Genomic DNA, 576,716 nt, shown 5'->3' on the forward strand with positions numbered 1-576,716 from the left:
AGATGATTTTTTTCGAAAATTGGTCCTTCACTGTTGCCATTTCCTGCCACCATTCTGACCATTGACGGCTCTTGCAATGGTCAAAAGGCTTTAGTTCTTCAGTCAGTTGCTCCTTGTAACGTGTAAATGCAAGTCTTTATGCATAATGTTCATCAACGACGAGCCTGAGGGATGCAATTGTTGGGCACGACGACGAGTTGAGGTAGACGGCTCTTCAACCACACTATCGCGAACAGCAGCAATATTTTTTGCAGTGCGAGCTGTACGAGCATGTACTGATATTTTCACATCTCCTACAGACCCGATTTGTTCAAACTTTTGCACAATTTTTCCGATTGTACGCACATTTGGACGATTAAATTGACCGAAAAAATCACGAAGTGCGCGATATGCATTTTGAATTGAACGCCCGTTTTCATAATAAGCCTGAATAACTTTAACGCCTTGCTGGATTATGTGTTTTTACATGGTTCAAATTGAGTTAGTCTGAAATTGAAAAACATTAAATGAAATGCTCAAAAAAGGTGGACGTTTAAGTGTGGTTTATATTCAACATCGGTCCTTAAAATTTAACCACCCTTTATAATTATTCTGCTATCAAAAACATTTGATGTGTATATCAAATATCACACAGGGTATAACTGCTTAAACTCCAATGATTTTTCAACGATCTGACCTAGATAATGTAATACAAAAAATTACCTTTATAGGTGATTTGTCTGCCTAATAATTTGTTTAACTATCTATCTATCATATTTCCTTTGAATAATTTTTCCTTACATGTCATTAAAGTCAAGTTTATCCAACGCTTTGATCAAAAAGCAGCTTAGCCTAATTGGTTTGTATGCTTTTGAGAGATTTTGAGAGATATATACTATAGAATTTTTCCGACGCAAAAATAAAAACTTCTCCGTATAGTTACTTAAAATAAGGAAAACTGTCTTCAATCGCCTCATTTACTCAAAGGATCTACAACTTTAGGATCTCATACTTATCTACACCTCAACTGTAGTAATGTATTTTACACATGCATAAATGGTTTATGATACATATTATATTTTGTGTGTATTGAATTGACTTATGTGAAAATTGTGTCACTTCCAATACATTTTTCAATTGCAATATAAACATATGGTTTGTTGCAAAAGGGTTCTAATTTTTACAAAAATACTTCATCATAATTTTATGTGGATCTTGGAATTTCTACCCCTTTCAAAGCTACATGTATAAATACTGCTATCTTAATATATAATGAAACAACCCTTGCACGTTAATTGCAAAATAATACCCAATAATAACTGGTTATAACTTCCATTAAACTTTGATTGTTTGCTAATAGTCACTAAATAAGGAATTCTGCTTTGATTAAAAATTCAGAAATATTCCAAACATATGTACGTATGTATGTGCATTATAAAGCATATTCGTGAATGCAAATAAATCAGCTGCTGATTCCCACATTCACCAAAAATTTATCATGCAACAAAAGGCAGGAAAAGAAAGTCCAAAGTAACCATAACCAAAAAAGCCCGCAAAAAAAGGATTTTGTTTTTTTCAATAAGTAAACAAAGAGAAAAAGTGAAACAAGCAACTGAAAAGTTGATGAATGCGAAAAAAGTTAAAAGTTCGACAAAAAATTTCCTAACCAAAAAGAGTATTTACGAGTATATACAAGTGCAACTGTACTTTTGAAGCATACAGTGTTTTGACCAAATAACCAACGTGAGTCTATAACATATTTTATGCTTGAAAAACATTCAAGCCAATGTTTGAGCGAGGCGCAAAAACAGCGGTATAAAGCAATATTATGGTGACGGATCGGTAAATTCAGTGCTATAATGCCGCACATGACGTATGTCTTTGATATGACAAAATTAATATGACTGATGAATAAAAATATAATAATGACTATAAAAAAAACGCCAAATTTCTCAAATTCTTGACGGGATTGCAAGATTCCTCCTGAAAAGCTGTATTGGGTTTTTAATAAACTGCGTGATTTTGAAAAATAAACATAGACTTTTTTTGAATATTTGATGAAAGATGTAATCTCAAGCACCAAAAATATAATTCATCTAGTTCAGATTAGAGTTTCATCATATCAACAGTATTCTTAACGACTGAATAGATCTTTAGGTCGTCGGTATATAATAGAAAGTTGGCAAATGAAAAGCAAGAGTCTCACTCGCAAACAGAATAAGCAGCAATGGGCCCAGAATACTACCTTGTGGTATGACAGAGATGGCGAAAAAGGTTCAGAATGAACATCATGGCACCGCCTTTTACTCAAATAGAATTTAAGCCATTGCAGAAGAGTTGAATGATAACCAAGTCAAGCGAGCTTGTCGATCAGCACCACATATACGTGGCGCTTTGTCGAAGGCTTTAGAAAAGTTGGTGTAAATGCAATCAACTTGGCACCGAAAAGAGAATGCAATACTCACTGAAGACAGCCACATTTGTAAATGTAGAACGACCCGATGCAAATCCGTGTTGAATCGGGCAAATTGAACTCTTAACTGGGAAGTATATTTTATCTTTAATGACGCATTCAAAAAGCTTAGCTACATTAGAGAGCTTCGAGATAGCTCTATAATTACACATATCTCTCTTATTGTCGCTTTTGAATATAGGAGTTATAGAAGTTATTATATGGATATTTATTTTACTTATTTTTGTGATGGCAAAACAATGAAATGCTGCTTTCATAGGAGTTAAGGCCAGTAACAATATATTACCTTCTTAGCATAACGTTTTGAAGTGCTACCAGTGGTGAAATCTGAAAAGTAAACAAAATATCATCATTATTGTTGGCTGCAGAACCCTGGTCGGGTCTTCGTCTGCTGTAGCTTATACCTCCAATTGTGTCGCTCTCGTGCCTGTGTCTCTCATGCCCGAAATCCCAATAAATCCCGTCTTCTTCTAAGCCGTCTATCCATCTAAGTGGCAGGCGGCTCCTTCTTCTCTGTCTGTGGCATTTACCGAAGAGTATTTGTTCAGGTGGATAGTCCGTGTTAGCCCGCAATATGTGGCCTGCCCTTCTCGATCTTTTGATCATGCTTGTGCCTCTCAAAAATCAGCAGTTTCTGTTTATCTGCATCTTTGAGTGAAACAATAAACAAAAAAAATCATTCCACCCCAATGCGTATGCATATTTAAATCTACAACCTGCACTTGTTTCTCCTTTTTTCAAGTTCTTTACTAGTATTAAAAATCTTTGACTTAAAATTATGTGATAAATTATTCTCGAATTTTTATGATGGAGTGATTGCCTAATAATTAAGCTAGAATTCAAGGGCGGAATTATTCGTGATTCAAACCGCATTTTGGGATTTTTGAGTACTTAATTATATATTAGGTTGTGATTTTCATGGGATCTCATATAGTATGTACCTACAAAGTGGCGCAAAATTAATCATCCAATTTGGTTTTTGAATAATTAAAAAAAAGAAACGATTTTGAGTGATGTAAATTTCTATTTTGACCTTTACGCGCTCCAGTGCTTGTCCATTTGTATACTGCAGCTGTCTAGTTCACAAGTGTCAAATATGACTGGCGTACGTCGACGTTTACAAAAATTATAAATCTTCGGATACGGGGATTAATTTTGCGCCACAAACATACTTGAGGGATGTAATATGTATCGGAAAATGTAATGAACGCCTAAATATCTTTTAACTAAAGTTTACCTTTCACGAAAATAAGTGAGATGGATAAGAAAACCAACAAAAAATTAATAAAAAAATATTTCACTGAAGATTGAATTTGTGTTAGTATGAGTACCTATACAGAAAAATGCTTACGAGGCAACAAATATGTATTAATATTTAAAAATCACAAAGAAGCGCAGATGGTCGATAATTCAAATAATGTCATGAATTTCTCATAAGGTAACAAATCAAAAAGAATTTTTTTATTTCTTCTTGCATTAAATGCGTGTAAAAATTTGACAAACAGTCGAGAAAAATGCTTGTGTATAAATTTGAAAGAAAATAACAGAAGTTGAGAAAAAAGAAAAAGAGGAGGGAGAAATAAAAGTCGAATAGAAAGTACACGAGCACCAAGAAGAAGCAGCCAAGTATGAAAATTGAGGGAAAACTTTTTTTGCCATTGCAATCAAGTGAGCTTTCAAAAGTAACGAAAAATAAGTAAAAAGTGAAGAAAATTCAAGGAAAAAGTTTTCTCTACTAGTATTAAGAAAAAACAATTTTATGAAAAAGTTAGTGTATGTGTGCACACAAGTATGTAAAATAGAACTATGAGTCAGTGAAAGTGGAAAAAGGAAATAAGTCAAAAATCTTAGCTGAAAAGTCACACTTGACTTATTCTAATGTTTGCGCCATTTTCATATTATTTCGTTTTTCCTCTCAATCAAATAGATGCTAGTAGAAAATACGTACGCTCAACTCAACATAGGCTGACTGAACAAAGTATGGGTTCATCGTCTTACTTTTTTTTACATTTTTATGATGGCCGCTGCACAAATACTTATATGCATACATACATATCTATATATTACATGGCTAGCAGATGTGAAAGCCAGTCAGTTTCGTATATCAACAGTTGATTTTTTTATTTAACCTTTAGATCAGCAGCTAACAACGTTTAATATTATATTTTATAATAGCTCGAACAGCTGCTGAGTAGTTAGAAGGCGTAAATGAATACGAGTTAGCACAAAGTGTAAAATTTTTCTGAATATGTGATGAAGCCAAAGAAGTCCGCTAGCAAAAGTGTAGTGCAACTTCTGACCAAAAAATTAAATAACACTTTAATACTGCTGGTTAGGCATATAGCCAAAGCATAATTTTATGCGAAATCCTTTGAAGTAAAGGGTTTTCCAATAGCAGGAAAACATGGACAGCGTTTATTTTCAACAAGACGGCCCTACGTGCCACACAAGCAACAAAACTATTGATCTTTTATGGGAAAAGTTTCCGGATCGTGTTATCTCTCGAAGAGATGATCCCAATTGGTCACCGAGATCTTGTGATTTAACACCTTGTGACTTTTTTCTTTAGGACCACGTGAAAGAGAAGGTCTACGCCAAGAGCCCAGGCTCGATTCAAGACCTCAAAGATGGAGTTCGTGAGGATATCGAGGAGATTGGGCAACCACTTTGCAATTCGGTTATGGAAAATTTCATGAAAAGGATATTGTCCTGCAAGCGTAGCGTAGTCATGGTGGTTATTTGCCTGATATTATTTTCCATTATTAACGGCATACCTTCCTCTTTATAATGAAATAAACATCAGATCATTTATATTAAAAAATAGCATTTTTCTTTGAATATCAAAATAACACCTCTTATTGGAAAACCCTTTACTATGCAGATGTATGTATACCTATGTATATGTGGGAGTTAAAGCTGCTAAAACATATAATTTGTGAATGGTTTTAATAACTTTTGATACTAGGATCCAAATTGTAGGAGTGGAGGTAGGAGCAGTTTTAGATTTTTCGCACTTTTCTTAAGATTGAACAATCATATTTGCTTTAATAAATCATTATTATTACCAATAATTCTCTGATCTTGATTACTGACCATTTGTTGAGTTATTTCAGAATTCGCTTTCATTTACCCAGTATTTATACCATTTGTTCTTGGAAAAATAAAAATACCGACCTGATGGGCCACGTCTAAAGCATGTCACTTAAATTATAAAGATATTATTTCTCCAACAAGCTCGATGGCGCCAGCAGTTAAAATTATTATAAAATATGTGATTCCCCTTCATATGTAAATGTCAAATTCAGCAATCCATTACTCGATCATGAGAAAGTACAAAGAGCTATATTACAACGAGGTACCTGTTAAGGCATTCAAGTACGAAATTCCGAAGAGCGCAAACCAACTCCTATGCCGAATTTGATTATATAAATGCAATCTGCTCCAATTTCCTTCTAATCAGTTTTGTTTATGTTGGATATGCGGCTATATTCAACGTATGGTACAAGAGCCCACCATCAATAGCTTTATACCTATCGATCAGTTATACATAGCATGCGGAATTATGGAAATAGCCGGTATACATAAAAGGGTTCGACAGTAGTCCCTCTATCAATTTTAAAGCCTTTTCGCGGATTTTCCGAACGGATTCATTTTTTTTTTTCAATTCTTGTGCAGCTTCAAATTACTTTTTCGTTCAAAAATGTTTTTGTAAACTACTTCGTGATTTCAAGTCATACACAGGCAATTGTCTACGAATTCCCAGAGCGATATTTTCATCCCTTTTTTGACCATTTTCGCATTACTTCGCGAATTGTTATTTAGATTAGATTAGATAAGATTTGTGGGGAGTTGGGCAAGTCCAAGCACTCAGTCAGTAGACCATTGTACTACACCCGGATAGAAATCAGTAGAAGGAATAGAGATAGGAAAGATAAAAGGTGGATGGTAAAAACGGATAAATTAGTTTGAAGAAGAGGAAGAGTTTGAACTTTGTCCATACTCAGTGTATCGCAATCCAATATCCTAAGTATGATTCTGGAAAATGCAGGACAGCTACAGAGAAAATGCTCTGCAGTGTCGTCATTCTCAAGGCAGGATAGGCATATCGGGCTATCGACGACCCCCATGGCAGCCATATGCTGACCACTGGCGTTGTGCCCTGTGATTACACCCACCCGTACTCTTAGGTCCTTTATGCTGAGTTTTAGGACGAAGGTCGCTGTTTTCCTGTTTGGTTCTTTCACAAAGCACTTGGCTACTCTGCACGAGTTCAACACTGACCAACGACCTCTGTGAGTAGACCTCATGAAGTCTTCAATTCATAGTTGAATCAATGCGGAATTGACACCTAGAAAGGGTTCAGGGCCTAGTGGCATACTTGCAGAGCCTTCATTTGCCAATTTATCAGCTAACTCGTTCCCTATAATACCACCATGTCCAGACACCCAAGTAAGACTAACTTTGTTGTGTTTTGCAACACTGTTCAGTTTTGTCTTACATTTACCGACTAACTTCGAAGAACAGCGTGGGTTAGCAAGGGCTTTCAGTGCAGCTTGACTGTCACTATAAATTCCAATACTGTTGCCCTGCCACTTTTTCTCAATTAGCCAGTACGCCAATTTCAAGATGGCATAGACTTCCGTAAGGAATACGGTGGCCATCTGTCCTGTGACATAGGAGTACTTAGTGTCTTCGTCTAAGTACCATCCAGATCCGCTTCCATCGCTTGTTTTGGATCCGTTGGTGTAGAAAGTGTGCTGACTTAATTTCCCTAGACTCCGTTTAACTTGAGCCTGTATGCCGCCTTCATTGCTTCCTTTCGAATTTGAAGATCTAGAGATTGCAAGTTCAGAATGGCATTAAGGGCATCACCAGATGTTGTGCTCATGGCACCTGTGATACCTAAGCACACACTTCTCTGTGGCCTGTTTAGGGGTTTTACTCTGGAATCAACCATGGCAGCTTTCTACCATACTACAGAGGCGTATGTAATAATGGGTCTAATCAGGGTGATGTACAGCCAATGTACTATCGCCGGTCTTAGACCCCATGTCTTGCCAAAGGTTCTCTTACACTGCCAGAAGTGTATCGAATTTTTTAAAAGGGGTAGAGAGATATCGCTTCAGCAGTATGCAAAGAAATTACCTTTAGAAAGTCATCGACATTATACGCTTTCTTAACCGATCTACCTTATGCTACTTGGGTTTCTTATGTTGCGAATAGAAATATAAATGATTCATGTCAAGTGACATTCATTTTTGTATACCCTTTTATAGCCGCTCGGGAGCATAGCGCCTCGACAAGACTCTTCCATAGTACACGTTTCTGGGCTGTTGCTTTTGCGCCGTTCCATGTGATGTCGGCATCTGCTAGCTCGCCCAACATCGACCCTCGCCATGTGATCTTTGATCGACCGCGACTTCTGCTTCCGTGCGAAATTCCGTCTAGTGCCATTCTAGTGATGCTATCTGATGGTTTTCTAAGCGAGTAACCTATCCATCGCCACTCCCTGCCTTTGATTTGTCCATCCTGGCTCCTTATTAGTAGATCTCTACAACGCGTCGTTACTGATGGTGTTCGACCAGAATATTCTATAGATTATGCGAAGACCTTCGTTGACGAAAAAATGTAGCCTTTGTGTGGTGGTGCTGGAGACCAGCCATGTTTCACTTCCGTACAGCAATGTCATTCGTAGTGTATGATAAATTGATTAAAGGTAGTTGTACTGATTAAAAAGTTATTTACTAGCAGTCCAATTTGGTTTTTGAAAAACTTTTTTTGGTAAATATAAAAAATTATTTTCAGATATGAAAATCGTTATTTTGACCTTTGCGAGCTCAATTCCTTGTCTATTTATATACCCTATCACAGCTGTCTAACTCGCAAGTGTCAAATATGATTGACGTACGACGCCATTTGCAAAAATTATGAATCTTCTGAAAGAGTGATTAATTTTGTGCCACTTTATATTTATAGTATCTCGAAAGATTTATGCTTCTCTGATTAATCTACTTCCGGTAATAGTGATAATGCTTTAGTGTGATTACATTTAAAACTATTTTCCGTTTTGCATATTTTAAGATATGCAGCTTATTAACTCATAACTACTTGCAAGGGTTGCTATTTATATTTCATTCCTTGGACACTTCTAGTACTGCCAAATTTTGCAATAAATGCACTCAGTAGGTTTTAACGTTTGGGCCATTTAGTATTGTTTACAGTAGCATTAAAAATTAATCTCGTCAAATAAATTGAATTAAGCCGTGAAGCTTTTCATGCGATTACTTCACACTAATTTCGAAATTGATAAGCAAGGCAAGAATACGTTGATTAACTAAAATCATTCTACGGCAAGCAAGCACAATTCTTTAGTACTGTTAAGAACCCGTACAATTAATTTTCTCGTGATCGCTGTACGCTCACTGACGAATTTCGGGAAGTTCATGCAAAATCAGTTGTTCAGTTGTTGTATCAGAAAATATCGATGCTGTGCGCGAAATTAATGGGTAAGGAATTTCATGTAACTTACCGTGAGGTTGAAGTACTTGGGCATTAGCATGCCAAGCATCAATAAGATTTTGCTGATCGCCTTGTGATAAGGAGAGTTTGTTCGTCGAAACAGTGTTCAATCCGAAACAATTTAAAAAACGCCTTGAAAACGCACCTGCGCAAAGTGCTTCGAAAATTGGTTGAAACAAATGCAAATGATCATCATAGAAAATATTTTGAAGAACATTAAAACCGTTTTCCATCACCAGCATAAGCATTTTGGCATTGTTAGGCTAGAAATAGCAATTTGGCATTGTTAGGGTGACAAGAAATAACTGTATACAAACTTCTCTGTGCAATTAGATTAATGTAAAATTTTTTTAGCGAATGCTCTTATTTTGTGATAGTTGTGTGGGTTCTGAAGTACAAAAAAAAGTATTCGTTTCTGTTCCAGCTCTTTTTAAATACTTTCTGTAACGATGTCAAGTAGTCGCTCAGCTATTATAGCCCTGCATCAGCTAGGATCACGCAACTGCGAGATAGCACGGAAGCTTGGTTTCATTGGTGTCTCGTGCAATCAAACGATTTAAGGAGCTTGCTAATGAAGGTGACCGTCCTGGAAGAGGAAGAAAACAAACTAGTAACACTTCCAACAACCGATAAATCATCAAAAAAAAAGAGTTCAACGAAATTCTATGGTCTCGATGAGGAAAATTGCTCGTGAGACAGGCATCAATCATGAATCAGTTCGCCTTATAGCAAAAAAAGAACTTGGACTTAAGCCTTATAAACTAAAGAAATGCCAGCTGCTCACGGATGAAAACATCACAGTAAGACTCGAAAGATGTCGCTCGCCCAACGTCGGACCGCAGGTACGGGCTGGGAAAAAATCGTCTTTACGGATGAGAAGCTCTTTACCGTTGGACAAGCTCACAATTATCAAAACGACAGAAATTGGTCTACAGAAGCCCCTGGACCTTCGTCCATTGTTAAACATCGTCAAAATCCGCGTTCTGTCATGGTATGGGGTGGAATTTGCGCCAGTGGCAAGATTCCTCTGATTTTCATAGACCAAGGAGTGAAAATCAATAAAGAAGTTTACCTAGTCCCAGCAGCACTTTAGTAACGACGAGTGGAAGTTTCAACAGGATTTGGCCCCAGCCCACAGAGCAAAAACAACCCAAGAGTGGTGCAAAGTCAATTTCCCTTCTTTCATTACTTCCCAAGAATGTCCACGCAACTCGCCGGATCTGAATCCGCTAGATTACAGCGTATGGTCGATTTTGGAAGCAAGGGCCTGTGCAAAACGCCACAAAATTTTGGAGTCCCTGAAGCAAGCGTTGAGTCGAGAGTGGGATCGCATAACGGTAGACGAACTATGGCCTATAGCCCAACATTTTTTTTTAAACGTTTGAGCTTGTGTATTCGTGCTAAAGGTGGCCACTTCGAAACTGGCTGAATATAATGTTACTCAAACATTGTCTACTAAAATTTCACAATTTGTTTTGAGCTTCTATCAATGATAAATTTTTTTCATTAAACAATGTTGTATACTCTTATTTTTTGTCACCCTGTATAAACCCTTATTTCATATATATCAACGCAGAATTATATATAATACATCTGTAGATCCCAGAATTAAAAGAATTAACGATTGGAAACATTAGTAAAGAAAGGTTTCGTTTCTTGATTGAAAGTATATTTAGAAATTAAATAAACACGTTACTAAAAAAATAATAATTAAAATACTTCTTTTTTTTGTTACTTCAATAATTTTCAATATATTTTAGTTAGTATAAACAATCATAGTATATGAGCACCACAAAAATTAATATATGAAATAAGAAGTTGATTGGATATTTTTTAATATTCAAGATTAAATTTAAAATAAAAACAAGGTACCTCCATGATTTCATTCTCAAGGTATGGCAAAACTTAGAGAAGAAATCAAGAAATCTATTTCATTCTGATTATACTTAAGTTTATCAGTACTTCCGTTTAGTTTTTGCCATTTAATAAAATCACAATTATTAAATAAATGCTTAAGCACAAAATTCCAGCTCAATAAATACCTTAATTTGCCGTTAAAACGTATTAATACTAACTTTTCAGTTTGGCTATATAATTTGGATCTCCTACAGTAATTTGGAGCTCCTCTGTATGTGAATCTCATCGCCGAAATAAAGCGAACAAAATGTTCAGAACTTTTTACTTCATCGTACATTTAACAAAAGCACACGAAAAACCACAAAAGCTTAAACTTTTATAATTTCCCTTCCCACGCTCAATCTCATTGCAATTGTCACATGTGTATAACTGTAAAAAAGGTTGTCGTATGTCTGCTATTGTTAAGTAAATACAGCTGTTTACATTTCATAACTCACTTCTCACATACTCGCAGGTATTTACGTACATCTGTACAAACTTGCATACAAATTTAATACACCATATCGGCTTCACACGCAAATCAGCTTCAAATTGCAGAATTGCATGTCTAAAACCTTGAAAAGCGGTCGCAAGCAAAGAAAAACAAGTAAAAAATCTTTTAGGTCGGCCTAAATTGAAATTTTATACACCCGGCGCACATTTTCCGTGAAATTTTGTCATTTGTGTGTATGATACTTACGAGTATATAAGAATATATTTGATTGGCACATACGTAAGGTGATAGACCCATAAAGCTGAGTGGAGGATCTGCTCCTATATCTAGTGCACTTATTAGTATTAGAGAATTTGTTGATACAACTATTGAACTATTGCTCGTATTGCCCGTGCTTTTCGCGATTTTAATGAGATCTAAATTCTAACTTGCTAGATTTCCCAGATTCTAAGAAAGAATTCTTTATAAGTTCATGTGATTTAATCTACAATCATTTCAAGTCAACTTCAAGGGCAGCTAGTTTTTTTTATTTGAGCTAATTTGAGCGAATAATTAGTATCACCATCGTATGCTGTAATCTGCAATCATTTCAAGTAAACTTCAAGTGCTAACATTTTTGCTATTTGAGCCAATCTAGCAAAGTGAATATCACCATGAAATTAAGGTCATATGATTGGATCATCTGATGAGATCCTATAATTTTATCTGCAATCATTTCAAACGAGCTTCAAAGGCACATATTTTTCTTATTCGAGCTCATCTGAGCGAACAAGATGGGATCATGTGAATGTGATGAGATCATGTGGTGAGATCCTGTGATGAGATTAGGTGACTGAGATACTCTGAGCGAAAAAATAGTTTCACCATAGAATTCAAGATGCGAACATTTGGTGAGATCATGTGATTTAATCTACAATTATTTCAAACCAATTTCAAAGGCACATATTTTTCTTCGTTGAGCCAATCTAGCAAAATGAGTATTACCACCGAGTTTGCGATGAGATCAAATGATGGAATCATGTGATGGGATCATGTGATGAGATCATTTAGTGGGATCATGTGATGGGATCATTTAGTGGGATCATGTGATGATCAAGCCAACTTCGAAGGCAGCTATTTTTCTTATTTGAGATAATCTGAGCCAAAAATTAGTTTCGGCATCGAGTTCAAGATGGGATCATGTGGGGAGATCATGTGGTGATGTCAAATGATCAGAGCATGTGATAAGATCAGGTGATGGAATAAAGTGATGGGATCATATGATTTAATCTACAATCATTTCAAGCCAAATTCAAGAATAAATATTTTTCTTATTTGAGTCAGTCTACATATGTTCTCCGAATGCCGCAAGTTCTTTACTGCATATAAAGATGAACGGATGAGTGAATGGAAATCAAAACTTCTTTTTTATAAGTGGTAGCTTCCAGCGTCTTTTTGATTAGTAATTAGTGATATATCTCATATTTAAAGGTTTTTCATTGTCAATGAACTTAAAAACATGGCAATACATGAGTTTCACTAGCTTTTATCTTTATTTATGACTATATGAGAGCACTAAAGTTAAGGCGCGCTGACCTCAGATATATGAAGCACTCTTTTGCAAACCAATATAATTTTGGACATACCTATTAATTTTACCGTTTTCCCCCCTTTTTTGGCGTATAAAGAGCAAACATTTTGAAAATTTCGTGATTTTTTAGATTTTTGGCTTGGGTATATATTTTAAAAACTACATAACTTTGATTATTGTCGAGCTAAAAATGATTTTTTGAGAATTAAATTAGCTGGATTAAGAAAAATAAATTATTAATAAACCATTTTTATTATAACCGAAAATTATACAGGAATCGATATTTAATGGCTGAGTATTTTCTCTTTCGTTTGATATCCATATTAATTACTTAGTATAAGTTTTTTTTTAACGATTTTTTGAAAATTTAGTTATTTGATGCTATAAAATCCTTTAAAAAACTAAATTGGCCATGATAAAGCGAGTACTCAAAGGTTCTACATAAAATCTACACATTCATATGCACTTTTTCCCAGATAACAAAATAGTTTATTTTTGTTTTACGGTAGGTCCTTTAAGTTATAATATCCCAGCTATTAGAAGTTTTAATATCCTAATGAACTACTGCGCGCGGGTATAAAAAATGAAGAATATTAAAAAGCATAACCTCTGCTATGTACCTACACACATTTGCACTCGTATGTGTAGTACATCTAAATGAAACAGAAAATAAAAAACAAAACATCAACCAGTTTGATTTGAATTCAGTCTGGTCTGGTGTGGTCTGGTCTGAGCCCTGCGGGAAAATGTGATAAAATGCCACATGCAGCAGCAATGGCAACAGTAGTAGCGCTATCATTTATACCAAACCGGCAATTTGGTGTCACACAAACAAGCGTCATATGTGGCATGTAGTACTTACAAACGTTTGCATTTGTGGCATGCGAAGCGTAAGCACTGCGGGTGTATAACCGACGCCTACATGCGCTGACTAACAATCAGGCAATGAGCTGGAAGGGCGAGGTGAACAAGCAGACGTTCGCCACAGGTGATTGTGCTTGAATGAATGAATACTACTCAGTTGAGTTTTCCTTTTGCCCCCCTACCCGAGATGCATGGAAATGGGGGGTACATTTACCTCGAAGTTTTTTGTTTATTATGAAAACACATCTACTGCTATTGCGTAAATTTTTAATGAACACAAATGGCAAAGTATGATAAATTTAGAAGAAGGTGAAATGGTGAACACACAGCTTTGCTGCTATCATCGAACGCTTAGTATTTCCTTAGTGAGCACGAATGAAGTACATACATATACGGGCAATGCAAACACAAGGTGGCACAAAATTAATCATCTTATTGAAGGACGTAAAATTTTTGCAAATGGCGTCATACGTCAATCATACTTGACACTTGGGAGCTTTTGTACCACCTTGTATGTAAAAGGGTATATATGTATGTGCTTACTAGGCAAACTCTCCCTACTACCATAGCAATTTCCGGTCTGCTGTTAAATTCATAAGTGGAATAGGAAACCTTAAATATAAAAACTGTGGTTGCTAAAAAATCGTATTATAGCTCATAGAATCTAAAAATATTATGCGAAAACGATTTTATAGCGCCATATTTGCGTTGAAATGGAAAATATAAAATAGTAAGTGAATAAAGTGATCAACGAACTTAGAAATAGCCAACCAAAACTACGCAAATAAAAAGCACAAACACATTAAAAAAGTTCTTGGCATAAAACTCTTCTGGACTTTGATTATTTCAAATTACATATATTACCAAGGTTTAGTCAAAATATGGCTGCATATAAAGTTTGTATGGTAAAAAACAAATAACCAACCTTTCCATAAAAATGATCTTCCATTCGAAGGCAAAACAGTATCTTCAGACCCCAAAGGTACATATTTCCAACTGTTTATTTTATTTCTAAAAGTCCTGTGTAAGCGTGATGTGTGCAGGGAGAATAAAATAAGATTGAGAGTAATTGATTGCAAATTTAACAAAAAGTAAGGGAAAAACCACGCAAGTATTGTGCATTTTTGAAAGTACCGTGGGACTAATGTTATAAGTTAAATTATTGTTTGGGTATGAAGAGGACCCAACTGTGGGTCTCTTCATTTATAGGGCAATATCACGATGCAACTACAAACTAGACAGACAATTAACGACATTCACCAGGAGACACTTACCACCTTTTTAGACTCCCGATCCCCGAATGCAGTAATCGGAGTCCAACCACCCCCCAAAGCAGATGAAGAGTTTCAGCAACCCCGAAAGAGACCCGTGTAACCTTGGCACTATTACGTTCTGGATACTGTAGCAGGTTAAACTCCTACCTATCCAGAATTGACCGCGACATACTAAACATACGTCCGGCATTAGAAGGCAACCCGCACGATATTAACCACCTTTCCACATGCCCCATCTAACACCCTCTCTTTCTAGAGCAAATCTGTCGAAACAGCAAGTTTTGCCGGCATACCATTAGATGAGCTAGACAAAGACGACCGGCGATCTACAATACACTGACAGGATTAAGTATACTGTTACAGCAACAACAACAACCACAAACTAGATGGAAATGTATAGTGTAAATACTTAAAGAGTATGAAAAGTGGCAGAGATGGTGTTCATAATACATAAAACCGAAATAGACAAGCCACGTTTCCAGACTAATTCTTCTTGCCTGACGCTGTAATCAACTAACCTTTTTTTATCAGAAATCAACAAAACTCGCTAGCCAGTCGCTTTAAAGACCCTCCGCGCTCTAGAGTTGGCTTAGCCCGCGAATCACCCATAGAGCTCACAGCTCCATCGCCTGCGATATTCGCCATTGCAAATGCGTAAAGGCGCATACATTTCCAAAATTTCTACAGATTTTGTCTCGATCACTCCAAGATGCAACTTATGAATTATTATCATCGCAATATCTTTTACGCCATGCAGAGATATAGAAGGTGGTGCAAAAGTAATCATCCTATTGGACGATTTATAGTTTTTGAAAATGACATTTTTTACACTTACACCTGCAGTGTACAAACATACAAACAATGGGGCGCGTAAATGTCAAAATAAAGATTTCCATCACTCAAAATAATTTTTATTTTCATTTAGTAAAAAAGTTATTCGAAAACGAAATTCGACGATTAATTTTGCGCCACCTTATATGTATTTCATTCAACACGTCGTAGCATATGCGGATAATATTGCAACGGTAGTACGAGGGAAATTTCCCAATACACTTAGAGAAGTCATGCTACTAAACAAGGTTGAAAACTGGTCAAAAGCAAATGGGCTAAGCGCCAACCCCATAAAAACTCATCCTATTTACCAGGAAACATAAAATTCCAAATATAGCTCCCCCGACTCTAGGTGGAACGGCACTGTCATTTAGCTATGAGGCTCGCTACTTAGGTCTAATATTAGACAGAAAACCAAGTTGGAAGTCAAATGTCAAAGTTAGAGTAAAAAGAGCGACAATAGCACTCTACTCTTGTAAACAGCTGAGAGGACTAAGTTGGTATCTTTCCCCATCTATCGTATATTGGCTTTACACAGCAATTGTCAGACCAATCCTAACATACGGCATACTAGTATGGTGGCCGGCTTTAGATAAGTTATATATTAAAAGAACCATGGTACATGTACAAAGAATGGCCAGTCTTCTGCGGGACCCTTAGGACTACACCCACAGAGGCACTAAATATTATGCTTAACCTTTAACCAATAGAGCAATTCGGTAAGCAAACAGCTGCCAAAGCTCTCAAACTAAGAGAAATCGGGATATCAACTTAAATAAATCCTTTGTCACAGTTTTTCCTTCCAAAGAGGAATGGGTTAACGGGCTTATTGTTAAGAAAAATGATATAAACATCTACACAGATGGCTCAGAACTGGACAACAAAGTAGGTGGAGGGGTTTACTCCGATAAACTCGGAGTATGCCAATCATTCCGCCTACCTGTTCATTGCAGTGTATTTTAGGCAAAAGTCGCTGTCATAAAAGAGGGACAGGCAAAAGTCGCTGTCATAAAAGAGGGAAGAGGGAGGAGTAATAAAAACGAGAGTATTATCCACAAATGAAGTCTTCATTTACTTGGACAGTCAAGCGACAATAAAACCCCTTGAATCTAAAACACACTCATCAAAAACAGTTTTAGAATATTTTAAACTTCTAAATAACGTATCTAGGTGCTATAAAGTGCACCTTATCTGGGTGCCAGGCCACAGGAATATAGCAGTTAACTGCAAGGCGGATGAATTTGCTCGAACCGGTACAACGCGCGATCTCCAACCGGATAAGGCGCTGATACCCATGCCTATAGCCACTTGTAAACTACTTATAGATAGGGAAACCATCAAAAAGGTAAATACAAGCTGGCAAAACCTCACAACATGAGAACTTAGCAGACAGACATGACCGAACTGGAACAGCGGTCGATCGAAGATCTTGCTAAGATTTAACAGAGAAGCTATAAGAAAAATGATAGGTTTATTAACTGGTCATTGTTTAATAGGCAGCCACGCTAGAAGGTTAGGACTCCCATACTTCGATTTCTGTAGAAGCTGTCTTAATACAGAAGAAGAAGAAACAGTCAGACATCTTTTATGTGAGAAGCCTGCGCACTCTTGATACAGCATTTTTAACCGATGTAGCGGACATATCCCATATAAAACTAACGACGCTCTGCTCGTTTATTAAAGTTACCGCATGGTTTGAAAAGGAACACGTAGGGTAAGAATAAGCTCCAGTGATATCACAATGGATCTGCGAAAGGTCCAACCTACCTACCTACCTATATGTATTTCAAAGCGTGTTTTTTCGCTAGAAAATGACTTACATAGATCCATAAACATGCACTTTCTTCAAATTATATTTATAATTGGAGGGCCCTACAGTTTGAAGCCGCGTCCGAACGGCAGATATTTTTATGAAGAGCTTTTTCAAGGCAGAAATACACTCGGAGATTTGCCATTGACTGAAGGGTGACCGCTATAAGAACAATTATTTTTTTTTTAATTTGGGTGATTCACCGAGATTCGAACCTACATTCTCTCTGAGTTCCGAATGATAACATTCACTTTGGCCAAAATTCTATAGACAATTGAAGCTTTCTAAAACGAACCCAAGATTTCCTATAATACGATTAGCAGCACACTAGACTCAATGACTACCTCTGTTTATATTTGCTCCTTTGAAACTTTAGATTCGTTTAAAAAAAATATTTATGAGAAAATGAAATATTTAGTATGAAGCAATACTATGCAAAATCCATAATTTGAAGTGCATATGAAATTTTTCTTGTATAACTTTTACAGTCGCACTGCGTAATGAATGGTTTAGCTCTTAAGAAAATTTAACAAAAAAGTGTTTTAAGTTCCAGTTGTTTTAAGTTTCAATTCTTCAAAAATTTCACGAATTGTTGGCTGCGTAGTCTATACTCAGAAGAAGTCTTTAGAATAGTATTGAAAATGAAGGTCATTCTGAAATCAGAAAATAGGTAGTGGTGTGATTATTGTGTTCGTATTTTGTGTGAGTATTTTACATGTATATATGCCTTTATTTAAAATATCGTTTCTCTCTGTAAGTGCACCTTTCATATCACAGATGATAGGTGAACTAAAAAAACAAAAGATTCAAAAATCAAGTCAAATTCAATAAATAAAAAAATAAAATCATAAAATCATAAAAAAATTGGAACTGCTTTATTCCATTGCCTGTTTTGAGCAAAAAGCTGTCTTAATTTTTCATAAATATGCCTGCCAATCAAATGCACGATTATTATGCACTCTCCTACACATACACATGACTTTTTCGTTTAAAACAACACCCACACAAATTTTCATATCTTTGCATAGATTGCAACTATTTTCGACTTTTATTACCAAGTAATTTGTGCAACATGCCAACTTGCAACAATATGAATGCTTCGTTTTATTTGACTAGCAAACAAGTTAAATTGAGGGCGGTTGAGGATATTTCAAATGTCATTTACATACTGGTATGAGAATTAAGCTATGAAAATGTGCAAATATACGAGCATGCATTTTTGGGTATACTACATACATATAGTTTATGTATATGTATGCATGTGTTCTTTTATGCAGTATATTTATGTACGAATATTTAATTTTCAGTTTTAGCACACAAAAAGTAATCGAGCATGACAATAAATTGACTCAAATGTGCCAGAATTGGACATAATTTGGTTTGGTAGTATATTTATGCAAACATGTACATATGTATGTACATATATGCATGTAGAGTAAGTCAGACTTATAATATCAACAAATCCAATGTGTTTCGTATTATTGTTACCAGAGGCTTGAAAAACAATATGGTGCGCTAGCAGAATCAGCCTGAAATTTAAGTTTTTACTAGACAGGAATTTAAAAGAATTACAGTTATGCTTCTTTGCATACCAACTCGAATTTAGTAAGTTGCTGGTTCGATATAGAAATAATAAAATGTGAACAATGTTACGGGACGGTTTGACAAAAAACGTCTTCACCTAAATTTTAGGAAATATTTTCCGATATCGTTTTTTAGTCTAGCTATCATTTATTTGCTAGCTTATATTTAATTAAGGACTCGCATTTTACCATTATAAAGCGTGATCAGATTGGAGGTATATTTCCGATACAAAAACTTTTACAAATCGTATAATTGCATTACGAAAATCGATGCTCTGTGAAAGACAATATGACAAGGTGCCCGGTGGGGTACTTAAAATGGTCCTTTCTGCAGGGGCATCACTTGTTGTGTACGCTAATGATATGGCGTTGGCTGGTGGTAGTACATAAACGTATCGAGCCACTGACGCCCATATGCAAAAACGTATACGTTTTGCGTATACAAAACTGGCACTTGCAGATACGGAAGTAGTCTTGTTAAGTAAAAGGAGAGCACACGAGGAGATCTGGAGGGGTCATCTTTGACTCAAGATTAACTTTTAAGGATCATTGTGAGGCAGTCAGCAAAAAAGTGTAGCTTGTACACAGTGCACTTTCAAGTGTGAAAGAAATAAGAACCACACATAGGCTAAGAGCGCTTAGAGTTGCGAGCGCTTAACGCATGGTTTCAGACGGTACCATAGCAGTCATATCGAGGAAATCCCTGTAGATCTCATGGCGAAGAAGCTGTATAATCTAGTACGAGAAATACTGCACTGTGTTATTAAAGAAGAATAGAGACCGCGAACTATCAGAGAGTGGCAGCAACGCTAATACCTTTCAAAAAATGAGCATTGGACGCACAAACTGATATCAGACATAGCAACATTGTATCGAAGGATGCACGACGAAGTTGACTTCTACGTGACGCAACTGCTGAGCGGTCACGGATGTGCTTTCGATGGGCTTTCGATGCTTTCCTCTTAACAAAAAAAAAAAAAGAGATAGAGATAGAGGTAGAAATAGAGGTAAAGATAGAGATAGAGATGGAGATAGAGGTAGAGATAGAGATAGAGATAGAGATAGATATAGAGATAGAGATAGAAATAGAGATAGAGATAGAGATAGAAATAGAGATAGAGATAGAGATAGAGATAGAGATAGAGATAGAGATAGAGATAGAGATAGAGATAGAGATAGAGATAGAGATAGAGATAGAGATAGAGATAGAGATAGAGATAGAGATAGAGATAGAGATAGAGATAGAGATAAAGATAAATATAAAAATAGAGATAGAGTTCATACAAAATGCAATGTAGTATATGATTTTTTAAGGGAATTGGGCATATTTAAGGTAATCGTATTTAAAATCTACAGAAATTAAAATTATTCTCTATGTTTTTACAAAGTGGAATCAATAATCGTTTAACTTACAAATAAAAAAATGAAAATATTCGACACAACCTTGCATTAAAGTCATTATCATCACCCGAAAGCGAAAACGTTTATCGCATACTATTCATAAATAATCGTATTTTGTTTTCCAAGAATTATTCATGTTGCTTTTCGTTTATCCTTGCACTGCTTATATTGTACACAAACAACCAAACTCACATTTTGTAATAAATAAGTCGGGATTAGCACTAATGAAATCTAACAGCACAAGAAAATACGACTCGTACATAACTTAAACCGACAAAGTTGCACCAAAAGTAACAAAATGAATAAAAGCAGCGATACGCTAACCATCTAGTAAATACACAAGAATACTAAAGGTATGTATATGTATATGTGAAAGTGTGTGTTTAAATCCCAGCTAAACAAAAACTCATTACTAAAAGCTGACACACACGAGCTGATTATATTTGCGTCAATGTATGTATGTGGGTAATCTTATTGGTGCAGCTTTCGACAAGTTCTGTGTGTTGTTTATATACATACATACTTACATTCATGGCTATATATAGTGGATTCATATTCCCTTTATTTATCAACGAAATACCAACATTCATGAACATAAAAATCTCATACAGGTGCTTAAGCGCACTTAATCCTACTTATTTGTGCCACAAACACAATTGCATATGCACGCATGCACACAAGCTCATATAGATTTAAAAATACAAGTACCCTCTAGTGAAATGTGCTGGTTGCGAACTACCTCACAACTAGTGCGAGTCGCAGATGCAACTACTCAGGCAACTGCTTTTTTCCATACAAGCAACTGGTATTATTTACATGGCGATGCCCAACGAGATGTCAGTTGTCAGATTTCGATCAGAAATGTACTAGTCCAAAACCAATAATTTGAGATTAAAAATGGCGATTTAAAGGTACACAATAAAATAAAAGCAATCTTTGATTTGCTAATAGCATTAGTCTTACCTTTAAAAAGGAAAAGTAGATACATAAATATTATAAAATTGGTATCGTTTCACAGTAAAAGTAAAAAAAAAAATTCATTACATTTAAGTAAAAAAAAAAATTCATTACAAATTTCAAACGTAAGAAATTGCAAGAATGTTACAATAAATACAATTTTTTTATCGCTCCCAATAATATAAAATATGTTTTTTTTGGCACATCTGTTGAATATATCACACTGACTACTTAATAAATGGTGTTTTTTTTAGAGGTTAGGTTTTCAAGATGAAATAAAACGTATATAATTTAATGTTATGGCCAAGAATTTAGCTTTATTATAAAGATAAGGATTTACCATTATGTTTTAAAAATGATTTCGGGCAAGTGGCCGCCGCGGCTGGCTCGAATAAATTCCAGCCGAGAGGCCCAATTTTCGACCACTTTTTGCAGCAATTGGGGCCGTATGTCAGCAATAACGCGCCGAATATTCTCTTCCAAGACGTCAATCGTCTCGGCCTTATCTGCGTAGACAAGCGACTTCACATAACCCCACAAGAAATAGTCCAGCGGTGTTATATCGCACGATCTTGGAGGCCACGCCACAGGTCCACGGCGCGAGATAATGCGCTCACCAAAAGTTTCCTTCAATAAATCGATTGTTGCGTTGGCTGTATGGCATGCAGCGCCGTCTTGTTGGAACCAATGGTCGTCCACATCAACATCGTCCAATTCAGGCACGAAAAAGTCATTAATCATGGCTCTATAGCGCTCTCCATTGACTGTAACATTATGGCCGGCTTCATTTTTTATGGACCAATAATTCCCTCTGCCTATAGAGCACACCAAACAGTGACTTTTTGAGGATGGAACGGCGTCTCAGCAATGGCTTCTGGATTATGTTCACTCCAAATGCGACAATTTTGCTTATTGACATACCCATTCAACCAAAAGTGAGCTTCATCGCTGAACAAAATTTTCTTGTGAAAATCGGGATCGGTGGCCATCTCGTTTGGGTAATAAATTTGCACGATTTGCAAACGTTGTTCAGGTGTAAGTCTATTCATTATGAAATGGCAAACCAAACTGAGCATAAATCAAGTGACAGCTGTCAAAAAGACCATCTACGAAAAAAGTAGTGCCAACTTGAAAACCTAACCTCTAAAAAAAAACACCCTTTATATGTGTAACTGACTATGTACTCGTTTTTACCCAAATAAAAGTTAATTGAAAGTTTGAAATCAAGTATGAAATAAAACAGGCCTGAATAAATCGTTTTATAATCGGTAAAAGTCTCGTTTTTTTCGGACTAGATCGATTTAAGGGGTAACACCACTCTACACGCGTAAAATAAACACGATTTTTAAAGAATTTTTTTGTATAGAAAGAAAGGGAAAACAATCACTCTGATTTGGGAAGTTATTACTTATATACTAAAATACAAAACTACAAAGTTTGATAGAAAAATTTTACAAAATCGCGGCATTGGAGACATTTTTGTAATGTGGTTTCTCTTGAAGGAGCTCCGCGGCACGCAGCACAGAGGGTGCAAATTTTAATCTGGAACAAGGACATTTTTTTTTTCTTAATCTAGATAAGAATAGCTAGAGAAAAACGTAGGGGATTTAAAAAATATTTATTTTTGTGGAACTAGCAAGCATTTGAAAGAAAAAACTCTATTTTGGACTAAAAAAACGGCAATTAAATAATTATAACAATCGTTTAAATTAATCTATCGAAAATCCCCTACGCTTTTCTCTTAAGAAGGTTATTATGCAGACGTAGTAAAAAACCTGATTAAAAATGTTTAAAATTGTTTGAGTTATGCTGCGTGCCAATTTCAGAAAACGTGTTTTGAGAAAAACGCGTTTAAAGTTTGGAAATTTGGAGAAATCGTTAGGTAGCAGTCACTAACGCTTGGTTAAAAGCTTAAAATATTTATGAAATAAACTTCGGTAACGTATAAAACTTTTTGTTCTGTATTTTCAAAGGTTCAAAGAATTTTTTAAGCTTATAAAAAAAAAATCAATTTTTTGAAATTTCTACAGTGGTGTTACCCCTTAAGTCAGGAAATTACAGTTGTAAGCTACATGGAACAAACATATTTGTAGGTTGAAACTGAATCATACTCCAAAATGTATTATAACATGCTTATGCAGTAGTAGTGTCTGAAAAATTCTTAGGGGTGCTTTTAACGCACTCAATTTGTTTTGCTTTATGCTACCATTTTTGCAATATCATCAATGCTGATGTGTGTACTCAGTAGTTGAACTTGCTTTCTGACTATTTGTCTACTGAAATGTTAATAAGTCTTTTGCTGTCTGTGGGTGTAATATACAATTTGGAGTAAAAAAAAAAAAAAAATCATTCTATAGCCAGTAAGATTAAATCTGCGCAAGTAGACTTTTATATATTATTACTTTTTTATATTCTCTACAATTATCTATATAAAACTCACGTTAAGATTACTTTTCTGAAATCTCCCTTCAGCTGTGTAGCCACTTTAAACACTCTCGTTATTAACAAAAAAATGTTTCACCTTCTGCTTTGTCCTGCACTGTCTTTATCCCAACAACCAGTTCTGCCACCGTGGGCGCCACATACGTTTGACTTGATTGGAAATCTTGAGTATATGAAGGTGACACGAGTGCGTCGGTAAAAAAATTAAGAAATTCAATGAAAGGCGGACAACCGGAAGGTTAAATGTAGGTGTGAAAGTCCCAAGCTCAACAACACTTCAAAACAAACTCCCATTCTCATTATATAGTACAAGCTCACGCGTATACAATTAGATGTGTGAGTAGAATTTTTATCCCTCTACAAATTGCTGAATTACCTGAAGCGCAATCACAACCAATCCACCCATTTCAAGCTAAATACAACAACATACTTTAGTGTTTGCCTCGGGTGCGGTTAGACAGATGCAGCTTGCGTAAACGATGGTGCTGTGTAGGTCGACGCCAACATGCGTGACGTTGCCGCTATTTGGGCGGTTCGTTTTGGTGAATCTGTAGCGAAATTAAAATACTTAAGCTGGGGTTATTTAAGATATACTACTACTGCTACTGTATGGATAAAGTTGTAGGATATTTTTTGAAGGCAATGGTATTGCTTAGTTCTGTGGAAGTCAACACCTGTCCAAATGGTATGTAAATATATACACGTGTACTTACACGTCTAACTATATGGGCGAATTCAGGACAAGAAGGCAAACTGGTGATATTTTTTTGAAAAGGTTTTTGATTAGGGTTTTAAAAAAGGTTAAATCAGCGTGTCATTGCTTCTGTTAAAGTGTGGGTAAGGAAGTGATGAGAAAACTAAATTTAAAGAGTATGCAGTATAGTACACAGACACTATTTTGCACTAAATCAAGCAAAAGTTTTCGAATAATCCTTTTATGTTCTGTAGAAAAATGCAATGAAGGATGAAATTATTTTTAAACTTCAACTTTCATTTAACGAGCCACTATTTTATTCCAAATATTAAGTAGATACCAATTAAACAGGAAAGATGCAAATTCCGTGGCACTGGGCAACCGGTGTTTCTAAAGTAATGAAGCTGATATGAATTCCGAAAAAATATTTTGAAATTAAAAATAGGAAACATTTTAAACCAAATCTTATTCACGAAAATTTTACATACGGAAAATTAAAATAAAAAATGTAAACTCGTAAGACACTTTTATACCAGGTATATACCTATGAAATTTTTTTTTTCAATTTCAAACGTTTTTTAACAAAAAATGGTTACAAAATTTAATCTTCAAAATAATAGCCATCGCTTGCGACACATTTTTCCCATCTCTCAGGCAATTTGTGGATGCCGCGCCAAAAAAATTAGCCGTCTTTGGCTGCAAACCAATCATCGAGCCATATTTTGGCTTCTTCGTGAGAATTGAAGCTCTGGTCGGAAAGCGTGTGGCCCATTGATGCAAACAAATGATAATCGGAAGGCGCCAAGACTGTGGAGTAAGCCGCATGCACCAGCGGTTCCCAATCGTACATCTCCACCAATTCCCGGGTCGCTCTTGCTCGATGTGGTGGTGCATTGTCATCAAGTCAGTTCATGCGGCACCCATTTTCCGATCTTTAAAATCATGCCCATGCCTTTCAAATATTTGGAAACGGTTTTTTGGGTCACTCCCAACTGCTCAGCCATCATTTCTTGCGTTTGACCATCATCTTCACCCAAAAATGCTTGCAATTCGGCGTCCTTAAACTTTTTCGGTGGCCGGCCACGGTCCTCGTTCTCCACGCTAAAATCACCACTTCGGAATTTTTTAAACCACCTGAAGCACTGTACTCTACTTAGAGCATGTCCACCATAAGCTTCTATAAGCATTTGATAAGCTTGAGAAGCGTTTTTCTTCAATTGATAACAGAAAATCAACGATGTCCGCAAGTCGAAGATTGAAGACACGAAATTCGACATTTTTAAGAGCGACAAAAATGCATTTTTGTATGAAACATAACAAACAATGAACTGGATATTGTTGACGGATGACAGATGAAAAAAACAAGACATTTGGGAAGGTTTAAAAATACTACTAGCGACATCTATGGACTAATAGCTGAAAGTTTGGAACATTGCCCTTTCGAGAACAAATTCAACTTTTACTTGCAAAGTGGCGTGTTCATCGGAAGACTTAATTTATGAATAAATTTTTATCTGATTAAAAAAAAAAGGACGAAGATGTTTAGCTCATCCTTTGTGATGCAAGGAGAAAAAGGTAGTGGAAAAGGATAGGGCGAAATGATTTGCTGATTACGAACGGTGGCTAATCTGCGGCTGTGTTAGCCGCTTTATGCTGCTGATGAAGCTCATCAGATTTTTGATATAAACACCTGCTGTATGAGCAGGCGCAGAAAAGAAATGAGAACCAAGGTGCTTGAATCTTAGTCCCGCGAGAGCTGGGCAGCTACGGAGCAGGTGCTGAGGTGATTCCACCACATTCTCCATACCGCTGACGCAAAAAGGACTCGAAGTAATTCCGAGTCTCACGGCATGTATACCCCGCGGATAGTGCCCCGTGAAAACGCTTACGAAATTTGGGAACTGAGATTTTCTCATCCTCAGAGTATCCCTCGAACGCCTCCAAGCCACACGTGGCCAGAAGGATTTCGCGACCTCACATGTTTGTGTAGTTCCCCAGCGCTCGCTGAGTTGACGCGAGGCCCATCGTTCCAGGAGTTGAGTGCAGATTGTTAAGGCAATTAGTGGTGGAAATCTTTATTTTGATCTATTTTACTAAATTCCACCAAAGGTAGAAAATATTTTTTGCTTCCAACTTCAATTCCATGCAATAATTATTTTACGCTCAATTTCACGATAGTCCTATTATCTTTGCAATGAATAGTTTCTGTAAAAATTGTGATATTTTAACATATTATACTCGGAAAAGTATACGACTTTTTAAAGTAAACGAAATCAAATGCTTTGCATATTACCAAAATATTGGCATGGAATATGATTTTTATAGAATGAACTAAATAAGTTAATAAAAAAATTAAGTAAAAATAAATAAATAACTAATTTTATTTGAATTTATTTCGTAGCTGCTGTCATTTTTTTGAATTTGAGTCTGATGGTGAGCTCCTCGCAGAATACTTCTCCACCAACCTTTCCTTCCAATTGCTATCCATCTGTGAACAGACACACCAGGCCCTATCTGCAAGTGTAGCCCTCTAGTGAATTCCACCAGACTATTACAAAAACATAACATAAGACATATAACAAAATTGGCTTTATAATGTTATTATAGATCCAAAATACAATTCTAAGCGAAAGGCCCCATCTCTTGCCAGTAGCGCCCTTGCATCCATACAAGTCGATTGTTGCCTTCCTTATTTTGTAGACAGTGTAGGGTTTTCACGTAAGCTTACTTTCAAGGATTAGGTATTTCACCTTATCACAAAGCTCCAACGGAGCGCCCCTCATTGACGGGAGTTGAGCTCTGGCAGAAAAAATGATCCATGATGAATGTACTAGACTGTAGGCAAAAAGTAAGGTGAATTTGGTTGTAAAATGAAAAATCTTTATTTATTCTTGTAAATCAATTTCATCCCCTTCAAAATAATCCCCTCTCGATGAAATACACTATGCCAACGATTTTTCCAATCCCCGAAACATGCCAAATATTTCATTTAGCCATCAGCACCTTCTTCGCTATTCGCTTGATTGGTCGGTTGTTTCAGGGTCGTAAGCATAAATCCAAGTCTCATCTCCCATAATGATGCATTTGAGCTTGTCCTGATAGTCTGTAAGCATTGTTTCACACACATCAACGCGACGACTTTTTTCCAAGAAATTGAGAGTTTTCGGTACCAAACGAGATTTGACTTTTCGTAGGCCCAAATGGTATCAGTATGGTCTTTAACAGTCAACCGACGATTTTTGAGCTCTAACTCCTTCACTTTATTGACGTGTTGGTCATCTGTTGACGTCGATGGTCGACCGGAACGCTCCTAGTCATCAACACGTTCTCGACCCTCTTTGAAGTCTTTGTACCACTTATAAACATTTTTCTGCGACATGGTCGAATCACCAAATGCCTTCTGCAACATGCTAAACGTTTCCGCAGCCGAAATTTCATTCCGCAAACAAAATGTGATGGCACTTCTCTGCTCAATCAAATCAGACATTGTAAAAATCGAAAAATGCACTCTTGGTCGTTTGGTAAACACAAGCGTAAATATATTACTGATAATGACATTCACATGAAAGTTGGCCCAGATGTTATTAACAGTGCTGCCAACTCATGAAAAAAATAACTAGAGCGAAATTTTAATCCTTACTTTTTGCCCACAGTAGTATGTACTAATCTCATTTACACCTAGTAAATTTGCATAGCATTTTGAATACTCTGGTACCCAATTTTTTATAGTCTAATTTATGGTTTAAATTATTTTCGTATAAGTGAAAAAAAAAACTAAATGGTTTCCTGAACGAACATTTAGTAAAACTTCACGAGAAAGTCCTCTTCACAACATTTCCACCCATTAATTCCCTCCGAAAGAGCCGCGTTGACATTTTCTTTTGTAAGATCGACAAAAATTTAGTTTTGTCAATTAATTATCGAGTTTCTTAAATTTTATATATATAGGTAGAAAAAAAAGAATAAAAAATAGAAAATAAATTAGGAAATAGTTTCTTAAAAATTTTCAACATTTATTTGAATTTCATTTCATTTTCATTTGCATTGCTAACGCTCCGTCGAAGCTGGCGACTGTCGAAGTGCTGCGCAGCCTTTCAGATATCATTTTTTGCTTTTGCTTTGACTGCAACTGATAAATTCTCAGAAGCATAAGTTTAAGCAGCAGTTCGTATTCGACATGTGGGAATTGTTCAAAATTCTAAATAAACTGAGATAATGAAATTATGAAACTTTAACTTAATTTTAAGATCTACTGAATCTACTTAATCCAACACTTTATGGTTGCGAGTACGGCTGTTCTACGTACCAAAAGCAGTAAAAGCTGTAGTCTTTCTTTATTTAGTATTGTGTGAAAACTGCTTATATGTATTTAAGTTGGATGTGTGAGTTAAGTGTGAATATATGCATTTATAACACTCGCAGAATTACTTTATAGCTACTTAAGTGTGATGCATGCCAACATGGATTGCCATAACATTTTCGTTGAGACAAAATGCAACAGCAGCATTCTTGGGAAACATTCGTGTGTTCTTCCGTAAATTTATACCAGCACTTATTCGTGTGCAAACATACATACACTGCAGTGAAAAACCAAACTAGTCAGCAAATATTTTAGTTCATGAATTAGTATTTAATGGAAGAAGTCATACTAGTTCGAGAGTAGCTAGAATTATACCAGTTGCAAAATGACCAAATAGAGGTGTATACAAAGCAAATTTTCTGTTTTAACTATACTTGAGAATGCTTTAAAGATTTGGGTTGGTGGAAAGAAGCATTACTTGTTGATGAACTCACTCCTTTCTGTCCGTTATGGAGTAGTTCATTAACTTGTGTGACAATTATGCTTGGGCTTACTAAAATAATGCTGATGTATAATATACGCTGGCAACTGACATTTCGTAGGACATCGCCATATTGTTAGCACTGAAATTATATAGAAGATAAACTACTTCAGCGGCAAAGCAAACTAGTAATAAGCTAGTTTTAGAATTGTACGTTTGACAGCAGGGTACATGCATATGCCATGTATGCATTTGTGAGGATATACGAGTACATATATATTATTTGTATGCATATTTACCGAATAGAGCACAAATGTGTAGAAATTGGCGGTGAAATTGCACAAATTCTCCTTTATTTTCCTCTAACGCACAATCGCATAGAATTTTATAGGACTTTGAATGCCAGTAGGAATTTTTTTGTGTTCTACTTGTATGTTAACAGATTATGTTTGAAAAAGTTTTGAAGCACAAATAAAGTTTGTAGAAGTTGTAGAATATAAAAATTCCCTCAAATGGGAACTCTCAAGTATTTGATTTCATTTAAAAATGCCAAACTAAAATGCACTCTAACATATGGTAATATTAGGTTAGCCAGATTGCTTGTTTCAGACAAGACACTCAGTGGCTAGTAAAATATATGATCGGCTGGAAATTTTGCAGCTGGAATATCGAATAATTTAAGCAAACTATAGATTGAATATGGGTGTTTATATTGCAAAATATTGCAATTACTTCCAAATTTTTAGCAGCACAAAGGATTGGGGTAAGTTTAAGTAAAATTTGATCAACACAATTTGCATGAAAGAACAATTTTAATGAAACTTTGGTCTATTTAGTAGAGCGATTCCATGTCAAGTGGCCGGAGTACTTTGAACATAGTTCCTGAACTTTTCACTGGTTCACTGACCGTATTTGAATATATGTCGAAAAGTTATGGGCATCCTATAGTGAAACATGCAGGGACTACTAATCATTGTCTCAACTATTAAAGAAAATATAAAAAAAATCTGATTCGGGATGTTTTCCAAAAATAACAAAAAAATTGTTGTTCCCCAAAAATTTACATACTTTTTTCCAAAAAAATTAAAAATAAATTTTGTACCCTAAAAGATTTTCCAAAACAATTTTATTTTTTCATGGTGCATAGGTACTTTCACATTTTATACTTTACAAAATATAAGTTACTAGAGGTGGAAATAAAACTCAATAAAATACGGGAAATACTAAAAGTTATTGAGGAACTTGGACTCAGAGTAATAAAGGGTGATTTTTTTTGGAGCTATAGGAAAGTTTTTCAAAAAAAACACAAGTAAAATTCAGAAAAATTCATGCAATTTTTATTTAAATCGATAGTACAGTCCATATGGTTGGTTGGGTTAGTTTAAGGGTGACCCCGCATCGGAGTGCCACATAGACAGCAAGTTGGGTCCGTTGTATTGCCCTAGAGCTCATTATAAAGGGTGTTTTTTATAGAGGTTAGGTTTTCAAGATGAAATAAAACGTATATAATTTAATGTTATGGCCAAGAATTTAGCTTTATTATAAAGATAAGGGTTTGCCATTATGTTTTAAAAATGATTTCGGGCATGTGGCCGCCGCGGCTGGCTCGAATAAATTCCAGCCGAGAGGCCCAATTTTCGACCACTTTTTGCAGCAATTGGGGCCGTACGCCAGCAATAACGCGCCGAATATTCTCTTCCAAGACGTCAATCGTCTCGGGTTTATCTGCATAGACAAGCGACTTCACATAGCCCCACAAGAAATAGTCCAGCGGTGTTATATCGCACGATCTTGGAGGCCACGCCACAGGTCCACGGCGCGAGATAATGCGCTCACCAAAAGTTTCCTTCAATAAATCGATTGTTGCGTTGGCTGTATGGCATGTAGCGCCGTCTTGTTGGAACCAAAGGTCGTCCACATCAACATCGTCCAATTCAGGCACGAAAAAGTCATTAATCATGGCTCTATAGCGCTCTCCATTGACTGTAACATTATGGCCGGCTTCATTTTTAAAGAAATATGGACCAATGATTCCCTCTGCCCATAGAGCACACCAAACAGTGACTTTTTGAGGATGTAACGGCGTCTCAGCAATGGCTTGTGGATTATGTTCACTCCAAATGCGACAATTTTGCTTATTGACATACCCATTCAACCAAAAGTGAGCTTCATCGCTGAATAAAATTTTCTTGTGAAAATCGGGATCGGTGGCCATCTCGTTTTGGGCCCATTCACCGAACGTGCGACGCGCTTGATCAGGTGTAAGTCTATTCATTATGAAATGGCAAACCAAACTGAGCATAAATCAAGTGACAGCTGTCAAAAAGACCATCTACGAAAAAAGTAGTGCCAACTTGAAAACCTAACCTCTAAAAAAACACCCTTTATTATATGATTTCCCTACCTAACCGAAATTTTTATTATAGATTTTGGTCAAAGATATTAATTCGTTTCGAGAATTTAATGCGAGATTCGATTTTCAGGTCCGAGAGTACTGAAAGATTGTCAATTGTTGAAAAGCCTAGAAGAGCGAGTCGACTTCTGGCTAGGCCGGCACAACTGCGCAGCAAATGCCCGCTCGGTACTTCCTCATCTTCGTCCTCGCAGTATCTGCACAGCTCGTTTTGAGGAACCCCGAGTCGACGTGCGTGAGTGCCCAAAAGGCAGTGGCCGGTGATAAGAGATATTATATGCCTTAGTTCGTGTTTCGAAAGACTTATAAGGATTTTTGTCTGTTTCAGATTGTAAGATGGCCAGATTTGTGTGGTCGTAACGCAAGTAGTTTCCACTCGCCACCTCCGATCAGCAATGCTGTAAACTTCTCAATCAATGATAATTTTACATGTTGAAAACGGAATGTGGATTGTGAGTAAGTTACTAACATTTGATTGCGCAGCTCCAGCTCTTGCGAGCTCATCAGCTTTGCACTTACCTTCGAATCCACTGTGACCCGGTATCCAGATAACTTGGACAGAATTCTGAACACTTATTTCGTTAAGAGATAAGAGACAGGATCGAATCACATCTGAGTGGGTATAAGAGGAGCTGAGTGCTCGAACGGCCGCTTGACTGTCAGTGAAAAAGCGGATATCCTCTAGTGATATTCTCTTTTCTAAGAGAGTTTTCGCAGCATACCAGATACCGCATACTTCCGCTTGGAATACACTACAGTAGTCGGGTAATCTAAATGATAGATTGATGCGAGGGGAATTGGAAAAGATTCCAAATCCCACTTTACCGTCTTGTTTTGAACCATCTGTATATATTATATAATCAGAGGGCCTTCGATTTCGGTAAGATTTGTCTTCCATTCTTCCCTAGTTGGGAGTGAACAGGAGAATAGCAAGGTTGGTGATGGAAGATTTACATGAGAGTCCTTGTCGGAAGAGATAACAGTGTTCCTGTTCAGTGTGGCCGAATGGCCAAGATACTTACTCCATTTCGATATAGCATTCATGCAGTCCATATAATTTAATGTTTGAAGATTATTTCATGCAAATGTTGACCGCGACTGCGCTTCAAACGGTCCATCCGCTTAGTCCAATTTTGGCATACTTTTTCCAACGTTTCGGCCGGTATATCACATATAAATGCCTTAATGTTGTCTTCCAATGCGTTAATTGAATCAGGCTTGTCTGAATAGACATGAGCTTTAACATAGCCCCACAAAAAATACTCCAAAGGCGTTATATCGCACGATCTGGGTGGCCAATTGACAGGTCCCGAACGTGAAATAAAATGTTCACCGAACTCACCTCTCCCCCAAGTCCATTGTTACGCGTGCTGTGTGGCATGTGGCACCGTCTTGCTGAAACCACATATCATGCAACTCAAGCTCTTGTATTTTGGGCAAAAAAAAGTTGAATATCATTTCACGGTAGCGCTCACCATTCACAGTTACGTTACGATTCGCAGCGTCTTTGAAGAAGTACGGTACAATGATACCTCCAGTTCATAAACCGCACCAAACTGTCACCTTTTCTGGATACATTGGTAGCTCTTGCAATTCTTCTGGCTGATCTTCACTACAAAATCAACAATTCTGCTTATTTACGTACCCATTGATCCAAAAATGAGCTTCGTCGCTGAACACAATTTTTCGATAAAAAAATGGATCTTCGGCCAACTTTCCAAGAGCCCATTCACCAACAATTCTGCATTGCAGTAGGTCGTTCGGCTTCAATTCTTGCACCAGCTGTATTTTGAAAGGCTTCACACTTAAATCCTTTCGCAAAATTTTCCACATTGTTGAGTAACAGAGGCCCAATTGCTGCGAACGGCGATGAATCGGTAATCGATGGTCATCATTAACACTGGCCGATGAAGCTGCGATATTTTCTTCAGTTCGCACTCTACGTAAGTGTGTTGGTGGTTTGATGTCCAATAATGTAAATTTGGTTCTAAATTTACTCACAATAGCTCGACTAGCCGCTTCAGTGGGTCGATTAAACTGACCATAAAATGGAAGAAGCGCGCGATAAACTTTCTTAACAGAACACGCATTTTTATAACAAACTTCAATGATTTGCAAGTGTTGTTCGTTTGTAAGACGATTCATGGTTAAATTATAGACCAAACTGAAGATGTTTGACAGTGAAACAAAACACGACACGTGCGTCAGCTGTTTAAACGAACTGTTTCAAAAGATAATAGCTAAAAAATCACCCGTTATAAGCCAATTTTCGGCAAAATTGACAATATTATCCAAAATACTTGGAACACTTGACGTGGAATCGCTCATTAACCTTCTGTGATTAAAATGTATTCCTGTTTCATTTCTTCCAAAAATCGTGTTCAGGACTTTAATAATTGCACATAAGTGCTGAAATATTGCGTCAAGGTGTTTAATTAAATCCTATTTATGTAGATACTTCACCTAGCCACGAGATTGAGTCTTCAGTTCTTTCAGCTTTCATCTTTCCTCAACAGATGTAAGTGGCCGAATGGTCTAAGCTATTGTATTTATCTTCAGTAATTCTTCTCCAGTGCGCTCGATATTTACTACGAAAAGCAAAGTATTTTTATTTAACAAATAATTTCGAGCACTATATTTTGAAGTAGCCTTAAAAACATGACATATATATACATATATATAATTAGCGCGAGCACCCTTTTTAGGGGGTTTGGCCCAGCACCTCCTATTTGTGGTGTGCGTCTTGATGTTGTTCCACAAATGGAGGGACCTACAGTTTTAAGCCGAAATACTCTCGGAGGTTCGCCTTTGCCTGCCGAGGAGCGACCGCTATTAGAAAAATGTTTTTCTTAATTTTGATGTTTCACCGAGATTCGAACCGACGTTCTCTCTGTGAATTGCGAATGGTAGTCACGCACGAACCCATTCGGCTACGGCGGCCGCCATAATACTATTGAAAAAAAAGTTCAAAACGCTTCAAAATATATGGTGTAAGGTATGTTGAGCACGTTGGTGGTGTTAATTTTTCCAAATTTGTTCTCCTTTGAAGTTTTCTCTAACTAAGCATCATATGTTCGCATCGCATCATTTGCCTTTACGCGCTCCATTTTTTTAAATTCAAATTTCATAGTTCGTCCCCTTAGTATAACAATAGCCTATGTGCTCATAGGCTATTATTTTTTTATTGAATTTTTGGATTCTCCATCGTCGATTTTATATGTGGCCAAAATTTTCTCAAATTCTAGTTCCACAAAGTGGGTCAAAACGTCAGTCAAAAAATAACAAATATTTACAGACATAACGAGATTTGAGTGAGAGCTACTTTCGACAAAAAGTTTGAAATTCATTTTCTCAAAACATCAAAAAATTTATAGGCTATTTTAATACTAAGGGGACGAGTTCATACTGATTTGACATGCACATGATATCATATGGTGAGATCATATAATGGGATCATATGATGAGATCTTATGATAAGTTTGAAAGCGATCTAGCTTTAAGTTCAAGATAGTTTCTGAGGCGAAAATCTTCGCTTATTCAAGCCCATTTAGAAAAAGACAAATGTCGCCACCGTGTTCCGCATAATTTAGGGACTTCTTCACCTAATGTCGCAAATAAATTTTCCTTCTTCAATGTAATCCCTCCTACACATTTACAAGCTGGAAGGTGCGAATAGTGGACAAAAAAGTTAAATTTTCTATTAAACATTTCATTCGCACATTTTTGTTTGTTGCTCTAGTGATTACTTAAAAAATTTGTTTTCCTTCATCATTTCCTATTAGGCGCACGATTTGGTTTCTGTCACTTGCTGCTCTGTCACCCGCATTCCAAATAGGGTTAATGCGGTAAAATCGTACTGGAAATTTTCTTTACCACAGCAGTTGGCTGGCAGTCTACCAGAAGCAAATCGAGAAATGTTTCGGCTATGCAAAGAAAGTGTGCGTGGGTGTGTGTATCTATAAAGTGGTGCAGGTGAATGTGTGTGCGAATGTGTTTACCCGCAGGAGCATTGCTTGCGCTGGAACTGCTCCACTTGCTGGTGTCGCCACAACACGTGCGCATCAAACAAATGAATGAAATGCAAAAAGGATTCATGCACTCATACATGCATACACATAAGTGTTTAAGCTTGCTCCAGTGACTTAACCCACGGCTACGGTCTCTACCTTTTACTTGGCCTGTTTGTTGTTTTATACGCATGTTTTCCTGTACACCTGCTTTCCCATTTCACTGAACATCTGTCTGTCTGTTTGTCTGTCCAACTGCCACTGGTATGCTGCTGTCTGTCGTTCCTCGGTGCCTGCAACTCAGTGATTGGTATTTTTAAGCAGATAGTGTCAGCTGTGAGCTTGTACAACAAACAAGCAATACAATGTGCAACATGCCACATGGCAGATAAGCAAGGATGGAGAGCAACGAAGAACATGCAAATATACAAATATACGCACGAATGTATGTAAGTAAATACAATGCGTTTGTTTAAGGACGGTAGCAGTAAGGCATTAAGCAGGAAGTAGTGCACTCCATACAGAATAGAGTAACGAATAAATAAAAATTGATTTCGAAACTTCGGTAAAAAGCTGAAAAAGGTTTTGTGATTTTAAAATTCTTAGGTGTTACAATTCAATCGAATTTTTAATTGAAATTTGTCAGTAAAATGCTTAACTTTTGTTTAGCCCTTTGCGATTGGCAAATCGCACTGACGGAAGTACCAGCTAGTCGGAGAAAACTTAGCTTTTCGTAGTTATTTTTCCCTTACTGATTTAAAGCAAATATATTGATATTTGAAAAACCTGAATTCGTTGAGACTAATTGTATTTAATAGCGTTATATGGCGTTATAATTGATTAAAATTCAATTCCTCTTAACTGGCGGCAACGAGTCTTACGATGACTTTCGAATGTCCACCAACCATCCAAATTTATTTGGTCATCTTGAAAGTTTGCACAGAATGGCATAAAAAGTATTACAACACTTTCCTTTACTGTAATTATGATATATATGGGGCATTCTTTCTCAACGGGAGACCCCTATCCATCCAAAAATGTTTTTGACCTAGAGAGTTCTAATAGGGCTTAAAATTTAGCTTATTTTATCTACTTTTCAATGCAGAGTGGCCAAAAACGAAATTCAATATGGCTCATTTAATATGGCTAAAAATGTAATCTAAATTCATTAAATTCATTCTAATAACCTATGCCAAAAAAATTCATTTCAACGGAAAGAGTTGTACAAGGTCTCAAAATTTAGCTAATAAAGTTTACTTTAAAATACAAAATGAAAAATTTAAAAATTCAAAGGCAGATAAAATATGGCGGACGGATTTTTGAAAAAACTCATGAATTCGCATGAAACTCTTTACTCAGGGGTTTTTTTAGTCGTTGATTACGAATCTTTTGTTAGTTTCAAAAAATTTAAGAAGGCGGATCCAATATAGATAGCTAAGGTTCAGACAGTTAAGGCAAGACTAGTTTTGATCCAACCAGCAAGGGTAAGAGAAAATCATATTCCAGACCCTTAGGGCAAGAATAGTTTTAGCCCAATTCACTTAACCTTGTAGTTTAGTACAATGCCATTTGGAGCGTTTGAGTATCTTTTTATTAATAATTGTTTATTCTCACAGACTAAGAAACAGTGATTTTTTATTATTTGTGGGACTGCTGGAGCTTCGCTGAATCTTCTTTTGAGAAATCTGTCTACGCTCTCATGCGTTTTTCGACTGTAATAAAATACTTTAATACTTGTAAAATGTTTCTCTCCCCATTTTACAAGTTTGTCATGGGATAAGATGGCTTCGGACGGCTTAGACAGAAGACTGTTTCATGCAGCCTCTCTTTTAAACGTCGCGCCAATACCATCTGAGGGTCCTTTCCCATGCGCAGTCACATGTACATGCCATTCAGCTTTTACTCCAAAGTCTTCTTCATGATATACCAAGTTTGTCATTTGATATTTATTTTTGAAGTGTTGCTTGGCCCCATCGCTGAAACAAATTAATTTTTCCACATTATGGTTTTCCTTTAAATAAGGAATTAATATTATTTGCATTGAATAAACAGCCGCAGTATCATGTCGAGTACTTTCAGATAAAAATACAAGACTCTTATGTTTAATTTCGGTACCTACTTTGTAATAAAACATGACAGGAAATACTGTACATTGCGTGTTGTTAAAATGAAGAGCTTGAGAGGCATCTTGAACAACGTATTTATAGTTCTCAGAAACCAAAAATGAGTGAGGTTTTAGAAGTAGAAGCTTATTGCATAATTCTTCTATATATTCTGCTGTGGGGACAATGCGTGTCTGCAGTGTGGATCTGTTTGTACTAGTCCATGCACTATATTGTACATGGTAAATATTTTTTTCATCTAATAATTGCTTTAAGGATTGCGAGAAGTTTGCAATACTTGGACATTCATCACATGTACCAAGGAAGCAATTCTCAGTGGGATCTTTGCAGCTGATTTGCTTTAAACAATCCTTATAACTTTTTATTGGAGTTTCCAAGCTTTCTGTTAACTTTCCAATTTCAATCGCATCCAACAGCAACTTACAATTCTGATGAATGATACACACGCAGACAGAATGAGTTCCACTGCCTCCAGCAAGAATACATTGTTTTGGGCGGAGAAGGGCAAATTTACTGAAACTTACCGGAAAGCTTTTTTCAAAAATCCGTCCGCCGATCCAATAGCCATTTTGAATTTTTAAAAACCAACATCAGATTTGTAATCAGTGACTCCAAAAACCCCTGAGTAAAGAGTTTCATGCGAATTCATGAGTTTTTTCAAAAATCCGTCCGCCATATTTTATCTGCCTTTGAATTTTTAAATTTTTCATTTTGTATTTTAAAGTAAACTTCATTAGCTAAATTTTGAGACCTCGTACAACTCTTTCCGTTGAAATGAATTTTTTTGGCATAGGTTATTAGAATGAATTTAATGAATTTAGATTACATTTTTAGCCATATTAAATGGGCCATCTTGAATTTCGTTTTTGGCCACTCTGCATTGAAAAGTAGATAAAAAGAGCTAAATTTTAAGCCCTATTAGAACTCTCTAGGTCAAAAACATTTCCCGTTGAGAAAGAATGCCCCATATATATATACTTAGCGGTTACACTCTTTTTGGGAGTTTGGTCGAGCTTCTCCCCCTATTTGTGGTTTCTTCCCCTAATGGTGTTCCACAAAATGGAGGGACCTTCAGTTTCAAGCCGACTCCGAACGGCAGACGCTTTTTATGAGAAGCTTTTTTCATGGCAGAAATACACTCGGAGGTTTGCCATTACCTGCCGAGAGGCGACCGCTATTAGAAAAAACTTTTTCTTTTTTTGGTCATTCATCGTAATTATAATAAATACTGGAAAAAATTACCTAACTTTATATTTATTTGAGCTACTAAATTTTAATTTTTAATTTTATTTTGAAAATTATATCTGATAGGCCGACGCAATCAATGTTAAAGTAAATTTCTCCTACGGATGCAAGTTCGTAAATATTGCTTGCGTTAGTATGTTGATTTCTTGGATAATTTTGTTCTTGAGGGTCTGAACGGTTTGCTGCTTATTTGCGTAGACAACCCTAATTAAGTAATCCTAATATTATATATGCACACATAAGTAGTCTAGGCCATTCAGATCAGAAACGTCAATCAAAATCTTCTAATTGCGAAATTAAGTGGTGTGAAAAAGTGTTCTTTCAAATCTGGAGATCAAATCAATAAACAAATTTTATATGAGATACATACTCGTATACATATCAGTCATATGTTACGATCAAATTATGAGATCATATAGTAATATCATAAGATGATGATCATGTGATGCGATCATATGATACGACATATCGACCGTTTCAACACCAAATCATTTTGTTATTTAAACCCAACTAGAAAAATCAACACCACTATCATGTTTAGCATACTTTAGATAAATTTAGGTGGAATATATAATATGTGTGTTGTAAATGCTACAAAAATATTTGCCTTCTTCAAGCACAATGCAGTTAATTCATTTGACACCGCACAAAACTACGACTGCAAAACAATTTTATGCGAAGAAGAAATAAGCAAAAAATGTCTTTCAAGATAGTATATACATAGGTAGGTAGGTAGATAAGATTGCAAGGGTACTCTTCAAGTAGCACTGACGTGCCGTTTTGATACCATAATGTGGACCACTACCTCTGAAAAGATTAAGGGAAGAGAAAACCCGTTTACAGCCATCCAGTGCTGTTGATGTAGTGGAGGAGAGAAAATGGATCTAGGCTGGAGAATTTCTTCAAGTTATCCCCAAAGGCAAAGGGCACGCTAAGAAATCTCAAGCGTCTAGCCGCCAGAGCCGGACATTTGCAGAGAAAATGTTCCACAGTCTCTTTCTCTGCAGGATCCCCACAGCTTCTGCAATAGGGGTTGTACGGAATTAGAATAAAATTATTAATAGCAGTTGTTGGTGTCAATTTTTTCAAAAAAAAACCCAACTCTGACAGTTTGAAAGAAAAATACTCGCATGGTATGTATTCCTACTTTAATAATAGTAGCTCCTGAAAGGAAATGTATGATGAAGAATAAGTGTAACTTGCTTAATATTATATAAAAAAGTGGAAGCTTGCTAGATAAAATAAATATTACCATAACTTAATGTTATCAGCTTACCGCTGGAGACATAAAAGTGGTAACTAATTTTTGCAGTAATGAATTAATATTAGTACTACTAAAATATTAGTGATGTGAATTCCGACGACCCGAAATTTTGGTATATTTTAAGTCCTGAAAATTCCAGGATTATTTGTACCCAATTTTCGGGATTTGTTATTTCTTACGAATCATATGAAATGGTGGAAAAAAAATCAGAGCAAGAAAAGCAATATTCACTTTTATTTTTAAATATGGAAACGATTGTACGCTTTTGTTTTTATTATTGTTTTCTTTTTAACAAGTTCCCTGTCCAGTGAATCATTTGTAACTCACGAGAGCGTATTGAAATGAGTTCAAGGGTCACATGTGACTCATTTCTCTATACAACTTAAAGAAGCTTTCTTTATATGACTTCTGCTCAAATATGAACGAGACTTTATCAATAAAACGGTCCGCGGATGACATATGGCAAAAATAAATTTTTTGTTGGATGGTAGGACTGTTATAAGCTTACATGGCAAATTTCAGCTAGTTTGTTTTCTGTGCTACTGTAAACAAGTCAAGCTCGAGTGTGTTTTTCGAATTTAACGATGGAAATTCAAGTTGAACAAAGACTTTGTTTGAAATTTTGTTATTCCAACAAAATTACGGCTTCAGACGCCTTAAAAATGTTGCAGACAACCTATGGGGACTCTGCTCTATCGCGTGCACATGTTTTCCAGTGGTACAAATCGTTCAAAGAGGGCCGTACATCGGTTGAAAACTTGCCTCATGAACGTCGTCCAGCAACATCAGTAAACGACGAAAACATCGGAAAAGTAAAGGAATCGGTTAACGCTGAATATTATTTAGACGTTTTAAAGCGTTTGCGTAAGAACATTAGTCTTAAAAGGGAGGAATTGTGGGACAACAAGTCATGGTTCTTGCATCACCATAATGCACCAGCTCACACATCACGTCTTGTTCCCGATTATTTGAACAAAAATAATGTTAATATCGTTCCGCAAGCACCGTATTCGCCTGATATGGCTCCATGTGACTGTTTCCTGTTTCCCAAGCTCAAGTTGCCGCTCCGTGGAAAACATTTTGAGACAATTGAAGTCACAAAAGAGAATTCGAAGAAGGAACTGAAATCCATACTGAAATCGGCCTTCCAGAAATGCTATGATGATTGGAAAAAACGTTGGCATATGTGTATCGCCTCCAATGGTGATTACTTTGAAAGAGATAAAATAAAAATTGAACAATAATTAACCGTTTGTGTTTTATTAAATCAGTCTCGTTCATATTTGAGCAGAAGTATTTGTGAATTGTATGGGGACGGGGAAGCTGTTAATATAAAATCAATGCACGTGTTTTCTAAGCCATATTCTACAGGGTGAACGATATGAAGTGTTACCTATTCAAAACACCATCACTTTTTTGTGCGAAATTAGTTGTTAGTGATTTCAAAGACAAAATTGTTCAAAAATGATTACAATTTTAACATATATTCACTTTAGCTCGATATGACCACCTTTTGCCTTGACTACAGCCTTGAAACGGTCAAAAAATTAGTTGCATGCTGCACGAATGTAATCTTGAGATATTTTGGCCCATTCTCGTATAACCGCTTTTTTCAGCGCATCCATACTCGCATATTTTTTAGTCCCCACCCTTCTCTCTAAAATGGACCAAATGGAATAGTCCATTGGATTTGCGTCTGGCGAACTCGAAAGCCATTGTGTGGACGAAATGAAGTGTGGAACATGATTTTTTAACCATTATTGGTTCACACTAGCTTTATGAGACGGTGCCGAGTCCTGTTGGAACGTCCATGGTCTACGACCGAAATGTTTGCGTGTCCACGGCTCTAAAGCAGCTTCTAAAACATTTTCCCGATAATAAGTCGCATTCAATTTGACACCAGGCTCGATAAAAACGATTGGAGAGCGTCCATCAGCGGTCACTGAGGCTCAAACCATTACTTGCGATGGGAAATTGCTTCGCGTGGCCATACGTAGGCTCTAATTCTCATATGAGCGTTCGGTCAAGTAAACACGATCGTTTTGAGTGTTTATGAACTGCTCAATTGGGAAATTTTTTTCATCAGAGAACACAATGCTAGGAAATTCGACACGTTCTTTCGCACCGAACTTTATTTTGCTGGGGTGAAAGATCGTGTGCTTTTTGGAACTTGTAAACCTTGACCGTGAACTCATTTTTCAATATACGTCGAATGCTGTCTTGCGATATTTTCAGTTCATTGGCCATTTTTCTTCCACTTCGGCGTGGATTTCGTTCAAGTCGAGCCTTCATTTTTCGAACCATTTCTTGCCTTGTTGTGGTTTTTTATGGTCCTCCTCCATAGCGTTTTGCAATGCTACCATTATCATTGTAACGTTTTATAGTGCGCTACACAAACATTTTATTCACTTTGAGGTGATTGAGCTCACCAACAATGGCTGGTTGTGATTTTCCAGTCAAATATAACGCAATCACACTATTACGTTTGAATTCCATCACAGAAAAAAAAAAAAAAATTCAACAAAACTGAGATGAAAATGCTTTTGATGGCTTATAAACAATGTGGAACAACTGGCATTAGAACAATTTTGACATTGATGTCATGAGCTGTTTTACAGATACAAGCACTTCATATCGTTCACCCTGTACACTCATCTTTATTCGACGCTTTGTTTCAAACCTTACTGATTCCTATACGCTAAAGTTACTATTTACCTCAGTTGTGCGATCTAAGTTGGAATCTCCTGTCTTTATATGGACGCCCCATGTCCTTTGCCATAATAATAGCTTTGAACGAATTCAAAAGAATTTTCTCCATTTCGCTCTTACATCGCCTAATTTTGTTGATTCGATTGCTTGGCGTGCTGAAAGGTATGCCTTAATAAATTTGATATCGGTACAAAATAGAAGGAATATCCTTTCACTCTGCTGTATGCTTTGATAGAGCGCATTCAGTTCTAAATTCCTCAGAAAAACATGCGGCATAATGATTTATTTTTTTCGGAACGGAATATTAGTTTTATTTATTATTTAGTAGTAGGCTTCTAAAATAATATTGATTCAGTTTTTTCGATTTGAAGTGTTGCAAAATAATTAATATTTAAATACCGGGACTAGTTCCGAACAGCGGGATTTTAATAACGTGATACCGAAAATATTGGGCGCGTAAAAATAAAAAATGGCAATTCTGATACATATACGTATACCACACATCCATTGAACCTGTTTATAGCTGAATTTCCACCCTTCACTTCGCTTATCATCGCACACACTGAATGTAACTAAAACCTCAATAAAGCACTTCTAATGCTTGGCTGCGTAAATTTTATTTATTTATGCTGCATATTTTTTTCATTTATGCTGCGCGGCTAATTACAATTCGCGTCATGAATGTGGGAATATATGAAATATTAAAATACAAAAACAAGAAAAAAAAAAAACAATTTATCTATGTTCAGCTAAGGATTCTATAAAAACTCACATATATTGTATTTTTAGCCGCAAAAAAATGTCATTCAGCTTATTAGGCGCATGATATTCAAACAATTTAAATTTTTAGATCCTCCTAGAACTTCAAATTCTTATGAATCAATAAAAACTTTTTGCTGCGCGTCAATTTCATTTTAAATTTTATCTACTTGAAATTTAATAAAATTACAAATACATGAAATAAAAATTCTAAGAAATAAATACTCTTAATGACACACAAGAAATAGCCCACATTCATGGTTTTTGCCAAAAGAGTGGAGAGGCTAACGCAAAATTGATTTTAAATTGATAAACGCTTTGTGAAAGCTGATTTTTTATACTTACATCTTTTTTTGTCAAAATTCCAATACCGAAAGCTGAAATTGCACCGAAGCAGCAAAATCGCATAAAGCGCATAAAGTACATACATAAATAAAAAGAAAGAAGAAAATAAAAATTCGCTTAAATTGTCGCCATTGACCGCCTCAAGCATGATGAAGCGCGGCAGAAAAAGCACAGCTGCGCCTGGAAAATAATAATCACCATAATAAAGCCTTATTCAGAAAAATCACTGAAATCAAATAAAAAAATTTATGAAATCAAGATATTTTCATTTTACTTGACTTTTTTCGGTTTTTGTTTTTATTTCTGCAATTTATATTCTTCTTGGCTGCTGGCGGATAATTCAAAAATTGCTCGTGTGGAAAATTCAATGAGTGGCGACCGCAAGGCCGAAAAAAACGAGACGCTAGTTTAGTGGAAAAAGAATGTGAGACTGTGAAAAGAGAAGTAAAATCTCAAATTTTTGTGGTTTAATGAGCGATGTGGTGGATTGTTAATATATATATATTATATTATATATATGTATATATATGAGATGTGCCTACTTGGCAGGAAATGTAGGATGAAACCATTACGGTCTGTACAGGATACAAAAACAATAACATTTGAACCTGGATTGACTATTTTCTCTTCTTTTTTTTGAATATTTTTTATTTTCTTTTTTTTTAAGCATAACGCATTATCAACAAAAACTTTATCAGTCCAAATTTCAAATTTGATACAAAAATGAGGAAAATTGCACAAACATTTAATCCCAATTCTACAAATTTTAATTCCGATTTCCAAAAAAAATTTGGGTAGTTGGGCAGTTTTATAGCTTTTTAAGTTTTAGTATAATAAAGTGCGTGTTCGAAACTTTTCAAGAAATACTGAAAGTTTGATAGAACTTTGGTGAGTTTTAAAAAATTTCACAGAAAATTTGAGACTCAGAGTGTAATAAATTTTTGTATATGTTGCATCCCCTTTTTAACAGATGCCTAACCGAAGGTGTAACTTTTTTGTCCTGTAGGGGCATCCTTTTTAAAAGGTTGTATACATAAATCGATAGAAAGTTAAACTGAAGAAGCTAACTGAAAGCTCAAGGCGTTAGTTATAGTAGAAATATGTTAAATTCACGTCCAAACTCGAAAAAGGTCTAGCCAGACCTGGGTGCCAAAAGAAAAGATAAAATTAGTTTAACAAAAGATTAAATTAAAATTATTAAACAAAAAAAAACAAAAGTCCCATTATGGGATTTTGAGAAATGTAAAAACTTTTGAAGTTTCAATAACTTTATGGTCTACCTTGACTAATGAACCAAGCGCATTTGCCACTTGATATTAGCTTTGCAGTTTTTAAAATTATCTGTACAATTCTAATTAAATAAATAGCTTTATGTTGAACATTTAATATTACTTATGAAAACTCTCTTATTTGGTCATTATTTTGCTTTGCTTTTGCATCATATTATACTAATATATGATACTTATATAAAAACACAAAACATCATCTCGTGCTATTTATTATTAAAATACGAGCATGTGACATCAAAGCACAGAGAATTAAGTCACTTCACATCTCACCACAGCAGCTGTCTCATATCACTCCAAAGGACAGCAAATTTTTTTTTATTTTATTTTATTTATTTGAAAGAGTAACAACTAATTAATAATTATTACACTTATAATATTACAGCGCTGGCTACCAGGGCCTTCGGCGTATTGCTAAAAGGAAAAAATAGTCTAATAGGATTTAAAAATATTTAAAGTTATTGGCAAATGCATGAATGATGGTACTCATGTTCATTCGTACTAACATGTGTGTGTAACATACATATATACGCTCATCGTATGTACGATTAAGCGCATAGATGTACGCCCGTATATTCACTAACGAACATTTGTACCATGTCCAACAAGGATTGTTTACAAACATATATTAAAAGTAATATGATATATACAAGAAAAAATAATGGTTAAGTAGGTATCTTACACAGATAAATCAATTTATAAATGATGTTAATACTATCGATATCGCGAAGCTTTAGGTTGGATGATGGTTTGGTATTGTTAAAAATGGAGGTTCTTATTTGTTTGAGTCCAGCACATTCGTCCAGAAGGTGAAGAACGGTGTTGTCGGTAGAGGCGCAAAAGGAGCAGGTTTGTTTTGTGGAGCCTTTTAAAAGGTGTGCATGTGTGGTGAGTGTGTGTCCAATTTTAAGGCGAACAAATAGTTTGAGTTTGCCGCCTGATACATTAGATCGATATATCGGAGTTTCCCCATTAGGGTTGTAATTTTTGTAGCTGTGATGATAGCTACACCAATCGCTAGCGAAACATTTCTGAATATATTTTTTTACGAGCTTCTTAATGTCTTTATCGATGAAGTGTTCACATAGATGTAACGGTTGTCTGGAAGCTTCTTTGACAAGTTCGTCAGCTTTCTCGTTCCCGCGAATACCGCCGTGACCTGGTATGCACATCATTTTAATGGTATCCTTATGCTTTAGAAGTATTTTGCGAATTTTTTCAATTAGTGGGGTGTTGTTGATGTGGTTAGCAAGGGCTTCGAATGTGGATTTGCTATCACTACATATCAGATATTTATTTCCACTACTGGAGGCAAACCGTACCGCTTCAAATATTGCAGCTGCTTCAGCTGTAAATATCGAGCAATATGTTGGCATTGCAGCGGCCGAAATCAAACCACCAAGCTCGTTTGTCACTGCAAACGTAGTGCTGGTGTCAGACTTCGATCCGTCTGTAAAAATAAACTCCCAGTTATATGACATGAAATGTTTTTCATATGACATTTCAACAAAGCGACTGGCATGACGTGATATCACATCATAATATATCAAGGCACATCTCACAATAGCAACTGACTTGACATGATATCACATCACAACATCAATTACTTCCCACCATATCAAATGGAGTAGCAAGTTGTATGGCGATGAAGCTTGCATTAGATAACACAACGGATGACAAGCAATTTGCGCGACATGATATCACATTGATTACTGGGTTCGAAACCACGGGCATGAAACATCAATGAATAGAAAAGGTATTTTCTAATACCGGTCGCCCCTCGGTATGAAAAAGCACCTCCTAAAAAAAAAGCATCTGTCGTTCGAAGAGGCATAGAGTTGTAGGTCGTTGCATTTGTGGAAAACGAATTCTATCGAACTCTACCAAACTCCCAAAAAGGGTGTAAGCGTCAATTATTCACAATTTCTGGTTTTCAATATAAGAATTCGCTCTTAAAGTAGAAGCTTAACATACATATGTATATCTTTTAAAAAAAAATACTCGATTTCTTTAGCTGTCTTTAGAAATTTGTTTCTTTTTTATTCATGAAAAAAATTTCTTTGTTTTTTTGTAATCAACCATACATATGTACACTTTTCTTTTAATCGTTTTTTCTCCTATTCATGATGAACAAATTAATAAAAAAAAGCCAAACCAGGCCTGTATATTTCCGTTGTTTAAATACTGCGTTATTTGATAGATGACAGAGAGTTTCAAAGTAATTAATTATTAGTGGCGAATACGAGGTAGCGCAAATACAATCTCCATATCGGAAGACTTATAATTTTTACAAATGGCATCATACGTTAGTCATATTTGACACTTATGAACTAGCCAGCTATGATATACCAACAAACGGACAAGAAATGTCGCTTGAAAGTCAAAATAATGATTGTCATTACTCAAAACTCATTCAAAGTTGGATTATTAATTTTTCGCCACTTTCATATATATTATGTATATAATTATAGCCCTCGATCGCAATGCCAAACCTCCGAGTGTATTTCTCTCATGGAAACAGTTCCTCATAAAAACTGGGCATTGAAACAAGACGTGATCAGTCGCTTCTTCCCTCTCCTTGCAGATTGGGCAGTTTGGTTACCTACCTATCATGGCCGAATCTATGAACGCATTTTCGAAACACTCCGTGCCTTGAAAGGAATTGGGTTAGATGGAAGTTCTTGCCAGTGGGCGATCGAACGACATCTTTCTTCTTCTGCAATATTTTTAAGACTTGCTTTACCGTTGGACTCGGATAGCCTTCAATACACTCTCTGCATTTCTTTTGTCAAAAATGTCTACGGGGACTAGACCGGCTTAAACGAAGGAAGCATAGTCCGAAATTGTACGGAAGCCGCAGATAGTCCGCAAAGCGCTTAGCCGATAGACGGCTATCGGTTTTTTTGTGTAGCTATTTATGTTCAGTGCGTCAGTCCAGATTGGGGCGGCATATAAGAGAACCGAGCTGACTAACCTGCTATATAGGATTCTTTTGCTGTGGCTAGGCCCGCCTTTGTTTGGCATATTCCAGATGCGTTTTGAAGTTTAAACGGCTGTCAATCATCACTCCCAGGTATTTAATAGCGGGGTTTGAACTAACAGTTACAATCCCAACATTTACATTTATAGTTTCTACTATCTTTCTACTGCTTATTAGAGCTACCGTGAAATAGCTTTCAATTATTCGGATAATATATATAACTAGGCGATCCTATTTTTGCGAAGGTTTCCAGTATACGTTGCCAGCTAGCTGTATTAAAAGCGTTTCTAACGTCCAGGGTTACCACAGCGCAGTACTTTTTTTTTTCTCGCCGCGCAATTTCTTGCCTTCAATGGCTTCTGTTGCTAAACCTACCACGCATTTGATGGCATCCACTGTTGAGCTGGATTTCCTGAAGCCAAACTGGTATGTGGATTGAATACCTTTATCTTCAGCGAAAGATGACAATCTGTCGCAAATAATACTCTCGAGAATTATTCCCATTGTATCTAGAAGACATATTGGTCGGTAAGACTCGGGTTCGCCAGGCTTTTTGTTGCCCTTGGGTAAAAGCACAAGGTTTGTATCTTCCACCTCTTTGGGATATATGTTTCGACGTTTGGAAATTTTTGTACCATCTGGATCTGGAGTTTTCTTAGACTTTATTTTATTACACGCTGGAGGTTCTTGCTCGGTGACAAGCGGGATGTCACCTGCTTCGTATTGTGTGCAGAAGATCTTTGAAGAAAAAGAGTTGTAACAATTTTGCGCTGCCTTATTGGGCAAGTAATTTGGGATGTGTGTACGCTTTTCGCTTTGGATAATACCACCGGGTACGCGGTGCCTTAGGGGTTGATATCAGTTTCCTCACAAAGTTTCTTGAAACTTTCTTGCTTGCTATTTCTAATTGCTTTTTTTAGCGCCTGCCTGGCTGATCTAAGATTTTGAACATTTTCTGTGGTGTGCGTCTTGATGTTGGCGGGACCTACAGTTGTAAGCTTACTCCGAGCGGCAAATGGATTTTATAAGGAGCTTTTTCATAGCAGAAATACACTCGGAAGTTTGCCATTATCTTTCGAGTGCCACACCGCTATTAGAAAAAAACGTTTTCTATTATTTGATGTTCATGCACGAAGTTTCGAGCCTACGCACTCCCTAATGATAGTCATTTAAATCGGGGGATGCTTATGAGGAGACGTCACACCCTGCGGGGCCATCCACAATGAAACGCTTGCACCACTCACATACGCTGTGACCAAACAGTTCAAGTAGATGCATAGTGCCCTACGGGCGATATTTGCTAGTATGCGTGGTTGTACCGCAGAGAGTGGATCCACCAGCAAACTTATTAAACGAGTAATATTCTTCTCCAACAGTGCCTAGATATTTGTTTTTTTTTTCTATATATTTACTGCAGGTATCTGTTCGATTACACCTCATAAAACAGAGGTTACTAAAGAAAGTTAACTCTTAAAAAACAAATGTTGGCATTCCTTTTATGTAATATGCTTTTATGCCCTTCTATTAATCTCTACAAGCCTATAAAAAACAAGGAAAAAAACAATAATCAGTAGCACAATATACGAAACCAAAGATATATGATGATGAAAAATTCATTGAGTGCCAAATCGATATAGGAAAAAAAATCTTCTTCAAATGAAATGAAATGAAAACAAACAAAAACCAGTTAGAAAAAACCAGAACAAAGAAAACTCAGTTATGACAAAGAAAAACAAATCAAACAGAAATAAGAAATGAGACAAAAAGAACAACGAGTACATAAGCTAGATATTAGAAAAGTTAGGCTGAGCAACATAAACTCGAACAGACACACATATGTTCATACGTAAAGCCATTTGTGTGTAAATTTGCATCACAAGTTGCAGGAAAAAAATGCATACTCTCATATATATGTACATTTGCGTTCACATTTGCTTAATCCACCTTTGTGTGATGCCAAGTTCTGGCATTGCTATTTGTTCACCTTTTTGTATTTTTTTTGCTTTCCTATTTTTTTCAGCAAAAAATAGTAAAAGATAATAGAAAATAGAATGGAAAGAAATGTGAAGCAGCAAAATCTTTATAAAAGTTGCCAGCGACAGAAAAACATTACAAACAATTGTGGAAAATGAAAGATACTAATGGTCATGTCATTTTTCTAATGCCCAACCACTTGTGTAGTAGCTGGTGGAAATATGTAAAAAAAAAAAAAAAATTAACAAGAAAGTGAACGAAAGTGAGAGTGACTTGGAACAATATTCACTCAGATGGTGACGTTGACGGTAACATTCACGGCTGTGATGAATAACTGAAATGTCACATTTATTTTTCCGTACTGTTAGTTCCTCTACAATAGTCTGCTGTGCATCCCTACAGACAAAGGTGCTAGTTCTGCACTTCTGCTCGTCTTCTACCATTTTCCAACACTTTTTTATATGTATGAGTGCGTTTCCATGTAAAGCGATCGAAATATCCAGGGCATTGTCGTACATTTTCCTGAAAGTTTGTTTATTTGTAGGCTTGAGCATATTAAGAAATAAACGGAAAAAAATTAATCAAAAAATTATAATTTTGAGGTTAATTCAATACGGAAGATTTTTGTATAAAATGCATATAATATAAAATGCATTAAAAAAATTCCTATTTCGGATAAAAGCTTTATTTTTTTTGGCCAACATATCTGAAATTTTTTTGTGTTGTGGTGGAAAAAATATTTTTATTTTATGGTTTAACATTTTTAGGAGATATTTTCTTTTCATGTAAGAAAAATATCTGAAACTGGAATGTTGTTCTGAAAAAACTTTATTTGCAGGCATTAATATAGGGTTTTTCAATAAGGGCGGGTAGATGTTGAAATGGAATAAAATGGCGTTTGCTGTGTGACACGTAGCGCCGTCCTGCTAGAACCACATGCCGTCTAGGTCCATATGGTTCAATATGGGCCATAAGAAATTGGAAGGGCCACCACGTCTACCGAAAAATGTGCGCAATGCACGCAATGTTTGCGTTAATGAACACTCATTTTGATAATACAGTGCACTCGCGATAACTCGAACTAATTAAAACAGGCGCTGTTCGATTTATCGAATTTGTTCGACTTATCAATTGAGTGTGCTATGTTAAAAAAACAGTCATCGATATCGATTTTTCGATCGATTGTTGAAAATGGAAGCCAGTAGAAAATTTCTGTAGTATAGTTTCGTTATACGAATTACATTTTGGTCCATTGGCTGGATCAATGGTGTCACATTCGGCGGCATAAACATAGTTAAAATTAAACCATCCTCGGACTTTAATTCGATTTCGTTGGGATGTGATGGGGCATTATCAATTAGAAGAAGAGCCTTCTCAGGTAGTCCCCATTTTTCAAATTGTTTCTTACCTAAATATTAAAGTCATTTAACTTGGTTAAAAAAATTGTTTTAATGAATCTGGATTTTACCTGCGGCACGAACGAATTATGAAACCAGTCTTTGAAAATCGCCGAAGTCATCCAGGCTGATTTGGAATTTTTGTACTCCACCGGACAGTTAAAATTTTTGAAAACACGAGGATTTCTTGCTTTGTCAATAACGAGAAGTTTAAGCTTATGGTTGCCGGTAGCGTTAGTGCAAGCCATAAATTGCCTTATCTTTCTTTTTTATAAGACTTATGGTGGACTTGGCTACCCCATATTCCTTCGCTAGAGAAGTAACACTACGTCCACGTTTAATTTTGTTAAGGACTTCAGCCCTCTCTTTTAATGTTAAACACTTCAACCTTTTACGATCCATTACTCACGTGCACTGATATACTACAAATGACAAATTTAAAGCAATTTGGTCAATGCAAGATGTTGTTCCCAGAAAACTAACGGGATATTAACGCCGAAATATTCATATGGACAATACACTAGTATACATATAATTTATATACATATACTATATTATTACATATGTATCTATGTACAAAATGTACATGTTTGAAAAGAATGTGTGTACAAATAAATTTGTTTTTTTGTTCGAGTTATAGCGCTTTTTTATTGTTCGAGTTACAAAGAAGTCAATAGGGGAAAAAATGTGTTCGAGTTAGCACGTCGTTCGACTTAGCGGCTATTCGAGTTACCGCGAGTGCACTGTAATGTTTTATCATTTGAACGTGCTGTTCAATCGTGTAACTTGCCAGGATGATTTGGCATAAACAACTGAATAATAAACAAAAGATTTGACAGATGTCACCAAAACAATATGGCTGCCACAAGGCGCCAAAATCGACCCGCGCCAATTGAAAAACCCTTTATAATAAAAGTATATTAAACCATGTTTTAGATATGCTCAATTTTTTAAATTATTATCATATACCTTCTGCTCAAATATGAACGAGACGTTATCAATAAAACGGTCCGCGGATGACATATGGCAAAAATAAATTTTTTGTTTTTTGGTAGGACTGTTATAAGGTTAAAGGGCAAATTTCAGCGTGATATGTCACATAGTTTGTTTTCTGTGCTACTGTAAACAAGTCAAGCTCGAGTGTGTTCTTCGAATTCTCTTTTATGACTTCAATTGTCTCAAAATGTTTTCCATGGAGCGGAAACTTGAGCTTGTTGTCCCACAATTCCTTCCTTTTAAGACGAATGTTCTCGCGCAAACGCTTTACACCGTCTAAATAATATTCAGCGTTAACCGATTTTGCGATTTGTGCGATTTTCAAGCACAATTTCCTTTACTTTCCCGATGTTTTCGTCGTTTACTGATGTTGCTGGACGACGTTCATGAGGCAAGTTTTCAACCGATGTACGGCCCTCTTTGAACGATTTGTAGCACTGGAAAACACGTGCACGCGATAGAGCAGAGTCCCCATAGGTTGTCTGCAACATTTTTAAGGCGTCTGAAGCCGAAATTTTGTTGGAATAACAAAATTTCAAACAAATTCTTTGAATTTCCATCGTTAAATTCGAGGAACACACTCGAGCTTGACTTGTTCACAGTAGCACAGAAAACAGACTATGTGACATATCACGCTGAAATTTGCCATGTAAGCTTATAACAGTCCTACCATAAAACAAAAAATTTATTTTTACCATATGTCATCCGCGGACCGTTTCATTGATAACGTCTCGTTCATATTTGAGCAGAAGGTAGTATTAAAATTTGGTATAGAGTCTTTTAAAGTTTCTTCGATCCTTACATTTTAATTTTTGTATTTAAATTTTTAGGATAAAAAGTAATGTTATAAAAACTTTATTTTATTGTTTAAAGTTTGTTGGGAAACAATATGTTGTCATTTTTGAAAAATTCCCGCCAAAATTTTTTTTCTTATTTTTGTCTTTAATAGCTGAGACTATGCTAAGTTTTCGAAATGAAGTAAAAAAAAAATCCAAAAATTTTAGCCTATATGTTTTAATATATTCTTTTTTTTTTGCAATTTAAGAAACAAATCTGACAGTGTTAAAAAATCGTATATATCTCGCTTTAAAAACTTACCAAAATGTTCAGTCTTGAATAAATCCGAAAATTATTATCCCTTCGTACTCGAGAGATGATACTCGCTCACCACTTTCTTTGGTGCAGGAATTCGATATGTGTGCAAACTATTTATGTTCATACAACTAAAGGGTTTTGCAATAACAGGTGTTACAGGTGAACGGATTGCGTTATCGAGAGGTGATTATCGATTTTTATGGTATTGATCTGGACAATGTTTATTTTCAACAAGACGGTGCTACGTGCCACACAAGCAACGAAATCATTGATATTTTATGGGAAAAGTTTCTGGACCGTGGTAGCTCTCGAAGAGGTGATCACAATTGGCCACCGAGAACTTGTGATTTAACACCTTGTGACTTTTTTCTTTGGAGACACGTGAAAGAGAAGGTTTACGCCAACAGCCCAGGATCGATTCAAGACCTCAAAAATGGCATTCGCGAGGCTATCGAGGACATAGGGCAGCCACTTTGCAATTCGTTTATGGAAAATTTCATCGAAAGGATATTGTCCTGTAAGCGTGATCGTGGTGGTCATTTGCCTGATGTTATTTCCACTATTAACGGCATATATTCCTCTTTATAATGAAATAAACATTCGGTCATTTATATTGAAAAATAGCATTTTTCTTGGAATATCAAAATAACCTCTTATTAAAAAAACCCCTTACTAAACAACGAAAAATCGCAAAGACTAATATTTAAAAAACTATTTTCCAAAGATACATAAAATATTATATTTAAATATATAAATTTCATGTGACTTTATGTGGGAAATCATTTTCAGTTATAGGTAAGAAAATCTCTAAAAGCATTACGAAACCTTTGAAGTTGCTGGTTGGCATCGCTCTATGGTGATGTCAAATTTCTTTTGCTCTCCAATCAGCTATATATCGGTTAATAAATAAACGAATAAGCCCACGCATCAATTTGAAGGCAGTAGTGAACCAGTTCATTATGGATAAAAAGAAGCATATGCTTGACTCCATCATATAGCTTACATTCAGTTCTTTTCTTGGCCATCCGAAACTGTTGATGTACGCATACTTATTCCGTTTTTTTTTTTGCTCGCACCTTTAATTGGTAATTTTTCAACTGCTACAAATCTAGTTACTCTGGAGCTAGTATGATTTCTAACATTAGATACGAGTACCAGCTCATGAACCAGAATATTTTTTCATAAGTTTAGCTTTTAACAGCTGGGTAGCAAAGACATTAGCAGTGTATGCCTTTGTATTAAAAACGGCCTTTACTTTCCATCATTCAGCAAATCATGGCAATTTATAACGGCAAACTTCACTGCATAGGTGAAATAGGAATTACGAAATTGTGCATGAAAAAGTTTAGTACCTTGAAGTCTTTGTGCTACTTTTTTCATTGATTGCGTAGATTTGGCAATAATATGCCACAGAAATTTTTGTAGATTGATAGGTCAGAATGAATTTCGGTAGGTTTTGACAATGTAGATTAATAAAAATACATACAAGGTTCGTATTTATTATGATACAATTTTTTTTTTTTCGATAGGGAATTATTTTCGCTATATATACTTATACTAATATTTGATGAGTAACTTAAAGCTTTAAATATTATTTAACTCAAAGCATTTATTGATGAAAAATCGGACTTTTTTTATTCAAAGTGTAATCCACACCTTTCATGTATCGCTCGGGTAACTTTCTCGAAATTATTTTAATTTTTTTAATAACAATATTTTTTTAGTATTTGGCGAGTAAGAAGATATTGGATCAGTACATAAGTCGTCAGTAAGAACAATTGTTTATTGATGTCTCAAATTATAATAAAAAAATGTAAATAAAAAATTATCTTCGTTTGAAAGGCAATCCATAAGATGGACGAATTTTCAATTTCTTGAACAAAAAATGGAAGCTATGCTTTTGCAGAGCAAACTGTATTTGGGTACAGCAATCAGTAATCAGAAGATGAAAAGCGTGGCATATTGAGCCGGTAGGTTAAGCCTCCCATTTTAGTGTATTCAAATATGGTTTGCTTACATTTGCAACCAATGGCCGAGCGTTGTCGTGCTGGAAGATCACTCGACTCTGTTTCGTCTCAAAAATTTTACGTTTTCCCTCGGTTGCTTTTCTCAAGTTTTTTTCTGAAAGGGTTAAAGTTTCATTTCATTCCAGCAGCTCATAAAAGACTACCTCCCGCTCGTTGCTACGAAATACAGGACATAAATAATCTATGAAACATGAATTTTTGGTATTTTGCGCTGGTATAGACGTCCATGAAATTATATCTATGTATTCACTTTATTTCCACCGTTATAATTCAATGTAAAGCCCCAATTTGGGTGTAAGGAAAAAGAGATCAATAACAGTCTAAAATTATGTTTTTCTGTAAGCTTAACTATGTTGAAGGTGAAGACGTTGCTAACTGCAAGAAAACTGATCTTGCTGTGGAATGGTTTTCTTTTCATAAACTTGCGCCTAAGTGAAGAAATTGCAGGTGAATAAAGGCAAAGTTTGAGGAGCTAAGCCAAAAATGGTTATGTAGCGCTTTCCCATATCCTAGTATAGGTGGTGGAAAGAAATAGTGACATCGTCTGCGATATTGGTCATGGCCAGCGTGCAAAGGTGTTAGTTCTGGGTCCAAAATCGGGGAAGTCTTTTATTAAAAATGATTAGATCTGCTAAAGTCCTCTCAGAAAACCTGTCAAGGGTGGTACATTCTGTTGTTCTCTATGCTGCTCCTATCTGGGCGGGAGTTAAACCATCTAATGTACGACAAGTAGCACAGGTGTCACGACAGAATGCACTAAGAGTCGCTTGCGCATTCAGGACCGTATCTAACGATGCAATTTGCGTTATTGCTGGAAAACTCACTAAGGATATACACGCAGGAGAAATATCTACGACAGGCGGGGAGCAAGCCCATCGAAGGAGAAAAAAGTTACAAAACGTGTGCAATCCATAAAATAATAGCAACTTAGATGAGATCTATCAGTCAACGAGCTTTGGACCCATAGACTTATACCTGAAATTGCACCATGGGTGACAAGGAAACAAGGCGACATTGGTTTTTATCTAACGTAGTTTATCAGGGGATAAGGATGCGTTCGGTCGTATCTCTAACATTCTAAGTTGGCAGGCAATCCCTAATGCTCCAACACGATCGAAGATGTAGAGGGTGTTATCTTCCAATGTGACCGTTTTCGAGACGAGCATCAAACACTGGAGGTGCTACTTGGATTCCCGTTGAAGCCATGTGCGCTTCAATCAATAACTGGAATGGCGTTAAGACATATTCAACAAAAATAATGCAGTACCTCCGGTATGCAGAGTGGGCGACTGAAGTGTAGGAACTCTTGAGAAAGAAAGCCACAACTGTTTCACTCACGACGATACCAGGCGTGTACACGAAGGTACTAACAAATATGAAATCGCATTCTTCCGATGTACCTTTGGCTTCAAAAAGCGGAACAATTGAGACTATCAATGACATAAAACCTCCATATTTCCAAGGAGAAGACCCTGGACGCAGAAACCAATTGTGGTCATTAGAGATGAACGCGGTACAGATAGAGACAAAAGAAGACGAGCCTATAGGAGGAATCTGTCTACAAATGTAGTGGATGGACCAGCCGTGGATGATAGAACTGGTACACTTCATGAACGCCGTTCTGCGCCCTGTCAAAGTAATGCGGAAAGTTGTTCCGGGAAGGTAGTCTCCCCCAGAAGAGTAGGAGAAATTATCACTCAACGGAGGAGACGACTGTAACTGTAAGTGCGACCCACCCAAAAGAAAAGAAGCTAATACATCTTCAAGCTCACGTTTTTTGTTTTTCTACCAAACAAAATATTATTGTGAATATTACCGAAATATTTAAAGTTAACAAAACTTTATAAACTAAAATGCATATAAGCCATTTTTTCTAAATTTTGAGACAAGCTTAACCAACATAAACAAAAGCAAAGCAATGTGAATTTTTATATGAAATATTTTTTTAGTTAATTTAATCTCCATCAACCTGAATACACCTATTCCTGGAAAGCATCAACTTCAAAAGGCTAGTAAACAAATAATGAATTCACAGATCGAATTAAAATTTTGTGTGTGCTTAAGTTAAAGGAGAGGCATTAAAATTGTATATAGATTTTGAATCCTCTACTGATTAATAGGTATCGTTTTCAATACCTTTCATTCCACTTGTTGTAAGAAAAGGAACAAGAATACTTATTTTAATTAAGCTGTGCCTACTAGATCCAATCAGTATTTATTTATTAGGAATTATAAGGTGTAGTAAAAATTGATCAAAATTTTCCACAAGCTGTCACGCCAGAAGTTCCGAAAGATTGGCTGAGCGGTTATATCGCATCCGTTATATAGTCATGTCATGACACTGAGCGATTATCATATTTTCAAGGGTAAGCAAAATTTTCCCGATGATAAAAAACTGGCCTCAATAGCGGCTTGTGAAAATGAGCTGGTCAAATTGCTTATCAATATAGATTGAAAAATTGTGAACTCCACTTCAAAGTAGACGAAACGGCACATATCTGAGCTTCATCAAAGAACTTAATTTATAAATAATAATAACTACTTAATTTTCGAAGTAAAGCGACAAAATGGTCAGACATTTTCACCTGACCGTACATAGTCTACTGATCGCAAAAATAATTACATGGTAGGAGAGCTTCTCAAAGAATATCGATGAGATTTTTTCGACTTAAGTTATTAGAAATTCAGCGTCTAATCCCGATATATTGCAATAACGAGATCCCGAAAATCTTGGGAGCGTAAAAATTGAAGCAATTGATATCTCTAATACATGTACACATTTACAGCTTGGGTTAAACCAGAGCTCCTTCACAATCGCGTCTCATATGACTTGGTTCTTTGCGTCACTTCTCCTAGCATTCATAAGGCGTAAATTTGCATCCACATCATCTGCCCTTCTTGCCGATCTTTTACGCCCATAATAAGAGGGTGAAGATCTTCTTCGTACTCCTACTGTCGTACATCCTGAGATGGTTCTCAGTCGCCGCAATGCCCAATGTTTTGGCCTAATATCAGCTGTTCGTTCGCATCATTGCATCTTATTCTGTACGATCCATTAGCTTATCTTCTTTATACATAAAAATGAATGTTTGTCTGTATGTCATCGATGAACTCAAAAACTACTGGACCGATTATCATAAAAAATTGGTATATATACCATATGTATTTTTCCACGGAGAAGGTTTGTAGAATATGCTCATTGATGCCACTCGCCACCAGGTGGCGCTGCAGAGTAGCAACTTCTGCCCCGTTCAACCGACTGTCATAAAAATTAATATGGCCATGTATTTTTACACAGTGGAAACGAATATGACGAATTTGATTGAAGACATACTTATGTTTGACAATCGCTAACAAGGCGCTGGTGAGCACTGTGAATGCCTGCTTCAAACCGACCTGCAAACAAACTTTTCGATTGTGAGTTGCAACGAGAAAGACACTATGATTCCGACGAACTGGAGACATTCGTTAGAACAAATCTTCCTCAGTTGATTCCAGAACAACGCATTGCGTTTGACTGAATTATGCGTGCAATCACAAATCAAAGCGGTGTATTGTTTTTCATAGATGCACCCGATGGTACAGGCAAGACTTTTCTTCTTTCACTAATTTTGGCAACCATACGATCACAAAATAATATTGCATTGGCTATTGCATCACCTGGAATTGTGGCAACTCTTTTGGATGCTGGCCGAACAGCGCATTCAGCATTGAAACTGCCGTTGAATTTACAAAACACTGATGCACCAAAATGCAAAATCTGCAAAAACTCTGGAATCCCCAAAAGTACTCCAAATGTGTAAAATTATCATATGGGACGAATGTACAATATCTCACAGGAAAGCATTGAAAGCGCTTGCCCGTACACTGCGAAATTTGTGAGGAAACAGACGGTTTTTCTGTGGCGCACTCATTTTATTGTCTGGTGATTTTCGACAAACACTGCCCATTATACCACGTTCAACACCCGCTGATGAACTTAAAGCATGTCTTAAATCATCAGTTCTATGGCGTCATTTACAGAAATTGACTTCGAAAACTAACATGCGTGTACAACTACAACGGGATACATCGGCTGGAAATTTTGCAAAACAATTACTGGATATTGGAAATGGGTGAAAGGAAATTGATGGATCTACACAATGTATCACTTGCCAGCAAACTTCTGTAAGATCACAGAAAGCATCTACGAATTGGTGTAAAAAGTTTTTTCAAACATTGCACAAAACTACAAAAACCATCAGTAGCACAGTACGCGTGCTATATTAGCAGCAAAAACATCGAAGTTAATACCATCAACTTCACGATTCAGCATGGAATACCCAGTGAAACGACAACATATAAGTCCATCGATACTGTGGAGAATAAAGACGAGGTTGTCAACTATCCAACTGAATTCTTGAATTCGCTTGATTTGCTAATTCCACGTATCCCAATGAACCCGACAGATATGCCATTCGAATTCAAACGTTTACAGTTCCCGGTGTGACTCGCTTTCGCAATGACTATTAACAAAGCACGAGGACAATCGTTAAATTGGTGAGAACCATGCTTCTCACATGGAGACGGCGGTCTTATTACCGTCAAAAGAAGCTATCGCATATTTTCAATTATGCTCAGAAATGATGACTTTTTGCTTGATTAATTTTTTTATTTGCATCAAGGGCTTTAAATGATATAGCTGAATCATCTCTAAACTGTTCGAATGCTTTGTAAAGGACAAAATTTATTTTGCTGTTAAGTCTTTAATTAAACCAAACTAGCACGGTTTTGTAACTGACCGCTCTACAGTTAAAAATTTTGCTATTTTAAGCGATTTCTGTATGTCGCCGTTTTTCGAAGGACTCAAAATTGATTGCGTTTTCACTGACCTCTCTAAGGTATTTGACAAAGTGTTGCACGAGATTCTAGTAAACAAGTTAGCTTGCTTAGGTTTTCACTCCATTCTACAATCGATTAAGTCATATTTGACGGACAGGCGGTGCATGCTAAATATAGTTTTATCAACCCACTTTATTGTTACGTCAGGTGTCACCCAAGGGAACATCTTACGGCCACTTTTTTTTGTTATTTTTATCACGGACACAAGCAAATGGCATACATCTTCGAATTTCTTGCTCTTCGCGGATAATTTACAAATTTTCTCATCTGTTAAGAACTCAGTGAATGTTCAGAAGCTGCAACTCGACTTGAGCGATTTTCACCGTTGGTGTATGAGGCTGCGTCTGTGTGAATATTAAAAAATGTTTTTAATCAACATTTAACGGCAGATGGTTGCTTATGAGGAGCTTTTTCATGGCAGAAGCTCTGCTATTGTCCGACCGCCATTAGAAAACACTTTTTTATCAATTCGTGTTCGTTGCCCGGGTTTCAAACTTGTACACTTCCGAATGGTAGTCACGGTCCAACCCTTTCGGCTTCAAGTTAATACAAAAAATATATTTATTTTTCTCGTATTAACTCCATAAAATTTGCTGTTAGAGGTAGAAATGAAACCTTAAACGTTAGCGTTATCCTTATTGAGTATCAGGTAGTACAAAAAAATCATAAAAATACTAGTGCCCAGCTAATCCGTATTCTCTTATCATTTTAAGTATTTTCGAAGTTAGAGCGTGCGTGGGTACAAATAATTACGTGAGCGAGGGAAATAAAAAATAAAAAATTGTACGGGTATGCAAGCCAATTTTCTCACAAATTGAAAACATAATTTTTACGCGAAAATGCGTCAAAACACCTGCAACAGCCGCAAAACTTTAAATTATCGCGCTCAATTGAATGCACACACACACACATACCTTTCTATATGTGCAACATATATGTGTGCATAGCATTGATGTGTACGCGTGTGTAAGTATAATACTATACCAGCAACCTATATAAGTGGGCACAAAGCCCACACACATACATATGTATTCGTGCAGCCAATATGAAAACATAATCGATTTTAAGCAACAAAACAGAAAAACTTCCACAGAGCGGCAATTTAAAGCGCGCAGTGCCAGCAGCAGCAGCTGCAGCAAAGCTTAGACTCGCAATCGAATTCCTGCACAGAATAAAGTTATACATACACACACTCAAACATATTTTGTATGTGCGTATGTATGTTACCTACAAACACATTTACTAAGCGACTTGTAAGGTGCTACGGTATAAAAGTAATTTTTCTTCGTGGCTTTATCGTACATTGTCCTCATTTTTCAATGTTTCTTTATTTTCGTTTTTGATTGCCTTGGTTGTTGTTGAAATTTTGTTGCTGCCATTGTTGATACTATTGCTGGTGTTTGTGTTGTTGTTAGTGCTGTGTGTGTGCACCTTTGTTGTTGCCGCTGCTGGTATGTGTACGTGTATGTGTATGTTTGCATGGTCGTCTTGCTGTCGGCTGCGGTTACTGTCACCTTTTTTTGTAATTTTTGTTGCTATTTTTATTGCCGTAAAGACGTGTCTGTGTGCATGTGTATGTAAGAAGCTTCGTCGTGGTGCTACAATCCTCCAAGCAATTTACTTTTAAATTGATGAAATAAATTTTCTGACACACTTATTCTTCTGCATAAAATTTCATTTCGTTTTCGCGTTTATTTCTTAACAACCAACTGCAATTCTACAAAAATATTCACTTTTCATGCTTATACAAATACATAGAAATTTATAAATAGATACATATGTACACTTTGCGACAAAATGAAAGCACTTCAACATTTTGACCAATTTTGAAAAAATATTGGCTGTACAACTAATTAATTTCGTATTTTATTTAAGTATAAAAGTGAAAAACTATTTTATTCAAAATATAATATTGCCCATAGGAAGTGGCAACTTTTTCCCATCTTTCAGGCAATTTATGGATTCCATCCCAAAAAACTTCTCATCTTTTGCGCCGTGAAAGTCATCAAGCCATTTTTTAATACCTTCAACATTCCAGAAAGTTGATTCTGCATCGACCGAAACAAGTGGTAATCAGAAGGAGCTATGTCTGGGCTATAAGGCGGGTGAGGTAGAATTTCCCATCCGGCATTTTCCAAATAATTTTTGACCGGTACTGCAACATGTGGCCGAGCATTGTCATTATGGAAAATCAATTTCTCGTGCATGGTCGCCCATTCTGGCCGTTTTTCGCCTATTGCTTGCTTCAAACGTATCAATTGTTGCCTGTATAGTTCTCCCGTGATCGTTTGGCCCAATTTTAACAGCTCATAGTACAGCACACCCTTCTAATCCCACCAAAAACAGAACATTACCACCATGAACAGAACATCAAACCATGAATATTCGGCTTCGGAGTCGATTTAGCTGGTTGGCCTGGCTTCACATATCATCTTTTACGCTTTGGGTTGTTGTAATGAATCCACTTGTCATCGCCAGTGACAATATGATGCAAAAACGATTTCCTTTTTTGGCGATTAAACAGCATTTCAGGCATGCAAAATCGTCTCTCAACGTCTCACGGCATCAATTCGTGTTAATCCGGCTGCTTTTGAACTTTTAGAAATGGCTTGTTGAGTGACTTTCAATGTTTTTTCAAGTTCTTCTTGAGTTTGACATGGATCTTGATCGAGTAATGCCTCCAATTCTTTGTCTTCAAAGTTTTTTTATGGACCTGATCGCTCTTTGTCTTCTGTGTCAAAATCACCACTTTTAAGGGGTTATACGCAGTTATGAAGCAAATAAAAGACGGGTTGTCAAGGATTTATCCTGAAGAAACTTCAGAATATTTTTATTTGAAAATTTTTGGCGGTTATAAAAGCATCCGTCAAGAACGTAACACAATTTTTTATTTATGAAAATGTTGATTATAGAGCGCGCTGCAGGCGATTTCTGGAACCTCCTTTAAAAAAAGACGATTTACGGTGTACATCGTAACTCAGGATTGGATTATCTGAAATCAAAAAACCAAACAAATTTTGTTAACCCTTCGTTAGGCACGTGGATTTTTGTAACGTAGTTAGGCACGTGGTCTACAATCGTAGACCATTTTAATATTATGACTAAAAGTGTTATTCATTTGTGTTTCTTAATAATACTTCATAAGTATATTCTGTGATTTAATGTGAGGAATATAAACTAATATTTTCACTAAAATATTTGTGCATCTTCTGTAAATTCAATAAAAACATGAATGTATGTGTTTTTTAACATTTATTGCAATTCACAAAAGTTTTTTCTTATAACTAATGGACGATTTGCAAAAGAGTTTTTATTATTCGTAAAACTTAAAATAAAAATATGTAAAATTCACTTGTTTAAATAAAAAAATAAAAGTTCAGTACAAAACTTATATGTTGTGGTTTCTGAAAACTGCTTATATTTCCTTACTGAGACATTCCGTGCAGCTTTCCCTCATATGATTTTTGCAAGCAAATCTACCGCATTTAATACACGACTTTCGGGATGATTTGTTCATATTGCGAGGGCAAATATGACAACGTCCGACATAGGTACTTGGTGATTGAGTGGGTTGTGGTGCAATGCTTGGGATGCCAAGAAGGTTGTGGGCTCACTGCCTCATTTCCCTGGGTAGTCGAGGATTCTTTGATCTAACTTCAATCTAAGTTTGCTTAAACGCGCAACGCCCTCTAAATGCTAATAGTTGTTCATCCACAGTAAGAAACTCACTACCAATAAAATTACTTTGAAAGTTGACCAGGAATACTTCAAAAAGTTCTCTTATAGGCGCCAATTTATCAATTGCTCTTCTCTGCTGTCTTGTATTGATGTCATCAAATCGCAGGCATCTTATCAGAAATCGAAACCGTTTCTCGCTCATCGCTAGGCAGCACGATTCAACCCCGTTTCCTTGGGAATTGTCCCAAATTTTATGAAGATTTTTTCTCGAGCTTCTAAGAGCGCCAATCAAAAACAAAATGCCAATGAAAGCGCGAATTTCGGTGTCATCGGTTTCTCTTGCATCTTTATTCAATCTATCTCCTTGAAAGTTAACCCGTACTTTTTGAATATAAAAATTTGTGGAAACGGTTATTATTCTTATAACCGAATCATCCACAAATAAATTTAGGCACTCAATTTCTGTTTCAACATTGCGTACATTACCTTTTGTACCCGGCAAAAGTTTGATTATATTGTGCGAACGAATGCGAACTTGCAAATTGGGTCTGGTTTTCTTCCACTTAGTGACATTGTCTTTTCCTAAATAGAAATTTTGGGGATGAGATGCACCAGAATCGTCTGAAAGAATTTCATCATCGCTCGATCCTTCTAGTTCCGATTCGGTCTCGTGGTCACTCTCTTCAGCAGCATTCACATTGATATCCGTATCTTCGTCAACCTCCGTCTCGTTTTCTTCATCCATAGCACTTTCTTCAGTACTTGATAGTTCGGAGAGCCATCTTTCCCATACTTCAGGATTTTTGCTGATTTCCAATCGTGTTTTTTCGGAATCAGACATAATATTATCTGAAACTAATTAAATTAGCACTCTTTTGTAAAAAAAATATAAGCAAAACTTACCTGAACTTAATTCAAATATTTAATATATCAAGTAATATTGCCGCAAGAAAAAGTAACGTCGTTAGTCACGTGGTCTACATATGTAGACCAGCACTGTTCAGACCTTGATAAAATTTACAACTGCACGTCAAACCCGCACTGAGTGCACTAATTGGATAAAGAGATTAATTATAAACAGCTATTAAAAAGATTAGGTAATTTAAGAGACAAATTTAAGGAGTTGCACGACTTTGAAAAGAAGTGGTCTACGATTGTAGACCACGTGCCTAATGAAGGGTTAATATATTAGATTATCCAGTAATTAATCGTTCGGCTAATCAAAATAGTGAATTTTCACAAAATGGCAGCTTTTAAAAGAAATGATTTCGATTTTTACGTTAAAATTTGGCCGTAAATTGATTTTAAAATGGAAAATAAGTATCAGATTAACAAAAGGAACGATTAATTACTAGAAAATGTATCTTTAAAGATTGAGTTAAAACGGTTGACCGATCAAACAAGCCGTTTTCGAGATATCGTGTACACCGACTTGAAAAATGCCGTTTTGAAAAAAAACACGTTTAAAGTTTCAATACCTACCTTAAAACGTGCCGAGGCATCTCTACATATTTAGGTATAACTCCGAAAGTATTGCTTAGATCTACTTCAAATTTCGTGCGAATACTTTTGAATATATGTACATTACAAAAATGCAATAAAAAAAATCGATTTTTTTGAAAGTCATAACTGCGTATAACCCCTTAAATCGTGCAAACCACTGCTGACATACTCTAACCCCTGTAGCATGTTCAGAATAAGCTTCTGAGAGTAAGCTTCTGAGAGTAAACGATGTGCTTCTGCTGCACTTTTCTTTAAAGTGAAGAACAAAAGCAAACCTCCCCGCAAATGCTGTTTTGTTGGAACGTAATTTGACATTTTGACTATAATACAATAAAAAAAATGTGTGTTTACTAATATTCACTGTGACATATCAAATTTACTTGATTTTTTTGGCGTGCTTTAACATAGAATAGCTGTCACTGTCAAAATATTGACTACATAAATAGATATGAGGTTAGTAACAAATACGAAATTAATTAGTTGTAAACCCGATATTTTTTTTGTTTTTGATGTTGATTTTTTTATCAAAACCTTTTATAGTCTGTCAGGGAAATGTTTGACATCTACTAATCTAACGAAATTCAGACACATTGCTTAAAAAAAATATATTTTTTTACGTTTTTCTTTCAATCGTTGGGTCTATTTGGTAAGCAGAACTGGTGCTCTGGGATGAACCAAACGTAATGTTACGGTGCCTAAATATTTTAGAAAATAGAAAAAAAAATAGTAAAAAAATAAAATAAAAATAACAAAAAAGTAAAAATCAAAAACCGTATACCCTTCAAACATAGCTGTCAAGAAAATCTCCTTAGATTTGCACGTAATAGCCTTAATTTGTACATTTAAAAAAATAAAATGTGAATCAGTACTTTTTATGACTATCGCGAGCATCTGTAACCCTTTGTAATCTGTTTCTCTTATAATGATCAATTTTTGAACATCATAGTTCTGGGATGGCTTGCGTCATTCCTCGAAAATAACATTTTTGAAATCGGCTCGAGCTTCTGATTATTATTTTGCAACCTGTTCTTTAAATATGCCCAACAATTTTCTATTGGATTAATATCCGTGATTTGGGCTGGTATACCGAGTACCTTAATGCAGTAAAAAGCAGCCACATTCTGAACAAATGCGTTTTATGTTTTGGATGATTGCCCTGGTAGAATTTAAACTGAGGTTTCTTGTCAACAATGAAGCCAAATTTGGTTGCATTATTTATTAAATTTTATTATAGAATATTCAAGTATTACCGTACATCCACCTGATCGTCTATAAATACCAAATCACCAATCTCTTGCTGGATATGCGTCCAATGACTGAAAGTTTGCCATATTTCACTGTCGGTGTAATATTCCGACTTTCCAGTACTTTTAATAACTGCTTCCTTACTCTATTGGGTCCATCGTTGTAGCAGAGTATGATTTCAGTCTCATCGCGTAATATCACATCATCCCAGTAGCTACCCCGTTCAGCTAAGTATGTTTTAGCCGAAGATATTATGTTTGCAAAATTGGTGGACTGTTTCATGAAAAACTTCGACCTGACACACATCTCTTAGCTTACTAGCGAGATTTCCTTTCACAACCTGGGGATTTGTGGCGACTTTTCTCAACGAAATACGTTTGGCTCGGTGAAATATTCTCGCTGGTCTCTTAGTTATTGGTTCCAGCTTAATTTCATTTCGTGCACGATTTACTAAGTTATAAATAGTTCGTCGAGTAAGAGAAAACATTTTTGATAACTGTTTTTCCTATTGTGTAATTATATATTGTATTAATATAACAGTACGGAAAGGAGTTACTTGTATGCCGCGATGTCTGAATTTGGTATCCCCGCAAAACTAATACGGCTATGTAAGATGACGTTGCTCAACACCAGCAGCGCCGTCAGAATTGGGAAGGACCTCTCCGAGCCGTTTGATACCAAACGAGGTTTCAGACAGGGTGACTCGCTGTCGTGTGACTTCTTTAACCTGATGTTGGAGAGCATCGTACGAGCCGCAGAACTTAATCGCTCAGGCACAATTTTTTATAAGAGCGTACAATTGCTGGCGTATGCCGACGATATTGACATCATCGGCCTTAACAACCGCGCTGTTAGTTCTGCCTTCTCCAAACTGGTTAAAGAGGCAAAGCGAATGGGTTTGGTGGTGAACGAGGACAAAACGAAGTACCTCCTGTCTTCAAACAAACAGTCGGCGCACTCGCGTATCGGCACCCACGTCACTGTTGACAGTTATAATTTTGAGGTTGTAAAAGACTTCGTGTATTTAGGAACCAGCATTAACACCGATAACAATGTCAGCCTTGAAATCCAACGTAGAATCTCTCTTGCCAACAAGTGCTACTTTGGACTAAGTAGGCAATTGAGCAGTAAAGTCCTCTCTCGACGAACAAAACTAACACTCTACAAGACTCTCATCATGCCCGTCCTAACGTATGGCGCAGAAGCTTGGACGATGACAACATCCGATGAAGCGACGCTTGGAGTGTTCGAGAGAAAGATTCTGCGTAAGATTTTTGGACCTTTGCACGTTGGCAATGGCGAATATCGTAGACGATGGAACGATGAGCTGTATGAGCTTTACGACGACATAGACATAGCGCAGCGAATAAAGATCCAGCGGCTTCGTTGGCTGGGTCATGTCGTCCGAATGGATACAAACGCTCCGGCTTTGAAAGTATTCGATGCGGTACCAGCTGGTGGTAGTAGAGGAAGAGGAAGGCCTCCTCTGCGTTGGAAAGATCAGGTGGAGAAGGACTTGGCTTCACTTGGTGTGTCCAATTGGCGCCGGTTAGCACGAGAGAGAAACGACTGGCGCGCTTTGTTAATCTCGGCCAAAATCGCGTAAGCGGTTATCGCGCCAATTAAGAAGAAGATTAATATAAGTGTAATTATAATAGATCGATTAGGTAGATAGGAAGCTCTCGTGGAAACAAACGATTAATGATAGAGTAAAAAACGCAGTCACAGCACTCAATATATGCAAAAGAATTGTGGGGGCAAAATGGGGCCTAACCCCAAAAATAGTACACTGGCTATATACAGCGGTGGTACGGCCTATCATGACATACGGTGTCTTAGTCTGGTGACCAGAAAGTATTCAAAGGGGCGCTAGTCTCTGCATAAGCGGGGCACTAAAGACTACGCCCACGGCAGCGATGAATGTCATGCTGCACTTATTAGGTTAAGAGAATCTTCTAACTTAGCCATTAACAGAAGGGGTCACGCTAGAATACTAGACGAATACCCTTTCCTACATCAAACGACAGATTTTTGTAGCTCAGTTGAGTTCCATTTAAACACATCCTTTACCACAACTTTCCCAACGAGAGAAGATTGGGACAATGGAGTAATGGGCAATAGAAGCGGAATGAACATCTATACTGGTGGTTCCAAACTAAATGATCAAGTAGGCGGAGGCCTCACCACAAGAGATATAAACATATATCAAGATAGCCAATCGGCCCTGAAAGCTTTAAAATCGCCTAATATTAACTTGAAGACAGTAAAAGAATATAGCGACGTTTTGACGGAACTACCACAGTACTTTTTAATAAACCTGCACTGGGTACCGGGTCATAGAGACATATAAGGCAACTGCAAAGCAGATGAACTAGCGAGATTGGGTACCACGTTACCGATCAAACCAGGCAAAGCAAACATACCTATACCTTTAGCAACTTGTAAAATGCTCATAGATAAACACACTATCAGTGCTGCCAACAACCTGAGGTCTCAGTCCCTGACCTGTGCAACTAGTAGAATGACGTGCCCAGAATGGAATACGGGCCGCACAAACCGACTGTTGAAACTAAACAGAAAAAATATGAGAAATCTTCTCGGGGTCCTAAGCGGGCACTATCTGATTGGTAGACATGCCAGTAGACTGATAGCACCCTATAACGACTATTGCAGGAGCTGTAATGACTTGGAAGAAGAAGATACCATAGAACACTTTCCATGTTGGTGCATGGCTCTAGATAGAAAAAGGTTCAACATTTAAGCAAAAAGTTCCCTGAATAACATGGCAAAAGTAGCCAATATAAAAATAACAAGTCTTGTTAGATTTATTAAAGCCACAGGTTGGTTCAATGAGGGCAATGTAAAGTGAGGAGAGGGGACAGCCCTGGTGGTATCAGAATGGGCCTACAGCAGGCCTAGGTGTGTCAACCGACATCCAGTATGCCTACCTACCTGCCTATAATAGATCGACTGAATCATCACAAACGACGACTGTTTTGCGTGCTTTATAATTTAAGTACGTTTTCATATTTTGTTATTGGGCTACTGCGGACTGCTACCAAAGTAGATCTATTGTGTAAAGCCTGCTGAGTTATTCTATATTTTAAAACTTTCTACAAACGTTATCACATTCTGGGGTTTATTTCAGAATTTACAGGGGCCTGTGAAGTTTTAAGTCTACTCTGTTAAGTAAAATTAGCTTATCAGAAATTCATCTGTCCGGCGTTAGGAATTGATTCGCTTGTCGCTGACCGATAGAGTTTCGCCAGAGTTCAACGAACTTCTTCGTGTGTAAGAACTAAGTAAGATAACGGTATATATCAAATCATCTCAGCAAACAAAGCCGAAACTAGATATGATAGATTTTCTTTACTGCTGAGAGAGGTTATTTTTTGGTATTTTTGCTTTTGATTAGGTTACGAAGTACTTTTAGCTATGTAAGGAAAATGTTAATTCAATGCTTGCTATTGATTTTAGCTACAGAAGTGCAAGAGGCTTGAATATTTTAGTAAGTCAGAATGTTTTCTTCACAAACTGTAAATAATTCCAATATTCCCATGAAAAAAAAAAATGCCATAAACCTCTCATCGTAATTCCACGGTGTTTAAGTAGGACTTTTAGAAAAATTTCTAGTATGCAGTTTTATAGTCCATTAAATTTTAGTGCAAATTTGTAGTACGGTTTCGGTTGACGGTTTCGTTCCGGTTTGTTATAAAAAGTGGCGCTAATTTTGTACTTTATTGCGCTAAAATTTTATGGGCATAGTTTTATATGCTTTCGAGTTTTTTTATTTACGAATAAAAAGTTTTAAATTTTGATGAAAATTTCACGAATTTTTTTAAGCCTTTCACATGGTTTAAAACCTTGATATATATGAAAATATAAAAAAAAAAAAAAAAACAATACAAAAGTAGTCAAAACTGGTCTATCGGTTCTATTATTCTGTCCATAAGTGTAAATACACACATACATATGAAACCATGATATTCAAACAAAGGTCCTATTTAAACTGTAATTCGCAACAAAAACGTGGAGAGCTCGTCCTAGAAAAAAAGCAAAAGAAAGAAAGAGAAGAAAAAACAAGAAAGTTCTATTTGCAGTCAAGAAATTCATTTTAAAGGCAGAAAAGTAAATAGCATATAACTTAGAGCCTAAACGTAATAAATCGTATCGAGGGCGCCGCAAATGTAAACTGTTCGTAATGCGAAGGCTGTAGTATAGTCATTATAAAAACTGGTATGCACTGAATACGTTTATTTCCTAGCATACCTTGCGGCGTACTATAATCGAAACATTCTATCAATGTTGACAACTCTATTTGCCCACATTTGACGCCTCGTTACATTTCCGGTGTTTTGCAGCAGTGATATATGAATTGTGCTATTTTAAATGCACTCGCATATACATTAGGGTGAGGGTTGGCCGACCACTTCGGTACTACTTAATGAATAAAAATAATACTTTTTTTTTCGAATTTCTTGTTGCTTAACTGAAATACATCTTTCGTATCGTGAACACAATGCCATTATCCTTTTCAGACGCTAATGCATGACGGTAAATGTTGGTTGAATTCATTTGTGTGCCATGTTGAAAAGTGTGACCTCTATTAGGCAATTGTGCTATGCTTTCTTTTGATTTACAATATACGTTATTTCGATTAATGAAGTACCTTTACTTTACAATTTTTTGTTATTCTCATAGTCATTTTGTTATTTGTGAAAGTAAGGTATGCAAGTAAGTTGAAATATTTTTTATAAATTTGAGTTTAGATTAAAAAGGGGTTGTTATGGAGATGAAGCGTTATTACTTTAATTCTAAAGAGATTTTTTTTTTTAATTTTTTTCATAGAAAAAAGTGAAGTTTTGCGTTCATTTTAATAAAATTTCCTACTTTTGTTAGTCCTCGAAACTTATGATTTTTCGTTCTATTGATTTCGTACAGTAATACTGCATATGCAGTTTTTCATTCGCTCATCAATTTATTTTTTCAAAAAATAGTCGTAAATACTTGTGATATTAATATGAATACCAAATGAAAGAGGATATATGTAGCTACAATTTTAAACAAAGATTTTGTTTACTTTCTTCGGAACACACTATACTTGTTGGCAAAAGGTTAAAATGTACCATTGAAAACTATTTTCTTAAATAACCTCAAATTTCTCTTAAAAAAAATAATAAAAATTCTAAATAATTATTGTGAAAAAAATATGTATGTATATAAAAGGTATGTATGTATGTAGTAATGGGGAACTCAACTTCGTTCATGTTGTTTTATAAAAACGAAAACATTTATGGAATCGCATATTCCTATGCAATAAAGTATACGCAATGGATACCTCTGCTTACGTTCCGCCTTTGAAACTTGAAAGTTCTTTAAAAAAAAATATATTTTTGAGAAGCTGAAAATCTGATATACAGCATTATTATGCAAAACCCATAGTTTCACGTGTATATGAAGGCTATTTTTGATACAAAAAACTGATTTTTGACACACGGTCTTATTTACGCAAATTGAACCATTTATTTCAAATAGATATAAATAACTTGGTAATGCTTCCTCTTATGATGAATTAGCAAACTAAATTAACCTCAAAACAGCAGTGAGCTAGCAAATTGGCTATCACAGAAAACAGTGTTGCTAATTTTATAATATTCTATTGAAAAAAAAAAGCTGCATAAGTATATTAAAATGGCCAACAAAGTTGCATAACCAAAAATGTAACTCGAGTAACAAACACAATAAATCAACGTACATTAGCTGTAAAATGTTTTACTTGCAAATAAGTAGCTATCTAATTATGTGTTTTTGTAGCGATGGCGGTCATCGGAGCCAAGTGGCTTTTGCTGATGACCACCCGGTTGGTGGTGCGGTTCAATAACCTCTGTGTGGAGATAAATCAAACATTGCTAGAAAAAGTTTTTGCTAATAGTGGTCGCCCCTTGCTATCCAGAGGCAAACTTCTAGGTGCTTTTCTGCCATGAAAAAGCTTCGCCGAAAAAGCATCTGCCGCTCGTAGGTGGCACAAAATATATTCATTTGTAGGACAACACGAAAATTCATATCACAAATTGAAGAAGAAGATTGCATGCGCGTCAATTATAATTATAAATGTGTATGTATGTATATACATTAAGATGGTCCTCAAAAAAAAAAAATTATAAAGTTTTACTGGATTTTGCCTAAAAAATGGGTGACCTGTATTTTTATATTTTTATTTAAAATTTACTCGTGCCGTTAATGCTTTAAAAATTACCATTGAATTAACATAGCAAGCAATGCATCTTTTTGTAAATTTGGTATTCAACTTTTATGGGTCGATATTTTTTAATTTCCTATTTTTGTTTCCTGACTTTACTAAAAATGCATTTGCACTATTTCTTATAGTGACAGCTAAATTAAAAAAAAGAACAAAAAATTATTTAAAAAAACTCAAAATATTTACTTATTTTTTTTTTTTAATCTGCTTTTACTTTTATTTATTTATTTATTTTTTTTTTTTTTTGGATCACTTTGCTTATCACTTATTTTGTTAGTAGTGATAAAAACTTCACTTTAAATAAAAAAGTTTGTTTGAAATCTATTTGCGTATTATTTATTATGTGGTAGGAGAGCTTCACTAATAATATCCGAAAAGGTGGTTTTAAAATTAATAAAAAATATGTTTAAAGTATTTATTAATCAATAATATATTTTCCTTCATTACTAACAATGTCTTCCCAACGCTTAGGAAAATTTTTAATCAATCAAAAAATTGTTCCTCCTTGGAGCCAAAATACGCTTCGATATCCCTTTTTATAGCTTATTTTTAGGAGTAGTTCTTGTTACTCATATGGGATTGAAGTCCACGGAAATGGTGGTAATCACAAGGTGCAATATTCGGAGAGTATGGTGGCTGCGGCATTAGCTCCCATCCGAGCTCGTTCAGCTTGCCTAATGTTTGCCTTGCGGTATGAGGTCTTGCGTTGTCGTGGTGAAGCAAAACTTTGCGCCTATTCACTAAAGACGGTCGATTTTTTTAAGTGCCTCATTCAGGTTTGATAGCTGATGGGAATAATAATCAGCAGTTATCGTCTGGTTTGGTTCCAGAAGTTCATAACAAGCAATACCGGCCATATCCCACCAAATAGACAGCAAACTCTTCTTGAGGTGAAGGCCATATCTAGGGGTTGGTTCTGGTGTTTCATCTTTATCTTACCATTGGCGTTTGCGAACATGACTATTGTAAAGTATAAATTTTTCATCACCAGTAACGATACGGTTCAAAAAACTTTCATTTTTAGGCCGTTGCAGCCGCTGAGAACACACATTCACTCTCTGCTGAAGGTTGGCGACGGAAAGTCTATGCGGAACCCATTTTCCCAGCTTTGAAACCTTTCCCAGGTACCTGTGAACTGTTCCATGCGATGAACTTAATTTCTGGGCTATCATATCGACTGTCAAATTTGGCTCCGCTTCCACGAGTTCGAGCAAGACGTCTGAGTTAAAGACTTCAGGACGACCAGCGCGCGGGGCATCCTCCACGTCGCAGTTACCGTGAACAGTGTTTATTTCTGCAGCAAAAGTTGTTGCATTTTTACCACTTTTATAAAAAAAAAATACAAAATATGCCTCTTATACGCGTTCGAAGATTCCATTTATATTAATTTTTTAACAACACGTGCTTCTACCCGCGATTAAAATCACTTGTTGAATGGGCAATGTATCAAAGAACCACAAAATGGAGGAACCACAGTAAATCGGCAAATTGGTATTCCTAGGGTATACATAGGAGCATAGAATTTTTTTCTAGCAAATATTGAGTAAAAAGTTTTAAGCGTTTACCGCCAGTCAGATGTCTTCAGTGAGCTTTGTGATATGCACCTTGCATTGCCGATTTGGAGGTGACACTATGGTTCGAAAGGAGATCTGCTTGGCAGTTTTGTACAATATTTTATGAAATTAATTATGAATTGAAGTTTGTGGAATGTGTTTCAGAATGGAGGTAACCAAGGGCAAATTGTATTTATTCTTCAGCACTACTAGGTACTTTTACGTTGCGATAAAATAAACGTCCAAGATAAAGCAAGCTTTGATGGGCCAGTCGTCGATAAAATCAAAGAAATCGTGGTGTTTCACCAGCATGCGAGCCCTTATTCCATAGCGCAGCGGCTGTAGATTCATCAGAAACAATTTCTTTAAATAAGACTAACCTAACTATGTTTACTTCATAGTCGAAATTAATCGAAAGAATAATCAGAACTTTTCACTTCTCATCATCATATATGGCGGTTCACCACAAGCAGGTCTTTTTGAATTTCTAAAAAAAATGTGCTTATTCCCAATAAACTGCAACCGCTGGTTATCGTAAGCTTCGAAATGATTCAAAAGTAAATATGATAGGTGCATAAGTATGTGTATGGAAATAAAAAGAATTATGAGACCCAAGAGCTTGGCAAATTGGTGAGAGTAGGATGTACTTATGTGTGTGTGTGAAATTAATATAAGCAAATAGTGCAATAATTTGCCTACATGAAATAGATAAATATTCTGTGACGTAGCCGGAAGCTAACTTAAATTTGCTATTAAAAAATTGCTTCCAACAGTTGCTGGCCCTAGCGCTGAGCAGGTAAGTTGCTGTCATACACTATACCTCCATATAGGCACAGATAGTCTGCATGCCACCGCAACACAAAGCCACTTTGATTTATGAACCACTAATCTGCACAGTTTATGGTCTCTGCTTTTTTTTTTTGGTTTGGTTGCCTGAGTTATTTAACGCACACATCCCTGTTGCTGGTCGCAAAGTATCCGATTTCAGTTGAATGCTGAAAATCCTCATATAAACCAATGCATTTAGTGAAATTTGTTGCGACGTTAGTCGCAAATACATACACCTACACATATGAATACATATAGGTGTACAAGTACATATGCATATATGTTTTTGTGTGTGTGGCCAAAAAAGGATAACAGCAATCAGTTAGTTGGGCATTAAACCCAAACGCTTAGCTGGCTCAAATATGCTCTAAATACATAATGGCAGCCAGCAGCATGTGGTTGCTTAGTCGCAGCCTACCAGTTTGCTCGCTTGCCGGAATGACCCAGTTGAAAAACACAAAAAATATTGCATGAAAATAAATTTAAGCGAAAAAAAATACAAAATTATTCTAGCTCAATTTGCTACATTTCGCTGGCTGATAGGCGAATAGTCGCGCAGCCGGTCGCCGATTCAACTTTATTACATTCGATAAATAGCGGCATAGCCGTAGCTAAATAATATTTAGTGCCATTTCGAACGCAATTTTGAGCACATTGTCATGTCATGACTTCCGTTTCCGCCCCAAACACGCCAGCTTGTATTTATAATTTGAAAATATCAGCCTAGTTTTGCCAATACTCGTAAGCAAACATACACGCGTATGCATGTCTATGTATGTGCTTTTGTGCTAATAGAGTTTGTGCGTTACTGTGCCGCAATAATTTCACAAATGCAATAAATTTCGTTTAATGTGCAATTTATGGGACACCATTTAATTAGTTTAGCTTCCACCAGTGTAGCTGATGGGAAGATTGCAAGATTCAATGTGTTTGGCTATTTGTCCGCCTAATAGTAGACAACCGAAACTGTATTACTCACCAACACCTGGGAATAATACACTCACACTAACCACATACATACTGATAAATATATATATTAATATTAACACATATGTATTTGTTGTTTTAGCTGAGAATTCTTGGCCGTGCTCTGCAGCTAGTAGTCAGAAGCGCATGGATTTGAACTTTACTATGGATTTTTCTCACTTTACTGAGAATTCTTTGTCATGGCTCGGCTAGCAATTGAAAGGTCCTGCGTTCGAATAATAATGTGCAAAATTATGAGACTTCCACTTGTTAGAAATCTTTTTTTCTTTCTGTAGACTATTTGACAACAATCCCCTTGCACTGCGTACACAGAAGCCTAATGCTAAAGGTAATGTTGGTTTCACGAGTCTTAATAATAACTTTTCCTTGTTGGTTTAGAAAACAACGTTCGAATTTGAAATAAAAAAAGGTTTTGATTTTCAATTAAGAAAAACTACTTGAATTTTAAAGAAATTTATTTACAAAAAAAAAAAAAAAATTAACAAAACTTTGTATTTAAAAAAAATTAAGTACAATTAAATAAAAATATGAATTGGAATTAAATTTTTTTTTTTTTCAATTCAAGTAAAAAAATGATTAAAATTAAATAAAAATTGATCAAAAATTTTAAAAAGTATAATTTTATTAAATTTTTTTAAATGAAAAAAATGTTCTAATTTTTTTGAGGATTTCCCCACCTAACCGAGATTTTTATTATTAGATTAGATAGATCCAAAATATTAATTCGTTTCGAGAATTTAATGAGAGATTCGATTTTCAGGTCCGAGAGTACTGAAAGATTGTGAATTGTTGGAGAGAGCCTAGAAGAGCGAGTCGACTTCTGGCTAGGTCAGGACAACTGCACAGCAAATGCCCGCTCGATACTTACTCATCTTCGTCCTCGCAGTATCTGCACAGCTCGTTTTGAGGAACCCCAAGCCGACGTGCGTGAGAGCCCAAAAGGCAGTGGCCGGTGATGAGAGATATTATATGCCTTAATTCGTGTTTCGATAGGCTTATAGGGGTTTTTGTCTGTTTCAGATCGTAAGATGGCCAGATTTGTCTGGTCGTAACGCAAGTAGTTTCCACCCGCCACCTCCGATCAGTAATGCTGTGAAATTCTCGATCAATGATCATTTTACCTGTTGAGAGCGGATAACTTGGACAGAATTCTGAACACTTAGCTCGTTAAGAGATAAGAGACTGGATCGAACCACATCTGAGTGGGTATAAAAGGAGCTGAGTGATAGAACGGCCACTTGAATGATGTCAGGGAAATTGGAAAAGATTCCAAATCCCACTTTACCGTCTTGTTTTGAACCATTTGTATATATAATCAGAGGGCCATCGATTTCGGTAAGATTTGTCTTCTATTCTTCCCTGGTTGGGAGTGAACAGGAATATAGCAAGGGTGGTGATGAAAGACTTACATTATAGTCTATGTCGGAAGAGATAACAGTGTTCCTGTTCAGTATGGCCGAATGGCCAAGATACTTTTTCCATTTCGATATGGCGTTCATGCGTGTCGCTGCTTTCGCTGCAATCGCTTTGCCAGCCAGATCGATAGAGAACAAGTGAAGCAACGTATTTAGAGCCTTAGTAGGTGTTATACTTAGGCATCCTGTCCACCATACAACCACACCGTAGAAGAGTATCGGTTTGATGATCGAGGTATATATCCAATAAATGATCCGAGGTGAAAGACCCCAGGTTTTGCCTATAGCTTTTTTGCAAGTATAAGAGCTATGAAAGCTTTACAATTTAAGTATTTATTTAATTTTATAAATTTTTTTTTTTGGGTACAAATAAAATTTTTTTTATTCTAATAAAAATTTGAAAAGTTAATAAAATTTTTTTTTTTAATGTAATTTAAAAAAATTTAAATAATGTTTATTTAATCTTAATATTTTTATTTACAATTCACCTTTTTAGTTAATTTTATTAAACTTTTTTAAATAAAAAAAATGTTTAATTTTATTTTTTTATTGTTTTTTATTTAAATAAGAATTTGAAATTTAAACAAAATATTTTTTTTTAAATTTATATAAAAATATTTTTTATATTTTTTTTAAATAAAAAATTTAGTTTATTTAATTTAAAAAAAAAAAATGTATTTTGAAAATTAAAAAAAATGATATCAATAAAAAAAATTAATTTTGTTTTTGCTTTTCGTAAGTTTGCCATAAAAATGCTGTAATTCTGCGAAGAAAACCATCCCAACGCATCACACACGTATTTTCTATAAACAAAACTGGAGTCGCGCGCCACAAATCAGTAATATAAGCTCGGCCTAAATCTATCGTAGTTATAAGCGCCACATTATCATTATTATACACGCACGTATATATATATATATATACATATATGAAGGTGTATGTGGACACACGTATTACGTGCTACGAACGATGATATTTATTGTCTATCAAATGAATCTTTTATGAAGCGAACAGTTATCGCACTTGCGCGTGCGTTACCACCTACCGCCCACTATCGGTAAGCGGTAAACTAAACACACAAATGTCTCGTATCTAAAAGCCTACGAGAGTATACGCATACCCGCGTTCATATGTTATGCCTCTTGGGTACTTTTTCCAAATTATTGTTGACAAGAATTATTGACACAATGCGTAATTGTGGAAATAGTGAAGCTGTTAGTGACGTCAACTTGCATGATGTAGTTCGAAATTTTTTTTGATTTACAGTTATGAGTAAAAGTATACTGGAATAAGGGAATGATATAGAAATAATAGAACAAATGATTAAGCGAATAGGTGTCTAGTGAAATGTCATAGCAATATTAGGCTGTACTTGTATAGTACATTAAATAACTATAGTACAGGGACTTATTAACAAGTTTTGATAATTAATAAAAATTAATAATTTTTTATGAAAATATTGTGCAAACAACAACATACAACATTAAGTCCATTGTACTGCACTCTGGTGTTGTCTTTTTTATTTTATTTAAATCTACCCGACCTCCAAAGAAATCTGGTGGTCGCCTGATTTGAGCGAAGTCCAAGCAGACGCACAGAAAGTGGTCCGCCGTTTCATCCTCTTCTTCACATGCTGGGCAGAGATGCCTACTTTTTCCATGTGCTTCCCCCATAAAAAGTGGCCCGTCAGCTGTCTAATGAACTATGTTTTAGTAAAGACGTAGCCGAATGGATTGGTGCGTGATTACCACTCGGAATTTACAGTGAGAGCGTTGGTTCGAATCTCGGTGAAACACCAAAATTAAGAAAAACATTTTTCTAATAGCGGTCACCCCTCGGCAGGCAATGGCAAACCTCCGAGTGTATTTCTACCATGAAAAAGCTCCTCATAAATATATCAGCCGTTCGGAGTCGGCTTGGAACTGTAGGTCCCTCCATTTGTGGAACAACATCCAGACGCACACCACAAATAGGAGGAGGAGCTCGGCCAAACACCCAAAAAGGGTGTACGCGCTAATTATATATATAATATATATATATATATATATATATATAAAATTCGAATTTTCCCCTTGATATCAGAAACGGATACGAAACCGGACTAATATATTCTCCCAGTAACAATTTCATGCTACGAGAATGTTGTAATTACTAGGACATATCTAAATAGTCAGCAGAAAAGCAAGGATTCGTACAATATCAGTAATCGCATTCAATTTTGCGTTATTCCTACCCTGAATGGGGAAGTGTTCCAAAAAATTTCGAAACATTTTTGTGTTACGGGAGAAAGTAATTTATACAGAAGGGAAACTACTTTACGGAAATATATGAAATTTGGGGAAAATATGAAATTTTTAAAATATAGAATAATTAATTTATTGTTAAAAATTTGGCAAACCACATCACAGATTTCAAAAAAAAAATAATATACAAGAAAAGAGTATTTTTTTATGTCTTAATATTCCTCAAAAAGTGGTGAAATTTTTAAAGAGGTCATTTTGTCATTTCAGAAAAAAATTTTTTGAATTTTTCCCTCCGAATGCTGGGAACTTTTTTCACGCAATTTATTTCTAGTAGTTTCTTGATTAAAAAATTATTTATTGCAAAAAACTTAAGCATCGCAAACAAAAAAACTGTTAGTTTTTATAGGAATATTCAAATTTTTATTAAATGTATTATGGATTTGCCTGAAATATAACTTTAAATGATCATATTACACATTAATGGAAATAGCATTCAAACTGCAAACATTTGTAAATCGATGCCTTCTTACAATAATATACACTGGATGCGCCGAAAACTTGATATCAAACATTGATTTACACAGACGATGCAATCAGATCGCAATCAATATTGAAATCCGTGAGAGGAAATAGCCCTAGATCGGGCGTACTCTTAGAAAACCAACACCAGATATACCAGCGATGGCCTCAAGGAAAAATCCTCAAGGTAACAGGCGCAGGTCCGTCCCAAAGAATCCTTGCAAAGCAACCTTCACAAGAAATTGTTCAGGAACAATCTCACTTGCACGCAAGCTAAGCAAATAGCCAACGATAGAAAATTGAGGAAATAATTGACTTTTTTACTATGCGCCTCATAATCGGCTGTTAATCAACCAATAATAAATAACTCTGGTTTAATATTCGTAAATCGTGTTAGTGAGATATTACTAGTTTAGCATTTCTGAGGAGCAATGTAAGGGATTTTAAATACTCCTATACCAGAAAATGTTTATATAACTACTTAGTTCGTTCTTAACTCGAATAAGCATCTTTGATTATGAGTCCAATTTATATTTCCCACTTAAATAAAATTGAGAGGATACAACGAAGTTTTCGATTCGCTCTGCAACAGCTTTATTTCTCTGTTCCACTACTACCCTCTAGGGCTCGGGGCAAGATAATAATTCTGGGGTCCCTAGCCAATAGACATAGCCTTCAGTTTTGGATTATCGTTTTTGATGTTATTTGAGGTTCTGTTGATTGTGCCAAAGTTCTTGAATATCTGGCTTCACTGTTGCTCACAAAACTTTACGACTTTACTATCCATTTAACGTTAAAACAGTCAAAGCAAAAACAATCAACCTAAAGGACTTTCCAATAACAGGTGTCAACGATGATAAGATGATAGATGAGTAACGATTTTTCATGGCCGAAATTGGATGGTATTGATCTGAACAACGTCTATTCTCAAGAAGAAGGCGGCACTGCGTGCCACACAAGTAACGAAACCATTGATCTTTTATGGGAAACATTTCCGGACCATGTTATCTCTCGAAGAGGTGATTACAACTTGTGATTTAACACTTTGTGACTTTTTTCTTTGGGTCCACGTGAAAGAGAAGGGCTACGCCAACAGCCCAGGGTCGACCCAAGACCTCAAAGATGGAATTCGTGAGCCTAGCGAGGACATGAGGCAGCCACCTTGCAATTCGGTTATGGAAATTTCATGTAGGAGATATTGTCGTGTAAGCGTGGTCGTGGTGGTCATTTGTCTGATGTTATTTTCCACTATTAACGGCATATCTTCCTCTTTATAATGAAATAAACAGCCGATTTTTATATTAAAAAATAGCATTTTTCTTTGAATATCAAAATGGAAAACCCTTTTCTATAATTTTGCCCTTGTTACGACGGTTCTTACAGAGTTAAATAGTATCAACAAACTGCTGGACTTAGATTATACTGTTCGATAGAATTGTAAGTGAAATAATTGGCTCCCTATGGGAAAGTAAAAAAAAAATAGTCGTACTGAATATTTTTTTATTGATAATTTACTGGGCATGGGTCTAACTCAGATTAATGGGTTAACTAATATAATAGTATGAGCCGTTTACTAGATTTCATTTTTATAAGCGACAACATTAGTTCTGTTCTATCGCAGCCTTTTTCTTCTATATCGCCGATCAACGTTCACCATATCCCTTTAAAGCCCGATAGTGCTCATCCTTCCTTTAACTTTGCCAATTGTGATTTCCAAACTCTCGATAATGCCTTACATGAAATTGATTGAGAAGTATCTCTAGGCAATATTGAAGTTGCTGAGTGCTTTGAGATATTTAAAACTTTAGTCCTTGATATATGCTCTCAACATGTTCCAATTTTTAAGCGTGTAAATTATAAGATTCCTTCCTAACGAAACCCGCTACTATGATTTTTTTATCCTCCACTGGAATAAGTTTCGTACTTTAAATAAGTCTTTGTATAAGGAATTCATTCACAAATTTGAGCTTAATATAAAAAGTAATCCGAAGAATTTTTGGCGATATATTAAATCGATAAAAAAGGCCTCTTCTATTCCTAATTCTGCTTTTTATAGGGACGTAACTGCCTGCTCTGTCAGTGATGCAGCGAATTTATTTGCTGATTTCTTTTCATCTAACTTCGTGTCTGATGAAGATATTTAGGAAGAACATTTGGCAGCCATTCGCCATAATTTCTTGGGTAAAGTGTTTTCTTCAGTTGACTTTGGTTCGCTTGTTCTATCAGATGATGATGTCATTGAGGGATTGTTAAAGATTAAAAACTCGGCCCATTCGGATGTAGACGGGCTTTCTGTAACTTTGTTTAAAAATTGTCGCTCTTTGGTTCAACCTCTTAAACTAATTTTTAACAAATCCTTGGCCGAAGGAATATTTATCGGTGATTGGAAGCTGACTTTGGTCACTCCTATTTTCAAAAGCGGCAATAAAAGCGATATTGTAAATTACATACCAATTTCCAACTTATCTGCTGTATCTAAACTCTTTGAATGCGTTGTTAAAGACAAGTTATATTTTAGTGTTAAACGTCTAATTAGTCCACGTCAGCATGGTTTTGTAGCTGCAAGATCTACCTTATCTAACTTATCCGTTTTTTCTGATGATTGCCACGCAGGCTTCCAGAATGGTTTCCAAACTGACGCGATATACACGGATTTCTCTAAAGCCTTTGATAAAATCTCCCATACGATTTTAGTAACTAAATTGGCTTGTCTCGGTTTTCATTCTACTTTCCTTGACTGGATTCGGTCCTATTAAATAAAGAGATGCTGCACTGTAGTTATCGATGGTGTTTCTTCGAAACAACACACTGCCACCTCTGGTGTACCTCAGGGTAGTATTTTAGGACCTTTGTTATTTGTTTTGTTTATTAATGATATTTATTCGTGATTTTCCTTCGGTAATTTTCTTCTCTATGCTGATGATCTAAAAGTGTACGCTGAAATAAGAAATTCTAGTGATTCAGCCGCCCTTCAGTCCGAGTTGAATAATTTATTTTCCTGGTGCCTTATAAATCGTCTATTTCTTAATATTGAAAAATGTCATAAAATCACATTTTCTAAGCTTCAAAACCCCCTCAACACCTCTTATCATATCAATTATACATATCTTGCTTCGTCTGATGTGATAAAAGATTTAGGGGTTTTCTTTGATTCAAAGCTTAATTTTATCTCGCACCTAAATTATGCCGTTTCCAATTCTCTTGCTATGCTCGCATTTGTTAGACGTCACTCATCGCACTTCACCAATGCATATACTCTTAAGATTTTATACTCTGCGTTTGTGGGGTCCAAATTAGATTATGCCTCTTTTATTTGGAGACCTTATCATATAGTTCATATAAATCGAGTGGAGAGGGTTAAACAAATTTTTGTGCGTTTCGCGCGACATTCACTCAATTTCTTAGACCCCAAATCGTCATACGTCTCACGCTGTCGTTTGATTAGTCTCTGTCCAATAAGTGACAGAGGTACGTTTCAGGCAGTTTCTTTTATCTTCGATCTCGTTAATGGACTAATTGACTGCCCGTTTCTTCTAGAAAGAATACATTTTAATGTTCCTTGCCGGAACTTTCGCCGTGTCAAAATTTTTCATGTTGGCGTTAGGAGGACATTATATAGTGCCAAAGCGCCTCTTGTTAGAACGCTGTCTGACATTAACTATCTCGCCTCCCTTTTGGATCTAGACTTTTCCAGGGCGAAACATGTATTTAATACCCAATTAAAAAATTTCTTCCTTTGTAAGAATTCTAAATAATTACCAAGTATATTTTGTTAATTTAGTTTCCTAAGCTTTAATTTTGTTAATTATATTACTTCTATATAAATACTCTTAGTTCATTGTGGTCTGTTAAAAATTTTGTATTTCTTGACTTACTAAAATGAATAATCCTCCTCTGTAAGTTATAATGAAATTTTATCTTTTTCTTTTACTCATTACAATTGAAGCTAGTTAATTATAAGTTTAATTTTACTTTGATTAATGATTTAGCATTAATCTGTTTTCATAGTCTGTAAGAAATACTGTATTTTTTAGACTATTAATTGAATTAAATAAAAATAAATATTTTTTATAAAATTTTTTCGAAACTTTCCTATACACAAAGAAATTTTGCTTCAAATATTTTTTTTTTTTAAATTTGAAATATATCATTTGTTATGTAATTGTGCTCAACTGAAAGCTTAAACGTTTTTCGTTAAAATGAATTCAAACATTTTATGAAAAAAAGAAAAATTAATTATACTTTAATAGAAAAAACCAAGTTGTGTTTGTAAGCTTAAGTTAATTTGATCCAATCAAAAACTCTTCCGAAAGAAAAGAACTACTCAAACCCATTTCTGCTCAAAATTAAGCACACACAAAAATAAAGAGGAGAGCTGAGAAATGTGCACAGTGCGTGCTTCTGATTGATGCCTATAAAAAACTGTACACCATTGCTCAGAGTCTACTTATTTCTGGTTAGTAATCCTGACTGGAAAAGTTCACTGCGACATTTGCGGTGTTGAAAAATTGTGGACATTAAATTTGGTCGCTGAGATTTTTATTGTTCTTTGCTATTTCATCCTTCACCATAGCTACTGCCCTGACCAAATTTGTTTGCTCTTGTTTTCTGTTTGATTTTGTTTCCTTTTTTTTGTAATTGGTTTCTTAGAAGTTTCATTCCACGCCATATTAGTTTGGTATTTAGTACGCGAGCGATTAACCTTTATTGCCGTATATCTATACATCTACATAATACAATCTACAAGAGTATTTTGGTATCCACAACAGGGGCTGTGTAAATGAGTATGTGCTGGTATGCGAGTGAGCGTGTGAACTTTTAAATCGAAGCAACTGTATCAGTTAAGCTGTAGCGCGTCTGAAGAATTTCACTACACATACCTCAAGTTCTTTGCACAAAAGTGGGTCTATATCAGAATACACTCATATATATACGTATATACATACATATTTAGCTATTCAGGCATGTGCTGGTATCAACGCTGTTCCTCCGCTATATGTTATTACCTAATTGCTTTCAGTCAACTTTTTGCTTTCCTCTTTGCTATATTTTTGTACCCACGCTTAACTTTTGTCCACAGTTGACTTTGCCTGGTGCCTATTTGTTTTTGTTGTTGGAATTGTCTGTACTTATGATTATTACAGTGTTTATTACGACACAATCGGCAGTGAACTGTGTTGATCTGAAATATGCATCGACACATCCACACACACACTCACATGCATAGCATGCTCCACTACATGGCGTGATAGCTCTTTATTTCTTTTGTTTTTTCTGCATATTCGCCGCTTTTGAATGATTTTGTTGTTAAGGTTGTATGGTCTCTTGATTTTCCTATTCAAGTTAAATGCTGGAAAATTTTTATTTGATACCAGACAATGGGACCGTTTCAGAGGGTTGAAGATTAAGCAAATTGCTTCGATGTTTATATTCTATTGGAAATGTAAGACAATAGATATTTGAAATATTTTTCGTGAATTGCTTTTAATTATAGACTTGTAATTGTCGTTTACTTTTGCGTCCTATAATAAAGCTTTGTCTTTGATTAATATTAATGAGCTGGTAAATAATCGCATTGCCATCAAATGCGAATATTGGCCAATTAATAATAGGGTTTTAAAGGAAAATTTGTAAAGCGTGGCTTTTGTGCTTTCATTTAAGTATTTACTTATAGGTTTTCACGCACATTTAAAATGGCTCACAAGGTAAAAAGCAGAACAGCGAACTATTAATTGTTCATATTTTATCATAATGACAAAGACTGGAGAAATAAATTGTACACCCCACTTCCTATTTCGTGCGTTGGTTCGACATAATCGGTTTTTTGCTTGAGCAAAGATCAAAAAATGTCTACAATTACCTTCGTCCCTTTCAAAATTACTCGTATTAAGCGCATACAAGTCGCTTTGCACCTGGTATTGTCATTGTGTGTGGGGTGTCCTCCCTTTTGCTGTCCAAATATGTGCGCCTGGTCAAAGGATTTTTTAACACACGACATGCTTAGGGCATTGTAATCGTTATAATTTCAATTCTCTTCACAATTTATAATTAATAATTTCCATTTTCGACGGTGACCCTTGGCGGCGAGTCATAATCCTAATAGAGTTCAAAAACAATGCATATCATAGTTCTCTTATAAAACTCTCAAGGCATGGCCATCTTTGTTAGACGTCGTCCACGTTTCTACACTATATTTTTGTTCATCAAGAGACAGCTCAGATTTTCAATTGGCTACCGCGCTCAAGGCAATACCTGCTTATAAGAGTTATTTTTAGTTTTATTTGACATTATTTGTGGTGCTTATGTGCATCCTAGATAAACAAGTCCTTTACAACTCCAAAAATGTAAGCTATAGCCACACTGTAACCTTACTTTCGGTACAAAAAAGTCTTTAAATCTTGCCAGGAGATATTTCACAAGGAAAACATCTAAACGAGTTAACAGGACATACGGGTAAAAGAGTGCAAGCCATTCTCTTCATAAGTGTTTACATAATCTGTGCTGAGACTAAAAAGCTTCACAAGTTAGGCTCTCACTGGATGAGGAAGTCCACAACGTTCAAGCTATAACTATCAACATTGCGTGCCTTCCAATATGAAGGTACTCTTTGGGTGTTTTGCCATTGTTCACTGGCAAATACATCTATTCTGTGTCGTTCTCTAATTTTCAGAAAGTCATAATATTTGCACATTGAAAACCCATGGAAAGAAATATGCGCATTGTAAACCAATAACAAATATATCATTTACAAAAAACTGTGCAAGGACAAACGGCGTATGAGTAATAAAATTCATGGGTTAGGTAGCACCAGTACGAGTACGAAGATATTTTAATTTTTGCATTTGAAACGTTGGAGAAAAAAATTCCATTTCAAAAGTGACGCATGGGTGTTAGTAGTAAATAATTAGTTGACGGTACCGTTGTTAAGGCATCGATGGAATACAGGGTTTGATTGAAAAGTAATGAGCCTTATTTTTTTGAAGCAGTTTTATTAAACCTTTTGACTTATGCAACTAATATTCTTCAAAATAAGACCCTTGAGCGCCAATACACCGCTGGTAGCAGTCCTTTCACTGCATTAAACCTTTTTTAAACTCATCCGCCGCAATCGCGTTCAATTCGGCTATCAAGTTTTTGGATCGCCTCGATGGAGCAAAAACGCCTCCCCTTCAGCTATCTTTTCAGGCGCGGGAACAAGAAGAAGTCCAGAGGGGACAGGTCTGGGCTGTAGGGAGGGTGGGGAAGCACCGGAACCCCCATCTTGGCCAATGCAGATGTGCAGAGGAAGGCGGTTCACATCGTCGTCTGTTTGCGTCGTCGAAGGCCTTCCAGATCGCTGTTCGTTTTCGACGTCCTCCCGGCCTTCCTTGAACGACTTGTGCCACCGTTTTACCTGGACACTGGACAGAGATTGATCCCCGTAAGTCCCCTTGAGTAGCTCAATGGTTTCGGTACTCGTTTTGTTTAGCTTTACGCAAAATTTGATCCAGTAACGTTGCTCCAACGATAGCTGCATTTTCGCCCCTGCAAAATCCTAACACACTTTTAAAACAGCTTTCACGCGCGGAGCGATGTTGACTGCACCGCTGTTGCCAGCGAACTGGGACCGGTTTCTAGTGGAAGGGGAAGGTCCAACAATAATTTTCCCCCACCAGCCGATTCGGTTGATCGCTTGGCAGACGCTCCCACCCAGGGGCTCCTAATACAACAGAAGTACTTATAGGCTATGATAGGTAACACATGGCGTATGAGTAGTATTTGTATGGACTAGTGTAGTAGGCCTGTCAAACCAACATGTTTTGTCCATGGCAGTAAATGTACTTGAGCGGCGCGTCATATAAAAAGTTGAGATGTAAAACAATGACAGCTTTGGTGAAAAAATGATTGCTCTTGCAAGCAGCGCTAATGCTTATCCTATAACTGATTTAGCATGCTCGTCAAATAGAGATCTGTTTGGTCATAGAATTGTTAGAGCCATCCACATGCTATACCCTGCTTAGTCTTGCATCCTTCTCGCGTTTCGTATAAGAGCACGCGATTGCTTAGATAGCTACGAATAATCTTTTAAATAGTTATTAGGGATCTTGAATCTGCTACAAGAGCTGCCAAAGTAAGCGGCATGTTAAGTAAACTCATGGCAAACCTTGGAGGTCCAACGGAGAACAAGCGAAAGCATTTAATTGACACGACGAACCTCATTCTCTTATACGGATTCGGGATATGAGCACATTCGCTAAGGGTGCAATGCCAGCGAGAATGCAATCTGTGCAACGCCCCTGCGCTCTCAGAGTAGCCTCTTCACACAGAACAGTATCTGAATCAGCGGTTTTAGTTACAGACCTTCCTGATATGATCGGAATATCAGAAGGATCTGTGAAAACCATTTTGAAAGACCATTTGGGCCTACGAAAAGTCAAATCTCGTTTGGTAACGAAAACTCTCACTTTCTTGGAAAAAAGTCGACGCGTTGATGTGTGTGAAACAATGCTTTCAGACTATCAGGACAAGCTCAAATGCATCATTACGGGAGAGGAGACTTGGATTTATGCCTACGACCCTGAAACAACCGACCAATCAAGCGAATATCGTGCTAAAGGCGAGGCCAGACCGAAAAGAGCACGTCAAAGTCGTTCAAAAATAAAGGTCATGATGACAGTTTTTTTCGATTTTCGTGGTGTGGTGCACTATGAATTCCTTCCACCTGGCCAAACTGTTAATACGGAATATTATTTGAGCATTATGCGTCGTTTACGTGAAGGAATTCGTCTAAAAAGACCAGAATTATGGGCCAACAACTCTTGGTTTTTGCATCACCGCCTCACACTGCACTCGTTCTTCGTGACCATTTCACCAAAAATTCCACGCATATCGTTCCGCAAGCACCGTATTTGCCTGATTTGGCTCCGTGTGACTTCTGGCTATTCCCAAAACTCAAGAGACCACTCCGGTGAACGCGTTTCGAGTCGATTGAGGAGATAAAAGCTGAATCGAAGAAGGTGCTGATGGCTATACCGGAAATGGACCATTTGGCATGTTTCGGGGATTGAAAAAATCGTTGGCATAAGTGTATTTCATCGATAGGGGATTATTTTGAAGGGGATGAAATTGATTTACAAGAATAAATACAGATTTTTCATTTTACAACCAAATTCACCTTTCTTTTTGCCCACAGTAGTATCTTGAATAAAATAGAATTTTATTGACACCCAATGTATGATAATGATAAGAACAAGTAAGAAATAAACTGTAACAACCTACCTATCTGATAATTAATACACATCAATTAATTTTTATTTTTGACCGCTTGTCTCTTTATTTACGTGTTCGCTTCGCCACTGTCTGACAACGAATACCACTCTCAATACACTCTTTATCGACTCTGACCGCTCTGCACATACAAGTGCATACATACAAGGTGACAGATGTTATTACTTATAAAATGTCTAAACGTCGTTTTCATTTACGGATCTCCACATCCCTCCCTCCTTATAAAGTTTCAAGCGCAACTTGGATTCCTCAGCAGGGGCGTCGATTCCGGGTCGGTGGGTGGCGAGGTGGTTTGGGGTTCCTGAAGATGTGTTCTTTAATGGCGCCGATGTCGGTGCAGCTGAATGTAAAGACGTTCCCGGGGCAGTGGATGGAACGGTGTCTTCAACAGTAGTAGTTACATCGTCGGGGTTGTGTGACGTACAATATGGCAGCTTTTTTACCTGGCTTATATTTCGGCGAACTCATTTCCCATTCCCCATCACTGTAACTTCATTTCCATCCCGATCTAAGACCTCATACTCCGTGGGGTCAAACGTTGGTGTTAGCTTATGTGAGAAAACGACATTTCGAAGTAGTACTTTATCCCCCGGAGCTATATCGGACGGCTTTGCTTTCCTTGCCATATCCCCTTTCTCTTTCCCTTTTTGCTTGTTCATTATGTCGAGGTCTCTAGCTGCCGAGTCCAGCATATCATCCGTTATGTCGTGTATTCCAGGTATTTTGTCTCTAATAACGCGATTGTACATGAGTTCTGTTGGAGCTGTCCCTGTGGTGCTGTGTGGAGTGACATTGTACATTAGTATGAACTTGTGAATTGCCTCTTTATAGTTTGTTTTGTTGGCATGAGCAATTTTCAGTCGCTTTACTAAAGATTTGTTCATGTTTTCGACCTTCCCATTTGCCTGAGGCCAATAAGGGGGCGTGGTGATTAGGGTTATGCCATTATCTTTGCAGTACTCTCGAAACTCATTACTCACAAATTGCCTGTCATTATCTGCCCTAATAGATTTAGGTATACCCAGGCGGCAAAAGATTTCGTTGAACACCTTAATTATTGCTTCGGATGTAATGCTTCTCAAAAACTTGATTTCTTGATATCGAGAATAGTAATCGATTAGTACAAGAACGTATTCATTGTTAGGTAAAGGTCCTAATAAATCGGTGGACACGCATTGCCAGGGACCATTAGGAAAAGTATGCCTTTGCATGGGTGCTGGGTTATTAGGCCTGGATACTATCAAACAATCGCGACAGCTTTTTACATAAGCTTCTACGTCTCTATCGATAAGAGGCCACCAAACTTTTGCTCTAACCCTTCGCTTCATGGCGGACTCTCCCGGGTGTCCTTCGTGTGCTAGGTCTAAAATTTTCTTTCGTAACAGTGTTGGTATTACAATGCGAGTTCCGCGCAAGATGATGTCGCCTACTGTTGACAGCTCATGACGAAATGGATAGTATTTATTCTGACCATCGCGTGGCCAAGAATCACTCTTAACAAATTCAATAGCGTCAGTAATTTCTTTCTCTCGAGAACTTTTTCCGGAAATTTCAGTGATGGTTACGGCCGAAGGTATTGAACAAGAAACTATATGAAAAATGGATTGCTCCCCGTTTGCATCGAAACATTTGGTGTTCTCGATTTTACATAATCTCGAAATTGAATCAGCAATATTTTCTTTTCCCGGACGATAAATTACTTTAAATTTATATGATTGAAGCCTAAGCAGCCACCGTTCAATCCTAGCCGGTGGTTTAGACATTGGTTTAAATATAGCTTCAAGCGGCTTATGGTCCGTTACCAATTCAAACTCCAAACCAATTAAGTAAAAGTAAAACCTTTCTACAGCCCAAACCAGTGCCAAACTTTCCTTCTCAGTTTGGGAATACCTTTTTTCAACGTCCGAAAGGCTTTTACTGGCGAACGAAATTATGTGTACTTCGTTGTTAGAGTCGAATTGAATAAGAACGGCGCCAAGGGCTACTGGACTAGCGTCTGCAATTACTCTAGTCCGGTTTTGTTGGTTAAAGTACGCTAAACTTGGTATGGTCGATAAGAGCTGTTTCAGTTTTTCGAACCCTTTTTGTTGTGGGGCACCCCACTCAAACTTAGAATTTAACTTTAGTAAGCTCCTCAAAGGGTCTGTTATATCAGCCACGTCTGGGATGAATTTCGATATGTAGGTAACTAACCCCAGAAAACTCCTGGTTTCTTCTTTTGTTTGTGGTGCCCTAAAATCCAGAATAGTTTCTATTTTGTCTGGATCGGGAAGTATGCCAGCATCCGATAGTAGGTGCCCCAAAAACTTGAGCTTTGTAACACCCCATACGCATTTCTCATGATTAAGTAATATATTATTTTTTCTGCATACCTCAAGTACCGTTTTTACACATGAATCGTGCTCTTCTTTAGTGCTTCCATATATAATCACGTCATCAATGTAATTTAAACAATTTCTGCATGTTGATAATAACTCCTCCAAAACGCGTTGAAAAATTTCCGGAGCAGAGCTAATGCCAAAAGTCTCTTGTACCGAAATAATCCCTTGTGGGTTATGAAAGTGGTAATCTCACGACTTGATTCCTCAAGCTCCAATTGATGATAAGCCCATTTGAGGTCTAGGCGAGAAAAGAACTTGGCTTCCTTTAACTTTGTCATGATGCTATCGAAAGTTGGGAGTGGGTAGTTTTCGCGCAAGACCGCCTGATTAGCCCTACGCATATCCACACATAGGCGTATTTCTCCACCCTCTTTGAAAACAGCAACAATTGGTGAAACCCAACCGCATGGCCCCGTAACCGGCTCAATAATGTCTTTGGCTAGTGCTTCGTTTAACTTGTCTTCGACCTTTCTCTCAAGTGCAATTGGGATACGACGTACTGGTTGCTTAACCGGTTTTATGGCCGGATCCAACGACAATTTGATTTTTACATTTGAAATTTTAGGAAACGCCTTCATCATCTCAACGTTGTTCACCCCCAGACCCAATTGTAATACTTTAAGCTGGATGCCAGTATCGCGACCAAGCAAAGATTGCTTGCCATCTTTAATAACGTAGAAAGTGGCGATCTTTTCTGATTGTTTTCTGACCCCCACTGGTGCCTCAAAAACATACAGAACTTTCAAAAGCTGATTGGCCGCGTATGCTTTAAATTGATTTACAGTTTCAGTGCGAATGTTCCACCTAATTGCTTTGCTACTTTCTAATTCGTCCCAGGCTTGTTGACTTAACAAATTAAACCGCGAGCTCGAGTCTATAATCATAGTGACTTCGTGCCCCCCGATGTTGCATTTTATAAATTCATTCATTAACGTAGAAGTTTCTACCTGAAGACAATCATATTCACCTGAGTTGTCTGAAAAATCGTCTTCGAGTTTCCCAATACACCTTACCTTTGATGGTTGAAACTTCCTTTGTTTTGAGGTACCCGACCCCGCTTCTTCATGTTTCCGCTTTAAGCCTTTAGTTTTGCATTTCCGAGCATAGTGCCCCGCTAACCCACATTTGTTACATTTCGATTTCTTTGCCGGGCAGTTTGTGTCAAAACTCACATGACCAAGTTGACCGCATCTGGAACACTCACCACCTCCTCGTCTACCCTTTTGCATAGTTGAATATACTTTATTAACCACTTCACTATCCTGCTTAGAAATCATGCTTTGCGATTGCTTTTGGATTTGTTCATTAATCTGGCACGTCTCAATAATTTCATTTAAGCTTTGCTCCTTTTCAAGGAGACGTTTCCTTAAATCTACGCTAGCCCAAGAATCAATAATTTTGTCCTTCAAAGCAATGTCTTCGATTTCACTTTTGGTTTCACCAAAACAACATTTAGAGGATTGGTGTCTTAAACGCAATACAAATTTGTTAAATGGTTCTCCTTCCAATGGCGCAATGCTTCTAAACAGATGCCGCTCGAACGTTGAATTTCGCTTTGGTGTAAAGTAATTGTTCAACTTTTCGACCAAAACCTTGAACACATCAACTTTATTTTCAGCGTCAGCTTCTACCAGAGTGCCAGGAGTATTGAAAATAACTTCCTGCAGGTGAGGTCCACCTAAATGAAGGAGTTTGCTTTTTTGTTTAACCGCGTCTTTTATATCTTCTGATTGAAGGTACAAAGTGAAGGACCTTAGCCATTTTTCCCACTCACTTCGTAATAATGACTTGTCGATGCTATCGCAAAGGAATGGTCTCATTTCAGTTGTCATATCGCTTGATTTTCCGATCAAATTTGGTTCACAGTTTAACTAACTGTGCCCTTGTTATTAATGCGACCAATTGAATGGATTGCCCCCTGCTCCTTCTAGGACCAATTTAATGGACGCATTGAATTATCTACAACAAAATGTAAAGTTTTAAAATAAATCTTTGCATAATATTATTTCCAATTTAATGGAATGACATTTACCAATTGAATGGTCGATTTTCTAATAATCTTTCGCTTGCTTCACTTTTCGATTTTTCCTTTTCTATTGCGTCACTCTCGTTGCTTTGCGTTTTCACACCAAACCAAAATGGCTGATGCAATAGTATTCGCTTTGTCGGAAAATAAAATTTTTACCACGTGGATTCTTCTTTTTTTTTCTCATTAACTATCTAAAAGAAAGAAGAGTTAGTGGTTTTAATGTTTTACATATACCTTTATTGTAGAAGATCCCATCCTCGTCGCCAATGTAACAACCTACCTATCTGATAATTAATACACATCAATTAATTTTTATTTTTGACCGCTTGTCTCTTTATTTACGTGTTCGCTTCGCCACTGTCTGACAACGAATACCACTCTCAATACACTCTTTATCGACTCTGACCGCTCTGCACATACAAGTGCATACATACAAGGTGACAGATGTTATTACTTATAAAATGTCTAAACGTCGTTTTCATTTACGGATCTCCACATAAACTAATTTTTCAACAAACCCCAATCCACTATTTTAGTTATATTTATTTTAATTTCGTATATAATTTAACATTCTTCTAAAAGTTACTACTTATATGTTCTAAGCTATTGTATTTAAAAAATTTCATAAAAATTAAAAAAATGACGAGGTTGTTCGCATACTTACAGTATTCCTAAATTTGAAAAAAAAACCCATAACAAACGTATTTCATTAATATTTAATACTCACTTTTTCTCTTTCATTACAGGTATGTACATATATCGCCAAATAAAAACTACGGATTCATGAAACATATAAGAATTCTTATGTATGTATGTCTGACAAAAACACATGTGAATAGTTGTATTTTAAAAAGGTTCATACAAGATAAGAAAGCAAGGACTGAACATTAAAAACCCTCACTCAAAACAAAACATAATTTTATGAGGAAATGTAGGTACTACAAATAAATAGACAAATAAGTTAGTTCGTTGCATATAAATATTCATGCATCTACATATGTATATACTTGTGTATTAGGAGAGTAGAGAGCTCTAAGCATTTCCTGCCTTTAATAATTTCAGTGCGTTGTTTACGCGTGTATCGTTCCATTTTTATTAATGGCGTAGTTTCTACTTGCCAAATATCAAAAAATCACAGCTTCAAAAGTGACATCTACTGAAATTCGGGGGCTATTCAAAATAACGCCTGTTATTGGAAAACCCTTTACTTACATACTGATAAGTTGTTGAGCGATAATTGCTTGCAACTAATGCGAGAGTCTTGCTGCAACTAACTTAAGCCGATTGTAATGTATTACACGCTTAATAACGTGATGGATATTCAAGTTTTCGTGTATATGTATGTGTAAAAATCTATACAAACATAGACCGGTATGCGTGAGTGCAATTACCTAGAATGTATGTACATACCTATATACGAATTATAGCGGTTTCGAGTTTCAAGTGGCAGACAAAGTAGATGACGACAAGTGGCAATGTAGACTTCCATTCGTTGAAAGTGGCAATGTAGACTTGCATTCGTTGAAAGTGGCAATGTAGACTTTCATTCACTCAAAAAGCGTATGTATGCAAGTAGGTTTGCCTATACTATATAAAGTAGTGTCAGTAGTTATTGCCGGCAGCTGCATGTAGAAAAATAATTGCTGCAATCAATGAATAATTAATGCTGCTCATGAGTGTCTGGCTCCTAGCTCACATATGCCTATACAAATATAAATGTTAAAGGCGACAAGAGTGCCTAGCTATGTATTGACAACAGTGTTGCATGTGTGAGAGAATTGTAAAAGTGCATATATGTGTGTGTGTGTGTGTGTGTATTTAATGTTACATAACTAACAACCGGTATTACATTGAAGTTGCGTGTGCAAGGCTAAAAATATTACCAATATGCATCTGCATGTGTGTGTGTAGGTATGTTTGTATTAAACATACTGTATTTGTTATGCTAAAAGCTTTTCGTGTTTACTATTTGTTGCCTTCTTTTACATTTTGTGTTCTATTTAGCTTCGCTTTTTATCTTCATTTGCTGCAATTTGCATTTACATTTGCATGTTGCTGCAATATCCCTTTAGTGATAAATGAAAAAGTCAATAGACTCAAGCCGCTATGTTGCAATTAAACTCATAAACACGCGCACACACGTAGTTAGTTTGTGTGATAGTATTGGACTAATATGTGCAATGGCGTATGTTTACACTTCTCTTTCGCAAACGCATATGCAACTATACAAACGCTTTGGAAGGTATTTTATTTGAGTAAGTGTCGTTAGTTCAGTTTTGTTTTTGCTTTAGTTTCAATTGGCCAGGTTCAATAGTTCAGCGCAGCAAATTGACAGACATGTAACGTTATTAATGACTATATTAATAATTTATTGTTTTATTGAAGTAGAATGTATGAATTTATGGCAAGAAGAATTGCTTTTACGAGTTCACTGCAGCACTACTAATCGCACTTAATATTTTTTTATAATTTTTTTTCTGTACCTTATTAAGTTGCCAGCCATATCAAGCTGTGCGTCGGCACATTACCCGAAACTTATTTATGTCACTAAAGCACGTAAGAGTTTTGTGTTGTCCCTTCAAAGAGGAGAGGGCTGTTAAAAAATAAAAATTAATTAAAATAATAATTAAAATTTTCATTTACGTAGAATAAAAATTCTCTTGGAAAGTATCACTAAAAAAGAGAAATACATAAGGCGTTTTTCAATAGGTGCGCTTCAACATTTTTCCGATAGGGAGGGCGAACGACGCAATATTTTTTATTTTTCGCTTGCCATTTGTAAACTTCATTAGTATACATTTCATCATGGAACGCTACACACTTGAGCAACGATTGCAAATCGTGCAAATTTTTTATGAAAATAATCGTTCTGTTGCTGCTACTTTAATCCAGATTTTTTCCAAAAAATCATCTTCAGTGATGAAGCTCACTTTTGGCTCAATGGCTTTGTCAACAAGCAAAATATGCGTTACTGGGCAGAAAGCAATCCACACGTGATTCATGAGGCACCGTTGCATCCCGAAAAAATCACTGTTTGGTGCGGTTTACATGCCGGCGGCGTAATTGGCCCATATTTTTTCGTTGACGAGAACGATCGCCACGTTACTGTGAATGGAAATCGATACCGCGACATGATAAATGATTATTTTTGGCCGCAATTGAATGGTATGGACTTAGACGACATGTGGTTTCAACAGGATGGACCAACAAGCCACACAGCATACGCTACAATTGATTTGTTGAAGACTAAGTTCAACCGAACGGTCGAATGGCCGCCGCGCTCGTGTGATTTGACGCCTCTAGACTATTTTCTTTGGGGTTATGTGAAGTCATTGGTCTACAGTAACAAGCCGGCGACGATTTGTGAGCTCAGAGCCAATATTGAACGCGAAATTGCTGGAATTTCGGTCGATTTATGCAAAAGAGTGGTCGAAAATTGGGTTCAACGATTGGACTTCGTAAAACGTGCACGCGGTGGTCATGCAAAAGAAATCGAATTTCATACTTAAATGTATGTGTTCAAACTCGATAATAAAAAAAAATTAGTTAAAAAAGTCAAAGTTGAAGCGCTCTTACTGAAAAACGCGTAATTATATTTTGGATCATTCTAAAAACCTAATTTTTCCTAAAAGGGGTTAGTAATTTACATGGAAAGATCCCAAAATAAATAAAAATTAGTTCACCCAAATAACTGAGAAAATTAATTTTTATTTTATATTAAATTTAAAATTTTTGTGTCTTAAAAAAAAATTTTTTTTTGGATCACCCTAAAACCCGAGTTTCATTCACACAGGTGTGATCTAGATGGTCTTTACATAAGAACAAGTTGAACAAAAGTGTCAGAAAAACACTTTGCGCTTAAAAGCTTATAAGGAAACACACTTTAAATTATCCTAAAACTAGCTAAGTGAATTTTTAATTTATATAGAATTAATTATGGAACTTATGTTAAGTGTACTCCTAAACAAAAATCATTTTGCATTTATCAGTTTTGTCAAACAATTTTTTTGGATCACCTCAAACTCCACAAGTTAATTTTTCATTTATTTTACACATTTCTACACTTGAAAAAAACATTCGACTACCCATGTATGTATATACCTACGAAATGAGACATTTTTTCAATTTCAAACGTTTACTAACAAAAAATGGTTACAAATTTAATCTTCAAATTAATAACCATCGCTAGCGACACATCTTATCCCACCTCTCAGGCAATTTGTGGATGCCGCGCCAAAAAAATTAGCCGTCTTTGGCTGCAAACCAATCATCGAGCCATATTTTGGCTTCTTCGTGAGAATTGAAGCTCTGGTCGGAAAGCGTGTGGCCCATTGATGCAAACAAATGATAATCGGAAGGCGCCAAGACTGTGGAGTAAGCCGCATGCACCAGCGGTTCCCAATCGTACATCTCCACCAATTCCCGGGTCGCTCTTGCTCGATGTGGTGGTGCATTGTCATCAAGTCAGTTCATGCGGCACCCATTTTCCGATCTTTAAAATCATGCCCATGCCTTTCAAATATTTGGAAACGGTTTTTTGGGTCACTCCCAACTGCTCAGCCATCATTTCTTGCGTTTGACCATCATCTTCACCCAAAAATGCTTGCAATTCGGCGTCCTTAAACTTTTTCGGTGGCCGGCCACGGTCCTCGTTCTCCACGCTAAAATCACCACTTCGGAATTTTTTAAACCACCTGAAGCACTGTACTCTACTTAGAGCATGTCCACCATAAGCTTCTATAAGCATTTGATAAGCTTGAGAAGCGTTTTTCTTCAATTGATAACAGAAAATCAACGATGTCCGCAAGTCGAAGATTGAAGACACGAAATTCGACATTTTTAAGAGCGACAAAAATGCATTTTTGTATGAAACGTAACAAACAATGAACTGAATATTGTTGACAGATGACAGACGAAAAAACAAGACATTTGGGAAGGTTCAAAAGTACTCCTAGCGACATCTGTGGACTAATAGCTGAAAGGTATATAGGATTTATAATTTATGGACCACAGAAAATGAAAAAAAAATTGTATCATCCGAAAAACGCTCAGCATTAACTTTTTATTTATATAAAATTAATAATTTGTGTCTTTCACACAAGCGCGGTCTTGAACTTCTTTATATTAGAAGAGGTTGAACCGAACAGAAAAACGCTCCGAGAGCAACACAAAAAAACAAACACAAAAATTGTACACACCCCAAAAACTCGCCAAATTAATTTTTAATTTATATTTAATTTATTTTAATTTAAATGGGAATCCTAAAATCAAAACAGATTTGCATATATTATTTTTGTCGAGAGTATCTAAAAACAAAATAAAAAACAAATTTTGTATCACCCTAAACGCCACCATACTGCGGCCACCATAGCCGAATGGGTTGATTCGTCACTACCATTCGGAAGTCAGAGAGAACGTAAGCTCGATTCTCAGTGAAAGACCAAATTAAGAAAAGCATTTTTCTAATAACGGTCGCCCCTCGGCAGGCATTGGCAAACTTCCGAGTGTATTTCTGCCATGAAAACGCTCCTCATAAAAATATCTGCCATTCGGAGTCGGCTCGAAATAATAAACTTGACTCCCTTAATCGTAACTTATGCTCGTTATTTAATATAACCTGCATGTTCCGCTTCGTTCTGTAAATGTTTTAAATAGTTCATGTCCTCGAAAGTTCGAGGTGCCATTAGAAAGCGCAACAAGTACTGGGTTGCCCATATTCGACGGACCCATCTGGCAACCCTGTATCTTTTGACAGAGACATCAGATCGCTTAATAACATACCGCGTCGGAAGCGTCAGTCCAGATTTTTTAGCCATGGAACAGTACACGCCACGCGAGCGCTCCCAAATTGCTGAAATTTACATTCAACAAAAGAAGTCAAAAGAAGAAGAACAAAATCATCAAGTCCGATGAGGCTCATTTCTTATTGAATGGGACGGTAAACAAGCAAAATTGCCGTATTTACGCCACTGAAAATCCTCACGAAATTCAAGAGGTACTTTTCAACGAAAGTGTCACTGTTTGGAGCGGCGCTAGTGCGAAAACGATTATTGGGACGTTTTTCTTCGAAAATGAAGATGGTCAAGCTGTTACCGTCAATCAGGAGCGTTATCGCGATATGATATCCACTTTTGTGATGCCAGTTATTCGTCGAAAGCATATGAGGCAGTTCTGGTTTCAACAAGACGGCGCTCCACCACACACAGCTCGCACCACAATCGATTTTTTGAGGAAATTGTTTCCTCCCCGTTTAATGTCGAAAAGTGGCGATTTTGACTGACCACCGCGTTCGCCCGATTTAACGCCACCTGACTTCTTCTTGTGGAGATATTTAAATTCAAAGGTTTATATCAATAAGCCAAAGACCATAGAAGAGCTCAAGAACAACATCCGTGAAGAAATAGCCGCTATTCCAGCCGAAATGTTAGCTAAAACTATGGAAAATGCTGCAAAACGGGCACAATACGCCGTACAGGCTCAAGGCGGCCATTTGAGAGATATCATATTCAAAAAGTGTTGTCAACAAATCTACTTGAATCAAATAAAATGGTTATAAAAATTGTGTTTTTCTTTGATTTAAAAAAAAAACGCATGGGTCCGTCGAATATGGGCAACCCAGTATTCTGCTAATTGGGGAGAAAACTTGACGGATACCTCTTGGCGCCGGTACAAGGAAATGCGAAATGAAACCAATAATACGACAAGCAAACAGTTACTCAAAACTTGATCCGTCACTTCCAACATGAGGACTGTGGCGCAACCTAAAAAAATTTAAAATACATGGTAAGGAAAGTCCCGAATATGAGATTGACTTTGATGAACTTAATGACTACTTTATTAGTCTTGGTAAGATAACAAATTGTGCTCTTATTTGAAAAGAGTTTTCAACTTGAGCTACTCTAAAAGAATAGTTTCAATTTATGACAGTTAGTGAGGTAGATGTCCTGAATGCTTTATCCAAAATAAAGTCTAATGTTGTAGGCGATGATGGCATCTCGCTAAAATTTGTCCATATAGTCATGCAATATATAATAGGACCCCTAACCCATATAATTAACCATTGCTTGACTAGTTCATATTTCCCAGCAGCATGGAAAAGGGCTATAGTTTTCCCAGTCGTAAAAAAGACAAATGCTTTTATGCTGGTGTAGACCTATCAGCGTACTGCCCACATTTTCCGAAGCTCCAAAGCATTTACCAGCTCTTCTTTTATGCTGTGTAAAAAATTCGAGCCGATATTCATTAGGAGCCACTCATTGGCTGAAAATCTGTCTTTATTTTCACTTACGGAGTTAGAGTGAATAGAACGTTTTGTGGCCGCTTTTCTCCACATTTTCGTTTTTGGATAACATCACTCTTGCAGCCACATTACGGTGCCACATTATGGCGCTATGTTTTCGGAAATCGGGTTCGACGAAAGGCCGAGCGAAATTTTTTATTTCTAAAAAACATCGATTTTATGTTTTAATCGGTGTTGAATTTTCTAATACATTTTAATTATTTTCCTACATATTCCCAAACCCTACACAGGAGTATGTGCATATATTATTAAATTACAAAATGGCTGCCATGTATCAAATGCACTACAAACCAAGACGCGGTGTGCGCCACTTACAATTACCCCGCATCTACTTTTCTTATAATAGCAAAATGTATAGTGGAAAAAAGAGAAATAAATTCAAATATGCAATTAGCTGCGGCAAAAGTGTTTAGCTGCACTTAAATGGCAGCCAACATTAATTACTTAACACCCACCTGTATTATGGCTAAGTTGCGCAACTGCATGGGCACGCTTGCACAAATATAGAAAACTCGTTTTATGCAAGTAAATACATATAATAGTATGTATGTATATGTGTGTATGTATATATGTAGAGTACAATATACGCTTACAAGTAGCTGCCAACTATGTGAAGTGTGGCACAGTTGCACCGAAATTCGCATAATGGCTGCATTAGCAGCAGTTTTCGAAACAAAAAAGCCAAAGAGCAGGGGAATGGCAGCGCAACTGAAACCGCAGCGAGCATACATTTACATTTGTTTTTATGAATTCTGAAAAGGAGCACTGGCAGATGCAGCGAAATGTGTGTTGACAAAAAGTAATGCAGTCCTGCATATGTATGTATCATGTATAGATATGTAAGTGTGGCGCGCACTTTCCTCTTAGAAGGGCGTGCAAAATAATTTTCACCAATGCACCGAAAAAAGTGTGTCAGCAAAAGCAGGATAAAGGGGAGCAAAAAATGGAGCGAGTGTAAAAAGCGGCACTCACTCACTTACACTCATTCACTCGCTGTACACTAATACACTTACCTATTGCCTATTGCCTACTGCCACGCCACTTGTATGTATGTAATGGTATGAACTTAGCTATTCGCTTGGCACATTTCACAGCTGCACCTCTGCTGTTATAAGAACTTATAACTGGTTTTTGTGTATGTGTCGGTGTTTATGCTTTTGTTTTTCTTGTTGGTTTTTAGTCAACTCTTGTAAAGGTGCAGTCGCCTATTTGCACTGAAATCTGCTCGCAAACCAACGTACCTAGAAAACCAGGAAAATATATTCATTTCTGAAAGCACAGCGGACTCAACGACAGCTGTGTTCCATAAATGTGAAAAAGGTTTTTTTTTTATTTCTGTTTCCATTTTCTCATTTTTCATCGCTTCATCCGCATTAAAGCAGCTGCGAGTGCATTGGCTTTTATGTTGTCAGCTGAAGGAATCCATAGACAGATATACAGGCGCAAAAATGTGGTAGACAGTCAGTACGTTTTGTTTTTATTTCTATATTTGAGTGAATAATCTAAAAGTGCATTATCCATTTTGAATGTGAATAGTTGAAAACTGAAATGACTCCATTTATAATTATTACAGGAATTTTGTTTAAATCTAGGTATTCAGGTACTTCATTGATAGAAAATTAAGTGCACAAAAGTAATGGTAGAACGATTAGAAATATTATATAACCGAACTTTTTAAAGCGGATACTGTTATCAAGTAAAATTTATTTCATTTGTGATTTATTCCATGTTAATAAAACCTCATAGACTAGATTTTTAACATTTTTGATTTAAAGTTTATTTGTATAAAAAACCTAAAGAAGCGAGAAACTTAAAATCTATGACTGCAACGATGCAGCTGACGTAGCCGAAGTGCTTGGTGCGCGACAACCTTTCCGTAGCATATAGCTTCAAATCTTCATGCAGAAAACACCAAAATGATAGACAATTTTTGGTTTTCTAATAGCGTTCGCCCATCCGTGGGCAATGGCAAAGCTCCGAGTGTATTTCTGCTTTGAAAAATATCCTCATAAAAAACCATTTGCCGCTCGGAGTTGGCTTAAAACCGTAAGTACCTTAATCAAGACGCACGCCACAAATAGGAGGAGCTCAACTAAACACCTAACAGAAGTGTATGCGCCAATTACCTATTTATTTATTTTTAAATTTAAATCAAGGCCACTGAATATCGAATACCGAAAACTTATACGTGAGTAAAAATCCTCTTCTGTGCTGTTGGAATAAACTCACAAATCCGTTTGTGTTCAAGCAGCTAGAATAAGGCCTCTGGAGGCAGGTTTAAAAGGATACAAAGCCTGAAAGAAGCCAAAATCGGAAAAAGCGCTTGCAATTGGCTCTTCGATACCAATGGAAGGTTATTCCAAACAGCGTTTGATGAATTGAAACTCGAAGTAAACTTAGCTAACATAATTTTAAAGTATCAACAACCATAGCTTATCCTGGTCAAATTTCCAGAAAATAACACAATTTTTTTAAACGATTTTCTTCCATTCTTATAGGTATTTTGAATACCTGCTTTGAGTCTCGCTAGGCGATTGGCTGTCAAAAAATACCATTCAGATTGCGTGGTACCAACTGTTAAGCATTGGGGAGGCAGCATTATTATCTGAGGCTGTATGGCTGCTGATAATGTTGGTAAAATGCTCATTTGCGAGAGTCGCGTGAACAGTCAAAAGTACACAAATGTATTTGAAACTGTACTTTTGCTTCGCTAACGCACATTTTTAGCAACGCTTGTTGAGGTGGAGTTTAATTCCAAAAAGACAATGTTAGCTGTCACAAAACCGCGACTACGATGAGTTGGTTTGGAGACAATAACATTGTTTCGTTAGATTGGGCAGCACAGTTTCCCTAAGATATGGAAGCAAATGTGGGCTATTTTGAAATGTAATATAAAGAAACACAGCATAGCATAGTAAACAACCCTGAAATATGCTTTAATTGACGAGTGGAGCGCCATAAGTACCGCCGACTGTGCAAAGCTTGTACGCAGCGCGCCCGAAAGGATTACTGCTGTTATTAAATCAAAGGGAGGACCTACTAGTATTAATGTTATTAGTGCTAATACCTTTCATTTGTACTAACTTATTAATAAATAGCACTAATTAAATGTTCAAAATGGAAAATTCAGTAATTAGTAGGGTGCCAAGGTGTAATATCTTAATATTAAATATTAGAAGATAATTATATATAATATTATACAATACTAGGAAAAGTTTCATATATACGTGAAACTAAAGATTTTTTATAGTAATCTAGCATAATTAGATTTTCATTTTCTCACCAGTTAACTTTTTTTAACGATTTTAAAGTTTCAGGGTAATAAAATTACCCGAGGGTATCCATTGCGTATACTTTATTTCCTAGTATGAAAGTTTTAAATTTTGTTTACATTGTTATAAGACAGTAAGAATAATAAAGTTGAGGTATTATTACCACGAATATTTTGTATACTTATATATGGCATTATTTGAAAATAATTATATATTATATAACACCATCATTATATTATTGTACATTGCACTAGAAAAAGTTTCAAACTATATATTTTTATAGTAATTTAGCATACTTAGTTTTACATTCTCTCACCAATTAACTTTTTTTAACGACTTTAAAGTTTCAAAGTAATAAAATTACCTGGAGGTATCCATTGCGTATACCCTATTTCATAGTACGAAAGTTTAAAAACAGCAAGAAGAACGAAGTTGCGTTATGAATTACCTTTAATATATATTAACATCAAAATAATTTAATAGGGAATTTCGAGGTTATTTAAGTACACATTTTTCAAGGTACAAAAATGCACTATAATTACGCTGGCGACAAGTAAACATAATTGCTCTGAACAGCTGGATATATTTCTTTCGGTATATCCATATTTGTTCGATAGAGTGAGTATAAGCATTTATAACCATTTTTTGAAAATTCAATCCTTTGAAATTTTACAGTCCTTTAAATAATTAATTTGATGAGACAATGAAAAACTAAGTACGCAGTATTACTATATTAAATCTATAGTTTGCACAATGAATGCTTCCTGGATAACATTCATTATCGCATGGTCCTGACAACAAAATCTGGCAGCTTAAGGGGGGAAACCGGTTTGGGAGGCCAACATTTTGGTGTTTTTCGAGAATTTTTTGAACAAAGAAAGAATAATCAGAAATTGTTTAAGTTTAGAGGATATTTTATTTATATTTTTAGGTGCACTTTTAAATTTTTTTGAAGCTATTTTCGCGGGAGACTGTGGCGTTAGAGCGTGCTGTCCATGGACGTACGCCATCCGAGTGTCTTGCTAGTGGGAATTTCGGAAGTTGCAATTTTTCTCTGAAATCAACAGCAATTTTTTTTATTAACAAGAATATGAATGAACATAATTGTGGTAAAAAAATATAGAAAATTGCATGCTTTTGAGGCGCTTGAACACAAAGTAGATTTTTTATACTATATTTTTTCATCTATTTGGCTTAAAAAACCATATTTCGAATAATAAGATAATCCCAGAATTAGGTTCATATAGACTAGAATTGAATACAGAAAAAATTACGAAAAATTTTAGAACGATTGGTCTATAACTTTTTAAGCTAGTATTCCCACCAATTGAAAAAACGTCGTTCTAACTAACGCGCGAAATAAGCCAATGCGAAAGTCGTGGCTTAAAAAAAATCAACTGGCGTCGAAACGCGTCTTTATTGATTAAATGGTAAATTTCAATTACAATTTTGATATGCTTACAGCTAGTATTTATAATATTTCCTATTGCTAATAGTTGATTCACTTACAATACAATATTTGGTGAATCAATGAAATACGAATATTGCTTATTCTAAGTTTCCTAAATTATTTGCATAAGTGTCGTTGCACTCATTTCTTTACAAGCTAATTGTGTCGCTTGCGAAATGCGTTAGTGCAATGGCACTTATTTGGTTGGGTATCGAGTTACGATGACCAGTCCACTTCAATTGTATTTTCTTTTGGAGTAGAATGGTTGAGTGACGTAACTCCCCTTTCCTTTGATTGAAAACACTCCTGGGTTTTTGCATTTACGTTAAGTTCAATGGCTTTGTGCTTGTTTGTGAAATGAATAAAAATTACAGATAAGGCTAATGTGCTTACTGCGATGAATGAAATTGTTAGCCAAATATTAATTTGATATGATTTTTTGTGGAAGGTTAGTTCTTCGATTTTTTGAGCGTTTTCAATTTGGTTGATAATTAATTCGTCAAATGTAGGTTCGAGTTGTGTGTTATTTATATTTGATTCAAGGTGACGTATTACATATTTTTGTGTAAATGATTTATTTATATTTTTATAAGTTTCGTTTTTTACATAAAGTTCACAATCATTGAATAAAATAAGTTGAGTTCCTCTGGAATTTAAAGTTCTTTCGTTACATGTACTTTTTATTTCAATTCCTTTTGAATTTTTTACAATTATTAAGCCTTTTTCGATTTCCATAATTTCTTCTTTATAATTTTTGATTTTCTTACAATTTTTCTTTATTACACATGATTTTGAGGCTTTTAGGCTTTTTTGATATAAATTTCTTGAAAAAGTGAATCTTGTTTTATTTATTTCCAAAAGATGTTCGCTTTTGAATTGTAATTCTTCCGAGTTCTTGTTTGCACATGGAGTTATGAATATATGTTTTGCTATAGTTGTATTTGTTGGGATTTTTAATGAAAATATAATATTATCTGCGGCGGTTGCTGCTCCTAATTCTATGTTTTCTAGTTTAAATATATCTATATTGTACGTATTTATTTCCTCAGGGGTAAGAATGTTGCTGGACATTAAGTTTAGTCTAGCTGATGCTAAGTTATTTTGGATGTGCTCTATACTATTGCTAAGCGATCTAATTCTCAAAAGAATGTCAAGATGTAGAAGTTCTTTATGTATGTCTTGATTTTGATGTTGTACTGAATTTAATTTTAAAGAGATTTGTCTTCTATCTGATTCTATAGCTTTCTGAATATTTTGGAATGTTTTGTTAAAGTTATCATTTATCTTTATATTCTTATTTAAAGTGTCTATGGCAATATGGTTATTCGTGTCAATAACTTTAAAATGTTCTTCTATATTTTGTCTATCGTCGTCGTCCATACTTCCATATAGCCATTTCATTGTTGTACCTAATATGTTAATTAGTCCTCTTTTCTGTCTGTGAGGTAGTAATGTGTAAAGTTTGCTTCGTAGTATTGCAAATTCCTGTGTTAGAATTTGTCCCTTTTCGGTCAGTTTCGAGTCTTTTGCTAAATTCTCAAGTGCGTCAATAATATTTTCTATTTCCTTTGGTTTGATTATGTGGAGGATGATGTCAAAATCTGTGATCACCTGTATGTTGTCGAGTTTTATTTCAGCAAACCCGTCTTCACTTTTGATGTCTTCAGTTATTATCGTTGCGGTCGATCCTATTATCAGTGTTATTAACATCATTGATGTCAAGAGTACCTGCAAATTTTCCTGGTCTTTTAATGTTACTTGCATGAGTGTTTTGAAGTGGTAGCTTTCGATATCTAGGTTCGTGTTTATGTCTAAGTGCTCTATAATTTTTTACGTGTCCTGTACTTCTTTCGTCGTTAAAAACCTCTCTTTTGTTATTAATCTTGTTAATAACTCTTTCTTTGGTTTCTTTTATTCGGTCATGGATTATCCCTTTGTCAATTTTACCAGATGCTATATCTGAAGGTCTTTCTTTCAGTGTGGAATGGATATTATTGTTGTAGGTTTGAATACATTTGTACATTTTCTCTCTTGTTGATAGAGTTGGTGATTGGAGTTCCATAATTCTAAATTTTTCTCCTATCGTGTTATGAAGTCGTTCAATATCTGAGTTCCCTGTATGACTATTCGGTTTAGTAAAATGGACTTCAACCCCTTCTTCTCTTAAAAAGTCTTTTACATTCACGCAATTGAATTCATTATCAGTTATAAAGAGTTTAGGTTTTCCTCTCATTGCAAAATACATCCGTAGGTTTTCAACAAGTGTAATGCTATTTCTGTCTTCTAAGAGGATAGCTACTGCGAATTTAGAAAATTTGTCGATAAAAGTCATAAAGTTATGCTTCTTAATTGTGTACGTATCAAGGTGTACTATTTCGTTAGTATCCTTTGGTGTTTCGGTCAGATGAAATTTCGGTTTGATAGGTTTTCTATCATATTTTGTTTGACAACATATATCACAGTTATTTATAAATTTTTGAATTAATTGTTTTAAATTTTTGTGATATATGAGTTTTTTCAGTCCTTCGTAATTTTCATTTATGCCTGAATGGCCACTTTCGGTGAAGTGATAATTTTTTATATACCTAAATGTCTCGTCTTCGTTCTGCATGTCTTTAGCATGGTAAGAGCATTTGAAAAATTTTATGTTTCCATTAAATAATTCTATTAGTTTTTGCTGTACAGTATTGTAATCACCGTCAGAAAGCTCAGAGAAAATTCCAACTTTTCCTGATTTGAGAAATCGTCTGAATATATCTGAAATAAAACCGCTATTTATATCGTCTAGGCAAATATATATCTTTCTTTTATTTCCAATAATTTCAATCTCTCTATATTTGTGCTCAACTAATATTATTTGTGTGTGGAAACGATTGACTACTGTATCTAGAATTGGGAAATGATCATTAAGGTCCTCTTCTTGAGAGTGTATGGTTGCAGAGGTACTCATATTGTCTAAGTTATCCTCGATTTGTGTGTCCTCATTCGTTAGGTAGATGTCACCTGTTTCGCTATTAATTCTACTTAGGAAATCGGCTAGGGTATTTTCTTTACCTTTAATGTAACCGATGTTGATGTCATATTCACCTAATTTCAGTATCCATCTTTGTAGTCTTGGATTTATGTCCTTTCCTCTGTATTTTGTTTGTAGCCACTTTAGTGGTTGATGGTCTGTTAGTAAGTCAAATTTCCTGCCGTAAACATAGGGCCTAAAATAATTGACTGCCCATACTATGGCGAGAAGTTCCTTTTCTGTGGTTGAGTATTTTTTTTCGTGCTCATTCAAAGTTCTACTTGCGTAGCATATGGGATGACCTGCTTGCGTTAATGCGGCACCTATAGCGTAATCGCTTGCGTCTGTAGCAATTTCAAATTTTTTTCCGAAATCCGGGTACTTAAGTATCGGTGGGGATATGAGTAATCTCTTTAATTTATAAAAGGCGTCCATGTACTGTGTATCGTGGACGTTGACTTTTGTATCCTTTTTTAGGTATTTAGTCATAGCTTGAGCTATTTTAGCGTAATTCTTTATGAATTTGCGATAGTATCCAGTTGCTCCCAGAAATGATTTAATCTGTTTTGCTGTTTGCGGCAGCTTGAGCTTTTGGATTGCCTCCACTTTGGTGGGGTTTGGTTTTGCACCTTCTGTAGTCAGGATGTGCCCTAAATATTCTGTGGTTGTAGCGAAAAAATTACTCTTATCAATTTGAACTCGTAGGTTATGTTTTCGTAGTCTATCGAAAATTTTCTTGATACTGTCCATGTGTTCTTGGGCTGTAGTGCTAAATATAAGAATGTCGTCTAAGTAAACAACGCAAATTTTATTGATATAGTCTCTCAAGACTGAATTCATAAGTCTTTGGAAGGTGGCAGGAGCATTTTTTAGTCCAAAGGGCATACGAACAAATTCGTAGTGTCCTAGTGGAGTAGAGAATGCGGTTTTCGCCCTGTCTTCCTCTTTTATAAGGATCTGGTGGAAACCTTTGGCCAGATCTAAAGTTGTGAAATATTGGGCTCTTCCCAATTTTTCTAATATGTTTTCTATGTTGGGTATAGGAAATTTATCGCTTACAGTGATCTCGTTAAGGGCTCTATAGTCTATAACGATGCGCCATTTCTTTTTACCTGATTTGTCCACTTTTTTGGGGACGATCCACAATGGTGAGTTATAAGGAGAACAGCTTTCTTTAATGATGCCGTGCTCTAGCATTTCCTTCATTTGCTTATTTATTTCCTCTTCATGAATTTGAGGGTATCGATATATTTTAGAATATACTGGTCTGTCAATAGTTGTGATGATTTCGTGTCTTATTTCATGTGTGTGAGATAGTTTTTGTCCTTCCTGAAAAAATAGGTCGCCATTTTCGTCTACTATTGTTTGTAATAGACTTTTTACCTCTTCGTTCATATCTTCACGTGAAAGCTTTTGTAAAATTGTACTGTCTATTTGTGTAGTTTCCAGTGTGTGTATGTCCTCGTAACTGTGTGGGCATGTATCGATGAATTTCGTCCTTGTATTGTGGATTTCCATGTATCCATCTTTTAGGTTAATTATTGCCTCCATTGGCTTTAGAATGTTTTGTCCAAGTATTCCGTCGAATTTTTTGTTCTTCAAGTTTGTCAACTTCCAACTCATTAAATTTTTTTCGTTGAATTCAGTTGGGAGTGGTGTGATAATCTCTGTATCCACTCTTACATTTCCGTCCAATGTCTTAAAATTGAGAGGCTTCGTGAGTCTTTGTCGTTTATAGTTTTGGAGTTTGTCTTCTCCGAGAAGAGAAGTGTTAGAGCCTGTATCAATAAGGCACGTCATTTCGTCTTTTCCTATTGTCAATTTAACTACCGGTAGGTTGTAGTATGGGCTGGAAACCGAAAATTTTCACTCTCTTCGTTAGTGGTTTCTATGTTATCCACTTCCATGGGTTCGGTCTTATTCGACTTGTACTGTCCTGAACCCCTACTTGTTGTGTTATTTGGAAATAGCCTACTTTGTTGCGAATTTCTATGAAATTGTCCAGAAGCAGGTTTATTCTGCTTAAACTGTCCTGATGTGTCGGAACTAGTAGTTGGTCCGTAACTCGTTGTGTTTTGTCCGGATCCTTGTCGAGGATAGTTTTGTGTCGATCTATTTGACCTATTGTTCCTATAGTCATATTTCTTAATCATGCCAGTTTCTTCGAGTGTATAGTAAGATTCCCTAAGTGTCTTTTTATTCCTACTATAAACTATACTAGCTAAATTTGGGTCTATCCCGTTAAGAAATGTCTTTAAAATTATTGATTCGTTAACCTCAGGTGCAAACTCTACTGGCTTGCTTTCGTCCTGTTCATATTTTGTGTTAAGTTTGTCTAAAATGTTTCTTAAATTAGAAAAATAATCACTTACATTATAATTTTTCGTTGTGATCGCCTGGTGGTAGAGACTGTGGTATGTTTCTTTCACGCCGAAATTCCTGATCAGCTCTTTTTTTATATCGTCCCAAGTAGGTGATTGTCCCAGTGTTCTGATTGTGTTTAATGCCTGTCCCTGGATCTTCGTCCTGATGTGACGCTGGAATATGAATTCTTGCAGCGGTAGGTTTTGATTAAATAGCGGAAGGATGATTTCAACTTCCCGTATAAACGCCGATAAGTCATAAGATCTGTCGCCTCTGAACTCTTTAATGCGGGACGCCTCCTTGATGAGTTCGGTTACCGCTATTGCTGGTTGTGGTTGGTCGTTCATTTTGTAAACTTTTGCTTTTGTTTAAATATGTAGGAGCAATTTAAATCACTTGTACGAGTATACAAACGTTTTTAGTGTCTTTTGATCACTGTTCACTATTAGTTTGTAAACTTTTGCTTTTGTTTAAATATGTAGGAGCAATTTAAATCACTTGTACGAGTATACAAACGTCTTTAGTGTCTTTTGATCACTGTTCACTATTATTTTTCGGTTTACCGATCTGCCAGTGTTCAAGTAGCCTTTTATCACTATTTCTTGACTTTAGTCAGAAATTTTTGTTTTTCGGTCCTTTGGGATACCGACGTTCTTTTAATCACTAATTCTTGACTTTAGTCAGGAATTTTATTTTTCGGTCCTTCGGGATACCGACGTTCTTGTAATCACTAATTCTTGACTTTAGTCAGGAATTTTACTTTTCGGTCCTTAAGGATGCCGATGGTTCTTTTAATCACTAATTCTTGACTTTAGTCAGGAATTTTATTTTTCGGTCCTTCGGGATACCGACGTTCTTGTAATCACTAATTCTTGACTTTAGTCAGGAATTTTACTTTTCGGTCCTTAAGGATGCCGATGGTTCTTTTAATCACTAATTCTTGACTTTAGTCAGGAATTTTATTTTTCGGTCCTTAAGGATGCCGATGTTCTTGTAATCACTAATTCTTGACTTTAGTCAGGAATTTTACTTTTCGGTCCTTAAGGATGCCGATGGTTCTTTTAATCACTAATTCTTGACTTTAGTCAGGAATTTTATTTTTCGGTCCTTAAGGATGCCGATGTTCTTGTAATCACTAATTCTTGACTTTAGTCAGGAATTTTACTTTTCGGTCCTTAAGGATGCCGATGGTTCTTTTAATCAATTCTTCAGAATTGATTTCCGGTGACTGCGCCAAATAAGCCAATGCGAAAGTCGTGGCTTAAAAAAAATCAACTGGCGTCGAAACGCGTCTTTATTGATTAAATGGTAAATTTCAATTACAATTTTGATATGCTTACAGCTAGTATTTATAATATTTCCTATTGCTAATAGTTGATTCACTTACAATACAATATTTGGTGAATCAATGAAATACGAATATTGCTTATTCTAAGTTTCCTAAATTATTTGCATAAGTGTCGTTGCACTCATTTCTTTACAAGCTAATTGTGTCGCTTGCGAAATGCGTTAGTGCAATGGCACTTATTTGGTTGGGTATCGAGTTACGATGACCAGTCCACTTCAATTGTATTTTCTTTTGGAGTAGAATGGTTGAGTGACGTAACTCGCGCTACGGTGCGGAACCGACAGGCAGTCACTTAAGTGTTCATAGATTCGGGAATAATGCGAATTTCGCTTTAAAATTTTTGCCACATATACTTGAGTAGTTATACTAACGATTTATGCAATAAAAAAAATCGACTTTTTTATCGATCTAAACCGGTTTCCCCTCTTAATAGTGCTGTCATGAACAGCCATGTTTAGATATTTATTGACTAACAATAACAATAATGGTCGGCAGGAGAGTCCACTAAGAAACTTAACCTTCACTATGTAAATTTATCCGCAACCAAGACTAACAGAATAATCTGGTGCCCCATTAGGTGGCGAACACCACTCATTTATAACTGTGATTCCAAATGAAGTAGATGTTGGTTGGCAGGCAGCAAAAGATGTAATTATTCACGATAAGCGGTAAAAAGTGGCACCCCCATGCGCTAATTGACTCCAAAGTAATCAATTTTAAGTCACTGCAACGAACGAAGCAAATAATTTTGTATACACACATACAAGTACTGTTAGTAGTACTTTTATATTTTCAATTTTCAAACTACTGAGTTTCGCCAATTTAATTTTCTTTTACTTTCGCTTCATGTAGTTTTCTTTCCTAATTTCCTCTTTTTATTCCATCTATCACCGCACTAATCCTCTAAATCTAACCGCACGATATTGCAATAAATCGATAAAATATCTGGACACATGTTAAATCTACCATGAAATAGAATAATTTCCCCCACTTTCTGCATCCGCTACACAGTGGCACACAAACTGATAATCACTTATGTACAGTATCTGTCTAAATTATTAATTACCAAATAGGGATTACTGCAAACTCTAAATTTTACTGGCTGTATACTGGCAAAACTATTTGTTTTTTTTTTCGTTCAAGCGTGGTTAAGTTGTAAAGGCCGGTGTTGATTTAGAATAAAATAGAATTTTTCTAGGAAATTATTATCACTTCTCTTATTTATTATAATACTAGTATGATTCAATTAAAAATAAAACAAAACATTGGCCAAATGGGCGCCGCGGCCTCGGCGGCACACCTCCATCCGATGGTACAAATATTCGATGACGCTGAGGCATAATTGAGGTTGTATGCCGTTAATGTGCCGAATTATCTCATCCTTTAGCTCTTGAATTGTTGCTGTCTTATCGACGTAGACCTTTTATTTCAAATAACCTCAAAGAGAGAAGTCCAACGGTGTCAAATCACATGATCTTGGTGGCCAATTAACATCGCCGCGACGTTAGATTATTCGGCCATGAAATTTTTGCGCAAAAGAGCCATTGTTTCGTTAGCTGTGTGACAAGTGGCACCGTCCTGTTGAAACCACATATCGTCCACATCCATATCTTCCAATTCAGGCCATAAAAAGTTCGTTATCATCTCACGCTGGCGAACACTATGAAAAAATACGGCCCAATGATGCCGCCGGCCTATAAACCACACCAAACAGTCACTCTTTGTGAGTGCATTGGTTTTTTGTCAATCTTTCTTGGATTATCATTCGCCCAAATGCGGCAATTCTGCTTACTGACGAATCCACTGAGGTGAAAATGTGCCTCATTGAAGATGATTTTCTTCGAACGCCCGTTTTGATTTGAACGCCCGTTTTCATAATAAGCCTGAATAAGTTTAACGCCTTGCTCGATTGTGTGTCTTTCCATGGTTCAAATTGAGTTGGTCTAAGATTAAAAAATGTCAAATGAGATGTAGAAAAAACTTGACGTTTAGGTGTAGTTTACATTCAACATCGGCCTTTTAAATTTAACCACCCTTTACAATTTTTTCAACCTTGGTTTTAATAACTTATTTTCTCTCTCTATTGAATTCCTTACAATATCCTACAACTCGGTACCCTTTTTGCACATACTCTTAGTATTTTCCTTTTAAATTGTTACCTTATTATTTTTTCGTTGATAAAATTTCGTTTAAGCGAAGCGCTGAAAAATATTGATTCGGATTTAAGTCTCGCGGATTAATGAGCAACGAAAGCACATAAAAATTAACATTCTGAGATGGTTTGAAGGTTGAAGTCTCAGGTTGAAAGTTGAAGTCTACTTGCATGAAGATATATATAGGCCTTTTAGGATCAGGAGTGCTTAATGTGGTACTAGAGCGTGTTTCATGCAGGTTCGTGTGCAGATGCAGGCCTTTCTCTGAAACTACACTTTCAAACAATCATTAATTGAACCATTCGTCCTTTATCTTTACATTTAATATACGACCTCCGAATTAAAAAAAAACAGAGGTGAGTTCTTTCAAACTTTTTCTCGTTTGGTTGGATAGACTTTTCGCTAAAAACATTGTTAGTGCGCAGGGGATATGAAGTTTTTTCAAAGTTTTATAAAATTTTTCAAAGACTTTTAAAATGGCTGTCACAACCGTTTGGTGTTGTATTTATGCACTTACGGGCAAACTATTCCTCGAAACATACCTCCATAATTTCCAGAAATAGCCACCCTCGTATAATAAAAAGTAATTTATTTGCTTGAAAGGACCCATATGTTTATTTTTGGTTTACAAATTTTATCATTTGTATTTGAAACTATCCACAAAACTATTTTTCATCCATCCTCGTATGAAAATATTTGTTGTTTTAATTTAAAAGTATTCATAAAAACTCTATTCTTTTCACCTACAGCAATCTTTATCATTTTTTTGGAGAGAACTCATAAAAATATTCGTGATTCACCCTCGTAAATGGTGAAATGATTGTTACAAACTATTTCAGACTTAGCTGAGTTGCTAAGTGACAATTAAAACCTTGCAGTTGTGGTACCAACGCCATTTGATGTAATATTTAGGGGCTTAGAAAACCACCCTCGCATAAGAAGTTTATCGTTTTTGTCCACTAAATAAACTTAATTCCTCCCTCATATAAAATATTTCACTGTTTTTATTAGAAAATACCAAAAAAAAAACAAAAAAAAATAGTTTTCAACCACCGTTTTGTAGAAGTTCGTTCCTTTTATCCGAAAAATAAATACAAAAATATTTTAGATTCACCCTCGTATAGAAAACTTAATTTTTTGTTTTAAGGAACCCTCGTTTATTTCTCAACTATCCTCATAAATGTTGAAATGGCTACCAAAACTATTTGCTGCTTAATTGGTATGCCTCTTAGGTAACTACAGGTAAATGTTGGATTTGAGACAGCAAATTGATTTCTAAGTTTTGTGGGGACCCATTAATCAACATTTGCTTAAAACTCTTTATTGTTTTTGTTTCAAGAGCATACACATACTACTGCATTTGAAAAAAAAAAGCCAATATAATTGCCGCGAGCATCAGTTTTGGGTGTTTAGCCGAGCTCCTTCTCCCATTTGTGGCGTGCGTCTTGATGTTTTTCCACAAATGGAGCGACCTACAGTTTCAAAGCGACTCCGAACGGCAGATATTTTTATGAGGAGCTTTTTCATGGCAGAAATGCACTCGAAGGTTTTCCATTGCCTTTCGAGGGGCAACCGCTATTAGAAAACAACTTTTTCTTCGTTTTGGTGTTTCACCGAGTTTCGAACTAACGTTCTCTTTGAATTCCGAATGGTAGTCACGCACCTAGCCATTCGGCTACGGCGGCCGAAAAAAAGTCATACTGGTCATAATGAATTGTACAGATACTGTAGACTCAGCCATAAATACGAAACAACAGATTTTAGATTGAAAACTGTTTTACAGACAAACATATTTTTGAGAGGAAAATAGATATCATTGCAGTACTAAATAGACAGGGCTGGGGTGGACTTAACGAAAATCCCTTAGACTTAAATTGTTTGAAAAGTAATAACTGACAAAGGATGGAACTCTATTCAAAGTATGTCTGTATGCGTGTATGTATGTAGGCACGTGCAAAATGGACAAATGGTTGACCAAGCAAATGAGTGAGTGGTATTAGTATATACCTACGCATGTATGTATGTGTGTATGTATATGCACGTTGTTTATCCACAAGCGTGATGGGGCAGGCAATTGAGGTATGGGAATAGGATTAGCTCCGTCGGCGGATGAGTTTGTAAACACTTGGACCACTGCCAGTCTGCGGTGGCATTTCACGCTCGTTATACATACTCCTATTGCTGGATGATTCACTGCCTGACCGCCTTGCTATTGATTTGTCTGTCAATGAATAAACGATTCCGAGACATTGGTTTAGTGGTGGGTCACTCACCATTGGCCAGACTGCTTGTTTGCAGCCTTTGTGCATAAATATCTACATGTACTCGTGCCTACACTCGAATACACATACATATGTATACATGTTAGCCCGCTAGGCTGGTCATTGCAGCTGCCTATGGGCAAATAAGTAATCAGTTTTTGTTTTTTATTTGTTGCAAATTTGTTTGTATTTCTTGCTGCTAGATTTCTACACTTTTCACATTTTGCCGCTTGTGGCTGGCAGAGTGCTTAGTCGGTATGGCTGTGTGACGTTTTGGGAATAAACGCTTCCTCGCCAGTGACTTCCTCTTGCTTGCGGCGAGATTATGTTTCTTTCGCTTCTTCACTTCTTCAGTTCTTTATTTGTACGCTTCATTTTCTGTTTACTCAGCTTACTGCTACTTCTGCGAGTTTCAATTTAGCCACACTATTTTTACTCAATCCACCTCAGGCACACTCCCCGCCTCTCCTTAACATCTAATTCTTAATATCGGTCCCTTGTCGGCTATGTTATAAAAAAATTCACTAGAAAAATATTGAATGCCATTGCTGATTTGAAGTTGAAAATGCGCTATCGATTTGCAGGTACTGCCTGTGATGACTTGGAAGTTATTTAGTTTTTATACACTTGGTGGCTTTGGGTTTTTATGATATTATTTAACCGACAAGGACTCAGTGAAAAGTGAGAAAAGGAATTGAAAAAGTAGCAAAAATAAATTTGTCAATATTTGCAAAGTTGACTGGTGGCTTGGGCTTTTCTTTGAAAGACTTCTAATCTATGCTTAAGCCAGCGTTGGTATATTCCTCTTTTTTTTATTTTATATTATTTTTATTGTATGACAAGAATTTCGCAAAACATACATACATCTGGTACGGGTATGTATTTATATGTATGAAACCTAAACTTTTCCTTGCCTTTAGAAGTAATTTGGAATGGTGAGAATATGGGTTTGAGTTATACTCTTCAAAATAACATTTAAGGTCAATGCGAATCGATTTACTGCTATAATGAGTTTTGCAGTTTCCATTTTGAATAGTTGGTATACGAGGTATGTGGGTGCACGAAATATTTTATTCCGATTTAAAACATTCCAGAGCAATTGATTTGCTCAGTGGCGTCTGTCTCCGCCGGTAGATGAGGAGGCACACTCCGCAAGGCGGTGTTCTCTCACTATTTTTCTAAGTGGTCATAGTCAATGACTTGCTGGAGGAGCAGGTGAGAAGAGACTGTAGGGTACGGAAGACGTCACACTAATTGTTAGAGGAAAGTTTCTTGATACCCTGTACGATTTGATGCAGGGATATTCGAACGTAGTTGTGAGATGGACAGCGGATTACGGCTTGTCGGTGAATCCTCCCAATATGGAGCTCATCCTACTTAAGAAGAAATATAAAATACCCAGAACTAAACTCCCTTCAATAGTGGGCGTTTCGTTGGTACTTTCCAACAAGATGAAGTGTCTTGGTCTAATTCTTGACAGTAAGCTTACGTGGAAGACTAACATTGAGGAATGGATAAGGGAAGAATGGGTGCAAGGGCTGATTGCATTGTGGAACTCACTGGAGAGGATGAAATCGTTCAAAAAGTTGGACAGTGGGGTATTTCGAACCACTGCTACTCTAGTGCTTAATGTAATGTTAAATGTGACACCTGTAGACATTGCGAACAAAACTGCTGTTGGACGTACCGCAATCACCTTGAGAGGTTCGGGCTGCAGGCTTGAACTCACTAACGGATACCCAAGTGTCCTTAGGAACTTTGGATTCATCATCTTGACAACAGATCAGTATATACCCTCGCTTAGTTCAAGCAGAACTTACTCCCCACACACTCCATCAAGAGGGGAGTGGCCTGGGTGCAATAGGTGGAGATAGCGCTTGATTAACTTGTTCACGGAAGGCGGAGAAGTATTCCCCATCAGATTCTAATTCAGGTTACCGGATCACATTGCAGTGTGTTCCAAGCAGAGGTAGTCGCAATCAAAGAAGCAGCTGATTGGCTACGCACTTGCATAATAACCGTTAAGAAAGTAAATATTTACTCCGATAGTCAAACGGCAATTAAAGCACGAAGGTACGATCGAAACTGGCCAGCGAATGCCTGGTTTCACTTCCGATCTTATCCGAATTCTTTAACATAAGGATAATCTGGGTACCGGGAGGACCTGGCCAGACAAGGGCCTTTTCCAGCGAAAGGAGAGGATTGGGATCCCCTAGACAACCTGCACTCTATTCCTCGAACAATGAGCTTCGCGTCAGCAGCGAGTCCACAAACTTGTAAGGTCGTGAAATCCTTTTGACCTCATGTGGATAGGCGGCTTTCAAGGGATCTTCTGAGGATGACAAAATCCGCTATCCGCTATGCCCTTCAATTATGTAACAGTTTTGTGCTGCCGCCGGCAAATGGCCTTCTATGAGGAGCCTTTTCATGGCAGAAATAGAGTCGGAGATTCGCCAGTTTGAATAGCTTCTAACCAAACTGGAAAGAGTGCAGAGAAGTTTGTGCAAGATGAATTCATTAAAGGTGGTTACACTATGCCAACAATAAAATTTTGTATATTCGAATGTGATGTCAAAGTATAATAGAAAACAAAGAAGTGATTTGTTTATTTCAAACCAAATATTTATTTATAAAAAGCCTTTTGAATTTAAATTCATTATAAAATTTCAATTTTCAAATTATATTACAATCTTAAATGTACATTGTACTTTTCGTATTTTAATTTTATGCTGATATCTGCATGTACACGGCGAAAAAAAACACTAATCAGCTGGTTTACTGCTATCACCTTTAATACGGGTGATTTTTTAGCTTTATCTTTTTAAACAGTTGGTTTAAACACCTGACGCACGTTTCGTGTTTTGTTTCAATGTCAAACATCTTCAGTTTGGCCTATAATTTAACCATGAATCGTCTTACAAATGAACAACGCTTACAAATCATTGAGTTTTGTTATAAAAATGCGTGTTCTGTTAAGAAAGTTTAAGATCCACTTTTTCATCGAAAAATTGTGTTCAGCGACGAAACTCATTTTTGGATCAATGGGTACGTAAATAAGCAGAATTGTCGATTTGGGAGTGAAGATCAGCCAGAAGAATTGCAAGAGCTACCAATGTATCCAGCAAAGGTCACAATTTGGTGCGGTTTATGGGCTGGAGGTATCATTTGACCGGAGTTCTTCTAAGATGCTGCGAATCGTAACGTAACTGTGAATGGTGAGCGCTACCGTGAAATGATATCCAACTTTTTTTGCCCAAAATGCAAGAGCTTGATTTGCATGACATGTGGTTTCAGCAAGACGGTGCCACATGCCACACAGCACGCGTAACAATGGATTTTTTGAGAGGGGAGTTCGGTGAACATTTTGTTTCACGTTCGTGACCTGTCAATTGGCCACCCAGATCGTGCGATATAACTCCTTTAGATTATTTTTTGTGGGGCTATGTTAAAGCTCATGTCTATTCAGACAAGCCTGCTCCAATTAACGCATTGGAAGACAACATTAAAGCATTTATATGTGAGACACCGGCCGACACGTTGGAAAAAGTATGGCAAAATTGGATTAAGCGGATGGACCGTTTGAAGCGCAGTCGCGGTCAACATGTACTATCGATTTAAATAAAAATGTCATGGATTTTTCTGAATTTTGCGTGCGTTTTTTTGAAAAAATTTTCCTATAGCTCTTAGAAAATCAATTTTTACATTCGCCCTGAGTTTGTGTATCTAAATCTTTTATATCGTAAAGGCGAAATCTCTTACTTTCTTGTGATTAAATATCTTAAATAAAATCTTAATAGTTTCTAAAAATGATTTGAAGAATTATTGGGTGTTTTTTTTCTAGAGTTTGAAAACTTTAAATCATACGAGGGGTGCCTTTTATATGTCGAGATTAGAGAACAAAAACAAATTTCAATAATTGAAAATCACTTTATTGTTTTTCAAAATATTCTGCATGAAGATCTATACACTTCTGCATGCGTTTGAACCAATTGTCGAAGCACTTTTGCCACTCTGAATGAGGTACCTCCAAAACATGCATTCTGAATGCCGCATCCGCTTCTTCAGGTGTCGAAAAACGTTGATCTCTCAGTTTGTGTTTTACGTACGGGGGGGGAAAAATAAGTCTTTCGGTGCCAAGTCAGGACTATACGGTGGATGACCCACATAATTCGATGTTTTGGGTGCTCAAAAATGCAGTTGTTTGAGCCGATGTGTGAGAGCTCGCATTGTCCTAGTGAAGAGTGATCCGTCTTTGGCGATAGGTTTTCCTAATTTCTTGGAAGACAACTGGCAAACAAATGATTGTGTACCACTCAGAATTTACTGGTCTGCGTTGTTCTAGTGGTACGATTGCGACATGTCCAGCTTTTCCGAAAAAACAGGCGACCATTTGCTTGGAAGTGCTTCGTGCGCGAACAACTTTTGTTGGATTTGGCTCATCTTGAAACACCCATACAGTCGACTGCTGTTTACTTTCGGGCTCATACGCGTAAATCCATGATTCATCACCTGTCACGATGTCATAGACTTGTTTCGAAGACCCGCGATCGTATTTTTTGAGCATTTCCTTCGACCAATCGACACGAGCTTTTTTTTGAGCGATTGACAAATTGTGTGGGATCCAACTCGAGCAAATTATTGTGACAGTCAAATGTTTATGCAATATTGAATGTATGCTGATCCCACTAATGCCTAAGATTCTCTCAATCTCACGATAGGTCACATGATGATCTTGCAATATCAGTTCGCGAACAGCATCAATGGTTTTCGGAACAACAACTGATTTTGGACGACCTTCACGAAATTCGTCTTGGAGTGAACTACGACCACGATTGAATTCACTATACCATCGATAATGAATTAAGTTCATCCATGCAATGTTGCTGAGTTAATCCACGTCGAAAGTTGTAAAAAATAATCGCACGAAAATGTTCACGATTTAATTCCATTTTTGGACCGAGATGAATCGGAGATACTGTAAACAACACAAATAGCGCTGGTATTTCAAAACGTTCTGAGTACGTAAAAGCCAAAAATGTCAAACTTTGCGATACAGCTGTCAGTTGCCAGATTGCAACAGCAGGGTTGCCAAATCCCGAAATATAAAGGCACCCCTCGTAATACAAAATAGGAATACTCTTTTAATGATTTTTTTTTATTATAATCTGGAATTTCACGGTGTTTATTTTTGAATATAATATCCGGCATGTGTTCACCGGCTTCGACTCATATTGCCCACTCGATCTATCTTTTTGAGGTATTTTTTACTCCATTTCTCGGCATCACTGATATGAAATATTTTTATTATATCGAAAATGTTGTAACAATAAATTTTATTTTTATTTCTCATACATTTAAATAATCATTCCAAACCATAATTACCGATATCCATAGATCGCACGCAGCTAGGAAGATAAGGGATTTTCAAATTTATTACCTGCCTATATTCATTCTCATAATAGAGAAAAAACGCTTTGAAAGTTATTTTAAATACTTGGAAATTTAAAATTTATCAGCACCACAAATGTCCTACTAAAAAACGTAAAGTAGTGTTATATTATTGATTCATTTTTGCAGGCTACAGTGAATCTGGAGTGGCCAGATATTGAGAGAAAAAAACCACTTTCACTTAATCTTTTTACACGAATTGTTATTTTTTTTTTCTTTCTGTTGGTTTGTAAAAATAACAATCCCATATAAACGCTTACCCCAAATTCGCTTATGAGTAAAAAAAAAACAGTTGGGCTTCATTCGTAACATTGCGTATTTAACACGCGGCGTCAGATAGCAAATACAATAACAGCAAAAAAACCAATATGGCAACAAGTTTAACATGCAACATGACAGCACACAATAGTCGGTCCTGCACTGGTTGAGCTGTCTGAATAATTGCATGATTGTGCTGAGGTTGTGTACTTTTCAATAGCAATAGGACAGGCAGCAGGGACGCAATATTAACGAACAAAAAACTCAAAAACTCGCCAACTCACGCCACATCACTCATTTACGCTTTCACTAGCACTCACACTCAGACACACGCACACGCACTATTTTTACTATTACCATTGTCAGTCCTCCACACTTCACGCCTCTTCACTATCACCCATTTAATATATGTATTTACACACATTGCTTTTTATTCTGTTGAAAATTTGTTGCTGTCTATACATTTCGCCTGTCTGTACTTTCATTTTGTTCACACCATTTAAAATATTCATGAAAACAATTTCATCTGACGAAGGTGTCAAATCTTTATGAATGGATTTGCATGCAAAATGTAAGCATATACAATGATGGGCAGAAGAAAAAACAAAAATCTATTAACTATCATAAATAACAGGCCCTGCAGGCGCAGTGCTGACTTCATACAAAGTAGGCATTGTTTTTGTGTTTATGTGTATGTTCAATAATTATGCAAGGAATGCCCCCAAACTCAATTTATTTTATGCGATATTGTATTGAAAATATATTCGCTCTTACCACTGGTTTTTCGATTAAAATACATGCATATGCATACATTTAGGCGTTTGAGAACATAAATTGAACTCCTTTCCACATACGCCTATGTGCGTAAGTACTCCAAAATACATTTGTTGTTTTTCATTGCTGCTCACATCAATGATGGGCGGTCGACTTAGTAGAGTGGATTTTTTGCGTCGCTACTTTTCGTTTGGTCTCCGGTTCAATATCCATTGTAACTGAAACATCAAATGAAAAGTTTTTCTAACAGAGGTTGCTCTTCGGCTAGCAATGATAAGTTTTGAATTTTTGGAAGGAAAAAGCTTCTCTTCTCTTCTTGCATGAACCGTTAGCTATTCAGAAGTGTTATTAAACAGTTTTTTTTATGAGGGGTAAGCATTGAAAGCCTTACCCCGTCAGTGTGGGACTTTAACCAGAACTAAACCGCCTACCGTCAAAGCACCGATCCCCCCATACTATATATATATATAATTGGCGCGTACACCCTTTTTGGGTATTTGGTCGAGTTCCTCCTCCTATTTGTGGTGTGCGTCTTGATGTTGTTCCACAAATGGAGGGACCTACAGTTTTAAGCCGACTCCGAACGGCAGATATTTTTATGAGGAGCTTTTTCATGGCAGAAATACACTCGGAGGTTTGCCATTGCCTGCCGAGGGGCGACCGCTGTTAGAAAAATGTTTTTATTCATTTTGGTTTCACTGAGATTTGAACCAACGTTCTATCTGTGAATTCCGAATGGCAATTACGCACCCACCCATTCGGCTACGGCGGCCGCCCCGGTCCCCCGGTACTACCGTCAAGTATTTCGTCGGCAGGCGGCTTGAGCGTTGCACTCAACGTCAGTTACTGTTCTAATGCAAAACCTCACAAGCTGCATCTGCCTATTACCACCACTGTTAAGTCATATCTGAAGAGAACCACCCCTGTCGGATCTATACGCCCCCCTCTCCTCATGTCCCTGTTCGTTACCATAGAAAAGTTAGTTTCTAATAGTGGTATCGTCAGTTTACATTCATTTTCATCTCTGGATAGGTTTGCTGCTTCACGATCTTCTTTAGCGTTCGCCTTGCTTGCTCGCTATGTCGGAGTTGCTGCATTATTTCAGCAGCCATGTGCTGGACTTTGCTCGAATTGTTCTGGCTCTTCAACATCAAGTTCTTGGGCGTGATGCTGCTGCCAAGCTGTCTTCCAGTTTAGCCCTTACTCTTCTGAAGCGCGGACACGTGAGAAGCACATGTTCTGCGTCCTCCTCAACTGCTAGTGTGGAGTTTCTTCGTGTCCAAAGCGGTGAAGGTACGCTTTAAAGCAGCCATGACCACTTAGGATTTGGCAGAGATAGTAGTCTACTTCTCCGTGCTTTCTCTGGAGCCAAGGTTCAACGTTGGGGATGATACGGTGGGCCCACCCAAATGATGCTCTCTTGTGTACCTTTAGCCGCGCAATGCCGTCGTACATAATGTTCCACAGGAGACGCCCTAGTACGGATCCTTGTGGCACGCCAGCTGTGACCCTGTAGTCAACGATTCCGGAGTAGCTGTTGTAACGTAACACTCTATCAGACAGATAGCTGGATATGATACGCTGTAGATATAGTAGGTAGGCACTTGCATCGCGCGGAGGGCGTGTAGTATGTCTATCCATCTGACACTGTTGAACGCATTTTTAATATCTAATGTTACTATGAGGCAATAGTCTTTTGCGCCACCTAACCATCGCTTACCTTGAATTGCCTTTTCCGCAATTACTTTTACATATGTTTCCAGCCGGTTTTTTATCGCAAGCTCAAACAACTTACCAATGGAGTCCAGCATGCACAGTGGACGGTATTCATTTGAAGAGCAAGCACCTGGTTTTTTTGGTACAAGTGCCAAATTTTTGCAGTTTTCGGATATTTGGAAAGACGCCTTCTTGCAGGTACACACTAAAAACTCTCGCAAACAGGCACGGGTTTTGCGACATAGCTTTTATCAACGCAATGTTTGGAATTCCATCTGGCCCTGCATTTACCGCCGGGATGTTGGTGGCTGGTTCGCTACTTAGCGTTCTAACGAAGTCAGGCTGCGAAGGGAAGAGTTCTCGTATAATCTGGTCCATGAGAGTTGGGCATGTTGGTTGTACCGTCTGCTTCATCTTGTTCCGCACTATTTTATGGGCTGATCCCCATGGGTTATTATTCACGTCGTCACATAGTTCTTTGAACATATTGCGCTTGCTATCGCGAATGACCAGTTTAAACGATTTACGCTTGATTTTGTAGTTGAGCCTGAGTGTCGCGGTGTTGGCTGCATTCCGTGAGCGCTGACATAGCCTTCTGGCCCGATTGCATTGAGCTCGCAACTCCGTAATCACGACGTTCCACCAGTATGCTGGCTTACGTGTTTGGGTATCGTTTGTAAGGTATCGTGCCTACTTGATGGCAATGATTATTGCCCTATGATCGCTACGTATGTAGCAGTCGCTGATGTATCATCTTGTAACTCTACTTAGCCCCTGCTTATGAATGAAAGGTCTATGAAGGAACCAATACCATTTTTGCTAAATGTGTTCTCTGTACCACTGTTGAGTAGATCGAAATCAAGGGCTGCTAGTGCATTTAAAAGCTCCCTGCTTTTCGGGTTCGTTCTTTTACATCCCCACTGTGCTGCCCACGCATTGAAGTCACCTGCTAAGAGTGCCGCGCTTCTTTGCTTAGCGTCATTAACAAAGGCAAAGCTACACATATCTGTACTGGGTGATATGCAGCAGCTGTATATGTCTATGTTATTTATTTTGGCACGCACATAGCCAGTTGTTGCAACTGGTTTCCCCAGATGGGTTGGGTTACTCCCGCAGCTCCATATGATACACTTGCCATTTGCGTTGCTGGCCCTTGACGCCTCATGCCTGTTTTTATACTGCTCGCTAAGTATAGCAACATCGATGCCCAGCTCGCATACCGTTTGGGTAAGCAGGCTTTGCGCTGCTTCGCAGTGGTTGAGGTTAAGTTGCAATACCTTCATGCTTTCTTCTGTTGGGCTGTTCTCTGGAATGCGGGGCCTTTTCGCCCTCCCGACACTTGGTTAGTGTCACTTTCGCCGTGTTGTAGGCATAGCGCGCACTTCGGCATATTTACGCAGTTTTTAGCCTTATGGTCTTGCCCTCCACATCTGAAGCACTGAGTAGTGCGATCATCTTCGCTCTTGCCAGATGGCCAAAATCTTGGCATTTGTGTCACCTTGTTATAGCTGCCTTTTCTCTGATACGGCAGTAAACCCAGCCAATATGTATTTTGGATATGCTTAGCAGCTTTTGTGCGGACGCCGATGGTAGGCTGATGGTGCATATCTGCGTGCCACTGTATGCTGTGTACATTGCTCGAATGACCGATAGCGCAACTTTTCCGTCAGGGAGGCTATTTTTTATCGCCTCTAACATTTCTTCTCTGGACGTCACTTCATCAATATCTTTTATTTGTATGACTGTTTCTTGCGTTAGGGAGCGAACCTGTGCACTTTCGTCGAGGACATCTTCTATTGCTGTCTTGAGCTTCTCAGTAGCTGGATCAGCTTGCCGCTTTATTTAATTTTTTTTAACATTTCCGCGTATGAAAATTCACCGACTTTGTTCAGGACCAATGCGTCAGATTTCGTTGGTATTTTTTGCGCGATTTTTGGTTTTGGTCTTACGTTTGACCGCTGATGACCAGCCTTCTCGTGATTGGGTGCCCTCCACGCCTAGGGGCGCATTCATGTCTGCTTGCGCCACGCTTTGTTTCTTTACAGCAACCACCTCTTTTGGTTGGTTGGAGTAGTGTTGTTGCTCTTTGGGCCTGGCCTCTATTGGTCCTCTCGGCGATTCTAAGCGGATGTACTTTGCTATTTGCTGCGGCGAATTGGGCGCATCCCGCCCGCTATTGGCAGCCGTGCGGGCTCGCTTCGCTTAATTTTTGCGATCGTTCTCCATTTTGTCAGTTACTGTGCTTTGATTGGCACAGTGGGTAGCTTAGATATGCTGTGCATGTCTAATGCTTTCTGATTCTGCCTCTCTATTGCACTCACCAAGTCTTTCATTGGAATGTTGATATGCCTCTGCACTTCCATCATACTAATGGGCTCTTTTATTTGTTCTCCCATCACACGTAGCGGCTCCCCGTCTGATTCTCGCTTTGTCGCTTGCTTCCTTTCCTCTTCCTTCTGCTGTTGCGTGTCGCTTTTTTCCATGCTGGAGTTTTATGCTCGCATTGGTGCTTTTCAGCACGCTCTTGCTCAGGAATGTGTATTTGTTTTCTCACAGGTGAGCGAGCTATTCTCGCTCGTCTCAGAAAAGGATTGATCGTATCGCTCTTTTCCTTCGATTCTCCGCATATGCCCGGAGACTCATTCGGCATGTTGTTGGGTGGTTTGCTTATACCTGTGGGAGTCAGATGTCATTCACCTCTCACCGTAGCTGTCTGAGCAGGATGTGCAGATGGTAATCAGCTATTCTCTCTCTTCACACCAACACTTTGCACCGTTTGCTAAATAATTTGCAGCTGTCTGAGCAGATGTGCTTATATTAAGCAACTGTTCTCTCTTTCTCTCTCAGCAACAACACTTTTCACAGTTTGCTTAATAGTTTCTCAGTTTTTTCTTCTTTGTTTTTTTATTTAATTTTTTTTTTTTTTTTGTCTTTTTCACTCTTTTGGAGTTTGATAAAAAAATGGCTGTATTTACCTCTGCTTGGTCAGGTACTCCTATCAGAGCCACTCACTGGTCACTCCCCTAGCTCCTGGGAGCACACTTGCACACTTTTTATCACTACCGTAGGACTTTTTCCCAAACTTATCGCCACTTTTGTCGGAGCACTTGCTGAACACGTCTTTCACTGTTGACGCCTTTCACACCTGTCCACAGCCATACAACTGTAGATCTCCTTTCACATTATTCACAAAGGCGATCTACAGTTTTGTGGCGCCTCCGTACACAAGATGGTTTCTTATGCTTTCTTTTTAATTTGTTTACTAAAAAAGCTATTCATAAAGACAATTAGATGATTAGTTTTCCCCCACCTTCCTTCAAGGGATTTTTTGATTAAGAATATTGAATCCGAAGTAGGGGAAAATAGGAAGCTCATTGGATTTAAGTTGCTGAAAGTTTGTTTTTTACAGGCACAACTTATTGGGCAATGGTAGAGGAATTGGGTATGGCCAGTTTAAAGTCCGGGTTGTACGTGCATGCAGTTGCGCTAGAGTTGATAATGTGTGTAGTATTTGATACCATTCGGAATTCACAGAGAGGGCGTTGGTTCGAATCTCGGTGAAAGCAAAATTAATAAAAACATTTTTCTAGTAGCGGTCGCCCCTCGGCAGGCAATGGCAAACCTCCGAGTGTATTTCTGCCTTGAAAAAGCTCCTCATAAAAATATCTGCCGTTCGGAGTCGGCTTGAAACTGTAGGTCCCTCCATTTGTGGAACAACATCATGACGCACACCGCAAATAGGAGGAGGAGCTCGGCCAAACACCTAACAGAAGTGTACGCGCCAATTATTTATTTATTTATTTTTATTTGATATCCAACACGAAAACGAACTAACTTTTTTTTATATCATGACAAAAATCTTGATTATTCCAAAGTAGTTTTTAGAAGCTGATATGCAGCTTATTTAAGCGATTTCAGTCTGCAAGTATAGAGCTAGTGTCACCTTAGTTTATCATATCATTTGACGAGCAGATCGCTACATCTCTAAAAGGACGTATGAAATAATGAATTTGAAGCACACAACACATAAGATCAATAAGCTCAAAAGATGAATTACACTTCAGCGCACCATTACGCTCCACGCATTCTTAGTAAGACTCAGGGAGAGAGAATCCCTGCTAAACACATTACTCAACAGTTCGTACCGAAGCTTATGCCACATGCACCATAAGTAACCTCTTTCCAGTAAGAGCGACTTTTTCTGAAAACCCCCGAGCTTCAAGGCTCAATATATTTATCAAAAGGTATTTAGCCGCACCAGACAAGTGTGCGTGAAATGATTGGTGAATGATTGAAGTACAGCGCTGATGCTCTCCAAGTTGCATAAAGCAACATTTGATACCATTTTAAGACCTCCAACGGGCAAATATCTACAGCCAAGCAGAGCTGCTGATGTAATGGAGAAGCTGATGGGACTTAGGTTGAAGCACCGCTCCAGGTTGTCTAAGAAAGGAGCCTCTAATAACTTTAATAGTCTAACTGCCAAACGCGACATTTACAGAAAAATTTCTCATAGCTACTGCAGATGGTATTAAATGCTAAACTTAGCTTTTCTGGGTGTGTGCCGATCATCCGGATCGGAAAAGACAGCTACGAGTTTTCAAATTTAATGGTTAGGAGTCCCCAGAACTTTCTGCGTCCTACGCCAAATAATACTCCCTCTTTTCTCGTTGCCTCCCCTTTACCTATGCTAAACAAAGTTAATTCTAGGTTATGTAGTACTGGCTCATCTGTAAAAATATCTCATTTAGACCCCTAGGGTACGTTGTGTTGCCAGTGCTGTGAATCTAGAGTCGAACGTATCATTTTATATAATGCATAATGTACGTCTTCGCGAGGTTTAATAAGCCGTTCAGCCTTTTGTCAGCAATATCCCTCAAGGATGAATAATGTCTTGATCCTAGCCCCATTTGGCGGGTCCTACAAAGAGCAGGGCAGTGGGAAAGTAGCTGTTGCAAGGTACCCCTAGCATTCACTTTAGCATATATATTAAAAAAAATACTTCCTGCACCATTTTATCTAACACTAAAGTCTTACCTCACCGAAAGATCATTTTACGTTAAGGTAAATGAAGAAATAACTGATATTAGATACATAAAAGCTGGAGTACCACAAGGTAGCGTACTCGGTCCTATACTTAATACGATTTTTACATCTGACATACCCGAAAACGAAAATGTCCTAATGGCTACATACGCTGATGACACCGCTTTACTAGCTTCAAGTCCGTCCCCAATTGATGCAACGAATCTAGTTCAGATAGAACTAAACGAGATACAGAAGTGGCTGGACCGATGGAAATTAAAAGTTAACACAAACAAATCTGTGCATGTTTTGTTTTCATTGAGACGGAAAGAATGCCCTTCACTCTATCTAAATGGTAATATAATTCCCAAACATGATACGGTCAAATACCTTGGCATACATTTGGACAAACGGCTAACCTGGAAATGCCATATTCAAGCAAAAAAAACCCAGTTAAAGATAAAAACAAACAAACTTTACTGGCTACTAGGACCAAAATCAACACTTAATCTAAATAACAAAATATTAATATATAAGGCTATACTAAAGCCAGTATGGACCTACGCAGTACAACTGTGGGGAACTGCTTGCAATTCTAACATAGAAATTCTGCAAAGATATCAGTCAAAAACTTTAAGGCTTATCACAAGTGCACCCTGGTTCGTCACAAATAAAGCCATACATACTGATCTAAAAAATCCCTTTATAAAAGATGAAATTAAAAAAATTACCACAAAATATTTACAGAGATTAAGTTATCACGATAACCCGCTGGCAATTGCATTACTTGATGAAACTAATGAAATTAATAGACTTAAAAGACATCATGTATTAGACATTCCATTCAGAACCTAATAGATAAATCTAATATCAAAATGTATTAAAATCGAACACATAAGTCTGAATATAAGTGTACATTAATCGTAGTATACATATATATCATTATTGACCTCAATGGAGCTCAATAATATAAGTCAAATTGTTAATAGTTAGATAATTTGCTTATTATTTTAAAAATAGATTGCAAATAAACGACAAAAACAAAAAAACTTTAGCATTCACACATGCACACGCATAGCTCTGGACTAATCTCATTTTGGCCGCGTGTCACGTCAGTACTCTAACCAATATATTATATTAAAGACTTTCCTAGACAGTGATAAAATTAAGTTTGTAGTTTTGGTATTCCAAGTACTTAGCATAATTTTCTTATGAGGTTAAATGTTCCCATATCAACTGCCTTTCCAGAGCTAGTTTCGGTTTCAAAAAGGAGAGTGATGGGTATGTGTCTGACGTGCTCAATCTTGGGAAGCGAATACCTGCCCTAGCAAGTTCATCAGCTCTCTCATTTCATTCTATTCTTTTGGGTCCTGGTGCCCAGTAAATAGTGGCCTGCCCGTTCCCGCAGAACTGATCTATTTTGGATCTGCACTGTTGAGTGCAAGGAGCCATAATTGCCTTAATAGTCGTTTGACTAGCAAGTCTGAATTAATTTTAATTAATTAAAGTAAATTCCAAGTGCTGATACAATTTTTTCAACTCTGACTGTCAGGTGCGCAATCAAATGGCTGCTGCTGTTCTTGTAGGAGTGTTGCATGATGCGCACTCAGTCACTCAATTATATTGTAAAGAAGGTCCAACTCTCCTTTTTGGTATCAGAATTAAATTTTTAAGGAGCCACTATTGAGCCACTACATTTAAACCTAAGTCCCAGTAGCCAGATAAGCCTTGCAGCATTTATGCTTCTGACACTGAAATTGTTGCTCAAATTAATTTAAATGTTAAATGCAAGTTGACTATGCTCGAACGTATTATCCATTTTCATTAACTTTGAAGAACATTCCTTTATAGAGCATTGTGAAATTTGTTTTTAATTTGTTAAAATTGGCCGTAGTAGTGCCTTAGGTATAAAAAGACACTCAGAAAACTATGCATGTGCATATGTGAAATTTTAAATTTTACAAGGTGGCGCAAACCCTGTCGAAAGATGGATAATTTAACATAATTATAACTTAAATTATGCAAACAGACAAGCAATGCAGCGCGTAAAGGTCAAAGTAAAGATTTCTATCACACAAAATCACTTTTTTATTTACATATTTTAGTTATATTAAAATAAAATTGGATGATTAACTTTGCGCCAGCTTGTACTTATGTCATCGTACATTTAATGTACGCTTAAAATCCACAAAAGTAATTCAATTTCATTTCATTTGCAGTTTTATAACTAACCACATACCACATATATACGTGTATGTCTGTGTTTTTGTGTGGTATACGGGGTCACAAAAGTTGGTTTCCTATTTGTATATCACGCACACATTCAAGCAAACAAGTTCAGGGGAAACAAAACGTACGTAAACGACAAGCATTCAACATCTGGCTAATTAATCTAATTACCACAGCTTTGCAATGTATACTAGAACAACAAAAACAGCAACGTCAACAGAAACAACAACAATAAACGACAGCGGAGCGACACAAAGGCAGTAGACTGCTTGTCATACGAAGACACTGTGAGAAGCACTATTGCATATGGGGATTCACACACATACACACATGTGTTCATATAAACACAAGTGCATGCATACATAGCGATATACATACATATGTATATACTTCTATGAAAACAGTCAACAAACCACAAAAACAACGCAGCGCCAGCAACAGAAAGGCGCTCGTAAAACTATATAACTATGTATATGTATATATGTATTTTTGGTTAAACTGAAATTTCCGTAGTGAAATGAAAATATCCTTCCACATACATATGCACACACACATACATACATATATGAGGATACGTGCATGCAGTAACTTTGTGGTACTCTCAACTTTTTCTGCAATTGTCATGTCGGTTTTTAATTGTCAACTCCTTGCGGTAGCTCACTTTTTTGTTTTCAATCTTCCCCTTGACTGCCTCTTTTGTTTTCTGCTATTTACTCTCATGTCACGTTCTTTGCGGAACATTAAAAATATAATTACAACGCATTTACTTCAACATTTATTTCAATTTTCTCACCTACAATAATGCAGTCAGGCATTTCTCTGCATATCTGTAATGTGTAGTGCTCCCATACATATTTATACCCACATCTCCAACTGCTACTCGCACATACATACATATATATGTGAGTGTGAAGTCTTGTTTATAGTGCAGTCAGTATTGTGATGGATCTCAGTGGGGATATGAACAAGCGGAAGTGGAGGACTGATAACAAACCACAACGGCTTGCTACAAATAAAATTTGATTTGGTAGCCAAGTGAAATTGTGAAAGCCAAGTACACAAACAGAAGGAAGTACTTAGCATCTCAAATTTGTATATCCGGTGGATATAGTTTTTTTTTGTTATTACTGTTGATTGTATGCAATGCATCATTTATCTTTTTATTGTTTCGAGTAAAATTTTGTTATTAATACTTTTAATTTCCCGGTTATAATTTAGTTTTAAATGAAATGTGAGTTTATAAGTTTTACGTGCATACATTCTGTCAAAAAATTACCGGGAATTGTTCAATAAAACGCAAAATAATTGTTTAATAATTAAAATTTATTTTGTCGCCTTCAAAATAGGCTCCTTTTGAAGCAATACACATACGAGGTTTGTTCAGAAAGTATCGCGAATTTTGAATTTTCGCAGGTTACGTATATTTAAATTCGTTTTTTTTGTGGCTTAGTGTTGGTACTCATGTCTCTCACTCATGCCGACGAGTTTGGCCATTTTGAGTGTTCAGTTAACTGCTGACAGCTGCCATAGATGACTAGATGTGAAACTTATTCATTTTGAGAGAGAGCGCGCCCATGAGGACGTTTCAAAACTTGGCAGCACTCACACATTATGGGATTTTGAACAGCTGATAGGCGAAATGGCAGACTGCCAGAAGAAACGCGCCGAAAATAACTGACGAAAACAGTTCGTTTTTGCTTAATGGAGAAATGACGTGTTGAAATGTTTATAATTATTTGTCTTAAAATTAATTCAATTGAAACGTAATAATTTAAATTGAAGGGAGTTTTAGAATTTTTCAAAGCCTTTTATATCCTTTTCAACTTCTACTTTAATTAGTCTTATGCACATATGCATATGAATACATTTTACTCATACATACATGTACTTTTATTGAAATCTGTATGTTGGTTTATGTCTGTAAATTGGTATATACGTAAATATTCTATGAGTGAAAAGCGTAGGTAAGGGAATTTAATTTGAGTTTGAGATATTTTACGAAGATTAAAAGTAATCTGCTTTAACTTAATCTGTTCGTTGTTTGAGAATTTTGGTTTTTGTTACCCCCTTTCTGTGTTATATTAAAAAATCGCAATAAGTCATGTTTTTAATTATAACTTATGTTTTTCGGGTTCATAACTTTATTATTATTAAATTACTTATGAATATCAGTTTTAAATAATTTCATTTACATATAAATTTTTAAATTTTTTGCTTATTTATGTACATATTTCATACGGATTGTGCTTATTTTTAGTATATGTTGGGGGTTACGAGTGATATAAGGCTATTGGGCAACCGCACACTAAATACTAACCTCAATGGTGGTAAGGAAACTAAAAATTCCAGACCTTTGGTTCAAAAATACCCAATTCATGTTTCTACCGGTGTGGCAATATTGGAAAATGTTATAAAAAATGCACATTTTTCAGCGCTCTCACGAGAAAAAGAGTTTCACATCTAGTCATCTATGCAGCTGCTTTGCAGGCACGTGTTTCGGCTCGTCTTCGATTTTTACCTATTCAAAGAGATGGATCAAAGAACCTGTATCAAATTTTGTGTGAAAAACGAAATTAAGTGCGCCAAAGCATTCCGAATGTTGACTGTGTCATACGGAGAAGCTACTTTGGACCAAAGCAACGTTTATCGGTGGTACAAAATGTTCTTAGAAGGCGGAGAAGATGTGAACGATGAAAAGGGTGCCAGACGACCGAGCTCTTCAACAACATATGAAAAAATGGATGGAGTGAAGAAAATGGTATTGGACAATCGTCGAATCACCTTTAGAGAAGTTGCTGAGGACCTGAACATATCGATTGGCTCGTGCCATTCGATTAGGGCATGAGACGGTGCCGCAAAATTCGTACCAAAACTGCTTAATTTCGACCAAAAGCAGCATCGCATGAACATTGCTAATGAGATGTTGGACTCTGTCCCTGACGACACAAATTTGCTCCAGAGGGTCATAACTGGTGACGAATCGTGGGTTTATGGTTATGACGTCGAAACCAAAGCTCAATCATCTCAGTGGAAACTGTCACACGAACCAAGACCCAAAAAAGCGCGCCAAGTTAGGTCGAATATAAAAGTTTTGCTTACCGGTTTCTCCGATTGCAGGGGCGTTGTGCATCATGAGTGCTTGTCACAGCGTCAAGCGTTCAATAAGGAATATCAACTGCAAGTTATGCGCAATTTGTGCGAAGCAATCCGCCAGAGACTCCCGGATTTGTGGAAGAACAAAAATTGGCTCTTGCATCACGATAACGCCCCTGCTCACACATCGTTGCTTGGGCGCGACTTTTTGGCCACAGCCACCGTTTTCGGATCTGGCCCCCTGTGACTTTTTCTTCTTCACGAAACTGAAGAGGCCCATGAAAGGACGACGCTACGCTACGATTGATGAGATAAAGACGGCATCGAAAGAGGAGCTGAACAAGATAAAAAAAAATTATTTTTAGAAGCGCTTCGAAGATTGGAAGAAACGTTGGTACAAGTCCATAATATCTCTTGGAGATTACTTTGAAGGGGACCAAATAGATATTGGTGAATAAATAAATAATTTTTGAAAAAACATAAAATTCACGATACTTTTTGGACACACTTCGTATGCCAACGATTAGTCCTGTAATCAAAGCACCTTTTATAGCTTTTAAGAGATATTTTTCAGCTCCTTGAGCGAATTCTCCTAAATGGCCTCTATCTCTATCTATACTCAAGACGGACTCCGCGGAGTGGCAATTTAAGTTTGGGGAAGAGGGAAAAGTCACTGGGGGCTAAATCCGGTGAATACAGTGGTTGTTCGATGATATTTATAGACGTTTTGGTCGCAAAAGTGTTCACAATATGAGGTTTATGAGACGGTACGTTATCATGTTGCAAGATCCTTGAGTTTTATTTCCACGCATCGGGCCGTTTCACACGCACATTCTCTCTCAAATGTCACATAACTTCCAAATAATATTCTTTACTTATCGTAGAATCATCTGGAATGAATTTCGAGATTCCGAGTGCACAACACCATGATAGTCAAAGAAAACGAGTAGCATGACTTTCACTTTTGACCGACTGTGACGTGGTTTTCTCTTCTCTGCCCTCTGCAAAAGCCTTATACCACTCGTAGACCCGTGGTTTGGATAAATCCCACTCGACATAGGCTTTCTACAACTGTTTCAACGATTCGGCAAGCTGATAAACAGATCACGCTCCAACTTTGCGACACTATAGAGGGCAATAGTACCAACATTCCAGCAACAAAAATTATGATATATGTGAAACGCGTGATTTCTAAATGAACAATTCCCCATATTTTTTTGACAGAATGTACATAGCAGTAGAATAATAGGAATAAAATATGACTGCACAAGCGGAAAAAAAAATATCAAGGCACCGACAATGGATACTGTTGTTGGGCATGTCATTAAGGTCAAGTGACTTGCATGCGACCAAAATTATCAAGTGTAACTACCTTCTTGGATATTTGTATCCTATTGTCAACACCTATCAACAGAGGAACAGTGTGAACTTTTCAACATTGGAGCGATTCCATGTCGAATGGCCCATGTATTTTGAAAAATTTCACCAATTATTTTCAAAATTTGTATATTTGTAGGCTTGAGTGTAATAAGAAGTAAACTTGAAAATTAAAAAAAACAAATATTTTGAACTACCTTAGTCGCCGCGACATATTTAATTTTCTGAATAAAGCATGAAAAAGTGTAATATTATAATTTTCAATTCATTCAAGCACCTTACTCTCAATTTTTTTTCCTCACCTGCCTTTTCAACTGATTACATTTTTTATTTTTTGCACGAGCTTCGTCTATGTACGATTTGCAAATTGTAAACAAATTTTTATCTGACAATTTGTTACCCCACTCGCTCAAAGGTTACTGCTTTTCCAGATGCCAAGCTCATTTTATCTACTATATCGATAGTGTCGAATGGCGTCATCTTTTACGAAAGGATTTCGTACGTATCCGATTTCAGACTAACGGGCAATTCGCTTCATTCTCCCAGTTTTTCTTCGACAATAGAATTTTTGTTGTTGTTAATTGACACCGATTTCGAACTGAGTGTCTTGAACCTACAGCCTTTTATGTAGGCTGCAATTTTTTCAAAAGATTTGTGTCTTCAGAATAATATTTTTCGATACAATCGTCTGTGGTAAGATCCGGTGGCTATTGCTATGATATCACCTTCGAATTCTGCTGCACTGCTTATCTCCTTATCTATGGCAAAGTGTTCATAAAACAGGGCATTTCATCCATATTACACAAGAGAACAGTGAATAACTTAGTGAAGAAATGCATTAATTTCAATTTCCTCCGACTCGGATTTTATTTGATATAATAGAATTTATTGAGTCAATGATGGTTACCATCGAGAAGATGGTCACCATTTCGACAGTAACGTACACTTGAGCTCTGTTTTGTACATTTTTTATAGTGTATTTGTAACGACATCACTATGCGCTGTATCGCTGGTTTTTTTATCTAGATATTTTTTCAAAATCAATTACAAAGGTGGAAATGGAAGTAAAAGATAAAGTTTAGTTTTAATTTGTTTAGAAAAAATTGTATATTGATCGATGCACCACTCCTTGTTTACGTTTTGATAGTTCGGCGGCCGAAATATAACTCCTCTATCACTCTTGCTCGTCTCTCTTGCTGTTCACCAACAGTGATGTCCGACCGCTTCCTACATATATAGGAACGTTACTGCGGCGGCCGCCGTGGCCGAATGGGTTGGTACGTGACTACCATTCGGAAATCACAGAGAGAACGTTGCTTCGAATTTCGGTGAAAACACCAAAATTAAGAAAAACATTTTCCTAATAGGGGTCGCCCCTCAGCAGGCAATGGCAAACCTTCGAGTGTATTTCTGCCATGAAAAAGCTCCTCATAAAAATATCTGCCGTTCGAAGTCGGCTCGAAACTGTAGGTTTTTATGTATATGAAAACATTAGTTAATGGTAATTCTATAAATAACCATGGAGAGGTGCAGGAACGAACTAATCAAAAATACCAAACAAATTCGAATAACTGAAGGGACTTTAGGAAGAGTTCGAATGTCCTTCGGACAAATATGGCATAACTGCATGGAAATAGAAGAAAGACATTTTGAACATCTTATGCAACTTTGCTTTTAGTTTTTGCTTTGTTTGTACGCAGGTGATTAGAAAAACAAAATATTTCACAAAAAAATTACTGGGCATATTTCCAAAACTTTAACTTTTCGGATCCACGTTTATCAAGAGTTTTTTACTTCTTTTGGTCCATACTCCATAAATACTTAACATTATATTTTAACACCCTGTATAGAAGATTCCAGTTTTGCATCCTTTTAATATTCTGGGGCTCGGGTTCTGGTTTTATAATCATCCCACTTTCAAATATTTCCTTATTTATTACTTCTCTTTTTTTCATGATCTCCATATCAGTGGAGCATTTCATGTCACATGCCATGATTTCATAATGTTAACTGTCATGTTGCACGTAACCAACATCTGCTACGTAGATAAGAATGCCACAGTGGCTGTTACAGGAAACATTTTTGTTTCGTTACTCTTTTACAACAACGCACAAATAAAAGTATGCGTAACTGAGCTTGTTCGTCTGTTTTTTCCATTAGTATAGTAGGTTTGCCCTCCAAAGTTTAGGCGCTAAATAAAATATAGGTAATACTAGTCTTGGGCAGAGTCAATATACGTACTTACCTATGAAATGATACTTTAAGCTATTAGGTCCATAGATGTCGCTACGAGTATTTTTAAACCTTCCCTACCAGTCTTGTTTTTCTCGTCTGTCATCTGTCAACAATATTCAGTTCATTGTTTGTTACGTTTCATACAACAATGCATTTTCGTCGCTCTTAAAAATGTCGAATTTCGTGCCTTCAAACTACGATTTGCGGACATCGTTGAATTTCTGTTATCGATTGAAGAAAAACGCTTATCAAGCTCATCAAATTCTTATGGAAGCTTATGGTGGGCATGCTCTAAGTAAAGCACAGTGCTTCAAGTGGTTTGAAAAATTCCCAAGTGGTGATTTTAGCGTGGAGAACGAGGACCGTGGCCGGGCACCGAAAAAAGTTTAAGGATGCCGAATTGCAAGCATTGTTGGATGAAGATGATGCCAAACGCAAGAAATGATGGCAGAGTAGTTGGGAGAGACACAAAAAACCATTTCCAAATGTTTGAAAGACATGGGCATGATTTTAAAGGTCGGAAGATGGGTGCCGCGTGAACTGACAATGTGACAATGCACCGCCACATCGAACAAGAGCGACCCGGGAATTGGTGGAGACGTACGATTGGGAACCGCTGTTGCATGCGGCTTACTCATCAGACTTGGCGCCTTCCGATTATCATTTGTTTGCATCAATGGGCCACGCACTCTCAAATTACTTTTTACTTCCTTTGTTCGCTCTAGATTAGAGTATGCAACATTTATCTAGAGGCCTTGCCACCAATTTGCTATTGAGAGACTTGAACGTGTACAGAAGGTGTTGCTTAAGTTTGCTCTCAGGTCGTTAAAATACTCACATCCCATCCCTTGATATAACTCCCGTTTGATGTTAATTAACTTAAAATCGCTAGAAAATAGAAGAACTATACTCTCGCTGTCTTTTGTTTTTGACGTGATAACGTCTTATAATTCGATTTAACAGGCTGCACGCACGAAAAAATGTGTCGTTACCTTGCTCATTAGTGTTACCTTGCTCATTGCCGTTACCTTGAATGAACTGCAAGCGAAAGCGCGGAACGAACAAAGCAAACGAACGACAACGTTCGACATCTTGCTCTCTCCTGCTTAAGTGAGCGTACCATATATATGTATGTATACGCGTATATTTACATATATAAATCCACGTATTTGTACTTGCATATGTCTTCTTATTGATTACTATTAATTTGATTTATTTGAAGAATTTAAAATAAAACCAAGTTTGTTAATAATACCTGTTGTTTTAGTGTTATTATTATTAGTTTTTTTATTATATTATATATGAAGGAAAAAATGTATGGTAATATTTACCATATACCTTATAAGATATGTTGTATACTAATATATGTATATAAACATGCATATACATATACAATTTCGCGCAATTTCCAAAAAAAAAACAAATCTATATGTAAAGATGCATACAAGTCATATGGACATATCAAATATACGAATCTGTTCCGTACGCAAGCAAATGTAAGCTAATGTGCTTGAACTGCAAGCGAGAGCGCGGAACGAACGACAAAGAGCACAATCGGCCCCCGCGTTCGGCAATGTTCGACATCTGGCTCTCTCCTACTTGAGTGAGCATATATATGTATGTATATGTGCATATGTAGGTATATAAATTCACATATTTGTATTTGCATATGCCTTCTTCCTTAGTGCATGGTAACGAACCAATTCTCTGTTGAGAATAGGACGATGAGAGGAAAAGTAGGAAATGAAAGGGGGTGTTTCGAGTGTAATGTGTCTTGGAAACGGCAAATCGATGATGGTGCCTCTTAGTGTTGTTGACTTATTAACGTCTGAAGCACAATCGACCATTCCATCAGTATTTTCTTATGACGTTGTCACGTTAAACTATCGTCAGTAAACCGACTTTACAGACAACCCCTTTTTTTTAGTTCAATTAAAGGTAATATTGATTGTTCATCCTTATTAAACAATATTCCTTTTCATATTCCTACTAGATCTCTCCGAATCGCTTACCCCTTTCACCTTAAATTACTTAACACGGATTATGCACGTAATGCCCCTCTTGCCCGCACTTTAAGAGAATTCAATGAGATCTCGAGCTCTATTCCGCTTGACTTTTCGATGTCAAAGAAGGAATTGTATGGGTTCCTAAACTCTTTTTTTAATTTATTAATATAATAATATTTGTATTAATTTAAGCTTACACTAGTTCAAAGTAGTCTGTAAAAACCTGATTATGTTTTAGACTCCTAAATAAATAAATAAATAAATTAATTAATTAATACAAATAATTTTTAAAGCCCTAGCAGTTTAACTCAAAATTCAGCTTAATAGCGCCAACAAAAAATCTTTTTCACTTATTCTTAAGTCTCATCCAATCACCGCGCAACGCTTCTTTCTCATCATCGCAAAACTTTTTATCAAATAAGATTAACTCCTTCGGAACGTTGCCGTTAGTGTGCAACAAATTAAGGACAGCAAAAATAATCACATTTAGAGCGCACTCAAATGTACACACACATACATAAACACACGCTCCGTGTGATTAATTACGAAATCAATTTAGAATCACGCCTTGATGCCAGGCAATAAGAGTTTCTTTTTATTAGTATTGTTGTATTAGTATAAGCTTGTGTGCACTTATCACTGATTTATGACGCTGTTGAATGGTGGAATCAACACGGCTGTGCCCATACGAACAAAACGGCAGAACGTTGCACGCTGAGTGAGCAAAGTACCACATTGGGAGGACAATGAAATATCATATGCAGCACGGCACGTTGGCATTGGCATTAGCGTTTGCCGTAAAACGAATGGCGGAAACGTGCAACAACAACAGCAGCAACAATAAAACAGGCAAGCAACGTTTTTTGGTATGTGTGCGTGCATATTTGATATGCTGTGTTGCAAGCACAATGGCATTAACTAGGCAAGCGGTGCACTTTCGCACCACTTTTGCTGATAAATAAATGTTGCACTGCTTTATTGCTACCAGAAACAATAACAGGTTTCACTAGGTGGTAGCCGTGTGAAGGTGGAGTGTGCCTAGCGCAAAATGCAATTTACCTGCTGATGGGCAAATCCCACTCCCACATACGGAAGAGATGCACAAGTTAGGCACAAGTATGTAGAATGGATGGCATTTGCGTCGAACGGGGCACAGTGTTAGGTTTGAAGCTTCAGGCTGCACTAAATTCTACAATTGAGAGCGTTATATTAAATGAAAATGAACCAATTAACACTCAGCCGTCCACATCATTCGAATCACGGGTCATACACGTACAAAGTTCTGAATAGACTCGGTCTATTCTTTGTCTCCTCAATTTCTACAAAAATGCTTAAACAAAACTCTTAGACCCTTTCTCCGCGTACTCGTCTGTTTGAATGTCTACATCAATGATACAGTCGCTGCCAACCTTACGCTCTTGATCGCAGCTTGACTATCTATAATGAAGGTCAGTTTCGAAAAAGCGATGTCTATCATGATCACTTACTTGCCGATATGCCAATTGCATTGATCTTAGCCTGGAAGGCAATAAAGTAATTTGAAAGTTTTTAGACTTCAGCCTATGGGCCAGAATACATCATTGGTGGCAACTCAAGCTATAAATTTTTCGCGAAATGATTCTGCGTTAGAGAAAAGTTAACGGCCGTAACGTCGACATTAACCAGGAATGCCAGGCGGCATTTAGAAAATTTATTGTGTTACCTGAAGAAGAACCATAATTATTTGCGACAGTGTAAACACAGCTACATTTTTTGTACAGTTTTCTAGTACTTGTTGTAAAAATAAAGTTTGTTCGATGCTTAGCGAAGCTTTTAAATAAATTTCGTCACTGTGCGGTGGTGACGTGGCAAATGTGAGCATAATTTTTTTGTTTGCTTAATGCATAGTCTTTGTGCCTTGTTGTTGTCGAAATATTTGCACCGTTGCAATTTGCTTTGCAGTTCAGTGCACACTTACAGTTGAAGCGGTGGCAGCACTATCATCACTGCCAGCAGTGGCACCGAGCGGTATTTATGTGGCACACAGCTTTTCAATATACACACCAACACACATACTCCCAATAGATCGCCCGGCAGTGAAAAGCTAAAGTACTCATCAAACATTTCAGTTAATGATTTGGAGTTTGATGGAAAAAGTCTTACTAGTACGAGAGCGACTAGAATTATACCAGTTGCAAAACAAGCAATTAGAGATGTATCCTCTTATTCTGCTTATTTAACATTTTGTAATAGTTTTGTATAAAATGATTTTGAATTTTTGAACGAAAAATTTTTTTTTTTAGTCTAGGATACGAATGTGTACCACGTCGAAAAATAAAGTGTTCAAGCCCTACCTTTAAGGAGCTGCGGTAATGGCTAATAAAATGTATTGAAAAAACATTTGTCTTCATTTAGTTTATAAATGCATTACACCAGAAAAATATTTTGAGGAAAATCAATTGTTTCCGGGCCGATAGAATAATATTTTTTTTGTTGTAATGCATTTATAAACTAAATGAAGACAAATGTAAGAACTGTAAAAACAAAGATGGCGATCTGGTGACTGACATCCAGGGCATTCTTAAATTATGGAGGGAATACTTCTCGAACCTATTAAATAGTGACAGCTGCGCATGTCACAGAGAATGTGAAAACCCCGATACCCCAATCGTTGATGACGGAATTGTCGTTCCGATACCTGACCATGACGAGGTGACAATAGCGATAACGGGGCTAAAGAACAACAAAGCCGCGGGCGCCGACGGACTGCCGGCTGAGCTATTCAAACATGGCGGCAAGGAGCTGGTAAGCTACATGCATCAGCTTCTACGCAAAATATGGTCGGATGAAAGCATACCTGCCGATTGGAATTTAAGTGTGCTCTGCCCAATCCATAAGAAGGGCGATCCTGCAATCTGTACCAATTACCGCGGGATTAGTCTTCTAAATATCGCCTATAAGGTTTTAGCGAGCGTATTGTGTGAAAGGCTGAAGCCCACCGTCAACCAACTGATTGGACCATATCAGTGTGGCTTCAGACCTGGAAAGTCTGCCATCGACCAACTATTCACAATATGCTAAATCTTGGAAAAGATCCATGAAAGGAGAATCGACACACACCATCTTTTCGTCGACTTCAAAGCTGCATTCGACAGTACGGAAAGGAGTTACCTGTATGCCGCTATGTCTGAATTTGGTATCCCCACAAAACTAATATGGCTATGCAAGATGACGTTGCTCAACACCAGCAGCGCCATCAGAATTGGGAAGGACCTCTCCGAGCCGTTTGATACCAAACGAGGTTTCAGACAGGGTGACTCGTTGTCGTGTGACTTCTTTAACCTGATGTTGGAGAGCATCGTACGAGCCGCAGAACTTAATCGCTCAGGCACAATATTTTATAAGAGCGTACAATTGTTGGCGTTTGCCGATGATATTGACATCATTGGCCTTAACAACCGCGCTGTTAGTTCTGCCTTCTCCAAACTGGATAAAGAGGCAAAGTGAATGGGTCTGGTGGTGGACGAGGACAAAACGAAGTACCTCCTGTCATCAAATAAACAGTCGGCGCACTCGCGTATCGGCACCTACGTCACTGTTGACAGTTATTATTTCGAAGTAATGTAAAGGACTTCGAATACTTAGGAACCAGCATTAACACCGATAACAATGTCAGCCTTGAAATCCAACGTAGAATCTCTCTTGCCAACAAGTGCTACTTTGGACTAAGTAGGCAATTGAGTAGTAAAGTCCTCTCTCGACGAACAAAACTAACACTCTACAAGGCTCTCATCATGCCCGTCCAAACGTATAGCGCAGAAGCGTGGACGATGGCAACATCCGATGAAGCGACGCTGGGAGTGTTTCAGAGAAAGATTCTGCGTAAGATTTTTGGACCTTTGCACGTTGGCAACAGCGAATATCGCAGACGATGGAACGGTGCGCTGTATAAGCTTTACGACGACATAGACATAGCGCAGCGAATAAAGATCCAGCGGCTAAGTTGGCTCGGTCATGTCGTCCGAATGATTACAAACGCTCCGGCTCTGAAAGTATTGCGGAACCAGCTGGTGGTAGTAGAGGAAGAGGAAGGCCTCCTCTGCGTTGGAAAGATCAGGTGGAGAAGGACTTGGCTTCACTTGGTGTGTCCAATTGGCGCCGGTTAGCACGAGAAAGAAACGACTGGCGCGCTTTGTTAAACTCGGCCAAAATCGCGAAAACGGTTATCGCGCCAATTAAGAAGAAGAAGTATTTGGGAAAAAAAAGTTTCAAGAGCGTACGGCTACCAACACACAGCTATTCTGAAAGAGCCATTCAGCCAAAAACTCAAATATTATTTTCTCGAGAAAGTCAAAAATATTTTTTCGATACTTATATCGTTTCTTAAAGACACCTTCATCTGTAATAAAAATATGTTTTTATAACTTTTGGTTATTTGCATTCAAACATATTAATTGAAGAAATGAAAAGAAAATTTAGTTTAGCTATTTAAAAAAAACAAATTTTAGTCCACTCTCTATGGTTCGTATTTACAAATTTGTATTTCTAAAATCAATAGATTTCGAGCTAGAAATTCCCTGAAAAATTTGGCCTACACTTGCAAAAGTACCAATTTTGAGAAATCGAGTGCCGCGCTTCAAATGCACTCTAAATACAACAAAATTCCAAAATGTCAGGTGTTTTTTAAGAGCTTGAAAAATTTAAGTGATAAACGAAACAGAAATATTGTTGGATGGAATTTTCTTTTATTATAATCGGCATCTTTGATTATGATATCCGGCATATGCCCACCGCACCTGCGATTTTCATCGACCATTCGATCAGCCCGATTTTTGACTACATTTTTCAATAAATTTGAATAATAAACTTCAATGAAATAAATCAGCAAAATTGTGACACGAACGATGGTCAGTTGGCTTCAATTCTTGCACAAATTGTATTTTATAGACACGTGAAATTTTCCACCTACTCGAAGGACAAGGGCCAACAAGTTGATAAAGGTGACGAATCGACATTTCGGCGTCATCTTCAAAACTTCGCCCTATGAAATTCGCGAACAGATATATTTTTATTTTTTTTTTCAAAGTAAGCTTTCACACTTTGGAAGCATTGCTCTAGCGTTAAACGGTTTATGATGACTTGCCCAACTTTACTGAACACACACGAACAGAAATGTCAACACACTTTTCCATTATCAGCTGTCAAACCCTAGTTATCGATATCGATAATTCGCATGCAGCTAAAAAACGCTCGACATATATCAAAAAATCTGAAATTCATAAATTAGCGGATGAGAGCATCGCCTTTCTGTAAAATAAATATGTTTCTGTTCTATAAATACGAATTCTTCAAACATTGAGGTTGCTCGAAATGAGAATTTACTAATTCTTTATCGATTTTTTTTTTAATTTGATTCATTTTTTATAAAAATGTAGTTCATTCTGCAACAAAAGCCATATACTTAAATCAAAGTTCCATACTTGAAATGAGGATTTAACTAATTCAAGGCTTCATACTTTGCAAAAGTTTTATAAAAATTCGCTTACTTTCATTAAAAATTTTAATCGGAATTAAAAAAAAAATTAGATACGCATTTTATAGATCACTAAATTTTAGTCCAACAAAGTGCAAGATTGAAGTGGCCTAAAATTCCCCATGATTTTTAGTATTTTTTCCCCTGGCGTAACTGCGCATTTTCCCCATAAACCGAAATCACAACAATTTTTGTTATGTGCAAGAGTTTTCCATTTGTTTGAGATTCTAATGATATTTGTTGTATGTAGAAAGAACTACGAGTATATTTTTGTAAAAACTTAATAGAAGTTTCAAAAAACAAAGAATAGTAGCTAAAGCTGGTCAAAATGTTATGGTACTCTAGTTTTTCGTAGGCTGTAAAAATATGGATGGGCTCAAACACTTGCTTATTTTTGTTGGTTATTAACTAATTCGTTAACTGGTATAGCTTGACAATTGACATTTTATACACTACTACCAAAAAATTGTATTTTCTTGCCTGAAAAAACTTTGGAACCCGAATTATTTCCGCATGCAAAAATAAACCAGTTGCAAAGTAATTCATAACTAGTAGATTTGCCTGCAGGTCAGCTACACATCCATATCGGCATAAAATTTACACGCGCCATACCAGCTGTCTGTGTTTTGAACCGCGAATTCACATTTTTACTCTCCTTCCCTACCATTATTCCGACCATTTACCTCAAGCGCTTTTTGAATATGCCAAATGTTGCACCACTACTCTCTTATACTTTATTTTTGATTCATCCTTTTTTTCCTGCCCGAAGCTCTCGTTGGGAAGGCGTCACACTTCACCAACAGCTAAGTGTGTTTCCTTGCTTGTCTGTCGTTGAAGCTGAGCAGGATTTATGCGGCTGTTGCAGTCAACTGCTGCTGTCATGACTCCAGTCACCTTCTAGTTACAGGTCTTCTCTTTTACTACTTTATTGCCTCTCCACGTTGGGTTTGTGTGTGGTGTTCTTACGCTTGACTAAGGTTGGAATTTGGAAACTGTTGATTGCGTTTGCGGTATTTGGCATGAGATTTTTGTGAGATTTGTTTGAAGTTTATAGTTTTCAGCTGCCTACGCGCGAATGCTTGTGCTTGTGCTGAGGGCATATCGGTTAGCAAATGGAAGCTTTTATGTTCGGTTTCTACTTTAAGTGTTAGGCGTCATGGCAGAAATAGTAAGATATTGGTTGTCCTTCAGATGTTTAAGTGAGTAGATTTCTGCTTTGTAAAACTTCTCAAGCATCTGCCGGTTTGAGGTGCTAAGAAAATTATACAATTCTGGCTATGCAGGATTGATTGGTCATTGCAATATTGATTTCTGCACTGAATTGAAGTCATAACCATACAGAAGTAAGATTAATTGAGTATCGCTACTCGGTTTGTGTGGCTTACTACATTAACAGTAATATTAATTTAAAAATTGCAAATAAAAAAACCATTATAAATAAATTTGAAAGAATTAAAAGTTTATTTATGTACACAATTTTCCGAAAAATATTTTTTGCCGTTTTGGGCCTCTCCAGTCTTGCACTTACCCGGTCAAAATAATCGCCGCGGTCACAATTGAGTTTATGATCGCAATTGGTACAAGGTAACACATATGAATTATCAATACTTTTTGTTTTTGAATAATTTACAAAACAAAAAAACGACCTTGAGCTATGGAAATATTTAGTTTGATCTTTGCGCAATTCATGGCTTTCCTGTTTGTTTACTGCAGCTGTCTAGTTCTAAATTCTCAAATGTGAATGACCTATGACACTATTTGCAAAATTTATAAATCTTCTAATTGGGTGAATAATTTTGCACCACTTTATATATTTCAGTGTTCACATAAAACCTCAAAAGTTCGAATCAACTCAATTGAGAGAAAAACTGTGAGAGCCTTTCCAGCGAAAACTAAGCCTTAACGCTTTCGACCTCTATTGTTTGCATTGCCTTAAATCTCGCAGTCTAGCTTAAGGCCACAGTAGGCATAGCTATAAACTTATTATATTTTATAGTGAACTATAAATACGATTTGTCAATGAAAAGCCAAAAATTAAAAATTTGTCTTCACTTGTAACTGAATTGTATTTATTCTAGAAGTGTTTACACAAAATTCCAATTCTCTCAGAGGTATCTGTTTAGGTGCTATACAAAGTTACTCGGAGCAAATTTGGACCATAGCGATATAAAATTTCCTCGAAAAGTATTTCATTGAATGAGTGTTTGATTACATTTTTGTTGAAAACTATTCATTTAAATCTTTTTCATTTTCTTACTATTATTTGATCAAAATTTTTGTGTAAAATCATCGTAATTCAGATGAAATTTGTCCACCAATACTGTTGCAGTTTTTGTTTGTTTTTTAATAACTTCACTAAATGTGTCAATAATGAGTTAGAAATTTGACGAATCTTTATGTAAACACGTATGAATACCGTTAGAATTACAGTTCATTAAAAAACAACAAAAATAACCATGTTGATAAGGCTATAAGCATACAAAATTGATCTCAGACTACGTTGGGGTTGAATGGGTTAATACAAAAGCGAAAACCAAATAATTTGTATGAGCAGTTTTTCCATGGCATAGATTCAGCACAGTGGTTTGCTATTATCGGCAGAGTATCGAGCCTTATTAGAAAAAAATTGTTCTGTCATTTAATGTGTCATGTCCACAGAGGTGTTTGCTTCAGAAACTTCGTACACCAAACATTACCTAATAGAGTGTGAGATAATCTGTACGGTACACCGTAAACTATTACTCTGGCGGCCAAAATCAATTTTTTTTGTATTTCACTTGACCCCACATACATTTTATAAAGCTCCACACCATGTTTTAAGTTGTTTAATAATTTATTTTTTTAAGCGACTTTAAAGTTTGAGGAGAGTTATCCACTGCGTATACTTTATTTCATAGAAGGAAGTCCAACTGTTTTTTTTTTACCTTTTCATAAGACAGCAAGAAAAACGAAATTGAAGAGTGGCGGAGTCCAAAATAAACAAGACTGGCGTCTTATCAATATTTTGTTTTAATTAGTTAGTGCGTTGGAAGTTACATCTCTAGGTGACTTCCAGTGAAAGCTAGGTGATATTCGGTTCAGTGGAAGCGAAGTTATCTAGCCTAAAGTGTCCGTATGTTTGTATCATCGGTTCAAAAATGAGTTTCGAGCACAGGGCTATTATCGAATTTTGTTTTCAAATCGGTAATTCGTTTACCGCAACATTTGAATTGATGAAAAAGTTTGTGATGAAGATTGTCTATCTCATGCCAGAGTTCATGAGTGGTTTGCACGTTTCAGAGATGATTGTAAGGACATATATGGAAATGAGCATACGGGCCGCCCAAAATCAGTAATCACCGAAAACTCCATCGAAATTGTTCGTAAATTTGTCATAATCGAAATTCATCGAATCGGAGTTGAATATCTTTAAAATATCGATTAATGAATCCGCACAAGTTAAGTGAGGGTCAAAAATTGCTCAGAATTCAACATTTGAAAGACCGCAATAAAGAGGCAGATAAGACAAGAACTTCCTTTACAACATTGTAAGCTGTGATGAAACTTGGTGTTTCCAACATTAACCTGAAACTAAGCGTCGAAGTGCCGAATGGAAGGTCCCAGATGAGGCACCACCCAAAAAAATCGCGTTTGGAGAAGTCGAAAATCAAGTCGATGCTCATTTGTTTTTACGATTCCAAAGGAATTTTCCACACAAGGAATTCGTGCCAACGGCCAAACCGCCAATGCAATTTTATATCCTGCTGTTTTAAAGCGTTTGATGTATCCCATTCTTCGAATTCACCCTGAATACCGCGAAGGAGGAAGCTGGCGCTTATTGCGTGAAAATGTACCATCTCATTGATCCACTCCTGTGACTGATTTTTTGACTATAAATCGCATTTTAACCATCAGTCACCCACCGTATTCGCCTGATATGGCTCCCTATTCGAAAAATTGCATTTGGCCAGAGACTTGTACCGACATTCTGAAGGACATTCTGGTCAACGACCTGAAACACTCTTTCGAAAACGACTTTTGGACTTCACCTTATAATACTATGTAAATGTGTCGTAAAATTAATCACTCTATCGGAAGGTTTATAGTATTTGCGAATGGCGTCGTACCTCAAACATATGTGGACTTGTGAACTAGACAGCTGCAGTGGGCAAACAGACAAGCAGTGGAGCGCTTAAAGATCAAAATAAAGATTTCCATCACTGAAAATCAGTTTTATATTTAGTAAAAAAGTTATTCAAAAACGCAATTGGAAGATTAATTTTCCGCCTGTTTATTACTGGTATAAGCCTTTAATATATATTTACTCCAAAATAATTCATGAGGAAGTTTTTGGAATTAATAGTTCTAAGCAAATAAATAAAATAAATTGTCTTAAATAAATAAATAAAATGTTATTGCATTAATTCTGGTAAAAATATAATTTATAGCATTTTATTGCATTATCATTAATTTGAAAATATTAATTTCAATGCAAAAAAAATTTTATTAGCAATATTTGTGCAGAATTATTCCACTAAAATTTCATTAAACATTAGACTTTCAAAGTTTATGTAATGAAATATTTATTAATTAAAATTCTAAAAATAATACATATATATATTATATACATATATACAAACATATATAATAAACCATGTATGTACATATATTGAGTATGCGGTATAAAAATTCTGTATTTTGCCTTGGCAAATTCAAATAGTTAAATATTGCAATATTTATGCATGAATATGATTTTAAAATAATATATTCATAAATAATATTCCAAAATAACTATTAATTTGCTACCGAAATAGTTTTTTTTTATTTTCATTCTTTTTTTTTTTTGTATCACTGGCAACGTTTGAACTACACGAGACAGCAATCGATTCCATTCCTTTCCGTTTGTGTTTGGTATGGCGTTCAGAATATGACGTTTTTAATTTGAGAACTAATAAAAAACCTGTACAAAAGTTGTGCTTTTAAGTTTGAGAACGCTAGCGGTGGTAAATTTTGATGTAGTTGAGTTTAAAAAAAATGGTTATTCAATAAATCGTTCTAAATTTGGATTTAAACATAATTTTAATTGGAGTACGTCAACTATTGATCACTGTTAATTCTTTAAAAATTACACATTCCACATTAAAGTCACAAAAAAGATTATTCTAAGCTTAAAAAGAATTCTTTCAAAATCACTAAACACAAAATTTTTCATATACGAGTTTTTACATTTCCTACTCACACTGCATCTTTCTAATAGTAAGCAAAAAATCAATTTAGTTTTTGTCGAAATTTCTCCATCGAAATTCTTATCATTCTCGTCATGCTAAACTAATTACATGATAATGAGTCGAAATTTTTCTTTTGAGTTTTTGAGTTGGGTTTCGTGTGAAAACTTTATATATGTATATGTGATACACATACATACATACATTTACTTTATATACTACTACAAATACATAGGACTCAGAAAAGTTACGCAAATATCAAAACAGTTAAGGTGTAAAAACTCTTAACATTTCATAAAAGTTAGTTAAAAGTTGCGTAAATGTCAAACAAATTAATACCAATCAGCTGCGAAATACACACGAAATAAAAAACAAAGCGACCGCTGTGCCGCCAATTCACTGTCACATCAATAATGCCCACATTTCTTTACATAAAATTTATTCATATGAATTATATTGCCTACCGTCAGGCGCGCTACTACACTTAGCTTAGCTCTCTTATATGCCATATACTCGTAGTAATTGTCTATAGATGAGCATACACGTGTGTGAATACACGCATATCCTTATATAAAATGAGTGTGTAAGTGAGTTTAAGGGGGGTGAAAGTTTTGCCTTGACTCGGCATTAAATGTGGTACTTAACTTCTCAACACCGACTCGCTGGAAAAAGAGAAGGGGCGAGGATTTGAGCAAAGGCGAGAGCAAAGGAAAATTACCAAAAACACAGAGTATTGCAGAGGTCTCGCAATGCCACTGCTCTCGGTGGCGTCTAGGCATTTACGTCTAGTCGTTATAATTATTTCTGCTTTTTTAGCTGTTACTTTTGCAGCCAACGACGCTGCTTGGCCATTTATTTGCCCATTTTGACAGTTAAAGCTAATTAATTATATTCGTCGTGTGTTTTATTCTACTATTTGGGTGTTTTTTTTTTTTGTTTCTCTCTCCTCATTCCTCTACTCTTTCTGCAATTTAGGGCACCTACTTATACACATACTTAAAGTAGTTAAAATTGTGTGCACCCTGCGTTTTCATAACCATACACTGCCTTTGCTACGCTGACGGTCTGCCACTCAAGTGGCAGCTCCAAAATTGCCTGCTTGACTGCCTATCTTGGCGGCTTAATTGAATGACAGGCAAGCAGGCATAAACGTGGCAAGGAAAAGGATATATGCATGCAAAACGAAGATTGACGCATTTTGTTGGGGTGAAGTGAGAATGAGACAATGGATGAGTTAAGAAGACAAGAGCGAGGGCATTAGAGTAAGAGCTGGTAATATATGTGTAATTGAAGAAATTTCACGAATTATGGAAAATTAGGGGGGACATTTTAATTTAATACAGTAATTTAATAATAAAATTGTATACGCGAAATACTGGAGAGTGACATATCCGATGTGAATCCGTAGGATGTTGTTTCAAAAATCTTTTAAAGACGAAAATGAATAAATTATCGTTTTCTTAAAAGAGCAGAAGCTATGAAAGTGACTGAAAACTTTAGGCACGCTCTATAACATTGCAAAAGAAACAAAATAGCGCAGGCAGTGAGTGAATTGGAGAATTTGTTTGGGCTAAATCTGTTGTGATTATATTCGCCTTAGCGCTAATGTTGCGAAAAAATGGAATGAAGATATCAAAAGAACGTAAATAAGAAAAGGTTCATTGACTTTCATTTTGACATTGACTCTTCAATTTTTTTTGGGTATCAATACACCGAACCGAATATTTTGCCATATGCACATAGTTGTATTAATAAAATAAAGATGCAGCGGCTTCGTTCGGTACAAGCGCTCCGGATCTAAAAGATTTCGATGCGGTACCAGCTGGTGGTAGTAAAGGAGGAGAAAGGTCTCCTCTGGGTAGGAAAGATTAAGTGGAGAAGGTCATGATGCCACTTTGTGTTTCCAACTGCGCTTTGTTCAACTCGGCCAAAATCACTTAAGCTTTTATCGTGCCATCAAAAAGAATAGTTGAAAAGTTTTAAAATATTTACAACCAAATGCAGTTAACTCAGCTGGATGATAAAATTTAAAAATATCAAAAAATATATCGTCCCATCAGATTTCTTCTCATCAGATTTTTTCTTATACTGCATGCCATTCTAATATTAAATCAATACACAATTCACTAGCCAAATATGCGTCGCGTAGGCTGTTGTTGTTAATATATTTTCAATTTAATTTTAACCAACTACGCAATTTCAAGTGTCAGCATTTTTCCGGTATTTTTGTAAAAGTTATTTTGGTTAGTCAAAAGCCTTTTACGGGTTTAAAGGTAGTCAGAGGCTTGAACAAATTACGATTTTCAATCATTTTTGTTTGCTAGTCAACTGTTTTATAAAAATAAAAACATAAAATTAATACATCATTTTTCGACTTGACTTGTCGCTTGCGGTGATCATCACAAGTCCTTGGAGATTAATCTAAAATCAATCGAAAAAGTGAAATTTGTTTTATTAATAGATAATCTTGTGCCTGACTGAAGATATATTTCAAAATTAATATATTAATATGGCACCAAGTATTTTTTCATATTTTCGAGAAAAAAAAACTTATTTAAAAATATCGAAATTTTTGAAAAAAAAATCCTTCGATCAGCCACGAGTTTTATATGTTTTTTAAAATCACTATAAATTTTAGTGAAATCTTCCAAGTGGTTTTTAAACTACAGTGATTACCAGTTCGAAAAACAAAGGTTTGAGAAAAACGCATTTAAAGTTAAAGGAAGTCGATTTATGTAGAGTTATACGAATTATTTAAATACTTACACTGTGTCATCTATTCCTGGGCTATATAATATTTCTTCAGCCGTCATAGCAGTTTCCAAGATATCGATTTGCTGTTGCCTCGTGGCAATCTACCTTCTCGAGTGTTATCGTTAGCGCGCTTATCTGCCACTTTCATACGTTCAGCCTCCATTTTTGAACGAACGCTTCGGAGTGCAAGAGGCCCCTTGGTTAATTGTTGAATAAATCGAAAAGTATTTGTCGGATTCATTTCAAATTTTCACACAATATTTTTAAGATATTATACTTTAATAAAATGCAAAAAAAAATAAATGTTTTGAAAATTCTGACTACTCGTAACCCCTTAAATGTACGCCATAAATGAATGGGGTCATACGTGACTACTATTCGTTGGTCCGGAATTGAAGCCTACTATGGAGGCCTATTATAGAAATAGTTTTGTCTAATAGTGATCGCCCCTCCGGAGGCTATGAGAAATGTCGGAGTCCACTTCAGCTATAAATAAATTCACATAATAGCTTTCTACCTTTCCGAGGTGGCATGCTAATCTATGTCCTTGCAGTTGTGGGACCACAAACCACAACAAAAAATCAAAAATAACTAAAATCTTTTTCATCAAATCAGAACTTGGTTGTAACTTAACAGGAATATAGAATTGGGTTTTAGAATTTTTTATAGACTTTTTCTTCTCACTTTATTCAACGCATAAAATCTTAAACGTAAATTTCACTTCATTGAGAGACTTCTGCAGCCAGCAAAAGATACGATAATAGTGTAATAGTACCAGGTAAGGATTACTTGGAGTGTGCATCACCACTTGCTTACTAAGAATTCGCAGTCATCACAAATGTGCGAGGTTTGTACGAGAATGTATTTGAATCTTACTTGAAAGAGGATAATTGGTGGACTCTTTGTCCCGGGAAGTAATCGTGCGGTACTATGCGACAATTTTATGTCAACTCAAACCATCCCGGGTTTTTTTAATGTTTTCTAAAAATATGCTGGACCAGTGATCAAACACTGGATGGATTTGCAAAACTTAGCTCGATTTTTTTCTGGCTTACTAAAATGCTTTCTATCGGCCTAAGTTGTTAAAAAAAGTGGACAAAATTTTTAAATGAATGCTTGAGCGGAATGAAAAATTTCGCTGCAAAAGATTTCGTAGAACATTCTTACCCATTAGCTCCCACCTAAAGAGGTCATTTAGGCTCTAACTTGAAGAAATGACTCAAAAAATAAATTTTGCAAAATTTTACTAGGGGTTTTTTCAGACAAAAACTTCATGTGAACTACGCTAAGAGCCTAGAGAAGCTGAACAAATGCTAAACAAATAGTTTTTCAAGTTGAGTTTTGTAACTATTCGTTCTTGGCATATATTTGATCTTTTAATTTTGTTAGAAACTTGTATGCTCTTTTCGGTTTTTTTTCACTTCCTTCTTGCTTCATATTTTCCGCTCTTTAAAACTCTTTATCCAACACACCCTGGGGATAATTTCCTTAAGTTCCTTAAAAAGCTATATATACTTTAGTCTTACTTAGTTCATTACCAAATAACTAATTTTATCTATGGCGAAGACTAGAAGATAACTCGCAGTAATTTTCGTTTTAGCGCAGCAAACGAATCAACACCAAATTATATTTAATATACTTTAACTTTATTCGCTATATTTATTTGTCTGCTATTCTCACATCAATGTTTCATCCTCAATGTCTCCACCCAATCTGCGCTCAACACAATAAGTTTGCAATCAAATTGGCAAATACCAAATGACACTCAATTCAGTTAGTTCAATTTCAATTCGCATCAATTCGAATTCAACTTGTCTATAACTTTATCACATGGTTGGCCGTAATGATGAGGTTTGCAGACACTTACAAAATTGCTAAGTACTCGTATTGTGGTGAAGTTGTTCTGCAAATAGAGTTAAACTGAAGGAAGTATGAAAGTTGGTCTAGCGGCAAATGAGTGAAAATGAAAGAGATTCTTGGGAATACAAAAATAATCCAAACATACAGGATATCTCTATGGGCAGTTATAAGTTATAATTTTGAGGTTTACTTCGTCTTACCAACAAATATAAATACCACCCCTACAATACCACCCGTAAGACTTTGCAAATCCTCTATTATTACAATAATTTTATATGGCGAAGAAATGTGGACGACGTTGAATAAAGATGAGAAAGCAATAAAGATATTCAAATGGACTATCTTAGACGTGAACTTAAGAATAACATAGATGCATAACATAAATGCATAAAAACATAAACGACTGCATTGGCCGCATGATAGGAATGCAAGTATACATACTATTGCATATTTTACTAGAAATATTTTTACCTTTAATTTTCTGCAAAATTTATTCATGTCATAACCTGGTGCGAAATGTTTCCAATTTAAAAAACAAAAAAAAAACAAAAGACTTACAGAATTTTTTTTTTTTTTTAAATATCCCGAAAATTCGGGGCCAATAATTTGAGCTACTTACTCTGATAAAACGATCTTTGATTCAAAATAGGTGAACATAGAATCCCGAAATTCCGGGACTAGTTTAAAAATATCCCAAAATTTCGTTATCAAAGCTTTCGCTAATATTGGCGCCCGTACTTACTGTATTGAAAATATTATTCAATTCAGTCCTCATTTATGACCAGCGAAAGCAATGCAAGGATCAAACTCAAAAGCACCCGACATCCCTTTGTATGAATAGTTGGCGGTAGTTCAAAGAAGTCAGGGTATGTGGCAAAATTATTAGGCCCAGCATGGATCTGTTTGTTGGGAATCTATACATTATTTTCTTATTTCAACGTATATAACGTTTCAGGCCTTATAGATTAGCAATCAGAGTTTCGCCTGAACACTTTTACGCCTGATCAGCCCTTTCTTTACAGGGATGCCGAGAATTGTATTGCCGAATACAACTCAAATACATACATACTAAATTTAAGATTTATTTACAAAAATATTGACTTGCTCTTGGGTTCGGGCTTTTGTTGCAGGCCGGGTAATTAGCTGGCCTAGGAACTCTCTTCTCTACTGGTAAAAGTATGATTTGACATCGCAGGTTTATTAAGCATTCTAGATGCACGTCAAATGAACGAGGCTCAGTTAAACCTAGGAATTTTCCAGAAGACTTTTTCCAAACCACAACTAGAACAACTTCTTCAGAAAACAACACTCAATTTAATCTGAGTTTATTGTATTACTTTTGTGTTCCTGCAAGCATCATTTTTTCATAAATCGGAATAGGAGATTCTGAGCTAGAAAGCTAATCTCTTCTAAAGCCTTATATCTGTTGGTTTTATTGACAGAACGCAAGTGTTGGTTACATTCGAAGCAAGTTTAAAATTAATGTGCTTTCTTATTAATACTTATGTTCGACAATTCGAACATGAACAGATGCATTGCTAGGGTTGCTTTTATAAAGTAGCATTTCAACAGCCCTCCTCAATGCAGATGTTCTTACAAAATTATTTGTACATTACTTAAGGCTTAACAATTCCAAAAATTCATTGTGTTTCTTTTTTGACAAATTCTTCGTTAATATAATATATCTGCTATCATTTCATTAGTTGATACATATTCTAATTTAATGTCGCCTCTCTCAACAATATTTCTCACGAAGTGATATCTAATGTCAATGTGTTTCGTCCTTGCATGGTGCACAGCGTTCTTTGCAAGGTGTTGAGCACTGAGGTTGTCTCCAAATAACACAGTTGGTGTGTTCGCATCGCCACAACCAATTTCGATGATGATTTCGCAGGTGTAACACCTCCTTTGCTGCAGACGACATAGATAAATATTCCGCCTCGGTACTACTTAAGGCGACGCAGTCCTGTTTTTCCGACTTCCAGGATATCGGACCACCAGCCAGAAGGAACACGTAACCGGTATAAGACCTGCGGTCAACTCTATCGCCACCCCAATCCGCGTCAACATACTCTTTCAATGGTTGCTTGCATGCACGATAATGTAACTTCATATCGGTCGTAGCTGCTAAATACCGTAACACATGGATAATACCTGCCATATGTTCACTATGCGGATCTTTATTACGCTGCGCCAATTTCGATACTGAGTGAAAGATGTCTGGTCTCGTAGATAACGCTAGCCACATCAGCGCCCCAATTATAGACTGATAAGACGTTCCGTCAACCCTCTTACAGTTTTCGCTGTCACACGCGACCTGGAAACCTGCGTCCAGTGGTGTCGATGCCGGTCTGCACGATTCGATACGATGCTGTCGCAACAAATCTTTGATATACTGTGATTGTCCAACCGATATATCACCCAGTTCTCCATCTCGCTCAATCTGCATGCCCAAAAACATCTGTACTGAACCTTTGTCAACGCACTCAAACTTTTCGCATATGTTACTTTTGACTTTCATTATAACTTCTTTTGACTGGCACGCTAGAAGGAGATCATCTACATATACAAGTATTAGGCAAAGATTACCTTCTACATCTTTCTTATAAAGACATCGCTCGCTCTCGCACTGAATGAAACCCAGATCACGCAACGTCGCATCCAGCTTGGAATTCCATTCTCTACCACTTTGCTTTAGACCGTAAATCGCTTTATTTAACCGCAAAACCTTTTGCTGATTATTACCGCTGCAATACCCTTTTGGCTGCTTCATATAAACGACATCGTTAAGCTCACTATTGAGATACGCTGTGCACACATCCATCTGATGTATATACATTTTCAGCTCTACCGCTAACGCTAATAATAATCGTACCGTTTCGAAACGACACACCGGAGAAAAAGTGTCTTCATAATTTACGCCAAACTTCTGCGAACAGCCTTTCGCCACCAAACGCGCCTTATAACGATCAATGTTGCCGTGTTTGTCTCTTTTGATGCTATACACCCATTTGCAGCCGATTACCGATTGCCCCTTAGGCACATCTACCAATGACCAAGTCTGATTTGAAGTGAGAGCCTGGTGCTCCCCGTCCATCGCCTTTTTCCAGATATCCGCTTGCTTACCAGCCATTGCTGCTTCATATGTTTCTGGTACTTCTATTTCATTCGTGTCCATAGCATTCAATACGTTAAATTTCTTCTTGGAACGACCTGGCATACCTGTCCGAACCAGCATCGGCCTTCCTGGTCCACGCTTCACCTGCTGCTCATCAGCACTTAGAAATTCGTCATTTTCGCTGCTGATTTCTCTAACACCATCATCGCTGTCATTCGCGTCACTCTCACAGCTGCTGTCTTTTTCATTAACTACTTCCCTTGTGTCACCAGATTTGTTGTTGTTGTTATTGGCTTCTATCTGAACTTGCCGCTTGCACTCAAAATCAAACATTATTCCGTTACTACCAGATCCTTCAACGCAACTTGCCTCATCGAACAACACATCCCGCTTTTCGACTACTTGCCGCAACTCTGCATCATATAGCCTATATGCCTTTGACACCAAAGAATATCCAACCATTACATACTGCTTGCCTTTTTGTTGGAATTTCTTATGATGCGTTTTGTCCAACGCCACCGCCACAGAACCAAATACTTTTAAGTGCTGCACTGATGGTTTCCTGCCATACCACGCCTCATAAGGCGTTTCATTACTGAGCGCTCTGGTCGGCGCACGATTGCGCAAATACGCTGCCGTCGCTACCGCTTCTGCCCACAACGAATCGGGCATACCCGAATGCACCAGCAAACTTCTGGACATTTCAACCAACGTGCGGTTGGCCCTTTCCGCTACCCCGTTTTGCTGTGGAGTGTAGGGAACTGACAATTGACGTATAATGCCTCGACTCTCGAAAAAATCATTTAACTGTTTATTTATATATTCACCGCCGTTGTCGCTTCTTACCGCCTTAATACGATTACCTGTTTGTCGCTCAACCATAGTACAAAATGCGACAAATTTGTTGAACACCTCAGCTTTTGATTTTATAAAATAGACAAATATCCTTCTTGACATATCGTCTATGAATGTCAGAAAATATTTTGATCCACCTAGCGATGGTGTATCAAAAGGCCCACATACATCCGTATGCACCAAATCTAGCAAATTCTTTGATCTATGCTCATTCGTATTTGGAAACGGTTGTGTATGAATTTTGCATAACATACATGCCCTACATACTGGCTTTTCCGAGAAACTTATTTTTTCCATCCCATGAACTAAAGATTTGTGTGCAAGTTGGTTCAAGCTGGTATAATTCAAGTGCCCATACCTATTATGCCATATGATTGCTGCTTTTGCATGGCACCAAAACAACTGCTGCGCTTACCTTCAAACATGAACAAGTTGTTGCTTTGTTTGAGTCGTAAGATATCATCACCGTTCTTTGTCACCGTTGCATATTTTTTGTTGAAGTTTACTGCGCAACCCATTTCGACGGCACTGATATAAAATTGCCTCTCATACAAGGAACGTACAAAACATCTTTCAATGTTAAATCACACATGCCACTTTGTATTTTAACATCGCCTTTACCCTCGGCACGAATGCTGTTGTCACCTGCCAATGCGATCGATTCTGTATGATTCACGAAGTTCGAAAACAACGTACGGTCACAACACATATGCGCAGTCGCACCACTGTCTAAGCACCATTTTCCTCTGCCGAACGTGTCGAAGTCTGTTGCACCTAAAGCAGTGAACGAATATTGTTGTTGACGCTTCTTCGCTGAATCTTCTTTCGTTGAATTCACGAACTTGTTTGATTTCGGACAATTGCTTTTTATGTGGCCCTTCTGCCCACAACCATAGCAAGTAACATTTTTGAAATTAACGTTTCTCTTTTCTCTGTCGCTACCCTGCGTTGACTTCGCTGCAAATGCTTGCCGCATATTGATTTCGTTTGAATTTGAATTCGTCGAACTACGCATTTTGCTAGAATTTTCTCGAACCATAAATGCTTGCACGGTACTTTCGGTGTTTTCCACACTACTAGAATTACGACGTTCTCCTTCTTCTATTAACTTTATCTTTATAGCACTAAGCTTGGGCAATTCGTCACGAGACTCTAATGCTACAACCAAATTCTCGAAGGATTTTGGCAAGCTTGCAAGAAGCATTATCACGAAAAATTCTTCTTGGAGACCAACTCCTATTTCTTCTAGCTTTTCAGCCAATGATGTAAACTTACACACATAATCTTGAACGCACTCACCATCTTTCATACGCATTCCAAGTAAACGCTTAAATAAAGTTACTTTGCGTACAGGTCCCTTTGGCCTATGAATATCACGAAGAGTATTCCATGCCTCGCTGGACGTCTTATAGTTCTTTACATACGCTATCTGCATCGGTGTTATGCTCAATATAATTGTCGCTGTGGCCTTTTCGTCTTTGACCTTCCATGCTACCACATTCTTGTCTTCTTCAGCTGCTTCTGGACATGGTGCTACCCCCGACGCTACTGACCATAGTTCCTGATGAACTAGCACACTCCAAGAGTCATAGTTGGATTCGTCCAACTTCTCAATGTTAAAAAGCGAAGAACTCATCTTGACACTTTTAATTTAACAATACACTTTACTTGGATTCCAGGAATTTGTACCTGGGCCCATAACCTGTTGGTTTTATTGACAGAACGCAAGTGTTGGTTACATTCGAAGCAAGTTTAAAATTAATGTGCTTTCTTATTAATACTTATGTTCGACAATTCGAACATGAACAGATGCATTGCTAGGGTTGCTTTTATAAAGTAGCATTTCAACAATATCTTGTTGTAGAAAAAGGTAAGCTGACGCATCGAAAGGAGTTCTAAAAATGTATCAGTCAGTAATTTCGCACGTCGCCTGGAGTAGCATCCCTTCGGAGAGTGCTTCTACATAACTAGGCTGCTGGAGGTAGAGCTTAGTATGCCTTAGCTCGGCACCAACGCATTATCCTTAACTGCGGAAGAATGACAGCCTAGGACTGCAAAAAAATTTAAAAAAAAAATATACAGACATTACATTAAATTAGCAATTAGGATTTGGTAGTGTTGACTAAGTTGAACTTAATTTTACAATGCTTTGTGTAGATCTATTTCTTTCAGAAAGTTAAACAAGTTAGTTATGTTTTGGTTGTTAATATCATAGATTTGAGTAGTGAGGAAGATGGGGTGGATCCAAATCTAGAGATGCGTTTGTGGGTTAGCAAAGGACATAAATGGAGTAGGTGACTTATGTTTAGTTGATCTCTACAAAAGGACATACAGGAGGTGGATCGCCTTTTTAAAGGGTTTTGGTGGGTGAAATTGCTGTGGCCAATTCTTAAGGGGATAAAAAGGCTTATGAGTTCTTTGGGAATGTTGGATGGGTATATGGATTTCTGAATTATTTAAATAATATGGGTGATTGAAATGTGCCCATTTGAGTTTTAGGTTGCAAAAGTGGTTTTGGATAACTTTAAGGTTGTCTTTTGCAGTTAATAGAGGAAAAGTTATTGTAGGTGAATAATGCATATTTTTGGCTGCTGAATCGGCATGTTCGTTCCCCTGTATGCCTTTGTGGCTGGGGATCCAAACTATTTTGATTTTCTTCGAGTATTTTATTAAGATGTCACGGATTTGGAAGGCTAAAAAAAACACAAAAAAAAACAAAAAAAACTATGTTTCATAGCTGAGAGTGCAATATTCAATCACCCATTCAAGTCATACGACCAAAACTGGATTGATCGAATGGCCACTTTATGGCTGAGATGCAGCGCAGAATTTGTCTAATTCTCACGCCGAATAGTTCCCTAAGATAATTGAAAGAGTATATACCATAGCTCTGATATTAGGTAAGTCTGGACAATTACAAAGGAAGTGCTCAACTCTTTCCTTCCCTTCCTCATATCCACTTATAATTTAATTGATAGTAATAATTATTACTATGCTATGGGGGAAATGGCAACTGTTTTCCAAAGGGAAATTTTTGCCACCCTGAAAGTAGCCGAATGAATAATCGAGAGGAGGCGGAGCGGAAAACAGATTGGAGTTTCAGTCACAGTCAGGCTGCACTGAAGGCGCTGGAGAACGCGAAGCAAACCTCGAGGATTGTTCAAGAAAGTAAAAAGAAGCTTAATTCTGTCGCAAGACGGAACAGGCTTTTACTTTTATGGATTCCAGGACACTCCGGTGTTCATCAATTGCCTATGAATTGGCCAACCGTAGATCAGCGGTTTCCCCACAGGGAACAGAGCCAATAATCGGAATCAGTTCCACAAGAATCATGAATTGGATAAGCGATTATGTAGGCAGCGATGGTCCGGTATAGAACGCTGCAGAACTGCACAGTGTTTTGGCACAAGTCCGAATAGAGAACTGTCAAACTTTCTACTAAAACTTGGAAGGAAAGACGTGCGGTTAATGATCGGTATGATTACAGGACCCAACCCATGGGATCAGCCTATGACCGTCATTCGAATCATTGAGGACCCAATGTATCTGTGTTGCTTGGAGGAGGCGGTATTGCACTGAGCACTCTCTCAGTGAGTGTCCTGCCTTTGCTAGAGCAAGACTGCGAGTTTTGGGTTCCGATATTGTGAGAATGAGTAATATTCGTTCTCTAAAACTGGACGATATTTACAGATTTGCTAATGAATCTGGAAAATTCTCACAGGACTAACTACCTTTGTCTCTGTGCCTATTATTTCCTATCTCTTTCTCTGGTACTTTTCTCCTTTCCTCCTTGACTATATACCCTCTTTCCAGAGTTCTAAATACAATGGGCTTTTTAGTCTCAGTGTTTTAGGAGCCACCAAATCTCTTGGAGCTCCTTGGCTCGACCTATTCAAATTTCGGTTTCAATTTCTTCATATCCATAACTTCTAGAATATGTATGGGAATAAACTCCTAATCTCCAATGACCGGATATACAAGACACGACCTTCGTGATATGCTCTCTTGAGATACTAAGTAGTTCCTTTCTCTTTTTTTTATTTATTTGCGGCCACAGTAGCCTAACTGTTACGCCTGTGTCCTAATCACTACATGACCTTTTAGTCTCTTGGATAATGTTGTTTTTAATTATTAGTTTGCTCGTGACCATAGGTATCCTAATTGTACTTCCATCACTAAGTAACTGATGAATAGTACCTAGTTCATCGGTTTTCCAATTTCCTCCAATATCTTTGTGCACCGAAACCTTGAATACAGCACTAATATTAGCTAGGGCTGCCCGGCTTTCCCGTGCAACCTTTGATCTTAGTATAGCCGCATACATTGATTTAGTGGCAGGTAAGTTATAAAGGAATATAATTGGTTGTCAAAAACGTCTTGCGGTATTTTTATTGAATTTTCAATTGTTCATAAAATTGGTTATAATAATGCGATTTAAGTCAAATATGCGCCGTTTTATTCGATGACGAGTTCCCAACGAGACGACAACTTCATAATGCCCCTTTTATAAAAGCTCGCTTCCCTATTGCCAAAAAACTCGGAGAGCCAATTTTCACAGGGCTCTCTTGTGGACAACTTCCGACTACCAAGCTCGTTCGCCATGGACAGAAATAGGTGGTAATCACTTGGTGCGAGATCCGGACTATACGGTGGATGCAAAAGAACCTCCCATCCGAGCTCCGGAGCTTCTGGCGCGTCACCAAAGATGTGTGTGGCCTGGCGTTGTCCTGATGGAAGACAATTCGGCCTCTGTTGATCAAAGATGGCCTCTTCTGCATGAGTGCTGCATTCAAGCGGTCCAGTTGTTGGCAGTACAGGTCCGAATTGAGCGTTTGGTCATAGGGGAGCAGCTCATAGTGGGTGATTCCCTGCCAATCCCACCAAACACACAGAAGAACCTTCCTGGCCGTCAATCCAGGCTTGGCCACCGTCTGGGCAGCTTCACCGCTTTTCGACCATGACCGTTTGCGCTTCACGTTGTCGTAAGTGACCCACTTTTCATCGCCAGTCACCATCCGCTTCAAAAACGGGTCGATTTTGTTGCGATTCAGAAGCAATTCGCATGCATCCATACGGGCAAAAATGTTTTTTTGCGTCAAGACGTGTGGCACCCATACATCGAGCTTCTTTTTGAATCCAAGCTTCTTCAAATGGTTTATAACGGTTTGATGACTCATGCCCAGCTCTTGGCCGATGCTACGGCTGCTACTATGCCGGTCTCTTTCGATCAATTCAGCGATTTTATCGCAATTTTTGACGACAGGCCTTCCGGATCGTGGCGCATTTTCGATCACCTCTGCACCAGAACGAAAACGTTGAAACCATCGTTGTCCGGTGGAAATGGAAACTGTATCGGGTCCATAAACTGCACAAATTTTATTGGCAGCATGAGATGCATTTTTGCCTTTATCGTAGTAGTACTGTAAAATATGCCGTATTTTCTCTTTATTTTGCTCCATGTTTGCGACGCTATAACTCACGAACGACTAAAAGCAAACAACAATTAATCAAACACGTGTTAGCACGTGAAAAGAGCTTTCCAAAAAGCTCTAGCGTGAACCGATGCGACGAATACAACTAGAACTACGCGCTTGCAAAGACAAGCTTGCGGAAATACCGCAAGACTTTTTTGACAACCTTAATTTATTGTAGTTTTTGTCACGGCATACATATTTAGATACGTAGCCACTTCTTTTATTGTCAGAACTTCTACCTGTCAGACGCTGCAGTAGTCTGGTTGACGATAGAATAGTTCCAGTCCTAATTCCTTCAAAAAATACCCTATCGTTTAGCTTGGAACATCTGTATAACAATTTAGTTCCCCCCTTCTCGCTTAAAGTGACTTAGTTATATATATAAATTCCTGCAGGGCTCTCGCTTTATCTTATAAAATAAAGCATTTATTTAGCTTCGCGATGTATCCTTTGCTTTCCCCATAGAACTTTCGACATCTCAAATGATAGCCAAACATATTTGTGCGCAGAAAACTTCATTTTATTATACTAACTATTTAAAAAAACAACAACAACCTACTCCTTTCGGTATTTCTCACACTCACAAGCTACAACTCACCACGTTGGCTCAGATATCCTACCATCCACTGGTATTCCAACACTTCGCCTTGGGTTTTCGAAACAAAAGTTTTTTTCCAACATTGTTTGACACTTTTGACAAGTCTTCTTGTTTCAATAAACAAAGCCACAATGAAAACAAAAATAAATGAAACACCCTAACCTATAGCAATAGCAGGAGAAAACACGCAGCGAACAATAGTTGGCTAAATTGTGTTGCAATCAATTTTCGTCCAAAGTGAATTTAACACGGCTACTACTAACAAATACTAGCAGATTGCACGCGCACGTGCGCCTGTGTACTTGAATACGTTGTCTGTAGGGAAATTTTATGGTACTGAACTGATGCAGTTCTTATGAATTTGGGAGTGTGAATTTCAGATTCATAAGTAACTGGGCAATATTTCATGGTATTGGCTTAGCAAGTGTCTTAGCAGGTGATGCCGTGCTGCATCTATCTCTGAAGAAGTTAGTAATTACTACAAATTCGCTAGTTAAGATTTATTTTGGTATATACAAATAAGGCTTTAAATTTTTCAAAGATCTGACCTTTGATCCGTTATGACATCTGTAAAATAAGTTCGAAGAATGAAATAAATAAGCGAAAAAGGCGAATCACGCCCATATTTCTACTTTTTTTTAGTTATTCACATACAATTAATAAAATAAATATTTTTTTACGAAATGTCAAATTCCGCACTTCGAAGATCCATATTTCGCTTTCGGAGGCTAACTCTGAAAAACGAAGAAATCATTTTTTTGCTTATGACTCAAGTTCAGTTTCACCCATTAATTGTAAAACGTATCAGGATTATAAAATTTAAAGTTGAAAAATTTCAATACGAAACTTTCCTATTTTAAATTTTAACTGTCTGATTAATTTAAAATTCTTTGGTGAAACTGGGCAAAATTTACTTAAAATAATTAAATTAATTAAAAGTTGGCTTAGTCCAAGCCCAACCGAGTTCTCTACATTGTAATGATTACCAATATGAAGTAGACCCAGATCCTTAACACGTTGAGTGCCACCATACAACAAAAAAAATGGGGTTCGTCCGGCCACGATTTTTTTTTTTAAATAATACAATAGAATATAGTTCAACAATTCTGAATATCCGATTTTTCTTAAAATATAATGTAATATTCGATAAATAGCGGTACTTTTTGTTTATGGTGACACGTTGGACTCACAGGGCCAGGAGATTGACCGTTAGAACTTCTGTGCCACATGAGACCAAGGTGTCACCACACATTCTTCTTTGCTCTTTAAACCGTTTTGATCATGTTTTAGCTTGCAAGCTTTAGCGTTTATTTTGAGTTCAAATTGTGTGACTGAATAATTAGTTAGTGATTCTGTGTGCGTCGGTGAAAAAGTAAAAAAATGTCGTCTTATGAAAAAAAACCAGAGCATACACTTGCGCTATGGCAAGAACTTATGTCCGATTAGGAAAATGAGAGGAGTGATACGTTTTATCAACCAAGCTCAAGTGATTCCGACTGTAGTGAATATAGCGAACCACCTCCTCGTAAAAAAAGAGCAGAAGTAAATCCTGAGGATGAACCATCAACTTCAAGACGCGAAATGGACGCTATTGATCAAACGTTTTCGAGAGTTATTCAAAATTTGCAATTTTCCGATTCCGAAGAAGAAAATGAAGAAGTAAATTTACCTGAAAATATAGCAAACAGATCTCACACAAACGAAAGGAGTACCTTTGACTGGTATCCTGCAGATGGAAACAAATTTAAAACTTTTTCTTTCACCGAAGAGTCTTCTGGCTTTCAAAGTAAGCTATACGATATGTACAATGAAGAGCCAGTGGACTTCTTCAAATTGTTTGTAAATAACGATATATTGAACCTAATTGTAAGTTGTCGCCATTGGAAGCAGGTAGATATATTCAATATCTAAAATTGTTTGTGTTTAGGTACTGGAAACAAATCGCTATGCTTCTCAATGCACCCAGAAAGACTCTTTGCCGAATTCCCGTATTCAAAAATGGACACCAACTAATCGTAATGAAGTTGAAAAACTTATCGCTGTAATCATTTGGATGGGGTTGTGCCCATATCCTTCATTGCAATCATATTGGCAGAAAAAGTCGATTTATCAGAATTGCTTGCCCAGCATAATGCCAAGAAATCGTTTTCAATTATTGCTGAAAATGCTGCATTTCAACAATAATGAGGATCTGACAGAAAATAGGTTACATAAGCTTTCTCCATTAATAGAAAAACATATTATTCCATCTGAATATGTCTGTATCGATTAAACACTTGTACCCCTTTCGCGACGAGTAAAAAAATCCGTTAATTTTAATCACTTTTTGAATAGGCCATATGATGCCACATTGGTCTCATACCCATAGGCCAAGCAGCATAAACAATGCAATGGCTCTAGTATGGCGTGAATACACTACTACTAATAGCCTGTATGAAGCAGCTGCATCAGCACAAACCGACATCTCACACATTATACCGCGGGACCAAGTGTCACCACGAGGCCTGAAAGTCTCTTCGCACTGTGAGACCCACCTGGACTCACATGGCACTCAACGTGTTAAGAAAACTACCACAAATGAAATTGCCCAGCGCAATTAAGAGTGGCGGCTTTGTTGGTTTTAATGACTCGCAAGTCTGTTTCAGATCCAACAGTGGGATAGGGTAACGAAACCATATCGACAAATTACAATACTTCAAAAAACTATAGCATAGGGACATATTGGCAAGCTCTGCCAATTTATTTGCCTCTCACTTAGTTTGAATAATTTTTTTCGTAAAATATAGGTGCTTTTTCTGCATAAACCAAAGAATTTCAAATTTCAAACTTAACCCAAATTAAAAAAACATCAATAAATATTCATCGAAAGTTCATACTTTTTGATCAGAATTTAACAAAAAAGATTTGGATGTGCAGTTTTATAGTCCAATAGATTTTGATGTAAAAAAGTGCACGTTTCAAGTGACTAGAAGATCACGTTTATTTTTTTTTTTTTGTGGACAGAGTTTAGCGTTTTCTTGCTGTGTTGAGCATTCATTAGAACGACAGAGAAGAAAAAAATGTTTTACAATTATTTTTTTATTTTTATTAGTTACCTTAACTACTTTTTAATTAATTTATATTTAGACAGACTTGAGCAACGACATGGCGCGCATTTGGTGAAATCATACCAAATGCTTTCCATTTCAATTCAACCGGGCTATTCAGGTCATGTTCTTCGATTTCGTTGTAACTCAAATATGTTGCTCTCTAGTCAAAATAATGAGACACGTATTTTTTTGTTCGCCCGAAAAAATTTTTTTTCAAGAGTTATCGGCAATTTTGTTCTTCGGCTGGAAATCGATTGTTTTTTCATTATATAAGAATTTTTTTTTTTTAATGCTCATAACTTAGTCAAAAATGAACCGATTTTAATGATTCTGAGTTCAAAATGATCGTCATTACTTACGCGAACGACTTCATGTAGAAACAATTGCAAAAAAGTAGTTGAAATTTTTTTATTTTCCAAATAACAAAAAGAGCATAACAGGTTTTTTACTCAAAAATTCATTATTCAAAAATAACTCATTTTAGCTACTGGGCATTCAGCTCAATTGAAGTTTGAGGTGTCCTCTTGATTTCGAAAAAGTTACCAAAAAAAATACACTTTTTGAAATATTGAATTTCGAAAAAATCTCACTTTTTTCTTATATAATGAAAAAAAATCGATTTCGAGCCGAAGAACAAAATTGCCGATAACTCTTGAAAAAAAATTTTTTCGGGCGAACAAAAAAATACGTGTCTCATTATTTTGACTAGAGAGCAACATATTTGAGTTACAACGAAATCGAAGAACATGACCCGAATAGCCCGGTTGAATTGAAGTGGAAAGCGTCACCAGTCGTGAACCAGTAAATTAGTTTCACGACCTTAGGTTTTCTTGCAGGGTTCTCGTGCGTGTGCGTTCATACATACATATTTTTTCACTTATTCCTGGCTTTAACTTCAAATTATTTTAGAGTGGACTTTTCTAATATTTTTTATTGATTTTGTGTAATATTGCAATATTTATTTATAAACTCAATTTATTATTTCGCTTATTTTTTTGTGAACTTTGCAATTGGCTTTGATTTATTTTGCACTTATTACATTTCTTTTTTTCTTGGTAAAATTCTATGTCAAAACTTTGACTGAATTCTTTTTAATACAAATGCGTATATACAGTAGCTATCTAAATAAAAAAATATAAATATGTAAACTTGTGCGTGTATACACATACATGCATAATCTATCAATCGCCTGAAATTTTTGCGCATTTTTCTACCCCCCAAATGCACTAACAACCGCTCGCTTCTCATTTTTATCCTTCTCATTTTCCAGATGGTGAAATCCTTCGAGTGCTGGTCAATACTTCAGCGCAAATTAAATGCGATGTCGGTTCCAGTTTGCCTGACGACAAAGTTTTACTGGTCGTGTGGTATAAGAATAATCTTCCAATTTATAGGTGAGTATGTGAATTGGTTTTCAATATATTTTGCTTTATTAAATACCGTTCTGGCTTGTGGGTAAGGTGGTTAAAGCAGCAAGGATTGTTTTAAATGAAATTAAAGTTTTAAATAGCAAAAGGGTAATCAGAAACGTGGAGCAACATCCGTACGCATGCCACAAATAGGAGGAGGAGCTCGGCCAAACACCCAAAAAGGGTGTACGCACCTATTATATATACACACATATATGTTTATAATCAGAAAAGTTTAAAACAAAGCTCTTCATTGAAATATTTATCGAATTTTATTTGCATAATTTATTTGATAGACATTGGCTTTATTTTGGTGCTGATGCGCACATATTATATGTAATAAAAGTTACATACTAAATAGTTCAAATCTAGAAAAATTCAGCATTCTTTAGAAAAGGTCACAAGACGCAAGTGACAGTTATGTAAAAATGTCAGTTATATTAATGAGCGCATGTTTCAAAAGGCATAAAATCTGCTCAGCTCGCTTTTGAAACTCACAGTGCTTGAAATAAGAGGTTGATGTCGATGGGAAGCGAATCCAAAGACTCCTTTTGGATATTGAGGAGTTGAATTTTGGGTAAAACAGCTGTACCCGGAGTTTTATGAAGAACTTTACACTTTGACTTTTAGTGCGACTTGCACTTTGTCCGGACCGTATAAGAGTATCGGTATCGGCTAAATTTTGGCAAGGATTAGGCGAATTTTCACTGGGTGAAATATGGCGGCTGCCGGAGCTGAATAGCTTGGTGTGTGACTACCATTTGGAAGTGCTCAGATTTGAATATCTGGGCAAGAAACACCAAATTATAAACAACGTTTTTTTGTTTAGCGGTCGCCCCTCAGCAAGCAACATCCGAATGTATTTCTGCCATAAAAAAGCTGCTCATGCAAATCATCTACCGCTCGGAGTTGGCTTACAACTAAGGTCCCTCTATTTGTGGATCCTATTACATTAGGATGCAGTCCACTTATAGGAAGTAGCATTCGATAGACTTTCCCGTTCACACCATATATGTCGATGCTCCAGACTAACGTCCTGTTGTAAGCAATACCAAGGTTTTTGGCGTATCCAGTGTAGCGTATTACGGAAGTGTTTATGGTGTGTTACGTTGTAAGAATTGTTATCTGGTGCTAGCTGTCAAGAGAAGTGCAAAAATACTTTGAATGCCTGGGTTGAAGTCCAAACCTATGCCAGACAGGGATGTGTGTTATCGCAGGACTGTGTGTTGTATAAAAATACAGGTATTTCCTGAGGTCTGAACGGTGAGGTTGAAGACCAAGATTATGCGAGCGTTATATTCGGTAAGTGATTTTGCAACACAACGCCAAGACAAAGCTAATGTGCATCAACACCATCGAAATGCAAGCTATCTATATTGCCGGCACTACCCTAGATGAAGTAGAAGAAGTAGGGCAGCATCATTACAAAATATGACGAGTCAGCAACAGACATACACAACCGCATAGCAAAGGATGCCTTTGGCATGTCGGACAAAATTTAAAGATCGATCAGCATATCCAGATGTACGAAGTTAAGGATTTTCGACGCCAATGTGAAGTCAGTAGAATTATATGATTGTGAAATGTGGAACCGAACTGCATGTATCCTACAAGCATAGCAATCCTTCTTCGATCGTTGTCTTCGTAAGATAACGCGGATATTATGGCCCCACGTCATAAGCAACGACGACCTTTGGGCGGCAACTTAACAAATACCTATGTACTTCAAGGTACTGCATGGAATTGGATCGGTCATGCGTCGCGTAAATGCCAGGAGGATACTACAAGAATTGCGGCGGACTGGAGTCCTCAAAGGAGCCGTAGGCGCAGAAGACCGGTCAACATTTGGAGATTACAGGTTGAAGAAGTAGCGCAGAAAGTAGGCCATTCCTGGGGACAAATTAAATTTCTAGCTTTGGCTTTCAAGACCGGGGCGTTTTCCTGTAAGAAAGAAGACGACGAACTGGTGACTGACATCCATGGCATTCTTAAATTATGGCGGGAACACTTCTCGAATTTATTAAATAGTGACAGCTGCGCATGTCACAGAGAATGTGAAGATTCCGATACCCCAATAGTTGACGACGGAATTGTCATTCCGCCACCTGACCATGACGAGGTGAGAATAGCTATAACGCAGCTAAAGAACAAAATAGCCGCGGACGCCGACGGACTGTCGGCTGAGCTATTCAAACATGGTGGCGAGGAGCTGGTAAGGTGCATGCACAGCTGCTATGCTAAATATGGTCGGATGAAAGCATGCCTGCCGATTGGAATTTAAGTGTGCTCTGTTTCATTACTGAAAACGTTTGCAATGTTTTCCGTATTGTGTGGCGAGTGGCTGCAACGCGTTGAAAGTAAAGAACGTCTATGTCTATTCTTTCAAGCTCAGGACACAAAATATCTTCAATCAGTTGTCTATAGCGAGGCCCAATGGCACTAACAGCTCTATCATTTTCATCTTATAAGAAAAACGGGCCAATTATGCCACCAGACCAAAAACCCCACCAAATAGTATATTTTAGTGGATGTAATGATTTTTCTGAAACCACTCGAGGGTTTTTCTTCTCCCTAGATACGGGAATTTCGTTTGATGTCAAATCCATCCAGTGTATGGTAATGGTATGGGTTAGGATAAGGCCTTTATGCACTGCGCCCAGAATGGTTTATTGTGCGCGGTGTGTGGTTTACGAGCACAGGATTCTGTGTCTCCTGTGGCCTAATGCCTCTCAGTTGGTGATTAAGAGGTCCATAGGCTCCTCTTCATCACAGAAGAACCTGCATAATCTTGTACTGATAACCTTACTAAATTTAACTTTGGCATTAAGTGCATGAAGGGTGTAGTTTTTTGAACCAATTGAACCATATTTTATTGTTCAGTTTTTCCACTTTGACGACTTATGAATAGTACACTAAAATAATGGCCAAACTTTGTGTGTGAACTAAGTGGCACAAAATAAATTTAAGACTACTAGATTCCGTAAAAAGTCAACTGTAACTGACCACTGGGATGGATTTCAGTGACCGCTACTGTATATCACAAAAGCCTCAAATGTTTAAGGATTCTAAAGGAAAAGACACATCCGTTTCTATTCCTTTCCACATATCCGTATCCATATCTATATGAGCTCTTTGAAAAAAAATCTACGTACTGAGAAATTAAAAATGCAGACTTATGGGGTTTTTTTTTTTTTGAGGAGGAAGCATCGAAAGCCTTACCCCGTCAGTATGGGACTTTAACCCGAACTAAACCTCCTACCGTCAAAGTACCGATCCCCCCGGTGCTACTGTCAAGTATTTCGTTAGTTATCGTAAGTTTGCCTGCGTTTTCATGGATAGGTTTGCTGCTGCACGATCTTATTTGGCGTTTGCGCATCCTCCTTGGCTGCTCGCTATGTCGGAGTTGCTGCATTATATCAGCAGCTATGTGCTGGGCTTTGTTCCAATTGTCCTGGCTCTTCAACATCAGTGGCACTAAGTTCTTGGGCGTGATGCTGCTGCGAATGCTGTCTTCCAGTTTAGCCCTTACTCTTCTGAAGCGGGGACACGTGAAAAGCACATGTTCTGTGCCCTCCTCAACTGCTGGTGTGCACTGCTCGCAGTATGGACTTTCTTCGTGTCCAAAGCGGAGAAGGTACGCTTTAAAGCAGCCATGACCACTTAGGATTTGGCAGAGATGGAATTATACTTCTCCGTGCTTTCTCTGGAGCCAAGGTTCAACGTTCGGGATGAGACGGTGGGCCCACCTGCTTTTATTTGCATTGTCCCATCGCGTCTACCACTGGTCCACGCAGCGGTAGTTTATTGATTTTCTCAGTGTCAGCTGGTCGCATTGGGCTTGGTTGTTCCTCATACGTCTCATTTCGGACACCTCCTGCGCTATCAGGTCGAGTGGGCATAGATCAGCGATGATGAGCGCCGCATCTTCTGAGATTGTCCTGAAGGCATAGCAGCCGTGCGGGCTCGCTTTGCTTGGTTTTTGCGATCATTCTCCATTCTGTCAGTTTCTGTGCCTAGATTGGCGCGCACAGTGGGTGGCTTAGATATGCTGTGCATGTCTAATGCTTTCTGATGCTGCCTCTCTATTGCACTCACCAAGTCTTTCATTGGAATGTTGATATGCCTCTGCACTTCCATCATACTAATGAGCTATTTAATTTTTTCTCCCATCACACGTAGAGGCTCCCCGTCTGATTCTCGCTTTGCTGCTTGCTTCCTTTCCTCTTCCTTCTGCTGATGCGTGCCGCTTTTTTCCATGCCTGGAGTTTTATACTCGCATTGGTGCTTTTCAGCGCGCTCTTGCTCAGGAGTGTGTATTTGTTGTCTCGCTCGTCTCAGAAAAGGACTGATCGGATCGCTCTTTTCCTTCGATTCTCCGCATATGCTCGGAGACTCATTCGGCATGTTGTTGGGTGATTTGCTAATACCTGTGGGAGTCAGATGTCATTCACCTCTCACCGTAGCTGTCTAAGCAGATGTGCAGATGGTAATCAGCTATTCTCTCTCTTCCCAACAACACTTTGCACCGTTTGCTAAATAATTTGCAGTTGTCTGAGCAGATGTGCTTATATTAAGCCACTGTTCTCTCTCTCTCTCAGCAACAACACTTTTCACCATTTGCGTAATAGTTTCTCAGTTTTTTCTTCTTTGTTTTTTTATTAAACATTTTTTTTTTGTCTTTTTCACTCTTTTGGAGTTTGATTAAAAATGGCTGTGTTTACCCCTGCTTGGTCAGGTACTCCTGTTAGTGGCACTCACTGGTCACTGCTCTAGCTCCTGGGATCACACTTGCACACTTTTTATCACTTCCATGGGACTTTTTCCCAAACTTATCGCTATTTTTGTCAGAGCACTTGCAGAACACGTCTTTCACTGTTGACGTCTTGCGCACTACTTATCGATAGGTGTGTAAGCAGTATTGCTTCAGTGGGTTTTAGCTTTTTAAAGTGTTGCATAAATCCCATTTTTTACCGGCATCGGTGTATGGTTTTTTTTTTATTTTGTTACTATAAACTCTACTACCGATATTATACAATTGCTCAACTTTTTCCATTTTTTTACAGTTATGACACGCGTGGTGCGCATGCGGGTACACCCTCACATTGGCGAGATGAAGAAGTACTCGAAGATCGGGCGGTATTTCGTACGCATAAAGAGCCAGCTGAATTGATTATTAATCCTGTGAAGGTATGTACACTTATTTGCTACTAAATAATAATAGACACACGCGCTATTAAGGAATGTATGGTGCCCAAAATGTAGTTACACATTTTCAGCAGATTTTTTGTTTGTGAAGAAGTTCTATATGCACATAAAAATTATTTTTTTTTAATTTAATGACTTACATACGCATGCATGTCCTTTTCTTCAAACTAACTTTTAAAATTAATTAATAAACTGCTGGGAAAGTAACAAAAATAATCCATTTTATATTATATTTTTCTCATTATTAGGAAAAGGACGCTGGGAATTTTCGTTGCAGAGTTGACTTCAAGCTCTCACAGACTAGAAATAGTAACGTCAATTTGGAAGTTGTTGGTAAGTGCCTCTTACTTCTTATGAAACTTAGAGGGGACTCAATGGATATTTCAGACTTACAGTCCTTAGACTCTTTGTAGTAATAATAATGATCGCTATTTCTAGATTTTTATAAAAGTATAACATAAATATTAATAAGTTAAATAATTAAAATTAATAATTTATAAAATAATGATTTATATTTCGTTGTGATAACTCAGTAGGTTAGGTTAGGTATGATATGGAATGAGCACGCTTGGACGAAGAAAAACGATTTCGTCCTTTGTGGTACCATTATGAAGGAGGTGAGGTTAAAGAGGAAGACCGATGGGATGCAGGGAGAGGGCGGGGAGAGATGGTGCTGAGATGGTTAGGAGTGTGGGTTTAGTGTGTGGATTACGAACGATGACTGTGCAGCGTTTGCATCAACCGCTTTCTGCAGCTGATGAAATTGATCAGATTTTTAATGTCAACGCCAGCTATATCAGCAGGTGTAGGAAAGAAGTAAGGGCCAAGATGCCTGGATCTTAGCCTCGCCAGAGCAGGGCAGTTAAGGAGTAGGTGCTGAGATTATTCCACCTCATCCTCCATACATCCGTCTCAAAAGAGACTTGAGGTAGTTCCAAACCTCACAGCATGCATTCCTCGCGCATAGTGACCTGTGAGAAAACCCTCGAGATTCGAAAGCTGATATTTTGTCAACTTCAGAAGCTCGCCCGAGCGCCCTCGGTCCACATGTGGCCAGAAGGATTTCGCAACCTTACAAGTTTGTGTACTTGAACAACGCTCCCTGAGTTGGCGCGATGCCCATCTTTCCAGGAGCAAACCGCAGGTAGTTAGGGCGATCCCAACTCTCTCCTTTCGCGAGGAAATCACCTCACATGTCCCTTGTCTGGGCAGCTCATCCACCTCACAGTTTCCCGCAATGTCGCTGTGACCAGGAACCCAGATCAGGCTTATGTCGAAGAATTCGGACGCAGTCGAAAGTGAGATCAAGCATTCCTTGACCAATTCGGAATGCACCGTCACTGACTCGAGGACCCTTATTGCCTCTTGGCTATCGGAGTAATTAGTTACTTTGCTGACTGTTAGTACTCATGTGAGCAGCCAATCAGCTGCCTACTTGATTGCGGCTACCTCTGCCTGGAACACTCTGCAGGTGGCCCGGCAATCTGAATTTGAGTCTGACGGGGAGCTCCTCGCAAAAATCTCCTCCGCCAACCTTTCCTTCCAACTTCGATCCATCCGTAAACAAGTTCACCGGACCCAGTCACCAGGTATAGCCCCCGTCCACTCTTCCCTTGATCGAATATGAGTGGAGAAGGCTCCGGAAGACATACACTGATCCGTTGACAGGGAGAGGGGCTCGAAGTTTCTAAGGATGACTGAGGTTGAGCTTATAGCCCGAGCCCCTCAGTCTGATTGCGGTAGGTGTAGCGGCAATTCTGCCTGCGATGTCTATGGGTACCACATTTAACATTGCATTGAGCGCCAGAGTAGGAGTCGTTCGAAGCGCCCCACTGATTCCAATGAGTGCCGACCGCTGAACTCTCTTCAGCTTCTTAACCAATGTCGTCCTCTCTAGTCAGTATTAAAAAGCATTAAAATATAATATCTGAAAAAAAAAAATGTATTTATTTATTCATTTCTTTACTACTAATACAGGTATATTGAATAATAATAATTATTAAGAGTGGATAATAAATTAAATGCACTAAAGACTAAGGGTATCAGCTTACTTTTTGTTTTTGTTTTTGTTTTGGTTTTTCGTTTTTCTTTTAAATATTTTTTTTATCGTAAAAAATTAAAAATGTTTTTTAAGGTCACAAAGAGCCCCTGATATTTGACTTTGAAAGACTTTTGGTCTAAATTTGGAGCCTTAAATAAATCTTAAAATTATTCATTTTTTTAATGATTTAGTTCATTTCTTAATATACTTATACGCAATCCTACAAATAAACCAGTTTTCAGAGAAATATGCAACAATGTTCAAAATGCTTGAATCACTTGCCATGGACTCGCTCTATACTACATACCACAGAGCTTTAAAAGGCTGATAAAGGACATGTAGATACAAATTTAAGTCGCATGGCTAACTCTACTAGCATTCTTTTGAAAAAGTCTCCCTATGTAATTTTTTATCTTTCTTTGAGTGTATGTAACAGGGATTGCCTTATTCGCATTAGAGCCCGCCAGAGATATGTTTATGAGCGGTAAAGAGTATATATTGGATGTTTTCAAGAGCTTGAGAACTTAAAATGATAATACAAATCAGAAATATTATTGGAATAAATTTTTTTCTTATTATAAACTGGTAGATAATTTCATGTCATTTACGTGCGATCTGTGGAATTTCGGACTATTTTTTCAACAAATAAAACAAGTTTCTCATTAGAAGAGAAATTAGTATCAACGATGCTGTCAGTTTTCTATGACCTCTTGAAGAGACTTATTTTGTTCAAAGTAAATTTCCACATGAGAAGAAGAAGAAGAAATTTCCACATTTTGGATGTGTTAAATATTTCTTAATGACTTATGAAACCTTACTGAACAGGATTACCAAGACAGCTTACTATTCTCTGCTGTCAAATCATAGCTATCGATAGTTCTCATTTAGTTAAAAAACCTTCCATATAAATCAAATGAGTACGAAATTTCTGACTAAAACTCTGACTTTTCAAGAGCACATAATGAATATCAATGAAAATTTCAAAAACATATTGAAAAATATAATATTTTATTAGGGGCAAATTGTGGGTTTTTATTTATGATACGCCTGATAGCCTCAACCGATACACTGCACAAGCCTTATTTAATCAAAATCTCCACGAATGTGATCCCTGTGTTAGAGCATTTACCTGTTTCGTCCGATTCTATCATTATACCTTATTTAAATTTATAGGCAAAATTTATTTCATTTACTGGAACAAACTAGGAAAAAATTCAGCAAATTGGCTGTCTGCCCGAATTTTCTATTCGCCTTGAACTAATATGTCATACGACCACAGATGTAATGAGAATAAACAGAAAATTTTCTAAAATATTTTGTTAGAAATATTACGATGGCAGTAGTTTCTGTTAATTTAAAAGAGTAAAGCCATGTAAAATGATCCTCGAAAATTTCACTTACTTATATGATCCCTGCTTACACGTTGCATACTTACTTCATGTGCTAATGTCTTCACAATTATGCGTAAGTCCGATTGTTTAACAGCGTGAAGAAAACATGAAAAAGTGCAACTTATCACAAAAAGTTATTATTTATTTATCTATTTGTCCCAATAAAAAGAGTTATTAACACTTGAAAAATAGTACAGACAATAATTGAATGGTATGCAAAATTTCACGTCATTATCTAATGTAGTTTTGGAGTAATTAATTTTTCAATTTAATCTTGCTTAAAACTTTGATTGTTAATAACAATTGCTAAAATTGGGATTTGCGCGAAATATTTATAGAACAGCGTTAACATGACTTTGACTACACAACGAGACATCTTGCCCTAAAAACCCGTGACTTAGTGAAATTTTCGAGGATGACTTGACATGGCTTTACTCAAAAGCTAAAACATAGGTATTATCAAATTTATTTCGTATATTGGACATTGTCGTCAATTCTTTTAAAATTTGGTTTATTCGTAGTCCTGAGTATGATAAGAAATAAAAAAAATTTTAAAAATTTGGCACTGAAAAAATTTAAAAAAAGTTTTGGCATTAAGTTTTTTAAAGTGAAATATTTTCGGTTATTTTTAACATTGAAAAATAAATTTTTATATCCTTATTAAACATTTTAAAGTTCTTCGTCCCAATTCGATAGAAACATAAGGTGATGGGAATCCCTCGCCATTCAATTTCCAAACTCATTGCACTGTTCACTGGTCATTGGGTGATCGGTACTACAACCCCTATTGCAGAAGCTGTGGGGATCCTACAGAGAAAGAGACTGTTGAACAATTTCTGTGCAAATGTCCGGCTCTGGCGGCAAGGCGCTTAAGATTCCTTTGAGTGCCCTTTGGCGATGACTTGAAAAATTCTAGATTCCTTTTCTCTCCTCCACTATATCGACAGCACTGGATGGCTGTAGAAGGTTTTCCCTTCCTAAAAATTTCCACATTATGATATCGCATTATGGTATCAAAACGGCACGTGAGTGCTACTTGAAGTGTGCCTGTGGTACTCTTGCCATTTTACCTACCTAAATAGCTATTAAAAATTTTGTTTTCAAAAAAATTATATATTATATAATTTGAAAAACAAATGTATTTGTTTGTTCACTTTTTTTTTTTTTTGGGAGGGGGGGATTTGTCCCTTAGATTTTTTTATTTTTTAGTTTTTCATTAGTAACTGAGACTATGATCAGTCATGCCTGTAAGTTTCTTACAGAGATTCTCATAAGTTTTCCAGTTATATTGAAATACATACAGCGAATCAGTTCCATAGCCATAGTATTTTGCTTTCGAATGTACGTAGCGCCGCTTTCTAATGTACGATTTGCTAACGAGCGCGTACGGGTACGTCGTATGCTAGCGCTTCGCTAGGATGCTAATACTTATACTAATTTACCGTGTTGAAACCTGCAGAGATTACTGAGTACAGTCTCTGGTATTAATAAACAGAAAAATGGTAATAAAAAAATTTACTCAAAAAAAAGAGCAAAAAACTAATCTTCTCAAAATATTTTTTGCAAAAGGTTTATTCTTTCTTAAGAAATTTAAAAAAAGTTTGTAAATATTGAAAATAACCGAAAATATTTCACTTTAGAAAGGTAGGTAGGTGAAATGGTTGAAGAGCCAGTCTGGCACTCCTCAAGTACAATAGCACTGAAGCGCCGTTCTGATACCATTTTGAGACCTCCAACAGTCAGAGCTGTTGATATAATGGAGAAGAATGATTGGATTTAGGTTAGCGTACTGCCCCAGGCTGTCGAAGAAAGGAGCGCCCAGTGACCTTAATCGTCTAGCTGCCAATCCCGGACATTTAAAGAGAAAGTGCTCAACAGTCTCCTTCTTTGAAAGGTCCCCAGAGTTTCTGAAATGGGGGTTAAATGGTAACGCTAGCTTTTCCGCGTGTGTGTCGATCGTTCAGTGTATCTGAGTCCTTCGTATATCGTATTGGGGCCAAAGGGTTTTCGAAGTAGCATATGAAGAAATGGAGCTCCATTTTTTCTGCGGTAAAAGGTCTCTGAGGCCAATTCAATCACCTCCATGGCAAGCAATTTCAGGAATTTCATTTTCCTCTATGTGCCTATGTCCTGGAACCCAGATCAGAGAAATGTTACCTGCACACCCAAGAGATTTGATTTCCTCCTTACAAGAGCTTACTAGTTTGATTCTACACCATGGCGTCGTCAGAGTCTTGATCGCGGCTTGACTATCGTAGAAAATGTTAATATCCCCTCGCTCCTGCGTTCCCTAAGCATTTGGCATGCTTGGAGGATCGCAAGGACTTTTGCTTGAAAAACACTCGCAGTATTCGGCAGTTTAAAGGAGATAGATAAATTAGCTGATTTAGGGAATACCCCTACTCCGACTCCCGATTCCATCTTGAAACCGTCAGTGAAGACAGAGGTGCAAGCTTCGGTGCATATTTTCTCCTCGATCCAATCCTATCTATTTGGAAATATTGCCTTAGCACGACCCTGTTCGAAGTTCGTAGAAATACGGTGTTATGCCCGAAAATGAAACCATGTTCCTCGAGAGATTGCCGCCAGAGGCCAACCTCCTTCAACTTGATTGTAGTTTGTGCTGCGATGGAAATAACGGAAAAGTCGCTGGGAAATAAATGCAAAAGGACATTCAGGGCAGCACTGGGGCAATATCAATGCACGCAGTCCTCTGCACCCTTCCCAATTTAGTGATATTATAATCCTTCCGAAGAGCTTCCCACCAAACCAGGCATCCATACGTTGAAATTGGCAAAACCACTGTATTGTACATCCACAGCACGACCATTGGCTTGAGTCCCCATTTTTTTAACGAACATAGATTTGCGGGAGTAGAAGGCTATAATTTTCTGGTAGAAGGCTATACTTTCTAGCACCAGATCCGTTTTGTCCGAGTTTACTCGGAGGCCGCAATTGTCAGCTCATCGACTGAGTCCAGCCAGTCACCTTTCCAAAATCTGAGGGAAACGGTCCCGATACCATTAGTACCAGGTCTTCGGCGGATGCTTTAACCCCACCCTTAATTAGCACTATCAGAACTTCGTCAATAGCAACTATCACTTTTAAAAATTAAATGTCAAAATTTCCAGCATTGAATAAATCTCAAAATAATTATATTTTTTCAAAACTCTTTCTGTTTACTACTTAGTATAACAAGACCAGAAATATACCATTTTTTAGAAAAATTTACGGCAATGCCCAAGATACTTGGGCCATTTGACATGCAATCGCTTTGCAGTTAAATTTGCTTACTAAGCAGAATTATTTAACTATTATTAGAATGAGTTAATTTTTTCTTATCGAATCAACTCAAATTTTCATTAACAGATTCTTACTTAAATTAAAGAAATTTATAACCAAAATCACTAACACCAAATTGCGTAATATATCAAGTCATTAAAATATCCAGCCTTTCATATTTCCTCGCTTTAATTCAATTTCAGTGCCTCCACAACAGCCAACAATTTTCAACGAACGCCACTTGCGAATCGAATCGCGCGCTGGTCCGTACGAGGAAGGCGGCAGTCTGGAAGTGACATGTGTCGTTTATGGCGGTAAGTTTCGTGGCTGAGCAATTATAAGCATGTATGTATGTAGACGTACGAGTATGTATGCAGACGTATGTATATATTAGTAAATGGTGTGTGTGTGTGTAAGTCAATATATATAAAAATTACTGCTAAATGTTATGAATTTAAGGTTGAACTTGTTTTATTTCATTTATAATCATTTTTATTTATAATCAGGTAATCTTATAATAACTCCTAACGCTGCCCAGTCACTTTATGATACATATTCACTATTAATCGTAAAAAATAAGCCTGCCTTATATTTTTTGCTTTGATTTATAAGCTAGCAAATATTGGATACTAAAAACGCGAAACTTAGTTTGCACACCACGCAATCAAGGACCCATTCATTGCCTGTCTTGACTATGCAAGTCATTTTCGTCTGGTTTTATACATTTTCGTAGGGTATTTATGTATATAATTGGCACAAGTACTTAGCTACTACGTACTTTGCGTTATTTTCTCCTCCATTTGATGGTATGAGTTTTAATGTTTTTCGACAAATAAAACGGCTCTACATGTTTATGGTTAAGCGTCAAAGGCAGATGGACTTCTTATGGAGGAAATGTAGGCGCAAATTTGTCTTTAGCTACTTTTAATGCTGCATATTCTTAGTAGCCCCTGAATTCGGGACCAAAGGTGTGTTACTCACGCACGAAGCCATTTGGTAAAGTGACATTAAACTAAGTATGATATATCTACCGGTAAATCCGTCCAATATATTGAGGTCCGAGTTTTTCTTAAACAACTATGCTCTGGGTATTGTAGCTGGTCATACTCCTACCAATCTAAGCTCGACCCTTACATACCCAACATATGCCTAGCATGTGAATGGTGCCCGCAGGAGACAAACTCATATCAATCACAATCTGTCGAAATATGTCCTTTGCTTGACCGACCATTAGATGGTATTGAGTACGATGTGTAATAGTTTTTCGGCTGCAAAGTAAGTTTACTAACCTATTACAACACAACAGTCATCGGCAAGATTTTCACTACCAGCAAAAATTTTGGAATACCCTTTCCGATAGGCGATGTGTGCAGGCGACATTTGCCTGCAGAGCGAATGAAATCTTACTGTTATTCCCACATCTGTAAATTCAGGCGTAATGAAATCTTGTCTTGGTTTTATATTAATGTAGTTAGAGCTGTCGCTATAATCGAAACAAAGTAGAAAGACACTAAGAGAGCAAAGACTGGATCAACACAACTGGTTAAATTTTTCATTAAATTGACAGATGCAAACATTAACGTTCCAGTGTAGTACTAAAGTAAAAATTAGGTTAAAGGAGAGTCAATCGCATACCGAATAAATTTGGAAACTATAACCATGGATCTGGGTTAGTGACTACTAGGGATAAAAAAAAGCGATATTCCGGTATTCTGAGATCTCAATGAGTTTAAAAAAAAAATTATAATTATTCTACATAAACGCGATGATAATTTATTAATGCTCTGCAAGGCAAAATATGTCGAGTTAAATAAATAGATAATATTCAAATACAATTTTTTTTTTAATATCAGTGAATTTGGTATGCTAAAAAAATTCTACTTAAAAAAAGGCTTATTGGAACTTTACAAAAATTTAAGAAAATTATGTTTCGAAACAAATGCTGAAATCTCGGGATTATTTAATATAAAAAATTGGGAAAAACAAAATACATAAAATAATCCCGAAATTCAGTAAAAAACCAAGTATTGACATCCCTAATAACAAAGCGGAAATGCTTTAAATACTATTTTTTTGTTTGACGTTGTACTTAATGAAACACGCGCTAACTACCATTCAATGCTGGTTTTTCAAAGGTTAGTAACCCTATTCTGTATGCCGCACGAATGTTGCCTTCAACAAATTTTTTGTAGGCAAAATGATTTTTATATATTATCTTAATCGATCTCGCATAAGTGTGCTGAAGTAGAAGTGCAAGTCCCAAATTATAAATGTACGCTAATAACTACGCACAGAATACTTTGGGTTGCATGAGGTACTTTACATTTCCCCCTGAAAAGTGTTTTTCCACATAAATTGCTTAAACTGACAAGAAAGGTGTGCGTATTAGTCAAAATGTGCTAAAGAATCATAAACGCAAGTTTCAAACTACAACATATCAAAAATTACTCAACTGATTGGAGTGCCGTGTATTTTCTAAAAAAACTTTGAAATGCTTGCTTTCGTGCTGCTTTAGTCAGTTATACCAATTCTTTTCTATTACTTTACAAATTTAGGCAGCAAAGTAATATTTTTTTTTCCAAAAAATTGCTGTTTTTGTATCTGTATGTCGCTGTGGGTCAAACTCCACTAGGCGAGAATATGCAGGCAAAGTAAAAATGAAAAATGTATCACTCATTCATTTTAATAGTGTCACAATAAAAAACAAACTTTTTTTTGGATAATTATGCAGAAGTAACTACAAGCTCCTGTTTTTGTGCTGTTTAAAATTCATGACAATATCTCTAAACAGAGTCTGGTTATGTAGATGGAAATATTATATGTACATCTTCACTTTTACTTAGGTAGGCATAGTAAAATTAAAACATTGAAACCATTTTTCTCGGCACTTTTTTTTTGAGTTAAGACACTATTGAAGTAAATGACAGATATGCTTACTTATTTCTACATCATCTGACTCTTTCAAATTTGCCACATGCAAAGAACATAAGGGTAGATTTTGCAGAGTGGCAAGTAATAAGCTATTACGGTTTAAAGTTGATCTATTACCATTGTGATGGAGATTTAGTCTATACAAAATTTTGTATTTTTACATTAGATTAATGAGAGTTCAATACTTATTCCATGCAATGAAAATATTAGGCAACGTGCAATGAACAGTACCGACAGGATCCATAAGCTTTAAAATCATAATATAGGACTGAATTACTTTAGAGGCGCTAATCTTCAAGTAGCTAGCACGGCCGGTATACAACCACCTCTCTGCAAACAACGATTAGGTATAGATGCAGCAATGATTCGAGAAGCGAGTTCTAGGTGGGAAAGAAAATCATGCTACACAAGCACAATGTCAGGTCACAAACCATATTTTATCTCTTCCCAGGAAAGAGTGTAAACTTGTAGTATGGATACTGACCGCAGCACACTGTCTCATGTCTCACTCTATCGCATGCGGCCAAACTGAAGCTAATGAAAAAAAAAATATACATGCACAATATGTAACGAAGTCAAAGCGAAAGGAACACTGGAACACCTACTCTGCCACTACCTTGCACTTAGGAGAACACGAATAAACTGCTTAGGTTCTACATCATTTTCAACGTTAGAAAGTGTGGCAGATCAAAAAACTAGCAGTCTACTTAAATTACCCAGAGAGTGTATTAAATATAAAATAAAAATATAAGATAAACTTTCACTACTAACACTTGGTATCACTATCGATCAATTTCTTGTCTATGTGCGATCTAGAGAATCAACCAAGTCCAACCCAACCTAACCTTATTACTTTAGAGACGAATTGAGTAGACATGGAATTTCTTTGATTTTTAAAGCTAGGAGTGGATGCATTCCTCCACTGCTCCATCTGTACCTAAAATGAAATTGAAACAATCCAGTATTTGCTTAGAAGATGCCAATATTGAAATTTTATAGACACGCAGCTTTTGGGAAACACTTTCGAGTTCAATCTGAAATTGAACAAGTTCTGAACGGCATCGATGATTTAAAATGGAGAAATCTTACGAGTGATTTAGGCAATTTATTTTATATGAATAATTTAGATTTGTTTTTTCTTTTAAATATAATATTGGGTATAGGAATAAGTTTCTGTCCTTTCATAGCCAAAGTTACGAGTTATTTGAACAATTAAATAAAACAGGCCATTATGTGAAGTATGCGCCATTGGAAGTCCCAACTTTAATTCATCTTTCAGGCAGCACGCGGATTACGCTGACGAAAAATTTAAGTTCTTTTGATTTGATCCATTCATGGAGCCAGTTTGCATTGCTCTCGTAAGAAGTGAACCGCTCTCCAATGAGGGCAGACTGCATTGATCCGGTTAGATGGTACTCTGAAGGTGCAATGTCTGGGGAATACGGCGGGTGTGGCAAGATTTCCCAATTCAGTTTCTCCAAATATTATATTTCTGAACCGATTTAGCAACGTGTGGTCTGGCGTTGTCGTGCAGTAAAATCAGTTTGTCCTGTCTACCGTCCCATTACGGCTGCTTTTCTTTGAGAGCTCGATTCAAACGCATTAGTTGCAGTCGGTAGTCGGTAATGATCACCAGTGATAGTTTCAGATGGTTTAAGGAGTTCACAATAGATGTCACCCTTCTGATGCCACCAGATGCACAACATAACCTTTGAAGCATACATTTTTTTTTCACTGTCGATGGACCTGGTTCACCAGGCTCCAACATTTTCGACGCTTAGGGTTATCATAATATATCCATTTTTCATCCATAGTTGAGTATATTCGAACTTTTTGCGTGCTCCTGCTGCTGGAGTGACAGCCTTTGGCCGGATATAAATCCGGGTCGTTTCGATAAGGTAGAACCGACTGTCGTGAAAACGTCGAAATTGCCACTTTAAGAACGTCGAAACCATTCTTTACAAGTTGTATTTTATGGAGCGTGATTACCGTAAATATTGATCAATATGAATGTATTTCCTAAACGTTTTGGGGTTTCCTTTAAGTTGAGTTCAGAAACGCACAGCACATTCAATTTTGTTGAGTGATCTCTCGAACAACTATATGTACCTATGAAACTACTTTTTGTCTTTACCAAACTTGTTTTGCACATACAATATAAAAATATGAGAACGATAATGTATATAAAAGCTAAAAGAAAGACGCCCAACACTCCAGTAGAAGTTAAAGGAAAACATATGTATGTATGGTCTTGCATAAATATAAGTATAAAAGAAAAAAACAATAAGTGTGGTTACGTTAGGTTTAGCAGCCGCATCGCACATAGAGACAGCGATGTCACTTACTTACTTACTTAGGTGGCCATAACAACCCGTTACCGAGTTACGGCCGACCTCACTAGCTCTCACCAGGCGCCTCTGCTCCGCGCGCGCCTTCTCCAATTCTGTACACCAAGCGAGAATAGGGTTTCCTACACCTGGTCTTTCCACCGGAGCAATGGTCTTCCTCTGCGCCGGCTCTCTTGGACTTCGCCCTCGAACACCTTCTTTGCTGGAGCTTCTTCATCCAGGCGTTGTCTGGCGATGCGTTGAACTACGTAGAGCTCATACAGCTCGTGGTTCATTCTTGAACGGTAGTTTTCGCCAACGCGCACAGGGCCGAAGATCTTACGAAGAACTTTTCTCTCGAACACCCCAAGAGCGGTTGCATCGCTTTGTGACACTACCCATGCCTCTGCGCCATAAAGCAACAGGGGTATGATGGGCGTCTTGTAAAGTGTCAGTTTGGTCATGCGAGAGAAGGCTCGACTACTCAATTGCTTACTTAGCCCATAGTAGCACCTATTAGCAAATCCTCCTCATTTCTGCAGCTACGACAGAAGTCATGTATGTAAACGCTAATCTCCTTGCGAGGTTTCCTATGAGACAATGCCCTCTGAGGACCCCTACTAAGGTCCTAATTTGAAGTCTACTCAATTTTATAATATTCTTGGACAGACGTATATTTAGCCTTGGCCATGTTTGTCTAACAATTTCACAGGTATTGACACTAATCCATGTTTGATTTACAGAACTGATTAGTACGTCCTTAATAACAAGTTTAAAAGTTGCGAGAGGTACTCCCATAAAATGATTTATGTTTGGCATACAGATTCCTTCTCTTGCAAGTGGGTCAGCCCTACAGTTCCCTGGTATATCTCTGTGGCAACAGAGGCAATAACTCTCAATGAGACAATGACCCTAAAAGACAATAACTCTAATGAAATTTCAGATTTACCCGCTGAAGGAGCGTTACGAGTTTTAGTGTTGAGAAATGGCAAATATAATATTAAATTAGTTTATGAAAATCAAAAAGCTCCCTGAAATATTATAGAAGTAATGAAAAAGTCTATGAAACGTTATAGTTTAAGAAAAGCTAAAAACAAAGAGAATAAAAAAACTCATCTATAAAAACAAAAAAGGATTTGTGGGAAAGTTTCTGGTTCGTGCGCCAATCCTGATTTTATCTACACTCATGTGTGTGAGAGTCACAAAAATTTTGTTGCTATTGCAAAAATATCAAGAAATGCTCCACCAGCCACTCAAGCGACGACAACGCTTTAACGTCTAAGCCATAAATTCACTTAGCTATCGCAAATTGAAATCTTTCAAACAAATGCCAAATTATATGAGAGTCGAGTAGCATTATGAGCATACATATGTACATACACACACACATACACATGCTTGGTTATGAACGTGTTCGAAAGAGGATAATTTATGTTTCATTTTTAGTATTCGCGTTTTCATAGGTCAACACTCGTAACCAAGAAAAATGAACGTAATTTTAAGCAAATACTCAAATGCAGGTGGTTACATAAAATATATAAAGCCATTGTTCAAACTCAAAGAGCAAGAAATGTTTTGACATGAAATGAAAATAAAATCACAGCACAAATTAAATGTAAGGTCATGTAAGGAAGATATTAAAGCAGAGTGTACATATTGTGGGGCTACTTCAATATTTGGTTGAAAGCAAAAATTAGTAAAAATTAATTTTTGAAAATGCTAAAGCCTAACTCATTTACTGGCAGCACGCGAAGAACGTTAGCACATCAAAATTTTTTTATGTCCAAGGAAACATGAGAAAAGCGAGTTATTCGATCAAATCGCCTCCTAAATTAAATTAAACAACCTGAGATGTTGTGATTTACTTTCTGACGAAAAAAATGTTCACCAAGACCAAAAGACCAACCGCTAAAATGACAGCTGAGTATGTTTCTATCCTACAGAGGTTCTTGTTGTTATGCTCACGAAGTTTCCAGCCACTGCTGCGCGCAACAAAGGGCATGCCTCGCCACCACACTTCCTTAATCAAGGACTTCGAATGAATCTTGCCACAAATATCGAAGTTCTAGAGGCAGTAGTTAAACCCTGTATGTGATAGCGTACGCAGGGACAGCACATACATCTTTCAGCAAGACTCAAAATTGGCAATGGCGACTTAATATTGGATGGCTGAAAATTTCCGTGACTACTTAACACCTAACTCCCCAGACCTTAATGCCCTGGATTACTAAGTATGGGGCGTAGTTAAGAGAGGAACTAACCAGAATTCTCGTAACACCATTTCATCACTGAAGTCTGCACTTAATACCGTTATTATGAATAGGAATTAATATTAGGTGCGCAACTAAGTTCTCGCTGTTTGTCAAAAGATGCAGCCAGCGGTGTGTGCTAGTTGATTCTATCATAACCTAAACGTCATAAACCTAGCTTAGACATATGGTAAACAAACTGCTTCGACACATTACCGATTTTGTTTTGGTATCATATACTTTTGGTTTTGCGCAAATGTCTGATTTTGTGCCGAATAGTCATCATTTGCTGGTAGTGTTGATTTTCCTCTTTCATTCGAAAAAATCGGCGGCTGAAGCACATCGAGAGCTACAAACAGTTTATGGAGATGCTGCTTTAAGTGAAACAACGTGTCAGGATTATTTCCGTCGCTTCAAAGACGGTGATTTTAATGTTGACGACCGTCCGCGTGAAGGAAGGCCAAAAACCTTCAAAGACGCTGAATTGGAGGCATTGCTCAATGAGGATCCGCGTTAAACACAAGAAGAGCCTGCTTCAGTATTAGGAGTTACCCGCCAATCCATTTCCAAGCGATTGCTTGCTTTGGGAATGATTCAGAAACTGGGGATTTGGGTTCCATATGAGTTAAAACTAAGGGATGCTAACCGTCGTTTTTTCTCCTGTGAAGAACTGCTCCAGCGGCAAAAAAGGAAGGGCTTTCTTCATCCCATGGTGATGGGTGATGAACAATGGATTCATTACAGCAATACAAAGAAAAGAAAGCCATGGGGACTGCCCGGTCGTACTTCTACGTCGTCGCCTCGGCTGAATATTCACGCTGCACAGGTTATGCTATGTATTTGGTGGGACCAAGTTGGTGTTATTTATTATGAACTGGTGAAACCAAGCGAAACCATCACTGGGGATCGGTATCGACTTCAGTTGATGCGATTGAGCCGAGCACTGTGCGAGAAGCGGCCGCAATACGCGGAGAGGCATGAAAAAGTGATTCTACGGCACGACAATGCTCGGCCTCACGTTGCCAAACCCAATAAAACTTACCTGAAAACACTGAAGTGGGAAATCCTACCCCACCCACAACATTCTCCAGATATTGCGCCCTCCGATTATCACCTGTTCCGATCGATGGCGCATGGTCTAGCTGACCAGCAGTTCCATTCATATGAAGACATCAAAATATGGCTTGATCCGTGGATAGCCTCAAAAGATGAACAGTTTTACTGCGACGGTATACGAATCTACCAGAAAGATGGGAAAATACTTTCAATTATTCACTTGTAACCATTTTTTTAGAAAAAAGTTGTATTTGCATCAAAAAAACAGGGAGAACTTAGTTGCGCACCTAATAATATTTGATTCGGGCGTGCAATCGTTTCCGGACTCATATCGAGGAGGTAATTGCAGCTAATGGCAGCTTCATTAAATGATTTTAAAAGCAATTTGTAACTTACTTCAGAATGGAACACCCTTTAGATATATGAATACATCAACACTAAATAATGCCATAATTTGCAGAAAGATATAGTAGGCACGCAGCGGTGTTGGCATTTAAAAAAAATTACATATTTAATCCCCAGCTAAAGTAAAGTCGATAAAGTTTTAATAAGTCACATTACTACCTATTTTCTTATTTATTATTTGATTGACATAATTATTCATAATAACCTTATGCAAATTTACGCCCTTTCACTCGTTACAAATTGCGTTTCCAGGTCACTGTAAGAGTTCCCTCACGCAACGTGAATAGGCACATTAGGGCGGAGTAAGATGTTTGAAAGCCAAATCATGTCACACCAAGCAGAAATATTTATAAATAGATGAAGTAAAAAGTTTTGGCAATTTCCTGCCAGAATTGCTTAGTGAAACTTATTACACGATATGTGCATTTTATCAGGCAGTGGAAAAAATAAGTTCTTGGAAAGGTTGGTGTTTGGTGAAACCAGCTGTATGTTACAGCGATTTAAAATGAAGGTAAACAAATTTTGTATATATATATTATTCTGTGTCTCTACGACGAAAGTGAAAAGTCTGAGCAGGTTTCCAAAAATAATTGTGAAAAAATATCTGGATGAACACCGCAAATTGAAGGAGAAGCACGGCCAACACCCAACAAAGGATGCAAGCGTCAAATTATAAATATTTATTTATTTATTGAAGTAGAAATAAGTCAACAAAAACAAGCTATTTTACCGACTAATACGGATGTTTTAAAAAATAACATTTTTTTTTTTTATCGGGGCAGACTAGCAAGTGCAGCACTCAGACACAATTAAATTGTACTGCACTCGGGTTCCCTTTTGAATTTTCTTTAAATCTACTCGACCTCCGAAGACATTAGAGTAGATCTTGTGGTGCCAAGAAGCCAAGGTGGTCGCTTCCTAACACATTAGTGCCAAAGACCTCAAGCTTGATTCGAGCGAAAGCTTGGCAGACGCACAGTAAGTGGTCCGCCGTCTCATCCTCCTCCCCACATGCCAGATGCCCACCTTGTCCATATGCTTTGCCCATAGAAAGTGGCCCGTCATCAGTCCAACCAGCCTCCTACGGTCTCATCTGCTTAGTAGCAGGAGGAACTGCGACAGTCGATCGAATATGACAGATAACATCAGTTTTGTCCATCTGCAGCCTGCCAAGCTGACTTGTGGATTAGAGTAACCCGTTTGCTAACCGTGGCTTTGATGGCTGCAGAAAGGAGTGGCCGAACGGACTCCGGGCCACAACATTGGCCTCAGAGTCCAGGCTAACTAAAGAGTTAGATATTTTGTTTCTCGCGATACCTACGTGTCCCGGGACCCATGTTAGTATCAGGCTATTATGTCTACCGACATAGTTCAGCCTGGATTTACAGGACTCGACGCAGCTTGGCTGTCGCTGCAGACACATATAGATATGCCTCTCCATCTATTTTCCACAACAAAGTTCATCGCTTCTTGAACAGCATACACCTCCGCTTGAAACACAGATGCATGCATTCCATGAGCAAAGTGTAGTTTTGTCCCGCTGGATTCCACGAAGACCGCAGAGCCGGAGCCGTGCTCGGTCCTGGAGCCATCTGTGAAAATGCGAAAACATTGTTTGCCGGGTTAATTTTCTGAGTTTGACCAAAGTTGAGCCTCTGGCAGCACTACACTGTATCTCTTCTCATGCACGACTCTGGATGGCATGGAGTCAGGGGGCATGATAAGGAGCGTTGGTGTTTCAGCCTGCAGATGGCCTTCAAGGCGTCTTATCATCAAGTTGGGACAGACTAATCAGAGCATCTAATACCGGGCCTGAAGCAGTCGGAAAATCTCCGACTCAACAGATGGCCACAGTGTGTTGGAGTCTCGATAAGGCCTTCCTGACTCCCATGAGTCTACTCATCCAGACAGTGATAATTGGTCTTATCATAGCCGTGTAGATCCATAGGACCATGCTAGATGGCTGTCAGTGCTTTGGGTGTCTTTGTTTCAACGTGTGATTTCCACAAGAGCTTACTATCGAGAATTACTCCAAGATATTTAATTTCCTTGGATAGCTGCATTGTGACTCCTTTTAGGTTTTGTAGAACGATCCCATCAAGCTTCCTCCTTCTGGTAAAGAGGACAATACCAGCCTTGGCGGGATTTGCCGATAGGCCATTCGCACAGCACCAAGTGTCAACCATATCCAGAGTTTTCTGCATTTTCCTGCAGATGTTCATAAGCGAAAGGCCTGTTACCAAACAGGCAACATCATCCGGATAGGCCTGTGCGTAGACTCCCGAGTCGTTTAAGGTGGTGAGCAGAGGTTCGATTACCATGCACCAGAGCAATGGAGACAGCACACCGCCTTGGGGGCAACCTCTATTTACCTCGGATGACACCAGCAGATCTTCCTGTACTCTTACCGAGACGATTTTTTGGGCCAGCATCAAACGAATACAATTCACCAGCACCCGATGTACGCCGTGCCTACTAGCAGAGCTACACATAATGTCAATAGACGCCTCCTCTATGTCAAAAAAGAAGCTTATATCGTAGTCCCTCCTGTCGATGTCCAGCTCCACCCTACCAACAAGGTTTTGCAGTGCTGACTCGCAGGATTTTCCACCTTGATAGGATTGCTGAAATAGAGACAGAGCGTGAGCCCTCAGCGACTTATGCGACGTATGCGCAATTCCACCAGTCGTTCGAGACTTCGAGAAAAATAACATAATAACAATCTTCATCCGCAAAAAAAAAATAACAAAATATACTAAATCAAAGTATTTATAAACAATTAAATTTAAGTTCAATTGAAAGTTTAATGAAAGAGTGTTTGGAAGAAGCAAAGAACTTGTAAACCCCAATAGATTTGTTGATAGTATAACATTTAATTCGATCAGAGCTCCGATGAGGAGTTCATTCCGTACACACAAAATTCTTGTAACACAAATATGGAAAAAACGTAAACTAAGTAGCGCTCTAAATGGGATATTAAGACGGATTCACTCAAGAAAGTACGGGCATTCCGCAAAACCTTCAATAGTATCAAACACGAAAGATACAGGCAAAATAGATCGCCGACACTGCAGAGATTGAAAATTGGTCATGAAAGCAAGGGAAAATTGAGCAAAACCCAATGAACATTTTTTGGATGCGTTCAATTCGAGTTTTGTGACTTTGGAATAATATATGATGTGTACAGCAATTCAAGAGTATAAGGACTTGTAAATTTTGTACTGTTATGCCTTACAAATGCTGCTAATATAGCATTTGATTTTGGAATTATATAACTAATACGACTAGCAAAAGTAAACTTGGCGTCAATAATGACTCTTAAGTCCAATGTTTCACTGACCAACCTCATACAACAATATAGATAAAGTAAGATGCCTTCAAAGGAGAAAAACATTTAGCGAAATTAGTTTGGTAGCATTTCGAAATATTTAAAAGGAGTTGTTACTAGCATCCGAAGAAATAACTTTGTCCAGCTTGTTTTGGAGCATTTGATAACCGGCTAAGTCTTTTACTATATAATAGATTTTAAGGTCGTCAGCATAACGTAAAAACTTGGCATATGAAAAACAGTTGATATATGAAACTGACAGTTGGCATATAAAGCAGTGACATGCAACATTGATAAACAAGACAAAATGGCAAAGAACCCAAAATACTACCTTTTGGGACTCCATGTGTTACAATAAAAGAAAAAAGACTGATGATTGTCAACTGGAAGCACACATCTACGATTCAAGGTATAGGACTTCAACCAACGGAAATATGGGCTGGAAGTCAGCGAATACTAATTTCTTAACAAGAATTGCATGCACAACTCTTTCAAATGCCTTAGCGAATCATTATATATTGCATGAATATTCAACTCTTTTTTACTCAGTACAGGCATCAGACATTAGTACAGCATCTCCCAAATGCATGGTGGTGAAATTTCTCCGAAAATAGAGTTTTCAGGCAAGAAATTTGTATTGCAAAATTATATTTTAGCAAACGTCCAAAGGTGGTGTTCTATATAAGTACTGCCAAAACATCTGACGAGATAGGAGTTGAAAATACTGAAAATTTCACCGGTATTTTCCTTAAAATGAAGCTCACGCGCAGCTTTGTGCTTAGAGAAAATATTTTTCGGTACTCTCAAAATAAACCATTTTTTATTTTCTTTTTGAAAGGCACCTTAATGTACGTAGTACTTACATTATTTATAAATATTTCATAAATATATATTGGCATATTTATTAACTGTCACAGCGAACTTGTATACCCATAAATATTAACCACTTTGCACACATACAAATAGACGAAAAATTCAACCGCCGGCGAATGGTTTAACATAACAACGCCAAATTAGAATAAATGAAATCAATTATCGCAAATAATTATTTCTTAATGTTTTAACACCCCCACATAGACATGTGTAGACATACGAGGTGTGTTCAAAGAGTATCGCGAATTTTGTGTTTTTTCAAAAATTATTTATTTATTCATTAATATCTATTTTGTTCCCTTCAAAGTAATCCCCAGATGAGATATTATGCACCTGTACCAACGTTTTTTCCAATCTTCGAAGTACTTCAAAAAATAATTTTTTTTATCTTGTTCAGCTCCTCCTTCGATGCCGTCTTTATCTCGTCAATCGTTGCGTAGCGTTGTCCTTTCATGGATCTCTTCAGTTTCGGTAACAAGAAAGAGTCACAGGGGGCCAGATCTGGGAAATACGGTGGCCGTGGCATCATTAGTGTGTTGTTTTTGGCCAAAAAGTTGCGCACAAGCAACTATGCGTGAGCAGGGGCGTTGTCGTAATGCAAGAGCCAATTTTTGTTCTTCCACAAATCTGAGCGTTTCTGGTGGATTGCATTGCGCATAACTTGCAGGTAATCTTCCTTATTGACTGTTGTACCCTGTGGCAAGAACTCATGATGCACAACGCCCCTGCAATCGGAGAAACCGGTAAGCAAAACTTTTATATTCGACCTAACTTGGCGCGCTTTTTTCGGTCTTGGTTCGTGCGGCAGCTTCCACTGAGATGATTGAGCTTTGGTTTCCACGTCATAATCATAAACCCACGATTTGTTACCAGTTATGACCCTCTGGCGAAAATTTGGGTCGTCGGGGACAGAGCCCAACATCTCATTGGGCTCTCTCAAATATTGATGCGACGCTGCTTTTAGTCGAAATTGAGCACTTTTGGTACGAATTTTGCGGCGACCCTTCTCATGCCCAAATCATTGAAAAAAATTAAATGGCATGAGCCAATCGATATATCTAGGTCCTCAGCAACTTCTCCAACCGTGATTCGACGATTGGCCAATAACATTTTCTTCACTTCATCAATTTGTTCGTCTGTTGTTGAAGTGCTCGGGGGTCCGGCACACTTTTCGTCGTTCACATCTTCTCGGCCTTCTGAGAAGATTTTGTACCACCGATAAACATTGCAAAATTTGATACAGATTCTTTGATCCATCTTTTTGAATAGGTAAAAATCGAAGACGAGCCGAAACACATGCAAGCAAAGCAGCTGTCAACAATGAACTGAAAATTCAAAATGGCCGAACTCGTCGGCATGTGTAAGAGACATGAGTACCAACATATCGCCACAAAAAAATCGAAATTCGAATATACGTAACCTGCGAAAATTCGAAATTCGCGATACTTTTTGAACACACCTCGTATATTGGGTCTGCGAATAAGTTTACAACATTTCTTAGCCAAAGTTACGAAATTTTTAAACAATTAATAAAATAAGGAAAGGAAAGTAAAAAGTTGCTGGCTTACGCAGACGATATTGACATTATTGCATCAGCGCTGCCTAATTTGAAAGAAGCGTTCGAAAGTATACCATAGAAAGAGTGAAGAGATACAGATAAATATGGGCTTAGAAATAATTGATGCCAAACCTAAAGCTATGTTAGACAAAGTGTGGGTCAAATACTCAAAATCGGTGGTTATAGCTTTTGCGTACTGAAGAAATTTAAATACCTAGGAGTAACCATTGATCATGACAACAAAATTTCAGAGATCGCTCACAGAAACCTTATGGCCAACCGGTGCTATTTCTGTTTGTGCAATCACCTAAATAGACGCTTTTTAGGCAGACGAACGAAGTTTTCGCTGCACCACTCAATTATAATTCCGACCTTGCTAACTGGTAGTAAAACCTGCTCACTCAGGCTTACGTGCGGAAAAACAGAAGCTGTTGATCTTTAAAGGAGAGTTCTGCGAAAAATCTTTGGGGCGATATGTGCGGAAGCGAAAGCACTGCAATCATAAATTTGAAAAACTGTACATGTGGCCGACTGTAACAGCCAAAATAATTATCAACAGGTTGAAATGCGCAGTTCACATATTACAGGCCAATACCGAGTACCCACACCAACAAATACTCTTGGAAAAACATAGAAAAAGGGGTCACCCGCCGCTCAGACGGATTGACGGTGTAGATAGAGATGTGAGTTTATTACTATTCCGGGCATGGAGTACGCAGAACGCAAACATTTCAAGTTGAAATAATTGAGACCAACTTTTGACTAAGTTAGGATAATATAAATTGACTGTAAAAAAATGGTGACGTTTAGAGACAAAAGTGCAGGTGGGACAATTTTCAGCAACACTTCCTATTTCATGATTCCCATACCTCATTCTTGTATTTTTTTCGTCTTAACTTGTTGCACAGTGTTATTAAGTAAGTGTCAACAAGTTTTTAGAAGGACTTTCCCTTTGCCATAGAAATTTCGACGAAGACTAACACAAATTCGTATATGCTCAGGTCATAAGCTATTTTCCATACTATTTCCCACACATATTTACCTTTCCACTGAAGCTCGCAGCTGCCGCGGATGAATGCGTTTAGGTATGACTATCATGCGATGGGTTCAACGACAGTCAAATCTATGTTGTCGAAACGACCTGGTTTTACATACGGCCAAGAAATTTCTCTCCAGCAATATTTGCCAAACATTTATGCGGAATGTTTATGCTATTATAACAACAACAACTTCAATGCATGAAATACGAATACTTATAAAATAATAGATTTATTTTCTAAAATCGGTCGCCTCATGAAGGAAATCGCAAATGGCCATGCTGATGTGTTCTGTCAAAAAAACTCTCCCATTCATATCTATTGGCTGTAGGTCTCATTTCTGAACGTCAAATTTTTATTTATTTCTTATTATTACAGTTTTGATTTGGTCCAGGTCTGAAGCTTGCTAGCGTGCCGCGAATTGAGTTCCTCAAAGCTTCTGATTACATTTTTTCTTCCACCTTTTTCGGCAGTTTCACTATTATCGACCTCTCCCATTCGTCCCGAAATCTTTTTTCTTGTCATATTTTATGAAAAAGTGGGTGATATCAAAACTAACCATGCGGCGCAAAATTAATCATTCCATTTTTTGAACAAAACTTTTTCATAATTTTTTTTCATCCTGACCTTTACGCGCTCCATTGCTTGCCGGTTTGTATACTCCGGCTGTCTAATTTTCGAGTGTGAAATATTATTGACCTACGACACTATTTACAAAAATTAAAAATTTAATGAATTTTGCGCCACTTTGTAGATATAACAGATTAAGCAGAAAACTGGCACAAAAGATATTTCTTCGCAAACAAAAAGTTGGAATTGAGGTTGCAAAGCTATTTGGCCTAACTTGTAGGAACTTCTATTAACTTACTCGGCGTTATAAAGCAAAATATTTCAGGAAATAAATTATTTGAAAAAACCCAACATGAAAAATTCCTCTATGAGTATTAAAATATGCGTTTTCATGCCTTTGTGGTTTTTATTTACCTTTATTACTGTCACGAATGTCTAAATATTCTTTAGATTTTAGATGGCAGAATCGTCAGGAATAATTTTCAAAATTGAAATAGTTTATAACTAAGTTACGACCAACTCTGCTGCCGATATTCAATGAATAATTCCAACTGTGTGCTGTTATTGCACTTGCCTGAAACTTGCACCGTTTTGAATTAATTTAAAATTGCCATAAATTTGTACTTTTCTAAAAACGCATACGAATATACAGGGTGGGCCGAATAAGACCTACTAATGTTAAACACAAATATTTTTGCAATAATCATTTATTTTGGTTAATTGTTTTTATACATTGAATATATTTTATGGAAATTATGTATGAAATATTACATCAGTCAAATGTCCACCATTTTTCTCGATAAAGATTGGCTCTTTTTAACGCTTTTTTCATTACACCACATAATGTTTCTGGTGGAAGGCTTAGTATTTCGTATCGAATATTTTGCTTCAGCTGTCTAATAGTCTCCGGTTTATTAAGATACACTTTGTCTTTTAAATATCCCCATAAAAGAAGTCACGCAGCAGGTCCATAGTTTGCTTAGCAGTATGCGCAGTTGCTCCATCTTGTTGAAACCACAAATTAGGATACTGCTCCGCCATTGGCCGCAAAAAGTTTTCAATCAATGTTCTGAGGGAAGCTCCTGAAATCGATTCCGGCGTTTCATCCTCATTTTCGAAGAAATATGGACCGATAACTCTAGTGGCCATAACACCGCACCAAACAGTACATTTAGATGGGTGCAACTGATGTTGGTGGGTCTCCCCTGAGATTTTCAGAGCTCCACAATCTACAGTTTGGTTTTTTAACATAACCATTTAAATGGAAATGCGCTTCATCCAACATCAAAACATTATTTAAAAAATCAATTTGTGTGGCTAATTGTGTAAAACGGTAGGGTTCCATAATAAATTTCCAAGAATTCAATTGTAACCTACAAAAAGAGAAAAATAAATATGTCAAGAAATGAAAAAGTTATTTGTGCTTTACATTAGTAGGTCTTATTTGGCCCACCCTGTATAAACATAAGTGAATATCCCAATGTGTCCGCAGGCTAATCAGTGATATAAATAATGACCCGTTTACACGTTCTTTCCATGAATTTCTGTTATATTAGTAATCGTATAAAACGACAAAAGTAATTAAACTAAGTTAATTTTCAGTTATTCTTGCGTGTTCAAATAAATATACGTTTGAACATTAAATATCCCGTGAGTGAGTAATGAAAACGTATGCATATATCGGGTGCTTTTTTTAGCTGCATGAGAACTACCGATATCGATAACTGTGGTTTGGCAGCAGAGAATGGCAAACTGTATTGGCATTTCTGTTCAGTAAGGTTTGACCAAGCATTATGACTCGTTTAACGCCAGAAGAACGCTTCCAAAATGTGGAAATTTAGTTTGTAAAAGAAAATCTGTTTGCTAAGTTCACAGCGCATTAGCGGCATCATCGGTGCTTATTTCTTTCGAAATGAGGAAGGTGCTAATGTTAGGGTGAATGGCCAGCGGTATTGAGTCATGCCAACTGAATTTTTGTTTCTGAAAATTAAGATGACGTACGTAACAATCGATTTATTGGAATAATCAAGTCGCCATTGACGGCATACGGCCAGTTTTATTGCAAAAAGTAATACAAAATTTAACTAACCGAATAAAAAATGTAACTCGTAACCGCGTAACCGCGTAACCGCGTAACCAAACATAGGTATGCCGGATATCGTATTCAAAAAATATGTGCCATAAAAATTATCCACCAGATTATAATAATAAAAATATTCATAAAATGTATGTTTTGTATTAGCATTTTAAGTCTTCAAGCTCCTAAAAGAACACCCATGTATACATATGTGCATGCATACATATATAAGTACTATACGTTAAAATAGTTGTTCATTTATTTTCGTTGTAAAAATATAGTTGTATACATCGTAAATACATACAAACATACATACTGACTGTGTCAGAAAAAAGGAACCGCGATTATCCATGAAGTATAAAAGACACATATTTAAAACAATGTTTACATGAAAGTATGTACAAAACTACGAGTCGCAATCACTCAATAAGCCGTGTAGTCTTCATCGTTATCGAGTATAGCCTGGCATCTTCTTCATGCTTTGAGCCAGCGTTTCTGCATAGCTCGCCGACAAACAGGACTAGATTTTGCGAACTTGACGCACGAGTTGCTTTAAATCATGGACTGGCCTTCCGGCACGATGCATTTTCATAGTTCCCCACACATTTTCAATGGGATTGGCGTCTGGGGACTGGGAAGGCCAGTTCAATACTGTGACACCATGTTCTTGTTTTGTTGTCTCTCAATGAGTTTTTCTGAGAGCGTCGGTTTTGATGATGTGGGACGGTAGCATATGTTCGCCTCCTTCAGTCGACGTTCGATGGCGTTGAGACTCATATAGTATATTCCCTTTTCAGTAAGAACTGATCGTGCTTGGCGTAGAAGATCGCAAGAAGGGTCCCGTTTAAAAAGTTGGGCGATCACTTTATCCCACTTTTTTGTCGTCACTCGCTTCAAGCCGCGCTCGGAAAAGTCATCAACATTTTTGTACACCTTATACCGCTGATTCTACATGACAGCAAACTTTTTTGATTTTTTAATAACTTTTGCAGCCGGGACGTAAGATAATTTCGGCTCTTTCGAATGCGTGCATAAAAATACCGCCTCAAACGCTTCGCGTACTTCTCACTCATTTTTGTTTGGTTGCATTTACGGAAAAGTTTCGAAGGATAATATTGTCGTGGTCCAGTGGAAGGACACTAACCTGAATTGGCACTGGAGTCGTAGCCCTTGAGTGGGACTATTATACAGCAAAAATCAGAACGAAATATATGATGAAGTTACAAGAAAAACGCAAGTCCTTTTCTTTTGACACACACTGTATATAACGAGGCGGTAATATTCTTATCACATATAAACTTCGTAATAAAGACATTTCATATAAAAATGTTAGTGGCACATAAAAAGGGTAGTCAAGTTGAAATAATTTGCATATGAATAACATGAATGTATGTTATATGGACACAAATATGGTACGTGTTACAATGTGTGTATAAATGTGACTATGGTTTTATGTTGCCACAAATGTTGCGAGCTCTGGGAAGCATACGAGCGCTGCCATTAACTTGTTTGAAATGTAATAATTTACCAGGCGGGTCATATACATAAGAATGTGTACTATTTATTAGTATAATAATAGCAGTATTTCTACCTTAAAATGTGTGTATAATTGCGAAATAGTGCAAAAATTTTAACTACATATAAAGACAGAAAAAAAACAGACATCTTACATGGCTTGTATGAGTGGACTTACCGAATTGGCCAACTCTGGCACTTGTCATCTCAAATTTGATACTGCCTTCCGATTCTTTTGTGAAATGCTTTTAACCCTAAAACCATAGCATCTCTCCCTGCTACGTTAAGACCAACTCTGCGTAAATTTTACTTAGTGATTAGAATCCGTCTAATAAAATCCAATTATTTCTCATTTTGCTGCCTAAATTTTTAGTTTTAAGCAAACTATTTATTCATTCAATAAAGTACAAAATTATAAACAAATATTTAATTTCATTTTATTAAAAAGAGGAGAAAAATTCTGACAAACTTCAATTTGATGTTCACCACAAATCGCTGATGATTCGGATATAGAGCAAAATATTATTTCCCTTGTCAATAGGAATAGGCCTCTTCGAATTGTAGTTAAAAGTATATTACTTCTTCAAAAGTTTTTTTTTTTTAATTAGTTCACGAAATTTATAAAAAAAATAATTATAGATAATAAAATGAAAGATAATTTAATTACATGAACGTAAAGCTTCACAAAAAAGCCAAAAGTTATGACAAATAAAAAACAAAGGTTCCAATGCATGGCAAATTAAATAATAAGCGGCCAATTAAACATTTTCTCACTGTCTATCTTTGCAATCAGAGAAATGGTAAAAAATTAACAGGAATTTTGCAGATTTTCAACCGAAAGATATTTTAATTTATACCTGGAAAAAAATGGTTAATCTTCCCTCCTGTGAAATAAAGTCTACGCCTATTGCGTGTCATAATCTTTAAAATGCTATAAAAAATCCGCATTTGTTCTGGCGAAAAGTAAGCGAAAGTATTTTTTGTAATAGCTGAATATATCGTTTAAAATAGCTAAATATTTCATTTCATCCATCCATATTAAAAAGTCCTCAACCATCTGTGTGATTCTTCAGCCAGAAAAATGTGACACACAGTTGACGCTTCAAGCAGTAAGAAGGCATTGTTCCTAAGCAACGACAGGTAGGCATTTCCACTACTTAGGACTGATGGCGGCAGGCCAATCATTTACCCTCTCAGAAATCAAATAGATTAACGAAACCAACGCATGACTGAGTCTTGTCGAGACCCTATGCTCCTGAGTGGAGTGAACAAGGAAACAAATCCATATAAAAATATCATAAAGTGAGTCTAAGTATTTAAAATGATTCTTTGAAAAATGAGTCACTTGAAACCTAGGTTAGGTTAGCCGGGTTGGCAATAATGCACGCATAGACCTTTTGGTCCCTAGTGATACCAGATGGAGACCGACCTCTATGAATACCGAAAATAGACATCATGCCGGATGTCAGCGCTTTTGGCGAATCTAAGCAGCGCTGGGAGAGCCGCTTTTGACACGTCCTCCAGACCCTCAAAGAATGGGGCTCCCAGGCATTTTTGACGCGTTTTTAATAATGCCGCACAAATGCACAGAAGGTGTTCCAAAGTTTCCTCAACATCCTCTCTGCATTTCCTGCATTTGTCCGTGTTAGCAATCCCTTTCTTGTACGCATGTGCATCCAATAGATTATTACCTGTCAGCATATCTATGATAGTTCTGCTGTCCTTTCGCAAGAGCGTAAGTACGAATTGAGTCAGTTTTTTGTCATTAGTTCTACACATAACTTTTACTGTTTTGCATTTAGTCATATAAGTCCACCTAGCTGCCACTCACTTTTTCATGTAGTCGTCCATTTTGTTGTGTACTGTATTTATCGGTTTTGGTATGTCGTTCTCTTATACAAAACGTAGTCTAATAGCACTTTTTGCTATCTCATCTACTATTTCGTTCCCCATAATGCCTTTGTGACCAGGTACCCAGTAGATATGCAGCCTACTGTTTGCGGCTAGCCTTTTTATGGCCTCTCTGCTCCGTCGAACATTTTGGGACTTAATACAATATGAGCTTATTGCTTTTATTGTTGCTCGACTGTTCACGTATATATTAATTGTTGAGTTTTTTCTTGTTCTAGTGTAGGCTAGCTCCGCGGCTTTCCCCACAGGAAAAACTTCCGCTTGGAAAATACTGCTGCGGTCTGGCAGCTTGATAGGCTGCCTTATCCCTGGTTATGAGCGGTAAATACCCGCTCCCACTCCGTCTAAAGTTTTAGAGCCGTTTGTATAGATGTGAAAAGTTCTATGGCCAGGCGTCATGCCTTTGTGCCATCCCTCCTCTTCAATTGTAGTGCGGAACCTTTTCTCCCAATCAAAGTGCGGAGTCATGTAATCCGTGCAGCCTGAGCTCCTCTTTCCTATTGAGCTGTAACCGAAGGTTCTATATAAGGCACTATAACTGATGAAGTTTATTAATTCGCAACTGTATTGACTTTTCTACGAGTCCAAACATGTCTCGAAAGAATTGACATTAGAGGAAAGAAAAATTGTTTTTCGAAAACATACAAATAGAAAATCACACTCAGAAATCGGAAAAACCATCAGCAGGAGTAAAGCAACGGTGCAAAAGGTAAAACAAAGATTCAAAAAGTAGAAAAAGATCAAAAATAAGCAGGGATCAGGCCGCTCTATGAAGTTAACTGCGAGAGATGAACGCCTTTTCAAGAGAACAATAGAAAAAAAATCCTTTCGAAAGGGCTCCGAATATAGCTACTATATTGCAGACATCTCTAAACACCATTGTTTCATCGGATTCAGTGCGAAAGTCAAAGAAGAGAAATGGATATAAGGCATGTATTGCTAGAAAAAAGCCTTTTGCCAATGATACTTATAGAAATGAAAGGCTCGAGTTTGCCGGAATTTATCAACTCAAAGAATTTAACGTCTAGGACATAGTAATTTTTTCTAACGAGAAACCGAAATGAAGAATTAAATCCAAAAAAAATCAATCAAAACGTTCAAGCATGGAGGTGGAGGCGTAATGATTTGGGGCTGCATGTCCACGTCCGGTGTTGGCGATCTTGTTTTTATTGATAACATAATGACAAAAGAAGTACATTTTAAATTCAGTTAAGAAAACTTGTCAAAAAGCGCTGAAAAAATGGGATTGTCTGGTGCATTTTATTTTCAGTAGGACAGCGATCGCAAACATACCGCGCACATGGTGAAGTTGGGGCTAATACATAAAGTACCACATTTGTTATCAACGCCTCCACAGAGCCTAGATATGAACCCTATAAAGCATTTATGGCATCATTTGTAAAAACGATTAAGGAATCACCACATAACTTCCAAAAATCAACTTAAAATCTTGCTCCAAGTCGAATGGCAAAATATAAATTCGGATTATATAAAAAAATTGATTCACTCAATGGCTGACCGACTTAAACAGGTTATTCGATTACGATGATATTAAATGTAATTTTTCTCAAATTGTTATTAAACTTTTTCATACATAAGTACTTAATTGCAAGAGGATCAACACTTTGCTGCGCGAATTTTCAGATTTTCTATGGTTCTTTCCTTCTTATTTGAGAATGATATAGTTTATATTTTATATTTTTGATGATTATAAAAGGTGGTTAAGTTTCCATGGCCGGTGTTAATTTTGAATAAAATGCAATTGTTTTAGGAAATTATTATCATTTCTCTTTATTATGACAATACTGGTATGGCTCAATTACGCATAGAACAAAATATCGGCCAAATGGTCGCCACGGCCTCGGTCCAAATTTTCGATGACGCTGAGACATAATTGAGATTCTATGCCGTTAATGTGCCGAATTATCTCATCCTTTAGCTCTTGAATTGTTGCTGGCTCATCGGCGTACACCTTTTCTTTCAAATAATTCCAAAGAACGAACTCGAACGGTGTCAAATCACATGATCTTGGCGGCCAATTGACATCGCCGCGACGTGAGATTATTCGGCCATCAAGTTTTTCGCGCAAAAGAGACATTGTTTCGTTAGCTGTGTGACAAGTGGCACCGTCCTGTTGAAACCACATATCGTTCACATCCATATCTTCCAATTCGGGCCATACAAAGTTCGTTATCATCTCACGATAGCGAACACTATTCACAGTAACTGCCTGACCGGCCTCATTTTGGAAAAAATACGGCCCAATGATGCCGCCCGCCCATAAACCGCACCAAACAGTCACTCTTTGTGGGTGCATTGGTTTTTTGGCAATCACTCTTGGATTACCATTTGCCCAAATGCGGCAATTCTGCTTATTGACGAGTCCACTGAGGTGAAAATGTTCCTCGAACGCCCGTTTTCATAATAAGCCTGAATAACTTTAACGCGTTGCTCAATTGTGAAAATTTAATTAGTCTGAAATTGAAAAATGTCAAATGAAATGCAGAAAAAAACTTGACGTTTAGGTGTGGTTCACATTCAGCATCGGCCCTTGAAATTTAACCACCCTTTATTTCACACGGGAACTACTGGATTCATTTAATTTTTAATAAAATATTGAAATATTCAAAAACTTTCGTGATATTTTTTATGACACATCTTCGATGTGGTAGGGTATCAAGACTTCTACTGTACACTGTACGCAATTGGCGCTAACAACCTTTTTGGACGTAATGGAGGGCCCTCCGAAGGGCAATTGGCTTTATATATGAGAGATTTGCTATTGTCTGCTGACGAACGATCGCCCTTAGAAAGAAATTTTTGTATTAGTTGCGATTTGTGCCCGGGATTTAGAGGCTGTGTACTTCTAAGTGATAGTCCCATATCAACCCATTCGGCGACAGCTACCGCACTACACTTTCCTATCTAGCAGAAGTATAATTACCCAAAATATGAACGCATTCCGGATCATCACTTTTTTCTTGCCCGCTTGATATGAAGTACTACCTTTTCGAAACACAACTAAAAAAACTAAATCCAAGCAGTAAACGAGATCTCATTTGCACGTAAGATATGAAATCAGAGACGGAAAGTAAAAATCCATTCGCAGTTCGAACAAATCAGCTTATTACATAAAGGCTACAATTAAATATAACTGCTAAAATGGAGTAAAAGCTAATTTTTTTGATTTTATTTTAACGGTTATTATTATTAGTCTTGGATATTTAGCATTTTTTTGCAATTTGAAACTTTAAAGCAAACATTTAAGTCAAGATCAATATTTTCTTCTCAAGCTATTTTCCATTGACTAAGTTTGAAAATATCAAACAACTCTCAGTGTTGCTATTTAAATATTTTCTTTCAAATTCTCTGAAATGGAATATCTGCTAATATTGCTTGAAATATAATAAAGCGTTTTTCAGTAAGAGCGCTTCAACTTCTTTTCTGAGTATTTCATACCTACTCAATACTCAAGGCACCGTCATTAAAGCACGTACAGACGTCGTCATATATCTATAAATACACATACATATGTACGTAAAAAGAGCTTTGAAATATTGCACTTCTGCATACTGTCGATATTTTCTTTGCGTCTGTCAACACATTTTCAATCGCACAACCACACAAACTCTAGGGAAAGTTTAAGGCTCGTATTTCCACTAGCGCAATCAAGTTAACGCAAAAATGCGCCTAAAAGTATGCCAGCAAGCACAAAGAACTTGCCTGCCGCCTGACTATTTACTGTTGAAGTAGGTCAGTAGTGCAGGTGACGCAAATTGTGTAACAATTTTACAATAAAAGTGAAAGCATAAAACGCTAACAAAAAACTGTTGCAATAACAAAGGCATGAAATAAAGGCTACGTAAATGAAGAAAACGCCAGTTGCTAAGGCATGGCACACTTACACCTAGACATGCACGCATAGAGGCGCACAATAATCCCTAAAGGAAAATGCATTGGTGCGGAAGTGGTTTACTTCTAGTAAATTTAGAGGCAGAACTAGTTTGCGTTCATCTGACTTTGTGTGGAAGAAGAAAGTGAATTGATTTTTTTCAGCTTCTGCATCCCGCTTTTCGATAGCTGGTGCAAGTATTACATTGGGTAAATTATAAATATGTAAAGTGTGAATAGATTGGAGGTATTTTTCCCAATAGGGGTTTTTTTTGACAGATCGCACGTGACTACTGTCAAACTAAATAAATGATTTTTTTGACATTTCATCATTACGCCACAACAACATATACAAATCGTTCAATTGAATTACGAAAATCGACGCTCAGGCCAACTTATGGTGTTCAGCGATGAGGTCCATTTTTGGCTTAAGGGGGGGGGGGTAAGGGATAAACGCTAAAAAAAAACACTTTCTTCATGAATTTATTGTAGCGAAACGGTTCAAGTCAGTTTATTAAAAGTTGTTGCATATTATAAAGTAACATTTCAAGAATATTTTATAAAATTTTCATGTAAAAATATTGCAAAATGAGCGAATGAGAGCACATTTACGTAGACGTCTTTTCAAAAATACATTTTGCAGTAGTCAGCATATCTCAGCGTAGAATCATCTGAAATCAAAAAAATTGAATAATTTAGTTAAAGTATGAGTTAAACTTCCCCCCAACGTTTATTTTGACGATTTATTTTCATTTTCAGCCATTTGGTAGTCGTTTGAAATAAAAAGTGATTTTTGACGAAAAAATGCCGCCATTTTGTAGGTGTAAAACCACCTTAATATAAAAAAAAATGGCGAAAAGAAAACGTTTTTTTATATGTAAAATATGTGTGCAAAATTTCAAAAGGATCGGTTGAGTAGTTATAAAATGCCAATGACTACGCACTTAAAAAAAAAAGGTTCGAGAAAACCGCGTTTAAAGTTTGTAACGGACTACGCGCGCAACTGCTGCGTCTCGGCAGATGTTTGAGTCGGCTCGGCTTTATGCTCTATAACTTAAAAAGTTTTGCTCGGATTGACTTAAAATTTTAACACGGTATTTTTGAAATGTTTTACTACAATAACATGCAAACAAAAAATCGATTTTTATCCCTTACCCCCCCCCCCCCCCCTTAATGGCTATGTTAATAAGCAAAATTGCCGTATTTAGGCTGAAGAGCAACCCGAAGACATTGAATAACAGCCATTACACCCGTTGAAATTAACCGTTGGTGCGTTCTGTGGACTGAAGGAATCATCTGCCCATATTTCTGCAAAGACAAGGCTGATGCCAATGTTACAGTGAATGGCGAACGCTGTCGCGCTATGATAAACGAGTTTTTGATACCAGAAATTGAAGTCCGTGATCTTTGGAATATTTTATTCCTACGAAGCGGCGCTACTTATTATACAATGGATTTACTGCGTCGTCGTTTCGGTGAGGAATTTATCTCTTGTCTCGGACCAGTGAATTGGCTACCAAAATCGTGTAATATACTTTGGACTTTTGGTGATCGAATTTGTGTGGGTATGTAAAGTCTAAAGGCTTTGTAAATAAACCAGCTGTCATTGAGGCATTGGAAGTCTACATTACCAGGTTTATTCACGAGATATCGACCGAAATCCTCCAGCGAGACAATAAAAATTGGTGTTTCTACTCGAAAGTAATAAAGATTGTCCAATAAATTTGAATTTTCGTTGTTTAATTTGAATTTATAATCCGATACCTCTAAAGTGATCACCTTTTACTTATAAGCTGTAAACTAATTGGCATTGGGCCAGTAGTTAATATTATAGGATATTCGTTGCCCGGCAGCCTCGTTTTGCATACAAAAAAATAAACTCCGTCCTGCTAACCTTTATTTTAAGGCCAACTTCGCTTGTAACAGCACTGAGCTGTTAGGTCGTTTGCAGATCCGACCTTTTGACGGACAGAATTCCCATGTCATTTGCGTACGCTAACTCTTTTAAGTGTTCATAGAAGTTTCAGGGCGGACCATGTTTGCTTGTTCGTCGAGGACTAAAAGAAATAGCAATGGTGGCATGAGTCTTCCTTGTTTTACACCAGATTTTAGGCGTATCACATCCGCGAGTTGTTTGTTGTGTAAAATTTTACATTCAAAACCTTCACAATGTGCTTAATGCTGGTGACTTTTCCCGGTATGCCTCTAGAACGCAACGAAATCCAAATAGAATACCGGTCGATGCTGTCAAATGGTGTACTAAAATCGATGAAACAAGCATGAATATCCAACTGCCATTCATTGATTTGTTCTAATATTGCGCGGTGAGTGACGATATGATCGAAGCATGGCCTGTTAGTGCGAAACCGGGCTTGCTGTTTATGCAGTTGCAGTTCAAGATGCGTATGTATTCTCCCTCTCTCTCTCTCTCTCTCTCTCTCTCTCTCTCTTAGCTTCATAGTTTGTGGTGGGCCATAGCTTCATCAACAATCCTCCTCCAATTCAGTCTCTCTCTCTTGCTTCATATCTCGAACTACGAACGTTCATCGCTTTTAAGTCTGCTTCGACGATATCAAGCCATCTCTTTCTTGGTCGGCCTCTCTTTCTTCCTCCTATTGGATGCAAAGTAAACACCCTTTTTTGGATTCTTTCGTTGGGCATTCTTATGATATGGCCAATCCATTTAATCCGCTGGGCTTTTATAAAACGTAACATTTTCACCACCAATAAGGTTTTCAATTTCGTTGTTGTAACGGATGCGATACGTGCCGTTTTCAAGCCGAATAGGACCGTAGTTTTTTTCCATTATAGTTTATTCAAATGGGAATAACTGGTTTATGTCCTTAACTTTCAGTCTCCAGATTTCAGATTTTCCGTTTGTATTTTATTAAGCAGAGTTTTGGACAAAATTTTAAAGCCCTAAAGCAATTTCAATAAATTTATGAGAAAATAAAAAAAACTAAAATGCAGCAGTACTCCAAAAAGTCTAAGGCTTTAAGTGCTTACGAAATATTTATTAGATAAAAAAGGGTACTTTTGCATGGTGTTATCAAAGAGAAGATGTATTTTGCAACTCAGAGTGTAATTTCCCCTAACGGGTAATGTTTTGTTAACGGGTGTTCTACTGTTTCCAATCTAGCAGAGCTCAGTCAATACTTCCTTGCTAGGCGCTTCAAGTGTATTGCATTTACACGCATTTCTCGAAAGCGTTTGGTAAAGGATTTTATTACTCAAACTAGCATTGTTGGTCACCCGTTAATTTCGGTTATTCAATAGTTAAAATCCTGTTAAAGTGTTCGGCGTATTGTTATAAAGTTTAGGGTGTTTCCTCTGAGCCAAGCAGTGTCATATCGGGACCTCCTCAAGGATGTATTTTTGTTCACTACTACGATTTGCTCATTATTGTTGTTGTTGTATTAATTATTTAAACTAATTTCTTAATTAATCTCATATCGCATTTCTTTGAGACACGGCTGAGGCCCTATGCTCCAGTGGGAGAAGCAGGAACCGATGATGATGATGGCATATCTTTGAAATTACAAAGTCCTTTTAAAATGCCCTAAAAGATCTTTAAACTCTTTTAAATTGTTGACATTAGAGAGAAGCGCTGACGAGAATAAAACTGCATGTTTAATATAAACATTTTATAAATATTTGGTGTCCTGTTTCGTCAGTACGTTGCTCTCGGTGTATGCAAAATTGACTGACCCAAGCTGTTATATTTCTCGCTGAAGTATTTTCTATTCTTGCAAGTGAATAAAGTAAAAGACACGCTGTGAAAATTTTTTTAGATCTATTGATACGACTTCCAAAGAAGAACATTTGCATTTTGATCAAAAATTGTCCAGGTAGCCTATCTTTTTAAGTATAGCCAGGAAGCTGTAAAAAGTTCTGAAGGATGCAGGCCTGAGTAATGAAAGTATCACTATAGTCCATCTGTCTCCGATTATTATTATTATTTATTAGATATATCAAAATGCTTATATCTAAATATAAAGGAGTACTAGCTGCCAGGGCTTACGACTCTTTCTTTAAGAATATAATACCTGAGTTGATTTAGTTCTAATTATGGAGTATAAATAATCTTTATTAACTTACATTGATTCAGAAAGTTATAAATTTTATGAATGTTTTCAGAGGAAGTTTTTTCAAGAAGTGCGGAGGGTTTAATGTCGCCAAATATTTTGATCCTGTGGCTTCGGAGATTGTGGCATTCATCTAGTAAGTGGTCGACCGTGGAAAGTGATCCACACCAAGGACATGTGTTTTTGGGTTTCCCTGTGAGGAGGTGTTCGTGTGTCAAGAGGATGTGCCCAATGCGTAACCGTATAAAGGTAGTGGTTTGGCTCCGAGTGTTATTATTTGGAAAGTGGGGCTTTTGTCCTGATGGGTTAAATTTGCTGTACAGGATGGTCTCTCACTTTGAATATATGCTGCAACCGTCCTAATCGAATCGTGTTTTTCAAATGTTGCAAAAGTAAGGCAGGGTTGGAGATGGATTTGTTTGGCGGCCGCATCTGCTGCCTCGTTACCTGGGATCCCAACATGACCCGGGACCCATAATAAGTTGATCTTTTTATGATGAGTATTTAGTCTCCGATTATTTTCAAAAATTGTATGAGTAGAATCCTGATGCAATTGTAAAACCAAGGATATACTTGATGAACTCGAAATCCGCTTCACCTAAATGGAAATAAGACTTCATATCGACTACAACATCAAAATTTTAGAATTTTGAAGGCGAAAACCAAACTTGCAAAATCTCAGCAGTGAATTATTGACAACCATTTTCTCTCTCTCTCTCTCGCAATCTGGCCAAACCAAAGAGGCGAGGTGCGATAATTATGTTCCAAAATTGTATAATAGTTACAACCGGTAACACTGCAGAAATATACGAATATGTCGAGAAAAACCTTCCTCAAGTTCTAGTTGAAGTTATCTCCGTTTCCTTTTATTCGTCTTTTTCGAAACCATGGTTTTAATGGCGTTTTGGAAATGAGTGAAAATCAATCTGTAAAAATTTATTGTCCCACAGTCAGAGCCTCTTTAAATATTAGATGAGTGGATGGTCACTAGAGATGAGACTGGGATATACAATATGTACATTGATAACTTTGAGAGTCCTAAAAAGTAACAGCTGTGGATCGCTAGCGACAGAAGCTACGGTAACGTGGCTGAAGGCGAAATCGATGATGTTTTTTATAATCGTCTCAGCACTAAAATGGAATATGTTCTTGTCAGATGGGCAGTGAATTGCCAGTTGGAATCCTGGAGCTGCTGCGTATTTTCCATGTACAGCAACAACCAATTAATTCCTTGTGCATTTTGCAAGATAGTTTGACTAAAAAATGTCACCAAAAAGTTCGTGCATCCACCCTATGGCCTCAATATTGAACACAGGAACTCTTTTCTTTTTCCTCTAGATGGTGCCGCTTTTCAAACGCGCACATTCTGGAAGCTGTAGAGGCAAAGCGATGGGCAAGCGAGTGATGCAAACAATTTTAGTTGGGTGAACGATGAAAGATCAGGTCGCCCCAGAGAGTCGGTTATTCCAAGAAAACATCGGAAAGCTGTGATTTCATTACAAATAGAAACATTAAAAATTGTGAAAACCACAGAAATGAAATTGTGGAGTACTCAAACAATTATTTACGCATTTTGATAGGCTTTGGTATTTCATAAGCTCAGTTCAATATTTAGTTCATACAAGCTGACAGACGACAAAAAACTCAATAATACTTCATCTCATCGGCCAAGAGCTGTGAGTGAATCTTTAAAGAAATTAAGTATTCTCTTGCACTAATGGCCGCATTCGCCTGAATTGCCTGTGTTATGATTGTTGAATACTTCCTAAAGTGAGTGGAAGGGGTAATTTTTGAATTAAGAGCTTTTAAGTAAAATTTAACAATTGCGCGACTCTATTTAAAGTGATTCAAGAATTTTTAACAATGTCGTCTAAAGATTGATTTATTTGAAGGTTTAAGTATAACCTCATGGTTGGTTGGGTTGGTTGGTTAGAGTGCGGTTAAGGAACCTTATTAGGTTGTTGACGTCTAAGCCAGACAGTTGCTCGAGACTCTCGAACAGCGGTTTGCCCAGGGTTAACATTCTGTCCTTCCATAGGGCAGCGCATTCACAGAGAAAATGGAAGATTGTTTCCTTTTTCTCCGGTTGCTAACAACTATGACAGTATGTGTTATGAGGGATGCCCATTTTGGGGGCTTGTTCTCCGATAGGCCAAAAGCCAGTTATGACTGACGTTAGTCTACAGGCGTCCCGGTTGCTTGAGGTTGTAGGAGGGCCAAAACGTCCTGCTGATTTTGCATTTCGTCTGGTCTCTCCATCTACAATCTGTGATTCGAAGGTATTTTAGGGAAATTGCATTCTTGACCGCACCTAATGGTGTGAATACCAATTTTGCAAGAGCGTTCATCATGGCTTCATGGCTTCATCTTGCCAGTTCATCAGCTTTTTCGTTACCTTCCATGTTCCGGTGTCCCGGGACCCAAATTAAGATTACTTTATGGTTTTCACTCAAGTTGGTGAGGCCATTCCTACTTTGCTCCACCACTTTAGAGGTTGTTCTAGCTGAACCCAGGGCCTGGATTGCAGCTTAGCTATCCGTACGAATAGCGATATTGCTCTTAAAAGAGGGATCTGCGATTAGTAGCCTACAAACTTCCCCAATTGCCACTACTTCCGCCTGAAAGACACTGCAAGCATTAGAGAGACGCACAGATCTTTCAATTTTAAGTCTATGAGAATATATACCAGCTCCAACATCACAATCCGGTTTACTGCCATCTGTATAGACTGTAGTGTCGAACTTGTTTAGTTAGAATCCCTTATTCCATTATTTCCGAGATGGAAAGAGAGTGACATAATTTCTACTGAATGTTACCGTCGGGCCGATGTAGTCAGTCCTCTTCGAGGTATACTGGGTTTGTCGCAATAAAAGACTAGCGTGACCATACGTTTTTTTCTTTCCAGCGACCCGCTTCATTTAACCTAAGTGCACTCATGGTTGCCGTCTTCTTTATATGTAGATAGGGTCTATTGGAATAACTTCATAAACTTAACTTCATAGTAAACCGAAAAAAAAAATTAAAGAAAAAATGTATAGTTCTGAGATTTATGCTCAAGAGTTTTTGGGATTTTTTCTTCTTTTGTCAATTGTCACCTCATACGAATTTTTTCTTATTATCTCATGAAAAGCCGAGGCTGTACTCAGTAAGTGATGCGTATGGAAGTGGGCCTAGCTTCGACAACTTTCAGATGTATGCTTTACTGGAAATACTAAATGTGCAAATTAAATTTTATTAAAATTCCATAGTATTTACTATTTTCGTCCACAAGACAGATTGGGGTGGCTGTGAGCAAATTATTGCATATTGCATATTTCTCTTTTCCTAAATAAAAATAGTACATAATTCACATTTTGGGTGTTCTGATCTGGCCACTTCTAATAGTGGAGCTCTACACTGCGCGTTATGAACCTATTTTCAATTTCAATACCGTCTAGTCTATAGACAGAACTGAAGTGGTTTGAAATTGGCGCGATACATTCGTTTAAAACTTAGTAATGTATCAATACTTCAGCATCTTTTCCCTACGGGATATAACACGCACACATTTACTATAATAACTACCTACTATAACTAAGTAATTGCCCTGGTGTGCAACTTTCGATGTAGCATGAAAAATGAAATATGTCATTGATGGAAAGTGAAAAGCTCCAAGACTAGCCGGCAGTTGCTACTTTTACTCAAAGGAGGTAATAAGCTGTTGTTGGTGGTGGTGCCTTCCTACTGTCACGCGACGTTTTAAATACACCTTTAAACACGAATGCATGTGGACTTAGTTGTAGATGTATTTCTTGTAAGTATGTGTGGCATTTTGTGCCGCTTAAAATTCAGTTTCACAAACTATGGAAATGTGGTAATTTTTTTTTCATTTCGGTAGTAAGAAAAATTCTTTGAACCCAAAGTGCTTTAGCTCTTTAAGTGGAATAGTTATTTATAATTATTACTCTTTTAACAAAAAAATAAATATAAAGTATTATGTTGACAACCCAAATGATCCGCTACTTTTACTTAAAGAATTTACGAAGTTTTTTCGTGTTTATATGATACTTAGGTACACTTTCGCTCTCATCTTCGCTTTTACTTTCATAAGTAAATAAGTATCTGAAGGTGTGAACTTATCAGACACCCCTCGTTTGTAATTATGCGTTAAATCAATCAAACATAACAATGGTAATTTGCTTTGCCTTTTTTTCTACGGTGCCTCACAAAAAGAAAGTTGCTGGTTTTCCACCGGTATTATAAAAAGTATTGTAAAGGGTGGTTAAGTTTCAAGGGCCAGTGTTGATTTTGAATAAAATACAATACAACTTTTTTAAGAAATTATTATCATTTCTCTTTATTATGATAATACTGGTACAGTTCAATAACGTACGGAATAAAATATTGCCCAACTGGCTGCCGCGGCTTCGGCGGCACACCTTCATCCGATGGTCAAATTTTCGATGACGCTGAGGCATAATTGAGGTTCTATGCCGTTAATGTGCCGAATTATCTCTTCCTTTAGCCCTTGAATTGTTGCTGGCTCTTCGGCGTATACCTTTTCTTTCAAATAACCCCAAAGAAAGAAGTTCAACGGTGTCAAATCAAATGATCTTCGCGGCCAATTGACATCGCCGCAACGTGACATTATTCGGCCATAAAATTTTTCGCGCAAGCGAGCCATTGTTTCGTTAGCTGTGTGACAAGTGGCACCGTCCTGTTGAAACCACATATCGTCCACATCCATATCTTCCAATTCGGGCCATAAAAAGTTCGTTATCATCTCACGATAGCGAACACTATTCACAGTAACTGTCTGACCGGCCTCATTTTGGAAAAAATATGGCCCAATGATGCCGCAGGCCCTTAAACCGCACCAAACAGTCACTCTTTGTGGTGGCATTGGTTTTTCGGCAATCACTCTTGGACTATCATTTGCCCAAATGCGGCAATTCTGCTAATTGACGAATCCACAGAGGTGAAAAAGTGTCTCATCACAGAAGATGAAGTGCGCGAAATGCCCGTTTTCATAATAAGCCTGAATAACTTTATCGCGTTGGTTGATTGTGTGTCTTTCCATGGTTCAAATTGAGTTAGTCTGGAATTGAAAAATGTCAAACCAAATGCAGAAAAGCTTGACGTTTACGTGTGGTTCACATTCAAAATCGGCCTTTAAAATTTAACCACCCTTTATAATAAGAATCCCATAAATCCCCGTGATACATATACATATTTATTTGACGCACTGTAGTATCACACAGTTCTGCATTGCTGCCCGCGCCTATTACAGGTCACTCGCTAATATCTTAAAATTGAAATGAAATATTTTATTTTAATACACAAAATTCTTTGTCATGGCATGCCATTTGAAGATGAATATTATTTGTGAAAAATTACGTCGGGTAAGTGGTGCCCATCCTCCTGAATGCAGTTTTCCAGCCTTCTCCAAAAATCGGCCATCACACGAGTCATCAGTTCAACATCAATTGTAGCCACTTCTTTCCTGATTGCCTCTTTCAGTTCTGCCAATGTGCGGGGTCTGTGAGAGTATAATTTTAAGTCTTTCTGTAAAATTGTTCGCAGAGATTCACGGCTCATTCTTAATTCGCGCGCATGTTTACGTGCAGAGCACCCAGGGCTACGAGTCAGCGCGGCTCTCACAGGCTCGATGTTGTCTGGTGTTCTTGCTGACTTAGTCGGACCTGGTGGCTTCTTTTTCACAATAGATCCTGTTGTTCGTAGATTATGAACCCAACTGAGAATCGTGTTGCGGCATGGAACGGTTCCACGACGCCCACGATTGAAACGCACACGAAAAAGTCGCTGCACGGTAATAACAGACCCGCCATTCTGCACAAATGCGTCATACGCAAACATGCGATGTTCAACCGTCCACCGCTCCATACTGAAACGGCATCGAATGGCGAGATTACTGGCTTGTAGTTCGCCTCCCTACTCCTCTCACCGGCAGAGTACTAGCCATCCCAAAAACGTCAGATTCCCGTCGGCCACCCTGTACTAATTTTGTTACTTAGATCTGCTATAACCACCCAATTAATAAAATATCTGACCTTAAGCTACATCTCCGCTGGTCCAGAGTTCTTTTGTTTATTTTCCATCTGCAGACAAATAAGCGCGGTCTATGCGTTATCTTGGCGTGTACAATTCTCCATCTCAGGTTTTCTATGCAAGCGTGGAAAACTGAACCCGCTCTTCACTTAACTGCCCACCGAATCCAATCAGCGCATTTTGCTAACAACATTTTCTTGCTGCCGCTTTCGCTTTGCCTTTGTTTTTGATTCCGTCGATTTGGCCAACTGCCATTCATAAGCATTTTCGAATGGCTGTGAAGAAGTCAAAGTCAGCGTCGAGTTACTGAAGGTTTTTACTGTCATTGCTGCTGTGTGCGTTCTTAATAGTACTTTCTCTCTCCTTCTGCTTTTTATATTTAGTTTTCTGCCCCTCTCTCTCTCTTACTCTCACTCTTCCTCTCACTCTCTTTTTCTGTCTATCGCATCAACTAGCGGGTTTGCGTTGATTCCACTCGTTTTTTTTTGTTTGTTTTTTTTGTGATTTACCTTTGTTTTTGTTTTAAGTTGTACTTGTAATGTTACCAACTACTCGTTGCATACACTTAAGTCGCATATCATGACAATTTGTGGTTGGCATCAAAACCATCAAGCACGGTCAGACGCCGAGCCGTCCAACACGTCTGTCCACCAGGCAACGTCATTAGCTTTCGGCACCATTGTCTTGTCATCCTTTCAGCGTTTTAGCTTATCGGTAGCGAACGACTGCCATTTGGCTGGAAATGAAGTTGCTGCCTACTTGTTTGTTTTCGTTTGTAGTAGTTGCTGCTGGCATTAACAGTTAACTGCAAACTACTTTTTGCTACAATGTTTCTTCGCTGCCGCCCAGCCGCCCAGTCGCCTCCTGGCGTAGGCATGTTGGTGTATTTTATTTGGGTCCATCAACACAACCCAGCTATTTGAGCTTATTGTTATAGCCAACTCATATTGTTTCTCGGTCACGTTGTTGTTGTTGTTATTGTTTGTGCTTTATGTTATAGACCATTTCTTCACTCCACATGCAATTGGCTTTCTACTGTTATTTTGTTTTTCAGTTTACTTTTATTTACTTTAGGCCTTAACATTTTCATTTTTCCGAAATAGCTACTTGGTCGTTGCAACAAATTGTCTGCCAACAGAAGAGACAGCTCGACATACATACATAGTTACTCCCGCACAAATATACATACAAACATTAGCTAACTAGTATAAGAAGCTTTCTTTACATTTGTTTGTATGCATTCGTTTAGAACCGTTCTTCTCTTGCCTAACTTTTACGCTGATTGGTTCATTGCTCTACTTCATTGCACACATCCTTCGTGTGACGCTTATTTGTCCCTTCGTTTAATGCACTTTACGTAGTCTTCACTCTTTTGCTTCAAACATTTCTTTACTTCGCTTTGTCGTTTGTTTATTTTTTGATTGCAGTTTGGTAAAGTCATTACCTTAACTACTTTTTCTCGAGTTCAAAGTATTAAGACCATCCAAAAGGTACCATATAAGCATACATATTTACATATACAAAAGGAAAAACAAAAATTAAAGGCAATTTTCTTAATGGAATTCAACATTTATCTCAGCCGAATAGTTGCAGACGAGTGCAACAAAGGTTGACATGTTCGAGTGCAGACTTGCCACGGCGTAAGTAAGTGTGGTAAATGTAGGATATGTTAAATTACACAGGCTACGAATTACCGAAAACATGATAATTATGTAGCCGAATGGGTTGGTGCGTGGCTACCATTCGGAATTCACAGAGAGGTCGTTGGTTCGAATCTCGGTGAAAGCAAAATTTATAAAAACATTTTTTTAATAGCGGTCGCCCCTCGGCAGGCAATGGCAAACCTCCGAGTGTATTCCTGCCATGAAAAAGCTCCTCATAAAAATATTTGCCATTAGGAGTCGGCTTGAAACTGTAGGTCCCTCCATTTGTGGAACAACATCAAAACGCACACCACAAATAGGAGGAGGAGCTCCGCCAAACACCTAACAGAAGTGTACGCGCCAATTATTTATTTATTTTTTTTTTTTTTTATGATAATTATGTTTTCTGTCACATAGTTTTCGGGATATAGAGAAATAACAATTTTAGATTTTTTTATTTTTTTTTTATTGAAATGGTATAACTATAATTAACATCCATAACACCTAGTCTAAAATAAATACGTAAGTTTCAATTAGCAAAATTTAAGTTCAAATCATGTAATATTGATAACTAAGAAAAGAAAAAATGTAAATGTAACTAAGAGCTTAATCTCGCCCAATTAACATGGATTTATCTCGGGTAGGTCTATAGTTTCCAACTTGGCTGCTTTTGGTGATTACTGCTTTGGAACTTTTGCTGAAGGTTTTCAAGTCGATTGTGCTTACACGGACTTTTCTGAAGCATTTGATAGAGTTTCTCATACAATTCTATTACGTAAATTAACCTCGCTTGGTTTGCATTCTGTTTTCTTTCAATGGTTGAAATCTTATTTATCCGATAGGCGATGTGTGGTAACGATTGAGGATGAATGTTCGGAACCTTTCATTGCATCTTCAGGGGTGCCACAAGGCAGTATTTTAAGGCCTCTTCTCTTCGTTATATTTATTAATGATATTTGTATCTGTTTTCCATTTGCCAACTTTCTTTTGTATGCCGATGATTTGAAAATATTTTCGGCCATTAGAAAAAATGAGGATATTCCTATGTTGCAAACGGAAATTAATGCACTCGTACGCTGGTCCAGTAACCCTGGCATCTCTCTAAATATTAAGAAATGTTTTCATGTCACCTTCGCTAAAACTCAAAAGGTTTTCCAGTCATCTTAAAGCATTGATAATACTTTACTTCAATCTGTTCATGAATTCAAAGACCTAGGGGTGATCTTTGACTCACATTTTTCTTTCAACAGTCACATTAACTTTATTGTGTCCACTTCTTACTCAGTCTTAGGTTTTATACGGCGTAATAACTCGATGTGCTCGGACCCTTACACTCACAAATTACTTTTTACTTCCTTTGTTCGCTCTAGATTAAAATATGCAACTTTTATCTGAAGGCCTTGCCACCAATTGGCTATTGAGCGAATTGAACGTGTGTAGAAGGTGTTCCTTAAATATGCCCTCAGGTCGTTAAAATTCTCAAATCTTATGCCTTCCTATTATTCCCGTTTGATTTTAATTAACTTAAGGTATCTAGAGAGTAGAAGGTCTATACTCTCACTGTCTTTTGTTTTTAGTGTAATTAAAGGAGAAGTGGACTGTTCATCCCTATTACTTTGCATTTACTTTCATATTCCTACTAGATCGTTAGGCAATACTTATCCATTTCATATTAAATTTCTTAACAAGAATCATGCGAGTAATGCTCCTATTGCCCGCGCTTTAAGAGAATTCAATGAGATCTCGAGTTCTATTCCGCTTGACTTTTCGATTTCAAAGAATGAGTTTTATAAATTTCTAAACTCTTTTTTCGAATTTATTTAATAATTATAGTAACATATTAGTAATTCAAGCTCATATTAGATATAAGTGGTCTGTAAAAGCAATAATTATGCTTTAGACTTATAATAAACGAAAGCGAAAACAAAAGTCTTAAAGTTTTTTTCTCTTTAATCTTTTTGTAACTATTCCCTCATCACTTTGTATGGAAGCTTTTACATTAATTTGTGTTTCATCCTTTCATAATGTCTCATGACAAAGAGATTGACTGAAACAATTTCTATAGCCTTGTGCTTGTGCAAAACTTCATTACGTACGCACCAAGAAGCTTTAACAATTCCTCTGATTACTTTGTTTTGGAAAAATTTGGAAATTTTAAGTAATATAATTGAAGACCATAGGTGGACATCGGTTGTAGCACTTGGTTGTAAATGAGCGGCTTATTTTGAGTTGACAGCTCAGCATTTCTGCCCATTAACCATTGAAGCTTTTGCATTTCAAAATTGAAGCTTTGATTTTGATGTGCTCTTTTCAACTGAGCTTTGCAACCAAAGTCATGCCTAGACTATTCGCACTAACGCTAACAGAATATACATATAAAAACAGGTTTATATAAGTACAGATTTCTTGTTAGTGAAATTCACGTGAACTAGTACATGCAATAACTTCGACAAAGGATTTCGACAATTTCATGATGTATTTGAAATATGCAAAATGTTTCATGGAGCTAACTAGTCCCAGATTTTTAAAAAGATCTAAGTGGTTTAAGCAACTTGGTTAGAGAAAGAAAATCAAATGCAGTTATCTCAATGGGCCTTAGGGCCGCCAATCGTCTTGTCTTAAATGAGCGATCTGACTAACCTAACCTAACCTATGATGTATTCGCTTTCGGTTAATTCAACACTAAGATGCAAGATTCGTTAGCAAATCTAGCTACCTTGAACGTTTACGGTACTGACAAGCCTGAGTTATAGCGTAAGTAAAGTACCGGTCCGAGCATACTGACTTGTGGTAGTTCGGCCAATCTCTCATTTCCGCGTACACCCGTTTTGCTTTACTCTAAAGCACCTGTTTGATATGTATAATACCTTGTCAGAATACCAGTGAACTGCAATGAAAGTGTGGGGTTTAGTTTAAAAAGCAGCCCTTCGTGAGAAACCTTTTCAAATTCCTTGAAATTTTGGATTATAAAAAAAAATATATTATATCATAAAACAACTCCAACAACTAGAGAATCCGTGAACTCGTCTAAGTGCGTGATAAGTCAAATTAAATAAACTTTCTCCCCTTTTCATAAAAACTTAACGTAATCACGATATTCACAAGTAATACTTAAACATATCGCACCCTAAATAATGGACTATGAATAAGTTCGTTACGGTTTTACAACAGATGGCGTAACTTGATTATTATTCCATCGATCCACATTTCCAAACATTCATTGGAGAGCTACTGTGGTAAGGCACAAACGTCAGTATAAGTTTTTTATTTGAAGCGTAAACAACAATATTTTTACCACACTTGAAAATGTCGAATTTCGTGCCAAATAATGTGTTTTTGCGGGGAATTCTTCTTCATTATTTTAATATGAAGAAAAAAGCAGCCGAAAGTCATCGTATCTTGGTGGAAGTTTATGGTGAGCATGCTCTATCTGAGCGAACGTGCCAGAAGTGGTTTGCACGCTTTAAAAGTGGTGATTTTGGCTTGGAAGACGAAGAACGCGAGGGTGCGCCGCCAAAGTTCATGGATACCGAATTGGAGGAATTGCTCGATCAAGATCCGGCTCAAACGCAAGAAGAGGTTGCAAAAACTTTGGGAGTTGATCAATCAACCATTTCCAAACGTTTAAAAGCCATGGGAATGATCCGAAAGGTAGGCCATTGGGTGCCGTATGAATTGAAGCCAAGAGACGTTGAACGCCGTTTTATGGCATGCGAACAACTGCTTCAACGGCACAAAAGAAAGGGTTTTTTGCATCGAATTGTGACTGGCGATGAAAAGTGGGTCCATTACGACAATCCAAAACGTCGGGCAACGTATGGATACCCTGGCCATGCTTCAACATCGACGTCGGCGCAGAATATTCATGGCCTGAAGGTTATGCTGTGTATCTGGTGGGACCAGCTGGGTGTTGTGTATTATGAGCTACTGAAACCGAATGAAACGATTACGGTGGATGTCTACCGACGACAATTGATGCGTTTGAGCCGAGCACTGCGAGAAAAACGGCCGCAATACGCCGATAGACACGACAAAGTTATTTTGCAACATGACAATGCTCGGCCACATGTTGCACAAGTGGTCAAAACATACTTAGAAACGCTCAAATGGGATGTCCTACCCCACCCGCCGTATAGTCCAGACCTTGCGCCATCCGATTACTATCTCTTCCGATCGATGCAACATGGCCTGGCTGACCAGCACTTCCGTAATTACGATGAAGTCAAAAAATGGATCGATTCGTGGATTGCGGCAAAACCGACCGAATTTTTCACAAAGGGAATCCGTGAATTGCCAGAAAGATGGGAAAAAGTAGTAGTAAGCGATGGACAATATTTTGAATATTAAATTTGTAACCATTTTACGTCAATAAAGTTTCAAATTTCGAAAAAAAACCGCACGAACTTATTCATAGTCCTATACAAAAGGGTCACAACTCAAAATGTACCTTCTGCTCAAATATGAACGAGCCGTTATCAATAAAACGGTCCGCGGATGACATAGGGCAAAAATAAATTTTTTGTTTTTTGGTAGGACTGTTATAAGCTTACATGACAAATTTCAGCTTGATATGTCACATAGTTTGTTTCCTGTGCTACTGTAAACAAGTCAAGCTCGAGTGTGGAAAATTTTGAGTTGTGCCCCTTTTGTATTTAGGGTGCGATATGTTTTTTACATGAAAATTGATAATTTTCGTTTTATATTGCAAGAAATATATAATAAACGATTTTCGAAAAGTTTTTTTACTCTTCTCTTAACGTTTCATGTGGCGAGAGCGTCCAATGAGACTTGAATGAGATTGTTTGTATGCTCAAATCTCTATATGTGCTTTTAAACTCTGCAACTATTTCACTTTGTTTTATTCTCTGTCCTCTGAAATAAATGATCTTGCAAAAGAACGCTCGACTTATATCAAATATGCACCGTTTTGCGCGACCTTTTCTGTAATTTTGAAAATTCTGCAATTGTGCCTCTTTCTTAGACACGCTCCCTCCTTTCAGCAAAAAGCTGGGCAGTCTCTTGAAGTTGATTTTTCAGTAGTTAAATCATTCACCATAGAGAGAAATAGTAGGTGGTAGTAAGGTGCCATTCCAGACTTCAACTTGGATATTTAAGAATTTTACACCTAAGCTATCGAAGTTTCGTTGAGTGCTGCCTGATGTGTTTCTAATGGAATACATATCCACTCCTATTAGCCAAAACTGGCCTTTTCCGGACGATTACGTCTTTCAAACAGACAAAGTTTTGGATCGGATGAAATGAAGTACAATTGTAGTTGACCAGAGCTTTGTAAATACTCAGGCAATGTTGCACATTGCACTTAAAGCTAAGAGACAGGGTTTAAAATGAAGGAATAGAAAGAAGAGATTCATTATTCCTCTGCAAATCTTTTTGAAAAAAACTTAGCAGTTTGTCGAAAATACATCCGACCCAAAAATGTGCCATCTAAATTTGATGAAATGCAGACAGCGGCGGAAAAATTGCTCTTTACGTAGTGGGTCGTCGATCCACTATGGTGATCACATAAAGTTCCCATATAATTTGTCTTCTCAGACTCACAGCCAAATTCTCTTCACTCCGAGAAGGATGTTTACTTACACCTTGTTAGGCCTTTGCTCCAAGTGCTTTTATTAACTTTATTAATTCAAAATTTGAAATAGCCGAGCGCGTCGACGAACTACATTTTTGAAACTCATCAAACAATTTGTTGCTCTGAGCACCACAGTGTCACGACGCCTACATTAGTTTAAGCCCATTCCACCTGAACTCCATTCAGCCACAACTTACATTCCTGTACTATTTTAGTGGTGCGAACGTTTTCTAATGCCCTCAGAGCAGCTTGGCTGTCACTCCAGGTCATGTAAAGTTGACAGTAGGGGTCCGAATGTAAAATTTGTTCATAAGATAAGGTTTTTCCATATCTACCATTCGATAAAGCCCTAATTCAAAAACTACTATAGGCATGAAACACCCAATGATAGAAAAGGTTGTTTTTTTCTAACAGAGGTCGTCCTCAGGTAGGTAAAAGCAAACCTCTTAGTCTATCTCAGCAGCTCTGTCTTCAAAAAGATTCTCATAACAAACCATCTGCCGTTCAAAGGTGAGATGAAGCTGTAAGCCTCCTCATTTGTGGAACTACATCAAAACGCATATCATAACTTGGAGGTGACGCTCAACAAAACCTTTCCGTAGACCAATCTAGGCTGGGTCACCATTTTCGTCGGTAAATCGCGGTTGGATAACGACCGCTTTCGCTTTACGTTGTCGTAGGTAAGTTACTCACTTTTCATCAGAAGTCATCAACCGATTCACAAATGGGTCGATTTGGTTGCGATTCGCAAATAGAAATTCAGACCATGACACCCATACTCGGTGCTTCTTTTTTTATTCAATCAGTTTACTGACTTGTATTTTGGCATATTTTCTCTTTGCTGGTGTCCAATATTAAGTTGAGGGGTTAGAGGTAGTCATAGGCACGAAAAAGTTATGATTTTCAATAATTTTTTTTCTGCTAGTCGTCGCTTTATTTTACAAAAATAAAAACACAACATTCATGCATCGTGTTTCGACTTGACTTTAGCAAAATTTCGAAAAAAAAAAATTAATAATTGTAAAAGTTATCGCTGTTTGTGTGGAGCTCGTTTCTCCAGAAGTCCCTTGCGGTGATCACCACAAGTCCTGGGAGATTTATCTAAAATCAATCCGACGAGAGAAATTAGTTTTATTAATAGATAATCTTGTGCTTAGTCGAAGTTTTTTTTTAACAATTAATTAATTAAAAAAATCGAAATTTATATAAATTTTATTGAATTCTACCAAGCGGTTTTTAAGCTACAGTGATTACCAGTTTTTTCAATTTCAAACGTTTATTCACAAAAAATGGTTACAAATGTAATCTTAAAAGTAATAGCCATCGCTAGTGACACATTTTTCCCATCTCTCAGGCAATTTGTGGATGTCGCGCCAAAAAAATTGGCCGTCTTTGGCTGCAAACCAATCATCGAGCCATTTTTTGACTTCTTCGTGAGAATTGAAGCGCTGCTCGGAAAGTGCGTGGCCCATCGATGCAAACAAATGATATTCGGAAGGTTCCAAGTCTGTGGAGTAAGCCGTATGCCCAATCGTACGTCTCCACCAATTCCCGGGTCGCTCTTGTTCGATGTGGCGGTGCATTGTCATCATTAAGAAAAATTATTTTGTGACGCCGATCGGCATATTCTGGGCGTTTTGGGTGTATAGCGCTGTTCAAATCGGCCAATTGTCGTTGGTAGCAAGCACCATCAACTGTTTCACCTGGTTTTAATAGCTCGTACCCAATCATACCACGCTGATCCCAGAAAACACACAGCATTGCCTTGCGGCCGAAGCGATTTGGTTTGGCCGTTGTTTTTGGCTTGTGGCCGGGCGGACCATACGATCGTTTACGCTTGGGATTGGAGAAATACACCCATTTTTCATCACCCGTAACGATTCGATGCAAAAAAGACTTCCTTCGTCTTTTGAACCGGGAGAGCAGAATCTCACAAGTGATTTTTCGATGTCCGCAAATCGTAGTTTGAAGGCACAAAATTCGACAATTTTAAGAGCGACAAAAATGCATTGTTGTATGAAACGTAACAAACAATGAATTGAATATTGTTGACAGAGGACAGGCGAAAAAAACAAGACAATACATTTGGGAAGGTTTAAGAATACCTGGTAGTTTAGAGAAAAACGCCTTTAAAGTTTGCTATCGATTTATGTAGAGTTATACGAATTATTTACTTACTTACACTGTGTCATCTATAGCTGGGCCATATAATAGTTCTTCAGTCTTTATAGCCGCTTCCAATATATCCGTTTGCTGTTGCCTACGTAGCGCTTACTATATGTGCCACTTTCATACGCAGCTGCTGCTAGCTACTGGCTCTCGGACGCTCCGTAGCACCTCTTTTAATTGTTGAATAACTCGAAAAGTATTTGTCGGACTCATTTCAAATTTTCCCAGAATATTTTTAAGCAAAAAAATTCAATGTTTTGCAAATTCTGACTACGCCTTAAGAAAGCAATAAATGTTCTCAGATTTTTTAATACGAAATTTGTTCTTTCTAACGCCATCTTGCGCAACACAACCTATTGTGCCTAACATATTTAGAGTGCATTTAATAACTCTAGTACAGGGACTTATTGCCAAGTGTTGCTAATCTATTTGCTTCTTTATTTAATCATTTTAAGAAAATCTTTTTGCAATAAAAGTGCAAATTAAAAAAATTTAAAAATTTTCATTAAAACTTCAAAAATGTTAATCGGAATTAAAAAAAAAAAAACATATAACGAACGCAATTTGGTAGCCTATTGAATTTTAGTCTAATAAAGTGCTACAAATATGCACTCAATAGCTCAAAATCCTAGATTATTTTTGATAATTTTTTTCCTGCACGATGTTGTGCATTTTCTGTCATACATATAATGAATGCAAGAAAAACGAGCCAAAAAGGATTTTAAACCATTTCAGGCTTGCACTTTATTGTACAAAAATTGCATGTTTTGATGAAAATGCACACTCGTATACAAACGTGTACAAACTAAAAATTTTGATGAAAATTTTTCGGATATTTATTTAAATTTGCACAAATATTGCAAAAATATTTTCATCAAAAAAATACAATAAATACAATACATTGCCAAAAATTGTCAATAAGTCCCTGTGACATAGTTATTAAACGCGCTGTAGTAATATTTTCGAGAAATAGAAATTCATTGCTATTTCAGTATGTGCAAAATCATAAATGCTGGTAATAAAAATTATTAATACAAATTTTCAAATGAAATTCTCAGACAATAAATTTTGTTTAAACATAAATTCAGGTTTATTTCCAAATACGATTCAAACAAATTTAATTAAAAGTTATTTTACTGCTCTCACATTACGTATGCAACACAAAAACAAAAAAACTACAGAAACAAAAAAAACACGAGCAGAATTTTGAAAACATAACATAAATTTCGTATCACCTGCTTTAAGGATTTGCCTTGTTAAATAAGTACGTGCATAATTGACCTAGAATGACAAAAATATTTTATATAAATAATGTTGATTATCCTTTTTACAGATGGCTTGCAACATAAATCACATTTATCTAATTTATTTCGGTAGCAAAAATGTGAAATGAATCTTCATTGCTTTAATAGCTTGCCAAGCAAAGTATTTCGTAAAATATATTACATATTTATTATAGCAATAAAATAAATTCTTATCTTGTTTGTTCTAATAACAAAATGTTTGTATGCATGCATGTATGAATGTGTGTAGTAATGAATGTACTCAAAAAAACTATTACATCTCCTCCACATTTTTCTTATACTCGACACTCGACCAGTCGACCACCACTCGAATCAAATACAAATTTTTATATATTCTACCCATTCACAGGTTCGCCACCGCCCACAGTGACATGGCTCATGAATGGACAAATCCAGAATAGCGTGGTGGATTACTCATACGAGGGCAATATCAACAGCAAATTAGTTGTGCGAAATTTGTCACGCATTCACCAACATGCTGTGTACACATGTCAGGCGAGTAATTTTCACAAGAAATACGTCGCCACCAACATCACGATTGAATTGTATTGTAAGTATACAGCTAAATACAGTAAATATATATTTATATGAACTAAAATGCAATTATAACAAAACTACGAAAATCTGTTGGTCAAGTCATAATGGCGGGGAAAGAACGCAATGTCCACATAGCATTTAAGATTAAATAATGTTGATAAAATTTGGTGTGGCTGTGGAGGCTTCAGGCGAGCAATAAATGCAGATATTTTCACTTCTGGTGTAGGCTTGCGATTTCTAACTAATACGCTTTACTTTCAACGAATGTGAAACGCAACTATCTGATTGTCATAACTAAATCTGAACTGGCATAAATACATTAGTTAGTTCACGGAATCAGAATGGAAGCGATGCTCTTAAATTCAGAAGTTTTTTTTTTACGTGAAACCTCTTAGGCGTCGATGGACGAGTGAGAATGGAGAGTAAAATTTCAAGGCCATGCAACGTTTTTTCATTCCGCGATAGAGAAAAAAGATATAACGTATAGGAAAAGGAGAGAGAAAAAGCTATAACTTATATATATCTTAGATATCTAAGATAGTTTCTAGTGAGAAATAACACTGCCTAGTTTGTGGCGCGTAGGCAATATATTTTTGGCGTTATATTTCCTTTGTGGCTAATGTTTGGGGCGTTTTTTGATCCGAATTCTTTGGCGTTTTTAGGTGCCTACTTTTGGCGCTATTTCCGTTTCCTGGCTAGTGCTTGCGGTGCTATCCATTCCGGCGTCGGATTTATTGGTATTGCCTTGCGGTAATTTGTGCCGTTGCTGCGGTTCTGGAATCGCTGCATTTGTGCGGGTGATAAACGCTCGGAGTAGTGCGCGTTGTTGCCACGTTGTTTTTTGTAAATTTTGTCTATTTGTATTCTCTGCAAATGTTGTGAATTTATTTAGATACATGTATATTCTTTTTCTCTCTCTCCCTCTCTCTCGGGTCTCTTCCTCTTTCTTTGTCTGCCTTGAAAGTTTCACTTCCATTTTTTTTCTCAAATATAATCCACTCTTTGTGAGTGCATTGGTTTTTCGGCAATCACTCTTGGATTACCATTCGCCCAAATGCGGCAATTCTGCTTATTGACGAATCCACTGAGGTGAAAATGTGCCTGATCACTGAAGATGATTTTCTTCACGAAGTGCGCGATATGCATTTTGATTTGAGCGCCCGTTTTCATAATAAGCCTTAAGGTACTTGACCACCTTATAAGTTTCAAAAAATTAAATTTTTTTTTTTTACATTTTTTCAATCCTTATACTTTTAAAAATCATCACCTGAAACTGTTTTTTTAAATTCGAATTCTAACAAAGTGAAATCAGTGAAAATGTGCAGGCGCATCCTGCACTCATTACTTGCTGACTCAGCTGAAAGAAAATAGCAAGTTTTAACTTTAAACGCGTTTTTCCAGAAATTACTTTTTTTCGAATGGCGGACACTTTATCTCCGAAACTGCTTAGCCGATTTTAATGATTTTCTTCTTCTTCTTAATTGGCGCTATAACCGCTTACGCGATTTTGGCCGAGTTTAACAAAGCGCGCCAGTCGTTTCTTTCTCGTGCTAACCGGCGCCAGTTGGACACACCAAGTGAAGCCAAGTCCTTCTCCACCTGATCTTTCCAACGCAGAGGAGGCCGCCCTCTTCCTCTGCTACCACCAGCTGGTACCGCATCGAATACTTTCAAAGCCGGAGCGTTTGTATCCATTCGGACGACATGACCCAGCCAACGTAACCGCTGGATCTTTATTCGCTGCGCTATGTCTATGTCGTCGTAAAGCTCATACAGCTCATCGTTCCATCGTCTGCGATATTCGCTGTTGCCAACGTGCAAAGGTCCAAAAATCTTACGCAGAATCTTTCTCTCGAACACTCCAAGCGTCGCTTCATCGGATGTTGTCATCGTCCAAGCTTCTGCGCCATACGTTAGGACGGGCATGATGAGAGTCTTGAGAGGATGGTTCCATGTGTAGAAGTCCACGCAAGTGGGGAAAGTTACTGATCGCCATTCACTTGGGAGTGGCCAGGACGATTCTTCTACATATGGTTCAAGCAGCTCACAACGGCCGGGATTAGCCCACGTATCCTCTGGGTAGCTTCCGAACACCCGTTCGGGAGTGAGCTAAAGTGAGAAGGCAAAACATTCCAGGATAGCTGGTTGTGCGTTGGGTTTGGGACCCGCCACTTAAAAATCGCCCCCAATGAAAACTTTAAAAAAGCCTCGGATTTTAATGATTTTGGTCTTGTTTTATTTGTTAAGATGTTTTGTATGCCAATTTACCACATTTTGCAAACAAAAAGTTAATAAAGTATTGCTTTTTAAGCATAACATTGTGAAAAACAGGGGTGTTTTCTTAACTTTTTTTCAAACATCCGCCATTTTTTTATTATTTTTTTTTTTTGTCAGTTTGTGGTAAATTCTCACGCAAGGAACCTTCCTTTTGAAAATTTTGTTTCTCTCTTTTGTTTTAGAATTACCATTTCTAAGATTAACTGTCCGCCGCAAGACATGATTTTCTTCAGGCCTCGACTTTGGCGCCTCCTGGATATATGTTAAAAAAAGAAATTTTAATAAATCAATTTTTTTTTGTATTATATAAGCTCTAAATAAAAATTAAAAAAAAAATTTATTTAAATATATTATACAGAACATGAAAAAAAAATTATTGAATATGTTGTACTTTTTAGCTTTCCAAGGTGGTCAAGTACCTTAAGCGTTGGTCGGTTGTGTATCTTTCCATGGTTCAAATTGAATTAGTCTGAAATTGAAAAATGTCAAACCAAATGCAGAAAAAAGCTTGACGTTTAGGTGTGGTTTACTTCAACATCGGCCTTTGAAATTTAAACACCCTTTATTTTATAAAAAAGTAATACAATCAAAATTAAAAAAAAAAAATTATAAAAGTGTTAAAAGGAGCTAAAGGTATTTAGCCTCGAAAAATTATGTAGCTAACTTTCAACCTTCAATAAATCGGAAAGCTTAACAATTTTTTCGTAATTTTTTTCGTAATGTTTTCATATATTTTTATTTTCCTTTTCTTCAGTTTACTTTTTATTATACTTAAGCCTACAAATTATGCAATTTCTAGAATTCTGCGCAATTATTGAAAAATTAAGGAAAAAATCTGTTGGGGATGATTTTGAAAATTACATAAAAAGTGTCTTTTTTTAATATATAATATACTAATATAAATAATACTAAAAATATTATAATATATTCTCAAACAGTATTTTGTAACACATATTTTGTGCTTAAAATAATGGAAAAAAAAATTCTTGTAAAAGTCTTACGGTTTTAAGCCGACTCCGAATTGGAGGTGGTTTTTTATGAGGAGTTTTTTCATGGCAGAAGTACGATCAGAGGTTCGCCATTGCCTGCGAAGGGGCGACCGCTGTTAGAAAAACTTTTTCTTCATTTTGGTGTTTAACCGAGATTCGAACCTACGTTTTCTCTGAGTTCCGAATGGTAATCACGCAACCACCCATTCGGCTACGGCGGCCGCCTTTTGTATAATTTAAAATGGTAAAATAACACTCGGCCTGAAAATTCCCGGGCCAAACAAGGAAATCCGTTTTTTTATTCAAAATCAGCTTTATTCACCAACTCGATTACCATCAAGAAAAACGCAATAATTCCAACGCGGCTTTAACATATCAATACCACTTTTGTATAAAGATTTTTCTTTTGCCTCCAAATAGGACTCAGTTAAATGTTAATAAAAAAATACTGCGCTCAAATACTACCAATCTATTTTTGCAGAAGTGTGCAAAATTAGAACGAGATTCAAACAGTTCTTTTTTCTTTTGGTTTTTGAGAAATCAATTATATTTGTGTATACTATTATATATATGTCTATTATATATCTATGAGTATTTAGTTTTTCATAAGAATGTATAAGCTCCCGTTTACCACCACAAACGGTGTTAAATGCGTCTCCCTTGAACCGGCTCCATAAAAATAGTTCTGTCCCGTTACATTTATACCGACGTTATTTAGTATAATACTGGAAGTATATGACTGAAATTATTTTTAAATACTTGAGATTTTTTTTTTTTACTTAAATACAACTCCTATTCCTCCAATAACAAACATTTAATTAATTCCAAATTTAAGGGTAGACCCAATAAAGTTCAAAAATGTTTTCGTAATGACAAAATAGGGTTGTTCAATAGGTGCGCTTCAACTTTTTTCCGATAGGGAGGGCGAACGACGCAATATTTTTTATTTTTCGCTTGTCATTTGTAAACTTTATTAGTGTACATTTCATCATGGAACGCTACACACTTGAGCAACGCTTGCAAATCATTGAATTTTATTATAAAAATGCGTGTTCTGTTAAGAAAGTTTAAAGTCGAAAAATCATCTTCAGTGATGAAGCTCACTTTTGGGTCAATGGCTTTGTCAACAAGCAAAATATGCGTTACTGGGCAGAAAGCAATCCACACGTGATTCATGAGGCACCGTTGCATCCCGAAAAAATCACTGTTTGGTGCGGTTTACATGCCGGCGGTGTAATTGGCCCATGTTTTTTCGTTGACGAGAACGATCGCCATGTTACTGTGAATGGAAATATGGATTATTTTTGGCCGCAATTGAATGGTATGGACTTAGACGACATGTGGTTTCAACAGGACGGAGCCACAAGCCACACAGCACACGCTACAATTGATTTGTTGAAGAGTAAGTTCGATGAGCGCATTTTTTCAATGGACCGGTCGAGTGGCCGCCGCGCTCGTGTGATTTGACGCCTCTAGACTATTTTCTTTGGGGTTATGTGAAGTCATTGGTCTACAGTAACAAGCCGGCGACGATTTGTGAGCTCAGAGCCAATATTGAACGTGAAATTGCTGGAATTTCGGCCGATTTATGCAAAGGAGTGGTCGAAAATTGGGTTCAACGATTGGACTTCGTAAAACGTGCACGCGGTGGTCATGCAAAAGAAATCGAATTTCATACTTAAATGTATATGTTCAAACTCGATAATAAAAAAAAATTAGTTAAGAAAGTCAAACCGCTTGTGTTTTATTCAAAAAAGTTCAAAAGTTGAAGCGCTCTTACTGAAAAACCCTATAGTTCAGCAAAGCAATAACTGATACTGGTAGCCGTTTTGATCATTCGCAATCTATATTGACTTCTATACCTAGGATAGAAAGAGTAAAAGATCTAGTATATCTTAAGGGGAACTGGGGAACTGGTGAACTATTTGCCATTTTAGTTTCTGTAGACTTTCTAGTCCATTTATTCAATTTTTTGGCTGGTGAAATAATTTTCCGGAACATTTTAAGCCTCTGGGGTCTTTACAAATGTGTTACTTTTGAAACTTCTACGAAGAACGACAAAGCGTACCTGTTTTGAGAAACTTACTAAACTAAATTTATTATAATATTCCACAAAAATACTTCCGTGAAATTTTACTATGTAAATTCGAAGTATTGCGTTGGGATAAGCATTTTAACCAGGTTTTCCACTTTTTCTCCAAGCGTTCAGTACATCAGTTAAATCATTCCCGATCAATTGGTCAACTTTGGTCAGGGACCAGAACCAATAATCAGAATCAGTACAACAGGAATCATCACTTGGATCAGCGACTTTCCTTTTTATGAAACTTGGATTGATACCGACCGATTGGTACCGAGAGGACACCACCCATTGGATCAGCATATGACCACCATTGGGATAATTGAGAACCCTATTTGCCTGGCTTGCTTAGAGGAGACGAATAGCACTAAGTATTTGCTCCGTGAGTGTCCTGCCTTTGCTAGAGCAAGGCTACAAATTATGGTTTCGGATATCATGGAAATGAGTGAAATTCGTTCCCTCAAACTGGAGGATATACTCATGTGTGTTTTGCGAAAGAATCTGGAAAATTCTCACAGGACTAGCTATCTCTGTCTCTATTCTATTCTATGGTATCTGTTTCTCTATGTCATTTCTCTCCTTTCTAGATAGTCAAATAGCTATCCTTTCACTTTTCAGAGCTGTGATTACAATGGGCTGTTTAGCATCAGTGCTTTAGGAGTTCCCAATCTCTCTTATTTCGCCTTTTCAAATTTCGAATCATTTAAAAATTAATAGGGGAAAAAAATGTTACTTGAGCATGCAAAAGTAACCTCAAAAGAAGTGGCATTCGTTTTTTCCTTACAAATTGGCTTCATTCCATCCACAGAGAAATATCATAAAATTGTTGCCATGACGGAAATTTCGAAATTTATTTTTCTTCTCGTCAAATATGATACTACCAAATCATTGGCAAGCCCAAAACTACTGATACAACAAAAAAAAAAAAAAAAAATACAGTGCAGCGCTACACTTCATTTGCCTGCTGTCTGAATGATTATCAATATACTAACCAATAGCAGCAGGCGCTACTATAACAATAGCAAAAATCGAATTATTGGGTGACAAAATCACTAAACAATAACAAATAACCTAACGCGATATGAGCAACACGAGCTAGAAAATTGTAATTTAGGTGTCACCTGACGCTGTGAGGAGTGCAAATATGAGAGGAATTTGTTTGCTATTCAGGTATTTCATTTTCCACACAGATTTGTTTGGGTTGTGTATAGAATTCACATTTTTCGATATTTGTAAAGCTAGTGCTTTGAACTTTGCTGCATATGTATGTGTAAAATATATTGTATGTAATCTGTACTATCGATAGACGGAATGCACTGGCAACTGCTACATTGGCTTGTTGTGCGGCGTGCTGTTGTTCGTATATACGTATGTATGTGCTGTATATTGATTACCGGTTCTGCCAGCCATAAGCTGACTACTGCACCACTGCCACATTTGACATTGTCAATTACTTTGCAATTTCTATGGTGTGCAAGTTTGGCAATTCCAGGCATTTTATTTGTTTAACCTGTCTTTTTGTTAGTTTAATAAACACAAAAAACGAAAAAAGAAAAGTACAACATGGAAATGCCTACCCCAAATACTCGGTTAATGCATACAAATGAACAGCGTCGGTACGATACGGTAGCTGAAAGCTTTACTACCACAAAGGTTGACAAGGTAAATATTTCGGATATTAGTATGAAAACAATTTATTGTAGATATATTTTTGTGGGAGTAGACCGTACATTTGGACATACCTGTAAGGACAATTAATCGATAGTTATGCCTTTGCAAGTGATGAGAAAGAAAAAGGGAGCGGGAGAAAAGAGATTTAATGAAGAAATGGAAATCGAAATTAAACGGTTTATTCAAATAACTACTGAACGATGGTAGAGAAATTCGACTGATGGCCAATATGAACCGCAGCTTGATTACAATGAGTACTGATTAGGTGACAAAGTGGGAGAACGGCAAATGTAATATAACTTTGCAAAGTAACATAACATATACTGAGAGTACTAAAATATAGGGAATGGGATTTTTATTGCCCAGTTTCGGGTTAAATCCTTGGTCAAATGCACCTACTTGCATTATATGCGCGGTTATATTACAATATTTTTTTAAGCACATAAATTTCAAGCGCAAGTATCCCAAAACAAGCAAGATAGTAGTTAAGTAAAAAAAGAAATATTATACAATAGTTAAAAACAAAAGGGAAAACGTAATCGATGTAATGTTATAAAATCTGATGTAAAAATTCTCATGAGCGTCAAGAATTCTCTCTAATTCCCACTTTTGTTTTGTTCTCATGAGAATATTTTTGTGACAAAATGTCCATGTATTTCATGCATAAAGGTGGAACAAAACAAAAAAAATATTTTATTATTCAGTTGTTGGTAGTGGGTGAAGATAAAATGCCACTGCTGTATAGTGCTGCAAGCACGTCTGAGTAACTTTTTTACTAAATAAAAAAATGATTTTGAGGATCTTTATTCTGGTTTTAACGCACTACATTGCTAGTCTGCTAGTATACTCCAGTTGTCCAGTTCACAAGTGTCAAATATGATTGCCATACGAGGCCCCTTGATAAAATTATAAACCTTCCGATAGAATGATAAATTTGCGCCACTGGTATATTTGTATATTTTTTCACTAAGTGAAATATAAGCTTTGTTTCATCACCGAGGAAACCAAGCTATTTCTTTCATCATCACATTTTTCCATAAGATTTGATGAGACTCGTAGATTTCAAATAATATCAGGTCAGTCCATAAGTTAATGCGTTTTTTAAAGGTGATTTTAAAATTAATAATGGTTAATGGTTAATGGTTGTAAAGGGTTAAGGAGTAGCCCTTTAGCACTGCGACCATATTGATCTATTGTGTACCCTATGCTGTCTAATGACTGTTAAGTATGCTTATGAGTTGTACCAGCTCCTTCTAAGGGAGTGATTGAAGGTCTTCATCTGTAAGATTAGGTCTAAGATCTGTAAAATTAATAAAAAAGGTGTTTAAAGTATTTATTAATCATTAATATATTTTCCTCCATTATTTACAATGTCTTCCCAACGTTTCGGCAAATTTTAATTCCCTGCTCAAAAAATTTTTTGTCATCCTCCACATCGCAGTTACCACTTCGGAATTTTGAAAACCACTTTTGGGCAGTCCTTACACTCACGGTATCCTTTCCGTGAATAGTGTTTATTTCTGCTGCAGCAGTTGTTGCATTTTTACCGCTTTTATAAAAAAAATACAAAATATGCCTCTTATACGCGTTCGAAGATTCCATTTTATAACAACACGTGCTTCTACCCTCGATTAAAATCACTTGTTGAATGGACAATAATATCAAAGAAAATATAAATAGTTCCGTTATATTCCGCGAATAATTTTTTGTATGCAAAAACCGTATAAAAGTCAAATTATGGGTAAAATATGCACGAACTTATGGACAAACCTGATATATTTTTCATCAACCCATTTCTAATAATAGTATTTTTCAAATTTTTTTTATATTCATGTACAAAAAAAATATCAGGGCCATGTTAAGGGTTGACTTATATTTTGCGTCGAATAACGAAAACAGCGTAAAATAATAATAAAAATGACGTTAAGGGGTTACATGGGTTTCGTCGGGTAAAATAAAAAATAGTTTAAAGAAACTAAAAAACACGCTTTTATTGCCAATCGAAGTAAAAAGTAGAAAATAAATTTTAATGACAAAGAGACCTATAATGAAGTAATAGCAAATCGAACGATCAGTCATAGTCAACTACCTCAGAACAGAATTATAACAAAAATTAAGATACAAATAGAGTAATTCAAATTAGAGTTAAAAGCGTGGGATGCTTGATATAGTAAATATTACAATCATTCTATTGGCAACTAACTATGTACAGAAGGTTATGAAAGAGAAGCAAAATGCATCCCACGCTTTTAACTCGAATTCGAATTATTCTATTTGTATCTTAATTTTTGTTATAATTCTGTTCTGAGGTAGTTGACTATTACTGATCGTTCGATTTGCTATTACTTCATTATAGGTCTCTTTGTCATTAAAATTTATTTAATACTTTTTAGTTCGATTGGCAATAAAAGCGTGTTTTTTAGTTTTTTTAAACTATTTTTTATTTTCTACTTTTTAGTTCGATTAGCAAAAAAGCGTGTTTTTTAGTTTTTTTTTTAAACTATTTTTTATTATGAATGGAAATTATTGTTATCATTGCAGTCAGTGAATTAATGATTCGATATATTCGTGTTATATTTAATTCCTTTCTTATCGACTGTGAGTCTAAAGCTATGCAGTTATCGGCCGTGATAAAGAAGTAATCGGGATGAAGAACTTATTTCGTGGAGTGAGCCTGAGAAACGGCTACCCCACTCCATTGGCCAGTTTTTTTTCGATTTTCGTGGTGTGGTGCACTATGAACTCCTTCCACCTGGCCAAACTGTTAATAATGAATATTATTTCAGCGTTATACGTCGTTTACGTGAAGCAATTCGCCTAAAAAGACCAGAATTATGGGCCAACAACTCTTGGTTTTTGCATCACGATAATGCACCGTCTCACACTGCACTCGTTCTTCGTGACCATTTCGCCAAAAATTCCACGCATATCGTTCCGCAACCACCGTATTCGCCTGATTTGGCTCCGTGTGACTTCTGGCTATTCCCAAAACTCAAGAGACCACTCCGGGGAACGCGTTTTGAGTCGATTGAGGAAATAAAAGCTGAATCGAAGAAGGTGCTGATGGCTATACCGGAAATGGACTATTTGGCATGTTTCGGGGATTGGAAAAATCGTTGGCATAAGTGTATTTCATCGAGAGGGGATTGTTTTGAAGGGGATGAAATTGATTTACAGGAATAAATTAAGATTTTTCATTTTACAACCAAATTCACCTTACTTTTTGCCCACTGGTAAAAAAAAGAAAATATTAATCCTGGCAATCCTGATAAGGATAATGGAAAACTTTTATCAAATTATTGCATTGTCATCGGTCCTTGATAGGTGTGCAAAATTTCAAGTCGATCAGATTTTTAGAAGCCAGTGAAAATTAATCTCAAAGATTCCGTTACATACATACATACAACCCGACCTAATAAAAGTGTGTTAAAAAGGCCTATTTTCAATATTTTTTTTCTATGTAAAAAATTATTTATTGTATTTAATTCAAACTTTTTTCTGTCTTATAGATACATATTTAAGGAAAAATTTCTGAAATTTTGAAAAAAAAAATTCATTTCCGTCATTCCGTCATTTCCGGTGACCCCTCGAAAACAAGGTGCGTCCGCGTTGTCAGCATAACTCCTGACAGGATCATCAGAAATGAAAAAACCAAAAATAAATGTTTTAGTTAAGACCATAAACTCGTGCTAGTACGAAGGAAAAAAAAAGTAAAAATTGATACATTGAAAATTGAACATTTTTCCAAAAAAATGAAAATTTCGGTCAAATTTGCTTGACATTTTGATTTTTTTAAAATATATTAGTTGTAATTGAAAAAAGCAAAAATCCTTCGTTCAAGCATGAGTAAATTGTATCTCGAACACATGTGTAAAATTTCATCAAGATCGGTTGAGTAGTTTTCGAGAACATGTGACAACCGACTTTGAAAACACTGTTCCGAGAAAAACGCGTTTAAAGTTTTGAGTAACAATAAAAGTGGCTTGGAGCGCACACCTTCCAAAGGCTGTATCTCCAAAACTACTCGTATTATTCGGATCGACTTAAAAATTTAGGATAATATTCCTAAGATGTTGCAGAATTTAATAAACCAAAAAAACCCGATTTTTAAACCCACCAAACCCATGTAACCCATTAATGCTCTTCCGCATTCACTTGAACCAATTTTCACAGCACTTTTGTCTTTAAAAAGTCGAGACCTCTAAAACGAGATGCTTAAAGGCTTTAACAGATTTTTCAGGGATTGAAAAACGTTTAACTCACATTTAATTTTTGATGCTCAGGACCCAAAAACAAAAAAAAATTCATTAGGTGCCAAATCAGAGTTGTAAGGTGGATAGCCCATTAATTCAAACGTTTTTGACTGTCCGAAAACTCTCTTGCGTGCACCAATACGTGAGAACTCGCTTGGCCTTGGTGAATAAGGATTTGTCTTCGGCAATTGGTTTCCCGCAATTCTGAAAGTACTTCTGACAAACAAATGGTTATGTACAACTCAGAATTGACTGTTTCTCTACTTCTCTATTTTCTCTACTGCTGCAATTGCAACATGATCGGAATTTCCGAAAACACGCGAGACCATTTGCTTTGAACTGCTTCTTCCGTGAAGAACTTTTGTTGAAATAAGCCCACCTTGGAGTAGCCGTACTGGCGAAAGCTCTTTTGTATACGGCCCACATACACAGATTCAATATGCATCGCCTGCTACGTTGTTATGGAAGTGTTTCACTTGAACTCGTCTTGATTTTTTCAGCATTTTTTTAAACTAATTACTAATTACGACACTTTTGTAGGTAATTGCCAAATTAATCGATATCACATGAGAGCAAACCTTCTTGATGTTCCAAATGTTCATTCAATATTGAGTATACGAGTATATTCATAGCCCCACTAACGCACATAGAGATAGAGGCACCTCCTATCTCGCGATATGTCACATGACGCACAGCATCGATTGTTTCTTGCACAACAAACGGTTTTGGACGACTTTACTGGAATTTGTCAAGGAGCTAACAGCGAAACAAAAAAAAAAACCATTGTTTTATACCCAACGCATTTAATTAGATGTTTTTAATTTAATTTTTCTTTTAAAGTAATGTATATTACTAAAAAATCGAAATAGAACTAAAATTCTCAACATGAAGCAAATGACTACAGTGAGCCGTAAGTGTATAAGAAAATCTCTCACGCACACTTTTTACATTGGAGAGAATAGTCCAAATCTAATAACTGATGAAAATTCAACAATGATAATTAGTACCCATTTGCATTACAAATTCACAGTCAGAATTGGAGTGAGTCCCTACGAGAATTACGCTCATCGTTTACGATAAACTTAAATGAAGTAAATAGTTTTCACTTTGCTTGTTTTTCTTTGACTATGAATTTATCGTAATTAAAATTATCCTATTTATATCAAATGTGTGCCCTTTCCGGTAACTTATGTCTAATATGAAAGAAAATTCATAACTTATCAATTGGAAAAGTCATTGTCCCTTTCGTAAAAAACTTAACCTTCTCATTTTCATAATCCCCTATTCAGTCATGTTTTGTGTCATCAACAAAATTTTGCGAAAATTTGAAAAGTGTTAAATCGCTTGATGGCTAAACTGGACTGTATGCTGGATACTAGAAAATCTGCTATTCATGCTTTTAGAGCTTCAAGCGCATCTTTAAAGACGTTTTGGGTCTTGTATTGACTTGATAATACCCTACCCACTCACATTTGGCCACTACTTTTAGTTTTTCTGCATCAGTCCGATTAGTTGTTTGTAGTAGGGGCTCGAATTGACTGTCGGTGATATTCTATCCAACCAAATGCACAAAAACTACAGTCGTGGTCGATTGGCGAACAGTTTTGCTGGCTCATCCTAATTCGAGTACGATCTTTTACGATACATTTTATTAGTGGGTTTTAGAATGCTCGCTTACAACCTTTTTAGTTTTTTATGTGATTAGGAGCTTCTACTAAGCCCTCAGACATCCTATTCTTTTTTGTAGGAAGCCTCTTGATACTTTTCCAAAAATGGAGGGACCGTCTCCGAATGGCAGATGGTTTTATAAAAGCAGCTTTTCCATGACAAAAATACACTCGGAGTTTTGCCATTGTCTACCGAAGAGCAACCACCGTGGGAAAAAACATTAAAACTAAAAAAACAGCACTAACATAACTTAAAAAAAATTGTAAGAAAAAATTCAAAACTAGATAAAGGCACTTTTCACAGCCAAATTTATGACATTAGAATCACAAAAAAGAAAACAAACAAAAATTATGTTCAAAAAAAAAAAACTGCAGATCAATCTTCTTTTGGAGGATTTTTACTCATCAAATTCCTTATTTCCACACTTCACGCATACGCGTTTACTGCATCCCATACACATAGGCTTAGGGCAAATGTAGCATAACTTTTTCGCAGTTGTGGCCGGCTCTACTAGAGGGGAAGCTACGGAGTCTGGTCCTAAGATGCTACTTATATCGTCTCGAATTAACCTGGGTAGTCGAGGATTATGCTGTCGCCTTTGCAAATGTGGCAAAATCAATTGCCGTCCTAGACTTTTCAAAAAGTCTGCCCTCGATTTGTCATCAAACTCAGCACAAGATTGATATATAACGTAAGCATTTGCAGCACTTATATCCAGTAGTCTATAAAAAATTGCGAGTGGCCAGCGTCGCGTACGTCGAGTGGTTGAATATATGGAGCACTTCTTATCAAGTTCATCAACTTTCCCTTTTGTGTTATTATAGTCTGCTATTATTGCCGGCTTTCCACTTTGGATATCGCTTTCTTCCCTGTGATGCATAGAAGATAACAAAAGAACTGCTTTGTTTTTGTGAGGCACATATGATAAAATGGTAACTTCTTTGGTAAAACCGTACACACAAGATCCAATTGGTCTGTTTTTATTGGGCTGAAATTCGGGAGGTATTTCTCTTTTATTTTTTCTTTAATGTACCCAAGTACGTAAGCTGTCTTTTTTTTTAATTCTTCTATAACCTGCATTGAGGAAAACCAATTATCAGCAGTAATATTTCTGTTACTTCCTTCTATAATTTTAGTGAGCCTTAATACGGCTTGTGTTGGCACTGATAGCCTTTTTTCTTCAGTTGTGAGACCATTTCCGTCAGAATTTTTGCCATGGTATATATAAGTATTTGCAAGGTACTGTGTGCGAGCATCTGTTAACGCCATTATTTTGATGCCATATTTTGCAGGCTTTTTTGGCATATACATTTTAAATCTGCACCTACCGCGAAACGGCACTAGCATTTCATCGATGCATCCATGGGTACCAATTGTATAATTTTTTCGGCAGTTTTCTATAAACATATTGAACAGTTCTGAAATGGCAGCCAATGGATCCGTTAATAATCGTTCCTTTCTGTCTGTGGAGTCATCAAATCGTAAGCAGCTAAGGATGCATAGGAATCGTTCCTCCGACATTGTGGACCTGAAAATTTGTCTGCCTGTTCCATCTGTTGCAAATATAAGGCTAGTGTCTTCGTGATTCGATTTGAAAACGGACGAATATATCAAAACACCGAAAAATGCTCGCAACTCAATAGTATCCAAACATTTCGCTTCACTTCTTTGAGACTTATCGAACTTAGCCTTTAGTTTGGTATTTGTGTGTTGAAGAATTAGGTTCTCTATATTTCTATTGAAAAATCTTGACCAAAACCCAATTATTCCATCTTCAAGGTTTTGCTGCTATGCTTTTGGCAAGCGCACGATGTTATGTAGTGGAGTTTTACTGCACCATGCTGGCTCTTTTGCTGACCACTTATACCCATTTTTTCCATAAAAATATTTGGTTACTCCTATTGACTCAATTGCATCTTCTCCATCTCCATGTTCATTAGCATTGTCAATTTCTTCAGCAATATCTTCCTCGGAAACAGCACATTCACTTCCTTCTTCATCTTCAATGCTCATTATATCATCTGTATCACTATCTTGAAGGCAAAAATCAGAATCAGCAATTTCATCATCAACGTCACTGATTTCATCATCGTCTTCCAGCAATCTGGCTATCGCTAAGTCATTTAATTTGCTTGAATTTGACATAACCTAATAAAATAAGTTGCAATAAATCGTAGGAGTAGTCAAAATGATTCCACGAAAAACTAACGCTAAGCCTGAGAAGTGATATTTTATTTTCTATTAAATACTTACGCTTAGTCTGATGTGGTGGTAAAATAATTACTATTAAAAAAATACGTAACCCCGGACGAGTGGTAATTTTGACACCAGCACTGGTATATCTCCGCTTATACAATACCCCCGACTGTAGAAACACAACTGAATAATAATCATAGGATGACGAGAAGATACCAAGAGAATGAAATTGATAGCGCTCAACTGCAGAGAGTGAGAGAGAAAACAAACTACGAGGTGTAAAATTTACCACCACCTCAGTAGTTAAAGGTTAAGACACTATTCTTTCGAAATGTCGAAAAATCAAAAAATCGTTTTTTTTTTTTTTAATTTCTAAACCACCGGTTCCCTTAAACATATCATAACAAAATATTCCTTATAGTCTTTACTACTTTTGAAATTTATGAGTCATAGGTGCGTGAGAACCTGTTCATGGCTGAAATGCTTGGCTTTTCCTTTAGATGATGACTAGTCAGAACTATTCTCTTCTACCGGTACGCCCACCCACACACACATTCCGCTTTGTTAGCCACAAAGTTTCCATATAAGTAAAGTGAAATTAGTCAGCGTTGTTCTAAATATAGTAAATATTGGGAAATTGTGTGATTTATTAATTCCCTTGAAACTAATTAACGCTCATATTCATATTCATAAACTTTAAAAGTAAATTAATAAGTTTGATGAAAGTCTTTGTTTTCAAATGCGAGTAACGGTCCGGCCTACACATTTACGAAATTCGAGTGCGCAAACATTTTCTAATTAAAATCAGTCATTGAGAAGTGATTGAACAAGCAGTAAGTACATAATATTATGAATACACTCATATACTCACTCATATATATACATATGTATATATGTATATTAGGTAAGCCAATCCCGAAATTCCGAGATCCCGAAACCCCTAAATACTTGTACTATTTAAGTCTCAAGAATCTCGTAAATTATTTTGCATAGATACCAAAAAATATTTTTGGAGACACAAAATGTACTTTTATAGCAAAAAAGCTGCACTAAAAAGTACTATCCGTTAACAACACTTTTAATATGAAAATCAGCTTGGTTTTTTGTATTCAATACTCAGCTCTTCAAATGACTTCAGTATTACATATGTAAGTACACTTCAGGTGTGCACGCTTATAAATAATAAAATTATGTTTTGAGTGTCAATCTTTGGTGCTGGGCGAATGGGTTATCGGCAAATACCACCAAGACTGGCAAGAAGTATGACGGTTGATAGCTAAGCTAAAAGGAAACACAATCCAGCTATCCAAAGAAATTAAATATCTTGGAGTAATCCTCGATAGTAAACGACTCTGAAAATCACACGTTGAAAAAAAGACATCCAAAGCACTGACAACCTTTTGGAAGTACAAGGGTGTTTTTAGGAAAACGTGGGATCTTTCTCCTATCAAGGTCCTATGGATCTACGCGGCTATAATAAGATCTATTATCACATACATATGCATCATTGGTCTGGATGAGTATACTCCCTCTCGTGGGAGTCAGGAGGATCTTATCGAAATTACACCGCACTGTGGCCATCTGCTGCACCAGAGCTTTTCCGACTACTTCAGGTCCGGCATTAGATGCTCTCACTGGTCTACCACAACTTGATGCTTTCAGCCAAGGAGAGGCTTTAAAGGCCATCTAAAGGCTGAAACACATAATTGGCAATTGTTACAGCCCCTGTCCGGCATTGGACAGCAGAGTAGGCATGGACTTCGATGCAACGATCCTCGCCACGCCCCTTGATTACATGCCACCCAGAGTCATACTTGCCAAGCGATACAGTGTGGTGCTGCCAGAGACTCAACTGTGGTCAACCTCAGAAAATTAGCGCGGCAAACATTGTTTTCGCATTTTCATGGATGGCTCCAGGACCGAGCACGGCTCCGGCTGGTGTCCACGTGGACGAAACTGCACTTTGCTCTTGAAATCATGCATCTGTGTTTTAAGCGGAGGTGTATGCTGTTCAAGAAACGATGAACTTTGTTGGGAGAAACAGATGGAGAGGCATATCTATATGTGTCTGCAGCGACAGCCAAGCAGCGCTTATGGCCTTAGACAGCCCTCAAACCACATCAGGGGTAGTGAAGTCCTGTAAATCCAGGCTGAACTATGTCGGCAGACATAATAGCCTGATGCTAACATGGGTCTCGGGACACGTGGGTATCGCGGGTAACGAGCTCTCTGACTCTTTAGCCAGAATGGGCTCTTAAGCCAACATCCTTGGCCCGGAGCCCGTTCTGTCACTCTCTTCTGCAGCCGCGGTTAGCAAACTAACCCATAATCGTCAGGCTGAGAGAGGCTGCAGATGGACAAAGCTGATGTTATCTGTCATGTCCGACCGACTATCGTAGATACTCCTGTCACTAAGCAGAGTCACTTAAGCGGGTCACTTTCTATGGGTGAAGCATATGGAAAAGGTAGGCATCTTAGACAGTGCACTCATGTGGAGCGGATGATGAGACGGCGGACTACTTTCTGTGGCCTTGGCTTGACGTCTTTGGCACTGATGTGTTAAGAAGCGACCACCTTAGCTGCTTGGCACCACAAGATCAACTCAGATTTCTTCGGAGGTCGAGTAGATTTAAAGAAAATTAAAAAGTGAATCCGAGTGCAGCACAATGAACTTAATTGTGTCTGAGTGCTGTACTTGCTAGTCTATCCCGACAAAAAAACAAAAATAATAATAACATGCTAGGATTTTATTTATATAAAAAAAATGCGTTACAGAAATAGGCTTTGCGCGCTAAAGAAAAAAAAAATATATCAGAAAACTATCTTGGAATTCAGAAAACTAATACTAGGCTAAATTTCACCCAATCACTTTTTTGATCTGGATAAATTCGGTGGGAATTAACTACTGAGGACTTACTGCATGAATTCGAAGAGTGAAATCGGCGTTGCTAAAATACAGCTAATGGTACCTTTGCAGTCCCATCAAATGTTTGTGGAGTGACTCACACCACAATGAGTCTACCGGATTTTTCGAATTAATATCTAAATCTGTTACGTGTAACAATAACGGCATCCCGAAAATGCCGGGATCATAAAAATCGACCATTTTGGTTTTTACTGTACACCTATACGTACGTATAGGTGGGTATTTTGTTTAGCACGCACACATTTTAACGCTTCACTAATTTTGCCACCGAACCAGAAACTCATTTAATTTGCGATTTTCAACCAAAATTTCAACCAACAAAAGTTAACCCACACGCGTACAAGTACAAAATATCGAATAAAATTGAGCAGTATTTTTGAAAATTTTAATAAAAATAAAAATGTATAATACGCTTAGCGTTAGGTTGCAAAAACTTGGTGGTTACGGTATTTTGTTGCATTAAAACTTAAAATATTTAATTAAAATTAAAAAAACGACGCACTAAATACGCACCAAGCCGACCGTTAACCACAATACCACACCCGCTCACGCACACACGCACACGACGCATGCACAGATGTATGAATTTGCTTATTATATTATGAAAATTTGCTACCTCAGCGATTGTTACGTTTCAGTTGAACCATTTTGAAGCGTAATTTTTGGTTATCACTAGGTTGCGAAATTTTCGCATTTTAATTTATTTAATACTTAGTTGGATGGAATTTACACAAAATTCGAACACATGTACACGGCTGCATATGTATGTGTGCCAAAAAATGTTTTACATATCATATATAGTATTCACACGTATGTACATATACATACCATACACCTGCTTATGAGGTGTTCATTGGCGTATATTTTCATACTTATAAGCCATGACTACGAACTCCCTCATTAGCATTTAGTGGTATGTATCAAGTTCTGGCACCTACTTTCATGCGAGTATTTGTAATGAAGTTGGCAAAATTTTTATTTATAATTAATGTACGCTGAATGAGAACTATAGTTGCGCTGGAGTATATTCCTAACTCGGTAATTTGTATGTTTCTTACTTAAATTTCACGTTGGTTTTTTATGAAATTGTAGTTTATTATTCAATAAAAACCAAAAAATGTCATAAGAATTTCTACAAAATTGTTGAGGATGCAGCCAAATGAATTTTACTATAACAAAATGAAAGTTTCAAGTTGCTCCAAAAACGCGTTTATTTTTGAAAAATTTTTTTCCTGATGTTGTTGGGCGTTTCCTTCCATATGAAAGAATCTCGAGCATTCGCTATTTGGAGAAAATGCACAAGACTGCTGGAAATTTGTTTTTTTAATCAACGTGCTTTTTGAATCACTTGAAACTTGCCTTTTGTTATCCTAAAATTTAATGGGCTACAAAGCTGCATCCTCTTTATATGTCGATGATTGGCCAATATGGCATAAATGTTGGGTAAATTCTAAACGGTGGTTAAGTTTCAAGGGCCTGTGTTGATTTTAAATAAAATACAATTTTTTTAGGAAATTATTGTCATTTCTCTTTATTATGATAATATTGGTATAGCTCAATTATGTGTGGAATACCTCCATCCGATGGTCTAAATTTTCGATGACGCTGAGGCATAATTGAGGTTTTATGCCGTTAATGTGCCAAATTATCTCATCCTTTAGCTCTTGAATTGTTGCTGGCTTACGTACACCTTTTCTTTCAAGTAACCCGAAAGAAAGAAGTCCAACGGTGTCGTTAACGTTTAGGTGTGCTTCACAGTCAACATCGGTCCTTGAAATTTAATCACCCTTTACATATCATTGCATAGAAAAGTCATAGGAATAAAAAACAATTTCTCAAATCGGTAGCCGGCAGGGTTTGGTATAACGGTAAGGAAGCATTATTGCTATTTTATTCTATGCATCACTAATTAGGTAGTTGGATATAAGTCACTTACATTTTACGAAGCTAAAGCTCCAAAAAGAGCGGCGCATATTTTTATGAGGAGCTTTTTCATGGCAGAAAAACACTCGGAGGTTTGCCATTGTCTGCCGAGGGGTGACCGCTATTAGAAACAACTTTTGCTTAATTTTTGTGTTTCACCGAGATTCGAACCGACGTTCTCTCTGTGAATTCCGAATGGTAGCCACGCACCAACCCATTCGGCTACGGCGGCCGCCAATACGCCAATTTACGATACTCTAATAAAATTCATGTGATAATTCTGAAATTATTCTTATTTAATTGAACACTATCATTAAATCGGTTTAGGTTAAAGCTATCCATCATTGATACTGATTGGGATAAATCCGGAAGATGGTTCCGGCATGAAATTCTTTGCCTTCCTCTACTTCCAGAATGCCCACCAAATGAATCTGGACCTATGAATGGGGATACCGTACCTTTCCTGGCTAATTTATCTGTAATTTTGTTTCGAGTAATTCCTACGTACCAGTTTATTCTGACCTAAGATATTCAGCAGATCAAAACATTTGAGAACTAGTTGTGATGTAACCTGGAAAGAGTTAAAGCCTTAATTGCTGCCTGACTATGTGTAAGAATGGCTATGTTTTTCTTGTTGTGCTTTTAGTTGCGTTCAAGGTGAAAATGATGGCCTCAGCAACATTGCTTTCAAAGAAGTACAGACTAATAACGGCACCGATTCACAATCTGCAACAAACCTTAACTTTTTGTGGATGTATTGCCGTCTGTTGAACCTTGCGTGGATTGAAGTCGTCGCACATGCGGCGATTAGGCTTGCTAATACGAGGTGTGCTCAAAAAGCAAGGCGATTTACTATTTCTCTCGAAAATTATTCATTTATTCATAAGTAAGTAGTTGGTTCTCTGCTAAGCAATCCTCTGTCTAGCAATAATACACCATCAGAAGTGTGACCTTCTTTGTATAGCTTTGAGCTCTCCCAGCGATGCGGGTTTTATCTCCACAATTATGGTAAGTTTGTGACCTTTCATGAGAGTTTTAAGTTTTGGAAACAGAAAAAAGTTGCAGTAGCTCAAAGTTGGTGAATGCGATGGTTTTTGGCAAACAATTCAGATATTTTGATCAATTCCAAGCCTATACCAAGAGTATTAATAAAAGAAAACTGAAAAAATTTACTTTCCGGATTTCGCTCTTTCTGAATTTGTTCATAAACTTAACCTCAACATTATATAAAGCTAGCTTTACAGCAAAACAAAAAATATTTAATTATTGTATATTATCTTAAAACAATCTAGGAACGTCTAAATTAAAATGCGTGCTTTGCATATAAAACTCGTAAAAAAAGTAATTTTTCATTGCTAATATAAATTTCTCTTTTAGAAGCAATAATTTATTATAATGCACATTTTTCTATATGATTCTTATTAATTTATTAACTTAATTTGTATTTGTATTTGTTTTTTCTTTTTTAGTATTTTTTCATGCTTTGCTTTTATCTGTCAAGGGAGATTTTCCAACTGTCACCATTAACAAATTGCCAGCGGTTGAGCAGGATTCATTTATCAAATAGCCGTTATAACTTCGTGAAACCGTTAAACTGGAATTTGTTATATTTTAATGCCATTTAAATATTCATAGGCTTTTTTTTGGCTTTTTTCTTTGGCGTTAAACTACGTGCATACGTATATATGTATGTACGAGTATGCACTTGCGAGTGTATCTGTGTGCGCGCGTACGATTTGTTATTGGTGTAATGCGATTAATAATGACAACGTAGAGATTTTAACACACAAAACGTAATGTATGTAATTAATTAAATTATTGTTGTTAATCTTATAAATTAATGAAAGATAAAAATTGGAAAATATGTGCGCTTAAAAAAGTGGCGAATAAGCGACAACATTGTGAACGGAAATCAGTGGGAGGGAGAAAATATATGCCGCCACTGAATAATTTACTAAAAAAAATGAAATTACGTGAAGAAAATTAATGTCGGATGGCTGAGATTATCGATGGTTTTTGATTTGCTAGAAGCGATCGTTAGTTTTTAATGCTGCCGCAATTTTTTTGAAATTTGTTTTCTTATTTTTCATTATCCGCTTCTTTTATTCTGAATGCTTAACTCTGTTAACTTGGACCGCTTTTCTTTTAATAAAGATGATGGTAGCCTCTGCGAACCTTAGATATTTAAAAATGTGGGCTAAGGAATTAAAATTCTAGGCCAAAAAAATAGGTTTAAAAGTTGTGAAGACTAAGAGACGTACTGAAAGTGGTGTAGAGCTACAAATCTGCAACGTCGGATTTTGTCGAAAAAATTCTAGAAAAGAGCAGGTATTATCCTACTTTGAGAATAACTTCCAAAACTCACAATCGAGCTTCATAAAAAAGCTGAAAAGATTTACTTACTTTAATATTTAAATGTAACCAAAGCTCTTTTACTGTCCAAGATTGATTTTGGTCTCCCGATATATGGCAATTGTGCGAGAAGCAACATTAAGCTTCTGTATTCCCCATATCATACGGCCGTTAACAGGAGCATACGCGCGTTTCCAAAATCTCCGATAAAATTCTTATTAGTTGAAGCTGGATTACCGTCAATAGAAGAAAAATTTGATGCATGTCTCATGAAACTCATTCTAAAGTTATTCCTGTGCAACAACAACACTTTATATGAAACAGTGTTAACCGAACTTCAGCGGAAAAAAACGCCAAAACGGAAATCAACAATTGGACTTATCATCGACTTGGCTAAAGAACTTGGCATATACTCACCAGTAATTTCACAAAAAGAAGACTTCCCGCCCTGGCACATAAACAAATCTTTTTTCATCTTGGAATTAGAAAAATTCAATAAAAGTGGCACTAGCCCAATAACCTATCAACGCTTATTTTCAGAGCTCACTAACCCTCTACTTGGCGAAGGGAACATGATATTTTCTGATGGATCAAAAACTGAGACAAGTACATACTTCGCAGTCGTGGATTCTTCGGAGAACACTGTCTCAGCAGGCATCCTTCCCCATTTTGCCTCTGGTTACACAGCTGAAGCCACAGTAATCCTGAACGGGCTCATTTCTGTTGAAAACTCAAATCTTAATACAATTATATGCACGGACAGCAGATCAACAATAGCGTCAATACTGAATATAAGAAATAAAACTTATGTTATTTCCCAAATTCGCAACAAACTGTTCGGCAATAACAACAACATAAAATTAATGTGGGTACCAGGCCACGCAGGCATTAAAGGGAACGAAATAGCGGACGAACGAGCTAAATTGGCCGCCACGGAACCGCTCAAAACATTTGACTAGTTTTCGGAAAAAAACTTCAATAAATATGTACTCAATTGCCTGTATCAAAAACAATTGGTTACATGGGGATCTACACAGCACCAATACACTACATTTAATCCAAAAGGGCTAAAACCCGACTATCCATCTTACTGCCGATGCCAAAATGATGTCAAAATGTTTGTTCGGCTACGGCCTGGGCACACGATTGCAAGCCACTCCTATATATTCAACAGAACTAACCGGCCAACCGGCAGCACTGCCCTACATCACCACTAACATCAATTCATCTTTTCGACAACTGCACACAATTTTCCACAGTAAGGAGCAATATTTTTGGGTCCCAAATCCCATCATCACTATTAAAAAATATATGCTACGAAAATATTAAATATAAAAATATCAGATTACTTAGTACAGACCGATTTAAGGAAACTTATGGGTAAGGCTTTCTCAAGTGGGCCACAAAATTACCAAAGTGAATATTTTGCGATGAAATTCAGCCAGGACTGAGTTCTATCATCCAGAAGCACACTCAGAAAATTTTGTTGTAAAATTCTAAATAGTTTTTTTTTATTAACTACCGAAGTTTTTTGCAGCGCTTGAATAATTATCACATTTCTCGTAAAGTAAGTATCCGATTACAACGATTTTTCAACTGCAGACTAATAAAGGATGATATTTTTCAAAAACGTTATTTATGTTCCCAAACTTGATGTTTTGTTGTTGTAAATAATTTTTTTTTATAAACAATTAAAAATTTAACTAATTTCTGCGCCTCTGGGATGAAAATTTTTTAAGGATACTAACGTATTAAACATCTGTGCATTTATGTATGAAAAAAAATGCGTGCAATTCGAAAAGGATTAATTACAATTAATTTTTTTGTGCCAGAATGCGCGCTTCGACTTACGCGGACGCGCACGAACACACAAACGGCGACCCGCGGGCGGGTTGCGAAAAACATTGTTTCAACGCGATATGCTTCCGTAAGATCAGTTTTGCCGACATTGTCATTAGTTGTGTCTAATCTCCTTCCGACTGCTGTGGTGATGTGTTTCGGTGATAATTAAAACTGTGACATTATGTAAATCGCGTACGTTAATGCGTACAAAACTAAGTATAGACTAATATAATGCCACATGCAAATCGTTGTTGTAACCCTTTCGGAAAATAAAACCATAGTCGTGTTTACACAAATCTAGTCCGAATAAGTGACCAAAATGCGAAAATTCTGTGCAATCAGAATACTGGAACACAACGCAGGCAACAATACATCCTTACGTTGTGCATTACAAAGAAAACGGCGTAGAACAGCATAAGAATTTTGTGATAATTTCTGAAGCATTGGAACATTACAGTCCCGCAGTCAATTTGTTCAATTCTAAATTGATTCAATATTTGATTAAACAGTTTGGTAAATGAAATGTGAAGAAAATCTATTATTTTTCCGACGGGGCGGCCTCACAGTACAAAAACAAGTACAATTTTATAAATTTACTATTTCACAAAAAGGATTTTGGCATCGATGCCGAGTGGCACTTTTTTGCCTCTGCACATGGGAAAGGTGCCTGCGATGGTATTGGTGGTGCTATAAAGAGAGATGCGTACCATGCAAGCTTGCGAGATAAAATCCCGGTGAAAATTACTGGACCGAAACAGTTGTATGATTTTCAAAAGTCAATTCTAAGAAAATCAATTTTGATTACTGTAATAAACAAGAACATGAAAATCACTCTAGTAAGTTGAAAAAGCGCTATTCCAAAGCGCAAACTTTGAAAAATACGAGGCAATTCCATTCTTTTATTCCAAAAGATAAAAAAGTGTAAAAAGCGTGAATGATTTTCATTTTTTCTCGAAATAACAAATGAATATGCGATATCTGTATAACTTTCTATATCTGTTTCACTTTTTGTGTCCGTCTGTGAATTGTTGTTGTTTTTCAGCGAGAAATTTTAAGGGCATTTGCTGACTGAGCTTACAATGTATAGATCTGATATGTAAACATAAACGTTAGTAATAAACAAGTATATATGAAACCTTGCATGACAGCTTATATATACATTCCTTCGAATACAATTGATTTAATTATCATTACGCATTTCCGCGACAATCAAAGCGCAAATTCTGTTATACGTAAATTATTTATATGGCCAATCTTTAAAAACAAGTAAACACCAGTAATGGAAAAGTCGGCAAAACTGATCTTACGGAAGCATATCGCGTTGAGACGTGTCCGAAACACGGTTTTTCGCAAGCCGTACGCGAGTCGCCGTTTGTGTTTCGTGCGCGTCCGCGTAAGTCGAAGCGCGCATTCTGGCACAAAAAAATTAATTGTAATTAATAATTTTCGAATTGCACGCATTTTTTTTCATACATAAATGCACAAATGTTTATTACGTTAATATCCTTAAAAAATTTTCATCCCAGAGGCGCAGAAATTAGTAAAATTTTAAATTGTTTATTAAAAAAAATTATTTACAACAACAAAACATCAAGTTTCGGAACAAAAATAATGTTTTTGGAAAATATCATCCTTTATCAGTCTGCAGTTGAAAAATTGTTGTAATCGGATACTTACTTTACGAGAAATGTGATAATTATTCAAGCGCTGCAAAACTTCATATGCTAATAACACCCTGGAACATCTTCTCTTAATTTTTATTTTGTTATTCGGAACAAGTTTCACATGCACGTGAAAACATGAAACTTCAAGGGACTCTATTTTGAACAGAGTACTCTAAATACTTCATATAGGTAGTATCGCGAATTTTGAATTTTCGCAGGTTACGTATATTTAAATTCGTTTTTTTTTTTGTGGCTTAATGTTGGTACTCATGTCTCTCACTCATGCCGACGTGTTCGGCCATTTTGAATGTTCAGTTAACTGTTGACAGCTGCTTTGCAGGCACGTGTTTCGGCTCGTCTTCGATTTTTACCTATTCAAAGAGATGGATCAAAGAACCTGTATCAAATTTTGTGTGAAAAACGAAATTAAGTGCGCGGCTGCATTCCGAATGTTGACTGTGTCATACGGAGAAGCTACTTTGGACCAAAGCAACGTTTATCGGTGGTACAAAATGTTCTTAGAAGGCCGAGAAGATGTGAACGATGAAAAGCGTGCCGGACGCCCGAGCACTTCAACAACAGACGAAAAAATTCATGAAAATGGTAATGGCCAATCGTCGAATCATCATTAGAGAAGTTGCTGAGGACCTGAACATATCGATTGGCTCGTGCCATTCGATTAGGGCATGAGACGGGTGCCGCAAAATTCGTACCAAAACTGCTTAATTTCGACCAAAAGCAGCATCGCATGAACATTGCTAATGAGATGTTGGACTCTGTCCGCGACGACACAAATTTGCTCCAGAGGGTCATAACTGGTGACGAATCGTGGGTTTATGGTTATGACGTGGAAACCAAAGCTCAATCATCTCAGTGGAAGCTGCCGCACGTACCAAGACCGAAAAACGCCGCCAAGTTCGGTCGAATGTAAAAGTTTTACTTACCGTTTTCTTCGATTGCAGGGGCATTGTGCATCATGAGTTCTTGCCACAGGGTAAAACGGTTAATAAGGAATATTACCTGCCAGTTATGTGCAATTTGCGCGAAGCAATCCGCCAGAAGCGCCCGGATTTGTGGAAGAACAAAAATTGGCTCTTGCATCACGATAATTCCCCTGCTCACACATCGTTGCTTGTGCGCGATGGCCAAAAAAACAACACACTAATGAGGCCACGGCCACCGTATTTCCCAGATCTGGCCCACTGCAACTTTTTCTTATTACCGAAACTGAAGAGGCCCATGAAAGAACGACGCTACGCTACGATTGACGAGATAAAGACAGCATCGAAAGAGGAGCTGAACAAGATAAAAAAATGATTTTTTGAAGTGCTTGGAAGAATCGAAAAATAGAATCAAAAAAGAAAATTTTATTTTCAATGCAAAAAGAACATGAAAAAAATATCGCGATATGCATGATTATGACTCCAAAAGAACTGCAATAAGGAATGGAAAGACCAAAAGGAACCAAAAATAATTACCCGAAACTCCAAAAGGATTCCCAAAAAGCTAAAATAAGACTCAAAAGTTCAGAGCTCCGAAATTCACAAAAATTCCTTATAAACCAAAAATTCGTTCGCACCAAATTCATAAGATTTGAGGTATTTTTTGATGATTTTTTTAGACTTATTTCAGCGTGTCCACATACCTATAATGAAAAATCGTGGAAAAAAATTTGGGGTTCAAAAATACTTCGATATAAAAAGATCTATAGATAATAAAATAGTATTTTACAATTCTTTTAGTTTTCTGAGATACTACTCTACTCAATAAGAGCAATAATCCTTTTATGGAATCCCCGAGGCACCAGGTTCACGCATTGTGCACATCGATTTCAATAGCCTCGCCGCAAATATCTAACTTTCAATTCAGAAATGCGAAGCTGGATTGGTCTGTATCTACAAATCGTATGGATTTTGTTGTGTGCATACTAAATATTTTGTAACAAAAATGTAGTAACTTAACCACTTCTCATATCCCGAAGTGTTTAAACTGATCACTTGCAGTTATTTAAAATTTGACAGCCCCAGTAGCGGAATGGGTTGGTGACGTTTCGTAGTGTCCCGGTGTGAAACACCAAATAACAGAAAATTTTTTTTGCTCGCTTAAATCCGTACGCAATTGAAATTCTTCGGAAAATAATACCAAGTTCCTTATATGCAAAGAACTGAAAGCCCGCTCTTATAGCCACTTAGCTTGGGCTTCTTCTGTTTAGTCTGAACTCATTAAAAGTTAGAAATGTTAGAAACACATTTTAACAGATTTGAAAGATTTTGTTTTCACAAAGTGAAATAACATCAACAATAATAGGGACGTAATTGTTCATCTGAATTTGAGAAGTGATAATAAAACTACTTTTTTACAGGTAAATTCGAGAATTTTTTTATTTTTTTTACTGCAAAAAGTTCATTACTGTAATATTGTTGCATTATTAAGGATGCAGTTAAGAAGCTGAAGCTCAACAAAGCTAAGGGCGAAGAGGGCATACAACCTGAATTAATGGCTGTCGACCCGCAAATATCAGCGGAAATTCTTCATCCCCACATCACCGCCGTCTGGAGCAATGAAAAGCCGCTTACGTCCTAGACAAAAGGCATCATAGTGAAGCTGCCGAAGAAAGTCGATCTACGTGACAGCGGCAGCTGGCGAGGAATAACACTACTTAACACCATCTACAAAATTCTAGCCGTAGTCATACAAAGCAGGCTCAAAGATATCGAATGTTTCTTAGGAGACGAGCACACTGATTTTTGCCCTCACCGAAGCTGTGTTGACCAAGTCAAAATACTTCGAATTATAGTGGAGCAATCAATTGAGTGGCGTTCCCCGCTCTACATGCTGTTCGTAGACTTGTTCGTAGACTTTAAGAAGGCGTTCGGCACTATCAAACGAGACGCAATATGGCTGGCACTGAGTAGGAAGGGAGTTCTCGCCAAGATAATACACCTCATCAAAGCCCTCTACGATAATTCCAAACTGGCAGTGCTTCACAAAGGCGATATTAGCGATCCATTCACTACCAACGCAGGCGTAAGGCAAGGTTGTACTCTGTCGCGTATTGTTATACGGAAGCGAAACATGATTGGTCCCTAACACCATCACACGGAGATTACAATCCTTCATCAACAAATACCTTCGCATCATCTGCAGAATATTCTGGCCGAACACCATCAGTAACGACGCACTGTGGAGATTAACGAACGAGGAACCCATCCTTAGGCAAATCAAATGCAGAAAGTGGCGATGGATAGGTCACACATTGAGAAAACCACCAGATAGCATTATGAGAATGGCACTGGAATGGAACCCGAAAGGGAGCAGAGATCGCGGTCGACCAAAAAGCACTTAAAGAAGGTCGATGCTGGGCGAACTTGCAAATGCCGACATTTCATGGGACGGTGCGAAAATAACAGCACAGAACCGTGTACGATGGAAAAAATAAGAAAAAAAAAAAAATAAATTGTGTACTAACCATTTTTTGCTGAAATGACCAAATGGCTCTTTTATTATTATTAGCGTACTAAATAAATTTTTAAATAAAGGAAGAAAAATAACTAATAATAAATCAGAGAAAGCTGTAAAAAATTGATTTTTACACTTCCATATCTGAGACGTCCATAAAACTCACTAAATCGGCACTCGTGGATTTCCTGTATGGTATATATTTTAATATGTGTAATACATAACTTTACACATACATACACCCACACATGTATGCATGCAAATAGTTAGCCAACAAACGGAATCAACGAACTGTAAAAATAATGTTTGCGATCCACTCAACTAAATAGCAGCAGAAAGAGAAAAATTATAAACTAAAAAAAAAAAAAAAAATTGAAAATTAAGTGCAAGTAGGTACAGTTGCAGCAACAAAAAAGTCCGTTCTTATTTCAAGCATCAGTTTGTGGAAAACGCCAAACCACATTAAAAAATGCGAAAAATAAAAATGCACTTAACACACACACGACTCGGACGGAGTAAGTTTCATTGTTTTTATGGATAAATGAATTTAAAATTATTGTACGACCGTAATGTTTATTTGCTCAGAATTTTTTCCTCACTTCACTTTTCATAAAAAGCACAAGTTCGGTGTAATGAAATCATGCAAAATGCAAAACATTTTGCGGGCATTTAATGTCAGTTGAACTTTAATTTCCGCGTATTTTATTGAGAGCAAAACCGAAAAAATAGCAACGAATTTCTATAGCAAAAGCAGTTTGTGAAAATTGTACAAAAAAGCATACATACATACACATACATATGTAATATAATAATCACAAATCAAAACACAAAGCATGAAAATGTGGAATAATGAAAATTCGTTAAGCGTTTACATTAAAAGCATTTAAAAATATTACAGTGAAGTTGACTGCGGTGCAAAAATAAAAACAACACACAAAAAAGGAAAATGGAAAAATTGTGAAAGCTTTGTAATTTCTTCATATAATTTTGTATACAGGGTTAGCGGGACACTCGTCTCAGATACTTAAGGAAATTGTTATTTATGTCGTTTCTGATTAAGTTCGTTCTATGACATGATTCATAAAACTTAAACACTTTCGAGATATCCGATTTTAAAGACTGTTTAAAAAATAGTTTTTACTCACTGTACGCCACTTTTTTTAAATCTAAATTTTTTCGATAAAATTTGTTTCTCCTTTTAACTAAAGAGTATGCCAATCAATAAAAATCATTAATACAGTTTTAACCCTAGAATCGTAAGATAGTTTTACCCTACGTTAATGCTAATATACGTAAATTTTACGTACAATACAAAAATTTAAAATAAATGTTCAACAAAAACTTGTATATCTTCTGTTTTGTTTTTATTTATTGAAAATACAAAGTTTTATGTTTCTTAAAGTGAATTATAAAAAAAGTTATGCGAAAATCTGCATACATTCCTGGCATATTTTTATTTGGTGCTCACCGCATAAGGCCGCTTCATCGCATATCGAGCAATAGGTAGGTGTCATCCGTTTTTTGGAATAGTGACAAAATTTGCAGTATGTCCGTTTGCCTTTTGATGAAGAAGCTTAGCTCACTGTTCCAGTTTCCTTTATATTGAGTATATTACGGATGCTGTTCTTCAGTTCTCTAGGAAGGTTTGGTATATTATCAAGTCTCTCTTGTTGCCACGGTCCTGTTAATTGTTCGTTTAGTTTTAACATATACTTTGTTCTATTTAATGGTTTCAATCCCTTCTCCATTACGTTATGAGTGTAGATAACGTAAGAGTTCACTGAGGCTATATTTAACATGTTATAAAATATGCAAAGTGGCCAACGCCTGGTTTTCCTGTTGCATGAAATATTTTGGGCCATTTGATCAAAGGTATCTACGGCATCTTTAGTGGGATTGTAGGAGTGTATAATTTCTGGCTTTGATGTAACTTCGTTCAAAGCGCCAGTAATGTGCATTGTGGATAGTAACATCACGTTCTTGTTTTGCTTAGGCTTGTAAGATACCATTGTCTTTTCCATACATCTTCAATGTATTTTTGTTTTTTTGCCGGGGGACCTTTATTTTTTTTTTTCAGATGCCATATTTTGAGCGGACTCAACGGCTTTCATCACTTCCTCTTCAAAAGTATTTTCCTGGAATTCAGGAGAGTAGTCTGGATCCTCCAAACTATCGACACTGTCAAAATCAATTTCCTCTTCAAGGTTGTCCTCAGTAAAGCTTATATCGCTGCCAATACTGTCCAGGAGGGCTTCTATTTCTGCATCCGCAAGGCAACGACTTGAGTTTTCCATTATTTTCTTTTATTTCTCCTGAAAACCGCACGGAACATAAATTTGATTTACAAATATTTATACGCTAATAACAAGACCACGTAAAACTTACGTAAAAAAATTTATACGTTAATGCTAAGACCACGTAAAATTTACGTGCACACTTTTTTTAAAGAACGATTAAAGCTAAACGCGAAGTAACAACTGATTTATGATTCACTTGTTAATGCAACAATAAAATAAAGGAAGCACTGCCAAGAGGTCGTAGCGATAGCGCCGAACGGTAAAGTGTAACTGACTTTTTTTTGCGACATACACGTAAAATTTACGTATATTACGATTCTAGGGTTAAGCAAGTCCTGACAGTTAAAAATAGGTGGCTGATAACATTTTGAATTGTTCACTTTGCTTGATAAAAAGAGCAAATTGTATGGAGACTATTTTACAAATTGTTTTAAAAACTAAAATCTCCTTTTATTTATCCAAAGAATTCAATCTACAAAGAAGTCAATTCATGTAAAGACTACATACTCAAGGACATTATTATTTAAGATATTTCTAGTTAAGGGGTTATATACCTTGTAAGCCCGAAAAAATGGAAAATTGTCATCATTTTTTTAAATATGTTTTAGAACTTTTATTTTAATGAGGCATATATCATACTGAAGGGTAACTCTCGAAGAATACATTTTGGTGTTTTCATTTTAAAAAATGTCATTATTTATTGTTGATATCGCCCCTCCCCCGAAACGCCGTTTTTCAGAAGAGGCTTGCGGTGATCACGGTAGCGCATGAGCAGCTCAACTGAAATCACAAAAATTAAATGATTACACTGTGCGACAGTGATTTTATACTTTTATGGAGACCTAGTACAACTTGTAGGTATAGTAAAACTAAGAAAAATGATATAGGACAAATTTCCAATACACCCCCAAAATCTCGTTTTATGGCCATAAAACCGTTTTTCAGTAGGTTGATGTGAAGAATCACTCCTAACTTCGCCAATTTCCATCCGATTTCAAATTTGTTTTTTTAGTTCGAAAGAACTAAAACAAACCTTTTTGACAGCGTGTTGACAATTTTTCTGAAATGACAACTGATGAGACTGTAGGCGGAAGTATTTGGAATTTTTTTATTTTTTACGATATTATCCGATATTGAGGATTTTTTTTAGTACACTACTGTTATAAAAAATTTAATTTTGCGTCGAATGAGCTATATTTGATTGTAATTGAATTAAAATTAATAGAGTTGTGTGAGTTTTAAGATTTTTTTTGTTTTTTTTTTCTAATTTGGTATGTAGGTATAACTTACGCTAAATGGGAATAAGGACGTGTTTTGATGCGTTATTATAAATACGTATTATTTATTGGAGTATATATGTATACACAAGAGTACACTGTACTGCATACAACAGAACTGGTTAGAACTTACGAAAATATCTGACATATTATCGCACTTTTTTTTTTCAATGGAAATATGAAAAAGCTCCCAAGTGTACCAAAGTTCACACTCTACATTGATTAACAAAAGAAGTTTGTTATTATAATTTAACCTTATTAAAACGTCAAAGTTTTATTGTTTGTTTCATTGATATTCAAGAGATATAAATCAAAACGTTGCCAGAAAAGTCGAAGTTCTCAATATTCTCCAATGATGTGGCATCATCAGCCTTATCATAAACCAGATGATTGTTATTTTTATAAAGCGGACGTAAACGGTCATCATTATAAAGCTCGAAAGCACATTAAGTATGCTGATGTTGCAACTGTTAAGAACCCCGTAGTCTTGGACGATATGATTGACTCAACTGCAGGAACTGAAGAAAGTTCAACTCATTGCTGATGACGATCAAACTGATAACAATAAACCTGATGATGAAGCATACTTTCCGTCTGGTTCTAAGTCTTCAGAACGACACATTGTATCAAATTCAGATTTTCAGGATTTTCTCGTGATTTACTTCTATCGGGAAGACAATTTGAAACGCTCGCTTCTCGATTTAAACAATAGAATTTAGTTGATGACGACTTCAGATGAATGATGATGATCGAATTTCATACAGAGAAGTATTCAAAACTGATGAAGAGAATGACAAATGTACCGTACCATACTAAACTCCAAAAGGCCGTATCCCACGCATTTTTAAGTTTGGAACCAGTTCCGTTGTGTACTGCACCGTACCATACCGTACAGTGCTGCACTGCACAATACTCCAATAAATATTATGTGTTTATAATGACACTTGTTATCATTTTCATGCTTCGATGCCTCTAAACCAAATTAGTAAAAAAAAAAAATGAAATCTTAAAACTCACACAACTCTATTAATTTTAATTCAATTACAGTCAAATATAGCTCATTCGACGCAAAATTAAATTTATTATAACAGTAGTGTACTAAAAAGAAACCTCAAAAAGGGATAATATCGTAAAAATTATGTCAAAGTTGAAAAAATAGAGAAAAAATAAAAAAATTCCAAATACTGCCGCCTACAGTCTCGTCAGTTGTCATATCAGAAAAATTGTCAACACACTGTCAAAAAGGCTTGTTTTTGTTTCTTCGAAGTAAAAAAACAAATTTGAAATCGGATAGAAATTGGCGAAGTTAGGAGTGATTCTTCACATCAACCTACTGAAAAAGGGTTTTATGGCCATAAAATGAGATTTTGGGGGTGTATTGGAAATTTCTCCTATACCATTTTGTTTAGTTTTTCTATAGCCACAAGTTGTGCTAGGTCTCCATAAAAGTATATATAATTTTTTTTTTTTGTCACACAGTGTTATTGTAGAAAAATGTTTTTTAGTGAGTCTGAACGGTTTGCTTACCCAAAAAAAAAATTGTCTAGATATGAAAACCGCTTTGCACCAAAAAAACGATTTTTGAGCGGTTGAAAAATTAAAAAAAAAATTAATTCTAGCGAACTATGCAATTATTTATAAAAAGTGAACCCTTCATATTCACGAGGTTATATTGTAACTTCGAATAATTAAAAAAAAAGTTTATGCAAATCGGTCAAATAAATAGTTTTTGATAAATAATGATCACCGCGACGGTAATTTTCAAAAACAAGACTTCGAGATAATCGCGTCTAAAGATTTGCGTGCACTTCATTTATGGATAAGGTCGCGCGCTTTCACGGTCTGTAACTTTCGTTATAGTGCTCCGATCTTTATGGTTTTTTGAATTTATATTTTTAAGAAGATGTACTTTTAGAATATGCCATAAAAAATGTTCGATTTTTTAGTCCAACACAAGGTCTATAACCACTTAATCTTGTTAGGTGACATGTCGTCCAAAACTAAACTGTTTTGGAGATTAACGTTTTTACAAATTACTTAAAACAAAAAAATTTGTATGTGCCTCTTTAGCCACTTTTTCTTAAATGATAGTTAAGTAGTACGATTTTTAAGTTAAAAATGGCTACTTGATAAAATTTGGAAATTACAATTTTTCACTAAATTTTTACTTAAAATCAATAAAAAAACAATAATTTCGATACTACAATAATTATTTGAAAAATTAAAATTTTTTTTGTATGGCCTGCGCTTTGGGTTTTTTGTAATCAACACGGACTTTTTCGTAATCGACTTGAAAACAAATTTCGAAAATACGAAAAAGAGTTGCCTGTTTGGTTAGATTAGGTTAGGTAGTGATGTTTGCCCAGAGAGTGGGCCCACTTGGACGAAAGAAGTTTGGTTAATCCTTTGTGATACCATTGCAAGAGGGGGAAAAGAGGTGAAGGAGAAGGAAGATAGGACGAAAGGGAAAGGGATGGGGAGGGTTGAGTGTTTGTGGTCTATGAACGGGACTAGTCTGCGGTTGTTTGTGGCTGCGACCAAATTTTGTATCCGGTTGCATAAAATGGCCTTGAGATATACCAACCGCTTCATGAGAGTTTGGAGGCACTTCCCCGCGCAGTTTGCAATGAAATGAAGTTTCCGACAGAAAAATTGATCAAGCCGCAGAACTTTATCGGCACCATATTCAGACACCATGACCAGGATATTGATATTATCGGCCTTTTTTTTCACTTTTCTAAACTTTATGTAAAGGACGAAGCAAATGGTTCTAGTGGGGGGCAAGAAGAACTACCTGCAGTGCAGTCGGCGCACTCGCGTTTCAACACTCAAGTCACTGTTGGAAGTCGTAATTTCGAAGCACTAAGGGACTTGGTTTACTTGGGAGCCAGCATTAATAGTGATAAAAATGTCAGCCTTAGAATCCAGCGGGGCAGGCCTATTGAGAATAAGTGCCACTTAAGCTGGAAATTTAGTATTCAAGTTCCCTCTCGAGCAACGAAAATCTCACTTTATAAATCTCTGATCAGCTCCGTCTTATTTTGCGGCATAGAAACTTGGACCATGACAATGATCTTGGACTAAACAATCAACTATGTCTTTGCTAATCTTTTAATTTAGTAATTCAAAGATGTTCCAGTTTAGTATGCCAACTTCTGTGTGACCCTACTTCATACATTTTATGTGTGAGATTAATACTTTCATTGGCGAGGGCCTCTGTGATTTGTTCGGTAACGATAAAAGTTCCATTTATTACATTTAAAAATACTACGAAGAATTTATGAGGTCTCGTTGTGAAAAATTTCCATCTTTATTCACGCTGTGATATAAAGGGTTTTCCAATAACAGGTGTTGTTGGTGAATGGATTGCGCTATCGAGAGTTGATTGACGATTTTTTATAGCCAGAACTGGATGGTATTGATCTGGACGATGTTTATTTTCAGCAAGACGACGTTACGTGCCACACAAACAAAGATCTTTACGGGAAAAGTTTCCGGACCGTGTTGTCTCTCGCAGAAGTGATCACAATTGGCCACCGAGATCTTCTGATTTAACATCTTGTGACTTTTTTCTTTGGGGCCACGTGAAAGAGAAGGTCTACGCCAACAGCCCAGGGTCGATTCAAGACCTCTAAGATGAAATTCGTGAGGCTATCGAGGACATAGGGCAGCCACTTTGCAATTCGGTTATTTGAAAATTTCATGAAAAGGATATTGTCCTGTAAGCGTGGTCGTGGTGGTCTTTTGCCTGATGTTATTTTCCGCTTTAGCGGCATACTTAATAATGAAATAAATATTATACTCTTAATAATGAAATAAATATGCGATCATTTATATTAAAGATAGCATATCAAAATATATTGTATTACAAATTGAATACCAAAATAACACCTCTGTTTGGAGAAACCTATATGTATGATATTTGGTTGTAAATAATTTTCGATGATTAGTCATCTCCATTAATGGTGGGTAACTTTTCTTCAGTCGTTTTTTATGAAGAAACATCAATTCAATAATGGTGTTATGCTCAATGGGTTAACATTCACAGGTGTCCAAGTTTAGTGTAAAAGAGTTTAAATCTGTCTATTCTGTCTAACACTTACCACAGCAGTCATCTGCCGGAGATCATCGAAAGCTAAGTAGGAAGACGATTCATTTAATTTAATTGACTTTGTTGTTAAACTTGATAAATCTTTCATAAACGTTTTGAAAAAGTAGCTGGCGATGTATTTTATCCATTACACAAATTTAAAATTAGCACAGGCTATTTCAATCTGATAAAACAAGAACGCTTAACTATTATAAAATATTCGGTCATGCATGCAGAGAATTAGGATAGAAAACAAAACTTATTTTGTTATTCAGGAACAATTTCATATGCAAGTGAACGTAAATGTTTTATATGATTGTCCTGCATACTCAGTTATTTGTTTTTTTGCTATCAATTTAATCTTTTCAAGCATTTTAAAGTTTCAAAGGGGAACACGTAAACGGGGGTATACACTGCGTATACTTCATTTTAAAGGAGGAAAGTTCAACTATTATTTTTTTACAATTTTGTAAACCAGCAAGAAGAACGAAATTGAGGCAGGTATGACTGCATAGACACATATATTTTTAATACAGTTATATATATTTTTTTTTTTTCAAAATTATTAATTCGGAAATTTTACAAATTATTACACACAAAAGTAAACACAATTTTTTTTTTATAGCTGGATATATTCTCTTACGTAATGATGTCTTTGAATGAGCATAAGTATTTAAGATTTAAAATGTTTGAAAACTTAGTTCTGCGAAAATTTAAAGTCTTTAAAAACTTGATGAAAAATAAAACTCTAAGTACCCATCGCTACCAAATAAAATCAATAGTTTCACGTAGTAAATTTGCTGGATAACTTTTTCTGTCGCACGCTGAAATAATACCAAATCATTTGTTAAATTCATTGAAATAGAATTACGGCTTATTCACAAAACTTCGTTTTAGATTTTTAGCATTTCTTTGGGTTTTCGTCAGTTTAATTTGCGATTCTTGTAACGCAAATTTAGACGATATTGCAGTACCACCTGTTCGGCGAATATTTGTGAGTGGATTTAAAAAAGAGGCAAATTATTTCATTGGATATTCACCTAATTTTGAAATGAAAGAAAAACATCACGCATTGATTGAATCCACTGAATCGAATCAAACCCGTGCGTTTACTATTCTAAGAAATATTCGCAAAAAGTTCATAGATATGCAGTTTGATTTTTTTTTAATAATTTAGTATCTGTGCCCATTTACCAAACTTCGATATAAAATATCTTTTGTGTACTCTTACTGTTTTAGGAGTAATTAAAGCTAGTGTTATTGACTGGCACTACTGACATTGGAATGTATTACATCCGGTTCTAATTAACCTAGTTGTCCCCGCTTCAGGCTGGGAATTGGTTGAAAGCCAAATTCTTTCTATGAATTTCCCGCTTTGAGGACAAATCTCAAAACATCTGCAAGCATTCTTGATTTCACTCGAATCCCTTTGATCTTGATGAAAGATGTGCATCCTTGTCTTTACCAAGACAACACCGTTATACACATTGGCTGATGCTTTATGATTTTATCATCGTCAGACAGAGCCGACGACCTCTTTCATTCCCAATGTGAATTTTTGAGAGATGGTAATTTAGTAAGAGTGACCTGTCAGAAAACTTACTATTTTCCTGATGTCTACTTTACGCATGTCATGTAAATGCAATTGATTACTTCGAGAAATATGCATCGAAGTTGAAGGCGACTATTTCTATTAGTAAAAAATATTTGTCACAAAATGTATACCGGTATTTTCTGTTTCGGAAAAGTTTAGGTTTTAGTGGACAGTCTCTAGCGAAAGATATTTGTATTAAAATTGCTTGAGGAATAAAACTTGCTAGTCTGACAAGGAGCGGTAAGGGGCAGCACCTCACTACAAGAAAATATTTAAATTATTATTAACCCCTAAGCTAAATTTATTATTGCCATAAATTATTTTATGATTAAGAATTCCAAATAGTATAATAACAAAATAATTAAGTTGAATGCGAGTTATAAAAATTCCTAATATTTTCCGAAATTTTGATGGTCTATTCCTTCAGCTTTTTTAACCAACATATTTTGCTATCGCGCCCTGTTGTTGACTTGTTTAAAATGGTAGCTGCGGAAAATTATCATCACATTCGCTCTTACCCGTGCCACTACCACTAATTTTTATTGTTTCGTCACACACACATACATACATATGTCTATACATAGTAGGTGTTGATGGGCAACACATTTTTACAAAACTTTCATGGATTGCATTTTGTAATATATAAACAATGGCAAATATTTACATATATGTACATATGTATGTATGTGTGAGTTAAGTTCACGCAGTTCAAATTAATAGCCTATTGAATGCCAATTAAGTTGGTGCGTGAATATGAATTTATTGGCGTGAGCGACTCTTTTCAATTGCTATTTGTTGAAGCAATCTCGCCATCACACATACTTGCACACAATGTTACAGAGCAATTAATCAATTGTGATTATGCGCAATTTATATAAATAAAACAAAGTTAATTACTGCAATTTTAAAGCGTGTTCCAGGCAATGCATAGATATTTAATGATATTATTATTTAGGTGAATTCTAGTTAATTTGGTAATGTGGCATGTTGCACAAAACTTAACGATTTTCGAGATATTCGAGATTATTTAATAAAATATTTCTTATTTGGTGCAGGTCCACTTATTTTGAATTTTAGTTCAAGAGTCCGATTTTTCTCTTTTCTTAGTAGACGCCTGAGTTAATTAAGAAAAATCATCGATAAAATTTAAACCGAGCTGATACTTAAAAATGGCTGCTTGATAAAATTTTGAATTTTAATTTTTTCCTAAGCTTTTCCTACTTCACATCATTAAAAAAAATTTTTCTATTAAGGGAACTACAATATTTTGCAAATTATTTTAATTGACTTTTTAGTTATCCAAAAATATACAACGGTTAACCTAAACACAAGCCAGATTTTTTAAGTGGTGTACAATTGTAAAATGCATTAATTTGTAATAATTGCTATTATTCACATATAAAATTTAAGGTCACCATTCACGAATATACACAACATTTTTTTTGCCACCTTTCTGTCCAGATATCACCAAATAACAATCTTGGATTAAAGAAAAAAAAAATTTATTAAAAATTTGAAATATCAGCAGAATCTCTTAACCGACCAAAGTTTGATGCCTGCATGATGACTGCCCTCCTTGAGAATTTTTTGTAAAAGTGTTAATTGTATGAAGTGTAATAATTCAATTTTATTATCGCATGTTAATTATAATTGGGAAAATTAATTAATGGGATCAGATACTTGCATTGTTATTCTGTTATTGTTATTGTATTTTTATTTTCACGTTAATTAATTTTATACTAATGCAGATTTTTTTAAATTTATATCTTAAGGGGTCCCGGTGGTCTGAAAATTTTTAGTATTTTCAAACATTTTTTTGACAATCAGAAATGAAAAACTATATTTAAATTTTTAAGGCTTTTTATTTGACTTATTTTACATATAAAAAACAAAAAAAAATTAATTTTAATAATTTTAGAAATGGCGCTGAAGTTGACCCTACGGAAAAATTGGACCTGGACGCTGTTGTCCATTTTGGCTCTTCTATTTATCTGACATAAAAAACCAAAAAAATTATTATGGCTATGTCCCGCTCCTAGAATAAAACAAAAAAACAAATTTTACAAAATGGCGCGGTTTTGAATTTGACACCCTAAAAAATAAGTCTTTTTCAGTTACTTTATCAAAAAAATACGAAATAATTGAAATAATAATATGATTCTAGTACGGGTGATAGCCATTGATGTTGTGAACAACATATTAAAATTTAAGAAGATTCGGTTAAAGAGTTTTTTTGTTTGACAACACCAGACCGAAAAAAGTAGTAAAAAAGTTTTGAGATAATTGAGTTACAGGGGAAAGCCTGGTTTATGAGGTCTAAAAATTGCATCTCTTTGGGATTTTTTTTTTTTTAAGGTAAAATTAATTTAGCTCTGCAAAGTTTTTTCTATCTTTTAATGAACATTTAAAAAGTATAAAAAATTTTGTACTGGTTAAAATAAGTTGAAAAAAAAATGTTTAACATAGAAATTAGTAGAGCGCTGCAACGCTGGAGTTTCCAACTGGCGTACAAGATACAGCTCGTAATTATTATCTAAAGCAAAAAATTCAAATGGATTTCTAATTATCATGATTTTTTATTCTAGATGAACTAAGAACACTGAGAGAAGTTCCAGAATTTCAACTTTTTGGAGATTTTAAAGAAAAAAATGCCTTTCTATAAAAAAAAAATTCACTTCAACTTGGTATAAAAATCTTGAAATTTTTTTTTTTATCTATTTAGTTAGTTCAAATAGAAGATAATTTAATACTGAAGGGAACAAGCTATGATTTATTTCAAAAGGTTCATTAGCTTTTTATCATTCATGTAAGCCAATTCAAAGAAATCATAAAAATGATAAGTCGAGAAAAGAAGACAACGTTTGTACTATAGCTGTCCAGTCACAGCGTAACTACCTAACGCTCGCCTACCTTTCGCTTTGTATCTACGGAAATATTGAGAATTAGGCTCTGTAACTTTGTGTGAATATTCCGAATTATATTAGGAATTGCTTAAAACGAAAAAAAAAAATTGATTGTTTTGACCTTATAAACCAGGCTCCCCCCTTAAGTCACAGCTCCGGGGCGGCCAATTCATATCGGAATTCAAAAACGGTAGCCAAAAGTTCGAGTGTAACTTTGGTAGTGTGACAAGTTGCACCGTCCTGTTGAAACCAAATGTCGTCCATATCATCCTCTTCCATTTTTGGAAACAAAAACTCGTTGAGCATGTCACGGTAACGCTCGCCATTTACTGTTACCGCGGAAGAAGAAGAAGACTCACCACTTTGGAAATAGGTTTTCAATACTTCCCAATTTTGTTCAAGCGTATAGCGTCCCATTTCGTAAATGTTAAACCTTTAAGTAAATAATGAACACATTTGGCAATTGTGTTACCATTCTCAAAAAAATAGGTGGTTCAAAATGCAAACGCTATATGGCCCACCCTGTACATAAGTTACCCCTACATCTCAGAATATAATTAACGCCATCGCCATTAATATTATCGTATCTACTTTTCATTTTATTTTAGTGCGTCCATTGCTGGTGGAAATTTCATTCAATAACCAACCAATGTCTGCTGATCGAAAGTATGAAATTGAGTGCCAAGCAATTGGTTCAAGACCGCCGGCAAAGATCACTTGGTGGATGGGGAATATGGAATTGCATGGACACAGCCAAAAGGTAAATCGAAAGTAAACATAAACAGAATAATAAAAGTGATAAAATAAATATATTTATTTATTGTTATTAGGAAATAAAAACTAATTTTAAAATGCGAGTATATTTTTAAATTTTTTATGTTCTGGCAATGCGAAAATATTGATCGAGGCAGAAGTTAACGAAAAAGAAATATGTATGAGCCTTTTTCATTTATTATTAAATAAATTATATTATTCATATAAATATGTGGCAGTGTAATGAAGGCAGATGTCCCGTTTTACTTAATAGTCGCAAAATTTATTGCGGTTCTCAACAAGTTTGAAAAATTTCCGAGTTTCATAACTCTGTAAGCTATGTTGCTAACAGCTGCTCAAACAGCACTTCAAAAATTCTACTTTATTCAATTAAATCCAATAAAAATGAGTTTATTTTGATGCTAGAGTATACTTTTTTGCTCTACAATTCGGGTAAGGTTGACATGCACCACCTTCTTATGTATCTTAATGCGGCCTTCGAATGCACGAAGAGAAGTCGCTCGCTTATATATGGGGCATTCTTTCTGAACGTGAGATCCCCTGCCCCCAGAATAGATTTTGACGAAAAGAGGTCTATGAGGGCTTAAAATGTAGGTAATTATGTTTACTTTCGAAAGCAAAGTGGCACTTCTTGAAATTCAAAATGGCGGATCCTTCCTTCCTTATACTCCACAAGCTTGCTCACAAGAAAATTTTGCTTGCGCAATTTAAGGAAGATCGTGTTCTACGACTTATACAACCTTTAGAGCCAATTTAAAGACTTAATTAAATGACAGGTGTCACTATTGCTGTCAATAATTGAAAAGTCATTTAATTAAGTCTTTAAATTGGCTCTAAAGGTTGTATAAGTCGTAGAACACGATCTTCCTTAAATTGCGCAAGCAAAATTTTCTTGTGAGCAAGCTTGTGGAGTATAAGGAAGGAAGGATCCGCCATTTTGAATTTCAAGAAGTGCCACTTTGCTTTCGAAAGTAAACATAATTACCTACATTTTAAGCCCTCATAGACCTCTTTTCGTCAAAATCTATTCTGGGGGCAGGGGGTCTCACGTTCAGAAAGAATGCCCCATATGTATATATAGGAGGACATATTTTGGCCTTGATCAGGTTGGATATTTACATTTTACCGTAAAATATTCAAGAGAGTTCAAAAATAGAGCTACAGGTGTTTTCACAGTGTTTATTTTGTGATGAATTTATATATATTATTCCACTTACTTTATATTCTAAATTTTAGTTTTTATTATGAATAATTCTTTTACAAAGCATTTTTGGAAAATAGGGGTTAAAATTGTTTTTCGTTTTATACCAAAATTCACGAAATTTCCTTTACATTAGTCTAATATCTTTATTCATAAACCAATAGTGAGTGGGATATAAAGAAATCTAGTCTAAACAAACACTGTCGCCTCTCACTCGCCGTTCGAGATGCTGCATGAAACATCGTGGCGAGTGAGAGTCGCCACTCGAGCGCAAAGGGTTAAGTTCGTAAAAAACATCTGCAATATGAATTTGAAAAAACTAGCTGGTGTAACAGCAGAAATCGATTCCGGAGAAAACCTGCACTACTGAGACTTTTCCTCTGACAAAATTTGTCTGCCAGTTTAATCAGTAGGGCGAATGTCGTTTACGAGTTTTAGTACTAGAGCACCCCTTACATATGCCACTTTTTGCGAATTTATAATTTTCGTCCAAGTGAGCTGTCTTATTCTCGGCAGTAGCTGGTACAAGACCAGTGCAAAGGTTAAAGCTTCTATAATGAAAGGTTTTGTAGGCATACAAAGCTGGGTCATTCCGTTTATGTGTTATTTTATTAATCAGTGAAGAGGATAGAACAGACCTTATCATTTATCGCATTTACGATGTTCCATTATTAGTATAATTTCATTACTATTTATTTTTAAGCCATCTGCATTATTTACGATATTTTCTGCAATAACCACACTTTATATATATTAAGTTGGGGAATAAGTTCATAGCGTTTTTACCTTAACTTTTTTTTAAACAAAAAACAAAAATTATGTCAATAAGTTAATAAATTATATTTTCGCCGTTGCTGTTTATAACCTCTTCCCACTTCTCCACCAATTTTTTGATTCCCTTCCGCCAAAAATCGGCTGATCTGGTGTCAAAGAGGTTGTGGAGCCAGTTTTTGAGGACCTCTTTGTTATCGAAGGTAACGCCCTTCATATGGTTTGACAGAGAATGGAAAAGATATTAATCGACTGGTGCAAGGTCTAGAGAATACAGCGGATACTGAAGAACCTCCCATTCGAGCTCTTCGAGTGCGGCTTTGACAACTTGTTCAACATGAGGCCTGGCGTTGTCGTAAAGGAGTATGGTTTGACCATGTCGATCAGGCCTATTTATTCGAATAGCTTCCTTCACGCGGTTTAGCTGGACAATGTGGCGTTCTTTTCGATGATTTCCCAGTGCACCAAGCCCTCTCAGTCCCACCAAACACATATCATGATCTTCTTTGGATGAAGATCCGGCTTAATTATCGGCTTTGGAGTATCTCCTGAAGCCACCCACTCCTTTCTTTGCTTCATATTGATACATAGGCACTATTTCTTATCTCCCGTGACGATTCGGTACAAAAGGTACTGTTTATGACCACGTTTTGCTCGATGGAGTCGAGGATGCTGAGAAGCAATTTGAAGGCGCCTTTCTTTGTTTTTTTCGTTGAGCTCCTGAGCCATCCAGATTCCCAATTTTTCGGTAAATCTCATTGAATGAAGGTGATTGAGAATCGTTTTATGATCGGAGCTCATTTTTTTCGTCAATTCATGGCTGGTTTGGCGACCGTTCTGCTTCTAAAGTGATTTGAGATATTAATTAATTAACATAGTTCTCCAAGACAGAAAGAGTTCTATCGAATGAATCTTTACCCTTTGCAAACAGCAAGCAAATCGTCATAAATTAAAAGAAAATATAAAAACGCTATGAACTTATATTTATTTTAAACTAGGCGAAAATATATACTTCTATGTATAAATAAATTCACTGAATACAACTGCAAGGAAATTTAATTTATAATTGAAGGTTTCTGAGGATGGCAATGTCAGCCTTTCGGTACTCAGCATCACACCAACACGTGAGGATCATGGCAAAGCGTTATCCTGTCGTGCTACGAATGAACTGGTGCGAAATGGCATACGTGAAACAGCAATGAAACTAAATGTATTTTGTAAGTATCAATTTACTCATATTTGAATTACAGCTATATAAAAGGGGTCTACAAAGGAAATCCAAAAGGGCCCCGTAGAATAAAAAAACGTTCTGAAAGTTTTAGTTCCTTTTTAAGTGAGGTCGTTTTTGACAGCAACTTTAAGCCAGTACAACTCTGTAAATTTCGGACTTAAGAGCATGCATTTTTGTGATTATTATTTGCAATTTGAGTAGTTCTAAGTTAAAAATCGTTTTCGACCCAACCTTAGCTTGCCTTTTGCATTTACTGGAAATATATTAGTAATTTAGGTTCTTAAAGATAAAGAGAAAGATAAATTCTTAGTTTCTCTCTTGGGGTAAAGAAAGATAAATGTTTTTTGGGTGGAGCGCGAACCCCAATACTTTGCGTATTACGGATAAAATTTCTGTAAATAATTGAAAAATATACTATGATATAACAAAATTAAAGGAGCCGTTGACAAGGTTGACAAAATGCTATCCATTCGAAGTTGTAAATGTAAAACCCAACGCAGACCAATCGATGTATTTTGTAATCTTTTTAATATTTTTGCTTTAAATGCTTTAAAAATATGAACGAGTGCAAGTGAGAATCTGTCAGATTCTCATTATAAGCACCGGCGAAAAATTTTATTGCACGAACTTGTTCGCAACCTGGCAAAGCCTCAGAAGAATAAAAAGAAAGAATTGTACTGTAGAAAATCGTTCAAGAGGTATGTGCAACCTGATGGTAGATTATGTGGACTGGCAACCGAGTAGCTTATAATAGCATCATTTTGAGGTGCCTAAAAAACGAGTAATCCGAAGGAGTGCCTACGTTAGGTTGGGTTGAAGCGGTTGTCCTGTGGCACACACTCAGGCTCATAGCCCATTGTGATGCCGCGTGGAGCGCTTGTCTCTATCTCTCCTCAAACCAGTGTGTGCTTTTCAAAAATTTTTAAATATCTCTGATTTCTTTAGAACTGAGATCTTCCAACTTATCGAAAAATTGTTCACCCAGAATAGTAAACCTGCGTCTGGATAGAGCAGGACAATGCCACAGTAGGTGCGAGATTGTCTCTTCCTCGTCCTCATCTAGACAACTTCTACAGAAGTCATATGTTTGCGCACCCATCCTTTGGGCATGTCTGCCTATTAGGCAGTGCCCCGTTATGACTGAGATCAGTGTGCTAAGACCGTGTTTATTTTGGCTTAGCAGAGATTCTGTGCGTTTAGCATTTAGAGTCGGCCACAGTTGACGGGCGATTTTGCAGGTGGCTTCATTGCGTCATCTTTCATTTGTTTTCTTTATCATTTCTTCTAGCATGAGTAGCTTACATGTTTGTAAGGGTATCCCTATGTCTTTATCTCCATATGTACTCATCAGTCAATTTAGCGCCGAGTCTCGCTAGTACATCGGCTCTACAGTTACCCTCAATGTCGCGATGGCCAGGAACCCATGTTACCTTTAGGTGAAATGACTCAGCCATCTCGTTAAGCGATGTGCGGCATTTCATGGCTACCTTGAAGGTTGTCGCGGCTTTTATTATTGCCATCAGTTCAGCCTGAAAGGCACTACAGTAGTGGGGGAGCCGAAAACTGAAGGATATCCCCAGATGTTCGGAATATACACCTCCGCCCACCCTGCCCTCGAGCTTTGAGCCATCTGTGTATACATGGACGGACTCGCCCTGTCTTACCGCGTTGCGTTCCCACTCTTCCCTTGAGGGTAGGATGGTCGTGAATGCTGTAATGGCAAGTATAGGCTGGAGTGCATAGTCTGCCAGTCCGGGAAGCCCCAAAGTGCCAGCCAGGATTTTAGGGGTGCCTAAAAAACGAGAAACTCAGAAAAAATCTACAATCAGAAAATAGGACAGGCATGTTCTACGGATGTGTTAAAATCCTTGCAGAAGCAGGAAGATTAGGATCCATGTAAGAGACTTACGCATGAGCCAAATCAAGTCTTGTGAACATCAAAATATCTACAAGTTTTGACCCAGCAGGAAAGTTAGGATTGTCCTTGTAGGGTTAATAGTAGAATAATGGTAAAGGTAATCATTCCGTGACATTATATAGTCTTTTCATGCAGGTAGAGCTTTACTACTTTTTGACGTGATAACGTCTTATAATTCGATTTAACAGGCTGCACGCACGAAAAAATGTGTCGTTACCTTGCTCATTAGTGTTACCTTGCTCTTTAGTGTTACCTTGCTCATATGTAGTTACCTTGCTCATTAGTGTTACCTTGCTCTTTAGTGTTACCTTGCTCTTTAGTGTTACCTTGCTCATTAGTGTTACCTTGCTCATATGTAGTTACCTTGCTCATTGCATTGAATGAACTGCAAATTCTTTCACCATTCGAAAGCTACATCCTCCACGAGTAATATGGATTATATTTTATTTTGGAAATAGGGCTCGAAATATAGGTCAAAACGTGGACCCGGGTAACCTTCGGATGTGTATGTACAATATGGGTATCAAATGGAAGCTGTTGGTGAATGCTTTAGTCCAGAGTATTTTTCATGCCGCTCCGTGACTAGGGTCTCGAGATAGAGACCAAAACGTGGACCCTAGAATGTGTTTGTACAATATGGATATCAAATTGAAGCTGTTGGTGAATGCTTTAGTACAGAGTATTTTTCATGCCGCTCCGTGACTGGGGTCCCGAGATATAGGTCAAAACGTGGACCCGGGTAACCTTTGGCTGTGTATGTACAATATGGGTATCAAATGAAAGCTGTTGATAAGTGCTTTAATACGGGGTAATTTTCATACCTATTGATGACTAGGGTCTGGAAATATATGCCAAAACGTGGACCCGCCGTGTCTTTGCACCGAATTAAACCAAACTTACACACATTGTTAAGGAGGTATTGAAGATGGTTTCCGTATAGTTTGGATACCTATTGGTAGACAGGGTCCCGAGATATAGGTCAAAACGTGGACCCGGGTAACCTGGGGATGTGTATGTACAATATGGGTATCAAATGGAAGCTGTTGGTGAATGCTTTAGTTCAGAGTATTTCCATCCGCTCCGTGACTAGGGTCTTGAGATAGAGACCAAAACGTGGACCCTAGAATGTGTTTGTACAATATGGATATCAACTGGAAGCTGTTGATAAGTGCTTTAATACGGGGTAATTTTCATACCTATTGATGACTAGGGTCTCGAAATATATGCCAAAACGTGGACCCGCCGTGTCTTTGAACCGAATTAAACCAAACTTACACACATTGTTAAGTAGGTATTGAAGATGATTTCCGTATAGTTTGAATACCTATTGGTAGATAGGGTCTCGAGATATAGGTCAAAACGTGGACCCGGGTAACCTTCGGACGTGTATGTACAATATGGGTATCAAATGAAAGCTGTTGGTGAATGCTTTATGATATGTTATGTTATGTTGTTATGTTATGTTATGTTATGTTATGTTATGTTATGTTATGTTATGTTATGTTATGTTATGTTATGTTATGTTATGTTATGTTATGTTATGTTATGTTATGTTATGTTATGTTATGTTATGTTATGTTATGTTATGTTATGTTATGTTATGTTATGTTATGTTATGTTATGTTATGTTATGTTATGTTATGTTATGTTATGTTATGTTATGTTATGTTATGTTATGTTATGTTATGTTATGTTATGTTATGTTATGTTATGTTATGTTATGTTATGTTATGTTATGTTATGTTATGTTATGTTATGTTATGTTAATATATGTTATGTTATGTTATGTTATGTTATGTTATGTTATGTTATGTTATGTTATGTTATGTTATGTTATGATATGATATGATATGTTATGTTATGTTATGTTATGTTATGTTATGTTATGTTATGTTATGTTATGTTATGTTATGTTATGTTATGTTATGTTATGTTATGTTATGTTATGTTATGTTATGTTATGTTATGTTATGTTATGTTATGTTATGTTATGTTATGTTATGTTATGTTATGTTATGTTATATTATGTTATGTTATGTTATGTTATGTTATGTTATGTTATGTTATGTTATGTTATGTTACGTTATGTTATGTTATGTTATGTTATGTTATGTTATGTTATGTTATGTTATGTTATGTTATGTTATGTTATGTTATGTTATGTTATGTTATGTTATGTTATGTTATGTTATGTTATGTTATGTTATGTTATGTTATGTTATGTTATGTTATGTTATGTTATGTTATGTTATGTTATGTTATGTTATGTTATGTTATGTTATGTTATGTTATGTTATGTTATGTTATGTTATGTTATGTTTTGTTATGTTATGTTATGTTATGTTATGTTATGTTGTGTTATGTTGTGTTATGATGTGTTATGTTATGTTATGTTATGTTAAAGTATATTATGTTATGTTAATGTTAACTCATTCTCTATATCCATACAAAATATCTATCAAACAAATAAAATTAAAATTTTCTTTTGAAAAATGCAACCATTCAATCAGTATTTTCTTATGACGTTATCACGTTAAACTATCGTCAGTAAACCGACTTTACAGACCACCTCTTTTTCAAATCAGTTTAGTCAAGACCGTCAAATATGGTAGGGCTCCATTTGTAGATGTTTTTAGCTTCCATCACTGAACATTTCTTTATTATTTTGATGGTTAATGCATTCTTTACTTGTTAAAATTACATTCACTGAATGATGAGAGTTTTGCTCTAAGCAGTTGGCACAGCTAATGCTAGTGCATTCATCTGATTTATTTGGGGGTTGTGAGCTCATAATACAAATTGTATAATTTTTACACCATTTTGAGGTGTAGCCAAGTAGTTGGCACAATTTGCATTACATAAAATTGGATATATATCCCCCATCTGAACAGAATGTCATGAGACACATGTTGTATTAGGTAGTTTGCATTCATCTGATTTATTTGGGGGTTGTGAGCTCATAATACAAATTGTATAATTTTTACACCATTTTGAGGTGTAGCCAAGTAGTTGGCCCAATTTGCATTACATAAAATTGGATATATATCCCCCATCTGAACAGAATGTCATGAGACACATGTTGTATTAGGTAGTTTGTGGGTGTCAAAACAAAAGAGAATAACCCCACAAAGAGTATGTTTGCCGTTAATTGTTTTGCTAAATTTATAAACGCAAGTAATGCCTTGCCTAAAATACAGATGCGTACATTCCAAGAGCAAAGTGTAGTTTTGTCCCGCTGGATTTCAGGGAGACACCAGAGCCAGAACCGTGCTCGGTCCTAGAGTCATTCATGAAGATGCGGAAACAGTGTTCGCCGGTGTATGAAATTCAAACAGCAATGAACTTTTTTGTGGAAAACAGATGTAGAGACAGATCAGTATGCGTCTACAGTGACAGCAGAGCTGCGCTCATGGTCTTAGACAGCCTTTCAATCATTTCGAAGGTAGTTGAGTCCTGTTAATCCAGGGCGAACTATGTCGATAGACATAATATCCTGTTGGTAACTTGGGCCCCGGGACACGTGGGTAGCGCGGGTAACGAGACATCTCACAGGTTATAGACCTCAGACTGTTTAGGTAGGATGGGCTCTGAGGCCAACTTGTTTGTCCCGGAACCCCTTCTGCCACTCCCTTCTGCAGCCATTAATGCCACGGTTAGCAAATGGGTTACTTTAACTCACAAGCGTCAGGCTAAGAGAGGCTGCAAATGAACAAAGCTGATGTTATTTGTCATGTCCGGCCGACTGTCGTGGATACTCTTGTCACTAAACAGAAATGTCTGTAGGCAGCTGATTGGACTTATGACGGGCCACTTTCTATGGACAAAGCACATGGAAAAGGTAGGGATCCCAGACAGTGCTCTCTGCCCAGCATGTGGAGAGGAGGTTGAGACGGCGGACTACTTTCTGTGCGTCTGCCTCGCCTTCGCTCGAATCAGACTAGAGGTCTTTGGCCCTGATATGTTAAAAAGCGGTCACATTGGCACCACAAGATCTACTCAGTTTTCTTCGAAAACCCGACTATATTTAAAGAAAATAAAAAGTTAAACCCGAGTACAGTATAATGGACTCAAGTTTGTCTGAGTGCTGTAGTTGTCAGTCTGCCCCGACAAAAAAATACTTGCCTATTTAATTCATGCACTATTCTTCTTCTGCAATTTTGTTGAGATAAGGTTCGGACATGGTCGACTTTGGTCGAGCTCAGTGAATTATGAAGCATTCACGTAACAGGGGATAATTCATGTAATAGCGGGGTTGCTAGAATTTTTCGTGCGATTTTTGTGTCAGTAGCGAAAGGTTGCCGTCTCTACGTTCAAAGATCTATAATACCTCTTTAGTAATGAGTTTTGTGGCTTTATGTATAACGAAGCGTTATATTATATTAATCACTACAGGCTAGTATCAGAGTCCTAGGATCTACCACCGCCACACTTGGTAATGCAGGGAAAAGGTTAAGAGATGGATCGTTCGTTTTTTGCGTGAGGCATGTCAGCAAGGATATTCTCTCTATGATCGGTTGCCGCAGGGGGCATCCTCGAATATAAAAAAAAAGACCAAATGAAAATTTGATTGTGTTCTAATAACCGAAGTGAAGAAAGCAACGCTTTTACCAATCGAAAAAAAAAGAATATAACGGAGTACCCGCACTCAACAACACAGGAGAGACGCACTTTAAACATTTAATGCTAGACGCTAACTGGGAGTGTTGATGGAAAAATCAAAAATGCTACAATCCACACCCTTCATTCATTAACTATCCCAGCGTGCAAACTTATTAGCCTCCCATCGTATATAACAATATTTCTTCGCTTGGTTTAAAAATAATGGCGCACTAGACGAAAGTAAAAAAAAAGCTTTCGGCAAGAACAACTTTAGCAGTCTAATGACATATTTATGCTTGAGAAATAATACCCCATTCCCTCAGATGAAATTAGTTGACTGGAGGAAACACACATACACATTCACATTTATGCAGCTGTCCTATCGAATGCGTGTGTAGAGAGGATTTTAAAGCACTCTACTTGATTGGCTATAAAGTGCATTGTTATGACACAGTTGTTGTTGTATTTTTTCACTCTAAGTATGTGAGCAAAGCAAAAGCAAAATGCGGAAATGCCAAGCAGCAACGCTAACAAAGAGATGTGTTTAGAAAAAGTGTTAAAGCAGAAACACAAAATGAAAATTTTTACTTGTACGTTGCTGGCTCTATAAAGAAAACTAGCATAAAACTAGTGAAGTGTAGATTGTATGATATGCTCAAGTGTGCTGCCGTTGTCTGCCTTTTTTTAAGTTTATAGCCGCAAAAGTGCTTGTATCCGCACATTTGCAAGTAAGTGTATTGTCAACACACATAGTGGGCACAAACTGTTGTTGCTTACGAAAATCATTAAAGCGAAAAATACAAAATAACTTTTTTTTGTTTTTTTTATCAGCACCCTGTTCCCGTTTCCTCGCTACTATCAACTAATATCATGCATTTCGAGCATATTGGTTACCCTGCTGGCTTGCCTTTTTACATACACAAGTACATGCATGTATGCGCAAAGCGTTATGAAGCAATAACATAGAATAAGTTACAAAAAAGAACTTAGAAAACTTGAACAAAAAAAAAAAGAAAAAATTTGTATCAATGGCATACTCATTTCCATCTATTCCGCATGCATATAACAACTCCGATATTTTGTTAAAAAAATCGCTTCTTTTATTATAACATACTTTTCGGCGCTTTCGCACTTCATTCCTTATTATAAGCAAACACAAGAAAGCTGTAAGCGCTTTGTCTGTCACCAAACGTCGTTGAGTGCGTGCAGCCTTTGTAAGTTAGTGCAAGTGTATGCGCCTGTGTATGCTTGTCTGCAAGTCGTGCCTTGTCTCCGAAGATATTAAATTAGATAACATTTTCAATTTCCTTGCTCATTTACATGAACATTTTGCCGCTCGCATACTTGCTATGCAAAGGGGTTGTCAATAGGTGCGCTCAAACTTTGATAGGCGATTTGTATTTCACCTGAGCGTTCAAGTGATCCAAGGTTTTTGGACATAGTCGGCAATTTTTTTTCAATTAGTTTGTTTGTAGGCTTGGGTATAATTGGGTAGACTGACACAACCTTGAAAAAAGTATAATAACATTGAGATTTATTTATTGTTGAAGGTTTATTTTTAAGTGCAATATGTTCGGTTCTTTTTAATATTAAAAGAATTGTTTTTATTTTTTAATAATAAAATTTTTTAAATTTTTTTTTGAGAAAAATTATGTATGTGAGTATTTGTTATAATTTTTTGGCGAAATTCTACTTTTGTTATGCTTGAAAAACACCTCTGAAATTACCCAAACTAAGTGTTGCTAAAATGGGCGCGAGTACTTTTTAATTCAGTCCAGACTGAATTTCGCCTTCTTTACTTAATTCCTTTTTTAGTTTTTTCAAAGCTGATGAAAATTCCGCAAAACATGGTAAGATATGTAGGGCCAATATAGTATTTGTAACCATCAGGCATAAGAAAAAATTTGGCTTCGCCGGACAGCGAAACTTTTTTACTTGTTTATATAAGTTTTTAAAATTTTATGGGCGTCGGATTGGGCCCTATCCAAAATTTTTGAAAATTTAATGCTAAAAAATACACACAAAAATATGTATGGGGAATATCTGTTTTTCAAAATTTTTGAGAACACCATTTTTTTTAAATTTTTTTCTAAATTATAACCCTCAGACTTGAAATTATTTTCAGCTGATTTGCTGTACGTATTTTAATATAACTCGAAGTACTTAATTCAATCAATAAATATACAAACTTGCAGGGATTACTGCATAGTCTCAGCTAGTAATAAAAAGAGATTCAAAAATTAGGAAAACCTTTTTTTTTTAATATATTTATAAGTTTTTCCCAACACTTCTTTATAAGCCTTTTTATCCTAAAAAATTACAAAAAAAATTATAGGTGAAATTGTTAAAAGAGCCGAAGATATTTTACTTTAAAAACTTTGTTGAAATTTCAGCATTCATTAAATCTCAAAATTATTGAGGTCTTTTCAAACATTTTTCGGTTTGTTTCTTATTATACTCAAATCTACAAATTAACCAATTTTTTTTTAAATTTAGCCTATTGTCCCAAATACTAGGATCACTTGATATGGAATCGCTCACCTAAATTTTTAGTCTTGAAATTTGGACATGAAACGCCACACGACTCACGAACACGTTGAAATTGTTAAAATGTAAGTAACAAAATCTGTGTTTCTTCGCCGAGTGTTCCGTGCGCTGCATTCAATTTATAGTCTTTACGACTATCGCAATTGGAACGACGAAATTCCATGTCGGGTTCATCTGGTGCTTTTACAGTCCGAAGTCTGCTTTTACTGTTGGGTATGACTTTCGGTTCGGCCCAATCATAATCCGTGCTAATATTGATCAAAGACTTACATTCTTCATAAAATTGAACCTGTTTTGAGCAAAGTAGAGCCACGGAGGCTATTTGGCCGGGATTATATTCGACACAATATGCCAACGAATGCAGATGGAAAAACAATATGGAAAACCCTTCACTCTGTTGAACTTATACTAAAAAAATATATCGAGATATATGTAAGTGAAAGAAAATAAAAATCAGTAGCAGCCAGCACTTATTGCTTGACATTCGTCCTGAGTGTACATAGTTGATACAATTCAGGTAAGTTGCCGCAGTGGCTCTGCCGTATGAGTCGTATTCTACTGGACCTATTTTGCTTAAAACCTTCGTATGAATGGTGCTCAGTTTTGCGAAGACCCCGAGTTACTTTGGGATGAAGCGCGGAGATCGCCTGTGAGTTGTTAGCATAGACTAAATGCTTCACGTCTAATAGACTTACTGTAAGTCGATCTTGTTTGTGGGATACTTGGGTTTTTGGTACACCAGTGTCCATTGCGTTGAAGACCTGTTTCACCAAAACATCATCGTTTATATGAACCAGGGATGATAGAGTACAAGGCTTGGTCTTCCGAAGAAAAACTCTGAGAGTAGCTGTGGATTGGACAGAAAGAAAAGGAATGAAATGAAAACAAAATGTGTGACGAGAGATTAGTTGAATTTAATCAGTACTTCAATCAGTCGTTGTTCAGACGGCGTTAGCAGTTGGTTTCTGCGTAATTTTTGCCAACCTATGTCGTTAATAAGCCGCTGTCAAATTCTCTGTCACGTTATGAAATCAACTGGCTCCCCCAAAGTTTCGGTTAACTGTCTGATATTGGCCACAGCTTCTGAATTACTTCCAAAGTGTCGTTCATCGGCATGTCCAAACTAACGGACTGCAGTTTATTATTCTGTCTTCTTAATAGATTAATCCTTAAACTTTACATGAAATTAATGTCTCAAAAGCTCCCATTGGAATCATTGTTAGACATCTACACCACATACAAGAGGACGCATGATGAGTGTGTGGTAGATCCTAAAGGGCTCTTCAATTTCCCACCGACCCCGAAGTAATATCTGATGGCAAGAGTTATATTACAGTCTGTGTCAGAAAAAAGGAACCGCGATTATTCATGAAGTATAAAAGCTATAAAATTAAACATCTTTTTTACATGAAAGTATGTACAAAACTACGACTGGCCATTACTCAATAAGACGTGTAGTCTTCATCTTTGTCGAGTATAGCCTGGCATCTTATTCATACTTTGAGCCAGCTTTTCTGCGTAGCTCGTCAACAAACAGGACTAGATTTTGCGAACTTGACGCACGAGTTCCTTTAAATCATGGTCTGGCCCTCCGGCAAGCTGCGTTTTCATAGTTCCTCACACATTTTCAATGGGGTTGGCGTCTGGGGACTGGGAAGGCCAGTCCAATACTGTGACGCCATTTTCTTGTTTCTCAATGTGTTTTTCTCAGAGCAGTGGTGTTGATGATGTGGAACGGTAGGATATATTCGTCTCCTTCAGTCGACGTTTGATGGTGTTGCTGCTTTTATCTATACCCTTTTTAAACAGAATTGTGCGTGCTTGGCATAGGCACAAGGAAGGGTCCCGCTTAACAAGTTAGACGATCACTTTATTCTAATGTTTTGTCATCACTCGCTTCCAGCCTCGCTCGGAAAAGTCATTCACATTTTTGTACACTTTATACCGCTGATTACACATCACAACAAACTTTTTTGTTTTTTTAATCTCTTTTGCAGATAATTTCGGCCCTTTCGAATGCGTGCATAAAAATACCGCCTGGAAACGCTTTGCATACTTCTAACTCATTTTTGATTGGTTGCATTTATAGGAAAGTTTCGAAGGACAATAACCTGAATTAGGACGCCAGTGCTCGTAGCCCTTGAGTGGGACTATTATGCAGCAAAAAGCAGATCGAAATATATTTTGAAGTTACAAGAAAAACCGGTTCTTTCTGCTGACGCAGATTGCACATTTGATTTCCTGAGTGACGTGATTGTTGGTGTTATCGCTTTATCCTAGATAGAGCAACACTTTTACAATTTCAAAGCTAAAGCTACCAACCAATAAATACCTGTATGCTAACAGGCAAAAGAATTTGTTTTCTGTTATAATGCATAAATCTGATGCTAGGTATCAGAAAGCACCAAATATTCCATTATTAGATTTTAAGGTTTTCTTTTGGCTGTTTCCCATTGAAAGGGGTTTACTACCAGAAAGTCCATACAAACATAAGCGAATGAAGTATTCACTTTTGAATTTGGTGCTTTATTATTTTACAAACTTATTTTGTTACTAATCATTACTCTTGAATTAAAGAGACTCCGATGTTCAGCTAAAAAATTTTCTGATCGTATTTTGTAATAAAATTAAGCACAAATCAGGCATTTTTCTTAAGAATTCTAAAAATTGCTATGGTTTTTTCAAAAGTTAATATAGTTTTGATCAAAAAAAGTGTTTCCTCTCTGTTAACAACGTAAACGAAACCGAAATATGGCATTCGAAGCCAGACCCAAAAATCTTGCCAACCGGTAATTTTTTTGTGTTGCCAGATGGTGCTTTATATTTTTTTCCATTCATCGGGGGACTAAGGTTGTCTCAATACTATTGTACCAGAAGTTGAAGCCATCGGTTTGCGATATATTTGATGCTGTATTAGGTCCATAAGCAGCGGCAATTTTTTTTAACATGGTCCGCTTGGCCGCAGTGGCTCTCAAACAAATAGCTAATATCTTTTTTTAATTCACTTTTGGAATGCTGTAAAGTATAACTGATTTCACTAAACGCAAGATTTCCAAGAGAACTTTTTTTGGAGCGTAGTGCCAGCTTTATATAAAATCATCTGATGCAATGTTCTAGTATACAGAGTTACCTGGAAAAATACTTAAATACGCTTTTGTTAAGATCATTTCTGAATAATTTGGTCATATGACATTGTGTCCAAAACTCAACCGTTTTTGAGATATTCCATTTTAACCCTTATGTCAATAACCGGGTACCTTGGTACCCTTTTCCATCTTAGAGATAGTACAATTCAAACACTGCTTGATACAATTTTTTTCCGCCCGGATCCTCGTTATTTGGCCAATTCTACATAGATCTATGCTTTCAACTTTTTTTTTATGAAAATAGTATTTGATTCCTGGGGGTCAAACTAATTAACCCACTTGATTTCAGTGTATCGGTCGTGCTGTAATTATAATGAAATCAATATTGAAAGTGTAAAATTGGAGAAAGGGTATCTAGAATTATATACGAATCATTATTATTGATAAAAAAATTTATGAAAAATATTTATTGAACATTGAAGACATTTACAAATAGATTTTGAATGCTCGTCACAAACAGGCTTATTACATTCTGAGCATGGTTTTCGTGTTTTTCTCCTCTTTCTAAGTTCACCTTTATAATATATGTAGCACGACCCTACAACAATTTTTCGTCCGGAATTATCGAGGGTTTGTGGTTGATGTTGACTGGTCGATGCAACAGTCGGGGGTGCCAGAGGTTGTCCAATGACACTTTCAATTGCATTTCCTGTAGCGAAATGTCTTATTATCTGAGCATTTCTTGATCTATGTTCAATAATAGGTCGGCATAATTCTTCGCTGAGTTGGTGGAAAAATAATCGCCTCTGATTAGTTTTTTTTTGGCATCATTTTATTATTTTCGTAGTATGTGATGTATGCCGCTATGTCCAGGATAAGTTGGTTATAGACAAGGGCATTAAAGATTATATAAAAAAAGTTGTTTGTGGTGCTTGCATGCCTACTTTTTAAATGTTGGTTCAAGGGCAAATTTTTTTTTGTTAATATAAATCATCAATAGAATTTTAACCAAGCCCTGGCAGCTAAGAATGATTGCTTCATAAATACAACTTTTTATGAGTTTCTTCTAAGTGTTTCCTACTTCACATCATCAAGAGAAAAAGGTTAATAATAACTATTCCGGAATTTATTATAAAACCTAAGATGTCTTTTGTCTTCATTCGATATGCTTAATCAACTTGTGCCATAATGAAATCAACCGTGGCGCTTTGCTGAACTTGGCCAGAAAGAAAGTAATTGGTAATAACCTACGAGTGAAAATATAACATTTTATTAAAGCCAGTTGGTATGACCAGGAAATATTCGGAGAAATCTACATTTTCTTTTGCATTTGCTAAGGCATACAAAGGGTTGAAGTTGCAATGTAATTTCGATTCCTTCTATTCAACTGAAATAAGATAAATAGAAATGGAGTAGTAGAAAGTTGTTCTTACAGCACTAAAATATGCAGAATAGTATTGCCACACTTATGCACAAATTAGTGATGCCAGCATTTCAATATCTCTTAAGTCCCGTTATCGTTTTTTGAAAACGAATCCCTCGCACTTCAATCCTGCTTGCACAAAAGTGAGGTTATTTCGAAATATCAAAAAACCATCGTAAATTTTTTTGCGTTTGATAATTGCTAAATATACAGGTTCCGGCACCCGAAGTGTAACCAATTAAAAATGCCATCAATTTAGCTTGGAAAATTACTTTTATTCAAAGTGTGAAAATAATGCAAAATTAAAAATAAATTTGCTTTTGCTCGATATGACCACCTTTTGCCTTGACTATGACCTTGAGACGCTCCAGAAGTTAATCACACGCTGTATGCATGTAACAGGCAGGTATTTTTGCCTACTCGCGAACAATGCCTTTTTTCAGCGCCTTAAAAGGACGTTTGGAAGTTCGGAAGGTTCTGTGTTAGCCATTCTTGGTTCACTCGAGCTTTGTGAGACGGTGCGAAGTCCTATTGAAACGTCCATGGTCACCAAAATGTTTGTCTGCACACGGCTTGAAAGCAACCACCAGAATACTTTTCCGATAATATTTCGCATTTGTCTTGACGCCAGGCTCGTTGAAAACGACTGGAGAGCGCTCACCTGCGGTTACAGCGACCCAAACCATTACCTGCAGCGGATGCTGCGTCCTGGTGGCCAATCGATAACTCAAATTCTCATATAAACGGTCGTTCAAATAAACTCTATCTTTTTGGGAGCTTACGAATTCCTCCATTTCAAAAATTTTGACGTCAGAAAACACAAACTGACCGCTTTCGGCCAAGCGAAGCAACTCCTTCGCTCTCTCAAGTCTGACTTGTTGCTGCTTTGGTGTGGGATGATGCGCCTTTTGGGTCTTGTTAGGCTTGACTTTGAGATAATTTTTCAGTATGTGGTGGATCTATGGTCAGATATTTTTAGTTCTTTCGCCATTTGATTGGCACTTCGTCGGGTATTTCGCTCAACTCGCTTCTTCACTTTTTGAACCATTTCCTGTGAAGTAGCAGTCTTTTGTTGACCACCTCCCTGACGTTTCGCTATGCTACCAGTGTAATTGTAACGAGTAATGGTGCGATAAACAAAAACTTTATTTACTTTAAGGTGCTCGAGCTCACGCACAGTCGGTGGCTGTGATTTTCCAGCTAAATATGTAGAATGTAATCAAACTATTACGTTTGAAATCCATTACTGATTTCCTGTTTTTGCGTTTACTCTAGGCAAAATGCGACCGCGTGCCGCACTCTGTATATTTGATCCATCAAAATAGTTTGAATTTTCTTATGAAAATTAATTTGGAGGTAAAATTGTATCAAAAGTGCAATACCATATATAGGCTCATATGCGGTAAAGGGTTATACTGTGCGGGTTAAAATATATATAAACTTCTTTCAATGTAGCCGGCTGCACGCACCAAAAATTGTGGCGTTATCTTGCTCATGCGGCGTTACCTTGCTTGAACTGCAAGCAAGAGCGCGAAACGAAAGACAAAGAGGCACACTCGGCCCCCGCGTTCGGCAATGTTCGACATCTGGCTCTCTCCTACTTGAGTGGGCATATATATGTATGGATATGCGCATATGTATATAAATTCACATATTTGTATTTGCATATGCCTTCTTCCTTTGTGCATGGTAATGAACCATTTCTCTGTTGAGAATAGGACGATGATAGGCAAAGTAGCAAATGAAAGGGGGTGTTTCGAGTGTAATGTGTCTTGAAAAAGGCGAATCGATGATGGTGCCTCTGAGTGTTGTTGACTTATTAAGGTCTGATGCCTCTGTTTTCACTGACGGATCCAAAATGGAGTCTGGAGTGGGAGCGGGGGTCTACTCTAAATCAGGAAGCATTTCGGCCTCTTTTAAACTGCCGCAGACAAGGAGCGCCTTTCAAGCAAAGGTCTTCGCGATCCTGCAGGCATGCAAAATACTTCGGGATCGCTGTTGGGAGGGAGACATTAATATTTTTTCCGATAGTCAAGCTGCAATCAAGGCCCTGTCGTCGCCGTATTGCAGCTCTCTTCTCGTGAACTCCTGTAAGGAGGAACTCAAACGTCTCGAACGTGCAGGAAACATTTCCCTTATCTGGGTTCCTGGGCACAGGAACATGGAGGGAAATGAAATTGCCGATGAGCTTGCTAGGAAGGGGGCGGCAGAACCGGATCCAGCTGCCCCCTTCTCAGACATCGGTATGCCCTTGGCCGTCGTTAAAGGGAAACTACACAACTTCCTTCTGAGAAAAGCGCAAGACAGATGGAGGTATGTCTCATCGTGTGACATTTCAAAAGCACTATGGCCTCAATACGATAGAAACAGAACGCTTAAGGTGATGGGAATTCCCCGCCATTCAATTTCCAAACTCATTGCGGTGATCACTGGTCACTGGGTGATCGGCACTCATGCAGAGAAGCTTGAAATTCCGTACAACACCCATTGCAGAAGCTGTGGGGATCCTGCAGAGAAAGAGACTGTGGAAAACTTTGAAATTCTCCAGCCTAGATCCCTTTTCTCTCCTCCGCTACATCAACAGCACTGGATGGCTGTAGACGGTTTTCACTCCTCCCTAAATCCTTTCACAGGTAGTGGTCCACATTATGGTATCAAAACGCCACGTAAGTGCTACTTGTAGTGTACCTGGGGTACTCTTGCCATCTTACCTACCTACCTAAGGTCTGATACACAATCGAAATTGAACATATCTTTCATAAATTTGATAAATGTCTCGTAATTTTTCACGTTTGTGTAAATGTAACTTGATCAATTCCATTCACCTCCTCCTCTATATCCATACAAAATATCTATCAAAAAATAAAATTTAAATTTTGTTTTGAAAATTGCAACCATTGCATCAGCATTTTCTTATGACGTTGTCACGTTAAGCTATCGTCAGTAAACCGACTTTACCGACAACCTCTTTTTTTTACTTTTAAGCTTCTTTGCATCGATATGCCATAAGCAACTTTATCAGACATGTAATATTGCATATTGCGATCCCGAAAATTCAGTGTTCGTAAAAATCGAAAAACTTCCCATCCCTAGTACTCATGTATACAACATATCTGTTATATATCTTTTAAAGTTTGACAAAATCAATTTAACATGCCTGACTAAGCCATTTCAAAGTGAGAGATTGTAGAAAAAAGCGGAAAAAAATATATCCATGTGAAACTAGACTTAATAACAAACTAATGTAAATTGAATTGCATCAAAGTGAATGCAAATAAATTGCAATACGTTTTGAATGCAAAACATACTCGTATAGTCGGGCCTTGTTTTGAAGTAGAATTAAATTGAGTTTCCTTGAATTTGAATGGAAGGTGTGGAGTGGCGTTGCCATTTTGTCAAACGCTATTGAATAAACTGTGATTTATTTTCTGTTCTTCTCTACTTTATTTGCAGTTATACCAACACTCCAACTGGACTTGGGCTCAAATTTGAATCCGGAAGATATTGAAGAAGGCGACGATGTTTATTTCGAGTGTAAGGTGCATGCAAATCCGGCAGCTTATAAAGTTGTATGGAAACATAATGTAAGTATTTGTGCAAATGACAAAGTAATATGTAACACTGTTTGATATGTACATACTTATGCTTATACTTAACATATGGAAGCACATATGTATGCCTGTATATGCACATGTGTGTGTGTGAAGCCAAAGGGAGCATCAAAGCAGCTTTGGGATGTACTACCATGTATATGTTACTACTTCACACGTGCTGAAATATTTGAACTCGTAGGTTTGTGTCTCTTTATGTCTTTAAACAGAGTTAGCGTAGCTCAGTTGGTATGTAAATTGTTTTAATATTTAAGTTTTTTAATTCGAATTTTGCTGTAAATTCTTTAAAACTTATCAAACAAGTTTCACTTATTGTTATTGTAGAAAAACAGTTACCCATGATGGAAAAAATAATGAGTATCGTGGTACCGTTACTTTATTCTCAGCGAATTTGACAATGAGTTACGCCGTTTGGCCCCAGTATGGCCAGATTACCGTTTTTGTAACTTGATTTAGGATTTTTTGTTTTGTTATTTAGACTCGGAGTGTTAGTTCTTTCTTCATGACATTTTTCTAGCCTGTTCTAATTAAAATGTAAAGTTTATAATTTTGTAAAATATACATTTTTTTTAAATTAGTTCAATAATTCACTCAACTTTATTTAGCTTTAATTTTTTTTAACATCTCATCGCATTGCCCCCGATTGCGCTTATTGTTGGTGTTGTTCTCCTTTCAGCAGTCAAATCTCTCTCTCGCTACTGCAGTGTTGCCTAGCTTTGGATATAAAAATGCACTAAAATGCCCATTTAAGGAAAATAAAACACCAAATGTTTATTGAATTACTTAAAGAACTTTGTATGCGTGACAAATTGTCGTTAAAATGTGTTATAGTTGTGTACAATTTATGAGTTGTTTGCTAAGAGAACAACTTTTTTGCTATATTTGAGGTTATGTAACAAGACAAGGTACTCTTTTCGTGTTATAGTTTCTTCAGTATTTTGTGGTATTTTGTTCCTTACTTTTACTATAAATACACTTCTTGATGCCTTATGACCCACTAAGGACTTTGGACCGGAAGAAACGATTACACCTCTATGGTTTTAATTCGCATTCAGTAAATTGAAACGCTATTCAAAATGTGTAAAAAGGTTTTCAATGTTAAGAAGAGTTCAGAGAGGGGCATTTAATATTCTTGCATAACCTTAAAAGGAGCAAAAAATTTAATTTGCACTTTCACAATATCAAATGTTATAAGAAACAACAAATTTTCATCTTTCATTAACACTAAAACTAAACTAAAACACTTCTCAGAGTGACCCTTTTTAACCTTCTTTTGTTTAATAATACAGTTTTTTTTAACTTACAGTTTTGGTAGCTTTAAATTAAAAAAAAAATAAACAAACACGAAACTTACAAATTTTCGCATTTTTGGTATAAAAAAGCCCTAAATTTATTGCGAAGAGCAAATGGTTGGCAAGACTGCACAACTTGGCGAAAGTAACGTCACGCGCTCCCTGATGGACGCAATCTTGTTTCTATCATTCTTGGCAGTTACCTACTCAGTTCAAGAAATCTCTTCCTTCTTGCGTCGCGAAAACATTTGTGTTGATGAGCGATTGAGGAAGAACAACTGCATTTCTCAACACTCCATACTCGACCTCACTCTTAACATTATAGTTAAACAATTAAAAATGTATAGAAGTATTCTGACGAAGTAAGAAGGAGTATCTGAATTGATCTCTTAATTGTTTCACAACTCAACAGTTGGCTATCAAATGTGCTTCGATAGGCAATTTTAAAAATAGTTTAACATTCAATTTATTCACTATTTTTTGCCGTAATCTCGAAAACAATAAAAAAGTAAACATTTATAACCGCACCAGCAACTGTTCATCTGAAGCAATGTAACCAATTGTTCTATGTTTCAGAGATGATGTATAAGCGATTCCATGTGTATTTTCGCCAAATTTTCTAAAAATTGGTTTATCTACAATATAAGCTTACGTTTGATAAAAAGTAAACAAAACAAAAAAAAAGTATGATAAAACTTTTGAAAAATATTGCATATACCTATTCTCATTTTTTTCAAAAAAAAAAATTTTTTTAATTTTATAATTTTGGAACTTATTCAAAGTTGAAAATTAGTTTTTTTGAAGTGCAATACCTCCGTGGCCTACATATACGAATATAAAGGGTTTTCCAATAAGAGGTGTTATTCCCGTAAAAGATCAATGGCTTCGTTGCTTGTGTGGCACGTAGCGCCGTCTTGTTGAAAATAAACGTTGTCCAGATCAATACCATTCAATTCCGGCCATAAAAAATCGTTAATCATCTCTCGATAGCGCAATCCATTCACCGCAACTATTGCGCCGGCTTCATTTTCGAAAAAGAAAGGTGCAATGACTCCACCAGACCAAATTGTCACACGTTGAGGATAGAGAGGCTTTTCAACAATAACTCTTGGATTTCTTAAGTCCCAGATCCGACAATTTTGCTTGTTGACGAAGCCACCGAGGTGGAAATGGGCCTCATCACTCATGATAATTTTTCGATAGAATTCCGGATCATTTTCATACATTTCAACGACCCAACCAGCAAAGACACGACGTTGTTGATGATCGGCCGGCTTGAGTTCTTGTGTTAACTATACTTTATAAGCCTGAAGACCCAAATCTTTATGCAAACTACGGTGTAATGACGTTTGTGGAATGCAATTTCTGTATTGCGGTCCGACGAGGTGCTTTACGATGACCCAAAAATGTTCGAGTTTTACGAACCGTCTCTGACAAATTTTCACAATTTTTATAGTGAATTTTAATCTTTCCATTTTTATTAATGGCATTAGTTTCTACTTGTCAAATATCAAAAAATTACAGCTTCAGAAGTGACATCTACCGAAATAGCGGGCTATTCAAAATAACACCTGTTATTGGAAAATCCTTTATATGTAATTGACGCTTACACTTTTTTGGGTATTTGATCGAGCTGCTCCTGCTATTTGTGTCGTGCGTCTTTATGTGTTTCCTCTGACTCCGAATCACAGATGGTTTTTATGAGGATCGTTTTCATGACATAAATACTTGCCTGCCGCGCGCCGATCGCTGTTAGACTAGGTTTCTATCTCATGTCGGGTTTTACGCACGGAGATGTTCCATAATGGCTATAAAATGGGTATTGCTGATGTTAATGTTGGTATTGTTACATTATCAAGTATTCTTGCATCAAACTCTCGCTTTAAAGACACTGCATAGCAAAGACTAGAATTAGTTCGCAGTCACAAGCAATGGACAACCAAATGTAACAAAACTGTCTTCTCCGATGAAAAGGCATTTAATTTAGATGGTACTGAGGTGGCAGCACACCTTAGGGTAGCATTCTCTGCAACCAGAAAGGTTAAGATTTTTTTTTTTTTTACCGCAGAAATCAACACTTTCATTTACTGTGAAACATGATCAGACGCTCTTATTACTTTAAGAGCGATAAAATGTGAGTTAACTGCGTCTTCTAACGACTGCAACATCGTTGGAGTTGTTTAAGGGGTTATATACCTTGTGGTCCGGTGAAATTAGCGAAAGTTGGGTTTTTTTTAAAGATATGTAGCAATAATTTTATTGTATAAAAGTTTTTATTATTGGATATTACAATGTTTAAAGAAAAAAAAAGGCTTTGTTTGTGTAAAAATATTTAAAAATGGCGGAGTTATGGCGTTTTCCCCCAAGACCCTTTTTTTGGAAGAGGCTTGCGGTGGACGCGATTCAAGTCCACCAAGTCAACTGAAATCAAAAAATCGAAAAGATTTCATTAGTATAGGGTTATATCTTCTTAGTGAACGATCAATATATTAAATATTTTGATTTTTGTGAAAATAGGAACATGTTTTTAAAAAACTCCACTTCTACAGTCCTAAAATTGGCATTAAAAAATGCATATCTGCAAAATAAAAATTTATACATAAAAAGTTGATCGTTCACTAAGAGGCGACATCAATTACGAACAATTTAAAAAAAAAATTATAAAAATCGGTTGAGTACTTTTTTTGCAATCGCGTCCACCGCAAAAGCATTTTTGGAAAAACACGTTTTTGAGATAATCGCGTTTAAAGTTTCAAGCGCCGCATGAGGCCGTACGCTCAGGACGTGACGACGCACAATTTAAAACGCTGTAACTTTCGATCTATTGCTCAGATCTCTATGAAACTTTTGGAAAATGTTCTCAAGGGATTGTACTTTACGATAAAGAAATAAAATTTATTTTGATTTTTTTGAAAAACACAAGGTATATAACCCCTTAAGAAGCAGTGATCAGCATGTGGTTACGTATTGGATCTTCGAAATCCTGTTGGGCAGCATAGTTCGCAAGATTTACCATCGAAAGCCACAAAATCACATTTTGCGTTCGATTTTGGAGTCCAAATTGAAAAATAAGGAAGTTAGAGCTGAAATTCGCAAGGAAATATTTCAGAGCTGAGTAAATTAGGTTCCGAATTAAAAAAATTAAAAACAATAAACTTTGACTGTAATTCATATATTGTTACTTTTCCAAGGTCTTTAAAAATATTTATAAATAGAATATTTTTTTTTATCATAAATTTTAAAAACAAATCTTTGTATGTAAAGTTTTTAAATTTCATTTTATTTTACACTTTCACAGCTTAGTGTCAATAATATTTCCAATTTAATGGGCTATTTGGTATTTAGTATTACAGCGGGCACCGTCGCCTAATGCTAGAAAGATTTTTTCTAATAGCGGTCACCTTTCGACAAACTAATGATATATAAACGGCAGCTAAGCTACAAGGCAATTATATATATTAGGCAAAAAATATTTCAATTAGAAATACATAATTAACATATTTGCAAAACTTTTTTGTAGAGGGTTATATATGGCAGAATGAATTAAGTAAAGCTGCTTTCTGCGTGTCGAAAAATGGAGATGCTGGGGATATATCTGAAATATGGCTCTGGTCAAATTTACAAATTTGTCCTACTTTCAGATGAATTGTTTCCACAATGCTATTGTGGTGGAATTTGTTAGCATGGTGCATCCAGCTATCAGGTGGTCTGAAGTCTCATTCCGCCAATGTAGTTTTTTGTTGGGATCACTCCATTTTGTATAGTGAAAATGACACTCTCCGTTTTGGCGAATATCGACCTCTTGGTAAGCCATGAGTGCGACAATTTTTGATCGACATATTGTTGTGTCTTTTCGATAAACGCCATGAACAGCCATTTCAGACCATCTGTGTACCTTTTCATCTGTTGATGGGATATTCCTGATTTCGTAGGATTGACTCATTCAAAACGGGGAGTAATTAACAACCTTGTTCGGACTGGGAACATTTTTGTTGAAAATATCCCTTGTTGTATAAGATTAGTTTATCATGCAAGGACCGAACATCATATTTTTAATTTTTTTTTTTATTTTATTTACTTTACTTTCTTCTTCTTCTGGATTGGCGCGATAACCGTCGCCAGCTGGAAATACTAAAAGAAGCCAAGTCTTTTTCCACCTGATCTTTCCAACGTAAATGAGGCCTCTCTCTTCTTTTGCTACCGGAGCGTTTGTATTCATTCGGACGACATGAGCGAGCCAACGTAGCCGCTGTCTCTTTATTTGTTGCCCTATGTCTACGTCGTTGTAAATTTCAAACAGCTAATCGTTCCATCGTCTACGCTACTTGCCATCACCAATGTACACAAAATCTTCCGCAGAATTTTTCTCTCAAACATTCCAAGGGACGCCTCATCGGATATTGTCATCGTCCAAGCTTCTACGCCATACAATTACATGACTTTACATTATGTTATTCTATCATACTTTATTTATTTATTTTTTAAATTCTTTAGCTCAACATGATGTTTATAATATTTACAATTTGAAGGCCAAAAATATTAGCTGCGCAACTAAGTTCCCGCTGTTTGTCAAGCTTAGACATATGGTAAACAAACTGCTTCGACATATTACTGAGTTTGTTTTGGTGTTATATACTTTTGGTTTTGAGAAAATATCTAATTTTGTGCCAAATAATCGGCATTTGTGGGAAGTGTTGATTTCCCTCTTTCATTCGCAACAAACGGCGGCTGAAGCGCATCGAGAGCTACAAAAACTTTATGAAGATGCTGCTTTAAGTGAAACAACGTGCCGAGATCGGTTTCATCGCTTCAAAGACGGTGATTTCAATGTTGACGGCCGTCCGTGTGAAGGAAGGCCAAAAACCTTCGAAGACGCTGAATTGGAGGCATTGCTCGATAAAGACCCGTGTCCAACGCAATCCATTTCGAAGCGTTTGCATGGTTTTGGAATGATTCAGAAACAGGGGACTTGGATTCCTTATGAGTTGAAACCAAGGGCTCTTGAACGTCGTTTTCTCGCATGTGAACAACTGCTCCAGCGGCAAAAAAGGAAGGGTTTTCTTCATCGCATCGAGACGGGTGATGAAAAATGGATTCATTACTGCAATCCAAAGGAAAGAAAGTCATGGGGACTGCCCGGTCATGCTTCTACGTCGTCGCCTCGGCCGAATATTCACGCTGCGAAGGTTATGCTATGTATTTGGTGGGACCAAGTTGATGTTATTTATTATGAACTGTTAAAACCAAGCGAAACTATCACTGGGAATCGGCATCGACTTCAATTAATGCGATTGAGCCGAGCACAGAGCGATAAGCCAAACCCGTTAAAACCTACTTGGAAACACGAAAATGGGAAATCCTACCCCACGCGCCATATTCTCCAGATATTGTGCCGTCCGATTATCACCCGTTCCGATCGATGGCACATGGTCTAGTTGACCAGCAGTTCCATTCATATGAAGACATCAAAAAATGGCTTAAAGGTAGTAGCCAGCGATGGGCACTACTTTCATCGATTCCCTTGTAACCATTTGTCAACGCCAAATAGCAAGCCCAGGGTCTGCGACAAATGGCAAGGCAGGGGAATAGAAAAGGGCTAGAGGGAGAGCAATCGAGGAAAGATTGGTGAAGCAGCTTTAATTTTTTTTTGTAACTGAATTTTAGATTATTTTAACAGATTAATTTAACAATAAATATATAAGAATAGATATTTAATACATTTTTTCAGAACAATTTTGTATTTCCATCAAAAAAAACAGCGACAACTTAGTTGCGCACCTAATAATTTCATTTGATTTTGTTGTAGTAAAATATATTAATAATATACCTTTTTTTATTTTTTTAAATAATTTTCTTTATTATTTTTTGTTTGAGGCTTTGGGCTCAACATGATTTAACAGCATTAGCATATTGACAGCAAAAAAAATATTAATTTTTTTTAGTTTATTTTAATTCATTCCATTTTATTTAAATTTTTTGATATTATTAAGTTTAATTGAATTGAACTTGGTTTAACTGGATTTAATTTTACTTTATTTTCTATTATTGTATTTGTCATTTTCGGTTTTAATTCATTTAATTTTTTTAAGTCATGGTTTATACATTCGCACTAAGATCATATTTATTTTTAATCAACTTGAGGGATAAACTAGAACGAATATGCTTTTATTCAAAGCCCTTACATACACACAGACACACACGCATACACCTATATATAAGAACAAATTTCAAATGAATTTTGAGAAATTGCGTCCTTAAGGCTTACATTGAAGAGTTCATGATAAGGTTGAACTGTTTTAAAAACAGTAAGCAAATATTTACCAGATGCAATGTATTTGAACAATAAATGTTTGTTTATGATTGCGCACACAAATATTTGGTAGCATTTTCTCATGCATACGAAATACAGTAGCACATTTGAACGCAGCTCCACTCAAGTGAACATTTCAATTAAGTTCTGTTAAATATTTGTTTTCGACAACTTTTTTGTACTGAAATTTCGTGAAATTCTACTACAGATATACTTGCAAATATGCACGTTCTTGTTTGTACTACTAGAAGTGATTGACCTCCCTGCAGATAAAGGAATGCATACGCATGAATACAATTCATTTTCATAGCAATAAGTTTTGATAAGATTTTTAATAAAAAATCTATTTCTTATCACAAAGCTGAATTTAAATCAAAATTTCTCTATGTTTACATTTTTCCTGTCTAAAAATATATCGTCATATATTTTCTTGAAATAAATTTACTTAGTTGTGGAGTTAAGAGGTATGGGGGTGAGTAAGTGATATATCTGTTAGAAACATTGACATTTTAATTACAACTAAATTACAACAAAAGTTTTGCATGCAAAAAAGGTTTAATTAATTTTTTAAATTTCTAACTGATTTGACACAGTGAGACGCAGGTACTCGTATAGCTAATTTAATCGAAAATATCTATTGCTCAAGAAGGAATTTCATAATGGTCGTCTAAAGTCAGTTATTGTACTATATAAATAACGTGAAAAACTTAAGGCCTTATTAATCGTGATCACAGAATTTGTAAGAACGTGTTTAACTGAAACTCTAAATCCGTCCTCGGATGAATCGCTCCGAATATTTTTATAAAATCATACATAAGAAGTCTACACATTTTCAGACGGAACTGCTGGATCGATAGTCCTGACTTTATGGCTTTGAAAATCTTCTTCTGCTTAAAGTTTAAAATCAAAATTGTACAACAAAAGTCCTGCATGCGATCTATTTTCCAAGTTATTTTAATACTAGTGAGCCTTTCTAGCTATCTAAAAGGGTATAATTAAAGAATGCGGATTAAAGGCTCAACTGGTAGAGGCTAGTATTTTATAAACTTCTTCTAAAAGCTCTGAAATGTTTGATCGAACTTCACATAAAACGTTTGCTTGAACAATCGTAGCTTCTCGGCAACTGAGCATGTCTTCACTAAGGGTAGGTCAACCGATATTGTCCTGCTCTCACTTGTGGGAACTAACTATTGAGAAATCTTTCTCAGTTAAAGAATATATTCTTGCAACCTCACTAGTCATGAAAGGTGCGTTTAATAATAACTCTCTCGAGAAAATACGCTCAGCGTTTTGTAAGCTTGGAGGTGACATGTCAATTCGACAACTAGTACGTAACCTGCTAGCTAGTCGAAAATAATTTCCGAATTAGTGGTTTCTTGCACTGCTCGCACAGTCCTCAGAGGAACTCCTTAGGGGAGCTGTTCTTTCTCTTCTTCTGTGTAAGCTGACGGTGAACGATCTGCTGTCAAGAAATTGCTTACGCAGACGATATATGTAGTTGTTGCCACATGTGTCAAATATCTTTCTTTTCTAGGCAATCTAATACAGATTGCGCTTAATAAACTCTCTAGATGGGCCCAAATTGTGGTTTGGATGTGAACCTTCAGAAAACAGAATTACATAGTTCTCTTTTCGAGAAAATGCAAAATTCTACAATTAGAGAAGCCAAGATTAAATAGCATAAGGCTAGAAGTAAGAAATTGCGTCAAATATTTAGGTGTAATTCTCGGCAAGAAACTAAATTGGAACATGAATGAAGAAAACAGAGTAAGGAAAGCTACTGTCGCTCTCTTTGCGTGCAAAAAGGCCTTGGAACGCAGGAAGTGCCTTTCTCCGAAAAACACTCACTGACCGTTATCAGGATTATAATCTGGCGGACGGCTATCGTCAAAGCTACGATTAGAAACAGCTTTCAAAAGGTTCAACGTATGACACTTATTTGTATCAGCGGCGCTCTTACAACGTATGTCAACGTATGACACCTATTTGTATCAGCGGCGCTCTTACAACCACACCCTTTAATGCTCTGAATTCTCTTCTGAAAAAACCACGCCTTTGGTGGCTTTGTGGCAGCCGACCATCTTCTAAATTAATCTGTAGTTCATGTATATGTATTGCATAAAGCTTTTATAAATACAAAGGGAATATGATTTATTGCAACCGTTGCACAATTGTCCGTCTTTAATGGAAATTAAAAATTTATTTCTGACTAAGTAGTACCTTTGAATCAGGGTTGGGCCTGTAAACTGTTTACATTGTTTACAGCAATTGTTTACGTAAACAATTCATTTTTGTAAACAATTGTAAACAATTCATTTGTTTTGCTTTTTTTTACGAGTCAGAAACAATCTACTACTAATTAAGCATTTTCACTATTTTTCAAACAGTTTTCCAAGCTTGTAATAGGACTATGAATAACTTCGTGCGGTTTTTTTTCGAAATTTGAAACTTTATTGACGTAAAATGGTTACAAATTTAATATTCAAAATATTGTTCATCGCTTACTACTACTTTTTCCCATCTTTCTGGCAATTCACGGATTCCCTTTGTGAAAAATTCGGTCGGTTTTGCCGCAATCCACGAATCGATCCATTTTTTGACTTCATCGTAATTACGGAAGTGCTGGTCAGCCAGGCCATGTTGCATCGATCGGAAGAGATAGTAATCGGATGGCGCAAGGTCTGGACTATACGGCGGGTGGGGTAGGACATCCCATTTGAGCGTTTCTAAGTATGTTTTGACCACTTGTGCAACATGTGGCCGAGCATTGTCATGTTGCAAAATAACTTTGTCGTGTCTATCGGCGTATTGCGGCCGTTTTTCTCGCAGTGCTCGGCTCAAACGCATCAATTGTCGTCGGTAGACATCCCCCGTAATCGTTTCATTCGGTTTCAGTAGCTCATAATACACAACACCCAGCTGGTCCCACCAGATACACAGCATAACCTTCAGGCCATGAATATTCTGCGCCGACGTCGATGTTGAAGCATGGCCAGGGTATCCATACGTTGCCCGACGTTTTGGATTGTCGTAATGAACCCACTTTTCATCGCCAGTCACAATTCGATGCAAAAAACCCTTTCTTTTGTGCCGTTGAAGCAGTTGTTCGCATGCCATAAAACGGCGTTCAACGTCTCTTGGCTTCAATTCATACGGCACCCAATGGCCTACCTTTCGGATCATTCCCATGGCTTTTAAACGTTTGGAAATGGTTGATTGATCAACTCCCAAAGTTTTTGCAACCTCTTCTTGCGTTTGAGCCGGATCTTGATCGAGCAATTCCTCCAATTCGGTATCCATGAACTTTGGCGGCGCACCCTCGCGTTCTTCGTCTTCCAAGCCAAAATCACCACTTTTAAAGCGTGCAAACCACTTCTGGCACGTTCGCTCAGATAGAGCATGCTCACCATAAACTTCCACCAAGATACGATGACTTTCGGCTGCTTTTTTCTTCATATTAAAATAATGAAGAAGAATTCCCCGCAAAAACACATTATTTGGCACGAAATTCGACATTTTCAAGTGTGGTAAAAATATTGTTGTTTACGCTTCAAATAAAAAACTTATACTGACGTTTGTGCCTTACGACAGTAGCTCTCCAATGAATGTTTGGAAATGTGGATCGATGGAATAATAATCAAGTTACGCCATCTGTTGTAAAACCGCACGAACTTATTCATAGTCCTATTAATAAAAATAATAAAAAGATACGCTTTAATATTTAGTATTTTAATATTTTTATTAATTTTCACTGTCCGATTCTTCATTGATTTGGTCAGTTTTCATTTGATAATAAATAAATAAAAAGTAGCTTTTTGGACCTTGCAAACGAGAGTCTGTTCCTCAAATCTGAATGAATAAAATTCCAATTCGAAAATAAGCGTTCAATTTGCGCTGAAGAGGCGGGTGTATTGATTAATTTCAAAGCTGTTTCTGCCAGATGTGGATATTTTAGCGATGCCATTTTCCGAAGTAGGATCTTCTGTTCAGAAATAGGTCAAGCTCCTGTTTTTTTCTTTTTCTGCTTTTCACAAGGTTCTTTAAAACATATCGCATTACTTGAGGAGCTTGATGAAGGTGTTGCTTCTGGAGTTGTTGAAGGCTGCGATTCTGATGATATGATATCAAATACAATATTATCTGCATCAATAAGGGTGCTACTTGCTGACATGTCCATTACTGAATGTGCGGAATCATTTAATCCCATTGCACTGGTGTCGATTTCGTCCACTTCTAGAATTATACATAGTTTCATCAGTATTCTTTTTCTGTGAACATCGTTTTCTAAAAATGATAGGTTGTTCGCTGTACGCACGTATAAGATTTTGATATAATTACACTTACCTATGCGATACCAGGCGATCTGTTGCAATGTTTGGCCACAAAACAAACACTTTGTAGTTAAGATTTTTCCAAATTGGCCTTTGCGGTGCACCGCTCATTTTTCAACATAAGACGTCGAGTTAGATAAATAAATAAATGTGCAGAATTCTGACCAGTCAGTCATGTGCGAAAATTTTGTTATCGATAAGGGTCACAGTACCAGTTGTGTTCAACAATCGATCTGTTTGACTTGATAGTTTACAATATAAGTTGAAATGACATATGCTGGTAAACGTTTACAATTGTTTACATTATTTACAATTGTTTACAATGTAAGTGTAAACAATCCCAAAAATGTTCTAAACGCCCAGCCCTGCTTTGAATATATGAATGCGTGCTTGCGTATATGTGAAATCCATATAAAAAAATATTCTAACTTACAACTAAAGTCTAACATAAGACGCTTGCAAAATTAATCCCAATTAATACAACCATTTATTTTATTCTAAAATTGTCAAAGTGCATAACATAAAAAAAAATTACCAAACTAATTACACTCAATGCGCATGAATTTGACAATACGTATACGCCCCGGGTGCCAGGTAGAGTACTTGTACATATATTATCTAAGCTAGGTGACTCTTAAAATTCGATTCACGCAGCATTGCTAAGAGTTTATTACAAAACTTTGCATGTAGCATAAAGCTCGATAATATGTGGCTGTAGGCGTATGTAGTCTGCCTGACTTTTGGCTGATGCGCATACAACGAAAACCAACAGCAATTAATACTATTTGTCCTTATATATGCTTGTGTGTATACTTAAGCTCCTATGAATCATACTTAGATTACTTATTAAAGTATTTACTAACTTACATGCTTTGTTGTTGTAGCAGTTTGTTTGACTCGTAGTTTCAAAGTCACATTTGACACCCACATACTGTTAGATTGATGCAGTATTTATGTACTACATAGAATAAAACTTACTTAGATACTTAATGCGGCTCGGAACATTTACCTTAGGTGGTGTTAACTAATTGAGCTGGATGTAAAGAAAATGTTCGTACCCTCCAGAGAAATTCACAAGGGATGAAAATGTGTACTTTTAGGAAATATAGCGCTTTTACTGGTAGGGAATGATAACTCACCTCCGTTAGATCAACATTTCGAGAGTTTGAAACAGACACTAAAATTGAAAGATTTTCTCATTAGCTCTTTGACGATGCAAAGGGACAAGTCATATCTATCAACATAAAATCTATAACTACTAATTCTATCCCTATCAAGTGATCCAAGTAGGTACTTGAAGCAATGTTGTAAGTTTATCGAAAAATTGGTTTATTCGTCGACTTGAGTATTTTTGTTATTTTTTGATTTTTTTTTTCGTTGTGGATGAGATAGGTTTCAAAGTGGCTTCGCAGTTACAGCATTGAGTGGTGTGACCACTAAAACAGTCTCTCCTGGAGCGACTCCCTTTCAGGGACTACTTTCTGCACTTTGTGGATGAGATAGGATTCAAAGTGGCTTCGCAGTTACAGCATTGAGTGGTGTGGCCACTAAAACAGTCTCTCCTGGAGCGACTCCCTTTCAGGACTATTCTGCATTACCTCGGGAGGGCTCAGAGTTGCGTATATGAAATGTACCAGTGCTATTCACCCATGTCTGGGTTCATCATATTTGTAGCTAGCTTCATGCTGTAAGCTCGTCTTCTAATGTCTCTGTCTGTTGCATATTATTGCGATCTATCTTTTTTCCGTATTACGTCTTCAATGCATCGTTTAACTGGATTTCAGCTGTCCTCGCGTTCAAGCATTTTGTTGATTATATTGGCCAGCGCGATGTCGTCAATCTGCTGCGTCAGAGCATTTCTTTCCACCAACCATATGAAGCAACTAAAGAACGTGTATTTAAGCTCATTTGCCTATTGTTGGAACTTGAGTATATTAAGTTGTAAACTGTAAAAATTTTGAGACAAATTTTATAATTTTGATATTTATTCTATGCTGAAAATTTGTGTAAATAGTGTTTTAAAGTAAAATATTTTCGGTTCTTTTCAACGCACATTTTTTTTAATTGTTTATAATAAAATATACTTCTTCGAAAATTTTATGTTGAAAAACAAAATTTAAGTTTTTTGTTAAATGTTTCCGGCAAATTTTTATAATAAAGGCTGCCTCTATATTTCTTTTAATTAATATATTTTTTAAATCTAGAGAAATATTTGTGCGTTCCGCAATGATCACTATTTTTCTGTCCTTACACGAACCAGTTGTCATTGAATTGCAGTGAGGACTGAAGTGGTTTTCAATTGACCAGTTCTGAACCCGACTACTCAAGTGCATCAAACGAAGAAAAACTTCATATTTGTGGCATATTATACGGACCGCGAAATAGGAACTGTTGCAACTTACATTGCAGGGAAAGATTGAAGAAGCATTGGTTGAGGAACATAAGGCAGTGAGTCCCCTCTTGGAAGCAGCTAGATACCGTGAATTAATTTCAAATATAGTTCAAAAATTTCTTTCAAATTGAATAATCGCTTACATTCGATTACGAATAACAAATAAAGAAGAAGTTCTGAACCAGAAATGTGTTGCCTTAGTTCAAATTCACCCTACAGGGTATGTTGACATATATTAATGCGTGTGTTTGGAAATAAATGAAAACTAATGGTTCATTACGACAGTTAAACTGAGGGAATAATTTATAAAACAAAACTATTAGTATACTAGACACTTAGTTATGTAACGATTATGTGTCGTGAAATCAAAAGAAAGACGTAGACACAAATATTAATGTACTACACGATTTTTAGCAATTAGTGTAACAATACAGTTAGCCTTTCATTACAAACTGCTAAGTATTGAGTATTTATTTATCCACTTTGTTATTTCAATTATTTTTTATAAAAATATAGTTCATTCTACAACAACCACCATATAAAGAGAAGAGCGAAACTTTGTATGAAATATGCAAACATTCATCAAAGTTTCTCACCGTTCACTCAGAATTTTTAGATCATTAAATGATGGTATAACAAAGTGCAAGGTTCAAGTAAATCAAAGATAACACTGATTTTAGAGAGTTTTTTTCACGCGGTCTTGTGTATTTTCCATTCACTCCACATTTTTTTTTATATGGAAGAAAACACGTATCACCGTGGTTGGAAAATATTGTCAAAAATCAACTTCACTTTTAAACTACTTGAAGCTTCCACTTGAAAAAAAAAATAAATACATTTTCAAAGACATGATTCCCCTATACGACGATGAGAACACCTAAGTGAGCTCTTATTGATTCTTTTTATTTAGTACTTAGTTTTTATTTTGAGTCAATGCTGAGCAACAAGTCTTCCCAGAAAAATTATGATAAACAACATAATGTTGCTGGTCGCAGACATGACCATGAACTGGTGTGGCACATCACATTGTTCAAGAAGCATCAAATGTCTATCAAATTTGGTGAAATCCAAGTAAACTTATCGGCACGAAGCTTAACGCCAAAACCCGCAAGTTTCTACACACCACCATTCAGGAGGATAAGAACGCAAATTGAAGCCTCCAATAATTTTGGGTATTTCGAAAGGGCCACTTAATATAGAAAAAGATACTTGGTAGTGGAGACCTCAAGTATGTATGAGAGAAAATTCCGCAAAAGGGGCATTATTTAAATTTTGTACAAAGTACTAAATCGGCAGCTGAAAAGGAAGTTAAAAGAGCAGAAGCAAAGAAAAGCGCTACTCAAGACTTTTATGATGGTCTGGAAAATGCCGCGAGTCAAACGCAATCTAGAAAGACAAGCAAAAATGCGCCAACGTAAAACTCAAGGCATTATTACTGGGAATTATACAATATAAAGTCTGAAGATGGTCGCATTCTAACTAATGACCAAGATATTAAAGCTCGTTGGCGTGAGTATTATGAACTTTTATCAAATGTAGAGTTTCAGCATAGCGATATTGCTCACACTGAGCCAGTGCAGGGCCCTATACACCAAATAACGAAAACAGAAGTCTACGTTGCTATCCACTAAATGCAAATCAACGAAGCAGTTGGATCAGACAAAATACCTGCAGAGATGTGAAAGATGCTAAGCGATGACGGCGTCGACATTCTTGCAATGCTTTTTAACAAAATTATGAACAACGGCATACAAAAAGCATGGCGCTCCAGTTACTTAATACCGTTTCATAAGTACAAGGATGATGTTACAGAGTGCAGCAGCTATCGTGGTATAAAACTTGTGTCTCACCATGAAAATCAGGGAAATTGTGATGTTCAGCCATATCAAAGAAGTGGCACATGTCAGTGAAAATCAGTTTGGCTGTTTAAGCGGCAGAACTACGATAGATGCCATTCCCATCATGCGACATCAGGTGGAAAAATCTCGAGTGCAATGTAAGAATCTTCTTGCCAAATATAGTGTGAAAGACACTTTCTCTAAGTAAATGCACAGCAAAGCACAGTAAATATGGTGAAGAATATGTACTTGCGTGCAACATTACTAGACTTATGTGCTAGCGGTGTATCTGAGAAGTTCTCTATAAACATAGGGATACATATGAGCTCGGCCCTCTGTCCCCCTATTTCCAACCTTGTTATGGATACTCTAACACGCAAACTATAAGACGCATTGCTTTGGACACTGTTGTATGCTGATGATGTCACGCTAATATCTGAAAGTGCTGATGCTTTACAAAATAAAATGTTACAGTGGACTGAAGTGTTCGAAGCAAATGGCTTACGCATAAGCAAACAAAAAACAGAGCACGTCACAATTTCATATCGGTGCTGAAACTGTATCCACGTCTGAGAATTTCAAATATCATGGCTTCATTGTAAGCGATGATTGCTCAATAGACCGAGCGAAGTGACAAGTTGGCACGCAGTCTTTTCTGTGGTAAAAATATGCCAATAGAGTTAAAAGACAAAATTTATAAAGCTGTGGTTTACTCCTGCAATGGCGTATGCCTCATAATGCTCGTCGCTTTCTGCTAAACAGGAACAAATAAGCCATGTGGCAGAGATAAAAATGCTACAATGGGCATCAAGGTAACAAAACTGGATAAGATAAGCAATAAAAGGTAGAGGCAGAGGTAGCTATCATGTGGCTCCAATAATTGGAAAATTGAGAAAAAATCATTTGCGTTAGGACGGGCACGTTATGAGAAGACTGGAACCGCATGCAACTAAAAAATTGGTAACAGAGCGGCTACCATCAATGGGACGAGGCGACCCTTTAAACTCTGCCTAAACATTATTAAAAACGATATGAAGCGAAGCGAGGTTAAAGAAAGGACAACCGAGAACCGAGTAACCGGGAGATTGCGTATGCAGCGGGCCGACCCCCCCAAGGAACTATGGCGAGCAACTTTTTTTTATGAAATAACGTATCTAACACGGTAATTGTCAAAATTAAACGGGATTTGCACTCTTTTACAACCAAATTCAATAGGCTATAACCCTGTATACTCAAAATTTTTCTTGAAATTCTAATTGAAAAATTTTAATTTTTGCTGATAATTTTTCGAAAATTTCTAATATTTGCGCCAAGTTTGAAACTTTCATTTATATGGATTTTTGCAGGAGAATGAACTACATATATTTTCATAAAAAACTATTAAAATTAAACGGAAAAGATTGAAGCTGTAAAAACTTTTCAATATGTCGCTGCGCGTAGTTATTAAACGCATTGTACTTCTAAAGTTCACTTTAAAAGTATTTAGTGGCACAAAAATGGTCACTCCAAATCCGCTTTTGCACCAAATCTGCCACAACGTAAATGTTTGACTACCCCAGATAAAACGCTGGAATGGAAAGAACAAACAAAAGTGCTGAGTTCGTGAAACTAGTTAATGGCAAAAAAGGGGAATACATAGAGAGCAGCCTTGTAAAAAATCGTGCAAATCCGCCGCAAAATATGCCACAAAAACTTGTTTTGACTTCTGCAGCAAAACGAGGCAGAAATGAAAAAACGCGAAATAAAAGAGATTAGATAAGCGTAACCTCTTGCATAGGTAGCAAAAAGAATACAAAAAAAGACGAAAAAACAAAAAACAAAGATTTTGTTTAGACTATGCTTTTGAGGTTTTGCTTACTCCTTCTTGGCAGTTCATATTGTTGCTTTACTTTCAACTTCGCATTGTTCCACTTCACAATGCCACCACCACTACTTAACATAATGCGTTGGTTGAGAAGTAAGTAAGCGAGTAAATGAGAGTGCCGACTGTGCAAATGGGCGCGCACAAAAGTATGCCATGCAATTAGACTACATGACAATTTCATTAGTGCGGTCAGGGTCGCGGGTTGCCCATTGTTTTCAAGTCACCCCTCTGCAAACAGGCACGCTCACAAATTTTCGTTTTTGTTGCTTCTTTTTTTTTTTTTGTTTCTTTTTGTTAAGTTCAAAGTGTGTGTATTGGTTATGTGGTCTTTAAATTCATTTTATCTCTTTTGTTTTGTGAAAGGCAAATTGGTGTCAGAGAAAAGTGTAGAGTCTGCTATGTACTTTGACATAGTTTTTCAGCGACACTGCAAACATTTTATACAGTATTGAATTTGTTCGAAAGAAAAACAAAGCCAAAAGACTATACAGTGGTTATTGCATGGCAAAAAAGAGGCACTAATTGCCAAGGCCTAGGGATCGATGATATGAAGAAAAAGGGGAAAATAGACTTTTTTTATTAAAAAAAAAGAAAAATTGTTGTCCGCGTTCCAAGTCAGAACTACTAAGCTATATCAGAAAAAAGACTCAGTTTATATACCAATTACTGTATTATAAAAGGAATGACTTTTAGTTCTTTTAAACCAAAATCAAAGTTGTTGGATTATTGGATATTAAAACGCTTAGCTCTCCGTCTCGCAGCACTTATTTAACAAAATCTTAATTTTCAATCCAAGCGAAGATGGTACAGATGCCGAGAACGTATTTAAAAGTTGGGTGTTTTGGTGTAATACATCAGATGCTGTAATAACTCGTTATGCCTAGTGTGTTTTGTGTTATCTGTTGCCAATTTCATGGCAGAAATATATTCAGGCGCTTGCCATTGCCTACCAAGGAGCAATCGTTATTTGGAAAAAAAAACAATTTTTTATCATGCCCACAGAGAGTTTCAACCCCAATAGTATTTCAGTATATATTTAAGTTTTTCCAACTACCCAAAAATATCACTACTGCTTTCTTCCAGTGTAACCGCTGCACTTAAAACTTTTAATTATTGTCGCTCCACTTCTTTTGCTCTGGTAACAGTTGTCGCAATACTTTACACTTCAATTAGTGTTGCTCCACAACCTTTCACGGCAACACCCCTGTAATAAAAAGGAAAAACACACCGTTTACAACAAATAGAAAACACGAAAAAACATACCGTGCCGCAACACCTCAACATTCAACATGCCACTTGGTGAGATACCTACATTCAACTGACATCGCACCCTCCTTTCCTTGCACTCTCTTTATTCCCCACTACTGCTAACTTGCCCTTGTTTATGTTTGCAAGCTTTGACTGCGTTGCTAGTGTAACCACTTATAATTGAAAGCATTTTGACTATGCTAATTGTTCTTGCATGCAGTGGGGAATTTCTTGTCACTTTATGTGAATATTGTTTACTCTCAATGAGGTATACCGCAAGTTTATAAACGTAATGGAAGCATAAGTGGCTAAGTGCTCATTTTATTAGATCACTTTTAATAGGGAAAAATTATAACTGCCCATTTTACAGGTGGAAATGGTACTTACGAGGAAGAAAAGACTGCGAAGTCGATTTTGAGCTAATTTAAAATAAATAACTTTGGATGATTTCCTATTCTTCTGTGTGACTTTCAAAGAAAAAGAAAAGCTTTTTTCCAACTAAATTAAGTCTCTTGAAGAAGAATAACAATTTATAGAAAAAGTTTTTCCTAGTGGCTGTCGCCGCTTGACAGGCAATGGCAAACTTCCGAGCGTATTTCTGCCTTGAAAAAAGTATTCCTAGAAATTGTATGGCTTTACAAAAGATATCATAAAACAATATATGAGACAATTCGAATAATAATCAGGGAATGTACTAGCCAATTATTTATAATTACACTGAATATTTCGTTGCCGCCTTAGCCAAGAGAGCTTACGGGCATGCATTACATGCCACAAACGGACTCTGTGTTCGATTAACTGAAATAAAATGGATACAGTAACTATATTAAAACACGCGCACTTATTGACAAGAATTCACAATTTATTTGTTTCTTATTTTATTCTTATAATTTTTCTATGGAAATGTATTGCGTTCTCCTACAAAAATCATGTAATAACAGATGATAAACTTTGTGCAAAAAAAACAAAAAAAAAAAACAAATTTTTATCAAAATTTCACACTTTTTGAACACAATTTTCAGATAAAATTTAACAGTGCTCTATTAGTATTCTCACGAGAAGTAATGGGCTCCCCTTTGAGTGTCCCCGTAAGATCTAGGAATTCTGATTGCTGCTTTATTCTACAAAGAAAGCAAGATTTGAAAGAGACTAGTATTTGAAATCAAGAAATCAGAAAACCCGCCACATTTCTGTTTAATATACAAATGAAGGTGTATACATATGTACATATACATATGAACTATTTTCTTATTTTGAAAAAATTAATACAAAAATAACACTTTAAACTTAAATAGAATAGATTCAAAATTTAAATAGAATATAATGTAAAGTTGGCCTCAGATTATATATTATATATAATATGTCTGAGACCAAAACCAGCCTTACTCGTCTTGTGTTGTCGCTCAACTACCTTACCTTTTCTTGCTTACTTTGTCTTCTTTTGGACGCAGCATCGTTGCTCGCTGCTTTAGGATTTCCACCCGAAAGATATTTAGGCAGAAATAGTTTACGATGAATATCTGAGCTTTATTTATTTCAGGAAATTGATTAATACAGGGTGGCTGATGAATTTTGCTACATTAAGAAACTCAAATACAATAACTTTTTTTTTAGTGTATGGAATTCATTTATTTTTTTTTCAAGTTGAAGGTCATTAAATTTTATTAAATGTAGCTTAACTAGTTTTAAAAATAATTGAATTTAAATGCCCCTCATGCTCGTTGACACAAGTGCGGCATCTTAGTAAAAAGTTGTTCATTGCTGGTTTGAGAGTTGCGAATGGATTGTTTTAGTTCATCCAAATTTGTTGGCTTTGTTTTATAAACTTCTTGTTTACATAAACCCCACAAGAAAAAGTCAGGTGCAGTAAGGTCAGGCGACCTGGGGGGCCAACGAAATTCGGAGTTTCTTGAAATCAGTTTATTGGGAAATTTTCGTCGCAACTCTGTCATAACAGTCTGGGCTATGTGAGACGTTGCCCCATCTTGTTGAAACCACACAGAGTTGAAAGGAATTCTCTTTCGGCGTAGTTCTGGATAGAAAAATTCTTTCAGCATTTTCAAATAACGGTCTCCAGTAACCGTAATGGTGTGACCATTTTCTTCAAAAAAATAAGGCCCGACAATACAGCGTGAAGAAACCGCACACCACACTGTCACGCGAAGAGGATGCAATTCCGTCTCGTGGAGTATCTGTGGGTTAGAAGTACTCCATATTCGGCAATTTTGTTTGTTCACATTGCCGTTTAAATCGAAATGGGCCTCATCAGACATGAAAAGGCAGTTTAACATGTTTTGGTCTTCTTCCACCATTTGCAGGATCTTCTGGCAAAATTCCAAGCGAATCGGCAAGTCTGCTGCATTCAGTTTGTTAACCATTTGAATTTTGTAGGGAAATAAGTCTAAATCTTTGTGCATTATTGTTTGCAAAGACTGTCGGCTGACACCTAGTTGAGCAGATAAGCTTCTTGTTGAAATCCTTGGATTGCTTTGTATAGCTGCAGCTACAGCAGCGATCGTTTCCTCCGTCCGAACTGGTGGGTTTCGATGATAAGGCCTTCTTGCGACTGTTCCTTGCTCAGCAAAATTATTCACCAGTCTCATTATGGTCCATCTGCTCGGGGGATCGCCGCCAAACATCCGCCTGTACTCTCTCTGTACCAAAACTACGGACTCCAGTGCGTGATAGCGGCGGACTATCCAATTTCTTGTTTGCGTTCCCCAGTTATCCATTTTAATAAATTTTAAAGATCAATCTGCAAATTAAAACAAAAATGGAACAGATAACTTAAAAAGAAAAAAAGTTATTAAATTTTTTTTTTTGGTAGCGGCTTTCATCAGCGGCTTTTTTTCAAACAAACTTAAATGCTTAAATTCATCTGTCTTATTTAATTTGATCAAATTTAGTTAATAATTCTCATCAGGATGACATGCAAAGCAAAATTTTAAGTGAATGTGTATTTAGGTATATACTATAAGTATACTCGTATGTATGCGCGTTAGCGTACAAAATCTCTTAAAATTCTTTTAGTTAGCACGGCAGAAGAATAATTAGTTTTAGTGGCACGTAAGTCCAGGTAGCCGCACAATTAGCGGTAGCTCATTTTGTAAATGACAGCATTTTTAAATGCGGCACCTTTGGTTGCAGCTTTTCGACTACAGGACTTTGTAAACTAAATAACAGGCTGGCTGTTAAATGAATTACTAAATAAAATAGAGGCATTGCTTAGACACACAGTTTGGATGTGTGCAGTGGGAATATAGGCAACTATGGTTGCAGCGCAATTAAGTTCAGTGTTTGGCAATTTTTATGTTTCCATTTTTTAAGCTGTTTGAGAGCGGGAATGGAGAATTTTAGAAGCAAAAAAGTGGAAAAAGAAATTTTGGATATAAATAAAACTAAACTAATGCACAAATGTTCGCCATATAATGAATGCACGGCAGTTTTTTAAGGATAAATAAACCAACACCGTCAACAAAAAAAAAGTTCTCAAAAATCAAAGCGATTTTTAAGTGGTTGAAACCTTATATTGGACTAAAAATCGAAATTTTTTTTATGACATATTCTAAAAGTACATCATCTTAAAAATATAAATTCAAAAAATCATAAAGAGCGGAGTACTAGAACGAAAGTTACAGACCGTGGAAGTGCGCAAATTATCCATAAATGAGATGCACGCCAAACTTTAGACGCGATTATCTCGAATTACCGTCGCGGTAATCATTATTTATCAAAAACAATTTGACCGATTTGCAACAACTTTTTTTTTAATTATTCGAAGTTACAACCTCGTGAATCTGAACGGTTCACTTTTTATAAATATTTGCATAGTTCCTCAAAAATCGTTTTTTTTGGTGCAAAGCGGTTTTCATGTCGAGACGATTTTTTTGAGCTATAAAGCTGAATATCCAAAGTTTTTTTTATAAATTCTGATTAAAAATATAACATTTTGATGAAAATTTAAAAATTGTTTTGATAAATTTTCACAATTTGTAACTTGGATTTACTTGTATGTGACTTTTGTAGGAGAATGAATTATATTTTCCTTAAAAAAAGATTAAAATTAAATAAGAAATATAGACAATTATTATCCAAAATCCCTTCGCTATAGTTGTGACGATTAAGGGGACCCGGTGTTCTAAAAATTTAAAAAAATCGATTTTTTTTGTCCGATATTTCGAAAGTAAAGTATCTTAAAGATATACTGTTAGATTTTTATGCCAAAATTCCCAATATTATAGCTTCTAAAGCCGATTCACTAGGTAGAGAGCGATCCGCGTGCTCCTGTACCTCAAACTTTAAACTCATTTATCTCGAAACGACTTTTTTCGGCACGGCGCGAATCCGTATTTACATGTCAGAGTTAAAGTTTCACTTTTTATATATTCTTTGTCTAATATTGATTTTAAAATGCTTTTTAATGCATAATCAAGAAGTTGTTGTAGATTTATTTCAGATCCTTGTTCTGTGGTTATAATATCTTTTGGTAATAAACTGTCTCGAAACTGTCGCAGTTTATAGATGCTAGGTAAAAATTCTGAATGTACACTATTAATAATTGATCTAAGTAAGTTATATTTTCTCTGAGAAAGTTCTAACTGAAGATAAAGAGCTAAAGTTTCCTGTAAAGTCAATGAAAGGTTTTTGAATTCCTTAAACTCAACCTGACTATTACTTTTTTTAGATAATTCTTTTACCGCAAAAGAAAGCTCCTCCAAGGTGTATTTTGAGACCAGTTCTTCAATTCGCCTCTTTTTAGTCTTCTCACTTGACTCCCCAAAAGCTACATATGGTCTTCCACGAGAAGTGCTTTGTTCAGCAAAAGTGTTACCTGGAACAGCTGGTTTTCTTAAAATAGCTTTTAGTGATGAGGTCATATATATTTCAGACTTCAGCCATTTGCTTTCTTTGGCTAAAAACTGTTCTTTTCTGCGAAAATTTGTTTGCCATTTAATATTTATTTTTTCACAAAAAATGCCAACAGATTTTTCAAATTCCCGCTTAGTTGCTTTCGTGACAGTCTGAAGTCTCATTAGGTTTAGAACCTTTTCAACTAACTTATTTTTCCTTTGTTTTTTGGGCAATGAAATCCATGTATCCACCAAATCTTTGCGCAAAAAAAGACCTATACCTTTAAAAACAGAACAGTTTAAAATATCAAATAAAAACAAATTTGGAAGGGCACCTTTTGGGACCTTTTACCAAAAATAGAGTTTTCTAAAAATAATGACTACTTTACACAAAAAATTAAGAAAAATACCAAACATATATTAAAATATTTACATACCTTGCTGAATATTTGCCATAATAAACGAGTCAAACTATAAAATATCGAAACGTTCAGAACGAACTACCATACAATAATAAATGTTGATCAAATCTAAAAGAAACAAAATAGGATTTTATTTAGGTAGACTTTATCATAATTTTACTGATAAGGAAACAAAAAATAAAATTAAACTTAAGGTGATTTTATTTGAGCAACATAATGAAGATTTTATTTCCATTTTAGTTTTTCTAAAATATTGCTTTTAATTTTTTGATTTTTGTCCATTGTTTAAATCACTGTGCGGCGGGGATGAAATAAGAGCAAAAAATATCCAACTGATTCGCTTGAAATTTGAATATGTTATTCAAAATATCTATATATTGCTATTGTCGGAACTAGAATCATAATTTTATTTAAATAATTTCCCATTTTTACACTAAAAACCGAATAAAAAAAGACCCGGTTTTACAACTTTTTCTTTAAAAGTAAGCCATTTTGTCAATTTTTTTTCGATTTGCTCTAGTGCCGACTATAACCGCATTCTTTCCGATTAAGAATCTTATTGAAGTTTGTGTTTCAGATGAGTAAAAGTCTCCAAATAACATACGCCGTTCGGGGCCGGCCATCTTCAGCGGTGTTCTTATAATAATAAATATTGTTTTTAAAATAAAAAAAAGTTTGTATGCCCAATAGTATAGTAATAAACGCGATAAGTTGAAATATCGTTTTTTTTTTTTAATTTTTCATGGCAAAAAAAAAAATCGTGAAAATAGGTGTAATTTTCGTTCTCTAGACCACCGGGTGCCCTTACTGTTTTTATGCCCACAACCATTTGTCAATTCTTCTTTGCAAAGTTGGGCCATGTGTTCTTCCCACGTGTGGCCAGGTACTTCTGAAATTTGTCTTCACTTGTATTCGCGGGCACCCTTTCTTTCGTAGCTCTCCCATTGCCACTAAATCGCTTCATCTTTTGACTAGAGCGCCATTGTTCATATGATTCAGATGAGCCAGCCATTAAAGTCGTTATATTATTATTATATGTATTTACATTGTCTATGCAATTATGAGGCTGGTGCATTGGTTATAGATTTTGCATAAAATAGTCTCTTACCAATTCCTGGTATCTTCACATCCCTCACGTTTCTGCGCTATTTAATTTTAGTATAATTTTTGTACCAGTCGCGCCGAAAAAACCACATGCCGAACAACATATTGCGTCTTTGATCCCAAACTGCCATTTTTGTTTGGAGTTTTCCTGGTTTTTTTTCAATAATAAAAATCCTTTACAATATCGAAGCTTTAATTGCCAACAGTGCCGTGTGCTCCATTACACTAGAACTCTTTGTGAGAAGGGGAATTATTTCTTATACTCGTTCATCTCTTAATCAACGTTTTTCTCCTACTTTACTATGTTGTCGAGAACAACGCTGTCGTCTCGGCTGAGATCAACGATGTCAACGTCTTTATATCCAAAGTACTAATATGGAGCACTTCCATACCATACATACATATATTTCCTTCTAATTGCTTCTGACTATAGCACACGCATTTGGCTTCAATTATAGTTGGGCGCTACGCATAGAATTTAAATAAATGTTTCCTTCAGTACGCCTTAATATATGCAATCAGCGCAACACTAAGCGTTGAAAAACGTCTGCATTGCCATATTTTAGTATTTATGGATATACATATGTATATGCTTATGATTATTGCACGCAACGCGAAAAGTGTTGGCTTAATTTCATGTGCACATATAGGCAATGTACATATGTACTCGTGTGTATGTAGGCACTGAAGTCATAAACGGTTATCCAAAGTTGTTCATAGAAGGACTGAAAAGTGGAAGAGGATTACAAAAGACAACAGTTGCATGCAAAATCAAAAATTACAAAGCAATAAATGGAACAGAATTAAATATAATATAATACAGGTACAGATAACGTTTAGAATAAGTATAGAGACGGTTCAGTGACTGGGAGCAGAGCGCATTGTCAAAAGGCATGTAGACTGATGCACGAATTTCACCTCACCAACTCAATCGGGGGGGAAAAAGAGAGCGGTGACTTAACACGAATTGTTTGCTTAGGTTAGGTTAGGTTTGGTAACTGCATCGCACATAGAAACAGCGGTACCACTTAGACCATGAAATGGGCCCTTTGTGAGCCGCAGGGGCTGAGCTATATTTCGCTTTCCAGATTGAACCATTCTGAGCTTTTGATAAAGCCTAAAAAGTTGTTGATACCTAAAGTGTGTAGATTATTTACATTCATTGAGAATTATGATCTTAAATATCGGTTCGTACTTCTGGCTAGAGCCCGGCATGAACAAAAAAGGTGTTGAATTATTTACAACTCCTCCTCATTCCTGCAGCTACGATAGGAATCATGCATGTAAGCGCCTAATCTCCTTGCGCGATTTCCTATGAGACAATGTGCTCAGAGGGCCCCTACTAATTTCCTATTTGGAAGTCTACTCAAATTTATAATATTCTTGGACAGACGTAGATTTAGCCTTGGCCATGCTTGCCTAGCAATTTTAAAGGTATTGGCACTAATTTATCTTAGACTTACTGAACTGCTTAGAAGGTTACAAGTTGCAAAATTACTTATGTTTGGCATACAGGTACCTTCTCTTGCAAGCTGGTCAGCGCTATAGTTTCCTAGTATATCTCTGTGGAACCCACCATAAGATAATACGATATTGTTTGAACATCTCATTAAGAGATTGGCGACAATGTAAGACACTCCTTCATGCCATTTGGAATGCATACAGATAGAGTGCAGATATCTGTTGATGGTATTTCTAAGTATTTTAAGTTTTCATGAATAGCGTTTATTTCCATTTGAAAAACACTACAGTGATCCGGTAGTTTAAAGGATTCACTGATAAAAAACCCTGATCCTACACCGGTGTCCATTTTCGATCCGATCTCAACGGGTGTGTTGAGTGATGAATCTTCTTCAAGCCATTCCAATCTAGAAGGGATTTTCATTGATAAATTCCTTTCGGAGCAGGGAATGGAAGGGTGATAATCACAATCACTGGGTATATCCGTATAGGAGTTTAGTACGGTTGAATGTACATGTGTGATAGTCTTCGGTCGCTCTGAGCCTTACAGCGGAACAGGCCGCTGAGTATTTGCAGAAGAGATCTAGGGGTGGCAGATGTAGCATGATGTCCAAAGCCATTGCTGGCGTGGTTTTCATGACGCCACATATTATATTACTTATTCCACTGATCTCTACACCTTATTGAGTAAATTAGAATAGGTGTTTTTCTGCAGAGCACAACACCACACAACATTTCCATATAGAAGAATAAGTGTGACGACAGCAGCGTAAAGTCAATGAGCAACCTTAGGTTTAATTGCCCAGGTCTTACCTAAAGCTCTCTTACAGGCATAAAAAGCTAGGTTCGCTTTCCTGACTCTTTCTAAGATGTTTGACTTCCAAGTGAGTTTCCTATCTACGTTCAGTCCCAAGTATTTGGTTTCTTCCGAATTCACAAAAGCTTCCCCCTTGATCATAATTGGGCTTAACTGAGAGATTCTGTGTTTCCTATTGAACAATATGAGTTGTGTTTTGCCTGAGTTGACTCCCAGACCACACTTTTACACTTTTCTGCCAAGCTAGAAAGTATATCTAGAGAATTTTGTATTAGGTATCTTAATGTAGATACAGATTTACCAGAGACAGCAATAACAACCGATACCAATACCGATACCAGTATCAACAGAAGTTTAGTTACAGCTGCGTTCCATAAAAAGGTGAGAGGACTCCACCTTGCGGTGTACCTCTACTCACCAATATCCTGAATACCGATTCACCTAGATTCGTTTCAATGCTTTTGCTATTTAACATTTTGCCAATGAAGCCTAGCAAGCCCGGTTCCAAACCAAGATCAGTGCGCGCTGCATCCCCTGCAACATTGTCGAGAGCATCCTAACATGTACTTCGTTTTCTGGATGTTGTACGGGGGCCATGTTTATATTGTTGTAATGCATGTAGTTAATTGCTTCCCGTTCTTTTGGCTAAATCATAGTAATGTGAAGCAATGTATGTTTTTATTGTGTTGAATGGGGTACCTCGGTTATATCTAGTGCCGAACCCTTTCTTGATGGCTCATCTGCTATCGCATTATGCCGACTACATTTTTATGTCCGGGAACCCATATCAGAATAATTCGAAAAGAATGACCAAGCAATTCAATTTCCTCTTTACACTGTAAAACTAGTTTGAATGAAATGGAGTTAGAATTTAATGCCTTGATAGCTGCTTGATTGCCTAAAAAGATGGCTACCCTTGGACCAATTTTTTAGTGTTTTGCATGCTTCTCTGATTGTTAATAATTCGGACTGGTACATGCTGGAATTGTCAGGTAGTCTAATTGATTACGAATATATAATTGTATCCAATATTTCATTGAAAGTCGTCAGATAGCTCTAGAAAGATATATAAATTATATCAAAATTTTTACATATGAAATTTGCATACCGTGAAAATCACGATCGCAGCATTTCTAGTGTTAGTACACATTCTATTACTACGGATAAAACAAGGATTTTTTGGTTTGGATAAAAATTGCATGGAAGTACATACATATTATTGGCGATGCATTTTTATGAGGAGTTTTTTTCATGGTACAAACACATTCGGAAGTTTGCCTTTGCCTACCGAGGGGTGACGAATATTAGAAAAACCTTTTTCTATCATGTGATGTTTCGTGCCTGTATGGTAGTCACGTACCGACTCATTTGGCATTTACGTAATATATTTCGACAAATAACGAAGTCTGCGCATAAAACTGCTATGCATATAATAAGTACACCCTGTTATGGATACATAAAAAAAAATTGAAATAGGCAAATGTTAAATTTGCCGTCAACTTGCAGATAGTGTTCATTATCCCTAGCGGAGAGTTGTGAGCAAAATAAATATCAAAAATTCATTATCGTGTACCCCAAAACCAATACCTAAACTAGGAAAAAGATGGAGTCTTCTACCTAAGCATGCATTATGGTTGTATAAGGCGGTTATACGACCTATTTTATCGTATGGTTCGGTAATTTGGTGGAAAGCTCTAGAGAAAGAGTACAATATAAAATTACTCGACAGAATACAAAGATCAGTCTGTGCGTTAACGGTCGGTGCAATCAGATAATGTCCTATCGTGACACACGTTATTCTAATATATATATATATATATGTATATATAATATATATATATATATGGTATATATATAACTTTGGGTAGGGACTTGCCACTCTCTTTACATCTAAGGAATATGGGAATAAGAGGTTATCTCTGAACAACTTCGGCACTACAGTCTATACAGATGGCACTAAAGTGGATTGTGGTATTGGGGCTGGTATATATTCGCATAGACATAAAATTGAAAAATCTGTGTGTCTCCCTAATATCAGCATTGTCTTCCAGGCGGAAGTACTGGCAATTGGGGAAGCCTGCAGGCTACAAAACGCAGATTTCTCTTTTAAGGGCAATATCGCCATTACTTCGGATGGCCTCTAAAGTGGTGGAACAAAGTAGGAATGGCCTCACCACCTTGAGTGAAAACCATAAAGATACTTTATTCTGAGTTCCGCAACATCGGAACATTGAAAGTAACGAAAAAGCTGATGAACTGGCAAGAGTGGGATCCGCCATGAATAACGCTCTTGCAGAATAATAATTTCCCTAAAATATGTACGTCCGAATTGCGGATTATAGATGGAGATACCAGACGAAATGCAAAATTAGCAGAACGTTATGACCCACCACCCTCGGCAGGCAATGGCAAACCTCCGAGAGTATTTCTGCTGTGAAAAATTTCCTCATAAAAAGATCTGCCGTTCGGAGTAGGCTTGAAACTGTAGGTCCCTCCATTTGTGGAACAACATCAAGACGCACACCACAAATAGGAGGAATAGCTCGGCCAAACACCCAAAAAAAGGGTGTATGCGCCAATTATTTATACATATATATATGGCCCACCTACAACCTCAAGCAATCGTCGAAATTGATAGACATGAAGCTACGGGACGCTTTTGGTCGGTGGGAGAACAAGCAGCCCAAGTGGGCATCCCTCACAACACATACTGCTACAGTTGTAAACAACCGGATAAAAAGGAAACAATCTTCGATTACCTCTGTGAATGTCCTGCTCTATGGAAGGACAGAATATTAACCCTGGGTCAACAGCTGTTCGAGAGTCCCGAACAACTGTCTGGGTTAAACAAACTAATAAGGTTCTTAAATCGCAACAACTGTATATAGTCTTGCTGTAAATTACTGTTAAGCAAGTTGGTAATGAGGATGTGACAACAAAATGATGCGAAAGCGCTAGTTGGATTCAAGAAGAATCACCTCATTAACCAACCAACCTCGGAACGACATAAATAAAAAGAAAAAAAAAATCAAATAATATAAGAAAATTTATTGGTGACCAATAACTAAAATTAAAAATAAGAAGGCTCCATATCCATTTTAGAGATATGCTTCCTAGGACTTTCTAATTCGGCATTGTTCGTAAAATAACTTTGCTGCTACCATTACACATTGTGTTCGTTATTTGCCCTATAAATTCATACGAGTACATACATATGTACTTATACACCAAGTGACAATTTATGCTTCTGTCGCTTATGTTTACACGGTCAGTCACACTTTGGCGTATAAACTTCCATTTACATACTTATACTCATATATGTATGTAGGTATATGCATATTACATAGTTTATTATATAAAGGTTTGTCTGTTCATATTGAATATTCTGACAATTTTAATCAAACTAATTGTTAATTTAATTTGCGTGCGCGTTAATTGTGCAACATGAATAATTAAATAAAAAGGCGGCAGTCATTGCAGTTGGTTAAACTCGTTAAACTCAACTCAAACAATACCAACGACATGGCAACATTGCTAACAATGTCGACATGTCAATGGTATGACAATTTAGTTAAGGACAAAAGAGAAAACTAATAACAAGCTAAAAAAAATATTTGCAGTTGAAAAAACGAGCAGCATTTAGCAGTTAATTACGTGGATTATTTTTTGAGCGGAAAGAATAAAAAGTGAATTTAGTAATTCCACTATGCAAAAACATTTCATTCTCATGGTATTACTGCGCAGTGAGTAGTTGGATTCTGATAGCCTGTGGGGCTCTGATCTTCATTTGGTATTAAAAATAATCCGAAACGTCTTTTGGGAAAAATTGGGTATAAATTAACGAAAAAATGCCTCTGAAGTCTACAATAAGAAAATTGAGGTGTATGAAAACAGCTGCTATTATTTATATGAATAGAAGAAGAATCTCTGTATTTTGGTAGATACCTAGGAAAAGAGACTGTTTTTTTTCAATTTCAAACGTTTATTAACAAAAAATGGTTATAAATTTAATCTTCAAAATAAAAGCCATCGCTACCGACATATTTCTCCCATATCTCAGCAATTTGTGGATGCCGCGCCAAAAAAATTGGCCGTCTTTGGCCGCAAACCAATCATCGAGCCATTTTTTGGCTTCTTCGTGAGAATTGAAGCACTACTCGGAAAGTGCGTGGCCCATCGATTCCAACAAATGATAACCGGATGGCGCAAAGTCTGGTGAGTAATCCGCATGCACCAGCAGTTCCCAATGGCACGTCCAGCAGTTCCCAATCGTACGTCTCCACCAATTCCCTTGTCGCTCTTGTTCGATGTGGCGGTGCATTGTCATCAAGAAAAATTACTTTGTGACGCCGATCGGCATATTCTGGGCGTTTTCGGTGTATAGCGCTGTTCAAATCGGCCAACTGTCTTTGGTAGCGTGCACCGTCAACTGTTTCACTTGGTTTTAATAGCTCGTACCAAATAATACCACGCTGTTCCCAGAAAACACACAGCATTGCCTTGCGGCAGAAGCGATTTGGTTTGGCCATTGTTTTTGGTTTGTCGCGCTTCGGATTGGAGAAATACACCCACTTTTGATCACCCGTAACGATTCGATGCAAAAGAGACTTTCTTTTGAACCGTGAGAGCAACATTTCACAAGTGGTTTTTCGGTTCTCTTGCTACCTTTCAGTCAGTTCAAGCGGCACCCATCTTCCGACCTTTAAAATCATACCCATGTCTTTCAAACGTTTGGAAATGGTTTTTTGGTTCACTCCCAATTGCACTGCCATCATTTCTTGCGTTTGACCATCATCTTCATCCAACAATACTTGCAACTCGGCGTCCTCAAACTTTTTTCGGTGGCCGGTCACGGTCCTCGTTCTCCACGCTAAAATCACCACTTCGGAATGTTTCAAACCACCTGAAGCACTGTGCTATACTTAGAGCATGTCCACCATAAGCTTCTATAAGCATTTGATGAGCTTGAGAAGCGTTTTTCTTCAATCGATAACGGAAAATCAACGATGTCCGCAAATCGTAGTTTGAAGGCACAAAATTCGACAATTTTAAGAGCGACAAAAATGCATTGTTGTATGAAACGTAACAAGCAATGAACTGAATAGTGTTGACAGATGACAGACGAAAAAAACAAGACGTTTTGGGAAGGTTTAAAAATACTCCTAGCGACATCTATGGATTAATAGCTGAAAGTCTCATTTCATAGGTATATACCGTAGACTTACCCGAATACTATCTTAGCTCACTACAGCCGACTCATTTCATGCAATCGCACCAGATGTAAGTTTACAGTTTTATGTTAAAACTTGCTCTTAAATGTCTGTCAGTTATGGAAACCAGCGAAATCTCATTTTTATCAACATATTTTTTAACAAGGTGATTTAAACTCTTTGATGTCAGATACGAATTTAGTGCACCTGAAGCGACGGCAATTAACTAATATTTTCTTGATGAAAATGTTAAAAATCATACTCAATTAGTTTTCTTATCTAACAGGAGCTTTACGAGGGGTGCCTTTATATGTCGGTATTAGAGAACAAAAACAAATTTTAATCATAGAGAATCACTTTATTGTTTTTCGAAATATTCTCAATGAAGATCTATACACTTTTGCATGCGTTTGAACCAATTGTCGAAGCACTTTTGCCACTCTGAATGAGGTACCTCCAAAACATGCATTCTGAATGCCGCATCCGCTTCTTCAGGTGTCGAAAAACGTTGACCTCTCAGTTTGTTTTTTATGTACGGGAATAAAAAGAAGTAATTTGATGCCAAGTCAGGACTATACGGCGGATGACTTATTAATTCGATGTTTTGGGTGCTCAAAAATGCAGTTGTTTGAGCCGATGTGTGAGAGCTCGCATTGTCCTGGTGAAGAGTGATCCGTCTTTGGCGATTGGTTTTCCTAATTTCTTGGAATACAACTGGCAAACAAATGGTTGTGTACCACTCAGAATTTACTGTTCTGCGTTGTTCTAGTGGTACGGTTGCGTCATGTCCAGTTTTTCCGAAAAAACAGGCGACCATTTGCTTGGAAGTGCTTCGTGCGCGAACAACTTTTGTTGGATTTGGCTCATCTTGAAACACCCATACAGTCGACTGCTGTTTACTTTCGGGCCCATACGCGTAAATCCATGATTCATAACCTGTCACGATGTCATAGACGTGTTTCGAATCCCCGCGATCGTATTTTTTGAGCATTTCCTTCGACCAATCGAGCCTTTTTTTGAGCGATTGACAAATTGTGTGGATCCAACGTGAACAAATTTTTTTGAGAGTCAATGTTTATGCAATATTGAATGTATGCTGGTCCCACTAATGCCTAAGATTGTCTCAATCTCTCGATAGGTCACATGACGATCTTGCAATATCAGTTCGCGCACAGCATCGATGGTTTGCGGAACAACAACTGATTTTGGACGACCTTCACGAGATTCGTCTTGGAGTTTACTACGACCATTATATGCATTTTTCCAAGTAAAGCGTTTCGTAATACCGGCGTTCAAAGGCATCTTCTTTCTGACTGTAGCAACGATCTTTGCGCTATTCACAGCCTATCGACGACAGCTGATGAGGATCAATGCTCATAAAATAAATAAATTGGATTAAAATCTGACGAGTAACAGTTCTCAGTTCATCACCGAAACCAATGATATGTAGTATAATCTGTTTTCCCCGCACTAAATCCCTCATGCTGAGAATACTGCCCGCAGGAAAAACAAGAAAACCACTGTAGAGTTGACTTTCTCATGGTTTCGCCGGATTTCATCCCGTCTAGCGTATGGTCTTCTTTGTTAAACCAAATGCAATATATTACGCAAATCAGCAACGTTGTATTTATTTACTACTTTCCATGAGACATTTTATTGCTCAACAAAGTACAGAATCCGAATTGGATGATGATTTAGCAACTCCTCCAAAGGTAAAGGTATGGGTCCATGCTATCTACTCCATAAATACGATGGACCCATATCTGCTCAATCTTATTTACTCCATCTACACCTACTCCATGATGCGAGACATCATTGGCGCCTTTGTAGAAGGTATTGGTATTTGAATAATGCATACTTTCCACAAATTGGCTTCGCTCAAACTCTAAGGACGCTTAGACAGGAGAGTGCATAGAAAAATTAAAAATCAAGTCCAGTGTATGAAAATCCGTTCAGTTTACTTTCTCTGCCTTGCTTGAGAGTCCACTTACCAAGCTCTATAACTGAACGTTGTGAATAAACTTGATTGGAATGAGATAAATTAGTTTGATATATACCATGAAAGCAGGTTAACTTTTAGCACCACTATATTTTTAAAATCAAACTAAATTAATCCTTAACCCTCCGATGTTCGGTGCCTTATGATGCGGTAAGTGCATCATAAGGGTCTGCCCAGACCCATACAAATAATGTCAGAAATACGGTTTTAAAAATAATTTTATTTATTTAATATATTTGAACGGATTAGTATTAATTACGAATAGCAATTGGGTTTACAACTATATAGTTGCATAGAATGTTCATTAAGACATATGGGACGATTACATTTGCTGCAGTTATAACGAGTTTTACGTCGCTTTTTCGAAGAAGAAGCAGCACATTGGTAGCACAATGACCGTGTTGAAGCAACTTGAGCATATGATTGTTGCTGTGCTGCATCTAATGTCGATGGACAAGATTCCGGTACCTAAAAGTAGCGAAATAATTTATTTTCAATTAGTAAATATGAATACATGCATACACATATCTTTATACGCGGAGATATATGTAGGTGTGTATATAATTCATACTCACCTTGATATTGAAAAGATTCATTGCTTGTCTTATATGAGCAAACCTCCATACTAATGGGTTAGTCGCCCGTTTCGTCATATGTGGGATAACTAGCTGCCGTGCCAATTGAATGATAAATGAGCGCCTCTTATCACTCTGCTTTGCCGGGTTCAGCTCGTCATAGATGCAATATCAAGCATATTATAAAACATTGCCAGTGGCCAACGATTTGTCGAGCGTTTGCACGAATAGCCAGTCAACATTTGATCCATTGTATCTACCCCGCTTTAAATTTATTGTAGTCCAAAATTTGATCTGGCTTGAATCCTTTCAATGGATAGGTGCTTTGACGGTAATGAGTAGTGGATAACATAATTACTGGCTTTTTCGGCTTTGCCATATACGAGCACAGAGCGATATTATTATTGTGATAATAAAATAAAGTGCTTTAAACATCACGCTTCGGGTTAAGCAATTCATGCGGAATGAAGGTCTTATTTTTTCTTACGGTACCGACGAAAGCCACTCTACGATCCATCAACATTTCTGCCAAGTTGTATGTTGAAAAAAAATTCTCAGCATAAACAGTCCTACCGCTGTCCATATAATTTTCCATCAATTTCATAACGACCCGTTCACCTTGATTCGTTTCTCGCTGGCCACCTGGTGGTTTTCCGGTATAAATCATACCTTTCAAAGGGTAGTTTGAAACAGAGTCACAAATCCACCACACTTTCATGCCATATTTTGCCGGCTTACTCGGAATATATTGGGTGAATCGAGTGCGCCCACGATATGGAAATAACTGTTCATCGACGGGTACATGACAATCCGGAGAGGCCGGCATACATAAGGCCCTGGGTAATAGATGTGCTGCATGATTCCATTGTGGTTGAAGCCTGAAGGGCGATAGCTTCTCTATACAAATCCTCAATATCATCATGGTTTTCATCCAGAACAGCCTCTAACTCGATTTCCTGTTCTATATCTGATGCTTCACCGAAGTCATCTTCATCTGGAAAATATTCATCATCTTCTAGGTCGCCACTTGTTTAAAATGGATCGGACTCCTGTCCCATAATTTCTTCAATTTGTGCCTGAAGTCGCTGACTTTCTTCCGGACTCACATTTGCTGCACTTAGCTTACGAAGCAAACCCGTCATCACATCAACTTCATCCATATTTACTTCTTCCATTTTATTTAAAAAAACACTTCCCACTAATTAAAAAACACGTGTTCACTTTAATTTTCAAATGTCAACTAAAAAATTATCTCTGCCGCTGCCTCCGCAACCTAACGGTTAACCAATTTACATGAGAAGCTTATATGGGTCTGCACAGACCCATGTGAGCTTAATTAACGAAATTAGTTTAAAATATTATTTTTACAACAAACATAGCAAAAATGTTTAGCACACTACATTTTAGGAAGTCATGGACTAAGAAGCCTCAGCTATTAAAAATAAAAGATCTACATACATTTAAAGATCGAATGGGTCTGGTCAGACCCATATGAACATCGGAGGGTTAAGTCAAAAATGCCAAAGTAAACTGCTCCTTCTCTCAACAATCATAAAACCGATTTTGTGCTAAAGTGCTAATATAGAAATATTCAAGGAAATCACACAACATTTTAAAAACAATTAATTCTGTAAGGATGTGAAATTTTCATCTACGCAAATACAATATTTTTAACCGATTCAAACGAAAATCATCAATGAACCTTCTGCGTTGCTTCCAGAAGTTTTTGGTTACAAAAAAATATTTTTCAAGGGGCACACCTTTTAATCTACATAACACACAAAAACATTCTCCCTTGTAACAACCGAAGAAAAAAAAAAGAAATATGGTCGCAGAAACAACTTCATGGAAGACACATTCAAATCAGCTCAGTCCATAAGTTCGTGCGTTTTTTAAAGGTGGTTTTAAAATTAATAACAAAGATGTTTAAGGTATTTATTAATCAATAATATATTTTCCTTCATGATTTACAATGTCTTCCCAACGTTTAGGCAAATTTTTAATTCTCATCTAAAAAAATGTGTTGTCTTTAGAGCCAAAATACGCTTCGATATCCCTTTTTATAGTTTCTTTTAAGGAGTAGTTCTTGTTACTCATATGGGATTGAAGTCCGTGGAAAAGGTGATAATGACAAGGTGCAATATCCGGAGAGTATGGTGGATGCGGCATTAGCTCCCATCCGAGCTCGTTCAGCTTTCCTAATGTTTGCCTTGCGGTATGAGGTCTTGCGTTGACGTGGTGAAACAAAACTTTGCGTCTATTCACTAAAGACGGTCGATTTTTTTCAAGTGCCTCATTCAGGTTTTATAGCTGATGGGAATAATAATCAGCAGTTATCGTCTGGTTTGGTTTCAGAAATTCATAACAAGCAATACCGGCCATATCCCACCAAATAGACAAAAGAATCTTCCTGGGTTGAAGGCCATTTCTAGGGGGCGGTTCTGGTGTTTCATCTTTATCTAACCATTGGCGTTTGCGAACAGGATTATTGTAAAGGACCCACTTTTCATCACCAGTAACAATACCGTTAAAAAAATTTTCATTTTCAAGTTCTTGCAGCAGCTGAGAAGGTTGGCGACGGAAAGTCTATGCGGAACCCATTTTCCCAGCTTTAAAACCTTTCCCAACTGAACCAAGTGCCGGCGAACTGTTCCATGCGATGAATTTAAGGGGGAAGTCTACTGTGACAAGGGAAAAAACAGGCTTATTTTCCGGATTTTATTTCTAACAAAATATTGCTCGTACATAAAATCTATTTAAACTGTTATCTTTATTATATATTTAAGTTTTTGAAAAAAAAATTTTAAGTCAAAATATTCAAAATGGCCGGTGTGGCACTTCTGCAAGCGCAGGTCCGCTTTTCTTAGGTGCCTAAACGGTGTACATGAAATCTTACGTTTCGGTGATCTAAAACAAAAAAACAAAATATTGTTATCATATACATAGTATTGACTCTCGTCTGACGTAGGATTATGTCGATAAAAAATTTTGGCGTTGAAAAAAAAATTCTTGAAATTGTTTTCTTTTTTTTTGCCTAAAATTGATGTTACTATTGTTTATAACAATTTAACAAATAACGATATCAAAAAAATCCTATGTCAGACGAGAGAAACTATTACAGAGAATATATAATTAAATTTTTAAGCTGATTCATTTATCAGAACTCGAGATATCGTGTACACCGTATACAAAAACTTAGTTTCGAGAAAAATGCGTTTAAAGTTTCAGTTTTCAGCGTTTAAAGCTTTGGAGCGCTTCGGGAAAAGGTCGAAATTTCAACGAAGAAAAATTTAGCCAGCTGTAACACATATTGTACCTTATTTAAGAGGGTTCAAAGTATTTTTTAAGCTAATAAAAAAAAATCGATTTTTTGAAAAATTCACAGTAGACTTCCCCCTTAACCTCTGAGCTATCATATCGACTGTCACATTTGGCTGAGCTTCCACGAGTTCGAGCAAGGCGTCGGAGTTAAAGAATTCAGGACGACTAGCGCGCGGGGCATCGTCCACGTCGCAGTTACCACTTCGGAATTTTGAAAACCACTTTGCGCAGTCCTTAAACTCACAGTATCCTCTCCGTGAACAGTGTTTATTTCTGCAGCAGCAGTTGTTGCATTTTTACCACTTTTATAAAAAAATACAAAATATGCCTCTTATGCGCGTTCGAAGATTCCATTTTATTTTTTAACAATACGTGCTTCTATCCGCGTTTAAAATCACTTGTTGAATGCACAATATATCAAAGCAAATATAAATAGTTCCGCTATAATCCGCGAATAATTTTTTGTATGCAAAAATCGTACAAAAGTCAAATTATGGGTAAAATACGCACGAACTTATGGACTGACCTGATATAATGAATGATGCTAGTGCAGATACAACATACAGCTATGCATGGTTGGAAAATGAGGAATACACGATATACTGGGACATCGCAATAAGAACAGACAGAACAATCACCCACAATAGACCGGATATAACGCTAATAAACAAACGAACAAAAACCAAAATTTTCGTGGTGATACGAAAATACACAGAAAATATACCGAAAAACTAAAGAAATACAATGATTTGACAATAGAAATGAAAAATAATCTGGAAACAAAATACAGTAAAAACCTTACCTTTTATTATGGCTGCAACTGGGATAATTCACAAAAGTCTTGTCAATAACCTCAAATTTTTGAATATTAAAGCCGATATACATCACAAAATTCAAAATTACAAACATGCGACATCACGCGAAAATGTTTAAACCAGCAATAAAATTTAACCAAAAAACAGTACCGACACGACTTGCATCCCGAATGTGCCGTCGCGTTCCGTAAAAATGGACCCTGCCTCGCGCGGTATGCGGGGGGGAGAGTGGCGTGGGAAAATAATAATAACAATAATACAAGAAAGTAGATTTTTAATCGTATTCAGTTAATATGACCATACAAATTGGGTAACTTATAAAAAAGTTATGGATTAATCAATCATCCATCTATCAATTGAATGCAATTTTCCAAATAACTGGGGCTTATTGACAAGTTTTAGCAATTTATTTCTTTCTTATTTAATTCTGATACTTTTTTACGACTATGATCACAATGACGTTTGTATATAATCGCAAACATCCAGCATGGATACGTCGATTAAGAAGAAGATTTTTTATGCAAATATCGTTAATTTTCCTACAAAAACCAAATCGATATTTCAAACCTTGTAAGAATTAAAAAAAAAATTCAACGAATTTTCACTAAAATTTTACACTCTTTAACCAGAATTTTTAGGAAAATTTCGAAAATGCAATTTCATAAGCCATAGAATTGAGTGTAAAAAGTCTACAATGGCGAAAAATTCTAATTGATATTCGTTTTTTTTTTTCGCTGACGATGTTGGATGCTTTCTTCCATGAAGAAATGCATAAAACAACCAGGAAAAAACAAAAGAAAAAAAAATGAAACATCAATCAGATTTGTGAACCTCATCAAACATACCTTTTATTATACTTAAATTCGATGGGCATAAAAAGGAATACTCCATATGTTCCCACTTTAAAAGACACGAAAGGCTAATGCGTACCTCATAAAGAAAAGAACTGCAGATAAGTTCAACTTATTAGTTCAAATTAATTTGAGAATAAAGTAAGTTATTTATTTAAAACACTTCATAGAGTTTGCTAGCATATTTTCGCCAAGAACAGAACTACAGTTTTAGACTCTGTTAAAGTACAGAAATACCAACAGTTTCCTCCGCAACCGAACTCCTCAAGCTTTCAACTTTTTTCTATATTTGAGATTTGTTGACAGTTTTCTTGTGCTTTATTTAAAAGATAATCATATTGAATTTACATAAATAAATGACATCCACGCATTTGCGTCATCTCATTAATATCATATCTATTGTCACTCAAGGAATTTTCTATTTGTAAAAACTCCACCAAACAAATCAAATTTGTGTTTCGTCAGATCTGCCGACTTACGAGGGCGACAACGCAATGTGTAGTTTTTTTTAAACTATTTTACTGCGAAATTAAATAATTTTTATATACCTATACAGGGTTTGATTGAAAAGTAATGAGCCTTATTTTTTTAAGCAGTTTTATTAAACCTTTTGGCTTATACAACTAATATTCTTCAAAATAGGACCCTTGAGTGTCAATACACCGCTGGTAGCGGTCCTTCCATTGCAGGAAACATTTTTTAAACTCATCCGCTGGAATCGCGTTCAATTCGGTTGTCACAGTTTTTTGGATCGGATCGATGGAGTCGAAACGCCTCCCCTTCAGCTTTCTTTTCAGGCGCGGGAACAAGAAGAAGTAAGGAGGGGACAGGTCTGGGCTATAGGGAAGGTGGGGAAGCACCGGAACCCCCATCTTGGCCAATGCAGAGGTGCAGAGGAAAGCGGTGTGCGCCGGCGCATTGTCGTGATGAAGGATCCAATTGTTGACGAGGTCGGGCCGAATTGTCCCGTAAGCCTCCTTGAGTAGCCCAATGGTTTCGGTACTCGTTTTGTTTAGCATTACCCAAAATTTGATCGAGTTACGTTGCTCCAACAATCACTGCTTTTTCGGCACTGCAAAATCCTAACACACTTTTAAAACAGCTTTCACGCGCGGAGCGATGTTGACTGCACCGCTGTTGCCAGCGAACTGGGCCCCGTTTCTAGTGCAAGAGGAAGGTCCAACAATAATTTTCCCCCACCAACCGATTCGGTTGATCGCTTGGCAGACGCTCCGCGCGGGAAGGCTCATTACTTTTCAATCAAACCCTGTAACTGACGGTTACACTATTTTTGGGTGTTCGGCCGAGCTCTTTCTCGTATTTGTGGCTTACATCGTGATGTTGTTTCACAAATGGAGGGGCATACAGCCGATTTCGAACAACAAAAAGATTTTAATGAGGAGCTTTTTCATGGCAGAGACACACTTGCTTGCCACAGAGGCTTGCCATTGCCTGCCGAGGGGCGTCCGCTATTAGAAAAAAATGTCTTCAGCTTGTAGAAATTACACACAGTTCGCTTTAGTCAAAGCTCTGCTAAAAAACTTTGTATTTTATTTAAAATTTTTCAAATTAAGGTCGGTTTGCGAACGTTTTCTTGTTTTCTTCAGAAAGTTATGACCCGAAAATGCAGCTTCATGAATCTATGCCCCACACTAAGCTCGAACTGAAGTCAACTTGTAACTGCATTTTTGACTATTTTGCCTATGTCCATTGTAAGTTAAGTTTAAGTGGCCTTCAGTGAAGGGAGCTGAGCTAGGTTTCATTTTCTTTCAATTTTTGGAGTAAAATTTTAGTTTATTTGCAATTTGAGCTTTACAAAGAAGCAAACAAAAATGTTTTGCGCCAAAGTGTCAACTGAGACTTTCTGCTGATAACTATTTAGAAGGATACATATCTTGAAGAAACATTTGAAGTGGCTTTTGAAGGCCGCACCTACAGCATCGATTGCTTGCCGCGAATGAACTGTACAACTTTAGTGGTAAGATCTTCAAATAAATTGCGCTACTTTTTAAATATAGAAAACTAACCTAATTGGTGTCGATCTGTTCCGAAGCGAGTCGCCAAAAGTACTTCGAAACTATCTTTGATCAGAAAGTGCCGACTCCAAAGCGTGAAAGTGACTCATAGCACAAAAAACGTGTATCCTAACTGAGCATTTCTATGAAACCAAAAAGTTAACTGTAAATTAAAAGTAAAAAAATTTGGTTTGTTATTTGTTTAGAACATTTAAATTCACTCGAAAAGTTCTATAAAAGCCCGTACTTTTTGTTTTTATTTTTTGTTTTGTAATAGCTGCCCCGTATTGGCCATATCCATGGAAAATGTCAGGTACTACCCATGAAGCTTCAATTTTTTGCTAATAAAAAAAAGTCTACCTGATTAACTCTCACTAACATCTATTCTGGTTTGACTGGTATCCTTGGTTCTTCTTCTGCCTGTCCTCCTGCCAGTATTTGCTTTGTTAGCCATTTAGCTGAGCAGTGGCATCCTTAACAATGAGAAACCACACAATCCAAAGGCATACAACCATTTCTCACTTACCAAAGTACTAAAAAGTAATTTTCAACCCAGCCTTTAAACAAGTTTCCATTGGAATTAAGCGCATATATGAAATAATGAGCACATGACATTAAAAGTACAAACAAAAAAAAAATATTTATATGAATAAGAAAAAAAACTGAACAATATTTGTGGTGACAATGCGTGACTTTGACATAGTTTTGCACTGGATAAGCATACATGCGCACATGCACATATACAAATGTATAGAAGCGCGAAAAGCTTGAGCCAACATAATAGGCGAGAAAATCAAATAGCAGCTTGACAGCGCCTGAAAGCACGCAACAAATGAGAGACTATTACAATTCTTGTGTTGCACAGCACAACATAATTATATACGAGTTGCATGAAAGTGACTAGTGAACAATATATTGTTTATTCTGGTATGTAGATAGCTACATATGTATTCGTGGCATGTGGCATGTGCAACATATGTGATAAATACAATTAATAACGCGAAAACTATTTTCTAGCTAAGCGCTTCATTTATTTAGGTTTGTATGCGAAGCGTTTATAAGGCAAACATAATGTATTTATATGTATGTACTCGTACATTAGGGTGGGTCAATTTGTATGAAACTTTTTTTTTTCGACGTCGTGCGTAGCAGATACGGATTCTACATAACATTCAAAGAATAAAAGTTCATTAGGGCATAGCTCTAAGGTCAATTTCTGAATTTAAAAAGTTCATATGGAGATTCGTATTTACTCAACTACTATGAATTGCTATTTTTTTCACCTATATCTGTACTTGGGAATTCTTTGGTACGAAGAATTTGTATTTGGTATTTAGCTGACGTTAATGGATAAACATATTTTTTTTTTGGTAATTTTTGCAAGTTTTTGTTTGATTTATTGACTCTTATCATTTCCTAGTGCAATATTAAACGAGTTAATATGATTTGTTTTGTAGCGCCATCTTGCGATTCTTTAACACGTTCACGCCGGCGCTGTTATTCATGGTCTTCGCCCACAGACGGCAATGTTTACATCTTTTCGCTCTATCGGGAGCGATTGCAGGTCATAAAACGAAATTTTTTCGTAAGGGTAGTCGTTTATGACATCTCATCTCATAGGTACCGTCTAATAAAGTACCATTGGTGGTACGCGCTGCCAGATGACGCCATCTTGTGCGGGCCACCGGTGGAACACGCCGCCCCGTGAAGCAATCTTCTGCGGGCCACCGGTGGTACGCACCGCCCCATGAAGCAGACTTGTGCGGGGCGTGAACGTGTTAAATAAAAAAAAAATTTTCAATATTTAAATTATTTTTCGTACCAAAAAAATCTGGCAGTACAAGTTTGTGTGAAAAAATAGCATTCACAGCGATGGAAAATTGTAAAATAAATAATTACATATTGACAAATTTTGACTGTTTATTTATTTTTTATTCAGAATTATTTTTTTATAAAACATCCTACAATAAATTCTATAACAAGGCGCTTATTAATCGAAGTATCAAACTTCAGAAATCGAAAAATTTTTGTCAAAAATTAAAAATTTCCAAACTAATAATTGTGTACACCAAGACACATTGAACAGTTGCTAGCAGTAGAGCAATAAATTTTTTTGTTTTTGCATTTGATAACGAAAATTTCGAAATCTATATTATAAATAAAGACAAAATTTGACAATGAAGAGACCAAATACAAGGTTGTTCAATAAGTTTTGCGGTTCGATAAGAAAAATACAATTTTACAATATGATTTGAAATGCACTTAAAATAGTCGCCTCGAATGTTATTGTAATACACTTTTTTCAATAAGATTCCAGTTTACGTTCCCACGACATTCGGTTCTACGTAATCGGAACGACCCGGATTTATATCCGGCCAAGGACTGTCACTTCAGCAGCACTCCCCGTATATGCACGGGGAATGTTTATGCTGCTACAACAACAACAAGATCTCAGTTTATGAGTTCCATCCCTAAATTAATGAATACCAGCTAGGGTTGCAAACTATGCTACCATATCTGTTATGACCTCATCATTTGATGAAAAATGCTTTCTACGCATGTTTTGTTTTAGATCCGGAAATAGACGAAAGTCGCTAGTGGCAAAATCTCGTAAATACGAAAGGTTCAAACTTTAATTCACGGATTTTAGCCATTGTCAAAATGCTCTTGTGACACTGGTCATTGTGCCGATGAAAAATATTTTTTTCCTCTGCAAACTGGGTATTTTTTCACGAATATTTTTCTTCAGCTGATCTAAAAGGTTACAATAATATTCAGCATTTATTGCTTCAGCAGTTTGCAAGTAATCCACAAACAAAATGCCTTTGGTCCCCCAAAAATCTAATGCGAACATCTTCTTGGCCAATTTCTGGACACGAACTCGTTTCGGAGCCAAAGAACCAGATTCACACCACTCTTCAGCTTTTTGTATTGATTTAGGTTCGTGGAGATAGACTCAAGTTTCATTAATAGTGATGAATAGATGCACAAAATCTACTTTATCGTTTCGAAAACGCTCTACCAGTTGCTGAGAAAATCTCATTCGAATATGTTTCTTTCCATTGTTAGCCAGTGCGACCCCCATTGGGCACACAGCTTTCTGAAACTCAATACTTCAGTCCAAATTTTGCTTACACTGCTCAATGAAATGCCTAGGGCTTCCATTAAATATCTTGCAGCCACTCGACGATTTTCTAATGCAATGCCCTGTATTTTTTCTACGCTTTTTGGTATTGCTGCTGTTCTTGGAAGTCCTTGACATGGATCGTCTTCAAGGCTTGTACGTCCACTTTTAAATTCTTTTTACTGTACTAACTGATAGCAAAAAGTTCTTATATACTTTCAACATTCGTTCATAAATTTTCTTTGCTTTTAAACTTTCGAAAATAAAAATTCGATACTTGATTTTCTCCACTGTAGAAAGTACTGTGACACGTCAGTACTAAATGGCTTGTAAACAAAGAATCAATTGAAATGTAACTTCACATACGTTCCTATGAAAAGTGTACCAATTTAACAAAAAAGTTCTCGCTCGTAGCAATGCCCTCTCCTAGCGAACCGCAAAACCCCCTACGGTGTTGCGCATTTTCTGCATATAAAAAATATGTAAATGCGCAACACTGCCGTTGGAAAATAGTGTCAAAAATCAACGAGAATGTTGTGCCACTTCCAATGTGTAAAATATTAAACGATATCGAAAAAAAATTACCCGCCCTAACATGCTCGTATATAAGATCATATTTTAATATATTCCCTTCATACACCAACTGCTCCGATAAATCGTGCCCTACTTCGCAGTATCGCCAAAAAAAGAGACAATCTATCTCATTGCTGGACTGTATGCTGACGTGTACAATAAACAACAGATGCCTACCATCAGATATGGGGATGTGCTCCAGGGTACATGAAAATGCGTGAATATATGTAAATAATCTGCCAGTGCATTCTGGTTGCGAGAAAAATTTTAATAAATACCACTTTATTGCCTTGACTCATTCGCTGATATTTACCTAATATTTTCATATGTTTTATTCAGAATTATCGCCGTAGGTGTGACTTTCCCCAGCACGTAGCCGCGCGCAACGGTATGCGCATATGTATGCTATTATAGAAATATAGCTATTTATGCATTTAATGTTGATTTAAATAAGTAAAAATTCAGACGCTTGTTGGATACAAAATACAAAAATATGAATATAAAAATTGCAAACTGCATATTAGTGAAATATTTATTTTTTGACACTAAAGGCTTCATGAAAGTGCATACGCAGGATGGCCTCCTCTCAACTAACACAGGGTTGCCCATATTCGACAATCTTTGCGTCAATTGAATCTTATACGAGAATAAATGCAAATCAATGCGAATAATTCGTTGTAAAGTGGTCCGAGCAATGCCCAACTGCTGAGAACGGCGATTTTGGGATGTCCTTGGTGACGTCTCAACACTGGCCCATACAAGAGCAATATTCTCATCCGATCGCCTTGGTCGGTTTTGATTTGGCCTCTTTGGATTAGAAAGAGCATCACCAGTTGAAAACCTTTCGTACAAACGTTTAATGGTGTTCTTAGAAGGCGCACTTTTCACATTATTTAATTTTTTATACACACGTTGAGTTTTCACAATTGACTTCTTTTGTTGAATGTAAATTTCAACAATTTGGGAGCGCTCGCGTGGCGTGTACTGTTCCATGGTAAAACTCTGCTTGGACTGACGCTTCCAACGCGGTATGTCATTAAGCCATTTGACGTCTCTGTCAAAAGATACAGGGTTGCCAGATGGGTCCGTCGAATATTGACAACCCTGTATATACTTATATATGCATATCTTTTTGGAGAAGTTTAAAAAAATGCTTTCATAAGGTTGCTATAGGGTTAAAATATTCTATAAAATTCTTTTTCCGAAAATTTCACTAGACAATATATGGGTTAAATAAGAGTAAATCTCTACAGAAACTAAAATTGCAAATAAGTACTCAAGTTCCCTTAAGATATGCAACTATTTTTACGCTTTTCCCCACAGACAATTATTGGGTTGGCAACTAAGTAATTGCAGTTTTTTTTAGAAAATTAAAGGCACGTTTTTCATGGAAATAAATAACTTTATTCTGTAATATATTGCCCATTTTGATCAATAACCCTTTGCCATCTCTCTGGCAGTCTCATAGTCCCACGTTCGTATGATAAAACTTCTGGTTTTTATTAGCAAAAAACTGAATCAGGTACGATTAGACATCATCGTCATTATTAAAATTTTTACTATTCAAGGAGTTTTGTAAAGATCGAAAAAAAGTAATCAGATGCTGCAAAGTCAGGACTATATGGTGATGTGGCAAAAAATCCCAACCAAGCTCCAATAACTTTTGCCGAGTGGCCAAAGATGTGAGTGGTCTTGCATTGCCATGATGGAATACAATACTTTTTCGATTTGTCAATACAGACCGCTTTTCTTTACCAGCATTGTTTAATTTCGTTAGTTGCTCAATGTAGACATCAGAATTGATCGTACGGCTGGATGGTAAGAGTTCAAAGTAGACAATTGCTTTGTAATCCCATCAAACTGATAACAAAACCTTCTTTTGATGAATATCAGCTTTTGATGTGGTTTAAGTTGGTTCACCTGGCCTGCTCCACGATTCTTTCCGCTTGATATTGTTGTAAACAACCCTTTTTTCATCGCCAGTTATCAGTCGTTTTAAAAATGGACCATTTTCATTACGTTTTTTTTTGCAAATCGCAGTTGTTAATGCGCGTTCCTTTCAGTTCGAGAGGATCCCATGCATCGAGTTTTTAAACATAGTCAAGTTGTTTTAAATGATTTCCAGTACTTGTATGTGATACATGAAGCTTCTCTGCAATCTCACGTGTTGTACTGTGACGATCCGAATCGATTATTGCTTCCATTAGGGCGTCATCAACTTCAACTGGACGACGAGAGTGTTTTTCATCTTTCAGTGAAAAATCGCCAGCACGAAATTTGGCAAACCAATTGGCCACTGCCGTTCTTTTAAGGCTTCGTCACCATAAATAGCACATAACCGATCAAAAAAATTTTTTTACTGATTAATTTCTGAACTGCCAATTATCAAATAACAAAATGTGTTTTACATTTGTGCTATATACTTCTGCAAACCTAAAAATTAGTAAAATCCGCAATTACTTAGTTGCCAACCCAATACATTGAGAATTTTAATATACGCCCCCAATACTGGCACTGTAAATTGTTTTCATTCCGCCTTCCGAAAAATATCCTAAATTGTTGCATAGTGTTATCAACTCCATTTAAAATATAGAAAATTTCATTTTCGGAGAATGCTAAAGAGCCTTATAATATTCTTAGCATCCACTCTAATTTATATTTATTTGTCTGATAGCTTAAGACTTTTACCAATTTTTTTAAGTCGCTGGTAACTAAAAGATCATATTATATATTCCATATCTATGTGAAGATCACTGCGATAAATAAAAAATCATGTGCGGCATCTTACTCGTGGTAGAAGTGAAACTTCTGTGTGTGAATGAGTGCGAATAAGAGAGAGAGAGAGAAAGAGCGAGAGAGGAAGAGAAGGAGACAGGGATAATTTCAAAAGAAATACAACAGTATAAAATTTGTGTAACCAAAATTCGATTTTATTAACTATATATGCATTATGCTATCATCTGTTGGTGGTTCAATTGGTAATACTGATATAATTGGTCTGTGATTGCTGAAATATGAAATATATGTACGTGATTCAATATTTTCTAGATAACGTGTGAAAATTGCATCTAGTGTAGTTCCGGACTTTGTTGTTGATTCTTTAGGGTTATTGTTTATCTGCAAACCGAATGTTTCTCGAAGAAATTGAATTAACGGCAAAGAATCATTGGATCCGAAATTTACGTTGAAGTCTCCCCCGAGAATCAATGGAATTTTGTCTTCGCCTATTCCAAGTGCATTTTCACCTGCGTGGCTGTAAACCAGTAGTGAGCGGTGAATGAAATATATTATTGTATGTCATGAAGATTTTGGTTCGGTGAGATATAGATGGCGGCTATGACAATAGTTTTTCCATTCAGCGTTTGACATTCTGCAATGCAAACATCGCCAACTGGTGTGACTGTTGATGAATATGACTGAGACTTGCAGTCATTTCCATGTTTGGTGTGACGATATTTACGCTATCATCTTGATTGTGGTAGATTGCCACACCGCCAGCTCGAACATTTAGTCGCTTATATTTGATGACGCAATACCAGAATACCAAATTTCAATACTAATATCCTCGTTATCGTATAACCAAGTTTCGGACAAAAGTACTATACTCGATTTGCGGATGACAGAGTCTGTTAAATCTGCGGAATGTGCTCGTAGGCTCTGACAATTAAGAGTATATACAGATAGCCCTCTTCTCTGAGTCATGAAATCGATTATTTGTTTATCAACAGTTTCCAGTCTATTTAACGATAGTCTCCGGAATTCATCTTGTAAATGAGACTTACTGACTGATGCTCGTCGACCATGGTAGAATCTAAAATCATTTCCGTTCGTTATAATCCACAAGCCTTCAATACAAGTGACTCGTGATAAAGCAACGTAAACTAATGATTGCGAATGTTTTTTTATCATATTCGTAAACAACGTCAGAATACGTGCTTCCCTGAGACTTGTGAATGGTGGTGGCACAAGCACAAACTAATGGTAAATGTGATCGTTTAGCGTTAATCGTTTTGTTGTTGTTAAGCGGGATTGTTGATGTGCGTCGTCCGATTGGTACCGCTGTTTTACTGATATTATGCGCTGCGCCATATGACCAGCAACTTTTTTTCTGATTTTTTCTCTGTCTCTCTATGTTATATATCTGTATACTCTGTCTTACAACGAAGCCTATGTCTTAGGTATAGAAAATGTATAGTTCTCTTTCTCCTTCTCTCTACGTTGTATCTTTTTTTCTCTCTCGCGTAACGAAATCTCTAAACGTTACATTTTTTTCAATTCACTCTCCATTCTCGCTCAAATATCAGACCGCCGCTAAAGAAGTTTCACTTCAAAAAATGTTGGCTGCTCCTTAGGCAGGCTCTGGCAATCCTTCGAGTGCTTCTCTAACATCATAAATATTCTCATTAAAACTCTGCACCATCTGCGAATGACACAGGGACGATTTCGAAATTCAAAATATATATTTTGGCCAACGCTAAAAAGCATTTCATAATTGAACGGCAAATTAAAAAAAAAAAAAAAAATGGTTTTGTGCTTATATTAGTTTATAAATTTATTTAATTACGCAATTAATATGCAAATAAACGGTGATTAAAATAGAGGTAACGGATTTTAAATTAAAAGAAAGCAAAGAAAATTCAAATTATTTGGGAAATCTTTATTTTTTCTGTATGACATTTATTTTTTAAAGATAATCCCTTGCAAAAGTTGGCCAGAACTCCGCCGCAATTCGGCCATTCGTAAACCAGTTTGTTGTTTTTTTGAATGACTCCCCATTTTTCCAATTTTGAATGACTCACTGGACAACTTCGGTCGATATCTCGTGAATAACTTTAGTAATGTTGGCTTTCAAGGCCTCAATCGAAGCTGTTTTATCCACAAAGTATTAAGACTTTACATGCCTCCACAAATAAAAATCCAAACGTGTGATATCACACGATTTTCGTAGCCCATTCACTGGTCTGAGACGAGAGATAAATTGCTCATCGAAGCGACGACGCAGTAAATCCATTGTATAATAAGTAGCGCCGCTTCGTAGGAATCAAATATTTCAAAGATCACGGACTTCAATTTCTGGCATCAAAAACTCGTTTATCATAGCGCGATGGCGTTCGCCATTCAATGTTATATTGGCGCCAGCCCCGTCTTTGAAGAAACATCGGCTAATAATTTCTCCAGTCCATTGGCCGCACCAAACGCTTGTTTGCAATGAATAAAATTACTGTGAATGGCGCTTGAATGGATTTAGGTTGCTCTTCAGCTCGAATATGGCAATTTTGCTTATTGACGTAGCCAAACCTACGGCAAGTTATATACACCATAAGTTGGCCTGAGGGCGCGATGAGGACCTTTCACAAAGCGTCGATTTTCGCAATACAATTCTTTCAAGTCAATACAAGTCTTTCCATGATAAAATTTCAATGAATACTAAAAAAAATTGTGTATTTAGTTTGACAGTAGTCATTCGTGATCTGTCAAAAAAACCATATTGGATAAAGTACCGCAAATCTCACTATCCTCTATATATAAAAATGTTTATACCAAAAAATGGCCATGTCATTTTTCGCTTACAAAATACTGTAAGAGTTAAGAGTTTTTAAAACAGGCAAAAATTGTATTTTCATAAACATGAAATGTGATTTCAATAAATTGAATTTATTTAATGAATGTATACTTGAATAAAACTGCAACACCAATGTAACTTCAATGAGAGCATCTAATCTGTTGTTTTTTATAACTTTTGTTTTTATTTTCAGAATCAAATAATCCAACATAATCAACGTGCCGGGGTTATTGTGAGTAGTGGCGATTTGGCGCTTCAGGGCGTGTCCCGTCACCAAGCGGGCAACTACACTTGTACGGCCTCGAATGTGGAAGGCGATGGTGATAGTAATGTTGTTGAGCTGAAAGTGATGTGTAAGTAGCAAAAAATTTAAAGTTCTGATAAATAAAGTGAGTGGCATAATGATGAGGTCATCACGTATTGATAAGTTTGGATAAAAGGCCTTTTTTTTCTGTATAAAAGTATATTTCATTCTATAAAATTTCTATTTAAAATTTTGTGCAGAATTTTTAAACAATCATTAAATTTGAGTATAAAAAAAAAAAATAAATAATTGGCGCGTACACTTCTGTTAGGTGTTTGGCCGAGCTCCTCCTCCTATTTGTGGTGTGCGTCTTGATGTTGTTCCACAAATGGGGGGACCTACAGTTTCAAGCCGACTCCGAACGGCAGATATTTTTTATGAGGAGCTTTTTCATGGCAGAAATACACTCGGAAGTTTGCCATTGCCTGCCGAGGGGCGACCGTTATTAGAAAAATGTTTTTTTTATTGATTTTGCTTTCACCGAGATTCGAACCAACGACCTCTATGTGAATTCCGAATGGTAATCACGCACCAACCCATTCGGCTACGGCGGCCGAAATTTGAGTATAATAGAGTATAAATATGGCTTATTTTTAATAATGTTTTTCTTTCCACATTTTTTATCCTAACCATCGAGACAATGAGCTGTTTAGCCTGAGTGTTGTAGGAGCCACCAAATCTCTTAGTGCTCCTTGACTTGTCCTTGTAAAAATTTCAATTTCATGTCCTAACCACTATGTTTTATAAAAATATTGTTCGTACTACAACAAAAACCATATGTAATAAAGTAAAGCTTCAAACTTACCACAAACTCACAAATTTTCAAGATTTAAGAAAAATTCTAGAAATTTTCCATATACTTGTACGAGTGTGTTTTGTAGCACATTGAAGTTTGGCTTAATAGGTTCGAAAATTTTGATGACTCAAAACACTCGTTGATTTTTGATCATTTTTTTCTTTGCCAGTGTTGTGCTTGTTGCACATTCTTTATTTGGAGAAAATGCGCAACACTTTCAGGCAAAAAAATTACCAAAAATCAATGAGCACTTTAAGCCAATTTAAATTTATAAATAATTGTATTAAAATTTAATAGTCTGTATAACTGTGTACCCATTATTTTTTAGGTTCTGACTAAAACGTTAGATATTTTGATAAACATTTGTTGAATTTTTATAAATCTTGTACAAAGTTTAAAACTTGAATTTTTGATTGACCCAATAACCGCCTAATCGATTTGCGCCAGTGTCAACCCTCTGCGGCTGACGTGACTTAATGTTCACAATTTCACTGACATGGTAGTGTATCAGACATCATTTCAACGACTTACCTTTACCAAGTTCCGGCTTGTAAAGTTGGTGAAACTATTTTAAATAAATACATTTTTCTTCTCATTTTACCATCCCTGCCTGAACACATTTAATTCAAAACAAAGCTACTAATACCAATCATATCTATTAGTCTTTGGAAAACTGCCATAAGCCAACGACGAGTTTTACGGTTGCTTGAATATATCGAACATTTTTTGTCAACTTCGTCAACTCCTCCTTTGGTATGGTTGTAATCTACTATCATAACTGGTTTTTTGTGTCAGCATCCAATTCTTGATTGTAAGTACGTTGTTGTTCAGAGATGGACCTGACTTGCCTTGAAACAATAAGTTTTTCATCTGCTTCATCATTTGAAACTTTATCGTTTTCTAAAAGTTTCATTTATCACAGAAAAGTGAGAAATTAAGGCTGATAATATCAATACCCTCCCTGAGGGTACGCCCTAATTGTACGCTCTTATAATAACGGAAGCCTGAGCGATTAAGTTCTCCAACTCACACAAATTTTACCAATATCAGGTTAAAAAAGTCACCCAACAGAGAGTCACACTGGCTAAAAATCTTGTTTGGTGAAAAAAGGCTCGGAGAGGTGTACTGACGGACTGAGCTACTGGTATTGCTCAGCGCCGTTTTGCACAGCCGTATAAGTTTTGCGGTATACCAAATTCAGGCATTATGGCTTACAGGCAACCACTTATCGAGCTGTCAAATTCACCTTTCATGGATATTTTCCATCATTTGGCATATGGTGAAAATCTGGTCAGTTGTGGATTTGCCAGGTTTAAAGCCACACTGATACGGTCCAATCAGTCGGTTGATGGATTACTTCAGTCTTTTGCAAAATACCCTCGATAGAACCTTGTACGCGTTGCTTGGAAGATTTAGTTCCGCGGTTGTTGCACGATCTCCATTCTTTTCATCTGCCGAATCGTTCCACAATAATCGGTTGTACACTATCGGAACGGCTGGGATAAGCAACCGATAATGAACGGTCAGCTGAGCAGCCATTTTCTAAGCATTTATAGAGAATTCGTCTGGTTTTACAACAACTAATATAAATTTTCTGTCAGTTGATTATACGAAAAAATGAGAAGCAATATTCCCTAATTAATTGGCCGTAACAAACAGTTTGTATGTCTCTGTTTTCCGCACACCTTTTCCAGCTTCTTAAACCAAGAGCGGCCTGGTCAACTTCAATTTAATCCTTTTACCGGACACGAAGACGTCCTATTCGCCGCCGACCGCCAATTACCCTTTCAAACACCTTCTTCGCCAGAGCAGTTCCTTCCATACGGACGACATGGCCCATTAGTCTTTGCAGGATGACTCGTTAGACTATGTCAATATCTGCATAAAGTTCATGCAGCTCGTGACCGTCATCTATGTGAGCAGGGCCAAACATCTTGCGAAGTACTTTCATCACGAAAACTCCAAGAGCTGTTTTCCAGGCTTCATCGCCATAGAGAAGCACCGGGCTCTTGAGCGTCTTATACAGTATTCTTTTCGTTTGTCGATAGAGGGTTTTACTACTCAAATGCGTACTTAGGCCAAAGTAGCAGCTGTTGGCAACAGTTGAGAAGCAATTTATACCCAAATAATTCGTCTGCCTCCCTGTTATGCATTTTTTCGATGAAGAGAATAAAAAGTGGCTGTTAAGGTGAAAAATTGTTTACCATCTGCAATAAATTTATTTACTGAAGTTAAGTTTGTACGAGGAATTAAAAAAGTTCCTGTCTATCTGTCGTCTATTCACGTTTTGCCTCTTGCTTTGCTAAACTTCTAACATTTTTCTGCGATTTTTATCGACCAATCAGCTATCGGGAAGTATTGCAATTGGGCAATAGTGGGATTTACGCTGATTGTGCCGTTTTGGCTAGTTTTTCAACAAATAAGACAGCCTGCTGCAGTATTCGTTGTAACACCCGCGTGTTCAATTTTATCTTACCTTCTTTCGCAATAGCATTATTAATGCTCAACAGCTTGGAACCGATAAGACAAACAAATTATTTTAAAGAAGCTAATTTTACGCTCTTTGGTTTTTTGTACTCTGTTGAAAGGATCGCTTTTTGCATACTAGATATAGATTCCGTAGCCTCTTAAGCACTAACGAATTTGCTTGCTGCTAGTGTTGCCAATTTAGCGACTTTGTCGCTAGATTTTACGACTTTTGCTTGAGTCTTGGCGATAAAAAAAAATGTTGACGACAAAAATGATTTAGCGACTTTCTAGTGACTTTTGATATTGGCCCTAGCGACTCAGATTTATTGGCGTTGGCAACACTGCTTGCTGCAGGTCTGCCAAACGATGTTATTCCTCCACACTAAATTGCCGGATCGTAGTTATAGCATAGACTTCTCCTCTTATCACACTCGATATTTTTTTCTAGAAATTCACAATATCATCCCAGTAACATTATTTGATTTAGTTATAATATCTCCTTATATATTCAGAAAAAATTTAGTTAAAAAAAATATTAGGCGCAATATTTTTATGCCTCTTCAATTGCAAGCCATCTGTCAGTATATTTATATCTACTACTGTATAATAAACAGTATCACATCTGTTATATATGTAAATTACACATATTAAAGATACTATAAAAAAATATATATAAGTACCATTTAACACATACATGGATAATTTTACAATTTATATGCACATATAAACACAGGTTTATCCATTTAGATAGTAGAATTATTAACACATGCACGCTCACAATAATTATACACTCTCAGTTTATTCAGCAACAGAATAAAATAGACAGAAAAACAAATTTTCGAAAACTTCCGATTGTCACCTTCAGGCATTTGTATTTTGTAATTTCCGCTACAATTTACACAAATACATAGCAGCGAGTGCTTCTATTCATTTACTTATCTGTTTAGGTGTATTGATGAAATCATTCTAACAATCATTTGGCCTCCAACAAATTTTCAAAAAATAAAAAGAGGTTGTCTGTAAAGTCGGTTTACTGACGATAGTTTAACGTGATAACGTCATAAGAAAATACTGATCGAATGGTTGCATTTTTCAAAAGAAAATTTTAATTTTATTTGTTTGATAGATATTTTGTATGGATATAGAGAATGAGGTAACATTAACATAACATAATATAACATAACATAACATAACAGAACGTAACATAACATAACATAACATAACATAACATAACATAACATAACATAACATAACATAACATAACATAACATAACATAACATAACATAACATAACATAACATAACATAACATAACATAACATAACATAACATAACATAACATAACATAACATAACATAACATAACATAACATAACATAACATAACATAACATAACATAACATAACATAACATAACATAACATAACATAACATAACATAACATAACATAACATAACATAACATAACATAACATAACATAACATAACATAACATAACATAACATAACATAACATAACATAACATAACATAACATAACATAACATAACATAACATAACATAACATAACATAACATAACATAACATAACATAACATAACATAACATAACATAACATAACATAACATAACATAACATAACATAACATAACATAACATAACATAACATAACATAACATAACATAACATAACATAACATAACATAACATAACATAACATAACATAACATAACATAACATAACATAACATAACATAACATAACATAACATAACATAACATAACATAACATAACATAACATAACATAACATAACATAACATAACATAACATAACATAACATAACATAACATAACATAACATAACATAACATAACATAACATAACATAACATAACATAACATAACATAACATAACATAACATAACATAACATAACATAACATAACATAACATAACATAACATAACATAACATAACATAACATAACATAACATTACATAACATAACATAACATAACAAATTACCCCGTATTAAAGCACTTATCAACAGCTTTCATTTGATACCCATATTGTACATACACAACCAAAGGTTACACGGGTCCACGTTTTGACCTATATCTCGAGACCCCAGTCACGGAGCGGCATGAAAAATACTCTGTACTAAAGCATTCACCAACAGCTTCAATTTGATATCCATATTGTACAAACACATTCTAGGGTCCACGTTTTGGTCTCTATCTCGAGACCCTAGTCACGGAGCGGCATGAAAAATACTCTGGACTAAAGCATTCACCAACAGCTTCCATTTGATACCCATATTGTACATACAAATCCGAAGGTTACCCGGGTCCACGTTTTGACCTATATCTCGAGCCCTATTTCCAAAATAAAATATAATCCATGTTACTCGTGGAGGATGTGGCTTTCGAATGGTGAAAGAATTTTTAAAATCGGTCCAGTAGTTTTGAGCCTATTCATTACAAACAAACAAACAAAGTTTTCCTCTTTATAATATTAGTATAGATATGGTAAATATTACCATACATTTTTTCCTTCATATATAATAAAAAAATAATAATAATAACATTAAAACAACAGGTATTATTAACAAACTTGGTTTTATTTTAAATTCTTCAAGTAAATCAAATTAATAATAATCAATAAGAAGGCATATGCCAATACAAATACGTGAATTTATATATGTACATATGCGCATATACATACATATATACGCTCACTTAAGTAGGGGAGAGCAAGATGTCGAACGTTGCCGTTCGTTTGCTTGGTTTGCTTTGTCGTTCCTTCCGCGCTTTCGCTTGCAGTTCGTTCAATGCAATGAGCAAGGTAACTACATATGAGCAAGGTAACACTAATATGAGCAAGGTAACACTAATGAGCAAGGTAACACTAAAGAGCAAGGTAACACTAATGAGCAAGGTAACTACATATGAGCAAGGTAACACTAATGAGCAAGGTAACGACACATTTTTTCGTGCGTGCAGCCTGTTAAATCGAATTATAAGACGTTATCACGTCAAAAAATTTAAAAAATATTTTTGAAATTAGCATCGGAGAAGGATTGTGATATATAATATAATACTATTTATTCCTGTAGGTCACTAATGACATATACCGTTATGTTAAAGCCAGCAAGAAGCACGTCGAATCAGCTGAAGCCCGCACCTAAAGGATGGTTAAGTTTCAAGGGCCGGTGCCGATTTTAAATAAAATACAATTTTTTTAAGAAATTATTGCCATTTCTCTTTATTATGATAATATTGGTATGGCTCAAATACGTATGAAACAAAATATGGGTCAAATAGCCGCCGCGGCCTCGGTCCGATGGTACAAATTTTCGATGACACTGAGGCATAATTGAGGTTCTATGCCATTAATGTACCGAATTATCTCATCCTTTAGCTCTTGAATTGTTGCTGGCTTCTCGATGTACACCTTTTCTTTCAAATAACCCCAAAGAAAGAAGTCCAACGGTGTCAAATCAAATGATTTTGGCGGCCAATTGACATTGCCGTGACGTGAGATTATTCGGCCATCACAATTTTCGCGCAAAAGAGTCATTGTTTCGTTAGATGTGTGACAAGTGGCACCGTCCTGTTGAAACCACATATCGTCTACATCCATATCTTCCAATTCGGGCCACAAAAAATTCGTTATCATCTTACGATAGCGAATACTATTCACAGTAACTGTCTGACCGGCCTCATTTTGGAAAAAATACGGCCCAATGATGCCGCCGGCCCATAAACCGCACCAAACAGTCACTCTTAGTGGGTGCATTGGTTTTTCGGCAATCACTCTTGGATGCTCATTCGCCCAAATGCGGCAATTCTGCTTATTGACGAATCCATTGAGGTGAAAATGTACCTTATCACTGGAGATGGTTTTCTTCGAAAATTGGTCATTCACTGTTGCCATTTCCTGCCACCGCTCTGACCATTGCTCGATTGTGTATCTTTCCATGGTTCAAATTGAGTTAGTCTGAAATCGAAAAATGTCAAATGAAATGCAGAAAAAAACTTGACGTTTAGGTGTGGTTTACATTCAACATCGGCTTTGAAATTTATCCACCCTTTATAATTGCTTTATTTCCTTTATTATTTTTCCAATATCAAAAATATTATCATTGTCGCAGACAGGGGAGTTCTTCTGCTGAGGAATAATAGCACTAACAATAATAACAATAACAACGAAATGGGACTGTAAAAACGAAAAGAATGCTGCATAGCATCTATGAAAAAGGAAAAGCTGTGAAACATTGGACCATCTACAGTTTTTTCTTAAAGGGGTCTGGTAGTCTTGAGATCGAAAATGTAGGGCCTTTCAGGATTTTTTGTTTGCAATAAAAAATGAAAAATGATATTTCAATTTTTTAGGCTTTTTATTTAACAGCTTTTACATACGAAAAAGATAATTTTTTTTTTTACTTTTAATAATTTTAAAAGTGGCGCTGAAGTTGACCCACCCGAAAAATTTGGCCTAGACGGTGTTGTCCATTTTGGCTCTTCTATTTATCTGAAACACAAAAACCAAAAAAATTCATAATCAGTATGACTGATTACTACTAGAATACAAAAAAAAAAAAATCGACAAAATGGCGCGGTTTTGAATTTGACTTTCTAAAAGTCGGATTCTTTTCAGTTTTTGTAATAAAAAAAAACGAAATAATTGAAATAATAATATGATTATAAAACGAGCGATAGCCATTGATGTTGTGAACAACGCGTTAAAATTTCAGACGATTCGGTTGAAATGTTTTTGTTTTGTTTTGACAAAACCAAGCCTAAAAAAGTCGTTGCGAGATAATTGAGTTTAAATTTTGAGGTACAGGAGCGCGCGGACCGCTCTCTACCTAGTCAATGAGCTGTTGAAGCTATAATATATGGAACTTCCGCATGAAAATTTCACAGCATGTTCTTAAGATACTTTGCTTTCGAAATATAGAAAAAGCAAAAAATCGATTTTTTGAAATTTTTAGACTACTGGGTCCCCTTGAACGTCGCAATTTCTTTTTTTTTTTACAGAGAATTGAATATTTTCTAAAATGGTCTCAACTTAATCTAAATAATTTGAGAAAAACTCTATTAAAACTACTTTTATCAATAATATTTTCTTAAAGAGTTTAAGAGCAGAATTTAATGACGCATATTTTTGTGGAACATTTTAACCCTCCGTTTCTTACTTGTGTAGGTCAGTCGAACGAATTTGCTTTTGCATGGACATTGTCATAGCCTTAAGATCAGAAAGCTTGAGTGACAGTAAGCAGATCTCATTGGCATAGGTCAGATAGCTCAACATGGTGCTAACAAGCTTCCATTGAATGCTACGTCGATCACCAACAGGTAAAGTAGAGGTCATGATATCTTCGGTAACTAAAAGAAAAAGAATTGCCGAGAGGATATACCCTTGCCGCACTTCACTCTCCACTCGAAAAGGCTCTGGCAACGCACCTTTGTGGAGCATCGGGTAATAACCGCCACGATAGCTTTCCTTAATAAGAGCTATCTGTTTTTCTGGGATACCCGTTCTCCGCAGGGGTGCCCATATGCATTCGTGCTCCACGCTTTATTATGCAAGACTTGAATGGGCTGTAAAAGTTAAATCCTCGAAATTTTCATAAATATTCTGTTGAAAAACTATGAAATTTTATCTTCGTTCAACATTTATAGCTAAGTCTCACATAAAGTCCGCGTTGTTGTTTTTGTTGTTGTAGCAGTAACTTGCCCTGTAGTGTATTCACCTGTCGTCTTCGTCTAGCTCATCTAACGGTAGGCCCAGGTGGGGGTCTGATGGGGCATGTGAAAAGGTGGTTAGTATCGTGCGGGGGGCCTTCACATGCCGGACATATGTTTAGTATGTCGGGATCGATTCTGGATAAGTAGGAGTTTAACCTGCTACAGTATCCAGAACGTAATTGTGCCAAGGTTACGTGGGACTCTCGAGGAAGTTGGAACTCTTCGTCTGCGATTGGTGGTGGTTGGACACCGATAACGGCATTTGGTGGTCGGGAGCTTAGGAAGTTGGTAATGGTCTCCCGATGAATGTCGTTTATGGTCTGTTTGTACACTGTCCGATTCTAAAGTCAGCGTATTCTGATTTGACCGAAGCAAAGTATGAGTATCATATTTGGTTAGGTATGAAGTGCGCACCGTTTCGTTCGACGATGAAATTAAGAAATGCATATACAAAATTATTCCTAAGCAAATGGTTTCAAGTATTTTTCTGACTATTTTTTAATTCCTGGGACATGGAATAAGTGCTCATATGTCGGTAAGACTGGACGGTTACTATAATTTTACTAACATCTTAAGCGATTTGCCCACCCGAATGAAATCGCTGGCCCCCAACCACGGTAAAATTTATACTTCGTGGGATTTAGCTCAATAGAAATATTTGTTTTAGCGGCAAGTGCTACAAAATTGTTACTTCAACTTATATCAATCGACTTTGTCAAACGCGAGTATTCTTGTCAGCAAATAAAAAAAAGTTTTTATTTAGAAATGAAAGAATTTGAATAGTTACCAGTGTCCTACCGCTAAGCCAATAGAGAAAATCAGTTCTTTTTTGTTTGCGTAAAGTTGCGTGTGAGAAAAAAAAAATTTTTGTGCTTCTATATTGAGTTTTGGTGCAGCTTCTATTAGTCCGATACACACAGTGTCAAGAGCTTTAAATGTGTTTTACTAAAAACTATAATTTTTAAGTCGACCAGGCTTAGAAATCGGAGAACAAATACTATTACAAATAAAAATACTATTACTCGGACAAGAAAAGTATAAAGAAAATCGATATTATGTTATATTATTTTAAAAAATAATGTTGAATAAAGATCCGATTTCGCAATTTTAATTCATTTCATTGCACAGCTAAAAAAAATTCCAAAACTGAGTTTATTTTTCGCGCCGCTACAAAGACATATCCACTTATACGGACGAGACGCTCTGACACAAAACGAAATTAACAATATGTACATATTTATCTGCACTTAAGTATGAGAAAGTAATCTAGAAAAATGTTTCAGTTTGCACAAAGCAAACGAAACACCATAAACATTTGCTCGCTCCACTTCTTTCGGGACTTCACATAGTTATCACAGTTCGCCCTGGGACCCAGATTTCTACTTTTAAAGTTTTGCCAGTTGCAACAGATGCCAAAGGCAAAAATGTAGCTGGAGAAGCGGAAAGCAGAAAGTTGAAAGTAGGCGATGCGATTGCAACATTCGGAATGTGAGTGATTGCGTATGGGAGGAGAAGTGCAAGTGCGGGTATGCCGGCGCGTATGAGTGACTGACTGGCACTGTAATAAAAAGGAAACTATTCCCTTTTTCTTGCCTCAGAAGTTTTACTGTTTTTCTTTTTTGTTTGCTGCTGTTTCACTACAAAAGAAAACTATTTTACGCACTTTCCTTGCACCACTCACTCTTTCGTTAGACGCAACTCATCCAGCAGTTATGTATTTATGTGTGTAACGCATATCTTAAATGGAGTGAAAAGTATTTGATTATACTTGCACTTTCTAATATCTAGGAAATGATTAAAAATAGATAAGAAATACTAATATTAATAACTGTCATAGTAAAATTATATACACGCTTACACCCTTTTTGGGTGTTTGACCGAGCTACTTCTCATTCTCTGCCGAGGAGCGACCGCTATTAGAAAAAACTGTTTCTATGATTTTGGTATTTCATGCACGGATATGCAAACCTTCGCACTTCCGAATTATTGTTATTCACCAACTTATTCAGCAGCCGCCGTAGCTAATAAAAATAGTAGTAATAATAAGCATGAAACATAAACAAGGTAGCGCAAAATTAATCACCAAAATCATGTCATCACCAATCAAGTACGGCACTTGTGAGTTATACAAACATACAAGCAAAGTAGCGCATACAGGTAAAAAAAACGGATTTTTCTCACTCAAAACCATTTTTTTTACTTAGTAAAAAATGTATTTAAAAACAAAATTGAATGATTATTTGGATTGTTTTTAAAAAATCTAAAACCTGCTAAAAAACTTCAGCCAACTCCGAAAAGCGAGGATCAAAGAGCTATTGCTGATTTATTTAGTAACTTCGACTATAACGAAAGCGATCCGTTCAGTCGCCTTGCTGCTTGTAAGAGAAGGAGGAAGTATTCCAATAGCCGGAAAATATGCGTAGTTGATGTTTGAGTGTCAATTTGGTGGTTCAAACCCCTTGTTCCTATAATCCAAAGGCGATGATGCGTAATGTAAAACCGCCACAGTTACTCCTCTTCCAGTGATTTTGCTATTCAAACACAGGAGCGAAACAAACTTCCGAAGACGGCCACTTTGCCTGAGCTCATCTGCTTGGACCATCATGTTTTAATCGGGAAATGAAACATTTTTCCGCGGGGTGTCCGCGTCGTCTTGGATTATGTGTTGTTGTAGTGAGTTCAATAGACTGTTTCTGTGTACCCTAGTCGATGTGATCTCACGCGACCGTATAACCTGGTCCAAGTGATTCCATATTGATTGTCTTCTGTTTACCATTATTTTTAAGAAAAAAGTCTCGCTCATTGAAATGTAAAACAACTCCACATGGTTCTACTTATGGTGGTTCCAATTGGGCTCGAACAGAACAAATTCTGTGAAAGACATGATTGCCATCGTAAATGTCTGTGTGGATGAAAATATTGGGCCTCGAACGATGAGTTGTAAGTATCGGTCTGATGTTTCTAATGGGCGGCTCCCTGTGTGTGTCTAAAAATGTTTGAGGGTTGGTTGTCGAGCTCGTGAAGCTGAAGAGCTCCACAGGTACTTTATAGGTTTATTTGTAACAGGATCCTCGGTGTATAGTGCGTTTCATGAATTTTTAAGAAAACGTAGTTCATTCTTTCACAAAAATCCCATAAATTAAAGCTTCAAACTTTACAAAGTTAAACTATTCTTCACCTCATCAAAATTCCACACTTTTTGATCAGAATTTAGAGAAAAAGAAACATAAATTGCAAGTTTGAAGGGACAAAAAAATTGCGTTGGTTGCACATTTTCTACATATAAAAAAAAAAAAATATTTGCATTCATTACAGAAAAAAAGTTATACAGAATAAAGTAATTAAAAAAGATCAGCTGGATTTTTCAACAACTTCAAACTTGCACTTTATTAAACAAAAATAAGCTGAGAATATGCTAAAAAACTGCATAGCTAAAATCTTTTTAGGGTTTCTAATATCAAAGTTACCTTAGAGGTACCTCAAGGCAGCCATTTTGAGGCATTACTATTCTTAATCTTTGGTAATGATATTCGACACATTTTCTGGACATCGCGTTGTCTATTGTATGCAGCTGACTTGAAACCTTATAGTCGTATAGAGGACTACATAAGACTTTAAGAGGAATTGACAAGACAAAGCTTGGGATAGCTCCTTTCCTCTTCATGTTGGCAGGTGCCAGCACTTATCATTCAGTATACGCAAAGTTCGATTGATTTCGACTACAAGTTGGGCACTATCACCCTCAAAAGAATTTATGAAAAAAATGTGACTCATATTTACATAGAAGGTGTCATTTTCTTAACACAAAGATTGCAGGATTGCTATGTCTAAATCTATGCTCGGCTTTGTAGTAGGGAATTCAAAGGAGAACCGAGACCTTTCTACGCTGAAGAAGCTGTATTTTTTTTTTTCTTATTTGATTAAACCCCGAATATTGCAGCATTTTCTGGTATCCATTTTATATGGGCTCATATTTCAGAGTTGAGAAGCTTCAGAAATATTTGACTAGATTTGCCATTCTTTCCCTTCATTGGCCTTATAGGTTGCCTGCATATAAAAGTAGGGGCCTGTTGTTACAATGAACTAGACGAAAATTTGATCAGAAAATGCCGGGCAAGATGGGAGAACTTAGTTCACTAGCAGGAATGCAAAATCTGACGATCACAGTCGTACTCGATGCACATTATCACTAAGACGAAGAGCTTATAGAACTATGATAGGCGCGCTGACGGGATATGGCGCAGTAGCAGCGTACGCTTATAAGATAGGAATCTCGTACAGCGAGAAATGCTAGAAATGTAGCCAGCAGGTCTCACAGAAACAGTAAAGCATCTTATTTGCGGATGTCCTGCGTTATTCAGAACAAGCTTAAAATATCTGGGGGCACCACACCTTGAAGGTTTGGAAGACATCTTAGCAGTAGGGGAGGAAATGCCTCCTTAAATTCGCATTAGAAATAGACACCAGGCGGGTTGGAGCTACTGGAGCTTTTACTTTTCGATTGCCCTGCTCGTAATTTTAAATGTTCTATTTACCTTATCAAAAGACCAATTCTAATCGTAATTAACGGCTTGCACGTTGTGTAAGGCAGTCTAAGTATTTTGTTTGTAACTCTCGAGAGACTTACAAGTCAAAACTTAATCTGGATATAAATTTTTTTATTGTAATTGTGACTAATATATCTCACCGTATTGTTTACCGCGGCCGCCGTAGCCGAATGGGTTGGTGCGTTACTACCATTCGGAATTCACAGAGAGAACGTCAGTTCGAATCTCGGTGAAAGACCAAGATTAAGAAAAACATTTTTGTAAAGCGGTCGCCCCTCGGCAGGCAATGGCAAATCTCCGAGTGTATTTCTGCCATGAAAAAGCTCTTCATAAAAAAATATCTGCCGTTCGAAGTCGGCTTGAAACTGAAGGTCCCTCCATTTGTAGAACAACATCAACACGCTCACCACAAATAGGAGGAGGAGCTCGGTCAAACACCCAAAAAGGGTATAAGCGTCAATTATGTATGTCTATTACTAATCTATTTATTTTGTTTTAAATTTGTATTGCATATTTTTAACTTTCTAATTTAAACATTATATAATTTATATAACTTTGGTTAATGAGCGATCTTGAAGAGCGCGAAATAGGCGAAGTCCACGTTCGTCTAAAGAATTGGCTCACCACATGCGCTTGATGGAGGAAACTTACTGAACATGAAGCGAGAGCTGTGACATATCGAGGCTGATTTTATAATTTTGTTTATGTTTTATATAGTTTGAACAAGTGTACGCCGTTTGTGGTGCGGCACGTAGGTGTTTGGCTGAATTATGACCCTGACAAACGCATTGGGGTGGCTCGCCAAACGACTGCTGTACTTGCCACTGAATCCTCTTATCTCTTCCCGTTTTGTTACGTATTAGCTTGTGGCTAGATTAAATCGAGTATCCGGTGTTTATTCGCAGTGTTTTTGCCTAGAACCTCTCAATGATGTCAATGTTCGTTTTCGCTGCCGCTCCTCATGCCTTAAGGGGTTATACGCAGTTATGAATCAAATAAAAGACGGGTTGTCAAGGATTTATCCTGAAGAAACTTCAGAATATTTTAATTTGAAAATTTTTGGCGGTTATAAAAGCATCCTTCAAGAACGTAACAAAATTTTTTATTTATGAAAATGTTGATTATAGAGCGCGCTGCAGGCGATTTCTGGAACCTCCTTTAAAAAAAGACGATTTACGGTGTACATCGTAACTCAGGATTGAATTATCTGAAATCAAAAAACCAAACAAATTTTGTTAATATATTAGATTATCTAGTAATTAATCGTTCGGCTAATCGAAATAGTGAATTTTCACAAAATGGCAGCTTTTAAAAGAAATGATTTCGATTTTTACGTTAAAATTCGGCCGTAAATTGATTATAAAATGGAAAATAAGTATCAGATTTACAAAAGGAACGATTAATTACTAGAAAATGTATCTTTAAAGATTGAGTTAAAACGGTTGACCGATCAAACATTGTGACTTCATTGTGACTTTATTTCCGGTGACCCCTCGTGCGTCCGCGCTGTCAGCATAACTCCTGACAGGATTATCGACAATGAAAAAAACAAAAAGAAGTGTTTTACTTAAGACTATAAACTCGTGCTTGAACGAAGGAAAGAAAAAAAGTAAAAATTGATAAATTTTGGCAGACATTTTTCCAAAAAAATTAGTATTTCGGTCAAATTTGCTTGGCATTTCAGTTTTTTCAAAATAGTTGTAATTGAAAAGAAAAGCCAAAATCCTTCGCTCAAGCACGAGTAAATTGTATCTCAAACACCTGTGTAAAATTTCATCAAGATCGGTTGAGTAGTTTTCGAGAACATTTGACAACCGACTTTGGAAACACATTTCCGAGAAAAACCCATTTAACGTTTTGAGTAACAATAAAAGCGGCTTGGAGCGCACACCTTCCATAGGTTGTGTCTCCGAAACTATTATTCAGATCAACTTGAAAATTTAGGATAATATTCTTGAGATGTTGTAGAAATTAATAAGCTAAAAAAATCGATTTTTTAAACCCACGAAACTCATGTAACCCCTTACGTAAAAATAATTTTGTAAATTTTAAATAATTATAGTAATAAATATTCAAAAAGCAAAAAGAATAAAAAATAGTTAAATCGACTGTGAGTCTAGAGCTATGCATTTATCGGCCGTGATAAAGAAGTAATGGGGATGAAGAACTTATTTCGTGGAGGGAGCCTGAGGAACTGATTTACAAGAATAAATAAAGATTTTTCATTTTACAACCAAATTCACCTTACTTTTTGCCCACAGTAAAAAAAAGAAAATATTAATCGTGGCAATCCTAATAAGAACAATGGAAAACTTTTATCAAATTATTGCATTGTCATCGGTCCTTGATAGGTGTGCAAAATTTCAAGTCGATCAGATTTTTAGAAGCCAGTGAAAATTAAGCTCAAAGATTCCGTTACATACATACATACATACATACAACCCGACCTAATAAAAGTGTGTTAAAAAAATAGTCAAAATTGCTCAAAATATTGATATGCACTATTTTTTTCCGGATCCTTTTTGTACAGAAGGCACGTCAGCGCAGCTTTCAGCTCCACACTTGCACTTAAAATATTTAACTAAGCTTAATTTTTGACAGCAGAAAAAGTCAAAAAATGCCCGATAGCTTCATCCGTTTGGTCACGAAAACCTTTTTCTTTTTGTTTACCTCAGAAAGTCTTATCATTGCCAATTGGCTTGCCATTTTCATAGACAGCAAATATGTTCACTCCTACGTCTGTATGTATACTCACATGCATTATATAAAAATTATTGACGTTAGCGTCATTCGAAAGACCTCTTCTCGAGCTATAAAATAAGCAGCAGTAGAAAAACACAACAACAAAAACTGCTCGCATGCCTTTTTCACATATTTTTTATTATGGCACAACTTTGTTGCTCGCCTTGCGGCCAACGTCCTTTCGGCACTTGCGGCCGGGCGGAAAGTTACTGGGCATGCACAAAGTAGCTGAGTAAATAAATTTATAAATTTAAACTTTTCGGACTCTAATGCTCTGTGTTATTATGCTTTAGTGGTGGATGTGGTGAAATTTTGTGACTGCGGGTGAACAAAAAGAGGCAGACACTCTATTGCAAAGCATGAGTATGTGCGTGTTAGTGTGTTGGTGTGTTAGTGTTGCTGTAAGTACAGAAGTATAAATTCCCTTTATGGCTTATCTTGTGCCTTAAATCTTCTGCCATGGCTATGTATATGTGGAATTCTCTGAACCAAAAGCCATCCCTCCACTTGTCGACCACTTATTTATACTGACGAAGTGCTCAAATTAGAACAAATTTAATTTTCTTGAAGAACAGTAAATTGTAAATATCAACAACAACACCCAAAATGAAGAGAAAAGAGCAATAAAAAGCGAATATATCTGAATATTTCTAAGAACGTAGCAGGTTTTTTGGTATTTAGTTTTTTTTGTTTTGAAATTTCTCTGTATGTTGGTCTGTGTGTACCGACATAGCTCACTTTTATTTTCCTGCTACTTTTCACATAAACTTTAACTTCAATGTTAGCCAGCTCAATGGTAACCTCAAGTTATGGTTTTACGGTAGTATATTGGTGGTGGTGGTGGTGGTAGTGAGGATGGTGGTGGTCATGTTGCTTGGTTCGCCCGCTATCTGATCAGTGGTTGTTGTTTTCATATGCATGCATACATTTCGTTGCTTGTTGCATTTGTTTTGCCTTTCTTTTTGTTTTTTTTTTTTTGCTTCTTCCTTATATTTTGATGGAAAATTGCATTATTTATTAGTCAAAGGGCGTTTCTGTGGGCAAGAGAGTGAAACTGAGTTCAATGCTTCGAATTTGCTTTAATGATGCGCTATAAACTCAATTATGTACGAACCTTATTTTAAAGCCCGAAGTGAGTAGTTGCTGCTGTTGTGTAAAAGCAAAATTCTAATACGCACTCAAATGGGTTTTATTCAAGCCAAAAAGTTTCTGAGGAGTTTTTTATTAGATTTTGTAAGTTTCGAAAGCTTTTTCTAGATTTCACGGAGCCAATTGAGAGGCTTTGGTAAAGTGGTAGTGCTTTCGGTTTGCTATTTATATTGCCAATGAATCTTAACACAATTTTAATTGTAGTCTGTTAGTTGTTATAAGGATGGGTTTAATTTCAAGGGCCGATGTTGAATGGAAGCCACACCTAAACATCAAGCTTCTTTTTACATTTATTTGACAATTTTCAATTTCAGATTCACTCAATTTGAACCATGGAAAGATACACAATCGAGCAACGCGCTTAAGTTATTCAGGCTTATTATGAAAACAGGCGTTCAATCAAAATGCACATCGCGCACTTCGTGAAGAACATCATCTTCAGTGATGAGGCACATTTTCACCTCAATGGATTCGTCAATAAGCAGAATTGCCGCGTTTGGGCGAATGATAATCCAAGAGTGATTGCCGAAAAACCAATGCACAATGCACCCACGAGGGACTGTTTGGTGCGGTTTATGGGCCGGCGGCATCATTGGGCCGTATTTTTTCAAAATGAGGCCGGTCAGGCAATTACTGTGAATAGTGTTCGCTATCGTGAGATGACAACGAACTTTTTATGCCCCGAATCGGAAGATATGGATGTGGACGATATGTGGTTTCAACAGGACGGTGTCACTTGTCACACAGCTAACGAAACGATGGCTCTTTTGCCCGAAAAATTTGATGGCCGAATAATCTCACGTCGCGGCGATGTCAATTGGCCGCCAAGATCATGTGATTTGACACCGTTGGACTTCTTTCCTTGGGGTTATTAGAAGGAAAAGGTGTACGTCGATAACCCAGCAACAACTCAAAAGCTAAGGGATGAGATAATTCGGCATATTAACGGTATAGAACCTCAATTATGCCTCAGCGTCATCGAAAATTTGGACCATCGGATGGAGGTGTGCCGCCAAGGCCGCGGCGGTCATTCGGCCAATATTTTGTTTTGTGCGGCATTGAGTCATACTAATATTACCATAATAAAGAAAAATGGCAATAATTTGGTAAAAATTGTATTTTATTCAAAATCAACACCGGCCCTTAGAACTTAACCACCCTCTATATTCCAAAGGCAGCTAATTTTGCTGCACCTTAGACATTTTGCAAACTCTTAGCTGGGTTAAGCTATTGGGAAAAAATTAAACATCTAGAACTTAGTTTATAAGATACGTGAGAGATTTCATGCAGTTTTTTTATTACTACTACGAGTACTTGTATAAAAGGAAAAGGCCTGAGGAAAGAAGGAGTGCTTCTTTACTGATGAAAGGAGAAGCTCTAGTACGAATAATTTAGCTATGAACATTCTTAGCTGAGATTTTTTTTAATAAGTTTTCTGCGAAAAGTGTAAATATTTTTGAGATAATTTCTTGCTCCTAACCACCTCGTACCACTTCCTACAATTCTCTACAATATACTCCGAATAATTCAATAAAAGTTTGTACAGCCCGCGAAAAAACAATAGCACCTCCACATTTTCACCACTTTTGTCTACTTTCCTAGTGTCTTTTTAATTTTCATACATTTTTTATAACAAATTTTTATCAACTAAAAATATTACATCAAAAAAAGTTTCAAACATTGAATAAAACTTATGAAAATTCGAAAAATGTGCATCAAAATTTCGAACTTTTAAATCAAAAAGCTCTGCGCTCCAACTAGAAGCGCTGATATGTGCAGAAAGATACTCTGTGTTTTTTATAGCAGTTCTTTAGCTCTTTTTCAAATTGTCATATAAAAAATATTATCACGGAAAACAAAAAATGAAAAAAAAAACAAAACAGCAAAGAAAAAAAAACCAAACAACAAAATTTAAGAAAATTTCAAAAAAAATTTTAGTGGCCATTTTAATAGCCCACCAAATTCTACTATAATAAACAGCAAGTTGGAAGTGACTCAAAATTCCAGTCGATTTTCTATAATTTTTTCCTCTGCCTGCATTTTACATTTTCTCAATATGCAAGGAGGCGCAAAATTAAACACCCAATGGTATTCTTTTTTAATATTGTAATTAAAAAAAAAAAAACAATTTAGTGATGGAAATTTTCACTTTGACTTATACGCTGCTGGTTAGTTCACAATTGTCAAATATGTTTGACGTACGCCACCATTTGCGAAAATTCGATAGGGTGATTAATTTTGTATTTATTAAATTTTTTGCACCAAAGCAAAACACGAGGGCCCCTTTTCGGTAAAATCAATTTGCACATTCACATTCTTCGTACCGGCAAATCCCCCCAAGGACCTTTTTATAGTAAAACTGGTAGGTAGGTTAGCTGACAAGAGTACCCCAGTTACACTACAAGTAGCACTTACGTGCCTTTTTGATACCATAAAAATTTTGCGAAAAAATTTAGGGAAGAGAAAACCGTCTACAGCCATCCAGTGCTGTTGATGTAGTGGAGAAGAGAAAAGGGATCTACTCGTAGGCTGGAATCTCAAGCGCCTAGCCGCCAGAGCCGGACATTTGCAGATAAAGTGCTTAACAGTCTCTTTCTCTGCAGGATCCTTACAGCTTCTGCAATAGGGGTTGTACGAAATTCCAAGCTTCTCCGCATGAGTACCGATCACCCAGTGACCTGTGAGGACCGCAATGAGTTTGGAAATTGAATGGCGGAGGATTCCTATCACCTTAAGCGTTATGTTTCTATCGTATTGAGACCATAGTGTTTTCGAAATAGCACACGATGAGACAGACCTCCATCTGTCTTGCGCTTTTTTTAGAAAGAAATTGTGTAGTTTCCCTTTAACAACGGTCAAGGGGACACCGATGTCTGAGAAGGGGACAACTGAAACCGGTTCTGTCGACTCCTTCCTGGCAAGCTCATCAGTATTTTCATTTCCCTCTATATTCCTGTGCCAGGAACCCAGATAAGGGAAATGTTTCCTGCACGTTCGCGACGTTTGAGTTCCTCCTTACAGGAGTTTACGAGAAGAGAGCTGCAATATGTCGACGACAGGACCTTGGTTGCTGATTGACTATCGCAAAAAAGATTAATGTCTCCCTCCCAGAAGCGATTCATAAGCATTTTGCATGCTTGCAGGATCGCGAAGACCTTTACTTGAAAAACGCTGCTAGTTTCCGGTAGTTTAAAGAAGACTGCAATGCTGGCTGATTTAGAAAAAAACCGCGCTACCACTTCAGAATCCATCTTGAATCCTTCAGCAAAAACAGAGGTACCTATATCCGTGCCGACTCTCCCCTCTTTGCAATCTTGCCTGCTCGAAAAAATAGTAAAAATACTTGCATTTAAATTTATTAACTTTCTTCTTTCCTTGTCTGCTCCGACAGCAGTAGTTTCAAATTGATGAAACGCTTAAAATTGTCAACATGGAATGCTGAGAAACTAGTTTCTATAAACAACTTAAACTTTGTTTTCAGCAACTCTTGATTCCACAGCATATTGGAATTGAAAAAGGCTTCTTTGGCATTTTTTGCAGTTATTTTATTTAGCTGAAACACTTTAATAATGGGCAGTGGAAAAAATTGCGCGACCATTCAATGCAAAGCAAATTTTAGATCTTTAAACGACTGGACACTACAGCAAAAGAGTTTTATGTCTCAATATTAATTGAAATATTTTTTTATAATGAAACTACAAAAAATATTCGTTTGTAAAAACGAGATCATAGCAAGAGTTCTGCTGATATCCGTGGAGAAATGTCCTTTCAGCTCACAAAGCCTGCGCACTTTGATTTGCAGTGGATTTAGTTAAGAGTCTATTGGCCTGCTAGAAATCATTAGATACTGCAGCACCAAAAATAATTTAATCGAGATTCATATTGCCCCAATCTTCTATGCAACAATTAAATAAAAGCGTATAAAAATAGCTGGGCCATGTCGTTCGAATGGAAACAAGCACTCCGGCTCTGAGAGTATTCGTTGCGGTACCAGCTGGTGGTAGCAGAGGAAAAGGAAGAACTCCTATCCATTGGATTAAGACTTGGCTCCACTTGGTGTGTCCAACTAGCACCGGTGAGCACGAGAAAGAAACGACTGGCGGGATTTGTTAAACTCAGTCAAAATCATGTAAGCGGTTATAGCGCTAATCAAGAGGAGGAATAAGTACACAGTTCGAATGTGATTCTACAGGTCTAAGAGCCACTCTACAACTTCCACGCTGATAGAATTGAGAGACGCCAATGTACAGGGTGCGCCATCTCGAGCTTCGGTATGGAAATATTGAATAACTTTTGCAACTAGCAAAATTGAATGTTTGTTGGTATTTTTTTATTTGATTTTGTCCTTTGCAATGTGTTTCAACTGCACTTAGAACACAACATCCAACAAATGACCACCTTTACGAGCCACACAATATTGTGCTCTTTTTTTCGAATTTTCCATTACTTTTGCTAGCATTTCGGGTGATATTGCCTCAATTTCAGATCTAATGTTGGTCCTGAGCGCTTCCAATGTAGTGGGCTTGTTGGCGTATACTCTACTTTTTAAATAGCCCCACAAAAAAAAATCCGGCGGCGTCAAATCCGGCGATCTTGGAGGCCACTCAACATCGCCACCTTTCGACATCAACCGGCCAGGGAACTTTAGCTTCAAAAAGTTCATCGTTTTGATCGCCGTGTGGCAGTTTCAACAATTTCATTGGAGCGTCTTTTACGAACTGAAACACGTTGATGATCTGCTACAGACCCCGATTCTTCTAAATTTTTAGTCAGATTGCGTATGGTGTTATCAGAAGGCCCTTTACGACCGCGGTATTTTCGACGGTATGCACGTTGAGCAAGCACAATTGAACGACCATTTTCCAAATACATGGTCACAATTTCCGCGAGTTCTTTAGGTATACAGTTATTCATCGTTAAAATTGTACTGAATTGACGTTTCCAAATTATTTTTTCTCAAGTCCTTCTGACAATGGATAGCAAAGTTATTCAATATTTCCATGCCGAAGCTCGAGATTGCGCAGCCTGTACTTATTTATTTACTTGAAATATAATTACAAATAATATAGTTATAAATAATTATATGGTGGTACTAAATCAAGGCAACTAGCAAGTGATGCTATTGATCTCCAACGTTACTTCGTTCGTTTCATTCTTCAATCGCTTCATTTTCAAGACCGATTCCCGTCTTACAGTGGCCGTCATTTGCTCACACATCTGAAACCCCTTTCAAGTAGGCGGAGTATTCAATACTTAATGGTTTATTTGACTGCGCAACACTTCTTGATCAGATAGGCTCCGACGATCCTAATGCGATTCTCCTTTTCGTGTTGTCACATTTAAATCTAAATACTTACATTTTACCCCCATTCGTAGAGTTCTTATTGAGTTTAATACAATCTGCAGTTCTCTTGAGGAACAGTGAGAATGAGACGCTATAAAACAGGGCGAGACCATTCATGTACGCAAAGTTCAAGGGGATCCCTTTCCAGTCCCAGCTAACACAACTCGCATTAGCTGTGCTTTCGCCATCTGTTACCAAATTAGATAAAAAAGTTAGTAAAAAACTCAAAAGGGTTTCAGAGTCAGTGCATTTCTCATTTCATATTCAAATCAATATCCGACTTATGCACTATGGTCTGAAATTCAAATTTTTTGGCATAAATTAGAAGGAGTGGTACTAGGCCATTGAAATTTCGCATACAGGTTATATATGACTTAGTTAAGAAAAATTCCAAGAATGGATGAAATCGGTCATTCCCCAGGGGTACCTCCCTTGGACCTATAGTAAAAATTTTTGAATTTCGGCTCCAAAAATTGTGATATCTTAACGAAAATTGGTAAATATGTTATTCTCGTAATACGCAACGACGATACCAAAAAGAGTTGAAATCGGCCAGTCCCTAGGAGTACCTCCCTTGGACCTATAGTAAAAATTTGGTTTCATAAAATGAAAAATTTGCATATGATAGGCAAAAGTTTTCAAATAATTTTATTATCCAAATATTTATACATTTGTTTTTACTGAAACAATTATTTTTATAATAACATTAACTGTACATCTGAAATGAGAGAGAAGTTACAGAATTATTAAATTCACTTGAATACAATATAAAAAGTTATATGTACCAAACAAATCATTCGAAATCACAGTCTTCCGTATCTAAAACTAAAGCGTTCTCCACAACGTCTGCTTCCGATATATCGGAATCAGAATTATCCGAATCGTATTCAGATCCCCCTGGCAAGTGGTTGAAAATTTGAAGCTCACTTGATGGTGCAAGCAATTGTATTACTTCTTCTGGTAGCTTCTCTCTTTTCCGATATTTTTCTCTAGCGGATAAAGACAAGCTGGAAAGAAGGGGGTCTGAAGAATCCATTGCTCTATTGAAAACATCAGTCATATTTTTTTTCTTGTATTTTTTCTTGCATGCGCGATGCGATCTCTCTTGTATAATTTATTTCGAGCTTCTGACGCATTTTCACCAAAACAACCAACAATTACGCAATTTTCTATAATCTGTGAGCCGTGAACTAATATTTTATGAACTGACATTGAAAACCAAAAATACCATACGATTACATTTTGATAATTTTTCGCTAACATATGCTAATAAATTTTGTATTTTTTTTCTTATTTCACCTTTTTTCTTTAAACTTAACTCATTAGTGTTAATTTTTTAAAAAACCCGATCCAAAACAACATTAGTTTTGCGATCGCCCTCTATCCAAACTCCAAGCATTTCTTCGTGTTGGAATTTAAAGGTTGCTGAAAATTACAAATATACTTAAATGGGGCAAAAACGGGCAAATGTTACATACATGATTTTAAAGAACATACCTCAAACTTCCACCGAACATAAAAATCTGGAACAATACGGGACAATACACACAACTTTCACTCCACAGAACACAGGTTAATTCGAAATTTTCGGTTAAAAAAGCTATTAAACAAAACTCCACACTATACAGATATGACACAATAAACCACATTTTTTTTCATTAAGTTTCTTTCTTATATTCTTCCATTATAAATTTATTTCTTTTCTTTCCTTTTTAACTATTATCGAACAGCTGTTTTCTTACAATATTTTACTGAACTGTTTACAAGTTTGTTGTTGCTTCAGAAGCATCATGTTTTACAGCTTATATTTAGAACAGAGTTGCCATATCCAAATAATTTTTTGTATATTTTAGACCACTGAAATGTCTCAATTAATACTGCGTACCAATTTTTTTGAAATACGAAAAAAAAAATTTTGGATTTATGCCAAAAAATTTTAGAATCAGACCATAGTGTTATGGTACAAATTCTTAGATTTGAAGTTGAAAATGTAAAGTTTCACTTAAACTAATTCATCTCTGACTGGTTTAGTTGTCTATGGGAATACGTTTCCATCCTTTCTTAGTCAAAGTTACGAATTATTTAAAAAAGTGAAATATCCGCCATTAGAAGCTACAACTTTACTCCATCTTTCAGGCAGCATACGGATTCCTCTGACGAAAAACTCGCGTTCTTTTGACTTGATCCATTCATTGAGTCAGTTTGCAATGCTCTCGTAAGAAGTGAAGCGCTTTCCAATAAGAGCTGACTGCAGTCATCGGCACAGACGGAGTCCGAAAGTGCAATGTCTGGGGAATACGGCGGGTGTGGCAAGATGTCCCAATGTTCCAATTCAGTGCCTCTAAATATTTGTGAACCGATTCAGCAACCTGTGGCATGGCGTTGCCATGAAGCTAAATCAGTTTGTCATGTCTACCGTCCCATCCTGGCCGCTTTTCTTTTGGATAGCTCGATTCAAACGCATTAGCTGCAGTTGGTAGTCGGTAACGAACGCCAGTGATGGCTTAAGGAGTGCATAATAGGTGACACCCTTCTGATCCCACCAGATGCACAATATAACCTTTGAAGAATGAATTTTTTTTTTCACTGTCGATGGACTTGGTTTACCTGGCATGTTCCAACATCAAAATGTTAGGGTTAACATAAAAGATGATGCGATGCCGAAAACTTTTTCTTTTCAGCCGTTCAAGAAGCATCTCTCACATCACCAAACGTCTCTCAATATCTTTCTACTTCAATTGATGTGGCACCCAGTTACCTGCTTTCGAAACCATTCCCATCATGTGCAAACGCTTACCGATGGTTGGAATTGTCAACATTCAACATCCAACTCTTTAGACATATCATCAAATAGTCGACATGCGTCTTCATTTAATAATTGTTGTAGTTGAATATCTTCGAATTTTTTCGGTGCCTCTTCACTCGTTCGATCTTTATCACTCACGTCGAAATTACCACTTTGGAAGCGTCGAAACCACTCCTAACAAGTTGCATTTGATGGAGCAAGATTATCTTAAATATTAATCGATATACGACACGTTTCAGCTATACTTTTCTTTAAAAGGTAATAATAAGGCATGGCTTCCCGCAAATGCCTTTTTTTTCGGGACGAACGTAGAAATTTTTGGCGTCAGTTAAAAACGGATCTTTACGCTTCAAACGAATGTCAACTACTGCGATCGACACCTCACGTATAGACCTCCAAATCAGCAGTATATTACTAGGACGAACTCAAAAATAGTATCAGCAACGACACCTCTTTCGCGTCTAAAGTTTTGCGTGCACTTCTCGTTCCAAGAAAGGTTGCGCGCTTCCACGGTCTGTAACTTTCCTTCTAGTGCTCCGATCTTTATAATTTTTTGCATTTATATTTTTAAGATGATGTACTTTCAGAATATGCTATAAAAAAATTTTCGGATTTTTAGTCGAACACAAGGTAGATATATAACCCCGTAAATGTAAATCAACTACTTCAATTCTGGAACTTTTTAATTTTTTTTTCTTCAAACTTATTTTTCGCTGTTTCCCCAAAATTGTTATTTTTAGGTTATGCGGTTATATTCCTCACAAATAATTTATAAGTAAAGTACAATAAATATTTCAACTAGCAAATGCTTAATGTGCATCCGAATTTTTCGCCTTAAATAATTCAATTTCCGCCGAGATATTTACACAACTAATTTTTATCATTCTCCATATACATCTGTATAATTCATCGGGCTACATAAAATTGCCAACCTAAATATAAAAACTTGCTCAAGGCATTTTTCAGCTCGAAAGTATGCTATGAAAACTTTGCCCAAAGCTAAGCTGCGATTTATGAGTCCCAGTTAGGCTGCGGCTACGTGGGTGGCTGGTTGCGTCGGTGTGAGGGTGTGTGGGTGCGTGAGTGTATGGACCAGCATATGCCTTTGTGTTTACTTACACTTACTCGGACTATTTGTGAACAATGCAAAAAGTGCACCTGCAGGCGACTGCTATTTTATGTATCGTATATGTCTAAAATACCAACGTTGGAGTGCCCTCATTTTTTAAGCGAAAAAGACAGAAATGCAAATAAACAAATACAAAACGCAAAATTGCAGCTAAGAGTAGAGAAAAATAAAGAATAAAGGAAAATATTGTATGAAATAAAATCATAAACAAAGTGCAGCTAAAGCAAAAAGTATTTCTTAACTTACTTTCTAGGCCAACGGAGTCCGTCGCGATGTTGAAAGCGAAAAATGATATCACTGCTGAGATTTTTCTGTCGCATTTTTATTTTAATTCCGCTTCTGTTGACTATTCGCGAAGAATTTTTACGCTGCCAAAGCGCATATTTTTTTGCTTTTTGCGTGGTTTATTATTTGTTTTTATTTATACTTCTTTTTGTTTTGTAATCCGCATTGCTTCGCAACAACTGACAGTCATGGAGCAATACATACTCACAAGCACCCATACCTATATACTTATATTTAATAGTGTTGGTTAGTTGGTACGAATTATACCCACACTTGCATACATGCATATATACTAGTATGTATAGATGCTTCATGCAACAAACCTCTCACTTACCTTCTTTTTCGCAAAGCAGATTTCATTCGCCACCTCTATTTATTCATGTATTTTATTTGTATTCTCACACATACATTTGCATTTAGGTACTTAGTTTTATAAAGTTTTCCACTTACATACAAATTAATGTAGACCTATCTCAATGTATTTTTGTTTTTATTTTCTATTATTTTTCTTTTTTTTTTTTCTCTTTGGCAGACAAGCCCATTTGCCGTCCGGACCAGAAGAAAATCTACGGTGTGGCGCGTAATGAGGCCGCCGAGATTTTATGTGAAGTTGATGCATTTCCACCGCCGGAAAACTTCAAATGGTCCTTCAATAATACAGCAGAGACATTTGATATGCCGCAGAGTGGTTTCCGTGCACATTCAGCGCAAGGATCGACATTGACCTACAAGCCGGTCAAGGTGAGTTTACACATTCCGCAACAAATAAATTTATAATTATTCACATATGATAATATTCTACACACCTTACCGACTCATTCGCAGCATACTTGGGTATCTACATATATACCCATATACATATGTACTTATGTATGCATTCATGTGTTCGGCTGTTGAGCTGGTAAAGTATTTATTTCTACTCGCAAATGACCTTAGCAATGTTTCAGCTCAAGTATGTGACCCACCAAGTTGCGTTTTGTTTGTATAAGAAGTGGCATATATACTTATATATGTGCGTATAAGGAAATACATACCTACACACTTATTTGTGAAAGCCTTGCTGACTGCTGTGATTGGTGATCAACAGGATAGGGGTTTCTATTAAATGCTGTCAAGTAGTGCAAGTGAGGGTATTAAATATCATTATTCGGTCTAATTAAATTGATGACTATACAAGTACACAAGCACAAGTTAGAGTTTTCGAAGTAGCAGCTGAAGTACTTAAATACCTATAGCCTTACCGACTTATGCACTTATAATTGCAACCTTATAGACTTACGAGTTTGTTGACTTATAAACACAGGAACCTGTTGTGTCAATAGAGATAAACGCGCCCCAAAAATTCTAACGCGGTTCCAGAGTGGAAATCAATCGAGGAGGAGGAATGTTATAGTGTTAGTGGAAGCATGCCCGACGGTGTGACGGCACCCTTGATAATGTTTCTGACATTTTTATTTCAAACTCTTTACCAAAAAAAAAGAAGATATATATACAAAAAAAAAAAGACTTACAAACCCATATACTTAAGTATTTACATTTACAGAAGACTTATTGTCAATTGTCACTGCTTTAGATAGACTAGGATGGAAAGACATATCTCTCTGGATCTCGTCCCTACCATACTTGGCTGCAGCAAAGTTAATACGGTGATAAGAGGGGCTAAAGTCACTAGATTCGTGCACAGAGGAACGCAGCGGGGTGGTTTTCGTTCGATCCTACTTTGGCTAGTTGCTATTGACGAAGTTCTGATAATGCTAAACGATGAATTGGTTCTAATGGTATCGACCCCGTTTCCCTCAATCACGGCTGATATTTTGGAGAGGTCACTGGCTGTATTCAGTCGCTGGGTGACCCCCGAGTCAGCTCTAACAAAACGGAGCTGGTTCTATTTACCAGAAAATATAAAACTCCAAACTTTAGACTTCCCAAATGAAACAACCGCTTTAATCGGAAGTTAGGTATCTGGGTGTGATACTTGACTCCAAACTCCATTGGAAGCTACACATTGAAAATTCGCTAAAGAAGGCCAGTATAGACCTCTATTCCTGCAAATTTATGCTCGGCAAAAAATGGGGACTCAAGCTACTGGTCGTGCTGTGAATGCACAACGTAGCTGTTTTGCCGTATGGATGCCTGGTTTGGAGATAAGCTCTTCGGAAGGGCTATAATATTAATAAACTGAGGAAGCATGTAAAACTTGTCCCAGCGCTGCCCTTAACTTACTTACTTGCTTACTTCCCATCGACTTCCACGTTATTTTCATCGCTTGTTAAAGAGGAACTGCACAAATTATTTCTCAGGAAAGCGCAGAAAAGATGGAGCTCCACTTCTTTATGTGCTATTTCGAAAACCCTTTGACCCCAATACGATATACCTGTACGAAGGACTCAGAAAGTCCTTTGGACTCCTCACCATTCAATTTCCGAACTCATAGCTGTGTTTACCGGTCACTGTGCGATGGGGACGCACGCGGAAAAGCTAGGGTTACCATTTATTCCCCATTGTAGAAGCTGTGGTGACCGTTCAGAGAAGGATACTGTTGAGCACTTTCCCTGTAAATGTCCGGGTTTGGCAGCTAGACGATTAAGGTCACTGGGTGCTTCTTTCTTCGACAGCCTGTGGTAGTGCGCCAACCTAAATCCCGTTAATCTGCTCCATTATATTAACAGCTCCAGTTGGCTGTAGATATCTGCCTATGGGAGGTCTCATAAAGGTATCAAAATGGCGCTACTTGCCAGTTCCTACTTGGGGAGTTCCATAGTGGCACTTCAACCATTTTACCTACCCATCTACCTATAGACTTGCAGACTTATGTACTTATAAACTTAAGCTTTTACTTATAACTTACAGACTTACAATATTTAAAAGGGGTGTTAGATAAAATTTTAAGCTTTTGTATGCTAATAAATAGCCTTTATACCCGTTTACTTAAATTACTAATGCAACATAATCCCCTCTTGCTTCAAAACACTTATTCCAATAATCTTCAAATAAAATTACACCATCTCTAAAGTGGGTTTCCGGAAGCTTTGCGAATTTTTTCTACTGTTTTTTGTTGAATTGGCACAAATTTTCCGAAAAAATGTTCCATATGCAATTCTTCATGTTAAATATAGAACACAAGTTGACCTGAGATGCCTATTGTGTTAGTAGTTCCATCTTTAGTCCAACCAGGGTTTTCTCGTACTATATCCCACACTTTGCTCAATGCACGGCGACGTACGCTCTAAGTCCCATCGTTGCACAGTAGAAAATGAAGAAGCAGATTCCTTTCATACTTTTTCCAATTGTAGTGAATTTCTGTTGCTGATAAATGCTTTAAAATAAAAAATTGTATAGCTGCACGACATTCGGTTTTTTAAAATTTATTTCTTAATTGCTGCTAAACAAAAAACTAATTTAGAGGTCGGCCAATTGTCAATAGATGCCAGTTTTTAAACTCTCAACCAATATTTTTAAAGGAATAATTTTTTCGCTTCTCACCCAATTTTAGATACAATTTATCTCTATAGTTAAAAAAAAATAAAAAAGTTGAGTTAAAATAAGAAAAAAAATCATAGTTTACCTACTAAAAGCTCAAAAAGCAGTCTGAAATCGAGTTAATTAACTATCGTTCTATATCTCTGAAACACAAAATTTAGGTGATTCGTGTGAGAAGGTATTTTTATTTATTATTTGATTAAGTGAAGAAAATTTCTTTGATACTTATTTTTATTGCTCGAGTGAGTTTTAATTGCTTTTGAAGCAATAAAAGCTAGAATTTTTAAGAAACTCTTCTGCCAACATTATTTAGACTAACTCTCGTGTGCTGTTGACAGGCAGATAAAAATATATCAATACAGTATTTAAAACTTCCAAAAGTAGCCGTTAAAATTTGTAAAAACGAAAACAACATCGCCACCTCTTCCGATTCCTCGTCGCTCTGTGCTGGTGCACTATCCGTCTGCTTGATGAATCATCATTTATTTAAGTAAATATTTTCAAAACTATCAATTTTCGTAGAGTGCAGCGGATCCTAAAGTAAAGAAAAATTAACTTTTTAAGTCTTTCATGCAAACGAAATGATGTACTAATTTTCGTTTGATGTTTCTAAGTATAGTAATAAAAATAAGAAAAAGAAAAAGAGGAAAAAGCACAGATTGACCCTTACGATTTTTTACCAAAATCAACAGGTCGAGCAGCTATGGTATACCGATTTTATCTTGTCTCTATGTTTGTCCCTTTAGTAAACTATACTCTTACTATACTAAACTCAGGCTAAATTCCTAAGTATTTTTTATATATACATAAATAAGTGCTATCTTTCTCTTTTCGGCAAAAACTTATAAAATATTCATACAAATATATATACATAAATACCTGCATATATACTATATTCCCGTTTATGTTTTACCAAGTGGAAAACTTCTTTCCGTTTTGATGACAAATTCACCGTTTCCGGTTTCCGATTGTATCTCGTGTTTTTTTAGCTGCATGAGAACTATTGATGTCGATAACTACGGTTTGCCAACTGAGAATGGCAAACTCTGTTGAGATTTCTCTTCATTAAGGCTTGGCAAGTCATGAATAGTTTAACGCCAGAACAATTCTTGCAAATTAGGAAAATATACTGTGAAAAAAAATATCTGTTTTCGAAATTCACAGAACGAAGTGCTAAAGAAGACACCGAAATATCGATTCATCGTTCTTAACTTGTTGACTTTTGTTTCTCGGCTACGTGGAAAGTTTTACGTAAAGATCTTAGCTTACGTGCCTATAAAAAACACCCCGTGCAAGAAATCAAGTCAAATGACCGTAGTCGCATTTTTACTGAATGGGCTCATTTAGATTTATTTTTCAGATTTATAGAAAAAGTACTCAAAAATTGGATTCATCGAGTGGACCATATATTTGGTAGCATATCATATTAAAAAAAAAAAATGCGGTGAAAATATCAGCTAGATTAAAATAAAAAAAATATACTCGAACAATATTTCTCTTTTGTACGGCCGCCGCAGCCGAATGCATTGGTGTGTGACTACTATTCCGAATTCCGAGTTCATAGGTTCGAGTCTCCGTGAAACATCAAAATGAAGAAAAAGTTTTTTCTAATAGCGGTCGGCTCTCGGCAGGCAATAGCGGACCTCCGAGTGTATTTATGCGATAAAAAGCTCCTCATAAAAAATATCTGCCGTTCGGAGTCGGCTTGAAACTGTAGGTCCCTTCATTTGTGTCAAGACGCACACCACAAATAAGAGGAAGGCACCAGTCATAGACTGAGGATAAATAGAAAGTAAAATTACAATGCCTGTTCTTCTGACAAGGCATTTTGATAACGTAAAGCCTAAAGTATAAAGTAAAGCCTAAAGTATAGGTTGTCAAAAAAGTCTTGCGGTATTTTCAATTGTTCATAAAATTGGTTATAATAATGCGATTTAAGTCAAATATGCGCCGTTTTGTTCGATGACGAGTTCCCAACGAGATGCCAACTTCATAATGCCCCTCTTATAGAAGCTCGCTTCCCTATTGTCAAAAAACTCGGAGAGCCAATTTTCACAGGACTCTCTTGTGGACAACTTCCGACCACCAAGCTCGTTCGCCATGGACAGAAATAGGTGGTAATCACTTGATGCGAGATCCGGACTATACGATGGATGCAAAAGAACCTCCCATCCGAGCTCCCGGAGCTTCTGGCGCGACACCAAAGATGTGTGTGACCTGACGTTGTCCTGATGGAAGACAATTCGGCCTCTGTTGATCAAAGATGGCCTCTTCTGCATGAGTGCTGCATTCAAGCGGTCCAGTTGTTGGCAGTACAGGTCCGAATTGAGCGTTTGACCATAGGGGAGCAGCTCATAGTGGATGATTCCCTGCCAATCCCACCAAACACACAGACGAACCTTCCTGACCGTCAATCCAGGCTTGGCCACCGTCTGGGCAGCTTCACCGCTTTTCGACCACGACCGTTTGCGCTTCACGTTGTCGTAAGTGACCCACTTTTCATCGCCAGTCACCATCCGCTTCAAAAACGGGTCGATTTTGTTGCGATTCAGAAGCGATTCGCATGCATCCATACGGGCAAAAATGTTGCGTCAAGTCGTGTGGCACCCATACATCGAGCTTCTTTTTGAATCCGAGCTTCTTCAAATGCCTTATAACGGTTTGATGACTCATGCCCAGCTCTTAGCCGATGCTACGGCTGCTACTATGCCGGTCTCTTTCGATCAATTCAGCGATTTTATCGCAATTTTCGACGACAGGCCTTCCGGACCGTGGCGCATCTTCGATCACCTCTGCACCAGAACGAAAGCGTTGAAACCATCGTTGTGCGGTGGAAAGGGAAACTGTATCGGGTCCATAAACTGCACAAATTTTATTGGCAGCATGAGATGCATTTTTGCCTTTATCATAGTAATACTGTAAAATATGCCGTATTTTCTCTTTATTTTGCTCCATGTTTGCGACGCTATAACTCACGAACGACTAAAAGCAACCAACAATTAATCAAACAGTTAGCACGTGAAAAGAGCTTTCCAAAAAACTATAGCGTGAACCGATGCGACGAATACAACTAGAACTACGCGCTTGCAAAGACAAGCTTGCGGAAATACCGCAAGTCTTTTTTGACAATCTATAACGTTCAAGTTACCTGTGAAAGTTCTTCCAGTAGTTTTGGATATTAGTGCGTTTGTATGTAGATTGATTTCTAATCTAAATTCACTCCCTGCTACGTCCATGTAAGGTTATCAATTCTACCGTTTTTATGGCTGAGTGAGCTATTACACCGCATCAAATTAGGTTACGGTGGGGGTTAAATTAGGTTACATACTTCATAATTTTTGGAATTTTATTTTCGTTTAGATATAATGAACGATGAGGCCTGTCCGCAGGCAACAATCTTTGCGTCAATTGAATCTTATACGGGAATAAATGCAAATCAATGCGGATAATTCGTTGTAAAGTAGTCCGAGCAATGCCCAACAGCTGAGAACGGCGATTTTGGGATGTCCTTGGCGACACCTTGGTCGGTTTTGATTTGGCGTCTTTAGATTAAAAAGAGCATCACCAGTCGAAAACCTTTCGTACAAATGTTTAATGGTGTTCTTAAAAGGCGCACTTTTCACATTATTTAATTTTTTATACGCTCGTTGAGTTTTTTGACAATTGACTTCTTTTGTTGAATGTAAATTTCAACAATTTGGGAGCGCTCGCGTGGCATGTACTGTTCCATGATAAAAATCTGCTTGGACTGACGCTTCTAACGCGGTATGCCATTAAGCGATCTGACGTCTTTGTCAAAAGATACAGAGTTGCCAGATGGGTCCGTCGAATATTGGCAACCCTGTATAATTTTCTTGATTTATTTAAGAAATTACGTGCGTGTGTATTATATTTTTGGATTTCCTACGTAGATAGTCCCCTGAAGTGTAAGTAGTCGAAACCAGAATTAAATTTAGATACAATCTGTTTATTATTTCACATAATTTCATTATAAATTTTATCAGAGCGGTATAGAAAGTATGTTATGTTGCATTATAAACTATTGAAACTAAAACAAAAGCTTTTTTTGACACTTTAGGTGTCGGTGTGCTAACCGGACATTGATTAGATATATTTTCAGTGGGATTTAACATAACTGCGAGTGTCTTTTACGTCAGCTGTGTGAAGCATGAGGTGGAATTACATTATCACTCACTCCTTAACTGTTACTTTTAACTTTAATGAAATTATAAATCATACTTCTTGTCATAAGAATGCATTTCATGCATTCAAGATTTAGAAATATTGACTCTCATTGTTTAGGAGGCAGCAGGATAAGGTACCACCTACCTGCTAAATTTCATCAGAGACACGAAGCAGTTAACCACAAATAGTTTTCTTTGTGTCTTTCTGCCTCAAGCCTATTTCTTTTTTCGGCTCACCTTGTCTACCTTTAGAAAGAAATGGATAAAAAGGATAACGTTGCCAGTTAGATGAATTTTCTTTAGTCTATCTTGCTAAACTAAAAAAGGACCATACAAACAACTCACTCTGTAAGTTGCATTACCATTTTTTCCGCGCCTAAAGAGTTACGGGTTCGAAACCCCAGGCACGAAGCAACGAATGATAGAATGGCGGTCGCAATCAGTGTCAAACCTGCGAGTGTACTGCTACTATGAAAAGGCTACTTATATAAGAAACAAAAAAAGAATAAATAACATAAACTCGGATTGTGAAACAATATTAGGACGCATATTACAAATAGTAGGAGGTGCGCGGTCAACCACCCAATAAAGGGTGTAGGTCATGATAAAAAGAACCGAGAAGATATGACCAATACCAGACCGTTAACCGGCTCTCAGTGAATTTGACAGAATCAGCCATTGGGCTGATGTAACTGCGGCCACGAAGAGAGTTATTTACGAATCAACTAAGATTGTGTTAGTGATATACAAAAAAATCAACGCAATCATCGCTCTGTAGAGTCCCCGTTACGTTATTTTGCCACAGTTTGTGACCAAACCTGGTAAATCTATCATCCTTGAATGTAAGCGTCAATAATAGAAAGTTTTTCTAATAGCGGCCGCCCCTCAGTAGCCAATGGCAAACCTTCGAGTGTGTTTCTCCTCATAAAATCAATTTGCTGCTTGGAGTCGACTTTAAACTGTAAGTCCTCCTATTTGTCGAACAACATCAACACGCACACCACAAATAAGAGGACGACCTTAGCCACATACGTAACAGAAGTGTACGCGTCAATTATTTACTTTTATTTTTTATTTTTCAGCCAAATCTTCCAATTGCCGCCAATGACGATGCGGAGTTCACAAATTTCCTTGAATCCCCATGTCAAATGGATTTTCCGATCAGCCGGATATCAAATAGTGAAATATCTGAAGAAATACTTAGACTAAATAACTGCAAGGCTCCTGGATATGACTGCATTGATAGTAAAGTAGTTAAAGCTCTACCTGAGAAAGCTATTGAATTCCTTACAATAATCTACAATGCCATTCTCAATGTAAATCACTACCCAACACAATGGAAATGTGCTGTTGTTGTTATGGTGCCAAAACCAAATAAACCCGAAAACTTTCTTAAGTCTTACCGCCCCATTAGTTTGCTTGTAACGTTCTCGAAAATATTCGAACGAATATTTTTGAAGAGAATGTTACCAGTAGTTAGGGACCACAACATCATTCCCGAACATCAGTTTGGGTTCAGGGCAAGACATGGCACACCAGAACAATGCCACAGGGTTGTAAATGTAATTAGTGATGCACTAGAAAGGAAGCAATACTGTTCTGCAGCTTTTTTAGATGTTCAACAGGCATTCGACAGAGTATGGCATGTGGGACTTCTATACAAAATTAAAAAACTCCTGCCAGCACATTTCTATTTGATCCTTAAATCCTATCTGAGTGAAAGGCACTTTTATGTTAGACACCGAGATGCGTCTTCAGAAATATATAATATTAGCGCTGGTGTGCCCCAGGGTAGTGTGTTGGGCCCCGTCCTATTCACAATATTTACTTCCGACATGCCAATAACAGAAGAAGTGGAAGTGGCTACTTACGCTGACGATACAGCCTTCATAGCTTCTAGCGATTCACCTGCAACAGCATCCTCTTTGCTGCAAAACCAATTAAATATATTAGAAATTTGGCTTGATAAATGGAGGATCAAAGTTAACTCCGACAAGTCTACCCATGTCACCTTTACGTTAAGAAAAGATAACTGGCCTAGAATATTTTTAAATAATGCTGTAATACCAATGAATACCAAGGTAACATATTTAGGAATGCATTTAGATCGACGCCTTACTTGGAAATCCCATATTAAGGCCAAACAAGAGCAGCTTAAAAATAAAACCAAGCGAATGCACTGGCTGCTTGGTCGTAAATCTCAGCTTAGTTTTGAAAACAAAATAAGACTATATAAAGCTATTTTAAAGCCTGTATGGACCTACGGTATACAGCTTTGGGGAACTGCTAGCAAATCGAATATAGAAATCCTGCAACGCTACCAATCAAAAACTTTGCGTGCACTTGTTAACGCCCCTTGGTTTGTCACAAATGAAGCAATACACAAGGACTTAGATATCCCATTTGTAAAGAGTGAAATTCCAAACTTTTCTAACAGATATCTTGCACGGCTGTCAAACCATGTAAATACGAATGCTATATGCTTATTAGACTCAAGTAATGAAACAATACGACTGAAGCGTAATCATATCTTAGACTTGCCATTTCTCTAATTTTGCTGAATTAAATTATTTATTCAACACTAAATAAAAAACAAAATACATAAGTTCCTATATGAAGCTAAGCAATTCATTAGTACAATTGAAATTTAATACATTTAAGATCAAATATTAGAACAAATATCGTAATCTTATAAGTAGTATTGCATTTGTGCAAATACTACCGCTGCTATTAGATTATAAGACCTAATTTGCTGAATATCATTATATTAAGATAGATTGCAAATAAAATACTTACAAAAAAAAAAAAAAAAAAAAATTTTATGTACAAAGAGTTGCAACTACGACAACATGTGGATTTAGGTTAAATGAAGCGGGTCGCTGGAAGGAAAAAGCTCATGGCTATGGCAGTCTATTACTGCGACAAACCCAGTATACCTCGAAGAGGACTGACTACATCGTCCCGACGGTAACATTCAGTAGAAATTTTGTCACTCTCTTTCCATCTCGGAAATAATGGAATAAGGGATTCTCACTAAACAAGTTCGACACTACAGTCTATACAGATGGCAGTAAAACGGGTTGTGGTGTTGGGCCTGATATATATTCTCATAGACTTAAAATTGAAAGATCTGTGGGTCTCCCTAATGCTTGCAGTGTTTTTCAGGCGGAAGTAGTGGCAATTGGGGAAGCTTGTAGGCTACTAATCGCAGATACCTCTTTTAAGGGCAATATCGCTATTCGTTCAGAAAGCCAAGCTGCAATCCAGGCCCTGGGTTCAGCTACAACAACCTGTAAAGTGGTGGAGCAAAGCAGGACTAGCCTTACCACCTTGAGCGAAAACCATAAAGTTAACTTAATCTGGGTCCCGGGACATCGGAGCATTGAAGGTAATGAAAAAAGGGATGAACTGTAGACGGAAAGACCAGTCGAAGTGCAAAATTACAAGAACGTTGTGGCCCACCTACAACCTTAAGCAATCGTCAACATTGATAAACATGAAACGACGGGATGCCTAGTCATAACTGGCTTTTGGTCGGTGGGAGAACAAGCAGCCCAAGTGGGCATCCCTCACAACACATACTGCCACAGTTGTAAACAACTGGAGAAAACGGAAACAATCTTCCATTTCCTCTGCGATTGTCCTGCCCTATGGAAGGACAGAACGTTAACCCTGGGCAAATCGCTGTTCGAGAGTCTAGAACAGCTGTCTGGCTTAGATGTAAACAGCCTAATAAGGTTCCTAAACCGCACAGATTGGATATAGTCTTGCTGCAAATAACTGCTAAACAATTTGGTAACGAAGATGTGGCAACAAAATGATGCGGAAGCGCTAGCTGGATTCTGGAAAAATCACCACTTAAACCAACCAACCAACCAACGACAACATATGATGCGCCCAAGACCTAGTCTTTCTCTGTGGACTCGAGCGAGCTGTCAAAATAGTTATTAGTTGTAGTGGTAGCTCTAGGATGCTTAATGGTGAAGCACGAATATGTCCTGGTTGTAAATTCAAGATAAAAATACCAGCTCGGTGCAGGGGAATTTCCCTGCAGGGAGTTTTAAAAGTTTTTATGGGGGAAAAAATGTCTGTAAGTATTTGTGTGTAGTTGCTGTCTAGAGTAGCTGCAATTCACAGTAAATAAATGTCTCTCATTGAATTTATAAATAAATGAGACTAGAGAGCACCATTTCGGATATAGGCGAGTGTGTTTGGGTACATAAAAATCCATTCAAATATACACTGGTAATACCTATGTGGCTAAAAGCGTAAAAGTACTCACACATTCGTATATTTGTAATTACACATACACATGTCTAGTTGCAAAAATAAATAAATAAATTTGTGTTTGTAAATTTATTGCCATACGAGTATCTGTCAAATTGAATCAACTGTAAAGCTTCGTTAACGAGAAGTTAAGTTAGTTGGAAACTCTTTCTCAGTACTAGTGAATAATTTTAAAAATATACTTACCTACACTCGCAAGTATCTATATCAAAATGTATGTGACTCAAACACATACGAGTTTTAGTGAAATGAAATAAATTGTAATAGAAGAAATATACTTGTACATATGTATGTGTGCATGCGTGTACCAGTATTTACTAAGTGTGAAACGCACGCACACAATGAAAGTTGAAGTGGCCTTAGATGAAAGTCAAAAACAGATGATTTAAGACTGAAGTTATATGGAAGAAAGAAATGGGAAAAGGGATAATACGTGAGATTATGGAGCCAGAGAGGGTCGGCGTTAGGATGCAGTACCGCAGGGATAAAAGTTAGTTAAGGGAATATTATTGGGTAGATGAGGGAGCGAACGAAGATGGAGTTGTTGTTCACTAGCTAGCGTTATTATCATGTAGATTAGTAGTTGTTGGTGTGCGAAATTGGGTTATAGTTTAATGGTAACAACGAAATAGTCAGCAGTGTGAAGGATTTGGGATGCCATAGGATATATAAGTAAAATCAATCTAAGCTAAAGGATTAAATATGTTGATTAAAATGGGGAGGTGGTGAATATAAATAAATATGGGGTAGTCGAAAAAGTCTTTTCGTATTTTGTCAATAGATGTCGTTGAAGTCATCTATCTCCAGTGCTACCAATCACATTGTGTCATATCATATGGTGTTAGAAGGGTGACATTTTAAGCTTAATTTAACCAAAAAAAATTAAATTCGGAGAAGTTGAAAAAGAGTTATAATTGAACAGCTATGAAATGAGTGAAAATAATGAAGAAATTCGCTATATTTTGAAATTTTTGTATAAAAAAGGGAAGAACGCCACGCAAGCCACCAATGAAATTTGTGAAATTTACGGAGACGATGATGTATCAGTTCGTGTAGCACAACAATGGTTCGCTCCCTTCCGTTCTGGAAATTTCGATGTGAAAGATGCACCTCGCTCCGGTCGACCTATCGTTGAAAAAGTCGATAAAATTATGGAAAAGATTGACCAGGACCGTCACATAAGCTGCCATGACATCGCCAAGGCACTAAACATTCATCATCAAATGGTTTTTAACCATTGAAAAAAGGCTGCTTACAAAAAGAAGCTCGATGTTTGGGTACCACATGAATTGTCTGTGAAAAATTTAATGGACCGAATTAACATCTGCGATTCTTTGCTGAAACGAAATGAAATCGAACCACTTCTGAAGCGAATGGTAACAGGAGACGAAAAGTGGATCAAATACGACAATAATGTGCGAAAAAGATCATGGTGTAAGGGTGGTGAAGCTCAACAAATGGTGGCAAAGCCAGGATTGACGCCTCGAAAGGTTAAGCTGTGTGTTTGGTGGGATTGGAAAGGAATCATCAACTATGAGCTGCTCCAGCCTGCTCGAACGATTGATTTTACACTTTACTGTCAACAACTGATGAGATTGAAGCAAGCCATCGAAAAAAAGGGCCAGAACTAATCAGCAGAAAGGGCGTCGTCTTCCATCAGGCCAACGCTAGGCCACACACATTTTTGATGACTCGGCAAAAACTGGGAGAGCTTGGCTGGGAAGTTTTGATGCATCCACCATATAGCCCTGACCTTGCACCATCGGAATACCATTTGTTTCGGTCAATGCAGAACTCCCTTAATGAAGTAGAGTTGACTTCAAGAGAAGCCTGTGAAAATTACTTGTCGCAGTTTTTCGCCGAGAAACCACAAAAGTTTTACACTGATGGGATAATGTCTCTAGAAGAAAAATGGCAAAGGTGGTCGACCAAAATGGTACATATTTCGTTTAATAAAGTTCATTATAAATCTAAAAAAAATCTTGTCCAACGAAGGATTACTTTTATTTTTGGTACAGATTTAGTATCAGATCTCAAATCATCAACCCAAGATTTAATATCTGAAATCAAATCGCAATCCAAAAAGAGGTTGTCTGTAAAGTCGGTTTACTGACGATAGTTTAACGGGACAACGTCATAAGAAAATATTGATGGAATGGTTGCAATTTTCAAAACAAAATTTTAATTTTATTTGTTTGATAGATATTTTGTATGGATATAGAGGAAAAGGTAAATGGAATTGCAATGGAATAGGTCAAGTTACATTTACACAAACGTGAAAAGTGACGAAACATTTATCAAATTCATGAAAGATATGTTTAATTTCGCTTGTGCATCAGACGTTAATAAGTCAACAACACTAAGAGGCAACATCATCGATTTGCCTTTTTCAAGACACTTTACACTCGAAACTCTCCCTTTCATTTCCTACTTTTCCTATCATCGTTTATTCTCAACAGAGAATTGGTTCATTACCATGCACAAATACAAATACGTGAATTTATATATGTACATTTGCGCATATACATACATATATACGCTCACTTAAATAGGAGAGAGCAAGATGTCGAACGTTGCCTTTCGTTTGCTTTGTCGTTCGTTCCTCGCTTTCGCTTGCAGTTCATTCAAGGCAACAACAATAAACAAGGTAACGACAAATGAGCAAGGTAACGGCAATGAGCAAGGTAACACTAATGAGCAAGGTAACACTAATGAGCAAGGTAACGACACATTTTTTCGTGCGTGCAGCCTGTTAAATCGATTTATTAGACATTATCACGTCAAAAAAAATTAGTTGAAATTTGATTAGAAATACGAAAAGACTTTTTCGACTACCCAATATATATTTATTTGCGGACCAATAACTAAGGTTTCTCTTAGAGCTGTCCAAACCGAGCATGAGTCGGGTTACTGCAATGAAAACCGAATGATGGAATATGGCAAATTTGGTGCAAATGGTTACACAAAAAAATGTAAATGTGAAAAAAAATGGTAATCTACTCACACATTTGATGACTAAACTTAACTTCTTATTATTGATTCGCAGGCGGGTAAGTGTGTTTAAAGGAGTCGTTTCCCTCTTTTGCGCTATTCGGCGCCAGTTGGTCACACAAAGTGAAACAAAGTCCCCCTCCACCTAGTCTTTCTAAGGCAAAGAAAGCCTTCCTTCTCCTCTGTTACCACCAGCTGGTACGACATTGAATACTTTCAGAGCCGGAGCGTTTACATCTCTTCGGGCGACGTTACTGAGGCAGCGAAGCCGCTGGGTCTTTATTTGCTGCGCTATACCTATAGCTCATACAGCTGATTGTACCTTCGTTACGATACTCGCCGTCATTAACGTGCAAAGGTCCAAACATCTTTCGCATCACTCTAAAGAACTCCTCATTATTCGATGTTGTCATAGTTCAACGCCATATAAAAAAACGTTTAAGACGGGCGTTATAAAGTGTTACTTTTATTCAATTTACTGTTGACTAGAACACTCAAATGGGAGAATTTGCAAGCAAAAAAAAAATTGTATTTCTCTATGAAATTCTATAACAAGCTCAAATATTGTAGTTTCTGGGATATGAAATTTCTTTTAAAATCAGTTGTACGACAGCAAACTCTTCTACCAGTTATAAGAAAGTAAACTGCAAAATTTGTTGGAATCGTGATAAACACCAGAGAAAACCATGATTTTTTTGTAAAGTGTGCGAGAACCCTATAGACCCTTCAACGTTCTAAACAATTTCAAAAATGTCTGCAGGCTTGCCTGTAAAAATTGCTCAGAGGTCTGGTCAGTCCTATGCGCCCTGAAGTGTAGAGTTAAAGACTTATCACCCGCTCCGCATATTTGCAATGTTACTATCATACTTTAAAATAACTTAGTTCTTTGTTACAGACTATCTGGTGGCAGAATTAGGTTTTACATTTAAAGTTGTTTCCTAACCGCAGGGTGTATGTGCGGGCAGGGGATTGCGTTAGCTTTGTTACTCGAGCGGATTATATATTCACGATTTTGCAGGGGACGGGTGCGTTCGTAATCGTATTTCAAGACCAATGATCCGTTTGCTGCTGCTCGTCGTAGGCTGTGGTCAAGTTACAATGTTCACCTGGTACCCCAGGTTAAGATTTCATTCCTTCATATGTACGAAGGTTACGGGCAACAAGTTCGGAGGTAACCAACCCACAGCCGGAGCCCAGCTGAACTCATGGCTACAAGTCTGCACGATAACCCGCGTCAGTCCGTGCGCAGGAGAGCGCCTGCAAGTTTTTTGCTACGCCGCTGCTTTTTTGTGTTCATATACAGGGTTTCATTGAAAAGTAATGAGCCTTCCCGCCCGGAGCGTCTGCCAAGCGATCAACCGAATCGGCTGGTGGGGGAAAATGATCGTTGGACCTTCCCCTTCCACTAGAAATCGGTGCCAGTTCGCTGGCAACAGCGGTGCAGTCAACATCGCTCCGCGCTTGAAAGCTGTTTTAAAAGTGTGTTAGGATTTTGCTGTGGCGAAAATGCAGCGATCGTTGGAGCAACGTTACTCGATCAAATTTTGCGTAAAGCCAAACAAAGCGAGTACCGGAACCATTGAGCTACTCAAGGAGGCTTACGGGGACCAATCTCTGTCCAGTGCCCAGGTAAAACGGTGACACAAGTCGTTCAAGGTAGGCCGGGAGGACGTCGAAGACGAACAGCGATCTGGAAGGCCTTCGACGACGCAAACGGACGAAGATGTGAACCGGGTTCGTGAATTTTTGAACATTGACCTTCATTCTAGTCTACGTGAGATCAATGAAGAGTTAAATTTAACTTATTACAATGTGCGGGAAATCGTGACCGGAAAACTTGAAATGCGCAAAGTGTGTGCCAAATTAGACCCTTCATCACGACAATGCGCCGGCGCAGTCCGCCTTCCTCTGCACCTCTGCATTGGCCAAGATGGGGGTTCCGGTGCTTCCTCACCCTCCCTACAGCCCAGCACTTCTTTCACTATTTCTTACTGAGAAGCTCATATAAATAAAGTTTAAGTACTTACTAGTAAATATAATACAAGCACATATTCAATTTATAATTATTATTCTTTCTTTTTTAATCTTTACAGGAATTGGACTTCGGCACAATCATGTGCTGGGCTGATAATAATGTTGGCCAACAAAAAGAGCCTTGCGTTTTTCATTTAATCGCTGCCGGCAAGCCAGAAATTCCTGCGAATTGTACGATTTTTAATCAGACATCGGATTCGTTGGAGGTCTATTGTGTTGAAGGTAAGTAGCCTGTAGGCGAAAGTACCACTACTTAAAATGCCATTCAGAGGAGGCACCAACTACATTTTCTTTTTAAGAAAAAATGTGGATTCTTAAGATTGACTTGTTCAACGACAAGTCACCCAAAGAGACATTAGGGTTGGAGATGTGGCAATTTGAAAATTTGTTTATCAAATTCATTTATCCTTTCACAACTTTCACAAGTCATTTATGTCAAACAGCACTTTTTTAAAAAGAAAATCATCCTTCGTATTTTCTTCTTATCTGAAGCTTATTTTGCAATTACTTTTGAAAATGTGTGAATCGACAAATTTCGATAAGGAAAACACAATTCCAAGGTTTGAGATACACTTTGTTATTCAGTATAGTCTCGCTGAACATCAATACATTTGTTCCAGAGAGATTCCAATTTATGAATTCCATCCCTGAAGTGGGAATATGGAATGGCTGTGTTAGTTGCACATTCACAGAGCAGGCATGGTGTTTCATCGCCCAGCTCGCGAAAACGGCAAGAGTAAAAACGGCAGATGCTTGTTTCTTCTTATACTAATTGCCTGAAATGATAACGGTTCAGCTATAGCTGAATAAGGTTTTCGTCAGTTGAGGCAAAATTAAGCAACTTTTTCTAAACTCCAATTTGCTTACTTTGCATTCGTAGAACAAAAGTAAGCAACTGAGCAGTAAAGTCTTCTCTCGACGAACAAAACTAACACTCTACAAGACTCTCATCATGCCTGTCCTAACATATGGCGCAGAAGCTTGGACGATGACAACATCCGATGAAGCGACGCTTGGAGTGTTTGAGACAAAGATTCTGCGTAAGATTTTTAGATCTTTGCACGTTGGCGACAGCAAATATCGCAATCGATGGAACGATTAGCTGCATGAGCTTTACGATGACATAGACATAGCGCAGCGAATAAAGATCCAGTGGCTACGTTAGCTGGGTCATGTTGTCCGAATGGATACAAATCCTCCGGCTCTGAAAATATTTGATGTGGTACCAGCTGGTGGTAGCAGAGGAAGGCCTTCTCTGCGTTGGAATTATCAGGTGGAAAAGGACTTGGACTTCACATACTGTGTCCAACTGGCGCCGGTTAGCACGAGAAAGAAACGACTGGCGCGCTTTGTTAAACTCGGCCAACATCGCGTAAGCGGTTATAGCGCCAATTAAGAAGAAGAAGAGGATGAAGAACAAAAATGGCAGTTAGCAAATTTCTGTATATTCTGTTTCAATTTTCACATTTTGCACCCTAAAGGGTTAACTTACTTACTAAACTTTGTTGTTGCACACCATCAGCAGAATCTATGTATTTCTTATTTGTGTGAAAGACTCATCAACTGAAGCTCTTCATTACTTACGTGATAAAGCCTAAAAGACAATCACTAACAAACTTTAACTCAACTTTGAAAAAGGCAGATAGTTAAAGTATTCTTCGGATTTATCAACCCTTGGAACTTTTTTTATTGTGTTCTCTCTATAACTTTTTTTCGCGCTGACTATTCATTCACACTCATAATGTGGTTTTATTAGTTAGTAGTCTTTTAATTGAATAAAAAAATACTTAACACGCAAATAAAAAGAGAATGGTGCAGTTAAAGAAACAAAAACAAAAACACACACACAGAAGAAATAAGCAACTTTGATGAGCCGGTGAAGTGGCCACTTTACTTAATCAAGCCATGGCTTCAACTTGCAAAAACTTTCACTTATTTCGCCTTCCACTTTTACGAAGTAACGCAGTTTTCCTTTACTTTCTTTTCTTAAGCGCTGGGCTTATTAGCTCAACTACGGAGTTATTTTATTGTTTTCTTTGCTGTTTTTTTTTTTGTTTATTTTCGGTTTCTTTGCTATCCAAGGAGGGGTAAAGTAAAACTTATTTTAGTTTTGTTTGGCAGTTGCTTCGTGGGGGTCGAGCGGCAAAGTTTTGCTGCATTTTTATACAACTCAAGATCTAAGTTGACCTCCCTGTTTTATGGTCTCGCTTAATTTTTAATTTTTTTTCTTCACTTAGTTGCTTCGCCTATTAGTGTTCCATGCTGCAGTTTTCAGCTTCATTAACTTTATTGCAGTTCATATTAAGCGTTTTTCCCATAAAAGTTTACATTTCACATTTTCATTAGAGTGGGATCATTTAACGCTTTTTTGTTCGAGCAATAGGAAATTTAAGTATACATACATATATAGGTATGGGTATAGAGATTCTTCTAATTTGTGGAGAGCGCTAATGTTTTTCTATATTCGAACTTAATAAATTATTTACTTTTGTGGAGTCAAAAGGAAGAAATTAAAAGTTGTATGAAGCAAAAAACCTGAGGATGTGCTTGAATGCATTAGCAGCACCCAATTATAGGCTCGCGGTTCAGCACAATGGACCACATTAGCGGTCATGGTTTTGAGAAAATTGGAGTTAGAAGCTCATAAAAACGTTTAATTCCAATGAAAATTCAAATCACGCATTTCTTCATACAAATTCGCAAATCAAAGCATTCAAATTAAATCGAAAGTAAATAAGTGCGAAAGTGACAAATTTTTCGAACGCATCAAAAAGTCAAAAACTCTACCAAAAAATTTTCTAACTTCTCAAATTTGACAATGTACCCAACAATAAGTTTTTGTTTCTTTATAAATAATAAATTTCTGTTGGCTAATCGCAGTTTTTACTCGCTTAAAGATTATTGGCGAACATTTTACTTATATTTTTGTGGTTCGATTTTTATATAAATTTAATTCATTATCAAATGAACTTACTTAGTTCTATTCTTCCTTTGCCTACAAGAAGCTGTTAAAAAGTAAATCAATGGCACACAAGACGTATAAAAACAAAAACAAAAACAAAACAATGCAAATAAGGCAGTGTAAACACTTTTGAATGACTCATTTCAAATGACACATTTAGACTCGATGTAAATATTCGTGTGGTTTGAGACCGCTGATAACAAATCTGGTGTCAGTTTTTTCAAAATTTAAATCGTTGGTAATCAGCGCCTCAAAAAATCAGTGAATGTTCAGTCACTCAGCTTGATTTTGCAGCTGCCGTGATAGGCGCTTCGGGCCCTAGAATATTTTTCAGCGCACAAGAATGCGGAAGAATTTTGTAGACCAGTAATCTTTAAGGGCACAGATACCTATAAAAGGTCAAAATACATGAAGAAGTCAATATATTTTTTTCAAAATTGACATACAGTTTATTTATAGGTACAATAAAATAACATACAATTTTTGTTTTTTATTTTAATCATTTAAAATGGCGGATGTACACTAAATTCTTCCAGGGAAGTCACAGCGGGGCTTTTCAACCGGCGGACATTGTAGCATCGGCGTCAGTAATCTGAATACAAAAAACCAAAATTTTTTTTTTTTATTAACGACATAATTTATATTATATATGAATTAAAAATAAATTGAAAAAGGAATCGCAGAATAAAATGAGTAAAAAAAAATGTATTTTGGTGCGAAATTTTCTACTATTTTTGCTTCGAAAAAAGTATTTTTTCGAAAAATTTTCGGAACCTTGTAAATTCACATAGAAAGCAATATCATGAAAACGATGTGTGCAAAATTTCAGGGTGATCGGTCAATAACTTTTCAAGTTATCGTGTACGCCAATTCGAAAAATATAGTTTTGAGAAAAACGCGTCTAAAGTCGGCAACGTAGCTATACCGCTCCCAGCGCTCGAACGCAAAGAATAGAGTCGTCACGGTTGACGATCTATAATATAAGAAATACTTAAATTTACTTTCTGAAATTTTTTTGACTTATTCTTAAAGGTTTATTTTACATTTTATGAAAAAAATTTTTTTTTTCCGAAATATTACAGGTATCTGTCCCTTAATTTAAGAGCTGCTCTGAGGCCAGAGCCAAAAGGCGCATAGAGTGTTGCCACTAACTTCGTTTAGCTGATGGTTCATCAGCTTCAATTAGTTAAAATAGATGAAATTGCTATTCTGGAGTTAGTGAGCATAGAATCATAACTGAAGAAAATAAACAGAGTCCGCTGAACAAAATCAGGTTAACGAAATGCATTTCAAATTCGGTTTGACACATACGAGTATACTTACATTTGCATGTACAAGGTGGCGCAAAAGTAACCTTGCGATGTTTTTTGACTGTAATTAAAAAAAATGAAAAACTTTGATTCTTCTTTTGGATTATTTTTATTTGGTCTTTTAATTTTTTTTTACATCAAGTCGAGAATATGATGTCATGTAAATGGCCGCCGCCACAGTTGATTGCCATTTGAGCCCTTTTTATGGCATTTTCCATCACTTTGGCCAAAGCTTCCGGCGATAGGTCCTCACATTCTTGACGGATATTGTTTTTAAGAGCTGCAAGAGTCTGAGGCTTGTTGACATAAACCCGCGACTACAAAAAGCCCCACAAGAAGAAGTCTGGAGCGGCGAAATCAGGCGATCTTTATGGCCACTGCAAATCGCCAAAACGGGAGATTAGGCGCCCGGGAAATGCATCTTTCAGTATATCGGCTGTGGCACGTGCAGTGTGTGCCGTTGCACCGTCCTGTTGGAACCACATGTTTTCCAATCCCAATTCATCAAGTTGCGGCAAAAAGAACTCGTTGATCATTGCTCTGTAGCGCTTCGAATAAAAAAGGTCCGATGACTCCTCCAGCGAAAACAGCACACCGTGACTTTGAGCGTGTGTAATGGCTCTTCGTGGGTTACACGCGAATTTTCAGTGCCCCAGGAGCGTAAATTTTGCTTATTTACGTACCCGCTAAGATGGAAATGGGCCTCATCACTCATGATTATTTTTGATGAAAAATCATCTTCCTCTTGGTGGTGATTAAGGATGGCTTGAGCGTATGTTAGACGCGATTGGCGGTCAGCAGCTAACAGCTGATTCACCGTCTGGTCATTGTACGGAAACATCTTCAAATATTGTACCGAAATTCGCTGTAAGACCGTCGACTGATACCCATTTGCCCCCACAGAACGGCTACTCCGGAGTCTGCCACGCCTGGCAGCATCTCGTGTTGTGCCAGTCTCTTCGTGGCGAGCGGCTAAATGTCGCAGTGTTTCACCAGTAGGCGTTGGACGGCGAGGAAATCTGCGACGAAATTCACGTTGAGCCAAAGTCACCGACCGATTATTGGTCAAATAAATAGTCAGCAATATTCCGCGTTGTGGAGCAGTGTAGCGTAACATTGTTTATTAACGTGTATTTCGTATGTGTTTACTACACAAATGTCAAAACAGAACTGACATTAGGGGCCAATCGCAAAATTTATAGCATTTTCAGATAGGAGGATTACTTTAGCGCCACCTGTTACGAGTACATACATCCTATGGCAGTTTTTCAGTAAGGGATGACCGAAAAGGAAGCCAAACAAAATTTTTTTTATATCAAATAGCCATTTCGCTAGCTAAGAGTGAAAAGTTGCTAAGTGCGTTTTTCTGAAAAGAAATATTTAGTTCAAAACGCACAAAAGAAAAACAATTCTTTCGTAAAATAACAAAATACCTGTCTTATTTCAAGCCGTTTCTAATCAGTGAAAAGCAACGTTGCTACTTGCGGAAGTCAATTAATTTAGAATTGATTTTGCTTGAAATACATGAAATTAGAAATGTTGCAAAATAACTGCTTAACCCTTCGTTAGGCACGTGGATTTTTGTTACGTGGTTAGGCACGTGGTCTACAATCGTATACCATTTTAATATTATAACTAAAAGTGTTATTCATTTGTGTTTCTTAATAATACTTCATAAGTATATTCTGTGATTTAATGTGAGGAAAATAAACTAATATTTTCACTAAAATATTTGTGTATCTTCTGTAAATTCAATAAAAACATGAATGTATGTGTTTTTTAACATTTATTGCAATTCATAAAAGTTTTTTCTTATAACTAATAGACGATTTACAAAAGAGTTTTTATTATTCGTAAAACTTAAAATAAAAATATGTAAAATTCACTTCTTTAAATAAAAAATAAAAGTTCAGTACAAAACTTATATGTTGTGGTTTCTGAAAACTGCTTATATTTCGTCACTGAGACATTCCGTGCAGCTTTACCTCATATGATTTTTGCAAGCAAATCTGCCGCATTTAGTACACGACTTTCGGGATGATTTGTTCATATTGCGAGGGCAAATATGACAACGTCCGACATAGTTACTTGGTGATTGAGTGGGTTGTGGTGCAATGCTTGGGATGCCAAGAAGGTTGTGGGCTCGCTGCCTCATTTCTTTGGGTAGTCGAGGATTCTTTGATCTAACTTCAATTTGTGGTCGAATGAGCTACCAAGCGCATTTTTCAAGAATATCACTCCGTTTTATATTATTTTGGGGATTATTTGCTTTACATACACAAAGAGTGTTTACATCAGAGATATTTAGTAAATTGTAAAATATTACCATTGGCCAACGACACTTATTCCTTGCAACATTATATTTCTGACATAATTGGTCCACAAGATCTACACCAATTTTTGTGTGATTATAATCGGTTATCATAATTGGTTTTTTTCATCATTTGTTTGCTCATTTATTGCGTTATCATGGTGCATAGATGATATCAGGATCACTGACCGGTTTTTTTTCGGGCAGTACCACACTAGTGTACAATTTTCTTGGAAACCAAAAATACTTGACTTTTCTTTACGATTCTTCCTGGGAAGGAATTCTTTGGGAACTTCGCGTTTATTTTTTCTCACAGTTCCCAAATTTGTAAGCTTTTTCTTTAGCAAATTATTAACCAACGATAAGCTGCTGAACCAATTGTCACCAGTAATATTGCGATTAGTTCCTGCGACTGGCTCTACCAATCGAAGAGTTATCTCTTCCGCACTATTGCTAAGTTTGTATGGTCCGTCCGGCTGAGTTCCCACATAAGTTTCCAAATTAAAAGTGTAAGACGTTTTTGCATCCACCATCGCGAAAGTTTTAATACCAAACTTGGCCGGCTTACTAGGAATGTATTGCTTAAACGCGCAACGTCCTCTAAATGCTAATAGTTGTTCATCCACAGTAAGAAACTCACTACCAATAAAATTACTTTGAAAGTTGACCAGGAATACTTCAAAAAGTTCTCTTATAGGCGCCAATTTATCAATTGCTCTTCTCTGCTGTCTTGTATTGATGTCATCAAATCGCAGGCATCTTATCAGAAATCGAAACCGTTTCTCGCTCATCGCTAGGTAGCACGATTCAACCCCGTTTCCTTGGGAATTGTCCCAAATTGTATGAAGATTTTTTCTCGAGCTTCTAAGAACAAAAATCAAAAACAAAATGCCAATGAAAGCGCGAATTTCGGTGTCATCGGTTTCTCTTGCATCTTGATTCATTCTATCTTCTTGAAAGTTAACCCGTACTTTTTGAATATACACATTTGTGGAAACGCTTATTATTCTTATAACCGAATCATTCACAAATAAATTTAGGCACTGAATTTCTGTTTCAACATTGCGCGCATTACCTTTTGTACCCGGCAAAAGTTTGGTTATATTGTGCGAACGAATACGAACTTGCAAATTGGGTCTGTCTTTCTTCCACTTAGTGACATTGTCTTTTCCTAAATAGACATTTTGGGGATGAGATGCACCAGAATCGTCTGAAAGAATTTCATCATCGCTTGATCCTTCTAGTTCCGATTCGATCTCGTGGTAACTCTGCAGCATTCACATTGATATCCGTATCTTTGTCAACCTCCGTCTCGTTTCTTCATCCATAGCACTTTCTTCACTACTTGATAGTTCGGAGAGCCATCTTTCCCATACTTCAGGATTTTTGCTGCTTTCCAATCGTCTTTTTTTTGGAATCAGACATAATATTATCTGAAACTAATTAAATTAGCACACTTTTGTAAAAAAAATATAAGCAAAACTTACCTGAACTTAATTCAAATATTTAATATATCAAGTAATATTGCCGCAAGAAAAAGTAACGTCGTTAGTCACGTGGTCTACATATGTAGACCAGCACTGTTCAGACTTTGATAAAATTTACAACTGCACGTCAAACCCGCACTGAATGCACTAATTGGATAAAGAGCTTAATTATAAACAGCTATTAAAAATCTTAGGTAATTTAAGAGACAAATTTAAGGAGTTGCACGACTTTGAAAAGAAGTGGTCTACGATTGTAGACCACGTGCCTAATGAAGGGTTAAAGAAAATTACTTTGAAAGATTTGTTCTTTCCTGTAAAGTTTGAAGAACTGGACTTGGCAACTATTCACTCTAAGCTAGCGATATATGCCATTATGTGTAGGCTATATTTAGTTATTTATTTACATATAATGTAATATTTTTTAAATTTACACTAAAATAGTGGGAAAGGTATTAGCTGCTAGAGATATGAACTTTTGTGGTACATACATACATAATATCGTACTATAGCGCGAATCCAAAAACTCGAATTATCAAGATCCCTGAAGCAAGGTCGGCCTGATTTTACGAATTGCCTGAGTTATGTTGATTTTGAGGTCATCAATCAATTAAGAGGCGTTGGCATATGTCCGTGACTTCAAAAAACTCCCTAAGAAAAGTCTGGCGGGGTCAAACAGCACTATCTTAAAAATTGCTTCTCGTCATTTCCTGAGGGTATTATCACCCTCAAATCAGTCATAATGAAAGTTTGACATTTCATGTTTCTTCATAAGTTTGATAACAAAAAATCGACAGACCCGTCAAAGAGTCAGTTAACATTTATACTATATGTCTTTATTAAAAAATCCTTTATAAATATTATTCAATTTAATATTGGATGCAGCTACCAATTGCTTTGCTCTGCAACTTTCCATCGGACTCCTGAACTTTCCCCAATGTTTTTGGTGTTTTTATGTACTATAATACCGTTGCCCACCTTTGAATTTTACATATAAAGCTCGTATGTATATATGGGTGTATGCCACATTTGAAATACAACCTCATGTGCGCGTGCAAGAAGTAACCCTGCAGTCAAGCCTACTAGTTCTTAACTATGATACCTCCCTACCAGCTCTCTTGGCAGCTGAAGTAGTTTTTTTTTCAATTTCTTTTTTTTTTATTTTTTATTTTAATTTGTTAATTTCATTAATTTAATTTAAATATTTGAATTATATACATTTTTTGTTTTTTTTTTTAAATGGCGATATCTTGCGAAATTTCATTTGTCAGCGTTTACATCGGTGTAATACCACAACACGAACTGCTCGGCCTCTATATCAGAACCAACCGATATAACAAATTTATTAGTTTCTCCATCAGCATTATGTGATATAACATGCGATAATGTGTAAGCGAGTCCTTCAACATTTTACTTCTCGTATGACAGCCTGTAGACGGGCTCCCGGTGGACACTTAAATGATGCCATTTTTCACATATGATTTTTATGAGCCGTATTTTGATTAAAAATAAGGAAACCTGAAAGAATCTTAGTCTTACATGTTTTATGTTAATGCCACATTTAGGCGTGTCGTTTGAAAGACCCTTTATGGAGTAATTAATAACTAGTTTATTGTAGATCGAAAAAGTCTGCTCCAGTTTGTGGCGAAAATCGCCGAATTCAAAAAGGAAATAAAAATATGTAAACGAATGTTTCAAACTAATATTATGGTGAACTAGTTGGTACCCACAGCTTCATTTGTATAACATGAAATGCTGAACGTATATGAAACTTATGAAACATTTAACAACAAAAAAATTGTGAAAAGGATAAAACTCAATATCAGTGTTTAGCTGATACTTTTATTTTATTATTATTATTATTATTCATTACCAATACTTTTTGAAATGAAAGTAAATGAATTTAAATGGTGTTACCACTTGCCATTCAAAAAATCTTTTTAATTAAAATGTTCTCAATTTTTATTTGCTGGTACCTTCATTTTGCTACTTACGTAATTCCCCTATACTATTATTTGCCATTTGAACCTTAAGAGTTAGGTGGCAACACCATACAAACAAATTTTAATTATTACTTGGTTCATTTTTTTAATCACATCTTATTTGGTGCAGATACCCTAACCTCAAAAAGGGTTTCGTTATTGATAAATTTTTTTTTTTTAATTAGAGGGACGACTATTTAAAAATGCATTAAAAGTATTAAGTCTTTTTGATACATATAATAATCTTTTTTGTTGTACAATTAATATATTCTTGTAAAGAATTTTTTTAATTTACTAAAAAAAATAGGTGGCAGCACCAGCAAAAAAATAGTTTTTTCACTTGCTTTAAGAACTTCAATTTGTTACTTGTATCTTAATATGGAATTACAATGTACGATTAATTACAATTTTTGCAATAAAACTCAGGTGGCAACGCTTTCAAAAATTGTTTTTGGAACAGATTTTTCTTAACAATAATTGGCCTGATACCCTTGCTTAAATACTTACGTCTATTTTCTAAAAAAATGCCTATTTTAATACAAACGGATGGCAACAACCATCTAAAATGAGTCTAAACACAAACCATCTACGATGGTGAAAAAATGTTAAAGCCGCTAAAAAATGTTAAGCTCTTTGAACAAAATTTCGTGTTTCATTTTTATACATATAAATACTTAGACCTGCCACAAGTTCTGTTAGAAGTTAATTGCCTTATATATATGAAACTAGCTGTATCCGGTGCGCGTTGCTACGCCAACTACTAAAATAAATTTAAGAAAAATAACTTAAAAAACAAAATCGGTATATAAATATTCAATTCATTCTACACCATTTTATTGAATTTGTTCATTTCGAAAAAATCCGTTGAACGGGGCAGAAGTTTCTACTCTGCAGCGCCACCTGGTGCGAGTGGCATCAATGAGCACATTCTATAAACCTTCTCCGTGGAAAAATACATATATATACCAATTTTTATAATAATCGGTCCAGTAGTTTTTGAGTTCATCGATGGCATAAAGACAAACATTAATTTTTATGTATAAGAAGAAGATTATAACAATTTTTTTCTAAGAAGTTAGTCTTACTTAATCAGGTAAATATTAAAAACAAACAAAATTTAAATTTTCATTCGAAGTGGTCACTATTTTCCTTTACACAATCCTTCAAATGATTAGGCCATTCAGCTTTTGCAGCACTTACGATTTCCATGGCGTTGCTCGAACCAAAGATTGCTCTCCGAATTTCTGTGAGGCCTTCGTCAGGCCATCATCTTCAGTTCTAACCACAAGCTGTACTCGAATGGATTCAGATCTGAACTTCCAGATTTCCAATTTTCTGCGGCTATGAATCCAGGAATACTGATTTTTAGCCACAACTGGGCGGTTTGTGCCTTATGGGCTGGAGCGGATTCTTGCTGGAAAATTCGACGCTCTCCATTGAAGAGAGTACTGCTCAACAGCTACACCACGCCTTCTTAGACATTCTCCTGGTACACTTTTGCCCCGCATAAATGAAGAGATGTAACGCCTTTACAAGACACTTCCACCAAACCATTACGGAAGCTAGATGGAGGCTACGCTAAGCCCTCGGCACAACATGTTTTGCGTCTTTAAAAGTCTTAGCATAGATTTTGTTGTTTTGCTTATTAAAATTCTTCTTCATCAGTCAAAAATGTCTCATCTGTGAAAAGATGACCAGTTGAGTGACGGAAGGATTTCATGTGGAGATCATCTTCCATTAATTTTGACTTGCATCTGGTCGATTCTTTCATTTCCCTGAACATGGCTTTCTGCTTTCTAAGGGGATTTCTGCGAATTCTTTATCGAACGGCTTTTGTGGTTGCACTGGTTCGAACCACTCGAGGACGGCCACTTCTTTTTTTTTTTTTGTCACTTCAGACCTTTGGGAAAAACGATTGATTGCGCGGTAATCAAACATTCTGGAAATGTGAGAGAGATGAGAGATGACAGAGAGATTTTCCTTAGCTCCCCCACTCCATTGTTATCAAGCGAGATTTGCCACGAAACTGAATATAATTTAAAAGTAAACAATGCATACGAACAAAGGCAAAAATAACACAACTTTTTTTCTGCGAAATTTTTCTCGCTATATACATTGTAAAATTTGTCAGAAAATTTATGCCACACGCCTAAGTACATAATATAAAACAGAGCCATACATATGAAGAAAAATATATGTATGTAGAGACGTGTATTTTATAAAGTTGCTTGTTATTTTTAAATTTGTTGTCCATACTACAAATTAAATTTAAAAAAATTATTTAAATCAAATTTAACTTTAAAATCTGTTATTAATAAAAAATACATTTTGGTATCTATTATCGTAGTTTGTCTTTGCATTGATTACACTGGCAACCTTTGGGATTAGTTGGATTCCTTCGATTTTTAGCACTCAGTACGTAGAGGATCAACTCTCTCGATAATTACATTAGTCTAATCCGCATCTTTACTATTTGAAGCATTATTTTTTATGAAAAAGTAGAAGAACAATTGTGTTGCATACACCTCTAAGTGATAATTTTGCAACTGGTACAATTCTAGGCGCTCGGGAACTAGTACGATTTCCCTCATCAAGTGTCAGTTCGTAATTTGAAATCATAGCTGAGTAATTTGACTTCGCACTGCATAGGGTATGTAAATACTTGCGCACACTTACCTGTATATAAGTGCGTACACACGTGCACCTATACATGCACGTTGCGAAAATGCATTCAAATGTAAGTGAGTGGCGCATACATATTGCAAGAGTGCACTCAAGTTGCTCATGTTTTTTAAATGAGACTCCGTTGTTGGAGCAGCAGAAATGAGAGCAGCAACAACTACAAGGCAATGCAGCTCACATGCATACAAATATAGTACATACATATGTATGTACTCGTTTTGTTGATTGCATGGCTGGCTGTAGCAGGAACTGTAGTTACAGCTGCCTGGTTGTTTTTTTTCTTTGTATTTCGCTCTCACACCCTCTCCCTGCTCCCGACGCGCTTCCCCAATTTCTTCTGGCAATTCTCTATTTCAGTTACTGTTGTTGTATTTGTCAATGAGTTTGCTGTCCTTGTTGTTATGTTTTTTCTGTTTCTAGCAAATTCAATCAAGCGGTAGTCAGTAGCCAAGTATTCACCTTTCCGGTGCGAATTTCGAGGGCTAACTAGAGTTTAGCTGACAGCTAAACTGTCAGACTGGCCAGAGAAGACGGTGTGTGTAGTTTTTGTTTTTGCTGTATTGGCTGTACTAGTTTTTGGGGCTAACAAGGACAACAAATCGAAAAGTTTGCTCCAACTACTCGATGCGACTCGACTTGATTTGGCTGAGCGAATTTTCTGCTTCTGTCATTGTGTGCGTGTTTTGCTGTTTGATTTTAACGATGTGTTGTTGCTGCTGATTGCCGTATTGTTCGATCATTGTATTTGTGTTAGTTTATTTTGCATTTATACTCTTACCTTATTGTTATAAAATCTTTTCTTGCCATTCAATACAAAATTTACATGCATTTGCGACACGGTTGTCTTGGCAATTTTATTGTTCCATAGCTCATGCGCTGGCATAGCACACCTGCATATACATATACTCGTAGTGTGTACGTAAATACACATATAATGTATGTATGAGTACATAAAATGTGTTTATTTTTTTATCTGCTTTGGCATTGCATACAACTTTCGATCGTCTGCAAATCGAATTTACTCGATTCAGCTATCCGATTGGAAAAAATATTTAATGTATTCATTAAACTTTTAGTAAGCTGCCTTTTTCGATCAATCTTTCTCGCTCGCACACTACCAATACGCATGTGTATGTAGTTGTTGAATGCATTTCAATATTTTGCAATGCTGTGAGTGTTTGGCTTTCAGAGGTCGAAATATTTCATGCGTGAATTTACATTTTTTTGCTTTAGTGTATTTAATATGAAAGCATTTGGCAAATATTGACAAGATATTTTAATTAAAATTTTTTCTCAATGATGCAAACATGTAGATGTACATTTGTAATAATTATGAAAGTTAAATTGAGGTTTAAAATCAATTAAATTTTTAACTGCAAAAATGCAAATAGATTGCAAATTTCATATATGAAGTCCAATAAACGAATTATAAACAAATAAGCTGACTTATACCTCGGCTGGTAAAGTTGGCTATGCCGAAACATTACCATGAGATATTCGAAGGTTTTTAAGGGGAACCCCACTGTGGGAGGGTCAAAACATAGTCGATTTTTGGGCATTTTTTTTTTTGTAAGTAGGAATGATTATTCGAGGATCGAACACAAGGCAATTTATTATACATGTATTAAACTATGTTGATGTAAATTTTTATTAAAAAATATTGAAAATTGACAAATTTATGTAATTAAACGTAACGAGCTAAAAAAAAATGACGTCATCTGGTGGCAGCGATACAGCAATGAATAATCATCTGAAATTAAAAAACCTAAATTTTTATTAATCTACACAATAGTGGCTATCGTTGTACGTAGCCGGTTTTTTTTTAATCATGATTTGGAATTTCGATGTGTGTTTTTCACCAGTTTTTTGATTTTCAACAGGCTCAAAAAAATAGTTATTTTCAAAATTATGAAAATCGGCTACGTACAACGATAGCCAATACGTAACAAAAATTTTGAAAAAAAAAAAAATTAAAATCAGTTCATAAGTCCTCGAGAAATCGTTGCCACCGTATTAAAAAAAAGTCGTTTCGAGAAAAACGCATTTGAAATAAAGCATCGTATCGTAAGCGCTACGGGGCCGAACCGACGGGCGCTCACTTAATGGCACATAGAATCGGGAATAAAGCGAAATTCGCTTTAAAATATTTACCACATTTTCTTGAGTAGTTATACTAACAATTTATGCAAAAAAAAAATCGATTTTTTTGAATTTTCACTGTGGCGTTCTCCCTTAAGTGGAAAAATTTGAAGCAAGCTATAATTAGAAATCATTTATGTCACTTGAGAGACTGTTTCAGTAGCTATACTGTTTTTATGTATCGTAAATAGAAAAACCACTAAATATTATAAGGTTTATCTTTGCTGTGTTAGGACTGAATCACTAAATAAATAAATAAACAGAGAACTCAAAAAAAGAAAAATTCCAACAACAAAAGGCACGTTTATGTGAAGAAAATGCATGCCCTCATTCGCAACCACGGTCATGAAATGTGATCGCAATTTTGAAAATATTATCTAATTAATTCAAACTTTCTCATCCGCACTTTGCATCAATTTTCCATCATCTCGTCTATTAAAGAAATTTTCTAATTGATGCTTAGCATTTGACCATTACCATTTTCTGCTTTTAGTTACGAGCCATTCAACGCATTAATAAGTATTGGGTAATGTTCCACAGTTAGTTTTTTCTGTCAATTTGACTTCAACATTTACAGGCAGGCTTTCATTATTTCACTCCTTAAAAAAAGCTGTTCAAACAAATAAACTATAAAATAACTTTTATTACCTTATCTGAACGAGAAGTGGTACTGGGGTCTCCAGTGTTGTGTGAAGAGATCTTAAATTAGGTTGTTTCTTTAAGGGGTGCCGGTGGTCTAAAACTCCAAAATTTAGGGTATTTTCAGGAATTGTTTTAACAATAGAAAAATCAAAACCGATATTGCATTTCTTCAGGTTTTTTATTTAACTTCTTTTACATACAAAAATTAAAAAAAAATTGTTTAATATTAATAATTTTAAAAATGGCGCTGAAGTTGACGCTCCCGAAAAATTGGGCCTAGACGGTGTTGTCCATTTTGGCTCTTTTCCTTATCTGAAACCCAAAAAATAAAAAAAAACTACTAATCAGCATGCCTGTAGCTATGTCTCGCACTAGAATAAAAAAAAATTTACAAAATAGCACAGTTTAAATTTAACACTCTAAAAACCGGGGTGTTTTTCTGTTTTTTAATCAAAAAATACGAAATAATTGAAATAATAATATGATTCCTGTACGGGTGATAGCCATTAATGTTGGAAACAACCACGATTTGATGGAATAGTTTGCTTTTTTTTTGACAACACCAGACCGAAAAAAATGATTTGAGATAATTGAGTTTAAATCTGACTCTACATGCTAAAACGGCTGTAGAATCGAAAATACAGGGAATATCCTTTCAAAAATTTGACAGTATATTCTCAAAATCCTATGCTTTTGAAATACTGAAAACACAAATCTTCGATTTTTTGAAAATTCGTGATCACCGGTGCCCGACAAGACAGTCGGCCAATTGTGATACCTATATTTGATTTCCTTCCCCTAACTAAGATGCTTAAACCACCTAAATCTTTTTAAAAATGTAAGTTGTTCCTTCAATGAGACGTTTTGCAAATACGAAATAATCGCCAAGATATTTGTCACGGCTTCTTTAAAGTGCTGAACGTTCACAGAGGAGGTGTGGTACCGAGTCAATTTCTTTTCCACCTCCACAACTCCTGCAGAAGTCATTGTGAGGTACACCCATTCTACTAGCTAGGATGCCAATCATGCAGTGACTTATTATGACACCTGTGAAGACGATGGTAGTTGATCGGTTGAATCCAAGCAGACATTTTGTCATTTTCAAATTCAGTTTTGGCTGGATCACTTCGGAGGCCTTACAGTTAGTAGTCAGAGACCACCTGCTATTGGTCTAAATGAGCAATTTAAAGAGAATTGTTCCAAGAAAACTCCTGATCTAGCGCCATTGTCCGTCTATGGGACGGCAGTATAAATATGGTGACCACTACAATCTGATATGACTCTGGTCTGCCTGTCCCTTCTGTCGGGTATTCGGCTTTTACGAGAAGTGTTACTGGAATTTAAAGTTTCTTGTGCCACATTTATTTCCTATGATAAATCTACACTAGAGAACTTAAAAAATATGGGTAATCACAAATGCAAAGTGGTAGCAATTTTAACAGAAAATCTCAGCTACGAGTTTTTATCTCACTATAATAGAGTTATGCTAAAGTTAAGAAAAATGTTAAATTTCAAGTTAGCAAACAGTAACTGATGGTTGATCAGTACTCGTATGTAATCCCTTGTATAAGGTCGCGGCAAACTCTTAAGAGAAATACTTTATTTCATACAATTAATTTCACTTCTTAATTGAAATATAATTAGGTGAGAGAAACAAACGCTGCAGAAGAAAAGTCGCAAATAGAACTCATACAAATGCAATACGAAAAAATATACCTGCGCAAAGTGGAAATCGAACTTGAATTCATAAATATAACTTTCGAATCTTTGAATCACAATTATCAATTATCACATCTTATAAAGATACAAAATACTCACCCCATTCTGAGATATCATCCCGTATCTAAGAAAATGTATAAGTTATTTAGGCCACTTAAATATACAAGTTCTTTTCTCAGTCCATATGTATGTAGTTTACGAAAATGATATCCTTTCGCAGACGATGACCACGAAAATGCGCTTGCGTTTAAATGGCTGCCCTTGCGAGGGACCCACTAGGACAAAAATTTAAAGTTTGTCCATTGAGATACCATACAGGGGGAGGAGAGCAGAAAAGCAGAGGGGAAGGAACCAGACAGGTGGAAAAAAAGAAGAAGGGGCTTGGGTTAGAGGATGACGACAACAGTGGCGATTTACGTTTGTTTTACCCGCTTTAAGCTACTGATGAATTTCACCAGATGTGTGATATCTAACCCCGCAATATCCACAGGTGTAGCGGAAAAATGAGAGCCCAAATGTTAAAACCTTAACCCGACGATAGCAGGGTAGCTGAGAATAAGGCAGAAAGAAGGCAAAGGCAGAAATACAATACTTGAAACAATCCCAAGCCTCACCGCATGTACACCTAACGGGCATTGTCCGGTGAGGATACCTACCAAAATTCGAAAACTGTGGCTTTGTTAGCCTTAGAAGTTCTCTCAAACGCTCCCGATCTACCCGTGGCCGGAAAGATCTCGCGACTTTGCACGCTTACGTACTAGCCCAGCGCTCGCTGAGTTGACGCGAGGTTCATCTTTCCAGTAGCTGACCATAGGTTCTTAAAGGAACTCCAATCCTCTCATATTTTGATGAAGCCGTCTCAAGGGTCCCCTGTATAGCCAGCTCATTGGCCCACCAGTTTCCCTCTATGCCGCTGTGACCGACCACAAATGAGCCAAATGTCGAAGTATTCCGATGCAATCGAGAGGGAAATCAGGCATTCCCTGACTAATTTCGAACGCACAAACAACGAGCCTAGGGCCTTAGTTGTCGCTTGGCTGTCGGAGTAGATATTTATCTCCTTTACTGTGATTACAAAAGCGTGCAACCAATTCACCGCTTCCTTACTTGCGGCTACTTTCGCTTGGAAAACACTCCGTTGGTTCGGAAGTCTAAATGCAAGTTTGATGAGGAGCCAATGATCCAGCACCATGAGAATGAACTCAAAGTTGTTAAGAATACTAGAGTGTCCGTAGCTTATGTTTAGCTTATGCTCCGAACACCTCAATCTGATTGCGGTGAGGGCAGCAGCAGTTTCTCCAACAATGCCCACGGGTGCCACACTGTGTTGGTCCGAAGCGTCTCACTGATTTCAATGAGATCAGGCCTTTGAACCCTCTCCAGTTCCTTAACTTATGCCATCCCTTCCCGCGAATTCCTCCAGACAAGGACTCTGTATAGCAAAATTCGTTCTATAATTGAGTTAAAAAGAGCCAAAAAGTAACTCACCGTCTTTTGCCGATAGCGCCCCTACAACCATTCAAGGTGATTGTTGCTTCCTCATTCTCTCCTCAAAATTGTGATTCCAATGTAACCCACTGCCAAGGACAAGTTCTAGGTATTTAACCCTGTCAGAGCGCCTCAACGGGGCGCATGCTATTCAGTTGAGAAAGACTAGAAAGGTATTTTCTATTTCCTCGTAAATAAGTCAAGCTCTTTCTTCAGAGGGATCATCGAGAGACCGCAATTTGCGGTCCATTTCACAAATAGATTCGGATAACCCTGCATTAGTTCCATCAGAGTGTCTAAAAACTTTCCTCTGACAATAAGTGCCACATCATCGATGTAAGAGACGGACAAATTGAACGAAATATATGTTGTTGTTGTCATTGTACAGCAGAATTTGTTGGTGAGTGATGCTGAAGTAACTATGTAATGTAATAAAGGTAAGCGAGGGTATACGGAAAGGAATTGATTTGTCATCCTACGCATTCTCCATATCTGGCTTTCAGTGACCTCTATTTAATTCCAAACATAAAGAGACTACTCTAGAGAAAAACCACGCCATATCCATAGAACATCGCCAAAACAAAAGGTTATATTGAAAACAAATTTTTTTAATATTGCAAAAATATCAGAAGGCCGCTAAAATGCATTGCTCTGAAAGCAGACTATAGCGAAGAACAAAAATTATGTTTCAACAAATGTAAAGAAAATCACTTAAAAATATTAACCCATTAATGCTCACACATAAAACGGGTTAAGGTAGGTGACTGAAATTTTCACCAAGTATTTGTGTTGATGTTAAACGGTTCATTTCCATTTTTCAAAAAAATATCTCAAAAGATGTGGGCGTGGCAAAGCGTATGATATATCATACATAAGCGTATTCGGAGAGCTACTTCTATGAAAATAAAACGTCAATATATACATAGGTTTTGAGTTCAAATCAACATTTTATTTATAAAGTGACATATTATACAATACATCTATACATTTTTTAATTTCTTAGTTATTTGATAAGTCAGTTACATGATATTTGTAAAAACAGTTATCTGGGTGCAATCCGAAACTACCTTTCATGCATATAAGTTTCGTACACTTGCCACAAAATTTGCATCGGCGTTGAATTCTGGAGTTGTTTACGTAGTGCTTGACTCCATCGTATCTAGTTTCGTTTTCTCGTTTCCTCTTTCGTGCTTAAACTGGACGAAGTTCTACTGGTTTTGAAAGAATGCTTACCAAAATAAGGCTCCATCGATTCGTCTACAGAAAATGAAGTTCCAAACGGTTTTCCAAGCTTCTTAAATTTTGTATTTAAATGATCCAGAATAGGCTGCGCTTTGAATGCTTTATTATTCACAACAATTTGTGTATTATTATTGAAATGAAGGTACCGATGTATTTTTTTGAATTTATTCCGCGCCATTGAACCTGCCACGAAATGGTTGTACACATCACTTTCTGTCTCCCAGTACATCCGAATAGCTGGTACCTAAAAATGCAACTAATAAATTTATCAGGTAATCAAGTGAAATTATGGTTGAGAATAGTCACTTTGTTGTGCCCACCCCATATGTGTAGAATTCCTCAAGATTTAGGGTCACCGCTTCATATCCTTTGTTTACAGCGTATTTTATAGTCTGTACTTGTATATATTTCATAAAATCGTCATCAAAAATTAGTTTAAAAAATTGTTATGGATTTATATCGTTATTCAAAATATCTGCTATAATATCCGGAGTGTGAACGCGTATTTTGTGTTTGCGCCTTCTCTTGTTTTTAGTTCTATTTTGGACCACTTTCGACGAATTGTGGGTTTTTTCTTTTTCCTTTGAGGGGAAGTCACTGACCGCGAGGTATTTGGATTGATCACATCATTAAAACAACTGCACATTGTCCACTTCTGAATTGGCAATTTTTATCGCGCATGACCTTTTTAGAACCCCACGGCCCAAGTCGCCCAGTATACCTTCATCGTTCTCATCTGCATCATCGCAATCGGATAACTCTTGTTCTTCAGCTGGAAATAAATTCACATCGATTGAATTGGCATTTCTGATGTCGTCTATAATAACTGCATTATCGTCCTCATTCAAATCTTCGAGCCATCCAATTATCTCCTCAGTTGTTGCTTGTCTATAAAAAGGTGTTATATATGAATGCCCGTAAAGCCAAACTGGGGTAGCGTTTACGTATGATAAAACATACACAATGATTTACAAAAAGCTAAAACACATTTCGGGGCGAATTTTTCACTGCATTTTATATGTATTCGATGCTTCATGGTTTCAACTTTGAGTTAATGCACGTATTTATGTATATAATACTGTTGCTTGGTTTTTTTAAGATATAAAACTCACCTGCGTGGCATTATTCACTTTTCCGAAAAACACTACACGAATTGGCGCGAAAAATGTAAATAAAAGAGCTTTAAATGACACCAAAAAAGCGTTTCTTTTCAAATTACTCTTTTATCTCACTCGCCCTGTAAATATAAAAAGTTTTTATATAATATTGGGTTTTTGGTGAATTTTTGAAAAAAGCTCTTTTTGCGTATGATATATCATACTTTGTCATTAATGGTTTAATATAGAAACTTTGTCTCTTCTGATTTTACATTGGTATCATATTTAAAAAAAATTACTTCAGTTTAATTACCTACTAAGCAATTTATTTTCCCACTATTTCTTTACAGGTTTCGATGGCGGTCTACGGCAATGGTTCCTAATGGAAATATTCGATCAGCATAGTGGGCAGTTGCAAGCCAATATCTCTTCCAAATATCCAGTATTGAGCGTAACTGGCCTAGATTCTGGTCGACTGTTCCGTATTTTCGTTTATGCTGTGAATTTACGTGGACGCAGCGAGGCGGTGCAAGTCGAAGGTTACACGTTGAAGGCGGCAGAGAAGCAAACAGGTAAGAAAAGTGGCAAAACAAGGAGCAGATGTGTGAATTTGCTAAAAATTTGTTCATACGTATAAAATTTAAATGTTAATAAAAAACCGGACAGTACTTTATATACTCGCACACATTTTAGTAAATTTTCATTTGGGCAAGTACTTGCGAGTGTATAATAAATATATTTTTGGTTTTGAAACCCCTGACGGGTAACCTCTATAGATGTAGTTTAGATAGATTTTAGATAAGAAAATACTTCTTAATAATAACAATCAACGCATGCTTAATAACGAGATATACAATTTGAAAAATACAGGAGAACAAGTTAAAATATGCGCTAGATAAAGATGCTTTGGATTCATCAGCAGTTATGAACCAGAGTCTAGGCAAATGCCAGTTGGGTGGATGAAAAGAGGATAAAGGCCACCAAATAAAGTCAAGGTGGAAAAGTCGGTGTCTAAGATTAAGACTATAATTTTCTGTGATAGTAAGAGAATTTTATTAATTAATGACAAAAAATGGCCAATACTACGTTAATTTAATTACTGGGCAACTCATGTCAGGCAGTCGTACAATGAGACGTTGTCAAGTTGGCAAGCGGAGTGCTGTACCTGGAAGTCAAAGTTCCATACCCATCGTGCGGGCTGCGTAGGAATCTTTACAAGCTATGGCATTCATGAAAATTTACTACCCATCCAACAGTTCGAAATTGGCAACCATTGACTTTTTCCTATTGTTTCAAATCAAAGTGTAGGGACGGCAGTCTAATGAAGGCAATCGTAGAAAACTAATATTTTTTTTTCAGTGGCATACAGGCAATGTATTACTGAGAATCGCAATTAAGCAAGTATTTATAAGTCTGGTGACAAAAACGGTGTTGCAAATTATCGTCTTATTTTACGCTCACAAATATTGCTCCAGTAATTATTGTAAAAAATGGTTCATTCCTCCATTGCAACATGATTTCGTAGCAGGGAATTCAATTTAGTTGGGTGTGGAAATTGAGATTTATTCAAATTGTTGTAGCTGGTTGTTTGTTGATGGTTATCAATGTTATACATCAAAGTTAATCATGCCATAATTTTTGCGAATGGTGTCGTACGTCAATCATATTGGACATTTTCGAATAAGACCGCTGCAGTATATGGACAGACAAGCAATGGAGCGCTATATTTCCGAAGAGTGTGGAATAATTGTGTCGATTTCTGTGAGCAATAATCGGTCAGTAGTTTTGGCGCAGTACGAATATCAACGTCGGTTCCCTAATTATATCACACCAACTTGGTAAGCACTCCGGCGCATAACTGGTCGTCTTAAGCATTCCGGAACCACACGAGACCTTGCAGGTCGTGGCCGCCACAACTCCGTCCTTCGGCCGAGAATATCGCGGCTGTAACTGCTGATATCGCTGAGAACGAAGAAACATCAAGCAGACGACGGGCAAAACAATTGCACATCACCAGATGGATCCTACAGGGAAGTATAGAGGAAAAATTATATATATTTCCATACAAAGTGCATCACTTATTGGCTGCTCACCGTCGGTCGCGTGTGAAGTATGCACTGTTAAGCCATCCTCAATCTCAACAACGAAGAGAACGATTTTGTGTCGAAAATCTTCGTGAGCGACCAGGCGCATTTCCACTTAAGCGGTTATGTCCACAAGCAAAATCCTTAGTTTTAAAACAGAAACAGGTCGCGTAATTTCCCATTCTGGCGATTTGATATAGCCAGTAAGATCACTCGATTTAACCATCCAAGACCTTTTTCTTTGGAGCTACTGGAAGTTGCAGGTTTATGCTAACCAGCCCCAGACAAACGACAGGAATGCGAACACTTATCACCGGAAATCTTATGAAAAGTTATGAAAAATGAAAAACGGGCACAAATATGTATCAACACTTGCGGCAGCCAATTGCCGCATGTCATATTTTCCACTTAACAGAAAAAATTGTAAAAGTCCAAGTAAAGATTTACACCACTCAAAACCATATATTTTTTGTATTTAGTAAAAACATCCTTCAAAACCAAATTGAATGATTAATTTTGTAGATAGTAACTGATACCCCAAAAGCCTTTGGTAGAGTCTCGCATAGTGTCAACCTCGACGAAGATTGTGATGAAGAAACTGGGAGCCAGGATACCTATAGCGGAATTAAGCTCGAGCGCGATGGACTACAACTTAAAAGAAGTCTTTCGAACTGACGAAATCAGAGAAGGCAGTGAGTGCCATATAAACGTGACATTCACCAGCCCCCAATATTAACCAGTGAGGAACTCCAGTCAGCTACGAGCAAGCTCCAAAACAAAAAAACATCAAGACCGGGTGGAGTACCCATAGAAGTCCTCAAGACCCTCAAGGAGAGCGCAAAAATGTGTCCACAAGTCTTACTAGACATGTGCAACGCCTGTCTAAGAGAAGGAATTTTTCCATAAATCGGGAAAAAGCAGGTGCTCGTGCTAATAAGCAAGGGAGAAAGGCAACCCGAACCTTCCATCAGCATATCGGCCTTTATGCATGCTAAACACAGCAGGCAAGCCTCTTGAAAGATTGATCAAGCCTCAACTGGCCGCAGACATAGATAACGCCGCAGGACTGTCAGCAAGACAGTACGGGTTTAGACGCGGAAAATCTACAATAGGGGCAATCGAAACTGTCATAAATAGCGTAGGAGCAGCGCAACAGGACAGTATATAATTCAGAAGCAATGTCTTCCTTGCCACCTTAGATGTAAGGGACGTTTGCAATAGCGTAAGATGGAAGGGCATATTGGCCACCTTAAGATGGCATCCCTACTCAGTAGACTGATGGCAAACATATGTAGGTGGAAAGGGGAAATAATGATGGTTACCAGGCTTTCCGTTCCTTATACGAAGCTGAACTGTAGGCAAATGCGCTATAGGTAAATTACCGATTCAATTACTCTTATCACAGGTACAATGAACGAGAGCCCTGAGGGTTGTGTCCGCCTACCGCCGAATAGCAGAGCCAGCGGTTCAACTTACTAGCTTCTGAAAGAAAAAAGTTATGGGCTTTAAAGTGGGAAAGTGGGAATTGAAGAAAGAGTTAGCAAACCTGCAGCGCGCGAAATAAAGGATGAAACGCTAAGACCAAGACCGCTGGATTTACGAAACACGCTACAAAACGACGGCTGGGCTAATAAAAGACGTCGCTACATGGTACAGCAGGAACTTCGTTGAAGTCAATTTGTATACAACCCAAGTGCTTTCGAGGTACGGGTGTTTCCAGAAATACCTATTCAAAATTTGGAAAAGCGAACACCACTTTTTCAAGTCATGCGCAGGGAAGAAGAGCGTCGAACGTTGGAGAATGCAGTCGGTCACATAGCCACTGAAAATGTAATCAACAAATGCTAAGCACGATGAAACGTGGGAGGTCATCAGTAGTTTCGCGGGAAACATTCTCCGGATGAAAATGGGAGACCTGAACGCAGGCACATAGGCATAGATAGACCTTTCTAATGAGGAAGATGGAACGTGACTCTGAAGTAATGGGAAAATATTTCCAGGTTAACCGACGGGCAAGTTTTTTAGTCACCGGACATACCATTGCACACTGTGACTTTTTATCGTTTTAGGATGCCAAAATTAAAAGGAAAAAAAGTGCTGCGAAAATGATTTTCTTTCGGTATGTTGTGTAAAAATGACCAAATTTTACGACAGTGTACTCAAAATTTATCAAAACAATAGTTTTAAGAAAGATAACCGTTTACAAACACAAGCCGGTGCGTCAATTGAATAATTTTTATTTATTATCCGAACATCGCTGTGAAGTTTGTCAAAAGATATAATACGAATAAGTATCAATTTCATAAAATTGAGTATGTGCTGATTAAATTTAAACAATTTTGTACTTCAGGGGTAAGTAAGAGGATTATAAAGTTTTTACTATCGATACAAATCCGCTCAGTAAAATATCACTAAAACAGCCATAGCTTAATATTATTTTTGATATTTTACTGAGAAAAACTTATATGGGTCCATCGAGTTCCGTCCATTCTTTAACAGCGAAACGACCTTTAGGATTCTGTGTTTCAGATACTGGAATAAAATTTTGCTACAATTTGCTACCACAGCTTTAAAAGAAGTTTTCATGGCGATTCCTCGGAAAGAACTTTTTGAAATTTGGCTAACGAGCTCAAAAGAAACGCGTCGTGATGCGGTGTTAGAGAAAATTTTTGCGCTGATCGGAAGAGACGTGGATACTAAAAAGCTAGGAGAGCGTATAAAAAAACTGTGTTACCAATTTTCTTCAAAGTGGGAGGGGTCTTGCCGAGTTAAGGCCCGTGTTCTAGCCCGTAATTATAGTTGGTTTTCCAAGAGTGAAGACTTTGGAAAATACCGTCTTGATGTTGGGCCATCAACTTCATCCTCTATTAGATCCACTGTAGGTAGACCACATGTAGCATTTTCCGATTCTTCTCTTCGCACAAAGAAAAGAAAAGCAAAGAGTCTTTTAGCAGTATCATTGCTGCGATATCAACTTTGAAGACGCATTAGACATTTTAAATCACCTAATCCAAAAATAGAACAAAAGTGTCAACCTCATTACTGAATAAGTTCGGTAAATTTGGTTTTCGCAAAATATTTGCATCTTGGATTGTCCTGCCTTTAAAGCCGAGTCACTTATGTTGTCGTTGATAATATAAGTTGGTTTTCATACATTGCTAACTCTTGGGTTCCTCAAGGAAGTATTCCCTGGTCATTGTTGCTTCGTGATTTTCGTAAATGTTAACAGCCCTTTTAAGGCCTTTGGTTACTTTCTTTAGCTGATTTAAAAATAATGAAATGTTTTTTTTGAATTTATATGACATTCGTGCGCTTCGAAATGCGGTTACTAATTTGTTTGATTGGTGTTGCACAAGCAGGTTATCAATCAACATAAATAAGGGTATATTCAGAAACGCATTATAATGCGCTACATACATTTGCAGTATGAGCATACCGTTCAAAAACGCAAATATGGCAGCATTGCAAATGCAACGTGTTCTTAAATATAATTTCTGCATAAAAAGTCGGCAATATTTGCAGGAAAAATTTTAAGACTGCAATTTAACGATGTCTGATGAAAAGTAAGTATAATAGTAATTTTTTTAGCTTTTTATGAAAAAATATATTGCAAACACGATAGTTAAACTATATTTGAATTCCACGATGAAGTCTTGGCTGTAAAAGAGAAAAATTCGCTTGGAGAAAGAGAGAATAAAAAGGCTTCTGGACTTAAAATCAATTTTCTTATTATATCGAATGAAGCTGTGGAAAGTATTTTTTTAACACATTGAGTGCCATGGCTACACGTTTTCGTGCGACACCAAAAACTTCCTGGCGTGCCACGTCGTACGAAAACGTGCGACAGGCATTGTCTGGTTTTAGATATTGTCGTGCGTTTCTGTTTGACTCTACGGGGATTTTTGTTGTTTTTCTAGTAGCCTAATGTTTGCCCTAAATTTTGGTCCAAGCTTCATACAGATACATATCTTCATTTGTGCAGTTTTTATGATAAAAATTCGGAGGTTCTTTTAAATTTTGAAAATTTATTGTAATTCATTCGAAAAAAGTATAAAAAAAGATAGAAAAATATTAAAATTAAGATATGATAATTTCAATTTACATTAATTTTTTAAATGCGTATATTTTGGAAAGCAATCAATGCACAATTGTGGAGTGTTGGGGCATTGCGGACAGTACGTAGTTGTCCTTTTTATGTACTTTCTTGCTTCCTTTCGACTAAATTTTCTTTTTGCTTCAGCGTAGCATAAAACGCAAGCACGTCGGATGGTTTTATTATTTTCATCTACTCTTTTGGTGATGATATGCTGCAATTGCGGTACAGGCTGCGGGCATGTAAGGCCTAGTAGGTCCGCGTTCACGGAATGTTCGTATACTCATGGTTTTACTATTCGACGTTGCTTTGTACACAGTAAAGGCATTAACCACGGAAAGTCCGAGTAAAAGTTCAATTTCCAGCTTTCGATACCATTTTAACTCTTTGCGAAGGGTATTTGAGTAAGAAGCCATTTGGTCGGAAAGATCAAGGCCTGCTTTCCCCTTATTATATTCTACCACAGCCAATGGCTTTTCTGTTGCTCGTCCTTTACGTCTCGCTCCTCGACTAGTTGAAGGCTCTTCAGGATTACGTGCTCCATCTGTTGTGGATACCATTATCGGGGCATGTTTCGTAGATAGCATTCTGACGTCGCGTTTATCTTTTCACTTCAGAACAACTATACCATTGGGATCTTCTCTGGCCACTACTTCGCCTTTCTTTATAGGTGCAATTATAACTTATTTTGGGAAATGTTTCTTGTTGGCACGGAGTATACCGACAACATGTGTTTTTTGATCTAGCATTGAACGAGCCAATTCATAGCTTGTGAAAAAGTTGTCTACATATAAAGTTCGACCTTGACCTTTCAAATCAATAATCAGATCTTTGCAAACACTTTTTGCCAAACCGACTTCTCTCAATCCACTTGATGACTTTACGGAGTATATTTTCAACGACCAGGTGAATCCTTCAGTAGCGCAGAGCTTAAAAAGCTTTATACCATAAGGATGAGCTTTATTTGGTATATATTGTCGGAATGATAGTCTGCCTCGCCATGGAATAAGGGTCTCATCAATTACTATGTTTTCACCTGGTACGTAAATTCTTTGGTATCTCATTTGTAGCATGTCCAATAGTGGTTTTATTTTACCAAGCCTATCACCTTGTACAATTGAGTTATTGTCTGTGAAGTGCAGGAAACTAAGCAATAGTTAAAAGCGATTACGTGACATTGTTTTCCCCGGAATTGAAAAGTTGTAGAGCGAATCTTTGGACCAATAGTCTTTTAAACTCCCGACCTTCACCAAACCCATCCACAAAAGAAGGCCAAGGAACTTCTTCATTTCAAAATCTGTAGTTGGTATCCAATTTTTTTTTTCGAGAAAATCTGGTAAGAGCACCTTTATTTACATATTCCTCAGCATATTTATTTGTTTCTGATACAATTACTTCAATAACGTCGTTGTCAACAAATAGGAGAAGTGCATCGATACAGGAAATATCTGTTGGAATAGGCTGTTGCAAGCCTGATCGCCCAGTGAATGTAAAAGTTTTCTGACGAGAACTAAATTCAGTCCAAATGTTTGTTTCGGAAGAATCGACTACGTTTGACAATGCTGTTGGTTCGTTCTCATCCATGTCCCAGTCGCCTTCAGTATCGCTGTTATAAATGTTATCAATGTTATTAGTATCATTGTTATTATCAGAGTCAGTATCCGAATCATCTGGTAGCCAGTTCTCATTAATCAAGTCATCGCAAGAAAAATCATAGTCATCATCACTTTCTTCCAACGCTTCAAGTATTTCACGATCTCTAAGGTTTCGCCTCGCCATTTTTCTAACTCAAATCTACAAAAATAAAAGAAAATAAAAAAAAACAAAGAAAATAAAGAAAAATAAATATAAAGAAAACAAAAAAAAGACAAATGAAAATAAAAAAAAAATTGAAATAAAAACAGATATAATAAAAAATTTAAATAAATGTAAATGAAAATGCGTAAAAAAAAAATTAAGAAATAGCAAACAAAATCGCGTCGCACATCTTCGTACGACAGTGATTTTTACGATTACAATTCCGTCGTGCAGTGCCATGTCGTACGGAAACGTGCGACATAAAAAAACCGCTATAAAATCCAAAATTAACCACAAAATCATCCAGGATTGGAGCAGAACTGAATACTTTCTACTTTTACACCAGTTTATATTGTAGCAAAAAATGTTCTTGGCACCCGTGGCAGGTTTTCGTTTTATTGAACTAAATAAAATTAAAAGTACATTAAAAAACTTCAATACTGTGTTGATTCCAAAAAAAAAGGTAGTTTTTTGGTTTGGCAGCCGCATCGCACATAGAGACAACGATGCCACTTAGACCACGAAATGGGTCCGTTGTGAAGAAAGGTAGTTTACGAGAAAAAAAGTGTTGTTAGATAACTTCTTCTGTCGATCCCATTTGTATCTTCCTCGGAGGACCATGTTGGAGAATCCTGAGGTGTCTCCAACTCACTGGAGGCTTCTATGTTGCCTTGTTGCTCTATTGCTATTTTAGCGGTACGGTCTGAAGGATTACCTTACGTTAAAATCAAATTGTGTAAAATATCACAAGTTAGTATCACAACTGATATACTTTTAAGGCTTGAAATATCTATATGATTTAATATCTTGAACTTTTTCGAATATGCTTGCTCTATAAATACATGTGTTGAAGACAGACGTGTGTTGAAGCTCTTTACTTCCCTGGTGAGATGTCCGTTGTCTATGTAAGGAACCATCAAGGATTTTAAAGAGGGTATGCAGAGTCACCCAATATTATTGCACTTGGTGCTAGCTGTTATTGTCCGGATGTTATGCCATTAAATATTGGGCTACTTCTCCAGACATTAGTATCGTGGCAGCTTCCTGGAGAGCCAAAAAACACATCCAAAAAACGGAATCGGCTATCACATATGGCCTATGAGGTATTCATTTAGAAACTTTGAGAGTAATAAATTCGGAGTATTTACCTGCATTTGAACGGAATATTTCTCTTTCTGGTCATAGTAGCTCATAGCATCTTCACTAGGCGTAAGTACATGGAGGGCCATATAGCGTTTGCTTTTTGAACCTCCAAGTTTTTGAGAATGGTAACACAAATGACATCTCAAATGTGTGCATAATTTACTTAAAGGTTTCACATTTACGAAATGGCACGCTATACGCTTGAACAAAATTGGGAAATATTGAAAACCTATTTCCAAAGTGGCGAGTCTTCTAGTCAAACTATGAGAAATTTGAAGAAAAACTCCAAAAAAAAGATTTCCCAACAGGACAGTTTGTTGATCAATTTGTTAATCGTGCTCGTGAAAGTGGATCGTTAATGGATAAAACAACATGTTAACGTGCTCCTACAATGCGTACACCCGAAACCATTGCTGCTGTAGCCGAAAATGTGCGTGAACATCAAACAACCTCAACTCGTCATCGTTCTCAAGAATTGAACATTTCACGCACTTCTTTGAGGAGAATTTTGCATAAAGACCTCGGTATGAAGGCTTACAAAGTTCAATTGGTGCAAGAACTGAAGCCTAATGCCCATCCAATGGGTTTTCGGTTCGCTCAATGGGCAGAAAATCGTTTGACCGAAGATAAGCATTTTTACCGAAAAATCATCCTATCTGATGAAGCTCATTTTCACATCGATGGCTACGTCAATAAGCAAAATTGTCGGATTTGGGGCTCAGAAAACCCAGACGTTACTGTAGAGAAGTAAATGCGTCCACAACGAGTCACTGTTTGATGCGGTTTTTGGTCTGGCGGCATCATTGGGTCATTTTTTTTTTTTCGAAAATGAGCGAGGAGCCGCGATTACAGTAAATGACATGCTCAACAAGTTGTTTCCAAAAATTGAAGAGGATGACATGGACCACATTTGGTTTCAACAGGACGGTGCAACTTGTCACACTGCCAAAGTTACACTCGATCTTTTGGCTACCGTTTTTGAAAACCGAATAATAAGCCGAAATTCCGATATCAATTGGCCGCCTCGGAGCTGTGATTTAAACCCGTTGGACTATTTTTTGTGGGGAGCCGTTAAGAACAAACACTTCCTTAAAGTAATATATAAATATTTTTCTAATGGTTTCCAACACAGAGACCGGTTCTTCCAGTTAACCAAAACGAAGTTAGGGCGGCTTTTAAACACTTCATAAAATGATTTTATTAAAAACTGGTTCAACTGGATATCAAAAACTTACCTCAAAAGTGGACCAATTCATTCGAAAAAGAGAAAAACAGATATCCTCGTGAAATGGTTTTATTGTTTCAAAAAAAGATTTATTTTTCGGTATTTTTCGTTTTAATAATAAACTTCTTACAAAATATGTCCTTTTTTAAAGCTTTACGTGGTTTTTTTTTTCTTTAATTTAATCAAAAATTGTCAGTTTTTGACTCACATGCATCGTCGGCTACTAAACTTAGTAATAATTCCATTTTACGAGTACTGCAGAGCGCGTTCTTAAATGCAGTAGATTTATTTGTAAAACGTCAGCAAATCTATCAATTGCCTGAATTGTCACATTGGCAGTGCTGCCAACACTGCGATTACTGCGCATTATAATGCGTTTCTGAATATACCCTCAGTGTAGCTTTGTATCTAAAACTTTGCAGCCTGGTAGCGAAAGAATACAGCTGATTATAATTTTTATTTTTACTTTTCAAGATTCTATGATTTTCCTAAGATGAAATCTTTCTCTTAAAAAAGTCTGCCATCTGTCTAATTATATTTAATTCATATTCTGTTTAAGCAGTGTAAACCAATTTTTGTTACATAATTGAAATTACGATAAGATAATTTATTTTGCATTAAAATACGCTCTTTACAAATTGCAAAAAGGGTTTGACCAATATAAAAGGAAAACGACGAAAAAGGTGGACTGGCAGTCCTTTTTCATTACCCCAACTTAGTTTCATTCGAATTTCCGAGTACAGCAAATAAATACATCTTTTGCTCTCTTTTTCTGGCTGCTATTTTTTCCTACATATTCTTTATGCCCTTCTGAAAAGGTAGCATTTAAACGCTAGACTGCATCGCTCAGACAGCACTGATGAGCGATATTTATGCCAACCTAAAAATGTTTAAGTAACACGAAAAAAGAAAGAAAAAAATTAGGAAGGAAAATTGGAACTAAAACTCATTTCAATTTATGCGCTTATTTACCTTTTTTACTAGTAGTAGCACTTTACCTTAAATTATGCAGAAGAAAGTGCCTAAAAAGATAGTAAATACGAAGACCGCAAACCGGGGTGGACACACAGCTAAAGCTTGGAGATCCTTCGAGCTGATGAACGGCTGGGTGTACACTTAAATGCGTTGCTGTATAATTTAAAGCAGAAAATTGGATTTTTCCGAGACTTGAGTAACAGACGCGGAGAACTTAAAAGAGGGCGAGAAGATGTATGTAAGTCTGTGTAGATACTTATATTATGACGCCGACAACATAGAGCAACCAGCAGCAAACGAGCGTAGCTATGCAAGGCAACTTACCTTCAAATGGCCAGAGGAAGTGGCAAATTTAAAATGATTAGCTTTAATGAAAGTATGAAGCAAAAAAATTAAATATTAAGAAATAAACGAGCAATTTAAAATGTAGAAAAAAATTCAAACAAGAGCGTACAAAATAATTTGAATTCCAACACTAATTAGACAAGGCAGCAGCGGCGATGACCGCCCGCATGGGGCATTCAACGACCAGCTAAGAAGATTTACATCAGCTCGGCAAATTGAATAGTGTTATGTGTCCAACATTTATTCTTTAAAACTTTGCAAGCGCGCCACTCACATAATTCTGTGCAAATGAGAGGATAAAGAAGAATTGTTGAAAAAATGTATTATTACATCGTCTCTTTTTGTTGCACTCATAAATAGCTCTTAAAGGACGTGCAATATTTTGTGCAAGTGGGTAAAATTATGAAAGGCTACAAATTTCAACAATTTTAGAGCAAAGCAAAAGAAAAAAGGTAAATTAAATTAGTAGAGAGCTCGCTAATGGGGTAGCAAATGGGATGCACGGGTGCTTCTAATAAGAATTACTACGCATTCATCCCCTTTTATCCGGTTTGTGAGCCGGCATGAGCGCATTTGCTAATAGAAGAATTAAGTAGCTGAGAAAACTGAAATTGAAAATATGATAGCGTTCGAGAGTGAAATGCAGCTCGTAGTTAGGTGCATAAAAAAATTGAAAAATTGGCGGGTTATCTGCACTAATTCAGCGAGTTGGGATGACGCGCTGTAAGTGTGCACTATTTGTTTTTTTTTTTAATTTCATTCATCTACATGTTTGTGTTTCTCAAATGGCTTGTGAAATATTTATTTATTTGTATTTGTCTTTGAATGGATACATTCTTACAGACTATGTTAAGCTAATGTACAATAGTTTAGTAGTTACTAAGAAAAAAACGATTTAAGATGCTTGACTAAGATGCTATACGACCATACGGCCATCAGCACCAGAAGAATTGAAAAACATAACTACATCTGCACATCCCTAGCAATCGGAACATTCACCCCATAGTTGGTTCTCGAGAATCCGATTTTAAAGGTTTCGTACTGTCGGAGCCTCATGTTGGGAATATTAAATTGAATTTTACTTAAAAGGGAAGGACAACCAAAAGATCCAGAAATGATGGAAATTGAATTGAAATTTGAAAAGGTCGAGCTAAGGAGCACCAGGAGATTTGGTGGCTCCTAAAACTCTCAAGCTAACAAGTCCATTGTATTTAAAGCGCTGGATAGGGAGTAGATAGTCAAGGAGGGAAGGAGAAAAGTATCAGAAAAAGAGATAGGAAAGAATACACACAGAGATAGAGATAGTTATTCCTGTGAGAATTTTCCAGATTCTTTGGCAAATCTGTAAATATCCTCCAGTTTTAGAGAACGAATATTACTCATTCTCACGACATCGGAACCCAAAACTCGTAGCCGTGCTCTAGCAAAGGCGGGCCACTCACAGGGAAAGTGGTCAGTGCTATCCGCCTCCTCCTAGCATGACAGGCACATTGGGTCCTCAATGATTCCAACGGTGGTCATATGCTGACCCCATGGGTTGTGTCCTGTAATGATACCGACCATCAACCGAATGTACTTTCCTTCCAAGTTTTAGTAGAAAGTTTGACAGTTTTCTCTTCGGACTTGTCACAAAACACTTTGCAGTTCTGCAGCGTTCTAGACCTGACCATCGCCCTTTATGTAGATTGCCTACATAACTTATGATTCCTGCGGAAATGATTCCTATTATTGGCTCTGGCCCCCGGTGGGGGCACCGCTGATCCACGGTTGCCCAATTTGTCCCCAATTTCGTTTCCTTGAACACCGGAGTGTTCCGGAACCCATATAAGTACAAGCCTGTTTTGTCTTGCGAAAGAATTCAGCTTCTTCTTACATTCTTGAACAATCTTTGAGGTTTGCTTCGCGTTCTCCAGGGCCTTCAGTGCAGCCTGACTGTCACTGAAAACTCCAATCTGTTTCCCGCTCCATCTCCTCTCGGTTATCCATTCAGCTACTTTCAGGATGGCAAAAACTTCCGTTGGGAAAACAGTTGCCATTTCTCCCATAGCATAGTGATACTTATTACTATCGTTTAAGTACCATCCGGCTCCAGAGCCTATTTCATTCTTGGACCCATCGGTAAAGAAAATATCCATTAAACCTCCCTGCATGCATTCTAGATTGCTGACATCAAATTTCCTTCCAAATGAAACTGTGGGTATCAGGTCGTCTTTAGGTGCCAAAAACAGTGGATACTGCTCAGATAGCAACTTAAAGATTTCTCTGTGTCCCGAAGTTCCGTCTTCGTGCCAGAAAACATATTTATGGAGTCTACACATTGCTTTTATTGCTTCCTGTTGTATCTTAAGATACAGGGGCAGCAAATCAAGCATAGGATTTAGGGTATCACCAGAGGTTGTACTCATGGCACCCGTGATGCATAAGCATACACTTCTTTGCAGCCTGTATAGTTCCCGAATTGTGGACTTAGCCATGCTCCATCGCCACTAGACTACAGAAGCGTAAGTGATGATTGGTCTGATAAGTGCTGTGTATATCCATAGAACCACAGCAGGTTTCAGACCCCAGGTTTTACCAAAGGCTTTACTGCATTGCTGAAAAATCCTCAATGCGCGTTTCACCTGCAGTGAAAAAATCTTACGCAGAATCTTTCTCTCAAACACTCCAAGCGTCGCTTCATCGGATGTTGTCATCGTCCAAGCTTCTGCGCCATACGTTAGGACGGGCACAACGAGAGCCTTGTAGAGTGTTAGTTTTGTTCGTCGAGAGAGGACTTTACTGCTCAATTGCCTACTTAGTCCCAAGTAGCACTTGTTGGCAAGAGATATTCTACGTTGGATTTCAAGGCGGACATTGTTATCGGTGTTAATGCTGGTTCCTAAATAAGCGAAGTCTTTTACAACCTCGAAATCATAGCTGTCAGTAGTGACGTGGATGCTGATACGCGAGTGCGCCGACTGTTTGTTTGATGACAGGAGGTACTTCGTTTTGTCCTCGTTCACCACCAGACCGATTCGCTTTGCCCCTTTATCCAGTTTGGAGAAGGCAGAACTAACAGCGTGGTTGTTAAGACCGATGATGTCAATATCACCGGCATACGCCAACAATTGTAGCCTCTTATAAAATATTATGTTTGAGAGATTAAGTTCTGTGGCTCGTACGATCCTCTCCAACATCAGGTTAAAGAAGTCACACGACAGCGAGTCGCCCTGTCTGAAACCTCGTTTGGTATCAAACGGCTCGGAGAGGTCCTTCCCAATTCTGACGGCGCTGCTGGTGTTGAGCAACGTCATCTTGCATAGACGTATTAGTTTTGTTGGGATACCAAATAAAGACATCGTGGCATACAAGTAACTCCTTTTCGTACTGCATTCAGCCTTTCACACAATACGCTCGCTAGAACCTTATAGGCGATATTTAGAAGACTAATCCTGCGCTAATTAGCATAGATTGCAGGATCACCCTTCTTATGGATTGGGCAGAGCACACTTACATTCCAATCGGCAGGCATGTTTTTATCCGGCCATATTTTGCATAGAAGCTGATGCATGCACCTTACCAGCTCCTCACCGCCATGTTTGAATAGCTCAGTCGGCAGTCCGTCGGCGCCCGCGGCTTTTGTTGTTCTTTAGACGCGTTATCGCTATTCTCACGTCGTCATGGTCGGGTAGCGGAACGACAATTCCGTCGTCAACGATTGGGGTATCGGGATCTTCACATTCTCTGTGACATGCGCAGCCATCACTGGTTAACAGGTTTGAGAAGTTTTCCCTCCATAATTTAAGAATGCCCTGGATGTCAGTCACCAAATCGCCGTCTTTGTTCTTACAGGAAAACGCCCCCATCTTGAAACCTTCTTTAAGCCGCCGAATTCTCTGGTACAATTTTGGGGAGTTGTTCCTATTGGCCAGCATCTCAAGATCCTCGCACTCACGTATTTCGGCCTCTCGTTTCTTCCGTCGGATAATACGTCTCTCTTCCTTTTTCAGCTCTCTGTAGCGATCCCATATGGCTCGCGTTACGCCCGATAGCAGCATCTTTTCTTTCGGCAACAGCATGACGTTCCTCATTTTAAGTGGCGGATCCCTAACCCAGCGTACAACCAGCTATCCTGGAATATTTCGCCTTCTCACGTTAGCTCACTCTCGAACGGGTGTTCGGAAGCTACTCAGAGGATACTTGGGCTAATCCCGGGAGGTGTGAGCTGCTTCAACCACATGCGGAAGAATCGTCCTGGCCTGTCCCAAGTGAATGGCGATCAGTAACTTTCCCCACTTGCGTGGATTTCTACGTATGCAATCATCCTCCAACTTCTATTTACACCATATATTTATTTGTAAACATAGATTTGTACATACATATTAATTTTTTTTATGGTTTTAAGTAAAAAACACTTTTTTTGCTACCATTTTTACCAAAACGGATTTAATTTATTCCTTTTTCCTCACTATTTTTAAATACAATATTTTGTAAGGGAGTGTCAATACCCTAATACCTGAAGTGGGCAAACCTTTAATAATTGAATCATGACAAATATGTATAAAATTTATTTGAATATCCTTGCACACATCTGCCCCATTTTACAATTGACTTTTATCTTTACTCTTTACCACTTTTCTCATTTCAACGTTTTATCTCCTTCATTTTTGCAGTCGCTCTGACCTCCTACAAGGGTACACAATCCAGTTTCGAACTCACACCCATACTATCGGTGGGCATCTTTGTCGGCATATTGGTGGCTTTGGTTTGTATTGCCATTGGAACAATTGCAGCATTGAAGCTGCGTTCACACAAACAACAGCAAAAATATCAACATCAAAATGCGAAGTTCTCACGACCAGGCAATTTGCAAATTAAGGATAAAATCTCATTGCCATTAAGTCATTCGGAGGAAATGTACGACGAGAAGAATCCTGATGTGGTGCCGTATAATGAAGGTGAGTAAACAGCCTGGTGGCGGTGGCAAGCAATCGAAAGAGATAGCTAGAACAGAGTGCAAGTACTTGTAAGTAGTATTTAAAGCATTAGAGTATAAGAAATGGTTGCGAAGCGATGAAGTAAGTGCTGTGGTTATACACATACATAAATATTTGCATATTTATACATACATAAGTAGATCATGATAAATGGACAACAAGAAAACGGCACTATGAAGAGTGCAAAGCAAGCAAAAGTGCAAGAGAATCTTAAACGAATTTGTGTGGGTGTGACTTCAAAAGGTAAAACAGACAGCACACAACAGGATACAGAGGATTACCACAGCATGCCAGGGACCATGGCAGTGACAGCATAGGGCAAGCGATTGCAGTACAACCGTAAAACGACAAGGAGTATTTGTTCTTTCACATCTATGTACATATGGGCACTTGTATACAGTTATGGATGTAGATATGTATTCGCTCTCATTTGCACATTCCACAGACAGCATAACCTGCGATGTGTGCGCGTATGTACACACCTACATATATATGATGTTTAACATGCACGTACATAAACACAGATACATGCAAACTTACAAGCAGTCAGCAATGCAGGCGTTTAATGTCATTCGAAATACTTTTCAACTTTTACTTACCTTCGGCCGATGAAATAAAGAATATTTCTTGGTGCTGAAGTCATTGCTGTGCAGCAAAGCTGGCATACAAATGAAGATATATATCTGCTTGTATATGAATTGTGCCGCATCTTCTTGGCCACTGGTCGACATTTCGAAATTTTGTAGCAATTGCCTATAACTGCATTTAGTTAATTGATTTTTGTGTATGTTGCCAGTTGGAGTTATTCCCGTTCATATAAAGTAAGTGAAAATATACATATATCATGTGTAGGTATGTATGCCCTTAGGTTGCAGGTTGGCCATAAATGCCTGTCAATGTTTAATTTTTGAAAACACAGAATACGAGAACTGTGAGATTTATTGGAGCTCTAATGAATTTTTTGTTTTCACTTTGCCGAAGACTTATATTTATCATTTTACAAAAGGCCATTGAGTAGGTGTGCATATGGCAATACTTGCCTCATAGAATGGAATGCACCTATAGCCACAATTCTTGCAAAACTGTTAAAAATGGAAAGAGAAAATTATTTATTTGGCGTTCACTCAAAAGACTGCAACTTTCAAATGCAATGTACATAAATATTTAGTTTTAGAAATGATTGTTGTTTTTTAATTAAGGTTTGTTTTTTGCTGATTGGTTGGGTTGGTGCGCGACTACCATTCGAAGCAAGAATCTCCGTGCATGGAACACCAAAATGATAGAAAAGGTATTAGGGAATAAGTTCGTAGCGTTTTTACTGAATCAAACAAAACAGCAATAATTATATCAATAAGTTAATCACTTATGTATAGTCACCGCTGCTGTTTATAACCTCCCCCCACTTCTTGAGCTATTTTTTGATGCCGTTCAGCCAAAAATCGCCTGGTCTGGTGTCAAAGAAGTTGATGTAACATTTCTTAAGGACCTCTTTGTTATACAGGGTGGTTAAGTTTCAAGGGCCGGTGTTGATTTTGAATAAATATAACTTCTTCTTCTTCTTAATTGGCGCTATAACCGCTTACGCGATTTTGGCCGAGTTTAACAAAGCGCGCCAGTCGTTTCTTTCTCGTGCTAACCGGCGCCAGTTGGACACACCAAGTGAAGCCAAGTCCTTCTCCACCTGATCTTTCCAACGCAGAGGAGGCCGCCCCCTTCCTCTGCTACCACCAGCTGATACCGCATCGAATACTTTCAAAGCCGGAGCGTTTGTATCCATTCGGACGACATGACCCAGCCAACGTAGCCGCTGGATCTTTATTCGCTGCGCTATGTCTATGTCGTCGTAAAGCTCATACAGCTCATCGTTCCATCGCCTGCGATATTCGCCGTTGCCAACGTGCAAAGGTCCAAAAATCTTACGCAGAATCTTTCTCTCGAACACTCCAAGCGTCGCTTCATCGGATGTTGTCATCGTCCAAGCTTCTGCGCCATACGTTAGGACGGGCATGATGAGAGTCTTGTAGAGTGTTAGTTTTGTTCGTCGAGAGAGGACTTTACTGCTCAGTTGCCTACTTAGTCCAAAGTAGCACTTGTTGGCAAGAGAGATTCTACGTTGGATTTCAAGGCTGACATTGTTATCGGTGTTAATGCTGGTTCCTAAATAGACGAAGTCTTTTACAACCTCAAAATTATAACTGTCAACAGTAACGTGAGTGCCGATACGCGAGTGCGCCGACTGTTTGTTTGAAGACAGGAGGTACTTCGTTTTGTCCTCGTTCACCACCAAACTGTTCACCATATAACTGTTTTTCGAAATTATTACCGTTTCTCTTTATTATGATAATATTCATATGATTCAATTGCGTATAGAATCAAATATCGGTCAAATAGCCGCCGCGGCTTTGGCGGCACACCTCCATCCGATGGTCCAAATTTTCCACGACGCTGAGGCATAATTGAGGTTCTATGCCGTTAATGTAGCTCTTGTATTGTTGCTGGCTTAATGACGTACACCTTTTCTTTCCAATAACCCCAAAGAAAGAAGTCCAACGGTGTCAAATCACATGATCTTGGCGGCCAATTGACATCGCCGCGACGTGAGATTATTCGCGCAAGAGAACCACTGTATCGTTAGCTGTGTGACAAGTAGAACCATCCTGTTGAAACCACATATCGTCCACATCCATATCTTCTAACTCGGGCCATAAAAAGTTCGTTATCACCTCACGATGGCGAACACTATTCACAATAACTGCCTGACCGGCCTCATTTTGGAAAAAATACGGCCTAATGATGCCGCCAGCCCATTAACCGCACCAAACAGTCACTCTTTGTGGGTGCATTGGTTTTTTGGCAATCACTCTTTGATTATCATTCGCCCAAATGCGGTAATTCTGCTTATTGACGAATCCACTGAGGTGAAAATGTGCCTCATCTGATGAAGTGCGCGATATGCATTTTGATTTGAACGCCCGTTTTCATAATAAGCCTGAATAACTTTAACGCATTGCTTGATTATGTATCTTTCAATAATTCAAATTGAGTTAGGCTGGGATTAAAGATGTCAAATAAAATGCAAAAAAAGCTTGACCTTTAGGCGTGGCTTACATTCAACATCGGCCCTTAAAATTTAACCACCCTTTAGAAGGTAACCTCCTTTTTATCACATGGTTTCACAGGGAGCGGAAAAGATGGTAATCGGTCGATGCAAGGTCCGGAGAATACGGCGGATGCTGAAGCATCTCCCAATCGAGCTGTTGGAATGCGGCTTTGACAACATGTGCAACATGGGGCCTGGCGTTGTCGTGAAGGAGTATAGTTTGACTATATCGATCAGGTATTCTTAGTCGCCCATTCACGCAGTGTAGCTGGACAATTTAGAGCTCCTTGTTGATCGTGGCATTCTTTCCGGGCAATTTCCAGTGCACCGTGCCACTTAGTCCCACTAAACCCATATCTGATCTTCTTTGGATGAAGATCCGGTTTGACTCTAGGCTGTGGCGTATCTCCTGAAGTCACCCATTTCTTTTTTACTTCATATTGATACATAGGCACCATTTCTCATCTCCCGTGACGATGCGGTCCAAAAGGTGCTGTTTATCGCCGTGTGTTGCTCGATGGTGGGGCAAGATGCTGAGAAGTAATTTGAAGCCTACTTTCTTTTTTTTTCATTGAGGTTGGCTCCCAATTTTCCGGTAAATCCCATTGAATGAATGTGATTCTGAATTGTTTTATGGTCACAGTATTTTCCCCCGCCAATTCACACCTGGTTTGGCAAACGTTTAGCTTCAAAAGTGATTTGAGACGTTGTTCATCGAATCCAGACGACTTGCTATTTTTGAACTTTCCAGTTTGTTTCCGTTTCACCTATGACATCTTCTCCATACACGTCGCCAATGTCCCGGCTTCAGCAACTTTTTGATTTTTTACCTCAATGAAAAGCAAAGAAGAGCAGGTGTCGAAAATGTTGCATTTCGTCTCCTGGGTATTCCATTTCTAAGCCTCAAAACTAATAAAAATGAAATAACTTAAAAATACAATTAACATATATTAGTTTTGTAGAGCTGAAAGATTCCTATGGAATGAATACTTTCTGCCAAACAGCAAACGAATAGTCGTAAAATAAAAGAAAATTTAAAAACGCTATGAACTTATTCCCCAGCGCAATAGAATAGAAAAACGTCCTCCTAAAAAACCATTTGCCGTTCGGATGCGGCTTAAAACTGTAGGAACAAACAGTACGAGGAGCTTGACCAAACACCTAGGTTAGCTTAGGTTGAAGCGGTTGTCCACTGTAGGACGCAGTCAGGCTCATGGCCCATTGTGATACCGCGTGGGGAACTAGCACTTATCTCTCCTAAAACCAATCCAAGATCCTTAGTTTCAACATAGCCTAGATCTTTTAATTCATTAAGTAGCTTGTTAGCCAATTGTAATAAAAAAAAAAAAATTGCAAAAAGTTGCAATAAAAAAAATTTAAAAAAAAAAAAAATAAAAAATTTCCCTGTAACTTCGAAAATATTCAGCGGAACGATATTAAATTTTTAATGTGTGTTCTTAAATATATGAACTTTAAGAAAAATAAAAATAACAAAATCTGTTTTTTGTAAATTCTAACTGTATATAACCTCATAACACGTGCAATTCTTAATTGTGTGCTTCGACAACTGGTTCGAAATTTATATTTAAACATTTAATTATTCGCATTACTGTTTTATATCTAGTGTTTATCATCTTCAGAATTCAAAGTCTTCAGTTTCAAAATGCTTGTGTAATTTTAAAGCCTTTAAATTATTCATTAAACGCTCGTTCAATATTTAGTTTCGCCAAATTATTTTCCATAATTCGAAAATTCTTCATTTCTTTGCAGTCGATGGTGAATACAAACAGAAATCAGCAACACAAACACCATCCGGCCATCTGTCCACAACAAGTGAAGCGGAAATCAGCTGTAAGCCATCAACGGACGAGCTTGGCATGTACCAAAGCAACAAGGTGAGGAGCACATACACACACAAATACACATACATACAATTTTATGTACCACCTTCTCAAAGTAATATTGCCATTGTGGGTTGCGCTGGCCAGCCAACTTTTGTACAAGTTTGCTTTATTTTTCTTACATTTTAATTTTAAAGTTTTTTTTTTTTATTTATCATCTCATCTTCTTTTCAACTCGAGCTCTTTTGTTTTTGTTGAATGTGGCGCATGGGTAAGCATGTGTTCGCCTACGTGGGACATTTTGAAGTAAAAGTTAGTGGCAGGCTTTTATGTTGCTAGCCACACCGGCGTTGGCGACATCCGTGCATCGATAATGAAGATGAAATACCGCGCGAATGGTGCGCAAATGAGGATGGGTACGCGGCTGTCGACTGTCGCATTGTCGTTAACATGACTTTATAAATACGAGTATGAACCTTCAGATAAGTTAGTTGATAGGTATTCTAGGTACACAGGCTGCACAAGGATGATTTCTTGTAGACAGTCGGCCAAAGTTTTAATTACCTTGTTTTACAACGAAATTGAATGTTTAATAACTTTGTGGAATTATTTTGCATTAATTGCGCAAAGAGTTTGTCACCCGGCATTAGCTGCGGTTATTTTATTCATTTATGTATTTTTTTTTCTTTATGCCAACTAGAAACTGGTTAGGAGAGCTTTTGATGCTAATAGAATAAGCTTATAGAGAAAATGTGTTGGAAAAGAGGATTACAAATGAATCAACCACTACGAAATCACCAAATTTGACATAACAATACATAAAATACAGTAAATATAATCAGGCCCGACCAAAAAGGGGGATCGGGTACTTTTTAACCCGGGGCCCGGAGTTCTCAGAGGGGTCCGGACTCGAGATTATACGTATTTATATGAATTAAACATAATTGGGCCCATATTTTTAATTTATTTATTTTATTTTTAATTTTCCCCCGGGGCCCGGATATGCTCTCTACGACCCTGAATATAATACATTTTTGAGGTTGATAGCTCAGGAGGCCTCGGTGCTGCTTCTGTGGCAGTAGAAGGCGTCCTGCATTCAGAGAATCCTGGAAACTAGAACTCAGTTTACTTAACTGGTCGTAGTTTTCAATTTCAGGTGAATCATTTTTTATTCCACATGCGATAAACCAGTGGAATTTCAGCCACCGGGTGACACTACTACTTTTTTTACCTCTCCAAATTTTGTATTTATTTATGATCTTTTAAATCATAGCACAAAAGCTTCCAATAGTTCTAATAAAATTTATTATTTTCGCTTTTTTAATTATCAGACCTCAAATAGCGCACGAAAATATTTTTTTAAAGCGTCATGGCTATAAGTTCAATGTTAGAAATTTAAATTTTTTTTTATCTATTAGAGATTTATAAAGTGTCTCCCTGTTTGCGACTAAAAACTATTTACAATCAGAAAACTGTTCAAATTAGCATGCTGAATACTTCCGATAATTCCCATTTTCTTACTCTTTCCAGGACGACGAGCTACACTATGCCGAACTTTCGCTTGCACCCGGTAGCGTTGCCATTGGCAGCGCCAGTTCTACTGGTCTACCCAAAAAATCCATTTCAGTAGATTGCAGCAGCAGCATGTTGCTGCAAGGTGCCGGTATAAATACGAACAACATGTCCGTCACAATCGGTGGCACACTGCCGCACGGCTCCAGTGTACGCAAACTGCTACCCAGCATACCAGCCAATGCTGGTGCAAGCACACTGCAACGCCACAAGCCACAAGCGGCAGCGCAACAGCCACCACCACCACCATCCTATGACTACTTCGAAGAGCCAACGATATACGCTCAAATCGATCACTACAAATCAACATCGACGGGGGGCACAGCAACAGCAGCGACCGCTAGCACTAATGGTGGCTGTTCTTCGTCCGCCTCAGTGTCGCCATTCCCGCCTTGCATCTCGTCACCTGCCTCACAGGGTACACCCTCAACCGTATCCCCCGGCACGGTGCAGATGTACACTTTACCCTCACATCCTGGCGGCTATCATACGCTGCCACACAACCATCATCACCAGCAACAGCAGCAGCAGCAACAGCAACAGCAACTTATACAACTGCAGCAGCAGCAACTATCACATCAACAACAGCAACAACAACAAACACACAATACATCCGCCTCATCGATGCTGCAAATGATGGCAGCGGCAGCAGTTGTACAAGGTAGCGCTGGCAATATTTATCATCATCATGGTACGCTGCCAATGCCACCGACATATCAACAACATCAGCAACAACAATTGCAACAACAGCAAGCCACCGGTCAAATGCTGGTATCGAGCAATAGCAGTGGTCTCGGCTCGGCTACGACGACAGCGGCGGTGACGAGTCCGAGCAATTCGCTGTCTGGCCTCTCGGCCATCGGAAAATCGTATTCGCGTGAAATCGTGACGGTGCGAACGCCGTTGATGTATTCACAACAAGAGAGTTGCGTTTAAGAGTGTAAGAAAACTAAGCATAATCGGAATTTAGCTATAGGTAATGAGACTGGGATGGGGTTGAGAAAGGGGCAAAGTATAAATTTTAAATTTAAATGAGTTTGATTCGGTTTGGTCGAAAAGCGGGTACTGAGTGGTTTAATAGAAAGTCTTTGAAAATCTGAACCTACGCATTAAACCAGGAGAGAAATTTTGTAATTTAGCTGTTCGATTTTTTCCAGAACTTTAAATTTCGCAATCCAAATGAACTTTTAAACAAGAGCCAGTAATTAATACCATAAACCCTTGAAAGGGAAATATAACTCAAATTCAAGAACAAATGTAGCAATCATTTAAATAAATATTGATTTGTGTAGGATCTTTTTTTTTCAAAGTAGTTAAATAAATGATAGAGCAAAGTTTTGCACGAGAAATATTGGAACCACCAATTTCGAAGTCGTAATTTGTGTTTTGAAAGGAGAAAAATATCAGCCAGATAAACTATTTTTATTATTATTTCATTTATCGGAGTCTATGATTATAACGCGGGCGGCCGCCGTGGCCGAATGGGTTGGTGCGTGACTACCATTCGGAATTCAGAGAGTGAACGTCGCACAGTGCGGCCGATTCCCGAAAAGCTGGCCAAAACTCAATAAATTAAGTAATTGATTCAAAATTTCTTACTCGGGGGTTGTCGGGGTCGCTGATTACGAATTTCATCTTAAAATTTTGAAAATCCACCCCCTTCCACCCCTATTGGCCACCCCATCACGTGAAATAGCGTATATTCAAGAACATAATCAAGATGCATGTAAATTTATATGTTTTCGGGGTCGCAAGGTAGCAGCTGAATGCAGTTTGAAAACTCAAATTTTATAAAAATTGCAAAAAATGTATCTACGTATTGCTGCAGCTAAAAATTTTGTGTCGAGGTATTGATATGTACTAAAGATTTCTCGTATTTTGCTAACCTTCCGAAGATGATTCCATTTGGTTTTGTTCAATTTACTCCATTACAAAATCTTTCAAATGTGTACAACTTTCACTATTCATCGACAGTAATACGATGCTCAAACGAAGGCCACGTTGCGACTGAAAATACAGAGGATACTTAGGGTACAGGACGTTGCTATGAACGGTTTTCACTACTCAAGGCATTACTGTAGCCAACCCAAAGACAAAAAAACTCTATCTAGAAACTTTTTGACGTGATAACATCTTATAATTCGATTTAGCCGGCTGCACGCACGAAAAAATGTGTCGTTACCTTGCTCATTAGTGTTACCTTGTTCTTTTGTCGTTACCTTGCTCATTTGTCGTTACCTTGCTCATTGCCGTTACCTTGAATGAACTGCAAGCGAGAGCGCGGAACGAACGACAAAGAGCACAATCGGCCCCGCGTTCGGCAACGTTCGACATCTGGTTCTGTCCTACTTGAGTGAGCATATATATGTATGTATATGTATGTATATGCGCATTTGTATATAAATTCACATACTTGTATTTGGATATGCCTTCTTCCTGTGTGCATGGTAATGAACCATTTCTCTGTTGAGAATAGGACGATGATAGAAAAAGTAGGAAATGAAATTGAGTGTTTCGAGTGTAAAGTGTCTTGAAAAGGGCAAATCGATGATGGTGCCTCTTAGTGTTGTTGACTTATTAACGTCTGATGCGCAATCGAAATTGAGCATATCTTTCATGAATTTGATAAATGTTTCGTCATTTTTATCGTTTGTGTAAATGAAACTTGACCTATTCCATTGCAATTCCATTTACCTCCTCCTCTATATCCATACAAAATATCTATCAAACAAATAAAATTAAAATTTTGTTTTGAAAATTGCAACCATTCCATCAATATTTTCTTATAACGTTGTCACGTTAAACTATCGTCAGTAAACCGACTTTACAGACAACCTCTTTTTTTCGACTTTTGGCTAGCTTTTTGGGAATCGGGCGCACTGTGCGTCGGTTTGAATCTCGGTCAAAGATAAAAAAATTAAGAAAAAGTTTTTTCTAATAGCGGTCGCCCCTCGGCAGGCAATGGCAAACCTCCGAGTGTATTTCTGAGAGTTCTCATATGGAACACTATTTTTTTTATATTGCCAGACCCTTCAATAAATGACTATATTACAGTGAATTATTAGCAACTTTTGACCATTTATTTACTTCTCATCAAATTTTAATAATTCTTTTATAAAAACACAGGTCGATCTCAAGTGGATTTTTGACAATTTTTTTGCTGGTTGATTTTTGACAATTTTTTCCCATTACCAAATGCTTGCCAATTTTTTATATGGAAGAAAGTATCCAACACCGTCAGCAAAAACTATTCTCACAAATCATCGCAGTTTTAGAGCCACCCGAAGTATGCACCTTATTGTATCAAAATTCAATGAGCTATAAATGTGCATAAACGAAATTTTACTAAATTCTGGTTAAAAAGCTTGACATTTTCCTGACAGTGTTTTGGATTTTTTTTTTTTTTTTCAAATTGGATTTGTATGGATTTTGTGGAAGGATAAACTGTATTTTCATAGAAAATTAAATAAGGTAAGAAGAAAAAAATTCTAAAAAACTTGTCAGTAAGTCCTAGAGCTTTAGCTGCTCGACGTAGTGTATATTGTAACCTTTTATTTTAACTTTTTAAACAAAAACTGTTTTTGAGTCATTTTAAAGGGCCACAAAGTAGCGTTTGAATTGATATTTCTTGTAGCGAAATGAAATTTTAATAAATTACTCTTATAAATATGTAGTAGGTTTGGCGAACATAGCTCTTTAAGATGTTTATAATAAGGACTAGTGGTACATAATTTTGCCTCATTGAAGGCCAGTAGTATAATATTTTTTTTTTCTTTGAAGAAAATATTTTAATTTTTTTTTTTCAAAATCAAGTCAATATCAAAACTCAATTCTTACGAACCTTCTACAACCCTTAGTATAAGTTCTCACAGAACGACTCAAGTGAGTTCCGAAAATCCGATACGTACCAAGAAACCTTCAAACTGCGAACGTAAAACATAAAAAACAAGCAGGCTTTAGAGAGACTACGAAGAAAATAAAGTGTGAGGGGCATGTGGGACAGAAAAGAAAGCAAGAACTTAAAAAAGGCACCAGAAAAAATAGAAATTTTAAGAAAGAAGGTACTTAGCTAGAAAGTGCGAAATAGTTTTAGGAATGTTCATCTTCCTGCAGAGTGTCAATAGTAGAAGAATACACTTTAACATCAAGTCACACAAATTTAAGCCGAAATGATTCACCAGATCTGAGTCTATATAGAACTAAACAGGCAGACGTCAAATGTCTCCATTGTTCAGGCTTATTTGCGGACAATAAAGATAGAGAAGCATAGATAAAATTATGTATAATAGAGCAGGAGAAGTTTTTTCTCTACTTTATTTCAGCAGTTGAAGTACTCTACTTATTACTCATGTTTGGCTTACAGTTCCCTGATGTATCTCTGTGGCCTGAAACCCAGCATAAGATGATACGATATTGTTTGCTCATCTCATTAAGGGATTGGCAACAATGTAAGACACTCCTTGATGTTATTTAGAATGCATCTAAGGCCAGTAGCGCAGCTTGGCTGTCTGATAGAATGCAGATATCTGTTGCTGATATTCGGTTTATCTCTAACCATTTTAATCATTAAATAATTTAATTTTTTTTGTTTTAATTTTGTTTTTTTTTATTTATCTTGAGGAAAATGTATGTATGTAGTTTCAGGTACTTTAAATTGCAACCTGCAGTTTTTCAAATTCATTCAACTGTGGTGCCAACATACTACAAGTTATGTTCCGTGCCCGACTTGTTGCCGGTTTTTTCAGTGAACCATATCGAGATGAAATTAAAACTTTTTAAAGTATAGCAAACTCAACAACCAATGTAATGGTTTGATTGTATGATTACAAAATACAACACAAAGCTAGGCAAGGTTCTGAGAATGGATTCTGGTAAAGGAGACCAAAGAAAATGTGTATCGGCGATTTGGAAGTTTATGTTTGAATTTTTTTTACGAGTGGTAAAATTTCGCAATTCTCCTCCTGCACATTCTTATGGTAAACGACAGGTGGGTATTCCCACCACTTAGGACTGGTAGCGCCAGGTTAAGCACCTAACCTGCCAGAAAACAAAATAGATTAACGAAACCAACGCAAGTCTCAGTCTTGTCGAGGTCCTATGCTCCCGAGTGGAGTTAACATGGAAAAAAAAAACCGGTAAATTAGCAAAGGAAACTATGAGATCCTTACATTTTAGATTACCAGTTTAATGTAGCAAAGGGGGAACATGTTTTTGGGATCACTTTAACCCTTTAACTGCTCAATAGATGGGTCTACTTTGTCTCTAGCGAAATTAACCCTCACTATATTTTCCGTTTTGACCTTTTTCTTGCGTTTACGTGGGATCGTCATTTTAGGAGTTTTAAGAGACTTATAATAAATTGTAATACAAATATTTCTGTGTTGCATTTAAGCCCGTTATATCAGACTTTTGATTGAGTAAACAAGTCATGTAAAGGGTGGTTAAGTTTCAATGGCCGGTGTTGATTTTGAATGAAATACAATTTTCTTAGAAAATTATTGTCATTTCTCTTTACTATGATAATACTGGTATGGCTGAATTACACGTAAAACAAAATATCGACCAAATGACCGCCACAGCCTCGGCGGCACACCTCCATCCAATGGTCCAAATTTTCGATGACCCTGAGGCATAATTGAGGTTCTATGCCGTTAATGTTCCGAATTATCTCATCCTTTAGCTCTTGAATTTTTGCTAGCTTATCGACGCGGGTACACCTTTTTTTCAAATAACCCAAAAGAACGAAGTCCAACGGTGTCAAATCACATGATCTTGGCGGCCAATTGACATCGCCGCGATGTGAGATTATTCGGCCATCAAATTTTTCGCGCAAAAAGCCCACTGTTGCGTTAGCTGTGTGACAAGTGGCACCATCCTGTTGAAACCACATATCGTCCACATCCATATCTTCCAATTCGGGTCATAAAAAGTTCGTTATCGTCTCACGATAGCGAACACTATTCACTGACCGGCCTCATTTTGGCAAAAATACGGTCCAATGATGCCACCGGCCCATTAACCGCACCAAACAGTCACTCTTTGTGGGTGCATTGGTTTTTCGGCAATCACTCTTGGATTATCATTCACCCAAATGCGGCATTTCTGCTTATTGACGAATCCACTGAGGTGAAAATGTGCCTCCTCACTGAAGATGATTTTCTTCGAAAATTGGTGCTTCACTGTTGCCATTTCCTGCCACCATTCTGACCATTGACGACGCTTGAAATGGTCAAAAGGCTTTAGTTCTTGAGTCAATTGCATCTTGTAAGCGTGTAAATGCAAGCCTTTATGCATAATGTTCATCAACGAAGAGCGTGAGAGGTGCAATTGTTGGGCACGAAGACGAGTTGAGGTGGACGGCTCTTCACTATTCGCTATCGCTATCGAACAGGTGCAATATTTTCTGCAGTACTAGCTGTACGAGCATGCACTAGTGTTTTCATATCTCGCACAGACCGAGTTTGCTCATACTTTTGCACAATTTTTCCGATTGTACGCACATTTGGACGATTAAATTGACCGAAAAAATCTCGAAGTGCGCGATATGCATTTTGATTTGAACGCCCGTTTTCGTAATAAGCTTGAATAACTTTAACGCGTTGCTCGATTGTGTATCTTTCTATGATTCAAATTGAATTGGTCTGAGATTGGAAATCTCAAACCAAATGCAAAAAAAACTTCAGGTTTAGGTGTGGTTCACATTTAACATCGGCCCTTTAAATTTAACCACACTTTATATTTGCCGAGCCTCAGTGTATTTTAATAATTTGTGACTTGTTGAAAACAGACCGCGCCAGTCCATATTTAAGACGCCCTACATTTTTGAAAAGTGCAAAATTGAAGTTCCTTTGACTTTTCAATTATATCTTTTATTTGTGTAATATTTTTTTTAATATTTTTGATTGGAGACTGGATTTATAAAATGATTAAAGGTGTTCCCAAAGGAATAGTTGAATTAACGTTGAACTCGCATGTTTTGATTTCCAAAGAAGGTAAGCCTAATCATATATGGTACAACGCATTTACTTCATTTATTTAAAAAATTTAAACAATAAAAGCCGAGCGACACGCGGTGGCTCATGCAGTTTTCTATTGTTGTTGGTTGTTTTTGTTTGCGTTTTTTGTCTTTTAATATTGCGCACCACTTGCTAGTAAAAAAGCAGCAAAAGCCACGCTGACCATACGACGAGTATTTTCTTTACCCCGACCGAGCAATTGAAGGGGCTCATTCGTGCGTAACCAATGAACAGGCGAGTTACTTTAGCCCATTCGCAATTGTTCTTTTTACTCAGAGCGGCATTTCTCCAGCTTATCATTTGTGTTAGGTTTTTGTATAGGTGATTTAAATAGCTGAAATGAGCGAATGTTAGGAGTATTACAAAAAATGGGTTGTGCACTAAAAGAGGTGAATAAACTCAGTTCGTTTAGGTTGAGGGGGGGCGGGGGTGGAATAATTTATTGTAAAAATGGTTTTAAGTAAAGTAAATTTAAAAGGAACTTGGGAATAATAATGTAAATAATATATTAAAAAATTTTCTAATTTATTTGTGCATATCTTAGTAATTTAGTAAACAAGAAATATATACATAAATAGAAAATTAGCTAAATTAAATCAAAGCACACAACCATAAATCTAAGTAAAAACTAAGATAACTTGAAATTAAGTCGTAAATAGTAAAATAGATATGTATGAAAATTAAAGATATAAAAAAAGTGAAATATGAGAAAGAGAAACGTAAGTAAACAGAAAAAAAAATACAAAACTCCATAGAAACGAACTGACCGCATATGAAAGTAACCTATAACAATAAAATCCTATACAATCCACATAAAAAGTATGACTGCAGCAAAATCAAAATTAAAAAAAAAACTACTTTTAACAGCAGCGGAGATTAAAAAATTCAAGGAATAATGACACGATGGTGAAATCCGCAGTGCCATTGGAAAAATATTCCTAAATATGAGTCGTACGTATGTATTTAAATTCAGCTAATCCACAAACACTTAACTAGGGTTAATAAAACAACAACAATAACAAAAAACTTGTCAGGTAAACAGATTTGTATGATTTGTACTAGGGGGTCATTTTGACCTCATCAAGACTAAAAATTATGTAAAAAAAATTCAATCGGCTTAAAGTAGTTTTACTTTTCAATTTTTCTTACAAGTTCACCTGTTCAGCTGACGTGTTTTACCCCCTCTACCACGCAGCTGACTATTTTTTTTTTATTTTACTAAATGTCAGCAATACATGAAAAAAATTTCAGCCGGTATAAAATGAGTTGGTAGAAATTTTTGTTTCGACACCTTTCACACCCACTGCGGGTGCGCCAGCTATCGTTCACTTTCGTTATTCATGAAAGCTAAATCACAAGTATAGTCAAGAATTTAACGGTATAAAAACGCAGTCCAAAATCGACCCCTGGCTCCCGTACTATACGATCTTTATCGAGGTGAATTTAACTTGTGTACGTTTGAAACGGCTAGATTGAGTGACTCCTTACGGTAGGCAAGCAATTAAGTCCTGTCTATTAAATTGTGTGTTCAATGAAATGAACCTTAACAGGGATATAAACTCTATTTGAAATATTTCAACGAGTTCCCATACGAATGGCTGCCTTACAGAAACCTAGTACTTGTCCGCTTTAACCACACATTCGCCTTTTCCACAATAACTTCCTGAACTGTTTCTTGTTCTAGCGAGGAGTTTACGAGGTGTGTTTAAAAAGCAAAGTGATTTTTTATTTTTCTCAAAAAATGTATTTTTATTTATTGATTAATTTTTAAATTGACTCTTTCAAAGTGAGCCTCGCTAATATAATATACTTTTGCCCACGCTTTTTCCATTCCTAGCAATATTTTTTATCTAACGCAAGGTGGCGCAAAATTAATCATCAAACTTTTTTTGTGAATAACTTTTTTACTAAATAAAAATACATGATTTTCAGTGATGACAGCTGTAGCTGTTTAATTCACAAGTGTCAAATATGATTGACGTACGACGACATTTCCGAAAATTAAAAATATTCCGATTCATTTTGCGCCGGCTCATCTTACTTTTAGAGCTCACCCTTCCACGATCTTTGCTTGGCGAGGCCATATGGTATTGTAATAACTTAAGTAATATTCAAAAATTTCGGTTTATATATTTAATTGGAAGTCGCATCGTGTGTTCCTGGTAAATGTATAACAACTTGATTTAAACTCCGGTGTAATGCATAAATTTTATAAATAAAAATTGAAAATTCAGCTTGACGACCTTTGTATACCATACGAACTCACAAATTAATTTGCTCGGTGCTATTTTGAACATTAAATCTTAAGACAGCAAGAGCCATGTATGAATAGACTCAAATTGACAAGAGAAACTAACGGGTATTTTGATGAGCGCGGTCTATGCAGAGAACGTTGTCTGAGTTGAGTATCTCGCTGCTTATTTGTGGTGAGAAAAGTGTCTATAGTGATTCATGTCCATCAATTTAGTTCCCCTTACAAATACACGCGTTTCTCCCATTAAACTATCTCCATAATCAACCTTTGCTGCATATGTGTGGATAAAGGGGATATAAGAAAAGGTGTTTGCTGTCATTCAAACTAAAGTGTGTATGTCAGGGCTTACTCTAGCTAAGTAGTAGTTCAATTTGATACAGTACTTAGAAATTTCCAAAACATTTGCTTTAAAAACCGGAAAAATAGATATTTCATTTTAGTCCGAAGTTAATTTTACATTTCCTTTTCCAAAGCACCCCAAATAAATCAGGATTTTTAATTATTTGCGAACAATTTTTCGCAATAGCAGTATACAGGATCTGGCACCACAAGTGTAACCAAATAAAAGGGCCATAAATTTAGTTTAGAAAATTTCTTTAATTCAATTCAAAATATAAAATGTGTAAAAGTAATACAAAATTAAGGGTACCCGGTGATCTAGAATTTTCAAAAAATCGATTTTCTGTCTTTTCGATATTTCGAAAGTATAGTATTTTAAGAATATACTATGAAACTTTGATGTGGAAATTCCCAATATTATAGCTTCTACAGCCCATTAACTAGGTAGAGAGCGGTCCGCGCGCTCCTGTTCCTCAAACTTTAAACTCATTTATTTCGAAACGACTTTTTTCGGCACGGCGGGGATGAAAACAAAAAAACTAGTCAACCGAACTTGGATATGTTGTTCACACTATGTATCGCTATCGTCAATAAACGTACTAATAAGCCCGAAAAGTTGAAACATCGTTTTTTAAATTTCTAATGGCAAAAAAAAAATCGTGAAAATAGGTGAAATTTTCGTGCTCTAGACCACCGGGTACCCTTAAGAATCAATTAACTCTCGCTCGATATGATCACCTTTTGCCTTGACTATGGCCTTGAGGCGGTCCACAAATGAATCGCAAGCTGCCCGAATGTGACTTGCCGGTCTTTTAGTCCACGCGCGGACAATCACTTTTTTCAGCGTCTTGAAACTGGTGAATCTTTTAGTTCGGATCTTGTTCTTCAAAATGTCCCAAAGCGAATAATCCATCGGATTCGCTTGGGGTCAATTTGCGAGCCATTGTGTGGACGTTATGAAGTTCGGAGGGTTGTTTTTTAGCCATTCTTGGTTCACTCGAGGTTTGTGAGACGGGGCCGAGTGCTATTGAAACGTGCATGGTCTGCCAACGAAATGTTTGTCTGCCCATGGTTTCAAAGCAATCTCCAAAATACTTTCCTGATCGTATTTCGCATTAACCTTGACGCCAGGTTACAGCATTAAAGCGGCCCAAACCATTACCTGTGGCGGGCCCTGCCCCCTGGTGGCCAATCGATGACTCAAATTCTCGTATGAATAGTTGGTCAAATAAACCCTATCGCTTTGGGAGCTTACGAATTGCTCAATTTGAAATATTTTCTCGTCAGAAAACACATTGTTCGGAAATTGGCCGCTTTCGGCCAAGCGAAGCAGCTCTTTCGCTTTCCCAAATCTGTCTTATTGCTGATTTGGTGTGAGATCATGCGCCGTTTGGATCTTGTAAGGCTTGACTGTGAGATCATTTTGCAGCGGCGGATGCTATGGTCAGATATTTTCAGTTCTTTTGCCATTTGATTGGCATTTCGGGGGTTTCGCTCAAGTCGCTTCTTCACTTTTTGAACCATTTCACGTGATATTGCAGTCTTTGACCTTTGATGACCACCTCCACGACGTTTCGCGATGCTACCGGTATCATTGTAACGAGTAATGGTGCGAGAAACAAAAACTTTATTTATTTTAGGGTGCTCGAGTAGGTGCACGAACAATCGCTGGTTGTTTTCCAGCCAGATATAATACAATCACACTATTACGTTTGAAATCCATTACTGATTTACGTTTTTCGCGTTTACTCTTGGCAAAATGCTTTCGCGCGCTTGTAAACAATACTCTGGACTGTCATTTGACCGACTAATAGAGAACTGATGCCCGTGCATCGCATCTGCTGCGCGAGCAGTCTAAGGTTGGTTACTCTTCGAGTGCCGGACGCTGTAGAGCAATTCACAATCGAGTGCAAATAGCCCAACACAATGGAACTCGCTCATTGTGATGACAATCTCATCCACTTATTTTTTGTGTTGTTTTTTGATTATTGTCTCATGATACCAGATTATTTACACTTGTTTATGAACTGCCTCATATTTATATGTAGGAAAACTAAATCTGAAAATTTTCTTAAAAAAATTTTGCAAGAATTCGATTTGAAATATAACTGCATAAATATATTTTGCACCGTATGTCAGCCATTCAAATCTAAATGTCTTCAATATGAATGCTTTTACAATTGCTCAATTTTAACATAACACACAAACTCCTGCTGAGTTTTTGAGTACGAATAAATGGGAAATAGATATGTATGTACACATTTATATTAATTTACACGAAAGGAAAAAAGTGCATTTATGAAAAATCTCTTTATCGATTACGCAAACTGCAAGAGAGAAAATGGGAATTGAAAAATGACTATCCAAACTGGATGTTGAAAGTATGTTGCCATTTAAATGTTCCTTCTCCGATGTAATATACATATGTATGTATGTATGTACTTATCCATATAAACATACAGTTGTAAGTATGCAACAAGTTAAAACTCGTTCACATTTGTATAAAAATGGGTATGAAGGCACGATTCTATGTATAACTGTATAATTGTATATACCGACTTTCGTAGCATTAGAGAATTTTCCATTAAAGCAAATTGTCAGTTCGTATGCAGCTTAGAAACTCAATTGAGTTCGGGTGAAAACAATTCTTGTTATATAAAAGTGTAAATAAATAAAATATGTATGTATGTAGCTAAAACTAGGCACAACATGCAGATTCAAAAATAAAATGTAAAAAAGAACAACAAAAACAAAAACATAGAATAAATAAAATCATTCTCACTTTATAGCCGTTTAGCTCACTCACCTTTTCAATCATTCAATTCACGAAATTGGCGACTGATACACTCACTTGCTCACTCACTCACGCACTCACTCACTCACGCACTCACTCAACTCATTCACTCACTCGCACACTTACTCATACTAACATTTGTGTGAAACAAAAAAATTATAAGCACTTACACACATTCACTTCATTCGATGGCATGCACTTTACTTGGTAAGGATTGTGGAACAATTGTCACTTGCTTATGTAAAAAAAAGAAGAAATATAAAACAATGCAAAAAAAAAATTGTAAAAAAAATGAAAAAATCCACTGAAAAAATTAAAAAAAAATTAATACTTCTTCAGTATTCGTATTTTTCTCAATATCAATTTGTATTATAGTGTACAGAAACCTTAATTAAGCAGTAGTTAAACAATCTTTAAATTGTCGAAAAGTTTTTAAAGCCTACTTATTTGTGTTGGCAGCAGTTGCCAGCTGCAGAACAAATTCTCAGTTTGGTAGTAGAAAAAAATGTAATTCAATGGTGTCACTTTTAGCAAATAAGCAGATAAATATAACCAGTTTTACATAAAAGCACGAAAAGTGGAATTGCATTTGAGTAAATAATTTCCATTTTGAGGAACGATAAGAAAAAAACTGTCATTCAAAGTACTCAACTCTGGTTACATACATACTTTTCAAACTATTGGAAATTTCGGGATACCAAAACGTTAAAGTAGTAGTCTAAGTCCGTCAAATCGGGGGATTGATAAGTTGATCAATTTCATTTTGCTCAGTCATATCAACTTTTTGAGGATACCAAATTCAGACATAGCCGCATACATGTGACTCCTCTTAGTGCCGTCGCGCGACTTTAAAGTCGACAAAGGTTGTAGTCCATCACCTTCATATGCGACTTTCTAAAGATGTGGCGTATTGCAAAAATGTTCAACTGAAACAGTTCTCTGATGATCGGCGTTGGACTTTCACTCAAGATGCTCGTTAATTCTTTGTATGCAATATTAAAAGGATGATTCATATGTATGTAGTTGGCACCGATGGTAGTCATATCGCACCCTAAATACAAAAGGGTCACAACTCAAAATGTACCTTCTGCTCAAATATGACCGAGACGTTATCAATAAAACGGTCCGCGGATGACATATGGCAAACATAATTTTTTTGTTTTTTGGTAGGACTGTTATAAGCTTACATGGCAAATTTCAGCGTGATATGTCACATAGTATGTTTTCTGTGCTACTGTAAACAAGTCAAACTCGAGTGTGGAAAATTTTGAGTTGTGACCCTTTTGTATTTAGGGTGCGATATGTTTGAATAACCAAGTCCGTCAAAAGAGTTGCTGTATGTGATTTGTGGACTCTTCATCTGTGTACTTTCTTAGTTTAGCTCGTAGCCTGACAATTAAGATGCTTTTTTATTCATAGTTATTTGTTTGGGGCCAACGTAGCCGAATGGCATAGTGCGTAACTACCATTTGCAATTCACAGAGAACACAGAGAACGTAGGTTGGAATCTCGGTGAAACACCAAAATTAAGAAAAACATATTTCTAATAGCGGTCGCCCCTCGTTAGGCAATTGCAAACCTCCGAGTGTATTTCTACCATGAAAAAGCTCCTCATCAAAAATATCTGCCACTCGGAGTCGGCTTGAAACTGTAGGACCCTCCATTTGTGGAACAACATCAAGACACACACCACAAATAGGAGAAGGATCTCGGCCAAGCATCCAAAAAGGGTGTGTGCGCCAATTATATACAAGTATGTATTTATTTGTTTGTTTATAAGTGACTACCATCCTTTGGGTCCGCGTTCGAGGATCAATATGAGACTAAAAAATCAAAAGACGGAAGAAGTTGTTGCTAATAGCCATTGACCCTTGAGAGGCAATGGCAAACCCCTGAGTATCTTTTCAGTTATGAAAAAGCTGCCAATAAAAAACATATGCCGTTCGTAAGTGACATAAAATTAAAGTGGCCACTGGTGGGAAAAGACGCACAACATAAACGAAAGTAGGAGCTTGGCCAAACACTTAACGAAGGATATAAGCATTAATCGTCGCGCCAGGTAGTCGTTAAGCCACTACTACCTGCTTCTTCACAGGTGAATTAAGAGACTGAGAGATAGAGAGAGAGAGATATGAGAGAGCCTACTTCAGCCAGAAACTAATTTTCGCGATCAAATCTCCCCTGTGATCTCTTACTTCATAATTTCTCGTAATACCGCTCAGCAGAGCGCACTTTTTTTCGCATTGCATTCTGTTGCTTTGAAGATGTTGTAGTTGTAGCAGTAACTTTGCCCTATCAGTGTAGTGTAATCACCGGTCGTCTTCGTCTAGCTCATCTAACGGTAGGCCTAGGAAACTAGTTGTTTCGTCGGGTTGTGTCCAGAGGGAGAGGGGTGTTAGATGAGTGGGTTTGATGGGGCATGTGAAAAGGTGCTTAGTGTCGTGCGGGCGCCTTTACATGCTGCACATATGTTTAGTATGTCGGAGTCGATTCGGGATAAGTAGGAGTTTAACCTGCTACAGTATCCAGAACGTAATTATGCCAAGGTTACGCGGGACTCTCGGGGTAGTTAGAACTCTTCGTCTGCGATTGGTGGTGGTTGGACTCCGATGAAGGCATTCTGAAGTCGGGGGCTTAAGAAGGTGCGGAGCGTCTCCCGATGAATATCGTTTATGGCCTGTCTGTACACTGTCCGATCCAGTAGCTGTCTGTCTGTTTTGTCTAGGATCTCGTCCGCATAATTGAGGAAATGCCTCCTGATGTGCCTGGGCGGTGATTCAGGCTCAAGCGGGTGTTTGCATGGGTGAGGCCTACGGTAACACCCTAGCAGAAACTGCTTACCGAGCAGTTTGTTATGCTCCTTAACAGGCAGCATAAGGGCCTCATTATGTAGATGTTGTATAGGCGATATCAGAAGGCATCCTGTCGCAGTCTTTAATGCAGTGTTTTGGCAGGTCTGAAGCTTCGTCCACTGCGAATCACTGGTTCCAGGCGACCAGACAGACGCAGCATAGTTTAGAACAGGACGGCCTATTGCTTTAAAAGTCGACAGCAGCATTTCCTTGCCTTTCCCCCAAGTGCTGACGGCACGCGACTTGAGAACCTTGTTGCGATTCTGTACTTTAGTTGCAGTAGCGGTTGTATGCGCTGAGAAGGAAAGCAAGCTGTTAAAGGTAACTCCCAATATTTTGGGGTTGTTAACCATTGGAATTTGTGTGTCATCGACTATCATCTTGAGTTGTAGCTTGACCTCTTTTGTCCTAGTGGTGACAGGGGTCGCCATGATTTTAGTGGGGGAGAGTTGTATGTTCCTCGCAGTGAAGAAGCGACAATGGCTGGCGAGGTAGTCGTTTATCTTACACATTCCCATGGCAGCCGGTTCTACGTTACCGGCATGACTCGGAGTTTTCCCGACCAAGGGCTGCCGCCCCAGTAAACTAGCCCTAGCTGCTTCGAACATATTTCTCGCTGCTGCGCCAACTGAAATACAAATAAGTAGGTTCATATTTCAATGCTTCATTGAATTTTACAAAATTGTGTACACTATACATGTCATATGTGTTTTCTTTTTTATAAATGTGCACTTGCATGTGCGTGTATGTGTGTTTGCGTGTCTTTGCTATGAAGTAATACTTAAAAATTGTGTCAATTTTGCACCTATCTAAAAATAATTTCGCTCGAAGTGTCTCACACACACTGAAAAAGTATATCAATTTTTTCTTGAAACACACATAAATAAATATTTTAAGCTAGCAAATTAATTGTGAATAAATAGGTTAAGTATCTTATTAAGTAAATTGTAAAAAAAATTAAGAATTCTATAGAACTATAAAAAAATTGCTAATAGAAAGTTAATAATTTTTATTGAAGCAAACTAATTAAATTTTTAGGCAATCGAAATTAAGGTAAACAAAAATTCAGCGACACAGAAGAATGTAAAAATGACGGTAAATTAAATAAAAAGTTGCAAAATAACTGAGACCTAATGAAAATCAAGAACTTGTTAAGTAGCTCTAAGTAAATTAATTTTAATTAAAATTTAAAAAAGGAAAACAATTTTACATAAAAATACAAACACGTCTTCTTCTTTGTAAATTACTAATTGTGGCTGAAAAATAAGAGGAAGCAGAAGTGTCGGCAATTGCAAATAAATAGACGTATGACATTTAATTCATTTAAGTGAATTGTATGAATTTAAAAAACTCATAATAATAAAAAATTAAAAAAAAAAATTAACTAACTAAAATATCAATGAAAATATTTTACGTTATTTTAAGCACTATCCAGAGAAATTGTTAAGTGATAAATCTAAATATAAAGAGCAACAAAAACAATGGTAAATAAATGAGTCGACAAGTTCAAAAGAAGAAGAACTAACCAACAAAAGACAAGGAAGCAAATTTGAAGAAATAAATCACAAAAATAATGAAATCTATTCACAGTTGTTGTTGTTGAATTTTTCTTTATTTATTTATTTTGTTCGCAGAAAAAAAAAACAAAATATTTAGGTAAGTAACAATTCAGCATTGCACGACCTTCCATATTTTAGAAGGATTTTCCCGAAGACTAAATTTCAATTGATTCTTAGCTAAGTGAAGTAGGGAAACTAACGCTAGAGGTGAGTCTTTAGTTTATTTCTTCATTTTTTTTATTTTTAGAAAGCAAAATTAGTGTGTTGAATTTAGGCTTAGGACCGACCTTTGTCACAATGAATAGAGAAGAAGTTCTGGATATCACCCTGGCTTCCGACATGTTTTCCAACCACGCTCAGAGATAGCGAGTTTCAACGAAAATTTGTTCTCAGACCATCGATACATTGAATTTGAAATCGACATTAGATCCCCTCAAATCGGTAAGTTAAGAAATATACGAAAAACCGACTGAGGAGTTTACAATAATAAACTACGAACTTTACTGCCAAAGATAGCCCCCAAAGGCCCAACTATAGGGTGGGCCATGTACAATTTGCTTTTTCAATCGGCTATAAAAAAAAACTAATCAATATTTTTTTAAACTTTTTTTTGTTTTTTTATTTTGAAGATTGAACATTGTGATTTATGAATAAAAAATAATATCGCTCAAATGACTGCCATGACTGGCTTTAGAGTAGGCCATTCGATCAACCCAATTTTTAAGCACGTTTGGCAACTTCGATTTCGTGTTTTAATGCATCAATCGTCTCTGAATGGTTCGCATAGCATTTGTCCTTAACGGCGTACCACAAAAAAGAGTCCAACGGGCTTAAATCACAGCTCCGAGGCGGCCAATTGATATCGGAATTTTGGCTGATTATTCGGTTTTCAAAGACGGTAGCCAAAAGTTCAAGTGTAACTTTGGCAGTGTGACAAGTTACACCGTCCTGTTGAAACCAAATGTTGTCCAAGTCATCCTCTTCAATTTTTGGAAACAACTCGTTGAGCATGTCATTTACTGTAAAAGCGGCTCCTCGCTCATTTTCAAAAAAAAAATGGCCCGATGATGCCGCCAGACCAAAAACCTCACCAAATAGTGACTCGTTGTGGATGCATTTGCTTCTCTACAATAACGTGTGGATTTTCTGAGCCCCAAATCCGATACTTTTGCTTATTGACGTAGCCACCGATATTAAAATGAGCTTCATCAGAAAAGAAGAAGAAAAGAATCACCACTTTGGAAATAGGTTTTCAATATTCCAAGATTTTGTTCAAGCGTATTGCGTCCCATTTCGTAAATGTCAAACCTTTAAGTAAATTATGAACACATTTGACATGTCATTTGTGTTACCATTCTCCAAAAAATAGGTGGCCAAAAAGCAAACGCTATATGGCCCACCCTGTACATGTAGGGAGCTGGACGAATTGGTCAATCAGGTAACTAAAGCAATGAATAGCTCTTTAGCAGCTAGCTGCCCGACTGTCGAGCTCAGAGGAAAGTCTAAACTACCTTGGTGAACCAAGCAACTAACCTCCCTACAAAATACCATAGAACGTTATTTAATCTCGCCAAGGCCACGAGAGTGTCAGAGGACTGGCAAGCCTACAAGACCAAACTGAAAAAGTATAAAAAATCATTCAGAACAGCGCAACGTAAATCCTGGCAAAATTATTGCAAAGGAATTGAGGAAACTTCAGAAGCGGCCAGATTAAGAAAAATTCTTTCAAAGACGTCATGTAACCTAGGCTCTCTACAGAATCAGGGAAATACATGGACTACGTCAAGTGAGGAATCATTAGGTCTTCTGCCAGACATACACTTCCCAGGAAACAAGCCGGTGAAACAAAATGGCGCCGCTAATCAGGAAAGGTAATCTGACCTAGGAAGTCTGTTAGTGGCAAACGCAAAGATTGAACGGGCTATCAACACTTTTGGTACTAATAAATCACCTGGACTAGACGGTATCCGTACTGCGGAATTGCAGTAATCACGGGATATTATCTCAAAATTTCTCATTAGAAGTTGACTTAACATGGACAACATTCCGCTGGGCTGGAGAGAGACAAAAGTCTCTTTCATACCCTAGGCAGGCAGGCCCACACACACCCTAACCCCGAAGACTTCGGACCAATTAATCTTACGTATTTTCCCCTCAAGAATCTCGAGAGAATAGTGGAGGAGTATATACGGGGCGTTATGCCAATAAATAAGTTCCCTTCGGTGCAGCATGCCTACACTAAGAGGAAATCTACAGAAACCGCCTTACACTCGCTTGTCGGGTTGGTGGAAAAATGTTTATCAGATAAAGAGTTTGCCTTGGTTGCCTTCGTAGATATAGAAGGCGCCTTCAACAATATAAGAGCGAACGTTATAGTAAATGCTCTAGAAGACTTTGGAGTTGAACCACACGTTATTGCCCTGATAGAAGCTATACTCGTCAGAAGAAAGGTAACGGCTAATTTAGGCAGCACTACTCTAAGCAAAGACAGGTCTGCAGAGGCACACCTCAAGGTGGTGTCCTCTCTCCTCTCCCCTGGAATATGGCAGTAAACTCCCCATTGCTGACCCTGGAGAGAGGGGTAGCCTCGTCACTGCATACGCAGATTATCTAGCACTTGCTGTTAAAGGCAAATATGCTAGCACCCTTACGGACATTTTGCGCTCTAACATGGTCACGTTTAGGAGCTAGACTGAGAGTAAGGAACTCGCTATAAGCCCCGCAAAAACTGAAATAATTCTCTTCACAACGAGAGATAGGCTCCTATAGTCGCCCCGCTGGTTTTTAAGCGTGTGGAGATTCCTTTGAGAGAGAATGTCAAGTACTTACTACTCATATTAGAGAGGAAACTCACATGGAAACCTAGGAAAGAGGTAAGAGGTAGTAAAGAGTAAAAAAGGCCAACATTGCAAAATCTACTTGCAAAAAAGCGGTCGGTATTGAATGGGGGTTAACACCTCGCGTTACTCATTGGCTATATACTTCGGTAGTTAGACCAATTTTAATATATGGAATACTTGTATGGTGGCCATCTGCTGAAAAGGCGAGTTACGCTAAAATCATGAGTAAAATCCAAAGAATAGCTTTTTTATGCAACTCTGGTGCTTATCACAACGGCGCTTTAGTGCTACTTGAGGAGCAGACCGGCACTTCAACCATTTCACCTACCTGGTGCTTTAAGGACTACCCCAAACAAAACGCTGGAAGTGCTAATCAATTTCCCTGCACTAAATCTCGTAGGGAAAAACATGACCGCCGCCTCGGCGCTTAGACTCAAAAGTATGGCGCTATGGACAGAACGGTGAATGAAAAGAAATAGAGTATTTTATTCCTAGACTCACAAGCTCTTTAAGACGAGCATACCGTCAAGAAGGGAGTGGTAGACACCAAGGCCATGAAGAAGGGGGGAATTAAATTTGTATACAGATGATTCCAAGCTAGACGAAAAGTTTGGCTATTGAGTATTTTGGAAGGAATTAGGTGGAACTATCCGTTCGACTACCAGACTACTGCAGCGTCTATCAGACAGAGGCTCTAGCTATAAAAGAAATGGTTACATATCTAAATACGCATGCCGTAACAAAAACGACTTTAAATATATTCTTGGATAGCCACGCGGCCATTAAATCAATGAATGCGTCTACACTAAGATCGAAGATTGCACAGGAATGCCGGGCAGCCCTAAATTATATTAGCGTCGTATTCAAAGTCAGCCTTATTTGGATTTCGGGGTACAAGGATATTGAGGGAAACTGTAAAGTCGATGAACTAGCTAGGAAAGGTACTGTTCTACAACTGCTCAGTGACAAAAGTACCATTAGGATGCCTATTGCCACAAGTAAATTAATAATGAAAAACAAAATTATCCAAGAGGCCAATAGGTTATGGGGAAATGAAGATACGTATCTAACAGCTAGGCTACTATGACCGCAAATAAACAAGAAAAGAACAATTGATCCAAAAATGAGCTTCGTCGCTGAACATAATTTTTCGGTAAAAAAGTGGATCTTCGGCCAACTTTCCAAGAGCCCATTCACCAAAAATTCTGCGTTGCAGTAGGTCGTTCGGCTTCAATTCTTGCCCCAGCTGTATTTTGAGAGGCTTCACACCTAAATCCTTTCGCAAAATGTTCCACCTTGTTGAGTAACAGAGGCCCAATTGCTGCGAACGGCGACGAATCGATAATTGACGGTCATCATTAACACTGGCCGATACAGCTGCGATATTTTCTTCAGTTTGCACTCTACGTAAGCGTGTTGGTGGTTTGATGTCCAATAATGTAAATTTGGTTCTAAAGTTAGTCACAGTAGCTCGAATAGCCGCTTCAGTGGGTCGATTAAACTGACCATAAAATGGAAGAAGCGCGCGATAAACTTTCTTAACAGAACACGCATTTTTATATTGTAATAAAAATCAATGATTTGCAAGCGTTGTTCGTTTGTAAGACGATTCGTGGTTAAATTATAGACCAAACTGAAGATGTTTGACAGTGAAACAAAACACGAAACGTGCGTCAGCTGTTTAAACCAACTGTTTAAAAAGATAATAGCTAAAAAATTACCCGTTATTTCTTACATGACATACTTACATATATTTAATAAAAAAAACTCTCTAGATCGATTTATTTCGAAAAATTTTAGTAAAAACTCGTTTTGATTCAAATGTAGAATTACTACCATACGTTAAAGGCGAACATATTAAAAGAGAGCACCTACTGGAAAGAGTTTATAAAAATAGTATCCAAATTGAAGAACAGCGCACAGTACTTGAACACATTTGCTGGAGTGCAAATACAATAATACGAGAGAAACTCAGTGCCTAAATTCATGTTGCGGCTTGGGAAAGGCATTCCTCAGCAAAATCATATTTTCACAATTTCAAGCCCAAGGAAAAATGGCTCTTCGTGCTTTCATTAGACCAGTCAGGATAATTTATAATATAATAATAAAATTACAAATTTGTTAATTGTAATGCTTTTGAAGACGGTAAAAAACATATTTCCACTTTATACGAAAATCCCAAGGGAAACATTTTAATGTGATTTTCATTGGAGATTTCCGCCATATTTCCCCCGCTATTTGAAACTTATTCAAACCCTTGATAGCACCTTTTTTCAGCTACTCACTGCGGAACTCTGAACTTAAAGTCAATGAAGCTTGATATAATTTACACATAATTCGTGCAAGCCACCACCGCAACATTGTGCTAAAATCTTTGGTGTTAAAGGAATTGCGTTAAGGGCTTTTAATTGCTCATACGCTTGCGCTCGCCCGAACCGATAAAAATTGTTGGTTACTTTATGCGCGGACTTAAGATACTTAAGTTTATTTGTATAGGTAAGACATTGTGGCATAAAATTAAAAAAAGAATTTTGATTTTAGTTGCACGGCGTAAAAGGCAGATAGATGTGCGAAACGAAGAACCAGACTAAGGTTTTCCGAAGACTTTTGGCGTACCAAGTAACATCATGAGATATTATTTTTATTTTCATGTTCGATTCCTATACTCGTAGGTAACCCACAAAAAGAATCTAGTAACAGTAAATAAGTTAACACTGCAAATTCAGAGGAGGCTATACAGGAGGATACAAACTAAATTAGGTTTAGAAGGGAAAGAGTTGTACTTTGAGATATGTATGTTTGCGGTGCTACAGAAAATCTCCTTATATTACTTAACCTGAAAAATAGCCAAAAAACGTCTATTTTATAAGGTGCGTTTCATAATCCTAAGACACCGCTAATTTTTCAAAGTATTTTAATTTATAGATTTCAAAGGAAAATAAAAACTTTACACAGCCACGCGAAAAGGAGTACTACGCAAAAATACTGTGGATTAGTTAATAAGTTAAGTTATCTATTTTATTACAGAACTTGGAACTTTTTTTAATACATAAAGAAAATGTTTAGTAAAAACGTATTTCCAGGCGTCTCAAAATGATAAGACTATGTTTAATTAAAGTGATCGTTTAAGAAAAGTATACCTTTTTTCAACGATTCGGGTAACTTTTTAAGTAAATTTACATCTACAAAAGCCCATTCTGCCTTAATTGCCGCTTTAAACTTGTAAAATTGGTGATTGTTGACGTAAACTCTGAATTGGCCTCAGAGACCTCTTACCCGGTCATCGCCATCCCCTTGACAGTTGTTAAAGGGGAACAATTTCTCAGGAAAGCGCAGAAAAGATGGAGCTCCATTTCTTCATGTACTATTTCGGAAACCCTTTGGCCCCTAATATGATATACGAAAGACTCAGTCCTTTGGACTCCTCGCCATTCAATTTCGAAACTCGTAGTTGTGTTTACCGGTCACTGGACGATCGGCACACACGCGGAAGAGCTAGGGTTACCGTTCAATCCCCGTTGCAGAATCTGTGGGGACCTTTCACAAAAGGACACTGTAGAGCATTTTCTCTGTAAATGTCCGGGTTTGGCAGCTAGACGACTAAGGTCACTGGGAGCTCCTTTCTTCGACAGCCTGGGGCAGTGCGCCAATCTAAATCCAATCAATCTCATCCATTATATCAACAGCTCTGGCTGGCTGTAGATATCTGCCTGTTGTAGGTCGCAAAACGGTATCAAAATGGCGCTTTAGTTGTACTTGAGGAGTGCTAGGCCGGCACTTCAACCATTTTACCTACCTACCTATCAGCCTTGGTTTTCATTCTGATTTAGTACTCAGGGGAACATTTTACTTGTCGACGCATAAGTTTCAAGTAGTAACTAATAATGTTTCCTACTAATATTGTATTTTATTGCACCTTCCGTTGTCCATCGTATTAGGCCCTCTACTCTTTGTTTTATTTATTTAAGACATATGCAATTGCTTTACATATTCCAAATTTCTTTCGTATGCCGAAGATTTAAAAAATATCGATACCTTAACAAGGGAGTCTGCTTCACGATTGATTTAATTGCATATTTACATATACAGGGTTTGATTGAAAAGTAATGACCCTTATTTTTTAAGCAGTTTTATTAAACCTTTTGGCTCATACAACGAATATTCTTCAAAATAGGACACTTGAGCGTCAATACACCGCTGCGCAGCGGCCCTTCCACTGCAGGAAACATTTTTTAAACTCATCCGCGAGTCGAAACGCCTCCTCTTTAGCTTTCTTTTCAGGTGCGGGAACAAGAAGAAGTCCGGAGGAGACAGGTTTTGGGCTGTAGGGAGGGTGGGGAAGCACCTGGCCAATGCAGAGGTGCAGAGGAAGGCGTTGTGCACCGGCGCATTGTCGTGATGAAGGGTCCAATTGTTGACGAGGTCGGCCCGAACACGGGCGACACGGTTTTTCAGCCGAAGGAGCACTTTTTTGTAAAATGCCGCGTTTACAGTGCTTCCTCGAGGTACAAACTCCTTGTGGACGAGTCGAAAAAGATGATCAGCATGGTTCGCCACTGCAAAATCCTAACACACTTTTAAAACATCTTTCAGCGCGGAGCGATGTTGACTGCACCGCTGTTGCCAGCGAACTGGGACCGGTTTCTAGTGGAAGAGGAAGGTCCAACGATCTTTTTCCCCCACCAGCCGATTCGGCTGATCGCTTGGCAAACGCTCCGCGCAGGAAGGCTCATTACTTTTCAATCAAACCCTGTAATGTTGATCAATGAGTCTCGTTCTCGTATTTCTACCTTATATTATATTGGCAAGTATTTAAAGCGAGATTTGTTATTGGTGGAATTTTCGACCACGGCGGATACTAAATAGTAGACACCAAAAGCCAACAAAAGTCACACGGCTTACCGACCTTCATGCAATGGGAGTACTTTTAAAGCGCATTTAATAAATTTACTGAGTGTGAGGAAGTTGCTTGACGATTGCGATGCGGACGGTAGTGTGGCTAACCCCGCTTAAGTCGCAAAATTCAGGTGATGGCATGCAGAATATTGTTTTATCGGATCGAAGTTATGTCAACGATAAGCCAGTAATCTGGTAATAATATTATTATTATTTTTTTGCTTATTTTTTCATACGAGAGATATAATAAATATGTTTTTGCTTTTATTTTAATAATCAGGAATATAAGAAACAATAATCAGATGTTTAATTTACCATGATTTGAGTCCTTTTTTTTGTATTTTTTTTTGCTTTTATCTTTCTATTTCTCCATTTGTCATATATATGATACCTAACTCATTATGCTTCTATTACCACGACTGTGCATAAAACATAGCAAATATGCTGCTTTTCAATGTAATTTATTCTGTCTATATATCTTGTAAATTAATATATTTTTTGCAAGGATATTGGCTGTAGTGCAAATGCATCCACGTACTTATATACCCACAAGAATGTACGTAAGTATGTGTAACATGACGTGATTTGTATTTTCTTACCTCAATTTGATTTACGCGAACCACAATTAAAAGTGACGTTAGTGAAACGGTTTACACAAATATGGTCGCTTTTATGGACGCGTACTACGCACAGTATTGGCCAAAACTTAAGCAGCCTCGTTGGATAAGTTTTTCTTATTACATTTTCGTTTTGTGAAAACAAGGTTATATAATTTTATTTTGTGACCTGTTCACCTTAGTGCCTGCATTATCAAGCCACTTAACCCTATGCGAGGCCTTTATTCAGGGCAACACTTTCATATCTTCTAGTCATAAGGGATATTAAATTATTATCTATAATTAAGAAGTGGCCTTATACATTGCCATTTTTGGAGACGTATTTTACACGCAAAAAAAAACAAAAGATAAAGAAAAGTATATATTTCTAGAAAATATAGAACTGGACATGCTGATTTTTTGTTTATAATTTTAATTAGCCATTTAGAAACGTCTTTTCAAAAACGGCTCTCTTTCAACTAAGAGAAAATATTGCAGTAATCTTTCGAGGATAAGAAAACAAATTATATAAAAATTTAAGAAAAGATTATGTAAAAATTTTGTTTTCAACTATGCCACTTTTGCATAAAGAATGATCGACATTATTTTTTACTTGTATTAAGGAAAAAAACTCCGCTAAAAATTTAACCGATAAGCGATTCTTGGATTCAGGTTGTGGGAAAAAATGTATTTATGCTTCATTTTAGTTCAAATTTAGATAAATTTTGATGGCATGGATCACGATTTAACAGAGGTATAAGGAACAAATAATATAAAAATTCATTAAAAATGTATAGTCTTCCCTGTGTACTTACCAACAAAATGAATTGCCAGCAGCGGCTGGAAATTATGTGGTCAACATGATAACTTCACGAAGGTATATACTATTGACGGAACGAGAACAGCAAGGATGGCTGGATAAGTTAGCCCTATATATGGCGCATGTTCATGACAAGAACATCGAGTCAATTGATTTCGTGGAACCACTTCAGCCAGATTCAGATGAATATCCTGATTGCGTCCAAAATTAGGAAGAAGATTCAGATATAGAAGCAGAAGCTCGTATTGAATATGACGCAGTCGCAGAAGTGGAATATACAGGGTGACAAAAAATAACTGTATACAAACTTCTCTGTGCAATTAGATGAATGCAAAATTTGTTTAGCGAATGCTCTTATTTTGTTATTGTTGTGTGTGTTCTGAAGTAGCTATTATAGCCCTGCATCAGCTAGGAGCACGCAACTGCGAGATAACACGGAAACTTGGAATTGCACGTTCATTGATTTCTTGTGCAATCAAACGATTTAAGGAGCTTGGTAATGAAGGTGACCGTTCTGGAAGAGGAAGAAAACAAACTATTAACACTTCCAACAACCGAAAAATAATCAAAAATAGAGTTCAACGAAATTCTATTGTCTCGATGAGAAAAACTGCTCGTGAGCCAGGCATCAATCATGAATCAGTTCTTCTTATAGCAAAAAAAGAACTTGGACTTAATCCTTATAAACCACAAAAATTCCAGCTGCTCACGGATGAAAACAAGAAAGCAAGACTCGAAAGATGTCGCTCGCTCCAACGTCGGGCCTCAGGTACGGGTTGGGAAAAAATCGTCTTTACAGATGAGAAGCTGTTTACCGGTGAACAAACTCACAATTATCAAAATGGCAGAAATTGGTCCACAGAAGCCTCTGTACCTTCGTCCATTGTTGAACATCGTCAAAATCCAGCCCACAGAGCAAAAACAACCCAAGAGTGGTGCAAAGCCAATTCCCCCTCCTTCATTACTTCCTAAGAATGGCCACTCTACTCACCGGATCTGAATCCGCTAGATTACAGCGTGTGGTGGATTTTGGAAGCAAGGGCCTGTGCAAAACGCCACAAAACTTTGGAGTCCCTGAAGCAAGCGTTGCGTCGAGTGGGATAGCATAACGGTAGACGTACTATGGCCTATAGCCCAAAATTTTTTAACACGTTTGAGCTTGTGTACTTGTGCTAAAGGCGGCCACTTCGAAACTGGAATGAACTGAATATATGTTACTCAAACATTGTCTATTAAAATTTCACTATTTGTTTTGAGTTACTATCAATGATAAATTTTTTTCATTAAAAAATGTTGTATACACTTATTTTTTGTCACCCTGTAATGAAGATAAAGCCATTTCATTGCCAGCATCAACCAAAATAGGGCCACATAATATCGTTCCCCGGCAAGGAGGCCTATCGAAACATCTAGGATACGCTTCTCGCATAGAAATCTTCAAACAGATAATTACTAAAAAAATGGTAGTCATTATTGTCAGAGATACGAATAGAACAGCTAAAGAGGTTTTCAGAAAAATGAATGAAACGAAACCACTCGCGCGGCAGCGCAAGTGGATAGTCAATAAAATGTATGCTTTCTGTGAACTTGCTCAGGTGCTACAAACTGTAACTATAAACACACCGCTGAGCTATGGAAAACAGATTATATATATATTTAATTAGGAAAAATTGTTCTGATATTTCGAGCTACCATGGCACTTCAAAGATTTTATGATATAAATCGTTTTATTCGATTTGGAGCAAAGCTCCAGGAGCTCAGCAACAGATAAATGTTGAAGATAATGTGGTTAAACGTTTAGTTCGTCGGCATGATAAGCAGATCATTAGTTATGAAAATAACTGTTGCCTCAACATCGTCGTCATCAGGTCCAACTGCAGTAAAAGGCTCTTGTAAGCTGTGTGTGATTCAAGAGACGCGGCAGATGTCCCCAAAATGCAGTGCTCCTGCATATAATCAGCATAGCATCGTCCAATATACTACTTATGCACATATACTAAAGTTACGAGTAAGTTTCTACTTTGAATATTCTATGCTTATATTTTTACCCTTATGCTCCATGCTCCTTGACTTTTCACTTTTAGGTTTTGACTTTTATAATGACAAAAAATTATAATAATAAAAGATTTTTTAATAGACCATACCTTCAGTATAAAATACATAACGGCACAGCTGTGATGGCGAGGTAGGCTGTCGCAGAAGTAGGCTCGGATGTCAGGTAGGCTTGTAACATTATTATTCTTCTTCCATAGCGTTACAATGCGGGATGCGTCAAAGCTTCCTTCAAAATGCTCATCCAAAGCGGTCTATCTTGAGCTATTGCTTCGTAGTTACGTATGCTCGACTTCTGAAGATCGTGTTCCACGGTGCCTATCCAACGGTTCCTCGGTCTGCCTTTGGCCTTCATGCCCATTAGCTTTCCTGTCATGGCTTTCTTCCTGGTCAGCTGGCATACGGGTAACATGACCCCTACCCAACTTATGAGATGTTGTTCTTTAATAAAACGCACAGTTGTCACGTTCTGAGTTAGATCGTTCAGTTCCGAATTCAATCGAATTCTGTAGGTCCCATTATCCATTCTTATTGGGCTGATCTTTCTTAAAATTTTTCCTTGCATGTTGGCAATCTGCGCGCAGTCATCAACCTTAAGAGTTAGGAACGAACAGACAGTGAACATCTAGCTTTTATTCATAGTGTTTTTCAATCATTTGGCTAAGAAACAAAACATTGGCCGATTGTAGATACGCCTATGGAGCCACGCTGCGATCGGGCGCAACGCGAGCCATGTGGGATCGCTACCAAGAGCTAAAAAAGGAAAAGAGACGTATTATCCGAAAGAAGAAACGAAAGGCGGAAATACGTGAGGAGCTTGAGATGCTGGCCAACAGGAACAACGCCCGAAAATTCTATCAGAAAGTCCGGCGGCTTACATAGGTTTTAAGACCGGGGGGTTTTCCTGTAAGAGCAAAGACGGTGAACTAGTGACTGACATCCAGAGTAATCCTAAATTATGGAGGGAACACTTCTCCAACCTGTTTTGCAGTGATACCTGTGCATCTCACAGAGAATGTGAAGATCCCGATACCCCATTCGTCGACTACGGAATTGTCGTTCCGCTACCCGACCATGACGAGGTGAGAATAGCGATAACGCCGCTAAAAAACAACAAAGCCGCGGGCGCCGACGGACGCCGGCTGAGCTATTCAAACATGGCGGCGAGGAGCTGGTAAGGTGCATGCAACAGCTCCTATGCAAAATATGGTCGGATAAAAGCATGCCTGCCGATTGGAATTTAAGTGTGCTCTGCCCAATCCATAAGGGGATCCTGCAATCTGTGCCAATTACCGCGGGATTAGTCTTCTAAATACCGCCTATAAGGTTCTAGCGAGCGTATTGTGTGAAAGGCTGAACCCCACCGTCAAACAACTGATTAGACCTTATCAGTATGGCTTTAGACCTGAAAAGTCTACCATCGACCAAATATTTACAATACGCCAAATCTTGGAAAAGACCCACGAAAGGAGAATCGACACACACCATCCTTTCGTCGATCTCAAAGCTGCATTCGACAGTACGAAGAGGAGTTATCTGTATGCCGCGATGTCTGAATTTGGTATCCCCACAAAACTAATCCGGCTTTGCAAGATGACGTTGTTCAACACCAGCAGCGCCGTCAGAATTGGGAAGGACCTCTCCAAGCCGTTTGATACCAAACGAGGTGTCAGACAAGGTGACTCGCTGTCGTGTGACTTCTTTAACCTGATGTTGGAGAGCATCGTACGAGCCGCAGAACTTAATCGCTCAGGCACAATATTTTATAAGAGCGTACAATTGTTGGCGTATGCCGATGACATTGACATCATCGGCCTTAACAACCGCGCTGTTAGTTCTGCCTTCTCCAAACTGGATAAAGAGGTAAAGCGAATGGGTCTGGTGGTGAACGAGGGCAAAACGAAGTACCTCCTGTCTTCTTCAAAATCTTCAAACAAATAGTCTGCGCACTCGCGTATCGGCACCCACGTCACTGTTGACAGTTATAATTTCGAGGTTGTAAAAGACTTCGTTTATTTAGGAACCAGCATTAACACCGATAACAATGTCCGCCTTGAAATCCAACGTAGAATCTCTCTTGCCAACAAGTGCTACTTTGGACTAAGTAGGCAACTGAGCAGTAAAGTCCTCTCTCGACGAACAAAACTAAAACTCTACAAGGCTCTCATTATGCCCGTCCTAACGTATGGCGCAGAAGCTTGGACGATGACAGCATCCAATGAAGCGATGCTTGGAGTGTTTGAGAAAAAGATTCTGCGTAAGATTGTTGGACCTTTGCACGTCGGCAACGGCGAATATCGCAGGCGATGGAACGATGAGCTTTACGACAACATAGACATAGCGCAGCGAATAAAGAACCAGGGGCTACGTTGGCTGGGTCATGTCGTCCGAATGGATACAAACGCTCCGGCTTTGAAAGTATTCGATGCGGTACCAGCTGGTAGTAGCAGAGGAAGAGGAAGGCCTCCTCTGCGTTGAAAAGATCAGGTGGAGAAAGACTTGGCTTCACTTGGTGTGTGCAATTGGTGCCGGTTAGCACGAGAAAGAAACGACTGGCGCGCTTTGGCCAAAATCGCGTATTCGGTTATCGCGCCAATTAAGAAGAAGAAGTTTCCCTGTCTTTCGTGTATTTATTGATGGACTCTTATGACACGGCGATTTCGGAAGGCGCAATCTGGAAATTAGGCTTTTGAATATTCTCGAAAACTTCACAAGCCACAAACTTCAAACCCAAATTTAATTTGAAGGTATGCCAAAGGCGGCCGCCGTAGCCGAATGGGTTGGTGCGTGATTACCATTCGGAATTTACAAAGAGGTCGTTGGCAGGCAATGGCAAACCTCCGAATGTATTTCTGCCATGAAAAAGCTCCTCATAAAAATATCTGCCGTTCGGAGTCGGCTTGAAACTGTAGGCCCCTCCATTTGTGCAACAACAGCAAGACGCACACCACAAATAGGAGGAGGAGCTCGGCCAAACACCTACCAGAAGTGTACGCGCCAATTATTATTATTTTTTTTTTTTATGCCAAAGCAAAAAATAAATCCCATAATTTTTTTTTAACTTCTTATAAAATTTTTTACAAATATGCCAATATTTTGTCTAATACTGTATGTGCAATACACACAGGCTGCTAACATTATTGGTAATGTAATACTATGTAGTAGCTGATGTAAGCAATTAGTAAACTAACGGATACGCAACATTGATGGATGTTGGAGGTTTAGCCTCTGCAACGAGTGCATGTATGGCATTTGCATGTATTCTCGCAACACTGTGCGACAAATTTCACAAATTTTAGTATCCAGAAATGAAAAAATTTTTAAAGTTTCCGCCCAAATATTTTTATAAGTTTCTTAATGCACCAACATTCACAAAATTTGCGAACCCTTTATGACCTCTGACAGTTTTTGAATTATGAAAAAATTAAAAAAAAATTACTTCTCCTTTAAGGAAGAGTTCTTAGAAAAGTTTAACACTGCGAGGCGAGAAACTCTTACAAGGTCTTTAAGCGTTTTGCGAGAACTCGGCAGCAGCAAAGTAAGGCTGAAAACTTTGTTACAGCAACAGAAGCTACATTGATTTTCTAAACCACGCTCCAAAACTAGTTTCACCCAAACTATCTGTGTGTGACCACATAATTTTCTTTAATTTCTTGTATCGCAACTGTAAACCATTCATCACGACCTGTTTCTTGACAAAAAATTCTGGTTATTTGTTTTCACGTTCTCAATATAAATTTAGCAGATAATGATCAACATAATATGCGATCACACAATTTGTCTTTGCAGTCGTGAATTTATGTAAATTTTTCGGAATATTTTCACAAGTGCCCGTCCATGCCTCAACAATGGTAACGTGAATTTCCGCTTCTACACTTTAATTGTCTCCGAGTGATTATGGTAACATTTGTCGTTACGAAACTCTATAGAATGGTTAATGGTTAAGGATAGTAAAGGGTTAAGGTATGGGGCTTTAGCACTGCGACCATATTGATCTATTGGACACCCCATGCTGTCTATTGACTGTTAAGTATGCTTATGAATTGTACCAGCTCCTTCTGAGGGAGTGATTGGAGGTCTTCATTTGTACGCATGAACTTGTTTAAAAACTTTTTCCTTCTATGCGTCAACCCCGGACATTCGATGATGAGATGTTCTATAGACTCCTCATCTTTGCGGCAAAATCTGCAGGTGCTGGTGTTAGTTGTGCCTAATTTATGTAAGTGCTTGTTGCAGGTGAAGTGACCCGTGAGGGCGCCTGTGAGAGTGCGAATGCTCTTTTTGTTTAACGTGAAGGCCATGTTAGCTCTTTTAGCATTGAAATTTAAGAACTTTTTGGAGTGTCTAAGACCTTCTACGTTGTTCTAATGCTGATTGATTAGAGTTTTGGCCCAGTATTTTACTTTTTGTCTTAGGCTGTTTTTGTTAAATCCAAACATGGGATTAGGTCCGATGAAATTTACATCTACTTTTTTAGCTTGAAAGTCTGCCTTTGCGTTGTCATATCCCTCATGTACTGGTACCCAAATTAATGAGACATTGTTTTTGGGTGCCAGGTTATTGAGTGCCTTGTGGCATTCTAAGAGAGTTTTTGAGTTGCAGGTATAGCTATCTAAAGCTCTTAGAACTGATTGGCTGTCCGAGAGTATACTAATCTTTACTCTCTTGCGGTTTCTACGTTGCATGATGTTTGCTGCTTCCATTATTGCGTATAATTCCGCCTGGAATATGGTGGTGTCCCTTGTGGATTCTGGGCCCCACTACTCCTGCTCCTACACCATAAGGTATTTTTGATCCATCAGTGTCCCATTTTTGTGAATCATCATTCATCCATTTTGTGTTTGTTTTCCAGTCGGTTCTCTCTATAGAAAGATAATCTAATGGAGGCAAATTTCAGCTTTTAGGAGGTCAATTGTCGAAAGATATTATTAAATGTTGGCAGATTTTTCAAGGTTTCTTATATCCTCTAAATTTGCTAAATCGTATGGCGACCCATAAACTAAATTTCACGAGTTTTAATGAAAAAAAATTAATTAAAATTCGTCACGGTAGATGGAGTACCCTGTAGCTATGCATTTTGTAGCTTGACAGCATCAAGCATTTTCTTCCATAAATGTCGATTTTTTGTATATGGAAGAAAAAGGCTAGCATCGTTAGCAAATACAAATTGTCAAAAATTAAAGTTACTTTGTAGCTAATGGCAATTTGCAATTTATGATATGGAAATTGAAAGGACTATAAAACTGCAGCCATAATAATTATTATTGTAAAAATTCTTATTAAAGAGTTAAAAATTTGGTGAACATTTCCAGAATAAAATTCACAATAATTTTTCCTCGATTTCCATAATTTTTGAAACAACGATTTATAAGTTTTCTGTTACATTGAGTGTTTTTAGCTGTATGAGAACTATCGATGTCGGTAACTATGGTTTGGCAGCTGAGAAGGGCAAACTGTGTTGGCATATCTGCTCAATAAGGTGTGGCAAGTCATCGTGAATCGCTTAACGCCAAAACAAGGCTTCAAAGTTGTGGAAATTTACTTCGAAAAAAAAAAATAATAATAATCTGCTCGCAAAGTTAATAGAGCACATCGTCCATTTTACGTGCGGTTTTCAAGCTGGCGGCATCATCGGCATTTATTTCTTTCGAAATGTGGAAGAAGCCTCCGTTGCGATAAATGGTGAGCGCTAACGAGCCGTGATGACTGAATTTGTGTTTCCAAAAACATCGACGGCACAACTGGCCATTCAGCGCGCTTAACAATCGATTTATTGAAGTATAAAAGACACCATTGACGGCATACGGCCAGATTTATCGGAAAAAAACCTGCTGACTTACAATAATTTTTTTTAATATTAGTAGTTTGCAGATAAAATTATATAAGAGAGGAATAGTTGCAGTTGGGTAAAGAAATTTTGTATCTCTTTACCTTGTGCTATTAGGAGTTCTATCTCGCCTTCCATATGGTAGGGCATTCACAGAGAAAGTGTAAGATAGTTTCCTTTTACTCCGGTTGTTTACAACTAAGGCAGTATATATTGTTAGGGATGCCCATTTGGGCTGCCTGCTTGTTCTCTTATAGACCAGAAGCCAGTTTCACTGCCGTGAGTCCGCAGGCATCCCTTCGTTACATATTTGTCAATGTTGACGTTTGTTTGGAGACGTTGAGGTGGGCCATAACGTTCTGCTGACCATACAGGTTGTCTGATCACGCCGCGATTCATTGATATTTTGAAGAGATTGCATTCTTGATTGCACCCAGGGATGTGAATAACGATTCTGCAAGAATGGCAGATCGCCGTCTTGCCAATTCGTTTGCTTTTTTATTTCCTTCAAAGTTTCGAGTTCTCGGTGATTAAGGTTGGTTAATCACTCAAGATGGCAAGGTTATTCTTACTTTGTTCCACTAGCTTGGAGGTTATTGCAGCGGAATACAGAGCCTGGATTTCGAAAGAATATTGAAGAAATTGCCCTTAAAATAGAAGTTTGGGATTATTAGCCTAAAAGCTAATGAAAATACTTCCGCTTGGTAGACACTGCAATTATTGGGAAGACGCACAGATTTTTCAATTCTTAGCCTTTGACTGCTCCAACAACACAACCCAATTTTGAACCATCCTGTGCAGGCTGCAGTGTCGAAGTTGTTTAGCAAAAATCCATTACTCCATTCCTCCGGAGATGAAAAAGAGTTGCAAAATTAAAATTCCTATTGAATGTGACCATTGGGGAACTGAGCTTGTCGCGATAATAGACTGGCATAACCATAAGTTTTTTCTTTTCAGCGACCCGCTACAGCTGAAATTAATAAAAAAAATATACCCTATGATCAAAAAGTAACGGGAATGTTTAATTTAAGCGAACCGCGCACGTGGGAACAGGTTCATATTTTTTTCTTATGTTGTTAGGGCTGTAAGACATAGATCTGTCACTTTTTGCGCCATCGGATCATTAGTGTCGGCTTGGCCGGCCGGAAGTGTGGGCAAACAATTCTTGGATTTTGCATGATGATAACGTGCCATCGCACCGAGCCCAAATTATGCAGGATTATTTGACCAAGCTCCAAGTAAATACCATCGTGCAAGCAGCGTATTCACCTGATCTGGCAAAAAGAAGTCGTTCATTTTGTTTCTCAAGTTGAAGTTACCACTTTGTGGAAGGAGATTTCAGTATATATATGTATATAATTGGCGCGTACACTCTTTTTGGGTGTTTAGCCGAGCTCCTCCTCCTATTTGTGGTGTGCGTCTTGATGTTTTTCCACAGATGGAGGGACCTACAGTTTCAAGCCGACTCCGAACGACAGATATTTTTATGAGGCAGAAATACACTCGGAGGTTAGCCATTGCCTGCCGAAGAGCGACCGTTATTAGAAAAATGTTTTTATTAATTTTGGTTTCATCGAGATTCGAACCAATGTTCCCTCTGCTAATTCCGAATGGTAATCACGCACCAACCCATTCGGCTACGGTGGCCGATAGTCAAAGAGAATGCGACGAAGGAGCTGAAGGCCATCCCTTCGTCGGCCTACCAGGGGTGCGTGGAGGACTGGGTTAAACTTTGGCAAATGTGTGTGCTTCACACGGGTCATATTTTGAAGGAGATAAGATAAATTTGCCTGAAATTTAACTCTGTTTTGTTTTATTTAAACACTCCCGGCACTTTTCGATCATAAGGCATAGTAAAATTCTTGGTTAACCAGTGTAGAATCTACATGTGTATATGAATACAAACGAGTATGTAATCTGAAGAGGAGGTAATCGGTTAAGATATGCGGAAATATAAAATATCTATTTCGAGCTGTACTCGCTTATCAAAAGAGAGTGGACGTGATATATGAGATATTTACGTCTGCTCATACAAGCTGCTCTTCGTAATAACCTCCTAGAAACAAAGTCAAATTTGCAAAAATATGTATTTCTTCCCTCTCTCAACTGCACAGACACGAAGTTGTGCACAGTCGATTCGAGTGAGAGGGGTATCTCTGAACTTTTTGTTACTCTTTTTTTTTTTTTTGTTTTTTGGTTTCTACTCACTTTTTATATACGAGTATGTTTGCTTGTCAAAATGGCAAATTGAATTCATTAGCAAAGACAAATTGCGCTCAATCGCTACTGTTAGTACTGTTGCAATAACAAAAACAATAACAATATGCAAAAATCAACTACAACTGTTTGAAATCAGCATGTCAAAGAAAATGAAACGACAAGCAAAAGAAAAACAAAAAAAAAAAACAAAAAACAAATTTGGCACAAAACAAACATGCAAGAAAATTTGCTAAATTAAGGCAAAACAACAAAAAGGAATAATACTAGCGACGTTGAGGAAATGAATGAGCTAGCATTAAATTGAATAAATGAATGAAAGCAAGAATTGCACAAATAGCTGTCTAAATAATTCAAGCGGCAAGCCAGTGAAGATTAGGCAAGGGGAAAGGGCACATGTGTACAATAGTTTATATTAGAACTACACCAAAATTAAAAATTATTATGGAAAATCATAAAAAAACCTTAACGAAATTTATTTAACTAAGTTAAGGCACATCGCGGTGTTTGTGTTACAGTCGTTGCTTATCAACTTTATAATAGGGAAATTCACGATTTATGGTGTGTGTTTTGTATATAAATAATTCATCACAATTAAAAAGCCCGTTAAATGCATAGTCAGAATTAAGTAAAAAATCTCACGCTAAATAGCGAATCATAATTCAATAATAAGAGGTTTGCTCAGTAAGCAGCTTTCTCATTCCCTCTTGACAAAACGGCTCCCTTACCAAGACAGTGGGTTGTTAACTCTAGAAATTTTTAGCAAAAGTGGAAGAAGCGTAAAATGTGTAGGAAAATCATTTCGTTTTCAAAAGGGTGTATAAGCACTTGCTCGGTATGTTCATAACCAAAACGATAAGGAAGACATCCTGAAATACAGCTCAAATCAGGATATCATAAAGCATATTTTTGTTTAAGATGGACGTTTTGACAATTTGAATCCGATGCCTTTCAAACACAAGTTGGGGAAGTACTTACTAAGTTACTTTAAAGATACATAAGTTACCAACAAGAGCTCATTTAGCAATATGCCTCTAATCACAGCCTTCTGATGGCAGACGGAGAAAGGTTATGAAGAGATTTTTCATGACAGAAATACACTCGGATGGGTGCCATTGCCTGTCGAAGAGCCTCCGCTTTTACAAACAACATTTGCTATCATTTGGTGTTTCATGCCCGTGGTAGTTTGTCAAGTAGTTAGGAATGTAAGAATAATCGCAACTTGGGGATCAAATCTCCAAACTTACGTGGGCATAGCATAGTAAAGCAAGACGTGAGTATATTCATAGCTTGTTGTTGGTCAACTAAATTTATGATGCGTTCGCTTCTCCTCTGAAAGGCTTTCATTAGGGCCATATTGCTTAGGTAATATAATAGCGTCATATTAGCAAAACTTCCCAACTTCGTAAACAGTTTCCAATTTAAAAATTAATTCACAAAATATCAATCGGTGTTTAACTTAAAAACCTTTTCTTATTAACATTCCTGGCAATTTCCGTTTGTACCAATTATAATTTAAGTAAAAAGAAAACATTTTTGCTACCATTTTTATTAAAAAGGTATTTGATTTTTCCATTTTCTTCGCCCTTCTTAAATGCGACCTTTTGTAAGGGAGTGTCAAAATTCTAAGGTCACTAGTGAGCAAACCTTTAATAATTGCATCATAATAGCGAATATTATCTTGGTATTGTGTGACATTTCAAATATTTTTCGTCGCCTACTCCAACTTTTCTCCTTGGCACTACGAGCTATTCAAGAAAACATCGCACTATCTCCTTTCTATCTCCATTTTCTAGCGCAGTAAATTAAAACTAGTGGTCGATTCTCGTTCTGTGTAAACGTGAAATAAAAAGTTGTTTTCCGTTTACATTATACGTTCGATTCGAGTTCCGTGAAAAATGAAAAGAAATGCAAACATATTTCCATATGGGCATTTTCACAAAAAGGTCAACCACGAGTGCAAAACTCAAACTGTTCCTGAGAACTTTTTGTTGATGAATAATAAATCTCAAATGTGTATACTTTATAAATATAAAAGAATTTTTCTTTTCTTTTAATTTTGAGCCGAAATATACAACGAATATACAAAATTTACAAAAATCTAACACTTTTGACCAAATATACCAACTTTTTCCTTGTAATGTTCCCTTATTCAAAGCAATACTATGATGTTTTTATAATTTAAAAATCTCCTACTGATAGTAACATAATGTTTAACAAGCAGAGAGACTTAGTGGAGATCGAATAACGGTAGTTTTTTTTTGATTACTTCTGCTTATATTCGTATGTCGCGTCCGTTACCGAAAAATAGCATTTATTGTTCTCATTAGTGCAAAAAGTGTTGAAGTATAAAATGCTTTCAGACTTTAAGCAAATAACTTATTTCACTTAAGAAAGGTAGCCATTGACTCTCGACAAAAACGATTAATAAAATTTATTGGTGTTTGAAATTCGTCGCGTCCGTTACCGCGAACCTTAAATTTTAAATAAAGTCGTAGAGATTGCACAAGATTAAAATTTTATAGATGGCAAAAACGGCAAAAGAAACAAGAAAAACAATAACAACGAAATATAGAGAGAAAATGAATGAAAACGTCGAGAAATGGCAGGAAGACAAGAAGAAAGAAGCTAAACGAAATCAAGAGTACCGAAAAAGATTATCCCAAAAAATGGAAAGTGATAGCAATTTATTAGAAAAGAAGAAAGAAAAGGACCGTGTTAGGCAACAAGTTTTGCGGCAAAAAAAGAGCGTAAATAATATTGATAGTTTGAATTGCGAAATGTAAGCAAACGAGGGAAAAGCAATAAAAAAAGTTGAGCGTGCGTTACCTAAAAAGCTGAATTGAAAAATAGCTATTCTCAAATCTGTATATCAAATCTATTATATCTTAGGCCAACAGAAACGATGGGTGAAAATATTACCAAGTCATCAAAAAGCCTGATGCGTGAAAAATTAATTGAAAAATTCCTTTTGCAAGAAGGAATCGGCGTTCAAAATCCAAAAATTAAAAACAAATGTTGAACATAAAAATAATTTTTTTGGATAATATTTTATCCTAAAAAATGAAAGAAAGAACCGAAAATGTTTCAATTTAAAAATCTTTATATAAAATTTTTAATATTGAAGAAAAAAATAAACATATCGCACCCTAAATACAAAAGGGTCACAACTCAAATTGTACTTCTGCTCAAATATGAACGAGACGTTATCAATAAAACGGACCGCGGATGACATATGGCAAAAATAAGTTTTTTTTTTTTTTGGTAGGACTGTTATAAGCTTACATGGCAAATTTCAGCGTGATATGTCACATAGTTTGTTTTCTGTGCTACTGTAAACAAGTCAAGCTCGAGTGTGGAAAATTTTTAGTTGTGCCCCTTTTGTATTTAGGGTGCGATATATGTATACAAAAATTTAAAATTTTTTGAATTTTCTTTTTCCTATACACTTTTGAACGCGATTTCAACGGACATAGACCAAAATGAGCAGTGGTGCTGAAATTTCCCTAGAACTACGTCAATTATTGATAAAACTGTATTTAGAAAAAAAAAAATTCTAACGCGAAATTGGCAAACTTGTCGATAAATCATGGTCCAGCGTTCGAAACATCGTTATGTATTATTGCAATATTGGTAAAATAGCTCCGGAGAGCAGATCTGGCCGGCCAAAAAAATTAACCGAACAACAGGAGCGAATTATGGGGTCCACGGTGGCATAAAATCTAAAAACTTCGGCTGGCAAATTGTGCGAGACTCTGCAAAATTCATTTGAAATACCCTTTATAGGGCATCTCGAAGGTAAATAAGAAAAGAAGGCTAGAATTTGCTAAACGGCATTTCAATAAGCCCAACGCGTTTTGGATCACCAGCATATTTAGTGATGAATCAAAATTCAATTTATTTGGGTCAGATGGAGGACAAAAGATTTGGCGAAAGAAAAATAAAGAGTTTGAAGAGAAGTGGTTTGGAAGTGTTTCGCGACATCTGGTGTCGGAAAGCTCGTGTTCGTAGATGAGATAATGAATAGGCATGTGTATCGCAACATTCTTAAAAAAAATGTAAGTCCAAGTGTCGAAAAACTGGGCCTTAAAGGGACAACTTGGCAATTTCAACAAGATAATGACGCAAAACATTCGTCTTATCTTGTGCAGGAGCGGTTGATAGACCATTGCAAACAGCTTAAAACACCCCCCCAATCGCCGGACTTAAATTCTATTGAACATGTGTGGCATCTTCTGTAACGGAAGATACGATCTAACCAAATAACGTCAAAGGCTTCTCTAAAAGAGGCAATAATTGCTGAATGAATAAAAATACACGAATAAAATAACACCTTTCGAAACTTCACGTCTGGTAAATAGTATGAAGAGACGTATGCAGGCCGTTATTCAGTCTAAAGGAGTACCCACAAAGTATAGGGTTATTCAATAGGTGCGCTTCAACTTTTTTCCGATAGGGACGCAATATTTTTTATTTTTCGCTTGTCATTTGTAAACTTCCTTAGTAAACATTTCATCATGGAACGCTACACACTTGAGCAACGATTGCAAATCGTGCAAATTTTTTATGAAAATAATCCTTCTGTTGCTGCTACTTTCAGAGCATTACGGTCCATTTAACAAGCCGTCCCGTTTTGGGGTTATGTGAAGTCATTGGTCTACAGTAACAAGCCGGCGACGATTTGTGAGCTCAGAGCCAACAATTTCGGCCGATTTATGCAAAAGAGTGGTCGAAAATTGGGTTCAACGATTGCACTTCGTAAAACGTGCACGCGGTGGTCATGCAAAAGAAATCGAATTTCATACTTAAATGTATATGTTCAAACTCGATAATAAAAAAAAAATTAGTTAAAAAAGTCAAACCGTTTGTGTTTTATTCAAAAAAGTTAAAAAGTTGAAGCGCTCTTACTGAAAAACCCTATATTAGCGCGTTACAGCTGGAATAGAGCAAGCTGATTATGCTACTGGCACTTTTTGATGTGAATTTGTGCCTTATTTTACCTTTTAAGGGTGAGCTTGAAATTATTTTTTTTTTATTCAGATACCTAAGAAATAAATACATTTAGAAAATACCGTTTTCTTCTTTTTTATTCTTTATTTAGAAGAAAAGTTATAGCACTGAGAACTTTGATTTTTCGAGTGTGCAATACTTTTTTGCTTCACTGTATAATTTTTAATTTTTTTGCATCAAAGCGCAACCTAGCGGCCATTTTTTGCCAAAATTACTTGCAGATTCAGATTCTTCGTGTGTGAAAATAGCCAGAACCACCTTTTGATGATAACAATATTTCCATTTAAATAATTTATATACTTTCTAAAAACCGCTAAACAACGGGCGACTTCAAATTAAAGAGTAAATGCTTGAAATCGTCAGCCTGGAAAACTGAGAAATCACTTTTCAGTATAAAATGGAAAACTGGGTTTCATAAATTCCCCAGCCGGTTGCAGTGTAATAATATATTAATAGTAATGAGCCCAACGATTTCACTCCTGTCGCTCAACTAATATGCGAATAAAATTTGTCTTAAGGGGTTATATACCTTGTGGTCCGGTGAAATTAGCGAAAGTTGGGTTTTTTTTAAAGATATGTAGCAATAATTTTATTGTATAAAAGTTTTTATTATTGGATATTACAATGTTTAAAGAAAAAAAAAGGCTTTGTTTGTGTAAAAATATTTAAAAATGGCGGAGTTATGGCGTTTTCCCCCAAGACCCTTTTTTTGGAAGAGGCTTGCGGTGGACGCGATTCAAGTCCACCAAGTCAACTGAAATCAAAAAATCGAAAAGATTTCATTAGTATAGGGTTATATCTTCTTAGTGAACGATCAATATATTAAATATTTTGATTTTTGTGAAAATAGGAACATGTTTTTAAAAAACTCCACTTCTACAGTCCTAAAATTGGCATTAAAAAATTCATATCTGCAAAATAAAAATTTATACATAAAAAGTTGATCGTTCACTAAGAGGCGACATCAATTACGAACAATTTAAAAAAAAAATTATAAAAATCGGTTGAATACTTTTTTTGCAATCGCGTCCACCGCAAAAGCATTTTTGGAAAAACACGTTTTTGAGATAATCGCGTTTAAAGTTTCAAGCGCCGCATGAGGCCGTACGCTCAGGACGTGACGACGCACAATTTAAAACGCTGTAACTTTCGATCTATTGCTCAGATCTCTATGAAATTTTTGGAAAATGTTCTCAAGGGATTGTACTTTACGATAAAGAAATAAAATTTATTTTGATTTTTTTGAAAAACACAAGGTATATAACCCCTTAAAGAAGAAAGGCATGTCAAGAAAAGAAAGGCATGAGCTTAACGAGCGCGTTGAGATCTAAAACTGTTTAGCTGTATGAAATCATCAGCTGAATAAAAGGTTAGATTTATACCATCGTCAGTCATTTATTGAGACGGGATAGTACCATTTTCTTACTACTGAAACACCAGTCATGTCGGAATTTTGGCATGAGGATCGAAGTGGTTCATTAAAGCCGTTACTTTTTTAAATAGTTCAAAAAAGAGGCCTTAAGTGCCTTGTAATTGAGAGAAACTTTTAGGTTAACTTCAGTTAGCAGAAAATGGACTAGAAATTGAGCCTAAGAGCAGTTTACTTAGAAATAAATTGTATGCCTAGAATTTTTGTGCGACTAGGAAGCCTGGAATGATTGATAAGGCTTAGACGACTATTATATATATACAAAGCGTTTTTCAGTAAGAGCGCTTCAACTTTTTTTTTGAATAAAACACAAACGTTTTGACTTTTTTAACTAATTTTTTTTTTATTATCGAGTTTGAACATATACATTTAAATATGAAATTCGATTTCTTTTGCATGACCACCGCGTGTACGTTTTACAAAGTCCAATCGTTGAACCCAATTTTCGACCACTCTTTTGCATAAATCGGCCGAAATTCCAGCAATTTCGCGTTCAATATTGGCTCTGAGCTCACAAATCGTCGCCGGCTTGTTACTGTAGACCAATGGCTTCACATAACCCCAAAGAAAATAGTCTAGAGGCGTCAAATCACACGAGCGCGGCGGCCATTCGACCGGTCCATTTCTGGAAATAATGCGCTCATAGAACTTACTCTTCAACAAATCAATTGTAGCGTGTGCTGTGTCGCTTGTGGCCCCGTCCTGTTGAAACCACATGTCGTCTAAGTCCATACCATTCAATTGCGGGCAAAAATAATCGTTTATCATGTCGCGGTATCGATTTCCATTCACAGTAACGTGGCGATCGTTCTCGTCAACGAAAAAATATGGGCCAATTACGCCGCCGGCATGTAAACCGCACCAAACAGTGATTTTTTCGGGATGCAACGGTGCCTCATGAATCACGTGTGGATTGCTTTCTGCCCAGTAACGCATATTTTGCTTGTTGACAAAGCCATTGAGCCAAAAGTGAAAATCATGCTCTTAAAGTAGCAGCAACAGAACGATTATTTTTATAAAAAATTTGCACGATTTGCAATCGTTGCTCAAGTGTGTAGCGTTCCATGATGAAATGTATACTAATGAAGTTTACAAATGACAAGCGAAAAATAAAAAATATTGCGTCGTTCGCCCTCCCTATCGGGAAAAAGTTGAAGCGCACCTATTGAAAAACGCTATATATATATAACTGGCGCGTACACCCTTTTTGGGTGTTTGGCCGAGCTCCTCCTCGTATTTGTGGTGTGCGCCTTGATGTTGTTCCACAAATGGAGGGACCTACAGTTTTAAGCTGACTCCGAACAGCAGATATTTTTATGAGGAGCTTTTTCATGGCAGAAATTCTCTCGGAGGTTTGCCATTGCCTGCCGAGGGGCGACCGCTGTTAGAAAAATGTTTTTCTTAATTTTTGTGTTTTCACCGAGATTCGAACCGACGTTCTCTCTGTGAATTCCGAATGGTAGTCGCGCACCAACTCTTTCGGCTATGGCGGCCGCGATTATTATAGGGGGAGAAAATACGTAGCAAGTCCCATCGAAAATCCCTTAAGGGGGGAGCCTGCTTTAGAGGCTTCAAAAAACCGAGTTTTCTTTTTTTGCATAAATATCTTCCCAAACTATCCAAGAATGTGTCCTCAAAATTTCAGACACAAATTCAAAATATTTTCGCAGTTACAGAAAAAATTGTGAGCAAGCATCAAGCAGGTATACGAGCGGATTTTTTATATACAAAAACTTTGAACACGCGATTTCTCGTTTTTTTATTTTTACGATTTTTCCTGATTGGCGGGAAAGATAGGGAAAAAGTTAAACGTCTTATCGAAACGAGATAACATTGATTGTATACGGAAGTAAATTATCTTCTAGTTGAACCTAAAAAACCTTAAGAAAGTTATGATTCACCCACTGTTTAAACAATCTAAAGTGAATTTGTTTTTCCAAAAAAATGATTTTTTTTTTTTGATTAGCGAAAAATTGTTCAGTTTCTTACTTTTTGTATGATTTTCCTTGGTTTAACTAGAAGCTATACTATACTAAAATAAAAAAGTGTTTGGGTTTTTGGTTTCAGATGAAAATTGCGACCTGCATCTTTCCCGTCGCACGACACATGCACACTCAAGGCACCTCGTATGCTGCATGCTTGTACCAGGCATAATATGACATATATTTTAATGAAAAAATTTGAGAAGACTGCTGAAATATATAACAATAACACCTGAAAGTTTCGTTTCAATCGAATATTTCTTTCCTTCCCAAAAAAATCCACGAAAAAATCGATTTTTTGAAGCCTCCAGAAGTTAAAACTGTTAAGCGAAAGTTTATTTAGTTAACTGATGTACAACAAATATAGAATTTCTTTGCAATTACAACAATAATTAATATCTCAAAGAAGCCATTATCACGAAGGCATGTCGCAAAGTTTGTCACTTAGCATTGACGAGGCATTGGCTGCGCCAGATAAGCATTCCCGCTTCCACTACACACCTCCTTTATTTGCAAGGATATTGAATTTATATTTAAGCAACACACACACACACGCACACTCTTGTACTTTTTGTGCGTTAGCAGTTTAATTTTGTTTTCAAAATTACTTTTTCTTTCTAATTTTTCCAATATATTTTTTCTATGGCAATTAAGATTGCAAAACACAGCATTGAGAAAAGTATGCACATCAATTGAATTGAAAATACTTTAAAGAATACCCCCCACTCGTGCTTACCAGCGTTCATTTCGCCAAATGCTTCACACGAAAGCTTAAACTTTTGCGGCACGTAGTAGCATAATTTTCGGCGCACAAGTGTATGCTTAAGGGCTAAAGCATGGAAAGACGGATGCTTTTGTTTTGGCATGGTTGTGGTACGAAGTAAGGGTTAGCAAGCCGTTTGTGACATAAAGTGGCTTTGGTTGAAGATTTGCGCGCATGAGTGTTAAAACTTTTGCAATAATTAAATTGTTTTCTTTTCGGCGCCAACACAAAACTAAAACCAACAAAGAAAAAAGTTACGCATCTGCGTGCAAACCCCAACGACATGACCGACGAAATCCCAAGCTATTTAAATCTTCTCTCCACCACTTCATGCTTCTTGGCGACGGGTGCGTTAATTTATTTTTATTGTCGGCATTTTATTAGCTTTTAAAGTTTGCTACTTATTCAGCTTAGTATTGTTATTACATCTGTTTTCACTGTTGGATGCTTTGCTTGCAGTGTGACATCTATTTTCCGTTTCCTTGTATGCAAGCCTTGTTTCCTGCCATGCTTTTGTGTATGCGTGTTTTTTTTTCTTTTTATTTTGCTGTCAATTATTAATTTTATGACCTTTGCAGTTTGTATTGAACACTCGTTAGGTTTTAATTCCGATCTTAAGATTCACATAAAAAAATTTCTGAAGCAGTCGTATGCATGTGGCTGCATTATTTTTGTTGGATAGAATCCCGTAGATGATGACAACGTCGGATGAAGCGTCCCTTCGAGTGTTTGAGAGAAAGATTCTGCGGAAGATTTTTGGACCATGCCTATAAGAGACGGCGAGCATCGCAGGCGATAGAGTAATGAGCTGTATGAGCTTTTATAAAGATTGATTTTTTAAGAGCTATAGGAAAGTTTTTCAAAAAAGCACACTTAAAATTCAGAAAAATGCATGAAATTTTTATTTAAATCGATAGTACAGCCCATATAATTTAATGTTTGAAGATTATTTCATGCAAATGTTGTCCGCGACTGCGCTTCAAATGATCCATCCGCTTAGTCCAATTTTGGCATACTCTTTCCAATGTTTCGGCCGGTATCTCACATATAAATGATTTAATGTTGTCTTCCGAAGCGTTAATTGAAGCAGGCTTGTCTGAATAGACATGATCTTTAACACAGCCCCACAAAGAATAATCTAAAGACGTTATATCGCACGATCTGGGTGGCCCATAGACAGGTCCCGGACGTGAAATAAAATGTTCACCGAACTCGCATCTCAACAAGTCCATTGTTACGCGTGCTGTGTGGCATGTGGCACCTTCTTGCTGAAACCACATGTCATGCAAGTCAAGCTCTTGTATTTTGGACAAAAAAAGTTGGATATCATTTCACGGTAGCGCTCACCATTCACAGTTACGTTACGAAGAAGCACGGCCCAATGATACCTCCAGCCCATAAACCGCACCAAACTGTACCTTTTCTGAATACATTGGTAGCTCTTGCAATTTTTCTGGCTGATCTTCACTCCAAAATCGACAATTCTGCTTATTTACGTACCCATTGATCCAAAAATGAGCTTCGCCGCTGAACACATTTTTCGATAAAAAAGTGGATCTTAAACTCTTTTAACAGAACACGCATTTTTATAATAAAACTCAATGATTTGCCAGCGTTGTTCGTTTGCAAGACGATTCATGGTTAAATTATAGACCAAACTGAAGATGTTTGACAGTGAAACAAAACACGAAACGTTCGTCAGCTGATTAAATTAACTGTTTAAAAGGATAATAGCTAAAAAATCACCCGTTACATCATAGACACAGTGCAGCTAATAAAGATCCAGCGGGTAAGTTGGCTGGGTCATGTCGTCCGAATGGATGCAAACGCTCCAGTTGAGAAAGTTTTCGATGCGGTACCAGCTGGTGGTAGTAAAGGGCGAGGAAGGCCGTCCTCTGGAAAGATCGGGTGGGGAAGGACCTGGTGTCACTAGTTGTTTCCAACTGGCGCCGGTTAGCACAATAAGGAAATAACTTCGGCACTTTGTTAAACTCGGCAAAAATCGTGTAAGTGGTTATCGCGCCAATCCAGAAAAAGTACAGGAGTGCAGTAGAAGTTTAAAGCACCCTCCATTAGGTTAACTTGACTGGTAGCCAACAATTTCTAATAGACGACAGAATTAGCCCTAATGTTGCTAAGAGATTATTTAGGGATGCAGCTTTATATGTTTACCTTCATTGTAGAAAAAGTTATTAAATACTCAAGATATTCTTCTACGGTCGCCGTAGACTAATGGGGTGGTCCGTGACTACCATTTGGTAGTCTAAGTTCGAAGTCCCTGAACTTGAAGCAACAAACTTTTCCAATAGCACTCCCCGATCAATAGGCCATGGCTAACCTCTGAATGAATTTCTACCATGAAGGAACTTCTCTGGCATTATCAGATCAAATAAATTATATTGAAAAATCATTACTAAATTTGACAAATGCCAAAGTAAGTTTGTTTATTTGTTACGCATTCACAATTTAACCACTCAGTCGATCATCATAAAATTTCGCACACTGGTGCTATTTAGCCCAAATTAAGAGATAGGATAGCTTTAATGTTTAGATGAGATGGCGTGGCATCCTCCAAGCAAACTGATTTTTTTATACTGCATATCTCTGGAAGTATCTGTGCTAGACTACTGGAACTTAGTAAGAAGATATCTAAAATTAGTGCCATACACTTGGAGAAAAATAGGTGTGATTAAGCGTGAGAAAGGTGCGTGGTACCTCCATACCAAGTGAATGTTTTTCACCTCAAGTATGTTTCGTAGAGTACCGGTGAAAAGACAAGTGTACGAGGTCTGTTCAAAAAATAAGGTGAATTTTCAAATTTCGCAGGCTACGTACATTCGACTTTCGATTATTATTTTTTTATGTTGCGAAGGTATCTTCACGGTTTTAGCCATAAAGCATCTTTAGTGTGTTTTCGAGAGGCATAAATAAGACAAGTGTTTCGCGTGTTCGCCCATTTTCTGCTATCGAAAAAATGGATCAAAGAAGTTGCATCAAATTTTGTGTAAAAAATGGAATTAAGTGCTCAAAAACACAGATGTTGTCAGTGGCATACGGTGAGAGTACTCTGAGTCAAACAAATGTTTACAAGTGGTACAAGCTTTTCACAGAAGGACGGAAGGTGTGAATGACGAGGCGCGCTCTGAACGCCCGACACATCAACAACCGATGAAAATGTTGAGAAAGTCAAGAAAATTATTATGGAGATTTGTCGTGTCACAATTAGAGAAGTTGCTGAGGATATCGACATATCGGTTGGCTCATGCCATTCAATATTTCCGGAAATTTTGGGCATGCAGCTTGTGGCACCGAAGTTCGTTCCAAAATTGCTGAATATTGTCCAAAAACAACGTCGCTTGCGCATCGTTCAGAAATTGTTGAATGACGTCAATGATGATCCAGATTTGCTAAAAAGAGTCATAACTGGCGACGAATCTTGGGTACATGGTTATGACATCGAAACCAAAGCCCAATCGTCGCAACGGAAGAGTCCAGAAGAGCCAAGAATCGTTAGCAGAAATATCGAAAAAACAAGAAATCGATTTTTTGAACTTTTTAGACCACCGTATACCCTTAAGTCTACACTACCTCAGCTCTTAGGCTCAAATACTGCGCTTATTTTAGCAACTCTGCCGACGCTACACGCTACTGGCCTACATATATGAGACTAAGTGCTCAGAGCATCACGAGCGATTATGCAAAAGGCTAAAAAAAATCGTACCTTAATACATTAAATGAGCAGCTTAAACGTGCTGAGATAAATATTCATTAACAAATTTAAGCTTCTATAGTTGGCTGCCAATATACATCATTGGCTATCACTTTAGCTTAGCACTTTTTCGCACTAACTTACATATTTGTTGTTTTTACTTCTAAACTTCATCTATGCCTTACAATCGCTATCATTTTGTTATTGTATTTGTTCTTTGTTCGCTTTACGCCATGTTTTCTCCTTAGTTGCTAATCTTTTAGAAGTTTTCCAACTTGCATTTCTTTGCATTCATTTCAATTATATGGACACAAATCCCCCGAAGTATTTGTGGGCTAAAGCGCTGAGAGAGACAAGTCAAATGTAGCGCGGGTAATAATACGGGTTTGAAGCTAAAGCAGACAATGCAGTGCATCCTTGCAAAATCGCTCACGTTCAAAGCATTTGGTGAGTACTCGCACTTGTCGCTTGTTGGTGTTGCTAAAGCATTTGCCTTATACGTACAGCTGGGTGCAAAATTATAGGAGCGCGACAAATTACCAACTTTTAACTATTTTTTTTATTATTTTTTTTCTCATATTCACATTCTGCAAGAAAAACCATGTAATCAAAGCATCGCACTTTAGACGAAATGCGCAAAATTTACTTTATAGTCAAAGTCTTTAGCAAGCTTCAAGGTATGCCGTTTCATAGCTCACTCAAACTTAGTTGGTTAATGTGGCCGCCGTAGCCGAATGGGTTGATGCGGGACTACCATTCGGCAGTACGTAGGGTCGAAACTCTGTGCTCGAAACAGCAAAATAATAGGAAATGTTTTTGAAGTGAAACTTCTTTAGCGGCGGTCTGATATTTGAGCGAGAGTGGAGAGTGAATTGGAAAAAATGTAACGTTTAGAGTTTTTTCGTTACGCGAGAGAGAAAAAGAGATACAACGTAGAGAGAAGGGGAAAGAGAACTTTACATTTTCTATACCTAAGACATAGGTTTCGTTGTAAGACAGAGTATACAGATATATAACATAGAGAGAAAGAGAAGGAGAGCTATACATCATAATGTTACGCGACAGAGAAAAAATCAGAAAAAAAGTTGCTGGTCATATGGCGCAGCGCATAATATCAGTAAAACAGCGGTACCAATCGGACGACGCACATCAACAATCCCGCTTAACAACAACAAAACGATTAACGCTAAACGATCACATTTCCACTAGTTTGTGCTTGTGCGACGACCATTCACAAGTCTCAGGGAAGCACGTATTCTGAAGTTGGTTACGAATATGATAAAAAACATTCGCAATCATTAGTTTACGTTGCTTTATCACGAGTCACTTGTATTGAAGGCTTGTGGATTATAACGAACGGAAATGATTTTAGATTCTACCATGGTCGACGAGCATCAGTCAGTATGTCTCATTTGCAAGATGAATTCCGGAGAGTATCGTTAAATAGACTGGAAACTGTGGATAAACAAATAATCGATTTCATGACTCAGAGAAGAGGGCTATCTGTATATACTCTTAATTGTCAGAGCCTACGAGCACATTCCGCTGATTTAACAGACTCTGTCATCCGCAAATCGAGTATAGTACTTTTGTCCGAATCTTGGTTAAACGATAACGAGGATATTAGTATACCAAATTTTAATTACATCATCAAATATAAGCGACTAAATGTTAGAGCTGGCGGTGTGGCAATCTACCACAATCAAGATGATAGCGTAAATATCGTCACACCAAACATGGAAATGACTGCAAGGCAGTCTCAGTCATATTCATCAACAGTCATACCAGTTGGCGATATTTGCATTGCAGAAAGACAAACGCTGAATGGAAAAACTATTGTCATAGCCGCCATCTATATCTCACCGAACCAAAATCTTGATGACATACTGGTACCGCTCACTACTGGTTTACAGCCACGCAGGTGCAAATGCACTTGGAAGAGGCGAAGACAAGATTCTCGGGGGAGATTTCAACGTAAATTTCGGATCCAATGATTCTTTGCCGTTAATTCAGTTTCTTCGACAAACATTCGGTTTGCAGATAAACAATAACCCTAAAGAATCAACAACAAAATCCGGAACTACACTAGATGCAATTTTCACACGTTATCTAGAAAATATTGAATCACGTACATATATTTCATATTTCAGCTATCACAAACCAATTATATCAGTATTACCAATTGGTTACACAAATTTTATCCTGTTGTATTTCTTTTGAAATTATCCCTGTCTCCTTCTCTTCCTCTCTCGCTCTTTCTCTCTCTCTCTCTCTCTCTCTTTCTCTCTTATTCACACTCCTTCACACACAGAAGTTTCACTTCTACCACGTGTACGATGCTGCACATGATTTTTTTTTTCTAATAGCGATTGCCCCTCGCAGGCAATAGCAAACATGCGAGTGTATTGCGCAATGAAAAAGTTCCTCATAAAAAAGCATTTACCGTTTGGAGTCGACTTAAAAGTGTAGGAGGAGAAGCTCGGCCAAACACATAACAGAAGTGTACGCGCCAATTATTTATTTATTTTTAATGTTTAAGTTTTTAAGTCGCTCAAACATAGCTTTGAATTTCGAAATTTTTTTCTTACGTACGACGTACAGACATTTCTTTCTATATGAAGACCATCCGAGGAAGCCAAAAACGGATGTAAAGAAAAACATGAATTGTGAGTCACTTGAAATTCACACGTTCTAACTCAAAATTTTATCTGAAAATTAAAAAAAAATAAATTTTTTACAAAGTGGGGAGCTTTCAGTAGGAAGCACTAAATGCATAAAAACACATGAAAAGAATATTAAAAAAAAAAAATTATTAAAAAAATAGACTAAAACTAAAAAAAAATATATTATATTTCATGGCGCTCCTATTATTTTGAACGCACGTGTAAGTATATATGTAGTGTGTTGCCTGCAAAGGCACGCACATACACACGCACACACACACACACACGCAGCATAGTGTTAGGCAATTAAAATAAGCACCAACAGCCAGCAGCCAGTGGCTAAGAGCTAAGAGCATCGGGCAATGAGTATGAATGAGCAATTTGCGTTGGCAAAAAAATGATGTTTCTTGCTTTTATCTCTATAAGCATTGTATTTAATTTGTTGTTTTTTTTTTCTTGATATGTTTTGTTTCAACTTTTTAAGCACATTGTTGTTTGCTGTGTTGCGTCGCATGTCTTTGTTGTTTCATCATTTACATTGCTTAATTGCAAAGCATTTGCGTTTGTATGCATTTAAATTCATATGCGCCTGTCTGTGTGTGTGTGTGGGTATATAAAATTACACAAGCAGATATGAGTGTAGCCTTGAAAGTGGCTCAGCGCAATGGCAGCCATGGCAGAACACGTTCATTTAACGCATCTGCAATACTAAAGTAAATGTGCGCTGCAGCTGGTCTTCTGCGCTTCCTTGTGTCGGCTTCGGCTGTGCCTTGCTCACGTTTATCTCCTCAGATCAACTGCTGCAAAGGAAATTAAAAGCGATATAAGCGCGCCATCGCCTAATTGTGAATAATATTTGTTTTAATTTTAACGTATTTTTCCAGCCTTTTTCCTTCCTTTCGTAACCCGCACTCTCTCCCTTTTAGCCATGCATTTATACTATCACAATTGCACTCACTTTCGCACTGCTTTCGCGTATTATTCAGAGTGTTCTAAATTATACGTGTTGCCCTTTTACTATTCTTTCTCTCTCTTTCTTGGTCTCTTCTCCTCACTCTCTAGCTGCCTTTAGCTAGCATTTATTTTTTTCTATGTGTTTTGCTTTTAAATAATTGTTTTTGCTACGTGCCTTTTAAGCGCTGCTTTCCACCGAAGACAATGAATTTTTATTTTCGGTTTGGTGGCTTAATGAAAATGGCATACAGACGAAATAAAAGTGCAGCTATTTTAATTGTTCGCTAAAGCTTTGAATGTATTTGACACTTTATTTTATAAGACGGGCATAAGAGAAGCTGAAACAGCTCAGAATAATTTTTTCAAGGTTGAGAATTGAAGTTGCTGAACGTGTGAGTTTTCAGAAAACTGTAAAAAATATATCTACAGGTAACTGATAAAATCTGTTTTTAAGCGCTTAAAATATGGTAATAAATTCTAAATACATAGCATAGGAACTTATTGACAATTTTCGAGAATTTATTTGTTTCCTTTTAAAGTTTTGTATGAAAATATCAGGTCAATCCATAAGTTCGTGTATTTTTTAAAGGTGGTTTTAAAATTGAAAAAAAAAAAAATGTTTAAAGTATTTATTAATCAATAATATATTTTCCTTCTTATTTACAATGTCTTCCCAACGTTTGGGCAATTTTTAATTCCCTGCTCCAACAATTTTTTGTCCTTGGAGCCAAAATACGCTTCGATATCCCTTTTTATAGCTTCTTTTGAGGAGTAGTTCTTGTTACTCATATGGGATTGAAGTCCACGGAAAAGGTGATAATCACAAGGGGCAATATCCGGAAAGTATGGTGAATGTGGCAATAGCTCCCATCCGAGCTCGTTCAGCTGGCCTATTGTTTCCCTTGCGGGGGATCACGGTTCATAGGCGTAATGAAGGAAACTGTTCGGGAGATGAGCTTCTAAGTAAAGATATGATCAAGTAAACTCTTCTTGAAAAATTCCGTAAATTCTATGCATTTGTGGAACAACATAAAGACGCACACGACAAGTAGGAGAAGCTAGGCCAATCAACCAAAAAGGGTGTAAATTATATATATATATATATGTATAATTGGCGCGTACATTTGGTGTTTCACCGAGATTCGAACCAACGTTCTCTCTGTGAATTCCGAATAGTAATCACGCAACACGCTGAAGAGGCTGTGGTGAGGTGAAAGATGAGGTGAAAGAAACGTTCTTTCATCCTAACGGCTACCTTCAGGAACCACATCTTGGCATTCCATTTTTAGCCACTCTTAGTAACTACTTTTGCCACTCGTAAGAGGCGCATATTGGCTTTATCTTCGGTAGACATACAGAGGTGTGAGTCAACCCACAAAATGCTTATGGGTTTCTGACATCTGACAATATACCGTTAGCTCTATTTTAGCTACGCCGATTTTACTCTGCGAATGCATGCAGTAAATCTGCAGTAGTTGATGCGCCCAGACTTCATGCTGATTTCAAAAAGTGATTTAATGAAATTTACCCCAATGTGTAGTTTCCGTTCGTTTTTTGCATATACAGTCAACGACAAAAGAAAGTATAAACTATATATTAACAAGTCTAGGACACTATGATCATCATCAAAATCAATTAATTCATACTGTCAACGAAAAAGGAAAGGGTACTCGGCAACTGATCGGTTTTGACTATACATTTATTTATTTTTTTAATTTTAATTAATTTTATACAAAAATATGGTTCATAGTACTACAAAAACCATAAAATGCAACTCACTAACTAATTTTTATGATTTTTTTTTATTTTGTCGTATTCTTACTACTTTATGCTTAGTTTGTATAGTTTTCTGAAGTCCAAGGTAGTTTTCCGATATATTTTGCTTCCTGAGAACGCACAACCTATATCTGATAAAAAATTTCTTTATACGAATAAATTAAATTAAGCAATTCATTTTACATTTTTTATATTTAAATACTTCCAAAAAATAACGAATTATTAATAAAAACTTTAACTCTTTTTTTGGAAAAAAAGTTTGTGCATTGTGCTGAGACTTACCCCAATTACAATTATTACGCAAGATCGTCATGTGACATATCGCGGGATAGAGACATCCTTGGGTATTAGTCACACTAACATACTTTCAATATTCTATGAACATTTGGTCATCATTAAGATTTGTTCTCGTTGGGTACCGCATAATTTGACAATTACCCCAAAAAAGGACTCGTGTCGATTGATGTAAAGAAATGTTAAAGAATTTCCGCCGCCGTGGCTCAAAGTACCTCAATTCCAATGTGAGGTGACAAATCTTGGATATATTCATATGAGTCGGAAATAAAACAGCAATCGACAGTATGGGTGTTCTAAGGCGCGCTTATATCAACAAAACTTGTGCGCTGGAGAAGTACCTTGAAGCAAATAGTAGCCTATTTTTCAGAAAATCTAATCACGTCGCAGCTGCACCACTGGAAAAACTTAAAACTGTCAATTCTGAGTGATGCAAAACCAATTGGTTGCCAGAACTTATCGGAGAATGAAGAGGAATTATTTTTCACCAAGCCAATGACGGCTTCCACGTATCGACTGACACAAGAGAATGCTTAAGCACTCTCAAAATGTATGATAATTGATGGGTCATCTGCTTAAAGACCTGGTTTAGCACCTAATGATTTCTTTTTGTTCCCGCACGTCAAAAATAATGCTTTTGAACGCATGGAGATGAAGAAGCTGTTGAAGCCTTTAACCAGCTAGTTTTGTAGGTAGTAGGTAGGCCTGAGTGGCGAAAGTGCTTTGAAAATTGGTTCAAGTGAATGCAGAAGTGCAGGGGTGCAAATGCAAATCACATAGTCAGTTTTGTGCTGCATTGAAAATATTTCATATGAAAACTTTTTGTTCCAATTATTTTATATTTGAAGCTGTCGTTGTGATTTGTAATCAATACAAATTTCCAATTGAAAAACTAAAAAATCCTCGAAGGCAGACGCAACGCTGTAACGTCATGACCTACACCGTTGAAGATTATTATAGCATTAGCATCTACATCCCATACTTGGATCAGTTCACTACACATCTACAGGAACGATTTTTGAAGGATCGGAACATCTTGGCGAATTTCGCTTGTCTTTTCCCCAAAAGAATGCCAACTTTCGATGAAACGTCTTGTAAAGATCTGTTCCAATCGTTTGCTCCAATTTTGCAAGATACGTTCCGAAAACATGGATAAGTGAAGATCAAATTTGGAGAGAACGAATCGCAGGTACAAACATCCATAATACGCTTGAAGCCCTAGACATTTGCAAAACAGACGCCATTCCAAATATCCACCAAATTCTTGGGATAATGGCGGTTTTGCCCGTTACCACGGCAGCAAACGAAAGGTCTTCTTCCACGCTGCGACGCTTGAAATCTTACTTGAGGTCTACAATGAGAGAAGATTGTTTGAATTGAGTTGCTTCTATGAATAACCATCGCAACGTGAATGTAGGCATTGCCTTGGTATTGAAAGAATTTTTTTCCGTACCTCGAAGAGTCGCAATGTTATCGGCACATTCTTCAGCATAGGGAAAAGTGCATGCAGTCATTAGACTTGGCATGAAACCATGTTAAAATGTTTTTGATGAGATTGAAATTAAAATATAATGACCTAAACCACTTCTTGAAGGTATGCGAGCATCAGAAAGATTTTTGCGAAGTTACATTCCATTGCAAAATATTTTTAATGTATATTACTCTTATATTATATATTCATTGTATAAAACACTCAACAAAAAGGCAATTTTTCTTTACTAACTCTTTTAACGTACAGAGTTGCCCATATTGGACGGACTCATCTGGTAACCCTGTATTTTTTAACAGAGACGTCAGATGGCTTAATAACATACTGCGTTGGAAGCGTCAGTCCAAGCAGATTTTTACCATGGAACAGTACAGGCCACGCCAGCGCTCCCAAATTGTTGAAATTTACATTCAACAAAAGAAGTCAATTGTGGAAACTCCATGTGCGTATATAAAATTAAATAATGTGAAAAGTGCGCCTTCTAAGAACACTATTAAAAGTTTGTACGAAAGGTTTTCGATTGGTGATGCTCTTTCTAATCCAAAGAGGCCAAATCAAAACCGACCAAGGCGGTCGGATGAGAATATTGCTCTTGTACGGGCCAGTGTTGACACGCCACCAAGGACATCCCAAAATCGCCGTTCTCAGCAGTTGGACATTGCTCAGACCACTTTACAACGAATTATCCGCTTTGATTTGCATTTGTTTCCGTATAAGATTGAATTGACGCAAAGATTGTTGCCTGCGGACAAGCCTCGTCGATTGGAATGGGCCGAAAGAGTCGTCGAAATGGCTGAAGATGACGAGGAATTTTTCAACAAAATCAGCATGTCCGATGAGGCTCATTTCTTATTGAATGGGACGGTAAACAAGCAAAATTGCCGTATTTACGCCACTGAAAAATCCTCACGAAATTCAAGAGGTACCTCATGACGACCGACGAAAAAGTCACTGCAAAAACGATTATTGGGCCGTTTTCTTCGAAAATGAAGATGGTCAAGCTGTTACCGTCAATCAGGACCTTTGTCGCGATATGATAACCACTTTTGTGATGCCAATTATTCGTCGGAAGCATATGAGGCAGTTCTGGTTTCAACAAGATGGCGCTCCACCACACACAGCTCGCACCACAATCGATTTTTGGAATAAATTGTTTTCTCGTCGTTTGATGTCGAAAAGTGGCGATTTTGACTGGCCACCGCGTTCGCCCGACTAACGCCACCTGACTTCTTCTTGTAGGGATATTTAAAATCAAAGGTTTATATTAATAAGCCAAAGACCATAGAAGAGCTCAAGAACAACATCCGTGCCGAAATAGCCGCTATTCCAGCTGAAATGTTAGCTAAAACTATGGAAAATGCTGCAAAACGGGCACAAAACGCCGTACAGGCTCAAGGCGGCCATTTGAGAGATATAATATTCAAAAAGTGATGTCAACAAATCTACTTGAACCAAATAAAATGATTATTATCGTCAACTTCAAAAAAATTGTGTTTTTCTTTGATTTAAAAAAAGAACACATGAGTCCGTCGAATATGGGCAACCCAGTATATAAAAAGAGGTTAATCGCATTTATCAAATTTTATTTGTGAATGAAATTTCAATCCAGAACCCCCCCGAGGGCTGAGTCCTGCGCACGGCCCGGCAGAAGTGTACTGACTTCCAAGGATAATAGTTTGAATAACAAAGATAAAAGATCTGTAAAGGCTAGCACTTCTCTCCTAAATGTACTGCTAACTTAGCATGTCAATAAAGAGGTCTTTATATATCTTTTCATAAAATAATATCATAAATTTTTCCAATTTCTACCTTTATATGCACCATTTGATTAGTTATTGCTATTAATTTTTATTCCACCAAAATTATATTGTAGTTTTTATTTTATAACTAAGCTGCATATTTAGGTCAATAATTGATTTCTATGCCTTAATAAAACACTTTACTTTTGTTATCGAGGGTTAAACAGCAAAAGCCCAGACCTCTTTGAATGCTGTATATCAGTAAGGAGCTGGTACTGAATAACCTATGGCAACAATTTCCAATATTATTTAATAAGTTGATTAATATTTCCTTAAATCTCCTTAAGCCTCTGTGTGCATTATAAACCGATAGCAAGCAATGGCATTTGGAGTGTTTTGCCTCATAAGCGCTGTTATCGGTCATTATGGTAGTTAGAGTGTCTATCTACCTATATAACCATACATACGTAGCATGTGCTCATGCATTAACATAAATATGGTATTTGGCCTGAGTGCAGATGCTTACGTACTATGCGCTATTCGTTGCAATCAGTCAATACCAATATTATTATCTGCATTAATAATTGGATGCAAATGATATTACTAAGTTGCCACATAATTGTCCACAAAACAAAGTTGGTCAAAACGTACGATACGTCGTACATATAGGGTTTTCCAAACGGAGGTGTTATTTTGATATTCAAAGAAAAATGCTATTTTTAATATAAATGATCGGATGTTTATTTCATTGTAAAGAGGAAGATATGCCGTTAATAGTGGAAAATAGTAGCAGGCAAATGACCACCACGACCACGCTTACAGGACAATATCCTTTTCATAAAATTTTCCATATCATCTCTCAATAGTGCAATCCATCCACCAATAACACCTGTTATTGAAACACCCTTTAGTAAAATTAAAACATATCATACTAACGCACACACGCAAATGGGTATGCTCACTGAAGCTTGGAATATATGGACGTACTTTACGAGGATGATGATTTTGTTAGGGTTATTCAAGGAAAAGTTTAAGTACTGAAAATTTTTTACTTCAACCATGCGCAGAGGTTACAGAGCACAGTCGAAGTAATAAATAAAAAATAAAAAAAGACAGCAATCTGACTGGAAGATTTTTCTTCCAAATTACCAAGTTTTTTTTTAGAAAAGTTTATAAAATTTTTTTTTTTAACTTTTTGTTTTTAATGAAAAAAATTAATTTTTAATTACTATATATTTAACTAGCAAGCCCGGCCCCCTTCGCTGGGCACACTAAAATAGAATAGATATGGTTTAGAACAGAAAATATATGATTTTCATATTATTTATTTCTTTATTCTTTATTCAAGCGCTTTGGCATAAATAATATTGTTTGTTTTTCTATTTGTTTTTGAGTAAATATTAAATATAAATTGAAAATCAGGAAAAAAGAAGATTGTTTTTAAATTTCAAATCAACGCATATGAATAAACAATCGTCTTTTTTCCTGATCATCCATGAATTTTTCGTTTCAATTTATATGTTTTATTAAGCATTGGAGCTTTTTTAACCATTATCCATTTATATTTTTCAAAAAAAAAAACGAAACAAAATTTTTTTTCCACGAACATATATATTAATTTCATTCGGATTTCACATTAAATTCTCAAATTTCGTAAGAAATTATTCACTGTTCCAAAATCCACTCCAAAAAAATTCACAAACAATTTTTACATGTTGCACTTACGTTTTTTCCTTATGGCATCCAAATCAGAAAGAAATATTGACACATTGTAACTCACACTGTCAATTTGACAGTTCAGTTCCGCCCCAAGCGTTAAAAAAGTAAGCGACATTATGGCTGGTTCAAAAGAACGCTGTACCCGTTGCCAGTGCTCCGAATTACAACCAAACTTTACGAAACCCATTTTCAATACTTACTTAACAATGTGTGTAAGTTTGGTTTAATTCGGTGCAAAGACACGGCGGGTCCACGTTTTGGCATATATTTCGAGACCCTACTCATCAATAGGTATGAAAATTACCCCGTATTAAAGCATTTATCAACAGCTTTCATTTGATATCCATATTGTACAAACACATTCTAGGGTCCATGTTTTGGTCTCTATCTCGAGACCCTAGTCACGGAGCGGCATGAAAAGTACTCTGGACTAAAGCATTCACCAACAGCTTCCATTTGGTACCCATATTGTACATACACATCCGAAGGTTACCCGGGTCCACGTTTTGACCTATATCTCGAGCCCTATTTCCAAAATAAAATATAATCCATGTTACTCGTGGATGACGTAGCTTTCGAATGGTGAAAGAATTTTTAAAATCGGTCCAGTAGTTTTTGAGCCTATTCATTACAACCAAACAAACAAACAAACAAAGTTTTCCTCTTTATAATATTAGTATAGATTAAATTGTTAAAATATCTGCATTCTAAAGAATACTTATTTTCTAAAAATTCAAAATTTTTTTGTTGATTTTATTTATTAATTTATTTGTTTCATTAAGTTAGTGTACCGGGCTACACTCTCCCAGGTTTAAATAAATTTTGTTATTCTTACTACGTTGTTCAAAAACTTTTGCCATTCGATAAAAAAGGGCATTACTAGTACCCGCGATGTCTGAATTTGGTATCCCCACAAAACTAATACGGCTTTGCAAACTGACATTGCTCAACACCAGCAGCGCCGTCAGAATTGGGAAGGACCTCCCCGAGCCGTTTGAGATCAAACGAGGATTCAGACAGGGTGGCTCGCTGTCGTGTGACTTCTTTAACCTGATGTTGGAAAGCATCGTACGAGCCGCAGAACTTAATCGCTCAGGCACAATATTTTATAAGAGCGTACAATTGTTGGCGTATGCCGATGATATTGACATCATCGGCCTTAACAACCGCGCTGTTAGTTCTGCCTTCTCCAAACTGGATAAAGAGGCAAAGCGAATGGGTTTGGTGGTGAACGAGGACAAAACGAAGTACCTCCTGTCTTCAAACAAACAGTCGGCGCACTCGCGTATCGGCACCCACGTCACTGTTGACAGTTATAATTTTGAGGTTGTAAAAGACTTCGTGTATTTAGGAACCAGCATTAACACCGATAACAATGTCAGCCTTGAAATCCAACGTAGAATCTCTCTTGCCAACAAGTGCTACTTTGGACTAAGTAGGCAATTGAGCAGTAAAGTCCTCTCTCGACGAACAAAACTAACACTCTACAAGACTCTCATCATGCCCGTCCTAACGTATGGCGCAGAAGCTTGGACGATGACAACATCCGATGAAGCGACGCTTGGAGTGTTCGAGAGAAAGATTCTGCGTAAGATTTTTGGACCTTTGCACGTTGGCAATGGCGAATATCGTAGACGATGGAACGATGAGCTGTATGAGCTTTACTACGACATAGACATAGCGCAGCGAATAAAGATCCAGCGGCTTCGTTGGCTGGGTCATGTCGTCCGAATGGATACAAACGCTCCGGCTTTGAAAGTATTCGATGCGGTACCAGCTGGTGGTAGTAGAGGAAGAGAAAGGCCTCCTCTGCGTTGGAGAGATCAGGTAGAGAAGTACTTGGTTTCACTTGGTGTTTCCAACTGGCGCCGGTTAGCACTAGAAAGAAACGGCTGGCGCGCTTTGTTAAACTGGGCCAAAATCGCGTAAGCGGTTATCGCGCCAATTAAGAAGAAAAAGAGTAGCCTAGCTTTTTTGGCACATTCTTCATATGAATGTATGTGAAGTTTCATTTGAATGTGTCAGTTCTGTCAATTCTTTGTTTACAAACCATTAAGTATCGACGTGTCACAGTATTTTCTACAATGGAAACAGTCAAGTATCGTGCAGTGAAGAAATTTTTATTTTTGGAAGGCTTAAAAGCAAAGGAAAGCAAAAATGCTAAGTTTGTTTGTGGATTACTTGCAAACTGGTAAAATTATAGATTATAAATTGTAATGAAACCATTTACATTAGCTGAAGGAACAAATTTGGGAAAAAAGAACCACTTTGCAAAAGGAAAAATACATTTTTCAGCAGGATAATGCCACAAGTCACAAGAGCATATTGACAATGGCTAAAAACCATGAATTAAAATTCGAATTGTTATTCCCAGATTTGGCCGCTAGCGATTTCCATCTTTACTGAGACCTAAAAAAAATGTAGACGTGGAAAGCGCTTTTCATCAAATGATGAGGTCATAACTGCTGTAGAAGCGTATTTGCCGCAAAACTTACTGAACAACCGAACCGCTAAACTTATTGAACAACCTAATGTGTATAGAATTTAATTAGAGAAATATTTACAAAGTAATTTTTACAAAAAATCTCTGGTTGATTCAATATTTATTTATATTGAAATAACATTAAACGGGAATGTAATATAGGGTTTTTCAGGAAGAGCGCTTCAACTTTTGAACTTTTTTGAATAAAACACAAACGGTTTGACTTTTTTAACTAATTTTTTTTTTTATTATCGAGTTTGAACATATACATTTAAGTATGAAATTCGATTTCTTTTGCATGACCACCGCGTGCACGTTTTACGAAGTCCAATCGTTGAACCCAATTTTCGACCACTCTTTTGCATAAATCGGCCGAAATTGCAGCAATTTCGCGTTCAATATTGGCTCTGAGCTCACAAATCGTCTCCGGCTTGTTACTGTAGACCAATGACTTCACATAACCCCAAAACGGGACGGCTTGTTAAATGGACCGTAAAATGGCCGTGATGCTCTTAAAGTAGCAAATGTGTAGCGTTCCATGATGAAATGTATACTAATGAAGTTTACAAATGACAAGCGAAAAATAAAAAATATTCCGTCGTTCGCCCTCACTATCGGAAAAAAGTTGAAGCGCACCTATTGAATAACCCATTATATACGGGAATCGCACAAAATGGAAAAATTTTACTTTGGCCCTATACTTCGCAACGGAGACTAAGGAATAATGATGAGTTGTCCATTGTCCATTGTCCGTTAGTCGTAGTGTACATCGTGTAACAGAAGCAATCAACCCTGCCATGTTTTGCGCAAGACCTAAGTAGAGCTGAAAGCGGCAAAATAAATTTTTGATTGAGTTGCTCGGCTATGGCGCAGTTTTTAGGTGCTGACGATGATATCCTAAAGCAGTCTGTGTACAAAAAACATTAAGTAAATATAATATTAATATCAAATAAACAATTATTTTATCTGACTTCTTCTTCATCTTAATTAACGCGATAACCGCTTGCGCGATTTTGGTCGAGTTTAACAAAGCGCGCTAGTCGTTTCTTTCTCGTGCTAACCGGCGCCAGTTGGACACACCAAGTGAAGCCAAGTCCTTCTCCACCTGATCTTTCCAACGCAGAGGAGCCCTTCCTCTTCCTCCGCTACCACCAGCTGGTACCGTATCAAATACTTTCAGAGCCGAAGCGTTTGCATTCATGCGGACGACATGACTCAGCCTACGAAACCGCTGGATCTATGTCTATGTCGTCGTAAAGCTCATATAGCTCATCGTTTATTCACCTCCGATATTCGCCGTTGCCAATGTGCAAAGGTTCAAAAATCTTACGCAGAATCTTTCTCTCAAACACTCCAAGCGTCGCTTCATCGGATGTTGTCATCGTCCACGCTTCTGCGTCATACGCTAGGGCGGGCATGATGAGAGCCTTGTAGAGTGTTAGTTTTTTATCTTACTAACTTTGTGCAAATATAATTGAGAAAACACTTGAATCTAACAGCTTGGCTAGTACGTCTTTTTGTTAGCAGGCAGCTGTTTAGTGCTAGTTAACATAAGTTTTTGAGTATCAGAATTATTGCAAAAAAGTGCAGACGGCAAATACTCTAGGCAAAAATAACAATTGTCGAATCCTTAAAAGTTAGTGAATCGCCCAACAGGTACCCCTGTGAACTTTTTGTAATAATTATTAAGCTTGCAGTGAAAAATTAGCTAATTTCTTTAGTGAATATCGGGTTTTTGGCCAGTTGTAATGGTAAATGTCGGCCGCCGTAGCTGAATGGGTGGGTGCGCGACTACCATTCGGAATTCACAGAGAGAACCTTGGTTCGAATCTTGATGAAAACACCAATTAAGAAAATTGTCGCCCCTCGGCAGGCAATGTCAAGCCTCCGAGTGTATTTCTGCCATTAACACTTATCCTGTATTCAAAAAAAGTAACGTACATGACATAAGTGGGTCAATTTTGCCCAATGGACGAATGAATAGATTTTGATTTTATTTCAAGGTTTAAAGTATTTTTTTATTTAATAAATTATTGAATTCAACATTTTTTATTTAAAAAATTAGAAAATTCAGTTAAGTAAATACAAAAAGGTGTTCTTATGGCGATTTTAAGCAACTAGTACATTAGATAGATGTTTCAGAATGAGTCTTACAAATAAAGTTTTCGCAGCTTCCGCATTTACTGCTATATTCCGTACTATTTGATCGACTTGGAAAAATAAAGCAACGACCACGTTTTAGATTTGTAGGTTTCGGAGTCTTTTCAGTAGTTTCTGCTGTTTTTTGAGTGTTTATTACGATCATTTTTGCTGCACTGCGTCGAGGGAGTACAGATCTGCGCGAAATTTCCTGTCAAATAAGTTCATTTCCGAGCTCTTCTAGGAACAAACGACGCTTAATTTTTTTATTCTTGTTCCATTCAGTGTTTATTTCTCTAAAAATTACAAAAGCATTGTATGCACTTATATCCAACATATTGTAAAACAAGGACTGTGGCCATCGATTTGTCCTTCGCTTGCAGGTGTATCCCCTAATAACTTGGTCTAGTATATCGACCGCGGATTTAGTTCTGTTGTAAAAATCTATGATTTCTGGCTTTTCAGTGTTGGGATTGATTTCAACATTATTGTGGAGAGTACTGAGTAGATATACAGCTCGATTCCTTTTAGACACATATCCAACTATTGTGGTTTTGGCTTCCAAACTAATACTATCTATTTCGACCCAATTATTTTCAAACACTGATTGACCTGAAACAAATCCCCAGGTATACTTTACATGCAGGTACATACAAGTGACTACCTTCCATATTAGTGATCTCAATGATTATTTTCACCACATCGGGTGGCATAAATAACAAAAATGAAGACTTTATACCATCGGTCCGAGCAATGGCATACCGTGTAGTACCGGGTGCGGTGGTAATATCATTTTCTGCAGCCCGCCTGCCAGCTTCGCTTGCAACCACATATATTTTCCATCCTTAGACGGAAAAGCTCCTGAAACATTATGCTGAAGGACAGAATTGTCCTCTTCGTCTGTTTCATCTGATAAATTGGGATCGTAAAGGGATTCCACTTCTGATATCTGGTCTTCTTCATCATCACTTTCGGTATCGTTTGGTGCTTCATCACCCAAATCGGAGTTCTCTAGATGGGCTTCAATTTATTCTCTATTCATACTGAAATATAAATAAAACACAACCGCACTAAAAACACTTCTTACTAATTCACAAAATAATATTGATTTCACTTTTTTACACTTACTTTATTCCTTGAGAAAAAAACATATGAGTACACATACAGCTTTTACTATTGGGCAATTTTGACCCACTTATACAATATATGTAACTATTTCTGCCCAGCCTATCCTGTAGATGACACATTTAATCGAAAACTTTTTTCAAGTTTAATTTTATTAAATAATTAAAGTCGAGAAGTTTCACAAGATTATATGAAGCATAAAAAAAGATATGCAACTTTTAAAGTCGTTTGGGCAATTTTGACCCACTTATACAGGATAAGTGTTAAAAAAGCTCCTCATAAAAATATCTGCCGTTCGGAGTCGGCTTGAAACTGTAGGTCCCTCCATTTATGGAACAACATCAAGACGCACACCACAAATACGAGGAGGACTCAGCCAAACATCCTAAAAGGATGTACGCGCCAATTATATATGTATAATGGTAAAATGAAAAGTCGAAGAAAAACTACTCACAGAGATACCATAAGAAACCTCTCCTTTAACAAATGCGCCCAGAGCCACAGGCCTTATGAAAACTATCGTTACACTTTTTTAAGTCTATTGCGAAAGCTTGCTACCTAGTCCTTTTCTATTTAGTCAAAAAGTACCTATTAAAAAAAAGAACAAATTCTGCGCCACATTGTTTTTTGCAAAATGCCCCTCTTTTGAACTTTTCTTCTTCCTAACTATTGTCAAAAACTTATACCACATCTCCTCTCGTACCATATTCATTTATTTACAATTATGATAAGCTTCATAGTTCACTGAGTCAAGTTGCTCAACTACACAATAACAAGAACAGCAATGACAACAATAAATATAGCTGCAGTAATAATAAAACACAACCAAGCACAAAATTAGTGGCCAAGCAGTCGCATGCAGCAGGCAGAAAATCTTCAGGCACACAGAAACCTGCGCGCACATACGCACACGCATACATACTTTACTATCATAGATATATGTATGTTTATATGAAGGAATGAATTGTAGCGTTTGTTGTCCTTGCAATGACGAACTAACTCTACCAAAATGACTGACAATCTGTTGCGCATTTGTTGCTGATGCTAAGCTGATTGCTTTCATATAGACTTTGCTTTATTCAAACATCTTTATTCAAGTGTGGTCTATATGTATGTAGGTATGTGTGTATGTGTAATTTACTCCTGAGCATCTTCGACATTGGCATCATTCTGCAGTTGTACTTAATAATAATTAAGTTGCACCAAAATCACAGACAATATGTGCTGAAGATTATTGCACATACACTAGATAAATATATTTTGTATGTGAATAAGCATTACACCCAGCGGTTGGGAAAAGTAATACCTGTTGGAATCAGGTAGTTATTAAAACAGATCTGGCTAGCTCTGAAAGCATTTCCATTTGAACGACATAGTTTAAGGTGTTAGGGGTAGTCAGAGGCCCAAAAAAATGTTGATTTTCAATAATTTTTGATGTGAAACATCTATTGGCTCACTTGTAAACCGAATCGTTGGCGTGGCGACGCTTGCCGTGTGTAGTAGTATTTATGTGTTAGCCAATTTCAAAGGAACAACTCACAAATGATGTGGGTTAAAGTGTGTTAGTATGTGTGCCATGTTAGAGAGACAAATGTAGAATTGCTAAAGAGCGGCAAGTTGGATGCTCGTGAGTGCTTAGTAAATGTTGGTGCGTTATGTGTTTTTGAATGTGTTCTGTAATTTGCTATGTAGATAATAGGAATTCGATTACAGAGAATTCGTGGGAAACTGGAAGGCTGGCTAGAGTGGGTACCTTTGAGGCGCGCTCTCTGTGCGAAGAAATGACAAAGGTCAGAGTTTGAGCTGAAAATTATCAAAAGGTCACTGAAAGCAGAGCCACAGCAGAAAGAAGTTTCATTACTCAATTATTTAAACCAAATGGAACTATTTTGCAATGCCAAATTTATTGCTTTATTAATTTGAAATGAAAAGTACAAACTTATTTAATAGCAAATTCGAGATATGCCAGCTCGTAATGAGCAAAAGTTGAAATTGAATAAAAAGTTTAAGCCTAAGGAGGAAGGCATATTTTAAAGACACATTTTGATTATCATACAAAGTGACACAAAATTAATCATGCTATCGGATTATTTATATTTTTTATAAATAGTGCAGTACGTCAATCATAATTGAAATTTGTGAAGTGTAGAGCTGCTGTATACAAACAGGCAAGCAATGGCGGGCGTAAAGGTCAAAAGTCATTACTCAATATAATTTCTTTATTTATGATTTATTTAATTTTATTTAATAATTTTCAAATACAAATCTGGATGATTAATTTTGCGCCACCAGAAACGTCAAAAAATTTCATCACTCAAAGTCATTTTTTTATTTAATTTTTTTTTAAATTTTATTTAATAATTTTCAAATACAAAACTGGATGATTAATTTTGTGCCACCTGAAAATTCAAAAAATTTCAGCACTCAAAGCACACTTCAAAAAGAATTTCAATTGCAAATCAACAACAATCCAAGAGAATCTACTACCAAATATGGAACAACAATAGATGCTGTATTTGTGAGATATCTTGATAATATTTCATCAAATACTTTTGTAACGTACTTTAGTTATCATCGACCAAACGTCACAGTAATACCGGCAGAGGAAACATCGAATATAACTTTTACTGAAGTCACAGATGAAAATACTTAAATTGTGGCTTGATATTAATATCATTAGCAGTTTCATATTAATATCAGTTATCATATTATATCGAATTTGGATATCATTTATACATTTATTTACATATGTTTATTAAATAAAGTTACCATTTTCTGTAAGAAATTCGTAATACTTCATTTTTTCATTAGGCTATATTTAATTTCTGCAATGATATTATCTTTTATGCATATTACTTGTACACACACGATGTTTCACATCTGCCAGGCGTCCCATGACGGCTCATATTTTTTTTTTTTTGCTAAGCAATTGCTTTATTTTTCAAAAATAAAAACATAGTATTAATACACCATGTATCGACTTGACTTAAGTAAAATTTCAAAAACAAAAAATTTGTAATTGTAAAAGTTATCGCCCGTTTCTCCAGATGTCCCTTGTGGTGATGAGCACAAGTCCTTGGAGATCCATCTAAAATCAATCGGACAAGAGGAATCAGTTTTGTTAATAGATAATCTTGTGCCTGATCCCCGTTTTTTTTTTTCGAAATTGACAATATGGCGGCCTCAGGAAATATTTTTCAGATTTTCGAAAGAAAAATAAATAAACGACAATTAATTGTTAAAAAAAAATTGAAATTTTTGAAAAAAAAAATCCTTCGATCAACCGTTTTTTATGTTTTTCAAAAGCAGTATAAATTTTATTGAAATCTACCAGGCGGCTTTGAAGTTATAGTGATCACCAGTTTAAAAAATATAGTTTTCAGAAAAACGCATTTAAAGTGTTGCTACTTGCTCTCGAACGAAACCATTGATGTTTTACGGGAAAAGCTTCCTGACCTTGTTATCTCTCGAAGAGGTGATCACAATTGGCCACCAAGATCTTGTGATTTAACACCTTGCGACTTTTTTCTTTGGGACCACGTGAAAGAGAAGGTCTATGCCAACAGCCCGTGGTTGATTCAAAACATCAAAGATGGAATTCGTGAGGCTATCGAGGACATAGGGCACCCACTTTGCATTTCGGTTATGGAAAATTTCATGAAAAGGATATTGTCCTGTAAGGTCGTGGTCGTGGTGGTAATTTGCCTGATGTTATTTTCCACTATTAACGGCATATAATATTTATAATCAAATAAACATCCGATCATTTATATTAAAATATAGCATTTTTCTTTGAATATCAAAATAACACCTCTTATTAAAAAAAGAGGTTGTCTGTAAAGTCGGTTTACTGACTATAGTTTAACGTGACAACGTCCTAAGAAAATACTGATGTAATGGGTACAATTTTCAAAACAAAATTTTAATTTTATTTGTTTGATGGATATTTTGTAGGGATATAGAGGAGGAGGTAAATTGACTACTTTTCCTATCATCGTCCTATTCTCAACAGAGAAATGATTCATTCCCAAGCACACTGGATTAAGGCATGTGCAAATACAAATATGTGAATTTATGTACATATGCGCTTATACACACATATACATACATATATATGCTCACTCAAGTAGGAGAGAACCAGATGTCGAACGTTGCCGAACGCGGAGGCCGATTGTGCTCTTTGTCGTTCGTTCCGCGCTCTCGCTTGCAGTTCAAGCAAGGTAACGACGATTGAGCAAGATAACGACGATTGAGCAAGATAACGACGAATGACCAAGATAACGACGATTGAACAAGATAACGACACATTTTTTCGTGCGTTCAGCCGGCTAAATCGAATTATGAGACGTTATCACGCCAAAAACCTTTACATTCTTAAAAAGTCTCGCATTTAGGTTTAGAAGACTTCCTCTTGCACAAAAAACTAAGCTAATAGCGTAGACGAAAAAATCACGATTGAAGTATTTGATATCTCTAACTAAGTTAGGATACAAACTGTGTGATTTTGATTTAACAGCAGAGGTGAGACAAGTCGAAAGTTTTTTATTCTTAAGATTGCCTAAAAACGAGGGTATGTAGGTATGAAAGAACGCAGACAAGGATTCAGCAGTAAAAGCATTCAGAGATTCCATATTTAGCGAGATATCCTTCCAGGCTTACAGTCTCCACAGCAAGGATGCGCGGAAACCTGCGACTTGGCAGAATGAAACATTGCCAGACAAATGACACAAAATACTCGTATGTGCTCGGAGTGTATGCAGATATTGCGGAAGCAAATCTGCTTCGATGTGAATCATATAATCCGGAGTATTTGTCGGCAAAAAAATGATTATTTTTTTAATAAAGAAACGTAGAAGTCACCTTGCTCACGCATCATAGATTTTCAGTTTATTTGAAATGCAAATTAGAGGATTACTAATCTATTTAAGCCAAGTGGTAGCCAAGATAGTGCTTTTAGAATCAGCAAACTCGAGATTTAAGTGTTTCGCATAAGTGAGATTACATGTAAGCAGCACGCCCAGATAATCGTTAACAATCTCAATACGAGTATTCTTGTCTCGAATTCTGCCTTATTCTCTAAACACCATGCATTTCCACTTCATCAAATTTACTTTAAGGCCCCGTTGAATTCTAAAGGGTGGTTAAGTTTCAAGGGCCGGTGTTGGTTTTACATAAAATACAACTTTTTTAAGAAATTATTATCATTTCTCTTTATTATGATAATACTGGTAGGGCTCAATTCGGTATAGAACAAAATATCGGTGAATGGCTGCCGCGGCCTTGGCGGCACACCTCCATCCGATGGTCCAAATTTTCCATGACGCTGAGGCATAATTGAGGTTCTATGCCGTTAATGTACCAAATTATCTCATCCTTTAGCTCTTGAATTGTTGCTGGCTTATCGACGCAAACCTTTTCTTTCAAATAACCCCAAAGAAAGAAGTCCAACGGTGTCAAATCACAAGATCTTGGTGGCCAATTGACATCGCCGCGACGTGAGATTATTCGGCCACAAAATTTTTTGCGCAAGAGAGCCATTGTCTCGTTAGCTGCGTGACAAGTGGCACCGTCCTGTTGAAACCACATATCGTCCACATCCATATTTTCTATTTCGGGTCATAAAAAGTTTGTTATCATCTCACGCTAGTGAACACTATTCACAGTAACTGCCTGACCGGCCTCATTTTGGAAAAAATACGGCCCAATGATGCCGTCGGCTCATAAACCGCACCAAACAGTCACTCTTTGGGGGTGCATTGGTTTTTCGGCAATCACTCTTGGATTATCGTTCGCTCAAATGCGGCAATTCTGCTTATTGACGAATCCACTAAGGTGAAAATATGCCTCATCACTGAAGATGATTTTTTTCACGAAGTGCGCGATATGCATTTTGATTTCAACGCCCGTTTTGATAATAAGCCCGAATAACTTTAACGCCTTGCTCGATTGTGTATCTTTCCATGGTTCAAATTGAATTAATCTGGAATTGAAAAATTTTAAATGAAATGCAGAAAACAACGTGACGTTTAGGTGTGGTTCACATTCGATATCGGCCCTTAAAATTTAACCACCGTTTATAATCGCGGATTGCATCGATCATAGCCTGCAATTCACTCGGAGTCTCAGCAAAAAGCACGAACTTGTCGGCGTACATTAACATTTTAATACGGAGATTAGCCACTTTAACGCCACCAGGTAGGAAATCCTTTAAGTAATTTAAATACAGAGAGAATAAAGTTGTGCTTAGCTGACAACCTTGTCTTACTCCTTGATTTGAAGATCCTGAGTATATCGTTCCTAATAGAAGGTCTGAAGCTTTCGCAAGTATTTCATGACCTATTTTCTGAATTTTCGAAAGAATGCTCTTTATTATTAGTTCTGAATATTAGCTGTCATGTCAGGTATCATTAGTGATGTCAGGTGTAATAGTGTAAAAATGGGATTTTACTGGGAAAAAGAAATCACGAGTTGCGCTAAAAACTCAACACTTACTGATTACTACCATTCAGGTCTGAGAGGGTGCAGTGCATTTAGGCCAGTTTCTACCGCTGGGTATGTATTTTCCACACACCTACGTGTCTATGTGTTTTGACTTATTTAGATTCTACATAAGCATGCAACTGTGTGCATTGGATTGCATTTTGTAGTCCATTGCGGCAATTTACAGAGACATAATTAGTTTGTTAGCAAGAATTCAGTAAATTGTTGGGAGGAATTGCTTCTAGGTGTATGTATGTATGTATGTATGCATTACATTGTACTTTTCCTGCTCGACAAGCCGCTTGCAAATAGGTGAGAGTGTACTGGTAGTATATGTAAGTACATATCTCGTTCAGTATTAATCCTCTTTTGTGTGCAAATCAATGTGTAATATTTTGTTATACTTGACTGATACTAAAAACTGTTCTTCTATCTAATATGGCAAAAATATACGTACGAAATCATACATCAGTGCATTGTTGAGTTTTATTTATCGCAAAAGATGCCATGCTCCTCCTTGCGCTGGTCTTTTTTCGCACAGCTATAAATTCGTTTCGCAGTCCAACAACATAAATGGTATTTGCACTAGAATTTATGTGCCCAAAACGGATACAATTTACGGTCGCACACAACAGGGAACCGACTAGTTGGTGACCAACATGCGCCAGCTAAATTTTAGCAGCAAAAAAGTACGGCTACAGCTATTGGCCAATAAGTGGGTGAGCGAGCGCAATGTACTCGTTTTTTTTTTTTTTTGTTTTTTTTTTGCCTCATTTTTTGTCTCCATACTGACTTTACCTCATGTTTGGCCTCAATGACCAAATGCAGCAAAGCAAATACCTGCAATATGACAACAAAAAGCGGCAAAAAAAAAAAAAAAAAACCATAAAGGAAAACCGATGAAAACAGAACAGGATATGCGGGCGTTTACTGCATTGTAGAGACGCATTGTGTGTCAGCCGTGTGAGAGCAGGTGGACAGAGAGCGATGAAGAGTTGCTAGGAAATAGCAGCGGAGGCAGCAGCTGTAGTGTCATTCTGCACGATATATAAGTGCTATGAAAAATGGGTTATGCAGATGACAGTGTCGAACAAGCGACTGCTGGAAAGTGTTTCAAGTGCCTGAACTACCAAAAATGCTAACCAAAACCAAAAAAAAAAAAAAAAACGAAAAGGAAAAAAATGAGATTGTCGGTTGGCAGATCTGCCCGCATCTAGGTAAGTCGTGGCGTTTAGAATTGCGCTATCTGCTTCATTCGATATTGCGTCCTGCTCAAGTTTAGCCTTTGTTTAGCTGGACGATATATGGTGTGCTGCATATAGCCACCACTGCACGCTCACATCAAAGGAGGCACGTCGTTTTTTGCCTGTGTATGTGCACATACGTCAGACTCAATATTATCGCAGCGCCTTCATCAGTCTCAACGTCAACTAGAACATCAGTTTTAGCTTCATCTGTGTTCATACACCTCGATTGGCAAAAGGAGAACAATTTGGAACTTTTGGAGCTTTATAAAGTGGCAGTGATTTGTTGTTGGTGTCATGAGTAGTAGGAGCCAAAGTACTTTCGGTATTAAAGGCGACATGCAGCTGGAGTATATATGTACATATATTGTATACATATACACGTAGGATATATACACGCACATATATTGTATACATATACACGCAAAAGACTAATATGTAAAGGGTTTGTCATTAAGAGCGCTCAAACTTGGAAAGTTATTAAAGCAAACAGTTTCAGTAAAAATCTGATGTTCTTATATTTTATTTTTTTTTTATACGCTTTCGTTGGCATTTTGTGCAGAATATAATTTCGAGCAATTGATCATCGCTGCTTTGCTATAAGTGATAACCTCTTCGCATAAAAAGGGCGCCATTTCATAAAGAACACAAGTTATTTTGCTCTTCAGGGCAGCAATCGTCTGCAGCTCGTCAGCACACACCAGATATTTGACTTAGAACCAAAGAAATGATGATGAGCGGCGTTAAATTATACAACCAGCGAATGTTGCCTCCGTGCGAGATAACGAAGTCCTCGAAGTGAAAGTGTTGTCATTCTGTTGGAACCACATATTTTTGAAATCCTTCTAATTCTCTCAATTTCACAAAGGGGTTTTTGGTCATTGTGCGATATCCGTCGCCAGCTCTTTGTGCATCATCGCATGATTAAGGGGTCAATGAAATCGGCGCGAAAAAGTGCATGCCAAAGAGTGAGTTTTGCGGAGTGTTGGCATCTGATAGATTTTCCGTGGACTGGTCACATAAATATAAGACTATTTTGCCTTTTGTACAGGGTGGGCCAAATAAGACCTACTAATGTCCCTAGTTTGCCTAGCGGTATGCGCAGTTGCTCCATCTTGTTGAAACCACAAATTAGGATACTGCTCCGCCATTGGCCGCAAAAAGTTTTCATTCAATGTTCTGTAAGAAGCTCCTGAAATCGATTCCGGCGTTTCATCCTCATTTTCGAAGAAATATGGACCGATAACTCTAGTAGCCATAACACCGCACCAAACAGTACATTTAGATGGGTGCAACTGATGTTGGTGTGTTGCCCTTGGATTTTCAGAGCCCCACAATCTACAATACAGTTTTGTTTGTTGGCATAACCATTTAAATGGAAATGCGCGTCATCCGACATTAAAACATTATTTTAAAAATCAATTTGTATGGCTAATTGTGTAAGAATAGAAAATCTCGATGATTTTAACGCGTTGTGTTGTACTTTAGGGTTCCATAATAAATTTCCAACAATTATAACGTACAAAAAGAGAAAAATAAATGTGTCAAAAAATAAAAAAGTTATTTGTGCTTAACATTAGTAGTTCTTATTTGGCCCACCCTGTACTTTTTACCTATATACGAGGGCGTTTCAATAAGTACCCGTGTTTGATCACAAAGGACGTTCCTCAAGGAAGTTGGTGTTGACTTCGTGTGCTGCCATCCATCAAACGAATTTCAGACTGATTGATACGTTCGTTTGGATTTGTCAGCTATTCGAGTAAGATGTATTTGGTGAATTTCGCTAAGGTGGGTACCGTTCGGTAATTCGGTTTTTGGTTTTGGATGGGAAGAAATGCGAGGAGATAAAATCAAAGTTGGATGGGGTCTATGGGGACGCTTTGCCATCTGTGACTATAGTTAGATACTGATTCAATGAATTTGGATGTAGGCGCACATCGTTTTTGATGAGGAGCGATCAGGACACCCGACAGGCGAGGTTACCGAGGAACTCATTCCACGACAAGTTCACGACACGATTCCGGCTGATCGGCGAATGAAAGTGCGCGCAGTAACAGAGGCTATAGGTGTGTCCACCGGATTACATGATAAGTTGGCGATGAAAAAATGATCGGCCCGATAGGTGCCACGATTGCTCACGGTGGACAACAAGCGGATGCGGCTGTTAAGTTCGAAGCGGTGTTTGAAGCAATTTAAGCGAGATCCGAGGGAATTTTTGGCGCCGAGTTGTCACCGTTGCCGAAACCTGGATTCATTATTATACCAGAAACTAAGCAACAATCAAAACATTGGATTTCTACCGGTGAGTTGGCTCCAAAGAAGGTGAAAACAGTTCCATCGGCCGTTCATGGTGTCGATTTTCTGGGATGCGAACGACGTCATCCGTCCTTTTGAAAAAGGAAGAACGATCACTGGACAATACTACAGTGAGTTATTGGACCGCTTTCACAAAAAATTGAACTGGACACGGCTGCATTTGGCGAAAAAGAAGGTGCTGTTTCACGACGATAACGCACCAACACAATCATCCGGAGTTTTCGCCGCCAAACTGCGTAAATTGTGTTGTGAATTGCTGCCGCACCCCCAGTATTGACCCGATTTGGCTTCTTCCGACTTTTACTTGTTCCCTAACATGAAGAAATGGCTCGCGGGAAAAAAATTTAGTTCAAACGAGGAGGTCATCGCCCACACAGAGGCGTATTTTGGAGAGCTAGAAAAGTCCTATTTATTGGAAAGTTTAAAAAATGACCGGAGCATTGGGAGAAGTATATCTTTCTAAAAGGGGACTACGTTGAAAAACAATTTTTTTTTTAAGAAATGGTGTCTTCATTTCTAACACGAATACTTATTGAACCCCCTTCGTAACTAAATAAGTTTTACGAACAGGGCACTTGGAAGAAAAATTGTAGCTGGTGAAAAAAATTCTACTTCAGAACTATAACCAGAACCTAGAACTATGAACCTTGTGCATCAACCGCAAACCACTTCGATATTCATGAGCACGGGGACTCATTCAATTCGCAGACTTTCTTTCTTAAATAAAGTCAGAACAAAGTTTTGGGAAATATTTTTGAATTTTTTCCCCAAAGTTTTTTAATCTAAGGCATTTTAGTAGGAAACACAATTTCCGTTTAGTGACACTCACAACTTCTCTGACAACACAAGATGCACATATACAAATTTTCGAGAACCTTTTGGCTTAATTCGGGCTGTAATTCATATATAACGCATATGATTTCGTTCTTCAGCTTTGGAATCTTCCCAGAATTATTGGCATAGACTTACTTTTCACGTAACCTTAGAGGGAGGTGGTGTGAAATAACAAGATCTTGGCAGCCATTTGACCTCCTTGTTTCTTGAAATAATGACGACGCACAACAGGGTTGTTTGAAAAGTTCGCGCAAAGTCAGAGAAATGACACTACTGGCTTGTGTCGAGGTTGTGTTTGGTTAGTAGTATCTCTTCGAAGAACCCACACTGAGTTTCAGCCAGATCGTTCCACTTCTTTGCATTTGTCATTTGTTTTTATCGAGGAAGTCGAGTGATTTTCCTTTTCAATCAGAACAATGCGCCAGCTCATCCCTCAGCAGTTATGGTCGCAAAATTTATAGACACAGGGTTTCAACTTTTTTACATTCACCTTTTTTCTAGACTTGGCTCCTTCAGATCCGTTGGACTACTATTTGCTCCAAATCTGCAGAAAAGGCGGGCGGGAAAAGGATTTCTCTTAAACAAGGAGAGAATTGTAGAAACGAATGGCTATTTTTTCAGACTTGAACAAGTCCTATAATTTAGAAGAGATCAACAGCCAGCGTTGAACGATGTTCATAAGCCTAAAAGGAGAATATATCGAAAAATAATAAAAAGGTTTACGCTAAGCTCGAACTTTTCAAACAACCCTCGTAACAAGCTGCACCACCCGGTTGACATCACACATTGCCCAATTTCATGCAATACAACTCAAACAATAAAAGGTTTGTTATCAAGGTAACGTTCATCGTACACCGTTCACCATTCCCCGTAACAGTGTTACTGTCATTATTATCAAAGAAGTACTGTCCGATCACTCTCCAAGCTCAAAACCCATACCAAATAGTGACTTGTTATGGGTGTATCGATTTTTTTCGAGTGACATGTGGATTTTAAGGGGGTAGTATGGTATTTTTTTTTTTTAAATTATTCTATATCATCTTAAGATTATTGTGTGAAAGTTTGAAGTGCATTAGAGTAAAATTGACAAAGACACAAAGGATTAAGTATCTACCTCTCCAACCGGATTTCACGCATCACAAATCTTTAAACGCGTTTTTCTCACACTTGCCTTTTTTACGGTCGGTGTCCACTGTAGATTCATATCTACTGCACCGATTCTTTTCAAATTTGGTTTTTTTGTTTCTTTACTTTATTCACAAGGTAATGACGTCGAGTTTTTTTTTTTTTAAATTTTGTCATATTTTAAAACAACAAAGTTTTCAAGTTTTTTTTATGAAAAATCGGTGTTTTGACTTCAAAGCGCTTTAAAAAATTAAAAAAAAAAAAAAAAAAAAAAAATTCGACGTTGTTACCTGCGAAACTTTATTAGCTGATGAAATCAATTTGGTTTTTTGATTTTAGTTGATCCAGTAATGAGTTCTGAGGGACACCGCAATAAAACTTTTTTATGAGACGTCCGCGAAGATTCGCTGCCACCAACTCATTTCTTCATAAAAATCAATGAAAATTTCACACAATATTCTCTAAATATGACTTTATAATGAAGTAATTTTAAAATTTTGAATAAATCAACTGTGTCGACAAAAAAAATTTCGAAAAATATGCTTGTTTTACACCGAATTAACCATACTACCCCCTTAAGTACCCAAAATATGGGAGTCTCACCTTATAATAAAGGGTTTTCCAATAACAGGTGTTATTTTGAATAGCCCGCCATTTCGATAGATGTCACTTTTGAACCTGTCATTTTTTGATATTTTACAAGTAGAAATTACGCCATTAATAAAAGTGGAACGATTAAAATTCACTATAAAAATGGTGAAAATTTGGCAGAGACGGTTCGTAAAAGTCGAACATTTTTGGGTCATCGTGAAACACCTCGTCGGACCGCAATACAGAAAGTGGTGAAAAAATTCGAGCTGTTGGGACAAATTAGTCATGCGAAGAACAAAACACGTGCACGTCGCCCAAGAACAGCCGAAAATATTGCTGTTGTAGCCGAAAGTGTTTAAGAAGAAACCGGGGTTGGTCCATTCCACAAACGTCATTACATCGTATTTTGCATATATATTTGGGTCTTAAGGCTTATAAGGCCCAGTTATTACAAGAACTCAAGCCGACCGATCATCAACAACGTCGTGTCTTTGCTAATTGGGTCGTTGAAATGCATTAAAAATGATCCGAAACTCCATCGAAAAATCATTTTGAGTGATGGAGCCCATTTTTACCTCGGAGGCTTCGTCAACAAGCAAAATTAGTGGATGTGGGGCTCAGAAAATCCAAGGGTGATTGTTGAAAAGCCTCTCTATCCTCAACGTGTGACTGTTTGGTACGGTTTATGGTTAGGCGGAGTCATTGGACCTTACTTTTTCGAAAATGAAGCTGGACCAGTAGTTACGGTGAATGGGTTGCGCTATCGAGAGATGATTAACGAATTTTTATGGCCGGAATTGGTTGGTATTGATCTGGACAACGTTAATTTTCAACAAGACGGCGCTACGCGCCACACAAGCAACGAAACCACTGATCTTTTATCAAAATAGCACCTCTTATTGGATAACCCTTTATATCCTTCTTGAGAAATTGGAATTTTTAAGTAATTCTTGGATTATTTTTATGCGGTGTTCAACTAAATATCGATGCACGACTTTGGTTGAAAAGCTTGTTGTTCCAATAGTATGAGAAAAATTCAACAACAATGAACATAACACAAATAATGGCTGTCAGTAATCGTTATCATCCTTGAATCTAGTCAGTTGACTTTTTAATAATCTGTGTTAGCAACACTTTCCAAATAGATTCCTGATATAACGGATATTAATGAATTTATTTACGATTTTGCATAATTTTCAACAAAATGAAAAAAAAATTAACAATTTTTTTATTATATTATTACTATTGCAATCTAGTTAACAAAACTAATAAGCAATTCATTTTACATATATTTAATTAAATTAAAACATCTCAAGTAAAAACAAAATTTTATGAAAAGAAATCATGCGGTTTCGTCCTTTTTAATCTTCAGTCTTCGGTTATCAGTTACAAGTAGTTTGGCTGCTTCATCGTTGATGTGCTGCTGAAATCTCTCTTTATGTTTATTTGCGAATTTTTTTATGATATCCGTAATGGTGTCTATATTCAGGCGCTCTAACGATGTCGCGTAATACTTTATTTTGGAATCGTTGAATGATGTTTTTGTTGCTTTCACTGGTGCAGCCCCAGGGCTGCATGCCATATGACCACACTGGTTTCAGTATTTGGTTGTATAAAAGTTTTTTGTTATAAATAGAGAGTTCAGAATGTCGGCCTAACAGCCAATACATTTTCTTGTATTTAAGAATTAACTCCTCGTGTTTTTTCTTGACATGTGCTTTCCATCTCAGCTTAGCATCTAAAGTCATTCCTAGATATTTTGCCGTATTTGCATGCGGTATTGCCGTATTATTGGTAAATATTGGTTTATAATTTCTATTAGTGAAGTCAACATGCACAGACTTGGTTTCGTTTAACTTGACACGCCTTTTTTTGGTCCAATTTTGAATTGCATTTACTGATGCTTGTAACTTTTGAATTGCTTCTAAGTGTTTTTCATCAGCTGCTAATACTGAAGTATCATCGGCAAATGTTGCAGTTGTTGTATTGCTGCATGTGGGTATATCGTTAGTATACAAGAGATACAAAACTGGCCCGAGTACACTGCCTTGCGGGACACCTGCATTAATATCTTTCAGTTCTGAATAGACATCTGCTTGCTTTATTCTAAAGTATCTGCTCGTTAAGTAGGATTTTAAAATGTTTGAGTACTGGATTGGTAGAACTGCTTGAAGTTTATGGATTAGCCCCTCATGCCATACTTTATCAAAAGCTTGTGATACATCCAGGAATACCGCAGAACAAATTTGTTTTTCTTCCAGTGATTTTTCAATTACATGAGTAATGGGTGCACTTGATCAATCGTTGAGTGCTCATTTCGAAAACCAAATTGATGGTTTGGTGCAAGGCATTTTGCATCTAACAATGGTTTTAATCTTTTTAGCAAGATTTTTTCAAAAAGCTTACATAAAATTGGTAACAACGATATTGGCCGGTATGATGACACATCGTGTGGTGACTTTCCTGGTGTTGGAAGCATAATAACTTCCGCTATTTTCCATTGTTGCGGAACATATTCTAAAGGAAATGCAGCATTAATCAAATTGACAATGATACAATTGTTTTACCTGAGAAAAAAGTAAACAAAAAGAAATGAACTTTGATCTTGAAGATAAAGGGTCAGTGAAAGTGTGAAAATGTCAGAAACATCTCAAAGGTGCCGTCACACCAATGGTATGTGGGGCACGCTCTCACTAATACTATAACAATCGTCCACCTCGGCTAATTCTACCCTGGGACCACAAAAGTACAACTTCTGCGTTTATGTCCGAAGACACAACAGGTACCTGCGTCCAGGTTCCTCTCCTGTACGCGTATGAAGGCTATACACCGTCGATAGTCCCAATTACTCCCACTATGTTTATATGTGGTTCCAAAGTAAAGGAGACATCGGAAAACTTGCAGTAGTGTTACCTCAACTCACTACCGTCTTGTCTTCTGTACGATACTGTATTGAGTGTTTCACTCAAACGTCTGTGCTTATTGTCGGTTCGTCAGAAAATGTCCGCCTTCTCTGTTGCTGAAACGCTTTGCGTTCCAAATCAATGTGGCGAAGTCGCGTCATAATCTTACCTGCAAACGTTTGCGCTACCTCCTACTTACCGCTGGTTGCGTACATATCTCGTATGAGGGTGCTGGAGGACGGTTGATGACCCAGGGCTTACTCCAGTAAAGCTCGTTCTTCTCTAAAGCGTTCGCAGTAAAATATGACGTGCTCTACGTTTTCGTAAATATGGTCTTGCGCATATGGTTTTGCATATTTTGGTGCATTTGCGAGGTTTATTTTGCACCATCTTCAGTGAAATACAACTTTTCAAATCAAAAACAAGGCATTCATACTCGTATAACACAAAATTACATAACTCTTTGCATGCTTTGTTTCATTTTTGGAACGGAAAATCGTATGCAAACCACCCCTTTTACGAGTATTAAATGCGCTTTGTTCTAGCCACGCAATTTTCGCTTTCTACTCTCTCGCTTATCTACAAGATTTTATCTGCCTTTTGCCATCTGCGCTTTGCTCCAGCATGAATCAGTTGCTTTGTGCACCTACGTAGGTATACATACAGTGATTCGCAATTCTGTTCATATGGTACTAATAAGCAGCAGGAAGGCATTATAATCTAGGAGGGTAAAAATTGGGACTATAGCTATCAATTCAAAGCCTAGGAGAGATGATTGATAGTCGTTTAAATTTTAATACGCGCCTAGAATACACTGTGAAGAAGTGGTCCTAGTCATAGCAAAACAATTTTATATTGTGGGATTGTCAGCTCCGTTCTTTTGTATGCCACACCGATCTGGACTGATGCAATGAACAACCATAGCTACGCAAAGAAACTAATAGCCATCTATCGGCTAAGCCGTTTGCGGACTATCGGCGGCCTCCGCACAATTTCTGATGACGCATCGTTCGTTATTGCAGCGCTAATCCGAGTTGATATTCTGGCTAAAGAACTGTAAAAAATATTGATAAGGCTATCGGAACTCGACGAAAGATTAATGTGTAAAGAAATCGCTGAAGAAGAGAGGCGTCCCACCATCGCTAACTGGCATGACCGGTGGAACAGGTCTCTTACAAAGTGGTTAGAAAGGAGCCACGGGAAAAACTATCACCTAACCCAATTCCTTTCAGGGCACCGATTTTTATTGCATGGAATTAAATAAGATTAATTGAAGAATCATTACAGAAATTCTAACGAAGCATTGTAGATTGAATTAACATCTCACTAACCTGAGAATAAACTACATCGGAACTTGCAGGTCCTGTAGGGAGAAAGATTTCGCAGAAGATTTTTCGTCTTTGCACGTTGGTGATGGCGAGTAACGCAGGCGATGGAACGATGAGCAGTATGACCCTTACGACGACATAGACATAGCGCAGCGAATAAAGATCCAGCGGCTACGTTGGCTGGGTCATGTCGTCCGAATGGATTCAAACGCTCCGGCTCTGAAAGTATTCGATGCGGTACCAGCTGGTGATAGCAGGGGAAGAGGAAGGCCTCTGATGCGCTGGAAAGATCAAGGTGGAGAAAGACTTGGTTTCACTTGGTGAGTACAACTGGCACCGGTTAGCAGGAGAAAGAAACGACTGGCGCGCTTTGTTAAACTCGGCCAAACTCGCGTAAGCGGTTGTCGCGCCAATCAAAAAGAAAAAGAGTGTACCCAGTACGCTCTTACATACACAGTACAAACACCTGGGTAAATATAATAAAACTCAATAAAATAGGACGAATACAGAAATGCATTGAGGAAGTTGGATTCAGAGCATTTCTCTAAAGGGAATACAACGGATATTTTAGGTCTGAGGTCGTTAATCCTTTTATAATAATATTTATTTATTTATTTAATATAATGAAATATACTTATAAATAAATATATTACATATTTGTGGCAGCACTAGCAACAATGCCTTCAGCTGCTTAGTGTATATAATAGATGCTACTATATTACAATAGTATTAGTATAAATAATTATAATTTGTATAACCAAAATTAAATTTGATAGTTTAAGTTCATTAAATTTTGTTACTTAATTTAGCTTTGCTGATATATTTGTATATTATTGAAATATTTTCTGCAGTAGGAGCTTTTAAAAGCTCTGATGGCGTGTTCGATGAAAATATTTCTCCCCTGATCTTGCTGAGTGCTGGGCATGTATCCAGGATGTGTAGCGTAGATGTTGATGTGCTGTTACAATAAACGCAACCTGGATCGGAGCTTCTATTGAGAAGATGTTGGTGTGAAAGTGCACAATGTCCGAGGCGTAGTCTTGAGAAAACTTTGAGCGCTGGAATACTACATGTTGTAGGGTAGGTTGTTTTTGTTTTGTTAGGATTAACAAGGCGATACCGGTTATTGTAAGTGCTCCATAACTCTTTTTGTTGATTTTCTTTCATTTTGTAAATATAGCGCAATATATCATTTTTCTCGTTTGTCTCTACGTAGTAGCAGGGCATATGTGGTACCTGTTTAGCTTCCTTATCGGCTACTTCGTTGCCGTGGATACCGCAGTGGCTCGGTACCCACATTAATTTTATTTTAGTCTTATATGCAATCAGGGTATCTCGAATACATGCAATTAGCGGGCTTACGTTATTTGGGTTCTGAATCGCCATTATTGTTGAGAGGCTATCGGTGCATATGGTATACTTTCCTTTTGACGTTACCGCCCATTTTGCTGCTGATTTCACAGCATAGGCTTCAGCTGAGAAAATGGAGCAGTAGGGTAATAGCAACCCTTTGCTTATAATACAAGAATCGTCAGAAACGACTGCATACGCGGTATTAGCATAATCTTTTGATCCGTCGGTGTATACGAAACTCCAACCGTTGGCGTGAAGTTGGCGTTTTCGACTCGTAAAAACTTGTCTGAAAGTATCTGCACAGGTGTTTTGCTTTGGAAAGCACATTAATTCGTCTACCAAAAAAGAGGAATGTAGAGCCCATGGGGGATGTTTGCTGATTTTTAAGCACTTTGGTTTTATGTCAGGATCAAGATGCGCTGTCTTTTGAACAACCCGATGGATAGCTGATTGCTTTTTTATATGCCGCTTTCGCGTAACCGCTTGTTTTACTTTCTTGTATAATATAGGATTATGGGTATAAAAAAGTTTAGGTATCAGTCGTAATGTGCTCAATTCCAGTCTTTCTTGGATATGTGGCATGCCAGTTTCTGCAAGTATATTCTTTGTATTCGTCGTGGGAAAAGCTCTGATGCTGCGTCTGATAGCCGAATGGTATGGCGCGTAAAGTTTTTTAAGTGAGTTTCCAGCGTGGTGCCCATATATTGGAAGGCCGTAATCAATGGCTGATAGGAGTAGAGCCTTAGTGGTGTTGATTAGGATATTCGGATGAATATTTGATTTTTGCGATGAGAGGAATTTAATAATACTTAGTTTATCAAATAACTTTTTTCTTAAAACTAAGCAATGCTCCTTAAAGTTAAATTTGGGGTCAAAAATGATACCTAAAATCTTAAGTTTATTTACATTTGGTATTTGAGTATTGTATCTTAAATTAAATCCATCACATGTTTTTTTGTGGCAAATATGTAAAGTGTTACATTTTTGAAATGATATGTTGGCTCCCGATGTGAGAGACCATTCAGAAATTTTGTTTAAGATTTCTGTAAAAGTATATTTGACTTGCGTCAAATCGAAACTTCTTGAAAAAATTAGAACGTCATCTGCATAAATACAGTGTTCTACTGGGAACTGGGATATAATTTGGCTAATTTTATTAAAAGCGATCATGAATATTGTGACTGATATTGGAGAGCCTTGAGGTATACCATTTTCTAACGGAACGCAGTGTGAGTAGTTATTATTGAGTTTAACTCGGAATTTTCTATTACTCAAAAACGTTTTAACAAAGTTGTAAATTTTTGGGCCTACTTTGCAGTTGGCTAATTCTTGAAGGACGTTATGTGCACCGATACGATCGTATGCCTTCTCGAAATCTAGACTTAGAGCTGTTAAATGCCCCTTATTGGCGATTGCGGTTGCCGCGGAGTGTTCAAAATGTAGTAGAGCGTCTAAAGTACCATGCCCTTTTTTGAATGCTACTTGGTTGGCGCTAATTGACTTAGTTTTTTCTGAAAACCACATAATCCTTTTGGCTAATATTTTTTCTAATATCTTTCCTAAGCAGGGTAATAAGGATATGGGACGGTAGCTGCTAATTTCCAACTGCGGTTTGAGAGGTTTAGCTATTGGTATTGCGTCTGCTACCTTCCAATTCTGTGGGTAAATACCTTGCGTATAAATTTCGTTGTACAAGTTTACTATCCTTTTTTTAAAAAAAGGAGGACAGTTTTTCAACAAAGGGTATGATATCCTATCAAGGCCTGGTGTTTTTCCCTTAGAGTTGGCGACGGCTCTCTCAAACTCGTCAGTAGTGATATCAGATTCCAGATATTTTGCAGAGATACTTAGTTTTCCTTCAGGTTTATAAAGTCGGTTAGTAATGTTATTCTTTTTTTCTATGAACTCATACGGAAAGTTGGAATTTTTAGAGTAGGAGCTCCAATATTTTGCAAATTCGTTCGCTATATTACTAGGGTCGGTATATGTACCGTTTGGAGTATTTATACAGGTTATGGTGTTTGATCTCCTAATGCCCGATAGGCGCCCTAAGTCCTGCCAAATTTTTTTTGTGCTGCTTTGCGGGTTAATGTTAGAAGTGAAGTTTTCGAAAGCATTGCGTTTTGCTTTTTTTGCTTCGTGTTTGAAAATGGCATTGTTACGTTTGTATACTAAAAGATCGTGAAAATCTCGTGTACATTTATATTTGTACCAACTCTTTTGCTTTAGAGTTCGTAGTTTTTGCAAATCATTATTCCACCATGGCGTATATCGTGTTAGGCTGAAGTTTTTTGTCTGCGGAATAGAAAAGTGAGCTGCAGTACAAATAACTTTTTTTATTGAGGCTGCTTCTTTATTAATATTAGTTGAAACCGGGTACTTCGTGGATATATTTGTGCACATTTCTTGATATTTAGCCCAATCTGCTTTGTCTGTTAAAAATTTAGGATTATATTTGTTTTTGTTGTGCTCCTTATTGGATACTATTTCAATAACAATAGGAAAATGGTCACTTCCGTGAAGGTCATTGATTATTTTCCATGTACTGAGAGGTACCAAATTTGGTGTACATGTCGTTATATCGACGTGCGTGAAAGTATGATGAGTTGAAAAGTGAGTGGGGTTTCCATCGTTTAGTACAACCATATCAGTCGATAACAAAGAGTCTTCAATAATAGCGCCTCTGTCATTAACAGATGATGAGCCCCACAGAGGACTCCAGGCATTTACGTCGCCTAACCATAGCCTGGGCCCAGTTGCCTTATTTAAAATTCCAAATATATGTGTATGTGAAAATAGTTTATTTGGTGGTATGTATGTATTAATGATAGTGAGCTTTGGGTTATGCGAGATTTCTACAGCAATACTCAGAAGATCATCGTCAGTAAACAGAATTTTGTGAGGTATTCCTCTTTTAACTAAAATGGCAACACCTTGTTTACCATATAGGTTTTGGGGTGAATTGAAAAAATGGGCTTCATATCCGCTTGGAGGGTATGCTTTCTTATTGTGAGGGATATGAGTTTCTTGTAAGCATAAAAGGGATGGGTGGAGTTCTTTTATTAGTAATAGCAATTCATGGTAATTATTGAAATATCCATTAATGTTCCATTGAAATACCGAGATCATTGTGAAGGTAGGCTAGTGTTTTTATGCGCGACAAAAATGGTGTAGTTGGTTATAAAGAAAATTAGGGAGGTAATTCTGTATTTGTTTTTGATTCCATATTAACATCTTGTTGCTCAATTTGGAGAGTTGGTAGAGGATCAGCAGGAGAAAAAGGGTTATCGTTGTTGATTGAGTTGTTTGCTGTCAATGCATTGAATTGTTGGTAAATATTTTCGTGGGTGAAGTAAGTGGTTGTGTTGCCTGTATGTTGTTGGTTGGAAATTAATTGGGTGAGAATATTACTGAGAGGATTATCATGATTTATGTTTTGTTCTATGTTTTGTTGAGAGGTATTATTTGGTAAATTTGAATTTAGTTGTTGCGGTTCAGCTGGAGGTAAATTATTTGTTTTTGAATTGTTTTGAGATTGTGATGAGTCATTTTGTTGTTGTTGATTAAGTGTGTTAAAATTTTGTGTGACAGAAGCGAAAGAGGGGCCACCAATAATTGAAGGAATTTGGTTTTTGTACAGTGTAATTGCTTCTTTCATTGTACATTTATTTTCAACTTGGATTTTTAAAATCTCTTTAGATTGTTGGTATTTTGGGCAAAGCTTATCATATGCTGGATGATTTCCGGAACAATTTGTGCACATTGTTCGGGTACATTTTTGGGGGTCATGAGAGGGGAGATTGCATTGTTGGCACATTTGTGGGTTATTGCATCGTTTCATCGTATGATTGAGTTTACCGCAATTCTTACACCGCATTGGGTTTGGGAAATAAGGTTTAACCATTACTGAATGCCATGTGATATCGACTCTATTCGGAAGGTGGAATTTGTCGAAAGTTAGGAGACATACTCCGGAGTGTTTTTGTTTTCCGTCAAGAAGTTTGGAAAATTTATAAACCTCTACAACACCTTGGTCAGCTAAACCTTTTACAATTTCATCTTCACTGAGGTCATTTAGACATGGGGCGTAGATGGTACCTTTTGTATGGTTCAGTTTATCATGATATTTTGCTTTCACCTCACAAACACCATGTAGAGATTTTGTACGTATGAATTTTTCCGCTGTTGGTTTGTCTTTAAGTAAAAGGCAAAGGTTGCCGTCACGAAATTCAGTAATTTTAACGATTTCTTTGCTAATTAACTTCAAGGCGGCGTGAACTGCAAAGCAGCTATATGATTTTAAAGGCTTATCTTCATTTACAGCAGAAATAACCACGTATTTGGGATTTGTTTCAATTTGAGGAAGAAGGGGGAAAGTTTCAACACTTTTTTTAATTTTCTTACGTTTTGGTTGGGGATCTGAGGCTAGCAGAGCGAACCTGTTATCCCCCAGGTTTGGTGGCCCCGGGGCCATGCTGCACCAATCACACAAATCAGTAATGCACTTATTTGTTTTTGTTTTTATGAAAAGGAAAAGATATGCCGTTCGCAACAACAATTAAGAAAAACGAGAAAATGGAAGACACCGAAAGTTGCGTTCTAAACTCACTGGAAAAAGCACGTCTGCTCAGTAAGAGAACTAGTAGGTGACTGTGTTATAATAATAATAATATTAACCCTATTCAATGTAGGTATACATCGGGAGATATGACTCTCTAAGTCATCTAGCGAAAAAAGCTCATACCTTAAGATTAGAAGTCTTCATCTTCGCATAAATTTAGCGAAATTCAATTAGATTGTCATTTAGTTAGAATAAATATCTCAAAAAAATGCAATTCTAAAACGATATTTTCGCTAAAATCCACAAAACTAAGATAATACGATTTTTTCATGAACAGTATTGCGTCCCACTGTACCATATGCTTGTGTGCGTCTAGCATATTGCACGCAGCGCCTGCTGTTCGCTAACAGCGTCATTACTGCTACTGATGCCGACTACAGTCTCCGCTATAGCAGTCTTTTCCCCTGCAACAACTACAATATGTACATACACGAGCACATACATCTGCGCTTGTTTCACGGTATGTAGGTGCGCTATGCAATATCGTTGCAAGTATTTTCATTCTGGCTGCTTGCAATTAAACAGAAATTGAGTTCGCGGTTGTACCACAGGCATTCCAAAATGTTGGAACATTGCAATCGCGCATTTGCCAAGTGGAAATTATGAATTTCGTAATTTTCCTTATGCGAATTTTCGTTGGCCGCCGGTGGGATTTGCTAAGAAAACCAACATATCTGCTGTGTGTGTAGTAATGCAAAAACAACAAAAGGCAGTAATTTATAGTTAGTATGTATTTTATTTGTAAGAGTATTTCGAAAGCATTTGCTTTGCCATACTTCAGTTGAAATTTGTTACACTACTCCTTAATTGAATTTTGACTTTAAGCTTTGTCTTGTGTATACCTTTGCTCCTCAATGCGATTCATTGCTTGGTATTGTACTTTTCCCCGAATTTCTAACTAGCATTCGCTCGTTTACTATTTCTAGCATCGGAAATCTACTCACAAAGTTTTACGCACTCAAAGAATGGGAAAGTCTTAATTAGCTTCTGCGAAAGTATTCTTACTGAACCTTCACTAAGAGATCCTTTAATGCGTTACTATTTTCAAGCGCTTCTTAGAGAAAATGTGTAAACTGAGGCTAGGAAAACAAAAGTATAGAGACAGGCATGAAATAATTAGAATGATTAAGATTCTTAAAAAGAAATATTTTAGTTCAACAAGTAGATTCGCAAGAAGTGCGTATCCCGCAAAATGATCGATGACACTAGTTTACACCAAAAATAGTACTCGGCCAAAAGGCGTTTTTTAAACTAATTTGAGGTCACTGAAACCAAAAATTAATTTTATTTTTTTTTTTCAAAGAACTGTTTCCGAGATATTCCCAAAAAACCTGTTTTTTGGGCAATAGTGCAGTTATTACCTGCAATCTCGAAAACAGTGCGCGCCATTTCTTTGAAGTGCATAAATTTCGAAAGGCACATATATAACCTACATGGCAATATATACTTCGTGTCAATGGAGTTTCTAAAACGAATTCTGATGTCCCCCAATCTAAAAATATCACCATTTTTGGCCTTTACAAGAAAAAGTCAGCTAAATGGCTATGTTTTTTCTTTATTTTTATTTATTTAATATATAATAATATTTATTATTTATTTATAATAAAATTTATTATTTATTTATAACAATATCTATTTTTTCTCTTAAAAAATTTATTTAGTCAGAACATATGTAAATGAAAAAAATAATTTAAGTGAGTTATAGAAAAGAAACTAAAAAGTTCGACCCAAATTGGGGGACATCAGAATTTGTTTTAGAGGTATGGTTCCTTCGGCAAAGTTTCTTATTTTGATCCCTAGAATATGATTTTCACAGAGCAATGGGCGATTTTTTTTGCCTCCCCACAAAAGACACTAAAAGTTCGACCCAAATTGGGGGACATCAGAATTTGTTTTAGAGGTATGGTTCCTTCGGCAAAGTTTCTTATTTTGAGCCCTAGAATATGATTTTCACAGAGCAATGCGCGATTTTTTTGCCTCCCCACAAATCGACCCGGCCTAATAATATATATATATATGTCGCAGAATAGGCTTATTTGCCCATTGTACCTAATTCCAGCTAATTGCCCATTCTACCAATTCCAGCTTGTACGTCTGTGTATATTTTTCGGTGGCGCCATATTTCTGCAAGTATAAATTTGTGCACGACGACAGAGGGCTAATGAAGAATTTTGTGAAAGCTTTGGCAAAAAAACCGGAAAACACAGCCCTTAAATACTTGAAAATCAAGTTCCTAAGATTGTTAACAGAGAAAATTAAAGCGGATATATTTGTCGGTCCACAGATACAGAAATTGTTTACGGACACAGAATTTCAACATTGCCTTGACAGTTTCGAAGCTAAGGCTTGAAAAGCTTTCCAAAAAGTTGTTCATGGATTCTTGGGAAACAACAGGAGCAACAAGGACCGTCAATTGATTCATACAATGATGAAATACTTTAAAACTATTGGTTAGTATTGTAAAACGTACATACCCCAAAATATATTTATCATATAAATTGATTGGAAAATTATTGGAAAATTTACAATTAAATTTGTTTTTGTTCACAGGTGCTCGCATGTCGTTAAAAGTGCACCTACTTCACAGTCATTTGGATTTTTTTCCTCCGAATTTGGGGGCTGAAAGTGATTAACAAGGCGAGCGATTTCATCAAGATATTGGTACGATTGAAAAGCGTTATGAGGGCTTTTGGGTTCAAGGAATGATGAGCGACTACTGCTGGATGCAACTTCGTGAAGATTCCGTGCAACATAAAAGAAGAAGTTTGAGAGTAAAAGCGTATTTTTGACCGCAAACATAGCCAAGTCAAAAGCTGCAAAATCACACGTGTTGACTTTATGGGTCATAACTTCTACAATTTTTCGTCGATTCCGACAAACTTAGGCTTAAAATGTAGGTGACAAAATTTTCCTTCAGAAAACCTATCTTACGTCGGTATAAACAAATTTTTTATTCCAGAAAAAAGTTAATAAACTTTGATAATTTAGCAAAAAACGTCAAAAATGCCTTTTCTTTTACTTTCAACAGCTGGTTTGCGAAAACTACGACTTCCATTGACCCGAATTATATATTGCCATGCAGGTTATATATGTGCCTTTCGAAATTTATGCACTTCAAAGAAATGGCGCGCACTGTTTTCGAGATTGCAGGTAATAACTGCACAAGTTTTTTGGGAATATCTCGGAAACCGTTCTTTGAAAAAAAAAAAAAAAAATTCATTTTTGGTTTCAGCGACCTCAAATTAGTCTAGAAAATCCTTTTTGGTCGAGGACGATTTTTGAAAGTGAAACTTCGTAAACTAGTGTGATGTTTGTGATGGTATTTAAGGTATCAACCAAAAGCTTTTCGTTTGCGGATAAGGACGGTTGTTCAGCTTTTTTTTTAAAGAAATGTCCCTTTCTTGTATGCCTTCTTTTATTGATTTTTAATAAATCTCTAGAATTAGGAGAAAGTCACATCCATCACAGCTACATTCAAAGCTGGCAATAAAAATGATGATGCTAATTATAGGCCTATTTCCAAACCACCCACGACATCATAAATATTTGAATTTATTATCAAAGAAAGCAGGTATTTTGCCATAAATCACTTCATGTCCAATATAGTCCAGTAAAAAGAGACCAAAAAAATAGCCAAGTAAGTAATTTTAGGAGTATGCGAGTTTATGGTTTTATTATGTAAAACCCACCACCGTGAACTTAAGTTTGAGTTTTCGTGGTCGGGGGTTGTGTCCCGCGGCCGCCATCTTAGAAATAAGGGTGCAACTGGTTTTTTGCGTTTATCTCGTGAATTCCGAGAGTTACGAAAATTTTGTTAAATACTTTTTTTTAGATAATAATATTATCTACAACTTTCATTCAAATCTTTTTATCGTAAAATTAATAATAAAAAAGTTATAAACAAGATTACGCGAAAAATTAAGGGATTAATTGTTTTCAAGCGTAATAACTATTTTTATTGATTTTATGGAAAATATATATCAGAGCCTTTTTATAGAGCATTCTTTTGTGAACATTTTTGTTTATAAGTTTTTCCCGCTATCTTTGTTTAGTATAATGATTTTGAGCTGCTAAGCGGAGCAACCACTACATTAGCGAAGCGCATAGGCGTATACGAATATCGTATACATTTCATTTATCTACTTTTCTTAGTGATGCCATTATGTATTATTGTATTGTTAATTTTGTGCGCAATTATATTCATATTTTATATAAATTACTGAGACCCCTTTTCGCACTACCTGAGAGGTAGAGTATGCAGCGCGTTTTTTTTTTTTGTGGTCTCCCCTAATCCACTAATTTTTTAGGCCTTGTTTTGTGATCATTTCAGCACAACACAAGTTTTGAATGAAAGTTATATTATTATCTACAAAAAAGTATCTTACAAAATTTTCATCACCCTCGGAATTCACGAGATAAGCGCAAAAAACCAGTTGCACCCTTATTTTTAAGATGGCGGCTGCGGGACACAACCCCCGACCCCGAAAACTCAAACTTAAGTTCACGGTGATGGGTTTTACATAATAAAACCATAAACTCGCATACTCCTAAAATTACTTACTTAAATCTTCTTTTTACTGGACTAAATAACCAACGTGGTGATGTGGCTGGCCGGTATGGCTGCTCCAAGTAAGTACAGTCTATACGGATCTTTTCCAAGCCTTTTAACAAGGTAGACACTCATTTTTAATCTCAAGATTTCATAGTTTTAAGTTTCACACCATTTTTGTTTGTTTTTTAATTGGTTAAGGTCGTACCTTTCATGCCATAAGTGTTTAGTTGTTGTTCTTCTCATTCTTTCACTGCCTCTTCTGGTGTCCGTCAGGGTAGTATCCTGGGTCCATTACTCTTTATCATGTTTATTAATAATATTTCCGACTATTTACAATTTTCGATTTTTTTTTGGATTCAGACATTTTAAAAATTAGTGAATCAACTTCAAGTTTTTCCGACCTTTGTAAGCTACCAGCAGATCGCAATAAGGTCGCGGTTTGTGTGATAAAAATCGCCTTCACCTACAAAGGAGCTGGGTCTAATTTTCGATTAAAAATTCCTATTACTAAATTTGTATATTGGGTATGGTTTCCGCCTTTTCTTAGCCAAAGTTACGAATTATTTAAACAATTAAATAATAACTGATATTATTTGAAGTAGGTGCCATTGAATGCTATAACTTTACTCCATGGTTCAGGCATCTTACGGATTCCTCTGACGAAAAATTCGATTTCTTTTGACTTAATCCCTTCATTGGGCCAGTTTTCGATGCTTTCGTAAGAAGTGAACCGCTCTCCAATAAGGGCTCACTGCATTGATCGGGACAGATGGTAATCCGAAAGTTTAATGTCTGGAGAATACGGTGGGTGGGGCCAGATTTCCTAGGTCAGTCCCTATAAATATTCCTGGACCACTTTAGCACCGTGTAGCTTGACGTTGTCATGCAGAAAAATTAGTTTTTCATGTCCTCCATCCCAATTCAGCCGATTTTCTTTGAGAGCTCGATTTAAACGCATTAACTGCAGTCGGTGACAATTTGCAGTAATGGTTTCAGATGGTTTAAGGAGTTCATAATAGAAGACACCTTTCTGATCCCACCAGATGCACAACATAACCTTTGAAGCATGAATATTTTTTTTCGTTGTCGATGGACCAGGTTCACCTTTTCTTTTCTGCCGTTCAACAAGCATCTCTCACATCACCAAACGTCCCTCAATACCTTTCTACTTCAATTGATGTGACAACCAGTTACCTGCTTTCTGGACCATTCCCATCGCCTGCATACGTTTACCGACGGTTGACCTGTCAACATCCAACTCTTTAGACATATCATCAAGAGTTCAACATGCGTCTTCATCCAATAACTGTTGTAGTTGAGTATCTTCGAATTTTTTCGGTGCCCCTTCACGATCTTTATCACGCACGCACTCGCGTCGGAATTGTCACCTTTGAAGCGTCGAAGCCACTACTTACAAATTGTATTTGATGGAGCGTAATTGCGGTAAATATTGATCAATATACGACACGTTTCAGCTGCACTTTTTTTTAAAAGGTAATAGTGAATCATGACTTCCCGCAAATGATGTTTTTTTTCGGAACGAGTGTAGATATTTTTGACCTCAGATGAAAAAGAACCTTTACGCTGCAAACGAATGCCAACTGCTGCGATGGAGACCTCACATATACACCTTTAAATCACTAGTACATTAATACAGCAAACACAAAAATAGTATCAACAGCGATACCTCCTTTACGAGAGCGGAAACTTATTCCCATACCCAATAATTTCTAAGTCATATTCTACTTAAGAATTTACTGATCCATATACGCTAAAATGCTATATTTAGCTGTCTTTCTATGGAGACCGCATTTCCTTTGTCATGTTAATGGACTTGAATTAATTCAAAAGAATTTTCTACGTCTTTTGTTGATGTGATTCATTCGTATGATTCAAGATGTGCCCTAATAAATTTGAAGCCTTTACAAAATAAAGTAAGTATTCGTTCACCCCGCTTTGATATCATCAGTGGTACAATTGATTGTTCTCTTCTTGTAGAACGCTTTTATTTCTATATTTATTAAGAATAAATAAAAAAAAATATCTGAAGTCTTCATGAACAATGAAGCATATTTTTTAGAATATTTTTTAAGATTTGAAAGGATACATTAAAGTGTAAAACTTCCGCATTTTGAGTAGTTAAAATTCACACACCGTTCAAGAAAAAACTTTGCTCCAAAAGCAAGTCATGATTTGGTATCATTTTTGAGCAGGCGCAGTGATCGGATCGTACCTCTTCGATAATAATGCCAGTCACAAACTTGGTATGGCTTGAATTAGATTACATGGACTTTGACAATACATGCTTTCAGCAGAACGGTACCACTTGCCACGGGCCGCAATAAACAATGGTTATATTCTGAACGAAGCTCCCAGGACACATTAGCTCATGTAACAACGAGATCAATTGGCTGCCGAGATCTTGTAATTTCACAGCATTGGACTTCTATCTGTGGGACAGCCTGGAAAATAAAGAATAAAAGTAAAAAATGATAGAAAAAGACTTTGCGCCTTCCCACTTCGCTGTAACGGTAGACTCAAAGAATATACAAACAAAAGAAGAGGAAAAGTACGCGAAAGTAATAGAAACTATCAAACACTCAAAATTGTACACACACTCACACTTTCTTGTCAGAAGAACTGCATTTCGAGGTATTTTTATAATTCGTGCTTTCACAAGTTTCGTGTTTTTATTACAATAGTTTGCTTAGTTTAAACAAAAACATAACAAACAAACATAAAAACATGTAATTTTTCTTCCGTTTTTTTTTTTATTTTACGTAATTATGTTGCCTGACGCACCTTCTGCATTTAGTTCGCCTTGCGTAAGCGAAGCTATAAGTCACACAACATTGAAATTTGGTATGGAGGCATTACCGAGGTGGGTATTTATAGCAAGGTAATTGGGGATGAGTTTGTTATACAAGCCATGACTTTGAAATCATACTGACATTTGATTTAAGTTCTGTGTGGAGTAATTAGTCTACTTTTAACGCTAATTAAAATATCATACATTAGATATAGTTTTCCTTTATTTTCTGGCTAAAAATAGCATAACATAAGAAATAATTACATACTTATATCTACGGGCACATGACTATAAGTGAAGAAAAATGTTCTCTTTCGTGACTGAATAATAAGCAACTAATTAGACATTCCGCTCCCGAACGGATGTGTGCGTTATACCCATTCGTTAGAGCTTGGGTTTAAAATATTCAAACGATAGAAAAGGTTTCTTTCTAAGTACGGTCGCACCCCCACAAGTATTGGCAAACCTCCGAATGTATTTCTAACACGAAAGAGTTCCTCCTAAAAAATATCTGCCGTTCGGAATCGGCTTAAAACTGTAGGTCCCTCCATTTCTGGAACAACATAAAGACGCACGCATGTACAGATGCGGTTATATTGTTCAAAATTTTTTGTGTTTCTTGTTTTTTTTTTGTTGTGTGGTTTTGCATCCCAATTCTATTTCATCTATCCATGGACACTTAGTAAATTTTAAAACTTGGGTGGGAGATTAATTGCTACTTGAAATCAGCATTTAAATAACATGTTTCAATGGATATTTACATACATAGCTTAATTTTACTATATTAGCAACAATAATCTACTTATACATATATAGTGTGTCTTATATCAGAAAGATGAAAAATTACAGCACTTATTATACAAATCATCCTTTAAACAACGCCAGAGGAGGAGGTGCAATTCTGGTTAAAAGAGGTTGTCTGTAAAGTCGGTTTACTGACGATAGTTTAACGTGATAACGTCATAAGAAAATACTGATTGAATGGTTTCATTTTTCAAAAGAAAATTTTAATTTTATTTGTTTGATAGATATTTTGTATGGATATAGAGAATGAGGTAACATTAACATAACATATTGTAATTTACTTTAACATAACATAACATAACATAACATAACATAACATAACATAACATAACATAACATAACATAACATAACATAACATAACATAACATAACATAACATAACATAACATAACATAACATAACATAACATAACATAACATAACATCATCTTTTGCACGACTGCCCACGCTTTCACAGTGCACGACAGAGACACGAAACATTCTGTGCACAATATGATATTCCAGCATTCAACATAAAACAAATTGCAAAATATCCTAGTTTGATAACATCATTTAATGAATTTGTCAAAAAAAAATAATTGATAATTTAAAAAACTTCAATGCTTCAAACATTCCTACCTAATGTCTTAATCATAATAGTAATATAATATAGTAGAATAACCATCTAACTGCTTGTATCCAATCGCAGGCATTTTATTTCAGTTAGTTTTGTTAAACTATAAAATATTTATGTAATTGAAAATACTTGTAATCTATCTGAATGTTATACTGCACATATGTATGAAAATATTTGCTCTAGAAAACAAACTAATTGAAATAATAAATTACTCGAAACGCAGTAAGCGCGTAGAGCCCAAGGAAAAAAAAACAAAAAAAAAAACATAACATAACATAACATAACATAACATAACATAACATAACATAACATAACATAACATAACATAACATAACATAACATAACATAACATAACATAACATAACATAACATAACATAACATAACATAACATAACATAACATAACATAACATAACATAACATAACATAACATAACATAACATAACATAACATAACATAACATAACATAACATAACATAACATAACATAACATAACATAACATAACATAACATAACATAACATAACATAACATAACATAACATAACATAACATAACATAACATAACATAACATAACATAACATAACATAACATAACATAACATAACATAACATAACATAACATAACATAACATAACATAACATAACATAACATGCTGTTCAAGCAAGGTAACGACGCATCAGCAAGATAACGACGCATTTTTTGGTGCGTGCAGCCGGCTACATAGAAATATTAGACGTTATCACGTCAAAAATAGTGTACGACATATTGAAAAAAAAAGTTTGCATTGAAGAATTTCAATCCATTAGCATAGCAATAAATGACGAAACAAAGAAAATATGCTTAACTGCGGTATATAGTCCTCCACGACATAATATCAAATCAGAGCAGTATAAACAACTACTTCAAAAGCATATGGGGAGGAGACTTCAATACAAAACACGTTCATTGGGGCTCGAGACTCACAACAACTAAAGGTCGTGAACTCTGTAAAGCTGCAAGAGAAACTGGCTGTGAATTTATCTCCACCGGCAAACCTACTTCTTGGCCAACAGACCAAAATAAAACTCCAGATCTAATTGACTTCTTCATTGTAAGAAAAATTTGCAAAAAATCCTTGCTAGTATATGAAGAAACATACCTTAATTCAAATCATTCACCCGTATATTTAAAACTAACTGAAGGCATTGAACTTAAACAACAAGCGCCTACTCTGACCAACAAGTTTACTGATTGGGAGTATTTCAAATATACGCTTAGTCAAAACGTTCAAAAACAAAATACACTCTCGTCACATAATGAAATTGATGAAGAAGTATTATTGCTCACCCAACAAATCCAAAATGCCGCATGGTATAGCACACCAACTCAAACAGCAAAACAAGCTGGACTTCGTTATCCAAATGAAATATATTATCGCCGAAAAAAGAAAGTTAAGAAAAAAGTGGCAACGAATCCGACAACCATCGCTAAAAACTTTGTTAAATAAAATGACTGAACATTTGAGAGAAGAAATTAATAAACTAAAAAATGTATCCTTCAATCACTATATACAAGAACTAACAGCGGAAAAAAGTACTGACTACTCCCTATGGAAATCTACAAAATACCTGAAAAGACCAACTATACAAAACCCTCCAATTAAAAAACCCAATGGCTTGTGGGTTAAGAGCGATATTGAGAAAACGGAAGTCTTTGCTGATCACTTAGAAAAAACATTTAAGCCTCATGAAGCACATCATGCACCATTGCTTACAGATATTCATCAAGCTGAAAGCCAGTTCTGTTTGTCTTCGCCTGCAGAGATAAAGCGTGAAATAAGTCTCCTGAAATCTAAAAAAGCACCCGGCTTCGATCTTATCACCGCTGAAACCTTAAATAATATTCCTCAAAAAACATTAATTAAGCTAACAAAAATTATAAATGCATGCCTTAAGCCAAAATATGTGCCAACCTACTGGAAAATTTATGATACCAAAACCTGGCAAAAGTCCTCAAGAAGTGTCATCATACCGTCCAAGCTTCTTACTACCTATAATGTCCAAACTACTCGAAAAAATAATTCTGCAGCACCAGTTCGGATTTCGAGCAAAGCACTCAACAATCGAACAAGTGCATAGGATCACAAAAGTGTTAGAAGAAGCAATTGACTGTTGGTGTGATTCGCTTTAGTCTTAATTTCTGCGTTAACTCCATGTGCGGTATTTTTTGTACCTCTTTGTTCGAATGGATTAGTCATTTTTGTGCGTGTTTCGTGCTGTATTTCTGAATTACGTCTTTTATGGGATCAATTTTTACGTCGCGGTGTAAGTCTTCATTTGTTATATGCCAGGGTGCATTTACGATAGTCCTTAAAATTTTCGATTGAAGTCGTTGAGTTATTTGTATATTTGATTTGCTTGCTGTCCCCTATAGTTCTATGCCGTATCTCCAGATGGGTATTATCATGGTCTTATGTATTAGTAGTTTGTTGTATATTGACAGTTTTGAGACCATGTTGAGTAGTCAATACAGTTGTCTGAATCTGTTTTTCAATTCGTTCCTTTTTTGGATTATATGGTCCTTCCAGGTCATTTTTGCGAGAGTGATCATGCCCAGGTATTTAGAATTGGCGTTTTGAGTGATTACTCTGTTATTAGCTGTTAACGTGCGATGGTCATGTTTGCGATTGGTATATCATATTATATATTACTTGGATCGTTTTGTCTATGTTTACTTGTATTCCCCATTTTGCGAACTATTATATTTTTATCAGACGTAATTAATACTATGACGTCGGCGTAAGTAGCAATCATTCTGTCGTCATTTGGATAGGGAATGGCATATGTGTAAATTATATACAACAATGGTCACAGTACGCTGCCTTGTGGTACTCCAGCATCCTCTTTTGATACCGCCGAGCATTAGTCCTGATGTTTAACATAGAAGTACCGGTTGCCTAGGTACTTTCGCAGTAATAGACAGTGGTCAAGTGGGAATATTTATTTTAACTTATATAGTAGTCCTGGGTGTCATACGCTGTCAAAAGTCTTCGCTACGTCGAGATAAGTTGCGACACAGTAGTTTTTCTTGTCAATGTCATTCATGATTTTGTTAGTTACTCGGTGCACTTGTTGAATGGTCGAATGTTTATGTCGGAATCCAAACTGGTGTGGGGGGGGGGGGGGGGCTATATTCTTTGTTTGTATGATGGGGTCAAGACGATCATGGACAAAGTTTTCAAATTGTTTTGAAAGAATTGGTAAGAGGCTTAAAGGTCTATACGATAATGGTTCATTGGCGTCTTTATTTGGTTTCGGCAATTCTACTACTTTCCATGGAAGGGGAAAATATTTTAGTCTAATGGATGTGTTAAGGATGTTTCTTAAGTATATTATTTCATTGTCATGTAGTTCTTTTAATAATTCTCCATTAATTTTTTCGTATCCAGGAGATTTTTTGTTCTTTATGGGCTTGAATTTCGTCAGGAGTTACTCTCTTGATTGGTTTATTGGCTGTGGCAGATGTAGCAACAGGTTATATTTTTCAGTGTCTTTTTGATTTGTGAATGTCATTTTGAAGTGACTGGCCTCTTCTAGTAGCGTTTTGGCCCATATGTTGCTTTCGTTTAAAATTGCATGTTGGTGAGGTGCTGTTTTCTTGATTTTCGCTGTTGTCCGCCAGAGTGAGTAGTGGCTGCTTTTTGTTGGAACTATGTTGTGTGTTTAAAAAATACTAAAATACTAAAGTAGGAACTTTGCGGATAATACTTGCGGTTTAACTACTATAATTAAGTGATAATTGAATTGAATACAACGTAAGTAGCGAATTAGATATTCATTTATTAACTAATAGATAATATGAATTTCTATAAATATGGGTCGTGCGTACCATTGCACAAATGAAGAGCCGATGTTTCGTACAAACGTATCGCTGAGTCACTTGGTTGTTCCGAAAATTTTGTTGTAAATGCCTTTAATCCCAAGAAGGCCACAGGATGACGTGGTGACAAAAAGAAAACGATTTGTACTACTGATAATTTAATTGTGATTCTTGCCAAAAGGGATAATTTGAAATAATCAAAGGCCAGACAGGATAACTCATAAAGTTCTTCTGTTGAAGCAAGCAAGTTTAAGGAAGAGTTTTGCTCAAGAACACAAGTCATGGTGTGAGATAGAGGATTTAAAAAAATGGAGGTGCTTTGGAACAAAATAAATTTATTTGGATATAATGTTGGGTGACATGTCAGCTTTCTAAAGCACAAGAGTTCTCACTGCGGATCACCAAAAAAAAAAAAAAAACGGTCAAGCAGGGAAGTGCCAACATACTGATTTCGGAGGATTCTCTTGTTATTAAGTAGGACCTATTCACCTCAAACTAAATGAAATGGACATATTTATTTACAAGGAAATACTTTAAGAAGTGTTTTACCATTTGCTTTGAAGAATATGCACTTCGATGACTTTTTATGCAAGTTAAAATAATGACCCAAAACACTTCTCAATGTTAGTACCTGAATGGTTTTTACAAAGTAATGATAAAGTTAAGCATTGGCTACGCCAGTTACCCGACCTAAATCCCATTGAAAATGTTTGTGGAGATTTAATGAAGCGAATTGGGAAAGAAACATTCAAAAATGAGAAGGACTTATGGCAAAAACATCAAAGAACTGTGGTATTCCACTCCCCGATACAAAAAGTGGCAATCATGGCGTACACAATGGCTATTGATTAAAGTTCGATAAGTTCACTAAATTTCATTAAGCTTGTGTTGTATGGTATCTATTTCTATTTCGTACCTATTTTAATGACCACATGAATATCTCCTTTTTGTTCCTTTTGCCAATAGTTTAAGTTTTTAAAGATCCCTAAATTATTATTTATATTTGTTATATTAATCTTTGAAATAAAAACCACGTACAATTGAATATCTGTTACTTTTAATTTAAAAAACTTGCGTTTTTTGCATGAACGTGGGTGTACCTTTTTTAATGACCGTAAGTGTATATAAAGGGTGATCAGATTGGAGGTACTTTTACCATAAATTTTTTTTTGACAGTTCGCACGTTACTACTGTCAAACTTATATTAATAAACAATTTTTTCCAGTATTGATTGATATTTCATCATAGAAAGACTTACTTACGCCTCAAAAACGTTTACAAATCGTAAAATTGTATTACGAAAATCGGTGCTCTGTGAAAAGTGTTCATCGCGCGCTGAGGCCAACTTGCGGTGCTCAGCGATGAGGCTCATTTTTGGCTTAAAGGGGCGGGTGGTCCCGAAATTTCAAAAAATCGATTTTTTCTTTCGATATTTCAAAAGTATATTTTAAGTGTCTTAGGTATCTCACTAAATGGATCTGACCTCGAAGCAAAAAACAAAAAAAGAAAGAAATCATCACACGAGGACAGTGGTAGTAAAACGGTACTGGTCGCTAATTAAGATTATTTCAGTAGAAATGCTCAACCACTTCAACAACAAGTATCTTAACTAGGTAGAGTGCAGTCCGCGCGCTCTTGTACCTCAATCTTTAAACTCATTTATCGGGGGCGGGGATGGAAAAAAAGACAAAAAACATTCAACTGATTCGCTTGAAATTTGAATTTGTTGTTCTCAACATGTATGGCCGCCATCGGAACTAGAATCGTACTTTTATTTAAATAATTTCCTATTTTTTACAATAAAAAACTAGTGAAAAATGACCCGCTTTTACGAACTTTTTTTCAAAAGCGCGCCTTTTGTAAATTTTTAATTTTTTCAATTTGTTTTTAGTTCTGGTCATAACTGCACGCTTTCTGATTAAGAATCTTCTTCAATTTTGTGTTTCAGATGAGTAGAAATATCGAAATTACCTACACAGTCTGGGTCCGATTTTTCGAGAGGGTCATCTTCAGTGGCATTTTTATAATAATGTATATTGTTTTTAAAATAAAAAAAAATTTTTTTGTATGCTCGATAGATGTAGTAATAAACACGAAAGGTTGAAATATCGTTTTTTTAGTTTTTAATAGCAATTAAAAAATCGTGAAAGTTTCGTGGTCTAGACCACCGGCTCTCCTTAATGGCTAGGTCAATAAGCAAAACTGCCGTATTTGGTCTGAAGTGTAACCCGCAGCCATTCAAGAACAGCCATTACATCCACTGAAACCCACCACTTGGTGCGTCCTGTATCCTGGAGGAACTACCGGCCCATATTTCTTTAGGCGAGGTGAACGCTATGGCGCCATGACAAACGACTTTTTGATGCCTGATTACCAATTAAAGCCCGTGAACTCCACAACATTTTGTTCCAGCAAGACGGCGCTACTTGTCATACATCCCGCGAAACAGCGGATTTATTGCGTCGTCGTTTCGGTGAGGAATTTATCTCTCGTCTCGGGCCAGTGGATTAGCCACCAAGATCGTCTGGTATCACACCTTTGGACTTTTATTTGTGGGGATATCTAAAGCCTAAGTGTTTTGTGATTTTTTGGATAAACCAGCTTCGATTGAGGCATTGGAAGTCAAAATTACTAATGTTATTCGCGAGATACCGAGTCATACAAAATTGGTGTTTACTGATGGTCGAATGGCACAATTGCGGCCAACATTTGAAAGGAGTTATTTTTAAAAAATAAATGTCATGAATGGTTCTGACAATGGTTCTGGTATCAAAAAAAAATAAATTTTCTGTTTCTGGCCATCCTAGTATAGATATGTACACCTATTGACAGTTCGCAACTGGATCCAAAATAGAGACAATTTCTATTTATTTTGTTTTTTTTTTTATGTGTGCATTCAAACGTGAACGGTCGTGTTTTTGATTGCTCCGCTATAGTCCAGTCAAAAGAGACCAAAAAAATAGCCAACTTCGTAATTTTAGGAGTATGCGAGTTTATGGTTTTATTATGTAAAGCCCATCACTGTGAACTTAAATTTGAGTTTTCGGGGTCGGGGGTTGTGTCCCGCGGCCGCCATCTTGGAAATAAGGGTGCAACTGGTTTTTTGCAATTATCTCGTGAATTTCGAAAATTACGAAAATTTTGTGAAATACTTTTTTGTAGATAATAATATTATCTACAACTTTCATTCAAAACGTTTTATTGTAATATAAAATTAATAATAAAAAAGTTATAAACAAAATTACGCGAAAAATTAAGGGATGCATTGTTTTAAAGCGTAATTACTTTTTTTTTATTGATTTTATGGAAAATTTACATCAGAGCTTTTTTATAGAGCATTCTTTTCTGAACATTTTTGTCTAAAAGTTTTTTCCGCTATCTTTATTTAGTCGTATGATTTTGAGCTGCTAAGCGGAGCAACCAATACATTAGCGAAGCGCGTACATGATTACACAGGCCGACAAAATTTAACCAACATTCAGACCCAGAAACCAGACTATATATTTCCAAAGGTTTATGATGCGCTAAATCCAAATCTGGCCTCAGAATTGCTCTATCAGCTCTGGTTTTCGAGATATCCTAACCTAAAAGTGCGAAAAACACCGTTTTTGCCCATATTTGAGGTTATGTAGCCTTGCAGATGTTTTCTTTCACCAAAATTAAAGGATGGCATCTTTAAATACAATCCTTCTTTTTTCAAACGGCGTTTTGTTTGCTCAAATATCATTTTTTTTCGCAGAGATATCGCATTTTGAAATTTTCATGTTTCGAAATTTTCCTACACCTGAAAATCGATTAAGATAACATAGACATAATATAGTCGCTTACTAATTTTCTTGGGTTTGAGGGCCTGAAATATATGGATTAATAGTATGTAAATTTGGAGTTTGTGGGAAAGCCTGCTCGCGGTATGATAGGGGTGGTTTCTAGGGGTTAGGGCTGTGTGTGACTCGGTACCCAAAGGTTAGATTGTGTAGGGATGTGGTGAGTCAGGACACTTATGGTGTGAGACAAAATTTTAAGAAAAATAAGACTCAATAAACCTTTGGAAATATATAGTCTGGTTTCTGGGTCTGAATGTTGGTTAAATTTTGTCGGCCTGTGTAATCATGTACGCGCTTCGCTAATGTATTGGTTACTCCGCTTAGCAGCTCAAAATCATACGACTAAATAAAGATAGCGGAAAAAACTTTTAGACAAAAATGTTCACAAAAGAATGCTCTATAAAAAAGCTCTGATGTAAATTTTCCATAAAATCAATAAAAAAAAAGTAATTACGCTTTAAAACAATGCATCCCTTAATTTTTCGCGTAATTTTGTTTATAACTTTTTTATTATTAATTTTACAATAAAACGTTTTGAATTTCACAAAATTTTCGTAATTTTCGAAATTCACGAGATAATTGCAAAAAACCAGTTGCACCCTTATTTCCAAGATGGCGGCCGCGGGACACAACCCCCGACCCCGAAACTCAAATTTAAGTTCACAGTGATGGCCTTTACATAATAAAACTACAAGCTCGCATACTCCTAAAATTACGAAGTTAAATCTTCTTTTGACTGGACTACTATCGAAGTTTTAAATATGAACCTCAACCATTATAAATTGGAAATTGTGTAATTTTCTTTATGAGACAGTGACTCTAGTTTATCACATTTATTCTTTTTGGCTATTGCATATTATACCGAACTAACAATGCCGTGTCTATGTGCCAACAGAGTTGAGCGTACACAAGAGAAAGTGCAGTGCGACAAGTGCAATAATCTTTTTCATTTAAATTGTGTCAACCTACAACCTGTTGACTTTGAATTTTTGCTTAAAACGGGTAAGCAATTTATCTGTGATAAATGTGCCGCTGTTCGACGTCAATCCCTTCGAGCATCATCAGCTCCCATCAACCTGGATGACGAAATTGTCACTGCTGATATACAGCGAATCCAGCCTAACCTAACCTAAGTGCACAGTTATCACCACATCAACAACTGCCGAAATCAATATCAGCTGATGACGTAAACAAATCAGATATCAGTCTGAAAACAATTATCAGAGAAATTTCTGTTTTCCGTAAAGACCGTGACCCTGTCAAATCTGTATGTTCCAGAGGAGGAGGTGTTCTCATTGCTGTTCGGAGAAAATTTCGGGCATCATTGGTTACGCTTACCAATTCTGACACACTATGGCTCATCTGGAACAGTTTATGTGTGTGCATCCTACATTCGGCCGAATAGTCCGGATTATTTATACTTCGCACATGCTGACAATGTTGTGTCATTAGCATCAAGCATAGCTGGTGACAGTCATCTTTGTGTCCTCGGTGATTTTAATTTATGTCGCCTGAGTTGGTCCCCACTTAGAAACTCGGCTGCTTTTATGGATTCTAACGTAAATTCTTCAGCCGAAATTCATGTCGTTGACAGCTTTTTAAGCATTGATTTATCACAAATTAATGGTTTTTATAATAGCCTTAATAGAATCTTAAATCTAGTGTTTATTTCAAATAATATCAGCTACACATTGTCGGAAGGCATTGCTCCCATATCTTTAACTGATAAACATCATGCCCCTGCTTTTCTTGAGTTAGAATTTTATGAATTTTCTGAGGTATCCGATGAGCCTAACATCAAATTTAACTACAACTCATGCGACTTCTCAATTTTGAACGAAATTTTATTAAGTATTGACTGGGATAATGCCTTCCTCGACAATGATGTTACCTCCTGTTTTCATTTTTTTAAGACTAAGGTTTCTGAGCTGTGCTTGAAGCACATTCCTATTTATCATAAGAAAGTATATAACACACCTTGGCATACCAAACGGCTTAGGCATCTAAAGAATCTATTGTAAAAAACAAATTTTCTAAACTGTATAAAAGGTCTGGAGACCCAATGCACTACTCAAAATTGCAATGCCATTTAAAAGAATTTAACTGTTTGAACAAGTTCTTATATAGAAATTACATCTTGAATTTCGAAAACAATATTATTTCGGATTCGAAGGCCTTTTGGCATTTCATCAAATCAAAAAAGTCTTGCTCAATGGTGCCAAACAATGTTTTTTATAATGGTAAATATCCAAATTCTGCCATAGAATCTGCCAATTTATTTGCCGACTTTTTTTGCTCTAATTTTGAACCCGACTTAGACTTCGCTTCTAGTTTGCCCTCTAATAGTTTTACGCCTCTTAATTTTGGGACTTTGTGCCTATCTATTATTGATGTCGTCAAGGGTATTATGAAGCTCAAGCCTACAACGAAAACTGACTCGGATGGCCTTTCGGGCATTTTGAAGAAGAACTGCTTGTGTCTCGCTGAGTTTCTTACAATTATATTTAATAAATCCTTGTCCTCCGGTATCTTTGTTAACGACTGGAAATTTACTTCCGTTACGCCTATTTTAAGAGTGGAAATAAAAACGATGTTAGCAATTACAGACCGATTTCGAAGCTTTCGTCTGTCTCAAAACTTTTTGAGATAACAGTGAATGATGATTGTAAGAATGTATCCATTCAAAGACAATAAAAATAAAATAAAAAAATAAAATATAAAATTTGGCGAATGAGGGTCACCAAATAGAGGCCGCTAGAAAAGACTAGAGTAGATCACGCCAGTCGTGGTTGAACAAATAAAAAAAAGTTCTTACAGTTTACTTAAGGATTCTTCGCATAAATATCGCCTAGTTCTATGTTTTTACTGCTCTTTGCCAAACTAGTTTTTAGTAGAAAAATTATTACTATCTTTTTAATTTCGTTTTAACTAGCATATTTTGCTGAGAAAAAATATAAAATTTAATGCTTTTTCCCCAAAACGGCCTTCATTTCTACGCCGTTTCCTTCTATGCACCTCCAAAATCCAATATTAAGCTAAGGCAGCAAAAAACGAGCTATCGCAACGTACTATACATCACCTCTTATTAACTCATCTTGAGCCCCCCAGTCGTCGCTTAAAACTAAGAGTAGGACAATCCATCACCAGTGATCTGAGCCCATGTTAACATGGAAAGAGTTGGAAGGAAATTCCCAGGAAGCGTGGAAATCTCACCGTGCTTATGAGTAGAAGAGGCCTCAAATACTGCTTGATTCAAAGTAATTCACTTATTTCCTCTTTTGTACATAATAATTTATGCATTTCATTATGTAGAAAAGAGAAAATGAACAGCTGTACAAAATTCCCTAACGAATAGCCGGTGGCATTCATACGGCTGCCATAAATTGAGAAGACCCAATAAATAACGTCAACTTCAAAAACTTTACGCATTTCATTTGAAGGCACGCACAACTTTAATATTTGTCTGTATGTGTGTAGAAGACATAAATAAACAATGCGTTACGAATTATATGCATATAAAAAAAGTACGCGTAAATATGTACCGACAAATGTAGGCTGACTTAAAACCACAATTTTTTTTTTATTTTTGTATTTAAATTTTTTTCTTTTTTCGGAGCATTTCATATTTTCAATTCACATGTGTGCTTGCGTCATAAATATAATATAAATGCAATTACCCTGCAGGAAAAAATACTTGCTTTGAACTATAATATCAATCAGAATATCACTTTTCAGCTCAACCAGTTAATTTTCTATATTTTTTCCATGCTGTCAAGCGATATTTTTAAAGCGATACCCTACGAAATACTAATTGTGTGGCCATGCATCAGAAAAATGCCAGCTTAAATGCCAATTCATACTAAGAAAAAAAATTTTAGTCCAATATGTACCTAAGTAACAATTGGGTGAAGAGATTCCGAACAACAATAGAAGAAGAGGGGTGTAAAAGAGGTATGAAACCTAGCCAATACTGATGACTCGAAACTGATAGACGGAGTAGGTGCAGGGATTTTTTGACCAGAGCTATACATTAAGCGGCCAATTAAGCTCCCTGACCACTGCAGTATTTTTGAAGCAGAAGTCTTTGCGGTAGGGAAGGCTGCAGAAATAGCACTAGCAAGGGCATCGATCAACTCCAACATATTACAATAAATAAATATATACGTTAACAGCCAAGCGGCAATAAAGGCAATCAACTCATATGAAATTTCATCTAAAAACGTTCTTAGGACTAGGCAAGCCATAGAGAGACTAGCCGCAGACAGACGGCTACACGTCTATTGGGTACACGGACATAAGGGCATTGCAGGAAACAAAATTGTAGATGAGATTGCCAAAAGCGCTGTTAACAGACAATTCGAACAAGACAACGACATACTGAAACCTTTAAATACGGTATACAAAGACATCGATCGCTGCGGACATGAAAATACGGATAGATAGGAGGTGGAATAATCTAGCCACTTGTAAAACCGCGAAAATTATGTGTACATAGAATGCAGATAAATACGCCCGATACGTAGTAGCTCTGCCTAGAAACGAAAGCAGAACTATCGTAGGTACAGAGTTTGATTGAAAAGTAATGAGCCTTCCCGCGCGGAGCGTCTGCCAAGCGATCAACCGAATCAGCTGGTGGGGGAAAATTATTGTTGGACCTTCCCCTTCCACTAGAAACCGGTCCCAGTTCGCTGGCAACAGCGGTGCAGTCAACATCGCTCCGCGCGTGAAAGCTGTTTTAAAAGTGTGTTAGGATTTTGCAGTGGCGAAAATGCAGCGATCGTTGGAGCAACGTTACTCGATCAAATTTTGCGTAAAGCTAAACAAACCATTGGGCTACTCAAGGAAGCTTACGGGGACCAATCTCTGTGCAGTGCCCAGGTAAAACGGTGGCACAAGTCGTTCAAGGAAGACCGGGAGAACGTCGACGACGCAAACAGACGAAGATGTGAACCGGGACTGGACTTCTTCTTGTTCCCACGCCTGAAAAAAAAGCTGAAGGGGAGGCCTTTCGACTCCATCGAGGCGATCCAAAAAACTGTGACAGCCGAATTGAACGCGATTCTGGCGGATGAGTTTAAAAAATGTTTCCTGCAGTGGAAGGTCCGCTACCAGTGGTGTATTGACGCTCAAGGGTCCTGTTTTGAAGAATATTAGTTGTATAAGCCAAAAGGTTTAATAACTGCTTAAAAAAAATAAGGCTCATTACTTTTACACAATTTAGAAGCACCCAATTAGCGTTTCGGAGGTGTGGCCAAGAGTAGACCGTTAGCCGGCTCTCAGCGAATTAGATAAAATCAGCTGATTGGCTGAGGTAAAAGAGACAAGGCAGTGGTTAGTTTACGAAAAACTGAGATTGTGGTAGTAATATACAATACAAACAACGAAGCCATTACTCATATTAGATACTTCATTGTCGTCTGAATCATAGATGTCTAGATGTGAAACTCTTTCTCTCGTGGGAGCGCTGTAAAAAAGTGTGCATTTTTATAACATTCTATAGTAATGCCACACCGGAAGAAATATTTAACGGGTATATTTTAAATAAAAATTGGGAATTTTCAATTTTCACGCCCCTATTGAGGTAAGTATTTAGTGCGCGGTTGTCCAGTAGGCTTAGATCACCCGTATAAATCTAGATATAATAAAAATAAGCACATTCATTATAAAATACTTGAATAAGCAATAAATTCAAAACTGAAATACCAAAGAGAAATACACATAAAATATCGGAATTTTTTAATATAACATAACAAGTGGGTAACAAAAACAAAAGCAAAAACAAAAGAATAAGTTAATTTTTAAAACTTAAAAATAGTTAACAAAAGTATGTTTCTAAATATCCCAAATTCCAATTCAATTTCCTTATATACCAATTTCCTTACCTCACCCAGTTTTCAATAAAATTTCATGTCTGTAAAATGTGGAAAGGAAAGGATATAAGAAAACTCTACCAACACACTTTAATTTAAATTAATACATTTAAATTGAAATCAATTTAAGACAAATAATTATAAATATTTAAAGCGCGACAATTTTCCATTAACGCAAAAACGAACTGCTTTCATAGTTATTTTTGGTGCCTTATTTCTGCCCGCCATTTCAACTATCGGTTGTTCATCAGCCCAGGAAATGGAAATGCTGCTAAGTTTTGAAACAAGCTCCCGAGCGCGTTCTCATATGTATGGACTGAATAATGCCTGATTGGAGGAGTGTGTGAATACGCGTGAAATGAGCGCGCAAATTCTGCTGCCGAGTCCCCTATGGTGTGGCAACCCAAGAATGAGAGAAAGAAAATTGGGCCCATCAGAGAATGCGTGACGTCACGTTTGCCGAGTTGTGGAGTATTGCCAACCATTTGCTCTTCATAATAAATTTAGTGCCTCTTTATACATAAAATGCGAATATTTTGAAGTTTCGTGTTTATTTCTTTTTTTTTTTTAATTAAAAGCTACCGAAACTTTAAGTTAAAAAAAAACTGTATTATTAAGCAAAAGAAGGTTAAAAATGGTCACTCTGAGAAGATTTTAGTGTTAATGAAAATTTATTGTTTCTTATAAAATTTGATATCTTGAAAGTGTGAATTTAATTTTTGGTTTTTTTTAAGGCTATGCAAGAATATTAAATCTTCTGCTCTCAACTCTTCTTAAGATTGAAAACCTTTTTACACATTTTAAAAAGCGTTTGAACTTACTTAATGCGGATTTAGCGAGAGAGAGATTTGACTGCTGAAAGCAGAAGAACACCAACAACAACTGCAATCGCGGGTAATGATACCAGATGTTAAAAAAAGTAAAGCTAAATAAAACTGAGTGAATTATTGAACCAATTTTTAAAAAATGTATATTTTTCAAAATTATAAACATTACATTTTAATTAGAACAGGCTAGAAAAAGGCAATGAAGAAAGAACTGAAACTCCGAGACTAAATAGCAAAAAAAAAGCTAAATCAAGTTATGAAAATGATAATCTAAAACGACGTAACTCATTGTCAAACTCGCTGAGCGCAAAGTAACGGTACCACAATAGGCGCCATCTCATTATTCTTTCCATCATGCTGAATAACGACTGCTTGGAGGAGTGTGTGAATACGTGTGAAATGAGCGCGCAAATTCTGCTGTCGAGTCGCCTATGACGTGGGAAACGAAGTGCCTCGCAGAATTTTGTTTCTCATCATAGCGATTGGACAAACCTGGTAATCTATCTTCCTTGCACAATTAGCAGCCACAGCTAAATTTGTTTACTCAAAATCTAGTCACATTCAAAAAATCACATCACAAAATAATTTTGATTTCTTTTATTGAAAATCAGTATATGAAGTAGAATGTTTCCATACCAGTTTGGCTTTCCCTGCAGGGTATATATAAAAGTATATATGTATGTATGTGAGCATATATTCACATTGACACTCATTTTGTATACTTTTTTTGTGCAACGCTGTATTTCCTTAGATTCCAATCAAAGCTAAATTCTTCTGGCATTGTTGTAAATTACTTTACGACGCCGAATTACAACTTCCTACAGATAGAATTGGATTTTCAGGCCGCAAAGTTTTGTTTGTATGCATTGCAGTAAATATAGTATATAAATGTATAGGAAAACTTTGCAAACTGGTGACAAATCAAGCATTAAGTTCTTTTCACTCATATTTTACTTAAATTTTCATGCTTCTCTTCCCTTCCGGTTTCTAAAGAAATGAAAATTTATGCCAAGAGATGAAATAACAAGCAAAATATTCAGCGGAAACGGCATTACAGATACTATACAAGCAAAATGTATGTGTGAAAGTACAAAATATCCCAGTGGAAATTTTATATTTACTTATTTAATCACGCCATTTCAAAATTCTGATTGACTAATTTATCATATAATTATTATGCGTACATGGGTGATAGGGTACCCCCTCGTTTTGCCCTCGTTCACCATCATAATTTAAGTATGTTTTGGAAGTCAGTCACCAGGTCACCGTCTTTGTTCTTACAGGAAAATGCCCCGGACCAACTACAGTATCGGATATATTAACAAAGCGACGATTTCATCGATCACATTGAAATACTATAGGTGAAACCATGAAAATCTTCTAGTCGAACAGGCATTTCAATCCTTATTCCTTAGCTCAGAAATTGAAATTGAAAAACCACTTGGAACCATTTGCATAAAAATATAACAAACAAAAAAATTTTAAACTTTTCATTTCATCTTTTATCTCGAAGAGGAAAAATATGAAAAATTATTACATCAAAATTTATTATTTAGTTTAGTTAGTTTTCCTTCGAATGACCCATTAAATCTTATTAAAATGAGATTTTGTATAGGCTAAATAGCAATAATCTTCTTCTTCGATCAAAAAATATTGCCACTCACGTCTCTCCTTAGCAAAAATGCGCAAAGTCAACAGCATTCCTTAGCCCGACACCAGAGCGAAAAAAGTTTTGAGATAAATGAGTTCCATGTTTGAGGTATAAGAGCGCGCGGACCGCTCTCTACGTGGTTAGTGGGCTGTAGAAGGTATAATATTGGGAATTTCCGCATGACTTTTTAAGATTTTTTTATTCTTTTTTTTTAATTCGAAATATCGAAAAACCAGAGGAAGGGAGCTTTTAACAACAAAGCGCCGAAAAACCGCATATTTCGCGCATATTATACGTGGACCTAAATACGAAATGTTGCAACTCTTTGTTAAAGGCAAAATTAAGGGTAAACGTAGCATAGGAAAGAAGTAAATGTTTTGGTTAAGGAACGAAAGAGAGGTTGTAGGTTCGAATCCCACGTAAAGCACGCTATTCGCTCTTTTCCAAACTTACCTACTCTCCTAGTTTCTAAAAAAAAAACTCATTCCTCAACTCCAAAAACCAAAAGCCTAATCCTTCCAATCCTTACTCCCGCACAAAAGTCAGCGCCATTCTTGCATCAGTGGCGCCAGCAAGAGGAAGCGGGCAAACGCGGTAGTAGTGCAAACACACCAAAATTTAGCCAAGTCCTCAACCATCTGTGTGATCCATCTGACAGAAAAATGGGAAACACAGATGGCGCTCTAAACAGTTAGAAGGCGTTGTTCTTAAGCAACGACAGATGGGCATTTCCACCACTTAGGACTGGTAACGGCAGGTTAATCACCTACCCTGTCAGCAATCAAATAGATTGACGAATCCAACGCCAGACAAGTCTGGTCGAGGCCCTATGAACAAGGTAAACAAAACATATATACATATATTATTGGGTAGTCGAAAAAGTTTTTTCGTATTTTTAATCAAACTTCAACTAATTTTTTTTATAATTATAATGATATTTATTAAACCAAATATGTACCATTTTGGTCAACCACCTTTAGCCATTTTTCTTCTAGAGACATTATTCCATCAGTGTAAAACTTTTGTGGTTTCTCGGCGAAAAACTGCGACAAGTAATTTTCACAGACTTCTCTTGAAGCCAACTTTACTCCATTAAGGGAGTTCTGCATTGACCGAAAGAACAGTTAGTCCGATGGTGCAACGTCAGGGCTATATGGTGGATGCATCAAAACTTCCCAACCAAGCTCTCCCAGTTTTTGCCGAGTCATCAAAGATGTGTGTGGCCTAGCGTTGTCCTGATGGAAGACGACGCCCTTTCTGCTGATCAGTTCTGGCCATTTTTTTTCGATTCGTTGCTTCAATATCATCAGTTGTTGACAGTAAAGTGTAGAATCAATCGTTCGCGCAGGCTGGAGCAGCTCATAGTGGATGATTCCTTTCCAATCTCACCAAACACACAGCATAACCTTTCGAGGCGTCAATTCTGGCTTTGCGATCATTTGTTGAGCTTCACCACTCTTGCACCATGATCTTTTTCGCACATTATGGTCATATTTGATCCACTTTTCGTCTCCTGTTACCATTCGCTTCAGAAATGGTTCGATTTCGTTTCGTTTCAGCAAGGAATCGCAGATGTTAATTCGGTCCATTAAATTTTTCACAGACAATTCATGTGGTACCCAAACATCGAGCTTCTTTTTGAAACCAGCCTTTTTTAAATGATTCAAAACCGTTCGATGATGAATGCCTAGTCCCTGGGCGATGTCATGGCAGCTTATGTGACGGTCCTGGTCAATCTTTTCCATAATTTCATCGACTTTTTCAACGATAGGTCGACCGGAGCGAGGTGCATCTTTCACATCGAAATTTTCAGAACGGAAGCGAGCGAACCATTGTTGTGCTACACGAACTGATACAGCATCGTCTCCGTAAACTTCACAAATTTCATTGGTGCCTTGCGTGGCATTCTTCCCTTTTTTATACAAAAATTTCAAAATATAGCGAATTTCTTCATTATTATCACTCATTTTTGAACAGCTATAACTTTTTTTTAACTTCTCCGAATTTAATTTTTTTTTGGTTAAATGAAGCTTAAAATGTCACCTTTCTAACACCGTATGATATGACACAATGTCATTGGTAGCACTGGAGATAGATGACTCCAACGACATCTATTGACAAAATACGAAAAGACTTTTTCGACTACCCAATATTATTGCTGTAAAAAAAATAATTAAACTTTCTCCCTATGAAATAAAGTATACGCAATGTATGCCCCTGTTTACATGTCCACTTTGAAATTAAAATTGCTTAAAAAAATTTAATTGGTGAAAAAGAAAAAAAATGTTCTCTAAAAAAAAATTCATCGAAAAACCTCAGATTTTTGTAAGGAAACTCCAGAATTTTGCGCCACAATAACTAGCCCATTCACATGGCCTTGTGAAAGCATTTCTGGTCAAAAACTCAAAAAATATCATCGAAAGACAAGCATATCAGCTAATTGGACTCAATTGATTTTCTTTTCTGTTTGCAAAACTCAAATCCCCAATTCGAGGCACCCATTTACGGTCGATAGAAGACATGGAAGCGAACTCAAAGTGAAGTGCAAACAATAACTAATACATATGTTTTGCTTAATCGACCAATATCCGGTACTTTATTGACTGAAAGTGTTTTATGTTTTTCACCAAAAATGAGCCATCCAATAATATCTTGGCTATAAGGAGTATATTTCGTGTATGGTTCACCAAGCGCACCAGAACTTCCTTTTTTACCACTGGGATTCGCTTAGCCAATTGTTGCTTGCGTTCCTTTTCTCCATTTGCATTTTTGTGTTAGCTTGAAGTTGATTTCACACACGTTTCATCATTGTCTAGATGCCTTCTACTCATTTCCGCACTTTTCAATTCATTTCCGCGCTGCTTTTTCATTCACCATGTCTTCCTTCTGCACGCATACAAACATACCTATATTTGTTTATTAGACGCAAGCGTGTAGAAAGTTTTCTTTTGCAGTGAAGTTTACAGTTGAGTTGCGATGTGTGTTGTTCGTACGTACCTACAGACCTACAAGCATACAACATTTTTCACGCACACACAGCCATAAACACTTACTTAGGCGTATGCATGTATGCATGTAACTGATCCACAATCACTTTGGCAAAACTCATTACTTACATTTCTGTCATCTTTTGTCAACCATTTTCTTCTTTTCAGCTCATTCAAATTTTTCCAAAATATTAACTCATTGCACTTTGTGTAAAGTTTTTTTTTGCTTATTTGCATATTTTGCAGGGTACGCATTATTCAAGTCTATTCAAGCATGTCGCTTGTTGCTTGGTATGTGTTGATTTTATTTTGCCGATTCTTTGACTGCCGTGACATATTTATTCAAATAATGGAAAACATCGAAGAATGTATCCAATCAACATAAATTAATTGAATGCTAAATTGGCGAAAAGGAATCGAAATGGTTGAGATGTAAAACTTGTCATTTAAGCCTACTGGACTGACTGGGGTAAGGTGACCCCATGCGGACTTCACGTCAATGATGCAATGAAAAGAGGACGTTGTGTAGACATGCGACACAAGTAGACAAGAGTAAACACTTATTTAGCAATTGGAAACGCTACAAACTGTTGCGTAGCTATCTTTCTCTTCAAAAAAAATGTTGCATTTTTCAAGAAGACATGTTTGTTTTTTTATTTTCTACGCACTTTTGCGTTCCTTGTATAAAAAATTTATCTGAACATATCTGAAATTTTCCTGCAAACCAATTTCTAGAAGCCCCAAATACCATTTTATTTAGGCTTGCCACAAACAGGGTCTAAATGACCCTTTCCTTTCAGAGCTGAAGGTTTAAAATGTTCTACAAAATTACTCCCCGCAAAATTTTACTATATTTACTCAAACTATACATTTCGCTCCCATGCGAATTTACGCGGGTGCATAAGTTCGAAATCTTGGGCACAAAACACCAATTCATAGAACATTTTTTCATTATGGCGCTCACTCCTCTGCTGTTCGGAGGTGGCGTAAAACTGTAAGGCCCTCAATTTGAGGATGAACTTCAAGATGTACACCACAAATAGAGAGAGGATTTCAGCCAAGCATTCAAAAATGTGAAATGAAAAATTAACGCCCCGACGCCAATCATATAGACTGAATCGCATCGAAATTAACGAATGCAAAACGGATCGTAACTTATTTTAAATTCACAATACTTTTGAAGTTCCAAAATGCTTTGGAGGTTGTAAAGTTGGCAATAATAAATAAACATTTTTTTCTTTTTTTTGAAATTGAAATATGCATTCTTATAAAACATTTTCAAATTATTTATTAAATGAAATGGAAAGCCTTTGTACCATACTTAAGAAGCCTCAAAAGCAACAAAGCTCCAGGCCCAGATGGTACCCCAGCTGAAGCTCTCAAACTTGTGGCTGAAAGCCAACCAGATGTGATGCTTGACGTTTACAATGCATGTATTGCTCAAAGCATCTTTCCCAACTTGTGGACAAAACATAAACTGATGCTGATCAGTAAGGGTAGAGGTGACCCAGCGCAACCGTCAGCTTGGCGTCCGCTCTGCATGCTGGACAGCGCCAGAATATTGCTTGAGAAACTCATACAGCGCAGATATGCAGCGTCTGTTGGGAGCGCAGGAGGATTGTCAGCAAGGCAATTCGATTTCCTTGGCGTAAAAGAGGAGGTGGTAAGCGACTCTCGAAAAACAAAGCGCCTTTAACAGTCTACGATGGATAGACATTATAAAAGCACTACGAGAAAGGTTTCGAATACTTGCATATCTGCTAAGGATTCTGCAGAGCTACCTGAGTGAGCGTGAACTGTTGTACGATACACCAGATGGCCAGAAAATAAAAGCGAACAGCAACACGTTCTTAGTGACCCAAAAAGTAGTGAAATACTTAGGTATTCAATTTGATTGCAGGCATATTTTCTGGGCCCAGATACGGCTTGCGGCTACCAAAGCAGCAAAGGTCACGGGTATGCTAAGTAGATTAATGGCAAACACAGAGCAAAAGGAAGCTAATTATGGCGCTCACAAACTCAATTCTCCTGTACGGCAGCGAAGTATGGAGAATTGTGCTAAACTGCAAAGCTAAGCGCAAAGCACTGGAGGCTGTGCAACAAACTGCGACTTTCAGAGTTGCCTCAGCCTACCGCACTGTCTCAGGTGCAGCAATTTTCGTGATCGGCGGGTAAATACCCGTTGACCTCATAGTCCGGGAACGAATGGATGCGTGGGACTCCAAGAAGAAACACGTCGTCACCAGCTTCTCAGAACGGAGATGCCCAACTATGTTGCAGTGGCAAAGACGATGGTACACTGAACCGAATGGCAGATGGACGTGTAAACTAATTCCATTAATTGACAAATGGTTCGAAAGGAACTTTGGTGATGTGAACTACTTCTTAAGTCAATTCCTCTCGAGCCACGGATACTTCCGGAGATACCTATACCACATGGGCAGACGTGGGTGAATAGAATTGATCCTTCATGGATGCCGTTCTGGGCCCTTCCGAAGCAGTTCCGGGAAGGGTGTCTCCCCAGAAAGAGAGGTTTTATTAGCCACACTACACGACGCAGTAGACGACGGTCGCTGTAAGTGCGAAGGCATTTTGAATCTTACCTCACCTACCGAAAAAGGCAAAAAATACTTAAGGTGAAACAAAAAGATGCTACTCATTCAAATCCATTTTTTATTTATTTTTATCACATACTTCATTGATGGTCACTTGTTGCATTTATCACGTACGAATGTTTCGTCAGTCACAAATACTCAAATACTAAAGAATACAAAAGTAAGTTCGCGCGTTACCTGTTGAATGCGATGCTTCTCCTCTTTTATTGCCAATTTGCTCTTCCCATCATTCTCACCTCTTTTTTCCCCGGTGTTCTGCTTCGTGGAGTTTTGCTGCGAACATAAGTGTATGCTGACGTCAATTGAACTGACATTATTTACGTAAGTTGGTGCTTGCGTCGTTGAGGAACTTCCAAATGCTGGTATATTTTCAATCCCTTCTACGTAAGCCTGAAGTCCAGCTGTGTCGATAATAATCTCTTCACTGGCAGTAATAACTTTTTCTCTAAAAGGTCCGCCACCAGTTCGTTGTTTGGATGCCTTGTTCAAGGAAAGCTTTTTTTTTGCCTGATACTTCTGATCAGCAAGAAACTACATATAGACACCAAGAATAATACTAATTTTTCAAAATATTGTTTATCATTCGTATGCACACATATAGGGGCCCATTGGCATTCAGTTTTATTGCTAGCTCCTCCAAAAGTTTAGTTGTCCTACCTTTACCTCGCGCGGTATTTGGCAATTCATGTTTTTCCCAGCTAGAGTTTTTGGCTATATACTCAGCCTTAACATCCTTTTGGGTGGAACTGAGTATATTAAAATTAGTCCTATAATATATTAATTTATGAGGTTAAATATTTAGGAGTAATCCTAGATAGTAAGCTTACCTGGAAGAAACACGTCGAGCAGAAGGTCTCTCGAACACTAAAAGTCTTCTGGCAGTGTAAGAGAACCTTTGGCAAGACAGGGGGTTTAAAACCGGCGATAGTACACTGGCTGTACGTCACCCTGATTATACCCATTATTACAAACGCTTCTGTAGTATGGTGGAAAGCCACAATGCTTAATTCCAGAGTAAAACCCCTAAACAGGCTACAGAGAAGTGTGTGCTTGGGTATCACAGGTGCCATGAGTACGACATCTGGTGATGCCCTTAATGCCATTCTGAACTTGCAACCTCTAGATCTTCAAATTCGAAAGGAAGCAATGAAGGCGGCGTACAGGCTCAAGTTAAACGGAGTCTGGGGAAATGAAGTAAGCACTAGCCACAGTCAGATATACCAGCAGCCATGTCAGAGCAGTGCACACTGTTCTCAATGCCGGTGGACAATCGGGTGCCTGTCGTTAGCTTCGGTAGGAAGTATGACGTTTTGAGCCCAGATAGAGATCAATGGTTAAGTCCAGAGAACCTATTAACGGGATATCAGCACACTTTCTACACCGACGGATCCAAAACCAAGGATGGAAGCGGATCTGGATGGTACTTAGACGAATACACTAAATACTCCTATGCCACAGGACAGATGGCCACGGTATTCCTTACGGAAGTCTATGCCATTTTGAATGTAACGTACTGGCTAATTGAGAAAAAGTGGCGGGGCAACAGTATTGGAATTTGTAGTGACAGTCAAGCTGCACTGAAAGCCCTTGCTAATCCACGCTGCTCTTCGAAGTTAGTCGGTGAATGTAAGACAAAACTGAACAGTGTTGCAAAACACAACAAAGTTAGTCTTATTTGGGTGCCTGGACATTGTGGTATTACAGGGAACGAATTAGCTCATAAATTGGCAAATGAAGGCTCTGCAAGTATGCCACTAGGCCCTGAACCCTTTCTAGGTGTCAATTCCGCATCGATTCAACTATGGATTGACGACTTCATGAGGTCTACTCACAGAGGTCGTTGGTCTGAGTTGAACTCGTGCAGAGTAGGCAAGTGCTTTGTGAAAGAACCAAACAGGAAAACAGCGACCTTCCTCCTAAAACTCAGAACGAAGGACCTGAGAGTACTGGTGGGTGTAGTCACAGGGCACAACGTCTGCCGTCAGCATATGGCTACCATGGGGGTCGTAGACAGCCCGATATGCCTATCCTGTCTTGAAGATGACGACACTGCGGAGCATTTTCTCTGTAGCTGTCCTCCATTTTCCAGAATCAGACTTTGGATATTGGGTTGCGATACACTGAGTATGGGCAAAGTTCATACTCTTCCTCTTCCGGATCTCTTAAAGTTCATCAATGAATCCAAGAGATTTGTGGAAGAGTGACCTCAAACTGATTTATTCGTTTTTACCATCCACCTTTTATCTTTCCTATCTCTATTCCTTCTACTGATATCTATCCGGGTGTCGTACAATGGTCTACTGACTGAGTGCTTGGACTTGTCCAGCCCCCCACAAATCGCATCAAATCAAGTCAGTTTACGCGAACTTCTATTACTTTATACTTTATATATAAAAATTATATCACTCAATAGAATCAAACGCAGTTTAGGGTTTACTCGAAAGTATTTTTTCTTGAAAGTATTTACATCTTGAACATTTACGTCAGAATGATGGAATAAAGTATTCACTTTATCGTAACTTATTGTGCTTGTGAACTGCTTTTTCTAAAGGTAGAGCTTAAGCATTGAGTAAGCATCTAATTACTCCATGACTAAATCTCAAATGTCATATGTCATACGATTTTCAAATTTATAATAAGAATTATAACCGGGAATTTGCCTAGCTTATAGCGATTCTATAGAAGTCCTTTCGGTTCCTTTAAATTGAACAGATTAAATCGTTCCTTATAGGTATATTTTTGGCATTTTTATTAACTCTGAATCACTTATTACTTCGAAGTACCTCTCAATTCGCCGGCTCAAACGTAAGAAGAGGTTGCAAAAACTTTGGGAGTTGATCAATCAACCATTTCCAAACGTTTAAAAGCCATGGGAATGATCCGAAAGGTAGGCCATTGGGTGCCGTATGAATGAAGCCAAGAGACGTTGAACGCCGTTTTATGGCATGCGAACAACTGCTTCAACGGCACAAAAGAAAGGGTTTTTTGCATCGAATTGTGACTGGCGATGAAAAGTGGGTCCATTACGACAATCCAAAACGTCGGGCAACGTATGGATACCCTGGCCATGCTTCAACATCGACGTCGGCGCAGAATATTCATGGCCTGAAGGTTATGCTGTGTATCTGGTGGGACCAGCTGGGTGTTGTGTATTATGAGCTACTGAAACCGAATGAAACGATTACGGGGGATGTCTACCGACGACAATTGATGCGTTTGAGCCGAGCACTGCGAGAAAAACGGCCGCAATACGCCGATAGACACGACAAAGTTATTTTGCAACATGACAATGCTCGGCCACATGTTGCACAAGTGGTCAAAACATACTTAGAAACGCTCAAATGGGATGTCCTACCCCACCCGCCGTATAGTCCAGACCTTGCGCCATCCGATTACTATCTCTTCCGATCGATGCAACATGGCCTGGCTGACCAGCACTTCCGTAATTACGATGAAGTCAAAAAATGGATCGATTCGTGGATTGCGACAAAACCGACCGAATTTTTCACAAAGGGAATCCGTGAATTGCCAGAAAGATGGGAAAAAGTAGTAGTAAGCGATGGACAATATTTTGAATATTAAATTTGTAACCATTTTACGTCAATAAAGTTTCAAATTTCGAAAAAAAAACCGCACGAACTTATTCATAGTCCTATATTATAATAAAATAAGAAACGTTGACTGTGTAACAAATTTCAGTAAAAAATTAAACAATTCCATTACCTCGTCCCATTTATTTTGCGCTTCACGCTAATCTACTTTACTTAAATTGACGACAAAGACACCATTTATTATCGACGTGTCACAATATTTTTTACAATGGAATAAATCAAGTGTCGTACAGTGATTGCATTTTTATTTCTGGAAGGTTAAAAAGCAAGGGAAATTTATGAGCGAATGTTGAAAGAGTATAAGGCCTTTGACCATCAATTGGTAGAATGAAGAAAAGTAGTATAAAGATGCGTTGCTGAATTCACACGTGGTCGTACAAGCTTTGAAGACAAGCCACGTCAAGGACGCCCAAAAAAGCAACAACGCCAGAAATCGAATAAAAAATCGGATTTCGTATTGGAAAACCGTCGAGTGATAAGTTGCTGGAGCATCCACTGGAAAGCGTCTTTCATCCAATGATGAGGTCATAACAGATGTGGAAGTGTATTTTACAGCCCTTTCAAATTCTCACTTCAGCAATGGAATTCATAAATTGGAATACCCTTGGGTCAAGTGTATTGATGTTCGGAGATACTATCCTGAATAATACAGAGTTTGGAAAATTACTTTTATTCAATTCAAAGTAAAATATGTGTGAAAATAACACGAAATTAAGAATCAATTTACTTTTGCCCCACATGACCACCTTTTGCCTTGACTATGGCCTTGAGACGGTGCAGCTGCCCAGTCGAATAATGGTACGCACACTGACCACCGTATCGTAGTCTCTTACCGCAGCCCGTAGAGAACACAAAATTGAGCAAAACTTATCCCGTAGAAAACAATTGCGTTCTTTTAGTTACATATTTACACAATACATCGATTTGTGTGTGTTTGTGTTTGGTTGTATCGACACAATGTTGGCATTGATATTTTTTCATACCCACATTTTCACACATCCACGTTATCAGTTACAATTTTTCATTGTTTAATACACCAAAGCCAAAAACCACCAAATGCATTTAGTTCATTTAACTATAATTAATATTATTCAACATTATTTTTAAGTTGGTTTAATAAAAATTGAAATTTTTCTAAGTTTATTTTGTAAATGTTTTCGAAATGTACTGTTTGGCAACACTGTGTGGTGAGAGAGCAATCAGCTGACACGATTTTTCGAATATTTCCAAACTCCTACGATAAAATCTACGATACTACGATACGGAAGGATGGTAATTTTTCATTTACATGAGGCTCTCATTAGTTTCCTCGTAAGAGCTGACAGGGGCCTGCGCATACGTCGGCGAGTGCTGGCACCATAAACCCTATCGTTTTGGGAGTTGACGAATTGCTCAATTTGAAAAATTGTCTCGTCAGAAAACACAATGTACGGCAATTGACCGCTTTCGGCCAAGCGAGGCAACTCCTTCGCTCTCTCAAGTTTGACTTGTTGCTGCTTTCGTGTGAGATCATGGGCCTTTTGGTTCTTGTAAAGCTTGACTTTGAGATCATACCCTTACAGACTTGTGTCAGCTCTTATGAAATTTGATGAAATTGTAAGAGCAGTGAATGAAAGGTGGCGTAATGAAACCACCTGTAGAATCGCACGACAATTGTGGCCGCCGCTCAATGCTAAGCCAAAGAGCAGACACACCCAGTGTATGGGCATGTAAGCACATAACTTTTGCAGAAGCTGCTTAGATGAGGAAGAAAAGAGACGAGCTCGCACCTCCCCTGCCTTTGTGCTGCTCTATTGAAGAAATCGTGCCGTATTCCGCCGGAGTGACCCTATTGAAAGAGAATTAGAAATTGTTAATTATACCGGACCCTACAGCTTATCGTCAGCATTTTAGCAAGTTGTCGAAGTTGCGCAAAGTTATGTGTTTCACAGACTTGATGAGTGAACTAATAACTTGATAGGTAAAATATGACTCCAAGTGAAAGTCAATGATAGGCAAGCACCAAAATTTGAAATGCTAAACAAAAAGATCTTGGCGGATACCGATACATAAGTTATCCAAATTAGCGAAATTTATAAGCATTTCATTGGATTTTACCTATCACTTATCATCTTTCAATTTACTAAGTTTACCATATCAAAGATAAGTAACATTTCTGAGTTCCGAATGAAACAGTGCTTTACCAAGTGATTTGTTAAAATGCAATTTATACAAAAAAACATGCTTCGATTCGAACTATTAAAGTGATAAGTGATAAGTCGTGGTAGAATAGCACACTGATCGATAAAGTATTCTAAGTCGACCGACTGAACGACTCTCTAATAACAGCAGGCAACTGAAATTGAGCAAATATTTGTGTACCCATGCCAAAATTTACTTCGTCGGACGCAGCGTATTAACAAATAATGCCAGTTAAACCGGTTCGCGATCACACTTTAACGTGCATATCGTACAATGTATGTAATGTGCTGTGTCATCATTATGAGCAGATTACTGGCAATTTCGTTTGCTATACCTACTATTACGATAAGCAAGTCATGCGTTCTCTCTGCTTTGAGCGCGGTGATGGCTCTCTGCTCTCGATCGCTAAGCTCTCTACTCGTACTACCTGAGATTAATGTTAATAATGCGAACGAAAAAGATAACTACAAGCTAACGCTCATACAGTGTTGCCCATATGATTGTGTTAATAAACTTCCACTATTATCTACAGGTTTTTACGGGTACATATAATGCAGAAACAAATACAGAAATAAATGCTTTATATTTTATTGCAAGAAAATCGTACTTGATGAATTTCTTATCTACGAATTGGCGATTGGAGGCAAATGCGGTTAATGCCCCAAAAGCTGTAGTGAAACATGCATGTTTATTTTGGCAGTGGCGGGTAAATTTATGGCAGGGTATCTCGATCACTCATTGCTGAATGTTTGTACTACATGTACATATGTATGTATGTGCCTCATTTTGCTGCATTCATGCGGTATTTGAAGCATTGGGTTGTACAAACACATAGTGTAACAAATTTATGCAACTCTCAACTCAACTTTGAGGTTCTCTTTTAAATTTTTGCGATTATAATAAATCCATAGCCATTAGAATTATACCCTTTTTTGGGTGTTTAGCCGAGCTCCTCCTATTTGTTTTTCTCCAACTGAACGTTTTATTTTACCTTCGAACGGCAAATGGTTTTCTATAAAGACCTTTTTTTCTTATATGGTGTTTCATAACCTGCGCTGCGGCGGCCACTAATTAGTTTTTAGAATTACCAAAGTGTCATATAAAATAAGGGCTGAAAAGTCCCGGGCCTAAGAAAGAAAACAAATGTTTTTTTGTTTCGTTCAAAATTAGCTTCATGCATCAACTTAATCTCCATCAAGAACAGCGCAATCATTCCAGTGCCGCTCTAACATTTCAATACCACTTTTATAGAACGATTTATCTTTTGCCTCAAAATAGGCCCCACTTTCAGCGATAACCTCTTCATTTGAGCAACATTTCTTACCGGCTAGCATTTTTTTAGATTTCTTCTTGCAATATAAAGACTTTTGATGTGTTTACGCTGTCAGTTAACTCACGCAACTTCACTTTCAATCATTCAAAATGACTTTGTGTTACCGCCACATTTGGAGATCTCTGCGATGTACATCATCGTGAGACACCGGACCTGGTTTGAGGCATTTGGTTTTTGATGGAGCGGAGTCCCCATAACACTGGTCAAGCCAGCTTGAGCGGTATTTTTCCCATCAAGAAGCAGTGATTCATTGTTTTGAAAATAACAAAAGTAGCGCCACTCCTGGCACAATAAGGGTGCGTGCATGTCAGAGATGCGATAAGCGGTAAGAGCGTCGATAAGAGCGAAGCGTAGAAAATTAATGTATGTATTTTAATAGAAGTGTGCATGTCGGAGCAGCGCGCTAACTCACTCTTCGCTCGCTATCATCGATAAGAGCGTAGAAATTATAGGTTAGTAAGAAGTGCAGAAGGTTTTTTGGGTGCAGTATTTTTAAAACCTGCAATTTGGGATCAAAAAGATCCAAATCACCCAAACAGGTTCATTTTGGATTGTGGCAAGTAAAAGTTTATTGCCTCATCTGAAAAATATTACTTCATTGAATACAGGATGAAAGTATTGCAGCTGACTACTGTTAATAAATCAATACCTATTTATATTGAGTATAACACTGAAAACAGCACGGCTAGATGTGATGACAATGCACAAAACAATGAATATCCGATTTAGATTCACAATATTCTAAATGTTTAAAATATTTAATTTTTTTTGTTATTTACCAATGAATATGTTAATTTTTCTCCAATAAAATTATTCGTACGTATGTATCTTATTGTAAGCATCAATCGCTCCTCTTGCAAAATTGGTCTGTTGTGTCAGTTTCACCAATTATGCTGCAGTCGATCCGAAATTTGAGACAGAATATAATCGAATGTATCGGTTGTCATTCTCATATATTCGAAAAACTTTTTTGGATCCTGTCTCAAACTATTATAGAGATGGTGAAATTCTCCGAGTTCTAGTCTTGCTTGGTTTATAGGATGCGCCGAAAACTGACGTTTTTCCCTTACAGTATTATGTAGATGATAATATGCAGCAGTAGGCGTCAACAACAACATATTTTCTTCCTTTGAATCACTCATTATTATAAATATTATAGCTCTTCACTTTTCAAAACTTAAATTTCAAATGCAACTAACGCTCTTATCGCAGCTCTGTTTTATACACCACACAAAACTAAAGCTCGACGCTATGCTTTTGTCGCTGCTCTTATCGACGCTCTTATCGCTTATCGCATCTCTGACATGCACGCACCCTAACTCACGAATCAATGAACAGAATATCATGAAATTTTAACAGCTGTCTTCTCAAGGTTAGTACTAACTGATCAAAGAGGTGAATGCAATACGACTAGTGCCATCTATGTCTCTTTTCAGCCAATCTGTTACATTCATATGCTTTCATGCGCTAACTTCCTTTAATGCGTATAGAAGAATTTACCAAAATACATATAATTGCTATACCCGCGAGCAATTGTGAATAAGGGTATTATCACTTTTTTTTCTAATTTCTAAAGAGACAACGATATAAAATTGGAGAGAGCACAAAATTTACAAAACTATAAAATAGAAATAATGATTTTTTTAATGATTTATTGTGTTATGTTATTTTATGTTTACCGCATTATTTTTTCTTAAGCTGTGTTATGCTTTGTTTTGCTATGTTATGTTTGTTATTTTTTTTTATCCTACGATGTGATATTTGATTTTGTTACATGGATGCTGTGATGTGTTTCGCCATGTTTCGTTATGCTATGTTATGTTTCATTTTCTAACGTTTTTTATAATGATTTTTTGTGTTATGTTATTTTATGTTTCCTACATTATTTTTTTTACGATGTGTTATGTTTCTTTTGTTATGTCACGTTATGTTTGTTATGTTACTTCACCGTACCATATGATGTTTGGTTTTGTGATATAGATGATATATTACGTTTTGCTATTATCGAAATTTGTTATGTTTTGCTATGTTCCCATATGTTTTTCTGTGTTATGTTATGTTTCGTTTTCTAAGTTTTTTTATAATGATTTATTGTGTTCTGTTATTTTATGTTTCCTACATTATTTTTTTACGATGTGTTATGTTTCGTTTCGTTATGTCATGCTATGTTTGTTATGTTATTTGGTCTTCCGATGCCCTATGTTTGGTTTTGCTGTGTTATGTTTTGTTATGTCTGTACATATGTAATATATATTTCTAACGTTTCTTTGAGGGTAAGAGAGTCGTTGCGTTTTCGGGTGCTTTCTTCAGCTATTTATATATTTTTTTCTACGCTAAATCGTTGGAATTGGTTAGAAAAGAAATAAAGTTAAGATTAATATAATATTTATTTTGCTAGTAAATCATAGAAGCGAATTATGTGTTAAATTGTCTTTATTCGCTAATGTATAGTTACTTTAGCGTCTGCTGTAGATCTGACTTCATATCTATGTAATGGATATTAAATATGCCTCAAATCTTACTCAATAACACCACTTAACCGGTTTTGAAGCTACAACTATCCACATGCCACTTGTTCGCGTTGTAAAATTATGCTGCTGGATGAAGACTAAAATAAAGCCCGTTTCGTGTGATAGTAGAAATGCGCTTGTTTTCAACGTCTTGCTTTGCAAAATACACCAGACTTAACGCACAGTTCAGTAAGTTGGCAACACCGAGTTCGCGAATATAAAATTAACAAACCTGAAATAAAACTATAAAGCGCAATTGTAAATAGCCGTTAGTATGAGAAATGTGTTTATTTATATACTACATTTTTTAATGTTATCGAGTGTCACTACACAACGTCCACCAGTCTGTCGCACAACGTTCAGTTAGAAATGTCGCTAATATTTGCGAAATAGTGTGATTTTTTTTAATTAAACAAAAAATTGCAACCTTCACTGCAATTAAGTTAATTATTAGAAAATATAATTTTTAAATTATTGTACATTGAACAATAAATATATTTACTGTGTGTTAATTTTGAAGTTTTTACCGCAAAAAGTGTGCGAATTATGCATTTACTCACGGCAATTCTTCTGGCTGTAGCTGCTTTGCTTGGCTCCAATGTAGAGGCATATCGCTTCTTAGGCATACTTCATACCGGGGCCAGGTCGCACTACATTGTTGGTTCAAAATTAATGAAGGAGCTGGCACGCAGAGGTCACGATGTCACTGTCATTTCACCATTTCCCCTGAAAGAACCGTTGAAGAATTTTCACGATATTGAAACACCAACGATCAAGGCGGCAATGGATAGTGAGTATGAGCAGATATTAGGTATATGTACATACAAACATTCATACATATCTGCAGCTAAATGTGCCTAATCCCACATGTCGCTGCAATAAGTAAAGCGAAGTAATTAACGTTCATGTGAAATTAAGTTATGAAAGTCAAATAAAAAATTGTGCGTGTACTGATGATGCAATCCTTAGTAAGGTAAGTCAATTTAACTAAAATACCTCTATGGGAGTATTAATAAAGTGTTATAAAAACTACTTGGGCTCTTATAAAAAAACAAATTTTTGTGTTAAATACAGATGCGAAGAATTTGGTTAGCCAAACAAAGTAAGACAACTAAGCTAAATGCGTAAATATCTGCCACTTAATTAAATTTATATATAATTATTTGATAAACGAATAAAGAATAATTTTACTATTAATAGAAAATTGGTTCAATTATCTTTAATGTACAATGAAGCGCTGGGTACATTGTGCATGTGTTTGCACGTACAATTATTTATTATATGTGTATGTATGTATGCATTATATAAACATATCATAAAAGCAGTGTGCGTTGGCGGCATTAATTTACTTACTGAAGAATATCATATAAGTGGCCACTTGAATCGATAACAAAAATATTTGCGCGAAATTAACAATACATTTACATACACCACGCGATAAAACGTTAGCATATCACAATTTTGACAATTATTATTTTTTTCTCTGAATGTCCATTATTTTTGTATAAAAGTATAGCTTGTTGCCTAATAAAAATCATATACATATGTAAATCCAATTTCAAATTTTTACACAAAAATTGGACAAATTGCTGGAAATTTCCGTAACAATTTCCGTTTTTACTTAGAATATCTACAAACATGTTTTGTACGCAGTTTTGCAGCTTATCAAATTGTAGTGAAATAAACAGCAAAGCAGAAGTTGTTAGAAAATCTCATTGATTTTTTAAAACTTTTTTCCTGCACGTTAATCCGCATTTCACCATATAAAAGAAATTGTGGAATCGGAGTGAAAAGTTGTTGAGATTCTTAAAATTTTTGTAAAAAATTGAATCTCATATACGCATATGGTTTTGGTTAGACAATAAGTTATACTATATTTATTTATAAATATTTAAAAATATTAATGAACCATAGAAAAAAATAAAAGTCATGTGTATGTGCTACCTACGATCGGCCAAAGGTCTAAATCGATCCAGTAATTACAATGTTGCTCATAAGCAATGTGTTCATTTCACAAATATTACTATAGCATTTTTAATTGAATATTAATGATTCCATATGCAACGTATTGCCAAGTTCAAAACAAACCTCTTGAATGGCGCGGGTTGCTTAATGGTGTAATTAGTAACGAACACAGAATTTATACATAAACACAGTATGTGACCATAAAATTCTAGCGATTACTGACGAGCTTAACGTAGCCTCTGAAACCAACTGCTGTTTCTTATTGGCTTTGTAATATTTCGTTTTAATGTTCGCGGACTATAGTCTTTGATTATATATATACATATATATTATTGGCGCGTACACCCTTAATGAGTGTTTGGCCGAGCTCCTCCTCCTATTTGTTGATGTGCGTCTTGATGTTGTTCCACAAATGGAGTGACCTGCAGTTTCAAGCCGACTCCGAACGGCACAAATTTTTATGAGGAGCTTTTTCATGGCAGAAATACACTCGGAGGTTTGCCGTTGCCTGCCGAGGGGCGACCGCTATTAGAAAAATGTTTTTCTTAATTTTGATATTTCACCGAGATTCGAACCTACGTTCTCTGTGTTCTCTGTGAATTCCGAATGGTAGTAAGGCACCAACCCATTCAGCTACGGCGGCCGCCTGGTCTTTGATGTACCTATTACAAAAATTTGATGGAGTTGCCATATTCAATGGCTTGTATACACAATTCCAGCATCGTATACGAATCTTTACAAATGGGCTTACAAAAATACACCCTTAAGGGTTATCAGATGTAATTTTTTATTTAGCTTTTTTAATAAATCAACACCTTTTTCATAACAAAAAAAAATGTCACTACTGTGACATGGACTTTCCGCTGACATAAATTACTTTAAAAAAATCATTCTACACAAAGTTTGGTGGCAACCCTTATAAGAAATAGTTTCGTATTAAATCTGAGTAAAACACATTTTATTCGATATTATAATATTTTATTTAGTTTTTTAATATGTTATATTAGGTGCACAACTAAGTTCCCGCTGTTTGTTTTATGAAAATACAACTTTATTCTAAAAAAATGGTTACAAGTGAATCATTGAAAGTATTGCGCATCGCTGGCTACTACTTTTTCCCATCTTTCTGGTAGATCTCATAAATCGTCGTGGTAAAACTGTTCATCTTTTGAGGCTATCCACGGATCAAGCCATTTTATGATGTCTTCATATGAATGGAACTGCTGGTGAGCTAGACCATATGCCATCGATCGGAACAGGTGATAATCGAACGGCGCAATATTTGGAGAATATGGCGGGTGGGGTAGAATTTCCCATTTTAGTGTTTCCAGGCGGCTTTTAACGGGTTTGGTAAGCTGAAGCAAGCTCTTCTTGCGTTTGACACGGATCCTCATTGAGCAATGCCTCCCATTCAGTGTCTTCGAAGGTTTTTGGCCTTCCTTCACGCGGACGATCGTCAACACTATCAACGATCAACACAATCAAACGATGGAACCAGTCTCTGCACGTTATTTCACTTAAAGGAGGATCTCCATAAACTTTCTGTAGCTCTCGATGCGCTTCAGCCGCCGTTTTTTTCGAATGAAAGAGGAAAATCAACACTTCCCCCAAATGACGATTATTCGGCACAAAATAAGACATTTGCACAAAACCAAAAGTATATGATACCAAAACAAAATCACTAATGTGTCGAAGTAGTTTGTTTACCATATGGCTAAGCTTGGTTTATGACGTTTAGGTTATGTTAGAATTGACTAGCACACACCGCTGGCGGCATCTATTGACAAACAGCGAGAACTTAGTTGCACACCTGGTTCGCTTTGTTAAACTCATTTAAACATTTATAAAATTGGATGATTCTAACTTGGATTCTAATTTAGTTGAGATCTACTTCTACTGCAAAATAATTTTAAATAACTTTTTAAGTTTTAAGTTTATACGTTTCTAAATTATTGTAGTTATAAGTTTTGTTTGGAAAATTTGTTGGCAACTCTATTTAACGGTATTTGTGAATTAAAGTTAACAAAAATATTCCTAAATAGATGCCCATTTTATGAATTTTTTGTACATTCTGAATATAGAGTATATTAATAATATTTTTAATAATTTTTAAAACACAAATTTTATATTGAAAATTCGGTGCAGCCCTGTGCACAATAATTTCCGAATAAAAGGTATAGCAAAAAATCCTCTGGTTCGATGTCCATATTATGCCGTTTTTGTTTTTTTTTTTAATAACTACACTGTGATACAAAAAAAAACGAAATACACCTGACAAATTACACTGTAGGTTGTTTATATGGTCGAATAATGCATACAAATATTTTTGTTATATTTTTTATACCCTTCATTTTTTTTTATTTATATAAAACCATTTTTTCAGACTTTGCGTGGTAATCTACGGATATCTCAGTCATTTTTTCACCGATTTTCAATATTTTATATGATGTGATATGAAGTGATTTTTCCAAGTAAATAATCATTAAAGACAAAAACTATAGTTCCACAAATGGATAGATGGATAGAATGGATTCAAGGCATTTTTTTCTATTTACGGAAAACTAGCGTAGTTTACGCAATTTTTGTCCGATTATTGAAAGTAATACATTAATTTCTTCGCTAATAAATGCACTCAAAGAATATTAACAAACATCTTTAATTTTGTTGTAAAATTATGCAATAAAAAATTGTTAAAATTAAAAAAATGATAAAAAAAGCACTTTCTCCAGGTTTAATCAAATAAAAATCACAACTAACTAGTTTGAATAATTACTTGTTGTACATTATTTGAAAGGTCTGACACTATCATTTTCAAAACATATAAAATATTGAAAATCGGTGAAAAAATGACTGCGATATCCGTAGATTACCGTCTGAAAAAACGGTTTTTTATAAATAAAAAAAAATTGGAGGGTACAAAAAATATAACAAAAATATTTTTATGCATTATTCGACCATATAAACAACCTACAGTGTGTAATTTATCAGGTGTATTTTCGGTGTTGCACCGTGTTATAAAATAAAAATGTTGTGGGGCGAATTTGATGGCAATCCTATGCAAAGAAATAAAGCCTAAACTGAACTTTTAATTTGGTTTACACAATTTGGAATTTTTGTTGTTTGAAATAACTAATAAAATGAAAAATTGTTTATTGAAAATTGTGTGGCAACCCTATTCGAATAAAACCTTTCAAAAATATTATTTATTTGATGAAGATATTATAAACCCTTTGCATATTTTTAGCTTCCTAATTAGTTCATAAAAAATATATTTCATATTGAAAATATGGTGGCAACTCTATGCAAAAATATTTCTTAATTGCAGCTAGCAAAAATATTCTAAAGTGGACACTCATTTCGTGAATATATTCTGAATATACATAACATTTTTAATTCTTTATAAAATAAATATTTTATATTGTCATCTCGGTGGCAACCCTGTGCAGAAATATTTCTGAATAAAAGTTATAATATTACAAAAAATCTTTTCGTTCAATGTCCATATTCTGACGTTTTTGTGTTTTCTAATAATGTTTAAGTAAAAAATTTTGTGGGACACATTTGATGGCAACCCTATGCAAAGAATTAAAACTATTAAACAAAAATGTTTAAACCGGTGTACATGTACTTGAAAGCCAGTTTTTAAATAAATATTTTATATTGAAAACGTTGTGGCAACACTAATCAAATATAGATTTGAAAAATTATTTTTATTTGATGAAGATATTATTAACCTTTTGTATAATTGTAACTTTCTACTAAATAATAGATAAATCAAATTCTTATATGGAACATGTGGTGGCAACCCTATTCAAATACACCTTTCAAAAGTCAGATTTATTTGAAGAATATATTATGAATCCTTTCTATATTTTGAACTTTCTAATTAGTTCATAAAATAAGTATTTTATATTGAAAATGTGGTGGCAGCCCTATGTAAAAATATTTCTGAATTAAAGCTACCAAAAATGATTCTCACTCGATTCTCATATTGTGAAGCTTTTGTGCACTTTTTAACTCTTTTAATAATATATAAATTTAAAATTGTGTGGAGATAATTTGGTGGGAACCCTATTCAATAATATCCTTCATTTTATGGGCATATACATTTTTCGTATGACGTTAGCTTTTTAAATAATTCATAAAAAATGAGATTGCAAATATGATGGCAACCCTATTCTATTAAAAATTACTCTGAATTAAAGCTATTAAAAAGATCTTTCCTCTGACGCCCATATACTATTTTTTTTCTTAAATAATATAATTAATGTATATAATGTGCAAAAAATATCAGAAACAGCTTAGAAAGTAAATAAAAAATACATGCAACTTCCTAAAGCCGCCTCATAGTAATCAAGAACTTAAAACAAAAATAATTAACTAAAAATGCATTCTTTTCGTGTCTTCTCTCTACAGATGCTGCATCAAACCTCTTGGACACCATCAAAAAAAGTATTATTGAAAATGTGAAGAACTACCACGAAATGGGTATAAATATTTCACGCACATTTCTCCAAGAACGCAGCGTTCAAGAGCTCATGGCCAGTAATCAAACCTTCGATGCCGTTATTTGTGAAGTTTTTCTCTCGGAATCGATCTTTGGTTTGAGTGAACATTTCAATGCCCCACTAATAGGCTTGGCTCCATTCGGAGCACATCCCTGGAATACGGATATGGTGAGTAATATTCTTTTTATATACAAATTATAATACTCTAACTTCAATTGAATTGCATTTTCACAAGGTCGGCTCACCTTCCCCACTTTCGTACGTTCCAAGCGCATTCCTGCCATTCACCGATAATATGACTCTGTTGCAACGCCTTGCAAATTTGGGGTATAATACATTCGAGCGTTTACTGCTCGATCTGTACTATTTACCTAAACAAGAAGCTTTGTACAAGCAATTCTTTCCCAACAACAAGCGCGACATGTACGAAGTGCGACGCAATGCCGCTTTGGTGCTGCTCAACCAACACGTCTCGCTCAGCTACTCTCGACCCTATGTACATAATCAGATCGAAGTTGGAGGCATGCATATCAATCGCAAACGCTCACCATTGCCAGCTGACTTGGAACATTTCATTAACAGTTCGAAACATGGCGTAATCTATTTCTCGATGGGTTCTAATCTACGTAGCAAATATTTGCCCATGGAGACACGACAGGCGATACTTGATACATTCCGCGGCTTAAAGCAACGTGTTCTGTGGAAATTCGAGGATGCCAAAATGGAAGGTAAACCAGATAATGTGTATATTAGTGAATGGTTCCCGCAAGATGATATATTGGCGCATCCCAATGTGCTATTCTTCATCACACATGGCGGTCTACTCAGTACCACCGAATCCATTTATCATGGCAAACCTTTCATCGGCATACCGATTTTCGGCGACCAGTTCTTGAATATGAATCGTGCTGCCTCCGGAGGTTATGGCATACGTCTGGATTATTCAAGCCTTACAAAACAGAGCTTTAGTGCGGCCATTGAACGCATGTTAACGGATGGAAGCTATGCCAAGCGTGTGGCGGATATGTCAACGCGTTATCGCGATCAACCCATGAATCCGCTGGATTTAGCTGTCTACTGGGTGGAATATGTGGTGCGACATAAAGGTGCTAAGCACTTGCATTGTGCTGGGCAGGATTTGAGTTTCATACAATACCACAGTATAGATACCATACTGATCATGTCTGGTGGGCTGGCAGTAGTGGTTCTGGTGCTGTTGTTGCTGATACGGGTCGTGTGGGGTTGGCTGCAGTTTGCGCTTGCGCGTAAGGATATCAAACAAAAGAAGCAGTAAAATTAATTTAATAGTAAATAAGAGATTTTAGCTGTTATAGTTGCTTAGTCAATAAAAATGAATGCTTTGGTAAATTATTTTAAAAGGCTTTATAATCAGGGCTGGGCATTTTGCACTACCACTAATTTTTAGTGGTAGTTAAAATAGGGGTTCAATCTTCAAATCACTAAATCCGCTTATTGGACTAATTATTTAGTTATTAAATTCACTGCTTTAAATAACTACTCCACAGGAACTTATTAAGAAGTTTTGACAATTTACTTGTATTTTAATTAGTTTTATTTATGAAAATTTAGTTCATTGCCCCACGAAAATTCCACGAATGCAAGATTCAAATTTTGTATAAACTAAAAAATAAAAATAACCACACATTTTAAATAAAAGTTCACACTTTTTATTGAAAATGATTATACAATTATTGAGTATGCAGTTTTATAGCGAAAATAATTTTAATGTAACACAATAAATGTTTTAAAAATCTGAGTTGATTTTTGATATTTTAACTCCTTGAAACTTGATATTAATGATATTTATGATTTCTATGATACTAATAAAAATGTGACATTTTGATGAAATTGTTTTTATTTATCTTTATTTTTATTTCGAATTTGAACTATATTTGAAGTTTGGCTTCTTTTCGTGTTTCATCAAGAAATCCAAGCTCCTTGCCAAAAAGTCCCTGTGCCACAAAGTGTTTGCCTATTTACATAAAATATGTATTTGCAAATAAAGTAACCAAAGGAGATCTTGTTTTGTTTTCTTTTTTTTTGAATAAATAAATATTTTTTTACGGTAATTACACTGGATCACAAATTTCAACTTTTTTTCTACACCAGAGACGCCGTTATGAAATTCCTATGTAAAATCACCGTCTGATTCCGAAAATCAAGGTTATTTTTTATTCTATGGTAACGTTTTTGAGATATTTACGAATTACCGTTATTTCAAAAAAAAAAAAATGGGACCACTTAACACATTGGCTGCCAATGTATCACTGGTGATCATTTCAAAAACCTACCCCCAGGTGCCAATGTATCACCGGTGATCATTTCAAAAATCTACCCCTAGGTGCCAATGTATCACCAGTGATACACGCCTAGGCCCCTAGATTTTAGGGGCTGGGACCCTAACGGAAGGAGTTTTGGGAAAATTGAAAGTTTATTTTAAAAGAAAAAATATTTTATTTCATAGTAAAATACAAAGTTTTGAAATAATACGAAATTAAAAATGAGAAAATTCAATTCAATTCTGGAAACAGAAAAAACTATATTTTTTGTTTTTAATTTTAATGTAGTTGTTGAAAATGTTTAAGACATAGGTATGGTGACCTCCGACATTGGGCGCAGTATGTTGCCACTAGTTCGGCCTTCTTCCTGGCGACTGACGACGAATTTGTCGTGTTTTAATTCTGAATAGCACATGCCGCAACGATGTCTCTTGCGCCTACCATCCTTTGTTGGTTCTGTCGACGTTATTAAAAAGTGTTTTCCCTGCGGAGGTGAGCGCGCTATTGAAGCGCTATCTTTTCCACTCATGAAAAGGATAATGCTTTGACGAAAGTCAGATATTTGCATTTTGGGGTTATTTTCGTGAAAAGCTACTTTGTGGAACCAACGAATAGTTTTCCTTAAGGGACTGAAGTAGCTTGCCACTTGATCCGCCAAATCGATTCCTGAAAAAAATAAAAAAAAGAATAAAATTAATAAGTATTTAAGTAGATATGTATTTGAATTTTGAAATTTTAAAAGAGTTTAATTAACAAACCTTGTTTACATTTATTGTATTCCAATATAACGTTAGGTCTCAAAATATCTTGTCGAGTTCTTCTGCACTTGCTTCCAGAGGGTACAAGTGTTCCATTGCTTACCGTGGACAAAATACGAACCTTGAAACCTCTTGTCCCTCCAGTAGCCAACTACCATTCCAGCTTTTTCAAATGTGATGCATTCTCCTTTTTTAGAGTTTTCGTTAATTTAGGTAAGCCTCTCCGGTTTTTTCTTAGAGTTCCTTGTAGATGCGTTTTTCTAAATATTTAAGAGAGCATTGCCCAACTCGATAGAAGTATAATAATTGTCCACCGTGAGTGTTCGGTTCTGTCCAAAATAACCTTCCATCAGTTGAAGACAAATATTTGTTGCAAGAGAAAACCCTGTTGTTGTGTCTGATTTTCCGGTATACAGTTTCAAATTATATATGTAACCGGTAGTGTCTGCTAATTTGAACACCTGAATACCATATTTATGGGCCTCACCAGGAAGGTATTGTCGAAAACCCAGACGACCACGGAAAGGTATCATACCTTCATCGATAACTAGTTTTTGGCTAGCTGGTCTATTTTGTTTAAAGGCCAGAATTAATTCCTGCAAGACCTTGTCAACTTTATAAGTTTTTGACACTGTTTCAGAGGACTGGGCATTATCTGCGAAGTGAATGAATTTGAGCAAGATCTGGAACCGGTTACGAGCCATAACTTGTGGGACGAATACGTTTTTGAACAATGTGCTTGGTTCCCAATAGTCGGTTATTGCAGGGTATTTTACATTTTACAAGATACATGACTATGGCCAGAAACTCCATGATCTCCTGGCGATCAGTATCTTTTCACATATTCATCCTACTGCTGCTGCGAGTACCGATGCCAGTTACTTGAGAGTTTGCATTCCTATTTGTTTCTTCAACAATAATATCCAATATCTCATCGGTCAAAAACTTTCTGTACTATTGAAATGGCGTACCAGCATCATATTGCAAAACCTGGGGTGGATTGGTAAATTCTTCAAAATTCTTTAAAGTCTCTCCGGTAGCAGGCGAGGATCATGCTGTCGAAGTTTCCGTCTGTTCTTTATCAGCAGTATTATTAACCTTTGTAGCACTAACATCGAGATCTTCATCAGTACTGTCATCACTCCTTGTATCACTGCCTGAATCTGGGATGTACTCATCTTCATCTGGACTAAAATCCTCACCACTAACACTGGAATTTTCCATTGAATTCAACGCGTCACGTATTTCCTCGGAATTCACCAGTGATCACATTTCAAAAAAAAATAAGAATAGTTTAAAAAAAACGGCAAGTGGTCACCGGTGAACACAGCACAAAAACGTGCTCATATACGTCAGGAGCGTGACTTTTATTCCTGGTAAAAATATCTCGTTAAAATTCAAACGGGAACATGACTTTTTTTGCTTGGCACCTGGGGGTAGATTTTTTTTGTGATCACAGGTGATACGTGGCAGCCAACGTGTTAATCATACCTATATATCTCGAAAACGAATTGAGCGATTCCAAACCCATTTAAAGCTTTTAAAAGGTAATAAAATTTGCTATAAACTGTGTGTAAAATACTTTTTGCTAGGCCCTACAGATTCAAAGATAACGAACTATCATAACAGATTTTTTAAATTTTTGTTGTAAAGATATAAAAAAATGTGTACTTTGAGAGAAAGGATCTTTAAAACTTTTTATTTTTTCGCATATTTTTTGTTTTCACTCTAAGCTCTGTTTTATTATAAAAAAAAAATAATTTTGATTCAATAAAATCGATGAACTAATACAAAAGTTACAAGCATTCAAGTAAATATATCCATTTAATACTTATGTAAGTACCCTACTGGTAATATGTGTTAGTATTCGCATATCAGTTAGTTACAGGTAGATTTTAGAAGGATTATTAGATACAAAAAATTGCTAGTGTCGTTATCTCAAACACAGATACATTTCAAGCAAGATCATATGTTTAAGGCATGTAGTGTTTTCTATGTATAACTAGGGAACCTTTTTGTATAGGTAGGCTTGCATTTTTAGTTGATCTATGTAAGTATAAATAATAGTACATGGCGCGAGAGTTTGAGTGTAAAAATGATCCAGATATGTTCTGTTTCATCTGCGGGGAATTTATCGTTAAAAGGATGCGACGTGTGTTTTCAAATCCTTTGAAATTTGCATACCATAAGTGTTATAGAATTGAGCCTAGAAACAATGAAAAACCATGGACACCGAGTACTGTGTGCACCACATGTCGAGTCAAATTGATGTTTTCGGAAACCGGAACCAAAAGGTACATCGTAAAAATTAGGAGTTTGCTCTCTTTTAATGCATATCTGTCTAATTTCTTAAACTATCTATTTAGGCGACATATGAAATTTATTACACCAATGAAGTGGAGGGAACCAACTTGCCATTCAACGGACTGCTATATTTGTACTACAAAAGTATTTGGGGTTGGAAAGTGAAGAAAAGTAACCTATGCGAGCGTATCTACAGTGTCATTACCAGAACTAAATTCAACGGAAGCTACATTGCCAGAATCAAATTTAACTTTAGTTCCGGCTCCAGTTTCATTCTCAATAGCAGTATCTGATTACGCGGCGTCATGTTGTACTGAATTGCAAACGGAAAACGAAAGAAACCCTTTGTCACAAGCACAGCTCAATGATTGGATAAGGGATTTGGAATTGTCAAAAGAAAAGGCCGAACTACACGCCTCTCGTATGCAACAATTTAAATTTGTTTCATCCGATGTTAAGGTAACATATTATAGGACTCGTCACGAACAATTCTCCCAGTACTATACGAAGAAGGACAGTGTTTGTTATTGCAAAAACATTGCTGGTCTATTTAAACAGTTTGGTGAACCATATGATTCAAAAGAGTGGCGATTTTTCATAGACGGCAATAAATTAAGTTTAAAGGCCGTATTATTGCATATTGGCAACCAAAAGCCATCTATCCCGGTCGCGCATGCAGTAAATACGAAGGAAACATATGAGGCAATGCAAAAATTGCTTAAATTAATTAAATACGATGAACATGATTGGAAAATATGTGCCGATCTAAAAGTCGTTGGAATCCTATGTGGTCTACAATCTGGATACACAAAATACTGTTGCTTTCTATCCAAATGGGATAGCCGAGCACGTCAAGAGCACTACATCATAAAGGATTGGCCAGAACGAATCGAGTTACAAGTTGGGGTGGATAACATAAAATACTCACCACTTATAAAGAAGGAAAAAATAGTTCTACCTCCGCTCCACATCAAGCTCGGCCTTATCAAAAACTTTGTCAAGGCTTTGGACAAAGAAGGCGAAGCTTTTCATTATTTGAAAACAATCTTTCCACAGATTTCAGAAGCAAAAATAAAGGAAGAGATTTTTGAGGGGCCGCAAATAAGGAAAATAATGGCCAATACCCATTTCAAAGAACTATTGTCACCAGTGGAGGCAGCGGCGTGGGACTCTTTTGAAAAGGTCGTTATTTCTTTTTTAGGCAAACACAAAAGTCCTAACTTCGAGCTGATAGTGAACGATTTAATCAAAAACTATGCGGAAATGGGTAAATAAAAAACACATATAAGACCGTTTTCTCAGTTAACTTTAAAACTAAACAAAAAATTTGAAAGCAAATTTTTAAATTTACATGAGAATATATAGCCCTTAATCTGAATTGATTGCCCTGCTCCGAACAAACAAGAACGACCAAAATTTGTTCTGAATTGGAAGATTAATCCAGCCTGAGAAAATTATATGCTAATATGTCACTTATGTATTTATCTAATTCCCTTTTTAATTTTCTTTCAGGAGTAAATATGTCTTTAAAAATTCATTTTCTGCACTCTCATTTAAATTTTTTCCCGCAAAATCTTGACGACGAAAGTGACGAGCATGGCGAAATGTTTCACCAGCAAATGAAAATGATTGAAAGTCGGTATCAAGGATTCTGGGATGTCGCTATGATGGGTGACTACTGTTGGTTTCTCATAAGAGAAACCGATCCTTATATAAATAAGCGTCAAAACAAGGCACTAACTTTTTCAATTATAAAATAAGATCGTAGAGTTAAGACAGAATCATATGTACATATGCTATTATTTGTAGGGTACTTAAGTTTTACCATATTGCAATATTTACTTGAATGCTTGTAACTTTTGTATTAGTTCATCGATTTTGTTTAATCAAAGTTTATTTTTTTTGTAATAAAACAGAGCTTAGAGTAAAAACAAAAAATATACGAAAAAATAAAAAGTTTTAAAGATGCTTTCTCTCAAAGTACACATTTTTTAAAATTTTTACAAAAAAAAAATTTAAAAAATCCGTTATGATAGTTCGTTATCTTTGAAACTGCAGGGCCTAGCAAAAAGTATTTTACATACAGTTTATAGCAAATTTTATTACCTTTTAAAAGCTTTAAGCGGTTTTGGAATCGCTCAATTCGTTTTAGAGATATATTCGATTAAGTGGGTCGAATTTTTTTTTTGAAATAACGGTAATTCGTAAATATCTCAAAAACGTTACCATAGAATAAAAAATAACCTTTATTTTCGGAATCAGATGGTGATTTTACATAGGGATTTCATAACGGCGTCTCTGGTGCATTTTGGCTGTAAACCAGTGTTATTTTTGTAATCCCAAAATAAAGAACATCAATTTCATGCACCTATACTAGGTGGCGCAAAAATAAAAATAAATTTTTTTTTTAATAAATTTTTCACTAAATAATTTTTTTTTCTAAACATAGAAGCGATG

At 36.8% G+C, this 576,716-nt stretch overlaps 3 protein-coding genes across 3 annotated transcripts; 2 read left to right on the top strand and 1 right to left on the bottom strand.

Annotated features, from left to right (window-relative positions):
- Positions 1 to 90,990: 90,990 nt before the first annotated feature.
- On the bottom strand, positions 90,991 to 94,739 carry LOC128860771 (uncharacterized protein K02A2.6-like). Its single transcript, XM_054098538.1, has 3 exons — positions 94,682 to 94,739; positions 93,061 to 94,585; positions 90,991 to 91,303 (listed from the first exon to the last, which is right to left on the bottom strand). The coding sequence occupies exons 1-3, from the start codon at positions 94,737 to 94,739 to the stop codon at positions 90,991 to 90,993; spliced, it is 1,896 nt and encodes a 631-aa protein (XP_053954513.1).
- A 74,694-nt stretch (positions 94,740 to 169,433) lies between these two features.
- On the top strand, positions 169,434 to 435,433 carry LOC128860924 (uncharacterized). Its single transcript, XM_054098764.1, has 18 exons — positions 169,434 to 169,499; positions 169,561 to 169,838; positions 170,002 to 170,156; positions 171,993 to 172,116; positions 177,195 to 177,318; positions 177,585 to 177,669; positions 184,254 to 184,364; positions 230,967 to 231,167; positions 273,224 to 273,375; positions 276,434 to 276,578; positions 293,619 to 293,749; positions 345,945 to 346,104; positions 373,594 to 373,802; positions 390,097 to 390,259; positions 411,446 to 411,667; positions 427,410 to 427,694; positions 432,604 to 432,728; positions 434,205 to 435,433. The coding sequence occupies exons 1-18, from the start codon at positions 169,434 to 169,436 to the stop codon at positions 435,180 to 435,182; spliced, it is 3,714 nt and encodes a 1,237-aa protein (XP_053954739.1). The 3' UTR covers positions 435,183 to 435,433.
- Positions 435,434 to 562,734: 127,301 nt separating this feature from the next.
- Positions 562,735 to 570,268, top strand: LOC128870459 (UDP-glycosyltransferase UGT5-like). The gene is made up of 3 exons (XM_054113130.1): positions 562,735 to 563,214; positions 568,806 to 569,065; positions 569,133 to 570,268. The coding sequence occupies exons 1-3, from the start codon at positions 562,971 to 562,973 to the stop codon at positions 570,189 to 570,191; spliced, it is 1,563 nt and encodes a 520-aa protein (XP_053969105.1). The 5' UTR covers positions 562,735 to 562,970; the 3' UTR covers positions 570,192 to 570,268.
- The last annotated feature ends 6,448 nt before the right edge of the window (positions 570,269 to 576,716 follow it).

Source organism: Anastrepha ludens, chromosome 2, assembly GCF_028408465.1.
Source record: "Anastrepha ludens isolate Willacy chromosome 2, idAnaLude1.1, whole genome shotgun sequence".
In the NCBI taxonomy this organism is placed as follows: Eukaryota; Metazoa; Arthropoda; class Insecta; order Diptera; family Tephritidae; genus Anastrepha; species Anastrepha ludens.

Bases quoted from the DNA above. Each gene is read 5' to 3' on its own strand.
- LOC128860771 (XM_054098538.1), bottom strand. From the start codon at position 94,739: ATGACAACTGAAATGAGACCATTCCTTTGCGATAGCATCGACAAGTCA. The intron at 94,586-94,681 runs GTGAGTGGGAAA...TCCTTCATTTAG, and splicing joins CGACAAGTCATTATTACGAA to GTGGACCTCACCTGCAGGAA. The intron at 91,304-93,060 runs GTACAAGAGACT...CACTCCACACAG, and splicing joins ACCCACAAGGGATTATTTCG to CACCACAGGGACAGCTCCAA.
- LOC128860924 (XM_054098764.1), top strand. From the start codon at position 169,434: ATGTACAATGAAGAGCCAGTGGACTTCTTCAAATTGTTTGTAAATAAC. The intron at 177,670-184,253 runs GTAAGTGCCTCT...ATTCAATTTCAG, and splicing joins CGTCAATTTGGAAGTTGTTG to TGCCTCCACAACAGCCAACA. The intron at 432,729-434,204 runs GTGAGGAGCACA...TACTCTTTCCAG, and splicing joins GCATGTACCAAAGCAACAAG to GACGACGAGCTACACTATGC.
- LOC128870459 (XM_054113130.1), top strand. From the start codon at position 562,971: ATGCATTTACTCACGGCAATTCTTCTGGCTGTAGCTGCTTTGCTTGGC. The intron at 563,215-568,805 runs GTGAGTATGAGC...TTCTCTCTACAG, and splicing joins GATCAAGGCGGCAATGGATA to ATGCTGCATCAAACCTCTTG. The intron at 569,066-569,132 runs GTGAGTAATATT...CATTTTCACAAG, and splicing joins ATCCCTGGAATACGGATATG to GTCGGCTCACCTTCCCCACT.